Source organism: Mytilus galloprovincialis, chromosome 9, assembly GCF_965363235.1.
Source record: "Mytilus galloprovincialis chromosome 9, xbMytGall1.hap1.1, whole genome shotgun sequence".
NCBI lineage: Eukaryota > Metazoa > Mollusca > Bivalvia > Mytilida > Mytilidae > Mytilus > Mytilus galloprovincialis.
The window spans coordinates 52,214,197-52,781,121 of record NC_134846.1 but is presented as its reverse complement, the minus strand read 5'-3'; the positions used below and the strand labels follow the sequence as shown (position 1 = coordinate 52,781,121).

At 32.4% G+C, this 566,925-nt stretch overlaps 11 protein-coding genes, 3 long non-coding RNA genes and 1 pseudogene across 21 annotated transcripts in view; 8 read left to right on the top strand and 7 right to left on the bottom strand.

The window, feature by feature from the left end:
* Positions 1 to 18,923: 18,923 nt before the first annotated feature.
* On the top strand, positions 18,924 to 34,344 carry LOC143045267 (chitinase-3-like protein 1). The gene is made up of 12 exons (XM_076217646.1): positions 18,924 to 19,009; positions 22,925 to 22,979; positions 24,000 to 24,183; positions 24,820 to 25,072; positions 25,512 to 25,636; positions 26,049 to 26,172; positions 27,444 to 27,629; positions 28,682 to 28,801; positions 30,670 to 30,821; positions 31,019 to 31,236; positions 31,640 to 32,017; positions 34,055 to 34,344. Exons 2-12 carry the CDS (start codon positions 22,925 to 22,927, stop codon positions 34,249 to 34,251), a joined length of 1,992 nt encoding a protein of 663 aa, XP_076073761.1. The 5' UTR covers positions 18,924 to 19,009; the 3' UTR covers positions 34,252 to 34,344.
* Positions 34,345 to 58,451: 24,107 nt separating this feature from the next.
* LOC143045266 (chitinase-3-like protein 1) lies at positions 58,452 to 82,240 on the top strand. 2 transcript variants are annotated; one of them, XM_076217644.1, is made up of 12 exons: positions 58,452 to 58,543; positions 69,272 to 69,326; positions 71,332 to 71,515; positions 72,314 to 72,566; positions 73,404 to 73,528; positions 73,946 to 74,069; positions 75,938 to 76,123; positions 77,239 to 77,358; positions 79,994 to 80,145; positions 80,454 to 80,713; positions 81,221 to 81,613; positions 81,958 to 82,240. In XM_076217644.1, the coding sequence occupies exons 2-12, from the start codon at positions 69,272 to 69,274 to the stop codon at positions 82,152 to 82,154; spliced, it is 2,049 nt and encodes a 682-aa protein (XP_076073759.1). In that variant the 5' UTR covers positions 58,452 to 58,543; the 3' UTR covers positions 82,155 to 82,240. The 2 variants fall into 2 exon arrangements, with proteins under 2 accessions (XP_076073759.1, XP_076073760.1); XM_076217645.1 differs by lacking the exon at positions 58,452 to 58,543 and adding an exon at positions 60,070 to 60,112.
* Positions 82,241 to 84,249: 2,009 nt separating this feature from the next.
* Positions 84,250 to 86,676, top strand: LOC143045268 (uncharacterized). Its single transcript, XM_076217647.1, has one exon. The coding sequence runs from the start codon at positions 84,338 to 84,340 to the stop codon at positions 85,808 to 85,810; it is 1,473 nt and encodes a 490-aa protein (XP_076073762.1). The 5' UTR covers positions 84,250 to 84,337; the 3' UTR covers positions 85,811 to 86,676.
* Positions 86,677 to 93,295: 6,619 nt separating this feature from the next.
* On the top strand, positions 93,296 to 114,036 carry LOC143045265 (chitotriosidase-1-like). The gene is made up of 12 exons (XM_076217643.1): positions 93,296 to 93,453; positions 95,355 to 95,403; positions 103,093 to 103,288; positions 104,281 to 104,533; positions 105,219 to 105,343; positions 106,112 to 106,235; positions 107,285 to 107,470; positions 109,092 to 109,211; positions 111,052 to 111,191; positions 111,757 to 111,983; positions 112,635 to 113,117; positions 113,587 to 114,036. Exons 2-12 carry the CDS (start codon positions 95,355 to 95,357, stop codon positions 113,781 to 113,783), a joined length of 2,100 nt encoding a protein of 699 aa, XP_076073758.1. The 5' UTR covers positions 93,296 to 93,453; the 3' UTR covers positions 113,784 to 114,036.
* Positions 114,037 to 124,386: 10,350 nt separating this feature from the next.
* On the top strand, positions 124,387 to 129,244 carry LOC143045263 (uncharacterized). Of its 2 annotated transcripts, XM_076217641.1 has the most exons (6): positions 124,387 to 124,548; positions 124,658 to 124,701; positions 124,827 to 124,892; positions 125,195 to 125,249; positions 125,638 to 125,667; positions 128,151 to 129,244. In XM_076217641.1, exons 1-6 carry the CDS (start codon positions 124,480 to 124,482, stop codon positions 129,111 to 129,113), a joined length of 1,227 nt encoding a protein of 408 aa, XP_076073756.1. In that variant the 5' UTR covers positions 124,387 to 124,479; the 3' UTR covers positions 129,114 to 129,244. The 2 variants fall into 2 exon arrangements, with proteins under 2 accessions (XP_076073756.1, XP_076073757.1); XM_076217642.1 differs by lacking the exon at positions 125,638 to 125,667.
* Positions 129,245 to 131,477: 2,233 nt separating this feature from the next.
* On the bottom strand, positions 131,478 to 133,260 carry LOC143046970 (QRFP-like peptide receptor). The gene has a single exon (XM_076220000.1). It carries the CDS (start codon positions 132,898 to 132,900, stop codon positions 131,569 to 131,571), a length of 1,332 nt encoding a protein of 443 aa, XP_076076115.1. The 5' UTR covers positions 132,901 to 133,260; the 3' UTR covers positions 131,478 to 131,568.
* A 10,522-nt stretch (positions 133,261 to 143,782) lies between these two features.
* On the bottom strand, positions 143,783 to 234,150 carry LOC143045262 (tyrosine-protein phosphatase non-receptor type 13-like). 6 transcript variants are annotated; one of them, XM_076217635.1, is made up of 44 exons: positions 234,026 to 234,137; positions 232,269 to 232,488; positions 230,056 to 230,189; positions 229,002 to 229,135; positions 219,549 to 219,614; positions 213,733 to 213,825; positions 212,466 to 212,561; positions 211,183 to 211,396; positions 208,516 to 208,926; positions 204,476 to 204,496; positions 193,927 to 194,056; positions 192,573 to 192,684; positions 191,273 to 191,347; positions 186,993 to 187,161; positions 186,318 to 186,468; positions 185,773 to 186,064; positions 185,296 to 185,346; positions 182,967 to 183,187; positions 179,865 to 179,950; positions 178,977 to 179,047; positions 178,316 to 178,374; positions 176,625 to 176,770; positions 175,194 to 175,250; positions 173,630 to 174,310; positions 171,348 to 171,459; positions 170,824 to 170,902; positions 165,955 to 166,048; positions 164,911 to 165,246; positions 164,260 to 164,474; positions 162,617 to 162,709; positions 162,256 to 162,318; positions 159,908 to 160,645; positions 159,298 to 159,450; positions 158,732 to 158,890; positions 157,393 to 157,749; positions 156,683 to 156,850; positions 155,550 to 155,641; positions 150,311 to 150,869; positions 149,706 to 149,796; positions 149,093 to 149,354; positions 148,600 to 148,765; positions 148,053 to 148,181; positions 147,443 to 147,505; positions 143,783 to 147,022 (listed from the first exon to the last, which is right to left on the bottom strand). In XM_076217635.1, the coding sequence occupies exons 3-44, from the start codon at positions 230,177 to 230,179 to the stop codon at positions 146,963 to 146,965; spliced, it is 7,449 nt and encodes a 2,482-aa protein (XP_076073750.1). In that variant the 5' UTR covers positions 230,180 to 230,189; positions 232,269 to 232,488; positions 234,026 to 234,137; the 3' UTR covers positions 143,783 to 146,962. The 6 variants fall into 6 exon arrangements, with proteins under 6 accessions (XP_076073750.1, XP_076073749.1, XP_076073752.1 ...); XM_076217634.1 differs by lacking the exon at positions 232,269 to 232,488 and having other exon boundaries at positions 234,026 to 234,150; XM_076217637.1 differs by lacking the exons at positions 162,256 to 162,318; positions 232,269 to 232,488 and having other exon boundaries at positions 234,026 to 234,150.
* Positions 234,151 to 241,480: 7,330 nt separating this feature from the next.
* On the bottom strand, positions 241,481 to 242,956 carry LOC143045261 (uncharacterized; annotated as a pseudogene).
* A 16,805-nt stretch (positions 242,957 to 259,761) lies between these two features.
* LOC143045260 (uncharacterized) lies at positions 259,762 to 265,145 on the bottom strand. The gene is made up of 3 exons (XR_012968917.1): positions 265,000 to 265,145; positions 261,366 to 261,453; positions 259,762 to 260,480 (listed from the first exon to the last, which is right to left on the bottom strand). It is a non-coding gene; the product is annotated as an uncharacterized LOC143045260 (long non-coding RNA).
* Positions 265,146 to 271,085: 5,940 nt separating this feature from the next.
* LOC143045259 (uncharacterized) lies at positions 271,086 to 276,626 on the top strand. Its single transcript, XR_012968916.1, has 3 exons — positions 271,086 to 271,212; positions 274,663 to 274,862; positions 276,237 to 276,626. It is a non-coding gene; the product is annotated as an uncharacterized LOC143045259 (long non-coding RNA).
* Positions 276,627 to 281,912: 5,286 nt separating this feature from the next.
* LOC143045258 (uncharacterized) lies at positions 281,913 to 364,121 on the top strand. The gene is made up of 25 exons (XM_076217632.1): positions 281,913 to 282,182; positions 310,942 to 312,485; positions 316,213 to 316,910; positions 320,591 to 320,778; positions 328,153 to 328,323; positions 328,569 to 328,736; positions 332,516 to 332,637; positions 333,707 to 333,871; positions 335,107 to 335,262; positions 336,030 to 336,164; positions 336,840 to 336,960; positions 338,316 to 338,563; positions 339,765 to 339,998; positions 340,870 to 341,320; positions 342,973 to 343,136; positions 344,008 to 344,241; positions 344,604 to 344,774; positions 351,322 to 351,482; positions 352,387 to 353,125; positions 354,010 to 354,130; positions 355,724 to 355,962; positions 357,642 to 357,816; positions 358,165 to 359,391; positions 359,753 to 359,897; positions 360,626 to 364,121. Exons 1-25 carry the CDS (start codon positions 282,158 to 282,160, stop codon positions 360,627 to 360,629), a joined length of 7,806 nt encoding a protein of 2,601 aa, XP_076073747.1. The 5' UTR covers positions 281,913 to 282,157; the 3' UTR covers positions 360,630 to 364,121.
* A 17,255-nt stretch (positions 364,122 to 381,376) lies between these two features.
* LOC143046574 (polycystin-2-like) lies at positions 381,377 to 385,714 on the bottom strand. The gene is made up of 3 exons (XM_076219733.1): positions 385,466 to 385,714; positions 382,825 to 382,999; positions 381,377 to 382,626 (listed from the first exon to the last, which is right to left on the bottom strand). The coding sequence occupies exons 1-3, from the start codon at positions 385,712 to 385,714 to the stop codon at positions 381,377 to 381,379; spliced, it is 1,674 nt and encodes a 557-aa protein (XP_076075848.1).
* Positions 385,715 to 388,577: 2,863 nt separating this feature from the next.
* On the bottom strand, positions 388,578 to 400,935 carry LOC143046573 (polycystin-1-like protein 2). Its single transcript, XM_076219732.1, has 7 exons — positions 400,493 to 400,935; positions 396,480 to 396,646; positions 393,723 to 393,956; positions 392,771 to 392,941; positions 391,102 to 391,262; positions 389,392 to 390,127; positions 388,578 to 388,706 (listed from the first exon to the last, which is right to left on the bottom strand). The coding sequence occupies exons 1-7, from the start codon at positions 400,566 to 400,568 to the stop codon at positions 388,578 to 388,580; spliced, it is 1,674 nt and encodes a 557-aa protein (XP_076075847.1). The 5' UTR covers positions 400,569 to 400,935.
* A 9,156-nt stretch (positions 400,936 to 410,091) lies between these two features.
* Positions 410,092 to 417,109, bottom strand: LOC143045257 (uncharacterized). Its single transcript, XR_012968915.1, has 4 exons — positions 416,931 to 417,109; positions 416,563 to 416,727; positions 411,125 to 411,280; positions 410,092 to 410,220 (listed from the first exon to the last, which is right to left on the bottom strand). It is a non-coding gene; the product is annotated as an uncharacterized LOC143045257 (long non-coding RNA).
* Positions 417,110 to 562,924: 145,815 nt separating this feature from the next.
* Positions 562,925 to 566,925, top strand: part of LOC143046572 (uncharacterized) — a 10,944-nt gene continuing 6,943 nt past the window's right edge. The window contains exons 1-2 of the mRNA XM_076219731.1: positions 562,925 to 563,085; positions 564,376 to 564,711. Of these exons, the coding sequence (XP_076075846.1) occupies positions 563,061 to 563,085; positions 564,376 to 564,711 (361 nt within the window). The 5' untranslated portion in view covers positions 562,925 to 563,060. The remainder of the gene's footprint in view (positions 563,086 to 564,375; positions 564,712 to 566,925) is intronic.

Genomic DNA, 566,925 nt, shown 5'->3' with positions numbered 1-566,925 from the left:
AATCATTAAATATTTGCTTATCTTTAGTAATCAAATAATCATAAACTAAAAATACAGTCCTAGGTAATCAAATAATCATGAAATATTTGGCTTAATAATCAAATAATCATTAAAAAAACGGCCAAGTAATCACATAATCAAAAACCCCATGAGGGCCCTCACTTTAGGAGGGCTCACCAGAGTCTATGTTTTAAATTAAATGGGAATAGAAAATGACAAATAAATAAATGAATTTATTTATTTATCATGTATTAGATATTTTTTCATACAAGAATATTTTCAAAGAAAATATATACTTGGGCTACGGTACAGATTTTATGTATAGGAAATATAGTCAAAACAAAATGTATATCACTTAATTATATATATCAGTATATATATATTTCAATTATTCTTTGCATCCATTTTATAACACCTCAGGAATATTGGATTTTATGCAACTACATGTATATCGAATATTTGTATGTAAATGTTTGTTAAATATTTCTACACGACAGTTGATTATTTAGTCAATCAAAAGAAAAAAAGATTGACAGTGGTAACCCCAAACTCCGAAACAGTGGTGACATCTGGCTACGCTTCTTTGTAGAGAAAGGGAAGTATGACCCGAACGATAACGCTGTATGGAGTTTGTGGTAACCCAAGGAATTTTATAGCTAGATCTAACTATACAAATCCTTGGGTTAACCAATAACATGAGAGAAATGTAAAACAATTTTACTTGATGTTTAGGCTAAAATTGATAATTTTTTCATAACAGATTTTCCAATTAGTTTATCAATGAGGAAAATCAGTTTATATTACTGCAAATTATTTTTTATGGCTCATTTTCCCAGATCATGTGTCCAAGCCTAAGATCTAGTTTATATGACAATCACATGACATAGAGATATGAGGGTTTAGATGGGGTTAAATGATTAAAGAATAATGCCCTTAAAAAATGAAGATTAGAGAAAAAAATTTGAAGATTTTTGAAAATTAAATGTTTACAGAATAACAGACACCCCATCCAGACCCTCAGATATATTTTGGCTATATTGAATATATTAAACATCAAAGCAGAACACAGATACTATCTCCTTGAAATCTAAAAATTGTCACTCAATACTTATAAAGAAAATAAAGGCAAAGAAAAATTGGTTATCTGATCTGCATTTCACAAAAAGTCTAACAGCTATAATTAATCATAAGTATATGTTTGTGAATTAGGATCAATTTTAGTAGTAATTTTTTTTTTAATTGAGGGTTAGATTTTGATGTAGTCACCTCATTAAAAGATTCAATAAATACTTTTTGAAATTTATCTTGTTCAAAAATGTAACCAACCATTTCAAAATTATATTGAAGTGATATATAGTTTTTCAATTGTACCTTTTATGTTTATTAAGTTGGTACCTTACACTACAGGGAGATAAAAACTCTGTAAATTCAACTAAACGTTTTAATTCGTTGTGTTGTAGAGGAGACATTAAGCTTCCCAATGATCACAATTGGTGTTTGTCAAACTGCTATATAACCAGTGTAATTTATCTGTCAAAACAGTTGATTCAAAATTTTTGAAATTTTTATTTTTTTGTTAAAGGGTCAAAGTAAATACTTAGTCAAAATTTTATGAAAATTAAACGAGCCAAATTAATTTTAGTGAGAGTGTTGGGTACCACCTTAAATTATTGATTACTTGCACTGTAAAGTTATTTGTTAGCAGCTGTTTTATTTGTCTAGTCCTGTTTGTTTATTATGTAGGTCATTGGTACTAGTCTTGCAGTTACTAGTTCATTTTACCTTAGATGTTATTTTTATGGACAGCAGAGAAGTTTTTATTTATTTTTGATGTATTTATTTATATTTGTATCTGAAAAAAAAACTTTGAATAACTTAAAAGCCCCAGAAAATGGGCAGCTAGTGACTGAAAGACATTACAATTTATAGTGTTACAAGTGTGCAGCATTTATTGAATTGTAAAGTCATTATTTTATACTATGAGAATTTCAATACCACAATCGTATGTAATTAATCTGTTGATATTTATAATTATATATACATGTATAATATTGGAAAATGAAATAAAAAAAATAATATATAGTTAGTGCAACAAACATTAACTTTAGATTATTTTTAGCTTGTACCTTGCCATTTGTAAATGTTCTTTGGGTGTAACTTCATGGTTGTCTCAAAGTACTCACCGTTGCTGTGTTTCTTGGCTATCTGCCTCATCAATGTTTAACAATTGTCTTTAAGATTCCTGCCACAACACTTCTTTTCTAATAATAAGATCATTTGATGGATTAAAGGTCTGAATCTTTCATTTAAATATTTGACCATATTTGATTTTTTTGCCATTTTTAGTGTGATAATAATAAGTTTTTAAAGATGTATCTTTGGGTCAATAAACTGGCTCATTAAAAGTTCATTGAAAGTTTTTGTCTCATTTTTACATTTGTTTATTACTTAAAATACTTGAAGAGTGTAAAAGTCTCTGATGAAATGGATTCTAAAGGCAGCATTTTATATTTTAATATAAACATAGCTTGATTTCATTTGTTTATGACGAGTGTAAAAAACTGACTGAGTCCTGTGATTTTTATACGACCGCAAATTTTGAAAAAATTTTCGTCGTATATAGCTATCACGTTGGCGTCGTCGTCTGCGTCGTCGTCATCGTCGTTGTCGTCGTCGTTGTTGTCGTCGTCGTCCGAATACTTTTAGTTTTCGTACTCTAACTTGAGTAAAAGTGAATATAAATCTATAAAATTTTATCACAAGGTTTATGACCACAAAAGGAAGGTTGGTATTGATTTTGGGAGTTTTGGTCCCAACATTTTAGGAATTAGGGGCCAAAAAGGGCCCAAATAAGCATTTTCTTGGTTTTCGCACTATAACTTTAGTTTAAGTTAATAGAAATCTATGAAATTTTGACACAAGGTTTATGACCACAAAAGAAAGGTTGGGATTGATTTTGGGAGTTTTGGTTTCAATAGTGTAGGAATAAGGGGCCCAAAAAGGGCCCAAATAAGCATTATTCTTGGTTTTCGCACAATAACTTTAGTTTAAGTAAATAGAAAATAATGAAATTTAAACGCAATGTTTATGACCACAAAAGGAAGGTTGGTATTGATTTTGGGAGTTTAGGTCCCAACAGTTTAGGAATTAGGGGCCAAAAAGGGACCCAAATAAGCATTTTTCTTGGTTTTCGCACCATAACTTTAGTATAAGTAAATAGAAATCTATGAAATTTAAACACAAGGTTTATAACCATAAAAGGAAGGTTGGTAATGATTTTGGGAGTTTTGGTCCCAACAGTTTAGGAATAAGGGGCCCAAAGGGTCCAAAATTAAACTTTGTTTGATTTCATCAAAATTGAATAATTGGGGTTCTTTGATATGCCGAATCTAACTGTGTATGTAGATTTTTAACTTTTGGTCCCGTTTTCAAATTGGTCTACTACATTAAGGTCCAAAGGGTCCAAAATTAAACTTCGTTTGATTTTGACAAAAAATTAATCGGTTTGGTTCTTTGATATGCTGAATCTAAAAATGTACTTAGATTCTTGATTATCGGCCCAGTTTTCAAGTTGGTCCAAATCGGGGTCCAAAATTAAACTTTGTTTGATTTCATCAAAAATTGAATAAATGGGGTTCTTTGATATGCCAAATCTAACTGTGTATGTAGATTCCTCATTTTTGGTCCTGTTTTCAAATTGGTCTACATTAAAGTCCAAAGGGTCCAAAATTAAACTTAGTTTGATTTTAACAAAAATTGAAATCTTGGGGTTCTTTGATATGCTGAATCCAAACATGTACTTAGATTTTTGATTCTGGGCCCAGTTTTCAAGTTGGTCCAAATCAGGATCTAAAATTATTATATTAAGTTTTGTGCAATAGCAAGTCTTTTCAATTGCACAGTATTGCGCAATGGCAAGAAATATCTTATTGCAAAATATTGTGAAATAGCAATTTTGTTTTTAATTAGAGTTATCTTTCTTTGTCCAGAATAGTAAGCAAGAAATATCTAATTGTAAGATTTTTTTTAATTGGAGTTATCTTTCTTTGTTCAGAATCAACCTTAATCTTTGTTATATATATACAATATACAATGTATATTCACTTTTTACTACCAACTGATAAATTAAAATAATCTTTACCATTCAGTGATAACAAGCAATTTTTTTACATCTTAATATTTTATGATGTATTTAAATGAGTAGTAATTGTTGCAAACTCCATTAGAAATTTTAATTGAGATAAGTTTTGGAATAAGGGAAAGGGGGATGTGATTAAAAAAATTGGGTTCAATTTTCTCATTTGAAATTTCATAAATAAAAAGAAAATTTCTTCAAACATTTTTTTGAGAGGAATAATATTCAACAGCATAGTGAATTGCTCTAAGAGAAAACAAAAATTTAAATTTCATAAGAACACATTCATTCTGTGTCAGAAACCTATGCTGTGTCAACTATTTAATCACAATCCAAATTTAGAGCTAAATCCAGCTTGAATGTTGTGTCCATACTTGCCCCAACCGTTCAGGGTTCAACCTCTGCGGTCGTATAAAGCTACGCCCTGCGGAGCATCTGGTTTTAATTTAATAGAAATATAACTAGAAATTATTTCAATATAACTAGAAATTAACCATTACTCAAGAAAAGTCACATAACACTTTATATTGAAGAAAAGAGATGTGGTTTAGCAGCAACCCAATGACAAAAAAACCAAATACATCATGAAGACAAGAAAGGGTCTTCAACAATAAACAGGCTTCTATAAAATGTCAAGCTCTAACACCACTGGATGTTAAATACTGTGGATTCATTTATTTTCGTGGGTACCAATTTTCGTGGTTTGAAAAAAACTTGCATATTCGTCGATATTTAATTCGTGGTTTTGGCAAAGTCTACATACATTTCTTTAGAAAATTTGTAATTCGTTGAACATTTAAATTCGTGGTTCTCTGGTATCCACGAAAATTGTTATTCAACGAATATTAATTAATCCACAGTAATCAACAAACAATCAAGGTCTAAATCGTTCAAAGGTTGAAAAAGTGGTGAATAAATTTTACAGAGTTTATCAAAAGATATTCATCAACACTCCAAATTCTTCAAGTGACAAAAAAGATCAAGAAACTGTGTATTTACTATTATTATTCCTTTATTTTGAGTGTTTCAAGGTTTTTGTTTAACCACAATTTCAAATGTTTGGCAAAGTTTTAATTTCCACAGGTTTGGGAAGAAAATTTTCTATAACCATAAAATCAATTATCAATTATAACATTTTTCCTTAATCCATTAAAGTTGTTACCCAAAAAAATATATAAATTCCACAGTGTGCCAAACACTGACCAGGATCCTGACTTTGTACAGACATTTTTTTACATATTTCTTAAACCTCATAACTGTTGTTTTAGTTAGATACATGCATATTACAGATTGTTTGGTGTGTTTTAATTTGTGTTGGTTAATTGTTTAAGATATAATTATTTATTTTTCTTATATATTTTTTTTTTTATGTATTATATATATACATTTATTTTTTGGGGACCATTTTATTTTATGTTTTGCCTATTACAGCCTATAGTAGTTTTAAAAATAAATATGTAGTGGCTAAACATATTCTGTATTGCATGCTTAATTTTTCTTTAACTGCATTTGAGTTTGTTGAATGATAAAGTCAGCATCATAATCCCTTTTTTAACAGGATACTGCCAAAAAACAAGAAAACGTTTCTCATTACTATGCATCAGTCTTACAATAGAAAATCATGTGTTTTATTTTAGATTAGTTTATATGAGAATCTCAAATTGTTGATTCAAGGAGAATGTTCAATCTGTTTGTATTTCCTACTTCCACATTGTATCTTCATGAATAACATTTCAGATAAACTGTCAGGGTGACAAAAGTAACTATGCAGTTTTCTGTATTATAGTTAAAAAAGCATTTGTTTTTAACTGCATTGGTTTCAAATAAAATAATCATCTGTGTTTATACTTACTTTTATAACTTATGTATGACCTATTAAAAGATATTACCCAGTAACCCTTTATAATCATCACCTTTCATCCTGCAACTTACTATTTTACTAAGCAATCACTAGTGCTCATATATAAACATAAGAAGATATGATATGATTTCCAATTAGACAACTCTCCACATGAGACCAAAAATTCACAAAAATTAACAACTGTAGGTGACCCCTCCTTTCACAATGAGCAAAACCCATTTTAACAAAGTCAGTTATAAAAGGCCTCATAAATGACAGTTCATTTTGGTGACCCTTTTTTGGCAATCTGTGTCAAATTAATGTTGGTTGAATGATTAGGAAAGGAAAAAAACAGAAGATTAAGTTTCGATGTCAAAATGCAGGATAAAACAATACACATACATTCTCAAATTTCTACTTGATCTCACTCCCAACATTTTGATAGTTATCCAACATAATTTATACAATGATTATCAACATCAACAATCTTCTAAAATACTATATAGTCACTAACATCTGGATAATTGTTCAAATTAGTTATCCAACATTTGGACAATTATTCAATGCTAGCTTTCCAACATCTGGATAATTGTTCAAATTAGTTATCCAACATTTGGACAATTATTCAATGCTAGCTTTCCAAACATCTGGATAATTATTCAATGCTAGCTTTCCAACATCTGGATAATTATTTAATACTAGCTTTCCAACATCTGGATAATTATTAAATACTAGCTTTCCAACATCTGAATAATTATTAAATACTAGCTTTCCAACATCTGGATAATTATTTAGTACTAGCTTTCCAACATCTGGATAATTATTTAATACTAGCTTTCCAACATCTGGATAATTATTTAATACTAGCTTTCCAACATCTGGATAATTATTTAATACTAGCTTTCCAACATCTGGATAATTATTAAATACTAGCTTTCCAACATCTGAATAATTATTAAATACTAGCTTTCCAACATCTGGAATAATACTAGCTTTCCAAAATCTGAATAATTATTAAATACTAGCTTTCCAACATCTGGATAATTATTTAGTACTAGCTTTCCAACATCTGAATAATTATTTAATACTAGCTTTCCAACATCTGGATAATTATTAAATACTAGCTTTCCAACATCTGAATAATTATTAAATACTAGCTTTCCAACATCTGGATAATTATTTAGTACTAGCTTTCCAACATCTGGATAATTATTAAATACTAGCTTTCCAACATCTGAATAATTATTAAATACTAGCTTTCCAACATCTGGATAATTATTTAGTACTAGCTTTCCAACATCTGGATAATTATTAAATACTAGCTTTCCAACATCTGAATAATTATTAAATACTAGCTTTCCAACATCTGGATAATTATTTAGTACTAGCTTTCCAACATCTGGATAGTTATTTAATACTAGCTTTCCAACATCTGGATAATTATTTAATACTAGCTTTCCAACATCTGGATAATTATTTAATACTAGCTTTCCAACATCTGGATAATTATTAAATACTAGCTTTCCAACATCTGAATAATTATTAAATACTAGCTTTCCAACATCTGGATAATTATTTAGTACTAGCTTTCCAACATCTGGATAATTATTTAATACTAGCTTTCCAACATCTGGATAATTATTTAGTACTAGCTTTCCAACATCTGGATAATTATTTAGTACTAGCTTTCCAACATCTGGATAGTTATTTAGTACTAGCTTTGTTATTTGATTTTGCCATGTGATTTTGGACTTTCCGAATTGATTTTCCTCTAAATTCAGTATTTTTGTGATTTAACTTTTTTTCGAATATCTGGATAATTATTCAATGCTAGCTATCCAACATCTCAATGATTATTCAGTATAACTTATTCAACATCTAAATGATTATTCAATGATAGTTATCAAACATCTGATTGATTATTCAAAACAAGCTATCCATCAACTGGATAATTATTTAATACGAGCTATCAAACATCTCAATGATTATTCAGTATAAGTTATTCAACATCTGAATGAATATTCAAAACTAGCTATCCAACATTTGGACATTTATTCAATGCTAGCTATCAAACATCTGGATGATTATTCATTATAAGTTATTCAACCTCTGAATGATAATTCAATGCTAATTATCCAACAATTGGATGATTATTCTGACAATACTATCTATCAAACATCTGGATGAATATTCAATGCTAGTTTTTTAAGAACATGGATGATTATTAAATACTAGTTATCCTACATCTGGGTGATTCTTCAAAACAAGCTATCACATGCAATGCTATTCATTCAACATATGAATAATATTCAATGCTAATTATCTGACTTCTGGATGATTATTCAAAGCAAGCTATTCAAAATCTGGATGATTATTCAAAGCAAGCTATTCAAAAGCTGGATGATTATTCAATGCTAGCTATTCAATATATGGATGATTATTCAATGCTAGTTAACAAACATCTGGACGATTTTTCAATGCTATTCATCCAACAACTGGATGAATATTCACATTTAGTTATCCAACAATTTGATAATTATTAATTATTCAATACTAGCTATTCCACATCTGGATAGTTCTTCAATACTATTTTCCAATATCTGGATGATTATTCAATTCTAGTTATCAAACATCTGAATGAATATTCAGTGCTAATTATCACCCATGTTGATGAATATTCAATGCTACTGCTAGCTTTTGAACACATTGATGATTATTCAAAACAAGCTATCCAACATTTGGATAAATATTCAAATTTTGGATGATTATTCTATACTCCTTATCCGACATCTGGATGATTATTCAAACAAGCTATCCAAAATCTGGGGAATTACTTAATGCTAGCTATTCAATATCCGGATGATTATTCAATGGCGCTTATCCAACATCTGGACAATTATCCAGTATTAACTATCCGACATCTGAATAATTGTTCATTCTAGCTATTCAACATATGAATGATTATTCAATGCTAGCTATCCAACATGTTGATGGTTATTCAATACTAGTTATCCAACATCCAGATAATATTTAATGCTAGATTGCCAGGAGAGAACAATAAATCAAAAAATTAATAACAGAACATATAAATGATAAAGTTGTGAGCAATACGCAATATTTACATATAAATGAAACTGAACATAAACAGTTCAAGAGCAAAAAAGTTTATATCGCGTGCTGTCGATATTACATGTGCTAGCATCATACTATATTGTTCAATTGACGATTGTATTCGGATGCAGATTTTTTTTACATGGATGTAGCAAAGTTGCTTGAATGACTCTAAGTCGGAATCACTGAGCATGGTTGAAGGTTTTTTTCCTAGACAGATCGTATATTAAGATTCATCATCACATTCACTTAGTTCAACACAGAGGTCGAGACAAAAGTTTTCTGTTATTAAGTCCATCCAAGTGCTGTGCATATTTGATGAACACGTACAGCCAAAACGCATACATGTACGAACACGTCAGTGAACTGACGGTCGCAAATTTCACAAAATTTGAAAACATGGTTTGGAGCGGTAGATATAAGTTTTCCGATAAAGAATGCAGGGCGAATTTCAGAGCTGTTCGAGGGGAATTTCCAAACATGGGCTGCAGATACTGATTTATGGATATATCTGAGTCTTTTGTGGGCGAGGTGCGCGTTTGGCGTATATACTAAATTTAGTTCTGGTATCTATGATGAGTTTATTTATTCTGAACCTCTTAAAGTCATTGTCTGAATTAATGCGAATCATCCAGTCATTATTATGTTTTGATTCAACTGCATTTACAATAATACGTTTCCATTGCAGATTATCAGGAAAGTTGCCATCACTAATATAGGTTATAAGAAATTCATACAGATTGTATTTACATAGAATGATTAATATGTCCGGAATAAATCCAATATGGTTTCTTCCATCTAACAGGCACGAAAAAAGTCTTTGTAGAAAGATTTGTTTTGTAAGACAAGCGTGTTTTTTTTTACAAAGTTTTCCAAAGAAATATAGTTTACATTTTTCAATGTCACAGTTTATATTACGTAGTCCAACCATGATTTCACACATATCTGATCTTGTTGACGTCTTAAACTTTTGTCGGTTCCTTTCGTTTTTGTTGCAACATAGCCGTTTCTATGAATGTTGTCTCAAGACAAACACTACGTTATGATGATAAAAATATCTTTAATATACATACAAAAACATATTTAGTTTTGGACAACTAGAATGCAAATTGGTGTAGATAACTAAAGTTCTATATTTTTTTTTGTACTTGAGTGTGTATATATGTTGAATACCATTGATTCTAGTGCATTACATTTAGTTTCTTGATTTTAGATTCGCACTAGCATATTGTGTTAAGATTTCAACAGCTGACTATCTTTTACTAAGTGCTTTTGTTTCTTGCTCTAGATCTACTTTTATGACTTTCATATTCATTGAGTTCACGACACCAATGTACCAATTTGATCAAGTTTATTTAACCTTGTTTCGATATGACTTATATTTGTGAAAAGTTCATCCACCGGCCACACTGGTCTCTGTGACAACATGGAGGAAGAATAATTTGGTGGCGGATGTACAATGTTTGAAGTAGATCAAAATGAGGTCACCATTTGTTGATGTAGTGTTTGTTGGAACGACTGAAACGATTGCGACTGTTGTGCTTATTGTAGCTAGTGACGGTTTCATAATTGATAAATAAATAATTGACCATGCCTGTGGTTTCAATGACCAGATGGGTTGTTATATATGCTGTTGCTTACCTTTCTACTAATATTTGACTAGTCGTAGAGACTAATTTTTTAATTAAAAAAAAAACATGACACAACGAGCAACTCTCGATTCTTTGTTATTTCCAGTACTAATCTTCATGATGTATATTCTTCTTATGTTAATTAACACGGTATAAGGTGGTTTTACATCTAGTTTAGATTGCCCGGCGGATAACAACTTTCATTTCAGCTTTTTGTGTCGACTTCAGAGGTACTGTGCTGTATATTGTAAAGCAGTACATTTCCAATTGTGGATATACGTTTTCGGAGAAATCAATAAATAACAAATGGCAAAGTATTTTCGCATGCATATCCTTGATCAAAAGTCTTAGATTTGTGACAATTAGAGCTAATTAAATATTTATAATAAATTTAAAATCTGTAAATTTGACTACGTAGAACTGATATAATTACAGTTGATTTGGTAGATATCTAATATTGAACTGAAATTGTTCTAGTATGTTATTCCTTACACTAAAAAACAACATTAAAAGGCTTCCGTATTATACATTCGGTGGAAGATCGTTCGCGACAATCTGGGATTATATAACACATTATGCGTTACTTAGTTACTAGTACTTAGAGTTGATTTCTCGTAGTTCCTTCTCACCGACTCATAATTCAAATTGATTTCTATACTATTTTATCCATGATTTCCCACTATTTCTGCTCGTTGTCATTGTAATAGAACTCTTCAGCAGACCGATATTTGTCTAGTCGATATTTTAAAGCATTTATGAATGCAATGGGGTTTTGACACCATTTGCGAGTATGGTCTTAAGGAAACAATGATAGTCCGTCGGAAGGGGACGATAAATGGCTGACCCGTGTTAAGAGAGAGACATATCTCTTGCACGTTAAAGACACCCTTGTAGATTTCGAAAAAGAGTAGGCTAATGCCGCTACAACGCAGCACTCGCACCCGCAAAGTGGAAAGGGATTAATATAAATTGCAAAAATTGTTTCCCAATCCACTCTAAATAAATATGTTTAAACTAATGGGGTTTTGAATATCTAATCTGGCAGTTTGTTTCCTATTTTAGCCTTTCTAACAGAGAATGAGTGTTTTCGGATATTAAATTAAAAATCTTTGATGGACTACTTTGTTACTATTTGTCTTGCTACTGGTTCTTTGTTACATGTAATTCAATTATCAAAAAGGTAGTTAACGTCTTTTCATACTGTAAATGCACCAAGAATTCGAGAAATCAGTATACACGCCAAAGTCACGTTCATAAAGGTTACAACTTTACTATGAGAAACTTGGCCAAGGACAATATTGTTATCGGTTAATTTTCAAAGGTATATGAGTACATTATAGAGTATACATCTAGGTACTGAAGATTCGTAGGTTTTAATTTTTCATAAATACATCAGCTACGATCCTCCACAGTGGCTCGTTATAAGTACTTTTGTAAATGAAAGATCATGAAAGGAGATGTTGGATAAAAGTTAATGAAAATGAAACCCAACAGCACAACTTTGAAAAAATTAGCAATCTGGAGGTCTGCTTCATTTCAAGATCCCCAAAAGTAAAAGTGTGGCAATTTAGCAAATATTGTCAACTTTTCGTGTAATCCCCCTCTAAGTTTAACAGTACATACTTCTTCCGTGTACCAAGTAACTATGCAGATGGAATACTGTGTTCCAAATCAAAGAAAATGTATGTACTAGTAATTAATTTTCAGAATAATTTCTATATAACTAACTTATTAACTTATTTTATTTAGTATATAACCCAGTACAAAAGGATCATCACTGAAACACATAAACACATAAACACATATAAAAAAAAAACAAAAAAAAAAAAAAACATAACAGCCAACAATTTTGACACTTATAACAAGCAAGAGACAAAACATATCCTGCTATAAAAATCCTTGTTCCGAAATGAAACATTTTTTTTTAAAAGACAAGTTACTATCATCTAAATAAAGATTGAACACATATGGTTCTGAATACCTTGATCTGAGTAAATTGAAATCGTAATATTGTTACGGGTCATCCAACATAAATGCAGTTATTTTGTACACAAAAAAGTATGTCCTATGAAACCTTGTGAAAGGAAATTCAGTGGCAAAATCAGTAGTTTTCTGTGTAATATTGGCTGTTGTTCGGACATCTTATGCGTTCAGGTATTTCACATTCAATCGTTATGGTAATATTCTTTATATTTTATTGCACAAAAATGTTGGCATTGATCTCAAAAGCAAGCCAAACATTTTAACAGACTTATTTAAAAGGGATTTTGTTACGATGCCGTTGTCAGGTCATTATAAATGGCATATCTCGATATTTATATTGATTCACTCATCCGGTCTTTGCATCGGAAATAAACACATTTATTTTAAAACTAGTTGGCATGATACGGTAAATGTTCTTCTCATATACATGTATGTACGATGATGATATGATACTAAATCCCTAACTGGAGGGGTGGTGCTTGAATTTCATTTGATGAAGGCATAATCTTTCAATCAATTTGATTGAGGTCTTCATGATAGAGAAGGCACGTTAGAAACTGTTAGTAGTCCTTTGTTGATATATGTATCTTCGTCATTATGTTTAGTTTCTTTTGTTACCTTTTCTGACATCGGACTCGGACTTCGCCTCGGTCACACCTTACCGGATAGCTCCAACGGACGCCTAACGGATAACTTTTTTTCAATCCGTTGATGTCCGTTAGACGTCCGTTCTTATCCGTTAAGCGTCCGTCCATATCCGTTGCGTGTCTGTTAAGCGTCCGTTTTATCCGTTGACGTCCGTTCTGTCCGTGGAAAATTTTGAGCATGTTCAAAACTTTGAACGGACGTCCAACGGATAAAATGTCCGTTGAACGTCCGTTAGGCGTCCGTTAGGCGTCTGTTAGGCGTCCGTTTTGTACGGTACTCGTCCGTTTTGTATCCGTTATGCATCCGTTGGAGAACCGGTAGACCAATTCACCAACGAACGTCTACCGGACGCCTAACGGACGCCGAACGGATAAAACGGATGTGAAACAGACATTAACGGAAGGATAACGGTTAAAACGGATGCCTACTGATAGTTTATTCTCTTAAAACCATGCAAGTACAAAGGTTACTGAGAAGTTGAAAAATAATATACATAAAAAACAAAATATGCATTAGAAATGCATAAAATTCAAAAATACTAGATGTAAAACGGACAAATGTCAATTGAAATTTCGCGTCAGAAATGCCAATGTATGGTATGTTAGATTTTCTTGAGTGTCATGATTATTTATTATTCGTGATGGATCTTGGAGTAAGAGCACGTCTTCGCTACCAAGCAGCTCTTATTCAGGCCAGACTCAACTTAAATGTAGCAAATATAAACCTTATAGCTGTCGAAAGGAGAAGAAGGAGAAGACAAAGGAGATGGTGGACACGACCATGGCTCAGTCCTGAAAGACGACGCAGCTCATGACCGAACTTAGGCGGGAGGATCGGCATTCCTTTGTACACTTCCTTGAAATGCCCACAGAGATGTTCGACGAGATGGTGCAGCGGGTTAGGCCTCGCAAAGCCAAGCAGAATACCTTTTACAGAAATCCGCTGGAACCAGGACTCAAGTAAGCAATTACACTTAGACACCTTGCTTCTGGAGCAAAATATCGTACCATGCAGTACGGATGGAGAGTTCCGCATAACACCACATCCGTTTTCATACCAGAGGTACATAATATAAACAAATTCAGAAAATCAACTTAAACTCTATAAGACTGAAATACCACACTACTTCTACCTTGATTTTTTTTAATCAGAGGAGCTTTATATTTGCACACATATCATGCTAAACAAGACGTAATACAAAATAAAATCAACTAAACCAGTTAACTCAAAAAGTGACCCTCGTGTGAAGAAACGTAAAACAAAATCGGATAAATTGTTCAATTTGTTTGGTACGTGTGACCTTGATAACTGTCCTACTGACCAGATTTTTCCAGAAGCAAATATTATAACATATATACTAGATACCATGTCCATCTGACGCGCCTTAAATTTTCAGATGGTTTATTTCTTTTAATTTTCAGATGGTTTATTGCCTTTAATTTTTAGATGATTTATTGCCTTTAATTTTCAGATTATTTTGTTCATCCGTTTTATCCGTTACGCTTCCGTTAGGTGTCCGTTGTATCCGGTACTCGTCCGTTGGATGTACGTTCGACGTCCGTTCTGTCCGGTATGTATCCGTTTCACGTACGTTCAATGTCCGTTGTGTGTCCGTTAGGCATTCGTTACATGTCCGTTAGTACACCAACGGACTCCCAACGGATAACTTTTTTTTTATCCGTTAGTCGTCCGTTCGAGCTATCCGGTAAGGTGTGACCGAGGCTTTAAACTGAGTTATCATGTCTGTAAATGCTGTGTGTGTTTTTGCTAGATGTATTGGGGGAAAGTTGAGATCTCACAAAACATGTTTAGGCAGCAACCATTTGATTTTCTAGGGAGGGGGGAGCTATGGATTTTTTTTGGAAAAAAAAGTTTGTTTCCAGTTTTTGGAGAAAAAAAAAATTGTTTTTGACCCTGCGAAAATAAACTGTTTGTTTTACCCTCAGCTGCCCCCCAGGAAATCAAATGGTTGCTGCCTTAACCCCGGCGTATTTTTGCACCCGTCTCAAGTCTCTGACCTTTCTTAGTTTGATTTTTACTTTTAGTTCATTTATATATTTAGGAGTTTATTTAGTATGATGTCCGTTATCACTGAAGTAGTGCCATATTTGTTTTTGGGTCAAGTTCACCGAGTGGTCAAGACCTAGACTTTTATTATCATTTTCAATGTCTAAACTGCCTCCATTTCATTGCCATATATATTGTTTACTCTTTGTCCTCTTTCCAGACTTATATATATATCAAATATCAACATTAAAGCACAACAAGCATTGCTGACGTTTTATAAAAAAAAACATCTCTACTATTATTTTTAACTTTTACTTTGCAGGATCTAAAGGCTCATCGAAATTCCTTGATGTAGATGATTTTTACATTGGCAGTTGATAACAACACATAAAGTTCCACTAAGTTGATAGATTGAAGTTTAAGATGGGCTGCAAAGTGAAGCCTACATTGTATGTGATGACACCAGTGTCAAGGAAGTAACTGTCGTACAGAAACTGTTGTTAAAAAACTACTACTTAATAAGACCGTTAGTTTGCTCGTTTGAATTGTTTTATATTGTCATATAGGGGCCTTTATAGCTGACTGTGCGATATGGACTTTGCTCATTGTTAAAGGTCGTACGGTGACCTGTAGTTGTTAATTGCTGCGTCTTTTAGGGTCTCTTGTGGAGAGTTGTCTCATTGGCAATCATACCACATCTTTCTTTTTTATATTAATATAGACAAACAATTAAATTAATATCATCTTTTATTAACCAATAATTTGAATTAAGGAAAAAATGTCCTGACAAATGAGTAATATGAACAATCTGAAGCTATAACATCCAATGTATTTATGTCAGTAGCCTATTCTACATGATCCCATGTATATAAATATATATAAACTGCACATTTAATTGTTCGAAATGTGCATATAAATATTCTATATATAGTATTATTTAATTACTGCATAATTTCTAATTGTATGGACCGTTGCCAATTACTGTAATTGAGTTTGTGCCAATAAAATGATTGCATTTGTATTTGTCATTTTCGTTTTTTTTTACAACTTTTGTTGTGACAAATAAACTGTCTACTTATCATATTGTCATATATTTTAGGGGTTATTCTATATAGTATACAGAGGATGTAGTAACTATCTAGTCATGTAGAAAAAAATCATTATTCGTGATATATTTAAGTCAGTTTTTAAATAAAAAATATGTATGTTATTTCACTGATGTATATACTGTAAACTTACTTGTGATTTCACATCGTGTCGGATGTATTTTCTATTCATATATGTTCATTTGATTACCTAAAGAATTACTTATTCATAGAGGTATTCATTGTTATTTTGCCTGAAATGAATATAGATTTTGTTTGAACAGTTTGAGTTGAAACAGAATACTTATAGAAAATTATGTACGCTTGAAACAGAACATGTTCCTCTTTTTAACACCATCCGTTTGAACACTTCAACTGTTCTGGATCTGAACATCTTGTGTTTATATAAATCTTTATACTTTTTATTTTAATCACGTTCTATATGTTCAAAATGTGCATGTTACAGAGCTGTTGAACGCGTCGACGCGTTAAAATTTTGAACATTCGGACACGTTTAATCGTAAAACGCTTGAGTGTTAAAAGAACTCCAACATCAAAAATGAAACCAAATGGCTTAAAAACTAAACATCACACATTTGATTGATGAGCACTAGTGTAAACATTTGGAAAACCATAACACGTTCAAAAAGTGTTATAATTAAAAAGCGTTCAATTTGTGTTTTTTTTTTTTTTTTATTAAACACTTATATTTACAGTAAGTTTATTGACAAAACTTTGCATGAAAGTTTGTCCTTTTCTTTACATTAGTAAAAATAAAATCATGAAACAAAGTCATAAAATATTGTTTCTTCGGGAAACAATATTTCATAGAACACTATTTTGCTTTGTCTTTTTTCTTATACACTCGTGGCTTTCAAATATTTGGGTTTGAGCGTTCCTGATGAAGGCAAATTTAAAAGGACGTTTTTAAAAGAATAAAATGTTGTTTCCATTTTGTTCGAAGTCTGCAATGGAAAAACTTTTTACCCGTTTAAATGGAAATTGTCTATAATTGCCTTCTATTGAAAGATTCTAAAGTTTGATCTTTGCCAAACGAGCATCGTATTTCTGTCTTAGATATATGCCCTATGCTGTCTTATTTAAATCCAAACTGCAAAACTCCTCAGTAAAAAATATGTCACTTTTAAAGAAATGATAATATTATAAAACAGATGATGTTGTATTATTGTCAATGAGACAACTATCCACAAAAGACCAAAATGACACAAACATTAACAACTATAGGTCACCGTACGGCCTTCAACAATGAGCAAAGCCCATACCGAATAGTCAGCTATAAAAGGCCCCGATAGGACAATGTAAAACAATTCAAACGAGAAAACTAACGGCCTTATTTATGTAGAAAAATGAACGAAAAACAAATATGTAACACATCAGTAAACAAACGGCAACCACTGAATTACAGGCCCCTGACTTGGGACAGGCAGTTTAAAGAGGGAAAAGACAAGATGGTATGGATAGACCGGAAGAAATACAAGGTACATGGTGGAATTAAACAAACTGTTTTAGAAAGAAAAAAAACATATCCAATAAAATCAAAAGACAGATGGGAACAACAAATTTACATGTAGCTAATTTTAACAATTTCAAACCAGCTCTACAAGTGAAACGTGCATTTTCTTCGAAAAGAATCTCAAAGTCCCCTTTTCCATTAGATATAGTAGTAATCACTTGTTTAAAACTGTAATACCACAAAGAAAAACGAAACATGCTTTTAACTAAATATTAAAATGTAAAGATCCGTTGAATGAATGTAAATTATATATTTGGAAAACAACCACATATATATATTTAAAGAAAATTTCTCCGAATGTTCATGTATTTGCAAGACAAAGCAACAATCCTATATTCACTGATTGCCTGAGATGATGTTTAACCATTAGTTAGAGATTTTAGGAAATGAGTTTAATGCCTAACAGTTTCGGGCAATAACGTAATGCCTAGGCATTATTTCACTTGTTGCCGCTAATATATATTTCCTTCGATCACGATGTGCCAGAATAACCTTTTTAGTGTGAAACATCATAAATGCACTCACATATTTTTTCACTCTTGCCCTTCCATGAATAAACATGCCGATATTATTCAGAAACGAACTTAATAATTAGTTCCAAACTTCAGCTATTGATAATAATGTATCTTGATCTTTATAAAAAAAATATTTAACATAAAAAGTAAACGTGCATCAAGCTATCACAAGAGTACCTATCACCTCTCGTACTCAGGATTGGACGAAAATTTTAATGGAAACATCTAGATCCCATATTTCGAGTGAATGTCCACCTCAGCAATAAATTTGAACTAAAATTCCACAACTATAATAGCGTTATTATAGTTATTGGTAATTTAAAACAAATATCCACAACATACAAATCCCGGCTCTAATATTATAAATGACAACAAAAGAATTGAGAAATATCGAGACAAAAATGGAATAATCCCTGCTGAAGAGATAAGGCAGCCAATAAATAGATAGATAAACATTGAGATCACTATTACATCTTCATTCCCAAACCGACTTGTAAGGTCAACGCATGGGATAGCAAAGGTACTATACACTAATTTTAGATTTTCTTCATAAGAGGTAATATAATAATAATGTAACTTTTATAACAAGTCATAATTATTTCTTCTGCAGAATGCTAATGGATGTAGAGCAAAACAACCAAAGTTTTCCTTAAACAATGTTAAAGCACTAAAACAATTATTTATTAAATCCAATTTACCATATGCAGCTGATAAGACATGAAATAAAGATATTACTGACGAGATTCCTAATTTTTTGTTTAAATTTCCACCCTTTTTTAGTTGCGATCAGTGGCCAGTGGATATGCACACCTCATAACGTTCAATAAAAATCAGTACAGGAAAAGCTTCTACTTTATTGTTATAGCACAATTTCAACGCATTAAAACCCGATATTACAGCTTAAATGATGCATATCCCCCAAAAAATTAATCGTAACAGTACAATATAACAATTTTTAAAAAGTCTTAAGAGCAAAACATTATTTTATAGGACAGATCCTATCCTTGTTAGCTTTATGAATTACATTACCGATACGAATCGTAATTGCCACATAAATGTCGATATTTGTGATAAGCTGAAGTAAAGTATTAATAAATTGATGATATCTATATTCTTGTTGTAAAAACTGTTTCAGCTTAGAAATATGACGTTCATTGAAATTCAACTTGACGTCACATTAACTCAAAATTTAAAGTTGTACACACAGTATATCAAACTGAGCTTAGAAACATAAAGTGGAAGGATTAATCCCTGGTTTATTCTGGATTTATTTACGAGGTGCGGCCTTTTACAAGCCAGATACCGCATTCTTTGTAGAATATTTTTGAGGAATTATTAAAAATAGATAAAAAAATAAATATATATATATAATCTTGGGGAATCAGATCTGGAGTAAGCGAAGTTTGTAATTAGTATGTCAAATCTATTAATATGTCCATTGCTGTAAGAAAGTTTTAATGTCATCGGAGAAAACCAAAGAACAAATTAATGTGTATCAACTAAAAATTTTGAAAGTACTTAGGAATTTTTTAAGAATTTAAAAAAAAAGAAGATGTGGTATGATTTCCAATGAGACAACTGTCCACTCGAGACCAAAATGACACAGACATTAACAACTATAGATCACCGTTCGGCCTTCAACAATAAGCAAAGCCCATACCGCATGGTCAGCTACAAAAGGCCCTCAATAAGACAATGTAAAACAATTCAAGCGAGAAAACTAACGGCCTTATTTATATAAAAAAAAAAAATGAACGAAAAACAAATATGTAACACATAAACATACGACAACCACTGAATTACAGGCTCCTGACTTGGAACAGACACAACCTTAAATAATATGGCGGGGTTAAATTTGGCTATATCAGTAGACACCTAAAGAAGGGTATTGGTCAAGGAAAACTCTTATTTCTAAAAAACAAAACCATTTCTATATAGACAATAGCTGTTTACCTATGTGTTGCAACAGGTCTTTTAGTGCAATATTTCAGTTTAGGAAACCTGGTTTAATTATTAGTTGAAATTTGACTTTGTACTAGTCTGAATCGGTTCTTTGTGTCTTTTATCTTTTTGTTAGTAGTGTTTGGGCATTATGTCAATTATTATTTTATATCAATCTTATTTTTCTCTAAAGTATTGATGAAACTGAGGTTGACTTGACTTGGATATTGTCAACAATATAAAGGTAAAATATGTGGTATGATTGCCAAATACCCAAAGTTCAAATGTTGTGGATTTAAGCATTGGCAATTGTACAGTCTTCAACAATAACATAAACCAATACTGGATAATTGGCTAATAGGACCCAATATGAATAATATTAATCAATTCAATCGAGAAAACTAAAGACAGAATTTGAAGTAAAACAATTCACAAAAATAAAATATGACATACATGTACAAACGACAACACCTACACTTCTAGCTCCAGCCTTGGGAAGGCAACACACAACATTTTTATTTATCTAATAACAGATGTGGAGTAATAATATGAGATAGTACAATGCCATAGATACAACACAAAATAAAACATGTTTTCATAGAAACCACATATTAGCTTGGCATGGTAATTTTGAGGGTGGACTCATGTAACACATTTAAAGTGACAAAGAAAATAATAAGTCATTTTTTTTTTAAACATATGTACCCAAATGTTCTATATTTTCGGAACCTGTTGAGATATCATCATAAAATTTTGTATTCATGGTTAGCACATTAGTAGCATTGAAAAATTGCAAAAAAAAACTGAAAATAGAATGAAATTCAAAACAGTGTGGCTGTGGCTATTGAGTGACAGATTAAATTCATCCATTGACTGGGACAATTTAGGTGAACGTTTGTCTGTAACGACTACTGTTCACGACGTACCTACGATAGACATTTAAACTGTGGGGTCACCAAAGGTTTCTAAACGCCTTTGATTAAAAAATATAATTCGAAAAAATAATCAGGAATAATCTTTATGTTTTGATTTATATAATTGATATAAATCAAAACATCGTGTTATTTCTGATTAATTTTTCGAATTACTTTATTTAGGTTTTGAGAACCTTTGTGATCCCATAGTTTAAGAGTCTTTTAAAAGTGCATAGTGAGCAGTGGTCGTTACATACAAACGTTCACCTAAATTGTCCTTTTCAATGGATGAATTTAATGTGTCAATCAATGGCCACAGCCACACTGAATTTCATTCTATGTATATATCTCATCTGGACCCATTTTCTCAGTCACGGTCACATATCAGCATCGGGACCTTTACTACTTACCCTACGTTTGAAGCCTAATATGATAGTCCCTAGTGTTGACAGTGGGTTACTTGCCATTAATTTTTATACCCCTTTCAAATTTATTTCTCCATGTTTAATGCCTCGAATTGCGAGTAGGGGGATGAAATTACACTGTAAAAAAATTTGGGTCCAGAATTTTAAAGGAAAGTAGTGATTTGGTCCAGCTGAAAAAGGTTTAAAATTAGCACTCTGGAAGCTGTCAAAAGATTTCAAGACGCCCTAAACATAAAATTGTTCATATTTTGTGTTAGAGGCGATGAAGTTTTCTATGATTTTGATATAATTTGTCCCAAAAGTAGTACAATTCACTGTAAAAGTTTCTTTGAGAAAGCGCAGATGGGATTTTTTTTATTTTCATTTATGTTCTAAACTGAGAAATGCACTACGAAATAATTGTGGTCTCGGACCATGTGTTTTAATTTTTGTTTATCTGATGAGATAAAATAAATAATGTGATTGGTCTGAGTTTTTTTAGTAAAAATTAATATAAAATTGTGGACCGATTTCTGAAAACAAATGGGAAAAATGTTTGGGAGAAATGTAAGTTTATATGTTTCCATTACCTGTTCTTTTGCTCTTGAATACAAACCTTTTTATTGCAAAAGGTACAAAGATTTCAGATATATATATATAAATGACCGACTTGTTAATTTTTTTTTTTACCGTTATGGTTACAAGCTTTATACAAGATTTAATAATAGCGCAACATATCAATCTAGTAAAAGCAAATACAAAACAAACGATTTACGGGAATTGAAAATCGGTAAACTACGGTTGCCTTACATTAACAAAGAGTGCTGAGCAGACGATAGCGAACAAGTTTTCTTGTGTTCTATTTATGTGTCTTGTATTTATCATTTTTGATGTTTTGATGTTTTGATGTTTTGATGTTATTGCATCTTAAAAATTACGTACTTCACTGGCCTACAGAAGGGGTCACAAACCTTAAGACTATCTAACCGATATCATAGTCTATGCATAATCGTAATTAAAGATAGTATCGCTTTAATCACATAACCTCCGAACTATCTTTTTTCCTTTACTTCTATAAATGCCACCAACTTTGCATTTGTTATCATAAAATTTTATGCATATATAGCTTAGTTAAATGTGAACAATTGAACGAATAGAACGATTTATAAATTTCAGATGAATTTCCTTCGAGTAACTCTGGTGGTTATTGCAGCTGTTAGCGTAGCTTCGGGTAAGTTACAATGGTTATATTTATTTTAGCGGGAAAATAAATAGATAGTAAAGAGATAATGGAGTACCTTCCCCAAATTAGTAATATAATATACACCCACTCCTTCAAATTTTGCTGAATTGTAACTCTGCTGAAGCCTCACTATAGAATATTGTGTGTGTTTTATATAGTTTTGTAGTTTTGTTGGTGTTGTTTTCTTTTTACTATTTTTGTGGGGGCGGGGAGGGTGGTAGTGAATACGTTGTATTTACTCTTGTTATGGATATAAGAAAGCATTTGACCAAAAAAATGAGCATGACCCGGGGGGCCTGTATTTTGTTTTTGTTTCGTCTGTAAAGCCGCGGAAAGCTACATATATATAGGGATTGCTTTCCCGGCGACCGCATTTTCTGATAAGTTAGTTTGATAGGAACGATTAGGGATAGAACATTGATATTTGATAAAAAGTTGCAGTACTATCAGTACATATAAGACTGACGACTATTTCGATAGGAGCTACTTGTGATATATATATATATATATATATATATATATATATATATATATATATATATATATATATTAATGATATTTTGTATAAAGTCGCAAATACTAACAGTGGATATCGCATTTAGAATCTTCAATACAAAATAGCGTAAAAGCTCTGAGATCAAGGACCACTACAGTTACGTAGAAGTTATACCATAGAAAGAAATGTTAAATGAAATGATTTATGTCTCAGTTTATTTATTTTTTTAATTTCAAAATGGATATTTGTAACAATTGCAATCTCATGATAAATTTTGAATAATTTGGCGTGCCACATTTCTGCATATAACCATCAAAACAGAAACCTCTTTTTCAATATTAACTAAAAAAATGTTTCAATCATGTGGAATTATTTAGACATATTCGAAAAAATTGTAATTTGGTGGAACATTTTTCATATACGCCGAATATACAGAACATAGAACTGAATAATATGTATCTCACAATAATATCCAATAACATTCATTCATATGACACTTTTGAACTTTATAGCGTACCGAAGAGTGTGCTACTACACTAATTGGGCACAATACAGAAACGGAGCAGGAAAGTTTTTTCCTGAGAATGTAGACCCTACACTTTGCACACATATCATCTACTCATTCGCCAAAATGGTTGGAAATAAATTAACCGCTTATGAATGGAATGACGAAAGTACTCCTTGGAAGAAGGGGATGTAAGTTACTTTAACATGTTCAACTCCTAGAATTACAAAATATATCTATATTCTAGAATGGAATCTGTCCAAAAATTGAGTTTGTCCACTAACTCGACTTAATATATTCTATTGTAGGGATTATTTTTACATTTAGAATCACGGGTCTAACCCCTCTGTTTCAAAATATATGAATCCGCCCCAAAATATAAAACAGTAGCAGGTATATCTCAAAATACTTTACAATTCATTTGAATATTGATTAACACATTATTTGTCTATATAAATTGAGGACGATACCGTCGAATTTTCTTTTTAGTCTCATATGTATATACTTACTTGACCATGTTGACGTATATATGCAGAATTAGTAGATTTTTTAAAATTATAGTCACAAAGGATGAACAGGGCCTATATATATTCACCTGAACTTCTCTTTTCCGTCAACTACACACATGTCCGCTTGGCTATGCTGGGTATATAAATATTCAGCCGCGGTACATGTGTTCAGAATGATGCACTTTTTTAATAAGCCAATAGATGGCTTATTGTCAGGCAATCATGTTTTTCCCTATCCATAATATCCTGTCATCTAGTGTTTAGCCCTAACTACCCGAATTTATGAATGACCGTCTACATAATTATACTATTTGAAAGGTATGAGAGATTTACTGACTTAAAGAAAACTAACCCAGCCTTGAAACTATCACTTGCAGTTGGTGGATGGAACATGGGAACTGCACCCTTCACAAAAATGGTTGCCACTGCTGCAAGTCGTCAAGAATTTGCCACATCCACTGTGAAATTCTTAAGGGATCACGGATTTGATGGCCTCGATCTCGATTGGGAGTACCCAGGAAGCCGAGGAAGTCCTGCAGGAGATAAGCAAAAATTCGTCGAATTGTTAAAGGTGAGTCATACCCATTTTCACTCTTACAGTTAACTCGAGTGTGGCTAATGAGGTTAAATGTGTGTATATCTAAAGAGATTTTTTATGACACAGGAAGAATGACTTTGAAAATTTGAAATTCGCCCCTTCTGATACCTTTATTTGAAAATTTGTTAATATTTACATTTATATTAAATTTAATTATTTATCTCTGTGAGCAGGATCTGCGTACTCTGCCAAAGCACCTAAGATCAACCGAAGTCATGTTTTGTGTGTTGTCTTTTTTTGTCTTTACCTTTTTAGCCATGGCATTTATTTTCGATCTATGAATTTGACTGTACCGTTGGAATCTTTAGCCCCTCCTTTATTGTCCATGTCATGAATATTTAATATCATCTTCCATTAAGAGTAGGTTTATTGTAACACAGTATTTGAGATAAACTCTCATCTACCTTTTCAGACTTTAAGAAGCGTGTTTGACGCTGAAGCCCAAACCAGTGGCAAACCAGCACTTCTAATATCAGCTGCTACATCTGCAGGCAAGAAAAACATTGATCCCGGATACAACTTTCCAGAGATGGTCAAGTATGTCATATCTAAAAAAAAAATCTATGTCATTTATATGTTTACTCATTTTAAAAAACAAAATTTCAAACTATGTAATTTTCATAATGAATTACAGATAATAGCATGCATATCTTATAAACCAAAAGACCACCATATATATTTGTATTTGTAATAAAATCAAAACTCATCAATCTAACTGCAATTTCTCTGCATTTGTAATTCTATTCCTTACAAATGGTTATATTCATATTATATGCCTGTCCTCTGTCTTAATATCTTCATTAACACGTCATCTACATTCTTTGCATTTAACTACCTTACAATGCAACTCCTACAGATATATCTTTTTTCATCAGAATTTTAAAAATAGATTTTGCATTTATACAATTTTCCACTATCATATAACTGAAATACTTTCATTGTTTTACAGGTACTTGGATATGATTAATTTAATGACATATGACATGCACGGAAGCTGGGAAGCTAAAACTGGACACAACGCTCCACTTTACAGTCACCCATCTGAAACAGGAGATGATGCAACCCTTAATATTGTAAGTCCATAGTACCTTTTTATAGTTAGTATATAGTGCCTTAATATTGTAAGTACATTTAGTATCTTAATTATAAGTCAGTACATTTTTACCTTAATATATTCAGTACATTAAGAACCTTAAAAAGTTTATGGCACCTTGAAAAGTTAGAATATACTACCATGATATAGTTAATTCTCTAGTGCTAATTTTAATAAAGTGTGTGGATAGTACCTTAATATATTCAGTACAAAGTACCTTTATATAGTCAGTTACAGTACCTTAATGAAGTAGGTACTTATACACTGCATAAGTATAGTTAAGAAATCGTACTTTTATATACTGAGTACATAGTTCAATAATAGTTTGCATATAGTACATTTATATAGTTAGTAAATGTTGTAAAATAATATTATATAGTTAGTGCGAAGTACATTAATAAAGTTAGTACATTGCTTTAAAGCACTACAAGGCAAAACCTTTTTAATAACACAGCAAGTATTTTGTTTACAAGGTCGAGATTTTTTATTTTACTATTTCGAACAAACATAACAGATAACAAGCTTCGACATCTTGATCTGTTTCTTATGCATTAAAACCTCCTTAATCAAAACGGTTTATGTTTTGATATAAGAAGGTCATGCTGCATGGTATTATAATGTTCGTCATACAAGTGTGGACACAGATCAGTGTGGATAGTATGTTTGGATATTTGACAGTGTTTTCTGATAAAAGGAGTTCTTCGTTTTGCCAATAGGGTTCTATAGTATACTGTGTTGCATAATGACTAGTAATGACCTCAAACTAACCATTAGGAGTATTATCTATTCAATATTTAGTTTATTTTCAAGACTGTCATGGAGGAGACATTAATAGCATTTATTACATTATGAATAATTATGTTCCATATCTTTGATTTTGAATAGTTAGGGGAGGAAGACATAACGTTCATTTCTGCATGATATGATTTTAATATAGGAGATGGTATCTGTAAACATACATGCTTGTGCTATGTGTATAGTTTTACGTATTTCGTCATATAATCTTACCGGTTTGAGAAAAAAAAACACCAGTGTTTGCCTTTATTGAAAATTATCGGTGACTGGATTCAATAAATTAAAAACGAAAAAGAAAAGTTGAAGATCAATTAAGTTTACTTCTAGAACACACATTAGTTTATTCAATTAGTATTAGTTAAGTTTGATTCGTCATATTCGTAAAAAAATTTAGAAGAGTCTTGTTTTCTTTTCCAATTGATGATTTTTACGTTAATTTCAAGTATGGCTTTGTAGGACTGGGTCACTAAGTATTATGTAAGTAAAGGAGTACCTCCTTCAATGATGAATGTCGGACTAGGACTGTATGGTAGAAGTTTTACACTGGCAAATCCTAGCAATTCAGGTCTTGGTGCCCCTGCAAGAGGAGCTGGACCTGCTGGTTCCTTCACTGCGGAGAAAGGATTCAAAGCTTATTATGAGGTATATAGACCGTTTAAATCGATCTTCTAGTATTGTGTATACACATATTGATCGAAAATGTTCAAACTAATTCTTCATATTCATTTATGACATCACTGTGCTTATTTAAATTAACTTTATTCAACACAAATGTCATGTTACACATTTATTTTTTTAAATTAAAATTTAAAAAATTTAAAAACAAATCACATGTTTTAGACAGTCCCAAGTTAGGAACCTTCGTTCGTCTTGTACATTTCTTTAATTTTAGTTCAATTATGATTTTCGGAGTTTATTGTGATGTCCATTTTCACTGAACTTGTACACATATGTGTTAAGGGGGAAGCTGAAGCACGCCTCCAAGTGCCGGAGTTTCTCTCGATGTTGACGACGGGTTTGAGGACTTGAGATGTTTTCTGCTCTTGTGTCGGGTTGTTGTTAACTTTATTTGACATATTCCTTATTTCCATTCTCAATTTTCCAAAAAAAATGTTTTTCTTGCATTAATTTCATTTTATGAAACATTTTTGGCGATATATTTTTTTACTTAAAACATATTTTACTCAAAATAACATCATTATAGAAGACCTCGAATTGCATTTTATTTTCATATGTAAGCTATCAAATTTAAAACACTTATTAATCATTGAAATCACGTCACTTTGAAAAAAAAACACAATTGAAATAAAGTGTTTTTCTTATACTGATTGAATGTTATTCTAAAAAAAATTGAAAATCTATATGATAGAAAACGAAATAAGAAGACTATTATCCTGTACATTTGTTTTATTTTCTAAAAAGGTAAAATATTTGATGTAAATTGTAGAATGGTATCAAAACAAAAAAGGCACTGAATTTACTATAAATATCATGCACAAATCTAAATGAATAAACAACTTTTTTCTAACTTATGTATTATGCAGCTTGGTTACCTTACAGGCGTTATTAAATCATTTCAACCAACTAAATTTTGTTCTTTTATCTTGCGTTGTTTAGTGTTTGCATTTTATTTGTTAGTTACAGATAGCTGCATTTGAAAATATTTCTAATGCTGTTTTCGTCCTCTTTTTTAGATTTGTCAAATGTTAAAATCTGGTGGCGTGAAGCATTACATTCCTGAACAAAAAAGTCCGTACGCAGTAAAAGGAACAGAATGGATTGGATACGACGATCGTGATAGCTTAAAAGAAAAAGTAAGCATTGTTTTATAGGAAAAGAATCATGAAATACTTACGAAAGAGACACCACAGTTTAAGGTACTATCTACGAAATCACGAATTTAAATCTGTTATCACGAATTATATAAATCGTGTTGACGATTTGAATTCGTGAATTCGAATTCGAATTATATATTTGAGTGGTCCTAGATGGGCTATCTATTCCGTAGATATCTCAAATTGAAATGCGTTTATAAACTAAAATAAGACTTACCCTTACTACTGAATCGTTTATTCCCTCTACTATGCGTGAATGGAATAAACTTGATCCAAACATTCGCAGTGTCTACTCTATTTCTAAATTTAAGAAAGAATTAAAAAACGATAGTCTAGTATGTAAAATTGAAACGTTTTATTTGTACGGCCCAAGGAAATTAAATATTATCTTAACGCAATTGCGATGTTCCGCTTCATCCTTAAACAATGACCTATTTTTACATTATAAATGATCCTTCTTGTCATTGTGGGTCCGATATTGAGGATGTCTACCATTACTTCTTCGTTTGCCTAAAATACACATTATGTAGGAAAAACTTACTCCATTACCTTAACTAGCTTTCTGAAAACTTTGTTTTAGATACAAAACTATTAATTTGCGGACACTTGGAACTTTCGAACGAACAAAATATTCAAATTTTCAAACATGTTCAAAATTACATAAAAAGGTCAAACAGATTTCATATGCCTTGATAGAGCGTTGTTATTGCTGACACAGGACGTCATCGTTGTCATCAATCCACAAGGCATCGTCACGGAAGTATACAATTTTCCAAACTTTCTTTTTCCTTTTTTACTTTGTCTCCTCTTTGTTCACCTATGAAAGCTAGTATTATATTGTATAAACTGTTTGTTTTATATGCATGTCCATTATATTATACTATTATTGTAACTTTATATTGTATTATGGAGAAGACTTTATAAGTATGATTTACTTGTGTCTAATCCATTTTGCTTTAATTCAGCAAATAAAATATGTTTAAACTATAAACTTTTTAAATTACTGGTTATATGGCGTCATATGATATTTGAGAAAATACAAATTTAAATATTCTTCAACATTATTTTGTTCCAAAATTATATTTATACATGTGTGGTTTTATAGACAAAATAAACGTACGAAGTGGTAATTCCTACACTAATAAAATTACTGTTTATTATTATTCGTTGAATACCATTTTTTGTTAATTTCGTGGGTATAGGTGAACCACGAAATTAAATGTTCAACAAATGACAAATTTCATATAAGTTTGAATACCAACTTCGGCTAAACCACGAAATTAAATATCAATGAACTTGTTAGTTTTCCTTAATTTAAAAAAAAAAAATGATACCCACGGAAATAAGTGAACCCACAGTAACGGGTATAAGGTAGTGAGAACCATTAAGATCTAAAATGTAAAACACGACAAAAACTATACCAAAAAAAATACGATGAATAAAGAGTAGAAATTGTGACATATATTTACTTTTTAGTTTAAACAAATTTGTTCATATTAATACTAGTGGATTGGGAAACAAGTTTTGCAAATTATATCAATTTCTTTCCACTTTGCGGGTGCGAGTGCTGCCTTGTAGCGGCATCAGCCTACTCTTTTTCGAAATCTACAAGGGTGTATTAAACGTGCAAGAGATATGGCTCTCTCTTAACACGGGTCAGCCATTTATCGTCTTCTTCTGACGGACTATCATCGTTTCCTTAATACCATACTCCCCAATGGTGTCAAGGGAGAGCCGAAAATTGAGTTCCTGAAATTTTCATCCCTAACGGGAATCGAACCAAAACCTTTGTGTTAGTAGTCTGATGCACTTACCACTACTGCACGGCTCTCTTGTTTACTTTTTAGGTGAAGTACATCAAGGATCATCATTTTGGTGGTACTATGGTATGGGCATTAGATCTTGACGATTTCAGTGGTTCATGTGGAGAGGGGAAGTATCCGTTACTTCATGCCATCAATGAAGAATTGGCTGCAGGTGGGGGTGGAAATGTACCACAGTAAGTGATAGTGAGAAATATATACAAAATTTAAAAAATAAAAAAAAATACTGACATTTTATAACATTTCTTTCGTTTAATTTAATTTTATTATTCTAACCTCTATCAAAGGAAAATAAGTGATAAAACTAAAAATAAAATTTGTCGCGTACACTATAATACGACAAAGGTCGCTAATTCCGTTCGTCCGGTTTCAGGGTTACCAATGCTCCCGGCCAACTAACAACTCAGAATCAACAACCTACTGGGAACCCACCTCAACAAACAACACAACCACCACCACCAACACAACCACCACAGCCAACATGGAAAACATGGTGGACACCAGGACCAACATGGACACCAGGACCAACATGGACACCACAGCCAACATGGAAACCACAACCAACACAAGCCCAACAAGTTACCACAAAAGGTATTCTAATTTGCATATGTATTATTTGTGAAATTTTGTAAATATGAAACAAACAATATAAGAATGAATTGAACGTTGCCAAACAATGTATTTTTCTAAAGTTGTCCGTCTATTAATTTTGAAATTATAAAGAAACTAAGGATTCAACTCCCTCAGGCAAAGTTGACCGTAGATGAATTTGTCTATTTGTTTCGGTACTTATACATCCTTCGGATTTCAAATTTTTGGCTTTGAGCGTTCCTGATGGAGATAAAATCAAGAAAAGCAAATCGGAAGCATCAAATTAAACGTTTTGTTTTCATTTTTTGCAAACAAACACACAAATCTTTGATCTACAAGTGCGTAATTGTTTTTGTATTCAGAACATGATGCAAAAGTAAAAATAAACTTTCATAATTTTCAGCTCCACGTCCAACACACCAGTCACACCACATTGGCCTTACAACCAACTTTAACTGTAATGGCAGACCTAGTGGATTTTATGCAAGCCCTTCCTCTTGTGACGGTTATTATATTTGTGCTGCCACACTAGCTTTTGAAGTTAAATGTGCCAGCGGATTACTATTCAATTCTGCAACTGCGTTCTGTGATTGGCCATATAATGTAAAATGTTCGACCAACCAAAACCAACAAGGCCCTGTCGTGACAACAAGTAAACCTATGGCTACTCAAGCACCTGTAACACAAGCCCCTGTTACTCAGGCTCCAGTAACTCAAGTTCCTGTTGTGGTAACTCAGGCACCAGTAACACAAGCACCTGTTACTCAGGCTCCTTCCAATGGTAAGTTTAAAATAATTCCATGCAGTTTCGAGGTAATAAGCACGATAAATGGTACACACAACATAGAAAACTAAAGACAAAGCAACACGAACTACCCCGAAAACTAGGGGTGATCTCAGGTGCTCATGAAGGGTTTGATAACCAAATAAAAACAAAAAGCAAACTAAAAGAATGTCTTGTATTCAATAAATTTCTTTAAAAGTTATATTTACAGAAAAAAATTCAAAGAGTAAAAATTCTAAGGCCCAAAGGGCCAAGTGAGCTTTACTCATCACTTGTTGTCCATCATCGTTAACTTTTACAAAAATCTTCACCTCTGAAACTACTGGGCCAAATTTAACCAAACTTGGCCACAATCATCATTGGAGTATTTAGTTTAAAAGTTGTGTCCGGTGATCGGTTCTAAAATAGAACATAGGGGTAAAATGTTTATTTTGGCTTATAACTATGAAACCAAAGCATTTAGAGCAAATCTGACAGGAGTTAAATTTTTTATCAAGTTTATTGTTTATCAAGTCAAAATCTATATACCCTGAAATTTCAAGATTAATCGGACAACGGATTGTTGGGTTGCTGCCCCTGAAATGGTAATTCTAATGCAATTTGGATGTAACAATTTTTTTCATTGGCTAAAAGTTGCCGTCAAATCCACAGTTGACCAGGCGTAACTAAGGAGAGACCCGCCATTTTGAATTGATGAATCAACAAATGTTCGATTACTTCTATATAATCGAAAATAAAACAACACCTACCTCGAATTTGCCGTTTTAATGTAATTTTATCCGAATTTGAAGCGTACAGGTAACGTAATAACCTCCAGTTTGTAAGTTTTCATTTGTATGACGTCACGTTTAGCCATGACGTCGTTGTGCCAAAATCATTCATGAAGTTTCGCGGATTTTTTTTTATTTGACAAATTTAGACATTTTTTCAAGTTTTATCGTATTTTTTCTTTTTGTAATGCATTAGAATCGGAATAACAGTACTGTAGTTGAAGAGTTGCCACCGTCAATTTTGATTTGACGGTCGCAAATCTCCGTTTTACTGTCTCCGCTACGCGTCGCCAGTAAAACTGCATTTGCGACCGTCAAATCAACAATTGACGGTGGCAACTCTTCAACTACAGTACTGTTATTCCTTAATGGTAATTTTAAGGAAATTGTGTCCGTTTTTGATACTATTTTGAAAATTATTATAGATGGAAATAAACTGTAAACAGCAATAATGTTCAGCAAAGGAAGATCTACAAATAAGTCATATGATCAAAATGGTCAGTTGACCCCTTGAGCAGCTATTGACCTTAATAGTCATTTTTGATCAATTTTTCGTAAATTTTTGTAATCTTTTACAAAAATCTTCTCTTCTGAAACTACTGGACTAAATTAAATCAAACTTAACCACAATCATTATTAGGTTATTTAATTTTTAAAAATGTGTGCGGTGACCCGGCCAAAATGGCCGTCATAGCTAAAAATAGAACATAGGGGTAAAATGTAGATTTTGGCCTAAAACTCTGAAACCAAAGCATTTAAAGCAAATCCTACAGGAGTTAACTTCTTTATCTATTAAATATCTATCTGCCCTTAAATTTTCAGATGAATTAGACAACTGGTTGTTGGGTTGCTGCCCCCAAAAAATTAGCCGTTTTTGATTATTATCTATTATAGATAGAGATAAACTGTAAACAGAAATAATGTTCAGCAAATTAATATCTACCAATAAGTCAACATGGACAATTTATTAATTTGGTAAACTTTGGTAAGTTTTTACAAAATATTTTCCTCTGTAACAAAAGAGCTTAGTTCATTACAGATAGAGAAAGTTGTAAATAGCAAGGACGATCAGTAAAGTATGGTCTACCAACGCATCACCATCACCGAAACACAATTTTGTCATGAATCCATCTGCTTCCTTTGTTTAATATGCACATAGATCAAGGTGAGCGACACAGGCTCTTAAGAGCTTCTTGTTTGATTCTTTTGTGATTAAAATATGTGTCAATTTTGTAAATACTGATATGCATATACTTTTATTCAGGAAATAATAAACAAGAATTCTGTAAAAACAAGTCTGATGGTCACCACAGAGACCCAACTGACTGTGGACATTTCTACCAATGTTCTTTTGGTCTCACTTTCCATGAGGTCTGTGGTCCAGGAACTGCATTTAATGAACAAACAGTAGGCTGTGATTATCCAAAAAATGTTCCAGGTTGTGAAAACTACGGTGGATGAAGAAAACGGAAAAACTGAGACAGAACAGTATATTTTGTGTTTTAATTAAATGTTATTTTATAAATAAAATTAATTTCACAATCGAATTTGAAATATTTAACTAATAGCCGCCCTATCTTACATGTATTGGTTATACATTTTGCTGTGTTTGTATCAATAGCATTATTAAAAAAAATCATATTCTGATTTTACCATAGATGAAAAAGAGGGAAGAAAGATACGAGAGGAACAGTTAAAGTCATAAATCGAAAATAAACTGAAACCGCCAGGGTTAAAACTGAAAAAGACAAACAAACAAATAATAGTACACAAGAAACAACATATAAAACTAAAGACTCTGAGCAAGACTAACCCCTCCAAAAACGGGAGGTGATTGCAGGTGCTCCGGAAGGGTAAGCATATCCTGCTCTACATGTGAAAAGTTACACCAATTGGCATGTCAAACATATTGATTGTCTGAAATAGCTTACGTTGATTTAGTGATTTGAAAAAAAATTGGAAATCATATGAATGGTTATTTGAAGGTTTGAAAGCTGGAGAAAAAAAAAACCGATACCATGGGACGTTGATTTAGTAATATGAAAAAAAGGAAAACATTGAACGGTTATTCGAATGTCCAAAAGCTGAATAAAAAATACGATACCATGGTCAAAAGATAAACGTTGATTTTGTTATATGAAAAAAGGAAAACATTGAATGGTTATTCGAAAGTCCAAAAGCTGAACAAAATACGATACCATGGTCAAAAGACAAACGTTGATTTAGTAATATGAAAATAGAAAACATTAAATGGTTATTCAAAAGTTCAAAATCTGAATAAAAATACGATACCATGTACGAAAGACTAACGTTGATTTAGTAATATGAAAACAGGAAAACATTGAAAGGTTATTACAAAGTTCAACAGCTGATTAAAACATACGATATCATGGTCAAAAGACAAACGTAAATCGAATTGAGCTACAAAGTCCCAGTGGAAAATTCGAAAACGTGGCACACCAGTATCGTCCGATATTCCGTATATAATACACCAGCTGTGACTGATATCCGTGACAATTAAAACGATGGTTATTCGAAAGTCCAAAAGCTGAACAAAATACGATACCATGGTCAAAAGACAAACGTTGATTTAGTAATATGAAAATAGAAAACATTAAATGGTTATTCAAAAGTTCAAAATCTGAATAAAAATACGATACCATGTACGAAAGACTAACGTTGATTTAGTAATATGAAAACAGGAAAACATTGAAAGGTTATTACAAAGTTCAACAGCTGATTAAAACATACGATATCATGGTCAAAAGACAAACGTAAATCGAATTGAGCTACAAAGTCCCAGTGGAAAATTCGAAAACGTGGCACACCAGTATCGTCCGATATTCCGTATATATTAATACACCAGCTGTGACTGATATCCGTGACAATTAAAACGAGGGATAGAAAAGCAAACGTAAAGTTTGATATGAATTTTCATTTCATAGAAAGAGTTGAATGCCTCTTTTCATAATTTCATAGGGTTATTAAAGCCGTTGCTCGTTGGCACATTTATGTTCATGGCATGAGGCGTACGCGAAATTGTCTTTGTATTATGCCTTTACACCGCAATATAATTGTATAGAGTAGTCTTATAATTGTGCTTGATACTCGATTCAGAAGAACGAATTTTTAAATATCCGTCTACATTCCAGAACAATTAGATTATCTTCTTTCCGTTTCTCTTGATATGGTACTTTATATCGACGTAACATACAGCTTGTACCATTGAAATGTCGAAGATCGGTTGAAAATTACATCCACCAATCTTACTAGAAAAAATTAAGCATCTTGATGGTGTCACTATCTCTTTTTGGAATTTTAGATCCTCAATACTCTTCAACTTTGTACTTTTTGGGCATTATAATATTTTGATATGAGCTTCACTGATGAGTCTTTTGTAGACGAAACGCGCGTCTGGCGTTTTCCAACCACTCTCTCAACATTTAAATGGAAGTGACGACGCCCCTAAACGCACAAACGACGTTCACTAAAACCAGACTTTTTGACGGAAATGCATCGAACTCAAAAGTTGTCTATTGGTATGACAATTCAATTACGAAATTAGAGAGCGTCAACAACCAAAAATGTTTGAATGTTATGTCAAAACGGCATTATATTTATTTATTTTAATGGCATAATTATATATATGTCTGGGGTTAAAACCTTTTTTGTTTATCTCATTTCAACACAAAAAGAGCCGACTACTAGGCTGATGTATTATCCAAGAAGCAGAACAATACTTAAGGAAAAATGCTTATGATTTGGACCGCTAGACGTGCGTTCTTCAACATAAATTAAGTTGACAGTAGTTTATGGTTTAGAGCCAAAGTAAGGAAAAACATACGCTTATATCTTTTAGACGACCCACATACGACAAAAAGACTAATAAAAAAAAATAATGCACAGCAAAGGAAAGAATGAGCAATATAACTCACCAAAAAACTTTGTGATACACTTATAATGATGTCATCACGCCTTTGGATGTCTTAATTAGAATAAATACTGCTTTCACACTGTTTACTTTCATCTCAATTTGCATATAATTTGTATATACTATGCATATCTAAATACAACTCTACAAAATACTACGTAAACATTGATCATTTGGGTAACATATTAAAACTGATCAGAAAAAAATACGGACAAAGATAAAACGAAAATATCATTGTAGAAATATCATGATGTGTAATGTACTTGACGAGGAAAATTCGTTAAGTCTTCATGGAAACAAGCGATATTTTAAATTCGTTAAGTCTTCATGGAAACAAGCAATATTTTAAATTCGTTAAGTCTTCATGGAAACAAGCGATATTTTATAATATTAAATTGGTAACAATGAGTTTTTCTTTTTATGATTTAAGATAAATCTAAATTGTATATATTAATAATACTATTTTGGCGTTAATATTAATTCACTTATAGGGTCTTTGCATCGGAAGTAAACACATTTATTAAAAAAACAGTTGTTGGCATGACACGGGTTATGTTCTTATCATATATGTTATGATGGTATGATACTAAACCCCTAACGGGAAGGATTGTGTCTGATGTTCATTATAGTAATTAAAGTCTGGAGCTGGCATGTCCGTTAACAGCTAGTAGTCTGTTGTTATTTATGTATTATAGTCATTTTGTTCATTTTTCTTTGTGTTGACATCTTCTGACATCAGACTCATACTTATCTTGAACAGAATTTTATTGTGCGTATTGTTATGCGTTCACTTTTCTACATTGGCTAGAGGTATAGGGGAGGGTTGAGATCTCACAAACATGTTTAACCCCGCCGCATTTTTGCGCCTGTCCCAAGTCAGGAGCCTCTGGCCTTTGTTAGTCTTGTATTATTTGAATTTTAGTTTCCTGTGTACAATTTGGATATATGTATGGCGTTCATTATCACTGAACTAGTATATCTTCGTTTAGGGGCCAGCTGAAGGACGCTTCCTGGTGCAGGAATTTCTCGCTACATTGAAGACCTGTTGGTGACCTTCTGCCGTTGTCTTTTGCTATAGTCTGGTTGTTGTCTCTTTGACACATTCCCCATTTCCACTCTCAATGTTTTCAATTCAATTCTTTTATTACTTTAAGCACATTATGCTTATCAGTGCAATAAATACAAATACATTTCTATAACACAACATAACATAATACATCAGAGAAGCAAATATTAAAATATCAAGTATTGACCAATAACAGTTTGGTCCTATGATTATGTGCATTAAAAAAGAATTTACACAAATTACGCAAATCTTTTACATTTTCAGTGCTGAGAAGTTGCACTAATTTGAACGACGATGGACGTCTATAATAATAAGGCTTAATAAACTGTCTCCTTAAGTCTCTATAGCTTTCACATTGTAAAACAAAATGGATTTCATCTTCAGTGATATTCAAATTACAAAGAGTACACTTTCTATCTAACCTATTTACTCCATGATAACGGCCTACTTCAACAAACAAATTATGAGATGACAATCTAAGGCGAGTTAAATACACTCTAAAATTCATATGTTTAGTCAGATAATTCTGTAAACATACATTATTGACAATATATTTATATAAATAACACTTAGATGAAACGTTCAGTTGATCATTCAAAGTCTGTTTTGCTTGATCATATATCCTTGTTTTTACAAATAATAATAAGTTTGTATCAATAATCAAATTGTCTTGGTTATACCAGATCTCATTTAAACCCAAGTTAAATAATAATTGTTGTAGTTGATAAATCCAACTGCTTCTAATATTACAGAAATTATACAGTTGTTCCCTGTAGCAGTTTTTAAGAATACAATTGCTTGTGGATAATAATTTGAACCAGTACTTCACTATGTTGTACATTCTAAAATATATCAAAGGATATCTACCCAATTCAAAATAAACCATAACATTTGTTGTACATTGTTTGACACCTAATATGTTTTTGCAAAAATCAAGTTGTATTTTTTCAATATTTGGAGCTTTATGGAAGCCCCATATTTCACAACCATAACATAAAATACTGCTAATGTAAGTATCAAATAAATTCAAATATGTAAAAACATTCAAATACAATGACGAAACCTTCAACTTTAAACCAAAAACAGCTTTTCTACTTTGCTCAGCTAAATGTTTTTGAGCTTTAACAAATTTACCGTTAAAATTTAACAGTACACCAAGGTAACAAAATTCATCCACTATGTCAATAGCATTGCCATCATAATACCAAATTTCTTCGTCTTTTACAAAACCTCCGTTTCTAAATACCATAATTTTTGTTTTGGCAATGTTTACAGTCAAACCCCATTTACAAGTATATAATAATAATGTGTCTAACATATCTTGCAAGCCAATAACTGAATCAGAAAATAAAATCATATCATCAGCATACATAAGTAAAAATAATGACAAGTCTTGCACTTCATATGGTATATTACTATTACGTAGAAATTCCATTTCAAAGTCATTTACATATAACGAAAAAAGTATAGGAGAAAGAACTTCCCCTTGCATAAGACCAACTGAACTTGTAAACTGCTCAGAATAAAAACCATCAACTTTCACACATACTTTTACTGTAGAATACATTGATTTTAAAACAGAAAGTAATTTGCCTGTTATACCAACTCTTGATAGTTTCAACCATAAGTTAAGTCTGGTTACGGAGTCAAATGCCTGTTTGTAGTCAACGAAACAGCAATATAAACGTTTTTTCTTGAAAAGTGCTTTCTGAACGAGTGTCAACAAAGAATAAATTGCATCAACAGTGCTGCTACCCGGGCGAAATCCAAATTGCGCATCTGTAATAATATCATTATTCTCAGACCATTTAATTAGTCTTGAATTTATAATAGATGTAAATAGTTTTGCTAAATTACTGACTAAACTGATTACACGATAGTTCGATGGATCGGACGAGTCGCCTTTTTTAAAAACAGGAATTAACACTGCAAGTGCCCAAGATTTCGGAAAGTGTCCTGATGCTAATATCTTGTTGAATATTTCCTCTAGGAACGGTAGCAGAATATCCTTAAATTCAATGAATAACTCGTTAAATGTACCATCAATACCATGACTTTTGCCACGTTTTAGGTTAGAAATACACTTCAAAATTTCATCTTGTGTAATAATTTGGTCAAGTTCATCATATGTTGTGTCGGAAACGGTCTCTGGAGTATCGACTGTCACATTAATACCATCATTTGTGACCAAATTTCTAAAATGTTCGAAGAATTCAGAAAGTGACACATCAGAATTTTTGGCTCTCTTCTTTTGAAAAAGTTTATAATATTTCTTTGGGTCGCTTTTACGCAATGTTGCTATCATATCACCCTCTTGACGCTTATATTTTCGTTTTAGTTTATTTTCTAAACGCTTGTAGTGTCTTTTAGACATAATTAATATTTGATGATTTTCAACATTTTTGTCTCTATTAAATGTATACAAAGAACTAGTATAGATAGATCGAAGTCTTTTGCACTCGTAGTTAAACCATGGTTTGTCATCTTTATATCGGGTCGTCCTACTACGGGTACGGTCACAAATATTATTTGAACTATGTGAATTACAAAAGAATGGTGAAATAATGTCCATCAAATTGGAAGTAAACGATTCAACATAATTGTCAATACCATCTTGGGATTTTTCAATATCAGAAAATACTATCTGGCTAAGTGAACCACTGTTTAAAGTTAAAGACTCATAACACTGATCTTTTAGCTCTTCCTTCCATCGGTAACTATCATATGAGTTGTTTGATGTACCACTGTTACGCTTAGGCTCTTGTGAATCGTGCAATATGCACCGCAAGCGAACATGTAAAGGCGCATGGTCACTAAAAGAAGTGAAGTTACAAACAATAAACTGGTCTATAATGTGTAAAAAGTCATATGGAGCCAATAAGTAGTCTACAACACTCATTCCCCGGGAACCACAAAATGTATAGTCATTAACTAAGCCATCATTTTGCCGACCGTTCAAAATACGTAGACCAGTGCTTCTACACAGATTTAACAATTTTAACCCAAACTCATTAGTACTTTGATCTGGATTTCTTCTTACTGGTATATTTGTGTCACTTAAATACCCCAAAATATGGTTGAAACTATCAAAAACTGGGCCACATACATTGTCATTTATTATAAAATCATTAACTATAGCAGTTCTTGCATTCATATCACCTAGTAAAAATACTCTGGACGTTTCTGATGAATATTTTTCAACAGAATTTAACAAATCATAGAATAAATCATAATTATACATTTTATAATAATTTGAATAGGCAGGAGGCAAATACACACATCCAATAAAATAATCAAACCCACAAGTTGATATTTCCTTTGAAAGCTTGAGCCATATAATTGTATCGTTCTGAATATCAACTACTTCAACATACTTTGCAAAACATGTTTTTATTAACAAATATAGTCCACCACCTTGTTTATATTTACTTTTTAGTAATGGGACTCGTTTACAAATATAACCATCTACAATATCATCAAATGACTTATCAATCCAACACTCAGACAAAATAACAATATCATATGTTTTAATGTAAGATAAAAAAAATTGGCTCATTAAGTTTATCATGTAAACCACCATTAATGTTCCAATACACAAAGTTAATAAAGGAGATGCTTCTCGATGTGTCCTAGTCTGTACCTGTGTGCATATCTGCTAACACTTCAAAGCGGGATCCACTAGACGAGCCATCACTCACTGAAGATTTACTAGGTTTTATACTTGAAACGCTCGGTGTTTTTTCGGCCACTGAAAACCCTGGACCCGACGCTGTATCCGACATTCTATCACCTGACTGATCACGACGTGTAATTTTGGCTAGCTTGTTTGATTTAACAACAGTCTGCTCACCATCAATAAAAAGCTTATCTTTATTAAACGAAACTCGTTTACCTGCCTCCTTTGCTTTTTGATACACAGGAAATAATGGTTTGCGTTTTTCATGTATAGCTTTCGGAAATTGTTCAGAAATTGAAATGGTTGACTCTTTCAATTTGCGCGAGATTTGAAGTACAGTGTCCCTTTGTTGACGTTTTATAAATTTGACAATTATGGGGCGCGGCTTACGCACATTCCGAGTCGACTTGCTCACGAATTTATTTCCCATCCTAAAGGCAGATGCTATTTCGATTGGTTCTCGAATTTCCAGAGATAAAGCACATATGTTTCTAATGCTATCAATACAGTCTTCGCCCTCCTCCTCCTCGATACCAAAAAACATCAAATTGTTCCTCAAGTTTTCACATTGTAGTTGTTCAAGCTGATCAACCATACTCCTGTTAACAACACGCAATGAAGTTATATCATCGGCAATGACAGCCATGTCAGATTTATTTTGTTCGAACCCTGATGTTATGTATTGATATATCATCTTATAGGGGAGATTTTTTCGTTCATTTATGATCATTGTGGAAGAATATGCTTCGCATTATATCTCTTTATTACCATTGTCCAAAATTATATGAAAACTTAAATGAAATAAAACAAAATAAAGCAGTAACAGAGAATGTTTGACCTTTTGTCCTTGTTTCCGTAACTGTTTGCTTTTTTGCGATACGAGATAGTTGGTCTTGTGCTCAACCCCCAACCTGGAGGACCAGGAGATTTTCTTTCAAGGTTCTCTTCCTTTAGATCAGTTGTCGTCCCCGACTATGAGTCATGATCTACCCATGTTTCAATTCAGAGTTGTCTCTCCTAGATAGATAGTCATCCCTGACTACGACCTCTATCTGACCGTTTATTTTCCCATAACTGGGGCAAGGTTGATGAATGCTAGAGCGTATCCACACACCAATGGGCCTACACACTGCATCTCTAGAGTCCTTGCTACTCCGAGATCTCCAACAGATTAGCCTGACTAACTAAGTAATCAGTATCCATGTGCTACCGCGAGGAGGATTCTGCTGGAGTCTTGATAATACAGGGGCTATGTACTGGCAGGAAAGGCTTACACACTCGGCTATCTTTTCACAATGAATTGCTAGCCAGCGGCATAAGATTTCGTTTGTAGTATGGTAACAATAGTAGCATAGTTATTTATTTATCCGTGAATTCATTTAAGACATTATAGGTTACCACAATAATATAAAAATAAGATGATGTACGATTGCCAATGAAAGAACTCTCCACAAGAGACCAAATGAAATATAAATTAAAAACTATAGCATCCTGTACGGCATTCAACAATGAGCAAATCCCATACCGCATAGTCAGCTATACAAGACCTCGAACAGATGAATGTAAAACAATTCAAACGAGAAAACTGACAGCCTTATCTATGTACAAAAAATGAACGAAAAACAAATATGTAACACCTCAACTAAAATTACAACCACAAAATTAAAGGCTTTTGAAGGCAATACATACGTAATGCGGCGGTCTTAAACATGTTAGCGGGATCCCAACCCTCACCTAAACTGGGACAGTGGTGTAACAGTACAACATAAGACTGTTCAGACTAAACAACCCCAGATATTGTTAAGTATGAACAAGAATTATATAACCTGCCAGTTTAGCAATCTAGATGGACGCATTTAAAAGTAAAATCACAAAAATACTGAAGAAAATTTCAAAATGGAAAGTCCCTAATTAAATGGCAAAATCAATAGCTCAAACACATCAAACGAATGGTAAACAACTGCCATATTCCTGACTTGGTACAGGCATTTTCTTATGCAGAAAAAGGTGAATTGAACCTGGTTTTATAGCTAGCTAAACCTCTCACGGATATGACAATCCCATCAAATTCCATTACTATGACAACGTTGCGCCAAAAAGACAAACAACCATAATAGGTGAAAAATGTCAAAAATAGGAGTACAGCAGTCAACATTTTGTTACAATCTTAATCATTATAGAACAAACAAATATGCAACAAGGAAGCACAAAAAGGCATAAATCAAATTTAAACTCAATCATTGAATTTTATTAATTGATTTTAAGTACTGCGACCGAATACTTACCCTGACAGGAACATTGTTATGTTAACATTCACTTTCCCGTTTTACGTACATCAGTTGTACAGCATTTTTTACGTCACACAAGTAGATATAAGACAATTTTGTAGTTCAAAGTATGAACAGCATATAGTCTTAACATCTTTTAAGCATATCCTCTAAATTAAAAGTGACCCTTGTCCTTTTTGTCGCTTGTCGAAATGCTTATTGTGAATTTCGTCTAAAAAGAATCAAAGAAACATTAAATGGTCATATTAGTCTCTAATGCACGATATTTTTTTTTTTTACCATTTATTGTTTTTGGCTTTTAACTAGCTGTCAGTATCTGCGAGTACTCTCAAATCGTATTTTCTTGTTAATTCGACCTGTTGATACTGTTCATAATGTGTTTTTTTATATTTTAATATGGATCTTGTCTATATATCAGCTTTGATAATTTAGAATATCTTCGAATTTTTCACTTCGTCTTACTACATTTGAATATACTTCAAGATTTACCTGTATTAGTAAAACAGTTTTTTTCCTAAAGTGAATATTTTCGAAGTGTTAAATATTTTGCAGTGGTGTCTTGCCATGGCTTTGTTTGGATTTGTTTGTTTGCTTTTTGGCCTTGAATGTTTGTCCCTAATAAATTATTAACTGTGCATTTGCATTTAGATATCGCAGATCAAATTTATTCGTACCAATGGATATTTTATCGTGTAGTTTTCTTTAAGTCAGTAAATCTCTCATAGCTTTCAAATAGTATAATTGTGCAGACGGTCATTTATAAATTCGGGAAGTTAAGGCTAAATACTAGATGACAGGATATTATGGATAGGGAAAACATGATTGCCTGACAATAAGCCATCTATTGTCTCCTTAAAAAAGTGCATCATTCTGAACACATGTACCGCGGCTTCATAATTATATACCTACCATAGTCAAGCGGACATGTGTGTAGTTGACGGAAAAGAGAAGTTCAGGTGAATATATATAGACCTTGTTCATCCTTTGTGAATATGATTTTTAAAAATCTATTATTTCTGTAATAGTATATATACGTTAAGTAAGGTAAGTACATACACATATATATATATGAGACTAAACAGAAAATTCGACGGTGTCGTCCTCAATTATAGACAAATAATGTGTTTTTCAATGTAATAACTAAATTGTCAAATCAATGAAAGTATTTACCTGATATACCTGCTTCTGCTTTATTTTTTTGGGGCGGATTCAGATATTTTGAAAAAGAGGGGCGGGGCCCGTGATTCTAAATGTAAAAATAATACCTACAATAGAATATATTAAGCCGAGCAAATAGTTCAAAGGTACCAGGATTATAATTTGTACGCCAGACGCGCGCTTCGTCTAAATAAGACTCATCAGTGACGCTCATATCAAAATATTTATAAAGCCAAACAAGTAAAAAATTGAAGAGCATTGAGGATCCAAAATTCCAAAAAATTGTGCCAAATACGGCTAAGGTAATCTATGCCTGGAAAATGTGGAATAAGAAAATCCTTAATTTGTCGAAAAATTTAAAGTTTAGTAAACAGGAAATTTATAAAAATGACCACATTATCAGTGAGACAAACTCAATGTTTGGACAGATTCTATTCTAGAAAATATATATACTTTCTAATTCTAAGGGATACACGCGGCCTCTACGTCCCCTGAATCTTCCATTAAACAATTTTACATGTTAAAATAACTTACAACCCCTTCATCCAAGGAGTACTTTCGTCATTCCAGTTATAAGCGTGTAATTTATTTCCAACCATTTTGGCGAATGAGTAGATGATATTTGTGCAAAGTCTAGGGTCTACATTCTCAGGAAAAAACTTTCCTGCAGCGTTTCTGTATTGTGCCTAGTTAGTGTAGTAGCACCCTCTTCGGTAAGCTATAAAGTTTAAAAGGAGGCTGTCATATGAATGAATATCATTGAATATTATTACGAAATAAATATTATTCAGTTCTATGTTCTGTATATTCAGTGTATATGCAAATTGTGCCACCAAATTACATTTTTTTTTCGAATATGTCTAAATAATTCTACATGAAAAAGAGGTTTCTGTTTGATGGTTATATGCAGAAATGTGGCACGCCAAATTTAACATTTCTTTCTATTGTTTAACTTCTACGTAACTGTAGTTGCCCTTGATCTCAGAGCTTTTACGCTTTTTGTATTGAAGATTTTAATTATGATATATACTGATAGTACGTGCTACTTCATATATATATCACAAGTAGCTCCTATCGAAATAGTCATCAGTCTTATATGTACTGATAGTAATGCAATTTTTTTTATCAAATATCAATGTTCTACCCCTAATCCTATCAAACTAACTTATCAGAAAATGCGGTCGCCGGAGAAACAATCCCTATATATATGTCGCTTTCGGCGGCTTTACAGACGAAACAAAAACAAAAAAACAGGGTAATGCTCATTTGTTTTGTCAAATGCTTTCTAATACCCATAATAAGAGTAAATACAATGTATATGCTACCACCCACCCCGCCCCAAAAAAAAATAGTAAAAAGAAAACAATACCAACAAAACTACAAAACTATATAAAACATACAAAATATCCTATAGTGAGGCTTTTGCAGAGTTATAACTCGGCAGAATTTGAAGGAGTGGGTATATATTATATTACTAATTTGGGAAAGGTGTGCCATTATCTCTTTTACTATATATTTTTTTTCCCGCCAAAATAAATATAACCATTGTAACTTACCCGAAGCTACGCTAACTGCTGCAATAACCACCAGAATTACTGGAAGGAAGTTCATCTGAAATCTATGAATCGTTCTATTCGTTCAATTGTTCATATTTAACTAAGCTTTACAAACCTGTTCATGGCAATTTCTTTGTTATTCAAAGAAGAATTATATGTTAAGATACCTGGACGATCCTATTTATCAAAGGATGACTATTGTTTACGTATTGTCCTTTTAACTTAACGACTCGGTACAGGTCTTTAAGTTGGGGTTGAATTATAAAAACTCACTCATGTTCTCACTAATGAGACACGCCCAATAAATGACCAATTGGGGTCACGAAAGGAGAGAAAAATCCACCAGCCAACTTTGAATTCTTCATAGGAAATTGCTTTACATCGAAACTCTTTAGATTTTACAATATGATACACTACAAGAAGTACAATAGACCTACAAACACTGTCCAATTCATGAACTTTAACATTTAACGTTCATTATTTTATTTTTGAAATAGCGTTATTTAACATGAAATATTTAAAGTTTTATATTGAATGTGAAACTAAGTGTTGTTGGCTCAGCGACGGATTGTCTTCGGACAGCCTCTATGTTAACAACTTGGTGTGATGTGTCATGACTAGTGTTTTCCTCTGGCGATTGTAGTTTCGTCTCTGTGCACGTGGTAGTTTTCTGCTTTTTGCCATACAAGATCTCTGATGACTCATTTTGTTGGAAGTTTGCTGTCCTTTTGTAACTACGAACAGCACTACTACGATGACCTAGAAAAAAATGTGTTATTTTTTAGTTAGAACTTGATATGAAAAAAAAGTGTTCACTATATAAATGTAACGATTGCATATTTAGAAAAAAAGTAAAAAGAGCCTTTATCTAATCGATTATTTTTGAATTCTACAGAATGTTTTTGTTAATGTCTTCCACGCGAAAATTAACCTATTGACTCCTTTCAAAAAGTCTGTTTGGTTATCCTCATCAGTTCGGAATTTGATTTAATGTCTGACAGTTGAATAGTTTTAATAGTTTTGTATGATGTTCGAATTGTAAGTATACATTATAATTAATAGTTGCAGGACAATTTCAAGGACCACAATTTCGTAAGAAAAACCTTATCTAGTTTATGAGGTAAAATGGTTCGACCGTCCAGGCTATTTTTTCGTTTTCAAAGCAGCATCTAGTTATTCCGGGAGGAATTGTTATTTTTCACAGGCGGAATGGTTATTAACAACTTTTGCTAGTACGACCTATTTTTTTCGCCTTTTACCTTTATTACTGCTTTCGTTGTTCGGTTAAACTGTGGCCAAAACATTCATTTCAACCCCACCCCTGTTAATCTTAGCAATATGTTGAGCGGTTCTTCTCTTTTTTTGAATCGATAATATCGAGCTGTTTCTCTTTTGATGTATGAATATGTCAGTTCCGTAAAAGTATGTATCTAAGTACGTACCAGTTGTCTCACAAATACGTTGTTCCTCAACTCCTGCCTGGTATAGTCGTGTTGCTGCCGAAGCCCTTAAGCTGTGGTTTGTTCGCTTGCCTTCCAGTCCAACTGCTGTACACAGTCTTTTCACAGTTTTTTGCAAGGTATTATGACCTACTGGGACTTTACAAAACCACTGGTCTGTTGTAAAGTTGACAAGCGGTTTAAAATAGAATGCATCGACTTCATCTTTAGGACTGTAAATTAAAAAAAAACATAATACTATAGTAAAGAGGGACAGATCAATGAGTAATTAAATAAATAAAGGATTCTTTTTGTAAAAGTATTTCATATATTAATTGACTAGTCTTACTGTAATAAAGAGGGAGGGCCAATTTGCCGGAGATATGTTTCGTTCGTTACAAACCTGTTCATGGCAATTACTTTGTTTCTTTTTTTTAGAGATAAAGTAAAATTTGCCTTACACATGTTACATAGTTTATACGTTATCAGTTGAAAATTTGAAGAAAAAAAATCAAAACAATTAACATACATCTTTAAAGTGGAACTTTTCGGAAACTATAAGAGATAACTTGAATGTAACAAAGGAAACTATTCGCATAGAGATATTTCTGGTCTTACATTTGAATAATCAGAAATGACACCCTTTTCATACACTGGAAATCCGCTAACATTTGTGTAACATGACAAATCGTAAACCTAAAAGACGGTAAGCGCCTCGAAAGCTGACGTCAAAAACAGGATTTTTTCATTCGATGCAATAATAGATAATTGAAAAGATTAAGACATTGAAATATTTAAATGACACCCTCTTCATTCTGTACTTATTTTCCCTAAAAAACATAGATTGTCTGTTGCTTCGTGTCCAGTGGCAAATATTTCATGCATTTTAAGGACAACTTTAACACAGATTTGTTGACTCAGATAAAGTAAAGTGTTGATTCTTGTTTTGATATACAAAAAAACTAATTGTGCTATTGTATTATATGTAACATACCATAAGCGTTTGTACTTTTCAAAAAGACTAACAATACATCGGTCTGGGTATTCTATATTTTCATACGCCTTGACAGTCTTTGGTATATACTTTTTGTCTTTCATGCCTCCAGAATTTGTTTTGGATATGTCTTCTTTGTATAGAATATATCTTTTGTTAAAATCTGAATCAATGAATGGCCCAGTTATCTGTGGATTTTTGTTCAACCTCAAATTACGATGTTCTTTGCCGCCACGTAATGCAAAATGTATACCATTTAAATAAACCATGGTGTCCAACAGCTTTGGAGGATTATCCGACCCTATGACTGCTCTCTCCCACAAAATGTTTTCCTCAAGACTTGAAATGGGTTCTGCCCTTCTTCGACTGGCGGCACCTTACCCCTCTGCGGATCTTTTTTTCATCATAGAGTCCAGTACTTTGCGGCACTTGACATAAGTAGGTTGTGTTAGCAGATTTACGGCCGGATCATTCAATCTGATTTGTCCTTGTATAGCCACAAACAACTGGTACAAGGACGCTGATGGGTAGTCATTTCCATCAGTCTTCTTAGCTTCAGCTAGGAAATACTGCAATGCTGTGTCCCTCATGCATGGTTCCATTTCTGTGATACTCTGTGTAAGTGCTTCGACTGGGATTGGTAAATTGTCGCTAACTGGGCGAGCTCTCCTCTCCTTTTGCCAATTACTGAAAACGTTATATCCCCATTTATAATGACATCGCGTCGATTGAGGAATTGCTGACTCTATTAAATTCGAAATTTCTTCAGGGGTCACGGGTAGTTTATGTCTATACCCTGCACCATTTGCATCACTACGATTTGAGGTTGAATCAGTTTCTAAAATAAAAACAAAATTACAATTTTATAGGTTCGTAAAAAAATGTTGTATATCATATGTCATGAAAAAATCGCATTTTAACTAGTTTTTAGTTCAAAGTTCATTGTAACAGTTGAATTAGGTTTACAGAGAACCATCTAATATTAATTTTGAAATTTATTTTATTCTTGAAATACCGAATCTAACCGTGTTTTAAGATTTTTAATTTCGGGGTCTTCAAATTGGTCAACATTAAGATTACAAGTGTCTAAAGTTTGACTAATTCGAAAAAAATGAATCTAAGGAGTGTTCTTTAATGGCTGAATGCAACCGTATATTAAGGTGTTATTTTACTTTAGGACTGTTTTTTACGTTAACGTCCAAAGGGTCCAAATCTAAACTTCATGGGGTTCATTGGTATGGCAAATCCAGCGATGTATTTAGAGTTTTGTTTTTGGGTCAAGCTCTCAAGTTCGTTCAAATTTGGGTCTAAAATAAAGCTTTGTTTAATTTCAGCACACCTTGTTATCAAATTGGACCACATAGAGGTACAAAGGATCCAAGATTGAATATATTCGTTATTGTTAAAATTTTATAAAAATATCTATCGTTTTCTCCCTATCCAGGCCAGTAAACCCCTATTACTTTTCATAATGAGGACCAGTCATTATTATTGAATCTTACGCAGCTTGATTTATTATAAGTTAACCTTTAAACTGTTTATTATTTTTTCATGCATTTGTATTGATTAAAAAAATCAAAGTACTGAAGTACTGAACATCGGATGGCCGCAAGATCTTGTGGATGGTCAAAAGCACTTGTCATAGAAAAAAAATCAAATCTCTATACCTGAAACTGAGGTTAATTAACAAAATTTTTTTTTTCTGGGACAAGTTCGTGTGTGGATGATGAATAAATGATAGGCTGGTTTGTTTTATAGTAATATACCAGTTATATGTACATTGTATATATAATTTTCATCCATTTGTATATATCATTCTCTTCCACTATTGTGATAAAATTGCAGTGCAAGTGCATGGTGGACATTCTTCTGTAAAAAAATATTTTCTTAAAAGATTGGCTATGAGTAGGCGTCCTATTTTCCCGCAAAAACAATTACAGAGTTACCGGTCCTTGCCGGGATTGTCGCAAAACGTTCTTGAGATATTCTTCTGCATGCATTAACACATTTTTTCGGTACGTGTGCATAGATATTATCAATGATTTTTTGAATTATGTTATAGGGTTATTGCATGAATATTGGGGATCACTGTCCCGAGTAGAACTTTATATTGCACGAACTTGCGAGTGCAATATATGTTCTACGAGGGACAATATTCCCCAATATTCATGCAATAACCCTTTTATTGTATAGCAATATAATATTTGAAAGTAAAACTCCGTTTAAACTAAGATTTTGTCGTTGATGACGTCATGAATTTTGAAGATTTATTGCACTAGTGCAATTATATTAGAATTTATTGCACGCTAACTTTTGGTTACTTTCTGTGGGGAATATGATATTGCTATACAATAAATGTATATCTCGAACGACAAAACATTTTCAAATTATCAATTTATGTTCTAAACCAAAATATTTTTATCAGTATTCATTGAAAATATGTATTTATAACAAACGATACGAATTGTTAGTTTGAACAAATTACTATTAGCGTATTTATCATATTTATAGATAGGTTACAATCCTAAACCAAAGTTACAGGCGCGGATCCAGAGAGGGGTTCCGGGAGTTGGAACCCCTCCTTTTTTTCGACGATCAATGCATTTCAATTGGGACATATAGTTGACCCCCCTTTTTCCTGGGTTAGAAACCCCCCTTTTTAAAATGTCTAGATCCGCCCCTGAGTTACGTGAGCAAATTTATGCGATACATGTAGTAAACAAAAATACATTGGAATGACCTTAAGGTCATTTCAATGTAAAAATGCATGCATGTGTACAGTTTCTTTAATACCATTGAAACTGGCCACTGGACTAGTCCGTGTCACTTTTTTTTATCAATTAAACTAAAGGTATGAAATTGTTATAAACTTCCTCTTAATTTATTGTCACAAAATGCTCCACGTGTAGAGTAGATAAAAAATATATATTGCCTATTCCGGAGAACAAATAGAAAGTTTACAAAGAGGGGCATGACGTTTTACCTTCCGTCCGTCCGTATAAATATGCTATGAAATTTATACAAAATTCTTATTACCACGAAGCAATGATCAATTTGCATTTTGGTTGCTTCACTTATACACTGGTTCCGAGTTTTGTCCCTTTACGAAAGGACAGTAAGCAAATTGACTGGGTTTCTATATCTATTCTGTTATATATATATTAATACTAAAATGCAAGACTTCAGATTCAAATAAATGTACCTGTTATTGATGAATTGTTGGAAGCATCTGTATCTGTCTTTTCTACAGTAGTCTCCTCCTCAGACAAATTAAGAAAGTCAAGACCTTCATGGTGCGAAAAAAATCCATAATCAACCAATTCCTCGTTTTCAAAGGCCTGAGAAAATTTATTTTGTGTAAGAAAAACATCCTCATCGCCGAGATCCATAATTACAAATGCCAAAAATGCATTTTCTATCACGGTATAAATTCACACGCTAAATCACGTGAATTTTCAAAGACTTAGTATGGATTGAGGTCTGATATAGGTTTTTATATTAGGTGCAAATAAAAAAAAGTACCTTCAATAGTATATTCACATCTTAAGGACGTGGATCTTAACACCCCTTTTTGTTCGTAGGTCTTTTAATTTCAATATTAACTTATAATTGAACTTTTACTATTACATATATGCGTATGACATAAAACTTTATGATAACAAATGCAAAGTTGGTGACATTTATAGAAGTAAAGGTGATAAGATAGTTCGGAGGTTATGTGATTAAAGCGATACTATCTTTAATTTCCTAATGCATAGTGAGACTATCGCTTTGAACAGTCTTAAGGTTTGTGACCCCTTCTGCTGGCCAATGAATTACACAATTTTTAAGGTGCAATAACATCAAAACATCAAAAACGATAAATACAAGAGACGTAAATAGAACACAAAAAACTTGTTCGATATCGTCTGCTCAGCACTCTTTGTATATGTAAGGCATCCCTAGTTTACCGATTTTCAAATCTCGTAAATCGTTTATTTTGTATTTGTTTTTGGTAGATTGACATTTTGCGCTATTATTAAATCTTGTATAAATCTTTTAGTATTAGTAAGTTTACCAAAACGGTAAAAAAAATGAACAAGTCGGTCATTTATATATATATATCTGAATTCTTTGTACCTTTGCAGTAAAAGTCTTGTATTTAAGAGCAAAAGAACAGGTAATGGAAACATATAAATTTACATTACATTTGAACCAAACATTTTTCCCATTTGTTTTTAGAAATCGGTCCGCAATTTAATATTAATTTTTACTGAAAAAAAACCCAGACCAATTACATTTTTTTGTTTATCTCATCAGATAAACAAAAATTAAAACACATCAACTTTTTGAGCATGCTATTGAAACCCTATAAGCATAGGGTAAGAAGAAAAGGTCCCGATGATAACATGTGACCGTGACTGAGAAAATGGGTCCAGATGAGATTTATACATATATATATATAATAAATTTAAAATTTGACTACGTAGAACTGATATAATTACAATTGATGTGGTAGAATCTGTAGATATCTTATATTGCACTGAAATTGTTCTAGTATGTTATTCCTTACACTAAAGGTAGCAATACACAGTTAGGAAAAAAACTTAAAATTGATGCTCATAATTTTTAAACACCCTCTTCCCCCTCCTGTCTAACAAAGAAGGCTTTATATGTGTGTTATGCATGTATATACTTTTAGAAAGAGAATCTTCCATAGATTTGATTTCTAATGGTCATAAGGGTGAAATATAATCCCTTTTGGGTGTAACCATGGCAACAATCTGCATTTCTTAGATACAAAATATAGCAAAAAAGGGGGTGAACATGTCACAAAAGTCTCTAAAATTTGGTCTAAAGGAAAATTTCAATCAGTTACAGTGGTACCTTTCCTGAATCCATAGGTTTATATCTATCAAGTGGTTCAAAAAAATCATATGCCTTCCTGCTCGTTGTTCCATAAAATTTAATTGAAAAGATCGAGCGCAAAATCTTTGTTGATAAACACTACCATAATTTATGGACCTATGGACGGTACGGATAGGAAAATACGGACTGTCAATCATATAAATGGCCTACAAAACATGTTAAAAACAATCTAAATATTCATATAAACACACTAAGAAGGCTATATTATTCTTCAATTATCTAAACATCAATTTTATTGTACAAAAACTTTCATATTTAAAAAATTCACAGGGGCCATAATGCGAAACTAAACTTCTAACTGTGTATTGCTACCAAAAAACGACCTTAAAAGACTTCCGTAGTATTATACATTCGGTGGAAGATCAATCGCGACAATCTGAGATTATTTTAACACATTATGCGTTACTGACTAATACGAAGTGTTGATTTCTCGAAGTTCCTTCTCATCGACTCACAATTCGAATTGATTTCTATACTATTTTATCCGTGATTTCCCTCTATTTCTGCTCATTGTCATTGAAATAGAACACTTCAGCCGAGACCAATATTTGTCTAGTCGATATTTTAAAAGATTTATGAATGCACGGCAACCGAGAGATTAGTCGGTTAACCTTATATTGAGTATGCGGCTATATCGGCGATTGGTCTGTTATTCGGGTTGGTTATACGTCTTTTAAGGGCAAAACGCACAATAATTTAATGTTAAACTCTGTTAAATATACAGATTTGTGGCATATTATAAGAACCAATTCAAAAAAAGAAAAATGTCTGACAAAATGATATCTTTCATAGAACATTTTCCACCTGTAAAAACATTTCATATTCTTTGAAGTTTTTAGTAAAACTAAAAGGCGTCGCGCAAGTATGTAGTATTTATGCTTATACACATATCATTTATTTTAATGAAAGGCGAATCAAACAATTTTATATATCATTTGAAGGACACAAAATAGTACTTAGGTTCTAAAAGATAAATTGACATTAGTAAATATTTCATAATTGCAATATAACGTGAATACTACCACGTTTTAGTGGAAATTATGGAAATAAAGTATATTTATAATGGGTTGGAAATTGAAATGAGTCAGTTAAGAGTTATTTAGCCACGACAATAGTTTTGCTACCTAAATATATTTTCCCATCGAAAAAGTTAAGAATTAGATGTTCTTAGGTGAAAAAAAATGTAAATACGGTGCAACATTATTCTAGTAAGAGCATTTTCATTTTCATTTATTGAAAATTGTGTCAATTCAATATAGCGTGATAAGGATTGACCGGTGGAATATGCATGAATGTAATATTAACGTTTGCAATCAGCCTTCATTTATGTGTCTGTTCAAAATAGCGCGTTCTAAAATCCGACTTAAAGTGTCTTTCTTATACAACACAGGGTACTTATAACGTGTTGTCGTTCTCATAAGCACATGATATTTGTCACTGGACATTAAACCATAATTTGTCAGCATAATCCATTTTTTTTTCTTCTATTACTTAACCGTATGTTGTTTACAAATCATTCAAAAGAAGTAAATGGAATAGAGCGAATGCAGCTACATTTTGTAATCTAAAGTTTTAATTCATTTTATTCCGTTTGGATCCTTTCTACATAAGTTCAGAGGATAACTGCAGCTATCCGCATGTAAACTTCTAACATTTGTCACCAATTTGAGTACATCGCAATCCGTTACTGTTTCAACACCCGGGATGTTTCATGTCTGTATTCTTAAACAATTATTATTTTATCTCTCTTTTTTAGCAATGAATCGCTCCCTACTGTCCCGTTATCTATTATTATTTATCATGCGTCTCCATCCAGATACTCGTGTATACCATGAGGGAGCAGATTGGGGGTAATGTTTATTTCGGCATTCTTTAAATTGTAATGTTATTAAATTTTCTCAACATTTTGTTTATCTTACTCATTATTCTTTCTCTATTCTTTATATTTTAGCATCAACATATATATTATACTTTATTATATTACTGATGTTTAGTTACATTACGATGTTTATCTCTGATTTATATACTTGTTATTAATGTAAATGACAAATTGGCGTCATTCAGGACAATTAAACATAATCCAAATGATATATGCGACCATTCTTGGATGACATTAATATTACTTTAATATCACACTTTTTATCAATTTCAATTTCCGTTGTCTAAATTGTTCATTGTTCATGTGTCGTTTCCGTATATTTCATGTTTCATTGATAATGTGTTGTTTCCATATAGCAATAAAATTATACTGTTATTGCAATTCATAACTCTTAACAGACCAATTAACAGACCGGCTTTTATACATCCGACTCATTAACAGACCGGCTTTTATACATCCGACCCATTAACAGACCAGGTTTTAGATAAAAATTGATACATAAATGTCACCAAAATACAAATTTTCGTGTAGATTTTTTAAACAATAGTATTAATATGGATAAGAAACATTTTCGATGTTCAAAATATTGCATGCAAGTGAATTCATCCGACGTGTCCTTTTGTGTACATTTTGTGTGTGTAAAATGTGTATAAATTTATTGATGAGTAAACCGCATTTTCGTTTTAAAGATCGTTTATCGAAGCTAGAAAAATAAATAGTAACACCACTCGATTCAGTGCATTGAACTGTGTTGTCAGACATGATTATTTTTTATGATAAAAATTAATTTAAAAAGTTATTCAATGATACATATTAATACTGACCTTGCATGGATTTTCTCGATAACACTTGGTTAACAGACTTTAGCCAACCTGATTAACAGACCAATCGCCGATATAGCCGCATACTCAATATAGATTAACCGACCAATTTCCCGGTTAGCCGAGTGTCGGCCGTGGAATGGGGTTTTGAATATCTAATCTGGCAATTTGTTTCCTATTTTAGCCGTTCTAACAGAGAATAAGTGTTTTCGGATATCGAATTGAAATCTGTAATGGACTACTGTGTTACTATTTTTCTTGCTACTGGTTCTTTGTTACATGTAATCGCTGCCTCAAAAAGGGAATTTGCGTCTTTTCATACTGTAAATGCACCAAGAATTTGAGAAATCAGTATACATGCCAAAGTCATGTTCATAAAGGTTACAACTTTACTATAAGAAACTTGGCCAAGGCCAATATTGATATCGGTTAATTTTCAAAGGTATATGAGTACATTTAGAGTATACATCTAGGTACTGAAGATTCATAGGTTTTATTTTTTTTATAAATACATTAGCTACGATCCTACACAGTGGCTCTTTATAAGTACTTTTGTAAATGAAAGATCATGAAAGGAGATGTTGGATAAAAGTTAATGAAAATGAAACCCAACAGCACAAGTTTGAAAAAAATAGAAATCTGGAGGTCAGCTTCATTACAAGAACCCCGAAAGTAAAAGGAGCACACACCGTGTGACAATTTTTTTAGCAAATATTGTCAACTTCTCGTGCAATCCCCCTCTAGGCATATATTACTTTAGCCGTATTTGGCACAACTATTTGGAATTTTGAATCCTCAATGCTCTCCAACTTTTTACTTGTTTGGCTTGATAAATATATTGATATGAGCGTGACTGATGAGTCTTATGTAGACGAAACGCGCGTCTGGCGTACTAAATTATAATCCTGGTACCTTTGATAACTTTTACATTACATACTATTCCCATGTACCAAGTAACTATGCAAACGGAATACTGTGTTCTAAATCAAAGAAATTTTATGTACTAGTAATTAGTTTTCAGAATAATTTCTATATATCCTGCTATAAAAATCCTTGGTTCCGAAATGAAACATTTGAAAGACAAGTAACTATCATTTAAATAAAGATTGAAAACATATGGTTCTGAATACCTTGATCTGAGAAAATTGAAATTGTAATATTGTTACGGGTCATCCAACACAAATATTGTGTACACACAAAAAGTATGTCCTATGAAACCTTGGGAAAGGAAATTCAGTGGCAAAATCAATGTTCATCTGTTTGCAAGCAGTAACAATCCAATGGTCACTTATTGCTTACGGTGTTGTTTAATAATTGGTTAGAAGATTTTCGGAAATGAGATTAATGCCTAAAAGTTTCGGGCAATATCGAAAAGCCTAGGAGTTAACGTCTTGCCTACGATTTAAGCTTGATGCATTATTTCACTTATTGCCGCTATGAACATATATATCCTTCGAGCCATTTTATGCCAAAATAAAATTATTTTCATTGTAAAGAGCATAAATGCACTCTTATAGTTTTTTTTCCCTCTTGTCATTCCTCGAATAAAAATGTCGATATGATTCAGAAACGAACTTTATATAATTAGTCCTAAACTGCAGCTATTGATAATTCAACTTGATCTTTGATAAAAAAAATATTTGACATATATAGTACACGTGCATCAAGCTATCACAAGAGTATACCTATCATCTCTCGTACTCCAGATTGGAAGAACAATTTTAATGGAAATATCTTGGTTCCATATTTCGAGTGGATGCTCACATCAGCAATAAGATTTAACTGAAATTCCACAACTAGAATAGTGTTATTATAGATATTGGTAATTCAAATCAAATATCCGTTACATACAAATCCCGGCTCTTATATTATCACTGACAACAAAAGAATTGAGAATTATCGAGACAAAAATGGATTAATCCCTGACTTAACTAAAAAGAGATAAGACAGCGAATAAATAGATAGATAAACATTGAGGTCACTATCAGATTTCCATTCCCAAACCGACTAGTAAAGTCAACGCATGGGATAGCAAAGGTACTATACAACCATTTTAAATTTTCTTCATAAGAGGTATATGTGCATAATATAGCTTTTATAAAATGGCATATTTATTTCTTCTACAAAATGCTTTTATCTTAGAAAGCATGCCTTTTGTTTCGTACTGCGCTTTTTTATCACTTTAACAGAGACAACCAAAATGTTTTATGTATCTTATTTATATGATACAATGAGATGTGAAGTATATGTCATTGAGACAGCAACCAACCACATACATGTATGTAACTTCATGTTATCTAAAAGTTAGAAAGATAAGAGCAACAAAAGACAGGTTTGATTCTATGAACTATGCCAATTTCTAAGTCGCTCGGAGTCTAAAAAGATGTTGTTAATGAATAACTCCGAGAAACTTTAGAATGCCACCAGCATCAAATTTTCCAAAATTCTATAAGTTTCCAAAAACTAGATTAACCCAATATAATTAACATTAGATCTCCGATTTCGTTATCCTCTCGCGAGTTAATATTGCCTTTATTAGGTCTGAATGTTTTTCAGATTTCAATAAACCAGGATCGTGGTACCTTCTGTTATATTATTACTATTAATTTACAAAACTGCTAAATTTGTATATTTGTAAATCTCAACGGATTTATATAAAAGATGAAAATGAAGGACATCACAAAGCTAGCCCCACTTTTATCGATGGAAAGCAAATTGGTAAAATATCTCGTTTTCCTGAGCCGTTGGTCATCCCACTGCTCAGATCTTTATTTGCTGACTTGTTCCGGTTCCGGTTCACGTGTCAGCTTTTGCTCTATGGTTATATTTCATCTCAGTGTTTATCCAAAATTTGTCCACTCGGCTCTCGAAAGTTTAGTAAGCACATGCCCCTCATATAGCAAATTTTAAGACACACATTCACAATTTGAAATTTTCTATCAAAATAGTCTTCACAAAATGGATAAGCCTGAAACACATTAAAATGTTATGCTTAAAATTTGTTTATACAGTCGAACCTGTTTAAAAAGACAACTAAAGGGAGAGCAAAAAGGTGGTCTCCTAAGACAGGTGGTATTTTAATACAGGTTCAATTATATGAAATGTACTACAGAGGGATCTTAAATTTGTGGTGTTTTGACACAGGTTTTTGCTTAATACGTGTGGTCTCTCAAAAGCAGGTTTGACTGTAGGTTAAAGTATCCCGACACCATTAGACTATTAGAAATGGAGATATATTTTCGTACTTGATTGACATGTAACATGCAGTATGCTTTATCGCCCAGACTGCGGTCTATAGTTTTCCTTTTTGAATGTTAGTTCATTTGGGGAACATTTTGTATATAACTACGTGTGCATCGCTAATTGTTGTTGAACGTCGCTCCCAAAAAATGTTAAATTATATAAGCTTGCGTGTATATTAATATTCTAATGTGTATAAGATGCACATGTATCCGTACTTAAAATTTAATGGGATTTTTTTTAACATACAATTTCAAACTCATAAATACTTCCTTATAACCTCGTTGTTTTAAAAGTAGTACTTGTTGTGCATAACGCACAGTATGACACACAGTACGGAGACTATAGGGAGCATTCACAAAATAAGCAAGTATACTTTTTGTGTGTTAAAGAACCGTATTTGTTTCGCTAATGTCAATCATTAATGACTCAGACATATGTAATAGGTTATTCATTTTAAGAAAGTTTTCCTTGTCTTTTTTCTTGCACGGAGACGTGCCCTTTCTTGTACTTAAGGTCAAATGATATGCCATATATATACCTTGACATACATACTGGCATGAACGTTTAGGCCTTTGAATGACTTTCCTTATCTCAAGTATGTACAAGTTCTCACCTGTTCTACTGTCATTCAAATTTTAAGTATTGGAAATTAAGTTATGCTGATTTGAGGATGACATTAGTTGTTCGTTTTAACAAATGTAAATCAAGTAATTATGGAATGTTAAAACAATTGGGTTATTGTTCGTTGCCCTATCGAATATTTATTTTTGGATTGTTTATTCTTTCAAAATATTGACAAAATATCTGCGCAAAAAATACGATAACAACTCCTACTTCAAGTTGTTGATATACTGTGTAGATTTTTAGTTGGCTATCTATGACCTCCTGGATAGTTTATTTATTCATTTAAAGTATGTGATGGTGCTGACGTACTATGTTCGTTGGCAACACAGCAATACTAATTTCAGTAATTAGCATTTGTCATTTAGGGGACTTTTATAGCTGTCTGTGCAGTATTGGCTTTGCTCATTGCTGAAGGCCATACGAGGTGCACTACAGTTGTTAATTTCTGTGTCATTTAGTCTTTTGTGGAGAGTTTTCTCATTTGCAATCATAACACATCTCCTTTTTTTATATGGTTATTAATTTAAAAGATCTTAATACGCATATCTACTTAGATTTCATCAATTTTTATAATTTGTTTAAATAAAGAGTTCGATTGGTCCATCTAAGATTGCACATTTCGAGAAGTTTTATTTTTTCGGTGCAAATGATATATCAAATCCATGTCATGTATTTTCCATACAGCTAGGCCAGGTACTGTACATTTCGAAAATATCGCATGCGAATTATTACTTGGCATACTAGTATATGACAAATGCATACATATCCTACCAACATATAGATGTCGTCATTGTGTCAATACAATATGTTACGTTTTAAAACGTCGCGACTCTCAAAGTCATATGAAACGAGTGACTGGTGAAAAATAATGTTTATCTTATTCTTGAAGCAATGCATGTATATATCATAAACTTAGTCGTCTGTACACGATTTTGTCTACTTTTACGGATCCATTTCGTCCAACAAAAGATCTCTCTGTCTATTATGATGTAAAAATATGGCAGCTAATTAATTGTCGTGTTCTGAAGCCGTAGTTCACCGATTGTCACCTTTATAGTAAACAAACAACAGAGAAGCATGGATATTGAACACGTGTATAAAATGTACAATAAGATAATCTGCTCTATGGTCGGGTTGTTGTCGCTTTGACACATTCCCCATTTCCTTTCTCAATTTTAAAATAGTTTATTTCAATAGATTCATGCGTATTGCGATCACCGGAATTTTACGAGAAAGGTCGCGCTGAATTCACTGCATACGGAAAACATATCGGTGAATTGTTTACTGAAAGCAAGTATATTTCTTCTTAATTTGGACAAATATAGAATTTTCTTGAGGAAAAAAGTATATATACAATAGTTTAATAACAAAAACTAGCCATTTAGATATAAAAAAAAAAAAACATATGCATCATGTTTTTTTAATTTGAAGTTTCATATGACTTTAGATATTGAAATTTATTTTTAAAAAAGTATCAAATATAGGTGTTATCAATACCAAATACTAAAAGAAAAATTAAAAATTTCGAGCTTATTTCCAAATTAATGTAGAGCAAGACAACCAAAGTTTTACTCTTAAAGCATTTAAAAACCCAGAATGTGTCCATAGTACACGGATGCCCCATCCGCATTATCATTTTCTATGTTCAGTGAACTGTGAAAATGGGGGAAAATCTCTAATTTAGCATTAAAATTAGAAGGATCATATCATAGGGAACATGTGATTGGACTTCAACTTCATCAAAAACTACCTCGACCAAAAGCTTTACCTGAAGCGGGACGAACGGACGCACAGTACAGAAAACATAATGGCCATAAATGGGGCATAATTATTTCAAAAATCCAATTTATCATATGCAACTCATTAGGTAATTAGCTCTAAGACATGAACTACAGACGAGACTCCTGACTTTTTAAACATTTCAATCCTTCTTCTTTTAGTTGAGATCAGTGGACAGGGGATCAGCGCACCTCGTATATAACGTTCAATAAAATCAGTACAGGAAAAGCTTCTACTTCATTGTTATAACACAATTTCAACGCATTAACACCCGGAATTAAAACTTAGTGATGTATATCCAAAAAATATCAGACGTAACAGTACAATATAACTTTTTTCAATAAGTCTTAATAGCCAAAAATATTTTTAAAGGACTATTCCTAACCTTGTTAGCTTTATGAATTACATTGCCGATACGCATTATAATTATTGCATAAATGTCTATATTTGTGATAAGCTGAAGTAAAGTATTAATAAATCTATGATATCTATATTCTTGTTGTAAAAACTATTTCAGCTTAGAAATATGACGTACATTGAAATTCAACTTGACGTCACTTTAACTCAAAATTTAAAATTGAACACAGTATATTAAACTGAGTTGCGACACACAAAGTGGACAGATTAAAATGTCCGATCTTTTAGACATGGCGTGAAAATATTAAATAAACAAACAGAATCTCAGGGCAATTGTATATTTCATATTTGAAGAAAGATTATAAAGTGTCAACAAGAGGAAATAGATGCTCGAAAAATATAATCCCTGGTTTATTCTGGATTTATTTAAGAGTTGTGTTCTTTTACAAGCTAGAGACCACATACTTCGTAGAATATTTTTGAGGAATAATATTAATAAAAGATAAAAACAAATAAATAACAAGAAGTAATTGTAACAGGATGCTGTTACGAAGTCTCCCAAACAAAGCTCCCATAATTCGCCATTCCCATGGACACCTCTATTTCATTTGATTTGTTTTGTTGTCCCATTCAAGAATATATATGGTTTAGGGGTGGGGATTTTTATCGTTTACATTTTATCAAACATGAGGGGATGGGGATGACCCCAGGGAATTCCCTTTTATTTCATTTGATTTGTTTTATTGTCCCATACAAGAACATATATGGTTTAGGGGTGGGGATCTCAACCATTTAAGTTTTTCAAACACAAAGGGGTGGGGGTGACCCCAATGGACTCTCTCTATATTTCATTTGATGTGTTTTATTGTTCCATACAAGAATATGTATGGTTTAGGGGTGGGGATCTAGACCGTTTACAAGTTTTTTAACAAGAGGGGGTGGGGTGAGCCCAGGGCTTCCCTTTTATTTCATTTGATTTATTTTATTGTCACATACAATAATATATATGGTTTAGGGGTGGGGATCTCGACCGTTTACAAGATAATAGCACATTCTCAAATTGAACGGGGTGGGGTGACCCCCAGGGACTTCCCTCTTATTTCATTTAATTTGTTTTATTGTCCCATACAAGAATATATCTGATTTAGGGATGGGGATCTCGACCGTTTACAAGATAATAGTATATTCTCAAATTGAAGGGGGTGGGGTGACCCCCCCAGGGACTCACCAGGGACTCACCATATATTTCATATGATTTGTTTTATTGTCATGTGATCAATAATGAAGACTGGGTGTGTCTATCACTTACAGTTTTCAAGTTAAAGTCATTTGAAAATTAAAAAAAATAAAATCCTATAAGGTTCTATAGTAAACCCCTCCCTTCTTTATGCCTCTCAAAATAACCCATAATAGACCCCAATGCACAAACGAAAGACTGATGTCTCCCCTAGACATATTAGTCTAATATTTTATGAAATCCTAAATAAATCTGACAAGCGGTTTTGGAGAATCGCTGCGGACAAGTTCATCTTGAAAGTGGCGGAAGAAAAAGAAGAAAAAGAAGAAGAAGAAGAATAAAAACAATAAGAACAAGAAGTAATTGTAACAGGATGCTGTTACGAATTCTCCCAAACAAAGCTCCCATAACTCGCCATTCATATGGTCCCATGTTCATTTGATTTGATTTTTTGTCCCATACAAGAATATATATGGCTTACGGGTGGAGATCTCCACCATTTACAAGTATTCAAACAGGAGAGGGTGGTGGTGACCCCCAGGGACTTTACCTACATTTCATTTGATTTGTTTTATTGTCCCATACAAGAATATATATGGTTTAGGGGTGGGGATGTTGACCGTTTTTAAGTTTTCAAACAAGAGGGGGTGGGGTGACCCCCTCAGGACTTCCCTTTTATTTCATTTCATTTGTTTTATTGTCCCCTACAAGAATATATATGGTTTAGGGGTGGGGATCTGGACCATTTACAAGATAATAGCACATTCACAAATTGAACGGGATGGGGGCAACCCCCAGGAACTTCCCTTTAATTTCATTTGATTAGCTTTATTGTCCCATACAAGAATATATATGGTTTAGGGGTGGGGATGTTGGCCGTTTACAAGTTTTCAAACAAGAGGAGGTGGGGTGACCTCCTAGGAACTTTCCTTTTATTTCATTTCATTTGTTTTATTGTCCCATACAAGAACATATATGGTTTAGGGGTGGGGATGTTGACCGTTTACAAGTTTTCAAACAAGAGGGGGTGGGATGAGCCCCTAGGGACTTCCCTTTTATTTCATTCCATTTGTTTTATTGTCCCCTACAAGAATATATATGGTTTAGGGTGGGGATCTGGACCGTATACAAGATTACAGCACATTCTCAAATTGAACAGGGTGGGGATGACCCCCGGGGACTTCCCTTTAATTTCTTTTGATTTGTTTTATTGTACCATTCAAGAATATATATGGTTTAGGGGTGGGGATCTGGACCGCTTACAAGATAAAAGCATATTCTCAAATTGAACGGGGTGGGGATGACCCCCAGGGACTCCCCTATATTTCATGTGATTTGTTTTATTGTCCTGTAATCATTTCTGAAGACTGCATGTATCTATCACTTACAGTTTTCAAATTATATTCATTTGAAAAGTTTGGAAAATAAAATCCCGTAGGGTTCTATAGTAAACCCTTCCCTCCTTTCTACCCCCCAAAATACCCCTTAATAGACCCCAATGAACAAACGAAAGATTGATGGCTCACCTAGACATACTAGTCTACCATTTTATGAAATCCTAAGTCAATCTGACAAGCGGTTTGGGAGAAACGCTGCGGACAAGTTCATTTTATAAAGTGGCGGAAGAGGAAGAAGACGAAGAAGAAGAAGAAGAATAATAAAAATTAAAGTTCAATTCTTCTTGAATAATTGATAGGTCTTTCCTTCCATTTTCTTTTAATTATACTGTCATAAATAAATATATCATATATATATTGATTGATAAATTTATTGATTAGTTGGTTGGTTGGTTGGTTGGTTTATTAGTTAAACACTTGATACAGGGTCTCTTGCAACAAGCGAAAAAAAGAGACCTTGGATTCCGTATTAAACACATGAAACGGAAACATGTATTGAATGATTGATTGATTGATTGGTTGGTTGGTTAAACACGTCGGTTAAATATGCTGGTTAAACACGTTGGTTGGTTAAACACGTTTAATAGGCTCAATTAAAACAAGCAAAAAAAAACCCCACCTTGGATCCCTTATGAAACACATTAAACGGAAACATTGATTGATTGATTGATTGATTGATTGATTGATTGATTAATTGATTAAATGATTGATTGGTTGGTTGGTTGGTTGGTTTGGATTCGAACACACATAAAACTGTTTAAATAGTGCCAAAAACCACATAATTTGATGACCTTGACCTTTGACCTTGTGACCTTCGTCAAGGTCATTGCTCCACAAGGTCATTGCAAAAGACCCTATGGGTCAAGGACCTTTTGTTTAAGAGTTTTGCCTAAAAATGGCTTTTTAAAAACCATTAGTGGGAGTTATGTCCCTTACATGATGGTAAAATCAATATAGTCATAATGTAAAAAAGTTGCCCCTTAAAGTACCAATCATTTTTCACTGCTTAAATTTTCTGTATCTATAACCGTTCAATAGTTATAGGGAAATGAAAAACTTTTGAAAATCTAAAATATGACCTTGACCTTTGACCTTGACCTATATTTTTAAGTTTTGGTCCAATGAACTCAAATCTGAAGACCCGCAGTCTTTACGACTTACGGTTCATGAGATTTATATGCATATCGAAAATTAAAATATTCAAGGGGAAATAACTCCTATAATAAGTCACTGGATCGCTTCGGTTAAAATTATTTGAACTTGTATCATTTGGCAAGGAACATTTTAAAAAAAACCATTTGCCGCTAAGTCTTATAGTTCATGAGTTATAGCGATAACAGTGTTTTTTGTAATTGGGGAGATAACTCCTATAACGTAAATAGTACACTTCGGTGCCCTTAATACAAGATAGCTTTTATTGACCCGATACTTGGTACTAAAGATTATTTTGATATCTTGCGTACTTTTCTTGGGGATTGACTTTGAAAACGGCGGAAGAAAAAGAATAATAATTAAAAACCAATTGTTCAGAGAACAATTGAAGGTCTTTCCACCAGTAAATATCTATTTTGATATTAAAATATTAAAAATCAGTCTAAAATTTCAGTTCCTATGGCTTTCTGATGTTCAGATATGAATTTTAAGCAAAGGTCATAATCTAGAACGTCAAATTAACCTATGACCTTGACCTCAATTTCAAGGTCACTAACTGATCATCTCAAATCAAAAGACCCTAGGTCTCTAATATGTATGGTTAATAAGTTATATCACTTTACGCATAATTTTAGATATGATAGGGGCTAAAACTCCCATTTATTGTCTACGCACCCTTTCAACCAAAATTATTAAGTTACGACATATCGCAACTAACAATTTAGTAAAAATAATTTGTCGATATCTTATAAGGTTAATGAAAATGAGTGAAAATAAGACAAATTCAAAAATTAGAATATGACCTTGACCTTTGACCTTGACCTAATTTTCATTTTTTTGGACCAAGGACCTCAAATCAAAAGATCCTTTGTCTCTATCACTTATGGTGTTCCAGTTTAAAATACATTTCAAAATTTCAAATACAAAAAGGGAAATAACTCTCATATGGAGCGGTCATATCGCTTCGGTCAAAATAGGACAAATCATGCGAAGGATATAACGAGCAATTTTGTAAAATAAATTTGTCATAATCTTTTACGGTTGCGAAGGAGATGCGCTAACAAGGAAAACAGTGTTTGGGGAGATAACTCCTACAAAGAAAAGTATTCGTTTACGCAGGGTAAATTTCAGAAGTGCATAAACTGTTCGATATCATATACCAAATATCTAAGCGACATATTGCGAAACAAATGTTTATCGCAAGAACAAAATTTGGCGGAAGAAAAAAAAAAAATAATCAGAAGAAAAACAATAGGTCTTTCCACAGAAAAGTGGAAAGACCTAATAATAATAAACAAACGAAATACAGTAAGGTCTTTCCATTTAAGAAAGGAAAGACCTTAATAATAAGAACTGAGCAAAAACAATAAGTCTCCAAACTTTGTTTGGGAGACTTAATGAGCAAAAACGATAAGTCTCCAAACTTTGTTTGGGAGACTTAATAATGTAATCTTGGGGAATCAGATCTTGTATAGGCGAAGTTTGTTTCTAGTAGGTCAAATATATTAGTATGTCCATTGGTGTAAGAAAGTTTTAAGGTCACCGGAGAAAACCAATGAACAAATGTGTATCAACTGGTAATTTTGAAAGTACTCAGGGAATTTTTGATAATTTGACTATATCAGTAGACAGCTAAAGAAGAATTTGTTTTGGAAACTCTTACCCCTTAAGCTTCGGTCACACATTACCGGATAGCACGAACGGACGCCTAAAATAAAAGTTGTCCGTTAACAAAATTGTTATCCGTTGGGAGTCCGTTGATGTACTGACCGAATAAAACGGACATGTAACGAATGCATAACGGACACACCCCGGATATGTAACGTACGAGAAACGGAAACGTACCGGACAGAACGGATGTCGAACGTACATCCAACGGACGAGTACCGCATAAAACGGACACCTAACGGAAGCGTACCGGATAAAACGGACGAACAAGATATACGGAAAAATTAAAGGCGACAATAATAATACATGTAAATTGCATAAATATTCAAAATTTTCCACCGGGGAGAACGGACGTCGACGGTTAAACTGTACGCTAAACGGACATGCAACGGATATGGACGGACGTCTAACGGATAAGAACGGACGTCTAACGGACATGAACGGATTGAAAAAAAGTTATCCGTTAGGCGTCCGTTCGAGCTATCCGGTAAGGTGTTACCGAGGCTTTAGACATTCGTTCGAGCTATCCGTTAAGGTGTGACCGAGGCTTTAGAAACTGAATAAAAACACAAACTATTTTCAAACAATTTCTATGTAGACGATAGCTGTTTGCTTATGTCTTTCAACAGGTCTTTTAAGTGTAATTCTTCTAGGAACATGGTTTAATTATTAGTTGAAATTCGAACTTGAACTAGTCGAAATAGGGTCTTTCTGTTAGTTGCGTTTGTGAATTATGTCGATTTAATAAGACGAACCTTGTCCAACTACTTTTTACATTGAAGCTTAAATATTGCGCTGTCTCACCACTCACAGTTAGGGGAGGCCGGGTTGAGCGCTCACAAAGCTGTTATATTCTTTAAAGCATTACCGATTCCATCGGTTTGTTTGTAACAATTGATTTACCTCAGCTTAAACGATTAAAGGGATTTGAAAGTCGGTAAACTACAGTTGCCTTATTTACAGAGTGCTGAGCAGACGACAAGAAACGTTTTTTTTTGTGTTCTATTTAGATCTCTTGTATTTATCATTTTTGATGTTTTGATGTTATTGCACCTTAAAAATTGCGTAATACGCAGGCCTACAGAAGGGGTCACACACCTTAAGACTATTCAAATCGATAGTCTCACTATGCAAAAGGATTTTAAAGATAGTATCGACTATAATCATATAACCTCCGAACTATCTTATCACCTTTACTTCTATAAATTCCACCAACTTTGCGTTTGTTATCATACAATTTTATGTCATACGTATATTACTTTGTTAAATGTGAACAATTGAACGAATTGAGCGATTTATAAATTTCAGATGAATTTCCTCCGAGTAACTCTGGTGATTCTTGCAGCAGTTAGCGTAGCTTCGGGTAAGTTACAATGTTTATGTTTATTTTGGCGGGAAAGAAAAATAGATAGTAAAAGAGATAATTGCATACCTTCCCCAAATCAGTAATATAACATACATCCACTCCTTCAAATTTTGCTGAGTAGTAACTCTGCAAAAGTTTCACTATAGGATATTGTGCGTGTTTTGTATCATTGACTAGTAGTTTTGTAGTTTTGTTGGTGTTGTTTTCTTATTACTATTTTTTTTTGTGGGGACGGGGAGGGTGGTAGTGAATACATTTTATTTGTTCCTTTTATGGGTATAAGAAAGCATTTCACAAAAAAATAAGCAGGGTCCTGTAGTTTGTTTTTGTTTCGTCTGTGACGAAAGCCGCGGAAAGCGAGACATATATATGTAGGACTCTAAAGTGCGATGGTACTCTAAAGTGCGATGGTCACGCTAAAGTACGATGGTCTACGCTAAAGTGCGTTGGTGTCGGACGCTAAAGTGCGATGGTGTCGGACGCTAAAGTGCGATGGTTGTTTGTTTTTAAAGTGCGATTAGAAATCACGCTAAAGTGCGATGGTTTGACACGCTAAAGTCCGATGGTGTAACGGGAATGTGGTTCAGGCAATGGTTTTCGTTTGTTGCTGAGTTCCTATCACATTTTCGTTTAAATTGTTTTGATTATGTGTCAAGCCGTAGTCTTTATCTTTTGAATTGTTTTACACTGGTCATTGTATAACCCTATATAGCTTGTAGTGGCATGGACCAATGCTTTACTTTGACGGCCGTATGATTATTAGCCGCATACATGAACGGCATTTGGGATTGAATGGATAGTTTACTCTACATCTTCTTATGTTTATTTAAAGTACGATAGTTGTTTAAAATGTGTAATGGTTACACAGAAGTATTGTTTGTACATCTGGAATGTAGTGGAAGTCGTTTTTTTAATAAAAATATTATGTTATAAGACAATGCCCAGTGTTAAAGATCATACTTAAAGTTTCATATTTTAATGACATTAGGTCGAAGATAGATAGTTGTCGTATATTGGCAATCATATAGTATGATGATACTATAAATCTGTTTGTTAGGTTGCTGTCTAATTGACATATGCTAGTATTTATTATTTAACAGAAATAACAAACCGTATAGTATTTTTTTTTTGTATTGAATAATTCAATTAGAAAGTAAATGTTTTGATTAAAGTTATTTCTACAATTTCATAAATTAAGTTAAACTATTCCAGGAACGACCAAAAATTCCAGATTGTGATCATTTATTTTTTTTCTTCTCTTGTTTTTTTTTTTTCTCGTGTAATAAAAATCCTTAATCTGGACAAACATTCTCGTCATAATGCTTTCAAACGTTTATAACGTCGATGTATTTGCAGAAAAACGCACATTAGTGTATCAAACCATCGTACTTTAGCGTAGGCCATCGCACTTTAGCGTTACCATCGCATTTTAGCGTCCCCATCGCACTTTAGAGTCCTACATATATATATATATATATATATAGGAACGATTAGGGATAGAACATTGATATTTGATAAAAAGTTGTATTACTATCAGCACATATAAGATTGACGATTATTTCGATAGGAGCTACTTGTGATATATTTATCATATTTTGTATGAAGTCGCAAATAATATCTATACATATCATATTAAGAATACCAAATAGTGTAAAAGCTCTGAGAATAAGGGCAACTACAGTTACGTAGGAATTATACATTAGAAAGAAATGTTAAATCAAATGATTTATGTCTCAGTTTAATTAAATGTTTTTCATTTCGGTATTTGCAACACATTTCTGCATATAACCATCAACACAAAGGCCTCTCAGTTTTCAATCGTAACAACAACAAAAAAGTTTCAACCATGCGGAATTATTTAGACATATTCGGAAAATTTGTATTGTGGTGGAACATTTTGCATATACGCCAAATATACAGAACATAGAACTGAATAATTTTTATCTCGCAATAATATCCAATAACATTCATTCATATAACAGCCTCCTTTTGAACTTTATAGCTTACCGAAGAGTGTGCTACTACACGAACTGGGCACAATATAGAAACGCTGCAGGAAAGTTTTTTCCTGAGAATGTAGACCCTACACTTTGTACAAATATCATCTACTCATTCGCCAAAATGGTGGGAAATAAATTACACGCATATGAATGGAATGACGAAAGTACTCCTTGGATGAAGGGGATGTAAGTTTTGTTTAAAAATCACTTTGGAAGATTCAGGGGACGTAGAGGGCGTTTACCCCCTAGAGTTAGAAAATATATCCATTTTCTATAATGGAATCGTCAAAAATTGTGTTTGTCTCACTCTGCTCGGCTGAATATATTCCATTGTAGGGATTATTTTTACTTTTAGGATTACGGGCCCCGCCCCTCCTTTCAATATATCTGAATCCGCCCCAAAAAATAAAGCAGATGCAGTATATCCCAAAATACTACAATTGATTTGACAATTTTTTAAATTAATATATTGATCATAAACATATAATTTGTCTATAATTAAGGACGGAATTTTCTTTTTGGTCTCATATATATATAGAATTAGTAGATTTTTTTTTCAAATTATAGTCACAAAGGATGAACATGGCCTATATATAATATATATATATATATATATATATATATATATATATATATATATATATATATATATTTACCTGAACCTCTCTCGTCCGTCAACAACACACATGTCCGTTTGGCTGTGCTGGGTGTATAAATATGCAGCCATGGTACATGTGTTCAGAATGATGCACATTTTTAAGGAACCAATAGATGGCTTGTTGTCGAGCCATGTTTTTCCCTATTCAGAATATCCTCTTTTTCCAATGACACTCTGAACTTCATCCAATTTGTCCTTATTTTTCAGACATTCTGATTTATTGTTCTTTTTTTTAAATTTGAATGCAGGAATGCTTGTCACCGAGTATTTATCCCTAACTACCCGAATTTATGAATGACCGTATGAATAATTATACAATTTATAAGGTATGAGAGATTTACTGACTTAAAGAAAACTAACCCAGCCTTGAAACTATCACTTGCTGTTGGTGGTTGGAACATGGGATCCGCTCCTTTCACCAAAATGGTTGCCACTGCTGCAAGTCGTCAAGAATTTGCCACATCCACTGTGAAATTCTTAAGGGATCACGGATTTGATGGTCTTGATCTTGATTGGGAGTACCCAGGAAACCGAGGAAGTCCTGCAGGAGATAAGCAAAAATTCGTCGAATTGTTAAAGGTTAGTCATAACCATTTTCACTTTTACAGTTAAATCAATGTGGCGAATGAGGTAAAATGTGTGTATATCTATAGAGAATTTTTTTATGACACAGGAAAAATGTTTTTGAAAATTTCAAAATTCGTCCCTTATGGTCCCATTTCTTTGAAAACTTATTAAAATGTACATACTATTTTGAATACTAGTATTCAAACAGTGTCATAATTTATGATGTGCCAATGTATACTTTGTCTTGCGTGCAGAAAATTTGTACCACCATCATAACTTAGTGGCATTCTTTAAAAAATGGACACTATGTACAAACATTTGTACTGTTTTTAAAGCATTCTACGAAAAGGGATTCTATAATGATGTTTAGGTTTCTAAAACAGTCGAAATCTTGGAAAAAATAAGGATATAAAATTCACATTTCAGACTTTTTTTAGAATCATACAACTGGGTACCTATTTTCCTGTGTTCTTGTAAGGTGAACACAATGAATGAGAGAACCATTGTCAAATTCGATACTTCTTCTTCTTAGTATGAGTCTCCTTTAATAAAGAGCACCTCCAAATATATATAGAGTTTTTCCTTAACTTTAAAATTTTAGAGAATAAAACCATAAATGTTTTTTCCAATACATACATGCTGCAAAATTGTTCTTTTGTTTACCATTGTGGTAAATTAACAAAAAATGGTTAAGAGTGACAAATACATAATATTGTATAATTTATGAAAATTAATTATTTATCTCTGTGAATATTATTGTCCATGTCATGGATATTTAATATCATCTTCCATTAATAGTAGGTTAATTGTAACAAAGTCTTTTTGATAACCTCTCATCTACCTTTTCAGACTTTAAGAAGGGAATTTGACGCCGAAGCCCAAACCAGTGGCAAACCAGCACTTCTTTTATCAGCTGCTACACCTGCAGGCAAGGAAAACATAGATGCCGGATATAACTTTCCAGAAATAGTCAAGTATGTCAGATTTAAAAAAATAATCTATGTCATTTATATGTTAACTCATTATGCAAAACAATATTTCAAACTATGCCATTTGCATAATGAGTTACAGATAATAGCATGATTATCTTATAAACCAAAAGACCACCATATATATTCGTATTTGTAGTAAAATTAAAACTCACCAATCTAACTGCAATTTCTCTGTATTTGTACCTCTATTTCTTTGCATATGTACAAAAGTTTATATTATATGTATGTCCTCTGTCTTATCTTCATTATTACGACATCTACTAGTTTTTCTTATGACTATAGATACCTTACAATGCACCTCCTAGAAATATATATTTTTTTCTACAGAATTTCAAATCTAGATTTCGCGTTAAAACAAATTTCCACTTTCATATTACTGAAATATTTATTTTTTTACAGGTACTTGGACATGATTAATTTGATGACATATGACCTGCACGGAAGCTGGGAAGATAAAACTGGACATAACTCCCCACTTTACAGTCACCCATCTGAAACAGGAAATAAAACATACCTTAATATTGTAAGTACATAGTACCGTAATATAATTAGTATATAGTACCTTAATATTGTAAGTACATGGTACATTTTAATTATATAGTTAGCATAGTACATTAATATAATAAGTACTTACACTGTGTAAGAGCTTAATTTATAAAGGTACTGTCACTGCCTAAGTGTAGTTAGTGCATCGTACTCTGATATAGTTAGTGCATAGTACAATAATATAGTTAGTTAGTGCATAGTACATTAATATAGTTAGTAAATTGCTTTACAGCACTACAAGGCAAAACCTTTAATAGCACAGCAAGTGTTTTGTTTACAAGGTCGAGTTATTTTATTTTACCATTTCGAACAAACATAATAGATAACAAACTTTGACACCCTGACCTGTTTCTTATGCATCAAACCTATATCAATACAGTTTATTTTTGCGTATAAGTATGTTACTCAGCATGTCGTATTATTTTGTTCGTCATACAAGTGTGGACACAGATCAGTGTGGATAGTATGTTTAGATGTTTGACAATGTTTTCTGACCAAAGGAGTGCTCTGTTTTTTCCCAAATGGTTCTATATTAAACTGTGTTGCATTATGACAAGCAACTGACCCAAACACTGACCATTAGTAGTATTGTGTTTTTAATAGTTAGTTTATTTTCAAGACTGTCATGGAGGAGATTAATATCATTTATTTGATAACCTAAAGGTTATGATAAATTATGTTCCTAATCTTTGATTTTGAATAGCTAGGGGGGGGGGGGATATAAGATTCATTTCTGCATTATGTGATTTTGATATTGGAGATGGTATCTGAGAACATGCATGCATGTACTATTTGTATAGTTCTATTTATTTCGTCATATAATCTTACCGGTATGTTTAAGAAGCTGTATGAGAATAACAGTCCAATGTTTGCCTATATTTAAAAACATCACTTTACACACACACACACACACTGTCTGTTTGTAATATAAAACAAGAATACGAAGGCACGCATATATTTGATCATTGTTATTTCTAAATATGATATTATGATAATATTGAAAATTTGACGAATCATTTCTTTTCCAAATCTAAAATCAAAATTATTAATGGGATTTCATAATTTAAAAAAAAAACTTATTATAGATATCCTTTAAAGAAGTAGGTCCTGTAAGACCCCTTTTTGTCCCCAAAATAAAGCAGTTTTACAAAATTGTTAAAATTTAAACCTTTAGTTATTTATTGGAAAGTAGAATGCTTCTGCTACATAAATATACGCTGTTTTTGACAATACAATGCACATATATCGGACACTAGCATCATTAAGTCATGATGAATTACTGAAATCTTCACAATTTTAGCATTTTAGGTAAATTTTAGACGGTTTCCGTCTTAAATGAAAGTGGCCGCATTTGTGTTCATTTTTAATATTGAAATGTAAGTTGTATTTGATGATAATACATTACATATACAAATGTATAAAGGTTGAGAATGAACACGGTCATTTTTGACAAAAACCATCTGAAAAGTGATATTTTTTGGCATATTTGATAGATTTAATGAGTAACTCAGTTAAAATCTTTCACAGAAGCTAATTGAATCAAATGAAATAGGCACTTAAGTGTTTAAAAAGTGTCCAAATGAACCTGAAATTTAAGGCCAAAATCAGCCCTTACCGGACCTACTCCTTTGTTTACGTCTTACGTCTACAAAAGACTCATCAGTGACTAGAATCAATAAATTAAAAACAAAAAATCAAAAGTTGAAGAGCAATTTAATTGACTTTAAACAGTTAATTCAATTTGTATATTTTAAGTTTGATTCGTCATATTTGTAAAAAAAAAAAGAAGAGTGCTGTTTTTTCAATTGATGATTTCAACCGTTAATGTCAAGTATTTCTTTGTAGGACTGGGTCACTAAGTATTATTTAAGTAAAGGAGTACCTCCTTCAATGATAAATGTCGGACTTGGATTGTATGGTAGAAGTTTTACACTGGCAAATCCTAGCAATTCAGGTCTTGGTGCCCCTGCTAGAGGAGCCGGACCCGCTGGTCTGTTAACTAGGGAGAAAGGATTCAAATCTTATTATGAGGTACATATAAACCGTTTAGCTTGATATATTGTATAAAGACACATATTTACCAAAAATGTTCAAACTTATTTTGTGTATACACTTATGACATCTCTTTGATGGCATACGCTTATTTAAATTAACTCGACTCAACAAAAACTTGCCATACTACTCAATTTTTTTTTATAAAATTAAAATTAAAAAAGAAATCACATTTCTGCGACAGTCCCAAGTCAGGAGCCACTAGCTTTTGTTCGTCTTGTATGATTTCTCTAATTTTAGTTCAATTATATTTTTCGGAGTTTAGTGTGATGTCCATTTTCACAGAACTAGTACACCTTTGTGTTTAGGGGCCAGCTGAAGCGCGCCTCTAGGTTCGGGAATGTTTAGTTGTGTTGAAGACGGGTTGGTGGACTTAAACTGTGTGTTGCTCTTTAGTCGGGGTGTTGTCTATTTGACACATTCCTCATTTCAATTCTCAATTTTCCCAAAAATGTTTTTTACTTGCATCAATTTCATTTTATGAAACATATTTAGCTATAAATTAAGTTTGACTTAAAACATTTTACCCAACCACAACATCATTATAGAAGACGTCTTATTGCATTTGTTTTTATGTTATTCAGTAAGCTATATGCAAATATATTTACAAAACGTCAAAACGGATCTATTTTGGTAGTTTTTTTGCATGTGTTTCCTTAAATGCAAGAGGTTTGAGGAACCAAAAAATGTCGGCTTTATTGGGACAAACTATTTTTTTGTGAAGTTAAAGCTATCAAATTTAAAACACTTATTGATCATTGAATTCACGTTACTTTGACCAAACAACAATGGAAATATTATAGTGTTTTTTCTTATACTGATTGAAAGGCTTATGTAATGGTAATAAAAACAGAAAAGTCGTTGAATTATTAAAATATCATGCACAAATCTAGATGAACAACAAACCTTTTTCTAATATATATATTTTGCAGCTTGGTCCCCTTACAGGCGTTATTAAATCATTTCGACCAACTGAATTTTGTTCTATTGTCATAATATAAATAGCATGAATTGTTAAGTGTTTGCATTTTATTTGTCAGTTGGGATAGCTGCATTTTCAAATATGTCTAATGCTGTTTTCATCTCTTTGTTAGATTTGTTCAATGTTAAAATCCGGTGGAGTTAAGCATTACATTCCTGAGCAGAAAAGTCCATACGCAGTAAAAGGAACAGAATGGGTTGGATACGACGATCGTGATAGCTTAAAAGAAAAAGTAAGCATTGTTTTATAGAAAAAGATTTTTGAAATACTTACGACAGAGACATCACAGTAATAGGTGATGTCTACAAAATCACGATTTTAAATCTGTTATTACGAATTATATAAATCGTGATGACGATTTAAATTCGTGATTTCGAATTCAAATTATATTTTGGGTGGTCCTAAATGGGCTTCCGTATTCCGTAGATATCGGATTGAAAGGTATATATGTCATGTACATTTTTTTATTTTGTACAGGTTATTACTTGTACAAACATTTTATACAAGTAATTACTTGTATGAAGCCACCATACAGGTTATTACTTGTACAAATATAATTGTACAGGTAATTAATTACCTGTACAATTTTTGTGGAGAAAAAGATAATAACTTGTACAACTCACTAACTTTAAGTTATATTGGTTTCTTCTCATTTAAAAAAACTCTTATCTTTGAGTTTGTCAGTCTGGAATTTCTTTTCAATTGTTTAGTAGTATTGATTTTGAAATGTTAAAAGTTGGCAGACGAACGACGGACGCAGAGAAATAACATAAACTAACATGACACCTTTGGCAAATTTAGCTAAACAGCTTGTTGTCACTTAATTAAAATACAGACTTTATGGGAAAGTGACAACGCCGTTAAAAGCAAAAATAAATTGTAACCCTTTTACTATTTATTTTCAAACATAAATCATTACAAAAAGTTGCATACATAATATCCTATATTGGAAACAAAAGTCAAACCTAATAGATTAAATATCTTATTTGTTTGCACACGACAAGGAAGCATGACATCTGGAATTACACAACAATTTCAATCTTTTGTCTTTACATTTGCATGTCTTACAGCCACCCGAAAGCTGCAGTGAACATGGCCTTGGCCACCACTTAAAGAAAGCAATTGTACATCTTTCCTGACGTTAACCTCAGCATTTGCTCTTTCGATGGACCCCTGACTTTGAGGGTAAAGTTGTCTACCATGCACCAATTTCAGCTCTGGTCAAAGAAGTTTAATTTCTGTAATTACATTAGACGTACATTGACTTTAATTATCACTTTGCAAGATATGTGGAGCTCCCAAAGGTAAAAAAAAAATGTCAGTGAGTTGGTAAGCCACTCCAGCTGCTCTTTTTGTCTTTAACGTGTGCAGTACACTGGATTTGGTGATCCTGGTGGTGCATGATCCACTTGGTTTCAGAGCGACTTTTTTTAAACTTTTTATATATTTTTTGGATGCCTCGCTCCATGGTCAACTCCAGAATATGCAGGTCTAATCAAAGAGTAAAGTTCATCTACTGTACAATAATAAATTATTTCGTGTCCTTTATCTTTTTCATTTTTAGCCATGGCGTTGTCAGTTTGTTTTAGATTTATGAGTTTGACTGTCCCTTTGGTATCTTTCGTCCCTCTTTTACCAATAACTTTTTCAAGTCCTGCTGTACTTAAAACATCATACTGCCTTAAGAAATATATTTGAAGTGCAGTCTTTTTGGAACTTAAATTTGCTTCAATTACATTACTAACCTTAGTTTTTCAAAAATTTCAAAGTTTTGTAAGTCTCTCTTTTACGTTTAAATATTGAATTATTATAAGATTTATTATCATCAAACAATTTAGTTATTTCATCATGAAATTTCTTTTCTATACTGTTTTCCATCTTTACACTTTAGTTTTGACTACTAAACTGTCCAGTTTTGCTCATATATTTGTTATATAAAATGTACTCACACATTGAAAGTTTGTTCCTTTTGGCCAAGTAATGAATTATGTGTTAAAAGAGAAACGATTTGTTGTGAACTTCAAATAGACAAAGGTAAAATAATGATTTGTACAAGTTATTATCTTTTTCTCAGTAAAAATTGTACTAGTAATTACTTGTACAAATGTATTTGTACAAGTAATAACCTGTATGATGGCTTCATGCAAGTAATTATTTGTATAAAATGTTTGTACAGGTAATAACCTGTACAAAATAATAACATGTACACGACATATATAAAGTTTTAAAATCACTGGTTGTATGGCGTCATAAGATATTTGAGAAAATCCAAATTTAAACATTCTTCAACACTATTTTGTTTCAAATCTATATTTAGACATGTGTGATTTGATAGACAAAATAAATGTTACAAAGTGATAACACCTAAAATAATCAAAGTACTGTTGATTCATTATTATTCGTTGAATACCAAATTTTGTGGATTTCGTGGGTATAGGCGAACCACGAAATTAAATGTTTAACGAATGACAAAGTTCATATAAGTTTGCATGCCAACTTTGGCTAAACGATTAAATTAAATATCCACGAACTTGTAAGTTTTCCTTGATACCCATTAAAATAAATGAACCCACAGTAACGGGTCTAAGGTAGTGAGAACCAAAAAAATCTAAAAAGTCAAAAACGACAAAAACTACACAAAACAAAAAACGATGAAAAAAGAGGCAGAAAATGTGGGGGATTTTTTTTTTTCATAAAGTCTTATCAAGTTGTTGATTTTCTTCTGTTATCACACTTCATCAAACTGACACCCATTTTTTCACAATTCACGACATTCAATTGTAGTGTTTAATAATTGTGGATAAATATCATTACAATATATATTTAAAATCAACCTGTAGAAATTGTGACATATGTATATATTTTAGGTGAAGTACATCAAGGCTCATCATTTTGGTGGTACTATGGTATGGGCATTAGATCTTGACGATTTCAGTGGTTCATGTGGAGAGGGGAAGTATCCTTTACTTCATGCCATCAATGAAGAATTGGCTGCAGGTGGAAGTGGAAATGTACAACCGTAAGTGATAGTTAGAAATTGTAATATATAAACATTTAAAAAAATATAAAAGTAATTACATTTTATAACATTTCATTCGTTTTATTTTATTTTTCTAACGTCTATCAAAAGAAATTACGTGATAAAAATAAAAATCAAATTTGTCGAGTACACTATAATACGACATAGGTCGCTTATTCCGTTCGTCCGGTTAGTCCATACATCCAACGTTATATGAAACAAATGGCTGGATTTATCAGACAACCGAAATTTATTTGAGGATCCAGTTAGTAAAAATGTCAACTAGCTATGTTGTTCCTTCATTTCAGGGTTACAAATGCTCCCGGCCAACCAACAACTCAAAATCCACAACCTACTGGGAACCCACCTCAACCAACAACACAACCACCACCCACACAACCACCACAGCCGACATGGAAAACATGGTGGACCCCAGGACCAACATGGACACCAGGACCCACATGGCCAAAATGGACACCAGGACCAACATGGACACCAGCACCAACATGGACACCACAGCCAACATGGACACCACAGCCAACACAAGCCCAACAAGTGACTACAAAAGGTATTCTATTTTGCATATCTATTAATTGTGAAATTTTGTACCGAATCTACTTTAGATATAGTCCTACATAAAAAAAAAATATCAAGAGGACTTTAAACAAAGAAAATATGAAACAAACAACACAGCAACGAATTGAACGTTGCCAAACAATGTATTTTTCTAAAGTTGTCCGTTTATGAATTTTGAAATTATAAAGAAACTAAGGATTCAACTCCCACAGGCAAAGTTGACCTTAGATGAATTTGGCTTTTTGTTTAAGTCATTTTGTTCATATGGCTCTTCAACTGTTTCGGTACTTGCACATCCTTCGGATTTCAGTTTTTTTTTGGCTTTGAGCGTTCCTGATTAAGATAAATCAAGAAAAGCTCTTCGGACGCATGAAATTATTAAACGTTTTGTTTTCATTTTTTGCAAACAAACACACAAATCTTTGATCTACAAGTGCGGTATTGTTCTTGTATTTAGAACATGATGTAAAAGTAAACAATTTACTTTCATAATTTTCAGCTCCACGTCCAACACACCAGTCACACCACATTGGCCTTACTACCAACTTTAACTGTAATGGCAGACCTAGTGGATTTTATCCAAGCCCTTCCTCTTGTGACGGTTATTATATTTGTGCTGCCACGCTAGCTTTCGAAGTTAAATGTGCCAGCGGATTACTATTCAATTCTGCAACTGCGTACTGTGATTGGCCATACAATGTAAAATGTTCAACCAATCAAAACCAACAAGGCCCTGTCGTGACAACGAGGAAACCTATGGGTACTCAAGCACCTGTTACACAAGCCCCTGTTACTCAAGCCCCTGTTACTCAGGCTCCAGTAACTCAAGCTCCTGTTGTGATTACTCAGGCGCCAGTAACACAAGCACCTGTCACTCAGGCTCCTTCCAATGGTAAGTTTAAAATATTCCATGCAGTTTCGTGGTAACAAGCACGAAAAAATGATAACCAAATAAAGATAAAAAGCAAACTAAAAGTCAGGAATATCACAGTTGTTGTCCATTCGTTTGATGTGTTTTATTATTTGATTTTGCCATTTGATTAGGGTCTTTCTGTTTTGAATTTTCCTCGGAGTTCAGTATTTTTGTGATTTTACTTTGAATTCAATAATTTTTTTTAAAAGTTATATTGACAGAAAACAAATTCAAAGAGGAAAAATTCCAACGCCTATTTTAATTCGTTTGTGAATAAAATATATCAATTTCCTAATTACTGACATGCACATATTTTTATTCAGGAAATAATAAACAGGAATTCTGTAAAAACAAGTCTGATGGTCACTACAGAGACCCAACTGACTGTGGAAATTTCTACCAATGTTCTTTTGGTCTCACTTTCCATGAATTCTGTGCTCCAGGAACCGTATTTAATGAACAAACGGTAGGCTGTGATTATCCAATACATGTTCCAGGCTGTACAAACTACGGCGGATAAAGAGAATGGAGAAACTAAGACAGAACAGTATATTTAGTGTTTTAATTAAATGTTATTTTATAAATAAAATTAATTTCACAATCGAAGCCGCCATATCTTACACGTATTGGTTATAAATTTTGCTGGTTTTATATCAATAGCATTATTAAAAAAAATCATACCCTGATTTTACCATAGTTTAAAAAAAGAGAGGCGAAAGATACCAGAGGAACAGTCAAACTCATAAATCGAAAATAAAATAACAACGCCATGGCTAAAAATGAAAAAGACAAACAGACAAATAAGAGTACACTAGAAACAACATAGAAAACTAAAGACTGAACAAGACGAACCCCACTAAAAACTAAGGATTATCTCAGGTGCTCCGAAAGGGTAAGCAGATCCTGGCCCACATGTGAAATGTTACACCTATTGATATATCAAACATATTGATTGTCTGAAATAACGTACGTTGATTTAGTAATATGAAAAAATTGGAAAACATATGAATGGTTATTCGAAAGTTCAAAAGCTGAAGAAAACATACGATACTATGGTTAAAAGACAAACGTTGATTTAGTAATATGAAAATAGGAAAATTGAACGGTTGTTCGAAAGTTCAATTAAGAAACTAAGGTTTCAACTCCCTCAGGCAAAGTTGTCTTTTAATTAGATGAATTTGGCTATTTATTTTAGGTATTTTTGACATATAGGCTAGCTCTTCAACGGTTTCGGTACTTATACATCTTCGGATTTAAAATGTTTGGCTTTGAGCGTTCCTGATGAAGGTAAATCCAGAAAAGCGCTTCGACGAAAGAAATTATTAAACGTGTTGTTTTCAATTTTTTACAAAAGCTGAATAAAATATACGATACTATGGTCAAAAGACAAATGTAAATCGAATTGAGCTACAGAGTCCCAGTTGAAAATTCGGAAACGAGGCACATCAGTATCGTATGATATTCCGTATAAAATACACCAGCTGTGACTGTTATCCGTGACAATTAAAACAAGGCATAGAAAGGCAAACGAAAAGTTTGATATAACTTTTCATTTCATAGAAAGAGTTGAATGCCTCTTTTCATAATTTCATAGGGTTAATAAAGCCTTTGATCGTTGACACATTTATATTCGTGGCATGTGGCGTACGCAAAATGTTCTTAAGATAGCGGCTTTACACCACAATATAATTGTAAAGAGTAGTCTTATAATTGTGACTGATGCTTGATTCAGAAGAACGTATGTTTAAATATCCGTCTACATTCCAAAACAATTAAATTAGCTTCTTCCGTACCTCTTTATATGCTACGTTATACAAAATTGCCTAACTCCTGTAAAGGAACATATCGACGTAATATACAGCTTGTACCATTGAAATGTCGAAGATCTGTTGAAAATAAAATCCACCAAGAACACTATTGTGTTGTGAAAAATTAAGCATCTTGATGGTGTCACTGTCATAAACCTTTGTTAGAATCGAACTGTTTTAACATTATGTAGTAATGCTGCTAACAGATGGGAAACAGTAACTAAGAATTACGATACTGTTGAAATTTGAACAGAGAACATAAACTCTTTACTTGGAGGAATTATATATATAAAGAAAACGAGACAAATACAGAAATTCAAATCCCAAAGGGACCAACTTCGAGTAGAACGAAGAAAAACAAAATGCTTGTAATCCTTAAATGAAAGAAATATAATAATAGGTCTATTTCCAATGCTTCAATTTTCACAAAACATATCAAAGTTCACGTCCTTGTCGCAAGTATACATCGATATTATCATGAATTATATCACTAAGATTGGCAAAAAATCTGTTTCCGTTTAAAGTATAAAAAATCCAATATCTACAATAAAAGAAAGTGAACTATGCAAAGACGAAATCAAAAGAAACGTGTTCTCGGTTGATCGTAAACACATAGTAGTCCATCATGCATTGTTACTCATTTAGTGGATTGGTCAAAAACATAGGTAAAATAAATTGACGTAAATAAACAATTATATTCGCGAGGCATGTTGATTTATGCACAACCATATAAGGTAGTGTTGAAGTGTATTTTGCATATATACTTTGATTTATGAACAATTGTTACAATCTCTACGTTATCGAAGTTCAAGTACAACGCTTATATTCACTTCCTTTCTCACACAAAAAAAGCTCGAGAAATATTTATATAATAATTGAACTCATCACTGCAAAAATGGAGAGAGTAATGGAAGCATATGACTATGATATTTATGGAGTCGTTTTCGGAGTTGTTATTGCATCATGCTCAAGTTGTGTTATGTTTGTAACATCGTCAGATTTAAAAGAAAAATCGGACTATGCTATATCAGGATTTTACTTATTGATAACTTTATGCATTTTATCGATTGTATCATGTGTTTCAGTCATTGGTATAACTTTGAACGGACGTCATGTTGTTGCAAACGAACATACAGATAACACTATTGGGTTGAAGTTGAAATTTCTGTACTTTTTTGGATTTGGAAGTGCGCTTAATCAAATATGTGAATGTCTTTACGATCATGTCTGTAGGGATTTGACGGAAACACATACAAGTACTGTTTTTGTAACAAGAATAATTCTTGTATTGTTCTTCCTAACTCAAACATGTTTCATGAAATTGACATTGCGGCAACAATTTACTCAATTCGTGTGGATTTATATTGCGTTAGGCATTTTGTCTATTACAAATATATCAATATGGACCCATTTTACTGTTAATGTAAGTCACCATAACAATTGGTTGTTCAATTCTTCAACCAATAGAACATGTTCTAAGAATAGTACGTCAAATATTTTGTATAAAAGCTCTCGACCAATTATGGAACCTATGACCATTGAATACGTTTTGCTTTGTTGTATTTTTATATTTGAACTCTGGCCGAAAATTCAGAATAGAGGCGTTTGTGACTTACTTAAACCTAATACATCTTCTGATTCGGCACCGTCATTACTTCAAAATGGAGATAACATAAACAGAAGGAGATTAAACATTAGATTGTTATCGGCTACAATTGGCTTTCTAATTATATTGCCAATTGTATCATTTAAACTACTTGACGTTTTTACCGATTACCAATATGCCGTAGAGACTCTTGTGTGTTATTGTTTTTCAAACACACTACTTATCTGCTTATTGATACTATGCTTTTATTTGATACCCTTTGAAAGTCATCGACTCAACAAAACAAGATCATTTTTATTTGTGCATTATATTTTACTATTTGGAGCAAGTGGGTTCATGTTTTTCATTACTCTATCACTGTTCAATAACATCTACAGAACGGACAACGTTGATCCTCTTATTCGAATATTAGCTATTTATATGGAAATTGCCTTTATCATTTTATGTTTTTTACAAACTACTTTCATTCTGCACATTAACAATTACCAACGGAATATAAGTGAGCAAGCAGAGTATTTGTCGATAGGAAACATTAGTCTAACTATTGGAGTGATTCAATTAGGATATTGGAGTATTAGTTCCTTTCTGTCTGCGTCGTACGGTATGTCCGCAAGTCACGAGCGTGAATTTTATGGGAAAAAAATGTATAGAATTTTATTTTATATATTCTTTCCGTTTGGAGTGTTTTATCATTTTAAAAGTTTTATTTTCTTCTACGATATTCACCAGAGATTTAAGATAAGAAACCATACACTGTTGTGAGAATCAGCGAGTGTTGCCTAGAAATCAGTCATGGTTAATATCTGAGATGCTCAGAGGTTATTGTGTACTTGTGTACCAGACACCATATTTGGTAAGATTCGAGTGTCAAATAAGGACAACAAATTTTAAGGTCAGAATATAAGAAGCAAAACATATGACATATACCCATGTGAATAAAGACTCTAGTTTTCACTTAAAGATTACACTCTGTTAGTTATGTGCAAAGAACTCGTCAAGTCAAAGATATATAATTTTGGTAAATAAAGGCAACAGTAGTATACCGCTGTTGGAAATTCACAAATCGATTAAGAAAAAACTAAATCCTGGTTACAAACTAAAACTGAGGGAAACACATAAAATATAAGAGAACTACGACACAACAGAAAAAACAACACCAAAATGTAACACACACAGAAACGAACTATAATATAGCAATGGCCATTTTCGTAACTTGGTACAGAAAATTTAAAGAAAAAAATGGTGGGTTGAACCTGGTTTTGTTGTAAGCCAAACATCCCGCTTTTATGAAAATGTTAAATATAACATTAAAATGACAATATTACATGACAGGACTACAATAAAAATAAATGGGAGAACATATAGGACAGAGAAACACACAAACAAAATAGCTCTCAAAAGGTACCAGGTTTATAATTTAATACGCCAGACGCGCGTTTCATCCACAGGACTAACCAGTGACGCTCAGATAAAAAACAAGTACAAAGTTGAAGGGCATTGAGGACCAAAAGTTCCAAAAAGTTGTGGCTTATACGGCTAAGGTTTTCTGTCTAAGGTTTTCTGTCTGGTACGCCAGACAGATGTATATCTTATATAAGACTCATAAGTGGTGATCGCATCAAAATAATTGGTATTCAAGTCAATTACGAAATTAAAGTGCATCAACAACCGAAAACTTATAAATGTTAAGTCAAAAACAGCATAGGCAGTAAATGTTTGTTGTCAAACCCCTTATTTTTTCCAATAATTTAATAATTAAAATTGTTATGATCAGTAATCAACTGAGAGATGTATTTCATTTCAACACCAAAAATGCTGACTACTAGGCTGGTAATCCTGATGTATTGACCAAGTAGCAGAAAAACTCAAAAGAAAACATGTTTATAATTTGGAACGCCAGACACGCGTTTGTCAACATATGTTAAGGTGCCAATAGTTTACGGATGTTCAAATCTTGTAAATGAAGAAGGAAGAGAGAAAATAGGTAAAACACAGAAGCTGAGATGTGCGAGACCGCGTGTGTCGATAGAAGCTTAACTGATTAAACTAAACTTTGATCACATCTTTCATTTTTTTGGTAATGTACAGTCCATGATCATCGCATTCAAACTAATCTTTAAAACCCACGACAAACGACAAACAGACTAATTAAACAAAATATTACACTGAAAAGTAAAAATTGAGCAATAAAACTCACAAAACAACCTTGAGATTCACTTATAATGATGTTATCATGCCTTTGGTTGTCTTTATTTTGTATAAATGCCGCTTTCACACTTGTGTCTGTTTACTTTCAATCGCAATTTGCATATACTATGCATATTAAAATATAACTCTACTGATAATTTAATCTTGTTACTTGTTCAAATACAAAAAATGTACATGTAAATACTACGTAAACATTGATCATTTGATTAATGAAATTCATCAGAAACAAAAAATATAGACAAAGATGAAACGAATAATAATTTTTTTTAAAATATCATGATGTATAATGGACTTGACCGGTGAAATTCGTTCAGTTAAGTCGTCATGGAAACAAGCGATATTTTATAATTTTAAATTGCAAATAAATTTTTTCTTTTTATGATTTAAGATAAATTTATATTACATGTATTTATATTACTGTATCGATATATCGTCTTTAAAAGGATTTTTTTTTCCGTTCATTTATGATCTTTCTGAAAGAATATGCTTAGCAGAATATATCTTTCTTACCCAAATGATTATATGAAATGCTTTAGCACCTGGCCCTGATTAGATTAAATCAAATTTTACTCCATGAATAATAACCAATAAATACAAGTCATTTATACAATTTATTAAGTTAAATTACATTCATTATAGTTAAATGCTGAACCAAAGGAAGAAAGCTACTGTTACAACATGTTTTAAAGAACGATTCACCGTATGTAAACAACTCACTTATACGATTTATCATTTGAGTTAAAAACTCACCAAAACGATTCATCATGGGAGGTAAAATCTCATCGAACGATTTACCATTAAAGATACCATGCTAGTTATTTAGGTAGCCGAATGTCACGGTTTAATTTAAAAGTAAATTTAAATTTAACGATTTAAAAATACGAAATATGCACTAATTGAGCAATACAGAACTGTTTTCGTTTGTAGTATTTTAACAATAGTAGCATATTTATTTATTTCTCCGTGGAATCATTCTAAACATTATAGGCTACACAAATAATATAAAACAATGAGATGTGGTATGATTGTCAATGAAAGAACTCTCCATAAGAGACCAACTGACATATAAATTAAAAACTATAGCTCCCTGTACGGCATTCAACAATGAGCAAAGCTCATACCGCATAGTCAGCTATAAAAGTCATCGAACTGATGAATGTAACACAATTCAAACGAGGAAACTGACGGCCTTATATATGTGACTTGAGACAGGCCCATACCATACATACAGAATGTGGCAGGGTAAAACATGTTAGAGAGATCCCAACCCTCCCCTAAACTGGGACAGTGGTGTAACAGTACAACATAAGACTGTTCAGACTAAATAAATCCAAATATTGTTTAGTATGACCATAAAGTTATATAACCTGCCAGGTAATAACACATTTAAGCAATCAAGATGAACGCATTTAAAAGAAAAAAGTAAAATCACAAAAATTCTGAACTCCGAGGAAAATTCTAAATGGAAGTCCCTAATTAAATGGCAAAATCAAAAGCTCAAACACATCAAACGAATGGATAACAACTGCCATATTCCTAACTTGGTACAGTCATTTTCTTATGTAGAAAATGGTGGATTGAAACTGGTTTTATAGCTAGCTAAACCTCTCACTTGTATGACAGTCGCATCAAATTCCATTATTATTACTACGATGCGTTAACAAAACAAACAGACATAATAGGTGAAAATAGTCAAAATTGGAGTACAGCTGTCAACATTTTGTTATAATCGTAATCACTATAAAAACAAACAAATATGCAACAAGGAAGCACAAAAAGGCATAAATCAAATTTAACGACCTCAATCATTGTCTTTTTTATAATGCGATTTTAAGTACTGCGACCGAATCCTTACCCTTACAGGAACATGGTTATGTTAAAATTAACTGTGACGTAGAATCGCGCGTTTGACGTACATCAGTTGTTCAGCATGTAAACGTCACACAGGTATATATAAAATAATTTTGTCGTCCAAAGTATGAACAGAATATAGTCTAACGTTCTTTAACGCATATCCTCTGACGAATCTTAATTAAAAGTTTCTCTTGTCCTTCTAATCGCTTTTCTATGTGCTTATTGTGAATTTCTTCTACAAAATGAGCATAGAAACACCAAATGGGCATATAGACAAAGCACACTATTCAATGAATAAAAAAAATGAACCAAAACGTCAATAATTATTAAAATGAAACAATAAACTTCATTCTGTTAATATATATCTATTTGTAAATAACTATGGGATTGCATGGTGATGTCATCTATCTTGAATCAATTTATTAATATTGATTGCACATTGTTTCAGTTTTTGCAGATAAAAGTCTTTAACAATTTTTCGTCTAATTTGGTATAATATAATCCTGTTTCCCCCTAGATTATCATCTATTTCCATAGCTAGACTCGTATCTTTGATGGGTTCTCTCTGGCTTAAATATTTTAGTGGCATTCAAACCCTTTTCAAACTAAACATGTATTCTGGATGTGACCTAAATTAAGCACTCTGAACGCCGAAATAAATAATTCGATATGTTTAGTTGAACTTTGATATCTATAAGATCCTACATTATAAACATGTTTTTTCTTATTCACTTAGTCTTAGTAAACGCGATCTTAACTATACATAGAATGCAAAGTTTAATTTTTTTTCGTTGATGAACGCATCGACTTACAACTGTTGCCATTATTATTATTATTATTATTATTATTATTATTATTATTATTATTATTATTAATGGTTTATGGTGGTATAATTTAGAGCATTTATGATCAATTCTATACAATGTCAAAAGATAACTTGAAATTCAGTCATGTTTATCTGAGGTCAACTTTGCCTTCTGTATTGACTTGCTGATAAATATAATTTAAAACGTCAAATGTGAAATGTGTTGCCTTAGGCATATGTGTAAGACGAGAAATCCAAACATTTCATTGACCATTACGTATACAGTTTCAAATTAATTTTAAGGTGATGGAAATGAAATATAAACTCTAATCAAATTAATAGAAACTCTAATTCAGCATTCAGAAATTTTAATTTAGTGTTAGAAAACTCACAACTAGTATTTGCGTAATTACCGGATAACACAATACTAGTATTCAGAATCTTACATGAATGTAGTATTCCAATACCCTTGTTTCAAGAAGTGGCTGACTAAATACCATTTTTATACACATATGTACATTCACCTATAATCTGGCGATACTGATATTTTTTAAAAACACATTGAACCTTTTGATTGCCTGAGATAATTTCCGTAAATACATCAAATCGTTTTTAATAATTTCCGTAAATCACGAGTTTATAAGAACAACTCATCATTGTTTCACTGTTATGAAATTTGACCTTTGTACAATATATAAGGAAAACAAACACTTCTACTTTGTTTCCTACAAGCAACCTTTGTTATAATGCACTTTAAAAGACATTTCATTACAAGAAATCTTACAAAAATAACTTTAATGTACATTGAATCAGCAAATCATAGGATAAAAAAAACATTTGATCAACAAAAGAACTCATTCTTGAAAACCGTATCGTAGATAAAGATGTTCGTATTTAATTGTAAACAAATGTCTGCCGTGATATGTTTTCGATTTCGATTTGAGTGAGTTTCAAGTATTTAATTTGTTGAAAACTGCTAAACAAAATTTGCTAAGCCAATCAGCTGATAAATGTCAGAAAAACAAAGTAATACTATTGATAAATTTATAAAAAAAAAAATGTTTACTTCTTATCTTATCTAAGATTAAATATAATAACGACAGTGATTAGCCGACCAATTAACATAGCAAAAAAGGGACAGTCTAATCATTTTGCTTGGAATAAAATTGATAATAAATAGAAGCATGTGTGTCCTTGAACTTCATTATCACTGAGTAACATAATGAATGTTCCTAAATCGAATTCGCATAGATTTGAAACAGGCACAGGAATCATTTTCTGACAGCTGTTGAACTGAATATAATTATCCAAAATAACATTGTCTTAAAAATAGAATAGTAACGATGTCAATTGTACCTTTCCTGTCAGTCGGAAATATATATATATATATATATATATATATATATATATATATATATATATATATATATATATATATATATATATATTATTTATATATATGATGGCGTACGTGCAATCATCAGGACACACATTTAACTCAAATTCTCAGGAATATTTCATATAAATCATTTTTACAAATGGTAATGAATCACAACTGTCTGAACGCGGAACAAATCAGATATAACTAACGTGTCAGCCAATTTGATTAGCATCCCACGATAATACTACGCATTTGGGTCAGTTTTGTGAACTATGTGATTTTTTTCATTTTTATTTTTTTAATTAAATATGTCCATGGACATAAACTTTACTATCAGTCATATTAAGCACCCACCGTACCTATGCTTTTTCACGTAATATCCATTGTATGTCTAAAGTTGTTTTTTCTGTGCGCATTCTAAATATCGTTGTCCTCGTATTAAGTTGTATCAGAATTCTATTTTCTTTATACACTCATCATGGATACCAGGCTTTAAACTTTGCACGTCAAACACGCGCTACGGCTAAAAAAGACTCGTCAGTGACGCTTAAATAAAGCTAAAATGGGCAAATAAAAATTGGAGATCAGAGCATTTAGGAACCAGAAAAATAATCTGTTTGTTTCTGAGGAAGAAAACCCTGAGTACTTCTATAAATTCAAATTTTTGTTCACAGTTAATTTATATTCATGACCATATGCATAATAATGATAGATTATGTCAAAAAGAAGTGTCGACTACTAGGCTGGTGAAACTATCGGCGAAAACAACTACAGCAGCAGCGGCATCCACCAAGTGGTTGTTCATAACCTCATGATAGATACTAGGCTAAAATTTTGATCTCGAAGTCTACAAATACTCACCAGTGCCGATGAAAAGAAGAAATAAGGAAAAAGGTCAATTTAAGTACGAAGTAAGAGCAACAAGGATAACAAATTCCGTTAGGTTTTAAAAAATACAGACGAGGTAATTTATTTCTGGGTTAGAAAAATCTTAGTCTTTCTATAAATTCAAATTTATTTCGATAATTAATAGACCAGCAGCGGCTTCAATCCAGTGGTTATAAGTTAACTCAAGATAGATACAAGGCTAAAATTGTGAACGACAGACATTCGTCTCATCTATAAAAACTGCATATAAAAGTAAAAAAGTAAAAAAAAAGTACGAAGTTGAGGAGTACATAAGAACCCATTACTCATAACGGTTTGCCAAATATAGTTAGAGAAGTCTCCTCCTGGGTTTAAAATTTTTAAACAGTTGATATATATTCATATGACCATATCAAAGATAATTCATATCAACATCGATGTGTTTATTTACTCGTTGGCTGAAAGCCACCACCAACATTGGCCTCGATCCAGTGTTTGTAAATAAGCAGGCTAAAAATTTGGTGCGCTAGACTCGTTTTGTCGACAAAGACCAATCAGTAACACTCGAATAAAAATAAAATATCAAAAGCAGCTATTAATAAAGGTGTTCTAAAAAAACAAACAAAGAGCATTATCCTTTTGTCCTTAATTTTTCATTTTTAATTGTATTCTACGGTTTCATAAATGATCATGATTCAATGCAAAAACACCCCAACTAGATAGTGAAAATGAATTAAAAAAGACTTAATAACATCACATGCACAGTAAAAATGCCATTGGCTCCGTACATGCGATTTTCTAAAAAAAATAAAATTGAAATACAAAGAGCATTTTCCGCAGGTCCTTAATTTTTCACAAACAGATGTATAAAGAACAATTCATTAATTTCATTCTGACCTTAGTCATGCATTGTCTTTTTATTAAAGTAAAATGTCGAATGAACTATGTGCATGTATAGTTTCAAACGATTGAACCAAATATTATTTATTTTAACTGACATTATCTCTCTTACGTCAGTATCCGATACAATTAATTGTCACAGAGACAATTGTACAAAATTACAAGAAACAAATGAGTGATGATTTGCAAACCACGTGGTTATAAATTGACAAAGGCATGACAGCTAAATAATGTGACTTGTTTGTTGATGTCTATCGCATTATGGAGGACACGAAAACATATCCCTAATGTAATTCATAGGAATGACTTTAATTTAACTTGGATTTATACATATCATTCGGATTATAAAAAATAATTAGATTATAATTGGAATCATTTTATATCTTCAATGTAAGTATTAATTTTAAAAGAGATTGTGTATGTTATTATATAATGTAAGAAATGAAATAATGAAATCTGATTTATAATGCTATGAAAACGTAAGAGACATGAGTTGTTATAATGATCATCCTTTGTTCTAAAACATATTCATTAACTGTAATATAATTTCATGTGCTAGCCATAAACAATGTATTTAAGTATTAACATGACAATTTAAATCACATGTGTTTCCTTCTATGGGCATTTACGTTATAAACTATTGTTGTCGGACATTTACATTAAAATGTCAGATAAGTAGGACAACCCTGTCGTACACATTTGTATTGTTTAAAATCTTATAATAAAAATCCTCAATTTTATTATTTTTACTCATATTTTACATTATGGCGCATATAATGTTACAAAATAGTTTTGTTTCATATAGAAATATATAATATTAACAAGATGGTAGGTATATCATGATTTAGTATGGCTACATATTATGAATATTATTAATTTGAAAGTGACAAAAGAGAACGTTTGACATGTACAAATTTGTCACATTAACATGTAACACAATAAAGTAATTAGTTTTTATAGCTATATATAATGTATGTATTTTTCTACCGATTACTATTGGCAAATAATATCATGTAAGCGTGATTTACCTACAATAGTTCGAAGTGTATCACGATACCCTGAAGACTGTATTATTTATTTATCAACTTGACTTAGGAAGTAATTATATATACTTTTGTCATAACAATTAATTGTAGGGTTTTCCTTATAACATCTTGTTTTACCATCAAAGTTCAAAGAAGTCTTTAAATCGTCGTTCTTGCTGACTATACCATTGCGGTCAATAATCCATCATCTACATTACATTAAATGATTCAGTTGAACAATTATCAAATGAACAGAAAAACGAACTTACAATTGAACAATACATGTAACAGTCAGCTGTCAAACAAACGATTACTATATAGACATAAAAAGTTCTTTGTGGTTTAACTGTTTCATATATAAAGTGAATCTTTTGTTGATATGGAGTTATATCTGTGTTGTCTTTACCTTTTGGTAGCTAATTTCTGATATTCATTCGATCAATAAGTACATTTTATTTATGTAAAACAAAAACTAAAAACAATTTGAAGAAAAAATAAAGCATATCAATAAGGTATAAAGTATATTCCCTGTTTTATCATTCCTTTTTATGGTTATTAGTGTGCTTGGACTTAATCAAATATCTATTTATACATGCATATAGTGTTTTGTCAGGTATTATGTATGCTGTCCGTATGTTCCTACTGGATTAAAATACGTCATTCTTGTCAAACATGCAAACATGCCAACATCTAACCTCTTGATCTTCTATGTCTCTGTGTACTGTAACAATACACGAAGATGAAAATTTATGTTGACAATGTTTTTGTACATTTACCTGCTGTTGATCACATTTGAACTACAAGATTTCTTAACATGCCCCACTAGCAAAACATAATGTATGTCAAATAAGTACACCAATTGAATCTTGACACCATTACACTGACTTATTCAAAGAAATAATGAAATATGTCACATACTTAATGATTTGATATACATGATAAACAAGGATTAATTTATGTGATTGTCCAAAGTGAAAGTAAGGAGTCTGTTATTCATTGGCTGTCATTGTTTGCTGTCTATTCCCTCTTTTTTTGGTTTGCTGATTTTAGCATATATCAGTACAGTATCTTATAAAGATAGATGTTTACACTTAGATCGTCCTGACAATCCCTCCTCATGTTCTTATACTTTAATATATTTGAAAATAAAGCAAAAATGGCTCGACATATAAAACCGGATGTATTTTTCTTGCCATTTTCCCATTTTTTGTGCATTTACGTAATCTTAAAAATTAATTTATATGTTTTTGTTTATCTAAATTTCAGATGAATCTTAGAGGGATACACGTTATAATTTTCCTTGCAGTCGTCCACAGTAAGTAATATATTCTTTGTTACATTGTTTTTTAGTGGTTAAGATTATAACACAATGTTGACTAATGTATCCTTATTATTGATTTTTTTTACATATTATGTCTGTTTGTTTTGTTCACATATAGGTGTCAATATAATGGAATTTGATGCGACTGTCATACAAGTGAGAGGTTTAGCTAGCTATAAAACCAGGTTTAATCATTCATTTTCTACATAAGAAAATGCCTGTACCAAGCCAGGAAAATGATAGTTGTTATCCATTCGTTTGATGTGTTTTATCTTTTAATTTTGCCATTTGATTAGGGACTTTCCTTTTTGAATTTTCCTCGAGTTCAGTATTTTTGTGAGTTACTTTTTTCTTAAGACTGTAGTGTCTATTCAAATTAACTGTGCGATATTAATTACAATGTCATCATTGTAAATGTAACAGTGGCCTATCTTAAGTATGTTGAAACTATTAAATCTTTTGAATATGCACATGTTATAAATAAATCTACCAAATGGAAAATACATCTGTCGCCAACAGTAAGGAAAACTTGAATAATTAAGGAACAAATGAAACTTAATTTAGAAATTATACATGTAATCAAAGAAGCAATTTGCATGTGTCAATGTATTTTGTATATTTGTGTATTTCTTTTCTTATTTACTGCGGATTGTATAATTAACACGTGGCATAGGCAAATATTATGGCTCTTACTGTGCTATAATATAGGTGATGCACAGCTAAGTACGCAGATATATTGCTCAGTTCAAATGTACTCTTGTATTATTATCATGATATGGTTGAAAATTAACAACTCTGTAATAGTGTGAGAAATGGCCGGGAGAAGACTTCGTCCGAAAATTAGATTTTTTTTTGATATTTTCTTCAAATTTTAAATTAGTGTCACCAAGTCAAACTAGATAATCTTGTGATTTCTTGGGGAAAACGCATAAATACAAAATTTTAATATATCAAGTGTATGCATTAATGAGAAAAATAAATAAGATGCAGACAAAAGACTTCCTTTTAATGAGAAATGGCTCTAAAACAATTACTTAAAAAGGATGGAGGTGAGGAGCGTAACAAAAACCCCACGTTTTCCGTTTTACTTAGTGGTGTACCTCTATTCAATTAATCTGTCTCTGGACATCTACACTCGATAACACTTTAATTGCTGTTTTGTCGTGAACACTAAATTATTGATTAATGAGGATGAGGGTGAGGGATTTTAAAAAATGATAAAAATTATCACGTTTTTTCAGGTTTACAGGTACAGTTATTAGTGGTATACCTTTTTTCAATTAATCTTCTTCTGAACATTTTCTCGAAAGAAAAAACCCCACTTAATCTATACTCGAAAACACTTTAAGTTGTGGATTGTAATGAACCTAATTCTAAGCACAACAAAACTAAGACTATATGAATAAAAAGAGATAATGATTATGCGTCAAATAGCCTTACGACAAAAATAACCATAGGACCGACCAATAGAGGGAAGCAATAGATTCTGGTTAAATGCGTTTATAACTAAAAAGTTTATCTTTCTTACAAATTTTAAAAAGAATTAAAGGTGTCATACCACCAATTAAAAGTCCCTATCTGTTCAACCAAATTTTGCAATTTTCACAGCTTTCTAAATATTTTACCTTAAGTTTAACTTCATAGAAACTAGGTATATCCTGAATTGTACAGGTGTCACCTTTCTGCATGCCAATTTTCAACATACATTCAAAATCATATAAGAAAGAAGAGAGCTCCCGAAAGGAGGTACCACTAAAAATAACCCCTGGTTTTCTGGAAATCTAAATTAGTATACCATGGAGCACATTAATCCTCAATTTAAAATGCAAACTCCTAGACAGGTAAAATTTGGCTCAAAGTGGTCTTAATATATTTCTCTTTCAACAAAAGTTTCATTTCTGCAAATTTGTTGGTTAGTTTAGGTGAACAATGACATCAAATGCACTATTTTTTGTCCGAGTAGGCCTACTTTCACATACGTTCTAAATTTGAGGGAGTAATTGGTGGTATGACACCTAACGTAACCGGATGACAACAAGAACTTTTAATTTTTAGTACAGAATAAGAAGGCCCTGAAACACAGTTATCGTCCTTTGATTTTCGAAAATAAATCCATATTTCTTGCAAATTCGTTCATGCATCTTCCTTATTCATTTCATCATGTTGTATGCCTCAAAAGTAAGTATGGTGATGACCTTATACTGTAAAACCATTTTCGTAATGAATTTTAAAGTAAAGTACTGATTTGGTACAGTTGATAAAGTCAACATTAGTGTGTGTGAAGATGTCAAACTGAGTTCAAGAGTGCTTCAATATCAAATTGTTCATATTTTGAGATAAAGCAGGTAAAGTTTAGTTCTACAATTTTGATATCATTTGTCCAATAAGTAGTACACTACACTGTAAAACTATTATTGAAATAGCTTTGGTGCATATTATTTTTTAAATTTAAATTTATTGTATAAGTTTGCACAATAGTATATCCTGTCCCATATCCTTTTCAGAATTTGTCACCACTTTCTAACGCTGCCAAAGAACCTACACACACAGTTTACTAAAGTACTATCATTAAAGTAGTTGTTTCTTTTAATATGTATAGTAATCGTTTACTTTTATATATCTTTATGAACCTAAGGCTTCTAGTGCTTTTATGTCTTTAATCATGCAGTTAAAATAAAAAAAAAATTTAATTTGAAAAATTAATTTTCATCTTTTTCCTCATATGTTTTGTCCCTCATCTTGGGCTCGTGTGCTCAGTAGATACTCTTTTTTTTTGTCCAACCACAGTGTTTAGATAAATTGACTTAAAGAGCAACCTAAATTCTGGAATGTAAATACAACCGTTCCACCGTAATAGACCACTTTCGAGTTCATCCGTCACCGGAAAAAAACTCGTCAATTATACGCGCCTTTGAGACGTCATTTACCAGATAGAGGGGGTCGCCTGTATCCCTGCACTATTTACGTTCATCAAGCGTCTTAGTGATCGTCATTGTGCAGGATAAACTAGAAATAATGGTTGTTCTGTAGGTACTTAATGACAATTCCCTAATGACAGCAATGCTGATTGTCATTTTTTAGAATTCAATTTGCCGAATAATTCGTACAATATAGAAGTTTTTCCAACCACTCGCTCAACATTGGAATGGAAGTGACGACGCCCCTAAACGCACAAATGAAGTTCACTAAAACCAGAGTTTTTGACGGAAATGCATCGTACTCGAAAGTTGTCTATTGAGTTGCGCTACGAAATGACAGTTTTCAGGCAATAAAGAGAGGCGTCATAAAATACTGTTGTTGTAAAATTTTATCACGACCATATATATATATATATATAAATAAACGAAGGTCCATTACCCTAGAACCTGCCATACATTCATTCATTTTTAGAAGCTACCTATGAATGGAGATGATTTAAAACTGGATATTTTGAAATTCTAGGATATTCTTTTTATTTTTTATTTAAAGAAACCAAACGAATGTAACAACCCAAAGCGGTTTTGAGAATTTTGTTTATGATAATTATCGCTTTCAAAATGTCATTTTCATCCTTTGTCGCTCCACTAAAGGTCATATGATTACCATTGTTTTACTCTTATAAATGTCCGTCTTTACCTTGTCTTATCAGACAACAGGTGCCTTCGGTATACTACTTGTACTACATATCTATATATATAGTGAATAATAGATAAATTTAACTTGGCAAAGATACCAAGTAATTGTATATTTGATTATAATTTGGTGAAACCGTCACCAGCTAAGGTTACAAAAAATAATTTAAATAGAAGGAATAAATGAAATAAAATGTAATTGCTATACATATATTTATGAGGACTTATGGACCTACAATCTGTCGATACTTATATTTATCTTTGCATAATATATCATAATTATCTTGGACTGTACTGTTACAATGTATTTACACTAAATTTCTTTGAGGTATACTGGCTCCGGGTGTGGGAATTTCTCGCTGCATTGAAGACCTGTTGGTGACCTTCTGCTGTTGTCTGTTCTATGGTCGGGTTGATGTCTCTTTGATACATTCCCCATTTCCATTCTCAATTTTATGATTGATAATTTAACCATGGTTTGATGGGATTCAATTACCGGTGATTACTCTTCGATCGGTTCTATTGTGTTTGCCTCGTGCAGATCTAATGAGTCATGTCCCCTCCTTATGACATTAACAGTGTGTCCTTATGTTTTGCTGTTCTAAGTTAACGGTGAAGGATTAAGACCTATCAACCGTTTTAACCTGTTTTTCGTCTAATTAACAAAAACGTAGAAAGACTGCAACTCTTATCAGACTCTTTGCATGGCAACATAAAAGTTAAACCATGTTGCGGAGTCAATATAAGCAAACTATTCCCAGCTTTCAGGTCTCGGTTTATTATTCCTGTTTTCATGTTTCAGTTTGTTATTCTCAGCTTTCAGGTTTCAATATACTTTTTCCAGCTTCCCGTTTTCAGTTTGTTATTCCCAGCTTTCAAGTTTCAGTTTGTTATTCCCAGTTTTCAGGTTTCAGTTTGTTATTCACAGATATCAGGCTTCAGTTTATTATTCCCAGCTGTCAGGTTTCATTTTGTTTTTCCAAGCTTTCAGGTTTCAGTTTGTTATACCCAATTTTCAGGTTTGAGTATAATATTCCCAGCTTTCAGGTTTCACTTTGTTATTCCCAGCTTTCAGGTTTCAGTTTGTTAGTCCCAGATTTCAGGTTTCAGTTTGTTATTCCCAGCTATCAGGTTACAGTATACTATTCCCAGCTTTCAGGTTTCAGTTTGTTATTCTCAGCTTTTAAGTTTCAGTTTGTTATTCCCAATTTTCATGTTTCAGTCTGTTATTCCCAGCTGTCAGGTTTCAGTTTATTTTTCCAAGTATTCAGCTTTCAGTTTGGTATTCCAAGCTTTCGCTGTTTGTACATATGTTGAAGGCGTGCATGTGGACAGAGTGTTTTGCTCTTTTGGGAGGTAGTTGAACTTTATCATATTTTGAGTTTATAATTGTTTTTAAAGAGGTGCTTATAGCGTTTCCAAATAACTCCTCCTACAGTTAACCATAGACCTGTCACCTATGGTCTCCCAGGCTCAACTTTGTGTATTTTTAGATAATACTCAACATTTGCGTTGTTTCGCCAAGGCACAATAACATCAAAAAGAAAGTCCTACATTCAATGTGTTACAGTTATTTCAGAGCTAGTGGAGTGCGGAGGCATTACTTCGTCTAGTTTTTGAAAAAAAAGGACAAAGAGTTTAAAATGAAAGTTGACAAGTTTATTGTTATATTGTTAATTCAACAAACTGTCCCATCAAAGGAGTGTACACAAATTGAAGATTGCCCTTAAAATAACGTTAACAACTTAGTATGTATTATCATCAGCAGAACAAATTTATGTAAATGTTAATGTTATATTTATAGCAAGATATTCAAATAAAATGTCAAAAGTTTGTACTCTATTTCCTGTTGTGAAATAGGAACACAAACAAAATATTATTATCTGGTTTTTATTTTTATTATTTCGTGGTTTATGTAAAATTACTGTGACATTTTATATCCTGGGTCAAAACTTGCATATGAATTTGTTGTAATGATTAATAAGATATATATCTATATAAAGTAAAATAACAAAAATACCGAACTCCAATAAAAATGCAAAAAGGAAAATCCCTTATCGAATAGCAAAATCAAAAGCTCTAACACACCAAACGGATTGAAAACAACTGTCATATCTCTTATTGGTACTTGTTAGCATTTTCTTATGTATGAAGGATTATACCTGGTTTGATAGCTAGCAAAACATCTCACTTGTAGCACAGTCGCATAAATTTCTATTATATTGACAACAATGTGTGAGCAAAACGAATAGATATAATAGGTAAAAAAAAGTCAAAAATTGAGGTACATCAGTCAACAAAGTGTAATAATCTAAGTAACTATAAAAACAATAAATATGTCAACAAAAAAGAACAAAATGGCATAAAGACAAAGCACATAAGCAAAAACGAAGACAAGAATATAAAAAATGACCATAGAACAATAACAAAATAGCGGTATGTGTAAGTACCGAGTTGACTATAACACGTAATTAAAACAATAAAAGCTCGCTATCATAACCTTTTTTTTATCAAAAATAAAATTGTACATTTGAAAACGAACTGTATAAACTTCAAAGGGTAAAAATAAGACATTTTCATGTTAATGCTTTTGGTTAAGTTAATTTATTATGAAGATGTGGTCACATCAATTTAAAATAAATGCAAGAGCTCTTAAAATAGCAGGCCAATTTACAATTACGACTATGTTCCACTGTTTACTGAACAAGTTAGATATATGTCGAAATTATTTAAAAACATAAAATATAATTATAGTTATATTTAACTTAGGTTGAAGCAACTTCATGTACAAAAAATATCAAGTTATATTGCGTTATAAGTTTTCATAATCTAGTAAAGAAATGAAGGGTGCAAACAAATAAAAGAAGGATCATCGAGTATTCGAGGTACATCATCTTAGCTAGGGGACTTGATCGTAACCCTTGGCTAGCGAGGATCCGATGGAAGTACATACAAATTAACAAAGTAATTATAATTTTTCGTTTGATCGGAATTCATTTGTCATATAATCGAAGCTTTTGGTAGCTGACTGTGCAGTAATGGTTTTTCTCATTGTTGAAGGTCGTACTGTGACCTAAAGTTGTGTATTTCTGTGTCATTTGGTTTTTGTTGAGAGTGGTCTTAAATTGGCAATCCTATCGCATCTTATTTTTAGAAATATACAAAATTCACAAATTTATAAACATAAAAACACCTCTATTAAATATTCATTATCTTTATCAAAACCTTCATCTTGATACTTAAAACTGAAGTGAAAATAAGGATTTGTGGTATATTTGAATTCATATCCACAAGAGATGAAAATAATAGAAATTTCGCTTTCTAATATTGTGATATTGGCGGCTGTATTTCCGACTCAATTTCATGATCAGTGCAGAAAAGTAAGATCTTGTAATCTGATCAAATTAATTTTCTATAGGAAGAGAGACAACTTTCATTTGCCTTCTCATATAATTATTGATATCGTCACTGATGAGTCTTATTTAGACGAAACGCGCGTCTGGCGTACTAAATTATAATCCTGGTACCTTTGATAACTATCATATAAATTCACTTCCTTACGAATAATGTCGATCGTTATGTCGGCATTGCGTTTTTCTTATAAGTAAATAAGTTTTAGACTCTTACATTAACATATTAGTCCTACTTGAAATTAAAGACAAAAATAGTCGCTGACATTTTTGTTTCCAGTAACCTTTTAGGGAACTACCATTTAACTTCAAAAGAGGGGGTATGTTCTTTTTTTCAAAACAAAATATTCTGGTCCCTAATTTGCTGAAAAGAAATATTCTGTTCAAGCAGATGACAAAAGAAATTATTTTGAATGCAGATTCCCCCATGCATACCTTATAGTGTTAAATTTTGAAAAAAAAATAATTTGAATGATAATGTCGAAAAACTCAAAGAGACAACAACCCGACCATAGAGCAGAAAATTATGCCACCAATGTATCTTCAACAAAGCGAGAACATCCTGCACCCGGAGGTGGGCTTCAGCTGGCCCCTAAATAAAAATGTGTACTAGTTCAGTGAAAATGGACTTCATACTAAACTCCAAATCTGTTTATTTTTAGGTGCATTGTCAAGTTTACGAAGAGTATGTTATTACACAAACTGGGCACAGTACAGACCAGGCACAGGGAAGTATGTCCCCGAGGACATGAATGCGCACTTATGTACACATATCATATATTCATTCGCCAAATTAAATGGCAACCGATTGGCTCCCTTTGAATGGAATGATGATTCCACAGAATGGATGAAAGGAATGTAAGTAAAATAGAAAATGATAATAGAAAAAAAAATTTATATAAGAGGGTCTGGATGGTGTTTACAACATAGTTAATAATAGACAAAACGTGCAGAATAAAGGGTCAAAAATTTCATTAATAGAGTTATGTATAGCCCCCTCCCACTCCCCCCCCCCCCCCAAAAAAAAAGAAAGATATGGGTGCTTATATATAAATAATAGAGAATAATGAGATACCTCCATCCAGATCATCATATAGAAAAAATAGCATGAATATGAATATAGAAAAGCAGTTTTAGTTCTTTAAGTACACCAATAAATAACCCCGAAATATCTCAATGTATTTAGATATATGCATCAGGTTAATTTAAGAACAACCAGACAATTAAGTGTTGCATGATAATATGCTTTTTTTGTTCTAAAAACTAGAATATCTGGAAGTTATTTATGGGACAATCTGTCTACTATTTTAAACAATGTAACACAATTATTATGTTTTAAAATATGTTATGTTGAAATAAAGGAATATATAATAATAATTAACACGCGACCTCGAGGTGCCAAAATTGATGGTACTAGTGATCAGGGTTCTTCTTTATATCACCTTTTTAGTTTCCAATGGGAAGCAACTTTCATTTAGAAAATATGTTCATCTTAGAACCTCATGCTTAATCTTTGACTTATTTGACATAAGTTAATGGACTTTTTAGAGAGAAAAAAAGTTTAAAAAAAAAACAATCTAAGAGACCACAAAACTGAAATAAAATGGTGCACGAAAGATATATTGTTCTTCATCCAAATTCTTTCTAACAGTTCAATGTACGGCCGTTATTTCTACTTAAGCAATGGAAAAAAAATATATGCACACCACAAGCATATAACATTCATCACCATGTTTTACATTGATTTAGATCCATCATAAACATAATAAATTTTCATTGTATGGGAATGTGGTACAAAATTGCTTCAGGCCTCAAGATGTTCAAATATAAAAATCATACTTATTTTGTAGGTATGCAAAATTTAATGCAATAAAATCACAAAATCCAAGAATAAAGTCCCTCCTTGCCATTGGAGGATGGAATATGGGATCAGAACCATTTACACAAATGGTGAAAACATCAAAATCCAGGCAGGAATTTGCCCAAAGTGCTATTGATTTCCTAAGAAAGAGAAACTTTGATGGTCTCGATTTAGATTGGGAATATCCTGCGAATAGAGGAAGTCCTCCTGTCGATAAAAATAGATTTACCTTATTGGTTCAAGTGAGTACATAAAAATTATGTAATTTTTTTTACATAAAATTGAAAAAATGTATCAACTAAAGGAAATTAATGCTTCGGGGTATTTCGGAACAAACTAATTCTGACACAGTTATCGTCCTTTGATTTTCGTTGTCTTCCAAATTGAATCCCTATTGTGGACAGTTTTAAATATTTTTTTCATGCAACCTCCAAATTTTTCTTCATATTTTATGCATAAAATAGTTAGAAGGAGGGTGTAATTACAAGAGAAAAATAGTTTCTTGTTTAGGTAAAGTGGTGATTCGGTATAATTTGAAATGTCAAGAATTTGTATGTCTGAAGCTGTCAAAATGCATTTAATACCCCCTTTGTAGTCTTTTCGATAGTTTTGATGTAATATATCCCAAAAGTAGTACTATACAATTGTAAAAATAGTTTTTGGATAGAGCAGGTGCAAATTTTATTATTTGCGTTTTTTTCTTAAAGAAATGGACTACGTAATATCTGTTTTCTCGGGCTGAAAAAGTAAACTTACATGTATCTTCCGCCTTTCTTTTTTAACCAACAGCTTTGAATATATTAACTTTAATTTTCATATGGAAACTACATGCAGTTTGAATTTTGTAGTAACGTTCACATCATAATGTTTAGGAACACTCATTATGATGATTAAAAAATATATCTCTGAAAAAATATGCATTTTCAGCAACTACGAGATGCATTTGATAGAGATGCACGTACCACTGGACGATCACGTCTTTTGATTACTGCCGCAGTGGCTGCTGGGAAGAAAAATATAGACAGTGGTTATGATGTTGCAGCCATCGGAAGGTAAAATAAAGGAACGACGATATATAGTACATTAAAAACTCTGTTTATTCTGAAATCTGGAAATTAAAGTATAGCAGGAACAACGAAATGTTCTGAATACATATGATTAAGAGTTCATTAGCACGGGTTCTGTATATTAATGATTCCATGTATAAAAAAAAAAAAAAATCCAAGCAGACAGATCATTTATGATTCTTCAATCTTCATTCATAATCATTTAAGTAGATTTATTTAGCATATGCATAAATTGTCCGAGTTTTATCCATTGTAATCCTAGAAAAGAATATGCCCCATTTGCTTTAATTAATATGCACATCGAGTTATAAAACCAACTACAGCTCATTTTATTTTCTCTTAGCCAACAACCAGCATTGATGCACTTTGTAGTTGTCTTTAGGACTCGTATAAATTTTTTCGAAATATATTTATTTAAATGCTAGAATAAAACTGAACTTGTTCTATGTACCCTTTGAAGGAACATAAAGTTACAAAATAATTTACAGCTCAAATTTTGTTTACACCTTAGATTGATTGACTTTATGATTATCAAAATGACTCAAATTATATAAGAATTTACAGCTATATTATGTCACAAAAGTAAATGTTACAAAACAAACTGTTTTATACAGCTTTTTTCTTCTTCTTAGATTATTGGACTTAATTAGTACAATGACTCTAAATATATAAGAATTTACAGCTCTATTTTGTCACAAAAGTAAATGTTACAGTACAAACTGTTGTATACAGCTCATTTCATTTTTATCTTAGATTAATGGACTTTATTAGTATAATGACTTATGATCTTCATGGAAGCTGGGAGACGACAACTGGACACAACAGTCCATTATTTCCTAGGAGTGGAGAAACAGGGGATGAAAGATATCTAAATCTGGTAGTTTTTATAAGCATATGGATAGTTTAAAAAATACAAACAAGACACGACAAAACAAAACACTTTATTCGCCCAATCATTGCACAAGCAATATATATAATTTAAAGTACACCATTGCATTGGTTACAAGGAGAGCATACTAACTACAAAAAAAAAAAAAAAAAAAAAACAGATAGGAAAACAATAACTTATAAAAATGAAATCGTATGTCAAGAAATTCACATTAATGATTTAAATTACTGCAGTGATTTTTTTTATATAGTACATCAATATTTTTATGCAGCGATAGAACATGCCCTCGTATTTACCTTTGCTTCATTTCTGCTGTCATATAAGGGAATGAAATAATTTCTTAGCTCGACTAATTTTTAAATTTTCGTATAAATAGATAGTGAAGCTCATTTTCCACAATGTTATCGCAAAAATGCCACATCATGTTTATTCTCTACAGGAACACCTGACCATCGACCTGTCCAAATTGGAAGCTCAATATTTGAACTTCTGAGCTTCACTATTTTGAAATGATCATTTTTGTTTCAACATTGATAGTAAAAAAAAATCAGATAAAAAACGTTGAATATAAATGATATGAAACTCCGAAGTTATATATTATAGGACTATAACCTACCGTGAGTTATTGCTATCTTGCTGTCTCGATGACATTTTCAAGAAACTAACCTTGTTTCCGAATCCCTTAGTATTAATGTATTTCTGTATTTATATATTTCTCTAATTATATGGAAATTTATCCCTTTCCGAACCAATTGTATCAAAAAATTTAATCAACGTGTGGTTGCCGATGATCTCAAAAGATCATTGGATGAGTTTAAGGGTCATAACCTTTTTAACTAACTGGATGAATCAAAATATGCTAACAGGTGTTAATGAAATTGACAACTTCGTGGAATGTAAAAGGCACGAGAGGATTTTCGTTTAACAAAAAAAGAAAATTCATTTTTTAATCATTAGAGAAACATTCTTACATAGTTACTCGTGGATTATCAGATTTATCCAATCTCGATACTTAAATTATCATTTTTATTTTGTAGGCCTGGGCAGCTAATTATTGGAATAAAATGGGTGTACCAAAGTCCAAGCTTAATATTGGAATGGGATTGTATGGAAGGTCTTTTACATTAAAAGATCGTAATGTACACAATGTTGGAGCGCAAACAAAGGGAAAAGGGCTTGCTGGAAAATATACACGTGAAGCCGGTTTCTTATCATACTATGAGGTTATTTTATAACTATGCTTTTGACAAATGCAAATGAAAAAAAAAAACAAGAAATCGGATGTGATTTAGGAGATCCGTCTGTTACACTCTAATCACAACAGCTTTATGTTATTTCATAAGAACTTTACAAACCATCGAGCAATGTGCTTTGCTCTATACTTCAAAACAACGAAACAAACAAAAACAGTTGAAAAAGGCTCGACTCATTAAATTAACATAACGAACTTAAATTAGTTTACAAAAAGGATAAAATAACTACGTAGTGATCTGAGAGTACTCGGAGTTTCAAAACCAATGACAACTATTATCAAGTAAACCATTTATCATGGTAGACTTAAATATCAACCAGTACACATCCAATAAAAATTTAGGGTAAAGACGTAATAAACAGTCTAAGGAAAAACATGACATTATGCAATGCCAATATATAAGTATAGACAGGATGTAGAACCGATTGAAAATTGTTTTTTTTTTCTTTCTCCATTTTGCAGATAAATTTAACTTAGTAGATATGACATCATTTTAAAGTTACAAAACATACGAGTAAAATCTTGTATATTTCTATCGTGTATTCGTGCAATGAGATATTAATCATATAACTTAAATCAATGATAGGACATTCATATAGGCAATTAATATTCGAATCACATTGTCATTTATAAAAAATAAATGAACAATTAAGATTGAATATAAAGTATCGCTTATGAACATCAGTCAAGATTTACATATACATGTAGATAAAGCAGATGCTGTATATATGTCAACGTGACCTCGATAAAAACAGTTCAAGATCATGCTCTTTTTTTTTTTTTTTATTTTATACAGATTGGCCGTTGGTTTTACTGTTTGAATTGCTGTACATTAGTCATTCCGGGTCCTTTATAGCTTGCTGTTCGGTGTGAACAAATGCTATGTGTTAAAGGCAGACTTTGACCTATAATTGTTTACCGTTTTTACACATTATGACTTGGATGGAGAGTTGTCTCATTGGCACTCATACCATTTATATTTTTTATCAACACACTTCATCATCTCTTTTGTTGTTTTTTTTTCGTATTTTTGTTATTTTTCTGCCTTTTGAGGAGTTCCAGTAGGGTATTCCTTTCGGTCACAATGTTATGTTCATAAACTGTCTCATTTTACTTCGTCACATTTTCAGAAATCTTTACAGTTTAAATTGATCTGAATCTCGGTTTTAAACATTTTCAAAGGTGACAGGTCCATATAAATGAGAGGTCAAATCGCAAGGTCGCCCTCCACCGCCTTCAAAGGTCGGAGGTCGGATTTGACCATGTTGGAGTCACACTTGCAGCTTTCTAAGTACCACTATACCGTAACGATATGGGTTTTAATCATTGTTGAAAACCATATTCTAATCTGTAGTAGATAACAATCTTGGACTTTTGATAGGTATTATATGGAGTATAATCTTTCATTTTTTTTTATAAAGGTTGGTTATATTCGGAATTTTTTTATTGAATTGTCACTGGGCTTGAACTAATGTAGAATATCTAAATGTTACCATTTTTTATAAAGGTTTGTGATATGATGAAACATTGTCATTGAATTATCACTGGGCATTTTGCTAGTGTCGTATAAATCTTTCTTTTTTTTATGAAAGGTTTGTGATATGATGAAAAAAGGAGGCAAGAAGTATTACATCAACGAACAAAAAGTACCATACTTGGTGAAGGATGACCAATGGGTCGGATATGATGACGTTGATAGTCTGTCCATTAAGGTAAAACATATGCGTTATTTAAATCTTAAAAAAGTAAAATCACAAAAAAAAACGAACGCTGAGGAAATTCAAAATCAAAAGCTCTAACACATCAAACGAATGGATAACAACTGTAATATTTCTGACTTGGTACAAGCATTTTCTTAGGAAGAAAATGATGAAGATGGAAATGTTTGACGACCTTGACTTGCTATACAGCCATCACACGGTCGGTATGAAAAAAATGGTTAATTGAACCTGGCTTTTTCGCTAGCTAAACGTCTCACTTGTATGTCAGTAGCATAAAAGTCCCTTACATTGACAACGATGTGTGTACAAAACAAACAGACATAATAGGTAAAAATGTGAAAAATTATGGTATAGCAGTCAAAGTGTGTTATAATCTTAATCGCTATAAAAACAAACAAATATGTAACTAAAAAAATAAACTAAACATAGATGCCAGACTTAAACCTTTGTATTCCAGACGCGATTTTCGTCTACAAAAGACTCATCAGTGACGCACGATTGAAGAAAAGTTTAAAATGTCAGAAAAAATATAAAGCTGAAGGGCTTTGATAAGACAGACTTAGTGTCTTAAGTATTTGAAATTTTCTGTGAATATCAGACCAATTCAAGCTATTTCATTGTGTGGTTTTGTGCTCTTATTAAAGAACATATACTATATAGACCTTTAAATGTAAGCTTTGGTTGCTCTTTTAATAATGACACCATATATCTTAATGCCATTGTATCTTAAAATCATGTCATTAATCTCATTATACCGTTGTATGTGATATTATTTAATAGTATATCAATCAAGCCATGTTATTTAGCATTCTGATGCATAGATCACCTTTAAGTTTCGTGACAATCCGATTTTTTTCTGTCAATTTTGATAATGTTAAAATTTATATAGTTGAAAAACGAATTCGAATAAATGATGATGGATGTTTAATTTCCATCGGCAAGTAAAATGCATATTTAGAACGAGAACATGGTAATGTGATATGTAAATAAACTATAATGCTTTGTACTACACCCACACGCTGAGTCGGATTTTCTAATGTTCTAGTTCACAATAATACAATCTGCAGGGAGAAATGTCACCATACCGTACACAATATACTGACCCCGACCTGATCTCTTACTCCTAAATACAGAGCGCTTAGCGAACAATGCATCCAAATCCATTTTTTTAAATCTTGGTTTGACCCGTCTGTGGTTAGACTCCAAGACCCACACTCGATGCAAACACATTATCACGAGACTGCCTCGGTGATTTGAATAAATGACTGTTTGAGGTGGTTTTTTTTATGAATTATTATGCTATGTCCTCGTCATTTTATATTACTTAAAATGTTTGAATTTTGTTACCATTCTCATAAACATTTCCTGATCACAAAACATTTTAACGACAAATCGGCGAACTAAAAATGCATATCATAAAGTTTAATATTGACATTAAACATGTACTTTTACAGGATACAGGATAATATTTTATAAATTGCATGAATGCATTTTAACTGCATTTAATTGTGTGTTTGTTATAACTATTTCATCAGGAGTTCAATTAAAAAAAAAACATAAACCGATGGGTTGCTGACCATCTGTTGTAGTATTTACGAAATAGCTAGTGACAAGGTTATGTTTTTCTTGTATTGATGGTTTCAATATATCAAACAAAACAATTATGGTATCATGGTTAGGAGTTTAGTCCTAGATTTGTAAATATCAAATCGTTTTTCAAACAAACACCATTAAATCATTGCATATATCATACTAGTAGTAGTGTCAATCTGAGACACAAACCGCAGCTTATGAATAAATGACAAGGTGCTGTTTTTTCTTGTATTTATAGGTTCAGTATGTCAAACAACAAAGATTTGGTGGTATCATGGTATGGGCTTTAGACCTTGACGATTTTAAAGGAACATGCGGCCAAGGCACATATCCTTTACTGAAGAGAATAAATCAAGAGATAGAAGGTTCAAGGTACCAGTAAGTATCTAATGAAAACGTCAATAATCATAACCCATGCTTATTCAAAGATGATCATGAACGTGTCTAGTATCAGATAAAAAAAAACAACGCATTTAACTGAAAATACACTGTAAAACAAATGCCCTTACTACAACGTGTAACGAACTTCTCTTTGTTAAATCAACTGTTGTGACTTGGGGTTATTTAGAGCCAGTCAAATTGCATGGACACATTGCTAGTGTTGAAGACCATATGTTGACCTCAAGATGTCTTTTTGTTTAAAAATGCGTTGTTGGGATGATGGCTTATTGTCGTTACTTTCATTTATGAATTATTCCACTGGCAATAAGTTAGGAAATTTAACATTCAGAATACTAAACGGAACAAAGTCATTACAACTTTTAAAAGCTTATGTATTTGCTCAATATTTTACAGTATAATTGTTTTAAACAATGAAATTAACATAAATATATTTTTAGTAGACCACCGAATAGCAATGAGATTAGAAGTATAAATGACAATATGTTGAGTTGGTTTATTTGTTTTAAGAATGAAACTAAATTTATAAAAAAATATTAAACAGGCCTGAACAACCAATGCTGGATATACCCAACGTTCCAGAAATATACAATCCCATTCCACCCAGGCAGACACCTAAAGTGGATATACCTAATTTACCAGAACTATACATTCCACCAAGACATACACCTAAACGGAGAAGGAAACAAGAGACAATACCAACAAAGGTCGCCGTCAGGAAGGTTGTAAATCCTAGACCTCCAAGACAACAACAACACATTGAAAGCGTCGGTAAGTTATAAGTAAAGGCAACAATAGTATACCGATTTCCGACCGACCGTGTGAGGGATGTATAGCCAGTCAAGGTAGTTAAAAACTCCCATCAACATTACCGCTGTTCAATAGTCATAAGTCGATTGAGCGAAAGGAAATCCAGGTAACAAACTAAAACCGAAGGAAAGACATCAAATACAAGTGAACAACAGAAACACTGAACTGCAACAAAAACAAATGCCAACATACACAGAAACAGATTATTTGATAGGAAAAAAGGCAGAGTTGAACATGGTTTTATGGATAACTTAACCTTCCGCTTATATGGCAATGTTAAAAATGGCACTAAAAAGGCAACATTATGTGACAGAAAGACACTTAAAAAACATAAAGAAGCAGGAAAGAAAAACGATAATTATCTTACTTCAAAAGAATATGGTCTGATGACAATTGCATGTTTAAGAAAAGTAAATTCAATAATGTAAATATATTTGAAAAATGTGGTTTGCTTGGCTAGAAATAAAATCTCAGTGACCAAACAACACAAAACAACCAACATTGAATCAATCAATACTCTAAGTACATTCTTCAACTTGAAACTAAGATCAATACAACCTCTTTTTATGATATAATATTTGATATATATTTTAAATAACATGTATTTCACAGATCAGCTACGATCAAACAGTAAAGATTTTTCTTGCACAAAGGGTAACGATGGATATTTTGCTAGTCCAACATCATGTTCAGAGTATTATATGTGTACAGATGGAACTGCCTTTAAGTTCAATTGTGCTTCAGGTCTTAAATTTAATGCAGAACATAACTTTTGTGACTGGCCAAAGAAGGTAAAATGTACCGATAAAAAAGTTAAATCTTCCAAAAAAGCTGAAAGACCAGGGCAGAAATCTTCGAAAAAACATAGAATAAATGAACCAGGTCCACCACCACGACCCCGTGTGCATAGACCAGAACCTCCAACATGGCACCCACCACCACCAAAGCAGTCAACTTCAACTAGAGGTTGGAATTTCGATGCTCCTGCACAAGGACCACCACCACCGGCTCCAACCACCCCAAGAACAACTCAGCATCGTAGTGCTTGGGATTGGGTATCTATGATTGATAACGAAATGCCGTTCTTCATGAGTCGTAAGTAATTTATTGATCAGAACTTCGGTATTTTTCAATCAAATTAAAACGAAAATAATTATTCTTTTGTGATTGAATTTAACCTGTAGAATTAAAACGAAAATAATTATTCTTTTGTGATTGAATTTAACCTGTAGAATTAAAATATGTATTTCAGATTATAATACCGAATTGTAGATTTATCAAAAATCTAATCATGAACGAGGTAATGTTCTACAAATAAAGCCTGAAAATAAGTAATACCTTTTTTTCTTTTAAGTAAAGAATTTCAGTGACGTCAAAGATTGTAAACGAAAACATTACTTATGCAACGTATCGCATGTTTAGTCCGTAGCAAACAGCGATCCTTCCACCAATCGATTAAATGGACGTTGCAAACTGCGATTTTCCAACCAATTGATCAAATATGCTTAAATTATCTATGACATTTAATGTTTTAACACTGACTTTTATATTATTTTCATTTCAGTGTTTGGAAACAATGATATGTTTGCAGATTTCTGTGCAAGTCGTACAAATGGAATATATCCAGAAAGCGCGAATTGTAGAGGATTTATAGAATGTTCTGATGGTGTGTCTTACAAAGGAGCATGTGGTCCTGGTCTAGCCTTTAATCCACGTCAAAAAACATGTGACTACACATATAATGTACCCGGATGTTCATAAAACAACTCAATCATGATCCGGGTTATTTATTATCTTTGTGCATATAGCGCTTACTTTGTAGAGTACGTGTTACCTATCGTACGTTGTCCTTACAAATAATCCAGCAAGGTAATTTGCAAGTCTATGTGCTATGGGAATCATAGTGTGTTATGTATAGTGATGCGGATGATTAGGAAGTGCTTCAGCTTAATTATTTTGATTGTTCCTGTTGAATTGTTAATCAAATTATTATATAAAAAATAGTCATATCAGATTATATTGTATTCTATTTCTGAAGTTCACAAAAATGGTTACTAATGCCAGTACTGTGTATAAGAATACACTACCCACCTTATTGTTTGACAATGGTGTACAATTAGAAAGATGTTCAGTTCGAGAACAGGGAATATTTTGACAAAATGTGTCTTTGAATAAACGTTCATAGCTTTCTTTCAACCATCCTATATGGCAAAATTGCGATTTTCAACTCATCACATTAATGCCGAATTGTTTTATATCTCAATATACATTAAAAACAACTCTTTGTTATTGAAACAAATTTTTCAAAGTACATGCTGTTCTTAGTAATTGTTAATATATCGAATCACAAACTGATGAAATTTACGAAATCTTACTTCCAAAAGCGACGAAATACACATTCTTTTAAGTAGAATTCACCAATAAGGTACTATCATTAGCAATATTTTCTACAGAAAACAATACTGTTTACTTAAAAATTTCACATTAAAAAAAACACTCGACATTTCTTGTATACCTACGCAAAATGCATTCCATTCAAGATCTTAATCACAAACGAGTATCAGAGACCTTTAATCGTCTGAATTTAAAATACAATCATCTGAATTCATTTCTTTTTTTCATCCCTGTTGATGCAGTTTTTCTCGCTCTTTTTTAAGTTCATGTGATTCCCTTAGGTTTTTGAAATGGATCTTTATAATCTTAATAGGTTTTCTATATTTAAACCTGGCAACCTCTGTTGTCTCTAATACTAGAAAAAACGGAAATTCATGTTACTAATGGTTACTCAGTGAACGAAGATTTAGGATTCTACCAAAAGTAGAAAGTCTTCTTCATATCTTGTACGTTTCCTCCAAATTAACTCAGATAAGATGAACTGGAATCTATGCAAAGAGGAATATTTCAACGTACAATTTGTAACCATTCAATTCCGCGACAGCAGCATAACTTTTGGTTCATCTTATGATGATCACATGTCATTGTAAATGCGTTTCGCTCATGTATATTCCCACATACGGAGTTCATTGACAGGGTACCTGTTTGTGTCAATAAAAACCTGTTCCAAAGAGTTATGATAAAGAACAACCTAAATCGACATTTCATACGTGTTACGATTACCATCACGAATTTGATGATTAATGCGATGTGCGGGTGTCAATAGCGATATGTTTCTGCCACCTAAGGTCTTAGATACAAGTATAGTTGTCTGAGTTCGATTTTATCTATGTGTTCTGTTTCCAATCGTGACATTTTTACTAGGTATGGATTCGCATAGTTGTTGTTGCATGTAAAGCAACATACATTTACTATGTCGACACACGTGTTCTTGTTATCTTTATATAGAGTTCATGTTTATGTTGGTTACTGTTACCTAAATTTATCTCGATTGTCGATTTATAAATTTTGAAAATCGGTAGAATTCTGTCGCCTTATTTCTTATTTTATACACATACATCATGCACGATAATTTTATGAATCCGTCCTTCTCTGTTTTTGGTGCAAGCATAAAAAAGACGATAAACTCTCACTTGTTTATATAAAATGCCAAAAACTCTAAACTAAAATTATTGCTTCCATTATGTGACTATATAAAATATAACCTTAAAATGATGTGCTGAGTTATACCAGCTAGTGAAGTCAGTAGATTTGTTTTTATCAAAAGAACTACTGAAAAAAAAAAAAAAACAACACTAAGTCTTTATAAATTTTATGACGTTGTGTTCGAAATTTTTTCTATGTTTTACCTTTAACATAAATGCGCAAACCCGATTACTGGTATAAGAAAGCCAGTAAAAATTGTGACCAAAATCTTATATGAAAAAAGATGACAATTTTGCAATAGTAAATCATTTAAATACTCTACATCACCATTCATCATGTACAACTGAAAGATCGACAACATCTCATTATCCAACAGTGGTTTACTACTTAAAATGGAGCTGAAAATAAAAACATTCTGATTTAGGTCATGGAATTTTTATCATTGTGAAAAACTTTCTGGATTTCACACCGAACGTGATATTATCGAAATGTCTTTCAACTTTTTTGTCAAATTTGTGAATTTTATAATTCACATTTTTATCGGTCTGGTCGTGTTTCTCAATCTTTAGTTTTCTATATTTTTTGTTTTGTGTACTATTTAATGGTTGTCTTTTTTGTCATTTGTTTTGTCATGACGTTGTCAGTTTAGGTTATTTACAACTTATGAGTTTGAATGTCTCTTGTGTATCTTTTGCCTCTCTTCTATAGCAATGTTACAACGACTGTATATGAGGATAAGACGAATTGTGAAGAGACGATGTGGTATACTTTAAACAAAAAATTGATGTAAAAACACAAGTGCTTGCACATTACTGTATGCCATATAAAGATCGTGAGACATAGTTATCGCTGTCATTGTAAAGACAGCTTGCATATTCGGAAGAAGTAAAATCACAAAAATACCAAACTCCGAGAAAAACTAAAAACGAAAAGTTCCTTATAACTATATGGGATATACATTTCCCAACTTATTCGATATTCAAGAGCTTGCAGTTCCTACTCAGACATAGTAAAACGTCACCAGTGTCTGAGCAGAAAGTTGATAAACCAGAAATATGTCAGAGAATGTCTTGTCTTTTTTCTTAAAAAAAAGTTCATCGGAAGGTACCAAGACCTTGTTGATAAATATTCCGTATTAACTTCACAAATAATATATGATGGTCTTGCTGTATTAATTCCGCATACTAACGTTGTTTATCATCTTAAGGTAGATCATTAGTAGATGTTTTTTGAGAAAGAATTTTCTTATAATTTGCCAAAATGAAGATTTAAATATGCTTTTTTGAAAAATATAATAAAAACTATGGATCACCGTGCTATTTTTCAAGCTATGAGTCGTTGAAAATTGCCTAAATTTGGTTGGTTTGTTCATGAAAAAAACACATAAGAGTGCATACAAAAAAATCTATGAGATAGAATTTTGAAATAAATTGTGAAAAGATAGGTTTTATAATATGTTTTAAGAAAATAAAAAGGAAACATGGTATCACCGAACTTGTTTTCTTGCCACAAGTAAAAATGAAAAATTTCCCTATTAGCCCAGTATAAATTTTGTACTAAAAGAGTTATCTCCCCTTAAGATATGTTCCTTACGTCGTAACTACAATCCCCTTCCCTTTCATGAATGTGACCTACCGAATTAGACTATTTACCGGATTTGTCATCACCTAAGCAACACGACGGGTGTCACATGTGGAGCAGGATCTGCTTACCCTTCCGGAGCACCTGAGATCACCCCTAGTTTTTTGGTGGGGTTCGTGTTGTTTATTCTTTAGTTTTCTATGTTGTGTCGTGTGTGCTGTTGTTTGTTTGTCCTTTTCATTTTTAGCCATGGCGTTGTCAGTTTGTTTTAGAATTATGAGTTTGACTGTCCCTTTGGTATCTTTCGTCCCTCTTTTAAAAATGGCTCATTTGAAAAAAAAAATGATTTTAAAAACCAAAAAGGTTGATATTTGTTAGAATATTTTGAATAATACAATAAATTAACAAGTTTTCTTTATATAAATAAACTGTCTAACCATTAAATTGCAAATCTGTTTCCAAATTTGCTGATTTGGGCAAATAACTAGACCGATTTTGTACTGTGATTGTACAATCCAAGATGGCGGTATACCATGATTCTACGTTAATAACGTGTTATATTTGTTCCTTTATATGTCTTTGTTCTATTATTAATATTACTTTTACTGTTTGGTCTGTTTTCGGTGATATCCATTTGACGTGGCTCGGTACTTATACATCCTGTCAATGTGTTGTTTGTATTATCTTTCATTTTTTCTGGTGTGTTTTGTACGTGTGACTTTTTCTGTTTCTTTAGAAATATAACGTCGCTATGTAGTTTTAAACAAATCGCCATTAAGTCACATGTCATTGTTCTATCATAATGCCTTTATGGTATTGTTCTATTAGAATTTTGAAAATACTTTGAACGACAAAATTATTTCATATATCTTCCTGTGTAAATGTTTACATTCTAGCGCCAAACAAGCGACTCTACACCAGAGTTGATGTGAACCTTGCCATTCAGTCACAGGACTTCAAATATGTCAATCCTTTATGCGTTGATTTAAAATACATAAATAAAAAAGCAATAGATGTGGTTGTTAAATTTGGTGGATGCTTTTTTCGTTCTTCTTTGTTAAATATTTGTTTGTTTTTGTTCTAATTGAGATGGTGAAACGTTGGTGACTGCTGTGCCCCTTATATGACACGTCTATCTATTATCTATCATGTCTGTTTTGTTCAAGCATCGTTGTAAATATAATGCAATTTGATGCGGCTGTCATATAAGTGAGAGGTTATATATATATATATATATATATATATATATATATATATATATATATATATATATATATATATATATATATATATGTTCATTGTGTTTATTGTGTTAATATATGTTGGTCACAAACTGTAAAGTTTATATGCCAATAAAATATTTGATTTAATTTGATTTTATAGCGATATAAAACCAGGTTTAATCCACCATTTTCTACATTTGAAAATGCCTGTACTAAGTCAGGAATATGACAGATGTTGTCCATTCGTTTGATGCGTTTTATCCTTTGATTTTCCATTTAAATAGGGACTTTCCGTTTTGAATTTTCCTCGGAGTTCAATCCTTTTGTGATTTCACTTTTTTGTATTCTGTGTAAATATTATGTTTAAACATTTGATATAGGAAAAGGGAAAAGACGAATAATATGAATGTATAACACTGTACTTTTATTGATATCTTCATAAAATGAAAAAGAAATTTGATATGCAACAGGGACTTCTACAAGAACCTTAAGTGAAATAAGTAACATTATTGTGATCTGATATCTGTTCGTTAACGCTTATATGTTTGTTTAATTTCTGAAAGATCACAATGCTATTCTCATTTGCTCATTGTTGAAGGCCGCATGATGACCTATAGTTGTTAATTTCTGTGTCATTTGATCTCTTGTGAAGAGTTGTTTCATTGACAATAATATCTTCTTTATATATATATATATATATATATATATATATATATATCATTTGAATATTCTGAGTCTCTCGTCTGAGTAGTTGCTTCAACGGGGAGACCGCCAATTTCTAAGTGAAGACATGTATCAATCCCGCTTTCTATTTCATCTTTTGGGTTGTTACCTACTTTTCCCACCATTTTATCTGTAAGGGAGTCTGTACATCAAGAGAAAGCTCATCCATCATGCAATGTTTTGGATCCATGCGTACTGGTTCAGTCTCCTATATATTTTGAACTACTTGTGGATTTGTTCCATTTTTTTTTTTCGAATTTCATCCTGTATGTTCGGTTATGGTCTGTATTTACTTAAATGCAGATCGTATACTAAGCACTCTTTTGTCGCTAATGTTTGCAGCTTTTGAAATTTAACTACAGAATTCAGCGCTCAAGGCAAAATGTGATGGCCACTTGCTTTCCTTTTGTATAAATAATAATAAAAATAAAGAATAACAGCATTCAATTTTTTTATTTACAGTTTTTGTAAATGGTTAAACATATTTTAAAAATTGAACGCGTCTTTTTGTAAATTCATTAGTTTGAATAAGCGTTGACCGAATTTTTTGTATGACACGCGGAAACGCTTCATTGTGCGCTCGGTCAACTTTTTTTTTTAATGTTATTTTGAAATGAACTTTTCAAGGTTAAATTCAGAATGACGCGAGATTGCTGTTAGCCAATCAAAATAACGTATTATAATGAAACATGCATGTAGTGTAATTATATAGACATATGATTAAGATGTGGTATGAGTGCCTATGAGACAACGATTTATGGTATTAATACTCAAGTTGAATTTGAGAGTAAAACTTTGAAAACAAAACCTCGAAAGAAATTGTCTATTGAGATGAAAGAAGTCATTGCATGTGAAATGGATTATGAAGATGTTCATTTCATAGCTATTCAATGAAATGTATAATCGTGAATTCATGTTTATCAATTATCCATATTTACAAGATATGTTATCAACTATTTTGTTTTTAAATTAATGTATACAAATGTGATTAAAAAAAAACAGGAAGTAAACGAACATTGCGAAAAAAAATGATGAATTCACATAAAATGCAGTTACATATTTTGTTTATTTTATTTTTTTGTTTCAACGAGATAAAACGTACAATAATTAATATAACTAAAACACACCCGTGATATCGCGGGTCCGTGACTGAATTAAAGTATATAACTAAGCGCAAGCCTTATCTTAGTATTAGTACTGTCATCTGATAAAGTCATGCCGATTATAAGATACACAATTTTCTCTGCTTTCAAATCTTTCTGTTTGAACCCGTTGAACTGGAACTTATGGCAATTATTGGTAATAGTAATTATTTGGAAAACAAAAGGTCCTGGAATGGAGTATTTTTTAATCAACAGCATTGTCCTATATTAGTTATAAATAAAGTTGAATTCTTTGATTCGCTGTTTTACGTCATGCCCGCTAACAAATTGAAAGTTATTTTTAGTCCAGATTTTTAGTATTCGTATTGTTATCTTAGAAAGTCTTACGGATTAAAATACTACAATAGGTAACAATTTGACAATTTAGTAGTGTCAACCCTGTGATTATGACCCGTGTATATAGCATATTAATTTTGAATACACCGTTTAGTGGTGCGCCTGTCAGATGCGGAATTCGAACGTACAGATAAGGTAATAGGTAACAGGTGATTATACTATTGGTATCGGTATCGGACTCGACCCGGAACTTCCTAATTATTGGCAATATTAATTACGTGGAAAACAAAAGGGTCTGGAGTGGTGTACTTTTTAATCCACACCTTTGTACTATATTAGTTGTATATAAAGTTGAATTCCGAAGTTTGATTCGTCGTTTTTACGTGATGACGGCTGACAAATTGGACCTCGTAATTTTAGTATTATAGATATATTTGTTGTTCATAATAATATCAATAATTCTTCTAATTATCTATCTGATTAAAATTTAAATTTTTTGATTAATTTCAATGCATTTTTTATATATTTTTACTTTTTACTTTCCTATTTTCTTTACGCCAATACTTCAGCCAGCATATCTTAAATTGGTTCTATCAGAGACATATAATGTATTATATGTCTCTGGTTCTATCATTATTTTTATTTTTGTCATAAGACCTATATCTTTGGACAATTCGATAAAAGGCACACAATGTCAACTGTAACAAATTAGAAGTAAAGTAGGTGCAAACAGTGTAATCGGTACTTAAAAGAATAATATGTTGATTGACATAAACTGATACGCCCATAAATTTATTTTGGATAAAATAACTGATTCAACGCGTTTACAATAAAGATCTGTGTGTGTATATCAAAAAAATAATTCACATGTCATTCAACATAAAATACATTTTTCTTTTTAATTTTCAAATATATGGCTAATTTTGTTGTTTATATCTCAATAAGTGTACACAATATACTAGTAGTGTAAATAGTTATAAGAATCTTCAGGAATTAAAATGCATTTTTGTATAATCTTACCTAAAACAACACAAAAAAAAAAAACCCGTGTGACAATAATATGAACTTCCAACGTATATGACGGCACGTGACGTATGCACTTTTCAACGGGCCCCTTTTCGATAGGACAATTGCTCTTTTTTTTAAATAGATATTTTCTAATGGACGATTGCGCTTTAAAAAAAAGAAGAGATGTGTGTTTCCTTCACAACTTTTTCTCTTTTTAACATGACATTAGAGTTAGAAAATGCATCATGGTTGACAAAATTTAACTGATGATTTGATAATATCCAAAACACAGCATATTCATACACATATATATATATATATATATATATATACATTCATTTATTCAGTCATTTAATACATTCATATATGAATATATATAGCACAACAATGTTAAATCTGCAAATTTTGTTCTTCCCTCGCTGGGATTCGAACTCATACTATTTGGATATCGAGATAAGATCGCCTGCATTGTGTCCAGCGCCATACTCCAATCGACCACACTTAGACTGCAATATGTGCTTTCAGTCGTGAATCACCTTGTCGTAGAGTTGCCACATTTGCATATATATATATATATATATATATATATATATATATATATACAGCCTAAAGTATGTTTTCTCTGTTTAGTTTTTGTGATACTTTCCACTGACCAATACCCTACATGGTTCTTTTTTTTGGGCAAAACATGACCATGAGTATTCTGAGAATTAAAATTCAAAAATTTTCAGTGAGTTAAAATATTTGAAAAAATCAAGTAACCGACTAAACGATTATTTTGTGGAATAAAAATAATCTACATAAAATCATCTACCTTAAAAAAATTATATCACTACTTCCCCCCAAAAAGGGATTAATTTTGAATATTCACAAAGATATATGATTGCTTCTTGTTATTTTTTTTTTTTTTTTTTAAATTGTTGAGACATTTCACATCCGACACCTATAAATTCCGAATTACTAAAAATACCCTACCCTATAAAAATCATGAATCTTTCTTCAAAGTCAACATATACAGGTGGTAAAAAAATAATAATTTCAGTTTCTATGGTGAGTTTACAGCATTAGAAACATAACATGCACTTGGAAATATGATTACACCAACGGACATATAGGTACTTACCGAAAACAAGTTTCAACAAAATGTTATAAAAAAAAAAGAAAGTAATTCGGACTTAACTACACATGATCAGTCACAATAGCTATTTGATATTTATTGGAGGCAATTACATGGTTTTAACAAAATAATTCTTAAAGATACACAAGTCAACGTGACTTTTGTACAAGTTGCAAATCTCTGAAGCGATTGGGAGATTGTCTCCTGAATGATTTCGCTGTCATGGTCGTTTTCAAAATTTCTTTTATCTTGGGCTTTATGAAATGCCAGAGGTTCCTTCATACATGCATACTTTGAGGCTCCTGAAAATTAAAGGAAACTTAATTTTTCATTGGAAACCTAGCTTTTTGTAAGCCTTTTTTCGTGCATGCAGTTTATCTATTTCCATTTGATTTGTTAATCCAAACCAAAAAAAGGTTTATGTGTAGTTTTTGTTTTATTGTTATTTTTTTTTCCGTTAAAATTTTACGAAAATGTAAGTAAAAAGTCATTTAAAAAAAGGATTAATATATTGCGCCGTTTTATTTTCCGTCGCCAATTTGGGGCGACAAAACAAGTACCCGTTAGCCGATTTAGAATATCTTAGAGTGCGTGTACGTCCTTGTCGTCTGAATATTGTTATTTGAAAATTCAACCGATTTCAATATGTACTGAAATGTTATATCTATCTTTATCTTAAGTTACACATGTACCAGTGCGTTATGTATTGTAACATACCATTCTTAGACATAAAGTATGGCCAGACATCCGTTCCAACGAACGAATTCTGGATTTTTTTCAAAATGTTATCTTTCAATCGACTCCATGGTGGGATTGAGATACGAATTAGTTAAAGTTCCTTAATTTAAATGATGGATGTAAATTAGTTATTGCAAATGTCTTTTAAACTATCATAAATTTTAAAGAACATCTCGACATTATTATTATATTATATTTATATCCAATTTTCGTTTGTCCCATGTTCGAATGTTTTCTTTTTAATAGGAATGCAATATTTTCAAGAAGACAAAAGATGCATTGTCACAATAATTTACGTTATAAAATACCCGTCAGAATAATAATATTTTTTAGGGAATATATTTATCAAAATATATATATATATATACTAGTGAAAATTACTACAATTAAATAATCTCGATGACATATTTGCATAGTGCTTAATTCTTTAGGTACTCATTTTTTTCATATAAAAAATGCTTTGACATGTTTTCAAATTATTAATGTTTAAACAAATCTTGTTACCAAATCCTGCATTACCAATTCAGGCCATGATAAAATTAATATGACAATGGCTAACTTGCCTTCGATCTATTTAAAAAATAAAAAATACAGAAATATTCATTCCGTTCAAGGTTCTTGACATAAATGCCGTAATGAAATAAATTTACACGAGTATTCCAAACTATTTGTCAACTTAAGGTAAATAGTGAAGATCTGCATTTTCATAATGTTTCCTTTATTCATTCTTGCACTAAAATTAAATACACGAATATTAATCCCTATTTACGAAATTAGTGTTTAATTTACAGACTTTATGTTTACAAAAGCAAAATGCTTCATTTTTTTTATCACAACAATTAATACCAATAACCATTTCAAATTGTATTTATTACGTATATTAAATTTTCAAAACGATTGGTTTAATATGTTTATTTAAATTCAAAATTGTTCACTTGTATTATTTTTCTTTTTCCGATAATTTATTTTTAACCCCAGACTGAACAAGCCTGTGACGTCAGTCGAAATGCATTATGGGATGTAAACAACATTAAATTGGCAAAGATGTCATAAATAAAATGTGAATTTATTGATATTTTAAGCATAGTATGGATATAAACGAAATGGGGGAACGAGTATTTGCTGCCGAACGTATTCTAAAGAAGAGGATCAGAAAGGTATGTTGAATCCTTTGTTCCCTTTGTGTATCTTGGCGCGAGACATCCACAAGCTCAGTCATCCCTCGCCCTACATAACGATTCATATTTTGTTTTATTTGTCTTGCAGGCTAAAGTTGAATATTTTGTAAAGTGGAAAGGATGGTCTCCAAAGTAAGTAAACATTATTTATCTTGTTAATTAAAATAATCAATTAGATAATACTTAATTTGAAATTGTACATGTTTACTCATGACAGATTAAATTAATATCTTATTTATATGTTTTAATTTTATCAGATACAACACGTGGGAACCAGAAGAAAACATCTTGGATTCTAGATTAATTGTTGCTTTTAATTCAAGGTAAGTAATACACTAAAGAAAGTAAGCAAGTGTGTATTGGAGTTAACTTTGTGATTTATTTTATTTTATATAACAATGTTCGTTTTTTAAACACATGTTTGACATTGTAATAATATTATATCATATAAAAAAATAAAACTTGATCTGGTGTACTGTCACATTTGTATTGATTTATTACTGCGAATTAAGTTCATTTCTCTCTCTGATAAATTTAATCGTGATCGCGTGAAGTTTACACAACGACTTAACATGCACATTAAAAAGGAAAAGAAAGATTAAACGCTTGATAAATTTAATTTCAGCGATGAGGCACAACCGAAGAAAAGAGGACCGAAGCCGAAGAAACAAAAGTTACAGGTAAATTATACTTAAATGCACTTAAGTAAATGTGCTAACATATTTTAGATAAAGCAGACAATTATGTTTATTGATTTCTTGTATGTTTTATTGGTATGTTTTTCAATACAGAATGGAATTGACTGATATTTTACTTGTTATTTCTTGCCTTAGAAAATAAATGCTTGTGAATATATATATATATTTTTAAGTAAAAGTATTAGCTAGGATATTAAGTATTTTTGTGCTTTTATCAATGTCCATTCTTGTTAATTTTATGCACTGACAGAGATGTATGATAATTATATGTCTTTGGTTTTAAGAAAAATATTTTAAAATGAAAAACAAAATTAAATTTGTATTTTAATTTGAATTAAATATTTCTTACATATATTATATTTAAATATAGCCAACATGTATCATTATGCCTATGATTGTGGTAATATATAAACCTTTATATTTTTTCTATATTAACACTGTGCATGCAGGATTCTAAAAAAATGTTCTTGGGAAATTTTGATTTGCTTTCTACATTTTATTGTACTGTACATCACCCTTGGTAAAATGATCATGAGGTGGTATTAAATTAACAAGAATTTCCGAATGATAGATAAAAACCAGTTAAAAACAATATTGTTAATTTTGTTGGTACGTTAATGCTCGTTAATATTCGCAGACAAATTATGCACGGATGTATAGAAGAACTTGGTTATATGAAATAGTTGACATACATAGACATTGTGTGCAACTATATCAAGGCAATTTGAATAGAATAATAAAAAAAAATGAGACATATTTGTTTTTCAAACGTACATTGTGGAATTTATGAAGTTAAAAATAGACCTTCGAGAGAAACACGTTTTAGCTTTTAACAAGATTGATTAGAGAAATTATACTGGGTACGGAGATCGCGAAGTTTAGAATGTACTTTAATCAATGGCCTCAAACTATGAACAACATGTAAACACGAGTTTGAAAAAATATAGAATTCGTCATGATGTTAAATAGGCAAGGTTTTAACAAAATAGATATACTAATAGATACATTTTCCACTAAATTATTTCATCGACACACTGTCATTTTCAACAGGCCTTTTAATCTTGATTAATTTTAATGTCGCATCTGCGTGCATGTGTTTTGATACCAAACATGTGCCATATGATGCATTCCGTGGATTGCATTAATTATAAATAAACTAAATTTCAGGTGACTTGTTTGTAATCGGAGAATTATTCTACAAAAATCGGATCATATTTTGCATGCCAACTGCCCTATTCTTCTTCTCTATATAAATAAAGCAGCTATAGGCTTTCGTATACTAAATGGGTATTTGCTTCTGAAAGAAATTCGTTGACTTTTAAATCATACCTTTGGCTTTGTAGTTATTTTATGTCACACAAAAATTTGTTTAATAAAAAATACATTATTTGATATAAAACGAAAAACATGTTCTTTATAGGTCCGTGTATATTTGCGTCCATTCGTTTTTCGTTTTGAGAAATCAAAAACCAAAAACGAAAGTGCATATTTTCGTTATAATTCTTTATCGGTGAACGATAAATACACATAAATGTTCGCGACAGCTGGTAACTTACTCCGGAAAATATTTTCATTTGCAACATGGCCTCTACTTCTAAATATTTTTTAAATGTTGCAGGGACATTGCCGGTGGAATTTTCGGTATACGGATTTATTTTTATGGGGTTTCATGTGCATGCATCTCTTTCGTATTTTTTCTGTATGAATAAAGATTGGCTTTATAAGAACAGGCGGTCGCGATGGATTATATTTTTTATATATTCTTTTAATTAATTGAAGTTGTAGATAAATATTATGAACTGTAAAATTATTTTCATAAGATGTATATTTTTTTTAATTTTGAATTTTAAATTGAAAAGAATAATAAACATGATTATTCCAAATACCCGTGAAAATTACCAGGAAAGACAACACTGCAATGGACTAAATACGCGTGCATCATCAAGTATATTAAGTTGCACGTCTGTCCAACTGAAAAAAAAGTGTTTAACCTTATTGTATCATGCATTTGTACAAAGCTATACACGTAAAAATTGATCTCATCGACCCTCAGACGTAAATTAATAGCTTCCGTATGTGATATCTCAGTGTTGGCAAAATAAATATATATATGCGTAGTTTATCAGTTTCCGTGAAATATGAAACGAAAAGAACACTAGATTGTTAGAGTTTGTATAAAATTACGGTCGTTGATGTTGCTACATGTGAGCAAATTCCTGACATTCAAAATATTATACATGTAAAATTACATTTCAAATCGGAGAAGGATATGCAGAAAAATTTAACTCGCAACAAATACATAATTTCTTCAAATAAATTGGATTTTTTTTTTCATTCTAAATATGCATGAAATATTTGCAACTGGGCGTTTGAAAACAACACTCAAACGTAGAAAAAAATAGTGATTAAGCTTTTACGGAAACTATCAAAAATCTGCAATCAACATGCAACAAATTCATTAATTAAAATAAGATACCCAGTATACACTGAAGCTAGATACAACCACTAGTGTGTGTCCTGCGTATTAAAGTTATGTGACGGATAAAAGCTAGTGTTTTTCATATGCCATTCCTTCATCTGTTACTCTTAAGTCATTATCACTGAATTAATCTAAAGATAGATCTACACAAAAGAACGTACAGTTAAAAATCAATTTAGAAAAAGCACTTCAGGCATCTCACAAGTACATGCAAAACATAGATGAAAATATCGTACCAAAAATTGCTCGTAGTATATGAAAGCAAGCTCATTGATAAAGTGCTTCACCTGCTAATAAATACGAAACAGCGGGTTCACGCTTGTTTAACCACATCAATTCTGTACAGTTGAGGTGTGAATATATATACATATTTATTTTTGATGTTACCACTGATTAATTTACAGGAAAACGAGGCTGCAGAAAAGGACAACACTTCAGATAGTGACTCTGACACAGATGATGATAAAAATGACGACGAAGACAAAGACTCGAGTGACGAATCTGCCAATTCGTCAACGGACGATTCGTTCATTAAGACGGAATTTGAAAATAATAAACATGACAAATCTGACATAAACGATGAAAAGTCTACAAAGAATGAAGATAGTGAAAAGGAAAGACGTGAAAATAAACACGATAGAAAATATTCAATTTCAGATGGAAATATGACCGACGAAAATGATTTTCCTCTACCACCAACCCTATCTCCAATAAACATTCGAAGACCGCGTGGTAGAAGTGGTCGTCCGCGAGGAAGACCACGTGGTAGACCACCTTTGGTACGCAGAGACATTGGACCACCGCCTTTACAGGTTGTGCTACGAGGTAGGGGAAGAGGACGGGGACGAGGAAGGATGAGAGGTATAAGAGGAATAAGAAGAGGCAGAGGTCGCGGTCCTGGTCGACCTTTCGGGAGCCGTGGTACGGGTCGTGTGGGGAGACCACCCTTAAATTTAAGAGCTGCAATTACACGTGGTAATATTCATTCCATTCGAAGAGGAAGTTTAAATATAATCAGTAGTATGGAACGTAGAAAACTGATGAAAGAAAAGGCACAACGAATAAAAAACATATTGAATAGAAATGGAGGTACCTCGAACAAACAATCAAACCATGACGACGAGGGTAGTACAAGTCCAGATGAAATTCGAAGAAATCCGTTCATGGAAAGGACACAAAAATCTATGGAAATAAAAAACTACTGGACTCCTCCAACTAGTATCAAAAGTGTTTTGGACCAAGTGAAAATAACTGACGTTACTTCCGCTGATGCGACAATAACTATCCGAGAGGCTACGAGTGAAGACGGATTTTTCAAAAACCGAGATGAGAGCATAGGATCTCCTTCATCAAAGGACAGTGAATGATCGTATGTTGCTTTGTTTTGCTTGTACTAAATGGTGCTATATGTTTAAGGTGCATGATTGGATGGTGGAATGATTGAGCAAATGAAACTGTTGACCATGTTTGCAATAAATTAAAATTGTTGTCTTTAAAACATATTTGTTTAACTTGTTTCACATGCTTGTATTGAAACCATTGCTGTTGAACTGGTAGTTCGTATATCTATCTCGTCCTCCATAATCAGTCCTTATTATACCCGTTGTATATATCTGATGTTTCGAAATACCTGTTATTTTTTTACATTAGGAATAGTTTGACTGTCCCTCAGGCTCTGGTATCTTTCGTCTTTCTTTTACCTCACCTGTTTTTAGCTAAACCTTTTGGAATTTTGGGTCTTCAATGTTTTTAACTTCGTACGTTCTACCTCTTCTTTAGGTTATCAGTAGTCCGTCATTTATCTAAATATTATCTACTGGTTTGCACAACGTGGCCACAGGCCATCGTCTCAAAAAAAATTCCTATATATCTGAATGATTTTTTTCTGAGACGAAAGCCTGTGAGCGTGGCCTATATAATTAGTTACATGATGTGTTAGTAACCTAATACGATATATATGTCTCTTCATTGATGTTGGGAATGTGAAACGGTGGTTGGAATGCCATATAATTTACCTAAATTTAGGATAGACTCTTTAATTACGGAGAGTCGAAATAGGATGAACGGATTATATAAACCCGAAGGTAAATGATAATTCAAGCCCCAAACAAACAAAAAAAAGAAAACAAGTCTAAATTGAAAACAACGTTCAAACCTATGAATACGTTGGAAAACCCGAAACTTTTATACATGTGCATTCGAAACAAATTTCTTGATAAAGGGGTCTTAATACAGCAAAAAAGATAGTTTAAAAAAAAAAACACAAAATAGTTAAAAAAAAGTATATTTGATCGTTGGAATGTCCATTATTTACTCTGCCTTAAAACAATGCTTTAATCGTAGAAAGCTCTTGGATTAGAATAAATTAATAAAATCTGATAATACATTAAAACAAGTTAACATTTAAAAATATTTAATATCTGGTTTATTCATTAATTGGGTGAAGATAGTATCTAGAAAGAGTATTTCCGTCATAACTATATAATATAAAATAAAATGTAATTCACCAAATTAGAATAATTGATTATCTATAACATTATAATGTATTGTATATTTTAGTAACAAATATATGAATTTTGAAATTATAATTATCATTATTGGTGATATTATTTGTCTATTAAGTATATCTTCTTGTTGAGGGTACGAATACCATTCATTTAAAACGCATTATAATACTATCGTCGCTACAAATAATATGATTTTATGTCAATTTCTAATTTAAATAATTATTCTTTGTGTTCGTCTTGCAACAATTTTCATGTTTAAACATTTTAACAAATTACAAAAAACAAGAGTTAGTTCTTATCTGATAGGTAATGTTGCCTCTTGTATTAGTGATTTTTTTTTGTCGGGGAAAGCGTTTCAGCTACAAACTCGTCAACGATATCTACACAATTGTTTACCTCATAAATAGTATCAAATGCTTTCTTATTTTTTTTTTTTAAATACACGAGGCATAATTTTGGTAGAAGTCAAACTCATTCAAGGTGAAATTCCGACTGAAGAATTTGTCATACTAGTTTAAGCGCAATTACAGAATTGATCAAATTTTTTTTTATACCAAACTATCATGTCATAATCGATAATAATTTTGTTATAGGAATGACTGAACATTCAACAACAGCAGCAGTAATCCACGCAGCAATGCAAATATAAAACTTTTGAAACCAATCTAATAAACACGTCGCGTATTTTGAAGGCAGACCTAGACCTAAAGTATTTAAGTTAATGAATAAAAACAAAATTAAATTAATAATAAATTGATCAACGAGGAAATTCCGAATCTTCAGTGTAAGCAGTGCTTTCTGTATAAACCTTCAAAATAATTATATGAAAAATAGAACTTTGAGGCTTTCGTTTTTTTCATACTTTTGTCTTTATTTAAGTTTATAGTTAAGGTTTTAAAAGTTTCACGTGATAGTATTTACATTAGAAAGTTTTTAGCATTTTTTAGAAGATTAATCAAAATTTAAGATATGAAAAATAAACGCTTTGAAATTTAGCCGGTGACTTTACATCTGAACATTTTCGCAAAGTTTTTTTTAAGATTTTTTCATGAAAACGCAAGTTGGTTTTCAAGTACTTGGATACTTATCGCTAATTGAAAGTATCTCAATTAATATAAAAAAGACATTTCCTCCTATGTAAAATTGAAGTCCAGTCCGTGAATATTGCGAAAAATTAAACAAATGCAAAAATAATAAAATTAATGGAATATGCGATATTTTAAATTGTGGAACTATTTTTATTTATTAATTATAAATCAATATCAACCATATCAAAAGTCATGCATTCACTGTATTGGTCTACACAATTACCAAGTTACATTCTTGTTTCTGCTGTACCACTGATCCTTTTCCCATCCGTTTCACTTTTCAGTTGTGTCACCTTCCTTGAAATGTTTTGATCTTTACGTTCGTCCACAGGATAGACACGAGGTCTTCTCTTCTTACATAACAAAAACAAGGCAAAGCTTTTCCTGAACTTCTCGTTCATGAATGCGTAGACGATCGGATTGTAACAACTACTACTCATGGCCAGACACTGAAGAAAGACACGAATCGTGTTGACCGTGACAGAAATTTTTGTATTGCTCTTCTCTGTGATAATATTAAAAAGCTGCAGTGGTAGCCAGCAGACAACGAATAAGGAAATTACTGTGACCAACATTTTAATTGCCCGCCTCTTTTGGCGAAGACGCGACCCGTCTGTGCGGTTAACAGTTGAGGTTGTACTGAAATTAAATTTCCCCCATAGTTTATGTATGATTATTCCATATAAATTCGCCATCACCATCAAGGGAAACATAAAAAGAATACCAAAGCTCAACCAGAGTCGTAAGAATTGTTGCTGTGGTGTTTCGTATTTTGGAAATAAACATTCAGTTATTTTTTCTCCACACCCTGAAGTAAATTCAACCAGTTCATAACTTTTTGCTTGTGGAATTCCAGATAAAGCAGACACAATCCAAACTGTCGAAAGAATAGACGCCATTTTAAATTTTGTTTGAAAAAAATGAAGTTTGAAAGGAAAAACTATGGCATAGAATCTATCTAGGGCAATGCAACACAATGTCAAAGAACTGCATCCAACTGAAAAGGTAGTCATAAAAGGTACCAGTTTACATGCAAATCTGCCCAATGTCCAATGATGCGAAATTACAAATCCAATATTAAATGGCACAGTACTTACAATCAAAAGCAAATCACTTCCTGCCAAGGAAACGATAAAAATATTTGTTGTAGAACGCATATGCTTGTTGAATATGAAAGTCAGAAGCACTAATGAATTTCCAACAATGGAGACGGCAATTATTAGCACATATAAAGTTACAAGGACGGATTGCAACTGTTTACCTATTTCATAATTGTCTGGTAGGGATAAGTACGGAAACGAGCGCAAGAAAATTTGACAAGGACTAGAACTGTGTCCTGCTTTTCCGCAACACATTGTTTTATATAATAAACCGAACAAATTTGGACTAAATACTCCATTTTTGCTAACTGCACTACTGTTGCCGTATGCTGAATTTGTAAAGTTTGTTTGTTCTATCGTACTATAGTAAACATTCATATCACTAGTATTTGAATATGATGGTGTTGTCATATCTATCAATTCAGTCGTGCCACGATTTAATACTGGCGAGGTCACCATTCTGAGCGCGGTATGATAAAGACCAAATCAACTATTCACCATGAATTAGAATGAATATCACAGAAATTTCTTTTACGGCAAAAGTTACGCTTGACTCTGAGCAAACAAGTTTCTTACAAAAATGATGTTTAAAAACAAATCTATATGTGAAAACATCAGATAACCAATCAAATGATCTTTTATCTCATAAAGTGAGGATTATAAAGAAATCATCATTTTGTTTTATTTCTCCACGTCAGATATAAACATGTCGCAATATGTCATTAGGCTATACCGTTTACATGTACACTTGTACTTTTGCGAAGTACTTTCTGCTACTTATTCAGTATTTTATCGTACGCACCTTATTATCTCGATATGATGCTATGGATTCAATGTCGTCATTTCCGGTTTGTTCGCACATTAGATTGCAGAGTAAACAACGTACAAAGAACCCATATGGCCCGAATAAGATAAGTCAAATGATCATTACAGACTGTTTAAATCCAGCAATTTCCTGTTACATATAATAATCCGAATAATATTGTTGGAGCAGTTCTACTACATTTGTAGTTATCAGAATGAAATGTATCAAAGTTGTTGATTCCCCGAGTTGCTGTTAATGCATGTTTACCTGCTACTTTATAAGATCCAACTTTTATTTGTACAAGTAGGAACGTTGAATATAGAAAATCCGAGTCAAATAAGTTTACTAATCTCACATAAAACATCGAAAAACATTATGGATATTCATAACCTTCAGATCGCAAACATATTACTAGAGACATCCAATGGAATATCGACGCAACTAGTCAGAATATAGTAAACGTATATAATAAATCATAATTCAAACTTTTATGTAGGTCTCACCATATGTAGTGTTGTGTATAATGTTGTTTGTGTTTTGGACGTTTTTGGTATTTTGCAATGTCGTTGTTAGCCCGTCACCGACTAATGATAGATATAAGAAGATTAATATCTTCTGCTTTGCTCTCATGTGCAGACAAATATATAATATAATCATATAATATAAAAAAGAAGATGTGGTATGATTGCCAATTAGACAACTGTCCACACGAGACCAAAATGACACAGACATTAACAACTATAGGTCACCATACGGCCTTCAACAATGAGCAAAGCCCATACCGTATAGTCAACTATAAAAGGCCCCGATAAGACAATGTAAAACAATTCAAACGAGAAAACTAACGGCCTTATTTATATATAAAAAAAAAAATGAAAAAGACATTTGTTTTTATACCTGAGCCTATCTATACATTTTTAGAGAGCCGATATCAAGTTAAACAACATTACATTTATATTTAAACACGAATGCAAAGAAATGTACAACATTATTTTTATATTATTTCATAACGTTGAAAACATTAATGATCTGACATCAAAATACCTAGCTTTTGTAATTCTTCTGGTTTGTAGTTGAACGTTTTTCTCCCTAAAACATTGAATGCGTTCTTTCGAGATAACTTACCTTTTATTTAACATGTAGGAAAACAAGAACCTCTTGAAGCCAATTATTATCAGTGCTTAAAAAGACAGTTTTTGTGTGCTGTCCTAGGTTGTTTTACGTGTTTGTTTTAATTCTGTGGTTGATTAGCACTTCGGTGTTGACATGAATATCAATTATGTGGTAATTTTTATGGCCCCGCAACGAAGTTGTCGGTGCCATATAGTTTTACCCTTGTCCGAAATTCCGATATTCCGTAATTCCTTAATTCCTTAATTCCGTCATTTCGTCATTCCACAACAAACCATTATACGGAGTTTTTTTCTAAACGCCTTTAGATATTGGGCTGATTTTTGGTATGCGAGTTAACCATGATGAGTTACAGGTCAAGTTAAAGTTTAGCTCTGCTCCGCTATTTTTTTCTGAAATTACGGGCTTTGGACTTTGATAAATTATTGAAAATCACAGTTATACAGATTTTTTTCTATACGCCTCCAGATTTTGAGCTGATGTTTGATATGTGAGACTACCATCATGTTTGTGTCCACATGTGTTTATGTTGAAATTGCAGATTTTTCAACTTTTTGGGACGGGGCCATTCGTGTCGCTTTGTCACATCTAGTTATATATTTATTGTTTACAAAAGTATGAATTATTCTGAATAATAAGGATTTTCTTATCCCAGGCATAGATAGATAACCATAGCCATATTTGAAACAACTTCTTGGAATTTTGGATCATCAATGCTCTTTAACTTGATTTGAGGTCACTGATGGGTATTAGGTAGACGAAACGTGTGTCTGGTGTATTAAGGTATAAGCCTGGTAACCATTAGCATGACGAAATGTACTATTGTATTGTTTATATGTGTATTTCTCTGTCCTGAATGTTCTTGCATTTATTTGTACTGTAGTCCTGTCATGTAATGTTGTCATTTTAGTATAATATTTAACATTGCCATAAAAGCGTGAGGTTTGACTAGCCACAAAACCAGTTTAACCCACCATTTTGTTCTTAAAATGTTCTGTACCAAGTCAGTAAAATGACAGTTGTTATCTTATTTTTCGTTTCTGTGTGTGTTGCATTGTCGCTTGTTTTTTTGTTGCACTTCAGTGTTTCTGTTGTTTCGTTGTTTTCCTCTTTTGGTTGATGTGCTTCCCACGGTTTTGGTTTGTGGCTCGGATTTGTTTTCTCTCAATCGATTTTTGCCTTCGAACAGCGGTATACACTTTTGCCTGTGTTTTTTGTTCTTCTCATTTTATTGGCTTTTGCCTCCGGAACATATAATTTTTCGACTTGTTACCTATTCTGTGGGTACGACATTTTAGTGCTTAGTTATGTAGGAGCTCATAAAGAAAAGAGTCAACCTTACAATCGGTGCAATTCAGGTAACAAAAATATGTTTGATGGTATCAATAGTTGACACCCAATTGTCGGAAAAAAGTTCACTTTTCTTCAAGTTGCACTGATTGTTAGCATAATTTCGTATCTTTTGGCTGCTCTTAATTGATCGAGTATTAAAATGTCCTACCATAAAGTAGGTATACTGTCGAAAATTTATGTACTCCTGAGTCAAAAGAGAGGCGAAGGATACCAAAGGGACAATCAAATTCATATGTCGAAAATAAACTGACAACCGTTGTCAAAAAACTTCAAAACGCCATCATAGCAAAGAAGTTAAGGCATCGTTACACATACACCAAAATAACTTAAACAAAGTTATTGACGAAAAATATTAACAAGGAAGAGAGCAGGCTATTTTTCAAAATACACAAACAATATATCATGTGCACTGTACGAAAGGAAGAACTAAAATGATCTAATTGGAACGCACTATAGAACAAGCAAACGAATCAACAAAATGAATACAATATTGACAATTTCAAGAAGCCTCAGCTTTACCCTAGAAAGTTATTTTTTATTTATAGTGACGGAGATAAGATTGCTCTAAGCTATGTAAACCGCTGTTCAAAAGTCATAAATCGATTGAGAGAAAATAAATCCGTGTAACAAACTAGAACCGAGGAAACGCATCAACAAGAAGAGGAAAACAACGAAATAACAGAACACTGAAGTGCAACAAAAAACAAACGACAATGCAACATACATAGAAACGAACTTATAGATAACAACTAGCATATTCATGACTTGTAACAGGAAATTTTAAGAAAAAAAAAGATGGATTGAACCTGGTTTTGTGACTAGCCAAACCTCGCTTTATGGCAATGTTAAATATACCGCTTACATGATAACACTGCATGAGAAAAACAAAGCACAAATAAAAACACAAGAACACAAAGACAGAGAAATACACAAATAAATAACATACATGTAGTAGTCTTTTAGAAGTTTCTGAATGAATCCTTCTACATACGAGTACAACAAAAATTCGGCCAGTAGGGATACACAATTAGTACCCATTGGAATACCGACTGTCTGTTGAAACATCAATCCTCTAAACTCAACTAATATATTATCGATCAAAAAGTTGAGCATTTTGATATTATCATCTTCAGTATATTTTCTGGTAGAATCAGTATAGCTCTTCACAAAATACGAATTATTATAACCCAAAACAAGACATTTGTATCTACGATTCCCATTTTGATAGAAACAGCCCCGTTTAATGAGATGGTGAAGTTGATCTTTCAATTGAGCATGGGGAATAGTAGTGTAAAGCGGACAAATCAAAAGTCTTAATGTTTCAGGAAAATAATAGGGATTGTGATTGTGATTAAGCAGTAAATAGTAGCCTTTATGAACTTTTGAGAATCCACATCTGATTAAGACCACTGGTAGACCATCTTTTACTGTAGAAAGAATAGTAGTCAGTTCTTAAGAAAGATGCCACGTGGAACATCATGATTAAAAACTTTTTATTCTGAGCAACCAAAAGGAAAATAACTTCCAGGTTGTTTTACAATGTACTACTAAAGTAGGTTGTATTGAGAATGCTCTAATGTATGCTTTAATTAAAGCTGTTTTAATCACCTGGTTATCGGGACTTTTTATTTTTAATTTCGTGTTTACATATTCTAGTCTTTACTGGGTTATACACATAACTGAATGTTACCTTCCATCTGGTGCAGAAAAATTGGTACCGTTATTGTTATTCCAATATAGTTGTAATATTGAGATTATTCAGGAGTCCATAAATAATTGGAGTTCTGTTTGAGTTATAAGGTAATTTGTGAACCTATAATACTTTCAGCTTGCTCGTGTTCTTAAAAAAATAATTTAAGAAAGACACCCCTGGCAAAATCAAATATTGAACCAAATTTTAGAGGGTTGGCATATTTTTTTCTTTTTGTCAAACAGTAAATACTAGTAACTGTTTCAAAGGAAATAACAATATTTAAAAAAGTACACATATAAATGTATAAATAGATGAAGGGCTAAACGTTATGCTTCAATCAATATTTGTAGAAGAATTCGTTATTCATGTATACGCCAAACAGTTTTTATCATAATTGTCTTCCAATACTGGCTTTATTTAAGTCAATTGTCGGACGCTTGTGACCCTTCTTTTTTAATTTCAACTTGATTCGCAGTTTTTGTAGATACTGATTTAACGGTAAACAAATATCAATGGACACCATCTGATTTGAATGGATGCCACAGTTTATTGTCGCAAATTGAAACAAAATTAAAGTAAGAATATAAATATTAAACACATTTGTCAGAGTGTGTTTACACAAGAGTCAAATAAAAAATAATAAGTATAAATTGTAATAAATCGACTTTGTTATGATTCAAAATACTATATACATATAATAATCAGCCCATAATATATTTTAAAAGCAGTATAAAACATGCGCATAAAAAGATCGAAAGAGCAAAAATGAATAATTTCAAATTAATGTACGTTACCCTATTGAAATAAGGTCCTTTATCTAGCAACCTCAGTTTTTACCACTTAAATGGTACTTTGAACATTTTTTATCATAAGTATCTTCAAAAAACAAAAGGAAGACTGTCATTTAGGTATCGTTTTACTGACTGCACCGATGGAAAAGCATATGAGAAGCTTTCATTTAGTCGAACCTTTTGTTAACAACAAACTCTTGTTGGGAAATATTTGATATTAATACGATATTCCTCAAGATAGGTGCGGGATTTAAGTTCAAATCGATATTTCCGATGCAAACATTGTTATAAAAATTGATACAATGATGGGTATGTGGGTGGGTAAGCACTCACAGTGACAAACGAACGGACATCAGCATTTGAGGAAAATGGAAAGGCATTACACTATAACAGTGTTTGCATTATCGGGAAACAATTGATTTGATAAAGCTGCATGTCTTTATAAATTATGTATAGATCGACATTCATAGTAAATGTTCTTAAAAAAACGATTGATTATTTTGGCTTAATGTGCATTTATAAATACGTAATACATATCCAGGACGAATGATTGCAGTACAGATACAGTAATGAATATAATATCTGAAAACGAGTGTTAGTTTTGGAACCATTTATTTCAAACATTGTGTGATATGCCTTTTCATTACTTATAAGTTTATCCCATGTTATTCCACAAAAGCATATGTAGTAATAGCAATATAGTAACCATATGTTACTACTACCACTATGTCACACAGTGCTGATGGACTATTTGTCCTTATGAGTATCTGTCGTCTAGTTATAAGTTCTTATGTATTGGTGTGATTTAAATACATTTTATTGTTATGTAGACGACATACTCGTCTTTCTAAAAATTTCATAAGCCTGTCAAAGTTGGTTAGTTTTTACTTACGCTGGGTCGATGTTACTGCTGATGGACGTTTTATTGTAGAGGGTATCAAGAGCTCAAAAGTCACCCCTTTGTGTTAGAATGAAATACTCTCGATTTAATCATTTACTGTGAACCTTATGTTTATAATTTTTTTGGCTATAAGAAACACTAAGTTTTTTTTCCATCAGGGATAGATGACCTTAGCCGTATCATTTGAATAGTAGGGACAAGGGAGTAGAGATTTTCTTTTACAATTTTTTGTGTGCCTGCAATGCTCTTCAAATCCGTGTTTGATTTGACCTTCCGCCCTTTTTAAGCGCCACTGACGAGCCTTATGTAGACGAATCGCGTGTCTGGCATTATCAATCATTAGCCTGCTATTTTTAAGTTGTTATTGATTGTCAGTCAAAACTATATTAATAAAAAACAAGCTAAACTTGACACCTCGAAGCAAATTTGACCAAATAAAGGCAGAGTAGAATACCGCTGTTCAAAAGTCATAAATTGATTGTCAGAAAACAAATATGGCTTCCAATCTAAAACCGACGGAAACACATCAACCATGAAAGGAAAACAATGCAACTGTAACAACAGAAACACTGAAGTTTAAAAAAAAACAAAAAAAAAACAAAAAAAAAAAAACGCCAACATAAATAAAATCAAAATATTTAACCAAACACCATGTTGGCTGTTGTGTTGAGGTCCTTCTAATGTTTATGTTATTTGTTTAATGCATTATGCTTTATAAACTTTAGTTGTCTAGCGTTCTTGCTAGTCTCTTTTCTAACACATGCCTTGAAATAAAAAAAAGATACATTCATCATAACCACCGAGGGAAAGAGACGGACGATATCAAAGGAGGAATACGACGAATAGACGAACAACAGTAAATGAAGAGAAGAAAAAGAAAGTATATGGTAAAGGTAAGCGATAAAGAACATGGAATATCCGATCACTCGAAGGAAGACCCAATATGTATTTTGTTTTTTTTTTTCTCTCGGGAAAATCTATTTAATATTAAAAATTTGTCGGATTAACATTAAAATCGAAAGATTGAAACAAAATAAAACAAAACAATTCAAGATCGAAAACTATTTGGTTTTCCATTTTCACAATAAAATATCGTTGACATTAAAACAATTCTTAAATGATATTATTATGTAAATAAACTCATCATAAATACCAAAGCAAAACGCTAAAACATCTGAGGTAAGGGATCTTGAAAAATGGGATTTGATTTTTCTAAAAGGCATTTTGAAGAGATTTTTTTACGGCCAAGGTCTGCAAGATCATCACCATGTTTTACTTCTTCAAAGTATTCCATATATTATTGTTATCTTATTTCCAAAATGAATTCAATAAGAAATACAAGAAAACGTTCATGAAAAGCTTTCCAATTTCTAAATAACAAACACCACAGACGATTTAGGATAAAAATTAGCACAGTATTGGGATTAATTTAGTTCTTAGGGTGGAAAAAGGATCTAAAATTGTCTACTTACATGTCATAAATCAAATCTTCTTTTTCAATATCTATTTAAGTCAATAAACGAGGCAGTCCGAACTGTCAGGAATTCTTTACCTCATGTTCGATGGGATAGACGTGTAAAGAAACGAACACCTGGCGTACAAAATTATAAGCCTTGTATATTTGATGAGTTCTTTCAACATAGTCACCAACTTTTAATAATCTAGTGAGAGGGTATTGATCAACTACACATCGTGTATGCAGTGTGTTGTCTATGAATAAATGAACACGTCAGCAAAAACAGTAGTTTGATTGGTTCCCATTGGAATGCCGATTGTCATACGAAAAAAAAAACGTCATTCAAACGAAACAAATGTGTTGTCAATCAAGACATACTAAATAATCAAAAACAACGTGTTTGTAACAAGATCGTTATGCAAGACAATTAACGGCAACAGTATGAACATTCAAAACAGATTACATACTTGATGGAGAAAGGATAACCTCCGGGGTACAAATATTGGTGTATTGTTACTACCCCGGAAACCTTATATTTCACTGTTTGCCTTTGATGTTCGAAATAGTGTTTTTATTTGTATCAAATTGTTTTGTTATCTAATAATTTGGCCTTTTACTTTTTATTTTTTCTCCCGTAGTCGTTAGGAGTAAATAAACTCATCATAGATACCAGGACTAAATTTAATATATACGCCAGACGCGCGTTTCGTCTACAAAAGACTCATCAGTGACACTTGAATCCAAAAAAGTTAAAAAGGCCAAACAAAGTACGAAGTTGAAGAGCATTGAGGACCAAAATTCCTAAAAGTTTTGCCAAATACAGCTAAGGTAATCTATGCCTGAGGTAGAAAAGCCTTAGTATTTCAAAAAATTCAATATTTTGTAAACAGTAAATTTATAAATATAACCATATCAATGACAATTCATGTCAGCACAAAAAGTGCTGACTACTGGGCTTGTGATACCCTCGGGGAAATAAATCTCCACCAGCAGTGGCATCGACCCATTGGTTGTAAATAAACTCATCATAGATACCTTGGACTAAATTTAATATATACGAGGTTATACACATAATATAATGTTATTATTTATTATAATTATGTCATTGTTAAAGCTTAAAGCTGATCGGAAGTTCATGAACAATAGAGGGATGGTTGAGTAATAAGGTGGTGCGTTAATTTCTTTTGCTCCAGCTTACTAATGAAAAAAAAATACCCTGAATATTATCAAATGTTGAACCAAATCTATAATGATTCAAACCTGAGTTAATTTCTACCAAACAACAAATAAATGTGTCAGAGGGAACACGATAACGTGGAAGTGGAACAAGTACAAATGCAATAATAAAACAGATTGGTGGTTGACCTTTATGCTGCAATTTGTGTAGTAGCTATTCATGTCTGATAGAACAGTTTTGGTAATGGATCTCTTCTTATTATCATTACTTACAGGGACTTCTTAGGAAGAAAGATGGGAAGTTAGCCATATCCTTTAACTTTTAAATTACTTTCCGTTATAAAGATAATGTTCTCTGATTAAATATTTCAAAAGTTGGTGACTATGTTGAACGCATCTATCCCAGCACACTAAAAATTAAGAATACAACAGATACAGTTAAGTGTGCCTCATGTCTTGACTTAAATCTAGAAATTGACAATGAGGGTCGGTTGTAAACAAAACTTTACGACAAGAGATTATTTCAGCTTTTCCATTTCTATGTAGCAAAAGAGGGACGAAAGATACCAAAGGGACAGTCAAAATCATAAATCTAAAACAAACTGATAACACCATGGCTTAAAATGAAAAAGACAAACAAACAACAACACACATGACACAACATAGAAAACTAAAGAATAAACAAGAAGAACCCCACCAAAAAAATTGGGGTGATCTCAGGTGCTCCGGAAGGGTAAGCAGATCCTGCTCCACATGTGGCACCCGTCGTGTTGCTTATGTGATAACAAATCCAGTAAATAGTCTAATTAGGTAGGTCACATTCAGGAAAGGGAAGGGGATTGTAGTTACGACGTAAGGAACATATCCGATATCATTTGTGAAACGGTTATTCCATAATAACAACATGCTAGCAGCGACTTCATACAGAGTATATATCTCCCAATTGATCCGATATTCCTGGGCTTGTTTCTATCATGATTTCTAATAGAGGGTTGCTGCTCACAAGGAAACTGATAAACCAAGAGTGCTGAATGGTGAAGTTGAAATTATTCCTTTGCAAATTTTATGAACGCCATCACGAATTGGTTGACCTTTATACAGATATCAGATATGTTCCTTATGTCGTAACTAAATCCCCTTCTCTTTTCACGAATGTGGAGTACAGAATTAGACTTTTTACCAGGTTTGTAATAACATGAGCAACACGACAGGTGCCACATGTGGAGCAAGATCTGCTTACCCTTCTGGAGCACCTGAGATCATCCCAATTTTTTGGTGGGTTTGTGTTGCTTAGTTATTTTTGTATGTTGTGTCTTCTGAACTATTATTTGTCTGTTTGTCTTTTTCTTTGTTAGCCATGGCAGTGTCAGTTTATTTCCGATCTATGAGTTTGACTGTCCCTCTGGAATCGTTCGCCCCTCTTTTCTAATGAATGATACATAAGTTTTTGTCAGACGATTCTAACCATGTTTAATTTCAACTGGATCCAGTTTTTCAGCCGAATTTTTAACAGGGAAAAACATGACAATGGATAACAGTGGATTAAAATAATTAAACATACCATTCACACAATTAAAATAGAAAATAGGAATATAAACAAAGGTCATCTTCGCAAAAGAAGGACGAATAATACCAGACGGACAGTCAAACTCATAGATCGAAAATAAACTGACAGCGGCATGGCTAAAAATAAAGAGACAAATAGACAATTAATAGAACAGAAGACACAACATAGAAAACTAGAGACTAAGCACCACAAACCCCACCTATAACTGGGGGTGATCTCAGGTGATGATGAAGGGTAAGCAGATCCTGCTCCAAACGTGGCACCTTTCGTGTAAAGATATTAAAATTCGAGGCAGGAATTGTTAACTTATGTTAAAATCATAAAAATCCATCATAAAGAAGATACTTATTGAGGTAAAGCTAAAAATTCTGAGGGAATTCGAAAGGGAGCAACAATGGCTACATTGACAGGGTAATCATCTCCTCCTGCGAAATAACATTAAAAGCAAAGAATCAAAAACAAATCTGCCAAGGTTTTGGTAAGTTTATTGTTACATAAATATATAAGTCTAATAATGACATCATTGCATTACTATAGTAGAATATATGGAATGTACCTTATCTAAATATCTTACCACAATAATTTGTAGTCAGATTTTTAATGATAAAGCTGTTTTTTAATCTTAAATTGTAATTTTTGTTGCAAAAATAATGTAATACTAAAATTACCAATGAAATGAATGGTAATGTCATGAAAATTTTACTTAATGATTTTCAAGTTATAAATATTAGCTTTTCTGCCCTACAAAAAATGTGATGTTCACTTTTAAAATATGCCTGAAACCACAGAATATTTTCTGCATTAAGAATTCCCTTATGAAGGCCCTATGGTTTAAAAACATATTCTAATATGAACCTATCATTTTTTTTATTTAACTTCTTTTAAAATTCTAAACAACAATTTACACTAGACATACATTGACCCTAGACAAATTGACCACAAAATATTTTTTTATAAATAACACATACCATTTTTTCATTCATTTTAGAGGGTGGATCACTGCATACAAACACTAATAAATATAAAAATCACATCATTTTTATAAATTTCTTTTTCTTTTTTATTCTGAATGAAAATGTGTCAATTCTTTTAAGGTCAGTTTCTGTCCAGCATGATAAAACTACAACAACATGTAGCTAAAAAATAGTTTTGTTTGTATTTTGGGGGTATATAATATAATTATGCTTTACCATCTGGACATTTCTTTTGGCTTACGGATAATGCTATGTTTAACCTATAATGATATTCAAAAATTATTAATCAAGTTATTAAAATGAAATGGTGAAAAAAATCTGAACAGATAGGCAGAAGTATAAAAATGAAAAGATCTTACAGCAATATTTGATATATTAGAGAAAATTTTCAAAATATCTGGTGCTGAACCAAGAATGCTAAGGACGAATTCAATTCAAAGTCAATGAAAGGCAATAAAACATTTGATAAAATATAAACTGAATCTGAAAACTCATGAAAGCTTGGTTTCTCATGAATTGTTTCTGTTTTAAATGTAATTAATTTTAAACAATCCTTGTAAGCTAAAGAAAAGCCTTTTTTGTAGCATGGCATTGACATTTTTTATGAGACCATCTGTCTACCATAATTAATATAAAAAAAACTTCACATCAACAAGTTTGACAATTAAATAGCAACAATGAATAACATAACTTACTGGAAAGACTAGCGTTAATGGATAACAAAAACAATCAAATTTCCACAACCATGATTTAAGCCATATCAAATATATTGCAAGGTTCTTATACAAACTTGCCCCTGCATGGTATTATCATATTTTAAAACAAAATGATACAAGTGTTAACCTTATTTCTTGAAAGTTGTCCATTCTATTAAATTCTTTCAGCTAATTTGAAATGTCCTGAGTGTTGAAACCAAATTGTGCAGCTTGAAGACAGGTTATTGGTTCCATACAAATGTTTGGCAAATTAAGATAAAATACTACTGAAATGATAATTCCAAGAAAATTAATTGATATTTGAATGACTTTGAATATAAATCCTGAAGTTTGATGTGTAAATAGAGTTATTCATTTACATACAAAACGTCAATTACTTTTTTTGTCAACTAAATCAAGTTAAAAATACTTCATTTAAAGAGGTGAGACCAATTTCCTGTGTGTTTATTTCTCACAATTAATTAAGTGGGAACAGCCCTGAATTTTCAAGGAAAAAGTTGAATGAGAACCTATGAATACATTTCTATAGCATGAACATACATGTTTTGCAATTACATATGATAAAAATAACAACCAAATCTACACACAACAACCAGGCAGTTTATAGCAGTATGATAAAATAGAAATTCTAACTTTGGTCTGTTGTATGTTGTATTGAAAACATTCCATTTTTCTCTAGTTTAATTTTTTTCAAATTTCAAGCCAAAATTTTAATTTTTGAATAATAAAATAATTTACATAACTGTTTTTTTTTTATTATCGTCTTAATATGTATAAATTGTTTATATCTGAGATGATTATTATAACAAAAGGAAAATCAATCCTATTTACTCACAAAGATGAAACCCGCCTTTTCTGTTTATATTTCAAATATCTACAAATTACAACTTCACTCCTGAAACCTCAAAATATACTTTAATATTTGCTGTACTAAAACATTTATCGAATAAAAACAAAGAATCATGTTGAGACAAACTAAAAGGACGGTTAAAAATGTAAAATAAAAACGAATGAGACTTAGAATTACTTAATATCACAACATAGAAGCACCGTAACAGTTAAAAAATTGCTGGAAGACTGCTTATGGCAAGGGTTATATGTTCCTTTACATACTAACAAGATAAAAAGTCAATTAATAAATATATTGCACATGAGGTTATAACAATAAATGCTGAATGGATACACAAAAACTATTAAAAATTATTTAAAATTAACTCTACTCATATATTAAGTTTAAAAAGAAAAGTACTCTACTGAATAAATAGTAAGTGATATATAAATTTACATGTAACTGTGTTTAGAAAAGTCACTACTGTGTCCCTCAAACACCGGAAAGTTGGTAAAGTTTCTAAATATCAATTGACAAACTTTAAAAAAAAAAAAAAAAGTGTACAACACCTAATTTCTTGTTTAGTCATGGATAATTTGAAAAATCATATCACAAAACTTTCCAACCATTTTCAAAATAAATTTTGAATGAAAGATGTGTTGCCTATACATATAAGACTGAGTTTGGCAAAGAGATATATCATTTAACTATACATGTGCACGTTATTGTTTCAAAATTGAATGCAACATCAATTTGAAGGTACTTATCCAGGTAGGAGGTACACACAGTGAAAAAATTAATATATTCTATTTAACCTTGATAGGTTTCAACTCATCACTTCAAACGTATATGTGCAAAGATAACATAACAGTGCATCAGATCAGGTATATATATGTACAAGGGAAGCACAATAAAATAAAAGGGAGGTAAACAAATAAAATCAACCACTGGGAAATAAAACATAGCTAATAAAACTTAAAATAAAACAAGATTCTGGCACTATTTGTAAACATGAGATTTGCTGACAAGCATATATAATGAGAGACAGAGAAAGAATGGACGGAGAATGAAGACTGATGGCACTGGTCACATGATATGTCACATGACTTCTACATGATGATGTCATTATCTATCCTACAGCACTTAACATGGCTGCTAAACATGCTTCGTAACATAATAAATATTGGTCCTGAAAATATACAAAAAACAATATAGTTAGGTGTGATTTTAAATTTTTTTTAAATCTAAAATAATTGTTTTCAAATCTATAGATGTCATTTTTCTGAAAATTAAAATGATTATTTTATCAGATATATAGGATAGTAACTTTAAAGCAAAGATTTTAATGCAATAAATAAATGTTAAGCTCACATGAAATAAAATGTATGTTTCCATTTAGAATTCCATTCATCTGTTTAATAGGAACAATATAAACATTTAAAAATAACCACATCATTACCCATTTGTGGACTTTGGCTGTTTTTTCACTCTTTGGTCGGGTTGTTGTCTCTTTGACAAATTCCCTTTTTCCATTCTCTTTTTTATTTATATATCAGATGATAGGAGGCACTTAAGGAAATAAGCATTGCGAATCTTTATAAGCACTTACTTTGGTCTGGATCATTCCTTGTCTTTGTCTTCTTAGGTCCTTCACAATCTCAAATATATCACACTGTAAAGTAATATATTTCAAAACTATTTAAATTTCATTTTTGCTGACGACTGGGAAGACGAGATGTATAAGAAAACTGATCAACTTTCTTTGAATAAAGTAATTGTGAAGGAAAGACTTTGTATGGCATACGTATAGATATTTTGTATATTCATGATATTCAACTTTGTTCCTTTCTGAGAATAGTAATGCTCATAACAAGATAAAACATACTGACATGAATTTCGTGTTGATGGCAATCTTTGGAAGAGTGATAAAGTTTAAAAATCTTAACTTCCAAAAATGAAAAGCCTGACATATGGCATTGAAACATGCCTATTGTTGAAATACCTATGTTGATCTTTTGGTTTTATTGTTGTTGTATAATTGATGTTTACCTTTTATTCATAACCTTACATTAACTTTAAATCATTGGCAGGTGTATAACTACTTATACAAATAATATGATGTTATTAAATTTAACAAAAAAATCTGGACAAATTTTTCATATTTTCATGAAATTTCATCAAAATTAAAACCTTCATGATTTTAAGGCCCAAAGTTTTACCTTTCCTTCACTTTCCAGTCTAGCAAGAGCTATGTCTATAGTAATCAGGGCACCAGTTCTTCCTATCCCAGCACTGCAGTGTACAACTAAAGGTCCACTGGTATGGTATACATGACCAAGCTGTAGAAACTAGAAAATAAAGAAGAAACTTGATAACAGATAATTCACAGGAAGCTAGAAAAATATACATAATGAAATAAACTACACAACTGCACAGCTATTAAACTTTTTTAAAACTATAACTCTTGATATCATGGTTAAATGAAAAATAAATACAATACTAGAAAATAAAATCATACAATGAAAAGAGATGAAAGAATATTGGATGGATGTGCACAGTTGATTAAAAATGAAATACTAGAAAAATATCCAATGTGTTATATGTGCTTTTATTTTATCAAAAAGTTGTAGTAAATTTTTGGATATAATATTTGTTTCTACAAAGTTATCCCATTGCACATTAAAATTCATTAAACAAATCACAATTCATTCAATGTACTTTTTTTATGTTCTGTTATCTCCCTATATTCATGAGTATGCATATTACCTGTAGGATTGGGACAGGTGACGATGGTACCCCATGGTCAGGCCAGGTTGTATAGTTTAGATGATAAATTCTTTTTAATTCTCCTGATGTTACTTTTTCTATCTCAATTTCTTTGATGTCAAAGTGTTCTAAACTCTGGCTTTCAGCTAAACTCACTTTCAATTGACTGAAAAGAAAAACAAATATGAATTCAAGCAAGCATATAACAAGAGTATCAAAATAAGGAATTCATTTATCATTCCACTTTTCAAAAATTTTGAAGGTTGCCAAATATTTATTTTTCTTTATTACCTTTCAGGTTTTAGACATAAAAACATTCCTTCACATAACAAAAGTGTTAATAAAATCAAACCAAATCTTCCTGAAATGTTCAGGAAAAACATTGACAACTATGGCCAATTTTACATATAATTCTAATTAAGTTACTAATACTTCATTTATATCCATTACGGTATATATAGACCAATATCATATCTTTTGTCTTATGGCTTACCTATCACACACAAATAATGGTGTTTCTGTACAATCAGGCCAGTATCTGTGACATTTCACCTTCCTAGCCTCAACATCCAAGGTTAACATCATGACAACAGAGACATCATGTTCCCAGACCATCTGCCAGAAATGTTCTGAGGTGACCGGGAGTGGCCCTTGACAGGCGATATAATGGCACTCCTCCTCCCCTACAGGTGCTGTAATGTGACTGGCATTGATATAACTGTGAGGTCCTGTTAAACATACTCTGTTGAAGTCATCTGAAAGCAAGTTTCAAATTTTAAGCAAAGTATATCTCATTGTAATACTTCATATGAATTCTTGTTTTAAACCATTTCATATGTTTTGTTTACCCGTAATCTTCTAAGAATTCTAAGAGTGTGTTAACTTTAAAGAGAGTTTACATTGAATGATATAGACCTGTATAACGCAATAGAAATCCTTTTATATCTTACACGTAGCAGTACGGTAACTTAGGAAACTCAACTATAAGCTGATGTTTTTGTAGCAGATTTTAAGATAATTCAATATTGATTTTTAGAACCAAAAAAGTCTGTTACATGTATGTTCATGTGTTTTTTTTTATTCAATTCTCACAAATCTATACTCACATGGTAGAACATTTCTGAATCTGTTACTCAATTTGTTATCTGGTTGTTTGGCTATGCTGCAGTTATCAGTCATTTTCACTTGTCTCAGTTCCTACAAGTTAATATAGTATTGATTATATTGACACTCCTGAATCTGGGTCAACTGTTAACTATTATTCACATAACTATATATTAAAATAACTTCAATAATTGCTACTATTCGTCATAGGTTTTACCTCCATGAAAAAAGCAGAATTTAACACCTGCATTATCATTGTGAATCCTTAGCCTCTGAGAAAATGTGAAATTTAATTCATATGATTCCAAAAATTTATGAAGGAAAAACACTATTTTGATTTTGCCATTTGAATACAGACTTTCTGTTTTGAATTTTCCTCAGAGAGTGAGAGTTCAGTACTTTGTGATTTTACTTACACTACTCAAATTATGAATGCATATTTTTATCATTGTCAACCTGATACTGTTGATTTTTTCGAATCAATTAAAACACTGAAATAATTTATGAATTCACAGTAATTGACTCAAAATATTTCATGTCTTGAGCATCAATATCACTTTACATTTAACAAGCTCATTCTTATTTTAATTATATTCACATAACAAACCTTGTATTCCTCAGCTGGGTCACCTTGATCTACTTTTTGTTGGAATTTCTTAGCCTCTTCTTCAGCTGTTGACTTCATTTCATTTTTCAAGGTCATAAGGGGCACACATGAACACAGCCATTCAAAGTTAACCTCTTCGGGCACTTTCATGTCTAGTTTTCTTGGTAGAGAAGACATGTTAAAAGTTCTAGTATGAAGTTCTTCATTTTCATTCAATGACGTAAGGGAGGTAAGTGTGCCTTCAAGTGATCCATCATTTAAATCACTTTGAACTTCGTTTCTATGTGGTACAATTTCTTCCGTGTCAAATTCACTCGTATCTGCTAGCAATTTTTCAGCCGCCATTACTAATTCATTCATTTCTTCCTCTTCTGAATCTGTAGTATCCTCTATGACCTTAACATACTTATGATCTTCATTATTTTCTCCATTATCATAAGATTGACCTTCAACTTCATGTTTGACCTTTACATTTGTTTCTGTAGGATGCTCATTGTCATAGTAATCTTCATCCATTATAACTGGAGGTGTCATAAAATCTAACTGCCTAGCTGATAATCTAAAATGTATAAATCGTCATTTTTCATTAATTCTCTGCATCCTTTGATATTTACATAATATGCAATCACTGGAATAACCACTATCTAACATGTGATCCATTAATATACTATGGATGGTCCTCTGTTCATCTGTTCATTTGTTCATATGCTTGTTCTTCAAGTTAACTCTCTTTCACCATAATTAGTGTGGTTATGTTACTTTTATTTCAAAGGAATTTTCTTTACTAATACATGTAAATTTTCGAATGCGTAGATATATTTTACTTTCTTTATATCACTGAAAAGAATTACAATTATCCCAGGCTTAGTATATTTCTAGGATTTTGATTGGTAAACACACGTCGTTACAAAACCCATATCCCCTGAGTGTTGCTAGCCCATATCCCGGACGTTGCTACCCATTACATCGGGGAAATTCATGCGCGTTTTCCTTAGTTCCATGGTTGTTCCTTAGGGGTCATCCATAATTGTCAACCATTTTCCAAAGTGTACAAAACGTACACTTTTTCAGAACCCCCACCCTCCCTCAAAAAGTGTACATCAACCATTTTCAGATTTCAAGAGAAGAATCAGTCATTCTTAATAAAAAGAAGATCCTGTCTATTATATTTTAGTTTAATATAGAACTTTGCATTGAAAAAAAAAACCTAAAACATATCTGACTGTTTTATTTGATGACATCTATCTGTGATGCTTGTGTTTTGTCAGAATAAAGAGTACAAAGATTAGTGTTTCCCCTATCACACAGTGGAAATGGTAACTCCAATAAACAAGAGGCTCTCAAGAGCCTGAATCGCTCACCTGGTAAACAATGCCTTCGGCCATGTTTTTTGACGAAATAGAAAATAAAACACAAACTTTATTTTATACACCCTACTGATCATTCAAATGAAGTTTGGTTGAATTTGGTTGAGTAGTTTTAGAGGAGAAGATTTTTTAAAGTTAGCAAATATGATGAACAAATTGTGAAAAAATTGTCATTAAAGGACAATAACCCCTTAAGGGGTCAATTGACAATTTTGGTCATATTTAACTTATTTGTAGATCTTACTTTGCTGATCATTTTTGCTGTTTACAGTTTATCTTTATCTATAATGATATTCAAGATAATGACCAAAAACTGCAAAATTTCCTTAAAATTACTAATTAAGTGGCAGCAACCCAACAATGGTTTGTTTGATTCGTCTGAAAATTTCAGGGCTGATAGATCTTGACCTAATGAACATTTTTACCCCCATGTCAGATTTTCTCTAAATGCTTTCGTTTTTGAGATATAAGCCAAAAACTGCATTTGACCCCTATGTTCTATTTAAAGTAAGGGCGGCCATGTTTTTTGACGGATCAAAAATCGAAGCACACACTTTGTGCAGGATAATCTAAGGAACTATCATGCTAAGTTTCATCCAAATCCATTCAGTAGTTTCAGAGGAGAAGATTTTTTAAAGTTAGCAAATATGATGAACAAATTGTGAAAAATTGTCATTAAAGGACATTTACCCCTTAAGGGGTCAATTGACAATTTTGGTCATATTAACCTATTTGTAGATCTTACTTTGCTGATCATTTTTGCTGTTTACAGTTTATCTTTATCTATAATGATATTCAAGATAATGACCAAAAACTGCAAAATTTCCTTAAAATTACCAATTAAGTGGCAGCAACCCAACAATGGTTTGTTTGATTCGTCTGAAAATTTCAGGGCTGATAGATCTTGACCTAATGAACATTTTTACCCCATGTCAGATTTTCTCTAAATGCTTTCGTTTTTGAGATATAAGCCAAAAACTGCATTTGACCCCTATGTTCTATTTAAAGTAAGGGCGGCCATGTTTTTTGACGGATCAAAAATCGAAGCACACACTTTGTGCAGGATAATCTAAGGAACTATCATGCTAAGTTTCATCCAAATCCATTCAGTAGTTTCAGAGGAGAAGATTTTTTAAAGTTAGCAAATATGATGAACAAATTGTGAAAAATTGTCATTAAAGGACATTTACCCCTTAAGGGGTCAATTGACAATTTTGGTCATATTAACCTATTTGTAGATCTTACTTTGCTGATCATTTTTGCTGTTTACAGTTTATCTTCATCTATAATGATATTCAAGATAATGACCAAAAACTGCAAAATTTCCTTAAAATTACCAATTAAGTGGCAGCAACCCAACAATGGTTTGTTTGATTCATCTGAAAATTTCTGAGCTGATAGATCTTGACCTAATGAACATTTTTACCCCATGTCAGATTTGCTCTAAATGCTTCCGTTTTTGAGATATAAGCCAAAAACTGCATTTGACCCCTATGTTCTATTTTAAGTAACGGCGGCCATGTTTTTTGACGGATCAAAAATCGAAGCACACACTTTGTGCAGGATAATCTAAGGAACAATCATTTTAAGTTTCATTCAAATCCATTCAGTAGTTTCAGAGGAGAAGATGTTTGAAAAATTGTTAACGACGACGGACGCCAAGTGATGAGAAAAGTTCACATGGCCTTTTAGGCCAGGTGAGCTAAAAAGGGCACCTAGAGCATGCAAAAGATTAACAAAAGGGCACATAAATTATGCTAAGAATCAAAGAAAGGGAAATGCATGGTTTTATTGCATTGGTAAAGTATCATGAGTATGGACTGACAGTTGTTGATGGAATCAGAGCTCAAGACAGCAATCAATAAAAGTGTAATGTTTTAAAACATTTTGGGTTTTTAAATTTCCCGCCTGTATTTCTATTTAAATGGTCCCTGTAAATATGCCATTCATGGCACTATTATCGTTTATGTATATATACTGTAACGTGTAACTTTATTGGATATTTTCCAAGTTAAGGTTAAACTTCATATGGAGGTGCTCCTAATTGAGGGAGGCTTTTACTAAGAAAAATGAGTTTACTTCCGGTTTACTGGTTTTTACTATTTTGGAATGCATTACAAGGAAATTAATCGAAGGACCAGTTTAAAATCTTTTCACAAAATGGCGTCTTGTCAAAATCAAAACATTCAACGAATTTAGTGTTTCGATCAATTTTGTTTATTAAACAGAGTAAAACGATATCGATCAATAATAAAGCAGGTGAAATTGAAAATCGGGGTACTGAGAAATGCTTGCAAACTTTTTGTTTAAATAATTTTACTAGTTCACATTTTTGAAAGATTTAGTTTTCATATGATTTGATCTTTTAATCGTTCAATCCCGATTGAGTAGAATTATGATATCGAAATCAATATCATCAAGTGAAAATAATAAAGAAGAAATAAGAAGAGAAACACACCCAAGCCAATTCTCGATTTTATAAATCGACTTTCCCTACGGAAACGATATAAATTCCAGAAATAAAAAAAAAAGCGTACGGTAAAAATGTTGATTTTTTAACCCCCTCCCCCCAAGTTTACGTTTTGTACACTTTGGAAAATGGTTGACAATTATGGATGACCCTTATGAAATATCAAATTCTGTAGATTATTCATGATGTCTGTATAATAATTTACTCAATCCACTAACCATTTTATCTTATAATGTCGATTATTTGCATTCATTTTAGTAAATGCATCACTATTCTGCCACATTGTCAATGATCGTTCCCTAATTGTGATTGGGACTACTGACCTAGCTATGCAAATGACCCACGATGACGTCACACCGTCTATGATGTAACTCTCACAACTTTCAGCGCCAAATTTCGATCCATTTCACTTTCTCTGTCTTTAGATTAAAAACGTCTTATATTTGTCTACCTGTAGGGTTCTACCTTTGGTAGTACCCTACACCCCGTTAAAAATATGTCAAAATCCCAAATTTCAATAAAAGATATTTAAAAAATGAAAAAAACGTTACTTTCACGTTAAACTTTGTGGTCGAATTTCTCTAAAATAAATCGCCAGATTTAGACTAAGACCATAGATGCCAACCCCCTTTTGACACAATCAGTAACAAACTATCAAATTTTCCGTATTTTTGAAAAGTTTTCAGTAATCATTCATAAACGTGCATTTACCAATAAAAATTACTGACGAGTGGTTGCAAAGTGATGTACACTAAAATTTGTCATTTAACATGTTGTCTGTAGTATGTATTCCATTCATTGATTGTTCAGATGTTCTCGACTCAAACATTTTTGTTTTGTCAAGGAGAAGTAGAGAAAGGGGGAAAGCTACTTAATAAAATGCAAGTTTGCCTCTTCGGAAGTCAGTTAGTTACCCAACAATAGGTTGATAAATCCAGAGAAACCGGAAGCATTACATTGGCGTTTCCTAAATACTGGACCAGGACGGAAAAGTAATGATAAAAATCTGCGTTTTACAAAATTGAACGTCGATGATTGGGAATCCGTAACTATTCGACTTTGACCGTAATAGCGTAGTTTTTATCGCAAAATCGGAAAAACTACGGAAAAATCGTAATGGTTGGCATCTATGTAAGACCGGGGATAAATATGTTATCTACGTTCATATCCGTAGATATGAATATTTTAACACCCTTCAGTACCCTGTACACCCTTCAGCTGCAGATGCGCTTCAGGGTGTACTTGGATACTTCAGGGTGTTAAAATATCCATATCTACGGATATCAATGTAGATAACTTATAATATCAATATATTTTATATTGAAATCGCAAATAACCTTTTGGAAAATAACCAACTAGAATATATTTGTTAGGAATATCATCTTCTTTCATGTAAAGTTACCTTGATATAGTTAGTATAACTTGTCCTTTGATGTTATGTAGCATAGTTACTGCCTTCTTGTGAGTTAAACCAACCAAGGACTCTCCATTTATCTGAAATTAGAATACAATTGACTATGGTTAGATCAATATCAGTTCAGACAACATTCAATATTCTAAGAACAGCAATAACTAAAAGTATGAAGTCAACAATGCAAGATAAGTAAGATGATATTCTCAGTCTGTTTTCTGACAGTTACACCATCTTTAAGAGTAAATCTGACAAAGACACCTGTCTTTAAACTGTTTGAGCAACTGATCTGTAAACATTTGTACGTTACTTGAGTCTTATATTTGTTAACCACACCATCTTTTGTGATGGACCTGACAAGGACTCCCATCTGTGACCTATTTTACACCTGGACTGACCTGTACAATTCTGTCCATGACCTGTAACCTTCCATCTCTATCAGCCACACCATCTTCTGTGATGGACCTGACAAAGACTCCTGTCTGTTACCTAATTAACACCTATGACTTACCTGTACAATTCTGTCCATGACCTGTAACCTTCCATCTCTATCAGCCACACCATCTTCTGTGATGGACTTGACGAAGACCTCTGTCTGTTACCTAATAAACACCTGTGACCAGGGGTCGAAATTGGCGCTGGTCCGGTGGTCCGAGACTAGTAGAATTTGTGTCGGACCAGTAGAATTTTGTAAGCTGGTGGTCCGGCGGACCAGTAGAAATTTTTCGTTAAAATCAATGATTGCATCTATTCTCGATGTGTTTACAAAAAAATAAACCTGAGAAATTATTTTTAGGGTATTGGGGGTGCTATTTTTGGAATAAAGAAGAGGCCTTGAAAGCAGCTGAGGAAAATAAAACTAAACATCTGTCATATCTTTTAGTGGTTATCAAATGAATGTCAGTTTTGTAGGACCAGTAAATTTGGAGCCGGACCAGTAGATCTAAAGTCCACTGGTCCGGCTGGCCAGTACACTAAAAAGCTTAAATTCGACCCCTGCCTGTGACTTACCTGTACAATTCTGTCCATGACCTGTAACCTTCCATCTCTATCAGCCACGCCATCTTCTGTGATGGACCTGACAAAGACTCCTGTCTGTTACCTAATAAACACCTGTGACTTACCTGTACAATTCTGTCCATGACTTGTAACCTTCCATCTCTATCAGCCACACCATCTTCTGTGATGGACCTGACAAAGACACCTGTCTGTTGGTCCTTCTCTGCTGTGACCAAACCAAAGCCAAGTTCTCCAGTTGGGGGCTTTTCCAACTCAATCTTTAATAAGCCAGTCTGTAAGTATCAAAACACTAAATTTAAAAATATTTGATATCATTTATAGATTGATAGGTATTAAACACAAGTTTAAGCACTATTGGCTCTTTCTTGGGGGTCAGTTTTTATTCCTGAGGGAGACAAGAGTACATGGAGAAAACAATCAATTATTGGAAGGAAAACTGACAAATCTAGTAAAATAAGATTTGAGATTGAACTCACAACCTCAGTGTTAACAAGCTACTGATACAGTAGTTGGACTACTAAAGCCCAAACAGCCATTGAAGCCACCACTTAATAAGATCATAACAATATCACACTGAATAGCAGTATTTTAATTCATCTTCTCTGATACCTTTATTGAAGCTTTCTAGGAGTTCAAAGTCTTCATAAATGTGTTTTTTTTTCCATTACCTAGGAAAACTACTTTCTAGGACAGGTGAGTATATGAATTTATTGTGTATAATATATGGAACATTAGATGAAATGATTCAATTATTTAAAAGTTGGATAGACCATAAAACAAAAATTCTAAATGAATAAATCTAATTTATACCTACCTCAGATAAATCCATTCCAAATGAATCTAGTTCTTCACTCTCCTGAGACTTGAGGCCAGGCTTACTTCCAGGAGGGGATATCACAACCTTATTATCACTATCACTATCACATTCATATATGTCCTTACCACTATTGTCAAAGTCATAATTAGTCTTTAGTTCATTTATATAGGAGTCTATTTTCTCCGAGTTCACAGTATCTGATGCCACTGAACTTGAGTGGCTCAATTGATCAGTGGTCAAAAGACTTTGGTCAGTTGAGATTAAACTGTCTTCCTCAAACTGACCAGTACTGGCCTCTACACTCTCTGTCACTGGGTCACTCTCCTCGTCACTTAGGACTTGCTCCTCTTCTCCCTACAAAACAGATGGGACAATATGTTTTGATTTCTAAAATTTTGTTTATTTTTATATTTCTGCTCAACAAGGTACAGCAAATTGATTACTACTTATAGAAGTCTTCTCCATTCTCTTGTCTAAATACTTGGTGAATTATTGTGTATTAAGATGTAAAAATCATAATGTTATCATCAGAAATGTTTATAGCAACAACTGCGGATTTATTTATTTTAGTGCGTACCTATTTTCGGGGATTGAGGAAAACTTACATGTTTATGGATATTTAATTTCGTAGTTTTGCCGAAGCCTGCATGCAAGCCTATAGAAATTTTTTTCGTTGAACATTTAATTTCATGGTTCACCTCCACGAAAATCCACAAAAATTGGTATCCTAAGAGTAATACTGAATCCACAGTAACCTATGGCAAGTTTTTAGTGCATGCATTCTAACTAGTTTACAATGTCTTTCGATGCAAAGTTTTAAATATAGTCTTGAATATCTAGTCATTTGTTCACTGGTGGATAGTTTTCTCATTGGCAACCATATTGTATCTCCTTATTCTATATGGAACCTATGGAAAATATTTGTTCTATAAATAAAAATTTTGAATAAATATAAAACGAGAATATAGGGTTATTGCATAAATATTGTCCCGAGTAGAATTTTATATTGCACTAGCTTGCGAGTGCAATATATGTTCTATGAGGGACAATATTCCCCAATATTCATGCAATAACCCTTTTATTGTATAGTAATATAATATTTGAAAGTAAAAAGTGGTTTAAACTAAGATTTTGTCGTTGATGACGTCATGAATTTTGAAGATTTATTGCACTAGTGCAATATCAGAATTTATTGCACGCTAACTTTTGGTTACTTTATGTGGGAAGTATTATATTGCTATGTTTAATAAGTTCTATGTAGACAATTATTTCAGTTTATCAGTACAAAACAATAAACAATCACAAAAACACTAAGATGTCCCAAGATGGTGTTTACCTGGGTTTTGTTCTGTATTAATGTTACACCCTCTGTGCATTTCTCACTCTTCTGTGTATCTGGATCTCTAAAGACCCTTATAGTTACAATAGACGGAGCATTACGGAGATATGTTACGGCCTCGAAATGATTTAACATTGTCATATCAACACCATTCACCTGAAACAAAAAAAATAATCACATGTTAATTCAATTTTCTTCAGATGATTAGTCTAGTGCAATAGAATGGTCAACACATTTTACAAGAATAAATTGTTCTCCTTAAAATTCATAATTATTCATAAGAACAGTACCAGGGCTTGCTTGGCTAAGCAGTAATTTGTTGACATCTACCAATACATCCTACTTCAGCTTAACAGTTCTAAACAGTTAGCTTACCTGTTTGAATTGTTTTACACTAGTCATTTTGGGGCTCTTTATAGCTTGCAGTTTTGTGTGAGTCAAGGCTCCATGTTGAAGGCCATACTTTGACCTATCATTGTTTTCTTTTATATAAAATAAGATTCAGAAAAGATGAAAATTGCGTATTTTTTACATACAATCATTTACAATGAATAAATACTTGCCTTGATGAGTTTATCACCAGGTTGTAGCCGCCCATCAGAAAGTGCAGGGCCTGGAATGATTTTCTTGATATAGCAGCCCCCTCTGCTAGCCCCTCCAGTTAATGTGAAACCGAGGCCTTCATCATCCTGCCTTTGCAGGGTCACATCTATTTCCTACAGATAAAAAATAAAAGTGGTGTAAAGGTCAATGTGACAGCAGCCTACCACACAAAAACAGAAAAAAAATCTACAGAATAACATAGTCTTCCAAAATAAAGAAATATAAAAGGTTTTCAAAAATGAAGAAATGGAAAATAGATAATTTTTACTACAGATAATAGTTAATACATCAAATCGAATTAGAGAAATTTAATCGAATTCATTTAATGATCCCCCCCCCCCACACACACACATAATAACAATACATCACAAACATTCACATAAAACTTGGAAGGTTGCAATTTGAAAGAGAAAAGTCTGATGCCTAAAATCAAAATATGTTTTTTTGGGAAAAGATATTTTGTGAAACTGATCACTGATCTAATTGTCTCATTGGCAATAATACTATATCTTCTAATCTGCATATAAGCAGTTTTCATCAACAAATAAATGTTTCCCTACAACAACTTACACCAATTCTAGGTGACAATGATTCTTCTGGATCTGCATTGTTAGATATATCACCATCTTCACCATCACTCTGATTTATACTCTGACTTCGCGTCAAGTCTTTCCTCGGTGAAGCAATCACAGAATCAGTCGATGAACAACTTCTATAAGAATTACTACTGCCTGGTCTTTCATCAACAACATCATCTGTTTTTCTATCACCACATTTTTCAACTGTATTATTTTCGCCATACTTTTCCCTAAAGTCTTGTTTATCATATTGCTCACGAGGAGTACTTTCCGTTACAATATTTCTAAATGGAGTTTCTATCTCTTCAATTTCACTATATTCTGACTGACTCTCAATGTCGACATTACTACTGTATGATTGACTGCTCCCCATTCTGAAAGGGGAAACAACTAAATTCTGGTACGTTGAATACTTATTCATCTGATATTTATCCACTTCTGGGTATACACTGGACAAGGTAGAATTCAGATCTTCATCCTCGGACTCAAACTGTCCCGATCTTAACAGCATAGGGATAGGACTTGTTGGAAGTCGTGGTTGACTAGTCTGCTGAGAATGTACTGGTATGTCCTCTCTGAAGCTGGTATCAGAATTAAATCCTGATGGAGGTGTATACACTGAATCACGATACAGGACTGGTTCATCTTCTGATTCTGTTTCATATTGAGAGGTAGATGTGCTCTTTAATATACTGTTGGGAGCAGAGATGGACTTCAGCTCTCCACTATCCTGTCAATATAAAAATACTTCTGCAGACCAGGTTTTCATATTATTTTACAGATGTTTTGGGGATTTTTTTTTTTAGAAAAAAAACACAGACCTTACCATCAAAAACTTTGAAACTCAATCCATTTTGTTTACATACTTACACAGTGTGCATGGTCCTTGATACCATACAACCCTTATCTTTCTTTAATAATACAATGTATTAATTAACAATATTGATGTACCTTTGTCAAAAAAGTCAAAAGGCATGTTCTTATTGAAAATTGGTAGATTTGAGTATTCTTTATTACATCTCCATTCCTTAAACTCAGTTGAGATAAATAAGTGCAGTTGAATAAATTAAAGATGACAACAAAACTTCACTACAAACTCACTCTGAATTTCAAATAAAAAAGTCAAAAGAGAATGAAAATAAAATAAATATGAAGTTTCATCTTAATAAGTCTATTTTATCAGAAAAATGAGATAATGCAAAAAAAAAATAGAAAAAATAATAAAAGAAATTTATCTTAGATATTGATGTGACTTAAACCTTAATTCTGAATTTAAGGATGTCTGCTGCTCTAATTTAAAATAACAAGGATTTCATGTGATTGCTTAAAATGAAAACAACTTTGATATTTAAAAAAAATGAAGTAATAAAATCGATAGTCTCGTGTGTAGTTTTCAAAATACGAGACATTTAGAAAATGGCGGGAAAAGGGTTTTCTTCAGATTTTACTATTTGTTAACATTGGAATTGTTTTTTACCCTTTAAACCAAGAAAAAATAACAAGGATTTCATGACAAAAATTCAAATGGTCATCAATGATCTATTGAACAGATTTATGAAGACAAAAGTGGGGTCTCGTGTAAAAAATATTTTAATACATTTGTATGGATAAAACCTGAGAAAATCGAAAATATGACAAGAATTCAAAAACATGACCAGCAGACATCCTTAAGCGATAGACCATGAATGCAGTTGAGATTCCTGTGCATTTGTATGTTCACTGTGTGATGTAAAAGGTGAAAGAATATCATGCAAAATAAGAACTACTGGTGTGTTCAATACACAGCAAAAAAATCCATTGTGTGAACAAGATAATAATCAATGTAAAAACACACTACAAAAAATGCAATGGGAACTCAATAGTTTTCAAAGAGTTCAAATAATGAATTGTTAGGCAACAGATCATGGCTTTGATGATTGAGTGAAATACAGGCAAAACAAACATGTTGTTACATCGAGACCAATTGTGAAACTGGTGACATTGAAAATATGAACTGAAACTATAACTAATTCACAACACATGTATTGGTATGGAATAAAATCAGGATTGGTATGGCATTAAACGGCAATTATTAAGCAAATTGGGTTATTCTGCAGACACAGTAATAATACAACAATTTTATTGAAATGAAAAGCTTTTAAAAACTACGGGAGAAACATATGCACATTATCTATTTTGTATTTAATTAAGTAATTAAAATTAAATCAAACATAAATCTATTCTATCCTCTAGCTGTAAAGGAAAATGATTGAGCATTCATCTAAAAATTGTGATAAAAAAATTGTCCAAAAATAATCACTGCCCGCTACCGTGTTACTACAAACTAAGGAGATACTATACTTGCAGCATGCCTCTATATTTGTCATATAGCAGACCAAAACTTGTCAAGTCGCACTTCTCTATCTAGGGTTAGAACATGCATATAATAAGGGTTAATTCTTATTTCCATATAAATATATTTTATACTCTCTACATTAATTAATATATCACTCTTCAAAATTAATTCTCACTATTTTTTTTTAACAAATTCTTAAGTAGGTTATAATTATATTTAAATTTTACAACTTAACGAGATCAAAAAGGTCAAACAAAAAATAATTCATTTAAAAATTTTGTGTTTTTTTGCAAACTAAGTGTAAATATTAAAAGATTTTGAAGCACTACAAGTGAAGGCACGGCACACTCTACAAACTGTACTTACAAATCGATTAAGGGGAGCTAACTGCTCAGAGGTAGGTCTACATATCAATAATTTTACATTAGACGCAGCTGTGCGTAATGTGGCCATTGTTCCCTGAAAATTAATCATGTATGAAATATTTCTGTTTATTTTCTTCTCATGAAAATACATTGATGTCAACAGACAGTTTCAAAAAGAAACTTAATCCATAAAATGCAAAATTCTTCTGAAAATTAGTATGTGCATTTAAAATTTCAACATTAGTATCTTAAACAGTAGTATTATCAGTCCAATTGTATTTTCTCTACAACTATTCCAATTCTATTTCCTACAAACCATGCTATACCAATGATACCAAAATAAAAATTTCAGACACTTACATGCAAACAGGTAAAACTGAACAATAACATAATGGGTAAAAAATAAACAGAGCAGAATTCTACTTATACAGAATTATTACAGAGGAGTTGGTTGGTTACACATTTATATGTAAAGTTCATGCTTTTTTCAGCTTTGAAATACTATTCATGTGATAATTGTTTTGTGAAACTTTAAATAACATTATTTTATTTATGAATACACTCAAATCATCAGTGTTCAATGATTTATATTTTTCTCATTATACTAACCATGGATATCAAACTTTTTAATTTAGTAACCTGAATATGAAACAAAACAAAAACTGATGGTGTATTTATTTGTAAAATATACAAAATATACAAAAATTTCTAAATATTTCTTACCTGAACAATTTTTCTAAGGCCATTGATCAGTTAAACAAAAGTAATTTTCAAGTTAACCAAGCCCAATGAACTTAAGGAGGCTCGCGGGTATAAGATTTTTAGAAAAAAATTAAACTTTTATTTTTCATTACAAATTTTATTAAATACCTTAAGTAGTTGTTACTTTATCATATGGTACAAAAATCATTAAAAAAATCAATTTGTGTTGATCCCAGGTTACTTTTAAAATGTCGATATCATTGAAAAAGCTCTAAATTATCTCCCTTTGGTGCAAAAATGCAATTTTTTGGCATTAAAATTGAAATATCTTTTTTAACTCATCGGTGACCTATATTTTTTAGTTGTTTTCTAATAAGCTGTACATAAACTAAATAATTGTAAAATTTAAACGATTTCTGTAATTTAGTTATTTTTTTTATTTCTATATTACCGCTATTTCTCCTATTAGTTCAACAGAAAAAAAAGGACATTAACGAAAGGTATGGTTCTTTCGAATACAGAATGTGAGCGTAAATAAACGGTGACCCCATTTTTTTATTTCATTTTTCTATTAAGGATAAGGTAAAGTTTATTTGTAGAAAAATATAGCGAAATCCTATATTAAATAAAAAGTTTCATTTAGACCCGCGAGCCACCTTAAATTATCAAATTTATTTTTTTCTCTTATGGTTTGCTTCCCTTTTTTTCTTTACCAGAACATTCATATTTTAAAACATTTTTTTCTCTACTTGAGTAAAAAAATCTTCATACTATTTCAGTATTTCAATTAAATTTCAACACAACTTAGGAATTCAAATAACTTTAAAAATATGATTTTTAAAGGTAGCATATATGCAAATGCAGCTTAAGACTATCATAAAAAAAAATATGCAGATTTAAATTTTCGTATATATAAATATAGGACAATTTGTTCTTACTTACTGCATGAGATAAATCTTTAACAGACTGACCATTCACTTCTAATATCACATCTCCTACTTCTAACTTCCCAGAGTCCATTGCTGCTCCTAGTGGGAATATCTTCTTTATTCTGGGTAGTCCATGTGATGGGTCACCAACGGGTACATCCTGTACACCTAGCACACTAAACCCCAAACCACTATTTCCTTTCACTAGATCAACTTCTAAGGTGTTCTCTGAAGATAAGTATTTTATAACTATACAAATTAACTTAAAAAAGACAACATCTTTTTTTTTTGTCTCAATCACCACAGACACATACTTTGACAAAATACAACAAATTAACATTTAACATTAGGATATTCATTTCTTTACTGCACGATTGGATTCTGCAGATATATTTCTTGTTTGCCAGATTCAGATGGCATTAGTATGAAACAACAAAAAAAAAGCTTGTAATGGGGACAAGAAAATTTATTTATATCAAATGTTTTCATTGGCAAGGAAAAAGTTTTAACTCCATTTACGCTTTGTTTGCTTCTCACAGAACTTTCAAGCCAAACGTATATCATGTTTAAGTTCTAAGCTGGCTTTGTAAAGGGGATAGAATAAGGGATGTGGTTCTCACTTTCTGGTCTACCATCAATGATCAAGAAGAAATTAATGCCTTACCCTTGTCCACAAATGGATATGGTTTGCTTTTAGATTCAGTCTCAGATGCATTACTCCCAGTGCCACTACCATCCTCAGTGTCAGCATTGGAATTAGTTCTAAACACCTGATCTGCCACTGGAGGGGACACGTTCACATCAGTCATATCTTTAGTACCAGGCTGGCCAGTAGACCCTGCAGAAGATCTAGATGACTTCACAGAACTTCTTGAGGATAGAGAATGTCCTCGCTCCATCACTAACAAGCAGCTCTCAGTAGCATCCCTGATAATCTCAACAGCCTGTTTATGGGTCACACCAACCAGACTTTTACCATTGATTTCCAGTATTCTGTCACCTAGGTAAAAATAAATATCTTGTATATGTTTTGGAGTTAGGTATGATGTCCATTTTCACTGAACTAATATTATGGATTCATTATTATTCGTGGGATACCAATTTTCGTTGATTTCGTGGTTATAGGTAAACCACGAATTCAAATGTTCATCAAGTACAAATTTCCTACAGGCTTATATGCAGGTCTTAGTAAAACTACGAAATCAAATGTCCACAAAAATACAAAGTTTCCTCAATCTAAGAAAATTGGTACCCACGAAAATTAATGAATCCACAGTATACATTTTTATTTAGGGGCCAGCTGAGGGCAGGTTTTTTCTTGTTGCTTTGCAGACCCATTGGTGGCCTTCATCTGTTATCTGCTGTTTGGTCTCTCTTTGGCATATTCCCCATTCCTATTCTCAATATTATCATCTTGAGAAATAGACAAGAGAAATACAGTATAAACCAAAGGTTTCTGGAGTAGACTGAATCTTTCTGCAGGTTGTGGTCTCTAGGCTCATAAAATAAAACATTACAGAAAATATCTAAGGAAGTATAAAATTAAATATTTTCATTGATACATTTTGTAATTTCCCAATGTTTAACAAGACTGTCATTTTTTTTTATCCAATTCATAATACTTTTTAAATTCAGTCAGCTAACAAAAGGTTGGCAAATTAATGTTCTTCAATGTGACAAAAGAGAAGAGCCTTATCACTGGACTTACCTTTGTGTATTGTTCCATCATTATCAGCAGCACCATCAGGTATAAAGGACTTCACATAAATTCCACCATGTCTAACTGTTGTATTTATACCACCCTGTAACACAAAATAGAGAAAATTTAACTATAAATATAAACTGTAATGCAGTTACAACTCCTGAAATTTATGTTATATTGTTTTCTAGTTCGGCGAAATACTGTAAACCAACTTATTTTCGCAGATACTTTTTTCACATTTTACCCTTTCTAGACCACTTAGCAGCTTTTAATTTCGCAATTTGTAATTTATTTGTAGTTTAGTAAGGAAACATCCAAATTTTACATATTCTCTATTATTTATATTGGTGTTATTTTTTTACTTGCAATGTCGCAAAAATAAATCACTTGCGAAAATAAGTTGGTTTACAGTATCCTCAAAAGTTGAGTATAATCCCTATTTATGTATAATATCAACACTTTTTGTCCATAAGAGTTATTTATTTAAGGTGGTACCCAACACTTTCACTAAAATTAATTTGGCTCATTTAATTTTCATAAAATTTTGTCAACGTATTTACTTTGACACTTTAACAAAAATTTAAAAATTTTAAAAAATTTGAACCAACCGTTTTGTCAGAAAAATTACACTGGTTATATAGCAGTTTGACAAACACAAATTTTGATCATTGAGAAGCTTAATATTGCCTTTACAATGCAACGTAATTAAAACGTTTAGCTGATATTACAGAGTTATCTCCCTGTAGTGTTAGGTACCACCTTAAATATGAGAACTAGAGGCTCTAAAGAGCCTGTGTCGCTCACCTTGGTCTATGTGCATATTAAACAAAGGACACAAATGGATTCATGACAAAATTGTATTTTGGTGATGGTGATGTGTTTGAAGTTCTTACTTTACTGAACGATTTTGCTTCTTACAATTATATTTATAATGAACTTTGCCCATTAGTAACAGAGAACTATATTTGGTAAAAATTTACATATATTTACCAAATTAATGAAAATTGTTAAAAATTGACTATAAAGGGCAATAACTCCTTAAGGGGTCAATTGACCATTTAGGTCATGTTGACTTATTTGTAGATCTTACTTTGCTGAACATTATTGCTGTTTACAGTTTATCGCTATCTATAATAGTATTCAAGATAACCAAAAACGGCAAAATTTCTTTAAAAATTACCAATTGGAGGGCAGCAACCCAACAACCAGTTGTCCAATTCATCTGAAAAATTCAGGGCAGATAGATATTGACTTGATTAACAATTTAACTTCTTGTCAGATTTGCTCTAGATGCTTTGAATTCATAGTTATAAGCCAAAAACTGCATTTTACCCCTATGTTCTATTTTTAGCCGTGGCGGCCATCTTGGTTGAATGGCCAGGTCATCGGACACATTTTTCAAACTAGATACCCCAAAGATGATTGTGGCCTAGTAGTTTCAGTGGAGATTTTGTAAAAGATTACTTAGATTTATGAAAAATGGTTAAAGATTGACTATAAAGGGCAATAACTCCTAAAGGGGTCAACTGACCATTTTGGTCATGTTGACTTATTTGTAGATCTTACTTTGCTGAACATTATTGCTGTTTACAATTTATCTCTATCTATAATAATATTCAAGATAATAACCAAAAACAGCAAAATTTCCTCAAAATTACCAATTCAGGGGCAGCAACCCAACAACCGATTGACCGATTCATCTGAAAATTTCAGGGCAGATAGATCTTGACCTGATTAACATTTTTATCCCATGTCAGATTTCCTCAAAATGCTTTGGTTTTTGAGTTATAAGCCAAAAACTGCATTTTACCCCTATGTTCTATTTTTAGCGGTGGCGGCCATCTTGGTTGGTTGACCAGGTCACGCCACACATTTTTTTAAACTAGATACCCCAAAGATGATTGTGGCCAAGTTTGGATTAATTTGGCCCAGTAGTTTCAGAGGAGAAGATTTTTGTAAAAGATTAATTTAATTTATGAACTAGAGGCTCTAAAGAGCCTGTGTCGCTCACCTTGGTCTATGTGAATATTAAAGGAAGCAGATGGATTCATGACAAAATTGTGTTTTGGTGATGGTGATGTGTTTGTACATCTTACTTTACTGAACATTCTTGCTGCTTAAATTTATCTCTATCTATAATGAACTTGGCCCATTAGTTTCAGTGGAAAATGTTAGTAAAAATTTACAAATTTTATGAAAATTGTTAAAAATTGACTATAAAGAACAATAACTCCTAAGGGGGTCAATTGACCATTTCGGTCATGTTGACTTATTTGTAAATCTTACTTTGCTGAACATTATTGTTGTTTACAGTTTATCTCTATCAATAATAATATTCAAGATAATGACCAAAAACAGCACAATTTCCTTAAAACTAACAATTCAGGGTCAGCAACCCAACAACGGGTTGTCCGATTCATCTAAAACTTTCAGAGCAGATAAATGTTGACCTGATAAACAATTTTACTCCATGTCAGATTTGCTCTAAATGCTTTGGGTTTTGAGTTATAAGCCAAAAACTGCATTTTACCCCATGTTCTATTTTTAGCCATGGCGGCCATCTTGGTTGGATGGCCGGGTCACCGGACACATTTTTCAAACTACTAACCCAAAAGATGATTGTGGCCAAGTTTGGATTAATTTGGCCCAGTAGTTTCAGAGGAGAAGATTTTGTAAAAGATTACTAAGATTTACGAAAAATGGTTAAAAATTGACTATAAAGGGCAATAACTCCTAAAGGGGTCAACTGACCATTTCAGTCATGTTGACTTATTTGTAAATCTTACTTTGGTGAACATTATTGCTGTTTATAGTTTATCTCTATCTATAATAATATTCAAGATAATAACCAAAAAGAGCAAAATTTCCTTAAAATTACTAATTCAGGGCCAGCAACCCAACAACGGGTTGTCCGATTCATCTGAAAATTTAAGGGCAGATAGATCTTGAACTGATAAACAATTTTACCCCCGTGTCAGATTTGCTCTAAATGCTTTGGGTTTTGAGTTATAAGCCAAAAACTGCATTTTACCCCATGTTCTATTTTTAGCCATTGCAGCCATCTTGGTTTGATGGCCGGGTCACCGGACACATTTTTCAAACTACTAACCCAAAAGATGATTGTGGCCAAGTTTGGATTAATTTGGCCCAGTAGTTTCAGAGGAGAAGATTTTTGTAAAATATTACTAAGATTTACGAAAAATGGTTAAAAATTGACTATAAAGGGCAATAACTCCTAAAGGGGTCAACTGACCATTTCAGTCATGTTGACTTATTTGTAAATCTTACTTTGCTGAACATTATTGCTGTTTACTGTTTATCTCTATCTATAATAATATTCAAGATAATAACCAAAAACAGCAAAATTTCCTTAAAATTACTAATTCAGGGGCAGCAACTCAACAACGGGTTATCCGATTCATCTGAAAATTTCAGGGCAGATAGATCTTCATCTGTTTAACAATTCTACCCCATGTCAGATTTGCTCTAAATGCTTTGGTTTTTGAGTTATAAGCCAAAAACTGCATTTTACCCCTATGTTCTATTTTTAGCCATGGCGGCCATCTTGGATGGTTGGCCGGGTCACCGGACACATTTTTTAAACTAGATACCCCAATGATGATTGTGGCCAAGTTTGGTTTAATTTGGCCCAGTAGTTTCAGAGGAGAAGATTTTTGTAAAAGTTAACGACGACGACGGACGACGGACAACGACGGACGCCAAGTGATGAGAAAAGCTCACTTGGCCTTTTAGGCCAGGTGAGCTAAAAATGGTTAAAATTAACTATAAAGGGCAATAACTCCTAAACGGGTCAACTGACCATTTTGGTCATGTTGACTTATTTGTAGATCTTACTTTGCTGAACATTATTGCTGTTTACAGTTTATCTCTATCTATAATAATATTCAAGATAATAACCAAAAACAGCAAAATTTCCTCAAAATTACCAATTCAGGGGCAGCAACCCAACAACCGATTGACTGATTCATCTGAAAATTTCAGGGCAGATAGATCTTGACCTGATAAACATTTTTATCCCGTCAGATTTCCTCAAAATGCTTTGGTTTTTGAGTTATAAGCCAAAAACTGCATTTTACCCCTTTGTTCTATTTTTAGCCGTGGCGGCCATCTTGGTTGGTTGACCAGGTCACGCCACACATTTTTTAAACTAGATACCCCAAAGATGATTGTGGCCAAGTTTGGATTAATTTGGCCCAGTAGTTTCAGAGGAGAAGATTTTTGTAAAAGATTACTTTAATTAACGAAAAATGGTTAAAAATTGACTATAAAGGGCAATAACTCCTAAACGGGTCAACTGACCATTTTGGTCATGTTGACTTATTTGTAGATCTTACTTTGCTGAACATTATTGCTGTTTACAGTTTATCTCTATCTATAATAATATTCAAGATAATAACCAAAAACAGCAAAATTTCCTCAAAATTACCAATTCAGGGGCAGCAACCCAACAACCGATTGACCGATTCATCTGAAAATTTCAGGGCAGATAGATCTTGACCTGATAAACATTTTTATCCCATGTCAGATTTGCTCTAAATGCTTTGGTTTTTGAGTTATAAGCCAAAAACTGCATTTTACCCCTATGTTCTATTTTTAGCCGTGGCGGCCATCTTGGTTGGTTGACCGGGTCACGCCACACATTTTTTAAACTAGATACCCCAATGATGATTGTGGCCAAGTTTGGTTTGATTTGGCCCAGTAGTTTCAGAGGAGAAGATTTTTGTAAAAGTTAACGACGACGGACGACGACGACGACGGACGACGACGGACGACGGACGCCAAGTGATGAGAAAAGCTCACTTGGCCCTTCGGGCCAGGTGAGCTAATAAAATGTGATAAATAGTTATCACTTACTGTGACATTCAATCCAAAGCTGCCATCTTTTTTAGTCAAATATACTTCATAACTTTCTATAGACTCCTCTTTTCTTTCTCTGTAATAAAATTAAAGCAGAGGATAGCTTTATATAATACTTGAAAGACTAACTTTACCAAAAAAGTATTTTTATGTGTTTGAAAATGTCTGACTAACTTTAAATGTAAATGTTAATCCAATAGATGATTTTAAGGTATAATAGTTCATAATTCAAAAATGTTTATAAAACTGAAAACATAATTACCAAACTTCTGTACTGAACAGATGAAACAATGATTATAAACCACTGGATGTTTGCATCATTTCATCATAGCAATTATTCAATCAATAAAATTGCATTCTTTTAGTTGGCAATTATTGTTTTTCTCATATAAATAACTGGAAAAACTATCTATATAAATTTTCAATACACATCTACACAAATCAGAAATGACAACCGAAAGACTCCAATACGCAGGAATGATGTACATGTAATGGAAGAATAGAAGTCTCTAAATCCTTACTTGAGTACTGGTTCAGCTATCACTTCCTCTTGTGGGACTTCTTTTAATGGCTTTTCCTCTTGTACACATTCTATAGCTTGGTCAAAGTCTGAATCTGTATCAGATTCAATCACTATAAAACAGATATACAAAAATCACACCGTTTTTAATACATTCTGTGGATATTTTTTTTTTATTAGAACTTGTAATGTAAATGCTATCCATTATTTCAATCATTTCACAAACATGTATAACATATAAAACACCAAAAAAATGAACAATCTTTAATTATTTAAATATATGTCTTGCAGTATTCCTCTAATCTTACAATTATAATGATTTGAATGGAGACCAAAGGAATAAAAGATGAAATACTCCAAAAAAAGGTAAAAGGATGATTCTTTGAATAAGAACCAGATGCTCCGCAGGGCACAGCTTTATACGACCACAGAGTTGGGGCAAGTATGGACACAACATTCAAGCTGGATTCAGCTCTAAATTCGGATTGTGATTAAATAGTTGACACAGCATTGGTTTCTGACACAGAATGAATGTGGTCTAATGAACTTAAAAAAAATTTTTTTTGCCTATAAGCAATTCACTATGCTGTTGAATATTAATCCTCTCAAAAAAATGTTTGAAGAAATTTTCTTTTTATTTATTAAATCTGAAATGAGAAAAATTGAACCCCCCCCCTTTTTTTCACATCCCCCTTTCCCTTATTCCAAAACTGATCTCAATTCAAATTTCTAATGGAGTTTGCAACAATAACTACTCATTTAAATACATCATAAAATATTAAAATGTAAAAAAAAGTGCTTGTTATCACTGAATGGTAAAGATTGTTTTAATTTATCAGTTGGTAGTAAAAGTAAATATATACATTGTATATTGTGTAAAACAATGATTTAAGTTGATTAAACTACTATTCTGGACAAAGAAAGATAACTCCAATTTTTGAAAATTTCTTGCTATTGCACAATATTGTGCAATTAGATATTTCATGCTATTGCGCAATACTGTGCAATTGAAAATACTTGCTATTGCACAATACTGTGCAATTGAAGATTTCTTGCTATTGCGCAATACTGTGCAATTGAAAATTTCTTGCTTTTGCACAATACTGTGCAATTGAAGATTTCTTGCTATTGCTGAATACTGTGCAATTGAAAATTTCTTGCTATTGCAATACTTAATATAATAATTTTGGATCCTGATTTGGACCAACTTGAAAACTGGAACCATAATCAAAAATCTAAGTACATGTTTAGATTCAGCGAATCAAAGAAGCCCAAGAATTCAATTTTTGTTAAAATCAAACTCAGTTTAATTTTGGACCCTTTGGACTTTAATGTAGACCAATTTGAAAACGGGACCAAAAATTAAGAATCTACATACACAGTTAGATTTGGCATATCAAAGAACCCCAATTATTCAATTTTTGATGAAATCAAACAAAGTTTAATTTTAGACCCTTTGGGTCCGTTATTCCTAAACTGTTAGGACCAAAACTCCCAAAATCAATCCCAATCTTCCTTTTATGGTCATAAACCTTGTGTTTAAATTTCATAAATTTCTATTTACTTATACTAAAGTTATGGTGCGAAAAACAAAAAAAAAATGCTTATTTGGGCCCCTTTTTGGCCCCTAATTCCTAAACTGTTGGGATCTCAACTCCCAAAATCAATCCCAACCTTCTTTTTGTGGTCATAAACCTTGTGTTTAAATTTCAATGATTTCTATTTACTTATACTAAAGTTATTGTGCGAAAACCAAGAATAATGCTTATTTGGGTCCTTTTTTGGCCCCTAATTCCTAAACAGTTAACGTTGGAACCAAAACACCCAAAATCAATCCCAAACTTCCTTTTGTGGTCATAAACTTTGTGTCAAAATATCACTGATTTCTATTAACTTAAACTAAAGTTATAGTGCGAAAACCTAGAAAATGCTTATTTGGGCCCTTTTTGGCCCCTAATTCCTAAACTGTTGGGACCAAAACTTCCAAAATCAATCCCAACCTTCCTTTTATGGTCATAAACCTTGTGTTTAAATTTCATACATTTCTGTTTACTTAAACTAAAGTTATAGTGCGAAAACCAAAAGTATTCGTACGACAACGACGACGACGAGGACGACGCTGATGCCAACGTGATACCAATATACGACCAAAAATTTTTCTATTTTTGCGGTCGTATAAAAACAACAACAGGAATTTATAACTTGTGACAGAATATATTTTCCAAGCTTGCAAATAAAGTGTATTAATCCCACTTTTTTTTCTCTTATTTAGTCCGTACTTACCAGTATTACATGGGGCATACTGTTGTGGGATTTCCACGATTTCACTTTTTATAGATTCTATCTGTGACATAGTAGATACATCAGCTGTATGTACATCAGTGTGTACATCAGTATATACATCAGTGTGCACATCATTCTGTACATCAGCCTGTACATCAGTATGTACATCTGTATAAACATTAGTATGAGGTGAATTATATACATCATCATCATCATCATCAAAGCTATCATCGGAATTGTCATGCAATGGGTTTATATTTTCATGATAAATGAGAAGGTCTGATGGGTCAGCCATAGATTGTTTTAACTTGGTCGAGATGACATCATCACATATTTTCCTGCGTACAGACTTGGGAGGTTTTATCTGACACACGTATAATTTCACAAAGTTTTGAGCCTCGCGGATCAGCTGAACGGCTTGCTGCATTCCTTCTATAGTTTGGTCGTTGATTGCAAGCAAGCGGTCCCCTGGATGAATTCGTCCATCTTTGTCAGCTGGCCCGCCAGGTGTCACTGTCTTCACAAATATTCCCAGGTCTGTTTTGTTGGGGTTTTCACCTCCTACAATGGTGATGCCGATCCCATACTGAGGTTCTTTTTCCAGAACAACTTCAAATATTCTGCCGTTATTTTGTTTTTCTGGAGAAAGGAGCTCATTGTCAAATCTATGCTGAAGTGTTGCTAAATTAGAAAAAAAGAAATTCAAAATTACATAAAACAACATTAGTTCCTTTTGTATTTCTTATAAATGATAAATGTCTGCAAAACTATGCTGTCAGCTCTTTGTTTTAGTTTTTCAAGGATTTATGTTGTGTTCTTGATTTAAAATATTCAGTTGCGACCCCTTACAATTGGCCGTTTCAGTTTCTAAAGAACCATGGGTAATTTCATTGTTTTGTACCACAAAGTGATAATACATCATGACATTAGTTGAATTTCCATTGTTTACAATAATTTTAACCAATCACAATGTTTTGGTGTAGACTTTGAAAATATTACCCAGCATGCATTAGATTCTGAAAAGGCAAATTCCATAACAAACTTATATCTAGTTCAATTAACAAATTCAAAATTATTAGTGTAGGCAAAATATGTACAAGTCTTTGCCTAAAAACTAAAAAAAAAAAATTGAGGAGTATTGTGCATTTTCAACAGCAATGTCTTTTGTTTAACTATGTGTTAAATGTTCAGTAACATTAAAATGATCAAACATTTAATCACTCTGATTATGACGAAAAACAATGACCTTTGTTTAGAGAGTAAGAACGGTTATAAAACAATGACCTTTGTTTAGAGAGTAAGAACGGTTATAAAATCAACACAAAATAATCTTTAACACCCTTTTTTTTTAAATTGACAATAAGCAGCAGGATTTGAATGAGATAAGACACTTAACTTAATAATCTGCACATTTATTGCCTACAAAATTTTTACTATCTAAAATATATTTGAGTAAAATATATTTGAATAATCTAGTTTTCTTAACAAAATGATTTCATCCATGTCAAATTTGAGCAGTGTTGTATTTTACTGCAATAAACTTATCAACAATCCTGACACTTACAATTAATGGTTTCATTAACAGGTGATGCTACCATATCCAGGGACTGGCTGCTCGGCTCTGAAAAACATTACATCATCCTCTAAGTTTATGAAAGTTTATACTTTTTATATTGCTTGTCATACAATTCATATAATATTTTTTTCTCAATTATTTATCTGTTGAAATGAGATAAAAGTTTCTTGCAATTATTTAAAAGGAATTTAAAGGTGGTATCTAACATAAGACAACTGTCAGCTGCCTGATATCAAATGATGTGGATGTGTTTTTTCAACAATGAGCAATAGATTTCCTGTTTTTTATACTTTTAAAAATACATAGTAAGCAATATTTTGGAGAAATGTTGTTTTCAACTATTTGTCTTATTAATAAATGAGAATTCAACCAGATGCTCTGCAGGGCGCAGCTTTATACGACCGCAGAGGTCAAACCCTGAACAGTTGGAGCAAGGATAGACACAACATTCAAGCTTGATACAGCTCTGAATTTGGATCGTCATTAAATAATTGCCACAGCATAGGTTTCTGACACAGATTGAATATGGTTTAATGAACATAAAAATTTTCTTTGGATTTTTAGCGTTGTTATTAATCCCCTCAAAAAATTCTGAAATGAGAAAAATTGTACACTCCTCCCCCTTTCCCTTATTCCAACAATAATATCAATTCAAATTTCTAATGGAGTTTGCAACAATTACTACTCATTTAAATACATCATTAAATATTAAAATATTAAATGACATACAGTCATGGTTAAAACTAATATAAATCAATACATGTAGTAACTTTTAAAAATAATTTTACAGCTAATCATTTCAAGACAATCATCATATAATTTTCAAGCAGTGTAAGGGGGTAATAAAACATATTCAATTTATTTAATTATCAGCATTCTCTAAATGGAATAGAGTTACCTCCCTTACACTGCTTTTAAATTGTCAAAATTGTCCTTTAACCAGAAAAAAAACCTTGTTTTCCCCCCTTTTATGCTCCTAATTGCTAAAAGATTTGAGTCATAACGCCCAAATAACCATCTCTTTGTAGTATGGAAACTTGTGGTATAATTTCAGAGAGATTTATACACTTAAACACCAGTTATTGACTGAAAACTACAAAAATGCTTATTTGGACCCTTTTTGGCCCTTAATTCCTAAACCATTGGGACCATAACCCACAAAATTTATCCCAACCTTCATTTTGTGGTTATAAACATTATATTAAAATTTTATAGATTTCTTTTAACTTATACTAAAGTTATTATCTGAAAACCATGCTTCTTCGGACAATGACGCAGACAACGAAAAACTTGCAGTCGTATAAAAACAGTTAATCTGTACTTCACAATTATCAGTATTGATAATTAAGCATATGTATGCAATACACATATTGTTAATTATATGGTGAAGAATCTATAATCTTATCAATCCAGTCATACCTATAACATAAGCCTCAATTTCTCCATCCCTTTGTAATGCAGAATGTATGTCACTCATAGATGCAGCATGCAATCGTTCACCTGTATCACGGGGTGGTCGTAAATCCATCATACTTATACTGGTATCTGTTTTATATGGCGGAGGCCTGATCAAACATGCAAAGAACAGTAACTCATGCAATCAAAATGCTCCAAGTTTTAATATTAAACAGTTAACAAGAGAAAATTCGACTTCAACCATACAAAATGCATGTATATACAGACACCATAAATTAGCTGTTAAAATATTTCATTAACAGCTGATTTTTCTTGATTGATTTCAACTCAGAATTAAGTTTTAAATATTTGGTAGTTTATCAAATTAAAAATGTGCCAACAGGAAATTGTGTCCTGTGACTCCAGTCAACAATGAAAATGAAATTAATCAAGAATGAAGCTTCACTTTTACATATTTTTCAAAGTGTGTTTAATGATAAACATTTTAGGTAGTTTTATTATTTTTATAACAACATGACAAACAAATCTTGAGGTAATGCAAGCAAAGGAGTAGGTTCAGTAAGACACCTTTTTGGCCCCAAAATATAGCAGTTTTACAAAATTGTTATAATGTATACCAAGTCTTTTAGTTATTTATTGGACAGTAGAATACGTCTGCTAAATACATATGGGCTGTGTTAGACAATACAATGCACATATATCGGGTACTAGCATCATTAAGTCAGGCTAAATTACTGAAATCTTCACTATTTTAGCATTTTAGTTATTGCTTCCGTCTTAAATTGAAGTGGCCGCATTCGTGTTCATTCTTAATATTGAAATGTAAGTTGTATTTGATGATAATACATAACATATGTAAAGGTTGAGGATTAACACAGATGGGGCCACTTTCATTTTTGACAAAAACCTTCTGAAAAGTGACAATTTTTGGCATATTTGATAGATTTTTCATATTTAAGCTAGAATCGGGACGTTTTTAATGAGTAAATCTGTTAATATCTTTTAGATACACTTATTGAATCAACTAAAATAGACACTTAAGTGTTTAAAAAGTGTCTAAAATCTTTCGTCAGAAGAACTTGAAATTTGAGGCCAAAATCGGCCCTTACCAGACCTACTCCTTTCATAAGAATGATATCCCTGCTCTAAACAGAAATCAATGACTCAGTTTTTGATTTGATTATGGAAACCTCAAAAATAATTTCAATGAAAAAATAAGATACAAAGTGAACAATGACATTTTATTAGAAAGTTTCTGAGAAAGTTTCAATAAATTCTAGTCAAGCATTTGTGGACGGTTGCAGATACATATTTGGTAACCCCCAAGAGTAAGTTTTTATAAATTCTATTGATAAAAACCTCTAAATCTAGTATTTAAGATTAAGTCATAAAACATGCTACAAAGTAAAAAAAATATTTAGATGCATACTAATATTAGAACATATCTTATTACAAGATTAAAACCTATACAGATTTTTAACAACAATACATAAACATAACCAGTTATGACATGCAGAATAACATCTATATTTTAGTTTCAAAAGCTTAAACAACATGTAAATAACATAAATAATTTTGCAAAGAAATTAAAGGGAACAAAATCATACTGACAAGGCAAATTATTCTGAACTAATAACTATTCAAAATAACCAAGAAAAAAAAATGGCACATTGATATTTTCATATAATACTTACAATCTATAGGGTAAAGGATCAGATTTGTGTTGTATTTCATCATCACTATTAAAACTTTCCTGCAATCAAGAAAAACAGAAAATGTTTTATGGTTCTAAACTTTGACCATCAAAGATGAATTTCACCGTAATTATCAAATATTTTTTAAAAATACTTTTGCAAAATCTATTTCACTACTAATCTTTATTAAAATTTACATTTCATGAAATTTTTTAACTAGACATTTTTTTGTCAAAAGTACACAAGAAAGGAAGACAGAAAATTGTCTTTTTGTTATAAGATGGTGATAAAAACTACTTTCTTCTCACCAGTATTGTCTTTTGACACAGACATAACAGGTATTTTATCTAAACAACTAACTCATGAATTGTGCAATTTCCAAAAGTCCTGAAGCCGTGCCAACTCCAATGACATTTATGCTAATATAAGGGCTATGATGATGACATTTTTTAACAACCTTGACTGGCTATACATTATAGGGCTATAACCTTTAATGCAACACCACAGTTGGTAAAGTTAATAATTAAGTAAACCCAGTATGGTTTAATTAAAATACTATTGTACTTTTTTTGAATTATCTAATCAGTTGATTAACCACAATATCATATGATGTAATTATTGACCTGAAAAACTTTGACAGACACAAATGAGATTGATTTACCTGTAAGAACTCAGGTGTAAATGTAACATCTTCACCATTGTCTTGTTTCATATCTGTTGTATCTAACACGTCTGAAAATAAATAACAAATATAGAGTTATGGTTCCTGTTTAATGGTTAAGTCCTTGAACAAGATATGTTTAATGATTTAAAAGTCCTTGAAAGAGATGTGTTGATAAAAATAACATAGGAACATAAAAATAACTTTATCTGCATGACATCAGAAAGCAACAATTAATCTATCAGTAATCTTCAGGTAAATAACTTATTTTGCAGGGTCGCAATAATTGTGACAGTACATGCTTGCCCTTGAGGACTAAAGGTCATGGAATCTATTTTCAATCAGAATGGCAAGAAAACTGTAGAAATCTGTAAATATCCAATAATTTGAGATTTCACAAAATTGTTTTTAATTCAACTTTTGTTTTGGTTACTGTAAATTCAGAAATTATTGTTTATTATGAATTGAACAGGATATTTCTTAATTAATTAAAATCACATTTTAGTCTAATGTGACAAAAATTGCAATAATACATGCATGCAATAATTTCTGAATTTACAGTACCTAAAAATACTGAATAGCGCTGAGTAATTACATCATCCACTAATGACAGCTTGAACTGAAGCTGTGTAGACACAGTTGTTAACCTTGACCTGATATCTTTTAAGTCTATGAAGTTTACCTATACTTTTATTATAATTGCTGTCATTTTAGTTTCCACATAAGACTGAAGTTTCAGTTAAAACATACCAATAAAATGGAAAATAGAACTGGAGAATGTGTCAAAGAGACAACAACCCAACCAAAGAGCAGAAAACAGCCTAAGGCCACCAACAGATCTTCCCACAGTGCATTAAACTTTTATGTATCTATTTATAAGCCTCATACCGTGTTGATCAGGATTAGTTTCTCTTGCCCTCATCTTTAACTGGAATCTATGTTGTGCCGTTGAGAACTGTAGCAAGTATCTTCCTCTGTAATATAAATTGATTCAGGTAAAGGCAAATGCTATTTCACATTTCAGTAAAATTGTCATGATTTTTCCTTTTTTGCCTTTTTCTAATAATCGGTATTTTGCAAAATGTAATTTATCTATTTTTTGAAGCTGTGAATTTTCGCATTTTAGGAAAGAAATTAATTATTTTTTTACCTTTATGGTATAGTTTAAAGAGGGTGGTAAAGAGGGGTGCTTGCACAAAAAAAACATGAAATAAGACATAATTTCACGTTGAACGTGAAATAATTTCTGTAATGAACGTTGCACGAAAAATAAATACTTTAATTTGAACCTTTTGTGACTGAGTCACTGCCTTCTTGTATATATTAACTCTTTGTTTTACTTGATACTCCTGATTAAATATACACATTTATGATATAATTGGTTTACGGCTTTTAAAAAAGTATTTCTTGACGATCCCTGCCTAGTGTTTGAATTTTATTTGAAAAATACCGAGCATGCAAAATAAGACTTTGAAAATCACGATGCACGTAAAATTAAATAAGCTTAACACGTTGAACGAGGCACCCGTCTTGCACGACTGAACGTGAAATAAAAAAGTAAAAACATGTTGAACGTGAAATAAAAAACAGCAATCATGTTGCACGAAAATAACCCTTTACCACCCTCTTTAAAACCCATCTAGGTTATTTTATGTGTAATATAATCAATGGCACTCTGTCTGTATCTGCCACCAGTGATTATAAAGATATCAATACACCTTATCGCTATTTGTCTACCATTTCTGGACATCATCATTCCCGTAAAATTTTGATGTCATAATACAAAATATCTGACACTATAGGATTAAACACATTTTTTCTAGACGTTATTGATGTGTAAACCGGGGCGATTAACTCACAAACTGAATAAAAGTCCGAAGGACTTTTATGTTGAGTTTGTGAGTAAGAGCCCCGGTTTACACATCAATAACCTCTAGAAAAAATGTGTTTAATCCTTATAATTCTTCAGCCAATCATTTGTGATATTTAATAAACATTTGTTTTGTTGATGACGACTATATATATTTACCATCAAAAGCACAATGGCAAGTCGTGACTAAGGAGTACGCCGCCATCTTGACTTTCTAAAATCCATAAATGTCCGATAAATACAACGGAATCTTAAATGAAATACTAGCACCTACCTCAAAAACTTCATTTTAATTAAATGTTAACCGAATTTGAAGCGTACACGTAACGAAATAATCTTTCCTTTGAAAATTTCCATTGGTATGACGTCGTGTTTTGCCATGACGTAAATTCGCCAAATCCTTCATGAAATTTCGCGGAATTTTATTAAATTGTATTTCTATACATTTTCGAAGCTTTAGTGCTTTAAATTTCTTTCTTTTTTTGTGTGTTAAATATGCACTAGTATATTCACAACTGTTATGCAATTGTTTTTAAATCTCAATTTGCTGAAAATCCCGGAATCACTGCAAGCTTGTGTATCGCGCATGAATAGATTACAAAAGTAGTTTCGGAAACATGGTTTATCGAAGTGTAAACTTAGAAAAAAATTCTAATTGACCAATCCAATTCAAGTATTTATAGATATGCAAATCATATAAGAATTAAAAACCAATTGTTCAGAGAACAATTGTAGGTCTTTCCACTAGTAAAGATCTATTTTGATATTGAAATATGAAAAATCAGTTTAAAATGTTAGTTCCTATGGCTTTATGATGTATTTATATGAATTTAAAGCAAAGGTCAAAATCTAGAACGTCATATCAACCTATGACCTTGACCTCAATTTTAAGTTCACAAACCAAGGACCTTAAATCAAAAGACCCTAGGTCTTTAATATGTTTGGTTTATTAGTAATATCACTTTACGCGTAATTCTAAATGTAAGATTGGCAAAAACTCCCATTTATTGTCTGCACACCCTTTCAACCAAAATATACAAGTAAGGACATGTCGCAACTAACAATTTATGAAAAATTATTTGTCGATATGTCATAAGGTATTTGAAAATAAATGAAAATTAGCCAAAATCTAAATTTAGAATATGACCTTGACCTTTGACCTTGACCTCATTTTTATTATTTTGGACCAAGGACCTCAAATCTAAAGACCCTATGTCTTTATCACTTATGGTTTACCATTTAGAAATGCATATCACTTAATTAAATGGAAAAGGGGGAATAACTCTCATATGGAGTCTCCATAAAGCTTCGGTCCAAATGAATATCCTAATCCTGAAGATGTAACTAGCAATTTGGTAAAATAAATTTGTCGTATTTTTGACGGTTGCGAAGGAGTAGTGGCCACAAGAAAAACAGTGTTTGGGGAGATAACTCTTATAACGTAAAGTATTTTATTACGCAGTTGTAAATTTTTAAAGCGTATAAACTATACGATACCATATTCCAAATATCTAAGCGACATCTTTTGAAACATCAATAATACGCAAGTAAAAAAATTAGGCGGAAGAAAAAAAAAAAAAAAATAATAATAATAATAATCAGAACAAATTCAATAGGTCTTTCCACGGAAAGGTGGAAAGACCTAATTATCACAATGTATTAAAAGTGATTGTTGTCAATAGTTCAAGAAACAGATTCCTGAGTCAACTGGCACTGATTTCCAAATAGTGATGAGGTGTATAACAGTTGATAAGGATTTTTCAAACCCCCTAATCTGAATTTCCAAATAAGATTTCAGTTTAACACATAATATCTACCCACAACCAATATAATATCCTCAGCATGGCCTTAGGTTTATATTGGAGTCTCTGGTTGATACAGGTATGATATAAAAAAGCCATATAATATTCTCTATTTCTAAAATAACAACTTTATCAATCAGCATTGCATTCAAATCAGGCCTTTTAAAAATATCCATGTTTAAATAAATGAAATTTAATCTTGTGACCAAAATAATAATCTTGTTACAAAAATAGCATCTTGTTACAAAAATAGCATCTTGTTATAAAAATAGCATCTTGTTATAAAAATATCATGTTGCTATTGTAGCAGACACTTACTTTCTGAAGCTATTAGTGAAGTAATTGATCTTTGGTGGTTTAATCTGTCCTACGTCAGGTTTAGGCTGAACACTAAATCTACGTTTATTGAATGAGATTTTCATGATGGTATGCCAACCAAGCTGTTGTGTGATGTTTCTCTGTATCCCATGATTTTCTGCTAACACTAAACATTTCACTGTAATACCGACCCATGTCAAACTGCTAGAGTCATTCTTATTCTGAAATTATTTACAGTAAAATCTGTAGAAATATGTACACGTTACAGTAATACCAACCCATGTCAAACTGTTAGGTCATTCTTATTCTGAAATTACTTACAGTAAAATCTGTAGAAATATGTACACTTTACTGTAATACCAACACATGTCAAACTGTTAGAGTCATTCTTATTCTGAAATTATTTACAGTAAAATCTGTAGAAATATGTACACTTTACTGTAATACCAACCCATGTCAAACTGTTAGAGTCAGTCTTATTCTGAAATTATTTATAGTAAAATCTGTAGAAATATGTACACTTTACAGTAATACCAACCCATGTCAAACTGTTACAGTCATTCTTATTCTGAAATTATTTACAGTAAAATCTGTAGAAATATGTACACTTTACTGAAGGACCAACCCATGTCAAACTGTTACAGTCATTCTTATTCTGAAATAATTTATAGTAAAATCTGTAGAAATATGTACACTTTACAGTAATACCAACCCATGTCAAACTGTTACAGTCATTCTTATTTTGAAATAATTTATAGTAAAATCTGTAAAAATATGTACACTTTACTGAAATACCAACCCATGTCAAACTGTTACAGTCATTCTTATTCTGGTTTTATTTACAGTAAAATTTGTAGAAATGTGTACACTTTACAGTAATACCAACCCATGTCAAACTGTTACAGTCATTCTTATTCTGAAATTATTTACAGTAAAATTTGTAGAAATATGTACACTTTACAGCAATACCTGAACCCATGTCAAACTGTTACAGTCATTCTTATTCTAAAAATTTTTACAGTGTAATTTGTAGAAATGTGTACACTTTACAGTAATACCAACCCATGTCAAACTGTTAGAGTCATTCTTATTCTGAAATTATTTACAGTAAAATTTGTAGAAATGTGTACACTTTACAGTAATACCAACCCATGTCAAACTGTTACAGTCATTCTTATTCTGAAATTTTTTACAGTAAAATCTGTAGAAATATGTACTTTACAGTAATACCAACCCATGTAAAACTGTTAGAGTCATTCTTATTCTGAAATTATTCATTGTAAAATCTGTAGAAATGTGTACACTTTACAGTAATACCTACCCATGTCAAACTGTTAGAGCCATTCTTATTCTGAAATTTTTTACAGTGAAATTTGTAGAAATGTGTACACTTTACAGCAATACCGACCCAGGTCAAACTGTTAGAGTCATTCTTATTCTGAAATTATTTACAGTAAAATTTGTAGAAATGTGTACACTTTACAGTAATACCAACCCATGTCAAACTGTTAGAGCCATTCTTATTCTGAAATTTTTTACAGTGAAATTTGTAGAAATGTGTACACTACAGTAATACCAACCCATGTCAAACTGTTACAGTCATTCTTATTCTGAAATTATTTACAGTAAAATTTGTAGAAATGTGTACACTTCACAGTAATACCAACCCATGTCAAACTGTTACAGTCATTCTTATTCTGAAATTATTTACAGTAAAATTTGTAGAAATGTGTACACTTTACAGTAATACCAACCCATGTCAAACTGTTAGTCATTCTTATTCTGAAATTTTTTACAGTAAAATCTGTAGAAATGTTTACCTGGATGAACATAACAATACAATGTATATTTGTACACAAGTGGTTGTTAGCTTTTCCTTCACATCAGCAATTTATCTATAAAATTATGCTAAACTTTCACTTACTTATTAACATTTTTAAGATACCAAAGTAGTTGACAGTTTAAAATAAATTCACCTACTGAGATCCATTGAAAATTTCAAACGTACAAAGTGAGAGATCAATTGGACATGAAAGGATGCTTGTTCCAGTGCAAGGATGTCATTTGATCTTTCAGTCGTAAACTTTTTGTTTAATTTAACTGTAAATATGTAGACATATTTTACAGCGGTTTTCAACAAGTTAAGTTTCTGAATTTCAGGTCACATTCATCAATACCAGGTGAATTTTCATTGGGCTTTTGTATATAGTATGTACCAATAAAAATAAAGCTTCACATCAATAACTGTCCAGAACATAAATATACCAAGTTTCAGTGTGTCTATATTCTTACTATAACCAATATTGTTTGTAGAATACATAGGTCATACCTTTAACAATTTATGAAAATGGACACCAAATTCTGGTAGTTGCTGGCTCATCTGTAAAGAGAATGATGAATTTGTAGAAGTATAATTTTAATAAATAAACAATGAAAATCTTCAATATAATTTTTTTTTAATGATATCCTTGAAGGTTTTATAACACAAGCAGGTATTTATACAGGCAACTTAGAAATGTATTCTATTGTTGTATGCTCTTTGGTTGGGTTGTTGTTTCTTTGACATATTCCCCATTTCAATTCTCAATTTTATATTATATTTTCTTTATCAGACAAGTAATAATTATAATTAATTGATAAATGGTGTTTAATGCCACTTTCATCACTATTAGGTATATCATGACGACCAGTTTTATTGGTGCACAGATAAAACCACTACATGACTGGAATCAAACACACCTGTCATGTGCAGTGTTATATTTATGTAAAGAATGGCAAGTATAAATGAATGAGAAAATCAACAAACCTTTATGAATTCCACCTCAGCCTGCGTCTGTGATAGTCCTGTATATTTACAATGGGAATCAGCTGTATTATCTCTGATGTAGCCGACACCCACTCGTTTGATGACACGCCCACTATAATAATGCTCTGGTATGAAGTAGTTCTTGCCCATAGTCTCTTGGTCATAATCACCATACTCAGCCTGTATTGCTAATCCAGAGAGGGCCAGGGTTTTCTCATCGTTACAGAGTAATCTTTCTTCCAACAAATCATGTCTTAACTGAAGGTATAGCTGATGTCTTGATACACTATGTCTACAGCAGAAAATGTTTTATGTTTAGAATTTATGTTTTCTAAGGCACTGACTATATATACACATTATCAAAATACTGTGGATTTATTTATTTTTGTGGGTCCAAATTTCATGAATTGAGGAAAAGTTCCTGGTTTTGCTAATGTCTGCCATCAGCAAACATAACGTCGTTGAACAATTGGTTCTGTGGTGTAATTACTGCACTGTAATATGGGAAAATGCATGATTTCTAAAGTTATCTATACTTGTAGTACCTCAACATTCCCAGATGTTCTGGATAAAACTTCATTCTAAGGTACACAGTGAATGTAAGTGGTGGCATGTTTCCTTTCCATCCATCCTTCCATCCCTCAGGGGCTACTTTATGCAACTTTGTGTCCCCATCAATGAAGAAATGCTCTCCATCTAAATATCAATTAGTTTCTTTCATCAACGAAATTCAGGTTCAAGTAAGTTTAATAAATTAAAAATTTCAACAATGGAAATAATGTTGAAGGTAAATTAAATTTTGCAAATGAAAAATATAAATGTTAATACTAGTTAATATTTGATATGACTAGGTCTATCAAACGACCATTTTGTCATTTTCTACCCATAGTCTATGAAAGTGTATATTTTTAACATCCATTTCAATAAAAATTATTCAATTGTAGAAAATTAGATTCATTTCTGTCATTATGCACTGGTGATTTACAATACTGACTCGAAACTCCTAATTAATTTTAACATAAGTACTCTATTTAAAGTCATTTGTAAAATTAAACCATGTCATAAAACAAATTCATTGCAATAATGAAAATTTCTTTACATCCATTTTTTCACATATTACATTAGTTAACAGAACCCATAACTAGAATGTGCCTACAAGTTCTCAAATTCCATGAATTAAAGTTTTTGTTCATCAATATTTTTACTGTAAAAAGACATACCATTAATGTATGATAATCCAAAGAAGAAAAATTCTGGCAGTTCTGCATGAGTAATGACAGCTTCAAACAATTGTTGACCTGTTGTACTGGGGTCACACATTGCTTCCAGTTTCTGTCCTGTTAACAACACAATCACAACTCGTCTAACATGAGTTGGGTTCTTTAAACTCTGAAATTAAAATAAAATAATTTGTATGTGTTGTTGAAAATGTTTTGTTATTTTAAAAACCAAATCTGTCAATTTGTGATATATTCAAACACATACTTTGTGTCCAACATACCAAGAGAGTTTTTCTCATATTTTTTTTATAATAGGATTTAACACATTTTTTCTAGAGGTTATTGATGTGTAAACCGGGGCAATTAACTCACAAACTGAATAAAAGTCTGAAGGACTTTTATGTTAAGTTTGTGAGTAAGAGACCCGGTTTACACATCAATAACCTCTAGAAAAAATGTGTTTAATCCTTATAATTCTTCAGCCAAACATACACCATTATCAATTTACATTATTTGTTTGATGGCTACTATATTTACCATCAAAACCACAATGGTATGTCGTAACCAAGGAGTACGCCGCCATCTTGACTTTCTAAAAACCATAAATGTCCGATAAATGCAACAGAATCTAAAATGAAATAGCACCTACCTCAAAAACTTCATTTTAATTAGATATGATCCGAATTTGAAGCGTACATGTAACGAAAAAATCTTTCCCTTGAAAATTTTCATTCGTGTGACGTCGTGTTTTGCCATGAAGTAAATTCGCCAAATCCTTCATGAAATTTCGCAGAATTTTATTAAAAAAAAATGTATACATTTTTGAAGCTTTAGGGCATTTATTTTATTTCTTTTTTTTTTTATATATGCAATAGAATAGAAACAACTGTTATGCAATTGTTTTATAATCTCAATTTGCTGAAAATCCCAGTATCCTTGCAATAATGTGTATCGCGCATGAATAGATTACGAAAGTAGTTTCGGAAACATGGTTTATCGAAGTGTAAACCAAGAGAACCAGGTGCTCCGCAGGGTGCAGCTTTATACGACCGCAGAGGTCGAACCCTGAACAGTTGGGGCAAGTATGGACAAAACATTCAAGCGTGATACAGCTCTGAATTTGGATTGTGATCAAATTTTTGACATTACATGGGTTTTTTTACACAAAACAAATGTCAAGATTTTACAAATCAATTAAAGATTTCTTCTTCAAACTTATTTAAATCTAAAATTAAATAGTTGACACAGCATAGGTTTCTGACACAGAATGAATGTGGTCTAATGAACTTAAAAGTGTTTTTTTGCCTTTGAGCAATTCACTATGCTGTTGAATATTAATCCTCTCAAAAAAATGTTTGAAGAAATTTTCTTTTTATTTATGAAATCTGAAATGAGAAAAATTTACCCCCCCCTTTTTTTCACATCCCCGTTTCCCTTTTTCCAAAACTGATATCAATTCAAATTTCTAATGGAGTTTGCAACAATAACTACTCTTTTAAATACATCATAAAATATTAAAATGTAAAATAAAGTGCTTGTTATCACTGAATGGTAAAGATTGGTTGGTAGTAAAAGTGAATATACATTGTTTATTGTATAAAACAATAAAAAAAACTTCATCAGCAACATTTTATATTGGCAAATTTCCAATGAAGTTATTTACATAAAGTTATTGGCAAATAAAAATAGAAAATGACATCATAGTCATGTCTGGCAAATTTCCAACATACATTATCTAAAAACATTTTAGATAAGATAAGGAAAAAAAGCTTCATCAGCAACATTTTATATTGGCAAATTTCCAATGAAGTTATTTACATAAAGTTATTGGCAAATAAAAATAAAAAATGACATCATAGTCATGTCTGGCAAATTTCCAACATATATTATCAACTACTATTCTATACAAAGAAAGATAACTCCAATTGAAAATTAATTGCTATTGCACAATATTGTGCAATTAGATATTTCTTGCTATTGTGCAATACTGTGCAATTGAAAATTTCTTGCTATTGTACAATACTTGATATGGAATCCTGATTTGGACCAACTTGAAAACTGGGCCCATAATCAAAAATCAAAGTACATATTTAGATAAAGCATATCAAATAAGCCCAATAATTTAATTTTTGTTAAAATCAAACTTAGTTTAATTTTGGACCCTTTGGACCTTAATGTAGACCAATTTGAAAACTAGACCAAAAATTAAGAATCTACATACACAGTTAGATTTGGCATATCAAAGAACCCATTTATTCAATTTTTGATGAAATCAAACAAAGTTTAATTTTGGACCCCCATTTGGACCAACTTGAAAACTAAGCCAATAATTAAAAATCTAAGTACATTTTTAAATTCAGCATATCAAAGAACCCCAAGGATTCAATTTTTGTTAAAATCAAACTAAGTTTAATTTTGGACCCTTTGGACCTTAATGTAGACCAATTTGAAAACGGGACCAAAAATTAAGAATCTACCTACATAGTTAGATTCGGCATATCAAAGAACCCCAATTATTCAATTTTTGATGAAATCACACAAAGATCAATTTTGGACCCTTTGGGCCCCTTATTCCTAAACTGTTAGGACCAAAACTCCCAAAATCAAACCCAACCTTCCTTTTATGGTCATAAACCTTGTGTTTAAATTTCATAGATTTCTATTTACTTATACTAAAGTTATGGTGCAAAAACCAAAAATAATGCTTATTTGGGCCCCTTTTTGGCCCCTAATTCATAAACTGTTGTGACCTCAACTCCAAAAATCAATCCCAACCTTCCTTTTGTGGTCATAAACCTTGTGCTAAAATTTCATTGATTTCTATTTACTTATACTAAAGTTATTGTGCGAAAACCAAGAATAATGCTTATTTGGGCCCTTTTTTGGCCCTTAATTCCTAAACTGTTGGAACCAAAACCCCCAAAATCAATCCCAACCTTCCTTTCGTGGTCATAAACCTTGTGTCAAAATTTCATAGATTTCTATTCACTTAAACTAAAGTTATAGTGCGAAAACCAAGAAAATGCTTATTTGGGCCCTTTTTGGCCCCCAATTCCTAAAATGTTGGGACCAAAACTCCCAAAATCAATCCCAACCTTCCTTTTGTGGTCATAAACCTTGTGTTAAAATTTCATTGATTTCTATTCACTTTTACTAAAGTTAGAGTGCGAAAACTAAAAGTATTCGGACGACGACGACAACGCAGAGGACGACGACGACGCCAACGTGATAGCAATATACGACCAAAAAATTAAAATTTTTGCAGTCGTATAAAAATTCTAATTGACCAATCAAATTCAAGTATTTATAGATATGCAAATGATATAAGAATTATACAGTTTTAATCAGGAATAATAACATTACAAATATGTTTCATAAGAATTCATAATTTTAAAATTTTGAAAAGATGGTAATTTTAGTGTTGTCTGACCTCATTGTTCGACCTAAATTCATTTTGATTCCATAAAAACAACAAACTAGTCATTTCAAAAAATTAAACAAGAATGTGTCCATAGTACAAAAATGCCATACTCACAGATCATTTTCTATGTTCAGTGGACCATAAAATTGGGATCAATACTCTAATTTGGCATTAAAATTAGAAAGATCATATCATGGGGAACATGTGTACTAAGTTTCAAGCTGATTGGCTTTCAACTTCATCTAAAACTACCTTGACCAAAAACTTTAACCTAAAGCAGGACAGACAGACAGATGAACAAATGGAAGGATGCTCAGACTGAAAAACGTAATGGCCCTGGGTGGGGCAGAAAAATAACCACAATGCACAGAGATTTTTGTGCTATCAAAGGGGATAAATATTTATGACTTGACAAAAACTAAGTAGAACTCTATGCTCTCCTAATTTTTAGATCTCAAATGGTAACAACTATTTCATATTTTGCGCAAATTTTTTTTTCAAAGGTGCATATTCATAATTCTAATGAAAAGTGGTTCAAATGAAATGTGCCTGGGGCTACATTAAATCATATCCTTTTTTGCAAAATTATATCATATTTCAACTTCAAGTTTGAGACTATAAACAAGTTAAACTGTGAGCAGATGATACCCCGCCCCAATATTTCAGTAAACAGATAGTTGTTGAGTTATGAATCTGAAAACTTATCATGTATAGCTGACTTATATAAACCCTTCTGAGGTAGGTGTGACAAAAAATGTTCATGGGATGGACAGATAGAGGTAAAACAGTATACCCCCACTTTTTTAAAGCAGAGTTATACTAATCAGTTTCATTATGTAATAACACATCACAAACATACCTCTCCCTGCAATGGTATAGGGATCCTGATGATAGGGTTAGAAGACCTGTGTACAAATTCTGGTCCGTAGTAATCCTGATAAATACAATTGAATATATCATAAAATTTACTTAGGCCAAATAAAAATATATGTGTGGTTCCAGTTACATATTTTTAAAAAATAGGGTCGGTAGGTCCGCATTTTTTTTTTTAAATCCGGAAAAAATCGTGTTCACCGAAATTGTTTCCGGTATTATACACGCCCCAACAGGAAGTCCGCCATTTTTACATGTGTTTGGTTGTAAAATAAACAGTCATGATACGTTTTTAGTGAATTTTGTTGCATTCTGTTATGAATTCTTGCATTTTATCCATAACAGATACTTGTGATGGAAATTCAGATGACAGAAATCTATGAATTTAATTATTTTAATTCACAATCCTCAAAATTTGATCGTTTGAAAATTTATTTTTCAGAAATGAAAAAAAAAGTTCTAGGGTCGGGGGGTTTTCACTAGGGTCGGTCAGGTTAGTGGAGCCATACATATATTTTTATTTGGCCTAAATTTCATATTGTTCATTAAATATTGGGAATAACTCTTCAAAAACATTTTATTACAATTAGAAAGATTGCAAATCAAATGCCATACTTCTTACAAATAAATTTAATAACAATTTGGTGTTTAGTAAGTACTGAACTTATGAGTTAAGCGCTTTTACAGTTTGTACTTATGTTGTATTGTTACACCACTAGCCAAGGTTAGGGGAGGGTTTGGATGTTAATAATCATGTTTAACACTGCCAAATGTTGTGCATGTCTGTCCCAAGCCATGGTTCTTTTTTTGTTTATGAAGGCTATATAGAGACCTGCAGTTGGCTACATGCATTTATATGTATATCCTTGCAGTTTGAAGGATAATTGTCTCATTGCCAATTTTATTAAATCACTTTTGTTTTGTTCACAGTGCTCTTAAATGACACTATTCTAACAAGACCAATTCACCATATGACACAAAAGAAATTCGAAACATATATAACCGGACCTTATATATAAGTTATTGTTGTTGCCTTTTTCCAGAAAAAGTTCAGATTTATCCTTTGTGCAGATTTTTTTACATTGTGTGGACTAATTTTTTGCTGATTGAGGAAAAAAAGTATTTCTCAGATATATGATTCAATTGATTTTATGCAAAACTGCAAACAAAATGAAAGGAATTTAGTACTTATTCATGGTTTACCTTGACCTTCAAATTCATGAAAAATAGTACCCAAGAACAATAAAGAGCCCACAGTCATATAGAAAGACATTTGAGTAACTTACTCTGGTTCTTTTGGGCATTGCTCCATTAGATACATGAGGTCTGGGTGGAGGTTGACGTGAGGGCGGAGGTGGTAGGAGGAATTTTTCATGATGAGAATGATGTTCCATGGATCTGTAAAGATAACAGAAAAGTCATTTAAATATATTCATAAGCTCATGCATTACCATAATAAACATCTCATAAATCATGGTTTATGCTCAACTTAACATATAAATAATACATTCAGGTTAATCATGTTTCACTCATCCCTGGAATTTTTTTTGTGATTTTGAAATCTAGTTGAATGATATATATTCCAAAAAGAGTCTTTACTGCTTGATCCAAATTTGCAGTAGAACTCTTCTCATACTAAAAAAAGAAGCATAAAAATCTGATTTTGATAACAGTATGTTCAACTGAGGACAGAGGTACAATTTTTTTTTATGATCTGTTTTTCTTTTCTTTTTACAAGTAAAGATTTTTAAAATGCAAACACTTTCTGCAGAAAAAGAAGACAATATAAAAAAAAACTCTATTGTTTAAATGTACTCAGAAGATATCAAGTTATTTAAGAAAAATAAAAAAGAAACACCTTTCTGCCTTGACCAGTAAGTTGGGTTCAAATTTAATCTGATTTGATATAAAATTAGTAAAAAGACATTATCACTTTCTTTATGTTTTATTCATACGTCCTGTAGCCCTGTAGTCGTATTAGATATCTCATCTATATGCAAACATTGATGTTTCCAAGTCTTTCAACAAGGTATTAAAAGCTTACTTGATTTCTTTAGGTAAAATATCTCAATTACCATAATGCAATTCAATCTCCGTCATTTCAAAACATTTCTGAAGTTTCAAATTGAAGCGGTGTCAATAAGGCTTATAAGTATCTTAAGGTTAAAATCCTCTATACCTATACATAATATATCACTGATTAATCAATTGTTGATTTTCTCAATTTTCTCTACAACAAATCTGACTTACGCTAACACATTTGAACTCCATTTTTTTCTATACAGTAACTAGAGGTTTACATAGGTCAAATACCTTGAAGTTCTAAATTACAGTACACTAATGTCCTCAAGACTGAAAGGAGATATAAAGGATATGCCAACGATACAGCCCCCCTCCTTCCCCCTCCTTTAGACTTTGTCGGTAGCTAAGGGACTAATAAAGCTCTTTTGTCTAGTCCATGTATAACTTCATTGTAGGGGACTTGAGTAAAACTCTTTTGTTTAGTCCATGTATAATACCACTTACATCTTACTACTCATACTTCAATGCCTGTAACTTACTCCTTACTCCTTTGCGCCTTCAATTAACCTATCCCAAACATATTGACATATATGGACAGTATAATATTGATTATCTTACCTCATTGCGTTCTGGTCGTTAAATGCAGAAACTTCGCTACTGATGATGCTTTCTCTGTCTGATTCTGCTCGCCCCATACGTAATGCAACTTCTGAACCATACTGCATGTGAATAGCTGGTGAATAAGCGCCTATCATAAATAAAAATAATTACATTAGATGTATGTTTCATTATAATACGTGATTCTGATTGGCTACTCTGTAATCTCGCGTTATTCCTTAAGCAACTTCATTACACAATAAAATTTATCATTCATGATGACACAAGGTTCCACAATAAAGTGCACAGGTAAATTAAATAAAAACTTGATACAAATCGTGTCTTCATGATCCTAGCTAAAAAATGTAATTATAAGTATTGAATGCTTCTTTTTGTAACTTCATAGGGTTGTAAAAGCGTTAACAATGCACACATTTTTAGACCCAATGAAGTTATAAAAAGAAGCATTCAATTCTTAATTACAGTTTATAAAATAACTTTTCAAAGCCTCATTAGAATGTCTGGCTGTAATGTAAACTTCTGGTGATATTTGTAGACTGATAACATTTTTACTGTAAACACAGAAACAACTAAGTACAACATTTGTCAGATAACAGCTAACATTAGAAACTGAAGCTTATGTGTGTAGGCCTTTATCTAAGGATATTGTCACTTGGAACTAATCATTTTAAACCTTATATTTTGTTCAGCCTACTTGTGTTATTGATAGTTTATTTTTATACAAAACTTGCCAATTCTCTATTGATCACCAACAGATCCATAGAGAGTTGATAAAATCCATAGTAGATATGGCCTTCCTCCCCCTCCCCACTTATGCCCTGGGGATTCAACTAACCTTCTAAGGATCAGTAGGGGTTAGAAGCAAATCATATAATTTATAGTAACAGGCTATTTATTTTCATAGCATTTTTTGTACTCATCTCAAAAGCTAACCAATGTTTTACCATTGTGAATAACACTTGCAACGTTTTCATCATCTTTCATAGAAAGATTTTAAAACAGCCAACAGTAAAGAATCAGTTCCAACAGTTTATCCCTTTTATTCTCGTATTTCTTTGAAATGTAAAACAATGGTTGTTTACCAAATGTATGAAAAGAATTCATTTCTATCATAAAAATCCTTATCTCACTGGATCTTCGTAGGTGTAAATATATTTCTATTAAAGACATATAAAATATGATAAAAATATTTTGTATGATAACTTTATCTGCATCTTTTATGACAAAACTTCATGTATTATGCATGTGAAATTATCAGTCAAACACGGAACACTAGGTTTATTGTTCGATTTCTGAGTAATGGGTTCTATTATGACAAGAGGGAGTCTGACTTTGTGAATACATGGGAACACATATGACAGCATGTATATTTAATTTGCCATTTATTTTACCCAACATCAATGTAATATTAATAAGCTTCTCATTATTCTTTAAAACCAAAGTCCTACTATAAAGAGATTAAATGACATGGAAAATGGTGAAAATATACTTTCAAAAGAAACACATTCCCATCTAAATCTAATAATAGAAGAAATAAAAATAAAAATAATAAAAGGTCAAATTCACATTAAAATGGTATAATCTCTATTCATTCAATTTTGATTTACACAAAATTACACAAAACAAATGTCAAGATTTTACAAATCAATTAAAGATTTCTTCTTCAAACTTTTTAAATCTAAAATTAAATAGTTGACACAGCATAGGTTTCTGACACAGAATGAATGTGGTCTAATGAACTTAAAAGTTTTTTTTGCCTTTGAGCAATTCACTATGCTGTTGAATATTAATCCTCTCAAAAAAATGTTTGAAGAAATTTTCTTTTTATTTATGAAATCTGAAATGAGAAAAATTTAAACCCCCCCCCCCTTTTTTCACATCCCCGTTTCCCTTTTTCCAAAACTGATATCAATTCAAATTTCTAATGGAGTTTGCAACAATAACTACTCTTTTAAATACATCATAAAATATTAAAATGTAAAATAAAGTGCTTGTTATCACTGAATGGTATAGATTGGTTGGTAGTAAAAGTGAATATACATTGTTTATTGTATAAAACAATAAAAAAACTTCATCAGCAACATTTTATATTGGCAAATTTCCAATGAAGTTATTTACATAAAGTTATTGGCAAATAAAAATAGAAAATGACATCATAGTCATGTCTGGCAAATGTCCAACATACATTATCTAAAAACATTTTAGATAAGATAAGGAAAAAAAGGTTCATCAGCAACATTTTATATTGGCAAATTTCCAATGAAGTTATTTACATAAAGTTATTGGCCAATAAAAATAGAAAATGACATCATAGTCATGTCTGGCAAATTTCCAACATATATTATCAACTACTATTCTATACAAAGAAAGATAACTCCAATTGAAAATTAATTGCTATTGCACAATATTGTGCAATTAGATATTTCTTGCTATTGTGCAATACTGTGCAACTGAAAATTTCTTGCTATTGCACAAGACTTGATATGGAATCCAGATTTAAACCAACTTGAAAACTGGGCCCATAATCAAAAATCAAAGTACATATTTAGATAAAGCATATCAAATAAGCCCAAGAATTTAATTTTTGTTAAAATCAAACTTAGTTTAATTTTGGACCCTTTGGACCTTAATGTAGACCAATTTGAAAACTGGACCAAAAATTAAGAATCTACATACACAGTTAGATTTGGCATATCAAAGAACCCATTCATTCAATTTTTGATGAAATCAAACAAAGTTTAATTTTGGACCCCCATTTGGACCAACTTGAAAACTAGGCCCATAATCAAAAATCTAAGTACATTTTTAAATTCAGCATATCAAAGAACCCCAATTATTCAATTTTTGATGAAATCACACAAAGTTCAATTTTGGACCCTTTGGGCCCCTTATTCCTAAACTGTTACGACCAAAACTCCCAAAATCAAACCCAACCTTCCTTTTATGGTCATAAACCTTGCGTTTAAATTTCATAGATTTCTATTTACTTATACTAAAGTTATGGTGCAAAAACCAAAAATAATGCTTATTTGGGTCCCTTTTTGGCCCCTAATTCATAAACTGTTGTGACCTCAACTCCAAAAATCAATCCGAACCTTCCTTTTGTGGTCATAAACCTTGTGTTAAAATTTCATTGATTTCTATTTACTTATACTAAAGTTATTGTGCGAAAACCAAGAATAATGCTTATTTGGGCCCTTTTTTGGCCCCTAATTCCTAAACTGTTGGAACCAAAACTCCCAAAATCAATCCCAACCTTCCTTTTGTGGTCATAAACCTTGTGTCAAAATTTCATAGATTTCTATTCACTTAAACTAAAGTTATAGTGCAAAAACCAAGAAAATGCTTATTTGGGCCCTTTTTGGCCCCTAATTTCTAAAATGTTGGGACCAAAACTCCCAAAATCAATCCCAACCTTCCTTTTGTGGTCGTCAACCTTGTGTTAAAATTTCATTGATTTCTATTCACTTTTACTAAAGTTAGAGTGTGAAAACTAAAAGTATTCGGACGACGACGATGACGACGACGACGACGACGCAGACGACGACGCCAACGTGATGGCAATATACGACCAAAAAATTAAAATTTTTGCGGTCGTATAAAAATGTAGTGCACACTGTCAAATAACCCGCTATGCGCATTATTCAGTGTGCACCAATTTTTTTATGTTATTTCTTCATAGACAGAAAAAATATTACAGTCATTCCTTAATTAATTTTGTCATAAAACAAAAGATTAAGAAATATGAGGAAATGGCAATACCCTTTCTCTTCTAATTCTATAAATCTATGTTAATAAATTACAGATTGATCCTTTTGGGATCTAGGAATTCCTTTTTTCGAATTTCGAGATGTTTGGCATTAAATTTCTTTGCATTCAGGACCTTGGGATTTCATGTTTTTAAGCCCAGGATTTTCGGGATCAGGACCCCTCCCACCCTCTCTCTGTGAATTTGAATTGCAATTTAAAATTTGACACATAATCAGTTTCTGACACAGAATAACTGTAGTCGAAGAACTTAGAATTGATTATATGATTTGAATTTATACTCAATTCTTTGCTTTTGTGATATAATATAAACAATATAATATATTAAAAATACGAATAAATTTTCTTTTTATTTTTGTAATCTGAAATGAGAAAAAATTGCCTAAGTCTCTGCATTGCATACAACTTATTTATATAGATTTATCTCCCTTAGACCAGGAATGTTATTCAATTGGTGGGATAACAAAACCTGATAGTTTATGTATAGACTTACAATACTTCTCCAGAACAAAGATCAAAAGAGAACTATAATCAGGACAACTATTGAATTTAATAATTTATACCTCTCTTTTTGCACCTAAGAGTTTTAAAAAAATCAAATAACATTAGACTAAGCCACCTTCTGTTATCATCGTAAATAAAATAATAGAATAATATTACTTTTTTGTAATACCTTAGCTAGGATCTTGTTAAAATGATGTTCAATCAATATTTTCCTTCAATTCCATTAAAAAGCAAACAAAAAAAGTGCTAGATTTGAATATATTTAACAGTTTCAGTTAGAATAATCAATATGAGGTTGGATAACCAAGCTAATTAAAGTAGTTGAATATTTCATAATCAATATCAAATTAAACAATGTAAGGTGTTACAGTATGGAAAATGATATAGACTTGATCATTCCAGCGATAAGAGAAGCTAGCGACATCAAAATGGCATTTATTTTTATCATTTTCATTTTAATTAAATTTTTCAATGGGTGAAATTACACCTATATGTAAGTGTCTTATCATATATTCCCTAAGTGACAGGTTGAAATTTTTTCTATTACATCTTTAAATTTTTAATTTTAATGAAAGGCGATCTGGGACAAACGTCAAGGAGACAATGTAAAAAAAGGATGCCACTCTTCATGTCTGAATAAATAATAACCAAAAATCTACATCCTCATTCCATTGAAGACTGCATATAAATAATTTATCACATATTATTAAGCCTGATTTTTCCCAATTTCAAGTAAGTGACTATAAATGTCAACAATTTTCCAAAGTGTGCAAAACTCTACGACATAAGGGAAAGTGGCTGAAAACAAATCAACAATTTTTGGGCACAACCATTATGCTTTTAAAAATCTTATTATAGTTTATTTTCTTTACATTTCCAGAGTGTTTAGATTTTTATTTAATTTTGTAAAAAAGTGCAGAATTGATGGTAAACAACATGATATCATAAAACAATCTTATTTAATGGAAATGTGGGTTTTTGGGGATATCTAACTCAAATTTCACTCACTGTCTATCACAAAATAACCCTATCTAAATAGCAGCATCACAAAGAATCAATTAGAACTTAATATTGCTCAACAGGTTGTCATGCAAATATCATTTCTGCTTTAGTTTAAATTTCTGAAAAAGGTTGATTTGAACTTTTTTTTAAGGGGTGGGGGTCTGAAAAGGTGTACTTTTTGCAGAGTTTGGAAGATGGTTAACAGTTAGGGATGTCCCCATGGGGGTCATTCATTTGATCATTTTTTTAGTATTTGCTTTTGGTACATGTATCACTTAAAATAATTTTTAAAAAAGCATTTAGTTGCATTTTGTTTTCTCTCCAGTCAAAATATTTTTCTAAATTACAGAAAAACAATGTATATCATTTTAATAGGCACTTGATAAGCAAAGTTTATGGATTTAATGCAGAATAAATTTATCATCGTCTCAACTGAATATTACAGCTATCCAGAAATATTTTGTACTTTTATAGATCCAGTTTCAGTAGTGTTTGTGTCCTTCAGAACAGTAGTTAGCATTTTAAAAATACATACAAGTTATATATACCAGGGTAATGATCTTTGTTCAATGTTTTCTAGTTCAATTTTCTTAATTAGAAAACCAATCACCTTGATCAGATATGAACATTCAAAGTGTAACCAAAATCGTATTAAAAATGATAGAAAAACACTTGATCATATATCCCATAGGGACTAATGAACACATACATTAATCGTCAACGCATTATTCTATTTGTACAGTTACTTTAGTTTTAATCCAAAATGACTCCTGCTATAAAAATATAACACTGTTTTGTTTGGTTTATTTGACTTGTAATGCTAACATGAAACTATGTTAAGTTCTGCATATGCTGCACAGTTGGGCTGAAAATGAATGCCCAAAATGGATACTCATTGAATTTCCTTTAATCCTTTAAAAAGAACAAACTTCTTTAGGACTAAAATTGAGAATGGAAATTGGGATGTGTCAAAGAGACAACAACCTGACCATAAGCAGACAACAGCCGAAAAAAATAAAATAAAAAAAATTAATAAAATAGTTTTAATTATAGACTATTTCATCCAAATTCTAACCGTAATATGGTATACCATTTATAGACTTTCCCCATGCATCAAATGGTGGTAATATAACTATACTCTGCAACAATGACAATAATGACAACGTTTAACTCTACAAGCATGAAAAGCCAAGCACCTTATAATTTGTTTTCAAACTAATCACAAATTAATTATCAATACAAATATATATAATAAAAGACTGAATTATCAATATGAAAAAGATTGAACCAGCTCCTCTTTGTTGTTGTATTTGTAGAGTCCCTTAAGTGAATACTAATAATATGCAAAGTTGTTGAATTAAAAAAAAAATAATTAAAATGTCTGTAAGTCGAAATAAACACTTCATTGAACTTGGTTGTGGTTTACATATGTGATGTTGTCTACTAGGCAACAGTTAAAATAAAATAAGTAGTACAAAACACAATCATTATTGACTACAGTATATTTAGTACACAAAGTTTAGTGATGTGCTTCATCATAGTTTGTTGAAAATATTATGCTTAACTTTAGAGTATGTTTCCCCCCTCATTGTTGAAGACTGTGAGTAAGGTTATCTATAATTGCTTACATCCACTTCATTTGAAGTTTGTAGGATAGATGTCTCATTGGCAATCATATCATATCTCCTTATTTACATATATACATGTATATGATATTCAGGATCTTTACAAGCGATATGGACTCTTTATTTCCTGTCAGTGTTCTATATCTCCTGCGTTGTCAGGTGGAGGGCATAAAGGGCACTAACAAGGAATATGAGCCCATATCTCCTCGGAAGTGTGAATAACAATTATATTTTACTGGATTTTAATATCGTTTACCATTTTTATCTTCATTTTTGTTCACAGGGTATATGTGCTTTTATTCTCTATCAAGGTGATAAGTGTTTATATTCCCTATCAAGGCGACCAATCAAATTGCAGGATTAACTGAGATAAATTTTCACTCCAGTATAGTATATACATATCTCATGTAATTACAAAATATGTATTTGGAAAAAACCTAACATTTTGAGGCATCCCTAACTTAACAACCTACTATGTATCATCCTTTGTCAGTCATGTATGACCATGTATCTAAAAAGTTTATTCAAATATCAAAGTATGTGTTAAATTAATAGCAGTATGAGTGTACACAATCATACAATACCAATTCATATAAGATTTGGATTGTGAATACTTTCATAGGCAGATCCAGGGTGCCTGGGCCCCTTTTGTAGAAAAATTTGATTGATTATACATGGAATCACTGAAACAGGACTGTAGAAAGGCCCCTCTTATGGCAGTCAGTGACCCCCCATATATAAATAAGGAGATGTAGTATGATTGCCAATGACACAACTATCCACCAGAATTCAAATGACAAAGATAAAAGCTATAAATGGCCAGACATGAAAAATATATAACAATTCAAACAAGAAAACTATTAAAAAGTGTAATGGCATAGATTATAAAATACAATTGTCTTTGTTTCTTTATATAGTGTTGCCATCAGTAACAATCTGATGAGTTTAGACCAATAAGGATTATTTTTAAGTACTGCTTTGGTTTCTGAAGAAAAAAAACAACTGTCCTAGTGAAAGAATGAGTGCATATGGGAAAAGCACAAACAAGCATCATTAATCTCCCACATGTGGTAACATGACATATACTGTAAATTCAGAAATTATTGTGTGCATTTATTATTATTGCCATTTTGTCATTTAACACTGAAATGCATTTTATTTTTTGTGATGTATTGAGAAGAATCCTGTTCATTTCATATAAAAATTTCAAAATGAGAGTTTAAATTAAAGCGATTATAACCCTGTCGCCTTTTTAGCAACAATAAAAATATTGCAATAATTTTTGAATTTGCAGTAAACAGGTTATCATTTCAACTTGGAATTATTTTTAATTATGGAATTTTTATATTTTCTTGCCCTGGAAATTTTCAATAATTTCCATGTTTATTCTGTATAATAATGTTTTGAGCCAATGCAAAACACTTTCCATACAATTTATTTTGTATAGATAGTGTTGTGCACAGCACAGTGCATTTTATTGAAAATGTGCTATCTTCTGTGTAATAGAAAGTGCGCCGCATAGAACATTAAAATACATAAAATACATCAAATTTAGCACAATACAAAGATTTTTCAGCCCCAACCAGACATCTTTAAACTGATGTAATTCCACTCATCTTTCTTTAAATTTTATAAATGAGGTACCAAAAGAAAGAAGAAGGATTAATCTTTCAAATTGTGATAATTTCATTATGACATAATTATTACATAATTAATTGTTATGTAATTAGTTGCCATATTGTGATGTCCATACTTGAATGAATTTAGCTTCTTTCTTATTCATAGCATCCCAAAATATTTTATAGAATCTTGCACAACACAGTTTGACCTCCCAAACTGTGTCTCAGATTTTTCCTATTGTATTTCATTCTCTCATAAATCTACAATGAAATTTGCAACAATAATTCATAAGAGAGCACTAAATTTAATTGGGTATAAAATTTGTTCGATTGATGTTTTTGGAAATCTGAGACACAGTTTTGGAGGTCAAGCTGTGTTGTACAAGAATCTATTAAATATTTTGGGATGCTATGAAGAACAAAGACGCTAAATTCATTTTGTGTGGACATCACAATATAGCAACTTATTACATAATAATTAATTATGTAATATTTATGTCATAATGAAATTATCACAATTTGAAAGATGAATCTTTCTTCTTTCTTTTGGTACCTCATTTATAATATATAAAAAAGAATTAAATGAATTACATCAGTTTAAGGTTGTCTGATTGGGAGTGAACAGATCTTTGTATTGTGCTACCTTAAAACCAAAGAAAATTATGCAAATTCCATAATTCAAAAAAAATTAACAAAAATTCCAAGTTGAAATAAAAGCCTGTTAAAAGTTTTGCATGTTGAAAACCAGGAGCATTATAATAGCAAAGTTCTTTATCTTCTATTATGGATATATTTTAATTAACTTATATTTATTTTTTTTATTTCTCCCACACATACCCTGTTTAATTTATAACATATATACATGGTTTTACAAGAAGCCTTCAAATTCTTATAGCTTATAACAATTAGATCCTTGCTCTCAGTTGAAGATCATATATAGACTACGATGATCCTTGCTCTCAGTTGAAGGTCATATATAGACTGCGATGTTAATCTTTTTATTTCATTCTAGATATATTATATAATTAAGAAACACACAGTGAGTAGACAATTGTACTAATACCTTTTCATGAAGATCATTTGCAGAACAATAAACTTGATTAGTGCCACAACAACCCAAACAGCCTATTAAAACTGACTTGCTTGTACTAATTTACTTTTTTAAACATTTTCTATGCAAGAATAATGAGGCAATTCTATATACATATGCAATAAAATTGTGCAGCATGACATATACAAAATTTTTTACTATTATTTCATTTTAAAATATTTATATATTTTGAATTATATATTCTCCAAAAATTAATTTTGTGATTCACTACATGAATTTGAAAATTACAGGATTAAAAAAAAAATGCTGACAGAGTAGTCTCCCATGTGACTGAAAACTTCATTAGCAACAATAAAAACCCATGACATCTGAAATTACTGTGGATTCATTTATTAAGTGGGTATCTATTTCATGTATTGCTGAAACTTACATTTGCGTGGATACTTGATTTTGTGGTTTTTCCAATCTGTATACAAAGCCTATCTAAAATATGTTATTTTCGTTGAACATTTAAATTCATGGTTCACCTGTACCCACGAAACCCACGAAAACAGATATCCAACAAAAATTGATGAATCCACAGTACTTTAACCCTTTCCTCCATGAATTTTTTTTTTTACATACTAGATTCACATAGGATTTTTTCAATAAAAAAAAATTATCAGGTTTAGAGTATTGATGCATTGTGAAAACATATATTTCATCAATGGAATTCAATTCAGATATTCTCATGGATATCCTTTTCATATTGGATCCAATTTTTTCTAAGTCTGATCCAGACATTTGGTAGTCAGAGCATTTCAACTGAGGTACTACACAGGCGTCAAAAGGCGTCATTATGGAGTAAAGGGTGTGGCGTCAAAAGGCGTCATTACGGAGGAAAGGGTTAAAACAAAAAAATAGTGTATATTTGAATTTACTACATAATTATATATGTAACCATATAAAGTGTGTACATTCCCATTTGTGTACTTATTTACCTGTACTTTTGAAGTATTGACCTGTAGATATTTGTTCAAAATTAAGTTGTAAATATTTTATACTAAAAAGCATTTAATATAAAATGCAATTAATTTTTTTGATTGATCAATACTCTATATACATCTAGAAAGACATATATTTTTATATTTGAAAATTAAAGCAATTAAATCATTACTGAAAAGTTCTTTTGAGGCTATGCAAAGACCTACCCAAATCAACAAATTATTCATTTTATTATCATTAATATGCATTATCACATATTATCTACATGTTCAGTAAAAGCATATATCCAATTTTCCATTCAGAACAAATTATTTTGAATTGATGGCATATTATGATTTCACATAAGGCTGAACATAAACAAACAGTTATATTTAGATAGGCATCTTTATTGTAACATTCATTAGCTTTATAGGTGAAAACATGTATTTTGGGATTTTAAATTTGCAACATAATGCTAGCAGGGTTTTACACGAGTACATGTTAGTATTTAGAACTTTTCACACAGCAAAACTAATGATAAAGGACAAAAACTTAATTTTTCAGGATAGTAATCATAGAACTGGGTTTTAAGAAAATTAGTTTATAACACTTCAATTGATAAATAATTTTTAAGTATTTTTTTTTAAAAGTTGAAAATATTATAATTCAAATGAAAGTTTAGGACCTTCAATTGACAATTTAGGTAGAATCATTCAAATTGGAAGTTTATTAAAATCCACTGCTATGATTTCATACCAGGCCATGCATTGTAAAGCTTTTCCTAGCAAAAATCATTGGTTTTCTCTGGGCACTCCGGCTTCCTCCACCAAAAAAACTGGCCACCACGAGATAGCCCAAAAGTGGCACTTATAAGTGGCATTAAAACACCAATAATCAAAAATTGTAAAGAAGACAGACATCAATATCTTCACAGGCAAAAGTAAAATGCTTTTGTAATAGGAAAAATTTGATTAATAAATTTACAATTGAATTCATTACATTATTACAAAATACCCGAAATTCAGCGTTAAATTAGTCATTTATACTATAACTTTTATTTTTGTAAATGAGAACAATGAAACAGTTATAGATCACAATTTTATCTTTTTAAAAATTTGTTTTAGGCATTTTGATATAAAGCCATAAAATCTATCAGGAAAGGCAGTGTAATGTTTCTTTCGTCAATCCCTATTTGATAAAAACAAAACTCTTGTTAAATTCTTAACTTCCTATGGCATTATATATCTGTCACATTTAGATATCAGACAAACAAACAGATTTTCTTCCGATACATTGTAATTGAAATGTACAAAAGGTGCTTAACACAATTTAGTGCATGTCTGACAAATGAAATCAATTTTCTCAATTTCAACAATTCCTGTTTGCGATCTTATTTCCATTACCAACAGAATCATCTGCAAAGTCACTTCCATAAAAGATATTATCTTCGGAGATTATTCAAATTTCACTTTGAACACGTTAAACAATTGTCTTTGTTTACTTCGTGTAATCTGTCATTTGACAATGTTACTGAGAAATCTGATATGCTAATTATTCTTAGAAAATAGAAAACAGATTAGCATTCACAAAAGGATGTCCTGTTGGCGGGGAAGCTTAGGTGTGGAAGTCAATGCTTTGGGAAAAAATCCAATTCCTTTAATTTGAGTTTAAGTGGGCATATCTAGATAATTCATCAAATTCCATGCATGGGGTTTCATATAAAATTGTAAAAGTTATTTTAACATGCTTACATTTCATGCATACAAAATAAACGATATTTCATCATGTTATTCAATCTAAGGATGTTCTGTTTTCTTTATCAAGACAGATTTTTTTTCATCATATAAATTATATATGTATAATGTGAGCTATAGTTAGAGGAGGGGGTAAGGTGTTTGCACAATACTAGGCGGTGTTGTCGTAGAAGTGACAAGTGAAATCAATAATATATAGAACCCCATTACAGGAGGAAGTAAAGAATCAAATTAACTTTAATATTGTTAGGTTGATTTTCTTCGAACTTTATATGAAATAAATGTATACAGAATTGAAACTGGAAATGGGAAATGTATATGTATAAAGATATAAGCAAAGACTAAATGTATCTTTTAGCATAAATTTGTGTTAATTGTCAACAAAATTTTTATTAAAAGGTTTCTTATTTTCCATTCAAGTGGGTTACACATTTTTGGTGGAAAAAATTCTGACAAAAAAAGTAAAGAGATATTTCTCTAAAGTAAACTTAATATGTATATTTTTATCATCAGACAAAATTTTCCAAACATCCCTATTAGCTGTCATATTTTTATCATATGCAAGCTGCATTGATCTTTAAAATAACAAAAACTATAAATGTTTCATTCATTTTTAGATGCATCATAAGTTTCATACATACATGTGTTTGTATGTTAACAATAAGATTCTGATGAATTTGTATAGAAAATTTTAAAGTTTAAAGATTTTTTTATAGATGAAAGACTGCAGAATTTGGCCTGCATTTTAAGATAAAAAGAACTGCTTGCAATTGAACTAATTACGTATATTAATGATAATATGATGATAGAGGATGAAATACGGGCTTGGTTTGACAAACAATATGTTGCATGTAACGTTTATAATTGGAAAAGTATGCTTGTTATAACAAAAGACCGTCTTCACCACGATATTCTTTTTTTTATTTTAAAAGCGAAGAAATATACAAACAAATATTGACTTTACAATTACTAGGAAAAAATCTATACTGGTTAAGTAAATGATTTTTGGATTTTCAACTGATCAAGTAGGTTAAGTTTCTTGTTTGTAGTTTTTTTATTTGTTTTGAGCAGGGTTTTTGTTAACGATTTTTTAACAGGAGTCCAGGAACTCACCATTTTTTGTCATGATAAGAAGATATGCAACTACAATATAGTTAATTAGTCTCTATGACCTAATAGAACAATGAAATGACATTAAGTTTAGATTACTTTTAAACGTTTGCTATAAAATATGCATACATGTGTTCAGTTTATACAAAATATTTTTAAAACAATGTTGATGCATCTCTCACCAGTTTTGAAAATGAAAACAGATTGTCATGAGTCCAGGACTCATACATTCACCTAAGTGAGAACCCTGTTATGAGATACTTGTTTCTAATAATTATTACATTTCCCGTTTTGATTTCACAAGTTAAACATGCAACAATGTAAAATTCTTATCCATTACAACAGGTACAATATAAGATTAATTCATTGTTGGTTGCTTAACATCCAGTGGCAAATATTTCATACGTGTTTAGAACAACAAAATACTTGCAACACATTATCTTTCTGTTGGTAAATAAACTTAGATGTTTTAGATGAGATACAATGACAATTTTTGGATGTTAGAAAGATGCATTGGTGTGAGCCAAGACTACGTGTTGAAGATCGTATCTGGACCTTTAATGGTTTACTTTTATAAATTGTGACTTGGATGGAGAGTTGTCTCATTGGCACTCATACAACACCTTTCTTTGTCTATTGTAAGACAGAGTCATATCTTGACACATGACAGAAAAACCTCATATAGCCACACATTTATTGGAATTATTCAAAAAATCATGCAATTTGCTATAAACATACAGCAATACTGATACAAACCCTACTTATTTTAATAATAAATCAAACTAATTTAACACCCAATCAACATATCTATTGTTTATATAACGTGCACAGTTATTCAGTCATGTAGATTGTTTTATGCCTGACTGTACTAAAGCCAAGAGTAGGTTGGGCTTAGATATCAGGTTAAGATGTTGTTGAAAAAAAATATAGTATTACCCAATTATTTCTCTTCAACACCACCAGCACTTTTAAACAGATATAGCACTGTAGACAAAAATATAATCTTTTCCTAAATAAGTGATGAACCAATTTACAAAAAAAAACCAATAAAATGCCTTTGTGGTCCTATGGAATACAGAAAAAAGTTGAACTTTAAAAACTAAAACCAAGATCATTCCTGGTATAGGTCTTTAAAAATAGAATTAAGGAGAATGAAGATTTCTGATCTGAAAACAGATATGACATAAATATACCTTGCTGATATGATGTTGTTGAAATAAGTGATCTTGTATCTGCTGTCATGTGATCATATCGATCAGCCATTCTGATTGGCTGCTCATCATCACTGTCTTCACCAATCAGCCCACGTCTCAACACTTTCAACTTCTTCTGTCTTTCTTTAATTCTAAGGTATTTCTCATACGCTGACTGACCCATGTGTTCACCTGTTGCAAATGATTTGGACTTAGGTTTGATTTGTTTCTTTGTTTCACTTTGCTTAGCTTTCTGATTGCCATTTTGATGTGAAGAAAAAGTGATGTCAGAGAGATGATATGACCGACCAGTGGTTGGTGAAACTTCTGTCTGCATAGATGATGGGTGGTACACACTCTGTCCATCAAAGTATGTGTCTGATGAGGATTTGTGGTTTCTATGCCGTTTCTCTGAAATAATTCAAATTAAGAAAAAAATCAATAACTTCCTACGACTGATTTTATATTATCTTATATAAAAAGAACTTAATATACAAAAAAGTCTGATGAAATCAGGAAGGTATTGTTCTGCAATAGAGTGCATAAGGCTAGCTAATTACAGATCATAGTGCTGAAGCCCTCAGAAGGCAGTTTCTATCCTAAAAATGCAATCAATGAAATTATGTCATGCAGTTTTCAACTTTACAGCATTGTCTTAATTGCTGATTTTGATCCCAGGATTTCATAACACTTTTTTCATGTGTAATATGCAAGTTTTTCTAACTTATTTCTATACTGTTAAGCTGCAGCAATGAGTCTGGACTGAAACTATATTTTAGAAAGTGACAAATTAATGACTAAAACATTCTGTAGGAATAATCTCACTTGGTTTGAGTAATTTTGTACAACATGTTACATTTTAATGTTCATATTCCTGTAAGGTCAAGTGAGCAGAAGAAAAACAGTAATAATTATCAATCTTTTTTAGTGTACATTCTTTGTCAAAGTTAATTGCAAGGAGTACAAAACACAATTGACTTTTGCCTTCTAGAGCAGAGATTTCATATAAATTATTAAAAAATTCATTAAAATTATGCCACAGACATAAAAACTTTATCTTAGAAGAAGGAAGTATTATAAACAAAAAAAATCACAAAAAAAATTGACTTTTTATATGCTATCGCATATGTACCATGTGAGCTATTTAAAAAAAAATGTTCTAAAAAATATTCCATTTCTTGATCCTTTTGTTTATTGACAGGCTTTGAAACTGCAGACACAAAAGCAGAAAAAAGCCTTTTCACTTTCAGCCATGGCGACTAATACAAATCTGTCATGTCTGTTGTTTCATTAATCTATCAAATAGATTAAACCCACCTTTTAAATCAAGACCAAAAAAGAATCTAACTTTGTTGAAAAAGGATTCACAAGATTATCAATTTCTACAAAGATATTAATAATGGAAAAGTAGAATAAAGGTTACGAAAAATATACGTCTGAAAAGAAAAATCTGAAGATCTGATGCCAATCAATGCTACTTATAGAAAAGAGTCATAAATATTTTACACTTTCTGATCAATAATCCATTACCAAGTAAAACTTTAAGTAATACATATAATTAATATTGTTAGAATTTGTAACAGTGTCAATATTTGAGGCACTAAAATGTTCTATAACAACAATAACATTCTGCCTTGCAATTAGTGTAGTATTATTAAGCCTACTTAGTACGGCAATTTTTTTAGGGACATAAAACTCTTTTTATCTTTATTTTATTTTTTTTTTTTTTTTTAAATCAATACAAACATTTAAAAGGATTTCATCTAAATGTCATATGCACTCAATCTTCCTATCGCTTCTTCAGCCTAGAAAAAATACCAAACAAAAGCAGGAAAATTTACAATAGTTTTTTTAAATCACGATTTATTTATTGTGCCATTTATGACTGGTTCTTCCCAGTATTTTCAAAATACACATCAGAATTTGGAATAGAAATGTTTCCTTATAACCATAGCACCATTTTTATAACATTCTATCATAAATTGTATTCAGAAACCCACATGGTTCCATAAGACCCATCAAAGTACATTGAATAATATATTAAAAACAAGAATGTGTCCCCAGTACACGGATGCCCCATCCGCACTATCATTTTCTATGTTAAGTGGACCGTGAAAATGGGGGGAAATCTCTAATTTGGCATTAAAATTAGAAAGATCATATTATAGGGAACATGTGTACTTAGTTTGAAGTTGATTGGACTTCAACTTCATCAAAAACTACATCGACTAAAAACCTGAAACCTGAAGCGGGACAGACGGATGAACGGATGGATGGAAGCACAGACCAGAAAACATAATGCACATAAATGGGACATAAAACGTATTTTGAGACATTCAGTGAAAATTTGATAAACAATCTATTCTGAATAGGATACTAACAGAGGATTTAAATGGCATCAAATTCTAAATTTAAACCATTAAATAATATAGATAATTTGTCTGTACAAGGAAAATAAACTAACTAAAAAATTATAATCTTTTCTTAAATGGTTTATATCTATGTAAAAATGCTTTTATTCTTAATGAATGTTTGAATTGTATATTTCTACTATCGCTTTGATATTATGCATCTTACTACGTTCAAATTTTTCATTTCATGAATTATCCCATTTCATTTTTTAACTGTTTGCCTTATTTTCCTCCTTTATTTCAGATTGTAACTCACCTTCACCATAACTTCTTGTTGGTGACCTTGACCTTGATCGTGATCTAGATTGTGACCCTGAGAATGACCTTGGTCTTCTGTTGTCCCGATGATGTGTATACTTGTACTTTCCCCTTGACCTTGCAGGTCTGTTTTCTTTAGACAGGGAGTTGTAATTGTTGCTGTAATGGCGGCTATATTCTTCAACGGCAGCAGCGTCTGGGGACAGTTCACCCTGAAGTTAAAGAAAACCAACATTTAATAAAATAAGTTGAACTGAAAAAAAAGTGTATGGTAATATCATAAATGTTATTAAGATGAATACAAACAAAGCAGATAAAAAAAGATATATATTCAAAGACTAGGGCGCTAGTCTCAAATGTTCACTTCAGAAAGAAGGAATAACTTGGTTTAAAGACTAGTCAACATTTGTCATCAAGCCAGTGCTAATGTAACCCTTTATAGCCTTTTTTCTGGTGTTTCAGGTGTTTATATCATAGAGCAATACATGCAGATTATAATTGTATCAGATATCTGTCAAAAATCCAGCTATCTTGATATCCAAACTGATCCTAAAAGTGAGCCTGTCTGATGAATTGTGACTAAAAAAGGTACAGCAAAACATATTAAATTAAAAGAGTGGTGTTTAATAATGTGTGTATTGTTATGCATTTACTTTTCTGCATTGGGTAGAGGTATAGGGGGAGGGTTGAGATCTCACAAACATGTTTAACCCGGCCACATTTTTGCGCCTGTCCCAAGTCAGGAGCCTCTGGCCTTTGTTAGTCTTGTATTATTTAAATTTTTAGTTTCTTGAGCACAATTTGGAGTTTAGTATGGCGTTCATTATCACTGAACTAGTATATATTTGTTTAGGGGCCAGCTTAAGGACGCCTCTGGGTGCGGGAATTTCTCATTGCATTGAAGACCTGTTGGTGACCTTCTGCTGTTGTCTGCTCTATGGTCGGGTTGTTGTCTCTTTGGCACATTCCCAATTTCCATTCTCAATTTTATTTAAACACATAAAGTGAGATAAAATTCATTACATTGTTTAACTTTTTTCAGATGTTTTATAGGTAGAAATCAGTATGAAGATTCGTGAAATTAATTCAAACAAATACTTTTAAAAGTTTCAGATAAACAAGAGAACATTAAAAGCATTTGTTCGAAATTAATTTTACAAATGTTGACATTTACAAAACATTCATATTAATGTTCTTTAGGTCATCAACTTTTATTCAGTGTCATAACCTCATCAGCATGACCAAGCCATTAACATTATCTAAATGCTTTAAAATACTTGCCTCACTTCCACTGCCAAGGATAGCATTATACAAGTCTCTTGTATACTGGGAAAAGGAGTTAAATCCAAAGTTTTCCTCTTGAAAACCTGCACAAGCCTAACAATGTAGAGAAATGCAGTGATTTATACTAAACATCACAAACCTGCACAAGCCTAACAATGTAGAGAAATGCAGTGATTTATACTAAACATTACCAAATTGTCTTGTGTTCTTTATTGTTTAATACTAAAACACAGTATTCATCAATGCACTTGAATTATTCATACATACATGTAACAAGATCCTTGATCATACGTCTCTTTCATAACTTAAAATGCATACACCTTCAATTTACCCATATCAAGTTTTTCCAAAGGCATCTGTTCAAATTTAGCAAATATTTACAGACTTCCGCATGCTATGAGGTTTTTTTTAAATCTTTTTACTAGCTATATAACTATTGTGCATACTAAATAACAGTCTGGATATCTGCTACCATTAAGATAAATCTCACTGAGAAAGGTTCATTATAGATCTGTGTGCTTATATTGTAGCTTTAAGCAATTCTCATATCAGAAACTTGACCTCTCTTTGGGAGAACACAAAAATTATTCTTATTATTGTCTTTGAATTTTGTGTACCTATATAACATGTTCCAGTGGTATTGACAACCATGGAATCAAAATACTATACTATACAGAAATATTTTGACTAGGTGACTATATTGTAATAATAAGAACATTCTGATATTTAAATGCATATCAGTGTGCAGAATTTCCTGTTATGTGAGTTGGGTACTTGTGTTATATTAAGGTGTTTATGTTAATTATTTCAAATTCAGGGGAAAAAGTGCCTGTGCTGGGCATGATCAAATTTAATTCTTTGAACAAAGAGTTGTTCATAAATATACAACAAAATGTTGAGTTTTGAGGAATTAAATATTGGCACAGCAGTTTCTGAGAAAACTATTTCAAAAGTGAGAATCCTAGTTTTTATAAATGACATTTGTATTTGGTTGCATATAGATGTTGAAATTTAAACAGAACTTCAGGACTTTAATAGATATAGGAAGATGTGGTATGAGTGCTAATGAGACAACTCTACATCCAAGTCACAATTTATAAAAGTAATCCATTATAGGTCAAGGTACGGTCTTCAACACAAAGCTTAGCTATATAAAGGCTCATTAAATTGCAACAATATGTTAAATAATGCATTATCAATTGACATTTAGCAACCTGTTATATCAAGTTTTAATAATGTAATAAATTATTATTATGAGTATTACCTCCATCAATTGGGACACCTCTGGTATCTGTTCTCCATTCTTATCACACATGGCATACAATACATACTCTAAATCATTACTTATGTTTACTGGCTAAAATACACAGAATACATATGTTAGTTTATAAATGCAGGATAAAAATATAACTCTATATTCTTTTCCAGTAAAAATGAAACAGTAAGTTAATTACACATTTTAAAGAGAACATTCCTTATGTGCCTGTTCCAAGTTAGTAGCATGCAGTCCAGTGATTGCCATTTGTTTCTGTCTGCCATAATTGTTTTTTTGTTTCATTTAATGAGCTTAAAGCAGGTCATTGGTTTCCTCTTTTGAATTTATCTCATTTGTCATCTGGGAGCATTACAAAGCTTATACATGTATCTAGTATGGGTTTTGCTCATTGTTTAAGGCCTCATAGGGAGCTGTTGCTGATTACATTTTGTACATTCTTGTCCTTTGGTCCTCAGTGTGTAGCTGTCTCAGTTGAAATCATACCATAACTCTATATTTTTCTTTTAAACACTTAAAATTCAACCAAAAAGCAGATATAAAATAAAACCAGATGCTCCGCAGGGCACAGCTTTATACGACCACAGAGGTTGAACCCTGAACCGTTGGGGCAAGTATGGACAGTCACACAGCATTCAAGCTGGATTCAGCTCTAAATTTGGATTGTGATTAAACAGTTGACACAGCATATGTTTCTGACACAGAATGAATGTGGTCTAATGAACTTGAAATTTTTTTTTTGCCTTGAATATTAATCCTCTCAAAAAAATGGTTGAAGAAATTTTCTTTTTATTTATGAAATCTGAAATGAGAAAAATTGAACCCCCCCTACCCCCATTTTTTTTCACATGTCCCTTTCCCTTATTCCAAAACTGATCTCAATTCAAATTTCTAATGGAGTTTGCAACAATAACTACTCATTTAAATACATCATAAAATATTAAAATGTAAAAAAAGTGCTTGTTATCACTGAATGGTAAAGATTGTTTTAATTTATCAGTTGGTAGTAACAATAAAACATTGTATATTGTATAAAACAATGATTTAAGTTGATTCAACTACTATTCTGGACAAAGAAAGATAACACCAATTGAAAATTTCTTGCTATTGCACAATATTGTGCAATTAGATATTTCTTGCTATTGCACAATACTGTACAATTGAAAATACTTGCTATTGTACAATACTGTGCAATTGAAGATTTCTTGCTATTGCACAATACTGTGCAATTGGAAATTTCTTGCTGTTGCACAATACTGTGCAATTGAAGATTTCTTGCTATTGCTGAATACTGTGCAACTGAAAATTTCTTGCTATTGCACAATACTAAATATAATAATTTTGGATCCTGATTTGGAATTTCTTGCTATTGCACAATACTTAATATAATAATTTTGGATCCTGATTTAGACCAACTTGAAAACTGGGCCCATAATCAAAAATCTAAGTACATGTTTAGATTCAGCATATCAAAGAAGCCCAAGAATTCAATTTTTGTTTAAATCAAACTTAGTTTAATTTTGGACCCTTTGGTTCTTAATGTAGATCAATTTGAAAACAGGACCAAAAATTAAGAAATTTAACATACACAGTTAGATTTGGCATATCAAAGAACCCCAATTATTCAATTTTTAATGAAATCAAACAAAGTTTAATTTTGGACCCCGATATGGACCAACTTGAAAACTTGGCCAACAATCAAAAATCAAGAACACTTTTAGATTCAGCATATCAAAGAACCCCAAGGATTCAATTTTTGTTAAAATCAAACTAAGTTTAATTTGGGCCCTTTGGACCTTAATGTAGATCGATTTAAAAACAGGACCAAAAATTAAGAATCTACATACACAGTTAGATTCAGCATATCAAAGAACCCCAATTATTCAATTTTTGATGAAATCAAACAAAGTTTATTTTTAGACCCTTTGAGACCCAAACTCCCAAAATCAATCCCAACCTTCCTTTTGTGTTGATAAACCTTGTGTTTAAATTTCCATGATTTCTATTTACTTATACTAAAGTTATTGTTCAAATACCAAGAATAATGCTTATTTGGGCCCTTTTTGGCCCCTAATTCCTAAACTGTTGGGACCAAAATTTCCAAAATCAATCCCAACCTTCCATTTGTGGTCATAAACCTTGTGTTTAAATTTCATATTTCTATTTACTTAAACTAAAGTTATGGTGCGAAAACCAAAAGTATTTGGACGATGACGACAACGACGCCGCGGCCAATGTGATACCAATTTACGACCAAGATATTTTCAATTTTTGCAGTCGTATAAAAATTCATGAAGAATATCCTTTTACCAGTATATGTAAATAAGAACTTTTTCAGTCTGCTTTAAAAACAATTTGTTTTTTATTGAGAGTTAAAGGACAGTGTTGAGACAATATAATAGTAATAAAATTTATATTTCATAAATAAGGGACACTGTTTTCAACTTCTCAAACTGAGATTATTTGAATTATTGAGAATCATGGATTAGTTAAATTTATTTTCGGATGATCAAATATTTAATTTCATTAATTACCACATATTGTACATATTTAGCTTACACATGCATTGTATATGTATTTGCTTAAAACAGGGAAAATATTTTTAACAAATGGTTTTCCAAATACTTCCAGTAAAAAGATATAGGCCATAAATAATATATATTTGAATATTTGATGAAACTTTAGTAGCATGGATAGCTTTAAAAAAAAATTCAGAGACAATAAATTATAAATTTGGTCAGATCAATATACATTTAGTTCAAGAATGTATTCTAGTGCTCTGATGCATAAATATTTCTTGAAGACAATTTTCCTGATTTTTTCCCATTGTTTACATTGGCTAGAGGTAAAGGGGGTGGGTTGAAATCTCAAAAAACATGCTTAACCCTGCAGCATTTTTGCGCCTGTCCCAAGTCAGAAGCCTCTGGCCTTTGTTAGTCTTGTACACGTATGATTTTTAATTTTAGTTTCTTGTGACTAATTTGAAGTTTAGTATGATGTTCATTATCATTGAACTAGTACAATGTATATGTATTTGTTTAGGGCCAGCTGAAAGACGTCTTTGGGTGCGGTAGTTTCTCGCTGCATTGAAGGCCTATTGGTGACTTTCTGCTGTTGTCTGTTCTATGGTGGGATTGTTGTCTCTTTGACACATTCCCCATTCCCATTCTCAATTTTTATTGATAAAACATCAAGAATTTGTTATAAGAACATTATCTATTCATCCACTCTATGATGAACTTTTTGAAAATGATTGATTGTTGGTTGCTTTACGCCACATGAGCACAAAAAGGCTATATCGCAGCGACTTTTTGAAAATGAGTTCAAGTGATCTATTCCTGTGTTTTTAAGCCTAAAAATAGAAAGCTTAGATAATAATAAACAAAATCAAAAGAAAAGAAAATGATTTACGCAACATTACATTTTGATTTTCCTTCATTATAAATATAGTTCTTTTTACATCATATTATCAATGATCATTCTAATCTTCTTAGAGCTCTCAGTCAAAGTTGTTTATAATAGGATCATTTTCAATCTTAAACTTATTAATTTTTTATTACTTATCACTATCTAACACTCATATTTGCTTTTACATATTTATTCTGATATATGTAAACAAAGGAAAATTTTCCTTTGATTGTAAAAGCATAAATCGGTAAATCGGCTCACAATGAGATCTGAAGACAAATTATAATTAATTCTTCTTTTAGTTTCCCAGACATACTTTAAACCAAATCCACCTTTATTCTGTGTTTTATTGATAGGGGAATAAGGCAATATTGCACTAAAGGGATAGTTCTTTTAAGTCAACTGTGCAGATATTTTGTGTGGAAAACAATAGCTTAATTTCTATAAAATTTTAAACTCAGTATAAATTGTTTTTATGCATTTCTCAAAACAAGAATGTGTCCACAGTACACGGATGCCCCACTCACACTATCATTTTCTATGTTTAAAGGACTGTGAAATTGGAATAAATTCTCTAATTTGGCATTAAAATTAGAATGATCTTATCAAAGGGAACATGTATACTAAGTTTCAAGTTGATTGGACTTCTACTTTATCAAAAACTACCTTGACCAAAAACTTTAACCTGAAATTTGCACTATCATTTTCTATGTTCAGTGAACCGTAAAATTGGGGTCAAAACTCTAATTTGGCATTTAAATTAGAAAGATCATATCATAGGGCACATGTATACTAAGTTTCAAGTTGATTGGACTTCAACTTCATCAAAAACTACCTTGACCAAAAACTTTAACCTGAAGCCAAAAACTTTAACCTGAAATTTGCACTATCATTTTCTATGTTCAGTGAACCGTAAAATTGGGGTCAAAACTCTAATTTGGCATTTAAATTAGAAAGATCATATCATAGGGCACATGTATACTAAGTTTCAAGTTGATTGGACTTCAACTTCATCAAAAACTACCTTGACCAAAAACTTTAACCTGAAGCCAAAAACTTTAACCTGAAATTTGCACTATCATTTTCTATGTTCAGTGAACCGTAAAATTGGGGTCAAAACTCTAATTTGGCATTTAAATTAGAAAGATCATATCATAGGGCACATGTATACTAAGTTTCAAGTTGATTGGACTTCAACTTCATCAAAATCTACCTTGACCAAAAACTTTAACCTGAAGCCAAAAACTTTAACCTGAAATTTGCACTATCATTTTCTATGTTCAGTGAACCGTAAAATTGGGGTCAAAACTCTAATTTGGCATTTAAATTAGAAGGATCATATCATAGGGCACATGTATACTAAGTTTCATGTTGATTGGACTTCAACTTCATCAAAAACTACCTTGACCAAAAACTTTAACCTGACATGGGACAGACGGACTAACGGACGAACGAACAGACGAACGAACAGACGGACGAACGGACGCACAGACCAGAAAACATAATGCCCCTACTACTATCGTAGACGGGGCATAAAAAAGTCAGTAAGAAAAGTTCATGTTAATTTTTTTTTTAAAAGCTGTTGGTTAACTTTTGTGCTGCAGAAACAATAAAACAATCTTTAGAATCACAGGAAACAGAGAAATTTTGTTTAAACATATTTATCTATAGTGGATTGGGAAACAAGTTTTGCAACTTATATTTTAATCCCTTTCCACTTTGCGGGTGCGAGTGCTGCCTTGTAGCGGCATTAGCCTGCTCTTTTTCGAAATCTACAAGGGTGTCTTTAACGTGCAAGAGATATGGCTCTCTCTTAACACGGGTCAGCCATTTATCGTCGAAATCCAACGACTATCATCATTTCCTCAAGACCATACTCGCTAATGGTGTCAAGAGAGAGCCGAAAATTAAGTCCCTGAAATTTTCATCCCAGACGGGAATCAAACCAGGAACCTTTGCGTTAGTAGTCCGATGCACTAACCACTACACCAGAGAAATGTTTGCATTAATAGAGCAATATTCATTGGAATGGCTGAGAATCTATTCATGGACACTAAACACACTTTTAAATGTTTTAATACTAAATTTAAAAAAATTATTGAATTGTTTTTTTTTCTACTAATCATATTTTATACACAAGAGGTACCTTAAATTTTACTCTTGATAGTGAATTGTGACAGAATTTCAGGTCTCAAAATATTCAATGAAAAATGCTTATAAAAATATGAAACATTTCTTGTATCACTAATTTATGTACCTTATTTTTCTTTAGAAAGGACCCTAAACAGACATGTTTTGTTTCACAGTTTGGCCTAATCTGTACACATAACCTGAGTCTCAGACATAACCAATGTACTACATTTTGTACCTGTAAATATGATAGAAATTATTTGACTTACCATTCCTTTAGGAAGTCCATATTCAGCTGCTTCAATCAGGGATGATCCCAGGGAGAATAAGGTCAACTGAAATAATTATTTGTAAGTCAATTCTAAAGTAACACTGGAATAATATGGCTATGATAGACATAGCTGTACGGTGACCTATAGTTGTTAATTACTGTGTCATTTGGTCTCTTGTGGAGAGTTGTCTCATTAGTAATCATACCACATCTTCTTTTTTATATATAGCACATACTTAAAATAAATAACAAGAATGTGTCCATAGTACACGAATGCCCCACTCGCACTATCATTTTCTATGTTCAGTGGACCGTGAAATTGGGGTCAAAACTTTAATTTGGAATTAAAATTAGAAAGATCATATCATGGGGAACAAGTGTACTAAGTTTCAAGTTGATTGGACTTCAACTTCTTCAAAAACTACCTTGACCAAAAACTTTAACCTGAAGCGGACAGACGAACGGAGGCACAGACGGACGTATGGACGGATGGATGAACGGAGGCACAGACCAGAAAACATAATGCGCCTCTACTATCGTAGGTGGGGCATAAAAATCAAGAATAAATACCCCTAGGACACAAAGCCCCCTAAAACTATCACATTGTCATGTTCAGTACACTGTGAAATCTTGGTAAAATGCTAATTTTGCACATACATTTAAAATTTAAAATTAACATGCATACTAAGTTTCATTAGTTGCTGTGACCACAAATCATCCAAACCAAAACTTTAACTTAATACAGGACAGACTAGAAAATGACCCTCTTCCAGGGGTCAACATTAACTTTTATACCAACTTGTCCAGTTGGGCAAGTGTCCTATTACTTTTACTTGTCCGAAAGTGAAATCTATACATGCCCAAACTTTTACATGCTAGATTTGTGGTTGTATTATATGTAGTACATGCACATAAAATGTCTAAAAATGATTGGGAATATATGAGCCGAGGAGGGAGGAAAAAGATAGATGAATATACTGGAATTGGATTATTTACATAAAGATGCTTATTTCATAATTAATTATCTAAGAAATTCCATTTCAAACCAGGTGCTCCGCAGGGCGCAGCTTTATACGACCGCAGAGGTCGAACCCTGAACAGTTGGGGCAAGTATGGACAAAACATTCAAGCATGATACAGCTCTGAATTTGGATTGTGATCAAATTTTTGACATTACATGGTTTTTTTTACACAAAACAAATGCCAAGATTTTACAAATCAATTAAAGATTTCTTCTTCAAACTTTTTAAATCTAAAATTAAATAGTTGACACAGCATAGGTTTCTGACACAGAATGAATGTGGTCTAATGAACTTAAAAGGTTTTTTTTGCCTTTGAGCAAATCACTATGCTGTTGAATATTAATCCTCTCAAAAAAATGTTTGAAGAAATTTTCTTTTTATTTATGAAATCTGAAATGAGAAAAATTTAACCCCCCCCCCCCTTTTTTTTCACATCCCCGTTTCCCTTTTTCAAAACTGATATCAATTCAAATTTCTAATGGAGTTTGCAACAATAACTACTCATTTAAATACATCATAAAATATTAAGATGTAAAAAAACTGCTTGTTATCACTGAATGGTAAAGATTATTTAAATTTATCAGTTGGTAGTAAAAAGTGTATATACATTGTATATTGTATATAACAAAGATTTAAGTTGATTCTGGACAAAGAAAGATAACTCCAATTAAAAAACTAATTAAAAAAAAATTTGCTATTTCACAATATTGTGCAATTAGATATTTCTTGCCATTGCACAATACTGTGCAATTGAAAAGACTTGCTATTGCACAATACTTAATATAATAATTTTAGATCCTGATTTGGACCAACTTGAAAACTGGGCCCATAATCAAAAATCTAAGTACATGTTTAGATTCAGCATATCAAAGAGGCCCAAGAATTCAATTTTTGTTAAAATCAAACTTAGTTTAATTTTGGACCCTTTGGACTTTAATGTAGAATTTGAAATTTGAAAACTGGACCAAAAATGAAGAATCTACATACACAGTTAGATTTGGCATATCAAAGAACCCCAAGGATTCAATTTTTGATGAAATCAAACAAAGTTTAATTTTGGACCCTTTGGACCTTAATGTAGACCAATTTGAAAACTGGACCAAAAAAACTTCAATAATCAAGAATCTAAGTACATTTTTAGATTCAACATATCAAAGAACCCAACCGATTCATTTTTTGTCAAAATCAAACTAAGTTTAATTTTGGACCCTTTGGACCTTAATGTAGACCAATTTGAAAACGGGACCAAAAGTTGAGAATCTACATATACAGTTAGATTCGGCATATCAAAGAACCCCAATTATTCAATTTTGATGAAATCAAACAAAGTTTAATTTTGGACCCTTTGGGCCCCTTTTTCCTAAACTGTTGGGACCAAAACTCCCAAAATCAATACCAACCTTCCTTTTATGGTCATAAGCCTTGTGTTTAAATTTCATAGATTTGTATTTACTTATACTAACATTATAGTGCGAAAACCAAGAAAAATGCTTATTTGGGTCCCTTTTTGGCCCCTAATTCCTAATCTGTTGGGTCCTAAACTCCCAAAATAAATACCAACCTTCCTTTTGTGGTCATAAACATTGTGTTTAAATTTCATAGATTTCCATTTACTTAACCTAAGGTTATTGTGCAAAAACCAAGAAAAATGCTTATTTGGGCCCTTTATTGGCCCCTTATTCCTAAACTATTGAAACCAAAACTCCCAAAATCAATCCCAATCTTTCTTTTGTGGTCATAAACCTTTTGTCAAAATTTCATAGATTTCTATTAACTTAAACTAAAGTTATGGTGCGAAAACCAAGAAAATGCTTATTTGGGCCCTTTTTGGCCCCTTATTCCTAAAATGTTGGGACCAAAACTCCCAAAATCAATACCAACCTTCCTTTTATGGTCATAAACCTTGTGTTAAAATTTCATAGATTTCTATTCACTTTTACTAAAGTTAGAGTGCGAAAACTAAAAGTATTCGGACGCCGGACGACGACGACGACGACGCAGACGCCAACGTGATAGCAATATACGACGAAAATTTTTTCAAAATTTGCGGTCGTATAAAAACCCTTCTTGATAAACTGACAACAACTGAAAAATTTGTTTAATTTCATTTTCTCAGCTTTTACGTTTTTCCATCTTAGGGAAATATGACACATCCGATGTCAAATTTTAAGTTTAGAACAACAAAAAGAGACCTATTCCTAAAAGGAATAACATGTGTGTAGGAAAAGCCTGAGTGGTATCCTGATTGATAACGATAATCACAAAGCAAGATTGGCCAATATTTTTAACTGGATGTATTTTTGGTAAAATGGGGAATTCAGTGTGAAAAAATGACAAAATATACGCATTAATGATTGAAAAGAGTTATAAGACCACTTTACTCGACTGTGCGTTGATATCACTGAGCAATATATGGACAAAACAGCAAAGACTACATGTATTGATTTTGTGAAATTTTAATCATATAGCACGTTTTTTTCTTTCACTTGCCTGACCAGACAACCAAGATGCTATTTTTTTCCACATAATTGCAGTCAAACAGAAAATATGCTTGGGATTTTTGAGATTAGATTTCTTAATAACCTTTTTGCCCTTATATTGTTTTGAAAAGCTTTTCCTGAAGTAAAACTGCCACTCAAGCATAGTATAATCTTAAGAGTCCTCCTAATTATACAATTAATGGTTCCTGGAGATATGGGCTAATGATTGCTAATCACTTTTTACTTTTATTCTCCACACCTGAATTATAATGAGATTCTATTCCATGAAAAATGACTTCCTTATTCAATAACTTAACAGCCAACACAATTTTTCAGGGTGTCAAATATGTGTTTTATTTACTATGAAATATGTATGAATACACTAGATTAGACACTTATTGTTAAATACAAAATAATGTCATGCCATATCAAAGGAGTGAAACTATTATCAGTTATTTTCAAACCCTTATAGGTTCAAATATTAAAAAAAGATTGATTTCCTGCAATTTTTTAAATTGTTTGAAAAAATCTGGATTCTTGAATTGGTAGTCACCAATAAAATATGCCAGTTTGGAAGCTACTGGTCCTTAGAAGAATTTTTCAGAATTTCTTTTAGAATTTCTTGTCCAAATGTTTATATTACGTTCATCCGAAAACACAATTTTTTGATATGTGTGCATAGATAATAATGATTTTCTTATTTATATAATTTTATATACATATATTACTCACGGCAAAATATTTTAATATCATTTATGTACAAAACAAGAGTGCACACACTGAAATGTCTCGCTTTCTTTACTAATCATTGATATTATGTTGATAGTCCTAAATATAAAGCTTTACTTCAACTATCATTTAAACTTATAATAAAATGATCCAAGAAAATGAGGTCAAGGTGATATGAACCAAACAAGAAATACATGTACACCTTACAATCATTCAATACAGTAAATATAATTGACCTATTGCTTATGGTTTCTAAGAAACAGACTTAACCAAGAAAACTAAACATTGACCAATGAACCATGAAAATGAGGTCAAGTTCAGATGAACCATGCCAGACAGACATGTACAGCTTACAATTCTTCAATACTACCAATATAGTTGACCCTATTCCTTAAAGTTGAAGAAAAACAGACCATAACACAAAAACACTGAGCAATGAACCGTGAAAATGAGGTCAAGGTCAAATAAAACCTGTAAACTGACATGCACATCATTAAGAGTGCATTTGTTTCTAACCCGAAATTTTGTCATCGATGACTATCGTTTAGTAAACGTTAAGCTGCTAGAAACAAATACATCGTTTAATAAACTTTATCGACCCCACGTTGTCAGACAAAAATAGATTACACTCACTTACTGTAAACAAACAGGTAAAAGTGCGGGAAATAAATAACCAGGACTTTGCGAAAACAACACGTGCTCGTAATTATTTAAACGACAGATGCAGAAACAAATTTATCGTTTACACGTCTCAACGATAAACGATCAACGACTACGCGACTATTTTGCGCGTACATGGTTTATGTGAACGATGTCAACTTTGACCAAAAAAATGTAAGAAACATATGGATTAAACGACTACACGCGTAGTCGGTTACATCGTTTAGGTTAGAAACAAATGCGCTCTAAATGTTTCTATACACCAAATATAGTTGACCTATTGCATATAGTGTTAGAAAAAAAGAACAAATCTCAAAAACTTAACTTTGACCACTGAATCACGAAAATGACATCAAGATCAGATGACACCTGCCAGCTAGACATGTACACCTTACAATCATTCCATACACTAAACATAGTAACCTATTGCATACTGTATAAGAAAAACAGACCAAAAAACAAAAACTTAACTATAACCACTGAACCATGAAAATGAGTTCAAGGTCAGATGACACCTGTCAGTTGGACATGTACACCTTACAATCATTCCATACAACCAATATACTAGACCTATTGCTTATAGTATCTGAGATATGGACTTGACCACCAAAACTTATTCTTGTTCATTGATCTCATGAAATGAGGTCAAGGTCAAGTGAAAACCATCTGACAGGTATGCAGACCTTGCAAGCTACGCACATACATGTACCAAATATTCTAATCCTATTACTCAAAACAAGAGAGAAATTAACATTACAAAAAATTACAACTTTTTTTCAAGTAGTCACTGAACCATGAAAATGAGGTCAAGAACACTGGACATATGACCTACAGAAACTTCATAACAAGAGGCATCTTTATACAAAGTATGAAGCATCCAAGTCTTCCACCTTCTAAAATATTAAGCTTTTAAGAAGTTAGCTAACACCGACGCCTTAGCTGCTGCCACCAGATCACTATCCCTATGTGGAGCTTTCTGCAACAATAGTCACAGGCTCAACAAAAATGTCTGTTCTTCAAAAATATTTTCAAGAGTATTCATTGAAGAAATATATTTATAACAAGCTTGGCGATAAGGACTGTTATTTTGCACTTGATAATATCCACATATTCATATGAAATACTTTCAGTTATCAGTCAAAAGGGCAAGGGATGTGTGCAGAATTTTCAGCAGCAAAACACCTGTATGACCTCTCAAAGTCAATGTAAAAATCCTAAAAATAATCGAGCATAAAAATAATACTATTTAAATCAATTTGTTTGTTTTACAGTCAGAATGTCATGCTTATATATAATAACTATTTGCAATTAAATTTGCTGATTAATCAAGTGGGAAATTGTGGGGCATCCTTTACCTTACAGTAATAACATTTATAATTATCAAACCAATGTTTAGAACATCCATCAAAGATGAAACAATTATTGAAATTATTGAAATCAAGATAGATTAATAAAACTTATTTGAAAGATTGAGACTGGACTTCAACTGTTAGCAACTACATTAGTATATCTCAATAGACCTATTTTATTTCAAATGTACTTTTGTAAGTTATATTGCCTTAGGTTTGTAAGCATTAAATTTGCAATATTTTCTAGATAATGCTTTTATTAATCATGTTGAATAAATATGTTTACAATTATCATATGCTCATGGATCAGAGTATGAAACAATATTTTTAATAATAAACAAATCTGGCTGTTTATCATGCATGTCTAAGGATGATAAAAATAAGGTAAATATTTTTGTCAGCTCTCTTAAAATTCTACTAGTCATGCACAAACACTTATCTCTAAATTAAAATTTGAATATCAAGGTATATATTGGAGGGAACAAAAAAAAGACAAGTGCCGTTTTAGTCATTGTTTAAATTGTTTCAGAGCAGGACTTTTTTTTAGTGAAATCAACAAAATAAAAATGTACCTCTCCAATCATATCTATAGAATTTGAAAATTACCCCCCCCCCCCAAATGTAGGCAATAAAAAAATAGACCCCCAACCCCATTTATCAAAATTAATCTAATGATCACCTCCTGACAGTTTGTCAATTTGGGTTTTCAATGTATCACTTTTTGTTTTTTATAATAAATTTTTTTAAATTTTTCTATAATAAATGTTTAAACTAAAATCAAACTTGGAGTTTTGTGCTTCATACAGGTATTCATTTATTTTTTGTTGATCTTCAAAAATTGTAGAGCATGTTCATGATGTTTGAGGAGAAATCCAAATATTGTATATTTTCACTATATTTTGTTTGAAGTTTTCTTTTTAAAGAAACAAGATAACAATTATTATCGCTATTTTGTGCATTTTTCCTTTGATTTTTTTGGTGATAATTTTCATATCATGCTACTCGCTTGAGATGGAAAAATTATCGCTAGAAACTAAGCAGGCACCTGGTATTACTAACGAAATTGACATGAAATTGACAACGTCGTCATAGGTAAAATAGCGATAAACAGATTATCATTGGTCATCTCAACTCGATTGCCTTTCTCGCTTTTGCTCAAGCAAGAAAATCAATCTTGTTGAGATGATCAACAATAATCTATAAATATACAAAGGAATTCCAGTGTCAGTATAGGAGAACATAACATTTTGTTGTTTGAAAACTTTTACCCCCCCCCCCCCCCCCCGCAATATGATCATCAAAAATATTTTCACCTCCTAAAAAAATTACTGTTCCCTAAGTATTGGCTACTGGGCTGGTCATGCCACCAGGGAATAACATTAACAGTCCACCAGCAAATGATAGTACATTTTTGTAATTACACAAACTGTAACAATTTTACTGCACCAGATAAACATACACTTAATCATGTTAATCAATAACCATAGATACAGAAATGATAGGACAATTTAAACATTTCTGACTAATAATGTGAGGTAGAAAATTACCTCTAATCAGCTACAACTTACAATACAAATAAATGATGACTCATCAGTAAACACACAAACATGTTTTAGGATAGTTCTGATACTTAGCCAATTCTCATGATCAGCATGTAACACAGAATTTCAATTTATCTCTGAATCAAAGAAATTGCACCTACATATACTTCAATATAAATTGATGATGCTGTGATGCATGTACATTGCAGTTACAATGTTTATCTTTATTTCAATTCTATCAATAATATACTTTGATACAAGGTAAACATGCTACCAAGACAAGTAAAACCTATTTTTAACAATACTCATTGTCTTTTTTCAGACTATACAATATGATGTCAACTCCATGGATCAATGCAATCTGTTAGGTGCACATGTTCCATAGGCGGATCCAGGGGGGCCTGGGGGCCCAGTCCCCCCTTTTGTGGAAAAAATTTGGTTGATTATATAGGGAATCATTGAAGCATGACTGGAGCGGGGCCCCCCTTTAGGTAAGTCAGCGGGCCCCCCTTAGGAAGAGTTCTGGATCCGCCACTGTGTTCATGTACAAAAATGTGATTAATTTACAAGCAGAATATACATTCTTATATCTGACCTACACACTTACAGCAACCAAGAAATGTATATGAACACTGAAAATGGTGCACATGTTCTTGTTCATTGTTAGCAAAAATGCATGTCTTTCAGTAGTCTACAGTATCTAACATTCATGTATGCCATATTCACTGGACCCCAATTTCACACTCGTGACTAGTTTGAATTATTAGGATGGGGTCAGCTCTCAGTAGATGCATTGTATACATGGTACATTGTTGCTTAGAATGATTTTGTACATGTATGTAGATTAAATGTAGCTGAGAAAAGAGTGTAACAGTAAAATAGATCAACAAAATAAACATCTAATTTAATACATTTACAAGCAGAATATACATTCTTAATTTCTTATATCTGACCTACACACTTACAGCAACTATGAAATTTAGACACAACAACTAGGAGTGGACCAACAATTTAAACATATTAAATTATACGTAGATCTTGATTTTATTTTGTTGATCTATTTTACTGTTACACTCTTTCTTCTATAGTTTCTCGGGCCCTTGCATTGGTGGCCAGTAGTCTTAGTAGTTAAACTACATACATGTATCACATGTATCACTAGCCTGTCAACACAGAGGTTGTGAGTTTGAAACCAGCACATGGTACATTGTACATGTAGACGTAGGTGTATTAGACTCCAATCTTAATTGACTAAGATTGTTTTTATCGGGCACTCTACTGTGACTCCAGCTTCCTCTACAAATCAAAACTGACAGCCACAGTACATCCAAAAGTGATGAAAGTGGTGTTAAATTACGAACAATCAACCAATCAAAAGTTTCCACCAAGATTGCTTAAATTTGATACAGATGATCATTAAGGGCTAAATATTCTATAATAAGACAACTGATAATTTTGACCAAGTTACTTTATTCTGTTAATATTATACATTTTTTAAGTATGAAGCATTTGCAGACCATGACTATTACCAAGTAAAGGTGTAAGTAAAAGTAGGAGACATCATTAAAAGATAATGTCCAAAAACCAAAATGCTCTTCAGATTCAAAGGAGTAGCAGCTCCTGGCCTCCTGTTTGTGATAATAATATTTAGTAATTAAACTTGTTCTTACCTTATCCTGTACAGCTGAGTCATACTGGTTCCCTTTACTGGTTCTATCTGTTGACAATATCACATTACCTGCAGAGGTAAAGGCTATGGAACGTGGTGTAATAACGAAATGCAGTACACCTGTATTTCCTTCACCTGTTGAAACAAGTTTTGTATTGTTAGAATTGTCTCAAATAATGAATTTTCTAATCTCAGAAAGTACAGTTTCTCAAATTTTTACAGTAAATACTTACCGGTACATTAAGAGGGAAGTCACTGCTGTTTGAGAAAATTGAGAGAAGATGCCATCATGGGGTACATTGAAGATATAAAAATGTGGTCAAATGTTTTTCTTCTCTTTCTATTGTTTCCTTCATAAGTATAACTTGAGTTAACCCCTCTTAGGTCAGTCAGAGGGTCCCCCCTTAAAGAAAGCCCTGGATATGCCACTGATATGTATCTACTCACCTAAAAGGTAGAATTGCAGTATAAAACATTATTTTTGCTCAAACATTGTTTTCCTGATAGCCATTTTTTTTTCGTCCCTACCTTAAGTCTTACCTACAACCCTACAAGGTATGGGTTGGCAAAAACTAACAAAGAATTTATTAAGGGTGGACCTAGTAACATTTATCTTACTTTCAAAGTCAGTTATTCATTGTTTCAAGCTATTCCCATGAACATACATGTACACAGTAATTAACTCACATGTTACATTTTGTTACTTGTTTAACTTGAGACCTAAATTAATATACATGTATTGTTTGTTTCTTCAATCCAGACCCTGTCAAGCCAGGTGTGGTTAAGAAATGTACGTGTAGGTAGGGAAATAAATTTTTTTTTTAAAAAGCTGGAACAATATCCGTCCATTTGGCTAGCCTGAAATCAGATGATTAAAATAATATTTGACTTAGTTTTGACAATAAAATTTAATGAGTCGGACTGTTTTTGCAGGTTCAGTTGGTATTTGGGAAAGAAACAATATTTTATTTTAGGCCTGACTTAACATGATCATAAATGAATAATTAAACCTACACTGTAGTGCATGTACATTTGTACATTACAATTGTACTTACCTAACCTTGCTTGTAGGTATACCATTGACTGGTGTAGTACACTCCATATTTCTGTTTCCAGGAGTGGACTACCACGATACTCTAGTACTTCACGTAGTGTTACTGTAATTTCAGCTGTAGGCATTTTGCCTTATCTAAAATTGGTTGAAAAAGAAATATACAACATAATTTACGGGACTTTTCTAAAAAAAAATACTAACATGACTAAAAATACTCTTTTAGGCCAAACAAAAAAGTATGTGTGTTTACTGTCATATGGTGGTAGAAGTCATGAAGGTAGGGATCTTTTAAAATTTTTAATCATTTGTTTTACATGTACATTGTACATTGAGTCTATGGGAGTAACATTGTGACTTTGACAGTGCTAAATCAAAAATGGTCAAAAAAACTTAGGGTAGGGGATGAAAATCAGGGAAGGTACAACAAGAGCCTGAATCGCTCACCTTGAAGATGATAACCAAACACTGCAAAATTTCCTAAAAATTACCAATTAAGTGGCAGTAACCCAACAATGGGTTGTTAGATTCATCTGAATATTTCAGGGCTGATAAAACTTGACCATTGAACACTTTAATCCCATGTCAGATTTGCTCTAAATGCTTTGGTTTTTGAGATATACATGTAAGACAAGAACTGCATTTTACCCCCCATTGTTCTTTTTTTAGCCATGGCGGCCATGTTTTTTGACGAAACAGAAAATTAAACACAAACTTTATTGTAGATACCCTAAGGATCATTCAGCTTAAATTTGGTTGGAATTAGTTCAGTAGTTTAGGAGAAGAAGATTTTTTAAAGTTAGAAAACATGATAAACAAATTGTGTAAAATTGTCATTAAAGGGCAACAACTCTTTAAGGGGTCAAATGACAATTTTAGTCATATAAAAATTATTTGTAGATCTTACTTTGCTGAACATATTTGCTGTTTACAGTTTATATTTATCATTGATACTATTGAAGATAACCAAAAACTGCAAAATTTCCTTAAAATTACCAATTTAGTGGCAACAACCCAACAATGGGTTATTAGATTAGTTTGAAAATTTCAGGGCTTATAGAACGTTACCTTAAGGATCATTCAGGGTATCATTCATTCATTAAGTTTGGCTGGAATTCGTTCAGTAGTTTCAGAGGAGAAGATGTTTGAAATAGTATACACCAGACGGACGAAGACAGACGCCAAGTGATGGCTAGAGCTCACAGCTCCTTTGGAACAGTGAGCTAAAAATGTAGGGTACAGTAATCACACATATCTTTTTTTTTTGCCTTATGATTGCACGCTAAGATTCAAAAGCAAAATTTAATAATTGAAGTAAAAGAAGTAAAAACAAACCAATACATGTACATGATATATACATTGTACTATACCAGCTGTACTATACATGTATGCATTTATTCCAATTTAATGTCCTAAAGGGGCAGTGACAAAGACATAATCATAATTAAACATAAACAAACAATACAGATACAACACATACAATTGTAATACTGTTTTAATAATACATGTACCAATGGGACCATTTTAGGTATTTTAGGTTCTCTGCAGTTGTGTTGCAGAGGGACAAAAGAGCATACCACAATCCTTATTGCATTAAATAGAAATGATGAAAAAGACGATGATTTAGGGAAAAGACTTTAAGAGTCTATTTTTTTCTCATCTCTTGTCACTATTTTTGTCTCCTTGTCACTATCAAGAGATTAATTTTGTGAGACTGTTATAAAGTTATCAACCAGTGAAATATGAAGAAGGTTCTACCTGTAAAGAGGATGAAGTCTGTATTTACATGTACAAATGTATGATGCCTTTTAGGTTGCACTTTGTAAATACAGTTTTTTCACAAGCCACTCCTCTTTTGGGGAGATATATAACAGTCAGAACTCAGACATAAATAAGTCTGAATCTGCTTTTGACTCATAGAGGTCTAAATTTGTAAGTTTTAGGATTTGTCTCTCTACAATGCAAGACAAAATATGACTTTAATAAGTCAAATATTGTTAAGCAAGAAATAATTGACCAGAATCAAAAAGTTGCAAAAATTGACTCCTACAAGTCGATAAGTTATCAAAATTGGTTAACTTCAAGACCCATGCATATTTATCAAAAAGGTCATGCATCTAAATCAAATAATGACAACATTGAAAGACAATGCTTTGTCTTCTATAGTAAAATATGAATGAGAGTCTAAAAAATTGTGATAATGTTAATTAACCTTACAATGCAACCACCTGGAACCACACTTAATGAGGTAAAACATCAGTGTCTAGTAAGAATGTTCAATTAGATAATTAAATATAGATAGCTAAAGTCTTTGTGAACTCTCAGACAGGTTTTTGTTGTCATAGGTGGTGTACTGTACTTTGGCCACCAAGTAAAGTTAAGTTTCTTCATCATAAATAGACCTAAACAAGTCTGTCATTTTCTGACTTAGATAAGTCTAAAATTGAAAACACATTTTTATAATACATACATGTTTTGATTTCTTTAAGTCAAAAACAAAAATCGACTTATTTATGTCTGATTTTTTTTTTCATAGGACTGTATAACAATCATAGATAAATGTATTTTAATTTGTTAAAATATTTAAGGTCATCATTTACATTTTTACTAATGACAGTGATAAACCAAGTTGAACAACACCATTCTTACCATGGGTTAAGTAACGACACGTTCAAGTATTTAACATGTTTAACAACACCTGAAATTCAATGCTAAGTTAACCTTAAGTTAAAGACAAGTTGAACAACTGGACCCTGGTTGGTAGTATACAAGTTTTGTACATGTATTAGTATAAACTCTTAGAAATTCAGGGCATATAAATCATGTAAATGTTGAAAATATGTGGCACAGCCCTATATTTTGAACTTTGAATAAGGTAGTGTTAGAATATCAACCTCCCGTTCTGGGATATAATTTCTCACAAAACTTTATATTAAAAGTAACACAGTTTTAGCTGCAAAAGAGAAATTGCAGTCTATATACAATACAGAATTGCAACATTAAGGCAAAATTATTCTGAATTTGCAGATTATTGTATGCTTTACCAACATGACAGCCTTCATCACCAAGAAATACACAAATGCAAAGGTTGTATAAAATTAATGATGTTGGATATAACATTAAATTATTCTTCAACTGATTTTTTTTTTTTTTTTTAGTTATTGATTTTCTTATTTCAATATTTGTTCACTGAATTGGTTGAATTGTTTTCATAGGATCAACAATTTCTAGTGACAATCTGATCCATAAACACCGATTGATGGGTAGTTGATAAAAAAAAAACTAAGATAAAACGCAATAATATAAATGAAAATGACTAAGTAAGTAAGTTGCTAAAAATTATATGTATGTATGTACTGGTAAATGCCTCCGATATCCGAAGAACCCCTCGAAAACTGCGAGGGTACAGTGGCATCCATGTACACTCCCTAACGGGATTAATGGAGATGTGTCACTAACGTATGTTTATACGACAATTATTTTTACAAGGACAATCAATCCCCACCCAACACAAAGGGAGTGCTAGGACACCGGGCAGTCTGTTATTATGGTGGAGGAAACCGAAGTACTCGTAGAGAACCACCGGGCCACTCGGTGGAAACAGACAAACCAGAGAGATATCAGAAGATTGATCTCCAGGTCAAAGTAAGGGACAACTTTGACCAACCGAGGCCCCCAAAGTACCCATTCTAGTTTAAACTCCGGTCTGGGTACCAGAGATGTGTGTGAGAGGGTGAAAATTACCCTTCTGATGTGCTGATATTTTTAGCACCCCGAGTGAGAATCGAACTCGGGACCTTCAGCACTGTAGCCATCGGTCTTAACCAGTAGACCACGAACTCACATAAAATATATAATTATAATGAGTTCGTCGACTTTCAAACTTGATCCTCTTTATGAAATCGATAGGCGTCATGTCCGAGTTGTATATATTGTCTTCATGCTTTATAAAGTGTGTCAGATCATCATCTTACCAAAATCTTCAAAAGAAGATACTATTCAACTGTGTAAATTGTCATCGAAAAGTTTTTAAGCACAGAAGAGTGTAACTTTTAGCCGCCATTGCCTGTCAATCCTAATTTGTTGATGTTTGTTTCTGCGATTTTGATTGGCTAAAAGTTTTGGAAGATCACTGTCAAGAAAAGTTAACTCTTTTCCTTATTGAAGTAAAGGTGTCTTCAGAGACGTCCGCGTTATTTACGATGCAACAATAATACAAAAATATTTATGGTTAAAAAATAATGTACATTTTATAAACTTGTTTATTAAAAGAACTATCAGCGGGTTTAACCAAAAAAGTTTGACTTATGGATTCTTTGGAGAAACTGTTGCATTTAAACATCAAAATTGATAACAATTTTAATTGTTATTAAAATTGAAAGTCCTCAGTGACAGCACTACTTTCAAATCTATTGAAAGCCGTTGTAGAATATATTCCATATTTCAAGGATTTGTATGGTATATATTTCACTATACAAATCCTTGCCTATTTATAAATATAAAAAAAAACATATAATAAAATTATTTTTTGATATTAATCATTTTAAATATTAGTAAATCGTATTTTTAATACCAATCCTATTCTAATATTAATGATTTTAATATTAAATTTTAATATTGAAAGTTCTCTTAATTTGTTAATTTTAATAAATGAATTTTCAATATGGATAAATAAAATTTAAGTATATACCCATACATCATGCTTATGCTGGGGCAACGTTGGATAAAGCAGAGACATATAATACAATTGTATTATATGTCTCTGGTATGACCAATGTTGCAAAAGAAATGCACTGTTGCACCTATTCGAAAATATGATGCCATTGTTGGCCGAACGTACAGTCAATGTTAATTTGCCAACCGGCATACATTTAACCAAGAGTACGACCTCTACCTGGAATTAACGCTGGCCCATGTGAGAATGTCAAAGCCTTTCTACAACCTTTATCCAACGTTGGCCCAACATAAGCATGATGTATGGGCATATACTTAAATTTTATTTAGCCATATTGAAAATTCATTTATTAAAATTAACAAATTAAGAGAATTTTCAATATTAAAATTTAATATCAAAATCATTAATATTAAAATGAAAAATGATTATTATGATTGTATTATATGTCTCTGGACAAGCTTTGGCACGGTAATGTCGAGTGTTAACACATTATATTGCATGCTAGTTTTATATTGGCTGACTGTTAGTTGTTTTTTGTTTTTTTTTGTTTTTTTTTTTGTTTATCGTTGGATCTATAAATAACGTTGGCAGTACGTTGTTTCATCCTAACAACGTAGTTTTTTTATATATAATTGTTGGATCCTGAATTGGTTATTAAATCATGGAATGAATCCTTTTTTTTTAGATAATCAAGAGTGCCTGGATGCGAATGTTTTAGCACCTTATTATGATATCCCTTTTCTTTATTGTTTTGCATATTTTTATTTGTTTTGCCCATTATTCTTTTTTTTTCATTTTTCATTTTACTTTAGCGAATTTGTATACCCTTTAAATCCTGCCAAGGCCCTCCTACAATACAAATATATATACGATGACGACAGAAAAGCATATTTATCAAAGGCAACATTAAGAATAGTACATAGTGTGGACAACAGAAAGGAGTAATGCTAAATATCGAGAGAAAAAAAAAACATGAATTCGACCTATAAATATTACTTTATAACAATATTTTTGTCCATCACATGAGTTAGGCCTTTTTTCAATTGATTTTTATAGTTCGTTCTTATGTTGTACTGTTACACCACTGTCCCAGGTTAGGGGGAGGGTTGGAATCCCGCTAACATGTTTAACCCCGCCACATTATTTATGTATGCGCCTGTCCCAAGTCAGGAGCCTGTAATTCAGTGGTTGTCGTTTGTTTATGTGTTACATATTTGTTTTTCGTTCATTTTTTTTTACATAAATAAGGCCGTTAGTTTTCTCGTTTGAATTGTTTTACATTGTCTTATCGGGGCCTTTTATAGCTGACTATGCGGTATGGACTTTGCTCATTGTTGAAGGCCGTACGGTGATCTATAGTTGTTAATGTCTATGTCATTTTGGTCTTTTATGGATAGTTGTCTCATTGGCAATCATACCACATCTTCTTTTTTATAGTAACTGCTTAAATTGACCATCATTTATCTAATTTGCAGTAAGTTATAGAAATAGCACTCAAAAGGTTTGAATTATATAATATTTTTGGGAGGCGGAAAACAAAATCCATTACATCGATTAAAAGAAGTATTTTTGGAATATTTTTTTTACATGACTGAGTTTGCGCATTAGGAGTAAAAGTTTTGAATTTATTTGTCGTTGTGTATCTGTGCAAAAATCTGTTTCTGGTGATCTATACTATATAAATTAATACATTTATAGCAAAAAAGTAAAGATTACTCATGATTCTGTTACTTAACTCGATAAAGGAAAAAAGTTGCATGCGAAAAAAAAATCCTGTCAAATTAAAAAAATATATATAACTGCAAATTTTTATATATTTGTATTTATTTTTAATGTAAAAAAATGTAATCAAATGTATAGAAAACCATGTAAGTATCATATATTGTTGTAGTTCCTGTCAATATGATATTTCCATGATGAAACAGAAACCATTAAATAATGAACCTCGACAGCTGTCTTATTTGACATAGTAAATTAAAACAACAAAAAGCAAAATATTTAGATGGTCAATTGTTTAATTTGCTGTTAAAGTTTTTAATAAAACACAAATTAAGATAATAGAAAGTTTACACATGTCATTATACCAAGTTTATTTCCAATTATCTGATAAGTTAATAGTAGTTTAGTCCAACGTTATTATATCACAAAGATGCAGCATCTAATACATGTTGCTGGTTGGATTACGCTCGTTACTGGTATGTACAATGACTTGAATAATTCCTTTGCTATAAGACTATCTTATAAGTATTGGTCTTTATATAATTAAGAAGTCCAACTCGATTCTCTGATCCGCGGTCATGTTTGAATTGAAAGGGGCGAAAATATGACTACTAAATTTATCAATACTAATAATTGAAACTTGTCGGCTATTTTTCAACACTATTTTGAATTTTTCTTACTGTACGATCTATTTATCCGTTATTTTATAACGAGCTTGTTAACTTTATTGCTTATGACTTGGGGTCTGTTGTCATATATCATTTATAAATTTTTGGATTGTATAAGTTTGGTGCCTTCTAAGTTTGGTCTGGTTCCTTTATACGGTTTTAGAAGTTACATATCTTGAAGATGGCCCATCTCTTGTATCATCCTATATAGTTTTAAAGTGTCTAGATATGGTGTCTTTTGTAAGGATTAAGAAGATCCATGTCTTGTAGATGGTCTATGTCTTTTATCATCTTATATATTTTTAGATGGTCTAGGTCTGGTGTCTTTAAGATTTTATAAGGTATATTTCTGGTAGATGGTCTATGTACTGCATCATCCTATATAATTTTTTTATTGTACAAGTCTGGTGTCTTTGTTAGGTTAATTTAAACATATTTATTTATAGTGGCTTTTGAAACAACATTTGCAAATTATATTAATCCCTTTCCACTTTACGGGTGCGAGTGCTGCCTTGTAGCGCCATTAGTCTGCTCTTTTTCGAAATCTACAACGTCAAGGGTATCGTTTGCAAGAGATATGGCTCTCTCTTAACACGGGTTAGCCATTTATCGTTCCCTTCCGACGGACTATCATCGTTTTCTCAAAACTTTGTTAGGTTTAAGATCGTAAAGGTCTGGTATCATTCTATATATATATGGATTGTTTCGGTCTTAAGTCTTCCTATCGTGATGGGATGACTTTCGTCAGGTATCATTCTATAAGTTTGTATTGCCTCGATGTGATGTCTTCCTGTTAATTGCATTGTTCTTCCCCTCATTGTATCGTGTTATGAATAGACAAGTCGAATGTGATTAAATAGAAATCGTAGTAGTCACGATGATCGGTAATCCACATTTTCATCTTTTCTTTACATTTTCAACCTTTGCTTACCCCATGGAATGAGTCTTTTACCCATTAACCGTATATATATATATATCTTTTCTTTTTTTCTACCATATAAAACTAGAGGCTCTTAAGAGCCTGTGTCGCTCACCTTGGTCTATATGCATATTAAACAAATTACACCGATGGATTCATGACAAAATTGTGTTTTGGTGATGGTGATGTGTTTGTAGATTTTACATTACTAAACATTCTTGGTACTTACAATTTGCTTTATCTATAATAAACTTTGCCCTTTCGTTACAGAGGAAAATGTTTTGTAAAAATTGACAAAAATTTACCAAATTAATGAAAATTGTTAAAAATTGACTATAAAGGTCAATAACTCCTTATGGGGCCAACTGTATTGTCTTATTCGTAGATCTTACTTTGCTAAACATTATTGCTGTTTACAGTTTATCTCTATCTATAAGGGTATTAAAGATAATAATGGCAAATTTTCTTTAAAAATTACCAATTGAGGGCAGCAACCCAACAGCCAGTTGTTCAATTCATCGGAAAATTTTAGGGCAGATAGACATTGACTTGATAAACAATTTTACCTCGTGTCAGATTTGCTCTAAATGCTTTAGTTTCAGAGTCATAAGACAAAATCTACATGTTACCACTATGTTCTATTTTTAGCCATGCGGCCATCTTGGTTTGTTGGTCAGGTCACTGGACACATTTTCAAAACTAGATACCCTAATAAAGATTGTGGCTAAGTTTGATTAAATTTGACTCAGTAGTTTCAGGAGAGAAGACTTTTGTAGAAGATTACAAAAAAATACGAAAAATTGGTAAAAAATGACTATAAAGGGCAATACCTCCTTATGGGGTCAACTGACCATTTTGGTCATGTTGACTTATTTGTAGATCTTACTTTGCTGAACATTATTGCTGATTACAGTTTATCTCTACCTATAATAATTAAGATAATATACAAAAACGGCAAAATTTCCTTAAAATTACCAATTCAGGGGCAGTAACCCAACAACCCGTGGTCTGCTTCATCTGAAAATTTCAGGGCAGATAGATCTTGACTTAATAAACAATTTTACACCATGTCAGATTTGCTCTAAATGCTTTGGTTTTAGAGTTGTAAGCCAAAATCTACAATTTACCCCTATGTTCTATTTTTAGCCATGGCGGCCGTCTTGGTTGGCCGAGTCATCGGACACATTTTTTAAACTAGATACCCAAATGATGATTGTGGCCCTTATTTGGCCCAAAAATTACTGCAAATTTAAAAGTTATCATACATATTTTTAAATTACTGAAAAGTATCTCAGGTAGAAGGTATTCAGAAAAACAAAATAATTTTGGACATTGAACAAGTTGCCATGGCAACAAATCATGCCTTAATTTGCATATTTTGTAAAATTTTGTGATTTTCCTTGTTTTTCATCAAATTTTTAAGTCTATTTTTGATTGGAAAAGTATGTGCGCACCCAAGAAACAACTTTATATTTGGTGAGATTTTGTCAATAGTAATAATAAAGCTTCAGTTAAATTATTTTGTTGTTTTTTGGCTGCGCACGATGTTTCCACAACAGAACTTAAGATAGAAAACTGCATAAATTCTGAATTTCATCGGTTTTGTGAAAACAGTACATATTATGACGTAATTGTGACGTCAACACATAAGAATCTTAATGTTTTTTCATTTATATTTCTTGACCCTATGTAGTGACTCTGCAGCTTTCACCATTTTAACAGAAGAGAATTTTTTGTGTACCCTAATTTGAAGCATACTTAATACCTATTGGAAAAAAGACAACATTTCTGGTCATTGGCATGGGGTATTTTTTTTTAGGACATTGTCTCCCCTTTTGGCGCGTTTTCTAGCCTGGAGGAATAGGCTTATTTTGATCTCATGGCACTAGACTATATAATTGTCATATTGCACTATTGAAATACCTTAGTAATTTATTATAAACATAATGAATCCTTATCATACAATTGTTATATGTGTTAATGTAGTGAAGAGAGGACAGAGAAGGTCAGAGGCAGTACCAAAATATCTCATTTCAGCAAAAATTGAGGTTCAGAAAATAACGTTATTTCATACCATAAAAATTTCTAAAAATTGCATATTATGTTTAATGTCATGAATCATTAAAAGAATACTATTGATTAAAAAAAAAATGCAAGAAATAAAATATAAGTGTTATATAGTTACCATGCAAACTTATCACAGAGGGAAGTCCATATGGAGTGGCCACAAAAGACATAACCAGACAGAAAAAGAAGATATCAAAAAAAAAAAAAAAAAAAAAGCAGTTGTCTCATTGGCAATCATACCAAATCACCATATTTTAATACACATACACTATGCTAAATATGGAATACATTCGTTGACAAGTTCTTATTAAAACAAGAAATCTAAATAAATTTTGGAAATTGTATTAATGCCTAAAAGAATACGTAACTTTCAACCTTACATTAAAATTTTACATACTAGTATATAATATAGTTTGGTTGAAAGTTACCTATTCTTTTAGGCATTAATACAATTTCCAAATTTTTTTTTAGATTAAACTATATTATATACTAGTATGTAAAATTTTAATGTAAACCACAATAAATCTTCATTTTTGCATACAGTTTGATGTGGTCTCCAGATAGATATTGTGATTGAGGTGTTGGGTTGCTGTCTAATTTAAGTTTACATAACATCTCCAATTGTTTATATTTAAAATACATAAAAAAAGATGTGTTTTATTTCCATTTTAAGTAAAAGTTATTCTGCCATTCATTCTTCTGTCAATGTTTCTTCTACCTCTTCTTCAACTTCTGAAATAAAAGTTAATGTATGTTATGTTGATGTATATTTACATTTATATAGCATATTCGTAATTTGAAATATATACAACAAAAATCAAATTAATTAAAGGAAGTTTGTTATAAGTACTCAGTCAGCTGTTTTCATCAATTTTATTTCTTTTTTTATTAAAAAAAAAAATGTGTTTGTAAATAATTTTTCTTTAATTGCTATTTAGTTCTTCTTAGTTGATCACCACATATATGCTGGTCTGATGGAACTCAACTTTTAATTTATAGAAGCCTGCACATTTTTTTCTCAATAAAAGAGTATGTCTACTAAAAGATTGTTTGCACGAGGAGCTGTTTGTATCTTTAATGAGTTTTTTTTTCTTCATGCACTTAAGCATGCTGTAATATTGCACTATTAATTAGATTAACTAGATCTGCATAACTCAACACAATTAAATCAGTGAATGTTCAGGTCAATCTGAAGATATATATTTCTTATTTTGATTAGACTTGTTTGTTTGCTGTCTCAACAAGACAACATATACCAAAATTCAATGTATTTGTTTTATGAGTTGTATAAATATTTATTTCCTATTTTGATTAGACAGTGTTGTTTGTTTACTGTTTCACTAAGGCAACATGTACCAAAATTCAATGTATATGTTTATGAGTTGTATAAATATCAACTTACCAGGTAAATTTTCCAATCTTATTAAGATCTCAAAGTTTGACATCAGCATATCTACAGTTACTGGCTTGCCTTCAAATCTGCTTATTTGGAAAGTTTTTTTGTCAGCCGATTGTTCTAGGACTAACTGTCTAAATTTTATTTGACTAGTCAGCATCTTTCTTTTCTGTGTTTTTGACTTCTGTTGAAGTTTCATTTCTATTTCTTGCCTTGATTTCCAGAGCCCCTGTACAAAAATGGCATCCAGTAATTCTCTTTTCTCTTCCTGTTGTTTGGCTTTTTTTGTCTTGCATTTTTCTTCCTTTGATTTGCTTAAATCCTCCATTTGCTTTTTTATTTCTTTGATTCTTTCTTTCTCCTGAAACTTGATAATGGGTAACATTCTCTTTGACCATTAAACTAGCTTTTCAATCTCTAGTTCACTTTTTGTGGAGCCACTCTGATGTTTTGTTCAATTTGTAAACAATGTGTGCCTCGTTGGCTAGTCTAGTCGAATTTGGTCTGTGTTTTAGGAGCCAATCCAGGTATCCAAATACCCACTCAGGTAATTTGTTGTGCGGAATGACTGATTTCATTTGAATTTGGACCTCTGCTGTAACATTTTCAAATTTTCCACCACGGGTAAATGATCTTTTACTTGTTCTTTTAATGATTTGCATGTGGCGGCAGCCATCTGCATTAACAGACTCACAGTTTCTGCATCATTGGTCTGCTGTTTCACAAAAACTTCCCAAACTTCATCTTTCTTTATCTTTATATTGGGGAATGGTCGCCTTTCGCCAGTTAGGAGTTCGTTTGCTGATTCTACATTAGTTGCAACATCTTTTAAAAATTGGATGAGATTATGATAGTGTGCATTCATGTCTAGAATATGAGTATTGTCAGCTTTAATAATTTTCCAAAGAGGTGTTGTTATAAATTTATTGAAAACTCCTAATGCCCTTAGTCCTACAATATTGTGACTTCATTTCAAATTTTTCAATACGCCTTTCATCGGCATATTCAATGTATTGGTATTGCCTTCGGATTTTATATTTTCAAGGAAGTAAATGAAATGTTCATGAAGGTAATATATTACTCCTCCATTATGGAAGACAATATTGAATCTGTTACCCTGGAATGCCTTCAATTGAAATTTCACGTTAGTTCTGGATAGGTATGTTTTAAGCTCTAGTGATGCTCCATTTCTATTGTCAACGCCAGGAACAAATGCCTTGCAAACCTCTCTTACTGTTTTTATAATTGTTGACTCCCCACCTACTTGTTTGTTCATCACAGTCTGCTCCCATTCTTTGAAGATACTGCACATTAAATCTGCAATATTGACTAAAAGATGAAGACCACAAAAGAAATTATTCATTTTAGTAATCAATAATTGGTCTGGTTCTGATAGTTCATTAAAGTTATCAATGTTTTCTTTTAGGAGAGTTGTTCTGTAGTCTTGCAGAAGTTGCTGGAATGATTAACCACGACGGACGACGACGACGACGGACGACAGACGACGGACTACGGACGACAGACATCAGACGACGGACGACAGACGACGGACGACGGACGCCAAGCTAAAAATAAAAAGACAAACAGACAAATAATAGTACAGGAGACACAACGTAGAAAACTAAAGACTAAGCTAAATGTATGGTTATTCTTCAAAATCTCTTCAATCTTCGTTAACACCAGACTGAGCATAAAACAATCGTAAATGATAAGACTGTACCGATACAAAAGAGTGGTTTCTAAGGAGAAAATTGAAAAAAATGTCGACTTTTTACGTCAAAACAAATTTGGATATGTGAGCTTCTTTGCTACTATGCCCTACCAACCTTTACTTGTGTTTTCTGCTAATTTTAAAATAGCTTACTAAATTTAAACTGTACTTAATTTGTGTAGTGGAACTTTAGAATTATATAAATGAAATGTGTGTAAAATTAAATTTGTTTTGTTATTCATTTGTTCGAGATTAAAAGAATGTGCTCAAGGCAACTGATTCAGTCCCACGTAAGTAACTTCGTCAGTGGTTTCCCCTGTCATTTATCTGTTAGCTATGACGCGGATACTTGTATGTTGCAATTGCTAGAACCAGTATATGGTTTTCTTTTGTTGAATCTTAGCGTTAAGGTTACCCTTTATAAAATATGGTAAATCCAAGTGGTATATTCTTTGACCGCGTAATTTTAATTTATTCACAACTTTACTAATAGATACGGTAAACATTTCGTACTTGGAAAGTAATATGTTGACATATAGTTATGTTTTTGAGATCTTTATCATGATATTGGAATGCCTTCCTTTTCACGTACACCCAACATCTCCTCATCATTGAGACAAAAAGCAGTGGTTTTGAATAGTAAAATATAACAATATTAATTTACATAAAACATGAAATTATGTTTAAGAAATGACTGCTTCTTGTTGTCACTTTATTGGGTGGTAATTTCACAGCACACTTTAAGATAAACACAACTTTCTTGCTTTATATAGAAATTGTTTGTTATACAAATAATAATCGAGGGAAAAACAGCAAACGTTTATCAGACGATGTAATGGTATACGGAGGCAGTTTACTGTTTGTGCTTTATAAACTGAATAATGAGAGTTGCATAGTAATTCCCATTTTATTGTAAATTGTTGCAAATGTCAGCATCATTTTGCAACCTAATATACTGACTTTGAAGAAATATTTTTGATGTTTCTTAAAAACTGATATATTCTCTTATTTGTGTTTGTAATTTACAGGATATTTAGAAGTAAGAACGTTCAGTGGGTCGCAAATACCCAAATTGAAGAAGCTAGACGAATATTACGTCAGTTTAAGCAATCACAGCTTCTATCCTCCCCAAACTAAGTCGTTCACGTTTAGTTTGAAAGCAAGTCCGTCTGCCTCAATAGTGTTATCGTCAGCTGTGAACCTACGTTCTAAGGAGTATTATGCCATAGGAATAGGAGTACGCAATAACTTGAAATTTATTCTGAGAAAGCATGTAAATTCAACCTGGAGAAATTCACATTTTTCTAAAGAGGCAAACAATACCATATTAGATGGTTTATCATTTAGAAATTTTACGATCAAATGGTCAAATGGAATAATTCATCTTGTACAAGACTGTAACCTTAATTTTGAATGGACTGATAATAACCCGATACAGATTAAAGGAATAGGTATAAGGACAAACAGTCATGGCATATGGAGATTTTACTCACCAGGTAATTGGTCGTTTGAGAATCTAAAGAATTATGGGTAATTTCATTGTTCGTACCCCAAAATGAAAATAACATCACGTCATTGGTTAAACTTTCATTGCTTGTTACATTTTTAACCAATCAGGACGTTATGGTGTACAATTTTGAAAATATAACCCATGATGCATTAGATTTTACTCGCCAGGCAGTGGCCGATCCAGAGGTGAGGGTGGGGGGAGGGGTCAGGGGGTTGGAACCCCCCTTTTTTGGCAGCTCAATGTATTTTAATTGGAACATATAGTTGGAATCCCCCTTTGGCCTAGGTTGGGACCCCCTGTTTAAAATGGTTGGATCCGCCCCTGCCAGGTAAGTACTATTTTCACTAAACATACAGAAATATATGTAGGACTCAAATCTATGGTGGGTTCCAAATCTATGGCAGATTTCTAATATATGCAAATGTGACGTCATGCCATCCCAAATCTATGGCAGGTTTTTACAATCCTAATCTATGGTAAATTTTGTAATTTCCTAATCTATGGCGGATTTATGTTCACGGTTTCCAAATCTATTGCAAATGTTGTGCAATTGGAAAATAATGCAGTACATATACGACCAATGATTTGTCTTAAACAAGTGGACATGTACGACAACAGGAGCATGTCTATAAACATTTGTGAAATAAACCTTCCATAATGGTCAACCAAATCGTGATGGTAAAAATAAAACTTCAAGATTGAAATGATGTGCCCCGTAAAAATAAACATTTTATAATCTTTGCATGGTACCTGTTTAACCCATTTATTAAACCAACTAGTCTAGTTAGTCCCTTATCAAATAAGAATGTATTTTTTTTTTATAAAACAGAAATGATAAATAAAAATTAACAGTTTAAATTTTCAAGTTATATTTATTTCTTCGTTAATGCATCTTTTTTATTTAATGACGATTTAAATCAAATTGATATCCGTTTTTTTTATCAACTTTGCCAGTCGTAGACAGTAAAATGTCTTCTGTAACTCCTTTCTCCAAACAATCGATGAAAAAAAGCGGTGCCGTTCTTCATCGTGGGCTTTGGCCGATACAGCACATTTCGTCCGCCTTCCGGGTACTAGTAATAGGTCACATCTTCCTTGAGACTATCCGCAAATTGTTGTCGAGGGAAATGCCTATATCTGGAATGGTGTTCAAATCTATGGGTTCCGCCAACGTTTGCTGGGGCGACGATGTAATATGGCGTTATTCAATTGTGACACAATTCAAAGATCTGCCATAGATTTTGGGGAAACAAAAATCTACCATAGATTTGAGTTGTTTGGCGTTTGTAACGTCACATTTGCCATAGATTAGAAATTTTACCATAGATTTGGAACCCGCCATAGATTTGAGTCCTACATATATATTTAAATATAAAATATAAAAAAAAACTCATTATAGATACCAGGATTAAATTTTGTATTTACGCCACACGCGCGTTTTGTCTACAAAAGACTCATCAGTGACGCTCCAAAAACGTTAAAAAGGCCAAAATAAAGTACGAAAAAAGACACCAATTCTATACTGTTTTAAGTATATATGGTATCAAACACTGACGACATACATTTTCAAGGCATCATAATCGTCAAAAGAAAGAAAAAGAAAATTGGACAAACATTTTAACCATACACTACAAAGAAAACTAAAGGTACAAACATAAACAAAACAAAGACAGGGATGACCATTTATTAGGTCAGTAATAATACCAATAGATTAAGAATAAATGTATCATGGCAAATTTTCAAGATGTCTAAATACCAGTAGTGGAATATTGAAAAAAGAAACACTTTAGTTCGAAATATTTGCATTTAGTAATTCGGATAGAAAATAAAACGTGAACGAAAACAGTATTACATTAAGACAGAAGTTATTCGGGAAAAGTTATATTTAGAACTAGTTTTGATATGAATCTACAGGTGAAACTACACGGCATAATAAGACTTCGTGTGATAAGGCGTGTGGTCACTGCCGTGGCAATGACGTATGTGGTATACTATCTGATTCATGCGGGCCAAGAGGATGTAAACGTGGTTGGACCGGGAAAAAGTGTGATACAGGCATGTTTTGATAATACTCTAAATATAGAAGTTATGAAAGGTATAACGATATGTTTTCGAATATTATAGAAAAAAAAGAACAAAATTTTTGTTAGGGTGTACATCTCGACAATCACGAAACGAAACAATTAAAGAATATAGCACGAGGATGAACTTTTTATCTGTTTTTAAATGAATTCTTAACATTTTATAAGATTTCCTTTCATTTCACTAGAATTCAATGCTAAACCTTGTCGAACGCTTTTGAAAACGGTCACAAAAAACAACAACAGCAAACACAATGTAGTTGGTGGACAGTTAAGTGTATCAGCTGAAAACCTAGACTATAATTCATCTCTTCTTTCTAACTTGTTTCTCATTAAATAATTTTATTTTTTGAGTTTTAAACCGGTTCATATACAACACATCAGTTCCACAATTCTACTGATTATCAGTGATATAGGCTGATGATTTATTGGAAGAGATCCGTTTCTTTCCTACGTAGTCGATCATATATTTTAAACCATATGACCTTTATAACGAAGATTTCTTATGACCTAGATACAGAAATTCGTACCCAATATATCTACAATAAGCTATGTATAATGAGTAAGTAAGGATAAGTGAAACCAACAAGTTTATCTAAGCAACGCCAATCGGAATAGGCCAAATTGGAATGTCTATAGAAGTCCACGGAAGCTTAAATCTTTTTTGAACATGATCAACTAACTATCAGTTTTAAGAACGGGAATGTCAATACCGAAACACTGCATGCTGTGTAAGCGGTACCATGGAATAATAGTGGTATTTTATTACGAATTGAAACAGTTTTACGGTACATTAATACTGTAAAGCTAATCCGTAAATAACTCAACCACGTTCAGGCTCAGATATAACTAAAGTCATGACCTATTTACAATGTCTACCTTCTCTTTATTTTAGCATTGTTTTCAAGAAACATCATTGCAAAAACATCGTCAGGTAGCCGAGTTGCAGCAATCTCGCCAGGTAACCATGCTACAACCGAATCGTCAAGTAGCCATGCTGCAACAATCTCGACAGAAATCCATGCTACAACTGAATTGTCTGATAGTGGTGATCTATCGACATTGTCAGGTAAGTTAATTACTAACAGTATATTAAGTATGCCAATCCGACATTTAAAATGTGTTGGTTTGTTAAAGTGTTGGTTATGTATCATTACCGAAGAGTTACAGAAAATGTTTTAGAAGGCATTTTTGTTCAAAAGAATTATGCTTATTTTCACTTTACAGATTATATTGACAACACGCTATTGTCTTAACTTACAAAAGATATGCCTACTCTGTCAAATATCGCACATAGCCACATTGCCCATCTTATGTTGTCTGTTTAGTAATATTCCTGACTGTTCTATTGTTTGAGGGGTAATATATGCTTCGTGCAAATTCGTAAAATTTTGAACCATCGTTATGTAATGTTAAAAGCCATATGCAGCAATAAATCTCATAACGTAATATCAAAACCATGTTATGTAAGGTCAAAATATCATCAAGTAATAATTAAACAACATAACGTAATATCAGAGTATCCACATAAGACAGCTGTGTCGTTCCTTCGGATAGTATCATATTATTTGTCCATGGCAAATAGTACAATTGATACCAATTATATGCCATACTAATATTTTCATTAAAATAATCGTTATTGTAAATTATGAACCGGACTGGTTTTTGATATTATATACAGTAATACCAAAAAATATTCAAAAGTCAATGAAATATAATATATATTCAAATAAAAGTACATACCAGAGAAAAACATACTAATTATTTATATGACGGAAATCCCTTTTTCACAAAGAAGTTATTGTAACTATTTATTCTGTATCAATAATTCATTACCGTTTGCCTTCGAAATTCATTTCTAATTGTTAATTAAAATACAAATTACATGTGTACTCATACATGTACGTCATTAAATCCTTATTCGATATGCGTTATAAAAATAGAAAGTATGGTTATACTATCAATGAATGAATGAATGAATGAACTTTATTCTCACAAAACTCCATAGTTGTACATATTTTTCCTTTCAGTCGGTCAAAAAATATAAAATATATTGTTCAATAACAATAACGGTACCATTTCTTCTGCACCAGATGCGCATTTCGACAATACATGTCTCTTCAGTGATGCTCGTGGCCAAAATAAGTGAAATCCAAAGCTTATATAAAAGATGAAGAGCTATAATCCAAAAGTTCCAAAAAGTGTAGCCAAATCCGTGAAAGGAATCAGAGCTTTGCATGAGGGAGATACATTCCTTACTTTATAATAAATTTTTACATTTTGTAACAGCAAATTTTAATGAAACAAAAAAATCCGTATTTTCATGCCAGTACCGGAGGACTGGCTACTGGGCTGGTGATACCCTCGAGGACTAACAGTCCACCAGCAGAGGCATCGACCCAGTGGTAGTAATAACAATAACGGTACCATTTCTTCTGCACCAGATGCGCATTTCAATGTCATTAAATAAGTTGATCAATAATTATTATTCGAATTTCAATTTGATTTTTCCCCTGAATGTATTTCACCACTGGACTAGTTATATAGAAGTATCTTAATATAAAATTTGATAAAATTCGTAGTTTTACTACTACAATGCCTATCGTTTCGAGTTTGAAAAAACATTATATTACAAAAATGAAAATGTACCTACACAAAAAATGACTGAAATTCATAAGGTTTTTGTAAGGATTTGTATAGTGACATCTCACTATACAAATCCTTGGTTTTTGCAAGATTTAAGAATTTTCAAACTAAGGACAGAAAAGTACTACCCCACAGTTCAATTGACAGATAAGCCATATATTGTAAAATACACAATCCTACGAAAAGATGTAAAGATTTACAAACTTTATCAAATGTCTGTTCAGTTAGACAGTAAGCTAGATACCATAAACATAATGATGTAAACATAGGCCAGAGTTCTGAGCTTGTTATGCTATATTGTATAAAAATCAAATTGACGAAAAAGGTCATTTTTTTTCAAAATCATAAAATGCAAAAAAAAAAGAACATTTGACATAACAGTTCATAATTAATAAGAAATTATAATAAATGCACGTATAAACATATTATTTATGATTTCAACAATGTATCGTTTAATTAAAAGTATTTCAATTCTGGCCAGTTGACCAGACCAGAGACATCATAAATATTATAAATAGCAATACAAAATTAATGCAGAATTATCTTCTCTGCTGTCTTAAATGAATTTATTCAGAAAAATTTTCAATTAGCAAATAAGATTGGTTTTAAACAACGCCCGACCATTTTGAATTATTGAAATAATCATTTGCCATTATCGATGATCACTTTACGCACTGTGATGATACATGTCTCACAATGCATCAGTTAATCAATCGTTAGACCATATAATTGTAGACGGTATATTGAGGTATGGACAATAAAAGTTTAAATTTATCTTTATTGGTCCTTTTTATTGGAACTGCAATCGAATTTGGCCAGTAGATATTTAACACTTTGATATTTAATTCCTGAAATTAAACTGCTTTTCAGATTATTTTATTGATCTAGTGCTAGCAAATACCATATACGGTGACAGTACAGTATTCAAAAGAACTTGAATCAAAAGTTTTTACATAAAATTTCATACAAATAATTTCCTCTTTAACATTAAATTTATGAAGAAAAGCACAATTTAGAAAATATTCTTATTGGAAATCGAAGTAACTAGAAAGAAAATGATTGATTTGATAAGATAAATACAAAACTATATTAAAACATATTTTAAACAAATTCATTAAATACCGCAATTCTCAGTTAAATTCTAACTGTTGTTATTAGAATACGTAATAACAAAAAAGATTTGCTTTGCAATTTAACGTTTCATAGTTGATTAATATAATAGGCAATGTTAGCATATAGGGTTAAAAATACGCATCAAATATAAGAGGAGAACAACGACACAACAGAAACACAACATTAAAATATAACACACACAGAAACAAACTATAATATAACAATGGCCATTTTCCTGACTTGGTACAGGACATTTTAAGAGAAAAAATGGTGGGTTGAACCTGGTTTTGTGGCATACTATGAATGTTTATATAGCATCGACTGCTACAACAAAGTGTTATTGAGTATACTATAGTCTCACATCGAAGTTTTGTAAACTATTTTTATGCAATATATACTATGAATGTACAAAAAGTAAAATTACAAAAATACCGAACTCCGAGGAAAATTCAAAACGGAAACTCCGTAATCAAAGTCAAAATCAAGAGCTGAAACCCATCTAACGAATGAATAACAACTGTCATATTCCTGACTAAATGAGGCTTTGAACACCAACCATCATTTAATCATTCAATTAATCTGAAAGTAACGTCGTGATTATGGTTATCACAATTTAGAACACTACTGGTTACAAGGAGTGTTGAATGTGTTATCATGCAACATAAAATTTATGAATCATTTATAAATAATGATGCCCCTTTCATTCAGAAAGACCCAATTCACCAAAAAAAATGTACAGATATTTTCCATTTCCAGCCTTTCCAGCTTGGCTTTGCTCATTGTTGAAGGCCTTAAGGTGACCTATAGTTGTTAAATTATTTAGCCGTTTAGTCTCTTGTGAAGAGTTGTCTTATTGGCACTAAATATCCACCGTGGGCTGTGTAGCCAGTCAAAGTCGTTAAAACACTTCCATCATCATTGGCAATCATACCACATCTTCTTTTTTTTTTATATTTACAGCCTCAGTAAGGTTAAATGAGCGTCCATTATATAGAATAATTATAAGAAGATGTGGTATGAGTGCTGATGAAACAAATCGCCATCCAAATCAAAATGTGTAAAAGTAAATCATAAGAACCCTGTATTTTATATACAAAATAAATTTCAATATTTCGAAGGAGGTCTTAAACAGCAGCAATACCTATCATTTACATTTTTTTCCTGGTCCAAGTATCCTCATTAGGTCCAAAGTACAAGTATTACTTACTCACATCACCTTTAAATCAAAAATATCATCTCATTAATCATCAAATCTACACCATAAAAAGTACTTTAATTTTATAGTTTATATCACAAGTAGGTAAGCCAGAAGGAATAATCTATATTTATTGACATTTAGAATGATATTAAATTCTGTAATGAGTATAAATACACATTTCAAAGAAGTTTTTAAATATTTGATCAAGTTCTATATGTTTCAGTTTAACTGATTTAATTTCAACTTAGCTACAAGAAAATTTGACCTTTTTTTCTGAAGATGATGTATTGATTTTGTTGCTTTAAAAAAAGGATTAACAAAAATACCGAACTTAATGGAAAATAAAACTAGAGGCTCACAAGAACATGTCTCGCTCACATGTATTGACTGTTGTTTTGGAAACCATGTACAATAAGGTTAAAATCATAAGTAATAGTATAAGATATTAGAGATTATTAGTAACTATAATAATATTTATGAAAATAACCCAAAACGGCAAAATTCCCTTAAAATTACCAATTCAGGGACTGCTACCCAACAACAGGTTGTCTGAAAATTTTAGGGGAGATAAAATCTAAACCTTATCAGCATTTTTGTAAGAAGTTAAATTTGCTCTAAATGTCAGAGGTATAAACCAAAAACTACATTTTACCCCTCTGTTATATTTTTAGCCAGGTCGGCCATCTTGGTTTGCGGGCGGAATCAGCGGACACATTTACAAACCACAAACCTTAATGCTGATTGTGGCCAAATTCAACCAATCTCAAAGTAGCTTCAGAGAAAAAGATTTTTGTAAAAGATTACAAAAAAAAAAAATAAATAAAAAAATGTTAAAAATTTACTCCAAAGGACATGTTGGCCATTTTGGTTTAAAGTATCTGATACTATTAATTACGAGTTTAACCATATTTTACATGATTTCCAAAACAACAGTAAATAAAGGTGAGCGACACTGGCTCTTGAGAACCTCTAGTTTTTTTTTTATATATGTATCTCATCGCTAAATAAAATATATCAAAGGAGATTATTTTTGTGTTTCACTTCCAACTAGCGAGTGACAAGTTTTGATTGCAATTGTATTCACATGCATACATATAATGTAATTTTCATGGTTGAATATAAAACCATTTTATAATTCACGTACCTAATTACATCGTGTTTGTTTGCTAGAGCAATTTGACGTTGCTACATAAATAAAAATGTTAAAAGACTGTTCATCTATTTTCTGTTGACATTTTTTGATTTGAATTCTATGAACATTTCTTATTTTTACCCTAATCAATTACATCTAATGCATAAACCACTAAGTCGGAATATTGCATTGAATTGACTGCATTAAACAGCCTATGGAAACAAGAGAAATCAATTAAGATTAAGGTTTTAAATTGCTTTCCATGAAAGAAGCTCTATGTTAGCAGGATGTTTGAAAGGTTACTGGTATGTTTATTATTCTTTTAAAAAGAAAGGTTCTTAATGAAAACAAACCAAAAAAAAAAAAAAACAAAACAGCAAAGTTTAGAATAATATAGTCCAGATTTGATCATATGTACATAGTTTATAAATCACTTTTATATCTTTTAATGTGCATTATTCAACACATTGGATTTATATGAAAACAAGAACGTGTCCTTAGAACACGGATGCACCACTCGCACCATCATTTTCTATTTTCAGTGGACAGTGAAATTTGGTCAAAACACAGGCTAATTTGGCATTAAAATTAGACAGTTCATATCATAGGGAACATGTGTACTAAGTTTCAAGTTGATTGAACTTCAAATTCATCAAAAACTACCTTGACCAATAACTTTAACCTGAAAGACCAAAAACTTGGACTTGAAGCGTGACAGACAGACAGACGGACGGACGAACGGACGCTCAGACCGAAAAAACACAATGCCCATAAATGGGGCATACAAATGTTGCATTTTAGACAAAGTTTATATACTAAGCTGTCAGCAATTATACCATCCACTTCTGTGGTATAGTTTGAAGATAAATAAATGGAGAATAGTTCCACGTTATGACGAGGAGGCCCCGCTTGTAAATATATATAACGCTATAAAGGGAAGTATCCCAATAACTGTAAAAGTGGCGCCACCTACATTCGAACTTGATCTGTGTCTTAATAAGCATTGTGTATAAGTTTCATATGACTTGGTTGAGGCATACTTTAGTTAGAGAATTCAGCATTTTTTTCATTTGTAAAGGGACATTATTCTAAAACGGTAAAAGTGACGCCATCCAAATTCACACTTGATATTTCATAACATTTGATTGAAGCAAACTGTAGAGAAGTTGTGTCTAGTTTTTTAATATACGTACAAAGCGCGATCATTTTTTTTTATTGTTTCGACGCTATTAATCAAATTATGTTTTTCTCTCAAAATTTAGCACTATAAAGTATGGGTTCAATCTGGATTCAGAATATTCTTTTTGTCATCTGCATGACCACAATATTTTTGATATCGAATTGAGTTCAGATTATTTCTTTTATGAAATAGCCATAATCTTCCCCCTAATTTGAAGTTAATGGTCGTTTCCTAATTGGAGCCACAATGCAATGATGAAATCCACAAACCTTTGCAAGGAATAAAAATTCTACTTGACTGTATTTGTTTAATTGAAAATTAATTGCCAAATTATAAGTAGTCAACTATCTCAGGTTTAGCACATCCATGAAAATCATTGCATGGTTACACTTACGAAACAAATTACAACTTGAAAGATACATTTTCAAATACTTGTGAACTATTGCGGAAATAAATCAAAACTTGCTGGATACATTTTCAATTACTTGTGACCTTTCCGGATGCTTTATTATAATGTCAAATTGTTTGGTTCGATATGCACATGTCTACAAAAGCAGTTTGCATTAATTGAAATAATACTAAAAGTAAAAATATTCCATTGTTGTGAATTTCTGAAAAGCCTTTTACAAAATTATGATATTAAATGTGCATGATAAATGCAATGAAAAATGATTTATCGATTGACAGCTGTTTTATTTTAATTTTTAGTGTCCTTTTTATCTTTACGTTCTGCCGAATAACAATGGTTATAGCTATAATTGTGCTGTAAAAACTTTGCGTTCAGGCCTGGTTTGTCACTGAGTCGGGCGTGTCTATTTTCTGTGTTGGTCTTCAATGTATTATGTATTCGGGTTTTGTTTTCTGTAATTAGTTAAGACGTCAGTTTTATGATGTAAATCTTTTACATGTATATTCATTTGATTTAATTTACTGTTTGCAATAGCATAAATTGTTCTATATAATAAGGATGTTCTTATCACAAGCAAAAAACCCTAGCCGTATTTGGCACAACCTTTTTCAACTTTTGATCCTCAGAACTGTACAACTTTGTACCCCACCCCTTTTTTTGACTTTCGAACTTTTATATCTGGGCGTCACTGGTAATTCTTGTTTGGACGAGGCGCGTTTTTGACGTAATGAATTTTAAACCTGATGCCTTTTGTTATCTGTTGTTCGTGTGTTTCTAATACGTTCTCCTATTTGTTTGTATTGTGGTCCTGTATTATTATGTTGTCATTTTGATGTTATATTTAACAATGCCATCAAAGTGCGAGGTTTGGCATGCCACAAAACCAGGTTCAATTCACCATTTTTTTCTTTAAAAATGTCCTGTACCAAGTCAGGAAAATGGCCATTGTTATATCATAGTTCGTTTCTGTGTGTGTAACATTTTTTTGTTGTGTTTGCGTTGTGTCGTTTGTTTTCTCCTATATTTGAGTGTACTATAAGACGTGTCACGGTACTTTTCTATCCCAAATTCATGTATTTGGTTTTGATGTTATATTGGTTATTCTCATCGGATTTTGTCTAATGCTTAGTCCGTTGCTGTGTGTGTTACATTTTAATGTTGTGTCGTTGTTCCCCTCTAATATTTAATGCGTTTCCCTCAGTTTTAGTTTGTTACCCCGATTTTGTTTTTTTGTCTATAGATTTATGAGTTTTGAACAGCGGTATACTACTGTTGCCTTTATTTGATTCTCTTAAAGTTTTCCAAAAAAATATATTGGTTGATAAAATAAATCCTGGAACAATGTAGAGTTATGCTTTTTCTTTCCTTTCTTTTGTTCAAATTTTGGGCAATGAACTAGATTAAACAATTTATTAAAAAGCTATAATGCAGTAGCAAGGTATATAATTACATTGGACAAATATAGATTGTTAGACAGCATCATTCGATTATCAGTAGAAAAGAACTTTTAGGGTCTCTGTTTTCACACGGCAATGAACAATTCAGAGATCTTTGAACATCAGTAGGCGATAGTTAAAACTTTTCATCCTTTGGGGATATAGTTTTGTTATCAACTTTTCGTTTATATTATATAAAGAATAATACATGACAAAATCCATATCTAATGCTGTATCACCACGAGGAACCAATGCCAGTCCCGAATTCACAACCGTCTATTATAGGCGCATTCAAAGTTATTGTGAAACAGCCTATTCTAGAGGGGCGTGAATCAGATGTGGATACTTAGAAATTCCAAAGATCTTTTAGAGTACATACAATATAACTCTCTTTCATCTTGTGACAGTATTAAAACATTTGACTTTTCTACTCTTTACACTAGTATTCCACATTCCAAACAAAGAGACAAATTGAAAGAGTTGGTATTGCTTTGCTTCATAAAAAAGAATGGCCAACGTAGATACAAGTATCTTGTCTTAGGGAGGGATAAATCCTACTTTGTAAAGGATCACTCTGATTCAAACAAAAAATTCTCTGAAACTGATATTATCAAGATGCTTGATTTCTTGATTGACAACATATTTGTTACGTTCGGAGGACGTGTTTTTCAACAGACTTTCGGCATTCCAATGGGAACAAACTGTGCCCCTCTACTTGCCGACTTGTTTCTTTATCATTATGAGGCTGACTTCATGCAAGAACTTCTTAGGAAGAAAGATAAGAAGTTAGCAATATCCTTTAACTCTACTTTCCGCTATAATAGATGAAGTTCTTTCACTAAATAATTCAAAATTTGGTGACTATGTGGAACGCATCTATCCCATCGAGCTAGAGATAAAGGATACTACAGATACAGTTAAGTCGGCCTCATATCTTGACTTACATCTAGAAATTGACAATGAGGGTCGGTTGAAAACAAAACTTTAAGACAAAAGGGATGATATCAGCTTTCCAATTGTGAACTTTCCATTTCTAAGTAGCAACATTCTAGCAGCACCTGCATACGGGGTATATATCTCCCAATTGATACGATATTCCCGTGCTTGCATTTCCTATCATGATTTTCTTGATAGAGGGTTGCTGCTCTCAAGGAAACTATTAAACCAAGAGTTCAAAATGGTGAAGTTGAAATCATCCCTTCGTAAATTTTACGGACGCCATCACGAGTTGGTTGACCGTTATGGAATAACCGTTTCACAAATGATATCGGATATGTTCCTTTCGTCGTAACTACAAGCCCCTTCCCTTTCATGAATGTGACCTACCGAATTAGACTATTTACCGGATTTGTTATCACATAAGCAACACGACGGGTGCCACATGTGGAGCAGGATCTGCTTACCCTTCCGGAGCACCTGAGATCACCCCTAGTTTTTTGGTGGGGATCGTGTTGTTTATTTTTTAGTTTTCTATGTTGTGTCATGTGTGCTGTTGTTTGTTTGCCTTTTTCATCTTTAGCCATGGCGTTGTCAGTTTGTGAGATATATGAGTTTGACTGACCCTTTGGTATCTTTCGTCCCTCTTTTAGAGCTTGGTAGATTATAAAGACATTTGTCTATAAACGAAGATCGAATCTTGACCTTTGAATATGTTATTGCTGTCTCAATGACATACATCAAACATCTAATTCATTACACTAGACGTGTATGTTAAGAATTGTTCCGCAAAAAAGAGTATATATTGCATCATCGGTCGTATTATAACCACATATTGTAAAGGCTGATGATCGGTTTTAACTGCCTATTAGCAACTCGCTAAGAGTTACAGCACCTTGCCACGAGTGTTCAGCAACAATAAAAATGTATCGACAATCTGACAATTTGTCTACGTTCATTTGTGATATTCGCATTTGACAACATTCAACCAACTCATAAGGAAGCTAGTGATTGTCAACACTCCATTGTTTGAATAAGATTTTAAATTATTTTGCAGAACCCGAGAGTAATACTGACAAGATCTTTTAAAACTGATATCGTATTTTAGTTCGATGATAATCTTCCATAACGAGAAAAACTTTCGCATTTATAATTCATTAGTGTAGTTGAAATAGAGGCAGACTTGATAGTTTGCTTAGCATTATGCAATAGTGCAAAAATGTAAATAAAAAATCATGCAGACAGTCAAGTAAGGCGTATGAATTATGAAGTTGACAAGTTCTATAAGTAGAAAGACACGTATTTAAATCAAACAATCAGATATATATCACGATTTATAGTCCATAGCAGTAAATAAAATATTTCATTTCCGTGCAAGATAAATTCTAATAGGAGGCACTTAATTCTTTTCAATATTTTAAATTACAATCATACCACGGTTGCATTGTTAACTTATCGAAGAGTTGCCAAACAAGGTTCGTGTGAATACCTTGCATTACTCGTCAAAATGCTATATCTGGCTAGATAGGCTGCTACTTATTGCTCTCAGAATGATGCTTATAACTAATGAAAAAAATCACCAATTTCCAATTACAGGACGATTTTTTATCATGTTTGATCTTTTGGAAAACAAATTTAATTAAACTATGGATCTAATGAATAAATGTTGTTACCGTAATGTTTCTAGGAAACGCTTGAATGTGTTTCAATGAAATTTAGCGAATGTGTTAGCATAGATTTAAAAATTAGAATAATACTTATAGGGTGTTGTTCTATTGAGTGCATTAATAGTCGGTTCATCATCGGTTGTAATCAGAGATTGCTCTCGGTTTTATCTTGTAAACTAAGAAACATCATTTAATAGCATCATTTGGTAATTAAACAGGGGGAAAAGAACAGATACAATTCATAAAGCTTTGAGCATAGGTCTCTTAAACTTTACACTGGTTAGTTTGTTTTTTCTTTGAAAAAAAAAAAATAAAAAGCATTAAAACTCGCTTGCTGTAAGGTTATGGTATTGTTTGTGTTTATGGTTAAAGGTCGTACAATGAACCCTATTTTGATAACTTCTACGTCATTTCGTCACTGTTGGAGAGTCGTCTCATTTGCATATATACCGCGAAAACCAATTAACAACCCTGATTCAAAGTAAATCAATAAATGAAGACATAAATATGACAGACAGCAACCAACGATAACCACTGAACTACAATGCTCCTTCCTGGCCTATTAACACTGGACACTTTTAATTTGCAAAACACTCATTTGCAAATCCGCCGCCGCCTCAAACAAGAGCTACAATATCATGTATATAACCAAAATGTGCGGAATTACATGGGATTCAATAATTTCATTGGTTTTATACTGTTACTTTCATATTTATTTTGCAATTTGAATTATAAAAACATGGGATTTTCAATATCCCATGGGACAGGGCAAAATCCCATGGGATTTACCATTATCCCATGGGATTTTGGTTAAATCCCATGGGATTTTTTTTGGTCCCATGGGATTATTGTAGTCCCATGGGATATTTGTTGTCCCATGGGACAAAAAAAATCCCATGGGACTATAATTATCCCATGGGATTTTTAATATCCCATGGGACAAAATAAAATCCTATGGGATTAAAATTATAAATACATATATATATAAATATAAAGTTATGTGTATGTTACAATGAATGCTGTTTGGTAGTAAAATGTTTTAAATGTATACGAGTTTTTTTTATATTTTTTATATATACATATATATAATTTTTTTTTAATTTTGTCACAAACATGTTTTTTATTTGTTTATATGACAATAAAGATTATTCTTATTTTGGAATGTATAATAATAATATTTTACAGTCAAAGAATAAAGTCCTTTCACTGAAACAAAATGATGAAATTTCTAAATAAATGAAAAAATATTGTTTTGAAATCTTTGTCTTGTTTATTCTATTATGAAAAATAGAACTGAAAAAATATTTCATATTCTGACTGAATAGTTCACTCTTTTCATGAGGTAAGATTTTCTTTGTTATAGGTTCATTGCAATACTTGTATAGGCAAACGATTTGAATTATAATATATAACTTTGTGGTGTACATAATAGTATGCTTATATTTGCAAATTTATAATATAAACACTTTTTGTTAAAGTTTTTGCTTTCTTTATTCACAACTTGCTATGTACAATTATTCAGTCCACTTTATAAGAGTGAAGTCAATAAATAATTTCATTCACTAGAATATTCCTGCAATTCTTAGACAAAACATTTTTTCAATCTGTTCTTCAAAGATCTTCCTCTGTACATCTTTATTGAATCGAGAGATTCAAATGAGAAGACAAAGCAAGTTTATTTGGACAACAACATTCTAATATCTTGTTCATTCGTTCCATCTTTCAATTGATAATTACATTGTTGTATTTATATGATCAAGTTCTTGTGCATCAATGATCGTGATGATATGACTCCTTTTTGTTTATAGTCATCATGTTGAAATTTCCTCTTTCAAATAAATGTAGGAAAAAACATGTTCCATTTCAAATTAATAAAAAAGTCGCACTATGGAGAAAAATATCAGCTTTAAGTTTTCCGTTCAGTATTGATCTGTGAATGATGACCATGAAAATCCAGATTTCTGACCTACAAATACACAAACTCAAAAATTATCAGTGAAGAGATCAATAAAATGGCTATTTTATCATGTTTATGATTAATATGATAAACTTTCATTTAAATATTCAAGTACTAAATTACAGAAATCGCTTAAATTTTATAATAGTTTAGTTAGAGTACAGCTTATTTAAAATTATAATAAAAAATATAGGCCACCGTTGAGTTAAATAAGATATTACATTTTTAATGCCAAAAAATGGCATTTTTGCACCAAAGGGAGATAATTTGGAGCTTTTTCAATGATATATGCATTTTAAAAGTCATCTGGGGCCAAACCGAATTGATTGTTTTGAATGATTTGGTGTACCATATGATAAAGATATATAAATAAATTGAGTTATGAAAAAAAAATATTAAAACATTTTTCTGAAATTGTTATACCCTAGAGCCTCCTTAAATGTCATTTGATCTCTATTGGAGAAATGTCTTATTGGAAATCAGACTGCTAAGTGTTTCTTATTTTTATATCAACCCAGCCATATTATACCTGTCTAATATCAGGAGCTTGTACATAGTTCAGTGGTTGATGTTGGTTCATACCCGTCATTTTTATTTTTCATAATTTTTTGTTTTTATAAATTAGTCTGGTATATTTGACGTTTGAATTGATGCTCTGTTTCAAATTTGGTTAGTGTTGACTTTTATAGATTACTATAACATGTATAGGGTATGGGTTTTCTCATTACTTACAGGTCATCAATGGCCTCTAATAAGTAATTACAATGCTTACATCCACTAAATTGAACTCTGATGGATAGTTTTCTCTTTAATCATACCACATCTTATTTTAATAAATATTTAATTATTATTCAAGGACAAAATTTTTTATAAAAAATATAACAGTGGACTTACCATTTAGGCTTTGTTGACCTCTGTAAATCTTATTTTGTTGATAATTTCTTCTGTTTATAGTTTCCCCTTTATCTTTCATGTTCTTGCCCTACACATAAAAGGGTAAACATCATTTAATGACAAAAATAACTACTACATGTATTACATAATTAGTAGGCAACTGAAAATTTTGTCTTATTTGTATATAACATCAACTTACTCATCATTCTTGCTGTTCAATATCATGAATATTATCATTATTCTATGAATATGAGGTCACAGTAAAATTAACCTTGGCAGGCAGACATCTTTTTTTATTTGATACCTTGTAGTCATTCCATACAACAAGTAGACCTATGCTTAAAAAATTTAAGGCCAAACTTAAAAATATGTTTGTTTCCCCTCCCCCCACACGGGTCAAAAATAAGCGCCCGGGTCAAAAAATTATTTTCCACAAAAAAATCGAAATTATTTTTTTCCTGAAAATAATTTGTTTCCATTTTTGGAAAGTGCTTGAAAGCAGAAGGATTGATAATCTAAATAAATACACTCAAATTGAGCACAAACAACTGATAAGTGGCCTGGACTGGACAAGTCAAACCATTCATGTGACCATGCTATGACAATCACATCCAGTTAAAAAAAACTAGAGGCTCTCAAGAGCCTGTGTCGCTCACCTGTTAATGTGTTTACTGATGTCGGCCATCTTTGTTGGTAGGCGGGGTCATTAGACACTTTTTTTTTAAATAGATACCCTAGTATTATGATTGTAGCCAAGTTTGGTTAAATTTGGCCAAGTAGTTTTAGAAATGATTTTTATATATACAAGTTACAAAAATGACGAAAAGTTGTTCAATATTGACTATAAAGGGCAATAACTCCTTAAGGGGTCCTCTAACAATTTTGATCATGCTGACTTATTTGTAGATCTTACTTTGCTGAACATTATTGCTGTCTACAGTTTATCTCTATCTATAATAGTATTCAAGATAATAACCAAAAACTGCAAAATTACCTTAAAATCACCAATTTTAGGGCAGCAACCCAACAACAGGTTGTCCAATTCAACTGAAAATTTGTGAGGGGATATATCTTATTCTGATGGACATTTAAATCTTGAAAGATTTGCCCTAAATGTCTTAGTTTCAAAGATATAAAGCAAAACCTGCATTTTACCACTATGTTCTAATTTTAGCCATGTCGGCCATTTTGTTTGGTAGGCTGGGTCAGCAGACACATTTTTTAAACTACAAACCACAATGATAATTGTGGCCAAGTTTGGTTAAATTTGGCAAAGTAGTTTCAGAGAAGAAGATTTTTAAAAAAGTTACAAAAAATGATGAAAAGTTGTTAAAAATTGACTATAAAGGGCAATAACTCCTTAAGGGGTCGACTGACAATTTTGGTCATGTTGACTTATTTGTAGGTCTTACTTTGCTGAACATTATTGCTTTTACAGTTTATCTCTATCTATAATAGTATTCAAGATAATAACCAAAAACTGCAAAATTTCCTTAAAATAACCATTTCACAGGCAGCAACCCATCAACAGGTTGTCCGATTCGTCTGAAAATTTCAGGGCAGATAGATCTTGACCTGATCAACAATTTTACCCCCCATGTCAGATTTGCTCTAAATGCTTTGGTTTTTGAGTTAAGCCAAAAACTGCATTTTACCCCTATGTTCTATTTTTAGCCATGGCGGCCATCTTGGTTGGTTTGACAGGTCACGCCACACATTTTTTAAACTAGATACCCCAAGGATGATTGTGGCCAAGTTTGGTAGAATTTGGCCAAGTAGTTTCAGAGGAGAAGATTTTTGTAAAAGTTTACGGACGACGGACGCAGGACGACAGACGACGAACGCTAAGTGATGAGAAAAGCTCACTTGACCTTTCAGGTCAGGTGAGCTAAAAAAAACCTGCCTTCCTGGTCTGTTTACAAAGGGTAGACCCGGGGGAGGGGAAACAGACATTCTTTTAAATGTGGCCTGATAAAATGACAAAACCAAGAAAACTTATCATTGACCAAAGAACAATAAAATGCGGTCATGGTTTATATATGAATCTGCCATTCAGACATGCACACCTTACAATTGTTTCATATCTACCAAATATAATCTACCTGTAACTTTAAACATATGATAAACTGACAAAACAATGCAGTGTTTCATTGACCAATGAACCATGCATGAAAATGAGGTCAAGTTCATATAAAATATGACAGACAGCTAAGTGCATCTTACAATTATTTCATTCACTAAATAAAGGGGCCTTATTGCTTACAGTATCCGGAAAATAGACCAAACCACAAAAACTAAATATTTTCAAAGTTCCTTATACCCTGCCAATTTGTTATGGTTGTGCCTGTTCCAAGTCAGGATCCGATAATTCAGTGATTGTCGTTTGTTTATGTGTAACATATCTGTTTTTCAATTTTTTTGTACATAAATTAAAGCACAATACATTTGTACATGAAACACAAAGCTCATCACTGAGATAGTAGTCTCAGATAGAGGGAGGCGGGGTCAACCAAACTCCCCTATTCAATCTGAATGCAGGACAGAAAGTCACAGTCAAAAAGTCACACACTGTCACAGGACAAAAAGTCACAATTTAGTTTTGAGATTATTTTTCTTTGAACAAGAAAACACTCTTTTTGTATTTTTCTTGAAGTTTTATACATGAACATGATGTAGCAACTTTTAAATTAAAATTTATTAAAAACAAATAAATCAGTGCATTAGGTTTGCGCACATCACGGGGGGGTAACTTCCTATTATTGGGTATACAGGGATGTGCCAAAAATATGGGTCATAATTTTGCGAGATTTTATATAAAAATGACCCTCCTTTTTAATGACATCCTATATTAAAATGCATTTACGTTTGATAACTGTATATTGATTTGGGGTATGATCTACATATCATATATAAATATGCTATAAAAACTTACGGGTAGCTGGTATATTTATGAATTATGAGTGATGATGAGTTCACTTACAAGCATGGGTCATATTTTAAATATTGTATATAAGTATAGGTCATTCTTTCTTAAATATTTATATAACTATAGGTACTGAATTTCAGTGAATGTTATATTAAAATGGGTACGTTTTTTGAGGCAAAAATGGCACACCCCTACCAAAAAAATATCGAAGTTACCCCCCCGTGGCGCACATTACCATTACATTTGCACACAAAAATCATTACGTTTGTGTGCAGCTTTTGATTACATTTGCACGCATTTTTTAACATGTAAATATAAAAAAAAAGATATAGTATGATTGCCTTTTACAGCTGACTATGCGGTATGGGCTTTACCTCGGGCTTTGCTCATTGTTGAAGGCTGTTTGGTGACCTATGGTTGTTAATGTCTGTGTCATTTTGGTCTCTTGTGGACAGTTGTCTTATTGGCAATCATACCACATCTTCTTTTTTATATTATGAACAATTTCCTAAAATTTAAAATGAATATATGTAATAAAAAGAAGATATTTCAAAATCTTTTTTCATTTATATTCAATCAATTGTCAACAAATTGTTTGTGACTTTTTGTCTTATCAACTTTGTTACTTTATGCCTGAGTTTGACATGTGTTTGACTTTTTGTCCTGTGACTTTTTGTCGGAATGTCCTGTGACTTTCTGTTCGTTTACCTTCCATCTAAATCAGTGAACTGAATAATTGTTTTTTGCAGAAGTCCGGGGAGTGTTAAAAAATCACATGTGCAAGTTGAGAGTCAACACTTACACAGGGACTACACAATACTTTTTTCAGAATGTCAGCAAAAAAGAATCACTGGTGACAGGGGAGTGTAACCGATGAATTGATCCTGAATCAGATAAGATTTTCACGGTACGTCTAAACACCGCTCAGGAGGACCTCCTGGGTGCACACATGCAGGACATACAAAGTGCACTCATGGCAGACCCTATATAGTCGCCGTCGTATCTGCACACATGATGGATGTATATATTCGTTATAGATCGTCATACACTTCTCATTTTAGAGTTAAATTTGCAAGCAACCTCCTAAGATTTTAAAATAATAATGCTACTAAAAATATATTATTTCCCCCAATTTTTGCAATTTTTTCGCCATATAAATTATTTAGGCGACTGTGCTTTTAGTGAATATAAACGATTACGAGGCCTCACGAATAAATATAAATATGAAATATACTGGAACATCGATTAGCATAGATCGAGCAGCAGAGTAAACTTCCACATAAATCTCGAAGTTATTTACGCCGGATAATATAGACTGTGCTCCTGAATAAAGTTGTCAAATACATTAATTTGTGTTTTTTACTTCTACAAGAAATTTGATTCAAATGCTAATTACGCACCATTTGCTGAGCAGAGAATCATTCTAAGCCAGGAACCGTCTATACTAACTGATAACAGTAAGAATAGAACTTGAAGTCTCTGTAAAAAGGCAGTCAATCCTAACAGAACTGTATTAACTTAATGATACATGTACATCAAGTTCCAGCACCTCACCAAGCACCCTTGCCTTGCATACTGAGATGGCAAACTGGTGTGTGTCAGTATTTTAATATAAAACTGCGTAGGTTCATATCGTTTGATTCAACGTTTGTTTGGTTATTTTTTAAGGATCGTTGTAAAATTATATCTAAATCTTTGTTAAAATACGATTTTAAATTGTTCAATTCTTTCTATTTCATAATTTTGTCAAAGTCTACTTTTTAAAGTTTTAAATTTTACAGAAAAAATGAATATTCCATTTTGATTTGAAGAAAATCTTTTTGAACTGTCATGACATGGTGTTGCAAAGCTGATTACAGGTAACTATAACATACAGTAATTTTCCATTTCGACAGTGCGTGTATTCTCGGGTGTGTATAACGTATAGTTTTCTAGAGAACATCCTGTCTACGTGTAATACAGATTGATGACATTATACAACATTTCTTTGGTTAAATGTGATAAGGTATCTGTGTCCATTCCCTATTTCAACACCACTATTTTTTCGAAGAAAAAAAATCAAAAAAAAAATTATATGAAATTAAGAAGAAAAGTAGCAAATATAAACTTCAGTAATTGCGCATTGAGTAAACATAATTCCAATATTGCATGAACAAATCCGTGAGAAAACGTATATATACATGTATGAATAAAGATGAGTTTTAAAAGACCTATTGGCATTAATTCACACTAGGACCTAAGATAACTAGAACTAAGCAATGGTTGATCCAGAAATTTTCATAAGTGGGGACTCATTGACTGCCTTAGAGTGTTCACGTCCAGTCATGCTTCCGTGATTCCCTATATAATCTACCATTTGTTTCCAAAGATTTAGGAGGGGGCTGGTACACACATATATATATAAATATACCTCTGCGGCGGAGCCAGCCATTTGAAAAGGAGGGGGGTCTCAACCCAGGACAAAAGGGGGAGGGGGTGGTTCCAACCATATGTCCCCATTCAAATGCATTGATCGTTCAAAAAAGGGGGAGGTTCCAACCCCCGAAACCCTCCCCCTGGATCCGCCACTGATACCTAGTATGCATATAATTAAGAACAGCTTTAAATATATGCATATAAAATAATGGTACGTTTAAAAACCGTTCAGGATCTCCTGGTTGCACACAGGACATTAAGTAACTTAGGACATATATATAATAGTAAGAGTTCAGGGTATACATTCGATAACTAACATATTTTATAATTTTGTTATTTTTGTTTTGATAAAATCAGAGACATATAATACATGTATTGAGACATATATATATATGTGTGTCTCTGAAAAAATCAAACCATCTTTAAAGAAGTTATTTCAGTTTGAATCGACTGTCTTTTGCATTAGAATTCCAAAACGTTAATGTTATTTACAAATGCCAAAACCTGCAAGAAAGAAACATTTATATTCGGTGATTTTTACACTAAACGTTTTCGTAATTTGTTTTAAAAAATATTAAAAAGTACATGTACATCGTTTTTTCAAGATTTGTATAGTAACTGGTTTAATTAAGTCCCCTTGATGAAATTTAAATTGCGAGACGCTAATTAATAAACTATGATCTATCTATCGGCATGCGTCGTTATTTGGGATACGTCACGGATGACCGATGATCATATTCAATACGATATACCAATCATCATTTGAATTTGGTCAATTGATCTTTAATAATTAGGACTAATTGGTGATGGCAGAGAATAAGTCGCTGGTGATGGTTAAAAACACATAGAAGTAAACTTTGCAAAAAAAAAAGGTTTCCTCGGAAAAAATTATGAAAATATATGAATATGCTAAATATTTTTTTTTTCCGAAATAATAATTAAAGACGTTTAGAAATAACAAATTTTCACAGTTGGGAAATTTTCAATTCAAGTTATTTCATTTTGAAAACGTTGAGAAATATAGATCTTATTATATGTTAAATGTTTGGAGATCAACTTGTGAAACCCTGCATAATTAGGGTTTGTCTACTTTCGTCTTTTTCAATTGCCAAACATTCTATAATCAAGGATTTGTACAAGGCCTTGTTATAATGAATATTAAATGAAGAACAGATACAATATTCGCCTAAAGAGTTTGCCATCTAACAATTCAAAATGAAATGTTGAGTCGAAACTGAGGTACCAAATCTATAAAAAGAATCAATATTTTAGTCGAAATTAAACTGTATATATTCTTTTTTTCAAAACTCCTGAAATAATTTAACATTATCTATAGAGAGCTTACATATGCAAATCTGTTTAGAAGTATGTGAGCGTAAATAAAATTTGTTTATTACCCCCCCCCCCCTTTTTCCTTCTATAAAATTTAATTGTAAACGATTTTCGTTCTTAATTTGTGTTTGCTCTTTAACTGGGGTTCATGCTGTCAAAAAACAAAAATGTGTCCTTGTGTAATTATGTTGTGTTGTTAGTATTGATAAAAAAAAAATTGAAGCTTCCAGAAGAACAGTACGTCTAAACACCGCTTGAAGGACCTCCTGATTGCACTCATGACATACGAAGTGCACTCAGGACCCTTTATAGTCATCGCACACAGGATGGATGCATATATTCTTTATACGCTTCTTATTTTAGAGTTAAATTTGGTAGAATTTGAAATCGAACTTAGATAGATATGTTACATTTGTAATTCTTAGAAAATAATAAGGGCACGTGTCACTGATTACACAACTACTGAGCCATGAATTATCCAATCAACAAAATTAATTGGATTATCTTTATTGTTGTTTTATACATTGTGTTGTTAGTACAGTGTGACCATGCGGGAAGTAATATTGTGACGTCTAGAATGAATATCACGATGTTTTAAGATTTTCGTCTTTTATTAAGATTTCGTTCCATAAATTTTTAAGTTTTATTCTTAATTTTATTATCATGTCCTGGACCAGTAATTAATTCTTTGCACGAGTTTGAAAAGGGAAATAAATGTTCATACTTTAAAAGAATTTATATTAATTAAAGTTTTGTATATGGAATCCGTTCTAAACGGTAAAAGCCGTACTTTTCAAACAATCAAACTCATATACATGTAGTTAGATGTTATTTCTCATTTTTATCGAACTTGTCCAGGAATTTTATTTTTGAGTTATACGAATATTTTAAGAAATCCGTTTTTATTAAGTTTTTTTTCTCTAATTAAAGTCGTTTTGTCCAGTTTCACAAGCCTGAAACGAATTTCAATGCGAAAATAAATTCTGAAAATGAACTTGTCTCCGTTTTCGTCTCCGTTTTTTTAAAAATTATGATATTTTGGGTATAATTATTTCTAAAAAAATATGTAAGTTAGATTGTAGTAGCGAGAAATTATAAAAAAGAAGATGTGGTATGATTGCTAATGAGACAACTATCCACAAAAGACCAAAATGACACAAACATTAACAAAGAAAGACTATTTCGAAGACAGTTTATTGACACGAAATCCGTTCAAACCACGACTAAGTCTTCGTGCACAGATTTCCGTTAAGGTTAAACTGAATATTGTACATAATTGTCTTCTCTTGTATAATGGTTTGTTGAGAATAAAGATATACAAATGTAATAAAATTTGATATTCATTCAACATTGTGTTTGTTTAAAAACTTGATTTAGATAGAGAGAGAGAAAAGAATCACACTGAAAAACAAAAATCGAACTTGTTACAGAAAAAAAAACTATAAAATAATTTTCTTTATTCGTGAACTGCAAAACACAACAAATTAATTTACCCGTCATCATGAAAAATAAACTGAAAAAGCACATCGAATGAGATATATATTTTATTTTTTCTATATGCAAATTCATGTTAAAGGTAAAACTGAACTAAACAATACAATTCCTAAAAAACAATAAAGATAATCCAATCAATTTTGTTGATTGGATAATTCATGGCTCAGTAATCAGTGACACGTGCCCTCATTATTTTATAAGAATTAACATATCTATCTAAGTTCGATTCAGGCGCGGATCCAGAGGGGGGAGGGGGTTCCGGGGGGGGGGGGGGTTTGGAACCCCCCCTTTTATTGGCCGATCAATGCATTTGAATGGGGACATGTAGTTGAACCCCCCCTTTTTTTTGCCCTGGGTAAGGACCCCCCCCTTTTTAAAATGGCTGGATCCGCCCCTGCGATTTCAACTTCTACCAAAATTTAACTCTAAAATAAGAAGCGTATAACGAATATAAACATCCATCATGTGTGCAGATATGATTACGGTAATGGGTCCTGAGTGCACTTTGTATGTCCTGAGTGCACTCAGGAGGTCCTGAGCGGTTGTTTAGACGTACCCGAAGAATAAATCATTTCCTGAACCTAAAATACATTTATCTGTAATTAAAGAAAATTCGCCTAAAACATTCTCTCATATAAAAATTCGCCTAAAACATTCTCTCATATATTTAAACAATTAATTGTAAAATAATTAATTCAACGTCGGACTTTCTGTCTGTTTACTAATACTTTTCTTGTTCAGTTTAGTTTATACCCATAATAGATGAACGGAAATAAGTACTTTTTTTAGGAAAATTTACAACTAGATGAACGGAATTAAGTACTTTTTAGGAAAATTTACAACTCAAATTTTCAAAAACAAAATTCTACACTTTTTACCTGGATGTTTTTCTCTGTCTCGAAGCCGCAACCTTTGACCCCGTATCAAAACGTAGCGACCAACACCTCACATGACGTATTCTCGATGTTGAGGTATTGACAATATACAATCACATTTATCAATATACAGCAAGTAAGTAATTTGGTGTTGAATGCCAGTAGATCAGAATTTGTTAATTGAACTTTACCTGTTTAAGGGGCACTAGCTGCCAAATTCATGTTCTTTATCGATTTTAATAAAATTCACATTAAACGTGTATATAGTGTTGAATTGTTTATTAAAATGTTGCGCACAATCTTGGCTGATATGCATAAAACCATTATATTTCATGACACTGCATGAAAAAGAAATTGACTTATCGTATAATACCAGAACCAGAGACATATATATTGTATCTAATATCTCTGCCAGAACTAAAAAATAAACTACAGTAAGTCCACATAAGAGGGTATGGATGTTAATTAACAGAATAGAGAACAAAGGACAAAGAAAAAAAAGGAATAAAGAATAGTGAAAGAAAGAGAATAATGGAAAAAAGTGTAAGTTATTAAAAATATAACTAAAAAAAGAAGACAGAAAAAAAAGACACCCCTCCGAGACGAGCCTTACATGCACTGTTATTACCCAAGGTTAATTTTACGGCGGCTCATTTTATTTTGGCTTAAATAAACATAATTGACAAGTTTCCTTCCCCTGCATTCTCGATCCCACATGTAAATAGCACGGTGATTTTCAAAAAGACATTGATACATCATTACAACACACACTTGCCGTCAGTATTTGAATATATTGATTAAGAAGGTATAGAAGATTAATGCACGCACACTATTATCCACCACTGGCCTAAATAGTAGTTAGTCCGCAAACAACGAGGGTAATAAAAACCCAGCACTTTGAACACAGCCACCGGCATGGTGTGAATCTGAAAGCTTCCCACTATCCATTTCTACCCATAGAAAACTTTTGCCTTTCATTTATCAAAAATGAAATATGTTGATATTAATGGTATATAAGAATTATTGGGGAATTCAAACCATTCCTATGGTAAGTGATAAAACTAAATTTATATCAGGGTGATTGAAATGAGGGAAAAAAAGGGGGGATCAGGAGTTCAGGGCCCCCTGTTTGGGAAAAGAATTGGTTGATTATATATGGAATCACTGAGTCATGGCAGGAGCAGGCCCCTCTTAGGCAGTCGGTGGGCCCCACTTATGAAAAATTCTGGATCCACCACTGTGGTCAGGGTGGTCTTCAGTTGTATTATCTTTAAAAAAAAAAAAATACACCTGTATAGTGTATATTCTTTAGTGTAAATCAAGGGAAAATACTGTGAACTATCTGTGCATTGGGGCTTATTAAAAGGTATTTCGGGGGGGGGGGGGGAAGAAAGAAGGGAGGGTGAGTCCATGGGAGGTAATCCCCACCCCTTTCAATTTGAGAATATGCTATTATCTTGTAAACGGTCCAAATCCCCATCCCTAAACCATATATATTCTTGAATGGGACGATAAAACAAATCAAATGAAATTAAAAGGAGGTCTTTGGGGGTTTCACCACTCTGTTCAATTTGAGAATGTGCTATTATCTTGTGAACGATCCAGATCCCCACCCCTAAACCATATATATTCTTGTCGGGGACAATAAAATTAATAATGAAATAAAATAAAAGTGAAGTCCCACCCCCTCTAGTTTGAAAACTTGTAAACGGTCAAGATCCCCACCCCTAAACCATATTTATATATTCTTGTATAGAACAATAAAACAAATAAAAGGAAATATAGGGAGAGTCCATGGGGTTCACCACCACCCACACATGTTTGAGAAACTTTTAAAGGGTTGAGATCCCCTGTCATCCAGTGGTTAGGTGAAAAAATTTCAGGATCCCTGATCCCCACCGTCAAACCATATATATTCTTGTATGAGACAATAAAACAAATCAAATGAATATAGGATCATCCCCTTTGTCGGGTTGGGAACCCCCCTTTTTAAAATGGCTGGATCCGCCCCGGCATACCATCTAGCTACAGGGGCGTAGCTAGGTATTAATTCAACTGTAGGCACAAATCGGCGGGGGGTTTGGGGGCCGCTCAAGGCCCCCAGCAGCTCTGCCCTGGTAGGGGGTTCAAGGGGGCGAAACCCCCGACGGAAAACGGATTTCAACGTTTTGGCTGCAAAATTTTATGCACAAAAATATTAAATTTTCTGGTTATTTAATCATGATAATTATAATGAAAAGTTCGAAGAATTATGAATGATTAACCATAACATCTGAATGGTGAATTAAATAACGCAGTACAATTGGAAAATCAAATATAAAAAAAATATTTACAATATGTACTGCCCAGCATAGATCCGCATATCCCTTTAATTAAGCAGTACACCCTGTTTGGTATTTTCAAATCTGTTCCGTTATGATCGATATATACGTTTAACTTAATTGATAGTACATATTGACGATCCTTCATTAAAAAAAATAGGCACGTGCACGTAAACACTGATATATATAATAACACTATCCTTTTGGCTAGAAAGACATCAACCATCAATCTTTTGATTCTTAAACCTTCACCCTAGCCACACAAACACATACACACATAGTCGATGCCTAATGCATAAGTCTGTTCTGTTCATACTAACATAACAAAATTCATGAAATTCGTATTTCTTTATATCCCGCTCTACTGTAAAATCCCTACCTGCTTAGGAATTTGAATAATTGTGGTCATTACACGTAGATCTGAGAGTACTCAAAACTACTGGATGCCAGTTAATAGATTGAATTATAAACATCCAGTGTAAAATATTTATGCAAGTTTAAAACAAAAAAAAACATTGATTATTTACAATAAACACAACAGAGAGCTTAGTCCTGTAATAAGTGTTGTACAGGACGAAGGTCTGGAAATTTGAAAATGCCATGCATTGGAAAATTGCGGATAGGTGCAGACACTTTGCCTTTCAGTAGACCAACTACGATCTCCTCAAAGAGTGGTATTCTCTCTACAACTAGACATAAGATTAAATGTCCCCATTCTGACCAGACGTGACTACGTATTTATACATCCTTCACAGCCAAACGGACGACCAACATTGGCAAGTCGGGTGAAGACAAAGTGGAAAGCAAGCTAGTTGAAAACTAACAACTAATTAAATATTCATGTGTCTAAGTTGAGGTTCATTCAAGTTTTTGTTGATAGAATTGAAATGATCTGAACCAAAGTTCTAGTTTATAGTTTCTATATAAGGTACACACATAAAAACATTCAATTCTATCCTAATTTCCATTCACTAAGGACGAGAAACTAGTGTACACCTGACTTTCAATAATTAGAGTTATAACAACTTCACTGGAGTTCATCTACATATAACGTTGTTTATTATTCTTTTTAACAAAAAAAAAATATTTGTGAAAAAATTATGTGTAGGCACGTGCCTAAAGTGCCTAACGGCAGCTACGCCCCTGAGCTAGCTATAAAGGCTTTAAAAATATGAAATCAAACAAGGAAATTAACAGTGTAGGCAACTGTTTTGAATTTAAAAAAAAGTCTTTTACATATATATAACAATGTTAAATTTTTTGTGCATTTATTTTTGCTTATCGTATTTTCAATAATGGACAAAATTGCATGATTGAATATTGTAATTTAAGAAAAATCAGCATACATGATATAAAATGGGAAGTGGAAACTGGGAATTTGACAAAGAGACAACAACCCAATCAAAGAGCAGACAACGGCCGAAGGTCACCTATGGGTCTTCAATGCAGTGAGAAAAATTCGGCACTGGTCTTCAGCTCATAAATATGTATCAGAAATGAAAACGAGATACAGCTTTCAGTTGTATTAATAAAAACCTCACAATAAGTTCTGAATACCAGAATATACAGTATTGCAAGATTCTCTCAAAATGTACACATAGAGCTGAAAAACTGTCAGTGACTGTAAAATTAATCATGCTAACATTAAAGTCCATGGAGTCCATCTTAATATGCATACTCTCGTACAAAGGAATATAAGTATGCAATAGACATCAAGTTTTCAAAAATAAGAGTATCTATGCCATTAATTTACGACAAGATCTTAATCAAGTAATAATTTCGGTTTGTTTAAATATTTCGGAGGTTAGTATGACCTCCTCATTGGTGATGATGTTTTCGTTTTAAAGTTGGGAAAATTGTTTGTACATGTACCAACAAAAATAAAAACACAAAGTCAATCTAGAATTATGTTTTTATCATTTTTTTATGTTTAGGTTGTCAGCAAGATGAAAAGGACAAGTATGCAGTTCAAAATTCAAAATGTGGATAAGTTGAGGTTCTAGGTCTTACCTTTGCAGATTTTCATATTTTGCATGAATGAAATCAAAGGTTATATGATGGACAGCAGAGAAAGAAAAAAAACAACTTTTCAATTATCCTGCTCCTGGATAAATGTAAAACATCTTGTTTTTCGGTAAGTTTTATGCTCTGTTTTGATAGTGTTAGTGCATTCATCTTTCCAGTCTTTCCTCTAAATTGTAAGTTTTTGGTGAGTGTTCACCATGAATTTCAGTAAGTAACTTGTGGATTTACATGTATATACTCAAAATTTAGTACTAATATTAATGGGATTTTAGCATGACATCCTGCCAAATGCTTGTTAATCATGTTTATGTTCCAGAACAAACAAGTATTTGGACTGTACGCTTGCCCAATTTTAAGAAGTTGGTCAAGTTTATTACAAACAAATGTACAGTACAGATCAACATAACTGAAATCTTTAATAGATTAATACAAAAAGTTTAATTGCAGTTAAAATAAAAACACAGGTTTGGTCGAGCTGGTACCAGACAGTACAAATATACTTAAATGGTCTGACTGTACACATATGGTGGGACTGTAAGTTCTGGACCGTAAAAGTAACATCCGAATACTGATATGGTCAGGAACATTTATACATGTCTTAAAATTAATATCAAACACATTGGTGTTTGATAGAACTATAATGTTTTGGGATATCAAAATCAAAAATATCCCATTTTTACTTTTAATAAAGAAGAAGATTATTGATGTATGTTTAAATGTATATTAAAATGAGACAGCAAGCCAACAACACAAAAAATAAGGATAAAACATACATATTTTTTTTGTATCAATGTTATAATTTCTAATATGTTCAAGGTATTTTTTCATTGAAATAAAACACAAATTGAAATCTGTCTGAACTTCAAAAGCTTAAAGAAATATTGTTTCTGTTGTCTGCATTTTGTATAATATATTGCAAATTCTTGTGAATAATGGAATGTTATTATAGTTGTCTAAAGTTTTAACATTGATCTTTATACTGTAAATTCATAAATTATTGCGTGCATTTATTATTGCGATTCTGTCATTTTAGACTTAAATGCGATTTTAAATTTTACGATTTTGAGGAAAATCCTGTTTAATCCATATAAAATATTTCATAATGCGAGTTTAAATTATTGCGTTTACAACTCCGTTGCATTTTTCGCAATAAAAAAAAAAACTCGCATTAATTCCGAATTTACAGTATATATATATATTATGTATATAACTTGGGAAAATACCCAAATGTTATAAAGAAGAATAAATTAATTGATTGTTATATGGTATTAGAATAGGAAGATGTGGTATATTGCTAATTTGACAACCCTCCATCAGAGACCGAAGGATGTAGGCCGTTAGCAACTGATGACACTGGACAACCTTTAACAATCAGTAAAATCCATATCGCATAGCTATTTTTATTGAAAATCATATTATTGCTACATGTATGAAAACAATTTTGTATAATCCATTACTTTAGATTTTATTGGTTCTTTTTCAGAAGGATTGAAATTCACCACCTAGAATAAATGGAGAAAACATAGAAACAAGACCAGAATAAATTCAAAGACAAAAGTTGGATCAGTTATTATTTTCATCACTCAGTCAATGATTTGAAGTTCTTTTAAATTCAAAAAAATATTGAAACCACAATAATGTCAAAGTTCTGTGCTGAATGTCCAAAAAGTGGACTATACCATCAAACAATGCTGGATGATAAGAAACTATTAATGTTTTGTGTTGAGGGATATTGTGAAAAAAATAGATTTACTTAAATAGCTACTAGTATGTTAAGCCTAACAATAGAGTTTTTATTGATTTCAAATGGCAAATAATTGTGTTTCAAGAAAGTATTCTATAATTCATGAATAAACATATATTGATACTTACATTATCTGCTTTGTTGTTTAAAAGTTTAGTTTTGAACAGTTAAAGAACAATATGCTAAATTAACATTTCCCAAGAAAAAAAGATATTCAATTAAAAAGATTCATCTTATAATAATTTACTACCAAATAGAAAACATTGAAACATACACATTACTGTTTATTTATATCTATATATTTACAATTAGAATCCCATAGGATTTTAATTTGTCCCATGGGATATTAAAAATCCCATGGGATAATAAAAATCCCATGGGATTTTTTTTGTCCCATGGGACAACAAATATCCCATGGGACTACAATAATCCCATGGGACAAAAAAAAATCCCATGGGATTTAACCAAAATCCCATGGGATAATGGTAAATCCCATGGGATTTTGCCCTGTCCCATGGGATATTGAAAATCCCATGTTTTTATAATTCAAATTGCAAAATAAATATGAAAGTAACTGTAGAAAACCAATGAAATTATTGAATCCCATGTAATTCTGCACATTTTGGTTATATACATGATATTGTAGCTCTTGTTTGAGGCGGCGGCGGATTTGCAAATGAGTGTTTTGCAAATTAAAAGTGTCCAGTGTTTATTATATACATGTTAAGGCACAGGTTCGAGTTGGTGAATGACCACCCTCCAACCTGGGACAGTGGTGTAACAATCATTGCTAACCTTCATAAAATGAAACGATAGACCACACCAAGCAAAACAATAATATCCTATACATTTAAAAGAATGTTCACATGTATTAGATACAATACAAAGGTAACAAAGAAACAAAGAAACTACAAGTGCAGAAAAACTATACGGCAGGTTGTTTCCGGCCTGTTTTTTTTTGTTACTTTTGTTTTGTATCTGACTTGTACGACGTTTCAAGGAAGAAGTATTACATTTTGAAGCTGAATATTTGAGAAACTTCAAGGGCCTCGAATCAGTAAATGTAAGTTATAGAATAAACACATTTTTTTCATTTTCCTTCAACGGAGTTTTTTTTCCAGAAAAAAAATCAACATTCTAATAATTTGATAAAAACAAAAGAACCATTTCAAGTATAAGATTTATGTTATCAAGTTTGAGACTTTTTTAAAATGCAACTTCGTTGAAATATTTTAGTGGTAAGAAAGCTAACGTTTAATTTTATGGGTGAAACGGAAAGCGGGAGGGGGCCTTAATTGATTTGAAATAAACAGGCTGTGATCTTTACTTTGATGAAAAAATGCAGGATGTGCCATTTCATTTCCCCATTCCCCCTTTAAACATTTCGTGAAAATCGCACGTTTGTTGTCAAATGCATGAATTTAATATTCAGTGGGGGGAGGGGTGCCGGGGGTTGGAATCCCTTTTTTTTGGACCATCAATGCGTTTGAATGTGGACAAATAGTGGAAACCCACTTTTTTCCTGGGTTGGGAACCCCTTTCTTAAAATGACTGGATCCGCCCCTGATAGATTTGAATTCAACTTATAATTAAATTCAATAACAATATAAATGTATCAAAAGAATGAATTTTCTACTTTATTATTGAGTGAAATGTTATAAAAAAAAGGATTTTGTTCTGTTATTGTATATATTAAGACAAATACTTAAAAAAAATAAAATCATGCTCGGTCTCTGCAAGTGTTGATCGCGATTAATTAAACACGTGTTACTATATGACCAATCGCACCCAACCGTCCAAAATTGAGGCCTGACATAAGTTGAATGATTTTCTTCAAGAGTTGCTGCTTATTTGGACATGTATTACACGAACACTTCTTTATTTATAGGATCAATCGTGCATTGGTGAGTTGATAGGGATTTTATCTTTTGATGAGATTTGATTCTTATTTACATATTTTCTGTCTTTTTTAATTGAAATATAAGCGTCGGTATCATCATTTCTTCACTTTCAGCATTATCTAAAACTACTATTCATATCCATGCTCCATAAAAAGGGGGAGGGGTATGTACTTTTCTAAATATATCAACTATTTACCTTTACAACACCATCACCCAATATATTATATATATTACTATGGTCAAGCAGATAACAAATTAATGATCTGCAAATTAATGATCTGATGATACCGACGCTTATATATATATATATATATACGAAAAATCAGGAATCATGCAGATCATTAATTTGTTATCTGCTTGACCATAGTAATTTTTTTCTCATAAAATTTGGGATCAAAATATCTTTTTTATTAGGAGAAAAACATACCCCCCTCCCTTTTTAGAAGTTAAATGTACGAATCTATTAGTATACTGATATTAATAGTACTTTATTGGAAATGTTTAAAAAAAAAAATATTGATGATAACGAAAATATTTTATTAAAAAATGGACAGGAAATATGTCGGTGAACCAAAAGGTGGTTCAAATCTAATTGAAAGTTAAAGTGCCCATGAACTCATTGTTCATGCACGAGTGATTCTATTCATAAAAAGTGTCCGTGTAACAACTGAAAAGAGTCCGTGTATCATCTAAAAAGAGTCCGTGTAACACCCGTTTATGTACTGTTTTTCTATAGCTCTGCGGGGGGCAAAGTCGTACAATTATAGAAAGAGCACTAAACCTACTTATACAAAACTATGCTGGTATACATCAATTGTTTATATATTTTGATATTGTACTTAAATTAGAATTTTAACCGCTGTCATATATGGGTTTATACAAAATGTCGATATATAACACCTTAAAAATTGATTTGTAATACTTTGTGCCTTCAGTCATTGACTGTTTTCTTTACAAATGTATGTCATTCAGTTGTCTTTAGTAAGTTAGATCGTATTTAGTCTCGGATCCGTAATTGTTGTTTAACAATATTATCATTTTTGGATCAGACAGCATGCCAGGTGTGTTCGAGTATCTCTAACATCATTCTGATATCGTTTTGTATACAGGTAAATGAACTCTTATTTGAGCAACGTGTTTTATTTACAATGAGCATTTCCCGATATTACTTAATGTTTTTGTTTCGCCATTAGATTATTGAGACTTATAGAATTGCTACAATGCAAATTTTATTTGATTGTTTTTGACAATTTAAAGAGCTCGTTATTTCAATATATTTACTTAATATCGGGCACACTTTTAAAACATTTACCTAGTCTTTCGAAAATTGTTATAATAGATCTTCGAAGATTTTTTTTTGAAACAGAATCGAAAAACATTCTTTCGATGTGACATTTATTTTGATAAATCCCTAAGTTTTGTATCATTGTTCTTATATAGAAACTTGTTAATTTCTGTGTCATTTTGGTCTCTTGTTGAGAGTTGTCTAATTGGCCATCATACCAACATATTCTTTTTTTTATAATTTGAATATAGATAGAGTGTTAAACGAATTACTTGTATTATAACAACTATCTGACACAATTCAAAGTAAACAAATTTATTCAAAGTCCTTCGGGAGCAAGAATATGTAAAAGCCTTGATATGCATGTACTCAACAAATCCTCGTCTTATAATGACACATTTCAACTCGAGAACAAAATATGAAAGTTTAATCAATTAGGAATACGATGCTTTACTTTAATTAACAAGTGGGAGGTTTGTCTAATTATAAAACCAGGTTTAACCCACCTTTTCTTTGCCTTGTACGGGGATTTCGATCCCGGATCCCGCTTACTGTTTTGTCAGATTCCCGTATCCCGCTTACACTATGTATGTAATAAATTCTCATTTTTTTTGTAATTTCTCATGTCCCGCTAAAATTCATTTCCCGTTTTCACGGCACAATAATTTGACTTTTACGTGTCACGCATACAAAAAATCGGCAATCCTGCGTCACGCTTAGACCCCAACGAGACCCACTTGTGCTAAGCCAGGCATATGATAGCTGTTATCGACTCGTTCCGTTGTTTGATAACGTTTGATTGTATCAGGATTTTTAGACCTCCCCCTTTTTGAATTACCTTTGGAGTACGATATTTTTACTATATACTTTTTTCACGACAGGCGACAAATTAAAAGACATAACCTATAGGTTTGCCTCACAAATATCCCAGTTGTAGATGTACATGATTTTTAAAGATGCCATTCGTGGCTTTCTTTAGTTGTAACACATTATCCAATGCTTTTTGTAGCGTTACAACATTAAAGAAAATAAATCAAAACGATTCGATACATAACCGCATACTATTTCTTTTCTTTCTTTCTCTTCTATTCATCTGTTAAATTGTTATTGATTTCTTTCTTTCTCGTTCATTTCTTTGATATTTCTTTCTTCAAGCATATCTTCCGTAAATATCATCTCATTCTTTTATAGATTAAAATTATTTGATTTAACACAGTCCTGTGACCGAAAGAAATAACTTAGATGTTTTAACGAAACAAGCTATTCAAGGATAGCAACCACAATAATGCAATCTTAATTTGACGCTACTACTACGTGTACCATCGAATAAAATTCCTAATCTATCATATGCAGATTTGTAAACAGAATAGTTTACTAAAATAAAACGATAGAGCATTGCCTTATTCCTAACAATCTGTCAAATAATCAACCTTATAGTATTTGAATACAATTTAACAACAGTGTGAATGAAATCAATATACTGGACATTCATCTCAGATAATTGTATGTAAACTATTTTTTCTTCATGCAAACATAGGTTTTATTTTCAAAAGTCCAATGCCAATTAAAAGCGATGCCCGCATGCACAACCCAATTTTCGAGTGCTTAGAATATCTGATCTGATTGTGTGTAACGTGATTAAGAAGCTCTCATTATTGTTGTTTCCCTGCATAAGTTAATAATCAGTAACTAAAAAAAATGTTTTGGAAATGTTATTTTGGAAGACGTTCAAAATGGTCAATGGCTATTTTTTTCTCTCAATAGAAAATCATTTGAATATAGTCTATTGTTATAGGCTAGCATTGTTGGATATACACCTAAAAAGGAAAAATGAATTTTGTATTTGCTGATCCTTATTATATCTTTGTACTTTCTCTCTCGCTTGGAAAACGAAAAACATTTACTTTGATTGTCCAAGCAAAATGGATAATAAAGCATACAATAATCTTACCAAACAATCATAATGGAATTGATATTACGATTTATAAGAATACATTTCATGAATAATTAAATACGTTGTTTAATGGTTGACATATACATTCTTCCAATAATTTTATTTTGGATTGGAAAGGAAATTGTAAAAAAAGTATTTTAATTTCAATGAATTGTCAAGACAATTCCATTTTCATGGCTAGGGAATTCATATAGCTTCCGATTCCATTACTGTCATAATGCTATGAAATACAAGCTGTCGATCAAAGAAGCTTTATATACATTACCTATTCCAAACGCAATATAATTTTATAGATTTTTGAAACTGGAAAAATCAATTCATAATTTTAGCTAGGAGGTTAACAATTTAAAATATTCATGCAAATCCATTAAATTAGAAAGTATAAGGTTGTCAATACTGGTTTAATTTACGTACAAAGTGTTGCCATGGGATGTTAAAGAAGATGTGTGACGGAATTATTTAATTTTCATATTCATTCTATGATGGATTATTTTTTACTTTTGAACAGAAAATAAGCAAAATGATAGCTCATTTTTGGATATTAGGTAAGTCTAAATGTTATAATCATATAATAGGGAGACCCGGTAAACATTTAATTTTGAACAACAGTTACATTTTTTTTTTTCGTATTCTGAAAAGTTTCGGTGATTTTTAGATCTTAAAGGATTGCTGGTTTGAAAAAAATATTTTTAAGCTGTTATTTGTGAAGATATAATTGAAACAAGCGAATAAATGTTTGTTAAATACATGTTCATCATTAAGCTCTTTTCATAACAGCAGAAATTTCGGAAAATGTAATTGGCGGCGATGTTGAAAATGATGGTGCATTACGTTTGCGCGCATTACCATTACATTTGCGCGCAAAAATTATTACGTTTGCGCGCAGCTTTTGATTACATTTGCGCGCATTTTTTAGACTGGTAAACTCAGGTAAAATACAGGTAATAATACTTATTCATTTATTAATTTGTTCAATTATTTACAAGTATCAGTACCCCTTCCGTAAGTCTAAGTCTCTTAAGGCACCTATTTAGTAAGAATTCAATCAGTATTTTTTTTAGGGAAAATACAGGTAATAATGCTTATCTAATTATTAATTTGTTGAATTATTTACAAGTATCAGTACCCATTCCGTTAGTATAAGTCTCCTAAGACTAAAGAGACAAAGCCGCATATTTTTTTTCGATTTCAGGTATATATTCCAACAAGTAAAATGTGTATGCAAAATTTCAAGAAAACCTGTGACATAGTCAATTTATTGTAACTTGACCTTAAATTATAACGGAGTTTATACTTGATTTTAGAATTCAATATGAACAATACATAACTTGAATTAACAAACTATTTTCAAAATTAATAATTAATAAGTGATAGTCATATCCGTTATGAAAATCCCCCCAAAAATATAGCCATTTATAATTCAAAATAATTTTTATTTATATTTTTACCTGAGATTACCTGTAAAATGAATGCGCGCAAATGTAATAATAAAAAAAAAAATCCCCAAATGCGCGCAAACGTAGTGCGCCCGAAAATGACAACTACGTCTTATTAAGTGCAAAAAAAAAAAGAAATAAAAGAAATCCGACAAAACATGTATAATATCCGCCATAAACAAAGTTTTACTAAATGATATCCATGATATTACATTAAACACTAATTTATTGAAACAGCAGGATATTATACAGGATTAACACATTTTGTACATCAACTTATTAAGTTGGTATTAAATAATAAACTGGTTGTTAATATCATTTGACTTTGGTGACATAGGTTTTACGTTTAATTGGATTTTCCAGAACACTTGTGTTAAGACACATATCGGAATCCATTTTAAGCTATTCTTGTAGTCTTTCAAAAGGAAAGAAGAAACGAGAGAAATAAAAAAAAACCGTAGTAAATTCTAGTCTAAGGCATTTCTAAATCTGAAAAACGATGTAATTTTTTTTCATTTTTTTTTTTCTTCAAAATTTGATTTCGGCGCTTGAAAAACTGTTCATGCTATCAGTATCAGTATGGTACTGACTCTCGAAGCAAATAGTTGGCAAAAGTACATAATTTGAAGAAACCGGTACAATAGACTTGTAAGCGGACCAAGCATAGGGGGTTAATATTGCAATAAAAAGGGAAGAATTAAATGTTGAAACTGATACTTATTGCTTAAATACTTTCTCGTTAACAGTTATGCTTGATAATTACAATGTTTTTTTTTTTTTTTTTTTTTTTTTTTTTATGAAAGTTATAAAATTGAAATAGAAGGGAAATATACGAAATATACTTTTGTTAATAAATAAATTGATCATAAAACATGATGTGAGATACCTAGAATATTTCGGATTTCGGAAATAAAAATACCATGGGGTCAATAGAAATCACAATTATTTTTAACAATACAGCGCATTTTATTCATAAGATCATTTGATGTATATTACGATATAATGTTAATTTTACCAATTGACCCCGACAGATGATTGGATAAAAAGCATTTTTTTGTTCCCTTAATCGCCCCATCAAAATATCTTTCGCCAAAAGAAGACATATTATAACATTGATCTGTTTATTCCCTCGGAATAATGCTGTTAATTTTCCGTTGCTGGCAAAAAACGTGTATTTAACTGATTTGCGAAATTAAACTTTTTGCATTTGCTCGACAATAAAATCATACAATCTCTGGAAAAGGCGATTGCAAGGTTTCCAATGGATTATCTAAACCCCGATCCGAACCAATAATTAAGCCACATTTTGAATATAGTAGTCTTTATTAGAGCGCGTATATCTTTCTATATTCTACTGTTATTTGGTCGACATGCAGCCGAGCAACATCGATTTTCGCGTTAGGTTTCGAATAGAGAAAAGTCCCGTGACAGGGATTACTAGCATATGGTTCGTTGCTTGCAAGACAGCTGTTTTGCGTATAGAACTCAAAAGGCAAACATTTTCTTCACAAAGATCCAATACTTGAATCACTTGTATGGTGCAAAGATATTTGAAATGTTGGGTTTTATGTATTAACACAGGTAAGGTGGGATCAGATTGAGCGTTAGGAAAGTTGCAATCTTCACCCTCTTGAGGACGCTATATATTTTCTCTAACTTTATGTATTATGTAAAAAATGTTAAAAGGAACGTGCAAATTTTTTGTTGGGGACAAACTAAAATATGTCTGTCGGACAAAATTGTAATTGATCAGAAACAAAATCATTCTTTCATGGACACGAAATCCAAAGTCAATGACATTAATGACATCATATACAGTCAGGATTCTACTTCGTCAAAATTATCTCCCCGTTACGCCATTTCATTTTCACAATCGTAGAAATGGAAGCCATTGTAGGGATGACGCGCTGCCAATTTTGCTCTCGGAAATCGATAAATTTATCCACATTGCACCATTACGATCCTTATATGTCAGTTTTATTTTAAAAGACAAATGTATCAACTAGCTAATGAGCATCAGTTAATGATCTTGTCTGCATTGATTCAACTTAAAACTTTTGTCTGATCGGTTGTCAGGTGGAATTTTCGAAAATTCATAAACATTTAAAAAAAATCTAATTAAATATTTCGTGGAAGGGCAGACTAGATTTTTTTAGTGGTTGAAGACTATAAACCCTAGTTTTCACACACAAAAAAATTATAATTTTTCGAAGACATGCATTTTCATCATCCAACTTGAAAGACTGTCGTCAATTTTTATGTTATAAAGTCAACCTGTAGCTTTGATATATAAAAATGATAGAATCTGAAGCGAGATGATGTATGAAATATTCTTGCTTTGTACGATATCAAGACAAAATATTCAATTCAAACACGCCCTAAAATAAAAAGGTGCACTCGATTTTCTCTTTTCGATACAATTGTTACCATTTTTGGGGAATTTTCCCTTGATTTACATAATATGGGGACGAAGTCCCCAATAACAGTAGAAAATTCAATAAAAAAAATAATTCGGGAAAATTTCCCGAATTTTTCATTGTACTAATGAACTCAAAATCGTTCAATTTTTTTTATGTCATGTTTTGAAATCCCGGACCTGCGCAGAAATGTACAATGTACTTCCTTTTTCCGGTCTCGTTTGTATGAAACTTTGAGTAAAATATATATTTATCAGTCTAGTATAAAATAGGAAGGAACGCGCAATACCAATTTCATTTTTAATAATTACTTCATATGAAAAAACGTTACTTGATGATAGCGTTTCTTTGTTTACATTGCATATGACGTCATAATTTAAATAACGTCACAACTAAATCCCTAACAACAGAACCAAAATCGGAAACGTTACGGTATTTCCGTTTCTTTTTTTTTAAACAAATATTTAAGTTACAAAAAAAATAATTCATACAGACTTCGTCCCCATTTACAGGTAATGCCTGCCTCATATTAGAAGGGCAGACACGAAAATTACTGAACTAATCGATAGATTGATATGTTTTCCGTCCGTGGTAAATTTAAAAAAAAATCGGAGGTTATGCATTTTCTACATCCAACTTGAAAGATACCATGTCGTCGACTTGATATCTAATTGTTCTGCTTAACTATATACTAAATAAATTGAAAACTTATGCAAATGGTGTTTTAAAAAAAAACACTTCGTAATTGAGAAGAAAATTGTAATTTTGCTTGTTTCTATTAACTTTTAAAATTTTTGTCACTATAGTAAACATTACAGTAAGCATTTATCGCCTTCTCTAACAAAGAGCTTCGATTCTTTTGTTCTATTTCAACCGGGTTTCCGACTGTATAGAATTAGATTTTTAAGCAAGATAAAGATATTCACGCAAATAACTAATTATGTGTAGAAGGTGCAACCGTTACATTAAGATATATCACACAGCACAATTAAAAAATTCAAAACACATACAAAAAATGCAAAGTACAAACGCATTAAGAAAATAAACATAGTCCGTAAAGTAATTCAACTACAGTTAGGTTACTTAGAAACATCCGTAGGCAAACTTCTCACTAGGGACTATTTACACACGCCTACTAAAACAGACACCACGTAGATATATACTATTATGCGTTGTGCTGATAATGTGGTTCAGGCATAAATGTGTTTCGTGCGAACGAAATAATGTTATTTGTAATATACAATGTAGAGATATATTCGAAAAATAGTTATATTGATTGATTCATTATTAGTTGCTAAACATCCAATTTCAATTTTGCATGCTTGTGCAGAACATCAGTATTTTATTATCAGATTAAAAGAATATTAATGAATTTTATTTTAATAGAACCGAGTACGTTGGTTTCTGTCTGTCTTATTTGATTTCATTTATCTTTTTGAAAAATGCAGCTGTTGTCTTCTCGTTTGGATTGAACCAAAAATTTGTAATATCGAGCCTTTTATAGCTGATTATATGGCACGGGTTTTACATATTGTTACTTAAACCCACGTCAATTGGACTCGTGAAGATAGTTCTTTTGTCGGAAATTATACCACATACCCTTGTTATCTTAAATGCATACATGTCTACTAGACTAACGTTTGCAGTCGATTTGCAAACTTTTCCTTCTGTATCATTAATTGTAGTTTCAAAAAAAGAAATAATTAGACGTTGTATTGTCACCTATTAGACTTTTATCCAGGAAAGATCAGTAGACAAAAATGTTAAGACCTACAGCTTAACACACGACCTTGAGTAATGATCTATACCTACAGTATGCTCTGTGATAGTAAAACGGGATACAATTCAAAAGATAAAACATAAGCCTAATCTAAGATAACAAAATTTAAAGAAAAACAATATTATTATAAACAGGAACCAACGGCAAATTGACTTAGGTTCCTTACTTTGGGAATTCCCAGTCATTCTTACACCGGATGTAACAATACAACAAAACAACAATTTATAAAATAATTTGAAAAGGATGCATTCATAAGATAAGATACTAAATACTAAAATTAAGGGTATTCACAGTTACTACAAGTTAATGAAAATCAAAATTCCTACAAATAGAAACAATCGACATGTTTTTTGAAAATTCATGCAGTACACCTCAAATGATTTAGTGTAAAGAGATCATAAGTAGTCTGGGAAAAGCAAAACCGTGTCAACCCTCTCTCCTTTGTAGACGGTAACAGTATCGTACAACATTAAAAAAAATATATGTGAAAGTTAAATGAAAAACATAGTAGATGGAGAAATATTTTGCAATTAAAAAAAAATTAGATGGAAAAGTAATTAAAAAACCATATTCACGATAATTTAGCGAATGTATCATGAAATTGTAAATGAAATGTTAGTGATATAAAAAGTTACAGTACTGAAAACAAAAAGTCAAGAGCCTGTAACTCAGCGGTTGTCGTTTGTTGCTGTATATACTTTTACCAACTTCACCTGCATATGGAATATACATTTCCCCAACTTATTCGGTATTCAAGAGCTTGCAGCTCCTACTCAGACTGTAAAACGTCACCAGTGTCTGAGCAGAAAGTTGATGAACCAGGGGTATGTCAAAGAACGTCTCGTCCTTTTTCTAAAAAAGTTCATCGGAAGGTACCAAGAACTTGTTGATAAAAATTCCGTATCAACTTCACAAATAATACACGATGGTCTTAAAGTATAGATTTTGCGTACTGACGTTGTTTATCATCTTAATAACGTGTTATATTATTCTTTTATTTGTCTTTATTAATATTACTTTTACTGTTAAGTCTGTTTTTTGAGATATCCTTTTGACGTAACTCTGTGCTTATGTATCCCATCATAATTTGAACGACAAAATCATTTTATGATGTGACTCTGTACCTCTGTATCCCGTCATACTTTAAACCACACTTTTATTTTATGATGTGACTCTGTACCTATGTATCTTGTCATACTTTGAATGACAAAATTATTTTATTTATTAATAAAACTTTTACTGTTAACCCTTTTTTTTGTGATATACATTTGACGTGACTATGTACTTATGTATCCCGCCATACTTTGAACCACACTATTATTTTATTTATTATTATAACTTTAACTGTTAAGTCAGTTTTTGTTATATTATCTATTTTTCGTGACTGTATCTATATTATCCCGTCATACTTTGAACGACAAAATTATTTCATGTCTACCTGTGCTAATTTCAAACGCGCAACTTTACACCAGTACTCAAAACCCTCCATCCTTGATGGGTGCATTTACATAGACAAGTAAAATCGTATAATATAAGCAAATTGAGGATGTTAATTTGATGTATGCCTTTTTGCGCTTCATTGTTACATTTGTTGTTTTTATAGTGATTAAGATGATAAAACAATATTGACTCCTATACCCCTATTTTTGACATTTTTACCTATTGTGTCTTTTTGTTTTGTTCACGCATCGGTGACAATATAATGGAATTTGATGCGACTGTCATACAAGTGAGAGGTTTAGCTAGCCATAAAACCAGGTTCAATCCACCATTTTCTACATTTGAAAATGCCTGTACCAAGACAGGAATATGACAGTTCATGTCCATTCGTTTTTGACGCGGTTTGTTATTTGATTTTTCCATGTGATGATGGACTTTCCGAATTGATTTTCCTCTGTGTTCAGTATTTTTGTGATTTTACTTTTTAATGTTCGTTTTTGTTTGATTTTTTTTACCTAATCAAGCCGTTAGTTTTGGCATGCCGAGACCTTTTAAAGCCTATTATACATAGCTACTGCTCATCGCTGAAGGCCTTACTTACAACTTATACCTTTTAATCTTCATCTGGTGGATAGTTGATATTAGATATATGAATACATCTCATTTATGTATTGAATTGAAATCTTTATTTATTATGATTACTAGAAATTAATATTCAGCTTGTCAATCAAATCAAGATGGAGATACATATATACAATTTCATTTTCAATCACAAACTCTCAAATGATATATTAAAACTGGTCTTGTCTTGACAATTTAACCGCTAGCAGTAGTCTTGATGTAAGAATATAATTCTACAGAATATACATTTTAATGCATTTAATTCAACAGCAAATAACCGCCATTTGAAAATTACGAATTTAACCGATGTTTTCCTTAATGGTCTGGAAAGTAGGGTTACCGAAGCCGCCCAAGATGCAAGTTGTTGGTAATTGATTGATAAATACATTGCTACTATAATTTGTTACACAGATATTTCTTCAAGTTTTGCAATATTCTTGAATTTTACCCGCAGTCGTTTCGTATTTATATTGTTTTCATTTTCCTATACTACAAAAAAGAGAGAGTATAACTTTACGCTTTACTCGATTGGTTTAAACGAAGGTGTAAACGTCACCATGTAAAACTATCAAGAATTCAATATTTGATATACAGGAAAATATATGATACTTAAAATTGCTATAAATTTCTTTCAAAATGTCAATATTTTTTTAGATTTGTATAAACAATGTTTGCAATAACTTAGAAACTAAGTTTAAACAATAAGATAAACAAAGAAAGAAAACAAACTAAACTGGGCAATATATACTTTTACATTATAACGGACTGTTGTCGTGTTTAAACAAACTAAGTCTGATTATATGAATATAATAAAGGTTGACCCCAACCCGCCGTTCATTTAGGTAAGTTATCTGTAGAAAGGAGGAGGTTCAGTAAGCCCCATTTTTGGCCCCAAAACATAGCAGTTTTACAAAATTGTTTAAATGCAAACTTTTAGTTATTCATTGGAAAGTAAAATGCTTCTGCTACATAAATATGGGCTGTTTTTGACAATACAATGCACATATATCGGGAACTACAATGTAGCATCATTAAGTCATGCTGAATTACTGAAATCTTCACAATTTTAGCATTTTAGTTAAATATTAGACGGTTTCCGTCTGAAATGAAAATGGACGCATTCGTGTTCATTCTCGATATTGAACTTAAGTTGTATTTTATGATAATTCATAACATATATAAAGGTTGTGGATGAACACTTTCATTTTTGACAAAAACCATCTGAAAAGTGACACTTTTGGGCATATTTGATAGTTTTTCATATTTAAGCTAGAATCGGAGCGTTTTTAATGAGTAAATTAGTTAAAATCTTTCACATAAACTTATTGAATCAACTGAAATAGACACTTAAAAGTGTAAAAAGCGTCTAAAATCTTTCGTCAGATGAACTTAAAATTTGAGGCCGACATCGCGGCCCTTAACAGATCTACTCTTTTACATAATATGTACTTTTATTATACAAAAGAACAGTAGAAAATTACAAGAACAAACCATACTTGAATAAGACGCTTCATACAAAATGTACTTCAATCAACACTTTTACACCCCAATGAAGTTACAAAAAGAAGCATTCAATTCTTAAATATACATACAATGCTTTTATTGATACAATAGAACACACACAGACCGCACTTATCTTGAGGACAGATATTTGACCATTTTTGTTTATGTTATCGACTTTTTACACCGGATTATATATTTTTGCGGCAAGTAACCGTGTCTATCTATGGTTAGGACATACTTGTACTCAATCAAGTTAGAGCGACCAAAAGAAGTAAAATTAAACATAAAAGCAGTGCAATTCCGAGGGAAAGATAACTGTTTCTCGATGATTGTGTCGTGTTTAAAAATCTTTAACGGAATAATTTCCACTTTACTACTTGAAACCCTTGGTTTAATGATCTTTAATAGCTTTCTTGTAAGCAGTAACCATATATCAAGGAAACCATGATAGGAAATGCAAAACTATAGCTTTTTTTTTTAACCTTGGTGTCTTCTTACGTTTTTGTACTGTCTGCTAGAGATTAGCCTCACGAAGACCGTCATTTTCACACTATCTTATTGAATTGCATGAAGTGTATATAATGTACCTATTAATAATAATTATAATCAATAATATGTAATATTCATGGCATTTTTTTTTTTTTTTTTTTTTTTTTTTTTTTTTTTTTTTTAAGTAGTTCATTACAACCAAAAATATTCTTAGAATTACAATACAAAAAAGGAAAAAAATATATCCCACTTCATCATTTGTCAGGTTGCGGACAGTCAACCAAATATTGAATAGCAGCTCACCAAAATGAGGGAGTAACTATCACTTAAAAAAGGGACACTTTTCATGAGTTAAAACTTGTTTTTAATACACACAGTATAATTAAAATGCCACAAGAATACTAACTTTTTAAAATCCCAAATAAGAGAAGAAACACCATTTTCTATTAATAAGTGCCATTTTAAGTAAAAGTAAGTTTTTCAGCACTATCCCATGATTATTCATTTGAGTGATTGTTACTCATTTTGGTAAAAGTTCTCTTATTGGCGGGTTGTCCCTAACCTGTTTGTCACCACAAATATTTTTTTGAGTGATCGATTAATGTTTCTTTGGTCTACCAAACTTAATCATAATCGAGATGAGCGCTATTGACGAATGTTTGAGTAAAAGAGGGACGAAAGATACCAGAGGGACATTCAAGCGAAGTAACTCAAATTAAGTAACAATTTTCACACTACTATTCAAGTAAAATTTAATGTAAAGCATATTTGTTTGTCATGTTTGCTTCTATTTTACTAATTTGAAGTTTATCAATCTGACAGTGTCTTCGAAGAATACACGAAGAACTTTATTTTCAAAAGATATTTAGAAAAAAAAACGTCCAGACCTTTCACGGGTCAATTTGGGAGAAAAAAAAATTATACAATAAAGTACCTTTCCTAGATAACTTGTTTCATTACGACTTCTAAGTTCTTTTGAAAGAACCTACACATTTATTGTATCATCGTTCTAATTATTTAGGCATTCTATCAAAAAGATATGTTGTGTGTAAAATGCAATGAAGAAAACATAACGGAGTAACGAAAAATACTGAAATTTTCTGATATGAAACAAAATATATTAGTTTTGTTCATGCGAAAATATCAGCAATATCATCTAACAGTTGGGAAATTTATTGTTTCCCTGAGCGGAAAAAGACAAACCGGATTAGGTGCTGAAATATTTTACCAGACTCACAAAAATGGAAACGCTGTAAATAAAAAATGTCTTAATTACCTTATTATTAACTTCTGATAAATACTAATGTTTCTCCAACGAAGCATTTATTATTTATCGAGATAAAATCAACATTGGAGTCAATATTAATGTTCATTTTCATTCGCTTCATGAGTAAAAATACACAATGACGCAGCTTATTTTAATGTTTTACATAAAATAAAATGTGTCATTAGCAAGAACTTGCCAACCTGACAGTGTCATCGATTTGGCTTTGCTGTTTTTGTTTTTGCTTTTGTTTGTTGTTATGTCTTTTTTTGTTGTTGCTCTTGTATCTACCTTAAACAGTCCTCTTTCTATTTATAATAAAATTCAAAGAGTTCTGAACCCATTTAAGGGCAAGTAACAGTAAATAGGACATGCCACAGGTTTGTTTAAGACTTTGGTATGAAACCGCACTATGATTAACTTTTAATTCTCCAAATGGAAACTTGCTGTACTTATCTCATTTATTTCCTAAAATATTAATATATACTTCCTTGTAATAGATGTCAATTATATACAGATATGAAAATATCGACGAAAAACGTTTTTTTTATGAAATATCTAAAAACACGTATTTAGACAGAGACATATATACACATATATATAAATGTCTCTGATTTAGATAAGTATTTCACAAAATATTTCACAGTACCACAGAACATAGAAACATTACTACATAAATCATAAAACAATGTATATGTATATGTAGATATAATAGAAAGAAAAAATATACCGATAAAAATGAAGAGAGCTCAGAGGGTTTAATAGTAAGGGTTTAACTTTCTAGAGTTTCACATGGAAATAGCGACTTTAAAAACATATATATCCGACAACGGTAAAATCAGTGAATAATTCAAAACGTACAATAACACGTTAAAATGCATCGTTCTTCGGATATAGGCACGCAATTATTGAAGCTTTTTTATAAGGTGTCTGCAATTGCATTGGCTAGAGAGCGCTAGTTGGGTTATATGCATGCAGTGTTGTCGTGAATGCTTTAGCTGCATTAGACCGTGTTCTAAAACCTGTAGAGGCTATAACTGAAATGTCCAAGATACTCAAATAGACACCTTGTACTGTTTGCTATAAAAACGGAATATAATGCGCCGTTTCAGGATCTAAAAAATAGCAGATTATTTCATTCTTCGTACACCAAAATAAAGATAACGTTATGTTATAGAATTATTATTTGTTTTGAACGTCGTAATTCAATCAAAAAGGTTTGGTGCACGATTTTGAAAATGATACACAGAATGTATTAGATTCTTCAACGGCCAACTAATAAGATATTAATACAAAATTGATGATATCTAGCGGGGACAGTATAATGTTAGGTTTCTTTGTCTCATTGATGATATCTAGCGGGGACAATATAGTGTTAGGTTTCTTTGTCTCTTATTAAAACGTTTATTTAGAGAATTTCAGAGAGTTACTTGCGAGCAATAGACAAAATAAATTTAGAGTGATATTAAAAATGAGTTTTTTTTTATTATTGAAATCACCTGCGATTATTGAGTTCAGTTGAAGTATAACATGCATTTACTTATTGGACACTTGTCGCAGTAAATACTACCACCAGACATATAACGTTCTTTATTCTGAACCAATTAGAACCAAACTGAATGCCTTTGTAGTTTGTTAAATGTGTTGGTTTATCTCCACAATCCCTACAATTCTGAGAACACGCATGCATCCATGTGATTAATTTGGCAGTCTGCCATACAACATTGATACATTTGTGAAGACACAGAATTCCACCAAATATTACTGTTGTGAGAATTTCGCTTTCAAAGGTAAATGCGAAATGCATAAGCGAATAATTGCGAATAAAATTATTAAGAGTGCATTTTCAGTTCATACTGCCTATACAATTTGCTGTTAAGAACAGATATGTGTGAAAAGACGGGTCTTATACATTAAATAATGATATCTTATGGATAGAAGTAGAAACATTTCTAGTTATAAACAAGTGAGGCTTAGATAATTATATCATACAATCTAAAAGCTAATTTTTCTAGCATATTTACCTGACGATATCAGGTTATTGGTATTTAGTGAAATCTTACTCTAAAAGATGTCCTATACCATTTTCAAAGCTCTAACCCAATTTCTTTCATCTGCTTTATTAGTTTCTATTTGAAAATAAACGTGGACAACTTTGTGAAGTTTATTTGATAGAAACTTTGTAAAATTATCAAATTTTAACATTAAATGGTTGAAATAAGCATTTCAAAGCCATTTCCATCTTTATGTCTGAGAATCTAGCTGACTTTCTATCTGACAAGTTTTCATGTTTTGATATTTGAAAAGAAATTATGTATCAGACAAGTGATAGACAACATCAGTATATTTTGATTGATACACATAGTCTGGATGTCATGTTAATTTTAGTATTATTAGGTTTTTGTTCGCTTTGTTGTTTACCCTAAATTTCATTTTATGCAAATTGTACTACAACAAAAGATAATATCCCCACATCACCATAGTAAATAACGATGTACTACTGTTGCCTTTATTTATACCTTATCCAAAGCTCTAAGCCGAACAGAAATCTTATACCATAAAAATGTCCCCGAAACTTTTGTTTTTATTCGTCTATTTGTCCGACTGTCAACAGCGTTTACGCTCCTTCAATTCTGGTCTACATGTGTAACCAATAAAAAGCAAGCTAAACAAATAAATAAAGATATAACATATTTCTCCATGATTTCGGATTTTAATAAGAAGATATATTTGTATCTGAAAAAGGTTAGTTTTGAAAAATTAGAAAAAAATCCTGACATATATTTTCGTTCATAAAGGAGTATTGGGTATTTGAGCTTTAACTATTGTTGAAGTAAATACATTAAAAATAGAGTCTCAAAATAGACAATCATAATTCCTTTGGATTTACTGTATACTTTTTTTCTGCAAATATACTTAACAATAGAATAAACAGAGAACACAACGTCAACTGAGACTAATTGATACTAAATGTATTCTATAGTTTTTGTTTGTAAAGTAATATCTAGGAAGTGCATCATCACCCGTCACATTGAAATAGAGAGTTTCGATTCCCAAACACAATTGGTTACAATTGCTCCTATTATTTTGAAGGAGTTTACAATTGTTCAATAAATAAACTGGCTTTGTTTGCTTACTAAAAAAAGGCAATTAAACACAAAATTTTTCATTTGAATAAGGTAAAATTTCTTTGCAATAATCAACCCATTTTTCAATTTTAAAAGCAAACTTATTGAACGGTATTAAAATATAGAATACCTATGACTTTACTTTTAAAGCTTATATGTTTCTGTTTACGCAGACAAAACAAACATCACCATGTGCCCTTTCTCGCACTTTAGATATCTAGCCTTTCGGTCAGGTCTATTGAGTGTAAAAACTAGAGCTTCACGGAGCTTTCATCGTTAACAATGTTGAAGAGTTGAAATTCGGGTTAGTGCTCTACTGACACATTATACGCTCAGAATTCATCATCCACCAAATCATATATGGAATACTTTAAATGAAAAATCTCTATCGTAACTATGTTTTTTTTAGTGTATTCAAATTCGACCACTGCGCTACTTACACCATATTCTGTTATAAATTCATTTCCACTGAGTCATAATTTGAAAAATGACAGCCCATTAACATGATATTAAAAAAACTAATATGATTTCTAACTTAAAGCCTTGGTGTTTTGAAATAAGTAAAATGACAAAAATACCGAACTCCAAGGAAAATTAAAATCGGAAATTCACTGAGCCAATGGTAAAATTAAAAAGTCGAACACAATAAACGAATGGATAACAGCTCTCATATTCCTATCATAGTACAGGCATTTTCTGATGTAGAAAATGGGGGATTAAACATGATTTTATGGCTAGCTAAACCTCTCACTTGTATGACGACCGAATTTGAATAATGGTTACTTAATTTGAACAGCAATATCAGCTTTTGAGTTTAAAGTCACTTTGTTTATCGTTTCTGGACAACTTTCAAGTACTTGAAGTATCTATTTTTGTAGACCGTCTGAAATAGGATGTAAATATCTATGTATAAGTGATTAACAGTAAAAATAATATAAGAAGATTTGGTACATGTCTGTGACAATGAGACAACTCTCGACCAGAGACTAATGTTAACAAATATAGTTCATCGTGCTACTTTCAAAAATGAGCACAACCCATACCACATAGATAGATAAAAAAGCACCAACATGACAACAGTTATAAACAATTTAAACGAGAAAACTCTCGGCCTGATTTGTTTACAAAAGAATAAACGAAAAGCAAATATAAAAAGAAAACCGCTGAATTACAGGTTCCTCGCTTAGAACTGGCATATGCAGAATGTGACAGGTTTGTTCTAGTTTGGTGGCACCAAACCCCCACCCTAACCTGGGACAGTTATGTAACAGTACAACATAAGAACAAACTATAAAAATCAGTTCAAAGGGGCTTAACTCCATCAGATCAATATCAACCTGGAAAACAAAAACACAGAACATTTTGCCACCAAGGCAACCTCAATGAACAGTAAAGCTTATTACTTTTTGTTTTGTTTTAAAAGCCAAAAGACCATAAGTGAAATTGATACAAATGAAATGACACGTTGCATGACAATACGTTAGCTGTTTATCGATGACTCCTGGTATTGTCAATTTCTACTCCTTCAATAATGTCAAATAGCTACTGGTAACCTCTCTGGGACACCATATCTTTATTGTTTATCCATATTGATTTACAATTTCATTCTTTATTACATTCTAGAATTTTCATTAAAGTTTTCAATTAAATGTTGCATATTCGAATCATTTAAATGTATTTTTGTTTGGATAAACTTGAGGCTTTAAGGAGTCTTTATCGCTCAGCTGCTTTGACTCTGACTCAACATGAACTTTTATCATGTTTTAACATGTTTCGATTGTTATTTGGTTGTATAAGAGGCAAAAAGTGCATGCCAAAATGTAAAGAATCAAAGTGGAGAAAAAATGGAAAAAAAGTGAAAAAGAATAGAGAGTAATGAAGTGCTGAAAAATGAGAATAGGGAATAATGAAAAAAATAAAATGAAAGAATAAAGAAAAATGGCATAAGAATATATGATATAGAAATGGAGGGTCCCAATTCATATCCTCATGTACGTCTTCTCATGTCTATGAACGCATCTATCCCATTGAACGAGAGATAAAGGATACAACAGATACAGTTAAGTCGGTCTCATATCTTGACTTACATCTAGAAATTGACAATGAGGGTCGATTGAAAACAAAACTTTGCGATAAAAGAGATGATTTCAGCTTTCCAATTGAGAACTTTTTATTTCTAAGTATCAACATTCCAGCAGCACCTGCATACGGTGTATATATCTCCAAATTGATACGATATTCCCGTGCTTGCATTTCCTATCATGATTTTCTTGATAGAGGGTTGTTGCTCACAAGGAAGCTATTAAATCAAGAGTTCCAAATGGTGAAGTTCAAATCATCTCTTCGTAAATTTTACGGACGCCATCACGAGTTGGTTGATCGTTATGAAATAACCGTTTCACAAATGATATCGGATATGTTCCTTACGTCGTAACTACAATCCCTTCCCTTTCATGGATGTGACTACCGAATTAGACTATTTACCGGATTTGTTATCTCATAAGCAACACGACGGGTGCCACATGTGGAGCAGGATCTGCTTAACCTTCCGGAGCACCTGAGATCACCCCTAGTTTTTGGTGGGGTACGTGTTGTTTATTCTTTAGTTTTCTATGTTGTGTCATGTGAACTATTGTTTGTCTGTTTGTCCTTACATTTTTAGCCATGGCGTTGTCAGTTTATTTTCGATTTATTTATTTATTTGGGACTGAACTTTTATAAAGTAAGCGTTTCAAGTAATGCACTCAATTCGTGAATGAGTTTTCATTGTTATCATTGTAAATATCAAATCTTTATCACCGTCATCATTAGCCACATGGGCATAAAGTTAAATAATGTTAATCACAAATAATAATTTGATGACATTTACATCATTGTTTTAATCAGATTGTATGTTTCACGTCAGTCAATAAATGAATATCCATATTCAGTTGGACAAATACAATTTGTTCCGCTGCCTAGACTGACAAGTGACAACCGTCATGCACGAATGCAAAATTGAGATATTAGCGTCTGACGGATTTGAACTTTACTGCAGAGTTGTTATTCTTACTGATACCTTGTTTGCAATAAGAATTATTATTGTAACAACGTTATAAGTTCGTTTGTATGACGGATTAATCTAAATAAGTGTCGGATCTGAAAAAAAATTGCAATCAAGTAGACCATAATATCTTTAACGGCCATACAATGTTGGCATCCAACAGTTCTTGGAGTAAAAACAGTTTAATAGATAGACCAATCAGCACTGTGATATGTGTTGTTATTGTTACAAAATATTTCTGTTAAAAGGGTGAGGGAAAGTCAAAGAATCCGTATTTTATGACATCTTGACATTAAAACATAAAAACATTATTATCTGTTTGTTAACTTCTCTTAAAACGAATAGAACTAATAATTTTACATTCATCTACAGAATATTATACTTTGTTTAGGAATCTAATCGAAGGTGATATTTAATGAAGAAGCACAACAATTAAGAACTTTCTACCTGGAACAGTTTACCACATCTTCTTATCTTTATTTTCGAAACTCAAACCCCAAGCGGAGTTTCGTGAAAATATGTTTTTCATTGTCAGTAATTATCAATTTAATATGGACTTTTGACGGGGTTAAAACGTTATATATGGACCTGTTTATAATATATTGAACGTAGACGAAGTTCGGGGTTCAATCTAATCCTACAGGTCCATGTATAACGTATTCATAGAGTGTACGTTCTAATTTATATATTACATAGGTAAAACGTGCCAGTATGACAAATAATGAAAAATATATATCGTTAACACGTAACCAAATAAAACAATAAAAAACATGAAAAATCAAACCATATGTACTATTTATCAATTATGGACTTTTGATGAGGACAATACGATATATATGGACCTGTTCAGATTACATTGACAGAGGACGTAGTATGTAAATTATGTGTAAGGAAAATGACGTTCAATGTTCTTTTTGTGTATTTTCAAATTGTATTTTGCAAGACTTTTAACATGTTAATTATTGAAAATATCAATATCTTGCATGCTTAGCGTCTGCATTTAACATAAAATTCTTGAAATATCCTGATAAACTTGCAAATTTTCTTTTTGTCTGCTGCGGCGCTTCCTCTATGGTTGTTATGTGTGACGTCATGACATCATAACTCTAAATTTAGCAAGATTCTTTTATATTGACCAACATATAAATAGAAACATATCGTCAATATACATAAAAAGAAAAAAAAAAGGCTACGGATATGTAAAATTACCTTTGAAACGCTTGACCGCAATATCCAATGAAAATAATAAAATGCTACATGATATGTAGTATAACGTTAATATGAGGCAGGCATTACCTGTAAATGGGACGAAGTCTGTATGAATTATTTTTTTGTAACTTAAATATTTGTTAAAAAAAAGAAACGGAAATACTTTTATGTTTCCGATTTTGGTTCTGTTGCTAGGGATTTTAGTTGTGACGTTATTTAAGTTATGACGTCATATGCAATGTAAACAAAGAAATACTATCATCAGGTAACGTTTTTTCATATCAAGGAATTATTAAAATTGAAATTGGTATTGCGTTCCTTCCTATTTTATACTAGACTGATAAATATATATTTTACTCAAAGTTTCATACAAACGAGACTGGAAAAAAGGAAGTACATTGTAGATTTCTGCGCAGATGCTGGAATTCAAATCATGACATCCAAAAAATTGAACGATTTTGAGGTCATTAGTACAATAAAAATTTCGGGAAAATTTTCCCGGATTTTTTTTTTTTTTATTGGTTTTTCTATTGTTATTTGGGACTTCGTCTGAAACAGACATGCTTTACTCTTCGGTAGTGTCTAAATTCACAATCGGATGTAGTGGCGTCCGTGTTGCTGAAACCTTAGTTCTATTCTGAGTAGTGCATTATGATTGGATGTTTGGCTGGTCGATTTCTTTCTTTCTTCTTTGTTATAGTGTTTTTTTTTCCTATTTTTCTTCACCTTATATTTTTTGATGGTCCCCTTGTTATCTACATTCATTTTCTTTCCCACTCCAGTTTTGACATCAACTAATTTTATAATATTAAGATACTGAGTGACTGACTTCTTCTGTCTCTATAATTGCTGTACATATAGTTTACATAAAAGACCACAAGGTAAGAGATTTGAAATAAATGTACTGAGAAAAGATGAATTCACGTTTTGATTTTTTTTAATAAAATTTTGTGCCTCCCAAGTCTTCAACCGTAAACAGATATGTATAAGTCTCTGTATAAAGTAGACCCTTTTGTGTTGTTTTATTTGTGAAATAGATTTATAAGGGCTAATAATGGAAACAAGATAGACGAGACAATTAAGGATAGTGGGTATTAACGTTTGATAAAAGGATTCGAAAATCCATTTGTCAACCTTAAATTAACAAAACTAATATCAAAATGATTTTAGATGGAGATTTTTTTCTTCAGATGCAGAATTGCGCTTTCAAAGCAATGCAATTAAGTTATTTTTGAAGTTTTCGTCTAAGTGTTTAATTCAAAACTATATTGATTATAATGCACTTATCTAATGATATGATATGGAATGACATAGTTCGTGAGAATCATCACAATAAAAACTGAGGAAAAAAAACCGTATTATTGGTATACCATTCGTACTGTTCTGGAATAATTATGATCAGAACGCTTGGAACAAAAAAGAGTCAGCTCTGCGGTCGCGTGGTACCTCGATCCCTGGCTGGATCAAACCTCGATTTGGAAATTAGAATTTGCTGCCTCTTTGCCATGCATGCGGATTTAAAGAGTAAGAGTAAAGACTGGTTGGCTGGAAGTAAAAAAAAATAAATGTGTCCAAATATGATGACTTTTCTGAATACAGGTTTGCCATGTGAACCCAAACATTTGAATCCAGCTCAATGTGTCGGTATAGTACAAAGCAGGATTTATATTCTTACAACTTTAATAATGTTTTCTTTGAGAAGCTTGTAATATTATAACTAGACGTTAAGAATCCATTCTACCCTGTACCTGAATATATGCACAATGAAAGGAATGAAAATTAAAAGGGATAAAAAAAAAACCTCACCAAAAAACAAAACCCCGTCTACACCTGATCTTAAAAGTAAATAAAACGAAGGCGTCGTGCGATTTACTATCATCACCCTTTACCATTCCTTAACCCTTAAACTGTGACTACCAACGTTGAGAGACATCTGTGAATTTAACACATCGATTGATTCACTTCGTTTGGGGAATTCATGCATTTCAAAAAGTTTTCACGTTTATCTTTAAATAATAATGACATATGACATGTTTGCCAATGAGCAAAATATAGACCAAAATGACGTAGATTGTTGTCTGCATATAACTGTCTATTTTCATATTTGCATTAAACTAAAACAATGTATTTGGTTGTGTTTTTTGGTCATGAATGTTGTCTCATTGTTTGATAAACCAGAAGCTTGTTTTTGTTTTGTTTGGTCGATGTTGATGAAATAAGTTCAGAAATACAAGGTTTTTCAACTACGTCTTTATATTATATTGTTAACGATTCGATATGTATTGGCACATTTGATAAGATCTTGATGTTGACATTTCCTGACAGTTCGTTTAAAACGTATTAATTGAAACATACATCCGAATGTGCCTATTCAGTCAATATGCATTTTACTTAATGACATATGCTCTTTAACTCCCACAGGTTAAATGCAAATGTATGGAATTGTCATTTTGATATGTTTTACGGATGAACTGCATCTCACATTCTCGAGAAAAGGATAACAATCCGTTTTATTTGACTTGTTGGCTGAAATTCTACATGCAATTGTATATTTCGTCAACATTTTAAAAAGATGAATCGGTAGAGAGTATTTCAGGTTATATATACTTTTTAAATTGAGTTTAATGACCCAACGGAAATGTATCATTGTAAGAAAGGACATCTGAACACATATTTTCAGATAAACTATCATACAAGTAATTATTTTATGACATACAAGCTGACAATTTGACAAAATAAATATGTTTTACAACAAGTCATTGTTCGAGGGTAATTGTAACAATCAATGCCAATTTATGATTTGGTTCTTTCAAATGAGTATATTTGGGTTCACGTCGGAGGAAACATAATCATAAAAGTTAGTGACGAATTTAATATGTTTAAAAAGATAAGAATGAGATACAGATGAACCTTCCAAAAATAAAATACAATAACACATTTTGTGAGAAGAAAAGGATCCCCTTTCCCTCTCTGTCAACAACCTTAAAAAAGTCGTCTGTCCACACCAGACACTACACAGCTAAAACATTCATTGGAATAGCTTCCATAAGAATATTTATTTTATGCTCAGTTTTGATCTTTGATGAGCTCCGTTTTCAATGTAAATCGTTATATGACAATCTATTACCAGATCTAAACTTAATTTACCGTACCAGTACACAATTCTGTAATTATCTCGACTATATCGTAATCCTTGAATTATATTTAAATAAATTTGACGTTAGTACTCAGGTTGATTGTAAGAATAGAATAGAATTCGTTACGCGTCGCAGTTGAAGGAAAAATAGTTCATATTCCTGTTAAACTGAGTGCCAGAAAATGGAAAGTCTTCCAGGTAAACAAACTGCTCAAAAGACACAAGCGAACATTTCCCCAAACTCGTATACAATCATATTTCAATAATTGTTAACGTGAAAAGGAAAATCATAAGAGAAACAAATTCCAACACTAAAACTGTATTTCGGTATTTCTCCACTCTAACAGTTTAAAAGTATTCTAAAAGCTCGGCTAGCCTCGCGCTTTAAATATTGAAATTTAACTGTCTCGAGTAGAGAATATCGTAACAAACTTGTTGCAGTGGTGTAATCTATATTTCTACTACCGTTTTACTCTTACAATTGGCTCTGCGTCTAACAATTGGACTCGGTTAATACTGGTATCTATGACAAGTTTATTGACAATGATTTCTCTGTGTTACCATCTGCTCTTTCACTTTCTCATATATGTGTTAGTCTATATAAATATTTAGCTACAGAATTGATACCCCTACCTTGACATGTTTTAATTAGAGAAAGTTATTATACAAATAATAAAATGACAAAACCAATTTACGTATCATATATGTCCAATAAGTGGGTTCAAATATAAAAATAATAAGATGTGGTATGATTGCCAATGAGACAACTCTCCACAAGAGACCAAAATGACAGGAATTAACAACTATAGGTCACCATACGGCCTTCAACAATGAGCAAAGCCCATACCACATATTCAGCTATAAAAGGCCCTGAAACGACAATGTAAAACCATTCAAACGAGAATACTAACGGCCTTACTTTTATCAAAGTCAATTTGTCTTATTTAATACACGAATTAGAAAACATTGAAGAAGGAACGCAGCCAGATATGATATGCACTATGATAAATATTGATGTAAATTCGTTTGTTTGGTGGGTTTTTAAAACATTTAAAACTTTTAAGAGTAATCCGTCGATTCCTTTTAATTTATTTTTCAACTCTTTCTGTTCTTACACACTCTTGACATTCAAATATTCGGCTTTGGACATTCCTAATGTATGTAAGTAAATCGAGTAAAGCACTTCGAACTCATTGAATTCATTAAGTGTTGGTTTTCATTTTTTACATTAGTGTGTCTTTTCACTGTTGATGGACTAGCATTCCCCGAGGGCACCCTCAAATCAATAGCCAGAACTTCGGTACTGACATGATTTGTAGCAAATCTTTTTAAAATTGTTCTTTTATAAATTTAGAAATTATACAAAAAACTAAGGTTTGAATGCCCTTAGGAAAAGTCAAACTCCAATGAATTTAGCTATCTTGTGTAGGTCTTGTTTTTGTCATATAGCTCTTTACTTGCTTTTGTTTCGTATACATCAATTGCTTTCAAATAAACGGCATTAAGCGATTCTGATGATGGTAAATCCAGAAGAGCGATTCGGACGCATGAAATGTACACTGTTGTTTTGAAGTAATTGATATATATCCCCGTTGATCAGTACTTGCTGATATTGTAATACCATGATTTACAGTACATTGCAAGTCTATTTTAGATCTATGCGTTTGAGTGTTCCTCTAGTATATTTTGCCCCTCCTTTACACAGGAATTATATTACAAATGCAAAACAAACAGTTATAATGAACTTTAGTTTTTTGAGTGTAATCTTGAGTTTTCATAAATGGAGGATTCGATATATTTTAGCCAAACAAGTCGATACGAATTCCATTACTAATTGATTCAATATTAATGCTTTTAATTTTAAAAATCCTACATCTGTTCTGTTGTACTTCCTAAATTATTTTTAAAATAATGGTATACAATCTATATATAACTTTATATAAATAAAAAATGTTTTGTCTAACTTTGAACACATATTATGATGTTCGATATTCATCAATTATTTATGCTTAATAGAAAATATAAAAAAAGGGTTTCTGCATGGTGGATGGTTGTTTCATTGGCAACCATACCGATTGCAAATTAAACATCAATCCACCGGAGACCAAATGACATGGATGCAATTAATTGTACATCCAGTACGGCCTACAAAATGAACAAGACCCATATCGCATAGCAAGATATAAAAGGTCACAACATGAAACAATGTGTAGCAATTCCATCAAGAAAACCAACGGCCTGGTTTGTATTCAAGAAACGTTTTGTTCACTCATACGGTTTTAAAAAAAGTGGCTATATGCATATTGGAACTTACATGATTTCAATGACACAGATAGACAATGATTTGTTAGTTTTATTACAACTTATGACTGAAAACAACACACACTATTTGTTGATGATATAATAAATGTTTTCTTTAAGGTACCCCTGAAGAAAGTCGATGGTCATATGGCCTGATTTTGACATACACATAACTATAAATACACGTGCAATCGTATAATGATGATATTTCTCTAGGTCTATAATATATTTAAAGTATGTAAATTATCTTTTTTGGATGTATAAAATGATACTTTTGCGACTGTCAGTGAGAGGTTTAGCTAGCAATTAAAGTAGCCATAATCCACCATTTTCTACAAAAGGAATTGCATGTATCAGGAATATGACAGTTGTTTGATGTATTTGAGCTTTTGCTATTGCCAATTGATAAAGGACTTTCCGCTTTTCATTTTCCTTGGAGTTCAGTTATTTTCTATTTTTCTTTTTATTTACAGAATCAGTCAACGCAATTGGTCTTGTCGTTGTTTCCTTTGTTTCGCTTTTCAATATTGACATTCTATTCTTTTGAACAACTGAACATGCCTAGCACATGCATAGCCCATCTTCAGCTTATTATAAAAGGAATTGTCGCATGAATATGGATTGTAATGAAGTTTAATTATTCACTTAAAAATTAATACTACACAAGCCATGTTTTTGAGCATATTTTGACAAACTTGACTTCATAAAGCGAAATATTATTTTACAATCCTGCTCATAAATTGTTTAAACACAAACAAATATCTTATGTGTCTAAATCGTATCTTATACCTATTTAAGCAGATAATACCGATACATTACAATATATCGGTATTTAAAGAAACAACGCGGACATCTACACGGGTTTTTATTTTAGAAATTTTGTGTTAGTTGAAACGCATCTAAGTCATGTAACTACTTAGACAATTATAGTATCTATTGAACCATAAACAAATATCATCAACAAAGATGTTGGGATGCTTGTTTTGTTGAATACACTGAGCGTATTGCATTTTGTACGTTTTTTATCATTAAATTATAGTTTCTCTGCATTTGCTGTGATGCATTGTTATTCAGATATTGAATTGACCATTTAGATATGTTGTATTATGATGGATAGCAAGTATTCAATTGGGTTTCTTCAATTCATTCAAGCATTGTGTTGACCCTTTAGAACTATGAAACTGCTATATGCTTTTATCACTTCTCTTCTCTGTGATTGAAAACCATCAATAAGTTAACCCTTTGAAGATTTCAAGCCTCTGTCCTTTTTCCCCGTCTCGTCTCAGTTAAGGCGTGACAATGTAATATCTCAAATTGTTTGTAAGATACTGAAACATTTCATGACTATATAAAATAGAAAAAAGAAAAAGCTTTTTTTTTGTAGCTGAAACGCCGTTTGTAATTTCTTAATAACACGTTGTTTTAATTATGACATCAATTAAATGTAATACATGTTACAATAATATTATTCAGTAGTTTGGAAATAATCTCATTGCTTCATTTCATATTTCCTTTCCTTAGGGATTTGTCATAGACCTGACTTCATACGTTACCGGTTGTTGACTAGATAATTATTCTAATATGTTCAAACATTGCAACGTATCAATACTAGAATTTACCTTGTGTTAATTTCACCGTGAATATATTTAACTTGTAATTAAAAAAATTTGATAAAACGATGAGGTCAGTGTTTTTTTCTATTCCCTTTCTTCCTATTGCTATTTTTTTTTGTAAGTACACACATTTTTTTCTTCATTTGAGAACATTTTTTTTTTACAAATATAATTTACAATAAAAAGTGAATAGGATACAGCCATATTCACTTAACATGAGAAACATTGTTCATTGCCGAATAAAGATGGTAAAATAGTTTCAGAAATTTATGTCGTGATTAGTTCAAATAAAACAGTTTGTACACATATCGAATAATAATCTAAAACTGATTAGAAAATACATTTTCATAATTTATTACAAAAACTGTACTGTTACGCTAAGATTGGTTCAAAAGTGATTTTTTTTTAGCGCTTATTTGGTTCAAAATTTAATTTATTTTGCTTTTATTTAAATTCTAGTTACGTCTATTTTACGTTACAATTATTGCAATTGACTTTGATCAATGTTATACGTCCACAAAAGGTATAACATTTAAATATACCACAGACACCCATTGAGGGAAGTGATCAGGTTTGATCTTTTATTGGCTGATCAGTTATTGTGCAAAATTTTTATTGATATTTAATGCTCTAGTTTCCAATTATATTGATATATTTGCAATGTTTCACTCGAAACTTTCAACGTTTGATAGTTTCAAATATCTTTGCTTTTGATAATCAGTGTGTAGCAATAATGCATTGTTAATTGGTTCTTCTGTCTATAAACATTCAAGTACAAGTGAGAGGTTTAGCGCTATAAAACCAGTTTCAATCCACCATTTTCTACATTTGAAAATGCCTGTACCAATTTAGGAATATGACAGTTGTTGTTCATTCGTTTGATGTGTTTTATCATTTCATTTTGCCATTAGATTAGGGACGTTACGTTTTGAATTTTCCTCGGAGTTCAGTATTTTTGTGATTTTTACTTTCTTTCTTCTAGTAAGCAAGATTATATAGATGATAAAAGAGTCGACCAGGCAAGAACACTTGTTTATCACTTATCAGTTTTGAATATATTTAGGCAGTTGATGAACAAAAACTGGAGATTGCTTTGTCTTAGATAGTTCTTACAACAAAAAAGATAAAGTAACTTTTTCTTTACTAATTTAGAACTTAAAGAATCTTCTAAAATTTTGGTAAATAACCTTTCATGAGCTATTTAGTCTTATAGGAAAAAATAAATGGGTGTTATGGGGCAAAATATTTTACATTGTATTGTATGGAAAAACACCAAGGAGTCCAAACATTTGACACAAATTTCAAAACCTCACCTAAGTACATCCTTAATACAGTTAGCCATTTAGTGGGGAATACCTCAGCTATGATGGTTTTCAAAAAAGAAATGAAATGCTTTTAGTTTTTGACATTTGACCTCGGAGTTTTTCTTCAAGCTTCAGTTTGTACAAAGAAAAGCAAAACATAAATGCACTGAACTTTTTTTCTTGATAGAAATCAAAAAAGGTAAATTTTCTACACATTCCTCTGGTAAGGTTGTATGAGTTATCCCCCATTCCATGATAAAGTGGTAAATAGTTAGATCATACAAACATGTTCTGTATTTGTTGAAACAGTCACAAATTCTAATTCAGCTCAACACTTTTAAAATTTATTCTGATAAAAAGTTTTACAGAAGAATTACATTCCTTTCCAAAATTTGTGTTCTGTACTTTTTAAATAAAATTTTGTGTAAGACACCCAATGTAATTAAAGAATTGTTTCCCCAGAAAAAAAATGAGTTGTATAATTATTTTATACTTTTTCTGTATTGTGCACTGGTAATTTGATTTCTGAATAGACATATTTATGAAAATGAGTGTAATAGATCCTACAACTTCGTTTCGTTTAAACAAAATACCGGTAGGGATATTCTTGGTTAAGATTTCTCATTTTAAACTGGAATTTTGTCCTTCCAAGTTTACATTTCTTAGTTTCAACTAGATCCGACACACGTAAAATACTGTTTGACCAAAAAGGAACTTAACAATAATAACCAAATCCACCTAAGATCATTTTTGTCTGAATAGTTGGCATTTAAGTGTTACGTTTAATTTTATGAAAATATTTGTTTTCTCTTTAGAACCTGTTATATTTAGCTTCAGATTTTTACAAACGTTTATATGAGTTAAGAACAAGCTAAATAGGTATGTTGGTTATCACTGTAAATCCGTTTTCAATTGAATACCAAAATGTATTATCATCCACCTTTGTCATGTTTGTTAGGATAAACATGTTGCAAGTAGCATCTTTTAGGCCTAACATGTTTAACCTCGCCACATTATGTATGAATGTATGTGCCTGAATCAAGTCAGGAGCCTTTAATTAAGTGGTTGTCGTTTGTTTATGTGTTACATATTTGTTTTTCGTTCTTTTTTTGCACATAAATAAGGCAGTTAGTTTTCTCGTTTGAATTGTTTTTCTGGGTCTTTTATAGCGGATTATTCGGTATGGGCTTTGCTCATTGTTGAATGCCGTACGATGACCTATAGTTGTTAGTTTCTGTGTCATTTTGGTCCCTTGTGGTTAGTTGTTTCATTGGCAATCATACCACATCTTCTTTTTTTATCAGTAGTTATTAAGCAATATTTTAAAAAGAGTATACGTACTCTTTTTAAAATATTACTTAATAACTACTAATAAAAAAGAAGATGTGGATCCTTTGCATGTTGAGAATGAGACCCCTTTGTCGTTTCTGCTTGTGTTTCCAAACTTATTTTTGCAATCATTAAACGGTAAAATTTGAAAAAAGTTTATCATGCAAATAAGGATTTTTTCAACAGTTATACCATATAAATCAAGTTATAATTGAAAAAGAATTACTCCCATAGAAACTCTTTCTGAAAGCAGTTTTAACATATTTTAGGCCCCCAAAACTATGATAGTAGAGGGCATTGCGTTTCAGGTTTGAACGTATATTTGTCAGTCTCGTTCCAGTTGACAGTTTTTGGTGTAGGTAGTTAAAAATGTAGTTACATTGAATTTAAACTAATTACCCATGTTCATAATGGTGTGAACTTTTGAAATTATATACACAATTACGTTTTTAATCCCAATTTCATGTTTTCATGTTGTATGCAAGTTAGGTGTTCTATGGACACATATTCTGTTTGAAAAGGATACAAAGACCCTTCTGGCTACAAACGTAACAACAAAAGTAGTTAATAGATAGCAAGCAATAACAATACATAATAGATTACAAAATTTTTTTTCGATACCATCATTTGTTTCATTTAGATGTTCTTAATTTTAAGGACAGAGAGACTAAACAGCGAACAAAGATCAACTAATACATTTTCCAACTTATTGTTTGAGGTAGAAAGTCTCGTTCCCCCTTTTTCGTGCCTCTCCGCTTTTTTCCCGTTTTAATCCATATCCATTTCAATTTTCATGGTTCATTTCCTTATGCATAATCAATAAACGTATCAATTTACTGTATATTACCTACGAAAAAATTAGTACTGTACAAATATATCACACATTAATACATGTCTTCAAATATTGGAATTTAAGATAAGTATGACGTGTATTATATAATAACACTAAATTAAATTAGAGGGACACAATATGCCAAATACATGTATATCACAGGCTGTTATTTAAGGCAACAGTAGGTTATCAATGTTCAAATCTAATCAATCGTTTAGCTTAAACAGGGTTACATTTCCTTCTATATAGGATAAATAGATGTTTAAAAAATACAAGTGAGACAACACTCTACAAGTGGCCAAAATAAAACAGAAATTAATAACTAAGGGTCACCGTACGGCTGTCAACAATGAACACAGATCAACCCGCATAGTCGAATATAAAAGACCAAAACACGACAAATGCATCAGCTGATATTTTGAAAAGAGATATCTAATTTTGTTTTAATTGTCTTTTTAGGTTTTTTGAGTTCTTTCTCAGTCATACCAACTTCATTAGCTGTAACACAATTCAATTCGTTTGAACTAAACGTAACTAATACAGGAACAAACTTTGGAGCAACATTCTGTCCGATATTTGACACGGGAATAAACGTTACATGCTCCGTATTACATGGTGATGATACAGGGTCAATATGGCTAGAACCTATTTTTTCACCTACGGAGTGTTCAACGTACAATTTTACATCCGCAGGATATAAAAACGTTTCTGCATACTGTGTCGTTGGGTCTATTGTTGGATATGACAACCAATTGGTTTACATTGGAACGGAAATAAAACATCTAGTTGTAGAAGACACCAATGCAAATATATTCGTACCCATGGTAAGGTCTGATACTAAAACCATAAAAGTTTCATACGATGAAGGCACTGATGTTTGGATAAACGCTTCGCTAATTGAAACTGGGGCAAATCTTTACCTTTCACCGAATGGTTCCTCGTCACTACTTCAAACTTTTGATGTTTTTGGCAGTGATTTACCTGGTTTAGGACAACATGCAGCAGAAGTTGTAGTATGGAATGAATTAACTACCTTGAAGCGTTATATAGTATTTGCTGTTGCGGATGCGATTGATGGATTTAATTCTGCAATGAACATTTCCTCACCGTTTATGATCCATGTTGATGACACTGTTACGTTTGAAATAACCACGACGAACGGATCCGATATAATTTATTCTACTGAAATAGATCAGGTTGCATATATTGAAACAACGACAGGATTTGTTTCATCATATGCGTATACGCATTCATTTAATGAGACTGGCACGTATACAGTCATAATGGGAGCATCCAACTATGTTAGCATGTTTGACAATACATATACCATTATTGTACAGAACCGAATAAATAATGTTAATGTTAGTGCTCCTGAATACAAAGAATTTCCAGCTTTTAATTTCGATTTCATGATGGATGTTGATGCTACAGTTCCAATGGGAACACTCAAAGCAGATATTTACGACGGCGGAACGTTCATTCGAACCGTCGATTTATCTCCATTAACACCAGGCAATACCTTAATTAATCCAGAATCTAATCTTTCTATAGGCGCGCATGGTCTATTTATTTCTATCTATTCAGAAACATCATCCTTGAATTTTACACTAACAGTTACCCTTGAAAAAACGGTACAAGGTAATCTTGAATTTCTTCATCCTGCAGAGGCAAAACTATCTGATGCTCAAAGTATAGGAGTAAGACTTACAAACACTGCTAATGGGCCATTATACAATGTCACATGTTCTTTTAACGTTAGTGGGTTGGTATTAACAGAAATCTTTGATCTTATTTCTGATACTGCTAACCATACAGTTGCTATCACATATCCCGACACGGGAAACATTCCAGTATCAGTAAATTGTTCCAACCAAATCAGCTCTCAGCCATTATCTGGAAACGTCAACGTTACATCAGACTGCTTTGAAATTGGAACACTATTTAGTAACAGTTACAAGGATGAAAATAACCCATTAGCCATATTGATTACAAATGACAACACGGTATGTATATTTTACTTCTCTATATAGTTATAAAGGACAAGCTACAGTTTGTGGTCAATGTATTTTTCTTCTGATAAAAAAAAATAAACTAAACATTAGTCAGAATCTCTTGAAAGGTGTTCTCGGATTTAAATTGGTTCCTCGCAGATTAAAAATACACTCAAGATAATGAAATATTTGAATTTTATGGAATTAGCTGTTTTTAGGTGTGTAAATACATTACGTTCTTTTAGTGGTATTTTCGATTCGGTTGATAGTTTTTCGTCTACAACTCTACACTATACATCCAATTTTGGTGCACATTTATTCGATACATCTCATAAAAAGCCTTCTTTAGCAATACAAAGATAATAATGCTCGATATACTTCCTGAACTTGTGCTGAGATAATTAGAGCTGTAAACTTTCTATGTTACAACAATGTTCATACCATTTTTAATAGAAGACTTGTTTCTGTATTGTTATGAATCACAGTTTATGACTAAAATCAATAAAACCCCGTAGATTCTGTTATTTCAGTGTTGCACGGAAATATATAATAAAAAATTCTTCGACAAAGGGACTATTACTCATTCCCAATAATGTATTTTTATTTCTTTGGTGGTGATTTTCAAGTTGCACCATCTTACGGTGTTTATATACTAGTATCGTAACACGTTTTTTTTTTGCCGATGTCTGTAGCCACGTTCGCTATGCTAATGTCTGTAGTGACGTCATAAAAATCAATGGTCATGATCTACGTATCATGTATAAAAACCCTTATAAAAGAGGAAGCGTTAACAAAAGTAGACTTCAAGTGAAAGCTCGCTTACATGTCTTAATACTGCAATCACGTAAAAGTGTACCTTAAGTTTAGGAAAAGAACGTATTGTGGCTCACAGTTATCAAATGTACCAGACTTATAATTTTATCCACCAGACGCGCGTTAAATCTATATAAGACTCATCAGTGACGCTCAGATCAAAATAGTTTTAGAGCCAAACAAGTACAAAGTTGAAGAGTATTGAGGACCCAAAATTCCTAAATAACTGTGCCAAATACTGCTAAGGTAATCTATGCTGGCGATAAGAAAATCCTTAGCATTTCGAAAAAAATCATACTTTTGTAAACAGGAACTTTATAAAAATGACCATATAATTGATATTCAATGTTAACCGTGCAGAATAATTGCTCATCTAAGATGTCAGGCTTATAATTGTGAGCGCTTGACACGCATAACGTCTGCAAAAATCTCATTGGTGAGGTAAAACCTTGTAGTCAGAAGTGTGAATCGTAGTTTTCCCATAATTGCATAATTCACATAAAGAAAATTTACACATAAAATTTATCATTTCAATTCAAGATGAAAAGCTATTGAAACGATTGAACCTACGTGACTGATTGATAATCAACACGATACATATTTTAGAAAACATAAATATGGATGGTTTTCGAAAACTGGGTACAATTTTTTTTGTTTACATTTGATAAATATTTGTCCTAGCGAGTGAAGCCAACGAATACTCGATAATATTTCGATGGTATTTCAAGTTAGATAACGACAACAGTAGTATACCGCTGTTCAAAATTCATAAATTGATACAGAAAAACAAATCCGGGTTACAAACTAAAACGTATCAAATATAAGAGAACTACGACACAACAAAGACACAACACCGAAATGTAACACACACAGAAATGAACCATAATGTAACAATGGCAATTTTCCTGACTTGGTACAGGGCATTTTATGATGACTATAAAATGTTAAGACAGCAATGCTGACTTATAAGCATAAAATCCCAAATTTTTGGATAATTTGAAATTAAAACTAAAATTATATTTGAACCAAAATATATATCTAAAATGCAAAAAATAATTGAAGCCGAGCAACAATAATTGTATAATGAAATTATTCTAATATATTGGCCTCAATCATCACTAAAGAGACATTGATTGTCGAAATGCGACGTAAGTGCAGAACAATTGGCACCGTTTCCGTTCTTAAATTATTTTTTGAAATATTTAAAAATGAAGAAACTAAAGTTCAATCATGGATTTATCTATGATATATATCTATTTTACTTTTACATGAAGTTAAACCCAGAAAATCTCTTCACTCGCACACCATATTCTGTGTTATTTCAATTTTTAGGCTATATGTGTCGGACTTTATTTCTTTTTTCTAGCATTTTCGAAATAATTGCGTTTGATTCAGATATAAAAAATATTTATTGATAATCAGATTTATCGATTAAGTAAAAAAAAAACAACCAACAAGCCTTTAGGAAACTATTCATTACTATTTTAAATTAAGATAAGCCAACGGAATTTATACGTATCATTTTATTGTAAGAAGAAAGATAACTCTTATTAAAACGTTTATTAATTAATTATAAGTTTAACAATCTTGTAAAGCTGATGAACTGGGTATCAATCTGTACTGATGCAGTGAGTTAGAAATTCGTCTTTATATTATATATCATGGTGGAAGTACTTAATATAAGAAATTCACGAAACATACAAACAGTTATTGTCTAAATGCAACTCTGGTTCTCAGGTGCAAACTATAGTCATCAAAATGTTTTAACAGGAAATATGACTGAAAGATTGCATTACAACTGATAAACCTTATTTTATATGTTTAAACCGAGATAGGGCTAATTTGCATTGTTTTATTTCACTCTAAATGTCGAATTTTCTTTTTTACTATTTCCATAGTTTTTAAAAGTGTTAATCAGCGCCTCCTTTTAAGGCAGTTTAATAAAATACTCGAACACTTATCTAAATAACCTACCAGACGGTTATATTATTAAATAGTTACTTTTGATTTCGGTTAATACTATCTGGCTTAAATATTGATTTTATCTTATAGGGAAAACGGTACTATTTATTCTGCCATAGGCGACAATACTAACATTTTCTAATTTTACCACTTTTTATAATAAAAACCTGGATAAAACAGTTATGTGTGGTGTTAGTACTATATTACTCTATTTTAAAAATTGAGGCTATATAGTATCATGACCAATTTCCAACGGAGCTTGTTTATATTATCCATGACCACCGTCATTTTGCAGCAAATTTATAAAATTTTGAAAGCCTTTTCGAATAATTCTCTAGAAAATATTTCAATAGGATTTAAAATTTATATTGTAAATATAAACACTGCAGTTATTCATAGATAAATAGAAAAAAATATATTGTACTCGTACATCCAATCACGGCGCTCCTAAGTTGACTTCCTTCACCTGTCTTGGATACACAAAAGGCCAACCTAATGCTGGGAAAATGTAATAGTACCGTTTTCCCTTTAAAATACTCCTATTTGGTTAGATTTGTCAACTTGTGTACTTAGAATTTGAGTTGTAATACATTGTACTATGAATTTCTCTAAATATTGAAAGACATTTTGAAAATGTGAAATGAATTACTTATGGTAATTGGATTAATTTTTTACCTGATAAAGCGTGATATTATCAAATATAATGACGATAAATATACCAAAAAACGACGAAAATGTAATGCTCAATTAAAGCAGCACTTGTTTATTTATCATTCAACGATAACAATATTTCTTTATGCGCGATATAAGAATAAATAAAAAAAAAAAGAAATTTTAAGGAAAATAATGTAATATTTTAGTAAGTATGGTTTAAAAAAGTGAATAGTCAATTATTTTCTTAGAACTGATAGTATTAAAAATATGTTTAATAAGTTGAAGTCGGTAGTGATATTTATTCTTTCAGATAACAAGCAAAGGTGTTGTAACTCTTAGCTGTCGAAACAGTTCAAGAGACTACTATTGGGAGTTATGGCCACAACTCCAAAATGGCACCTATATTAAAGACCTATATTATTCTAATCCTGCAAATCAACCAAAATCTGCAACAATTTTCTTCGGAAAAGAAACAATTGCAGAAGGGAAATATATGCTCCGAATGGTTGTTAACTTGACAGATATTGGCCAAGCTTTAGAGGACGATATGTACGTTGATTTTAGATTACCATCTATTGTAACGGGAATTCAGGGAGGCACAAGTAGATATGTAAACAAAAATGACGAATTGGTTATAGATGCTGGACCGGCAACAGATGATAAAGTGTTAAAATATAAAAATGTCCCTTTTAATTATGCGTGGACTTGTCGCCAAGCGGTCGCACAGTCAGACGTGGACGAAGTTCTTGGAAAATTTGGCTCACCCGGAGCTCCGGATGTCAAAACCCTTGGATCTAGCTGCCCTTTTGTTGTACCTTTATCAGGAGCAAGGTGGACAATACAGCCTGCAGACCTTATTGTGGACACATGGTATTTGTTTCAGGTGGATACAAACAAAACAACAACTACGACCGTTGCACAAATAGAAAGTATTAACACTACAAGATCAGCTACTGCTATACAAGCTGTAAGGGTTCGAGCTGGGGACGCCCCTTCAAGTGAAATATTGTAAGTATTAACGTGAAATTAGATCAAGTGAAGTATGAAACTAATTAATCCGCCCCTTCCAGTGAAATATTGTAAATATTAACGTGAAAATAGATCAAGTGAAGTATGAAACTAATTAATCCGCCCTTCAAGTGAAATATTGTAAGTATTAACGTGAAATTAGATCAAGTGAAGTATGAAACTAATTAATCCGCCCCTTCCAGTGAAATATTGTAAATATTAACGTGAAATTAGATCAAGTGAAGTATGAAACTAATTAATCCGCCCCTTCCAGTGAAATATTGTAAATATTAACGTGAAAATAGATCAAGTGAAATATGCAACTAATTAATCTGCCCCTTCTAGTGAAATATTGTAAGTATTAACGTGAAATTAGATCAAGTGAAGTATGCAACTAATTGATACGCCCTTCAAGTGAAATATTGTAAGTATTAACGTGAAATTAGATCAAGTGAAGTATGAACTTAATAACTTTCATTTACATTTCATTATGTTCCCTAGGTGCACATGTTTAAATAGGAAGATGTTTGTGTTATGTAGTATCAGTCATATTGTGTCCTTTCCCTCTATTATAATTTCGCAATTACATACTTTTGCCTTGGCATGTCGTTTGAGGCCTAGATATATTTCTCTTTTGATGTGTCTATCTTAATTGTTATAGGTTCTTTCAACTTTTGTTTTCATTTTCTCAAATTGAGTCACCTGTGAAGGTGTGTTTCAAAACATCTAGTAAGTGTAATTTGTAACTGTTATGATACATGTCACAAATATTTAAATAAGACGGTAATGCTTTTTGAAAGTATCAGTAATATAGAATATAGAAAAATGAATGAACAAGTGTCTAACTTTTGTTCACAGTAATCCGTTTTCGGAGTAACTTGCATGGTTGTCTATACAATCCTGTTACCAGACACAACAAACAATAAGATAAATAAAGATTTCTGAGGTACATGTTACATGTTTTGAAGGCTAACGCGTATCGTGAACGAATAATATTTTGAAACTTAAAAAGGTCAGTACATATGCCCACTTCCCTTACCGACCGTGCAGGGGCTGTATAGCCAGTTGAGGTCTTTAAACACTTCCATCATCATTACTTAAAATGGGGAATGTGTCAAAGTCAACCCGACAAACGAGCAGATAACAGCCGAAGGTCAATTAGGGGTCTTCAATGCCGCGAAAAATTCTTGCACCTGGAGGTGTGCTTAAGCTGACCCACAAACAATAATGTATACTAGTTCAGTGATAATGGACGTCATACTAAACTCCGAAATATATTTAGAATTTCCTTTTCTGCAACAATTCATGGATGGTATCTTTTTTTCGGGTTGTCACCAATGCACTCGGCAATGTCTTAAATTAGTTCTCTTGTCCTTTAGTGTATTTGAATTTCAAAGATTGATTGATTTTGTGTTTATTTTCCAACTAAGTCCACATATTTGTTATATGTTGGTTTATGACATATTTTGTCCGTTGCTGTGTGTGTTACATTTTAATGTTGTGTCGTTGTTCTCCTCTAATATTTAATGCGTTTCCTCAGTTTTAGTTTGTTACCCCGATTTTGTTTTTTGTCCATAGATTTATGAGTTTTGAACAGCGGTATACTGCTGTTGCCTTTATTTGTGTTAGTTTGAATATTTTTTCTCAAAGTTGATTCTAGGTTAATTCTTGGCCCCTTTTTTAGTCGTTTTCTTTTCTTTTCATTGAATATTTTTGAACATGTGGTTTAGGGTTTTTTACACGGTGCAATAAGTATGAGTATTTTCAGTTATGATCCAGCTAATGGAATGGGGAACAAGATAAGTAAACATGTTAAGACATGGTACCAATTAAAACGTTTAAACCCGATGCATTTGTTTGTACCTATCCTTTAATCTATAAGTCAGGAACCTAATGTTCAGTAACTGTCGTTTGTTGATGGTGTTCATAAGTGTTTCTCGTTTCTCGTATTTTATACAAATTAGACTGTTGGTTTTCCCGTATGAATGATTTTACACTAATAATTCTTTGGACCCTTTATAGCTTGCTGTTCGGTGTGAGCCAAGGCAGCGTGTTGACCTATAATGGTTTTTCATTTTACATTTTGTGTCTTGGATGGAGCTGTCTTATTCGCTCTCATAACACATCATATGTGACATGTGTCATATTTGTCATGTCAGGTATTTTTAATCATAGCACACCCCTACCTTATCCAGAAATTATATGTTTTATTACATGTATTATGCCTATTCCTTGTAGGATATTTATGAAAAAGTTAAAAAAAAAAAAAAAAAAAAAAAAAAGAAAAAAGAAAGTGTCCCGCAGTTCGTTTCCATATGAACGTCTTTTGAAAATCTCGATAGGGTTATTATCCTTTTCAAATAGTATTTTCGAGAAATAATATTGTAAATATCACCATAAAAAACTGTTATGATATGATATGGTTGTAAACCGTTTACCGCCATATAGTATAGGTAATAATAGTTTTTGCTCCACACTGACACTAGACATGAAGGGGAAGATATTATCATTATTTTTGTTAAAACATCAGAACTGTTTCGCAATATTCAGATGATTCTTTTCATCCAATGAAACAAAACACAAATAATGAAAATAGATATGCGTTCATGCTTATGATCAAAGTCTAGAATAACTAACCTATACATCTTAATTTCGATTCTTATTCAGCTTTGATCAAACTACTCAAACAACTCAATTATTCCTGAATTGACGTTGCGTATCACTACTATACGGCCAAGAGTTGCATTTAACAAAAATATTTTTCGTATTCAATTATTATCATCGTTATATTACATCGATGTTTTTACGTATACCAAGAATAAAATGAAAGGAACTATATCTTTTTTTAATTTTGATTTTACTTCGTCTTTATTAAACGTCGATAGCAATGTCTTGATATTTTACTTATCATAAACACCAAGATTGAAAATTTGTGCACCAGACGCGCGTTTGGTCGTCTTCAAAAGACTAATCAGTGACGCTCGATTTGTTATATATCATATTTAATTCATATGTGAATCTTTCCATTTTTATTAAAATGGTAACTCCTGGAATTGCATTGCAACCAATATTATAAATTGATATATGCTATCATATATTGATTGAAGAGTAAGCTATACTATAGAACGATATATATTATTTTATTCTTGTAGTAATATAAAACAGTCGAAAAAAAAAAAAAACACGGACAAAACAGAAAAATGAATTACCAAAGAAAAACGATGAAAAATAAAACCTAACAACAATCAATAGCACACTGCACAGAAAATTACAGATAAAAAAAAAATCAAACAAATAATGAAATCCGAGGAAAATTCAAAACGGAGGTCCATAATCAAATGGCAAAATAAAGAGCTCAAACAAATCAAACAAATGTATAACAAATGTCATATTCCTGATTTGGGACAGACATTTTCTTATGTAGAAAATCGTTGATTGAACCTGGTTTTATAGCTAGTTAAACCTCTCAATCAACACGAACCCCATCAAAAACATGGGAAAAGGGTTCCTACAACACGAATTAAACATTTTGGGTTATTCCTGTTAACATAGGAACACGAACTATATCTAGTAAGTAGACGTCATTCAATTGCAGCATTGGTAGGTTTCTAGACAAGTTGGTTTATTGTCTTGTTAAACCACACATCTGCGGAAAGTGTATAGTGCATATTTTATTTCAGGTGCAAAAGAAATTGCCTGCCGAAATTGTCACTCAACTCCTTACTCATACTGAATGCAGATTGTCCAACATGTAGCTTAGCAGACACCAACTATGAGTGGTCAATATTCGTGTACAATACCGGAACAGGATTATTTGAAACTTTAGATGCCGTAACACGAATCAACCAGTCACACCTTATAGAAACAAGTAAGTGATCTACTTTGTTTTGTTTGTAAATATTAAAAGCCTTTCAGAATTGCAAAGTCTTTTCTTTATGCTTTTGTAAAGTAATCAACTAAAAAAGTATGTGCTTATACAAAACAAATATTGTATTGTATTTTCCTTAAAATTCCTAATGTTTTGTTCCAATGTTGCATATATTATTGACGTTTTCATGCTGTCGTACAAATTGGTTGTATAAACTGTTGTTAAATCGTTTTAGTACCTTTAAATAAACGTGTAATGTTGATGAAATTTCATCTGAACTCAAAACTATTGTTTATTGTTGTCATATATATTGTAAACATTATGTATCCTATAATCCAATCATGAAGAAACTGTATTTTATTGATTTTAATATCAATTTAGCGTCTAATTATGTTACCCCTTTTATTTTCATTAGAACTAGCAGGAGGTAAGGTATACAATTTTCATGAGCACCTCAGTAAGGTTTAAAAGAGCACCTCAGTATTTGATTTGTACACTTAGTACTTCTTGTAGTTATATAGAATCATGTAAGCTCATGGTTTGAAGCACCAGAGGTCAAGGATTTTAGTGAAATGCTTGACGTTATAAAATGATGTTTATTGTAGCTTGTTTTAGATATAAGCTGGAAAAATGATACAACCACACGATCAAAATGAAGTAACAAAATACAGCAGAAATTCCGTAGTCTGGTTGAAAATTTGTTGAATATATGTCAGTAGATCTGAATAATTTGGAGTAAAAAGATAAATTAGTTAAATGTGAACTTAAAATTGTATATGAGCTATACCTATATGTAATACGAAGAATGTTCCTTGATTAGTTCAAACTCATTAATTGGGAATAGTTGCGCTAGGATTGATATTTGGAACTTTGCTTTATGGGATTACTACTAAAGGAAAGAACAATACAAATAAACATATATTTCATGCTTTTATTTTATTTCCATCAGGAATATGTAATATTTATGGCATATACATTTTTATTCCTGATATAATTATTCTTCACCGTTTGAAAAAAGGATTTTGATTTTCAAACATTTTTGCCTCGAGCATCACTGTAGGGGAAATAATTGCCTAGTTGCGGATTTAAATCAAGAAGACTTTGCAATGTTAATACATTTTTAAAATACTTTTCGGTTAAAAATGTCAAACCAGATTGTACTAAAAAAGACCTTAGTGAAATTTCAGGGACGAAATGATCAAAATGTAACAAATTATAAGCAGTGTCAGCGCGTTGTCTATGTTTTAATATTTCAATTACTCGATGTCGATAAAAATACATTAAAATAGTTTTTTTCTTGCAATGATAAATGAAACACAAATTTGGTGCAGACTCAAAAACTTTGGTAGTTTTAGAAATTGCACTATATACACATGATTAATGTAACTGAATATATTTGAAGTAATATTATTTTAAATCGAATAATGATAAGTCCATGCAAGTGTCGATAGTTGATCATGACTTAAAGCAATTGTCTAAAATGCTTCATTTTGTGGTGTATGCAAACATAAATTTTTACTCCTCTGCGCGATATATTTTTGGGAAGATAGATATACTAGTAGTCTATCCGTCCATTCGGCCTTGTGAACGCTCTAGCGTGACCAACTCCTTCCGAAAAAAGTATGAAATTGATAGGCTTACATAAAAATGATAAACAATGTCTGACAAGTTCGAAAAAAAGTGTCGATCGACTACTTTCAAAAGAGTTAAGCCATTTGGAAATATTAATTATATAGAAAATTGTATTAAAGAACCCTCACACTTGCATTTAATGTAGGATTGTTATGAAATTGGAATTATATCTAAGGTTTGTATCATCGATGTCTTGGGTGAAGTCGAAAGCAGCGCTTGTCTGTTACTTAAGTTTCGTATTTTAGAAATGCAATCTATATTGAATATTGCATCGTAAGCACTCTTACCATCTCGCACCTTTTCAAATTTTCAGGTAATTCATTACGACAGGTAATCAGCTAGCTCTTAGAAGAACGCTCACGGACTGTTTTACAGGAGTTATTCTCCTATATATAGCCTTCATTTCTTATAAGATATTAACAATAAAAAAAAAACATAAAATTTGTTTTGTTAGTTATTGTCCTTGACAGATACAATATTTATAATGTGCAACTCGGGCATATTTAAAGGCTGTTCATTTCTAAATATGGCGCAATTGACTCCCAAAGGAACAGTCTTTAACGAAAACTAGAAAATTCATCCTACGTTTATTTTATTTATAAATACTAGTATCCGTCAACTCATCTTGAATTCAGTAATAATTGCTTTATCTTTTTGTTTATATAATTTACTAGGAGTGGTTTATGAATAATGTTTTTTTAATAACGTACTGTATATCAATCGTATCAATCGCTAAGTTTTCAGTTCAAAGATAACAGGAATTGACGTCATGCGTGTATACAAATATAAGCACAACAAAACAAAAAAACCAACAAAATTTCGATTCAATATTGCCATATAGCGTTGTCAATTTAATTTTGACATATAATTTTGAATGATCCTTTGGTACTTTTCGGCTCTCTTTTCAAAATTAAATCAAATTAGGCCTAAATTAAAATATTGTTTGTTTGCCCTTTTCCGACCCTATGTTTTGAAACAGGGTAGGTAGGTAGGTAAAATATTTTATTTTATAGATACAAAATCTGCATAATGTCATTTTTTTGTCCGTTTTGTTTTTGCAAATAAGTTTTCCGCTGGGACTATTAGTTTTGAAAAAAAATAAATATATAAGAGATAACTTTGTACTGGTAAGATAATGTCCGGGCAGACATACATTACTAGTAAAAAAAGTCCCTAGAGTGTTACAAATTTCGTGTGTGCCTTTTTTTCCAATAAAAATGCTATAAGACTTAAAACTCAATTGTCACGTATTTTGCATCACATTTATAAATGATCTGTATGGAAAACTTGGCGATTTTACTGCCAGATATTCTCCACTTTACAGGGTTTTGTCACTTTTGGTTCATGTCAGATATAAATAATTTAGCGGCATCGTTAACATAATCCTTCTGATATGCGGATCACAAAAGGCCATCCCTACATAGAATACAACGTCCGTTTACAAATTAGTTTGTACACACGTTAATACTTTTGTATCAAACGAACTTTTTTGTAAATGAACCCAGCTCTTTATGTTTAAAGGTACAGAGTAACGTACTTCATATCATGATTTCAGAAAGCGTTCAACATCGATTTCAAACAAATGCTTTGAAACTTCAAATGCAAGTGTTCATGTCAAACGCTCAGGTGATACCAAACGGACTGGACGTTATACGTAAAGATAAAACCCGAGGATTCCGGTAAAAAAGTTTTGAGCGGGAAATACAAATATAAGATTTTTGGTAGGAACGAAAAAATAAAATAAAATAAAATCTTGCTGGTAAATACAAATAAAAGATTTTTAGGCGGAACGAATTGATAGGGTCGGTCGGTAAAGGGCAAACAAACAATATTTTAATTTAAGCCTTATTAATTATTCATAAGTACTTAAATGCACTTTAAAGATCTAGATCAAACCTATTTAACACAATACATCAAGCGTTTAATGTGGTTACTTAATAGGCAATAAGTGTTTAACTTCTGTAAACACCAGCCATATTTAAGTTGATGCGAGTTTGTGTGCATTACACTATGAAGCAGGTAAAATGTGTTCTTCAGCGAGCTGCTTTCTGTGTCGAAATGAGATCAAATACAACTGATATATAAAGACACTAAGTGTTATTTTTTTATCATGCAATTAATTTTGTGCAATGGTGTTGCGTAAGCACATAGGTTAACTCATTTTTATTGCAGATGTTTTCGTTTTATTTTCCTTGTGTTGCCTGTGGTAGTAAACGCTGTAGTTAACAAATAAGGCATATCAATAGGGTTGTAAATGCATGTAAAGATGTTCAATTGCATGATAAGACAAAGTTAGAAGTTATACTCAAATAAATGCACATGTATCATATGTTGAGAATAAAATATTCCAATAATTAAATGAATGAATAATTTTGGTTTTAGGTGTAGTAGCAGTAGGTAAGACGGGGATTAAATAACATACATGTACATTTATCAACACAATTATCACGAAAATCACAAATATCTATGTATATATAACACAACACATACACTTGCAATCTTTTGTGTATTCTTGGAATGCCTAAAAATGTATGATTTTCTCAAAGTATTGAAGACCCACTCTTTGACACATTCCCCATTTCCATTCTCAATATTAAGACATCTGAAAAAAGTAAATAACTTTGATTTTTATCTGCCAAACAGCGAGTCTAAAAATGCATGTATTTCCACTTATTAATTTCCTTCCAATTATGCAGGAGATAAACCAATGATATTATCAAATCAAATATCAAATACTTTGCCATTTTGGGTAAAAGTTGGTGCATGATTTTGTTAGTATTTCAAAACAGTAACCATAAATTTAAGGGTAAAGTTTAAAAAAAACACAGTTTTGCTATCTTTTGTTTGAAGCGTGTTTATATGCAAAAATCGTTTGAATGCAGTTTTTTCATGTCGATGTTCAAGTTCAATTTTTTGAACGTATTGATTGCAATTGGTCGTCTTATATTGTCGATAAGAAACAAATTAAGAAAGGGGTGTTTAAATGAAGGGATTGCATAGGTTGAGACTCAAATTTATAAGTTCTGTAAACATATGCAAACAACCTTATTATTTTGATACATGCCAAAATGTATTTATGAAACCTATTTAATTAATCAAGCCTCGGTCACACCTTGCCGGAAAGCACGAATGGACGTCTAATGGACGAAGGATGAAAATAAAGTTGTCCGTTGACAAAATTGCTATTTGTTGGGAGTCTATTGATGTGCTGACCGAATAAAACGGCCGCGTAACGAATGCATAACGGACACACACCTGATATGCAACATACCAGAAACGGAAACGTACCGGACAGAACGGATGTTGAACGTACATCAACAGACGAGTACCGCATAAAACAGACATTGAACGGAAGCGTACCGGATAAAACGGATGAACAGGATATACAGAAAATTTAAAGGTGACAATGATAATACATGTAAATCGCATAAATATTCAAAAAGTTTATGTGTAATTGGTTTTGGTTTGTTCTTCAAAATGCCACCAAAAGGGTAGTGTCTGGCCTGAATAAGAGCTGCTTGATAGTGAAGACTTGCACTTAATTTAAGATCAATTATGAAAAACAAAAATTCATGACACTCAAGAAATCTGACATAACAGTAATTGTTATTTCTGACGCGAAATTTTCAATAGGCATATATCCGTTTTAGATCCGTTCCACATCCGTTTTATCCGTTATACGTCCGGTTGAAGTCCGTTTCACATTCGTTCGACATCCGTTTTATCGGTGAATTTGTCTACCAAACCTCCAACTGATGTATAACGGCCAAGTAACGGATTCTAAAAGGAAACGAAACGGACGAGTACCGTACAAAACGGACGCCTAACGGACGTTCAACTGACATTTTATCCGTTGGACGTCCGTTCAAAGTTTTGAACATGCTAAAAATTTTCAAACGGACAGAACGGACGTCGACGGATAAAACGTACGCTAAACGGACATGAAAAGGATATGGACGGACGTCTAACGGATAAGAACGGACGTCTAACAGACATGAACAGATTGAAAAAAGTTATTTGTTAGGCATCCGTTCGAGCTATCCGGTAAAGTGTGACCGAGGCTTTAGGAATTATATCGATTTGTACTTATACTTTTTAGTTTTTCTTCTTTAAAATGTTAAAATAACGACTACTTATTCATAAATGTGTTTAAATGGTCTTCCTGTTAATGAAAGTTCTTTTAATTGACATACAATTACAATTTACATTTACATTTCCAATACAATTACTTTTACATTTCCCCAAATTTCTGTTTTGTTTAAACACCAGAATTCTCAAGGAAAAATGTTCCGGTTATGTATATGGAAGTTGCTAGGTCAAGCATGTTGCTAATCTTACGTTATGACAAATATATGCATATGTGTTCATATTTATTGCACTGCATTATATACGAAATATTTTAAAGCATTGTTTTTCTTTACAAGATCTATAGCTGTTTTGCGTATATGGTACAGATCTTCCCAATAACAAAATACGAAAGAAAAAATATATATAAATACTCTTATAAAAACCTAATATAGGAAAATATCACCAATAATGTTTTGTTTTATACTAATTGATATAATGTTATAAACTTGCTAGAGAAAATAAATTCCTTTGATTAATATTTTCAAAAATCTTTTAAAGAAAAAGACCCATTGTTTTGAATGAAGTGCGTTTTGCATTTTTGGTTTATTTGTCATAGAATAAGAAAAGTATAGTATCATGCTGAACTGTACCTAAAACACTTTACAATATGTGCATGCATCACATTTCATAAAACTTGCACTTTTCCTTAATGTATTACTTTCGTGTCTGTTTGACCTTTTGTTCTAGGGGTTTCAGAATTGCTAAAATTATTTTCATCAACACCTTATGAGTTCAAGTTTTGCTCAGTATTATTGGATGCTTTTTTTTAAATCAATCAAAAGTTATTTTTCATTATCGAATGTTTTATATAAAAAGTAAAAACTCTTTTGATTTATGAAGAATATATCTACCAGATTAATCACATATTTTATGTCTGTTATTCTTATACAAATATGGCCGAAATTAAGGATATACCTGGCATAGCTAGAATAAGTTTTTAACTGTACAAGAGATGGTGCTAATCATTTCATAGAAATTTCAAAATGTTAAAGGCTATTTCGAAAACAAAGACCTTATAAAATTCAAATTTTGTGCCGACATATTTTTTTATCTACACGAATTAGTATTCATCTATTTATCTTTTTAAAAGCCTGGTACCTTTGATTACTATTATTTTTTACTTAATATTTTTTCTTTCAAATAAATTAGGCATAACAGTTTTTTCTCTTTGATTTGGTTTCCATATTTATAGGAACTGGTCAGAGAAAAGGTTGGTCTCTTATTAATTGAAGACCAAAACGTTATTTAAAAATCTTTCCTTAATATAATAAGGAAAGGTAAACTATTGTTTATCAAACAATAAATTAATTTCACAAAAACTTATAAATGATATGCTTCCCTTGAGGACGCAACATTTTTCTAACATCGTTTTAAGTATCGCGCGTAAGTGTTCGAGCTTATTTCAATATCATTCTATTTGAAAACTTTAAATATCATAATTGCTATTATCGCTCTTGAAAACCCGATTATGAAATAAAAAAACGAATATCTATTGTTAATTAAGAAATATAGCAACGTATGGGTACACTTTGTCATTGCTTGATGTTCATTATCTGAACCATCAACCTTATTTATGCTAGAATACTAAAACAGGTTCTATTCCCAACTTTATAGCTCTTACTGCTGAGGAGATAGGTATCAACCCCGACGCCCTTGAACAAATGGATAGAGTAAAATTTCACCTTTTGCTGAGAACTCCAGGTAGAACACCTTCAGAGGCAGAGTATATTGTGTCTGTGAATGCTCCACCATACGCCGGTACCTGCTCAATAAGCCCAGATACAGGTAAGCCGGTACTTTGACCTAGAATGGTTTACTTTTACAAATTATGACTTGGATGGAGAGATGTCTCATTGGCACTCATACCACATCTTATTATACAATGAATCTGTATAGGTTAATTATTATTTAATGTAAACGATTCATTTGTAAAAATAAATGACTAAGATTTTTTATCATTTGGAGAGAGGATATGATAATGTTACACGCTAACCATTTAAGATGTTTGACAAATTATTCTTTGTTTTTAGGTATTTCAGTAACGACGTGGTTTACGGTGACATGCAAGGACTGGCTTGACGAAGGAGAACGATATGTTCGAAATATTGCAGATGATGGAAATGAATTGTTATCATATTCTGTTTATCACGTGAGAAATACCACTAATGGTATAGTTCAATCGTTATTGTCAGAGACAGGTTGGTCAAGACATTTACATATTTAGTTAAAAGTTAGTTAGAGGTTTGAAATTAATAAATTGTAAACGATACCACGAAGTATGATTAAACACCATTAGTGAGGGAGTGGATGGGAATTAAACACCTTTAGTGAGGGAGTGGATGGGAGTTTACAGAAAAGAGAATAATAGGCAAACAATATATAAAGTAAAGAAAAATAAAACAAAAAAATATATAAAAATAGAGAATAATGAAGTTGTTCAAATATAAAGAAAAGATAATAATGGGTAAAAAATAAAGAATACAGAAATAAAGAACCCCATCCTGACCACCAAAAGTCGATGAAAATAAAGTCAATACCATGGCCAAAAGTGAAAAAAAAGCGAAAAAGACAGACAATAGTCATGACACTACTACACAGTAAATCAAAACTTTGAAGCACGAACCAAACCGAAAATCAGCAGTAATACTTTACAGTTTTATCTGATTAATTGCAATACTCATATAAGAAGACCCTATATCAATACTGAACGAATAACAATGAGACGAAGAACAACGATCAAGAGTTGTTGACGTATTTTCTAAAATATGTTAAAAATTAAACTAGAGTTGTCTCTCTTTGTGTGTTGTTAATTGTAATTCACAAATACCAAAATTCAAATACTGTAAGACTTTCTGTATATTTTACTCATTTGTGTAGAGGTTCCATCCTCTGTATTTCATTTACAACTTATACAAAAACAATCCTTTGAATTAAAAATACATTTTATTACACCAACTTGTATTTACATTTTCATGACTAGAATATACATTTTTACTTTGTGGCATTACTTTGGCTACAGAGTATTCTATAATATTTTGTTGAGGCGCCAGGGTGACTACCGATTACCTATACACAATGGCTATCAGCTGACCTATGTTGACATAGTGTCATAAAACCCCTGGTAGTTAAACACGGTTACACCACCACCTACCATGGGGAGTGACCGGGGAAAACACTCGTATTACCAATGCTCCAGTTATTAGTGCCCCACCTGTTGGCAGGTGTAGGCCTCCCCTCTATAAGATGAGGTGGAGGAGGTCCCAGAGTCACCCATCTGTAGACCCCACCGTTACCACTAACCACATTTTCCAAACCTGCAAGTTTTAGAACGTGTCAGGCCCAGAGCAAGGGCCGAGTGAAATAATCCCCCAATCACTACCAGTCTCCCTGGACCTCCCCCCATTCAAAATTGACTCTGCGCCTAAGGATAGTAGAAGATGAATAATTTCTAAAAAGTGTCTTGTTTTCTTTCCAATTATTAAAATTGTTAATTACTAAAAACTAAAATTAATTCTGGATGCTTAAATCACAATAGTCCATAATATGTTAAAAAGTGCTGAATAACTGAAATGTCCAATTCATAGAAACGCAAGTTTATTCGAAATTATCCTGTATTAGTCCAATACTATGAAGGTCAGCCTGGATACTGGTAACCATAATATTCCAATCAAATACAGGAAACAAGTGCCTGAAAATATAAAACAAAAACAGCAGCAACTATTCTCATAGGGAGGGTGGGCGGGTTTTAAATAGTTTAACTTATTTGTGAAACACCTGCTTTCAAGTCGACAGCAAATTAACAAGTGCCCGATACGGGAATTTCAAAATTCTAATTCAAGCTGATACGGAAATTCCAAAAATCTGATTCAAGCTGCGAGCGCCATCTATGGCCATGCCGAATATGGCAATGAGCTACAGACTGCAACACCCACGCACCCACACAAATATTCGATTGAATTAAACCAGATTATTGAAAATATAAAATTTTAATAATCTCTATTAATTGCAATACTCATATAAGAAGACCCTATATCAATACTGAACGAATAACAATGAGACGAAGAACAACGATCAAGAGTTGTTGACGTATTTTCTAAAATATGTTAAAAATTAAACTAGAGTTGTCTCTCTTTGTGTGTTGTTAATTGTAATTCACAAATACCAAAATTCAAATACTGTACAGACTTTCTGTATATTTTACTCATTTGTGTAGAGGTTCCATCCTCTGTATTTCATTTACAACTTATACAAAAACAATCCTTTGAATTAAAAATACATTTTATTACACCAACTTGTATTTACATTTTCATGACTAGAATATACATTTTTACTTTGTGGCATTACTTTGGCTACAGAGTATTCTATAATATTTTGTTGAGGCGCCAGGGTGACTACCGATTACCTATACACAATGGCTATCAGCTGACCTATGTTGACATAGTGTCATAAAACCCCTGGTAGTTAAACACGGTTACACCACCACCTACCATGGGGAGTGACCGGGGAAAACACTCGTATTACCAATGCTCCAGTTATTAGTGCCCCACCTGTTGGCAGGTGTAGGCCTCCCCTCTATAAGATGAGGTGGAGGAGGTCCCAGAGTCACCCATCTGTAGACCCCACCGTTACCACTAACCACATTTTCCAAACCTGCAAGTTTTAGAACTTGTCAGGCCCAGAGCAAGGGCCGAGTGAAATAATCCCCCAATCACTACCAGTCTCCCTGGACCGCCACATGAGAGCCCAAGTCAGCTACCAAATCTGACATGGGTTCTCACCTCCACAAAATTTTCATTATTGAATCTTAGGAAAAGTTGATTATGGTGTGCGTAGGAAAGACTCAACCCCCACACCCTTGTATATTATTCAAGAAAACCTGATTTCCAGTTTGTGACAAATTAGTTCCATTTGTTCTGTATAAAGACACTTCACGCCTTAATGTTCTCATGTAATATAGCTTTACCCCAATTTTCTGTAACAAAGTTTTTGGCCACTAAATTTCTCTTTTTCTGTTCTGTTCTATTATTGCACCCGCATCCAAGGGTGCAACATGCCAGTATCGCACTGTAGCATTGAAGACCATATTATACTAACCTTTTTAAATAAAGCCTGGTAACGTAGGGTAGACCATTTTTACATTTTCAATTAAACCATTCCCTGTCAATTCTAAATCTGTCAAATCATTAGCTCCACAGAGAATAATAATAAAATGAGGAGATGGTAAAAAACAAATATTCTTTTTGCATCCATTAGGGAGTCCAAATCTTAAAGAGACTATAGAGACAATAACAAGTGGAAACAAGGAACTATCGTTCATAAACTCGGAACAGTAACTTATCAAGTCCAATTTGGAGATTTAGTATGGAAGAGACATATTGATCAGATTCGTGAATTCGTACCGCAGGAAAATAAAAACATACCAAACATATTTAAAATTACCATATCTGATATTGACACTGAATTCATAACAATACCAACATGTAATTCAATTGCGATACCGAAAACTCTGAAAATAACAATGAATCCGAACAAACTAAAATAACCAAAAATAAAACAGTTGAAAATGCTAATGATACTATCGTTATGCACCGCACAGAAATAGTAAGAAAGGCACCAGAGAGACTTATTAGAAACATATGACTGTAAATATTTGTGGTTAAGTTAGTGTAGTGATATCACTGTAGGTTTAGGATTTCATAATTGAACATTAAAAATATAGACAGTAAAACTTGTAGCTATTTAGTTCAATTGAGTGCAAATTGAATTTATTACTTTCATTCACTAGAGATTAATCTTGTTTATCTTGATCTTCTAAATTAAAAGAGGGAGGATTGTTAAATTATGTTAACATTATACGTTATCACTTTTATAGTTGACTTTTATTGAAATGCTTTGTGGAATTTGAGTAAACAATAAATGTATCTTTCTTGAATAATTCAACAAATAACATGAATAACAATTTTTATTTAACTTTTAGGGGACAGCAGCATTGTGTCAACCTTAGCTGTAGGAGACCCTGGAAACAATTTTCACAGTATGATAAGGGTCCATATTAGAGATTTCTACAACGGATATGCTCAAGTGGAATTTCCAGTAACGGTAAAGTTAACCTTTTTAATACGTACTTACCAAAATAAACAATCAAGATAAATAACAGACAGTAATTGAAAAATCGAGAATGTGTGAAATTTTGAATTGCCCTCTTCAATGTTTAATTTGAAAATAAAAAAGGTCATACAAATTTACCGAATAACATACTTCAGATCTTAAAAAGAAATTAGTTTGTCTGACATTTTCTTTTATGTTTTTATGTTTTTAAAAACACATTGTCTTGAACATTCTTACATTTGATTCAAACCATAGTAACATCATTTTAAGGTAAGTTTCTTGTCGTTGATATTAAGATTTGAGCAACAGTTTTAGACACAACAAAAGATGTTGACACAGAAAGGTTTTTGCAAAAACATTTTATATGTGTATAATATCTTTTTGAGTACAGCTGTTGCTCACATATATTGACACAAAACTATGCGTGAAACCACCTTTTGGTCAAATAAGGATATTTCAACATGTTTATGACATCTAAAGTGCCAATGTCATAGAAGTCTGTTCATTTATCAATGCTTTATTTTATTGTACTGTAATACCACTGTCCCAAGTTAGAGTTGGGATCCCGCTATTATGTTTAACCCCGTCACATTATGTATGTATGTACCTGTCCTAATTTAGGAACCCGTAATTCAGTGGTTGTCGTTAGTTTATGTGTAACATATTTGTTTTTACTTAATTTTTTAATATAAATAAGGCCGTTAGTTTTCTCGTTTGAATTGTTTAACATTGTCATTTCGGGACCTTTTATAGCTGACTATGCGGTATGGGCCTTGCTCATTGTTGAAGGCCGTACGGTGACCTATGGTTGTTAATGTATGTGTCATGTTGGTCTTTTGTGGAGAGTTGTTTCATTGACAATCATACCACATCTCCTTTTTTATATTTAACATGCTTTCAATAAAGTGACTTAATTTACTTTTTTTTAAATTGCGGTGACCAAAGCAGAAGTTTTTTTTATACCTCTTCCCTTGTTTTAATTTATAACTCTTATCGTTAAGAACAAAAGTATACAGGATTGCATTATGTGATTTTTTTTTTATGTAATATCATTTTTCAGGTAACTAATGTCATCGACATCGACAGAATTACACAATCACAAGACGACATCATTGGTAATATAACAGCATTGGTGACTAACGGAATGGAAGAACCACAAAGTAGCAATGATCCTAAACAGGTTCTTCATCAGGCATCAACTATCATTGCTTCTATTGCATTAATTGTAAGTAAGGAGAACCATTCAACATGATGGAAGGTGTCCTCCTACTGTCATTGATTATGTAAGCGATACAATAGTCCTGGTAGAAATGGAAAACACACATTTTAACTTGTTGCGTGCGTGCGTGTTTTTCTGGATTTACCTGCATCAATAACACTCAAAGCCGAATATTTGAAAGCAAATGATGTATAAAACAGAAGCAATTGAAGAGCTATATAATAAAAAATTACCCAAAATAATAGCCAAATCCTTCTTCGGCCAACTTTGCCTGATGGAGTTAAAACCTCAGTTTCTTTGTAATTTCAAAAGTTATAAACGGGTAAAAAGTGTTAAGGTGTATACGGACTGTTGATATCCTTGCTAATAAGTGCATAGTTTCATGATTTTCTAGTAATGTGTCTGCTTACTCATTTTTCTAAGTGAAAACGGCCATGTTAACAATTTTACTAGGAAATGTTTTGTTCGAACAACAAATCATTTAGAAATAAAGTATAGGACGTTTCAGTATTGTATTGTTTAATTTGAATAGATGAATATTATTCTTTTATTATTTCACCAAAACACGTTTTTTTATAATTACACCAGATTTATTTTACCAACAACATTCACTTTTATTATGTTTCAACTCAGAAACTTGATTTTCATTATTTAACTGTTCAAATATTCATTATATTAATGTGTATTACTACATGTTTAGTAAATAATAACCAATTTTACAAATTTAAAATATTTGGTTTATGGAAAAAAGTTGGAAGGGTATATAATTTTCAGGTATAATTGATAGAGTGAATTTTTATTCATACGAACACAATTTCTTTTTAACAAGCAGTAATCAATATGTTAGACACTGCCTCCGGTAGGTTAATAGGTCCCCGAACTTTGTTTCCTGTAGTCCATGTTTTGCAAGAACAAGTATCCGAAACAATTTTCCTAGGAAACATTATTATCCTGCTTATGTTTCCAGTAAACCTGTTGTTTATCGTTTGGTGATTTTTTTGGACGGGGAGATCGTCTTTAGTAATGTCCAATATTTTTTGAAATGTGTTATCTCTGTTTTGTAGTCATATATGATAATAATTAATAAAATTAAGGAATACATATATAAATCTGTAAACCATGATGTACAGACCTTGAAACATTGCAGGATTATGAAAATGTCACATCATAAAAAATATGATAACCAATATTTAATATTTATCGCGTTGTAACTTATTATGGAGTTATTCATATTTTAATAGCCAATATATCAAGAAGGGTTTAATACCACGGACAAACCGCTAGATTGGTTGACTGGACTATTAGATGCCGAAAAGAACGGGACAAAGCCATATGACGAAATATTGACCGATCTTCTAAAAAATGATAAAGATCAGGTCATGCTTGTAATTGTAGAGGTAGGTATTCTAGATCTGTTAGATGTTTTAATTTAATATTCAATCAGTGTTGTCAAATTGAACAGTTTAGCCTAACCGGTTACTCAGACACTTGCTCTACAGATCAACAGGTTAACTGGTACTTAAGTTGATGTTTAAAGTCATTATGTTCAATACTCTACAAAAGCACGGATTTTATATACGATGAATTTAAGACTATCCTCTAACCTCGGAAAATATTTGTCTAATAAATTTCTATATAGCTTGTGTCAGAATCTTTCAAAGCTTAAAGATTGTACAACAAAATTCGAGAAAAAAAACGGTCATTTAAAACGATTTGTAAAAATTGTCAAAGGCTAAGTTTGTATGAATATATAATTTTCCACTATTTTAAACAAATAAGTCAGTTTTTTTCTTAACGGATGCTTATGACCGTCCTTATAACCTTAATAAGGAATATAACAAAGGGACATAAAAAAACGATTAGTAAGTTATACGTCATGACAACACCACGCAAAACCTATGCAAAAGCAGAAAAAAAACATACACTAAACGGAAAGAATAATGTTTCGGCAACACAATTTCCAACACACTATTTTGAGTTAAAGTTCTCTAGTACGGTAAGCAGTTCGGACTCAACAAAACTCAACATTGGCATTGTTGCTGACAAGTACAAGTTCTGTGATTGATTGTATTTGGTGCTGTTATAATTGTGGAAATGAAAAAAAAGATATTCAAATTTTCTGATTAATATTTTCATTTATCGAAATATTGTTGTTTTTCCATAGGCTGTTGACAATTTGACGAAACAAATGGAAGACCAGTTGGAGTCTAATGCGACCACATTTTTTATGATAGAAATGGCAAGCAGTGCATTCGCAACTGCTCTTGGTAGCAATCAAATAATTAGTACCGATGCTGGGGTAAGTCTTTTCAATTTTGTAAATTGAAACATTTAGTTTGAATTGAAGATAATATAATAGAGATTGATTGTTGGTGTTTAACGCCTTATTTAGCTATACTTGGCAGGCAGGTTTTTTTTCTGGTGGAGGAAGTCGGAGTGCCAAGAGGAAAAAATAATATCACAAGAATACTGAACTTAGAGGAAAATCAATTCGGAAAGTCCATAATCACATGGCAAAATCAAATTACAAAACACATAAAAAAACGAATGGACAAGAATTGTCATATTCCTGGCTAGGTACAGGCATTTTAAAATGTAGTAAACCACTGACCTTCGATAGGGAAACTGACAATCCTAGTCAATTAAGATTGGTGTCGTGTGCACCAGCACGATTGGGGTTCGAGCTTACAACCTCAGTGTTGAATGGCTAGTGACTACCATAGTAAAACTACATAGACCACTTGGCCACCGAGCTCGAGGCCTCTAATATAAATATAATAGAGGTCCGCCTAGATATTTATATTTTCAGCAGTAATTGCATTCTGCACATATTATTCAAAAGAAGAAACATGAAAAGGAAAGTATAACAAATATGTGATTTATTTGTATTTAAGTTATGAGCAGAAACTAATTAAAACCAATGTTTTGCATTTAACTACATTATTAAGTTTCATCCATTGCATCAACTTTACAGACATCAGCGTCAAATGCACTTACGATTCTAGTTGCGAATTTCAAAAACGCAAGTGAGACTGCCCTTACATCTGATGCCTTGTTCGACAGTTCTGATCCACGCTTAGAATCAGCATCAACTGGTAAGAGCAATATTTAATAACAAGATTCATAGTTTCTTAATGAGATAAGTTTATACTGTCATATGTGCAAGTGTTATACAATTATATTTAAATACCTAGCCATTTTTGTCAACGTTGTTTATGTTTCTGTATTGTGAAGTAAAAAATATACTTTCATCTCGTATTCACCTGCATATTTATATCGCATATTGGTTATATTGTACGTAGTGTGGCGTAATGGTTTCACAAATAATATCAGATATGTTCCTTACGTCGTAACTACAATCCCCTTCCCTTTCATGAATGTGACCTACCGAATTAGACTATTTACCGGATTTGTTATCACATAAGCAACACGACGGGTGCCACATGTGGAGCAGGATCTGCTTACCCTTCCGGAGCACCTGAGATCACCCCTAGTTTTTTGATGGGGTTCGTGTTGTTTATTCTTTAGTTTTCTTTGTTGTGTCGTGTGTGCTGTTGTTTGTTCGTCTTTTTCATTTTTAGCCACGGTGTTGTCAGTTTGTTTGACTGTCCCTTTGGTATCTTTCGTCCCTCTTTTTTAAATACTATTTGGTGTTGCAACTAAAAATCAGAATATAGATGAATTGAAACGGGATAGGGCTACATACAAGTCCTGTCATTGTTTCATTTTTTGTTTGGGGTGGGGGACATTTAAACATTGCTTGGGACATCAATTAAATGTGCGAAGCTTCCCTTCAAAGTCCGATCGTTTTTAAAGATAGCTAGCTGTTTTAGTAAGGCTGATAATAGTAGTAATGGTAATGGGAAAAATTATTAATATTGTCAAATAAATATCCAGAAGATTAACATATTCATGATTTCGTTTTTTAGAACTCGCAGTATTATAATCTAAAAAAGTACATATATATAAAACAGATAATTGCAATTTCTAACTGTCATGCCATAATCTGTCTTACAAAATTAAAACAAAACAAATATTTTGCAAGGGAATACATCTATGGATAACAGGCAGCAAAAGAAAACTCATGCTTAAAACTGGTAAATCATATAGACACTTAAAAAGATAGAGATAGCCTGAGTAACAGGCGTTTCATAGGTTACAAGCGTCATTCAACACCACGCTCAGTCTATACGACCCAATACGAAATGGAATTTATAGATTAGACAACAATTCTAGGATAGAAAGATCCAAACCCGCGAAAACATGCCTCTTTTAAGTTGAAAACAGAATCATCGTATTTTCAATACTGGCCACCTTTAAGTGGGAAATAATATATTATGACCTCATCAAATTTGATAGGCCCACATCAAAGTGGAAAGATTGTCCCCTTATGTAATGTTTGTGTACGTAAGTGATTAATATGAAATAAATATATTTCGATTATATTCAGCCATCATGGCATTGGTGTCTGCTGTTGTTGGAGCTACACTGACAGCAAATTTCCCCGACAATGGCTTAGCATTAATATCAGGAACAACTGCAGACGCACGTAAACAAGTAGACTTTTTAATAAAAATGAACAGGGATGAAGCTTATAACATAATGGAAGGTGGTGAATTAACTCCAGAGGAGCGCAATGGACTTTACTTAATGAGGGCAAGGATCTCACAGGCCGAGTTTGAAGAACGGCAAGACTTGGTAATATTTTTTATTCACATCTAACATAAGTCATGATTGTTTTGAACAAGATTAGATGTCATAATTTCAAATTTTTCTTCATATTTGATATGAGAAGCCATGTGTGTATTGAACAAGAGTAGGGTTTTTGATCAACGATGTAATTTTGCTGCTAACAATTTCAAAATTCCCAATACAAAATTTACTTTAAAATACTAATTCGGATGAAATATTATACACTACATACATGCATGCAACGGAATGTTAAAATTAACTGGGAAATATTAATCTGATTGTAAAGTAGAGAATTTTTATAAAGCTCAAAAGTCGAGAGAAATTAATAACACCATAATAAAAAAGACAAACCAAATTTACAAAAAAACTAGACTAATCAACACAAATCCCTCTTTTTATTGAGATAATATTATGTGCTCATAAGGGATGATCATGTTGTATCCCTATTGTCACATTTGGGAAAAGAGGACATATTTGTCGTAACAGCAAGTGGAATAATCCCTGTCTCATCTGTGACACACATTAATTTTAACGGTCAATCAAGCACGCATTTATTTCAACGGTCAATCAAACACGCATATATTTCAACGGTCAATCAAAAAGTGTAGAAGCGTCTGTTAAACTTAAAGTATTAACTCCAACACTACCATTTGGAATTATTTGTACATGAACCTTCTTGCAAATAGAAACCGTCTATTATAAATAAATTACTATAGGAAACGCAAGCTTTGGAATATTGTATCAACTAGGAGATATAAATTCTATATATAGGAGCTGCTGGTATGTAGCTGAGTAAAAATGGCCTGTTCACAAGTAAGAAAGTGAAGTGGTCACCATTGTCAACTACTAGATATATGTGAAGATATAAGGCGGACTAAACTGTCTCCGATGTAACCTTCAATTCAAGTTCAATGGGATATAGACAATTTCAAAATAGTCTTTAAATTGTAAACTATTTTAGGAAAAGAAATCATCTAAACCGCGGAACATGAAGTTGAAGGATAAGTCTTGCTGCTTTTCGTTCGCCCTAAGAATCTTCTGTATGCAGTTTGGCTCAAATGAATACAGAAACAATTTACAAGGTTTTGATCAGCGTCATTGATGAGTCTTATGTAGACGAAACTCGCGTCTGGCGTATAAAATTATAATCCTTGTACCTTTGATAACTATTTGATGTAATAATAATTATTCTGATCAATATTTTCAGGCCTCATTAACAGATACATCAATAGACACAGCATTGCAAGTTATTATTGACCAGGGATTGAATATGACATGTAAAGGATGTGAAACGACTTTCGACACAAACAATGTTAATCTGTACATATCTAAAACAACGCTCCAAGCTTTAAATGACGTAGCCAATGGGTTACTCCAGAATTCGACAATTCTCATGAGTTTTGGTTTTAGTACAGATTCAAATGACACAACTTTATTTGGGGTACGATTTGTTTATATTTGAAAATTATAATTTAAGGACGTTTCATAACCTTTGTTTTCGAATTAATGCTAGCTATTTGAAACTCTCGATTTAACATTCATTATATTATTCAATATAGTTTGAAAAGACATGTTTGAAAATATTCTAAAAACATTGTTTTTTTTCTAAGTATTGAAAGAAAACAATTTCAATGAATGAAAGATTTTAAGATAATAATCTACCTCCAAATCATCGATGGCTAATATCTCGAAAATAAGCACACGGATCCTTCATTTATTTCGTTTTTGTTTTAATTTCTTTCTTTTTTTTTTAAATATATACAATCAATATAACAGGTTTTTTCAAAAGCATGTTAATTTGGAAAGAGTAGCGAATGTCCTTCAAATGTTGTACGACAACATCACTCTTTTGAATTGTTATTCAACAAAAAAAGCCTCGAACCCATGAGTCAAAATATCAAAATGTCGAAGATACATGAATACTTGAATACTTGAGTAGATATATGATTAAAAAACGATACAAAATGAATATACATATTAATATGGCCAACATTGTCTGATCATGTTGCAACTTGGGTATCTTACTAAAACTAAGATATATCAAGGAAGAATTTAAAGGCATGATATAAATTATTGCGTGAAGATGCACTCAGTTGTTAAAGATTCCCTTAGTGATTTCAGGTCTAATGTTCCTACAATGTTTTCTATTAAATGACGATGATAAGTTTTGTTTACTATTTTCGTTGATCAGTTGTATATTTTCAAATAATTTTTAATATTTCAAAACAATTTTGTTTTCTAAAACGATTTATGGGTTTTGAACAGAACTAATCTTTATACACTTTTCCTACATGTATAAGTTTTTATTTCAGATTGCAGTTTTCCCACAAAATGTGTATATAGCTGGTTCTTCTGACACTGCCTTGGTTACGTCGGAAGTTCATAAATTATCCTTAAAAGATGAAAACGAAGACAATTTGAGTCAAACAGAAGTAGCCATTAACCAAACAGCCAGAACGTTGCAATCAACACAGAACTTACCTGTTTACACGGAAGGTGATGCTTCGAATCTTTTCTATCACTCTTTTTTCTACCGTGACGAAGGAGACTACGTGTGTGTATCCGTTGATCCAGCAGAGGGCGTTCCGAATTATGTGACGTCATACGATGTCTATGTGAAAGGCGAATCTCAACCAACTCATTTGAATTACGAAGCCAAAGGAGAAATTTCACCTTACAATGACTGGATGGTGTGCTTCCCTCCTCAATTGTTTTCAAAAACTGGTGAAATGCATGTTGCTCTACATCCAAACAGTAAAGTTGGTAAGAAATCATAAAGACCTTTTTATTTTGTTCTCTATACAGATTTATCTAATATTCAAACAAACCAGTACAACATGTAACATATGGGAGATATGTTTTGTAAACCCTCACACATACAATTTGATGATGTGTAAGCTGTCAGAATATAAGTTCAAATAAGTATTATGTCTGCTTAGCCTGTTTTTAATTTCAAAGACAGGCGTCACAGCAAACAAAAGATAGTCTTTCAAGACGCCAAAGCGTTTTGGACCATTAGAAGATAGCAAACCAACTTTTGAAGAAAAGAGGGAAACAAAAATCAAATACCGGACATACTTAACCCTTACTTATGCATAAGAAAAATTAAAACTCTGGCACATGCTTGTTTTCCAATGCTTATCGCCTTTTTATTGATTTGGCTTATGCTTGTTTTATTTGAGATGAGTGTAGACAAAAAAGCATGTTATATCTATAGATATTAAGAAAATACAACGATCTCCCGATATCCAGATTTCGCAAATACAGGTACGAAATAGAACAAAAAATTCCTTTTGATCATCATTAACCCAAAATAAACCTACCCTATGTGCATCGATTGGGTATCAAAACAGTGTACTACTACTGTAGATAGAAGTGGGACATTTAACGACGTATCGTATATGTATCTTATACGTTGAAGTATCTAAACGTATCAATTGGTTATTGTTTAAATACATGAAGCAATCGAGAATAGGCATTACAGTTTTTACATTTTTAATACCTGAATTGTTTTTTGATAATCGTTTATAAATAAATGTATTACATGTGTTTACATACTTGCTTCTTGTATGTCAAATCCTAACTTATTATATCAGTCATCTCATTTATTGCCCTAAAAGTGATGTTTCTACGATATATTTTTACAGTATCTATTAAAATACAGACGACAACATTTACACACATTTAACAATCACGTATTTTTCGAAAAGATCTATATACTTGTATATGTATTAACACTCGATATTCAAATAATTAGAACTACTGAGGCGTGAAGTTGAATTATAAAACAAACAAAGTTATTATAACGTTAACAATATGTACACGCGTACTTCGAATTTGCTAATAAATGGTGACTGAATCATTCAACATCAGCAGAGTCAGATTTATGAGCTGATACCAACAATAATACAGTTATAAATGAGCAGGCAATACTTTTTGTTCAAATATAAAAAAATATAAGAGAACAAAATCAATTTCATCAACATGTCTCTATTTGTTCCCGGTTCTCTTTTTCCTGTTCTCGGAATCTTTATCACAGTTTTTGATTCAATCATTAACTATATCTGCATTATTATCTAAATTCATGCCTTGAAAGGGATGATCGATGGTTTAAATATCGACTGTTTTGATATAAACGAGTACACATGAATTGAAAACTATCGTCTAATAAAAAGAGTGTATTAATGACCGAGAGAATCTAACCTAAAAAAACAAAAAAAAAAAACCAGACATACACGAATTATTTAAACACGTAAATAATCAATTTTAAGCAATAACTCATAGATACATTCAGATAAGTCAACGTATCAGAAACGGATACGATGCGTCTTTAAATGTCCCACTTCTGATAAAATAACTAGTGAATTATAAAGTGTAAGTAGTTTGCCTCTATATAACAAGTCTTCATTATTCAGCTGGTTTCAATGGCTACGTATGGGAACCTACGACTGGTAAATTTGCTAATGGATCATACAACATATCAGAACCAGAGTTGATGCCATATAATTTGCACATAGTAACGTCAAATTGTAAAGAGTGGGATCCACAAAAACAGTCGTGGGAATCAGGCAATTGTAAGGTAATCATTTAATACTGCTAATTCACAAACATTTATATTTCATTTACTGAAGCGCCTATAGGTTAACATTCATACATAGTGAGGACACTAGAACATTAATTATATCTTGATGAATATATGTTGTTTTTCAGAAACTCCGTTTGAAAAAACTTTATAAAATGGCTACTAAAAGTTAGATTAAGCATCATTGACTCTGGCCTCTTATGTGGGTTGCTGGTGAATGGCCATATTAGCGAAACCATGCGACTCACTTCATAATGTTCAAGATGTTTGATTTTTTGCATTTACACTACTTATCTAATTTATAATCAAATGGAAAATATTAATTATCACATGAAAAAACACTAATTTTCAAATGGTCATCCGGTGCAATAAAATTGGTACAGTAAATTTCATTAAATAAGCAAAAAAAAAAAAAAAAAAAACACCAAAAACTAAACAATTTAGGTAAAAAATGAATCAATTGATAGTCAAATGGTAAAAAATCGAAATAAAGGTTAACACAGGGCAAAACTCCTACTTGTATGACAGGTACTTTACATGCCAATTAATAATGTGTCTTCGAAAACATCGTTCACATTTTGAAATAACAAGAATAATAAAAATTAACATTTTATAGTTTATCTTACGCAAAGACTTGAGTTCAGTAACAAATAAAAAAAAAGAGGCAAACGATACCAAGGAATATTCAAAAGCTAAGCCGGAAACAAACTTATAACGCAATGGAAGAAAAGAGAAACAACAGTACCAAGAATATTTATAGTATTACACATATGAAATAATATTAAAAACATATACAGTTTCGCTTATAGTAATATATTATTTATAATTGGTTTAGAAAAAAACAACCGTTTTTTTTTTCATTTTTTAGATGGATTGGTTTCCAAGTCAAGATACTATAGAATGTACATGTCGTCCAGCTTTCGGTTTAACATTTGGTAACACGTTTTATGTGGCGCCAAATACAATCGACTTCTCTACAGTTTTCTTACGTTTTGATTTAGCCAATCAAGCAGCTGTTCTCGGAACTCTTATTGGTGTAATAGCAATATATTTGTTACTACTGATTTGGGCAAGACATCAAGACAAGAGAGATATTGTTAGGGTAAAATCCATTTTGATATTTATAGGAATAAATACAATTTTGTCTTAAAGTTAATGGAAAGGCATTATTTATATTTAGATTATCAATATTAGGTGCATTTAAAATTTTCTAGTTTTTTCGATGGTTTCCATTTAATTGTGTACAGAATTGTTACAAAGCGATTTTGTTTGATTTGTTTAGATGAATATTGTAAAACCCTGATCTTCGTTCAGTAATATATTTCGTCAACTTTGTAGACTTAAACATTTTTAATGTATCACAGTTGACTTTAATACTTTTAACATATTTGAAAGTAAAGTTTATTATATAAAATGTATATAAAAACAATAAATTCAGACGGAATTGCTTATTATCTTTTGAAGTGGGGAGTTACACCTTTAATTGACAACTTCGTGGACGACACATATTATTACCTTGTAACAGTCTATACAGGAATGAGACGAGGGGCAGGTACCAAGTCCAGGATAGGTTTCATAGTTTGTGGAGAAGATGGAGATACAGGGATAAGAGAATTATCTGATGGAGTTAGATCGGTAAGCTCCAACTCTTTGATATCTGATAAAAACAGAAACATAATTACATTTGTATGTTTAATCTAAACCGTGTAGACTTATTGATTTACTTTCAAAAATTGAAAACAACACGTTATATAAATTTCATGAGTACTTTACATATGGCATTCGGGTCTTTTAATTTCATATTCGATATGACCCGATTGTGAATGTTTCTGATAGACGATTTATCTCCATCATGAACCTTTAACCCTAAACTTTTGCAAGCCAATAATGTATGAGACCAAACCACGTAATGAGCTATATAAGCAAAAGGTATGTAAACAAATAGCCACATTCATATACGGAGAATTGTCGCAAGGTTTATTTATTTCTTTAGTGAGTACTGCAAGAGCATTTCATAGGCGGGAATACGGGTGGGGTATATAAGTCCGATACTTGGATAATTTGTATCGAGGTTCTCACAGTAACTTCAAAGTAACAACACGTTCTGCATAGTATGTCCGACACGGGTGAACAAGACCATAACGCTACTGGTGAAGATCATCATGATACAGAGTTGACTACCGATGGGGCCATTTCGCTTTTCACTTCAGCTTTAAACAACGCATTAGAGAAACAGAAAGAGTCGATGATTAACCATTTTGAAGCTCGGTTTGGCAAAAGTACAAAGGCAACCGGTATCGAACAAACAGAATTCACATTTAAGAGCGAAGGAATAAAGATTCAACATTCGTTTAATTCCGAACGCTTGGATAAACTTTCCGACATTGAAAGCTGTATAAAGTTGGGCAACGTTACAGAAGTTAGTAGTATCATTTCCGAGGAGAAAGAAGTACTTCGAAAGCGGAATAAGATCCTTAAGATAGCGGATAAACACGGTTGGGACACAGTAAAGGAATATTTGGATAGTCCGTTGGCAGAAAATAAAGAAGATGCTAGTGATTTACGCGCTGCTATTTATAGGGCTGCTAGAAAAAGAAACTATAAGCCGTACAATAAACCCGATGCTGCAAACAGTGGTTCCAGTCGAGGAAAATTTAATTCCAGAAGCTTTTTTCGTGGCCTTAGCCAAGTCGGTGGTACAGACGGAGTCAAAGAAACATATAAGTGCTTCTACTGCAATCAACCCGGGCATTTCGCACGGAACTGTCCCCAAAGAAGTACCCCTACAGCCACTTTTATTGCACCAAAGTTCCAGCAGGATCAACACATAGGAAAGACACAGTAACAGCACAGAAACTGACGAAGTTGAGTATTTATTTGAATTTGGTAACAATTATGAGAAAAAATCTGGCAAAAATCTTGTAAATGTTAAAGGCAATTTGAAAAAAACATTCATCATATTGGAAAAATGTACTTCATGCTAATGATTTTATTATGAACGTTATTGATTTTGGTTATAGAATTCCATTTTTTAGTGATCCACCTTCTGTTTTTCTCAAAAATAATAGATCAGCCTTACAGCATTCAGAGTTTGTTGAAAATTCTATTCAGGAACTTTTATCAAAAAATTGTATAACAGAAGTTAAATGCACATTTGTGGTTAATCCACTTACTGTTTCGGTTAATAGTTCAGGAAAAGAAAGGCTAGTTTTAGATTTAAGACATATTAATAAATTTGTTGAAAAACAGAAAGTAAAATTCGAAGGAGTAAAAGAAGCTTTAACTTTTGTCAATTCTAACAGTTTCGGGTTTAAATTTGATATGAAGTCGGGTTACCATCATTTGGACATTCACCCCGATCATCAAAAATATTTGGGATTCTCTTGGAAATATGGCGATACGGCTAGATATTTTAATTTTACAGTTTTACCTTTTGGACTTTCATCGGCTGGTCATGTATTTACAAAGACCGTACGTGTTTTAGTTAAATATTGGAGATCATTAGGATTCCCTATGGTAGTTTATTTAGACGACGGTATGGGAATTGCAGAAAATTTTGAAACTTGTTCAAAAATATCAAAAATAGTCGAAAAAGATTTACTGCTTTCCGGTTTTATTGCTAATACAGAAAAGAGTGTATGGGAACCAGTCCAAGTGATTGAATGGTTGGGTTTTGTTTGGAATTTTAAAGATTGTACTTTAGAAATATCGACAAAAAAATTAAGAACCTTAAAAGAGGCTATTTCTAATTTAGTTGAAGGTAATACGCATTTTACTTGTCGAAACATAGCAAAAATATGCGGAAAAATTATATCCATGATTCCCGCACTTGCAAATGTTTGCCAGATAATGACAAAGCACATGCATATGTTAGTATGTTGTAGAAATTCATGGGATGAGAAAATTCTAGTAAATGATTATATTTAAGAAGAGTTAAAGTTTTGGTATTTTGAGTGCGAGTCATTGTCTTTCAAACGAATTGTACCTATGAATAGAATGCCTCAGCGTGTAATATTTACTGATGCTAGTCAGTACGCTGGTGCAGGGTTTATTTCAAATGATAACAAAATTGTACATTTTATGTTTGATGGTCTTGATCGAGACAAAAGTTCTACATGGAGAGAGCTAAAAACTGTAGAAAACAATATTTCATGTTTTAAGTCTGAATTAGCAGGAAAATTTGTCAAGTTGTATACTGATAACCAAAACGTTGTACATATTGTTAAAAAGAGTAGCATGAAAATGAAGTTGCAGGAAATCGCTTTAAGTATATTCCACATTTGTTTATCTTGTGATATTTTCTTAGAACTTGAATGGATTCCCAGAGATGAGAATTATTACGCAGACTATCTAAGTAAAATCTTTGATTATGATGATTGGGGCGTTTCAGCGCATATTTTTACGTATTTTAGTTCATTGTGGGGGCCATTCACATGTGATCGTTTTGCGGATTCTAAAAATAGTAAAGTAGAATTTTTTAATTCTAAATACTTTACACCGGATACCTCGGGGATGGATGCTTTCGCATATGATTGGTCTGGCCATAATAACTGGTTAGTTCCTCCAGTCCATTTAGTTAGTAAGTGTTTAAATCATATGTGGTTATGTGGAGCTAGAGGTACATTGGTTGTACCAAAATGGAAATCAGCATTGTTTTGGCCTATTTTAGTCAATAGATTTACAGACAAATTTAAAGATTTTGTTATAGATTTTAGAGAGTATGTAAAACCTATGAACTTTTTCACAAAAGGTTCGCAAGAAAATAGTATATTCGCACAGAAACCTTTTAACAGCAATGTATATGTATTGCTACTAGATTTCTCTCGATATTAACATTGTGATGTATATTGGACAGTTTTAGCTGTAGAAAACGTTTCAATTTATAGTATAGTTCTTTCTGCGAAGAGTGAATGCCGCAGTTAAGATATAATATGTGTGTATAACTTTTGAATGAAATTGATTTTGAGATACTGCGATGGTTGAATGCCGCAGTTATGATGTTTAACATCTGTATGAACTTTTATACTGTGAGGGTTGAATGCCACAGTTTATAAATATGAATTGCGAGGTAAAATGCCGCAATGTTTGTTTTGTTACATGTATATATATACGTAAATTCATATTAAACAATTTTTGCTTAGTATTCATTATACTATTTATTTTCCAGATCAATGGAAACAATTTGAGACCTATACTAATGATTCGAGATTCGCCAGTGTCATTCGAGATTTGCCGTCTTTCGTTGAATCAGCGAGATCCAGTGCTACCATTAAAAAATACAAGTGCTTTTTTAAGAAGTTTGAAAAGTGGTGTAATACATGTTCGCTTGAGTGTTTACCTGCGACGATCACAACAGTTTCGCTGTATTTAGGTGGACTTATTCAACAGGGATCCAGTGTCGCAATTTTAGATTCTAGTTTTTATGCAATTAAATGGTTCCATGATTTTCATTTCAAACATAATCCTTGTTCAGATAAATTTCTAGGTCTTATTTACGAAGGTGGTAGGAGACTGTTAAGCAAACCTATAATTAAAAAAGAGCCAATTACGCCTGATATATTAAATAGAATTGTTTTGAAATTTGGAGATTCTTCTGATCTTAAGAAACTGAGAGTGGTAGTTTTATTTCTATTAGGTTTTTCTGGGTTTTTGAGGTATAGCGAATTGGCCAATATCAAGATGAGCAATATTGAATTCTATGACAGTTATATAAAAATTTGTATTGAGAAAAGTAAAACTGATTTATATAGAAGGGGCAATTCTGTTATTATAGCTGCTACAGGTACAGATTAATGTCCAGTTCTTTGGTTGAAAAGGTACATCGATTTAGCCCAGTTGAATTTGCATTCAGATAATTATATATATTTTTAGGGCGCTTTCTTACTTAAAATCAAAAGCTGTTTATAAATTATGCAGTATAAATAATCCATTATCATATACTAGAGCTAGGGAGATTTTGTTAGAGAGTTTGACAGACATTGGTATAGATAAGTCCAAGTTTGGGCTACATAGTTTAAGAAGCGGTGGTGCTTCCACTGGCGCAAATCGAGGCGTATCTGATAGTTTACTTAAAGCTCATGGTAGATGGGCTTGTGATAAAGCTAAAGATGGGTATATAAAAGACACTTTAAAATCTCAGATGGCTGTCTCTCTGAATCTTGGTATATAATCCTCATACAACATTTTTGTTTTTATTTTTTCCTTTGTTACATCGAAGTTACTGCGAGCAAACCAAACCTACATTTTGACTTGCCTCTTATTTCGCCATGTAGATAGATTAGAAATGTTTTAAATTCGGACGAATTTATGAGGGAGAATTTAAATTTATTTCTATTCCGTTATATTTGGGGTTTTCCCTTATCTATTTCTATCTTTAGTAACTGTGGTTTGTAGAACAAGTTGTAAAACAAGTTTGAAGAACTGGTTGGATAGTATCTATATATAAGTCTTTAGTGAGTACTGCACGAGCATTTCATAGGCGGGAATACGGGTGGGGTATATAAGTCCGATACTTGGATAATTTGTATCGAGGTTCTCACAGTAACTTCAAAGTAACAACACGTTCTGCATAGTATATTATTTTTATTTATTTATAATGATTTAGTTTGGAATAGCTAGATGTGTATTTGCTGGGATATATTTGTAATGTCTTATTATCATAATTAAATGTTGTATCGCACAGAAAATAAGAAGTTACTGCGAGCAAACCAAACCTACATTTTGACTTGCCTCTTATTTCGCCATGTAGATAGATTAGAAATGTTTTAAATTTTTGAAATTTATGAGGGAGAATTTAAGTAAAAATTCATGCTAGTACAAAACACTGCTTACTGAGTTGATGACCAACACACTCATGTCAGGCGATTGTTTAATTCTCTGAAACGAACAAGCAAAAAGTAATATCTATGGATAATTACTCAGTCTGGACCACGTTATCAAAGCTTTCGAATTATTGCCCCTTTTTAAATTTGCATTCAGCTTAAAGATACTATAATGAATGATAAAAAAACCTATGACATACTGTATCTACTGATTTGTGATTTGATTGATGGTAATGTGACAGTCCTGTCTTTCATAAAATTAGTTGTAATTAATACAATTTTCATATTGCATTTAATCTAAAACAAAATAGACAACCTTTTAAAATATCATCCAATTTTGAACAAAACAGCAACAAGTTTTGTATGCTTGTTTTTCACGAAATTATTATGAATCTATGGGAGTTATTCATGTTTCCAGATATGTATTGTTTAAATGAAATAGTATTATATGAATAAAAGAAGATGAAATGAATAAGCGACACGCAACGAACTGAGATGTCGACCTACAGTTTTCAACAATAGGGGGGTGTATATACAATACGCCTCAGACTAAATCTCCCAGAGAAAAATAAGTTGTGGGTAAATTAATGCGTCTGCAGTTTTTTTATGTTAAGATTAACTTACTTTAAATTTACTATTGCAATCGAATTCTGAAGAACTTTAAGAGAAAGTCAACACATTGACACATTGCACGACAAAAATAGAACCATTCATAAGGGTTCCACGAAACCGTGTGTCTTGCATGCGATAGATGCTGTTAGAGTAATGTGAAATGTTAATAGAAAAAAAAGAAAAACCAGGTATCAGTAAACTACATACAAAAAATGTTCATTTTCTTCAGAGGCTATTTCATAACATTTCAAAGTTTCCCAACATTCAATTAAGAATGGATAATGTTAGTGCTGTCTCAAAAAATTCCAGACTGAATGGACTTATCAACTACAAAACAGTCAACAAACAGTAGAATACGGAAACAAATATAAAAAAAATTAGAATGAGACATTATCATTTAATCATAAAAATATATGAGAGTTGTTCTCCATTGGTTTGATGTGTTTAAGATTTTGATTTTGCCATTTGCTTAGGGACTTTTAGTTTAGAATTTTCCTCGGAGTTCGGCATTTTTGTTATTTTACTTTTTATCACTTCTTTTCCCCAATGCACCGAAATATAAAATTCTATATCACATTCAAAAAGATTTGAACGAGAGGCGAAGAATACCAAAAGATTCAAGAGACCTTGCAATTTTAATTCATTTATTTTGAATAAAACATTGTTATGATTAAAATTTGAAGAAAAATAATGTTCTTTTATATTTACATAACTGTATCTTATATTTAGACATTTGATTTACGTTTCAGGAAATACCAACTGCAAGCGTTGTACATTTTCTGATGTCAACTCCATATCCTCTAGGAGACTTAAGCTATGTCTACATATGGCATGACAACTCCGGTGAAGGCGAGTCTTCATCTTGGTATTTAACTCGTGTTGACGTCGAAGACATACAGAAGAGGGAAAGGTATTATTGTTGTCTATAACGAAATTTATTTTCATCAACTTTCTTCCTAATTGAAACAATTATTTTGAATTTTTTAAACCAATTCCAATGTTTTGGTGTACACTATTGAAAATATCACCCAGAATGCATTAGATTTTGAAACGCGAATTCACATCTCGTGCAACAGTTATAGTGGTTTTTGAATTTTATTAATTTTCGTAAAAATCGCATTCAAGCATTTATAGAAGTAAAGAGACAAAATAGTTTGAACTATGATGATCTAAATATGCAGATTTGATACGAATACTTTTAGTTATATGCAAGTGATTTTTCAACTGTTGCTTGTCTCTCATCTATTATCTTTTTGGTTATGTTATTTTCTGTTTTTCATTAGCCTTTGGCCTATTACTGTCCACTTGGTATTATCTCCATCTTTTAAACTTACATTTGATAGGAACGACTGTCTCAGAATGTCCTAGATATACATGTACATATGTTCATTATTTGACATTTGGTGAAATATATATTCAACAGATTATTTTTTTTAATAAAACGTTGAACTTTGAATTGACTATGCAAACAAGTATCAATGGTTGATTACATACTGCAGGACCTTTATGAGTGATTTACGGACTTAACTTTTTGTATAAAAACACAATTTAAAAAAATCTAAAAAAAAGTTACAAATATTTTTCTCGAATATGGTAAAATAAAGAATCTACAAACTCACACAAAGAATGAGGAAATGCGTTATTGTTATTGTTTTTGTTTTTTATTGTATGATAAATTCTGATATTCCTTGAATAGTTGTAGGGGATATTTTCAGTCTTAATAATGTAGCTTATTGTAATATTTAAACGGGTTAATAAATATGTAGAATGCACGAGGTAGTTAAATTCATCAATATTTGATATTCATATTGCAGGTTTGTTTTCATGTGTGGTAAATGGCTATGCCTAGATACGGTTGAAAGCAGTGTAGATGCCGTCCTACCAGTTTGTGGAAAAGAAAACGTTACAACGTTCTCAAATATGTTTTACCTTAACACGAAAGAAAACCTTGCTGATAACCATATGTGGATTGCCATATTCTTCCGCCCAACCAGCAGCCATTATACACGATGTCAGAGACTAACCTGTTTTCTTGTATTTATATTTTTAACAATGATAGGAAATGCAATTTATTTCCGCGAAGAGGACGAGTTTACCAACGCAGGATCGGATATTCGAGTTGGACCATTTTCATTCTCATTAAGAGCAATTTACATTGCTTTTATGTGTGCATGTATTTCAACACCTACCACTATATTAGTAATTTTGTTATTCAAAAAAAGTAAACCACGGAAAAATGTAAGCTACAATATCAAAGACTCATCACGAAAGTATAGAGTACCAGTATTGGATTCATGGATGGATAGAATGATGGCAGAAAGTCGTGAATTAGAGAAAGCTCTTGTGGCAAAGGGACTTTTCAACACGGACGGTACCATATTTCCATATTGGTTTCAGTACATAGCTTGGTTTTTAGCACTGTCAGGAATAGCCGCATGTTCTTTCTTCCTGGTTCTATATAGCGTCGAATGGGGAAAGAAAAAATCTGAGGTCTGGCTAGGACAATTTTTTCTGTCATTCTTCACCTCAACTTGTCTCCTTGATCCAATGAAGGTAAGTAAGATATCATCCTGTAACTTTTAATTCATTTCATCCATAACAGCAATTTCTATAATTTTCTTTCCAAATCATCATGCAAACGTGATATAAAATGATTTGTACCGTTCAGTTCATTCCCTGGTGCTATTTTGCTCTAAAACGTTCTCAGTCGAGTTGGTAGTATTTTTTTCAAAGTGTGGTTTTAACATAATTGGTGCTTGCGATGCGTTCATTTTTCTAAATATTCTAAACCGTAAATAAATTAGTTCATCAACTATATCTTTCAGTCACAAATATTAATCAATCGTCTCATTTGGCAAACTGAATTTCATAGGCTAATCTTATCATTATAGATACTTGGTAAACGAAAATAGTGGGCTAATCATTAATATAATGTCAACTATATTAGTTTTTACTCTGTTGTGTTAACTAACACTAGGAACAGTCAGAGTCAATAATTGTGAAGGTAAAGACATATGAAAAAAACGATGACGTCAGTTAATCAAAATATTCCCAAAAAGACAAGACAATCCAGTTTGAATATAAAAAAGAAGCTGTGGCATGATTGCCAAAGAGACAACTCTCCACAAGAGACCAAAATGCAAAGACATTAACATCTATAGGTCACCGTACGGCCTTCAACAATGAGCAAAACCCATACCGCATAGTCAGCTATAAAAGGCCCCGAAATGACAATGTAAAACAATTCAAACGAAAAACTAATGGACTTATTTATATAAAAAATGAAGTCCATTTTGTCAGAGGCAGTTTAAACCTCCATAAAATTACCAAACAATCAGCCATAGATAAAATGCATCATTACACTAGTATTTAATCAAATATACTGTCTTTATTGAGAAAAACAAGTAAAAAAAATATCACTTTTTTTTATCAAATAGGTCCTATGTATGTCTGCAGTATTTGCAATGTTAATAAAACAAACCAACAAATTCAAACCTACAGGACTTGAAAGGTCATACATTCTGAAGAACTACAAGCAAAAATTTGGATACGAAACAGGTAAGTAAAAATATGTTTATAGCCTTTTTTGAAAATTTATAAACCTTTATAATTGCAAAAACTATTATAATGATAATAACACATATATAGTACTAAATTTGCGTTATGTTTTAACAAGGCAATTTGAAGATTTGATGTGGTTTTGACGTGGTTTTGAGTTAGTAAAATATATAATATTACGGCCAGAAATTACCTTTAAATTGTAGCCAACAAAAGACACAAATCAATAATAAAATTTAACAATATTTATTATACAAAAGTTTACAAGAAGTATTACACAAATATTACTGTCAACTTAACCGTCAAAATATGAGTCCAATCTTTTATCTGTATCTGTATCCGGTAATCTTTCGGAATCCAATCTGAATATTACGTTCACTACTGAGGTCACAATCCAGTATGATGTTGTTTGTAGAATAAAAGTGTCAATCCAAATGCTATGAATACTAATGTCTATCGATGTCTAAGTCTAAGTGTGTGTTTGACTTTAGTGTCTGTATATATATAGTTGTCATGGAAAATTCTAGAACATTCTATAATGGAACATCCTAGAAAGTTACAACGGAAGTTTATAGTAAAATGTAGAAGTTCATATAGCGCATCTTTTATTAGGATCATTCTGGAATCATTATGTAAGTCAAATGGAAGGTTCCAATCATTCTGTGATTGTCCCAGTGATTTCTAAATTGCACAGTTCTAAGATTATTCTGTAAACAACTATCAGGCCACACAACACAAATCAGGCCAACATAAATAAATACAATAATTATAATATCATAACAATAACTTTTAGCTTTAGTTGGAGTGGTAACACAGTGAACGTAAATTTGTCAATTTGAAACACTCCCTGATAACAAGTCAGAACCAATACCGTTTTACCACTTATGTCCGTATTGCACTTGACGTGGTATATATTATAGAATGGTAAAATAAAGTAAACATTTTGAAATGGACACTGTCAAATATCAAACTGTTTGAGGTTTTATCCCTTTTCTAATAATAAGGTACTAGGTAAATGTTTCTGAAATGTTCTTTTTAAATTGATAAGTGTAATCATCTCCTACAGTTTTCATCTTTGTATCGTTTGAAAATTCAAAGAAAGATTGATTATATAAGAAGGGCGACAAATACCAAATCGACATTCACAATTCGAAATAAGCTGTTGACATCATGGCTAAAAACAATAAACAGACAAAAAGACAAACAACTCTACACAAAACACAACATAGAAAACAAAAGACTTAACAACACGAACAACATACAAAATTCAGGGTTTAATCTCAATTAGCAAGGGTAAGCAGATCATACTCTACGTGTGGCATCCGTTGTATATACCATAAGGTACAACATACAGGAATGACAGAAAAATCATTACAAAATTAATATAAAATCATTAACAATAAGATTTCTAAATTTGTTTTCAATATGTAATTCTTAAAGTCAAGATGACTGACTATTCCTAATATTTGAAGGGTGTTAATCCTTCTATATTTGATTATCAAGCAGTAATCAAGACTCTCTTTAAAACATGGTAACTCTTGAAAATTGACCCTTGTTATACCTGTGATATAATTCAATTTCTACTTTCTGTAGGCATACGACTTCCGGCACCGCCACTTGATCATTCATCCTTGAAAAAAGCGCGACAAGAGAGACAAAAAGAATTGAAAATGATGGAGAGTATCAAACAAGTCCTCATTACCTGTTTCTGTTTATGGATTATATATAGTATAAGTTACAGCAACAGAGATAATAGATCGTATAACTTTCATCAAAACATAGCTACAAAGCTACTGACGCCGCAGAATAAAACATTAGTAAAATTTGACCAGGTAAGGTTTATTATGTTAACTATGTATGAAAGTCTCATTTCGGAACAATCGCGAAACACTATAAGAGCAAGATTAATTATCATTCTAGTGGGAGGTGTTATCAGCTATAAAACAAGGTTCGGTTTATAACACCATATAATTTCGGAAATTCCCGTATCAAGTGAGGAATATTACATTTCATTTTCAATTTGTTCCAATGATTGATGCAGCCTAGCGTCTGGATTCAGTCAGGTTTTTATGGATTTCCTTGTTTTCGAATATGCCTTATATTATAAATCGGTAGTTTTATTATAACCTTTTGCTCAAAACATCGGTTGTTCTGATTTAATTCTTCAATTATAAGATAAAGATTATACCGAAACTAGAAGGTCTCCTCTGAATATCTTGATATTTTCCACGATATTGATACAAATGGAAGACTTCAAACTAGAATATATGAAAAGACAGTTGTTTCAACTTTTTGATACCCAACTTCCCGTTTCTAAGCAGTAAAAAAACAAACTCTACCCCATTGTATCGTGTTTATAGATCTCATTTAAAGCATAACGCACACACTATACGGACTCTATTCATATGATTTTATGTACTCCTTATACAAAAGCTATTCCAATAGAATTATTTGGACGAATGACTGAAATCCACATCAAATGTTTTGAGGTCACTATCACGATTGGTTAATCGTTACGGTGAGGCTTTCTAGCAATATGTTTTTGTGATCGCACAATTTTTGAATCTAGAAGTTGTTTATACTGTACCTTCGCCTATCGCCCGCTTTTGTGACATCTTTACTGACACTAATTAGGCTATGCATGCAAAGCAGAAGACTCTTACTCTACCGAAGCTCCCCAAAACGCTGCATCTGGAGTTCAATCTTTTTGTACAATGCTACCTTAATTTGTCTTATCTACATTTAAAGCGATGTATGTGGGATTTGAACATACATAAACTATAGTAGCGTAAATTTACAATCAAAAGTTTACATGAAGTAAATTAAAAGCTTGAAGTTTAAAAAAACATTTGTTTTTAAATGGTAAATGAAATGAACATGAAACTTACTTTAACAACTCCCCTAGAACTGTTAAGTATTTTGGAACATGACTTATCTATTAGTTGTTATTTGATTTGAACTAACTTTTGCCAACTACGAGTACACTTGGTACTCTCAGCCGTTGTGTCTTATGTGTTTGTGTTTCTTTTGTGCCAATAGGTCAAGCTTTTTATTTTAACAACTGATTTTCACAGCTTATTCGTTTGTTTAGCTGTAACATCACTGACCTAGTTTTGGGGAGGGTTGAGCGCTATAAAACATGTTTAACCGCGATACATATTCTATTAGTGCATATACTTAACCTTGCTATTTAGTTGTTATCGTTAGTTGCTTTCTGTTTGACAGACTCTGTTATAGCTGTTTTTTGTTATTTTTGTCATAAAACAGGCCTTTTGTTTTCCTTTGAAATTGTTTCTAATCTAATGATGAAGACTTGTAAAGGTGATTTTACGTTTTGTGTTTGCCTATTGTTGTAGGCCTTGCGCAAACATTCACCATTGTATTTTAAACTCTTGGACAGTGATATTGGCAATCACACCACATCTCCATATCTTATTTCTAATAAATAAATACGTAGTCAAAGAGTAAATAAATAAATAAATGAATTAATATACAATAATTTATATTTTAGATAACGCGCGTCATTGATTATGTAAGGTGGCTACGAGATACAGCATTTCCGGAGTTATACCCTGAAACTGATTATACAGGAGAACGATTACATTGGAGACTCAGACAATATTTCCACGACTTGACAAGTTTTAGAGTGGGACCACCACGACTGAGACAACTACGAATCAAGGAATGTAAGCGCAATCATTTTTATTTTATTTTATGCTTTCCTCCTTCGAAACAAACAAATCAACAGAGATTTAATATTCACTGGAATGGCTAAAGGCAGCAGTAGTATTCTGCTGTTTAAATGAATCATCGATAAGCTCATGTACATGTAATTTACATTTCATCGGGCAACATTTTTTTTATGTTCAGATGAAATTCATACAATTATATGACGTACATTTGTTTTTACGTAAACATAAATTCCGTTAATTTATTAACAAATACTAAAGTAACTAAATCAAAAAAATAATACCGAAATTGTAAAATGTCTGCCTGAAGCAAACCCTATTTCTTATTTTTATTTTATTTTGCAGCATCCGAAGATCTCCCATTTTTTGGTGAAACTCGCACTGGACCGAAATACTCCATACCTACTGAAGAAGACAAAGATTTCTGTTTTAGGTGGAAAAGTGGTAAATGTGATAAAGAAGAAGAGGCACGTTCATTTTCGTACGCTGGATGGAAATTCACGAGTGCACTTGATATTTGGGGTATTCCTATACCTGGACGTTATAGGACATATGGAGGAGGCGGATATATTACGGAACTGGATGTAAACTATGATTTTTCAAACAGAACATTAAACGAATTAACGGACTATTTATGGATTGACAGAAATACACGAGCTGTTTTCCTAGAATGTAACTTATACACACCAGATCTCAACCTATTTGCATACAGTATGTTTTTGGCGGAATTTCCCGAAACAGGTGGAATAGTTACCTCGTATTCTATTTATCCATTCCGAATTTATTTTCATTTGGGTACGAATGGTATCTACACACTTATATGCGAGGTTATTTTCCTAATATTTCTGGTCGCTTTGATAATAAAGGTCGTATATGGTCTTGTTAAGCAGAAGAAACTGTTTTTCAAAAGTGTCTGGAACGTGCTTGACTGTTGTTGCATATCTCTAAGCTTTGTTTGCATTGCAATGTATGCTGGACGCCATCTTCTTGCATCAAAAACCATGGACAGATTCAAAGAAGATCCAAAACAATTTATAAATTTCCAGCATATTGCAATATGGGATTTGCTTTTTAATTTGTTACTTGCTTCTTTGGTGTTCTTGGCAACATTGAGGTTAGTCGGTATTCTTGGGTATGATAAACGAGTTGGTCAAGTTTTCAGAGTTTTCGATAATTGTGCAAAGGATTTATTCTGGTTTGGTATTTTCTTTCTATATGTTTTCCTCTGTTATGCCGCACTAGGATATTTACTGTTTGGAAAAGACATTGAATCCTATAGTGATATATTTGAATCTATTGGAACATTATTCATCAGCATGATAGGAAAGAGTAAATTTACAGAAATAAATGAGAAGGATCCAATTATGGCACAATTTTATTTCTTTACGTTCATTCTGTTGTTAGTATACACGCTCCTGACAATGTTTCTGGCCATCCTTGGTGAAAGTATCAATGCAGTGCATGCCATGACTAAGAGAAGTAGAGAGGAAGAATTGGTTGAATACTTGATGAATAAATTTAAGAATCTGTTCGTTCGGAAGTCAGAAAATTCGAAAAAATCCAAGCAGCAACGTAAGTTCATTTTCCAACATTTATTCACGTCTTTGTTATAAATTATAAAATAATTACACAGATAGTATACAGTATCAACAGTAAGCGCACGCGCACCTTGTTCTCTTATATTTTCCAAGAAGGTAAGCTCAAAATTAAACCAAATGATCATAATCATCTTGATAAGCGGCCTGGTTTTATTATAGGTAGCCGAAGTGCCCTTAGAAAACCACTAGCCTTCGACAGGAAAACTGGCATTCCTAGTGAATTAAGATTGGAATTAAACACACCAACCTCGTACAGGGTTTGAACTCAAGCAACTAGGAATACAGTTGATGCATTACTTTGTTCAATTGTTTAAATGTTTTCATTTTTTTTACAGCTTTACAGAACAAACCTATAGGTTTCCTGTACGACCTTCGAAAAGGCATAAATGATGCTTTTGATCAATATTCAGATGATGGTAAACCCTTACCACCTGCTATTATTGACTTTGAAAAAAGAGCAAAACTGGTTGCAGACAAAAAGTATGTTTAATAAGAAAAAGTAAGATATGTTTTTGTAATCTGAACATGCTTTTGAGTGAATCAGTGTATTAAACGTTTTTGAATAGAGAATCATTTGGTTTCAAAAAGGTATGGCCTCCAGTATTGTGTAAATATTATCCACAATCGTTGAAAGGATATGGGATTTTATTTACGATGGGGACACCAAAGGTAAACCATAGTACGAGTAATACAGCCTTTGATGCGGTATTATATTTATATCGTTGAAGATCTCCCTCGTTTAGTATTGTTAGTTGTGCAGAGTTGTTAAATAAAACATTGTTAAATTAAAATTTCCAATAAATCTACCTAACAGACTGTCAGTAGTCAATTGCAATATAAACAATAAAAAATCCAAAAAAAAACCCCAACGTATTGATCATTTTGTACGACCAGTTCACTAAAAATAGGGAAGGGCGAGGGTGTTATGTTTTTATACTGAAGAAATATTCTCGTCACCAATTTTATGAAATAAAAAATAGTGTGGCCAAGCAGACCTCTAAAAACTAAAAAAATATTTTGAATCCCGATTTTCTTCATACCTTATAGTGTTAAATTTTGGAGAAAAAAAAATGATTGATAGCGTCGAAACTAAACAAAACAATTTCTGACTCCGACAAAAATACATACCCCTCCCCCTTTGAAGTTAAATGGTTTGCCCCCTAAGTTAAATAATGATGATGTTTTAAATTATACTGTTTTTTTTGCAGGTAAATTAAATATCAGATGCTCTGTCGTGGTTGCAATGTGCAGGTTGAACTTAACAACAGGAAGTTACATGTATCAACCATATACAATATGTTTTAAATGACAGCCTTGAATGTACTTTTACAACGATCTTTCTTAGTTTGCTTAACACAATTTAGGACTTGCGGTTTTATACTATAATTAAATCGTGTGAAAGATAATGCTTCTAAAGAAAGATTCCTTGGATGTTTGCTTTATGGATATGTTATTTTTTCTCTCGTAGCTATTAAAACGTTCTCTTATTTATATTAATAATTTGTTTAGTTTAAATATTGAAAATTCTTTTTTTTTAAATTGAGTCTAGGGTTACAATCTATATATGTATATAAGAATCTGCAATTCGACTTGCATAAGCTGTAATGATACTAATCAAGGACAAACATTTGGAATACAATTCTATGAACATTCGTCAACAAAGTGTTAACACACAAAATAATTAAAGACTTAACTAAACTTAAATATTATGATTAAATATAAAAATGAAAATTATTCAATTCCGATTAATTTTGTTATTAATAAAGTGTATTAATGAGATCTCAATTGTAAAGACTGTATGTAGATCTCAATTTTTTTTTATTGTCATTGGGTCACAGTTTTGTTAGAGTACACGCCACGTCGCCATTTGTTCTTCGTTTATACTGACGACAACACAAATAGAATTTGTGTGAGACATTTTGTTTTAATCGTTATATTCTATTGACTTTTTTCGTGTTGATAAAAAATAAATGTAGGAATTGGATACAAAAAAGCCTACATTTGGTCTCTTGTGGAGAGTTGTTTCGTTGGCAATCATACAACATCTTTTTAATATAGTCTTTGAAAATCTTCTTGTTTATTGACTTTGTAATAACTAGTACTTTAGGCCATCTTGTGTTTCTATAGATATTGTTTTAGTCAATTTATTCATGTTTAAGTACATTGCATATCTAATATGTTTTCAGTTTAGGTGTAATACCACCAAATTATGGTACGTCACAAACAGTTTCATACGGAAATATGTCGAAAAAAGATATTCCCTTGAATTTAACAGTTGTGGGTAATTAATCCCACATTTCATTGCTGTACATTTCTGGGTCATAAACATACATCTTGGGTATTTCACAGCACCATTTTTTGTTTTATCTGAGGTTTCTATAGAATATTTTGGAAGTTACATGGTTACTGAAGCTTATACACAGGTTAGATAAGGGGAAAATTTTGATTGGTTAACTTCCAGTGATGGTTATTTTATTATATGCAATGAAATGTTATATGATTTTTCTTCTATAGTCTTGGACAGGATAAAACTTCACTCATGGCAAGTATTTCTTTATTTAAAACCAAGATGAATTCTGCCCAATTTTTTGAAAAGTGCAAACTTAACAAACATTAAAATGGGAAAATCAATGGTGGTCTTACACTTTAATGGTTGTTTTGTTTCTAGTTGTACTGCTTTCAAACGATACCAAAACGGTTCATAACAAGCAATGTATTTTTAAACACTGGTGCATGTAGATTTTTATATGATTCTGTAAATAATAATATAAATTTGATATTTTTTACAATCAATAATGCAAATTTTGTTACCAATTCTTCTGTGTCCCTGTAAACATATTCCTAATAGTAATCTTTGCAGTAATGATAATCCATTTTTTCAAGATATATTCCAAAATCTAAGTTAACAAAAAATACGGGAATAGATTCATTGTAGATGTTTCATACATTTAACATTGGCACCTTTTTCCTTTCATAAAACATGTTACAATTACAAGGATTTTCTAAGATTTTCAAATATGGCTTTCAAAAGTACATAAATAACAGGGATTTCATAACATTTTCAAATATGGCTTTTAAAACTATATAACTAAAAAGGATTTTATAAGATTTTCAAATATGGCTTTTAAATCTAATTAAATAACAAGGATTTTATAAGATTTTCAAATATGGCTTTTTGAAAACTATCAAAAAAATCATCAAATGAAAAGTAATGGTTAGCGGGTAAAAATTAAAATGACAATTAATGGCTAAAACCAGAGGATTCCGATTATCTGACAAAAACCCAAAAACAATAGTAGCGATCTTCTTAAGGAAGGTAGTGAAAAGAAAAAATAGAACCGAGCTTTTCACCTAGCCTTATTGAAACATCACATGCTTTAATTATATGAACTATGAACGGGCGGAAAGGGGGTGTAGGAGGGGTCCATATCCAGAAATCGCGGGCTAAAAAAAAACATGAAATCCAGAAGTCCCGAATTAAAAGAAATTTAAATCACAATATCGAAAACCCGAGCTTAAAAACACCAGATCCCGACGTCCCAAAAAGGTCATGCCACCCCATGAACGAACTTATTCGCAGATTTCAATGAGAGAAGTCGTATAGCAGGAACATTGATTCTATTAAAGCGATAAATTCAAGTCTTTAATACATTTTTCGCGTAGATACTGATGAAGCAGAAACTGTGATATCATGGTAGAGAAAATGCTTACTGGTGTATATAAGCTTTATTTGAAATCGTCCGTATTGTCTTGTACCATTTAACTAGTGTTGATCGTTAAGTAATGTTAAGTTTTTTAAAAGATGTTATAATCGTTATTTTTGCTGACTCTTGTTATATAACCTAGGAAACATATTTATTTCCTAACTTGTTACTGCTGTTCTGCTGATTATCGATCTACAGTATATTAATAAATTATCTAGTCATTTCAGTTTTATCTGTTGTGATTTTCTTTTATGTAAGTGTTTTTGAAATTCAGCACTTAAAACAATATTTGTTCATTAATGTTAATTTTATTTGGTGTAATGTTTTTTTCTTAAAAAAAGACACAAACACATAGGAATTCAGAATATTGTAGATAATCATATTTAATTCTTATTTAAGGAAACAAATTTTACCATCTTATTATATATGATGTCACTTCTGGCATTATATTTTTTTTTATCATTCTATATCGTAAAGTGGTCTTATATGCTATTTTAGAATCGTTCTTTTATTATTGAAGGTGTTGATATCATCTTAGATTATACTGTTGTCCGTCCTAGATGATCTCCTTGTAGATTATTTATATTCGTTGCATACTAGAATATATTTTTCTATCAAATTCATTCTTTTATAGAGTCTTTCAAAATAAAGTATGTTGTTACCTTTGTCTTTTTCTATATCATATAGCAACTTTTAACATGAATGATATATTTTTTATCTTTGAGTAGGTCATGTTCTGTCATATATGGAATTGTGCATAGCATGACACTTTTTGTTTTTGCACTATGCATTCCAGCAAACGACCGATTCTCATTTGAAAACCGAAAAATGAATGTGCTGCGTAGACCAGCATCTTAAATTCGATCTTAGGAGGAGGGTGCTTTAACATGACGTGCTTTTAGCAATTGCACTATCCATTTACTCCTTTAATCGCTTGTCAAAAGAAAAATAATGATGTCGTTTAGACTAGTGCATTACATTAATTTTTTGAAGAACCTTGTTTTAGTTTTTGCACTATCCTTTTCCGCCATTGACAGCTTGTCATAAAAACAAAATACAAATAGATATAACTTAGACCAGCGCATTGGATACGATTTTAAAAGAGGGTGTATTTAAAGGGCCTTTTTCAGATAATGCACTATTCTATCCAGCCATTGACCACTTGTCATACGAAAACTAAGAAAATGAATTTAGTTTAGACCAGCACATTTAATTTGATTTAAGAAGAGGAGTTTATTGTCACCTGGCGTTCTTATAGTTATTGCAATATATCCATTCCCGCCATAGACGGCGTGACATAAGCAACCCCAAAATTGGAATTTGGTAAGAAGAAGTTAGAAGAGGGTGTATTAACAAGACAAATCTATTTTCTTCATTGACCGCTTGTTGTATGGTACCCGGATCTTAGACACACGCATAAATGTGATCTAAGAAGTTGGTATCGTACTGATACCTGCTTTAATCGTGTTAGAAAAATATTCCTGGCATATATGTTACTGGATACATATTTATTTCATCGACTTTACGCAAGGATTTTACCGTCAGTTGGTAAGAGATGTGGTATGAATGCCAATAAGTCAACTATAATGAGTCTGCAGTGGGATATGTATACTAGGCGGGGTGACATGTATAGATTGACGTATGGATTATGATCTTTATGTTAAGGTAGGCTCTCCATGAAAAAAACATTAATCAGTCTCTTGTAATTAATGCTTTTGTTTTACCTTGTCCCTTTAGAGTCACAACGAAGAGTTGTGAGTCCTTTAGTTGTGTCCTTAGTTTTCAGTCTCTATCCTAATTCTATCCTATTTTGGGGAAATTGTTTAGAAATTCAACAACAATAAACAAAAAACAAGTAAAAATTGAGAAAAAAACCAGTTTGAAACGGCAGAAATCATCAGATCAACAAAATGCACAGAAATAAAACAATTACTAGAAACAAAGATATTGATTGTGTTTTTCTAGAGCAAGCGTAAAGTTATATGAATACCAGATATATGAGGGTACCAGTTATATACAAATGAGTCATCAAACACCATAGGATACATATATATTCGTTGTGAATATAAAGGCAGGGTATTAAATCATCAATAACTACCAAGGGATGTGGGTGATATTTAAATACGAGGGCAATGAATCAAAGAGGAGAAAACTAACGACACAACTAACCAAAAGCCACATAACTGTTTGTGGTGACTTTTATTGCAAGGCAATAAATTCCTGAATAAAAAAGATGTGGGTAATATATCAGTAAGACATAAACAACCAAAATACCCATAAAAATTCGAGATGACTCTTACGACAAGAATAATAAACACAAGAAAAACAAAAGATGTGAGTAATATATCATTGAGACAGCCAAGCATCGGAACAACAAAAAAAATGACACATCACATCTATATATAGATACTCATGGTGACTATAAAGGTACCTGTAATTAACATGAGAAAACTGTAAAATTCAAGAAATTTGCGCATATATATATATATATATATATATATATATATATATAGTTTTATTATTACAAATACTGCGACTAAGTGAGTATCGAAATAATAAGAACATTATAATTGATACCTGCTACATATGTTTCAAGATCAAGATTTCATTACTTTCTTGGACGTGACATGATTTGCCTGAATCCTACGTTTTTAGAGTCTGCGCTATTGCATGTAGTTCATACCTATTGCATTGCCTTGTTAGTAGATGTGCACTCTAATTTCTGTACTTTTGACTGCACAAAACTTTTCATGACGAAACCTACATACACATGTTTATCCCAATGCATACGCCAATCTACAGTAGCAGCTGCAAGCTCTTGAATATCGAATGAGTTGGGAAATATATATCCCACACGCAGGTGAAGTTGGTATATTGCTGCTAAGGTGGGGAAAATTTATTAGTGCAAAATGAAAATCGTCTCACAAATAGATTATGGTATTGAGATGACCGCTATTGTAAATTTCGAGGTACAAGTCCAAAATGAGGCGGTTGAAGCCGCGTCAGTTGTTTTTCCCAATTTCTAGTTCTGCAGGATATACCTATAGAACCCAATCAGAAAAGTTTGAACTGTTAACGGAAAGAACATCCTCAATATATCAGAATGTGACATTAAATGATCAGAATTCTTAAATTTTTGGTTTTTGACAATTGTGTGAAGAAACTCTGACTTATATGAAAAATTGAAGATATCGACAAGGAGAGGCGTACAGTTCGTTCCCATATATAGGAATGCCGACAACTTGCTGAAAAAGTTTGTTTCCAAATTCAACAAATATGTTGTCAATGACAAACTCATTCATACTTTTACCTTCTTGTTTACTATCAACAACATGCCGTATGATATCCCACGGCGATAAATTTTATAGCGTATGTTATTATTTATATTTAAGATAATAAAGGCATCAGACTGTTTAGAATCTAAAGTTCACATTATATTTCTCAAATATAAAAATGATAACTATCTATAACATTTTAATGTTTTATTAAGTAAAAAAAATAGCAAATACTAGTAACGTTAATATCAACGAAGGAACAATTGTACCATTTAAAAGAAACAACACTAAAGATAATCACAACAGAGAAAAATATAATTTTTTGTCTGTGGTATTAATATTAATGCAAATTGCTAAGCAGTAACACATATGGGAATATCTCTGATGTCTAACGTAGCAAACTAAGCTGCATAAATGTTTCAATATATGTAATAGACATAATAACGAAGACAAATAGCTTAACAATAAAACACAAAAGATTAATAAACGATCAATACTATATATATATGAGAAAAAAATAAGGCTGAAAATGCACCAAACAGTTATATTAAATATGAATATTTACATGTTGTCTATTACACTATCAAAATAGTATCCTCCATAGTATCCTGCCGATTTCACTGTTTAATTTATATATTAAAAACCAACAACATTAAGGACTATAGTAGACAAGTAACAATGTGGAACATTAAACTCATGAACCTCTTGTGTGATTTAAAAATAACCCCAATAAATGAATTTAACCCTGTCGATCCATATATAATCGACTTTATTTCCTTTCGAGTCTTAAAGATACAACCGTTTCCCTTCTGGAACCCATTTAAAATTGTTTTAAATGCTGTATATACTGACGCGTGGAAATTTAGCCTTATTTTTTCAAAATATTGTTGTCAGTAGTTATCAAAGGTACCAGGATTATAATCATTTAGATGATTATCAAACAAAAACTTCACGTAGGATTTTAAAATTAGACCCACCTTTATTTTCGGCCGTTCAAAGTCTGAACAAACCCGAATGTAAAGCAACATAGTGTATTCCCTATACTGCAAAATATTCGAAACAAACTGTCATGGGAATTTATGGTGATAGAAAAGAGAACAAGAAGTCGCACGTTAATAATGATATAGGGAAAAAACAAAGAACTGATATGTAATAAGGATCTACAATGTCTACAATGGGAAAGTTAGTAGTGTGTATATGTGTTCTGTTAAAGCTGTAGTAACTGCTTTGGTGAAATCTTCCGATGAGATAACAAACCATCTTGTCTGTTAGAAGATCCTTGTACATTACACACGACTGTCATGTTAGCACGCAAAGTTGTTAATGTGTGTATCATTCTTCTGTTAATTTTAACATGCACACACATTGAAATGACGGCGAAGCATCTGATATTTTGTTTATCTGCAATAAAGTGATAAAAAAGTCTAAATATTTATCTTTATTTCTATTTTAAATTTGAATCTCAAATTGACATTGGCACTAGGTTTTACATTTACAAATAACTGTATTATAGTCTATAATTCTAGATATTTCACGCAATGCTATCTCGTCATTTGTAATTGACCCATTTTTTTGATATCTTGATATCAGACATACGTTATGTTATACGCTATCTTTACATTGATTTGATAGTTTAATATATTTTCGTTAGATATTAACTACTTTCGAATGATACACTAAAGTGTACGCTACTCTAAAAATAATATTTAACATTATGACTGAGTCAATCGATCCTTCGTAGGTAGAAAAGCCTATTTCCACATCAATTTTGATCATATCCTAAATGAATCAACTTTTCTTTCAATGAGTGTCATCAATTGTAACACAACGTATCGATAAATAATTGTAAGCTAACATTCTATTTTTGTGGCTCCAAAGAAAGGATTTTCAATATAACCAAAAAATAAACATCTGTTTAGAAAGACTATTACCTGTTAACAGACACCGGTACATCTTCTGTACACTCGAAATCAAATTTGTTTAATTCTAACTAACCGGAATCATGTGCACTGCGTTTAGTGTTTAGTGTATACGTTTCAGGTTTAATCCACCATTTTCTACATTTGAAAATGCCTGTACCAAGTCAGGAATATGACAGTTCTTGTCCATTCGTTTTTGATGCGTTTTGTTATTTGATTTTGCCATGTGATTATGGACTTTCCCAATTGATCTTCCTCTAAGTTCAGTATTTTTGTGATTTTACTTTTTTCACGGTTGTTAAAGTTATCTCTGGTACAGATACGACACCTTGAATCGTCGTGGTTTTAATTTTTTTTCATGTTAAATTTTGCTTGGGTTTTATAAGCTTTATATAATTTGATTTCGATAAAGTTGAACATTTTCCTTTGCATCATTTAAAATATTTATAATTCCGAGGTAATTTATAGTAAGACATGTATTTGTTTGGAGTTTCACAGCGATTTTGCAAATTTTTCGGTTTTGAATGCCACCCTCAAGGGACTTTCCTTTTTGAATTTTCCTCGGAGTTTCAGTATTTTTTGTGATTTTACTTTTCCTCAACTTATTTTTGGAAATGTTCAAAACATCTTTTATTTCAAAAGTCGCCTTGTTCTTTGTTAGTCTGAAACACGACAAAAGTAATAATTCTTTCTTTTATGAAATGTCATAGATGGAAGTTCTGATTAAGTGATATTACATCGAATGTTGTCCAATCTCATGAACTTTGCAGTTATACACTCACATCGAATACACATATTCACATTGTAGTATAATAAAGAATTTCTCGCTTTATTTATGACAAAATAAAAAAGAAATATTGGCGTGCGTCTGTTTACATATGGTATATATCGATAGGAATTTAATCTTTTGATTATTTTATCAATGAATCTTTCAACTAATTGTTTTTAAATTAGTGAATATTTTCCCTCTAAACACCCTCTGACCGAACGGTTACACATTACATTGTATAAAAAGATATTTGCTTTTTCAGAACAAATAAGGAATTTGATCGTTTAAATATGGTGATGAGACAGTATACTTGATATTATAAAATTACTATACGATAGATCTATGCTGTGTCAAAATTTACATTACTTCGGTTTTGTCAATTTCAAGACATATATATTTTTAACTTAAAATATTCCCTTCCTTTAAAAGATAAGCATCCATTGTGGACACGAAAAAAAATCATGCTTACTTATTGGTATCAAAAATACGTTTTGCTCTCTTTTTGAAGTCTGTAGTAACTCTTTGAAACTTTTTATCATCATCAGAATCATTAAAGGCTTTTCTTATGTCGTACAGGATACCAATACATGTATTCTGAAAAGCTACAAAGAATTAAAAAAAAAATAAAACATTATATTACTTCGTATTCGTGAAATACTCGTTTATAAGTTTTCCAGGTTACGCGAAACAAAATCTTTCTATCTAAAGTACAATACTAAGGTTTTTTTGCTCGATGTGTCGTTTATATGTTTTATTTTGTTGTTTTATTCGGCGTTTTTCTTACGGTTATTGTGCTCCTTTTTATACGGCGTATGGTTTATGATTGACGCCTTGGTATTTCCTCTCACGTTTCATGAGTTATTTGAATGAAACATTAAAAGCTAATCGATTATCACAAGAAGTTCATATCAGTAATACAAACCGTTGGGTTTTATAGATTCTGCGAAGCATCTTATCTAGTGGATGTATGAATCAGATGTGAGTACTAAAATATGTCAGATATCTGTTAGATACAAACAATCTTGACTTATCTACCCTTTACACTAGTATCCTCATTGTAAACTTAGATTGAAAGAAAAAGTCTAACTATATTCAACAACAAAATATGGCTAATGCAGATACACATATCGTGTTTGGGCGGGAGCAATATACACATTGTAACAAAAAATGAAATGAAATATTAACTAAAACTGATTTGATCCGTATACTTCATGGTTTAAAATAACATCGTACTCATTGTTTCGTTTCAAGGAAGTGTTTTTAAAGAAACACTCGGCAATCCTATTGGAATCATTCCTGCTCTTTTTGTCGAAATATTTTTCTTTTTATTAGTATTAGAAACTCTTCATATAGGATCTTCTAACGAAAAACTAAAAGAACCTTGAATCATCCTTTAATTTAACGATCCGATTTATAAATTATTTCCTCTCTCTGAAAAAACTTATGGTGACTACTGGTATGTTAATTTATCTAATGGAACTTGATAGAAGTTAACTACACATAACACTAATTCACCTTCAAATTTAGGCTCGAATCTAGAAATTGACAATGAGGAGATGTTGTGAACTAAGCTCTCCGACAAAAGAGACAAATTCATTTTTCAAACATGAACTTTTAATTTTTTCTGAAGCAACCTTCCAACATTGCTGGTATATGGAATACATATCTCTTATAATTGAACTTATACAAATACAATACAAAATATATCCCCTCAGTTGGTATAAATAAAATCATCATATAAATGATATATTCCTTTTATTTTTTAGAATCGCATCACAATTTACTTATTACCACGAGATTGGCTCTCTTTAATAGAAGAGGGACGAAAGATACCAAAGGGACAGCCACACTCATAGATTGAAAATAAACTGACAACGCCATGGCTAAAAATAACTAGAGGCTCTAAAGAGTCTGTGTCGCTCACCTTGGTATATATGTGAGTATTAAACAAAAGAAACAGATGGATTCATGACAAATTGTGTTTTGGTGATGGTGATGTGTTTGTACATCTTACTTTACTGAACATCTTTGCTGCTTAGAATTATCTCTATCTATAATGAACTTGGCCCAATGAAAATTGTTAAAAATTGACTATAAAGGACATTAACTCCTTAGGGGGTCAATTGACCATTTCAGTCATGTTGACTTATTTGTAAATCTTACTTTGCTGAACATTATTGCTTTTTACAGGTTATCTCTATCTATAATAGTATTCAAGATAATAACCAAAAACAGCAAAATTTCCTTAAAATTAGCAATTAAGGGGCAGCAACCCAACAACGGGTTGTCCGATTCATCTGAAAATTTCAGGGCAGATAGCTCTTGACCAGATAAACAATTCTACTCCATGTCAGATTTGCTCTTAATGCTTTGGTTTTTGAGTTATAAGCCAAAGACTGTATTTTACCCCTATGTTCTATTTTTAGCTGTGGCGGCCATCTTGGTTAAATTGCCGGGTCATCGGACACATTTTTCAAACTAGATACCCCAATAATGATTGTGGACAAGTTTTAATTAATTTGGCCCAGTAGTTTCAGAGGTGAAGATTTTTGTAAAAGATTACTAAGATTTAAGAAAAATAATTAAAATTGACTATAAAGGGCAATAACTCCTAAAGGGGTCAACTGACCATTTCGGTCATGTTAACTTATTTGTAAATCTTACTTAGCTGAACATTATTGCTGTTTACAGTTTATCTCTATCTATAATAATATTCAAGATAATAACCAAAAACAGTAACATTTCCATAAAATTACCAATTCAGGGGCAGCAACCCAACAACGGGTTGTCCGATTCATTTCAAAATTTCAGGGCAGATAGATCTTGACCTGATGAACGATTTAACCACTGATAGATTTGCTCTAAATGCTTTGGTTTTTGAGTTATAAGCCAAAAACTGCATTTTACCCCTATGTTCTATTTTTAGCCATGGAGGCCATCTTGGTTGGTTGGCCACGTCATCGGACACATTTTTCAAACTAGATACCCCAATAATGATTGTGGACAAGTTTTAATTAATTTGGCCCAGTAGTTTCAGAGGTGAAGATTTTTGTAAAAGATTACTAAGATTTAAGAAAAATAATTAAAATTGACTATAAAGGGCAATAACTCCTAAAGGGGTCAACTGACCATTTCGGTCATGTTAACTTATTTGTAAATCTTACTTAGCTGAACATTATTGCTGTTTACAGTTTATCTCTATCTATAATAATATTCAAGATAATAACCAAAAACAGTAACATTTCCATAAAATTACCAATTCAGGGGCAGCAACCCAACAACGGGTTGTCCGATTCATTTCAAAATTTCAGGGCAGATAGATCTTGACCTGATGAACGATTTAACCACTGATAGATTTGCTCTAAATGCTTTGGTTTTTGAGTTATAAGCCAAAAACTGCATTTTACCCCTATGTTCTATTTTTAGCCATGGCGGCCATCTTGGTTGGTTGGCCACGTCATCGGACACATTTTTTTAAAGTACATACCCCAATGATGATTGCGGACAAGTTTGGATTTATTTGGCCCAGTAGTTTCAGAGGAGAAGATCTTTGTAAAAGATTACTAAGATTTACGAAAAATGGTTCAAAATTAACTATAAAGGGCAATAACTCTTAAAGGGGTCAACTGACCATTTCGGTCATGTTGACTTATTTGGAAATCTTACTTAGCTGAACATTATTGCTGTTTACAGTTTATCTCTATCTATAATAATATTCAAGATAATAACCAAAAACAGTAACATTTCCATAAAATTACCAATTCAGGGGCAGCAACCCAACAACGGGTTGTCCGATTCATTTCAAAATTTCAGGGCAGATAGATCTTGACCTGATGAACGATTTAACCACTGATAGATTTGCTCTAAATGCTTTGGTTTTTGAGTTATAAGCCAAAAACTGCATTTTACCCCTATGTTCTATTTTTAGCCATGGCGGCCATCTTGGTTGGTTGGCCACGTCATCGGACACATTTTTTTAAAGTACATACCCCAATGATGATTGCGGACAAGTTTGGATTAATTTGGCCCAGTAGTTTCAGAGGAGAAGATCTTTGTAAAAGATTACTAAGATTTACGAAAAATGGTTCAAAATTAACTATAAAGGGCAATAACTCTTAAAGGGATCAACTGACCATTTCGGTCATGTTGACTTATTTGGAAATCTTACTTAGCTGAACATTATTGCTGTTTACAGTTCATCTCTATCTATAATAATATTCAAGATAATAACCAAAAACAGTAACATTTCCATAAAATTACCAATTCAGGGGCAGCAACCCAACAACGGGTTGTCCGATTCATTTCAAAATTTCAGGGCAGATAGATCTTGACCTGATGAACGATTTAACCACTGATAGATTTGCTCTAAATGCTTTGGTTTTTGAGTTATAAGCCAAAAACTGCATTTTACCCCCTATGTTCTATTTTTAGCCATGGCGGCCATCTTGGTTGGTTGGCCACGTCATCGGACACATTTTTTTAAAGTACATACCCCAATGATGATTGCGGACAAGTTTGGATTAATTTGGCCCAGTAGTTTCAGAGGAGAAGATCTTTGTAAAAGATTACTAAGATTTACGAAAAATGGTTCAAAATTAACTATAAAGGGCAATAACTCTTAAAGGGGTCAACTGACCATTTCGGTCATGTTGACTTATTTGGAAATCTTACTTAGCTGAACATTATTGCTGTTTACAGTTCATCTCTATCTATAATAATATTCAAGATAATAACCAAAAACAGTAAAATTTCCATAAAATTACCAATTCAGGGGCAGCAACCCAACAACGGGTTGTCTGATTTATCTGAAAATTTCAGGGTAGGTAGATCTTGACCTAATGAACGATTTAACCCATGTCAGATTTGCTCTAAATGCTTTGGTTTTTGAGTTAAAAGCCAAAAACCGCATTTTACCCCTATGTTCTATTTTTGGTGGCCATCTTGGTTGGTTGACCGGGTCACCGGACACATTTTTTAAACTAGATACCCCAATGATAATTGTGGCCAAGTTTGGTAAAATTTGGCCCAGTAGTTTCAGAGGAGAAGATTTTTGTAAAAGCTAACGACGGACGACGACGACGACGACGGACGACGGACGCCAAGTGATGAAAAAAGCTCACTTGGCCCTTTGGGCCAGGTGAGCGAAAAAACCACACAGACAAATAATATTACAGAAGACACAACATAGAAAACTAAAACACGAACCCCACCAAAAAATGGGGATGATCTCAGGTGCTCTGGAAGAGTAAGCAGATCCTGTTCCGCCTGTGGTACCCGTTGTGTTCCTTGTGTTCTAACAAATGCGGTAAATAGTATAATTCGGTAGGTCATATTCGTGAAAAGAGAAGGGTAACTGTAAAACTTAATATTTTATATAAAACCAAATGTAGCTATACATGTATAATAATGTTTTAAAATGACAGTGCTTCGTAAGCCTATAAGGCTGGCTGAAAATAACAATGATGTTCATAACATATGTATTATATTATGGCAATTCAGGTTGCACTTTAATAAATCATTCATGAATTCATTCATATATGTATTTACGACGTAAGGGACATACAAATGTATCCGATATCATCTGTGAAACGTATTTTCCATAACGGTCAACCAACTGGGGATGGCGTCCGTAAAATTTACGAAGGGATGATATCTACTTCACCGGTTTGAACTCTTGGTTTAATAAATTTCTTGTGAGCAGCAACCCTCTATCAAAGAAAACATGATAGGAAATACAAGCCCAGGAATATCGTTTCAATTGGGAGATATATATTCCGTATGCAGGCGCTGCTGGAATGTTGCTACATAGAAATTGAAAGTTTACAATTGGGAAGCTAGAATCATCTCTTTTGTTGTAAAGTTTTGTTTTCAACCGACACTCATTGTCATTTTTTAGATGTAAGTCAAGGTATGAGGCTGATTCAACTGTATCTGTAGTATCCTTTATCTCTAGTGCGATGGGATAGATTCGTTCAACATATTCACCAAATTTTGTATTATTTAGTGAGAGAACATCATCTATATAGCGGAAAGTAAAGTAAAGGGATATTGCTAACTTCTTATTTTCTTCATAAAAAATTCCTGTATGAATAGCATTTATCAATATACTATACTTTTAAAATTCTTAATTTGTCCTTAAGAGACAAGAAATATTTTTTGTGTATTAGAAAAAAAACCACTTACTATCGTGAATATAGGCCAAGAACTTTAGAACGTTATGTTATGTAATTGTTTCCCGTACACTCGCGCACACTAATTGTAATATAATATTTATGTAACGTACATTATTGTTACGTATCTCTTAATCTTACTATCATAAAACATCTCAACTAGTAAGATGTTATTTTCTTCAACAAGTATTACGAAGTTGATAACCCTCAAAACATTGGTGCCGTGACGAAAAAACACTACTAGATATGAGTTCGAAATTCAAAACAGTACGAACAGCACATCGACGAGCAGTAATAAAGCTACTGAAAAAAGAAGACCCGTCAACCTAAATTCCATGATGGAGCTCATCAAAACCAAGCACAAGACATTGTCCAACCTTAATGAGAAGATTTTGGAAATTATTGAAGAAGAAGACCTCGACGAAGAAATTGAAGAAGAAGAAGAAGAAGACCTCGACAAAGAAATTGAAGAAGTTGACATATACGAGTAAGAGATTCAAATTGGAAAAGCGGAAATTTAGAAGTTTATCAAAGAAGTAAGTCAGTCTAAAAATCAATTAGCACTTAACCCAACTGCATCAGATTTTATATATAATAACTCCAGCGTGCAAGAACATTCTAACCAGATATTTTTTTTTTAACTCAGAGCAAACAAGCTTAAGCCAATCAAGCATGCCCACCTCTACACTGTCAATTCATTATAACAAATTGCATAAACTCAACCTGCCAACTTTCGGTCGAAATCTACGAGAATGGTCAGCCCTTTGGGATTCCTATAATAATTTCTTACATGAAAATCCTTCATTGAGTGACGTGCAACGATTTAACTATCTTAAATCACAATTTTAGGCAGAAGCTAGCCAGTGTATATTGGGGTTGCAATTGACTAATACAAATTTTTGCCAATAACACAAAATAGTAAACGCATACATGCAAAACGTGCTAGATTTGCCTGCATAATATAAAGTAATATACGTGAACTAGATTGAATGGGTCGATATCAGGAATCGCACGGAAGCCTATTATTACCACTTATACTCAACAGTCTTCCATGTTTTGTCAGACAAAACATTTCTCGAAACCACGGTAATGATAATTTGGATACTTCAAGTTTACGCAAAGCAATGGAGAATTGTATCCAAGAGACCGCTGACGCCAATCCTATTGAAAACAATATTATTATCCCCACCGCATCGTTCGTGACGGAAACTACAAATAAAAGATAGAGGTTAACAGGGTCTATAGATAGAAACGACAATGGTAAATTTAAGAATAAAAGACCGTTTTTTTTGTTTTGGTCAAAACTCGCATCACCCAAATGAATCTAAAAGATCATCGATATAAACGCACGCACAAAAATTGTAAAGGAAAACGAGTTTGCTTTAACTGTTTCGGTAATCACATGGTTTCGGAATGTAAGTCACAATATAGTTGCCGAAATTGCAGTTAGAAACATCACAGTAGCATCTGCCATAATAATTTAAAAGATGGAAATTCCACTTATTGTAAAACAAAATAAGTCGTAACAAAACCTTGCAATGAAGATGAACTAAGTACCACAGAAACAAAGAGCGCCGCTATGCATTCTGCCGTTACAGCACATACCTAAATTTTATTAAAGACTGCCGTAACGCCCCTATGGTACCATGATGAAAGTGTTATGATTAACATTCTACTTGATGAAGGCGCTCAAAACTCGTTATTATCTCAAGAACTAGTAGAAAACTCCATATCAAACCAACTGGTATAGTAAGCATGCAAATTTCAGCATTTGGCGGGAAAGAAGGTGAGGTACGCAACCTGGAGAGAGCAACATTATCGGTTGAGACCGAAAGAAACGAAAGAATTCCAAATTGAAGTAATTAATGTTCCAAAAATTGCCGCACCGATACATATGAAGAAACGGGTAAACATCAACAGCTTGTCCTATTTACGAGGATTATACAACTTGCCCAACAGTTACTTGCTTCTCGTTGGAGCAGAGTACTACTGGTCTTTAGTACAAGATGAAGTTATTCGAGGTGACGGACCAACAGCTGTTAAATCCAAAATAGGCTATTTGCTATTAGGACCACTGAACACAGGTACTAACACTGCACAATGGAACTCTACGATGATGAATGTTGAAGTGGTGCACAAACCTGAGGAGTGCGATTTACAGAAATTTTGGAAAATTGAGTCGAGCAGATAAGAGACGGATTCTGATGAAAATACTAAAAATGTACAAAACCTAATGTTTGAGTACCAAAACGAAAATAAAGATGTTGCAAAACTACTATAGAAACCAGATCACCAGAGTTACCCACAAATGCATATGTAGCAAAAAGAAGAACCCAGAATGTAATAGCTAGGTTAGCTAAAGATCCAGGTGTGTTAAATCTATACTATAAGATAATCAAAGAACAGGAGATGAAACTTCATAGAAAAAAGGTACCCTCCATAGAAACAGATCGCAAACATGGACGAATCCACTACATACTGAACCATCCCGTTAAAAGATAGATTCAAACACGACCCCTATAAGCACTCAGCTATCTAATATCACTGGACCAAAGGCACACATAATTGACAATAAAATAACAAGTGATCCGCAGTGAATATCACAGATCATAAACATGTACAGGTATTCTGATCTAAATAAACTTTTAACTGTAACTGGATGTGTCCTGAAATTAGTTAAGAACTGTCAGAAAAAAAACCCGTCCATATCGACAAAGGAGTTCACAAGTTGACAGGAAGCTCAAGACAATTCTAACAAAAGAGGAAATTTCATTAGCTATGGATTTATGGATCAAAGATACACAACAAGACAGGTACGTGAAAGAGCTAGAACATATTTCGTGAAGTCCAAAAGTTAAATGACTACTGCTAGTACAACAGTTAAGTTTATATCTGGATGAAAAGGAAATCATACGATGAAAAGGCAGGATACAAAATTCATCTCTAGAAGAAAAACGCGAAGTTTCCTATTTTATTACCAAAGAAACACAAACTTACAGGTTTTGTTATTATGGACGCACATCTAGGAAATCTACATATAGTCAGCCAGACAATAACACATATAAGGCAATCATACTGGATACCAGAAATTTGAAAATATGTGACCAGCTTCTAATACCGCAGTCCCACTAGGCCACGATCGCACTACGATCTGTGTAACAAATGCAAATTTTGGTGATCGTAGTACGATCGTGTAGATTGAAGTAAGGTCGTATCACGGTCGTGGTGATGTCTTCAAGATCGTGAAGAGCGTGGCCAACTTTGAACATGTTCAAAACAATCGTGGTGCGGTCGTGGCGAAATCAGGTCGTAGTAGAAGCGTCGTGAGAGCACACTTACATCGTAGTAAGATTGCAAATGTCGCTGTACAATCATAGCAAGAGCGTAGCGAAATCGTGATTTTATTCGGAGAGACTGCGCTACGATCTAACAGCGACGTTATCACGACCTCGCTACGACCATCACGTTCTCACCGCGACCCAACTACGCTTCCACTACGACTATACCACGCTGTTCAAGACCATAGTACGATTCTAGCACGCTCTTGCCGTCCTCATCACGCTCTTCTTACGACCTGACTACGTTCACACTACGACCACCATTCTCATTGTAATTTTCGCATAAAATATATAAAAAAGCTCCCTAGATTTTGTTTGTCTGAATGTAATTAGTCATTTGCTCTAACGGCTCAACCATGCTTCTAGTTTTTATATAGATTAGACCGTTAGTTTTCCCATTTAAATGTTTTTCCACTAGTAATATTTTGGGCCCTTTATAGCGTTCTGTTCGGTGTGAGCTAAGGCTCCGTGTTGAAGGCCGTACCTTGGCCTATACTGGTTTACTTTTATAAATTATTACTTGGATGTAGAGTTGTCTCATTGGCACTCATACCACATCGTCCTATATCTATTTACACATCTGTGTCATCTCTGCTATCGTTCACTAAAATATCGTCATTTAAACTTTATAGACCACCAATAGGTTGGATTGGTCGGTCCGACCTCTCCGCTTGATCAGGATTCGTTACTTTGCTCCCTCTGCCTCTACATCAACCCCTACCACCACGCCCACATGTTCTGGTAGATTTTGGTGACATAATAAAGGCAACAGTAGTATACCGCTGTTCAAAACTCATAAATCCATGGACAAAAAACAAAATCGGGATAACAAACTAAAACCGAGGGAAACGCATTAAATATAAGAGGAGAACAACGACATAACACTAAAATGTAACACACATAGACAAAATCCCACGAGAATAACAAATATAACATATATATATATATAACATCAAAACCAAATACATGAATTTGGGATAGACAAGTACCGTGACACGTCTTATCGCAATGTGAATTTACACTCAAAAATAAGAGAAAACAAACGACACAACGTTATAATGTAATACACACAGAAACGAACTATAATATAACAATGACCATATTCCTGACTTGGTACAGGGCATTTTTAAAGGAAAAAATGGTGGGTTGAACCTGGTTTTGTGGCATGCCAAACCTCGCACTTTTATGGCATGACTGTATTGTTTCCGAGAAATCTACGTATTAATCAGAAATAGAAGAAATGGAACTGTATTGATATGGAACACGATGTTGACGTTATTGCTGAGAACGTAGTAAGATCGCAGTACTGACGTAGTATACTCGTGGTTAGAACGTGCTATAATCGCAGTAAGATTTTGTTACAATCGGATAACTCGTGGTATGGTCGTAGCGAGAACATGAAGAGCGTAGAAAAATCTTGATAAGCGTAGTGAGGTCGCAGAATAAGCGCGGTGAGAACGTAGTCTAATCGTGGCGGGATCGTTAAAGAAGCGTAATGAGGACGTAGCAGCATCGCGAAAGCAACGAAAATTTACATTTTCACGCCGTTCGTACCGCGACCTCACCACGATCTAAACTTAATTTAGATCGCGGTGAGCGTGGTGCGATCGTGGTCTAGTGGGATTGGGGCTTAACGCAAATGCGAAAGGTATATATATATATATATATGTTTATTCACATGTGCATGTATACGAGCTATACATTTGGAAGTTTTACCTGATTTGTCATTGAACACTTTTATTTTAGCATTTAGACGTTTTATCAGTCGAAAAGGAACACCACTAACTATTTATTCCGATAACGCACCTACATTTGTAGCCGCGTCAAATGCCCTTCAAAGTCAGCTGAATATGCATATCAACTGGGAATTCGTTCCAAAAGAAGCGCCGTGGTATGGCGGATGGTGAACACGTCTAATTGGCTTAACGAAAATGACATTAAAGAAAGTTTTTTGTAAGGCACTCGTCAGCGAACAATATTCGACAACAATCCTCACTGAAATTGAAACTATAATAAACTTTCATATATGTTTTCAGACATAAGAGATCCCGAACTTTTGACGCCATCTCATCTTTTACACGGAAGGATTATTACGACGACAGAGATACACAACAACAAACACAACGCGAATATTCAAGAACTTGATACGATAACAGCAAACAAACTATTTGAGATAAAGGGATTTTTATTGGACTATTTCGCAAAACATTGATCTAATGAATATCTTACCGGATAACGTGAATATCATCGAGCCTCCGGAAAACATACGTGGCAAGTTAACATCGGTGATGTAGTTCAACTAGAAAGTGAATAACCACGACCTTTATGGAGATTAGGAACAACAGAAGACGTCACCAAAGGAGGAAAAGCCTCATTCGAGCATCAAAAGAACGGACTTTTAGAGGACTAGTTATCACACGACCAATTGTGAAGTTATATCCGTTAGAACTATTGTAACTGTTAAAGGATTTTGTGATGGACAGTTAACGTAAAGTGAAATTGTACCAACAAAAAACTGTCAATATGATCTATTTACAGAACTTTAATAGTTTTGCTTATTTATCATTTTAATTTTGTTTCATTTCTTATGCATTTTGAGGCCCCTAGAATGTCGTGAATATAGACCAAAAGACTTTAGAACGTTATGTTATGTAATTGTTTTCCGTACTTTCGCGCACACTAATTGTAATGAAACGTAACATTATTGTTACGTATCTCTTCATCTTACAATCATAAAGTATCTCAACTAGCAAGATGTTATTTTCTTCCACAATTATTACAAAGTTAATAACCCTCAAGATACTTACGTTGCTTTTTGGAATTTTTCGTAGGTTCTGACTTTCTTACGAACATATTCTTAATTTTATCCCACAAGCAATCAATCAATTCTTCCGCCTTTATTCGTTTGTTCATGGTATGTACTGCACTGATACTCTCACCAAGAATGGCCATAAACATCGTCAGTAATGTAAATACTATCACCAGGATGAAAGTAAAGAAATAAAATTGTGCTATAATTGGATCCTTCTCATTTATTTCTGTGAATTTGCTTTTTCCCATCATGCTAATGAATAATGTTCCCATAGATTCAAATATATCACGATATGATTCAATATATTTTCCGAACAGCAAATATCCTAGAGCGGCATAACACAGAAATACGTATAGAATACAAATACCAAACCAGAATAAATCCTTTGCACAATTATTAAAAACTAAGAAAATATTACCAACTCGTTTGTCATAACCTAGAATACCGACCAATCTTAATGTTGAAAATGATAACAAAGTAGCATGCAGCAAATTAAACAACAGGTCCCATATTGCAATATGCTGAAAATTTATAAATTGTTTCGGATCTTCCTTGAATTTTTCCATGGTTTGTGATGCAAGAATATGACGCCCAGCATACATTGAAACGCACACAAAACTCAGGGATATGCAAGAACAGTCAAGAATGTTCCAGACACTTTTAAAAAATGTTTTTCTCTTCTTCATAATACCTGACACGACCTTTCCTATTAAAGCGACTAAAAATAATAAAAATAATATTTCGCAAATTAATGTGTAGATACCATTCGTACCATGATGAAAATAAATTCGAAATGGATAAATAGAATACGAGGTAACTATACCTCCTGTCTCAGGAAATTCTGCTAAAAACATGCTGTACGCGAATAGGTTGAGATCCGGTGCATATAAGTTGAACTCTAAATAAATAGCGCGTGTATTTCTATCAATCCATAAATAGTCTGTTAATTCGTTTAAGGTTCTGTTTGAAAAATCAAAGTTTACAGCTAGTTCGGTAATATATCCGCCACCTCCGTATGTGCTATAGCGTCCAGGTATGGGAATACCCCATATATCAACGGCACTCGTGAATTTCCACCCAGCATACGAAAATGAACGTGCCTCTCTTTCTTTGTCACATATACCACTAACCCAACCAAAACAAAAATCTCTGTTTTCTTCCATCGGTAAGTAGTATTTCGGTCTTGTTCGAATTTTACCAAAAAATGGAAGCACTTCAGAAGCTGCAAATAAAAAAATATAGCAATTTGTAAAAAAATGTTTGGAAAAAGTATTTGTTTCAAGCAAAAATGTTTAAATACTCTGTTTTTTTGAATTTTTATTTTGTTACTATGATTGATGAATATAACCCAATCTCAAGTCCTAATGTAATTTTAATTTCACATGAACGTAACGAGATAAGATAAAAGGATTGTCCTTACAATCTGTGACCCGAAGTTGTCTCAGTCGAGGTGGTCCAACTCTAAAACTTGTCAAATCATGGAAATTTTGTCTTAGTCTCCAATGCAAACGTTCTCCTGTATAATCAGTTTCAGGATACAACTCTGGAAACGCTGTATATCGCAGCCATTTCATATAATCCTTGACGTGTGTTATCTAAAAAAAAATTTTAGTTTATGTGTTTCTTTATTAATGCACTTTTCAAAGGATCTCCGTAATTACAATTTTAATCACACAAAATAGCAGAATCATATTTGCATCGTGGCTACCACAATTAAAATGTAACTTTTTATACTAACATTCACCAATAATAATTACAAACGTTGTATAGAAACTATACATTGAAGCAGGACATAATTATAGAAAAGAACAACCCGTATTGTTTGCTCACACTTCAGTCAATATCGTCCCCCCTTAAATATGTCTCAAACTTCTTATTAAAGAGGGACGAAAGATACCAAAGGGACAATAAAACTCATAAATCGAAAATAAACTGACAACGCCATGGCTAAAATGAAAACGACAAACAGACAAACAATAGTACACATGACTCAACATAGAAAACTAAAGAACACGAACCCCACCAAAAACTAGGGGTTATCTCAAATCCTGTAAATAGTCTAATTCGGTAGGTCACATTCATGAAAGGGAAGGGGATTGTAGTTACGACGTAAGGAACATATCCGATATCATTTGTGAAACGGTTTTTCCATAACGGTCAACCAACTCGTGATGGCGTCCGTAAAATTTACGAAAGGATGATTTCAACTTCACCATTTGGAACTCTTGGTTTAATAGCTTCCTTGTGAGCAACATCCCTCTATCAAGAAAATCATGATAGGAAATGCAAGCACGGGAATATCGTATCAATTGGGAGATATATACCCCGTATACAGGTGCTGCTGGAATGTTGCTACTTAGAAATGGAAAGTTCACAATTGGAAAACTGAAATAATCTCTTTTGTCGTAAAGTTTTGTATGTCTTATAAACTGTCTTATAAACTGAATAATAATATTAAAGGTTGATATCATTATTCTCAATATAACTATATTTATTAAGAAATTACATCAGTGGTAACTTGGAGGCAATATTAGTCTATCAATGTTCAAATCTCGCAAATTCATCTGGAATAAACAAATCTAGATAAAAACAATCAGAACCTGAGGGAATCGAAAAAAACTACAAATCTAGAGAAACCGAATGAGTCCATACATATCCGCCATGCAAATCAACATTCAGTTTGATTCTCATCAAAAGAAGTAGGCCGAATTAGACTTTTTACCTTTATTTGTAACATTTTTACCGATTGTGTGTGTTTGTTTTGTTCACGCATCATTATCATTATTATTAAATTTGACGCGACTGTCGTACAAGTGAGAAGTTTAGCGCTGTAAAACCAAAACCAGGTGCAATCTACTATTTTCTACATTTGAAAATGTCCGTACCAAGTCAGGAATATGACAGTTGTTGTCCATTCGTTTGATGTGTTTTATCCTTTGATTTTGTCATTTGATTAGGGACTTTCCGTTTTGAATTTCCTCGGAATCCAGTATTTTTGTGAATTTATTTTTTGGTAAATTGACAGATCAGACAAAATTCTTGATTATAAAGATCTCAGACCGCAATAACAGGGCTCATTTGAGTTGAAACACAGACACCACAGTTCATGATGGTGACCGTAAAACAAAATTCCAGTCTTTTTTTCTCCTGGAGTTGTTTCCGTCAGGATCAAAACATTGTTAAAAAAAGGCAGTATAATGTAAACACACATGCGCGTTACGTGTCAATCGAGATATGTAAACGTCAAACGATAGGAAAGAGGGTAAGTCCCTTTAGAGAATGGGAAGTGAACGGGAAATGGCCACGTATGTCATAGATCCTTGTAATATGATGTTAAAGAACTTTAAGCATTTATGCTTGTTTTTTTTTTTATTGAAAGAATATGTTTTCTTCCAGAGCATGCCAAATGTTTTTTTGCCTATTTTAGTTTCCTTAGAAAAATGTATGCTCTGGATCCGGTTTTTAATCAGAAATAATAGCGTAATGGCATTTATATTTAATAGAGATATCACATAACTTATTTCTGTTAATTACTCTAAAAAAGATAGAAACAAAGACCCTAAGTCTAGTTTTCTTACAACACTACACAGTAAATCAAATAAATTAAGAAATATCGGATTTAGTTGTTAGATATAACACGTAACGAGACACATTCATTCTTTGATTTTGAAAATGTCTAATTTGGAGTTTTTTTAAAAATTTATTAATATTTAATTCAATTAATATTAATGATTTTATCAGATATATATGGGATGAAATATAAAATGAGATCTTTATTCTATATAACTATACACGGACTATAATATTTCAAGAGTTCTGCCCTAGGAGGTTCAAAATATATTTGCGGACGATAACTTTAGCAAGGGTGCATCAAATCACTTGAAACTTGGAAATATATCAAAGATACCCAATACACGTATATTTGATTTGAATGTGCCATATTTCATATTTATCCTACTAGGGTTATTGTACAAGGTATTGGGCTTTGTTTTAATATTTTACCTTGCTCAATAAACGTTCTATGAGTTTTCTTGTGATTTGACTGTGAAGCATTAACTTACCTTGTCAAACTGTCGCAGTGTTTTATTTTGAGGATTCAGAAGCTTGGTGGCAATGTTTTGATGAAAATTATAAGATCTGTCATCTTTATAACTGTAGCTTATGCTAAATATAATCCATAAAAAGAAACACGTAATGAGGACTTGTTGGATACTTTCCATCATTTGAATGCCTTTCTGCCTTTCGTTTCGAGCTTTTTCGATTGACGAATGGTTAAGTGGTAACACAGGCAGTCGTTTATCTGCAAACATTGTAAACATTTAGATAAACCTGTTTTTTTCCCTTTCACTAGTAAACAGGTTTTAAGTATAAATAGTCATTTTAATATTTAAAAAGTCTGAAACTAAAAAAGAGTTTAAGAATTTGTTTTTTAGATATTTTGTCGTTTGAAATTCATTACCATTCAGACGTGCAGTTAATACTGTACTGTTCATTAGCTGTTTAGACAATTTCAGAATGTTGTTATTTTGTACCTGTAATTAACAACTACTGAATGTTCTGAACATAGACTGTTTATATCATAATTGACTACAAATTTCTGAACAGTACTGCATTTACTGAAGAGAATAAGTTTGAAAGTTGACTGAAACACTGAACTTGAATTAATAATCCATTGTTCAGTTTTTTAAAGGATGTTCAGACCAAAATGGTCGTTTCAATTCAAAACTGGTTTATTAGTGTTTGTTATATTTTATATCTTTGAATATGGATACAAACATGTGTGTATAGTTATCAAGAAATACATTTTGTGAAATATGATAAGTACCAAATAGCTGAGACAACGTTACATTATTTAATTCAAATTTCTAAGAAATATGATGTATTTACCGAGGCTTTAAATAGAGAAAGTTGGCATTTGTTAAGATTATTAGATCATCATGCATATCCTTAAAAACCTACCCAATAGAAGACGTAATTATAGGTTTCATAACGAGTGAGAATTGAATATCGCTTGATATCAACTCGAGTTATTTAATTCCAATATAATAAATAAACGAGCCTTCGGCCAGTTTATTATTACTATTTAAATTAAATAACGAGAGTTGATATCAAGCGATGTTCAATTCTCACAAGTTGTTTAACCTATTTCTCTTATTGTCAACACTTTTGCAGCTTAGCCGCATTTGGCACAACTTTTTGGAATTTTTGGTCCTCAATGCTCTTCGATATTGTTCTTGTTTGGCTTTATAACGTTTTTGATCTTAGCGTCACTGATGAGTCTTATGTAGACGAAACGCGCGTCTGGCGTATTAAATTATAATCCTGGTACCTTTGATAACTGTTTACACCACTGGGTCGATGCCACTGCTGGTGGACGTTTCGTATCACCAGTCCAGTAGTCAGCACTTCGGTGTTGACATGAATATCAATTATATGGGCATTTTGTTACAAAACTTTGAATTTTTCGAAAAACTAAGGATTTTTTTATCCCAGGAATAGATTACCTTAGCTGTATTTGGCACAACGTTTTGGAATTTTAGGTCCTCAATGGTCTTCAATATTGTACTTGTTTGGCTTTATATTTTTTTTTATCTGAGGGTCACTGATGAGTCTTATGTAGGCGAAACGCGCCTCTGGCGTATTAAATCATAATCCTGCTACCTTTGATAACTGGTTTTATTGTTTTGAACCGCGAATCATTTGATCTAGTCTTTTGAACATACCAGTATGGCGTCAAATGCCCTGAACTTGAACATCAAACATTTAAAAAAAAATTTAGCCTCAGAATGTAATATAATTTGAAAAAAATATAATTTTCAGGTGAAAAGTGTGAGTGTTTTGTGTTTTTAAGAGACTAGATCAACGATCCGCTGAATTTTTAGCTTACATGATGGAAGTGTTGACCATAAGAGAAAAGGGTTTAACAACTTAGATATTATTAGTGTACATAGTGTAATAGTGATCTAAACGATATATATCGGGTCAGTAAATTCCATATGGAGTTATAGCGTAGCTCGAATCCCCATATGGAATTAACTGACCCCATATATATCGTATTAATTCAGAAGCACACTGTGTAACGAATTTATCTTACCGACTATCTTACCATGCGGTATATAGACTAGCGGACTATCAAAGCGGTCAAGTCTGCAATATTAAGAACCTACTGATAAATGCCAACAATAACAATTTGTAAGCTTTTAATGTGTTTTGTGGATTTATTTCAATCGTTCATCATCAATTTCTACGATTATCGAAGCCTTTCAGATTTTTTTCTCAATAAAAGGACGTAACATCAGTACTTTCCGTGTATCGAAATAAACCACGCCTACTAACCCAAAATAAAATATACACGGTCTCCATGGATTGCAAAACTTGATATCAACTCTCGCTATTTCATTTAATTAGTAATAATTAACTCGCTGAAGTCTCAATAATTACTTCATTGAAATTAAATGACTCGAGTTTATATCAACCAATATCAAATTCTCATTCGTTATGAAACCTATCAGTATCGTAGCCATACATGCATCATAAAGTGAACTATGCAAAGCCGGAACATGCATCATTCAGTTGTCTTTCAATTGCGATCCATGGTCAATATCGAGAATGACTATTTAAGCCAAACAGACCGGCTGCATCTGCAGATGTCTTAAAATTTTAAGTTAATTTAGGGCTACCGTTTCCTATCACAAATGTATCTTTTATTTGTCTGATTATCTACTGGTAAAAGTGATGTTTATGTTTTCACGAGAAACCTTGGTTTATTTTTGACATTCGGCAAACACCTGGGGTTAAGTATTTAATATAAACCGAAAGTTTTTGAATTAAGTGATGTCATAATGTTACATATAATACACTTATCAATCCGTTATTGTTCCTAATAACTGGATAAGACTCATCAATATTTAAACAAGTAAAGTTTATGTCAGCGAGTCATTTTAGAGAAAACAAAAGGAACATTTCGAGACATTATGCCTACTTCTAAATCGACCCAAATCTAAAACGTTTTGAATAGTTGTTAGCAGAGACTATTTAACGAGCTTCATTCAAAATCCACAGTTTTAGAATCCTATTAACAAATCAATCTCAGGCAGTGGTAATGACAGACAAGTTTGCGTTTTAACTATTTATATGACGAGCAAATACATAAATATATCTCACATGCACCAATCACTTACTTTTTTGGTATCCAAAAGTGTGCCTGTAGTTCTTGAGAATGAATGACCTTGCCAGTCCTGTAGGTCTGAACTTGTTGGTTTGCTTTATTAACATTGCAAATACTGCAGACATAACTATGATCTATTTAATAAAACACAAATTATCAACTATTATCCGTAATTCTCAATAAGGTGCATTCAGACAGTAATGAATACGGGTCATAAAAACACAAACGAGACAAATTTTCTGCATCAGAAGCAAATTTCGACATTTTATGTCTCGTCTAAGATGATTAGAAGATTTAAATACTTAAACAAAAGTTAAAGAGATGATCAAACGAAAATATAGTCAAATCCGGACAAAGAATCAGGTTGACATGAGGGAGATTTATTCTTTAAGTTAAAATGCCTTTTAAAACAGCAAATTTAAAACAAACAATATACGTACTTTAAATTCAGTACAATCGTACAATTGCTACTAGGCTTCTGGTACTCTTGGGGACTAGGAGTGTACCATTAGATATATTGACACATTGTGTGTAACAAACATGGTAAAATCAACGTTACCAATTTTAACGAACGCATGGGCATGTTTTCTAAATGATCCCGATATATTTGACAATATTCGAAAAATATTTGAAAAAACAATTTCCACTTTCATTGGCCACTAATGTGGTAATTTAAAATATACAAAATGTTGAAGAGAACAAAACACAAATTGGACTGAACTGGATTAGAAAATCCGTCTACTTTTAACTGATGATCAGTAAATTAGTTACAACAATGAAAATATATATCTTGAATTTGTTAAACTATATGTTACTTACCTTCAATGGATCCAGTAGAAAGATCGAGCTAAAGAAAGACAGGAAAAACTGTCCCAGCCATTTCTCAGACTTGTTTTGCCCCCATTCGACGCTATAAAGAGACAAGAAGACGGAACATGCTCCTATTCCTGATAGTGCCAAAATCCATGCTATATATTGAAACCAATATGGAAAAATAGTACTTTCAATGTTAAAAAGTCCCTTTGAAACGAGAGCTTTCTCTAAATTACGACTATCTGCCATTAATCTATCCAACCAAAAATCCAATACCGGTATTCTATATTTTCGTGAAGTATCTTTAGTATCAGTGTTGTTTTTCCTGTGTTTACTTTTACTGAACATCAAAATTACTAATACGGTGGTAGGTGTTGAAATCAGAGCAGATATTAATGCAATGTAAATTGCTGTCAATGAGAATGAAAAGGGACCAACACGAATATTTGATCCAGCATTTGAATATTCGTCTTCGTCACGAAAATATATTGCATTTCCTATCATTGTTAAAAAAACAAACAACAGGAAGCATGTAAGTCTCTGACACCTTGTATAATGGCTGCTTGTTGGCCGGAAGAATATTGAAATCCACATATGGTTATCAGCTAAGTTTTCTTTTATATTAAGGTAAAACATATTTAAGAAAGTGGTGACATTTTCTTTTCCACAAACTGGAAGGACAGCATCTACACTGCTATCAACTGTATCTAAGCATAGCCATTTACCACATAGGAAAATAAACCTGAAATGTACATATCAAAGTTCAATTGAATTCATACAATTTATTTACTATATTGGAATAAACAAAAATGTGTCCATAGTACACGAATGCCCCACTCAAACGTTCATTTTCTATGTTCAGTGGACCGTGAAATTTTGCATTAAAATTAGGCAGATCATATCACAGGGAACATGGGACATAAGTTTGAAGTTGATTGGACTTCAACTTCATCAAAAACTTTCTCGACCAAAATCTTTAACCTGAAGGCCTCAGAAACAATTATTCTTCCCCTTGGCTACAATGCATTTTTAGTTAAAGTCAAATTGAATTAAAAAATTTGCACCGCTACAAACATGAAATTAATTTAACTGCTTATAGACCATTATTATTCTAATAATTCCCAGGACAATCCATCACTGCTTTTTCTTTTGAGGGCCATATTAGCATGCCAATGGTAGGATTTGAATCTTGAATAAATTACGAAGGCTGATTTCTACCCTGCTTTCATTTTGGCCAAATCACTACTTTCACTTTCAACAATAATTTTTTTCCACATGTTTTACTTATTTCAATATATATGCAACTGATAGGACAACTTAAATAGTAAACATTTTAAAGAAAACAGTAGACAGATTACTTGGGAAGAAATACCCCATATAATAATTGGGAACTATATTCCACGAACAAAGGGAATTAATTGTGATCTGAGGCCTGAAGAGGGACGGTTAGACGAACGGACGAACGAACGAACGGACGCACAGACCAGTAAACATTATCGTATTCAAAAGGTTAAAATACATTCTAAACTATCTGATGCATATTGTATTATTCATACTTGTTGAATCAGTAGGATTTGAAATAGATTCCTGCGGGTTTGTTAGACGACAAGCATTAATAGTAATTTAAGAAAATGTCATGTAGAAAAAACTAATCTGTCCAATGTTTTCCTTGATTTGCCCTTAATATAATATTATATACCTTGATTTAAATATTACCTTTCCCTCTTTTGTATGTCTTCGACATCAACGCGGTTTAAATACCATGACGAAGACTCGCCTTCACCAGAATTGTCATGCCATATGTACACATAGCTCAAGTCTCCTAACGGATATGGTGTTGACATTAGAAAATGTACAACACTTGCAGTTGGTATTTCCTGAAACAAAAATTAAATATTTGAATATAACGACATATTTGTCTTTCTTTAAATTGCCAATGAAAAACCGTAAAACCATTTCAAAATGCTTATTGAGTCCATACAGGGATAACTTATTCTGTTTTATTGTATTTTAAAATTTCATATAACTATGACATCGAAAAACAGAAAGTGATTCTTCAATTGTTAAACAGTTTGATTTCAATTTCAATTTATACATAATTCATGCCCTTCACCAGGCAACAATTTTTTCTAAGAACTTGGAAAGCTGATAAACGTTAATTATGTTTCTGTAAATTTTAATGTTGGCGTCCTCGTTGAAAGCATCTACCCCATCGAACTTGAAATAAATAATACAACAGATACAGTTAAGTTTCTTCATATCGAGCTTAAGAATAAAACGTTATGACAAAAGAAATGAATCTAGGAGTTTTCCACTTCCATGTAGCAATATTCCAGCAGCGATATGGAAAATGTTTGGCACAGAGGTCTCTGCTTACAAGTAATCTAAACCAAACAATTGCAAGAGTTTCAAGTGGTGATTTTTTCTATTTCTTCAAAAAATGTACAGAAGCCATCACGAGTTGGTTGACATCTGTTAAGCTGTATATAAACTGTACATCTGTAAAGTTAAAATTGAGAAAGGAAATGGGGAATGTGTCAAAGCGACAACAACCCGACCATAGAGCAGAAAACAGCCGAAGGCCCCCAATCGGGTCTTCAATGTAGCGAGAAACTCCCGCACCCGTAGGCGTCCTTCAGCTGGAAAGTTGCATTTAAACGGTTTATATACAGCTTTACAGCTGAACAGTTTGTGTACAGCTTTACAAATGTACATTTGATACACAGCTTTGCAGATGTACAGTTTATATATTTGATATGCATTTTTAGAACTGTACATCAATATTACATGGACTCAAGTAGCTGTGTATCTTTGTAAACTTTAAATATCTGGCAAAATAAGATACGACAAACTGTGAAATTGAATTATAAAGCACAATTTAAAGTTTTCTTTTAAATGATGACGGTTTGTACTTGTTTGGCTTTATAAATCTTTTCATAACAGCATCACTGGTGAGTCTAATGTAGACCAAACGCGCGTCTGGCGTACTTAATTATAATCCTGGTACCTTTAATAACTAATTAAGTAAAGGAATAGAAGTTCCCCTATGTTCAGATCTCACAAATAGGTTACGAATTTATATAACAATGAAAGAAGTCAGCTGAAGCCCGCCTCAAGGTGCTGGATTTTCTCGCTTTGTTGAGGACCCATTGCTGGCCTTAGGATGTTTTAGCTCTTTAGTCGTATTATTGTCTCATCGACACATTCCGTTTTCATTCTCAATTTTAAAATATGTGTGATTCGCATCAAATCCTGACAGAGCGAGATAAGGTGCGTAAACAGGGTAATGAGATTGGATCATAATCGAATCAAAACCATGAATCATATATGAAAACAATGTGAAGTGTGAAAATTTCACTGTTTTGAACAAAGAAAACAGGCTTACCGATCTTAAACCATCGGATAATTCCCGTATCCCTGTATCTTCATCTTTTCCATGCACTATAAAGCCTATCCTGGACTTGGTACCTGCCCCTCTTTTCATTCCTGTATAAACAGTTACAAGGTAATAATATGTGTCGTCCACGAAGTTGTCAACTAAAGGTGTAACTCCGAGCTGAAAAATCAAAAAAAATCTGGCTGAATTTATTGTTTATACATTTAAGTAATATTGTAAGTTTTATTAGTATTAATTGGATTGCACCACTGATTACTAAAGACTTCAAATTAATATTAAGTTCATACTAGATAAACGACGTAATCAAAATATTTCTAAAATACGTCATGCACAATGATTCTTCATTGTGTTTTCACACAATTATTTTTTGTAAAAACTGCAGAAACAGAAAAAAAGAAATAGTGTTCTTGTTCTTTAATGCATTTGGTTTTGACTCTTTTAGGTTGCACTTTGTAAATACAGCTGTTTCTCAAACCACGCCTCTTATTCGGCGATCTTGAATATTCATAAAAATTTAATTTTGTTTAAATACTGGCTCCCTGTTATGCTCTCTGTGTTCCATCTCACAGAGACATCACTTGGGAATGTTACCAGTAAATATACATGTGCGTATTGTTTACATTGAAATCTGGGGCAACCGTTCATTCTAGTTAGGGGTAGTTAAGAAAATTAGTGTAAATTTAAACTCTGAAAAGTTCAAGGCATATAAACGTTAAAAAAATGCCACACAGACCTATATTTTGACCTTTGAAAAAAGTTGTAGTGCATATGAACTTTCAATTCTAGGATAAGACTTTTTTCAAAACTTCATAGTTAAAGTGGTACAGTTTTAGCCGTAAAAGGAGTTCCTATTGGAAATTGCATTGTCAATATTCCCAGAAATGCAACATTTAATATAACTACTGTTTTACAAAATATAAATCAGTGAAAAGAACTTTACCCTAGAAATATCTCTCTTATCTTGATGTCTCGCCCAAATTAGTAACAGTACGTAAATCACTAATATCGTTATAAGAGTCCCGATCACAGGACCTTGATTTGTTATATCAAAACGTAAGAAAACTGTGGAGAAGTCGATTGTATTTGGCGCCACATAAAACGTGTTACCAAATGTTAAACCAAAAGCTGGACGACAGGTACATTCTATGATATCTTGCCTTGGAAACCAATCCATCTGAAAATAACCAACACAAAATTTATATCAATATCATATATTCAAATTGCATTTTTCTAATTGATCCGTTACAATCTTAAGGAAGTTACTTGCATTATAAAGATTACACATACCTTTACAGTGAAAGCTTAATACGTAAATGATTTAAATAAAATTATTTTTCATAGATTTTTTATCTTGTAAGTTTTTCTGAGATTTTTTTTTAGAATGCCAATTTAGAACGCAACTGAAAATAAAAGTTATGAACTGTCGCCTGCGTAGCTTTTCATGTTATTTGCCTGTTTCAGGACAAAAATTTAAAAACGATTAGTACAACCAAATGCATACAACAGCAAACAAACTCGCAGTAACTTATCTTAGTCCGTGTTATACCTCAGATGGGGCTCAGTCTTTGTCATATCTTGACCCACATCTAGCCTTTATTCATAATTGCCAGTTGAGTATTTTACTTAACGAGAATTATATGATCTCAGCTTTCCATTTGTGAACTTTCCATTGCTATATAGCATAATTCAGCACCTGGATATGGAGTATATATCTCCCAGGTATTTCAAAGACGCTGTTCCATATAATGATGTACGAACGCCAGCATGTTCCAATTATGGTAACCACAATCGCGTCCTCTGTTTATATTTTTTTTTTCGATTATGACACTCTCGGATGCGACTTAACTTTGCACTTGTTTGACTTTATAATTTTTTCTGGATTTTCTTATCTTATCTAGACGAAACGCGTGTCTGGCGTAATAAATTATAATCCTGGTACCTTTGATAACTTTTAACATCACTGGGTCGATGCCAGTGCTGGTGGACGTTTCGTCCCCGATGGTATCACCAGCCCGGTAGTCAGCACTTCGGTATTGACATGAATATCAATTATATGGTCATTTTTATAAATTTCCTGTTTACAAAACTTTAAAAATTTCGAACAAGTAAGGATTTTTCTTATCCCAGGAATAAATTACTGGAATTTTTGGTCCTCAATGCTCTTCGACTTTGTACTTGTTTGGCTTTAAAACGTTTTTGATCTGAGCGTCACTGACAAGTCTTATGCAGACTTAACGCGCGTCTTGCGTATTAAATTATAATCCTGGTACCTTCGATAACTTTTTATCATCGACTTTTTGTTTGTTATGGTTATACGACGGATGTGTTAGTTTATCAGTTTTATTTAACCTTTCGGAGCACGTACGATCACCCTGGTTTTTCGTAGGGTTTGTCTTATTCTTGGGTTTCTCGTGTAGTGTTTTGTACACTGTTTGTATTTTCGTCGTTTTTTGTGGACCATTGGGTTTTCTGTTTTACTTTAACGTATGGTGCTCGATTGTTCACTTTGCATCTTCTACTTCTTTTTTCCATTAATAGAGGTGCTTACATCGAAGTTATTGAACAAAAGGTTACTAATCGGCAAGTTAAAGTCATCCCTTTACAAATATTGCAATGGTTTTCACCATAATGTCGTTTTCTTTTCCTTGACATCACTAAATGTGTCTTATTATCAAATGTGAACTGTTTTGAGCAGCACGACTGGTTCTCACCTTAATATAAGTTTGTGGCGTGGTGTATTCTTTTTGTTTGTCTGCTCGTTGTTTTCATTTTAGTCATGATATTGTCAACCTAAGGACCTAATTGTTCCCAAGTATATTGTGTCTATTATTGTATTCCATTGATATTCAGTCATATCTTTAATGCGTATAAGTTAGGTAAAAAAACACACAAAAATCAAAACGCATCCATATGTGTTAAATACAGTTTTGCGTCGTATTGTTACATTAAACTGATTTGTTTTAATTATTTCATTAAATAGACACCACTTTAGTATAGAATTTTGTAAAAAAAACTACACCACAAATATCCTACAAGGGAAGGAAACAAGGAAAAAAAAACTTAAGTCTAATATTTAACTGGAAAATATTAAATTAATAAGTACACATTCATTTGTAAACTTAGACATTGTAAACAGACTAATTATTATGATGTACCAACATAGAACAAACCTGAGATGGACCTTAGAAGTTATATACAGTAGATGCATAATGATGCTTGCTAATACTACATGTACAACAACATTCATGAATTTGTAAAATTTCAATAAATGTGCACACACTTACTTCATTAGTATTACATGTTTTGTGTATATTTGCTTTTTGTATTCTCAAATTTTTAAGGTTTGTTTATTCAAAATTCAAATCTGGACTATTCTTATTCGTTTATATTAATACATTTAATACTGTTTTTAAATATTTAAAATTAGTCTTTTTTTATTACATTTGTTTTACAGTCGAAACTGACTTATGAATATAAACTTTTTATTGGAAAGCCCTGAGCAGCATTGCAAATCCTTACAATGTGTCTTTCCCTTTCTTGTCGCGAGTATATGTTAATTTCATAAATATCAGTCACAAAATCTGCCTTTTTTTCTGGAAAAAAAAGACAAAAACTCAAATTTTAGTCATTTCAGTATATTTCTACATTCAAATCCTGTGGCAACAGTAAAAACATTTGAAGATATAAGATTGATTACCTCACAGTTGATTGAATCCCACGATTGTCTTTTTGGATCCCACTCTTTACAATTTGATGTCACTATGCGCAAATTATACGGCATCAATGCTGGTGCTGATATGTTGTATGACCCATTAGCATATCTTCCGGTGATTGGTTCCCATACATAACCAAGGGATCCAAAAACTGTCAACCGAAGAAAAAAAATCTCACTTCTCTTTTTTATTTATCAAATCGACGTTATTACATATCACGTCATGTACTTTTACTTTCAATGTAAGATTAAGTAGACAATGATAACAGAACATTTAGTTAAGTAAATTAAATTACACATATCTTAGACGGTGATAGAGTAGATTGTTAACCATTAAAAAAAAACCACTATGTTCTCGGGCAGCAGTTTGCTGTATAAACCTTTAAGCTATATGTGTTAGTTTTTTAATATCATTTAAAGTCAACTTAATGAGGTCGAGAACTCTAGATTTCTTTACGTCAGAATATATTTGCATAGTAATTTCCTAAACACAAGGCCAATACGGCCTTGAAAAACTGACCAATCGACTCAATGAGCTACAATGCATTGTGGACTACTACGAGTTTACTACAACCGGAAAACACGTGGAATTAGTGGAAGAACTGTCAACTAATATAGTGTCTGGGATTCTCAAAATATATGTTTTTGTTCTGCGAATGTGATTATTGTTAAATATATAACATAATCTTCAATTTGCATGCTCAGATCAAAAAAGTATTGTTTACGGGCTTCACTATTCGACTTTCTTTTTCGCCTTGTTAAAGTTGTTTAACAGGTTTTTTCCCATTGTTATGCATTGTACCTGTGCAATAATTTTATGAAATTTTTTGAGCTCTTTTAAACCTGTATAATGTCTTTCCAAACTCATTTCTGCCTAGAAAAACACGAAAAATTTTATTGAAACACTTCTTTCTGTACTGGATGTGTAAAATGTTTTATCAGGACCTGAACTGAAAGTAAGAACATCATAATATTCAGAATGCTAAAAATAAGTGTTATGAATGCGCAGGGCGGATCCAGACATTTTAAAGGGGGGGGGGGGTCCTAACCCAGGACAAAAAAGGGGGTGGAGTTCCAACTACATGTCCCCATTCAAATGCATTGATCGTTCAAAAAAAGGGGGTCCAACCCCCGGAACACCCCCTTGGATCCACCACTGAGCGGGTACGGTATATAGCTTAATAAATTTTGTATAGCTTCATCCATCGATAAAGTCCGTTTGTTGTTAATTTTATCATAAAATATACCTCAGAGGTTTTTTATCGTTCGGCTACTGTCATGTTGACGTATGTGAAATATCTCAAATATTTATAGCCTCTGGATCACAGTAGGTGCCATACTACCTATTATTTTTATTCTAAAACGTGCTTTGTATGTAGAAATAAGAAGATATGAGGTATGAGTGCCCAATGAAACATTTCAAAAAAAGACATAATCTAGTAAAGTAAGCAGTCATAGATTCAATGCCGAAAAGTACGCTTAAAATGACCCAAAAATTACTTGTGTAAAACAATCCAAAAAAAAAAAAAAAAAAAGAAAAAAAAAAAAAAGAAAAAAAAAACAACGGCCCAAAAAGGAGAAGAAATCTGTCTAAAAAATAAAAACTAAAAACGTATATAGGTTTGTATATATAGGAGCCTGTATTTCAGTGGTTGTCGTTTGTTTTTGTGTTACATATTCGTTTTTCGTTTATTTTTTCATATAATTTAGGCCGTTAGTTTTCTCGTTATTATTATTTTACATTGTCATATCGGGGTCTTTTATAGCTGACTATGCGGTATGGGCTTTGCTCATTGTTGAAGGCCGTACGGTGACATATAAATGTTAATTTCTGTGTCATTTTGGTCTCTTGTGGATAGTTGTCCTATTGGCAATCATACCACATCTTCTTTTTTATATTAGATCCAAAGATGCAATTTTCACAAAACATCAAATTTTCCACCTCGTCGCACATACATATGGATAACATCATTACAGCTTATTTCCTAATGCGTGTAGAGCAAAACTTTGGTTAGCTAGCTTGCTTTGTTTGTATATTGTACAATCATATTAGAATAACAACCAATTAAATTCAAATATAAAATATACAAGTTAAACTATGCCTATATATATTGTTTAAAGATGTCAATCTTATTTTCAAAGCTTGAATAAACAACTATACACACAAAGTAAGCAAGCCAACCAAAATTTTACTTTGCAAGCAGTAGGAAATCAGCTGTAATGATTTTATTCAGTTTGGCGAATGTCCTAGCCAGTTAAAAAACGAAAACAAAATGAAACTGCAGTTGCTGACTTCACTACCTTCAAAACAAAGGGAACAGTTTGGAAGTCTCATATACTGAAATGTAGAAATGTGACAAAAATAAATACATTAGTACTTATAGATTTTGTTAACACTGCCATGTATGTAAATATTTCTTCGCCTTTTTTACGAACACAAAATTTAAGGATAACACATTTGCCTTTAATTATCAATACGGAAATTGCTGTACTCGTGAGTATCAGCACCGGCTGTTATCGACGGCTTACTTTACACAAGGTAATTGTAATTGTGTTTTTCGCTGTTGTTTCGTTGTTGTCTGGTGGACGAATACATGAATTCTCCGTGCCATCATCAAACATATTAACGACTATATATCCGGTAATTCAAACCCTTTTGTCTTCGGATAGAAACAACTCTTCGTTAATCTGAGCATGGAAGGAATATTTTGTATCACTAACTATAAATGAGGATACACAAAATGAAAAACTAAGCGAAATTGTGAATCCCGCATTGCACGAAAAAATGTGTTGTATTTCAGTAAATAACACGTGTTCTCGGTTGATTGTAAACACGTAGTAGTCCATCATGCATTGTTTCTCATTGAGTGGATTGGTCAAAAACCAAGGTAAAAATAAATTGCGTCACATGTAAATAAACAATAACATGTGCGAGAACATAAGTATGCTAATTTATGCATTTCCATATAAGGTAGTGGTCCCGACCTGTTAATACATGTGTAGCATCACGATTAAATTTTTTCACTTATTTTAGTCTTTTACCGTTAGAGCATCTAACACAATTTCTATAGGAAATACGATTTGTGTTTGTTCTAGTCCGAGATTACTCTTACGTCCAACGGCTGTTTTGCCAGGCGAGCTGGGGCCGTGGGACGTCAGAGCTCGTCCCATATCAAAAAGTGGATAATTGCCCGTCCAAAATAGATGCGCTGCTTCGTCGCTTCTGGTCCCAACTAACGGCCTTGGAATTATATAAATCGGGTATCAATTTGTTCAGTTTTCATTTATCTCTTCATCTATGTAAGCTTCACCTACCTACAACCCTTTATTTTCTCATATTTAAACAGTTTTCACAGTGACCCATCGATTTCTGCAGTTTGACTTTCATTTTCAAAGATTATCACGTGACCAAGAGAAAATAGTGATGATCTATGCAAATGACCATAATTTAACACCTCGTTCATTTACGATGCAAGTAATCTCAATGTCCGAGAGCTTCCGACTGTTATCGTGGTTGGCACTAAATGCTTAATACCGATCTCCTGTAAAGAAGGTGAAAAATCGAGGTTGGCCACTAAATGTTAAACATCGATCTCTAATAAAGGAGGTAAAAAAGTATAAATATTTGCATATTTGAGTCTCGAGGTCGCAAAATCTTTCGTAACTTGACGTCCTTCTGAAAATAAAGTTTAAAATGTCTGAATCGATGGGTCACTGTGAAAACTGTCTAATTATGAGAAAATAAAGGGTGGCAGGCAGGTGAAGCTTACATAGATAAAGAAATAAATGAAAAATTACCAAATTGATACCCGATTTTTATAATTCCAAGGCCGTTAGTTGGCACCAGAAGCGACGAAGAAGCGCATCTATTTTGGACGGGCATATATCCACTTTTTGATATAGGACGAGCTCTGATGTCCCACGGCCCCAGCTTGTCTGGCAAAACAGCCTTTGGACGTCAGAGTAATCTCGGACTATGTTTGTTCCTAATGTCTTACCCACTTTACTGTTTGCATGCAGGCCAACATGCATCTCTCCCGTTGAAGAAATCAATTGAGGAGGGAGGCATATCATTCTGTCATTGTCAGGTGATGTTCTTCCTTTGGCGTCATAATTTAAGTGAGTTGGCTGGGAATCGAATTTGACATAGACGTCATATGACGTAACATAATCTGGAACGCCCTGCACTGGAAGAACTGACACACACACGTAGTCTCCATTGTCACGATAGAAAAATGAGTGGTAAAAGAAATTAGAAGCATCCCCTTCCGTGAACACAGGTAAGTTCTGAGGAAATTGCAAAGCTCGAGTTGTTTGGTTTTTTATAACTTTGCAATTGGTGGGAATGAAATTTTTATTATTTCTATTTTTTAAAAACAATTTATGGACGTCTGACGTTATTAATGCTGTGTCTGTACTACCGGCTATATACACATTTTGTGGGAATTCTGCAATCTACAATACAAAATAAAATACATTAAAATTTGATACGTTAAATGCAAACAAGTGAAACTGTGAGCTACTGCTCACTGATGATACCCCCGCCGCAAGAAGATAATCTTACAAGTGTAAAAACATGTAAGTGTTCGTAAACAGGAAGTTGTTGATTGATGAATCTGAAAACGCATCACACGGTATAACTGACTTATATAAACCCTGAAACCAAATTTCAGAAATCCTTGTATTGTAGTTTCTGAAAAAATGTGACGAAAATTTTCAACTAAATGATTATGTGTAAAATAATAGAAGTGTTCAGTAAACAGGAAGTTGTTGATTGATGAATCTACAAACGCATCACACGATATAGCTGACGTATATAAACCCTGAAACTAAATTTCAGAAATCCTTGTATTGTAGTTCCTGAGAAAAATGTGACGAAAATTTTCAACTTGGCCATTATGTGTAAAATTATACAAGTGTTTAGTTAACAGGAACTTGTTGAGTGATGAATCTGAAAACGCATCACACGGTATAACTGACTTATATAAACCCTGAAACCAAATTTCAGAAATCCTTGTCAAGTAGTTCCTGAGAAAAATGTGACGAAAATATTCATTGGATGGACGGACGGACTGACGGTTGAATGGATGGATGGACAGACAGAAGTAAAATAGTATAACCCCCTTTTTTAAAAAAGCGGGGGTATAATTAATAAAATGCATAATTGTTTAATAGTACTAAAGCGCTGTAGTCACATGGTTGGCATTTTACAAATAAATCAAAGCGTGTGCAATAAATATGATGAAAACAAATCGTATTTTTTTAAGATTACGCATTCTTACTCCAAGTGAATTTATTTCTGTCCAATCGCATAGTTTCATAAGAACTGCTTGCAGTATAGCATTGGGTACGTCATTTAAGGCTGGAATATCCCTTTTATATCTTTTGCCTCTCTCATGAAGAAATGCTTTGAATATGTAAAGATTAACATGTTTCGTTTTAAAGGTTTTCTTACAACCTTTACATGTCATATTCAGTCCTTGGTCATTAATCACTTGCAACGCTGTGTCTATTGATGTATCTGTTAATGATGCCTAAAAATATTGAATAAATTATAATGATTTCATCAGACCTATAATTGTGTTTACAATTTGAGGCAAGAATAGTCGTGTCGTCATTCTCCTCTTATATTTAATGCGTTTCCCTCGGTTTTGGTTAGTGACCCGGATTTGTTTTTTCTATCGATTTATGAGTTTTGAACATCGGTATACTACTGTGCCTTTATTTTCCACTGTTCAATCTCATAAATCCACAGCAGATATAATCATGGAAAACGATACTGAGGCAATCGCAACAATTTTGGAAGCCTCTCCTGCTATGCATGCAATCCTACACATGAGAATCCATAGTTAGTCAAAATGTTGTATACCTGAATACAACACAATCAGTAAATTAACGTTTTTGGTCCTGCTACTATTTTAATTCGAGCGGAATATTATGTACACTATGTATTACCAGGTTCAACCCACAATTTTTTCTTCTTAAAATGCCCTGTACCAAGTCAGGAAAATGACCACTGTTATATTATAGTTCGTTTCTGCGTGTGTTACATTTTAATGTTGTGTTTCTGTTGTGTCGTAGTTCTCTTATATTTGATACGTTTCCCTCAGTTTTAGTTGGTAACCCGGATTTGTTTTTTTTTCTCTATCGATTAATGAATTTCGAACAGCGGTATACTACTGTTGCCTTTATTTACAAGTGGTAAGTAAACATGAAAGGGTTAACAATTTGATAATTTAAAGTTTAGCATTTTTCAGTCTCATAGGAATTGTAGTTAGAATTAACCCCAAACTAAAGAAGCCTGTTAACAAAGTCAAAATATGTCTGATTTGCCTATTCTTGGACATCAAAATTAAATACGATCGTTTTAAAGTCTCTATCTCACAAAATCTTGTTAGTCACTACCACGTTTGTCGGGAAAACCGTATAAACACTTAAAATTATTTAAATTTTTTTTCAAGATTTTAAAATCATTCTGCATCATAACTTTTTTATATAATAGTAGAGGGTCAATAGATTAAGATTTTATACCAGTTTAATGCATGTACAGTAGAAGACGCTTACTCTGTGAAGGCACCCGTGGTTGCTCATTTTCGAGTTTATGTAATTCCCTCAGTTTTTGTTTTTTAGCGTGATTTGAATCTTCTTAATCGAATTACAAGATTTGAATATTTGTATACTGCTGTCGCCTTATTTTGAACTTCAGAATTCGATAAAGAATTCCTCATTTTGCCACCTTCGTGACAATACCACAAGTTTGAAGACTAAGATTTTAGTGCAAGGTTAAATAAAACAACTTCCGAACTCGGAGGAAAATTCTAAACGGGAAGAACCTAAGCAAAAGGCAAAATTAAAATTATGATCAAAGCTGAAACACATCAAACGGTATTCTCGTACTTGTATTACAGTCGCAAAAAAGAATGTGTCCCAAGTACACAAATGCCCCACTATCATTCACTATCATTTTCTATGTTCAGTGGACTGTGAAAATGGGGTAAAATTTGTCATTAAAATTAGAAAGATCATATCATAGGGAACATGTGTACTTAGTTTCAAGTTGATTAAACTTCAACATCATAAAAAACTACCTCGACCAAAAACTTGAACCTGAAGGGGGACAGACGGACGAACAAACAGACGGACGAACGGACGATAAACGGACGCACAGACCAGAAAACATAATGCCCATAAATGGGGCATACAAATCCCTTATATAGACAACGATGTGTTAACGATTTTCATTAAGGTTGGCCAATTCTTCTCAGTTGAAAAGTTGATGTCGAATCAACGGGGCCTCATAATTATTAACTTATGAATTATAAATGTTCTCAGATAACCAGTTCCATCTAAAGTTGTATCAGTAATTTCATCCCCTTTTTTCTTGACTGTGAAGTCATTGACAGCGACGTATTGACGGCTGATGTTTGAATGTCATTTCGATTTTTCTCTACTTTTAATTTGTTACTAGGAATTTTCTCTTAAAAATGGAAATCTGAAAATGTTAAATGCTCCTGTTCAAATTCAATGTTTGTGTGTGATATAGACTTTAAAGTTATATGACTCTACAAATTTACCAAAATAAACATAATGTGTCTTACAAACATGTACTAGAATGGCTAAGTTTAACTATAAAAATACGTGTACGTAATTTGTCTGTCAACATTGTATTTTTTTATCCAAATCTGTAGAAATAAACTGCTAATGAATTAAAGTCTTTCAGTTTTCTATTCTGCCGACAACTCCTTTTCAGTAAACAGTTACAATTACTACGACACTTTTAGTTGCACATTCGACAACTACACAGCGTACTTTCAATGAAACAACAACCCATTGACAAAGGAAATAAAATAATAAACGTAAAAAGAAGATTTTGACGTACAAATATTAATACACTTTATCATCTAATAAATGGAATTTTTATATTTAATTAGCAAATACGCGTGACATATTGAAAAAAAATACATCGCTCTATCATCTCACATAATTTTTTTTAACTTCCATAATTATGTGTTGAATGCTTATATATTTTTTTAGATAAAGATCGATTACATCGGCATAAAGACCCGAAAGTGAATTAGCACCCAAAGTTTATGATTAGCAATTACTAGAGTGAATTATTTAAATAACGGTTATACATTTGTAATGGTTCATAATAAATGTAAAACAAAACTGCACAGAGGATTAAAATTAATATATATGTTTTTATTAGCTAATCATAGCTTTAAAATCATAATAAGGTGAAACTAGATTCTTATGACATTAAATAAATGTCAATGTACATTTTAGAGAGCACGATATTAAACTTTGACAGTTGCGAACGTTAACCTTAATTTGAAAATTCTGAAACTGTAATTATCTATGTTCAGGACATCAACTATTCATAAAAGCGATACTAGCTGTGATTAAAAAAAGTATTGTGTTTTTTGTGTAAATGTATTTGTATTTTTTCCCTTGAAAACGAAAAAGTATATGGCTTCTCAAGCAGTATATTAAAAAAAAATGAATACCAATATTTGTTTTTCCTCAAACTCGGCCTGTGATATTCTCGCCCTCAATAAGTATAGTCCAGTTCGCTCCTCGGGAGTTAATTCACCATCTTCCATTGTACTGTAAGCATCATCTTTGTACATCTTTGCAAAAAAGTCTACTTGTTTTCTTGCGTCAGCAGTTGTTGTAGATATCAATGGCAAACTATTTTCCGGAAAATTTGATGTCAGTGTTGATCCAACAACAGCAGACACCAATGTCATAATAGCTGAAAATATAATTGATTCCAATTCACTTTACTACAACAAATTTGTTTTTGAAACATTCCGAAATTTACCGTATGATACGACATACATCAACCTCAACATAGACAAGACAGCAACCGAACGTCAAAAATAAAGGAAAACATGGAAACAGCGATAACCACTGACACAATGCCTAATAAGGGACGATAGCATGAACCTTCTTATGATTTAAATAGCTGTTTTTATGAGCTTTTTCTCCTTTTTATATTTATCCATGGAAGTACGTTGTCAAGTCTTTCCTTTTCTCATAATATATTGCAAGATGGAAAATACCATTTAATTAGAACTAATATAAAAGCATCAAATCTAACACAAGTAACCAGCTCCAAATATAAATTGGTTTTTTTTTTAATATTCATTGCATATTGTTATAATAGCTAAATATGTTATGTAAGAACAAAAAAGGTTTTGATTAGCGATCAATTGAGATCATAGGAGAAGTTTTCAAATAAAAGTTATTGGGCGAATAAGGTTGTATTACACGCAACATCCCTTTCCACAACAAAGACACACATTTATATGCTAGTCCCTGTTCAATTTATCTAAGTTGTTACTCTAAGGCACAACTTTGAAAAACCATAAGCTACAAGACTTACAAAATAAGTCTTATTACATAAAATATTAGCAATTTTACACTGTAATATGATTGATAAGATCGTTTTTTCGTTACTAACATTGATTTAGTTATTGTATTTTTTTTTAATATAACTGAAAATATATTCTTATAGAGTTATGAACGATACCGGTTCTTTATCTGGTCGATAACAATATTCTGGCATTGCACAAGTTCATTTCGCAAACTGTTACGTCTTCTCACTAAATTCATTCGATGTGCAATGATTTATTTTTATCAGTTGTTATTGGTTTCGAACCAGTTTTCATCTCTTAGATATTTACTTTGTGTCCTAACGTTTTTGATATTGTATTTATTTGTCAATCGGAAGAGTTATGTTTTTTCAACAGATATTAATAATTTGTTTTATATTGAAATGCTACACTACAGTGCTAGGTTAGGGGATTGAACTCAAGCTAAAAGTGTAAAAATAAAAAAAAAATAAAAAACACGTGGTATGATTGCCAATGAGACAGCTGTCAACAAGAGACTACAATGACAAAAAATTAACAACTATAGGTCACCGTACGGCCTTCAACAATGAGCAAAGCCCATACCACATAGTCAGCTATAAAAGGCCCCGAAATGACAATGTAAAACAATGTAACACTGTCAGATTTTGTATGTGCCGGTCCAAGGTCAGGAACCGGTAATTCAGTTATTGTCGTTGGTCATTTATTGTTTTTTTTTAAATTAACCAGGCCGTTGGTTTTCTCGTTTGAATTGTGTTATATTTTATAATTTCAGGACTTTTTATATAACTTATTAAACTGTATAGGATTTGTAAATTGTTGACGGCAATACAGTGAGTTATAGTTGCGTACATCTAAGTCCGTTGGTCTCTGTTGAATATTTGTCGAGTTCAGATCACTGGAAACAATTTAGAGAAATTCGTAATGAAATTATCAGTTTAGTTAGAAAGGCAAAAGAAGATTATAAGTGCAAACTGACACCTCAACTTATTGACAAAAATATTCATCCTGGTAAATGGTGGCGCATTGCAAAGTCTGTATCAAATTTTACTCAAAATAGAGATTCCCCTGCTTTTTTTGGAACATGATGGCCAAATTTTTATTCATCCATTCAGAGATCCTGAACAATTATTTTGCTAATATAGCTAATATTGATACAGAACCAGAAATTCCTGATAATAATGAGCCTCCTCCATGTCATTTAAATAAATTTGTCATCACTGAGAAAGACATTTTAGATCAGTTAAAAATATTGAATGTTAACAAACCAGCTGGACCTGACGGTATCAGTCCTAGAATTTTAAAAGAGGTTGCTAGCTTTATTTCTAAACCATTAACTAAGTTGTTTAATATCTCTCTATCAGTTAAACAGGTTCCACTGTTATGGAAAATTCCACATGTTAATCCAATTTTTAAGGGGAAAAGTAGTCCATATTCAGCTCTAAACTATCGTCCAATATCTGTTACTAGTATTGTTTGTAAGATTATGGAAAAAGTTCTATTTAAACATTTGTACAATTATATAAGGAGTAATAACCTTTTGTCAAAGTTTCAATCTGGAATCCAGCCAGGTGACTCTACTGTTAATCAGTTAATTGAAATATATCATAAAATTATTAGTAATACGGATAGTGGGAGGGATTTGTATTTTGTGAAGTATCTAGAGCTTTTGAAAAAGTTTGGCATAAATAGTTATCAAAAGCACCAGGATTATAATTTTATACGCCAGACGCATAAAGGACTTTTATTTAAACTTAAACAATCTGGCATAAATTATCAGCTCTTATCTTGGATAGAAAGTTATCTTTCAGATCGTCAACAAAAGGTCGTTTCAGAAGGCTTTTCGTCAATTCTAAGAAGTATACATGCAGGTGTCCCCCCAGGGATCAGTTTTAGTACCCTTTCTGTGTCTTATTTATATAAATGATATAGTACATGACATTGCTAATGATATTATACTTTTTGCCTATGACACCTCTTTCTTTGTTGTAGTAGATGATGATCCTGCTGTAGCAGCTGCTTCTTTGACTGATGACTTGGATGTTATCTCAAATTGGGCAAAATCATGGGCTGTTCAATTTAACTCTAAGAAAGCTAAAAATATTGCATTTACTAGAAGGGAAAGGGAGCACCCACCTGTATTTTTTTTGGATAAATGGGGAAGAGGTTGAGAAAATTAATATTCACTGTCATCTTGGGATAACATTTCAGTCATCAGCTTTACGGAACTCACATATTGATATTATTTATAAAAAAAGCATGCTCTCGTCTATCTGTGCTTCGTCAAGTTAAACATTTATTAGATAGGAGTTCACTTATACGTATTTATTATGCTTTTATAAGACCTATATTAGAGTATGGTGATGTTGTATGGGGCAATTGCTCCCAGAGTGTGAGCTTCTTGAAAATATTCAGATAGAATCCGCTAGAATTATTACAGGTTTACGACGTAATTCCTCTAGACAAAAACTTTATATTGAATTAGGTTTAGAAACTCTGGAGAATAGACGTAATAAACATAAGCTTATACTATTCTAAAAAATATTAAATGTGATGACACCTCCATACTTATATGAGTTAGTTCAGCCATATCTTCCCAGCCAAACCCCTTATACTTTGAGGAATGAAAATTACACTTTTCATCCGCCTCTTGCTAGAACTAGCTCTTATTTTAATAGGTTCATTCCTTCCACTATAAGAATTTGGAATAGTTTTCCTTTGAGTTTACAAAAATCTCCAAGTTTGGGTTTATTTAGAAGTGGACTGGAAAAGTTTTATAGGACTGATGATATATTTAAACCTTTCAACTATGGGATAAGAAAACTTAATATAAGTCATTGTCAACTCAGAAATAATGCTAGGAACCTAAAATCTCATTTGTTTAATCAGTTCTTATCCGAGAACACTTTTTGTGCAAACTGTAATAACCGTATTGAGGTTAACAAACATTTCTTTTTTATTTGCCCTAAGTACAATGATGTAAGACAGATCCTTCTTGATTCCATTAACTCCATTGCTTATAATGTTGATATAAATATTGAACTATTACTTTTTGGAAACAGATTATTTTCATATGATATGAATATTGCTATTTTTAAATCTGTTCAGAAATATATCAGTGACACTCAGCGTTTTGTTTGAAACTTACTTATTTTTTTTCCATTTAATTTTCTTTTTTCTTTTTTTTCTCCTCCACTTAAACATTAATTCATTTTATCCACTAAGCAAGCTTAGTGTCTCTTTCAAGCCATATATATATATTTCTAATGACTTATAAAGGATATTTGCATGTTTCAAGGTTCTCGAATAAATGATGAGTAATTGCCTATATACTTAAATATACTTTGCATTAAGTAAGTAGCACTGTAAACATATATTTGCCGATATGTGCATGTTCCACTATATTGCATTATTTTAAATACAGTTGTTACAATTGAATTATACCTTGTACATGTAATATGGAGAGAGCTTTTATAGGCTGTGCCTGTTGATCAATCTTTTTCATATCTTAATGAATAAAATATGTTTAAAATCATAAACAAATGTGTCGAGTTAGCAATATTATCCCATCTTCTCATTTTATAGTGAACACTATTGAGCTTTTTTGATAAATACATCTTTAAACAAGTTTCTCAATCTTACTTAATAAAGCTGAAGAGTGAATTCCGTCTCACATTTCAATAAATAAAATATCAATATATATTACATAACCTTTCATATAACGGTCTATTAGACAAAAGTTATCAAATAATAGAATAATACTTGTTGCTCATAATTCAGTATCATCACTTTTGATTCTTTCATAACAAAATTTTCTAGCATTTTAAAAATAGTTCTCACCAGTTGATGTTGAGTCTAAATGAGGGTCTGAGCTATCGAACAAACCATCAGTTAATAATGCAGTTTCACTTGCGTTTTTGAAATTTGTAGCAAGAATTGTTAGTGCATTAGATCCTGAAGTCTGTAAAAACAAATGCAACGAATTAATTTAAATTAAGCTGTTTATGCAAATATTTTTAAAAATAATTTCGGCGAACTTTTTTGAATATGAATATTCACACTTTCATTTGGAATGAACTAATTTCTTTTCATATTTTTTTTCTTCCTTTAATTTTGGAGAATGCGATATCTGCTTACTTATATATAAATCTTCATGTATCTCTTGATTTTAACTCATAATGTTTTGGCAGTTAAATTCATTTTATAAGACTTACCCCGGCAAAGTTATTAACTAATTTATTATCACTGAGTGCAGTGGCGAATGCACTGGCTGCCATTTCTGTCATGTAAAAAGTTGTGTCATCCGACATTAACTTAATTTCCATTTCTTTTGTCAAATTCTCAACAGCCTTGAAAAAAATGATTAAGTTTAAAATACCTAGTAATTCTTATTTGCATATGGACGACCTTGATTTGGATAACTGCCAGGTATTGAAAATGCAGTTTGCCTTACAAAAATTTGACTCTGAGCTTCTCTTATCAAAGGGAAATGGAGCTCTTTAAAGGGGCACTAGCTGTCAAATTCATGTTCACCGATTTTAATCAAATTCTCATATTTGATTTATAACAAAGTTAGACATTTATCCAACCTATCAATAGTCTGAAATAAACAATTAACAGGACACGGGCATGAAACAAGTAGCTTCGTTTCGTGTGTATTTTAATCTATACGCCGTCTAATTAAATATCGAATTGACCTCTAAAGTCATCCGATGACCATCTAATCGATGTAAACATCAATATAGATATATATAGATTAAGCAAACTCGTGCTGTTGGAATTTTTCTAGGTATATTTAAATTCATATTATAGATGAAAAATAAATGATTTTCGTTTTTACCTATATAAGAATGTTTTTTTTGTTGATCGAATCAGTCAATCAAAAGATTTACCTTTGTTTCACTTTCTTTCAATGTTGACATTCCTTTCCTTTAAATAATTTTACACATACAATTCACGTGTTATCCATCTCAAGCTAAGGGGTTAAATTAAAGTTCACATGGATACGAATTAAATGAGATCAATTTACTCACTTGCAAGTGAATAATTAAAAATAAATCTTTTTGTAGCTTATTTTGACAAAATTCAACCAAAAAATAATGTATTAGATTTTTCCAATATCTCGTAGCTAGTGCCCCTTTAAACGTTTACGTAGAATACTTATAGTGATTTTTTTAAATTGTATAAATTAAACAATTATTGAATCAGTATTTAACATAAACAAACTTACTCGCTCAAATCAAGTATACCTACCTGTACAATAACCACCATAACAGGATCTCGATAATATTTTAGCAGATCATTCAGTATGTCGTCATATGGTTTCGTTCCATTCTTTGTGGCTTCCAATAATCCAGAAACCCATTCTAACGGGTTGTCCGTGGTATTAAACGTCTCTGGTTGTATTGGCTAAAAAAATATCTTTTTTTTAAATGTAAGGCATTATTTCATTGTATTGTTATCATTATTATTTCTACTGATGTTGTTGTTTTTGTTTCTGTTGTCGGATTTTTGAGGTTTTCTATTTCTGCAATTGCACCAAGATAAACATAAGAAAATGGGGTTTGATTGCCAATGAGACAACTATCCTCCAAAGTTCAAAAGAAGTGGACAAACTATTAAAATCAGTTGAAAAAGACTTAACTCATCAGATCGACACAAAGAAAAACATCAAGCAAAATCACAGACAGGACGTGGCCAGGTATATGTCCATCCCTCATCGCTAACAACAAAAAAGTACAGATCCGAGAGGACTCGCAGCTTCTGACAGCTAATTCAAATTCAATTACAACTAATAAAAACTAAAAAAATCATGTATCTTAGACTAAAATAGCAATCAGTACGCATCCAACATCCAATAGATTTAGGAAAGAGACATCATTAACAGTCAGAGAAAAACATGACCTTGTGCAATGCCAATATATAGGTATCGATAGATTGTAGTATCGTGAAAGTACATAAAAGAGGGACGAAAGATACCAAAGGGACAGTCAAACTAATAAATCGAAAATAAACTGACAACGCCATGGCTAAAAATGAAAAAGACAAATAGACAAACAATAGTACACATGACACAAAATAGAAAACTAAAGAATAAACACCACGAACCCCACCAAAAACTAGGGGTGATCTCAGGTGCTCCGGAAGGGTAAGCAGATCCTGCTCCACATGTGGTACCCGTCGTGTTGCTTATGTGATAACATAAGTGTGTCAATAATATTTAGTATCGTTTTAATTTTTATTAAACTAAATCAATATTTATACCAATAACAACAATATTCAAAGATTTCATTACAGTATTGAATAATTAACCTTTATTAATACATTTATTTAAAGGATTGATAAGTTTACCTGTATCGTATCTAAATTTCCGTGCTTGGCTAACAACATCACCGTAAAATTAAGATATGATATTCCGCTTAAAAAAAATTTCTTCTGGTACAGTCAAACTTGCAAATCAATTTTTTGTATCCATTGAAGAAGTTAATAAAGGATTTAAGACATTTGTGGTAACTAAATCCCTGAATTTAGTTGGGATAAATAAACATCGTAAGACGGTTTGGGATATTGCAGACTTCGAATTAGCGTTTCAATATTTTCAAATAAATTTCTACTTATCAAAGAGGGACGAAAGATATCAAAGGGACAGTCAAACTCATAAATCTAAAACAAACTGACAACGCCATGGTTAAAAATGAAAAAGACAAACAAACAACATCACACACGACACAACATAGAAAACTAAAGAATAAACAACACGAACCCCACCAAAAAACTAGGGTGATCTCAGGTGCTCCGGAAGGGTAAGCAGATCCTGCTCCACATGTGGCACCCGTCGTGTTGCTTATGTGATAACAAATCCGGTAAATAGTCTAATTCGGTAGGTCACATTCATGAAAGGGAAGGGGATTGTAGTTACGACGTAAGGAGCATATCCGATATCATTTGTGAAACGGTTATTCCATAACGGTCAACCAACTCGTGATGGCGTCTGTAAAATTTACGAAGGGATGATTTCAACTTCACCATATGGAACTCTTGGTTTAGTAGCTTCCTTGTGAGCAGCAACCCTCTATCAAGAAAATCATGATAGAAAATGCAAGCACGGGAATATCGCATCAATTGGTAGATATATACCCCGTATGCAGGTGCTGCTGGAATATTGCTTCACAATTGGAAAGCTGAAATCATCTCTTTTGTCGTAAAGTTTTGTTTTCAACCGTAGTAACCTTTATCTCTAGCTCGATGGGATAGATGCGTTCCACATAGTCACCAAATTTTGAATTATTTAGTGAAAGAACATCATCTATATAGCGGAAAGTAGAGTTAAAGGATATTGCTAACTTCTTATCTTTCTTCCTAAGAAGTTCCTGCATGAAGTCAGCCTAAATGTCACCCTATTTAGAAAGCAATATTTTTTTCAAAAACATGCGTATGTGTGTTACTGATAACACATGTTATGACCTCATGATTTTGATATCTTTTTTATTGCAATAATGAAAAGTATTAATACCCTATGGCATTTGTATAATCTGCTATTGTGTGATGCTCGAATCACGTGATATCTTTCTGATTCAATGTTACTTCTATATAAATGTGTGCGTATGGAAGCACCAATGTACCTAGTTTAAAAGTTTAATCTGAAATTAGATAATAACATGAGGAATGTTTACTCCTTGAGAGGTGTTACTCCAGGTAATCTGATAGTTCCTAAGCCAAACGCTGATAGTTTAAGAAATCTTTTTTTTTTATTTTGTATCAGTGTTATGGAATTGACAACCAAAAAAATACTTAAATTCTAAAACATTTTTATTAGATTTTTAAATTTATTCTACTACATGTACCTTAAGCCCTTGAACAGTTTAATGGATATTCAATATCTTTAGTTTTTCTATAACCTTATAACTTATCATGGTACTTTCTTATAAATGCAGTTACATCAGACTACTTTAATTTTTATTTGCTGCGAAAAACAAAGTCTTTGTATTATATCGTAGCATAACGAAAAACTTGATTAAGACAAATTCTTATGCTTCCATTTCGCACAGTTTATAGTCAAATTTAGTGTTAAAGATTTATGGGTAAATTTAAAAATATGATTCCCCATAAAGTTCCAACAGGAACTAAAATGCCACAATGCCTTACATAATCTGATGAACGTTTTTGTGGTCTGCCAATCATGAATAATGTAAAACGTCAAAACTATACGGCTTTCAGGTTCAATTAGGTACATTTCTAAATAATAATAAATCCGATTCAAAGTTTCCAATAAATATTAATATCTTGGTAATATCTCATATCGGAAAAAATATTGATCTTTTTTAATCTACAATGCAGCCTTCAATGAAAATTGAAATGCAATTTGCGTAGTGGTTTAAAATGAAAACCACAGAAGGATTACATTATGTCTTTCTCTGTTGAATATTAAATATTAGATATATAACCGAAAATGATTTTATTGATATAAGTTATCAAAGGTACCAGGATTATAATTTACTCCGCCAGACACGCGTTTCGTCTACATAAGACCCATCAGTGACGCTCATATCAAAATATTTATAAAGCAAAACAAGTACAAAGTGAAAAAGCATTGGGGATCCAAAATTCCAAAAAGTTGCGCCAAATACGACTAAGGTAATATATGCCTAGAATAAGAAAATCCTTAGTTTTTCTAAAAAATCAAAGTTTTGTAAACAGGAAATTTATAAAAATGACCACATTATTGATATTCATGTCAACACAGAAGAGTTGACTACTTTACTGCTGGTACCCTCGGGGACAAAACGTCCACCAGCAGTGGCATCGACCCAGTGGTGTAAATAGTTATCAAAGGTACAATGATTATAATTTACTACGCCAGACGCGCGTTTCGTCTACAAAAGACTCACCAGTGACGCTCATATCAAAATATTTATAAAGCCAAACAAGTACAAAGTTAAAGTTATTAATCTGATCAAAAGTTTGAATTCTAAAAAGTAAAATGTCTGCCTAATAAGATTTTGTGGTTAGTTAGTAAATCGAGTAGAGAAATCATATTTTGTGTTTAGTTAGTATATGGAGTAGAGAAATCATATTTTGTGTTTAGTTAGTATATCGAGTAGAGAAATCATATTTTGTGTTTAGTTAGTAACTGGAGTAGAGAAATCATATTTTGTGTTTAGTTAGTAACTGGAGTAGAGAAATCATATTTTGTGTTTAGTTAGTAACTGGAGTAGAGAAATCATATTTTGTGTTTAGTTAGTAACTGGAGTAGAGAAATCATATTTTGTGTTTAGTTAGTAACTGGAGTAGAGAAATCATATTTTCAATGAAGACAAACAAACCTTTGACGGAAACTAGTTGATCAAAAACGTTCAAATATTTTTTAACAAGATTCTAGAAATAGATATTTGACATGTTTGAGGCAATATTAGTTTACATTTGTTCAAATCTATACCTATACTGCATAACAAGCCATAAATGCGACGACATGCAAAAGTGTAAAACAATTTAAACTGATTTATGTACATATAAATACATAAAAAACAAATTTGATACATGTTATACAGCAATAAACTAAATGAACTGTATACTGGGCTCCTGACTCAGGACACGCACGTATAGAATGTGTCATGCTTAAAACATGTGTCGTTACCTCACATGAGACAGGAATGTCAGAACACAGCATCATAACGATTATAAGGATCAATTGAAAGAGATTTGACTCAACAGATCGATACAAATAAAGGCAGCAGTAGTATAACCGCTGTTCGAAAGTCATAAATCGATTGAGAGAAAACCAATCCGGGTTACAAACTAAAATTGAGGTAAACACATCAACTATAAGAGTTAAAAAACGAAACAAGAGAAACGCTGACGTGCAACAAAAAACCAAAACGATAATGCAACATACACAGAAATGAACTATAAGATAACAACTGCCATTTTCCTGACTTGATACAGGACATTTTAAGAACAAGCTGGTGGGTTGAACTTGGTTTTGCGGCTAGCCACACAAAAAAATCGAACAAAAAAGTTTTACTTACACATTTTCTATCTGAGTGCACTCGTGGTTATTTAAAGCTAAAGCAAAGTCAATAACAAATAACCATATCATGTGTTCAAGTACGCATCCAACGGGATAAGTTTATAGACATCATAAACAGTCAAAGAAAACTTAAATGATCTTTTGCAATGCCAAAATATAAGAATCGACGAAATGCAGGATCGCGATAGCTTAACATCAACATGAGCAATAATATTTAGTTATTTTTGTAATTATTTGAAAAATAAAATAAAAAAATAGCAGTGTTAAATTAATAAAGGAGATAGTTAGATATCGACAGGATAAGTAAAAGAAAACAACCAATAATATTTAGATTGTGACTTGTATAATTATTCAATTTAAAAAAAAAATACAGAATTTGAATTGATTCGGTACAATTTTGTTATTAAGATAAAAAATGAAATGTCTTATCGACGAAAACTATAATGTGTTTAAACTCGTATCTTTAGATACCAGAAAAACAAATCCTTACCACGATCTGCAATTTTCTCTTTCGATTACAATTAAGTTATTTGGTACTATTTGCCTATGTCATAAATACATAAAATCATTATTTAAACGGATTTACGAAATATGAATTTTGGTAATCACAGTAAGTTTTTATATATTTAGGGGTATGGTGACTGTGTGTGTGTCTTCTACTTACTATTAATGCAATAGAAGCCGCGATAATTGAAGCCTGGTAAATGACCTGCTTAGGATCATTTCTGATTCGTGCTTCAACCATGCCGTCATGTACTAGTTCGGTAATAATGTTAACCAGCTCTGTATCTGATTGTGTAGATCTATCAGTATTAATGACATTATTAACCTGAAAATGATAAGATACAGAATATTTTCATTTTTTTCTCCACAAATAGAAAACAAAAATAGAACTGTAGATTAGTGAACAACTTTTTCCGATTTAAGCCATTGTTTCACAGCAAATTTTCAAATACTATTTAGATTATATGGTTAGTCTTAAACAGGTTGCTTATGTATTGGGCAATAAAGTTTTCGAAAGGTGAGAATTACCGTTACTTGTAAATCCACTGTTGTGTATCCGTTGTAGAAATCTATGATATTAACCCTTATGATGCTATGAAAATTATTTTCTGGATCTCCTACTGCTAACGTTGTAACAATACTGCTTTCTTCTAAAATGAAAAATATGTTATTACTAAAAACAGTTTGACCAAGATATTTTTTTTGTGTCTAGTTATTTCCGGATCCAGCAAAATTACAAGAATAATATGGAAAAATACAAAATGTTTTACTTAACTGCAAGGGATTTACAAGTTAAACTGTTATTTTCGATTTTGATAAAGTTCATCTAGACACGGGTTTAGTATTTAAGTGTATTTTTTTTCTTTTTTTGTTTGATTTTTGTTTGTTTGTTATTTGTTTTCTCCTTTTTTAGTTATGTAGTAACTCATTTATTCCTGTTCCATATTATTGTAACATTGCAGGCTATATTTATGAAATCATTAATATGAGTTGGTATTTAAAGGAAACAGATCTAATAAATAAAAGCTTTGGACAGCTTGTTTCCGAATCCTATTACTATTGTGTATTTTTGTATGATGATTTGTTTGTAAATTAATAACGCATAAATATGTTTAAACTAAACAAATGGTTGATCAGAGATTCCTGAATTGATAAATTCTTTTTTTTAATGATTCAAGGAATATATATTCTTAGTACGTGTAAACTTGTACAAACCTGTCTTTGACAACAAAGATTCAAGTATACCAGTAGTGGTTTTTTTCACATGATAGACAGAATATGTTAATAATTCAGTTTCATCATCTGCTCTTTTTTGTATAGATCTGTCTCCTTCATCAAACCAGTTTTTACAAGCTATAGTAAACTTAGTCTTAACTGCTATACCTAAAAAAGAAACATTTGATATATATTATCAAGAGAGCAGTATTATCTTTTATTTTACCATGCGTGATCGATGGTTCGACTTCGGTGAGTACCAAATTTCAATTTCTCATGTAGAACTATCATATTCTTTTATCTGAATTTTTTTTAATCTCAATTCAAACAAACTTTAAATTATACAAATATATTAAATGAGGATGTTAATTTGATGTATGCCTTTTTGTGCTTCGTTACATTTGTTGTTTTTATAGTGATTAAGATGATAACACAATGTTGACTGCTGTACCCCTATTTTTGACATTTTTACCTATTGTGTCTGTTTGTTTTGTTCACGCATCGGTTACAATATAATGGAATTTGATGCGACTGTCATACAAGTGAGAGGTTTAGCTAGCTATAAAACCAGGTTCAATCCACCATTTTCTACATTTGAAAATGCCTGTACCAAGTCAGGAATATGACAGTTCTTGTCCATTCATTTTTGATGCGTTTTGTTATTTGATTTTGCCATGTGATTATGGACTTTCCGAATTGATTTTCCTCTGAGTTCAGTATTTTTGTGATTTTACTTTTTTCATACCTGTATTAGGAGTTATAGAACATGTACCACCAGATGGTGGAGCATTCACAGACACGATATAATCAGCCTCCGAATAATATCTCCCGGGTGTTCTGATCAATAGATGAAATCTTATTCTATCTATTTCTCGAAAGGCGTCGGGTCTGATACCTATCTCATCAGCAGTTAGACCTAAAAGGTGAAAAACTACAAGTATGAGATCTTGACCATAGTTAAATGCGCTGATTTAGATACTGGAGTAGGGGACGAGCGATTGCAAATTGTGTCCTATCTCATTTCTTTTATGCACACTTCAACAATAAATCATTAACTAACATTCAAAACAAAATTACTATTATACAACAAGCAATCATTACTATAGTATGTGAATGGGTTTCTAAAAGAATTCGATTTTTGCTGTACCATGGTTCACTTTTTACGATTTTATGACAATATCAATGAACCAACTACAAGGAGATTTGTTTACAGGTTTTTTTTTATATACCTAGTACTTCGCATATTTGATGTTTAAAATCAATTCAATCTGTGGACTTTTAAAATCCACACTTTCTTTTTCTTAAAATTATCCTATGAGAGACAAAATATAACCATTGTAGACATGTATTTAGCCTGCTAAACGGTATGGATTCTGCTCATTGTTTAAGGGGGTACCCAACACTTTGACTAAAATAGATTTGGCTCGTTTAATTCTCATAAAGTTTTGACAAAAGATTTACTTTGACCTGTCTACAAAAATATGAAAATATCTAGAAATTTAAACCGCTCAATTTACAGGGAAAAGTTGGTTGGCTATAAAGCAGTTTGACAAACACTAGTTTTGATTGTTAAAAAGCTTGATTTCTCCGAACTTACAGTATGTTATTAAAACACTCAGCTGATTTTTAAGAGTGAATTCTCTTAGGTATTATGTACCCCATTATCCATAGCTTCCTCGTCATTAGGTTTCTGTTGATGCGTGGTAAATAAGTACAGTGTTATCTTTAAATTTCATTTCAATTTGTACTATGAATTAGCACAAAGAACATATTTTGCAGGTCTGTAATGCAATTAGTTTTTATCAATGAAAAAAGGACACTTACTGGTTACTACAAGTCGAGACTGGTTGATACTTGGTACAGAATTCAAACTGTCGAATACTTCTGTTGTGTGATTGAAAACGAGTATTGACCACTCGTAAATGGTGTCTGATAAGCTACATTCTGGACAATCTGCATTGAGGATTAGTAAAGAATTGAGGGACAACTTTGGTAGACAGTTCTTTCTGCACCTTAAAAAAAAATTCAGAATTTACTCAATTTTATAGAAATTCCGAATTTCCCTAATTCTCCGTTTTCTTAGGGTCCGGTCGTTTGCTGCCCAGGATGTATCAAATCATAGCTATGTCCGCTTGGAATTTGGTTGAATATGTCGTGTAGGAAAAGTGTTACGCTTTCATTACATTGTTCCTTTTAACTCGCTCGTTTTGCCTTTTACTAAAAGAGGGACAAAAGACACCAAAGGGACAGTCAAACTCATAAATCTAAAACAATCTGACAACGCCATGGCTAAAAATGAAAAAGACAAACAGACAAACAATAGTACACATGACACAACATAGAAAACTAAAGAATAAACAACACGAACCCTACCAACGACTAGGGGTGATCTCAGGTACTAAAGTGACATATATGACTTCAATGAAACTAATGTAGGTATAACTGACAATATAATTATGTCATGGGTTTCATTGCAATACAATATTTAAAATCTTCTAAAAAAAAATCCTTTAAAAGTACAAAGATTTGATTTGATTTGATTTTTAATTAGAAGTTTGGTTATACTTTCAAAACAACGGGATAACAATTTCTGTTTTATACAAGGATTTTGTTTATAGAGCCCGTAAATCTAGATTCTCTCCATACTAACTTGTGGATCCTATTGAATAAAAGTAAAATCACAAAAATGCTGAAACGGAAAGTCCCTAATCAAATGGCAAAAATCAAAGGATAAAACACATCAAGCGAATGGACAACAACTGTCATATTCCTGGCTTGGTGCATGCATTTTCGAATGTAGAACCTGGTTTTTAAGTGCAAAACCTCTCACTTGTACGACAGTCGCAGCAATTTCTATTAAACTGACAATGATGCGTGAAACAATGTCACGAATAGGGGTACAAAACAGAACGGATCCCTACCAAAGGGGTTATTTCAGGTACTTCGAATTCGGAAGGGGAAGCCGATCCTGCTCCACATGTGGCACCCGTCGTATTGCTCATGTTAATACAAAACCGGAAAATAGTCTAATTCGGTAGTTACTTTCGTTAAAAGGGAAGTGGTATTGTAGCTACAACATAAGAAACGTATCCGATATCATCTGTATAACGAATAGTCCAGAAAGGTCAACCAACTCGTGATGCCGTCCGTAATATTTACGAAATGATGATTACATCTTCAGTATTTGGATCTCTAGGTTTAGAATTGAACATGTCTTAATTGGGAAATTGAAATCGTCTCTTATGTCATAAATTTTTGTTTTCAACCGACCCTCATAGTCAATTTCTAGATATAAGTCCTTTTAAAATGTCAAAATCAAAAGTTCAAACACCTCAAACGAATGGATAACAACTGTCATATTCCTGACTGATACAGGCATTTTCTTACATAGAAACTGGTAGATTGAACCTGGTGTTTAAGCCCTTAACCTCTCACTTACATGACAGTCGTATCAAATTCCACTACATTTACAACGATGTGGGAACAAAACAGACATGCATATGATAGCTAAAACAGCCAAATATAGGTCAGCAGTCATCACTGTGTCACAATCTCAAAACAAACACATATTTAACAAAAATGCACAAAAAGCATCTATCAAATTTAAAAACCACATTTATTGCTTCGCGTGTGACAGAAATTGTAAACGTCACATAGGAAGAAATATAAAATAATTAAGTCATTCAAAGTATTTTAAAAACATTATAATTTTACATGGGGAATGGTGATATACAGGGTAAAAAAACGACAGTTATGTTAGAACAAATGTGAAGTTGATACGGAATATTTATCAACAAGGTCTTGGTACCTTCCGATGAAGGACGAAACGTTCTTTGACATACCCTTGTTCATCAACTTTCTGCTCAGACACTGGTGACGTTTTACAAAGTCTGAGTAGGAGCTGCCAACCCCTTGAATATCGAACAAGTTGGGAAATGTATATCCCATATGCAGTTGAAGTTGGTATATTGCTACTAATGTGGGGAAATAGATAATTTCAAAATTAGAATCCTCTCGTTTGTCATAGATTCTGGTACTTGGATGACTGTGTATGTCAAATTCGGGGTATAAGTCTAAAATGAAGCGGAGGAAGCCTTGTCTGTTGTTTCTTTAATTTCTAGTTCTGGAGAATGTATTGATGGAACCCAATCAGAAAAGTTTGGATTGTTAATGGAAAAAACATCATCAATATATCTGAAAGTGAAATTAAATAATCTGGGTTCTTTGATCTTCTTGTTTTTGATAAGTGTCCGAAGGAAATCCGATTCATATGAAAATAAGAAAAGGTCGGCACGTAGACGCGCACAGTTCGTTCCCATAGGAATAAGTTATCATTTACAGTTAACAATTTAACACTGAAGTAAAATATTTTAATATATTCTTTATTGGTACCAAATAAAGGCAACAGTAGTATACCACTGTTCAAACTCATAAATCCATGGACAAAAAACAAAATCGGGGTAACAAACTAAAACTGAGGGAAACGTATTAAATATAAGAGGAGAACAACGACACAACACTACAATGTAACACACACAGAAACGGACCAAGCATCAGACAAAATCCCACGAGAATAACAAATAAAACATCAAAACCAAATACATGAATTTGGGATAGACAAGTACCGAGACACGTCTTATCGCAATGTGAATATACACTCAAAAATAAGAGAAAACAAACGACGCAACGTTAAGATGTAACACACACAGAAACGAACTATAATATAACAATGGCCATATTCCTGACTTGGTACAGGACATTTTTAAAAGGAAAAAATGGTGGGTTGAACCTGGTTTTGTGGCATGCCGAACCTCCCTCTTTTATAGCCATGTGAAATATAACATTAAAATGACAACTCAACACCACAGGACTACAATATAAATAAATTAGGGAACACATTTAAACAAAAAATTCTCTGAAACCGATATTATCAAGATGCTTGATTTCTTGATTGACAACATATTTGTAACGTTCGGAGGACGTGTTTTTCAACAGACTGTCGGCATCCCAATGGGAACAAACTGTGCCCCTCTACTTGCCGACTTGTTTCTTTATTTTTATGAGGCTGACTTCATGCAGGAACTTCTTAGGAAGAAAGATAAGAAGTTAGCAATATCCTTTAACTCTACTTTCCGCTATATAGATAACGTTCTTTCACTAAACAATTCAAAATTTGGTGACTATGTGGAACGCATCTATCCCATCGAATTGGAGATAAAGGATACTACAGATACAGTTAAGTCGGCCTCATATCTTGACTTACATCTAGAAATTGACAATGAGGGTCGGTTGAAAACAAAACTTTACGACAAAAGAGATGATTTCAGCTTTCCAATTGTGAACCTTCCATTTCTAAGTAGCAACATTCCAGCAGCACCTGCATACGGGGTATATATCTCCCAATTGATACGATATTCCCGTGCTTGCATTTCCTATCATTATTTCTTGAAAGAGGGTTACTGCTCACAAGGAAGCTATTAAACCAAGAGTTCCAAATGGTGAAGTTGAAATCATCCCTTCGTAAATTTTACGGACGCCATCACGAGTTGGTTGACCGTTATGGAATAACCGTTTCACAAATGATATCGGATATGTTCATTACGTCGTAACTACAATCCCCTTCCCTTTCATGAATGTGACCTACCGAATTAGACTATTTACCGGATTTGTAATCACATAAGCAACACGACGGGTGCCACATGTGGAGCAGGATCTGCTTACCCTTCCGGAGCACCTGAGATCCCCCCTAGTTTTTGGTGGGGTTCGTGTTGTTTATTCTTTAGTTTTCTATGTTGTGTCATGTGTACTATTGTTTTTCTGTTTGTCTTTTTCATTTTTAACCATGGCGTTGTCAGTTTGTTTTAGATTTATGAGTTTGACTGTCCCTTTGGTATCTTTCGTCCCTCTTTTATGTTGTCTTTGATAAATAAAATAATAACTATGCATCTATACTATTAAACGAGAAGACCTCATTTTGTGTGTCGCTTCTCTTCCTTCCTCGATTAATTAATCACCATGCCTCTGTGTTCTATAGGTAACATGCATAGTCGCATTTGTCATCCATTCTTATGATTATTAAGATTCAGTTATTTTTGGAGAAAAACAACAAAAAAGGAGTCTGGATATTGATTCCGTCATCAGACTGACTTTTAGTCATAGATAAGACTTCCGGTTAAAAACAACCAATCGTAAATCGTATGATAGATAACAAAAATAGAAAAATAAATAAGCCAATCAGAGCGTTCTCCATATCATGGTGTTTAGATCGCAAGAAACACAACTATTATACCTCCTTAGAGAGGACAATTACTTTACGCGTTTTATCTACATGTAAACTACCATTTTTCTACTTTAAGATATAGATCCTCTCTGTATTCTGTCTATTGTTTTCTTTGAATGTTTAACATGTTTAAGGGGTCACACCAGTTGCATATATATAAAAATAAATAAAATATGTGGAAACAAGAATGTGTCCATAGTACACAGATGCCACCTCGGCACTATATTTACTAAGTTTCGAGTTGATTGGACTTCAAATTCATCAAAAACTATCTCGACCAAAAACTTTAACCTGAAGCGGGACAGACGGACGGACGTCACGAACGAACGAACGAACGAACTCACGGATATACAGACTAGAAAACATAATGCACATAAATGGGGCATAAAAATTTATTGTTGAAAGTGAAAGTAGTGATTTGGCAAAAACGAAAGTAGGGTAGAGACTAGAAGGGGGCAGGACCTTTTTCGGGACTTCGGGATCGGGTGTTTTAAAGCTCGGAATCCGGGTATATATTTCTTGATTTCGGTATTTCGGGATATGAATTTCTTTAAATTCTGCATCTCGGGATTTCATGTTTTTAAGACCGGGATTTCAGGATCAGGACCCCTCCGACCCCCCTCGAATCAGCCTTAGTCGGTCTTAGTCATTTATACAAGGTTCATATCCTACCATTAGCATGTTAATAAGGCTCTAAAAAGAAAAAGCACTGATGGATCCTATTGTCCTAGAAGCATATTTTATTAGACTAATAATGGTCTATAAATAAGTAGTTACATTTATTTCATGTTTGAAGCGGTGCAAATTCAATTTGACTTTTACGAAAAGATGCATTGTAGCAAAGGAGAAGAATAATTGTGGTCTGAGGCCAGAAATACGAAAATAGTTGAATTTAACAAAAAGAGAATATATTTCGAACTTTGGAAAAAGGGAGAGGGCTTTTGATACCTTTTATGAAATTCTCCATACATAATTATCTTATACAAACATCATCCTACAACAGTTCACAAGCTGTATATGCCCGCGATTTCGCGGGTGTGTTCTAGTTAATAAATAATTATGTGAACGTATGGTCGGTCCCATATTCTTTTAAAATATTGGACTTAAACGTGTATATGGAATTGTACAATATTCTGATTTTCTCAGACTGTTTATGACGTCTGTACATTAAATCTGTGGGTTGTGTACAGTAACTGATTGATATATAATTCTGGGTAAACATGATTTTTGTTATTGTAATTGGCTTTAACAAAGATCCAGTAACTGCAAATATTATAATATTGGTACTGTGTGTCTTTTTTGTGTTGTCTTGTTGTTGATTGTTATTTTTTTTTATTGTACTTCGTACCAATCTGATGAGGCAAGCCCGCATAACAGTTTGGTCTTATGTTGCGCTGTTACACTATTGTCCAAATTAAAGGTTGAGCGCTGAGACACATATTGAAATCTGCCACATTCTTTATGTGTCTATTTAGTATCAATTAAGATCATGTAATTCAGTGTTGTTAGTTGTTGTCTGTCGTATTTGTTTTAGTTTTTTTTCAACGTAAATGAGGTTGTTGGTTAATTAATTTGATTTGTATATGCTATGAGTTTTGCTCATTGTCGAAGAGCAAACGGTGACAAACAATTGCTAAAATACACGTTCTTTGGTCTCTGTTCGATGATTGTCGAATTAGTAATCATACCTCATCTTTTTCTTTTTTTATGTATAAAATTATTTCTCATAACAATCCATTACAAATTACGAAGACATGTGTACCTGAAGAAAACATAACAACTGAAAGCGAAATTGAATAGTCAATTGGCCGTTTCAGAATCTAAAGCATCATGGGTAATTTCATTGTTCGTACCCCAAAGTGAAAATAACGTTACGTCATTGGTTGAATTTCCATTGTTTATAACGTTTTAAACCAATCAAAACGCTTTGGTGTACGCTTTTGAAAATATAACCCAGGATGCATTAGATTCTGAAACGGCCAATTGCAAAGTTCATATGTATCAAACAGTAAAATAACAAAAAAATACCAAACTCCAAAGGAAAATTCGATATGGAAATTGACTAAGTCCCTTATAACATGTCAAAAGCTCAAGCATATCAAACGAACGGTAAGACGGCGTGCACAAGTTGACGGTAAATGTTAACGCGCTTGTAAAAGTAGCTGCATACAATCGTGTTCAACACATGAATTTTAAATGGGCAGTTTTTTTAATGAGAAAATGATTAGTTTTAGCCATTAAAATCCACTTAATTAAGAAGGTTATCAAAATTAAATCTATAAAGTATGAAACGAACATGGAGAAAACGGCAAACATATGTGAAACTAGTAACAATAAATTAACATAAATCGGGTTATGACGTCATACGAACTTAAAAAAAAAAAAAACAAACCCAAAACGGGCCTTGGTTGACGCGTTTGGAATGTAGTTCGTTATGTGTAAGAAGTACTAATTTGGAAGAATTAATATTAGAAAATGGAAGAATCGATAAAAAAATTATGTGTACTTGCTATTTTCATATTTTGAAATCTGCAAATTATGAATTATTCGATAATCTAGACTGAACACCTGTTTTTTTTAAATGTCCAGCTATTATGTTACAATCAAAAGAAATGGCGTTTTAACGCTATTTTTTTAGTAGGGTCCACGGCATAGTCGCTAATTATTTCCGTTACACTGCTCTAAGTATATTTTTTTTAGATTTCCAGAATGTGCATTTGCTGTGCTTTGTTGTTGGAAAGAAAAGAAACATGTTGAACGTTTATGTTTGAAATTATGATATAAACTAAGTGTCCAGTGTTTTTGTCACGCTTACGTTTTCTGGGGGTAATGCGGACGTCGTAAATGATTTTTAGTACTTTTAACACGTTACATTTGTGGACTCAGCTTTATACACGCCGTCAAAACAACTGTCATATTCGAATTCGTGACTTTGTACAGATATTTCCTTATAAAGACAACGATGGCTTAAACCAGGTTTTATGGCAAGCTAAACCTCTCACTTGTATGACATTTGCATAGAATTCCATTATTTGACAAAAATGTGTAAGCAAAACAAACAGATATAATAGGTAAAAATATCACATATTAGAGTAAGCAGTCAACCCTGTGTTATAATCTTAATCACTATTGAAAGAAAAATGGCACATAGACCTTCTTATATAACCTTTTACGTTTATACTTACAGTATGTTAATCATCGGGGCGTCCCCAGTTCTCACTTTTAAAGCTTGAAGAGCAGTTGCTGATCTAATAGTGTCTGCACTTCCTAATAATTCTTCATCCATTATGTTTGTTACTTTTTTGGTTTTTACATGTAATAAATACCACGTATCTATACTAAGGTTTTCAGATGGGATTGTCCACTTTGCATCCCATGAAGATTCATTGCAACTTGTTCCCAGGGTTATGATGTCTGGAGCTCCCGGTAACCCAAATTTCCCAAGAACTGCGTCCACTTGTGACTGGTTAAGACCTTTGCGACACAACCATTCATAGTTAAAAGGTACACTTTTGTATTTTTGTACTTTATCATATGTTACAGTAGCAGCATCTATAACCAAATCGTTATATTTGCTAATGTATCTAACTGAGCCTCCTTGAATACTTGTAATTATCGGCGGTAATTTAAATTCAATGTAAATTTCGTCCTCCAAACATTGGCCAGAATCTGTCAGATTAACAACCATTCGAAGCAAATAGTTTCCCTCTGGTATTGACTCTTTTGCAAAGATGATTGCCGCAGATTTTGGTTGATTTGCTGGATTAACAAGATATTTGGCTTTAACATATGTACCATTTTGGAGTTTTCGCCATAAATGCCAGTTGTAGTCTCTATGCCTGTTTCGACATATCAGTGCTACAACAACTTTACTTTTTATCTAAAAGCACAAAAAGTCCAACTTCAAACTATTTAAAATATTCAATACGGTATGTCATATAATAATAATATGCTCCAAATTTATAAAAAACAGCGATTTTTTTTCGAAAATTACCATCTTGTGTTTCTTCGAAAATGCGATAGTTGGAGGGCTATTTGTTGATTTGTTATTTAATCATCCACCCATTCATCCAGATGAGTGAGTTAACAACTTTATTTGAAGCCATACTCTAACAGGGAAATCTTCAAATCAAACACACTCTCCGTGATACCTGCATCGTGTGAATAAGATACCAGAGATGATATAATTCACAATGATTTGAGTTCTTTAAGGCACGTGCATTGTATGAAGTCGATTTCAACAAATTGAGCCCAAGAGCTATATGATTTTTTTTTTATTATATTGCCTTATGTAAGATAACATACAATACTTTAAAACAAGCATATTTAAAGGATTCTAATCGGGGTTATACGTAATTGCTATGTTATTTCATTATAATAACATTATATGTATGTTTCAGAAGAATCCGTTATTTTGATTGGGCACAGGTTATTTAAAGAAATAAATGATTAAAATCGATTTTTCATGATCATAGCGAAAAACTGTAATTATAAGTATTGAATGCTTCTTTTAGTAATTTCATAGCGTTGTAAAAGCACTGAACGAGCGAACATTTTTAAAATGAAGTGTTTTCGCGCTTCATACAAATGTACTTCGGTCAACGCTATTACATCCCAAAAAATACAAAAAGAGGCATTCAATTCTTAAATAATGAAGATATATTATATTATTAAAAACGATGTCAGTTTATCATATGATTGCCAGATTGCAACTCTATATTTGTATAGCTTTCCTGACATGTCGTTTCAATAATATTTACAAAAAAAATTATGTGTCCATAGGAAACCAATGTCATGTTCTGCTCGCACAACATTTGTATCACATTTCTATATTCGATGAACCATGAAATTTGGGTCGAAACCCTATTTTCGCATATATATTAAACAGTTCAAGTCATAAGTGAACATGAATTTCGGTATCAAGTTGATGTGACCACAAGCTATCCTCAACAAAAACTGTAACCTACCTTAATCCAAAGATTTAACCTAATACGGGACGATAGCGTTAAAGGGCTACAAACAGACGGACGGGTGTACAGACCGGAAAATATAAGGCCCCTTCAGTATCAAAAGCGGACAATATTATAGTGTCACATGCAATCAATGACATTTCTAATGTAATGCATAAACGTACATATTGGGAAATTACTTCGTAATTCTGTTAGCAAAATTCAATAAGGTTTATAAAACTTTCGGAATTTAAGCCCTTGACTGCGTGAAATGATTCATGAGTGAACAGTCACACCATTTTTTAATAATAGTCAAAAACTATAATGCGTTCATTACTTCTAGTTTGTACGGTAGGCAGGTGAGTGGGTGGATGGTGAATCGGTTGATACCAGCTGTTTTAATAACTTAATATGGGACACAATGGATTATCGAGGTCAAGTATGATTTTCATAATTTGATAACAATTGAGAGAGGACTAATGATCATTGATTATTTAAACATTAGAGAAAAGGTTTTCAATGATAGATTATGTTTTATATATGAATGACATATCTAAATTTGAAAATTTATATTATTTTCAGGTTATTACTTTTTGAGACAGATATTACATTCAAAGAATTTATACATGTGGCATGTCTTTTTTTCAATTGGACTCCCTTTTTTGGTGGTGGTTGTGGAGGACTAATATTTTTTCTCTTCCAACAATCAAAAGACAAATTAAAATTCAAACAGGTAGTACCTTTCTGCAGACCCGGACTTTATTTGGTTGGTATTTCATAGCGTATAGTTTAGACGAAAAATATATCAACCTTAATCTGATCTTTACTAAATGCGAATGAAGGTAAATTATACATACCGTATTATCATTAGTTATTAACATGCGTAATGGATTGTTTTCATCTTTATAACTAGTACTGAATAATGTTTTGATTTCAAAACAGTCAGGTTCCATATAAACGTCCGTTGTAGTATATCCAAAATCGGTACCTACAACATAGTTTAATGCAACACAGTTAATTAAAAGAAGAATATGCCATAATCATATTGTTTCAAGGAAGAAAATATTTTTAAAATAAATTAAAAACCAATTGTTCAGGAAACAATTGAAGGTCATTTCATTTCAATTTTCTAAATAATTGGCAAGAAGCAACTTCTGGTTTACTTAAAGTTACTGTTGGCGTCAAATAATAGGTTTTTTCATAATGATTCAATGAATATATGGTTTCAAATACTTTTGTCTAAAATAAGGGAGATCATTGCCAACATCTGGTTAAGAAAATGTCACTTCTGGTCTCAAATGATAGTTGTTTTTACAATGATTCCACACATATATAGTTTGTATATACTTATGCCTGTAATAAGGAAATAATGTGTTACTTCCGGTTTGAAGAATGTCACTTCCAGTCTCAAATGATTATAAATGCCCATTTTAAGATATACGGTTTCTAGGTACTTTTACATAAAATGATAAAATAAGTGCAAACATGACTACTTCCGGTTCACTAATAGTGACTCCAGTTTATGTTTCAAGGTCAAATGTCACTTAACATTTTGTAAATGTCTTATGGCTTTATCATGTACCAATCTGAAGTAATAATCAATTACCTTAAAATAAATATTTCAGGGGCAATAACTCCTATAAAATGTCATTGGTTTGTTTCAGACCAAATGGATCATCAAGAAGTCAAAAATTTGGCACTGGTTATTTAATATATAACCTTTAACAATATCAGAGAAAATGCCAAACAAACAAGTGACAAAATTGAGGACATGATCTTGATCTTTGACCTTGACCTCATTTTCTAAGTTAGGACCCGAGGACCTCAAATAAAAAGACTCTAGGTTATACGGCTTACGGTTTATAAGTTATATATGGTAAAGGTAGATAACTCCTATAAAATTTCAGCGTATCGTTTCGATCAAAATCAGCCAAAAATTTCTTTGGATGTATAATATGAAGAAGAATTTTGTTGTTATCTTTTTTGTTTACGGAAGAGATACAATAACACGTAAAAAAAGTCTTCGGCTTAACAAGATAAGTTTTAAAAACACAATAACTGTTCAATATAATATCCAAATTATCTAAGCGACATCTTGAGACACATTCTTATAAAGAAAAGGGTTATGCGGATGAAGAAAGAAAAATAAGTAATAATCAGAACACAACCAATAGGTCTTACCACAGAAAAGTGGAAAGACCTAAAAAGTTAATGAAATAATAACTCTGGTTGACATGAACACTTATTTCGATCGTTGAGAATCTTAATATTGTCTTAACAATAGAGCGTGATTAAGATTGTCAGCTGATTTTTACAGAGATATCTCCCTGTAGTGTCATGTACCACCTGAACTTGAAAAATCTCTTACATTTATGCGAAATCTTATTTAAACGTAATTTTATTCAAGATCCAAAATGATTTAACCTACCAAATTCAGTTGTTTTATGCCAATTAATCTTTAATTGAGACAATTAATTTTTTTCTGAATTCCGTCAAAGTACAGTACCTATTTGGGGATAGGTACATACTCACACATTGTTAAACGAACATAACAGTGTACTGTATTGCAATGCACGATATTAAATGATCCAAACTTGCATGTCTGCATGAATTATAAATAGCAAAATAAGATAACATAACTTTTCGCCGATATTTTTCTTGTGAAAATGCCTACCCTAAAAAAAATAACTGCATTTTTCTTAAAACAAGTATTGTTTCACCCAAATCAAGTAAAAATGTTTGTCAAAAAATGAGTAATAACTAGTAATTCCAAGTAATTGTAAGTAATTATCTAGAAATTAAAAGAAAGTATTTTTTTAATGTATCTCAGGGAATTCTTTGAATAAATACTAAGTTAATGTTTTCATATATAATAAGTAATTCTTTAAATACACATTAAGTATTTCTTTTTATTATAGTAAGTAATTCTTAAAGTACACATTAAGTATTTCTTTTATTGTAGTAAGTAATTATTTTAGTTAACATTAAGTATTTTTATTAATTAAAGTCAGTAGTTCTTTTAATATTTATGAAGTATTTCTTTTAATATACATTGAGTATGTCTTTTGGTGTTCGTAGTAAATCCTTGAAGCCATTCTTTTACGGCAAGTAATTTCTGGAAAAACTATTACTTTAATCAGTAAATTTATTTGTAGATTTTGAGTAATTATTTTACATATACATTGTATACATTTATACATTTATTCTAATATGTATAGACATATAAATTATATATGCATATACTGATAAGAATAAAAATACTACATTGTTTTATTATAAATTCATATAATTTTTAAAAGTAACACACTCTTTCAAAAAATGATCATATACTTTATCCTTTGTTTTAATCCATTTCTATTTTTGTTTGTTGTAAGTTAATATGGGCTACCTCCCCGACAACTCTTTTTGATACATTTTTATTTAATTGAAATAGTACACAAAGAGTAACAAGAAACATGAATTCACACAAAGTGTCCTTTTTGAAATTTCTCCTTTTTTCATGCTTGTCAATTGTGAAAATATTTCAACAAACTCAGTAGACTTTTTGTTCAATTCAAATTTGAATGAGTTCCAGCCATTGTTCAAAGATAGCTTCACAAAGTAAAATGAAAGCTTAATTCTGATCGGTTGAATATTTTTGAGGTCTTAAATCAAAAACTACTGAAAATATGATACAATTTTGTACATTTATAATAACCAATTTTAGTAAGAACTAGGTAATTTATTTACTCAAGTGAGTAAAATTATTAAAGGAATATTTTTTTAATTTAAGTATTTTTTTTTGGTTACACGCACAATTTCAGTCAAACAATTGCGTGTTCATATCTAGTAAGATATAAGTAATTGCTAGTAATTGTGAGTAATTGGTATGTTATTCCTAGTTACAACATGATAAGTAATAAAAAAGAATACTTAATTCAAGTAAAATATAAGTAATCAGTAATATTTTTGTGTGTGTGTAAAGGACCTTGTACTCCACAATCTTACTCAATGTATAAATACAGAAAGAAAACTGCAGATATATTTAACTTCACAAGTTAATATTATTCTTTATTAGTTAACGTGCACTCGAAAGTAGTAATATACACTCGAATATCGAAGTCACATTGTGTTCTGATTTATATTTTTATATTCCATGCTTTGGTACTTTGTATATAAACTAAGCATACAATAGAAACATATTACACATAACAAAATACCACTTTGTGATTAAATCAGTACATTAATTGAGTCATTGGGTCAGACAAAGGATACCGGGTACTTATTTCAACTTTAAAAACATGTAAGAGACCAACTATCGTAAAATTAATTTTACACCTAAGATTTTTTGTGAAAAGTGCTACTGGAGTTTGATGATAAGTAAATAAATATGATGGAATAAATTATTTATGTTCTGACAACATTATAGAAATAGGTATTACGAGTTTCACTTTTTTTTTATATTGATCTACCATAATAAAATGGAGTCATTTAAGACCGACAACTTTGACGCATTCAGGTACAAAGAATTGTATAAAATTTCAAGCAGGGTGTGCCAGGACAATGAAAGATATCGGAAAGGAAATATTTTATCTGGATGATAAGTAAAAGGCCTTTAACGCATGAAGAGTGTGGATAAGGCTTACATAGTCTTTCATATCCGATGAAGTACTCAATGCTTGAGTAATGTTGTAATCAAAAACATAGGATAAGTGCTTTATAGAAAAGAATCTCCTGATACATGAATTTTCGAGTAAATTCTTGCTATATTAAAGATAAGGCCGGTGTGCATATTGAGTCTTGTGTGACTACAAAACCTTTATGAAATCAAACATCCCGTCACATTGTAATGAAGTTTATGTCGACAACCTTTCCACTGTTAAATCGGAGTTACAGGAAGTTTGCACATTTTTTAAGAAAAGTTGAAAATAAGTAGTATTAATTTGGTTTATATACCTAAATGATATGGTGTTATTTGCTGTCAGAACGATAGGTCTTTTGTTTAAAAAAAAAAATAACCCGGACGATACGAATTTTCAATGAAAACTGCTCCAATGCATAAAATAATGACCTGTCTCAGATCAACATTTTTCCAATTAAAATTCAAACTACGGGTTTTTTAAAACATCATTTGATAGTAGTCGTGTGTTGTTGTCAATCGGGAGTTTTCTATACAAATCATGTATCTTAAATATTCCTTTAAGATTTTATATTGAAACTATCCTTTACTCCATTTATTGGATTGAAATACTAAAACAATAACACGGATTGTACACACAAATGTGCGAGAAAAAAATATATACAATTCTATCCTGATTCTCAAGTTTTTTACTTAGTAAATTACTTAAAAAGTGCATGACTAGTATTTGTACAATTTATTTAATTTCTTGCTTCGTAAAATTATAGTACAAATGTGATTAACTGGAAAGTGATAACTAAAGCAAATGTCGGTTATTCAGTTTTATTTTGCCTTATCATTGAGCCGCGAGGCTTTGTCATACCTAAACGCATGTCAAAGAATGTCACACTTCACCGTTGATAACTTTTAACACCACTGGGTCGATGCCACTGCTGGTGGAAGTTTCGTCCCCATGGGTATCACCAGCCTAGTAGTCAGCACTTCGGTGTTGACATAAATATCAATTATGTGGTCATTTTTATAAATTTCCTGTTAACAAAACTTAATTTTTAAAAAACACTAGGATTTTCTAATCCCATGCATAGATTACCTTAGCCATATTTGACACAATTATTTTGAAATTTTAGATCCCAAATGCTCTTCAACTTTGTACTTGTTTGGCTTTTATAACTATTTTGATATGAGCATCACTGATGAGTCTTAAGTAGACGAAAGGCGCGTCTGGCGTACTAAATTATAATCCTGGTATCTTTGATAACTATACTCAATCATCCGTAAAGTTTGATACAATTTCCAGAAAATCTTTCCAGAAAATAATGCTTTTTGACAGTATATAAGTCAGATAATGCACATTTTCAGGTTTGTCTTGTCGTGAAACACACCTTACGGTCGGTTTTTCGTTTGAACAAAACAGACACCCCTCGGTATACTATACGACTAGAAAGACCTTAAAATATGCATTATCTATAACATTAAATGATAAATCCCATAAACACAAAAACCTCAGGCCTTTCGTCTCTGTAAATTTTATAAAAGTATCAAAAATGTTTAAATGCAATTTGCCCATCAATGCGAAAACAGTGTCATCCGATATACATTTGTATACCACAGCTGACCTCTCTGATCAGATGGTATAGCCTTTATTAACATGAACAGGACTAGTATAACTAAATGAATTTATGTCATTTACACATATTGAATTTGATAAGTATGACAGAACGGCCAATGGTCATTCCCCTTGATGGTCTCATTTATAAACTGCCACAAAACAAGGTTCACCCCACGATTTTTTCCTTTAAAAATGTCCTGTACCAAGTCAGGAATATGGCCGTTGGTATATTATAGTTCGTTTCTGTGTGTGTTACATTTTAACGTTGTGTTTCCGTTGTGTCGTTTGTTTTCTCTTATTTTTGAGTGTGAATTCACATTACTATAAGACGTGTCACGGTACTTATCTATCCCAAATTCATGTATTTGGTTTTGATGTTATATTTGTTATTCTCAAAGGATTTTGTCTAATGCTTAGTCTGTTTCTGTGTGTGTGCGTTACATTTTAATATTATGTCGTTGTTCTCTTATATTTAATACGTTTCCCTCAGTTTTAGTTTGTTACCCCTATTTTGTTATTTGTCCATGGATTTATGAGTTTTGAACGGCGGTATACTACTGTTGCCTTTATTTATAGTGTCACAATCATATTCAAAATACATGTATCACATGCATATCTACAAAATTGTCGCATACACGCATCTTTTTCAGTTTTGCCCCAAAACACTATTTTGGTACAAACATATATCGATTGTTCTATTGCTCCTTTCTAGTGTCACCAAGTACCGAATTGAGTGATAAAAGGCGGTATCTGTTCTGATAGCTTACACAATTTCGATTCTTATTATATTAAAGATAAAAGAGGGACGGAAGATACCAAAGGGACAGTCAAACTCATAAATCTAAAACACACTGACAACGCCATGGCTAAAAATGAAAAAAGACAAACAAACGACAGCACACACGACACAACATAGAAAACTAAAGAATAAACAACACGAACCCCACCAAATCGATAAGGTATGTGTTCATATCGAGTCGTGTTCATGTTGTTTGACTACCAAACAGTATTTAAAAATTTCAAATAAGCATTTATGAAATTAGACATACCGTCACTTTGTGATGATGTTGATGTCGACAATGTTTTCACTGTTGTAAAATTTGTTGTTTCTAAAATTTGGGAAAAACAAGTGATTATTTTTTAATTGTCACACACGTTTTTAAAGTGTCCCAAAAGAATCGACATCAGGTCATCCTAGCATTTAAGTTATTAAGAAAAAATTAAAACAATTAGTCAAAATTGTTATAGCATAATAAATCCCTTAAACACAAAAAAGCATCAGGCCTATCCACTCTGTTAATTTTAAAATAGAGTCCAACATGCTTAATATCCCTGTGCCCAATAATGTCAAAATATTGTCCTCCGAAATACCTTTGTATACCAATGCAGACTTCACTGACCAGAGGTTATCTCCTTTTCTTAACATGAACAGGACTAGTATAACAAAATGACTATAGGTCATTTCCGTTTGTTATTATTACTTTGATTATTATAACACAATTGCCTGTGGGTATCCCTCCTTGTATATCATTGTAGAAGAATATGGTTCTATGTTGAGTACCTCCTGATGCTTTTCATCAGTCATCAAAAATTTATAAAAAATATTAAGTGTGTCACATTCATATCTATAAAATGTTTGCATGTACGCTGCTTCTCAGTTTCGCCGCATAACACTATTTCGATAGATGCATATTATAATGATTTTTTTATTGCTCATTCCCATTGTCACAAACTACCAAAATGAGATTGAGCCCCGAAGGGAAGAATGTATACCGCAGTGATGAAAATGGGAATCTGTTCTGGTAACTAAAAAAATTTCAAAAAATAAATTTTCTATACTAAAGATAAGGCGTATCTGCATATTTAGTCTTGTGCAACTACAAAACAGTATCTAAATTAAAGCAGGATATTTGAAATAGAACCTACCGTTTCTTTGTGATGAAGGTGATGTTGACAATCTTTCCACTGTTGAAAAGTTTTTTGTATCTAAAATATTGGGATAACAAGTTTTTAATTGTTTTGCACGTTCTCAATATCTCTCAAAAGTATTGACCTCAGGTCATCCTAGTATTGACAAATTCTACATTTCAGATATAGTTATGTTTTTCTGACGTCACGTGCATGACAAACATACTTTTGTTTTTTTTGTCGCCAAATATTGATATAAGCCTTTATTTTTTAATCCGAGTAAAGGATGTTGAAAAAAGTCCTTTTCAGAAACTTTGAAAATAAGTAGTCTATATTTGGTATAAAATAATATTTCCTTAAAACACAAAAACATTCGGCCTGTCTTCTGTGTGCTTTTTGAAATATTGTCAAACTTGTTTGAATACCCTTTGTTTACCAATGCAGAGACAGTGCCCTCTTGTATACCTTTGTAATACAACACAGACCTAACTGACCACATGGAATTTTATTTTTTTAAATTTAAAAATATAACAGAATGGCCTGTGAGCATCCTCCTTTGTATATCATTGTAGGTGAAATACCACCAATTCATAGTACGTCACATCCGGTTGCGTATAAAACAGTGTCGAACACAAATATTCCCTTCAATTTACAGTTGTCGGAAATGAATTAGGAAAATATAATTGACTGATAATGCTGTGTTAGATGTAATGTTCATGAAGCTGCTGTCATCTGAACCCCAACTCTGGGTGAGATCAAGTTACTGACATTACACTTACCTGGCATATATTTGACTGACAATGCTGTTCCAGATATAATGTTTATGAAGCTTCTGTCATATGAGCCCACACTGGCGTAGATCAAGTTACTGACATCCCACTTACCTAGCATAGATTTGACTGACAATGCTGTGCCAGATGCAATGTTCATGAAGCTGCTGTCATCTGACCACACACTCTGGCTTAGTTCAAGTTATTGACATGATACTTACCCTGCATACATTTTACTGACAATGCTGTGTCAGATGTAATGCATGTCCATGAAGCTGCTGTCATCTGAACCCCAACTCTTGCTTAGATCAAGTTACTGACATGACACTTTCTCAGCAATGATTTGACTGACAATACTGTGCCAGATGTAATATTCTTCAAGCTGCTGTCCTCTGACCTAATATTCTGATTAAAATTAAGTTACTGACATGACACTTACCCTGTATAGATTTGACTGACAATGCTGTGCCAGATGTAATGTTCATGACACTGCGCACTGTCATCTGACCCCACACTCTGGCTAAGATCCAGTTACTGACATTACACTTACCTGGGATTTATTTGACTGACAATGCTGTTCCAGATATAATGTTTATGAAGCTTCTGTCATATGAGCCGACTCTGGTGTAGATCAAGTTACTGACATCCCACTTACCTAGCATAGATTTGATTGACAATGCTATGCCAGATGTAATATTCATGAAGCTGCTGTCATCTGACCACACACTCTGGCTTAGTTCAAGTTACTGACATGACACTTACCCTGCATAGATTTGACTGACAATGCTGTGCCAGATGTAATGTTCATGAAGCTGCTGTCACCTTACCACACACTCTGGCTTAGTTCAAGTTACTGACATGACACTTACCCATCATAGATTTGACGACAATGCTGTGCCAGATGTAATATTCTTCAAACTGCTGTCATCTGACCCTATATTCAGATTAAGATTAAGTTACTGACATGACACTAACCCTGCATATATTTGACTGACAATGCTGTGCCAGATGTAATATTCATGAAGCTGAGCACTGTCATCTGACCCCACACTCTGGCTGAGATCAAGTTACTGACATTACATTTACCCACCATATATTTGACTGAAAATGCTATTCCAGATGTAATGTTTATGAAGCTTCTGTCATATGAGCCCACGCTGCCTTAGATCAAGTTACTGACGTCCTACTTACCTAGCATATATTTGACTGACAATGCTGTGTCAGATGTTATGTTCATGAAGCTGTCATCTGACCCCATCCTCCGAGTCAGATCAAGTTACTGACATGATACTTACCCTGCATACATTTTACTGACAATGCTGTGTCAGATGTAATGTTCATAAAGCTGCTGTCATCTGAACCCTAACTCTTGCTTAGATCAAGTTACTGACATGACACCTTCTCAGCAATGATTTAACTGATAATGTTGTGTCAGATGTAATATTCTTCAAGCTGCTGTCCTCTGATCTAATATTCTGATTAAAATTAAGTTACTGACATGACACTTACCCTGCATAAATTTGACTGACAATGCTGTGCCGGATGTAATGTTCATGAAGCTGACATTTACTTTAGGTATACTTAAATGTACAATAATAGCCTCCTGTATCCTGTTCACTACGGTTTCTTGTATGCTGTTCACTACGGTGTCTTGTATACTGTTCACTACGGTGTCTTGTATGCTGTTCACTACGGTTTCTTGTATGCTGTTCACTACGGTGTCTTGTATGCTGTTCACTACGGTGTCTTGTATGCTGTTCACTACGGTGTCTTGTATGCTGTTCACTACGGTGTCTTCGATTATTCTTATTTCTGCTGTAAAATAAAGTTAAAGTTAATCACGAATTTCATGAATTTAAAACCGAAATGTTGACCAATAGTTGTTTATTAGGATACCAAAGTGAAGCTTAATGTTCATCAAAAGGAATTGAAAAAATATGGCCGTTTTTGCACCGCAAAATCTACTAGAAGTACAGACAAACTGATGCATCTAGGAAAGTTTGAAAGCACGACAGGACTTAGATATATAAAAGTTATATGTCATGTATGTAGTCTATGTTTTAGAAAATTAAAAACTTACCGAGTATTTGATGTGCATTTTTTTCAGTCTGCAGATGATAGCAAAATAAACAAACACATGAGTTTCATTTATAACGATCCACTCAGTTACACAGTTTAAATCACCTATTGTTTGCAGATGTCCAAAGTCCATTGTCCACCAATTGTCCATTTAAATCAATTACTCAAAACATTCATTATATGAGGGGAGCTTCTCAAACTCTTTCCCAACTTAGTTTATTTTGGCACCTTCTGCAGGAACGAAAAAAATTAATAGCAAAATTCAGAAAAGTGAATAGTTTTCTGAAACACAAAATTTAATTATCTAGTTCCTGTCATTCCTTTAAACTTTTCCAGGTGCACAGGTTTGTCTTTACTCAGAGTAAAATTTGTGGTGTAAATACGGCCATATTAGCCAAAAGGTTATGATGAACCTTAAAGTCTTAGTTGCACAGATACAACAGTCAACAGACTGCTCCACAATTAACTTGCATCTTTTGGGGTTTTTGTTTATAATGTCATAATTTGTTATTTTGTTTTTTAGTGTATTTCATAGATGATCATTTAGTCTAGATTTTATTTTAAACATTGTATACTTTTAGTTTACATTTACATCGTTTGGATAAAGATAAGTTTATTATAAACAATCACTTTGTGTATCATTCTGTAAACTGTCTTGGTTTACAGTTATTAACTGAAATGTCCCATTTGCTTACCCTGTTGTGGTGCTTTTCTCTTATCTCTTGTGTGTTATACAAAACCTGACACTGTCAAAATTGTCCCTAGGGAACATTTATAATTTTTTGTTAAAACAAATGCGCCTAACATTAGGGAGATAACTGCATTATTTTCTTCTAATATTCGAATCGTAAGTGTACTACTATCGAAAAAAAAATGTTAAAATAATCCGGTACAAATCGATAATCAAATATTTAGACATGGTGGTATTGCCAATGAACACGCAATCCGCAAGACGGAGAAAGAAGAAATATAGGGCACTGTATCTAGCAGTATCATCAATTATAATATTCTTTTTCTTCTATAGTTATATAAAAAAATAAAAATGTTTGAACAGAGTAATGCCCAAAAAATAGCCATCTGCAAGTATCTTTTTTTTAAATACAATATTGAGAAATGAATAAGTATTCAAAGCATCGATCCATATTTGTATCTATTTGTCATAATGCCGATTAAAAAATGTCACTGGTTTGTTTCAGATCAAATGGATCATCAAGAAGTCAAAAATTTTGCACTAGTTATTTAATATATAGCCTTTAATAATATCAGAGAAAATGCCAACAAACAAGAGACAAAATTCAGGACATGACCTTGATCTTTGACCTTGACCTCATTTTCTAAGTTAGGACCCAAGGACCTCAAATAAAAAGACTCTAGGTTATACGGCTTACGGTTTATAAGTTATATTTGGTAAAGGAGGATAACTCCTATAAAATGTCAGCGTATCGTTTCGATCCAAATCAGTCAACAATTTCTGTGGATGTAACAAACTAATATGAAGAAGAATTTTGGTGTTATCTTTTTTGGTTACGGAGGAGATACAATAACAAGTAAAAAAAGTCTTCGGCTTAACAAGATAAGTTTTAAAAACACAATAACTGTTCAATATAATATCCAAAATATCTAAGCGACATCTTGAGACACATTCTTATACCGCAAGAAAAGGATTATGCGAAAGACGAAAGAAATAAAAGTAATATTCAGAACACAACCAATAGGTCTTTCCAAAGAAAAGTGGAAAGACCTAAACAGTTAATGAAATAATAACTCTGATTGACATGAACACTTATTCGATCGTTGAGAATCTTAATATTGTCTTAACAATAGAGCGTGATTAAGATTGTCAGCTGATTTTTACAGAGATATCTCCTTGTAGTGTCATGTACCACATGAACTTGAAAAATCTCTTACATTTATGCGTAATCTTATTTAAACGTAATTTTATTCAAGATCCAAAATGATTTAATCTACCAAATTCAGTTGTTTTATGCCAATTAATCTTTAATTGAGGCAATTAATTTTTTTTTTGAATTCCATCAAAGTACAGTACCTATTTGGGGATAGGTACATACTCACACATTGTTAAACGAGCATAACAGTGTACTGTATCGCAATGCACGATATTAAATGATCCAAGCTTGCATGTCTGCATGAATTATAAATAGCAAAATAGGATAATATAACTATCCGCCGATATTTTTCATGTGAAAATGCCTACCCTAAAAAAAATAACTGCATTTTTCTTAAAACAAGTATTGTTTCACCCAAATCAAGTAAAAAAAGAAGTAAAATTATTTCTCCAAAAATGAGTAATAACTAGTAATTCCAAGTAATTGTAAGTAATTAGCTAGTAATTAAAAGAAAGTATTTTTTCAATGTATGTTAAGGAATTTTTTGAATAAATACTAAGTAAATGTTTTCATATATAATAAGTAATTCTTTAAATATACATTAAGTATTTCTTTTTATTATAGTAAGTAATTTTTAAAGTACACATTAAGTATTTCTTTTATTGTAGTAAGTAATTATTTTAGTTAACATAAAGTATTTCTTAAATTAAAGTCAGTAGTTCTTTTAATATTTATGAAGTATTTCTTTTAATAATAGTAAGTATTTCTTTAAATATACATTGAGTATTTCTTTTGATGTTCTTAGTAAATCCTTGAAGCCATTCTTTTACGGCAAGTAATTTCTGGAAAAACTATTACTTGAATCAGTAAATTTATTTGTAGATTTTGAGTAATTATTTATGTATATACTGATTAAAATAAAATTCTACATTGTTTTATTATAAATTCATATAAAAAATGTGAAAAGGACCTTGTTCTCCACAATCTTACTCAATGTATAAATACAGAAAGAAAATTGCAGATATGTTTAATTTCACAAGTTAAGGATTATTCTTTATCAGTTAACGTGCACTCGAAAGTATTAATATACACTCGAATAGAGAAGTCACATTGTGTTCTGATTTGTATGTCTATATACCATGCTCTGGTTCTTTGTATATAAATTAAGCATACAATAGAAACCTATTACACATAACAAAATACTACTTTTTGATTTAATCAATACATTAATTGAGTCATTGGGTCAGACAAAAGATACCGGGTAGTTATTTCAACTTTGAGAACATATAGGAGAACAACTACAGGGGAAGTGATACAGTATGGGGAGGTACCTGTTATGTAAGCAGACTATGAAGCTGAACAATGTAATTTGTGCATTTTGGCTGGCCGTGTTATGGAACCAGGAGTTTGATGATTGGGACAAATTATTTTTTTCTGCCAGTACAATAGAAATAGTTTCTACGAATTTCAAAAAATGTTTTTATTGATCTACAAAAATAAAATGGAGTCATATTAGACCTAAAACTTTGACGCATTTGTGTACTTAGAATTGTACAAGGACAATGATCGATATCGGAAAGATAATATTCAATCTGGAAGATAAAAATAAAAGACCTTATTGAATTTTAAGCGCATGAAGAGTGCGCATAAGGCTTACATATTCTTTCATATCCAATGAAAGTACTCATGGTTTGAGTAATGTCGTAACTGAAAACATAAGATAAGTGCTTTATAGAAGATACATGCATATTCAAGTAAATTCTTCTTATATTAAAGATAAGGCCGGTGTGCATATTGAGTCTTGTGTGACTACAAAACAAAAATGAAATAAAAAATCCCGTCACATTGTGATGAAGTTTATGTCGACAATCTTTTCATTGTTATATCGGAGTTAAAGTGAGTTCGAACATTTTTTAAGAAAAGTTGAAAATAAGTCGTCTTAATTTGGTTTATATATAGGTCATTCTTTTTATGAATTAACCCGGACGATACGAATTTTCAATGAAAAGTGCACCAATGCAAAAAAGAATGACCTGTCTCAGATCAGCAATTACTCCAATTACAATTCAACTACAGCTTTTTAAACAATCGTTTGATAGAAGTCATGTGTCGTTGTCAATTGGAAGTTTTCTATACCATTTGTGTATTCATTTAAGATTTAATACAGAAACAATCCTTTACTGCATTTATTGGATTGCAATACTAAAACAATAACACGAATTGTAAACAAAAAAGTGCGAGAAAAAATGTATAAAATTCTATTCTGATTCTCAAGTTGTTAAGAAGTTTGTTAAAAGTGTCACAAAACCAAAGAGAAAACATATAATAAAGCCAATATGAAAAAATTACTTACAGCAGAGTGCTCTCGACCAATAAAATTGTAGGATTTTATGTCTCTTAATTGTGAACAATGAAGGTAAATCATGTTCTTAGTAAAGGATTGTCCTATTATTTGAGTCTATTTACAGTTCAAAACGACGAGTTTCTATAAATGAATTACAACTGCCCCTCACAGAAAAATCTCAAATATAGCTAACTAGTGCAGTAATATTTTAACCTTAATTTTATAATGAAAACAATAAAAACTTCGAATTGCTTAAAAGATAAACAATATCTTTTTTTTTTTTTTTTAAATTTATCATATTTTAATGAAATCTGTACATTTGTTAGTTTAAAACATCAAGTACCGGTACCTTATCCCGGCCTCGCTAACATTAGTAAATATCACATTTATACAGTTGTTAGTATTTGTTAGTATTATACATTCATTTTTCAATATTTGGAAAAAAATAAAAAAATATACCATGTCAGTAATTTCAAAAAGAAAGAAGTTTACTATTAAGATTTTCAAACATAATTATCTGTATAACAAATGCACAGGTTTAGAAAATATATATATATATATATATTGTTTTTTGTATTAAATTTCTTTTTTTCTTGTTTGCACATAAACATAATACGTTACACACTTTCGTACGCATAATAGTTATATACACTAAAAGAAGATATATAATATATTATTTAATAGACACAGCAGTTTTAGTTTGATACATTGCAGATAATGATTTTAAGACAGAGGCTGTTTGGATATGAAATATATACATTATATGTGGAGTCTATTTGGTTTTTGTTTTTTGTTTTTATGATAATAAAGGAGTCCAGGGGTTCCAGCAGTTTTCTGCCCTACTGAGTGAATTATTTTTATAGAATATATTTTTTTCTATTACTAAGTTTTTCTTTAAATAATTTTTAAGTGCTATTATATTGGTTTGTTCCATAGCTAATTTGCTTCAGAAGTATTATGTTTCTTATATCATTTTTATCGGTTTTTGTTAAAATACCAAATAAAACCAAATCAATATTTAAAGTTAGTTCTATTTCTGTCTTCTCAAATATCCAGGAGTCAAGGTCTTCCCATAATTTTGATATATATGGACACGTCCAGAATATATGTTCTATTGTTTCGACCCCTCCGCACCCAAAACTACAAATATTTATATCTTTAATTTTTATTTTAAGGAGAAGTTCATTGGTGCCTAAAATTCGATGTATTATTCTGTATTGAAACCACTGCAATTTTGAATTTTTTGTAATATAAAAGGGCAATACATGGATATTTTTCCAATTGAAGTTCGCATTGAGAATTAATGACCATTTTTGTTCATATTTTTGTTTAGGATTTGACTTTTTACCATTCAAAATATTATACATATCTTTGAACCTTTCTGAGATTTAAAAAACTACTTTAATACTGAGGGCAAAACTGGACCGTTTTCTCTCTTTAAGTCATTTGGACATAATTGATATTCTTTTAAATACTTTTTTATTGACAAAATTAGGCCTTGATATGTGAGAAAATCAGTTTTAATATTGTATACATTATTAAAGTGATCAAAAGTCATAAAGTTTCCATCTTCCTGTAACAAGTCATTGATCAGCCAAACCCCTTTTTTTGTCCAATCTTTATATAATACTGAATGGTTACCAATCTTTATTCCATCATTCTTCCATAAAGGGCATGTTTTAATTTGAGAGTTATTTTGTACATTTTGAAGATCTTGCCAAGCATCAAATACTTCTTTCCAAAATGGATTATTCAACTTTTTATAAGGACCAAGAAATTGCATTTCCAAAAAATTCAGATTTTTTGAAAAGAGGAATAGTTTTACTAGTTTTGAATTATTTCTATTTATTCTTCTTATCCAGGTTAGTTTAAGACCTTTTATGTAGTTTTCAATATTAATCATTTTTAGTCCTCCTAAACAGTGCGGTTTGGATAAGGTGTCTCTATTGACTTTATCTGGTTTGTTATCCCAAATAAAGGAAAATATTTTTTCAGTAAAATGTTTAAGCTTTGTGCTATTTGGACTAGGTATGGACAGGAATAGATGTTTTAATTTTGATATTATAAGTGTTTTTATCACTGTTATTTTTCCAATTGGTGAGAGTATTTGATTAGTCCACGTTTTTATAATGTTTTCAATTTCTTTCAACCTGGGGTTATAGTTTAAATTTTCAATTTCACTAATATCCACTGAGAAATTTATCCCAAGAAGTGTAAATCTGCTGGAACCCCATTCCAATCCCCACTTAACACACATAGTTTCTTGGCTAAACTTTTTCTTCCCAATCCAAACAACCTTGGTCTTGTCTAAGTTTATATTAAGACCTGATAAATCTGCATATTTATCTAGAGTACGGAGAGATGCATCCAAAGATTCAGGTGATCCATCAAGTATAAGAGAGGTATCATCTGCATATTGTGAGATGAGATACTCTGAGTCATCTATAGTGATTCCTTTAACTTTGTCATTATTTCGTATAAGTATACCAAGTATTTCTGCGCATAGTACAAATATATAAGGTGATAGGGGATCCCCTTGTCGGCAGCCCCTCTAAATCTCAAAAAAATCTGAGAGATGGCAATTTTGAGTTACTGCAGATTGAGTTTTGGTATAAAAAGTAGTGATCCAATGTTTAATAGAAGGTCCAAAATTAAAAAAGTCTAAAACACTTTCAATAAAACTCCAAGAAATTGAATCAAATGCCTTTTCAAAATCAATAAGGAGGAGAATACCAGGTATATCATGTTCTTCTGTATACAATAAAATATCATAAATTAGTCCAGTATTTTCACCAATGTATCTTCCAGGAATGAACCCTGTTTGATCATTTTTTATTAGAAGTGATAAAATAGACTTCAAACGCTCTGCTATACAGCTAGACCCGAGTTTATATATTGTGTTTAAAAGACTTATTGGTCGCCAGTTTTTCATATATTGTCTTGGTTTATCTCCCTTTGGTATACAAGTAGTTATCCCTCTTTTTTGGGATACTGACATTTCACCCATATTATACCCATAGTTGATTGATCTAAGAACAAATTTACCTAAATCTATCCAAAAGAATTTAAAAAACTCACTGGTGTATCCATCAGATCCTGGATCTTAAATAGGGGATTTTTCCCTCAAGGGTATCCCTTATTTCATTTGTTAACTTGGGAACGTCTAAAAATGGAATTTCCTTATTGAGATCAACACTATTTATTGTATCTTTCTTTGAATATAAATTTTTATAAAAGTTTTTAGCTTCCAATAAAATTTGTTCTTGTTTGTTTATTAAACAGCCTTCATTATTGACTAGTCTTGGAATTGTTTTATTAACAAAGTTCTTAGTTTCTAAGTTGAGAAAATATTTTGAGGATCTTTCTCCTCCTTCTATCCATTGCATTTTTGAGCAAACATAATGACCACGCATTTTTTCTTGTCTTAAAATTTGTAATTTAGATTTCTTTTGGTTGAGATCTTCAAGAGCTTCTGTGGTTTGTATATTTTCTTCTAATTTTTGAATTTCATTTACTAAAGCATTTTCCAATTTACTTTTTTCTTTCATTTTATATGATGCAAAGGAAATTGTTTTACCCCTAATTTCTGTCATTAATGTTTCTAAGAACAGCTGATCATCTATTGTAAACTGAATATCTAAGCAATCAATCTGGTCTAGTGGGTCTCTATTGTATACTAAAGTTGCATATTGATCTTTTACTTGTTTTATTTTTTCTTTAACAGATTTAACATATTCTATATCATATAATGAACTATTATTAAATTTCCACAAACCCTTCCCAATATTGAAATCACTTATTTTAAAATGTAGAACTATTGGTGAATGGTCAGATCTATAGCGGTTTTGAATTTCTACTTCTTTTACATTTTGATAGAAACTCCGAGATATAAAAAAAATCAAGCCTAGCTTGCTTCAGAGGATTAACTTTTCTCCATGTAAATCGTTTCTTGTCTGGGTAGTATTCTCGAAAGGGATCAATTAGATCATAAGTTTCAATAAGTTCAAAGATTTTTTCTCTTGCTCTTGGATTATTTATATTTAAATAGTTATATGTATCTAATGCCTGATTTTGAACTAAGTTAAAATCTCCTGTCAGAATAACTTGTTGGTAATTAAAGTTTTCTATTATTTCATTAACTTTATTATAAAAAGATTGTGAGTCATTATTTGGTCCATATAAATTAACAAGTGTTATATTTTTACCTTCAATTGTAATATCTACACCAAGAAAATTTCCATTATCATCTTTCTTTATCTTATTTATTTTATATTCAAGATTATTTGCAAATAAAATGGCAACTCCTCTTTGATTTGAAGCAAAAGAATTAAAAATGCATTCTCCTCCCCATTTGTTTCTAATAGATGATTCATCTTTTTCAGTAAAGTGTGTGTCTTGCAGACAGTAAATATGACAGAGCTTTGATTTCAAGTATTCGAACACATCTCTCCGTTTCTCTCTAGAATTTAAACCTTGACAGTTGTATGAGAAAATTTTTAATGAATCCTTAGTCATTTAAATAGCTTAGTTAAAGCATAAACATTCCATTTATGATTTTCATTCCGTTAATTACACTTTCACTCATACAACTGTCAATGATAACACAAAGCTGTAAAAATATATATGAATAAACAAGTTGGTATATAAATCTACCTTCATGCATAAATAAATCTTTATAAAACATTGTGCAAACATCATAAGAATTGAAATAAATAAAAAAAGCAAGAGTAACAACAATCATGATTGTCATATTATGATATGTTTTCTGATTTTTGTTTATAAATAAAAACAAATTTGGGATTACCTGTTTCCAAAGAAAGGGGTTAATGGAGAAAAAAACTAACAAATGTATACCCATTCAAACTAAATTTCAACAATCAAAGAGAGATAATCCAAAATATTATCTCCCCTTAATTGTAAGATTGCAAACATGTATGTTTCAGTCAAGGTTTTAGTCGGTATAGTAATTCTATGGCTATATGCAAATTTCTTATACAAAATGTACTACAACAAAATGTACTACAATAACAAAATAAATAACCAACTGATTGAACAAAGCAGCACAAAAAAAAAAAAACCAATTTAGCATAAAGTAGCATGCACTTTCATATAAATGAACACAAGCAATTGCAAACATGTTTAAACCGTTACAAAAGTTAGCATGTCAAGCCTAAAGCAAATAAAACAAAATGGCTTTAGTTGATAAGTACAACTTGGGTTCAACCCTAAACTATAACTATTCTCTCAGAAATAATTTATCAATTAAGACATTAAACATTTCAGCCCGTGGTTAAATATCCACATGAAAAATAAATATATAAATGCATATTTAGAAAGTTGTCTAAAAAAGAGAACTGATTCCCTTTTCATTTTTTTTTCTTCAAATTTTTTTTTTGTTTCATTGATTCATGAATATTTAATTATTATTTAAAAGTAATTTGAGCGAGATATTCTATATTTTAGATTATTTAAATGAGAGTTACATGTAGGTTTATAGTTTTAGGATTGAATCCATTGCTCATTTGCATGATTTTTAACAAATGCCAGCTCATAAACTAAAAGCACATAGAAGCACATGTAAGAACAATTCAACACACATATACTTACACTCATTGTAGTATTCTAAAATGTATAAAAGAAATAATAAATATATCAGAAATGGTAGATATATGTACAAATATGCAAGCATAGTATATGTATTTTACTGGAGACAAAAAAAATATCTGAAGCAAAGTCAATTAACTTATCAATAGTGATAACAGTATGTGACGGAGTATATAAAAGTTCTATGCAAGTTAGCAACAACGGAATTGCTTGCGAATATGCCACTGGTCTTGAGGTAGTACGTGTTTCAAGGATAACAGTGACTCCTAAGTGACGAATGCGTGTTTTTAGTTTTTCATCTGACCTAATCTTGTATTCAATTTTTGCAAGTTCATTTCGGGCTTCTTTCATGCATGGAGGCAGATCATCTACAATACGGATATTCTTTCCGGCTAAATGTGACCCATGAGATAAAAATAGCTCTTTATCGGCATAATGTATAAATCTAATTATTATCGGATTTGGTCGTTTTTTCTCTCCTGAATTCTGCCTAGATGGTATTCTATGAGCATTTGCAAATGGGAAACTTTCTGCTTTAGGTTTTTCCATTTTCAAATAATTAATCATTAGGTCATCAATAACTTTCCAGATGTTTTCATCACTCTTTTCAGGCATTTCATACACTAAAGCGTTATATTTGCGGTCATGTTTTTCAAGTAGTAACTGCTTCTCTTTTAAATTTTTCATGTCAGTCTCAAAACTCTGCCTCATTGACTCAAACTTCTCTACCTCTAGAGATTGCACAATATAAACAATATCTTATCGATGTCAATATTTTCCCCCTAATTTTAAATCTCTAGCTTTCCATGTACTTTGATAAGTATTTCCAAAACTGTGATTTATACTGAACCAGCAGCTGGGAAAATTTGTTATTTCCAATATTTCGATAAAATACACCAAAAACAAAATAACACAAATACTTTGACTTAAGTTTTGTATATATTTTAACTTTTAAAATCGCATTATTAGAACATAATGGAATAGTAATTAATTTAAAAATCCAGACAAAAGTTTATTTATTTTTTTTAAACTTTATTTTCTTAAATTCCTAAATAAAAATGATATTGGCCGCGAAAAAAAACTTTGTGTATTATTCGACTAGAAAGACCTTGAAATATATGCTACCATCTGGTGAACGGTCGATCTTTAAATAGTGTCTAAAATGTTGAAAATCTTTTTCCCCATTAACATGATTAATGCCAACATAGTGTCATCCGATACACCTTTGTAAACAAATGCAGATTTCACTGACCAGAGGTTATTTCCTTTGATTAACATGAACATGTACATGACTAGTATAATAAAATGACTTCAGATTTTTTCTGTATAACATAATGGCCTGTGGGCATCCCTCTTAGTATATCATTGTAGAAAGATATGGTTTTGTGTATATTACCACCTGATATTTTCATTAGTCGCCAAAAATTTATAAAAAGTATTAAGTATAACACATTCATATCTAGATATTATATCGGTTGTTTTTTTGCTCATTCCCATTGTCACAAAGTACCGAAATAAGATTAAGCCCCGACAGGAAGAACGTATACCGCAGTGATGAAACTGGGATCAATTGTGATAACTAAATCAACTGCGAGGATATTCATTTTATACATAACATAAAGCTTATCTGCATATCTAGTCTTGTGCGACTACAAAAAAGTAATTTAACTAAAAGCAGGATATTTGAAATCGATACCGTGACTTGTGGATAAATGTGATGTTGACAACCTTTCCACTGTTGTAAGATTTGTTGTATCTGAAAAATGGAGAAAAATGTGATTATTTTTACGCATGATATATCCCTGAAACTCAAAAACCCAAGGTCTATCCTATGTGTATATTTTTAAAAAGTGTCAAACATGTTTAAATATCCTTTGGTTATCAGTGCCAAAACAGTGTCAACCGGTATACCTTTGTATACTAATGTAGCTCTCACTGAATAGAGGTCGTCCCCTTTGTTTAACATGAACAGAACTAGTATAACAACAGAGTGCACACTCTGAAATGTCTCGCCTTCTCTATTAACCATTTATTTAATGTTGATAGTCTTAAACATAAAGCTTTACTACAACTATCCCATTTACTTACATGATCTAAGAAAATGAGGTCGAGGTCAGATACGACAAATAAGAAATACATGTACACATTAAAATCATGCCACACACCAAATATAGTTTACCTTTTGCTTATAGTTTCTCCGAAACAGACTTTATCAAGAAAACTAAACCGTCTGGCGTACTAAATTATAGTCCTGGTACCTTTGATGACTTTTTATACCACTGGGTCGATGCCACTGCTGGTGGACGTTTCGTCCCCGAGGGTATCACCAGCCCAGTAGTCAACACTTCGGTGTTGACATGAATATCAATAATGTGGTCATTTTTATAAATTTCCTGTTTACAAAATTTAGAATTTTTCAAAATACTAAGGATTTTCTTATCCCAGGCATAGATTACCTTAGCCGTATTTGGCATAACTTTTTGGAATTTTGGATCCTCAATGCTCTTCAACTTTGTACTTGTTTGGCTTCATAAATATTTTGATATGAGCGTCACTGATGAGTCTTATGTAGACGAAACGCGCGTCTGGCGTACTAAATTATAGTCCTGGTACCTTTGATGACTTTTTATACCACTGGGTCGATGCCACTGCTGGTGGACGTTTCGTCCCCGAGGGTATCACCAGCCCAGTAGTCAACACTTCGGTGTTGACATGAATATCAATAATGTGGTCATTTTTATAAATTTCCTGTTTACAAAATTTAGAATTTTTCAAAATACTAAGGATTTTCTTATCCCAGGCATAGATTACCTTAGCCGTATTTGGCATAACTTTTTGGAATTTTGGATCCTCAATGCTCTTCAACTTTGTACTTGTTTGGCTTCATAAATATTTTGATATGAGCGTCACTGATGAGTCTTATGTAGACGAAACGCGCGTCTGGCGTACTAAATTATAGTCCTGGTACCTTTGATGACTTTTTATACCACTGGGTCGATGCCACTGCTGGTGGACGTTTCGTCCCCGAGGGTATCACCAGCCCAGTAGTCAACACTTCGGTGTTGACATGAATATCAATAATGTGGTCATTTTTATAAATTTCCTGTTTACAAAATTTAGAATTTTTCAAAATACTAAGGATTTTCTTATCCCAGGCATAGATTACCTTAGCCGTATTTGGCATAACTTTTTGGAATTTTGGATCCTCAATGCTCTTCAACTTTGTACTTGTTTGGCTTCATAAATATTTTGATATGAGCGTCACTGATGAGTCTTATGTAGACGAAACGCGCGTCTGGCGTACTAAATTATAGTCCTGGTACCTTTGATGACTTTTTCTTGACCAATAAACCATGCCTTACAATCAATATATGCAATAAAAATATAGTTGACCTATTTATTTTGGTATCCAAGAAACAAACTTAAAAACTAAATATTGACAAATGAACTATACAAATGAAAATGAGGTCAAGGTCAGATGATATATGCCAGCCAGACATATACACCTTACAAACCTGCCATGCAACACATATAATTGACCTTTTCCTTATAGTATAAGAAAAATAAATCAAAACACAAAAACTTAATACTGAGCTTTGAAGCGTGAAAATGAAATCAAGGTCAAATAAAACCTTCGAGACTGACATGTACATCATTAAATGTTTCCATACACCAACTATAGTTGACCTATTGTATAAAGTATTTGACAAAAAAGACCAAAATACAATACATTAACTTTCATCACTGACCCATTAAAAAGGGGTCAAGGTCAGATGGCACCTGCACCTTACACCAAATAAAGAAGACCTATTGCCTATAGTATCTGATATATGGACTTGACCATGAAAACTTAACCTTGTTTACTGATCCATGACATGAGATCGAGGTTAAATGAAAACTGTATGACGGGAATTAGGCCCTTGCAAAGTACGCACATACTATAAATAGTTATCCTATTACTCATATATAATACGAAAGAAATTAACATTACAAGAAGTCTTAACATATTTTTCAAGAAGCCACTGAACCATGAAAATAGGTCAAGGACACTGGACATATAACAGACGGAAACTTCATACAATAAGGCATCTCTATACAAAATATGAAGCCTCCAGGTCTAAAATATAAAGCTTTTAAGACATTAGCTAACGATGCCGCCGCCAGATCACTAACCCTATAAAAGGCTTTCTAAACAGGCTGTAAAATTTTACATAAGTATAATAGAATGGAATGTGGGTATCACTCTTTGCATATCACTGTAAAGGAATATGGTCCTATGCATAGCATCATCTGATTCCATTTATCTGTGCTGTACAGATAAGTAACATGTTATTAGAATAACAATCAGAAATATCTCCCTAATCAGCAGATGAAGTTTATGTCGACAATCTTTCATTGTTATATCGGAGTTAAAGTGAGTTCGAACATTTTTTAAGAAAAGTTGAAAATAAGTGGTCTTAATTTGGTTTATATATAGGTCATTCTTTTTATGAATTAACCCGGACGATACGAATTTTCAATGAAAAGTGCACCAATGCAAAAAAGAATGACCTGTCTCAGATCAGCAATTACTCCAATTACAATTCAACTACAGCTTTTTAAAAAATCGTTTAATAGAAGTCATGTGTCGTTGTCAATTGGAAGTTTTCTATACCATTTGTGTATTCATTTAAGATTTAATACAGAAACAATCCTTTACTGCATTTATTGGATTGCAATACTAAAACAATAACAAGAATTTTCAACAAAAAAGTGCGAGAAAAAATGTATAAAATTCTATTCTGATTCTCAAGTTGTTAAGAAATTTGTTAAAAGTGTCACAAAACCAAAGAGAAAAAATATAATAAAGCCAATATGAAAAAAATACTTACAGCAGAGTGCTCTCGACCAATAAAATTGTAGGATTTTATGTCTCTTAATTGTGAACAATGAAGGTAAATCATGTTCTTAGTAAAGGATTGTCCTATTATTTGAGTCTATTTACAGTTCAAAACGACGAGTTTCTATAAATGAATTACAACTGCCCCTCACAGAAAAATCTCAAATATAGCTAACTAGTGCAGTAATATTTTAACCTTAATTTTATAATGAAAACAATAAAAACTTCGAATTACTTAAAAGATAAACAATATCTTATCAATGTCAATATTTTCTCCCCAATTTTAAATCTCTAGCTTTCCATGCACTTTGATAAGTATTTCCGAAACTATGATTTATACTGAACCAGCAGCTGGGAAAATTTGTTATTTCCAATATTTCGATAAAATACACCAAAAACAAAAGAACACAAATACTTTGACTTAAGTTTTGTATATATTTTAAACTTTTAAAATCATATTATTAGAACATAATGGAATAGTATTTAATTTAAAAATCCAGACAAAAGTTTATTTATTTTTTTTTAAACTTTATTTTCTTAAATTCCTAAATAAAAATGATATTGGCCGCGAAAAAAAACTTTTTGTATTATTCGACTAGAAAGACCTTGAAATATATGCATTATCTATAACATAAAATTTGACAAATCCCTTAAACACAAAAACCTCAGGCATTTGTTGTTTCTAAAATTTTGGAAAAACAAGTGATTAAATGTCAAGCACGTTCTTAAAGTGTCCCAAAAGAATCGACCTGAGGTCATCCTACAATGGAAGTTTTTAAGAATATTGAAAATAAATAGCCAATTGCTTAACATGTACAGCACTAGTATAACAAAATGAGATAGAGCCCTCGAAGGAATTCATTCATTACTAAAGATAAGACCTAGCTGCATATTTAGTCTTGTGAGACTGCAAAACAGTATTTAAATTTTTATTTAAAATCAAACATACCGTGAAATTGTGATGAAGGTGATGTTGTCAATCTTTCCACTGTTTTAACACTTGATGTATCTAAAATATTGAGAACACAAGTGTTTAATTGTTATGCGAGTTCTCAAAATGTCTCAAAAGTATTGACCTCGGATCATTCCAGTATAGAAAAATTCTACATTTCAAATATAATCATGTTAATCAAAGTCGTTTAGACTATTTTTTGATATCCACTGATTTTGAATCATTAGTAAATAAATCTGATATAGATATTAGCTATCGATCTGACCATTCTCCTGTTTCTCTCAGTTTAAAATTTTATAACCAAGAAAGGGGGAGGGGTACTTGGAAATTCAATAATAGCTTACTACATGATACTTATTATGTGGCTGAGATTAAAAAGTGCATATCAGACACTGTTAATCAATATAACCTATCAGATACAAATACTGGGGAAGAAACAGAATTATCTGTAAACCCCCATATATTTTGGGAGTTATTAAAGTGTACAATAAGAGGGAAAACTATCTCTTATACTTCATATCTAAAAAAACAAGTCAAAGGGAAGAATCTGAACTTGAACAACAATTAAACATTTCACAAAATAGATATGCCCTACACCCAGATCAGGAACTAAAAACTGAAATTCAAAACATAGAGGAGAGCCTAAAAACATTAAGAGAAAAAAAATAAATGGAATAATTGCAAGAGCAAAAGCAAAATGGGAAGCAGAAGGGGAAAAATGTACAAACTACTTTTGCAATTTAGAAAAAAGACATTATAATGAAAAAATTATTCCTAAAGTTATCAACGAAAATGGAGAGGAAATCTCTGATCAATTCAAAATATTGGAAGAACAGGGAAAATTTTATCAAAATTTATACTCATCTAAAAATGCATTTTGTAAAACGGAACATGAAAATATGTTTTTCAATAAAAATAACTCTTTTCTCAATTGTTTATCGGAAGAACAAATGTTAGAAGCTGAGGGAAAATTATCAACTCAAGAATGTCTGAATGCCTTAAAAAACATGAAAAATAATAAATCACCAGGGGTAGATGGGTATACAGCATAGTTTTATAAATTTTTCTGGAATGACCTTAAGTTACATTTACTTAATTCCTTTAATTATAGCTTTGAAGAAGGCTCTTTATCAATTTCGCAAAGACAAGGCATTGTTACATGCATCCCAAAAGAAGGGAAATCTAAGTTTTATTTAAAAAACTGGCGACCTATCACCCTTTTAAATGTTGATATGAAAATATGTTCCGCATCCATCGCAAATAGAATTAAACCTTTGCTCAAACATATTATTAGTGAAACACAGTTAGGATTTATTAAAGGTAGATACATCGGGGAATGTACAAGACTTATTTTTGACTTAATAGAAAGAACTGAAGAAGAAAATATACCTGGACTTCTACTTCTTTTAGACTTTGAAAAAGCATTTGATACTCTTGAATGGTCATTCATAAATAAAGCACTTGAATTCTTAGGTTTTGGTCCTGATTTCTGTAATTGGGTAAAATCTTTATATTTTAATATCGAAAGTTGTATAATAATTAATAATGGTCATTGCTCTAGTTTCTTTAATATAGAAAGAGGGGTTCGTCAAGGGGATCCTTTATCCCCTTATCATTTTATACTGGCTTTGGAACTTATGAGTGCAGCAATGAAAAATAACCCAGATATTAATGGTATTAAGATAGATAACTCTGAATATTTGCTTAGTCAGTATGCAGATGACTCAACCTTAACTTTGGATGATGATGAAAAATCGTTAGAACAATCTCTATATATTTCAGAAAAATTCTCTGAGTGTTCTGGTTTACGAGCAAACTTAGAAAAAACTGAAGCCATTTGGATTGGGTCAAAAGCGCATTCAAAAGAAATATTTCACCAAGGAGAAAGATTAAACTGGAATCAGACAGGGAAATTTAAACTCTTAGGTATAAACTATGATCTATTTGCTGTCGACAAGACTGCCTATAATTTCAAAGAGAAAATTGAAAAGATAAACTCATTATTAAATACTTGGATTTACCAAGATCTTACATACCTAGGAAAAATAACAGTCATAAAGTCCTTAGCATTGCCAATTCTCATTCAGTCATTAACAATATTGCCAAATCCCTCTTTTGAAAATTTTAAGAAAATTGAAAATATTTTTTTTAAGTTTCTATGGAATGGCAAACCAGATAAAATCAAAAGAAATGTACTAATTGGATCATATGATACTGGAGGACTAAAGATGCCTCATATTGAATCCTTCTGTTATTCATTAAAACTGACATGGATCTATAAATTATTAGACCCTTTCAATCTTTTCCTTGGAAAATTCTTTTTAATGATAAGTATAGAAAATATGGGGCAGATAAAATATGGATGATGATTAAGGATAGTATTGAACAAATTTCAATATATTTTAATAGATTTTGGAAGGATATCCTTCTAAATTGGGCTAAACTGAGGAATGCTTCCCATGACCATAATGATTTAATGGGCCAACCTATTTGGTTTAATAAACTTTTAAAAATTGATAATAAAACTATTTTTTATGAAAAATGGTGTGAGGCAGGAATATTTTTTGTCAATGATTTACTGAATGAGAACAATGAATTTCTCTCTTTTAATCAATTTAAAGAAACATATGATATCGATACAAATTTTCTTCAATTCTATGGTATATATCATATGATCCCAAGTAGTTGGAAGGACCAGATCAAAAACTGTGAAAAGAAAATCAACATTACTTGCGATAATTTAGACTTTTTGAAAACAAATCAGAAATCATGCCCATATTTTTATAAATTATTTTTGGCTACTTATCATAAAAACCCCACAAAATCACAAAATAAATGGAAAGAAATTTTGCATATGGAAATAGCTCACTGGGATCTTTTCTATATGCATCCTTTCAAGTGTTCTTTGAGTAATAAAATGATCATTTTTCAATACAAAATTCTGCAAAGAACTTTAAGCACAAATAATCTGCTATATAAGTGTAAACTTAAAGAAATACAACTATGCAGTTTTTGCAATGAGACAAAAGAAACAATAGAACATATTTTTTGGGAATGTTACATTGTCAAAAACTTTTGGTTTCAACTAGTTGATACACTACATTCAAATTGCAATTATGAGCTTCTGATATCAAAACAAAACATTCTCTTGGGATCAGATATTATAGATATCTCAGGAAATTTTTTCACTGTTCTCATGAAGTACTATATTTATTCTTGTAGATTGAACTCACTGTTACCTTGTGTTAAGATTGCACTACAGAAATTGAAAAATTATTACATTGTTGAAAAACTATCTTCCACTTTTCACAGTTCTCCTGCAATAGGTGAAAAAATAGAAAAAAAATGGGAACCATTTCAACAACTAATTTTATGATACAAGAAAGATAACTCATACTTAACTGAAAATAAATGTGTAACACAACTTGATGCACATCACAATTGGACAGTGGTTAGTGTGCATCATATAGATATTATATATATGTATGTATGGAATAATTAAATATGTGTTACTATGTTATGATAATAGGAGTTGAAATACTGGTTGGTTTTTGTTTTTTGTTATGTGATTTCCAGATATTGTTAGAGTATGCCACTATATATATTATGATATGAGTACATGTATGAATAGAATAATTAGATTGCATAAATAATAATTATAATCGTTTAATACCAATTTAATCATTTATGAATATAAGTCAATGATTTTTTATATTTATTTTATTTTATTTATTTTTTGTTTGTTTGTTTTTTGTACTTTTTGTTTTTGTATTGTTCTTTTTTTTGTTTGTTTTTAGTTTAGTTTTTTGTTTTTTGTTTTTTTTTTTGTTTTTGTTTTTTTGGGGTTTATTTGGTATAGGGAGGGGGATGTTTATAAGCACTGACACTGACAGGTCAAAATGAATAAACTTGTATTGTATTCTTCTTTATAAAAAAAATGCATATAGATATTGTATGAGATGAAGAAATACCAAATAAAGAATTATAAAAAATATAAAAAAAAAATATAATCATGTTTTTCTGACGTAATGTGCATGACAAACATACTTCGTTTTTTTTCACCAAATATTATTATGAGCTTTCCATTTTAATCGGAGTTAAATGGAAATGGATTTGAAGCGATACACGGGAAGTTACTAAAAAGACAATGTCCTATATTCCGTCACTGAAAGGGTGAGCAAATTTATCGATTACCTATAGTTAAAAGACAAACAAGTGACATTAGAGACAGTTGGAATTTCATAAATGAAACAGAAAATTTAATGCCTGATCGAGATTGCCTTTTAATCAGTTTTGACTGAACCAGCTTGTATACCAACATGGAGTTCAATGGACTCATTCAATCTGTTGGACGGGCTAATAGCAGTGCAGAGAAAGATGATTGTTCGATAAAATGACCACGCTTCAACTTCGTACTTTATTTGGTCTTTTTAACTTTTTTGGATTCGAGCGTCACTAATGAGTCTTTTGTAGACGAAACGCGCGTCTGGCGTATACACAAAATTTAGTCCTGGGTATCTATGATGAGTTTATTTGAAAGAATTTTGAGTCGTTAGTAGCCACAGTGTTGAAAAACAATTATTTTGAATTTAATGACAAATACTTTGTACAGAACATAGGTGCTAGTATGGGAAGTAAATGCAGCCCAGAAGTCTTGTGATTTTAGAGCATCCGAAGTAATCAATTATGTCATTGAAAATAATAAGATTATTATATTAATAATAAGATATTATTTTTCGAAAGGTATCTATATGATGCGATTATAATAGCTCATTTTTCACGAGTAGAAGTTGGGGAGTTCTTTCAAAAGCAAATGATCATCACCTTTATAAAATTTTACTTAACAAAGAAAATGTTTTTCTAGATACAGTCATACATAAAGAGAGTGAGTCAGAAACAACGGTATTCTTCATATAAATATCTACATGTAATACATTTCAATAGTTAGATAGGCCGTCTATGCATAACCCAACAATGTTCTCTGGATTTATAAAAGGGAAATCTATTCGCCACAATCAAAACAACAGTAACAAACAGAATTTAAAAGGTACAATTTGTAAATTCAAAGGTCATCCTAAGCAAAAGGGATATAAAGCATGCAATACATTGTAACTGGTGATTCGACTAACAATATCGAACGATAAGAGTTATTCCGCTTTTAACAAGAATCTGACAAACAGATATCAAAAGCATTTGTAACCAAACATCACTTCTCGTTAAGAAATATAAATAAAAATTGGCGTGAACATTATAAAAAAACTGCTTTGCAATACGAAATATAGGGAGCTATTTCCAAACCATCATTGATTGCGTATAGTAGATATCGGTACTTAAAAAGAAATATCTCGACTCTAACCGTAGAACAACATAAAAAACTGGGTCAGGACCCAGAACAAGTACCCACCCTTTACATAAGCCACGTGGCAGCATAGATGTTGTCCTATTCTTTACTGTAGAAACACGATGTGTTGGGTCCTCGAGAATAGACAAACGTTCCTGTTAGATACTTTCTGACATTCAACAAAAGTCTTATGAAGAAACTTCGAAAACTAGTAGTATAAATTTGTTATGAAATAATAAATCCTTTAAACACAAACACATTAAGCCTATTTTCTGTGTAAATTCTAAAATAGTATCGAAAATGTTTAATTAATAATTACCCTTTGCCTATCAATGCAGGAACAGTACCTGCGGTCTACCACTTTATATATCATTGAAGAGGAATATGGTCTGATGTTTAGTACCACATGGTGCTTTTCATCAGTCTTTAATTTTCGTTTAAGACATTACGTGTATCACATGCTTATCTACCAAATTGTCGCCATCCACGCAGCTTTTCATTTTTGCCACTAAACACTTTTTGATCAATGCATATATCGATTTTTTTATTGCTCTCTCCTATCGGAGCAGGTACCAAAATGAGTTTAAGCGTCGAAGGGGACCACAGAGATATGTTCTGAGAGCTAAACAAACTATGATCAAATTCATTTGATACTAAAGATTAGACCTGTGTGCATACTAGACTTGTGTCTTATAGTGATGAAAATGGTTTCGACAACCTTTCCACTGTTGTAAACTTTGTTGTATCGATCTAAAATATGTGGAAAACAATGGATTAATTGTTATGTATATTCTCAAAAAAATTGTTCGACCTTAGGTCATCCTAGCATCGAAAAAGTCTACGTTTCAGATATATTTATGTTTTTCTGATTTAATGCGAATGCCATATATACTTATATGTTTTTCCGCCAAAATCTGACATGAGTATATCCTTATTTAGTCAGAGTAAAGGGGAGATGAAAAAAAGTTTTACAAAAAGTCTTGAATTGGTATAAATAATAAATTCCTTAAACAAAAAAAACCTCGACCTATCGCCTTTGTTTAATTTCTAAATGATGTCCAACATGTTTTCCAATCCTTTGTCCATCAAAACGAAAACTGTTACCTCCGGTATACCTTTGTATACCAACGCTGAACTCACTAACCAGATGTTATCTCCTTTGGTTAAAGTGTACAGGACTAGTATAATAAAAGTAATAATAGAGGCAAAAGATACCAGAGGGACAGTCAAACTCAAAGTCGAAAATAAACTGGCATCGCCATGGCTAAATAGCTATCAAAGGTGCCAGGATTATAACTTAGTACGCAAGACGCGCGTTTCGTCTACATAAGACTCATCAGTGACGCTCATATCAAAATATTTATAAAGACAAACAAGTACAAAGTTGAAGAGCATTGAGGAACAAAAATTCCAAAAGGCTGTGCCAAATACGAAAAAGAATAAGACAGTCAGACAAACAATAGTACATAAAACACGACATAAAAACTGAAGACTTTTCAATACGAACCACACCGGAACTGGGGGTGATCTCAGATGTTTCAGAATACGATCCTGCTCTATATGTGCTACTTGTCGTGTTGCTCATATTAGTACAAACTCGGTAATAAGTCTAATACGGAAGGTCAAATTCGTAAAAAATGGACGAGATTGTAGTTACGACATTATGTTCGCTATCATCTGGTGAACGGTCGATCTTTAAATAGTGTCTAAAATGTTGAAAATCTTTTTCCCCATTGACATGATTAATGCCAACATAGTGTCATCCGATACACCTTTGTAAACAAATGCAGATTTCACTGACCAGAGGTTATCTCCTTTGATTAACATGAACATGTACATGACTAGTATAATAAAATGACTTCAGATTTTTTCTGTATAACATAATGGCCTGTGGGCATCCCTCTTAGTATATCATTGTAGAAAGATATGGTTTTGTGTATATTACCACCTGATATTTTCATTAGTCGCCAAAAATTTATAAAAAGTATTAAGTATAACACATTCATATCTAGATATTATATCGGTTGTTTTTTGCTCATTCCAATTGTCACAAAGTACCGAAATAAGATTAAGCCCCGAAAGGAAGAATGTATACCGCAGTGATGAAACTGGGATCAATTGTGATAACTAAATCAACTGCGAGGATATTCATTTTATACATAACATAAAGCTTATCTGCATATCTAGTCTTGTGCGACTACAAAAAAGTAATTTAACTAAAAGCAGGATATTTGAAATCGATACCGTGACTTGTGGATAAATGTGATGTTGACAACCTTTCCACTGTTGTAAGATTTGTTGTATCTGAAAAATGGAGAAAAAAGTGATTATTTTTACGCATGATATATCCCTGAAACTCAAAAACCCAAGTTCTATCCTATGTGTAAATTTTAAAAAAGTGTCAAACATGTTTAAATATCCTTTGGTCATCAGTGCCAAAACAGTGTCAACCGGTATACCTTTGTATATTAATGTAGCTCTCACTGAATAGAGGTCGTCCCCTTTGTTTAACATGAACAGAACTAGTATAACAACAGAGTGCACACTCTGAAATGTCTCGCCTTCTCTATTAACCATTTATTTAATGTTGATAGTCTTAAACATAAAGCTTTACTACAACTATCCCATTTACTTACATGATCTAAGAAAATGAGGTCGAGGTCAGATACGACAAAAAGAAATACATGTACACATTAAAATCATTCCATGCACCAAATATAGTTTACCTTTTGCTTATAGTTTCTCCGAAACAGACTTTATCAAGAAAACTAAACCTTGACCAATAAACCATGCCTTACAATCAATATATGCAATAAAAATATAGTTGACCTATTTATTTTGGTATCCAAGAAACAAACTTAAAAACTAAATATTGACAAATGAACTATACAAATGAAAATGAGGTCAAGGTCAGATGATATATGCCAGACAGACATATTCACCTTACAAACCTGCCATGCAACACATATAGTTGACCTTTTCCTTATAGTATAAGAAAAATAAATCAAAACACAAAAACTTAATACTGAGCTTTGAAGCGTGAAAATGAAATCAAGGTCAAATAAAACCTTCGAGACTGACATGTACATCATGTTTCCATACACCAACTATAGCTGACCTATTGTATAAAGTATTTGACAAAAAAGACCAAAATACAATACATTAACTTTCATCACTGACCCATAAAAATGAGGTCAAGGTCAGATGGCACCTGCACCATACACCAAATAAAGAAGACCTATTGCTTATAGTATCTGATATATGGACTTGACCATGAAAACTTAACCTTGTTTACTGATCCATGACATGGGATCGAGGTTAAATGAAAACTGTATGACGGGAATTAGGTCCTTGCAAAGTACGCACATACTTTAAATAGTTATCCTATTACTCATATATAATACGAAAGAAATTAACATTACAAGAAGTCTTAACATATTTTTCAAGAAGCCACTGAACCATGAAAATAGGTCAAGGACACTGGACATATAACAGACGGAAACTTCATACAATAAGGCATCTCTATACAAAATATGAAGCCTCCAGGTCTAAAATATAAAGCTTTTAAGACATTAGCTAACGACGACGCCGCCAGATCACTAACCCTATAAAAGGCTTTCTAAACATGCTAAACAGGCTGTAAAATTTTACATAAGTATAATAGAATGGAATGTGGGTATCACCCTTTGCATATCACTGTAAAGGAATATGGTCCTATGCATAGCATCATCTGATTCAATTTATCTGTGCTGTACAGATAAGTAACATGTTGTTAGAATCACAATCAGAAATATCTCCCTAGTCAGCAGGTTTTCTGGCAGCGTGCGATGTAGATGACAATCCAAAATTGTTAATTAATCAAACAAAAGATTTTTTCTCATATGAAATTTTATATGAAGGATAACAAAATTGAAGGCACAAATCATGATTAAATGATAGTCAGATTGTGGGGCACGCGTGCTTTGTTTGGTTCGCATCAAATGAGGTTCATGTCCTCTTTACGATATTGCCTATTGACAATTTGATTTGTACATAATTTTAACTTTAATTCTCCTCTACATTTCTACATTTCCTCTCAGTAATACATAAGGATACACGTTTCACTTAACAAAACGTGTATGAGTCCGGAAGACAATATTTTATAATTTAGATTCAATTTAGTGGGAATGTTTTTGAAGTAACAACTATATTTTGTATTTCTGTTTTAAGCATTTTTAAACATTAATGTTTAAAATCAGTACAACCAAGTGTCTCCGGGGAAATTTAAATGTTAAAATTTACGTCATTAAATAAAATATTCAAGTGTGTTATCTGTATTTTAATATAAAAGGACTGCACATTGTTTTAAATCATTAAACATGCATAGTTGATAATGGGTTCAAACCAAACAGTTTACGATGTAGATTTTAAACAAAGGAACAGTGTTACTTTAGTAATTTGAAATCGGGTTAAAACTGAGATCAATGACGAAAATCACGTTTTAGGATTTTATGTTTGTTAATTGTCCATTGTATAGATGAAATATACCATCTGTTATTCATGTATCATATGACGTAAAAGTATATCGATAAATAATGCCAGAGATTTTTCTCCTTACTGCATCAATTTCATTGACCGAGAATTGAATACATTTACCTCAAATGCTACTACATTGTCTGCGAGAAATTACTTCACAAGTTTATTGGTAGGCATCATAAGTTTTTTTTTTATCGTTGCAGTGATTCTAAATCATTACGAACGCTTCATCTATGTCATGTGTTTCATAGCTAATGCCAATATGAAACTATAACTAGTTTTATAATGTTAATGACAGGATGGAATAAACTTTTTATATATATTTCGTGTGCCCGAAGCGCTTTTAGATTTAAATTCACAAGAAACACTTGAATCATGTGAAGCCAGTAATGTCTACATACGAAGAAACGTTTAGGGCATTCTAACCATAAGGGACCTTAAAGGAAAGTCAAATTTATCTAAGGTCAATAAATTACTTAGGAATCACATGGACTGAACGAGAAGCTGGATTAATCGACTACACTAATCTCACCCCGATTTGTGTTTATTTAAATCCGGTTTTTTTTATCACGCCCCTTTTTGTTTGATTATTATCTAAAATTGTAAAATATATGTGAAGAAGACACCTTATTTTTCAATCATGGGCCCTAAAGGGAATAAATTTCTTCAAGAAGGAAGATAAGAACCCGACCAGTGCAGACGTGTTTTGTTGAGTTCTTGAGCTCTAGCTAATTAACACATATTATGTATAAGTGTATTCAAACAGGATAGAAGCTATACAATGATTAATTAATTTTATTATTTACAAAATTGGAATTTTAACATAAAAGACAAAATGTCAACATCAAATATTGATAATGGACTAAATGATACCAGTATTTTCTTCTTCGGACTCTGAAGTGTTATCAAATGTGTCAAACCAAATGAAACATTAACGCAAAAGAAATACCGCAAAATGAGGAAGTTACAACAGATTTTCAATTTGACGGTTTTGGTGATGAAGGAAATGCTATCCGTGTACCATGGGATGTCAATTTTGGAACGAGTGTTAGCAAAAGATCCTTGTGGATTGGATCTTTTAAGGAAATCATGTCGGAAAATTGTATAGTGACAGAAAAATTATTCAAAAGTGGCGTTCAACTTCAATGTATATATAAAGGAAATACAGGTACAAAATTTGTAAGTTCTACATTCTATACAAACGGAACTATACTTGTTCAAGGAAAGCACACTTGCACGGAATGGAGAGACACATATTTCTCTAAAATTAAGGACAAAGTGAACTACAAAGAAAATAAGGTAAGCAATACTTTATGTATTAATGATGCCCAAACTCAACTAATAGATATACTTCCGGAAAATGAATACCGCAAAATGAGGAAGTTACAACAGATTTTCAATTTGAAGGTTTTGGTGATGAAGGAAATGCTATCCGTATACCATGGGATGTCAATTTTGGAACGAGTGTAAGCAAAAGATCCTTGTGGATTGGATCTTTTAAGGAAATCATGTCGGAAAATTGTATAGTGACAGAAAAATTATTCAAAAGTGGCGTTCAACTTCAATGTATATATAAAGGAAATACAGGTACAAAATTTGTAAGTTCTACATTCTATACAAACGGAACTATACTTGTTCAAGGAAAGCACACTTGCACGGAATGGAGAGACACATATTTCTCTAAAATTAAGGACAAAGTGAACTACAAAGAAAATAAGGTAAGCAATACTTTATGTAATAATGATGCCCAAACTCAACCAATAGATATACTTCCGGAAAATGATTCTATGATTGATAGTCAAACAGATCTTTCATCAATACAAGATAATACAATCATTCATCAAAACGTAAATACCGCTTCTCATGGTATCTCCGTACTTTCTGATCAGACAAACTATGACAGTTTTCCCGACAATGTTGTGAATTTAGGCCAACTAAAATTAGGGTGGGAGGATTTTATTTTTTAAATTTTATTTCATATGAAACCTTCTTGTCACGTGTTATTCATATATGCAGTATAATAATAAGCTTATATCATGTAAATACATCCATAAAGTATTTTATATAAGACAAAAACAATCAAAACCAAGGAGTAACCAGAGACTCATAAAACCAAAAGACATTTACATCAACAGTTACAAATAATAAGTAGGAAACAACACGAACTCCACTAAATTCCAGGAGTGAAATCAAATGCTCCTGAAGGGTAAGCATTACCTGCACCGTATATGACACCTGTCATGTTATTTCTTCGTTTAGCCCGGTAATGATAGAAGGTTGTTACGACTGAGGAAGAATATCACAGAGATATATATGATTGCTGACACACTTTTGTCATAATGGCCTATCAGCTCATGATGGCGACCATAAAATTGCTTGAGTGATGACCTAAATTTGATTGATTTATAGCCCTGTCTTAGCAACTTTTGAAAAAGCAGTATTCCTCGTTCAACAAAAATCAACGTACTTTGAGCTAGATTTAGAGTCACGTATCAATTGAGACACATATACTCCATATGCTGGTGCCGCTTTTTCAAATTCATAAATATATATGATTTGGCAACCACTGTTCTACATGTAATTGCCGCTTTAGAAATCTATTTTATGGAACACAGCAGAAATGTGGAGAAATGCTCTCTTCAGTTGGACTACCTACATCAAATGTATTTCTTTCTAAGCAATGTTTTGTTGTCCTAATAAAATGAAGCAAATGCATTGGTATGCAATGCTAGTACGATAAGTACAGAATAAAATGAAAACTCAAACGGTGTTGAAATAATAGGCTTGGTCCTTAATATGCAAGATGCATATATAGTTACAATGTAGAACATAAAGTTGTTTAATGACTCTATCATGGGTATTGGGAAAGATAATGTTTGCTGTTTTTTCTACAAAAAACGAAAGACATGGCTAATTCTTAATCCAAGAGCTTGCTAAAATTAATAAATTAAAAATTGCGTATGTTTGTCGATTTTCTGAACTCAATATACGGTCACCAATCTAAAAAGTTTAATGCTCGTGTCAATTTCTTTATTCCAGTCAAATGTGTTCCACGATTCTTACGCTTTTGGGTTTCATTCACAGTCCAAATTTCTTGACACAAAGGCATTGTATAAATAAAATAGATCGAAGGTGTGACTTGCGGTGATTTGCGTTCTTGAACACAGCGTATTACTCGTAACCCGAATATTTCATGCCCTTCTCGTAATCAATCTCTATTCTCGGTAAATGGTGTTGTCATCATAGATCAGCAGAATATATTGACTTAATCATTCAGTAAGAATACTCTAAGAAATACGAAAACCGAAATTTGAAACAGGAAATTTTACATGAAACGAAATTATCGACGGTTACCGGTAACGGAAATGAACAAAATCCGGAAATCATATTTTTTTCAAAAATAAAAAAAAATCGGGGCTGGAAGATTTCAGAGGGGCGGGCGGGGATGAAAATCTATCAATTAATTTTAATTGGCCTTATTACAATCTTTAAATTCAAACATTTCCACTTTGACTTTGACAACGCTGATTCAAATTCTTCGAGACAAAGACATTGAAATCAATAAACTACAACATGAATGTGAAGAATCTAAAGGAAGCGATCAAATACTACAAGTTCAAATTTCAAGACTATCTAGTGAGCTCAAACTTACAAATCAAACAATAAAAGGTCTACACGATGAGATTGAAATTTTGTCTAAAACATCTCTCACTGACATCGTCCATGAAATATCCGTTTCAAGAGTGCAAAATCCAATGCAAAAAGTAAAATCCTCAAACTGCACAAGCTTTAACAGTACAGTTTTGTCATCGTCGACTCCTATTATTGAGCAAAAGTCTATCACAGTTGATAAAGAGCATATAAGCGAGTTCAAGGCATTACTTAGACAAAAACTTAAGCTCAAATTACACAGCAATCGAACAAGCATATCATTTGATAACATATTAATTTTTGGAAGTTCAATAACTAAAGGCATTAAAACAACAAATTTGAAAGAAAATGTACGTGTCAACACAAATCGGGGTGCTACCGTTTATGATTTCGAGAAAAAGATTGCGGATATTGATTTGTCACCTTTTTCAACAATTGTACTACAGTTTGGTAGAAATGATGCAAAATTGAGAGAAGAAGTATTCAAAAGCAAATACAAAAATGTTATTCAAAGTGCGCGAATGAATGTTATCAGTAATATCATTATTGGAGGCTGCTTGCCAAGGTAGAAAACGAATTTGAACCATATTAACAATACATTAATTGAAATAAGTAAAGAGGAAGACTTAAAATTTATCAGCCATATGGATAACTTTGTTTTGAGAATTGGAGAAATTGTACCAGGGTTAGTTAGTACTGATGGTGTTCATCTCACACAGGCTGGGACAGAGAAATTAATTGATAACATCAACAGAGTGATAAAAATTAGGAGCGCTAGAAAAATGACTAGTGTCAGTCTGTCAAGTAGGTCTTATCAAACAAATGATGCAGATGCGTGCACGTGGGAACCCTACTGCTATAATTGTGGTGAAAAAAACACACACTTTCAAACTGCAAATTTGATAAAAGGATCAAATGTTTCTGGTGTAATGGTCTAGAGCATAAATAACATAACTGCTGGAATAAAACTTTTATGTGAAATGGTGGCAAAGAAGATCAAGCCAATAATGTTAATGTACACAATAACTTCGATATACTCTATTCTGTTTTATGTGATTTCTGTCAAAATGATAATTTAGATTGTATTTGTAATTTTAGGCCTTCTACAAATAATAGTAAATCTTGTACAAATGTTAATAAATATCATAGTGAAGTATCCATTATCAAGAATGATCAAAATGATTCAGATCAAGAGAATATACCTGCATGTAATTTTAATGTATATTTCATCAAATCTAATTTTGAAAGTCTTGGAAAACCCCCAAAACCAGATATCATTGGAATGTGTGAAACGTTTTTAAATATTAAAAAATGTAAGCGAGATTAATATGCCAGGGTATAGCAATGAAAGAAAAGATAGAGAAAATAAAAAAGGTGGGGGATTGATAGTTTACTTTGATAATGATATTAAATATGAAAGAAGGATATTATTAGAGCATGAAAACATAGAAACTGTCTGGTTTAAGATTTTTATTATGTTTTGTATACAGACCACCTCATAGCCAAACCTCTTGGTATAATCATTTTGAAAATGAGGTTGTAAAAGGTTATCTATAAATGATAATATATTGCTAATGGGCGACTTTAATATTGATTTTTTGAAGCCTCTTCCTTCTAAATGGTCAACTTTTATTACAACATATGGTCTTCATCAAATGGCGGTTGACCCTACTAGAGTTACTTCTACTAGTGTCACTTTAATTGATCATACATATGTATTTACAGTACAAATCCTACAAGTCTTATCAATGTAATAGTACCATCATACGCCCCAGGTGATCATTATCCTGTTAGCTGTACTGTAAATAAATTTGCAAAGCTTATTAAAAGACAAATCAGATTCACAATTTGAGATCAAATACAGAAACTTCAAAACATTTAATGATGAAATGTTTTTACAAGATTTGTCAAATCAACCATTCAATATAATACAGGAAATCAATAATCCAAACGAAGCAATGGACATGTGGTATTACTTACTTGTCAATGTATTAGATAAACATGCACCTGTTGTTACTAGACGTGTAAAAAATAAATATCAACCTGAATGGTATACTAATGAAATTGGTAAATAAAAATTCCAAAGAGATTATTTTCACAAAAAGAAAGACACTGAAAATTATAAAAAACAAGAAGTAATTGTAACAGGATGTTGTTACGAAGTCTCCCAAACAAAGCTTCCATAACTCGCCTATCATATGGTCCCATATTCATTTGATTTGATTTTGTGTCCCATACAAGAATATATATGGGTCAGCCTAAGGGTGGGATCTCCACCATTTACAAGTATTCAAACAGGAGGGAATGGTGGTGACCCCCAGGGACTTTACCTACATTTCATTTGATTTGTTTTATTGTCCCATACAAGAATACATATGATTTAGGGGTGGGAATCTTGATCGTTAACAAGTTTTCAAACAAAAGGGTGTGGGGGGACCCACAAGAGACTTCCCTTTAATTTCATTTGATTAGTTTTGTTTATCCCATACATGAATACAATGTATATATGGTTTAGGGGTGGGGATGTTGACTGTTTACAAGTTTTCAAACAAGAGGGGTGGGATGACCCCCTCGGGACTTCCCTTTTATTTCATTTCATTTGTTTTATTGTCCCATACATGAATATATATGGTTTAGGGGTGGGGATCTGGACCGTTTACAAGATAATAGCACATTCTCAAATTGAACGAGGTGGGGATGAGCCCTGGGGACTTTCCTAAATTTCATTTGATTTGTTTTATCGTCCCATACAAGAATATATATGGTTTAGGAATGAGGATGTTGACCGTTTACAAGTTATCAAACAAGAGGGGTGGGATGACCCCCTAGGGACTTTCCTTTTGTTTCATTTCATTTGTTTTATTGTCCCCTACAAGAATATATATGGTTTAGGGGTGGGGATATGGACCGTTTACAAGATAATAGCACATTCTCAAATTGAACAGGGTGGGGATGACCCCTGGGGACTTCCCTTTAATTTCATGATTTATTTTATCGTCCCATTCAAGAATATATATGGTTTAGAGGTGGGGATCTGGACCGTTTACAAGATAAAAGCATATTCTCAAATTAAAGGAGGTGGGGATGACCCCCAGGGACTCCCCATATATTTCATGTGATATGTTTTATTGTCCTATAATCATTTCTGAAGACTGCATGTATCTATCGCTTACAGTTTTCAAGTTCTATTCATTTGAAAATTTTAGAAAATAAAATCCCATAGGGTTCTATAGTAAACCACTTCCTCCTTTCTACCCCCCAAAATACCCCTTAATAGACCCCAATACAAAAACGAAAGATTGATGGCTCACCTAGACATATTAGTCTACCATTCTATGAAATTAAACCCTAAGTAAATCTGACAAGTGGTTTTAGAGAAACGCTGCGGACAAGTTCATTTTTAAAGTGGCGGAAGAAGAAGAAGAAGAAGAAGAAGAAGAAGAAGAAGAAGAAGAAGAAGAAGAAGAAGAAGAAGAAGAAGAAGAAGAACTTTGTTTGTAAGAAGAAGAAGAAGAAGAAGAAGAAGAAGAAGAAGAAGAAGAAGAAGAAGAAGAAGAACTTTGTTTGTGAGATTTAAATATAGGAACAAAACTAGTAAATTAATCCGTTCTGCAAAAGCAAAATAGTTTATGGATGCAATAGATAACGATACAACTGTAAAATTATTTGGAGGCATTTGAAGGACATGAATTCAACAACAAAACAGGAAATTGACATTTTTACACACGAAGAAAAAGTACTTATATACAAAATAATATTACTAACTGCTTAAATGATCATTTTAGCACAGTAGGTGAGAAGCTTATAACAAATCCTCACAAAAGTTTTAAATCAGAGAAAATTAATAACTATGTCAATTCAAAAATAATTGATGATACTAAATTCTCATTATATACTGTCACAAATGACGAGGTTCTACAAGGTATAAAAAATCTAGACATAACAAAGTCAACTGGAACTGATGGAATTTTAAAACTATCAAGGTCGATTGTATCAAGCCCCCTTGTTCACATTATAAACCTTAGTTTAGGTACAGGAATATTTCCTAATATATTAAAATCTGCTAAAGTTGCTCCCATATTTAAAGGAGGGGATAAAACAGACCCAAACAATTATATACCCATTTCAATTTTACCAACTGTGTTCAAGTTATTTGAAAAAAACTGTCTTTAAACAACTATATTTATTCTTAACCACACACAAATTATTAATATAACAGCAGTCTTGATTTAGAGAAAAAACGTTCTTGTCATACAGCACTCATTAAAATAATTGATAAATGGTTAGAAGAATTGGACAATGGAAATTTTACAGCTATTCTCTTTTTAGATTTTAAGAAGGCTTTTGATACGGTAAATCACAATATACTTTTATCAAAACTCAAATTATACAAATGCGATGACTACTCTGTAAAATGGTTTTCATCGTACCTTTCTCAGAGAATGCAAAAAGTTAAGTAAGGAACCACTGAATCAGAATATAAAACTGTAATTTTTGGAGTTCCTCAAGGTTCTATACTTTGATCTTTATTGTTCCTTATTTATATAAATGACTTACCATTAACCTTAGAAAATACAGAATCTGATCTATATGCTGATGATACAACTTTACATTTATCATCTAAATCTATTGTAAATTTAAAAATATGTTAGAATAAAGACTTAGACAATGTTATTAAATGGTGTAAAGAAAATGATATGACGATAAATAGCAAATCAAAATGTATGCTTGTTGGATCAGACAGAAAACTGTAATGAATGTTTATGTGTTTTATCACAAGATAATATCGCTTTAGATAATGTTGAAGTTGATAAACTTCTCGGAATTCATATTGATAAAAACCTATCAATTCAAATTGATAAAATATGCGAAACTATTTCAACCAGAATATATTTGTTAAAAAGGTTGAAACGTTATTTACCATTAAAGGGTCTTATTCTTTTTTTACATTAGCCAAGTATTACCCATTTTTGACTACTGTTGTACAGTATGAGGTCTTACCACACACATTAATCTGGAGAGGATACATAAGCTCCAAAAACGTGCTGCAAGATTCCTTTTATCTGTTTCTTTTGATTTTCCATCAACAGTAATGTTTAAACAACTTGCATGGATGACTATATTTACGAGGATACACTATTTTCAAGCTGTGTTAATGTTTAAATGTATGAATGGTCTAGCACCTGATTATCTATCTATTAAATTTACTGCTTGTGCTGATCTTTTTAATTATTGTCTGAGGTCGACAACATCAAGACTTCATGTACCAAGACCTAATTCTGATTTTTTAAAAAGAACATTTAAATATTCTGGTCTTATTATCTGGATTAATTTACCAAATAATATTAAAGAAATAGATAATTTAGATACATTGAATAAAATTGAGAAAGGAAATGGTGAATATGTCAAAGCGACAACCACCCGACCATAGAGCAAACAACAGCCGAAGGCAACCAATGGGTCTTCAATGTAGCGAGAATTCCCGCACCCGTAGGTGTCCTTCAGCCGGCCCCTAAAATATGCATAATAGTACAGTGATAACGGACGTCATACTAAACTCCGAATTATACACAAGAAACTAAAATTTAAAATCATACAAGACTAACAAAGGCCAGAGGCTCCTGACTTGGGACAGGCGCAAAATTGCGGCGGGGTTAAACATGTTTATGAGATCTAAACCCTCCCCCTATACCTCTAGCCAATGTAGAAAAGTAAAAGAATAACAATACGCACATTAAAATTCAGTTCAAGAGAAGTCCGAGTCTGATGTCAAAAGATGTAATAAAAGAAAATAAATAAAATGACAATAATACATAAATAACAACAGACTACTAGCAGTTAACTGACATGCCAGCTCCAGACCTCAATTAAACTGATTGAAAGATTATGTCTTTATCATATGAATATCAGGTACAATCCCTCCCGTTAGGGGTTTAGTATCATACTATCATAAAATATATGAGAAGAACATAACCCGTGTCATGCCAACAACTGTTTTTTTAGAAATAAATGTGTTTAGTTCCGATGCAAAGACCCTATCAGTGAATCAATGTTAAAGCCAAAATATGCAATCTTTAATGACCTGACAACAGTATCGTAACTATATCCCCTTTTAATAAGTCTATTTAAAGGTTTTGTTAGTTTCTGAGGAGAATACTGACATTTTTGTGCTTTATAAAGAATATTTCCATAAAATTTTGGATGTGAAATACCTGAACGTATAAGATGTCTGCATGTTGAGTTATATTTACGAATTATTTCCTTATACCGGTGATAAAATTTAGTAAATGTTTTGACCAGTTTGTGATATCGAAAACCCTGGTGTAATAATTTTTCAGTAATACATAAATTTCTCTCGCTAAAATCTAATACATTGTTACTTACACGAGCGAATCGTACAAGTTGAGATATATAAACACCATAAGATGGTGACAAGGGAACGTCTGATTGAAGACCATCTGCTCAAACTATTTTCTAACTGAACAGAATAAAGATGGACGAAACTAGTGCATTTTTTCTTCTTCTACTGAATGCATATGTACTTATTCAATACTTAAGCTGCTATATTTAACTGTATTATGTATTTTATTTTGTATGTACTTTTTTTTTCTGTTTTCTATTTGTATAATTAGTTTTTGAAGGCCTCATGGAAGTTTAACATGCAATTGTTAAATGTCTTACCTTCGTTAAATAAAGAATTTTATTATTATTATTATTAAACATTACAACAGTAACAAATTTTTATTACAATACAAACAACGAGAAAAAAAAAGATTAATTAGAACTATTTAAGTTCTTAAAGAATATGTAGATAAAGAATCTATAATATTTTTTTTTCTACAAATATTTAAAGGTGTGGTTGATATAGATAACAAACAAACAGCCCCCCTCCCCCCTAAAAAAAAGAAAAAATGAATAGATATCCATACATATATATGTTTATGTAAACAATAAGTTGGATCAAATAAACATATAATAAGTAGCCAAACTGAAAGTAAAAGTTAAGCATGTACTATATGACCGCCGTTGGTGGTAAATACGGAATTGATAGTAAATAGCAAATACAATGTATGTATGTTCATAGTATACATATAAAGCCAAAAAAATAATATGCTCAGTCCCCATTGCATCTATATATGCAGAGACATAAATACACATATGAGTATATATGTCTCTGACCTCTGCAAGAAAACTATTTGTAATTTTAAATTTTAAACTGTCCTTAACGGAAGTCTAGTCTATTACTTAAAAGTCCAGCCGATGACGGAAACAATATCCGGACGTCTTTATTATCGTTTTTCTCACAAAATAACCCAAACGGAATAATCATAAGAGAGAATGACAAATGCGACTATGCATGGTACCTATAGGACACAAAGGCATGATGATTAAATCATTGTTGAAGGAAGAGAAGCGACACACAAAATGAGGTCTTCTCGTTTGATAGTATAGATAAATAGAATATGATTACCGTTATCACAGAACTGTTGTTCCGCTCCACTTCCTGTACAGATGCATTCTGGTCCTCTGTCTGATGCACCTGCACATGGAAACACACCACATGCTGGTTCTACAAAGAAAAGTGAATGCTAATGGCATCATTTACATATTTAACTGTACATATCAATTGTATACAATCTATTACAGGGTATTTAATAAAAGATGCCCTCTAAATTCTTTAACGGTTTTTGATTTAACTGTAAAATTATGGAGATACTGAATCAACCCTCTCCATCTGAAATAATAACCTAGATGATAATTGCAAGATCTTCAAATATTCGTACGTTGCAACTTCAGTCAAATCATTATTATCAAACTTTAAGGTAAAGGACGGACCATATCTTATTTCTAAGGTGACAGCATTTTTGCATTCTTCTGAATGATAAACATAAATCATGAAAAAACAAGAAGAACTTCGGGATGAACAGTCACTTACTAAAAGCACTTTAAAATAATGAGTTATTGACGTTCATTTCTTTTCAAATCTACTTTTTACCGGGAATTATATAGTGAAAATGATAGAAATAGGTAAAAACCAAAATATTTGTATTTGATTCATATGTTAATCACCTAAGACAAATAAAATCCTCTAGTTAGTAATAACAAGGTTTTGACATGATGAATTGACTATATAACGATATGACTAATTAAAAGGTCAATCAGAACAACTTATACAGTTGCCCAAATTCTGCCTTATGCAAAAATACAAAAATAAGCTGTTCTAAAAATTGAATATGGTCAATATTAATATGTTGAAGAACACAGTACTTCAACACATTTAAAAGACGAAAAGAAATCAAAAAATATGTATGCATACTGTAGAGGGGGAAATCACAGTCAGGATTCTACTTCGTCAAAATTATCTCCCCATTACGCCAGTTCATTTTCACAATCGTAAAAATGGAAGCCATTGTAGGGATGACACGCTACCAATTTTTCTCTTGAAAACCGATAAATTTATCCACATTGCCCCATTACAATCCTTATATGTCAGTTGTATTTTAAAAGACAAATGTATCAACTATCTAATGAGCATCAGTTAATGATCTTGTCTGCATTGATTCAACTTAAAACGGTTGTCAGGTGGAATTTTCGAAAATTCATAAACATTTAAAAAAATTCTAATTAAATATCTGGTTGAAGGGCAGACTAGATTTGTTTAGTGGTTGAAGACTTTAAACCCTAGTTATCACACACAAAAAAAATAAAAATTGCGAAGATATGTATTTTTATCATCCAACTTAACAGACTGTCGTCAAGTACTTTCAGTAAAAAAATAGCTATTCGAACCCACCTACTCTGTTTTTGTGATTCATTAGATAGGTATTTCACTTGACCCATATATTGCATCTTTTAGAACTATGATTTTTTTCATGTTATAAAGTCAACCTGTGGCTTTAATAGATAAAAATGATAGAATCTGAAGCGAGACGATGTGTGAAATATTCTTGATTTGTACGATATCAAGACAAAATATTCACTCAAATACGCATTAACATAAAAAGGTGCACTCCATTTTTTCCTTTCGATACTATTGTTACTCATTTTTTGGAATTATTTCTTGAGTCACATAATCATGATAATGGAAGAGCAGACACGAAATTTACTGAACTGACAGATTGATATGTTTTCCGTCCGTGGAATTTTTTTTTTTTAAATTAAAGGTTATGCATTTTTTTTCATCCAGCTTGAAAGATACCCATGTTGTCGACTTGATATCTAATTGTTCTGCTTAACTATGTACTAGATAAATTGAAAACTTATGCAAATGGTGTTTTTAAAAAAAAACCTCTTCGTAATTGAGAAGAAAATTGTAATTTTGTTTGTTTCTATTAACTTTTAAAAATTTTGTCACTATAGTTAACATTACAGTACACATTTATCGCCTTCTCTAACAAAGAGCTTCGATTCTTTTGTTCTATTTCAACCGGGTTTCCGACTGATCAGGAGTGTAAACTTTGATAATTCGGTAGGTATTGAACCGTCTTGATGGTTCATAGGTTGTATGCTCGCCATGAGTGCTGAAGGTAGTTGGGTCGATAATCAACGGGGTTGAACGAAAGCCTTATATTTGGAAATTGCTGCTTTGCCTTAAAGACAGTGGCAATAAGAAGATGGGGCAAATATTGGCTGGCTCGGAGACAGAAAATGTGTAGGATGACGTGTCTCCTTGCTGACTCTTACCTTTTTTACTAGAGCGTTGATAATCTGGATCAGTGTGTCTGTCCAGTAAAAAGGAGGCTTCATATTCATATTGCTTAAAAAGTTTCTAGTTTTAACTATGCATTTTATTTGACGATGGACGCTAAACAGCCACACACCATTATCATTACAAAACATTAAGTTCTTATATTGATAAGTGAGCCAAAAAATTAATGAAAAAATAAGCTTAAAGAAATATCGTCAGTAATACAAATGACAAAACTTGTTGTTTGGTTGCTTCAACTGCATTTTCATTGTTCATTGTATAGAGGAGTAGCATGTAGGTCTGGTAAGGGCTCATTTTGGCCTCAAATTTCAGAAAAAAAATCATCTGAAGAAAGATTTTGTACACTTTTTAAACCATTAAGTGTCTATTTCAGTCGATTCAATTAGTCTGTGTGAAATATTTTAACTTATTTAGTCATTTAATACCGCGGTCCTACTAGACCGCAGTCCTACTAGGCCGCGATCGCGCTACGATCTGTGAAAAAAATGCAAATTTTGATGATCGTAGTACGATCGTATAGATCGCAGTGATGTCGTGTCAAGGTCGTGGTGAGGGCCTCCTGATCGTGATGAGCGTGGCCAAATATGAACATGTTTAAAACAATCGTTGTGCGGTCGTAGCGAAATCAGGTCGTATTAGAAGCGTAGTGAGAGCGCACTAAGATCGTAGTAAGATCGCAAAGGTCGCTGTACTATCGTAGCGAGAGCGTAGCGAAAGCGTGATTCTTTTCGGAGATACTGCGCTACGATCTCAAATCGACGTTATAACGACCTCACAACGACCATCACGTTCTCACCGCGACCCAACTACGGTCCCACTATGACTATACCACGCTGTTCACGACCATAGTACGATTCTAGCACGCCCTTACCGTCCTCATCACGCTCTTCTTACGACCTGATTACGTTCATACTGCGACAATCATTCTTGTCATTGTCACAAAAACATATATTAAATCTCTCTAGGTTTTGTTTGTCTCTATGTAATTAGGACTTCTTGTCCATTTTCTCTAACGGCTCAACTATGCTTCTCGTTTTTATAAAGATAAGACCGTTGGTTTATCTGTTTAAATGGTTATACATTAGTAATTTTTGGGGCCCTTATAGCTTGCTGTTCGGTGTGAGCCAAGGCTCCGTGTTGAAGGCTGTACCTTGGCCTTTAATGGGTTACTTCTATAAATTGTTATTTGGATGGAGAGTTTTCTCATTGGCACTCATATCACATCTTCCTATATCTATTGACACATATGTGTCATATCTGCTATCATTCATTAAAATATCGTCATCTGAGCTTTACGGAGCAGCAATTCGGTTTGATTGGTCGGTCCGACATCTCTGCTTGATCAGGATTCGTTACTACCAGAGCTCCCTCTGCCTCTACATCAATCCCTACCACCACGACCACGTGTTCTAGTAGATTTTGGTGGCATGACTGTATTGTTTCCCTGAAATCTACATATTAATCAGAAATAGAAGCAATGGAACTGTATTGATATGGAACACGATGTTGACGTAATTGCTGAGAACGTAGTAAGATCGCGGTATGAACGTAGTATAAACGTGGTAAGAACGTGCTATAATCGCAGTAAAAGCGTTGTAAGATCGTGTTGCAATCGGATAACTCGTGGTATGGTCGTATGAGAACGTGATGAGCGTAGACAGATTTTGATAAGCGAACTGAGGTCGCAGAATAAGCGCGATGAGAACGTGGTATAATCGTGGCGGGAACATTGTAGAAGCGTAATGAGGACGTAGTAGCATCGTGAAAGCAACGGAAATTTACATTTGCATGCCGCTCATCCCACGACCTCACCACGATCTGAATTTATTTTAGATCGCGGTGAGCGTGGTACTATCCTGGTCTAGTGGGACTGGGGCTTTAGACGCTAATATACAAGCTTAAATATGAAAAATCTATCAATTATGCCGTACTATGTCACTTTTCAGATAGTTTTTGTCATAAATGAAAGTTGCCGCATCCGTGTTCACCCTGAACCTTTATATATGTTATGTATTATCATCAAATACAACTTTCATTTAAATATTAAGAATGAACACGAATTTGTCCACTTCCATTTAAGACGAAAATCGTCTAAAATTTAACATAAATGCTAAAATTGTGAAGATTTCAGTAATTCAGTATGACTTAATGATGCTAGTAACCGATATGTGTGCATGATATTGAAAAAACAGCCAATATTTATGTAGCAGAAGTATTTTACTTTCTAATAAATAGCTAAAAGTTTGCATTATAACATTTTTGTGAAACTGATTTATTTTGGGGCCAAAAAGGGGTCTTACTGAACCTACTCTTTTATCGATGAAGGAAGTGAAAACTTCCCATGAAATAGACACAGTAACGTTGTTTGTGTCTGTTTGAACCTGCGATTACTACATATCACTTTATTACTGCTATACTAATTGTCCAGAAACAAATTACTGACATGTAGTAGATTGACTTTCAGAAAATAATTAAAATTTTTTGAGTGTTACGACGTCAAATATCACATTAACAGTCATTCGTTTCAATCTAAGTTTGGCATCCAATGTGTCGCACATGTGCATCATATTAAAAGCTCCCCAAAAGAACTTGTAATAGGACAAGCAGTTACAGCTATTACTGAAAGAAGACATCTAATCATATATTTATACGGGGTTTACAGAGGTCATTAACCTATACCAGAACTTGCACTACCTTCTCACATTTAATAGATTCTAAAATCAGACTAACCTTTGGAAAAGCCAAAACTTGTATACATATGTTTATCTAATGATTAATGTTTGTCGATTCACTCCTAGTTCATGCATATACAAGATGAGAACTAATAATCAACAACCGAATGGCAGAAGGGTATGTTCAAGACACACATCCGACCGGACTTATTTATGAATTTATCACAATTAACAATTAAAATGTAGAGATTGTGACACAGTGATGACTGCTGTTTCCATATTTTGACTATTTTACCAATTATGACTGTTTTGTTCTAGTTTTGTCTAGTAGTTGTCTTTATTGTTCACACATCGTTGTAAATAAAATGAAATTTGATGCGACTGTCATACAAATGAGAGGTTTAGCGTTATAAAACCTGGTTCGATTCAACATTTTCTACATTTGGAAATGTCTGTATCACGTCAGGAGTATGACAGTTGTTGTCCATTCGTTACATGTGTTTTATCATTTGATGAGGGCTTTCCGTTTTGAATATTCCTCTGACGTCAGTATTTTTGCGATATTACTTATTGGAAGTACAGCGCGAACACAAGATCTGTAATTTGATCAGATCATCAACATAACCGTATTTCTATACCCCTAGGTATATATTATTGCATGTAAATGAAAATATGCATTATTTATACTTTTGGTCTATAAAACTTGTACTACATATTTATTAAGTGAGAACATGAGTAATGATTTTTATATTCTAAAAATGAATATTCATATTAAAAAAAGAAGATATTTGAATTCTAAAACAATCCTAACGATGTAAAAAGTAAAAACACTGAACTCCGAGAAAATTTCAATCGGAAAGTCCCTAATCACATGACAAAATAAAAAGACAAAACAAATAAAAAACGAATGGACAACAACTGTCATATTCCTGACTTGGTACCGGCATTTTCAAATGTAGAAAATGGTGGATTGAACCTGGTTTTACAGCGCTAAACCTCTCACTTGTACGACAGTCGCATCAAATTTAATAATATTGATAATGATGCGTGAACAAAACAAACAGACACAATAGTAAAAATGTCACAAATAAAGGTAAAAAATCTAATTCGGTAGGTCACAATCGTGAAAAGGGACCGGGTTTGTAGTTACGACATAAGGAACATATCCGATATCATTTATATGACAGATATTCCATAACGGTAAAAAAAACTCGTGATAATCGATGCTACTATCTGTAATGATACGATGCAGCTTTAAATCAACCATGACAGACCTATAATACTTCCGTGGATAAACATAGATTGTAATGGCACATGCCAGGACTATATTGGAGGGGAAACAATTTCTTTAAAACATAAATCCAGTATTGGTTTTATATTGCCATAGGCATGTACAATGTATTTATAAATTGATATTTTACTAAATTAGTAATTGTTCTATGATTGAAATTCCTATATAACTGTTAGCGTTGAAGATAATTTTACCTTCGCAATTTTAACATTGGCCTTGATTCATTTTAGTATTTGTCTTTTCGGTAGGTGTTTATCCTATCATGTTTTTCCCCTTTTCAGTCACATTTATTATACATACAACATGTTCTTGGATTAATTTGCACTTCTTATGAGTGCAAATTGAAACCACTCTTTTTTTAACGGTAGAACCATCAAATTTGATAATAATGTACCTCTAGGGAATGGTACAACAATACAATTTTTTTTTGAAAATCATACAGGATTTTAAATCCCGTAAGATATTAATTTTATTGCATAGGAGTAAATTCTCCTAGAGGGTAAAAAAAATACGATAGGATTTAAATATCCTTTAGAATCAATATTTGATGATTCAACCGTTAAAAAAAGTGTGGTTCCAATTTGCACTCATAAGAAATCCATGTATGTCTAAAGTTGGCAAACTGGATTAAAGGCTCCTTTAACAAAAAAATGTCCATATTTTGAGTTAGAACTGGTAGATTTTTCTGTAATTTTGATTTAATTTCTCCCACACGTAGTTCACTACACTGTAAACATTTTAATTGAGATAACGCACCAGCCGAGGGATTTTTGTAATTTGTATCTATGGTTCTGAAGAAAAGCATTACAACATAACTCTGTAATCGGACCTCGATATGGGGTAATATGTAATACAGTCGAGCGGAGGAGATTAATGGAAGTATGTTTGATATAGATATAATCTGATCAGTTAAGCTTTATGTATATTGAATCTACTATTAACCTGTATTATTGGCGCAAACTTAATATCTTATTTTTGCGCAAAGGAAATATGGTTTGTGGCGCAAATAAAATGCAAATTGGCTGAAATGCATAGCATCGAAAGAAAGAAAGAAGAAAGCTTTATCATACCATATATTGTAAGCACATTGACAGTTATCATCAGTGTCACGTTTCTTCTACTCAGACAGTGTTGTTGATTCTGTGAACCCCATAAACCATCCAATAACAGAACACACCCGGATGCGTAACCGACAGGTGTCCAAAAGTAAATTGTGTCATCAGTAAAGCCATAAACAAATGACCCGAACTTTGTATTATTACTGTCTGTCGTCCCGTCTGTCATGGATGAACCTGCTGGATAGAACTGGTAGCCCTGATTATTTCCTCTTTCTGCTTTTACCTGAAACGGATAAGTCAGCCTTTTAATGTCTGCAGTATTATCACTTCTTTCCTCGGAAAATAAATAACTACACTAGTGACATTACTCTGTCTAGCAGGTATCATCGGACTTTGACCTCATTTTCATGGGTCATCGGTCAATTTTAAGTTTTCATGTTTAATATAATTGAGAATGGAAATGGGGAATGTGCCAAAGAGACAACAACCCGACCACAGAGCAGACAACAGCAGAAGGTCACCAACAGGTCTTCAATGCAACGAGAAATTCTCGCACCCGGAGGCGTCCTTCAGCTGGCCCCAAACAAATATATACTGGTTTAGTGATAATGAACACCATTTTGTTTCTTAGATACTGTAAGCAATATGTCAACTTTGTTTAATGCATAGATTAATTGTAAGGTGTACATGTCTGTCTGGTATGGTTCATCTAACCTTGACCTCATTTTCTTTGTTCATTGGTCAATGTTTAGTTCTCTTGGTTAATTCTGCCTTTTAGAAACTATAAGCAATATGTCCACTACATTTGGTGTATTGAATGATTGTAAGGTGTACATGTAATTCTCGTTTGGTGTATCTGAGCTTGACCTCATTTTCTTGGACCATATTATTAATAATTCTAATGCAATTTGTATGTAGGTGTTGTTTTATTTTGGATTATATAGTAGTAATTGAACATTTGTTGATTCAATCATTTCAAAATGGTTGTCCCTCCTTAGTTACGCCTGGTCAACTGTGGATTTGACGGCAACTTGTAGCCAATGAAAAAAATTGTTACATACGAAGTGCATTAGAATCTACAATTGATGGTGGCAACTCTTCAACTACAGTACTGTTATTCCTTAAGTTTATGTGATACTTATAGTAAAGCTTTATATTTAGGCCTATCAACATAAAATCAATGGTTAGTAAAAAAAAAAGGGAGAGACATTTCAGCAAGTGTACTCTTGTTATAGATAGTGACTTGGATGTGGAGTTGACTCATTGGCACTCATACCACATCTTCTAATCGATATTTAACCCTATTTCTAATTTCAGTCATTCCGGTCATGTGGAATGCTCAGCACGGATCGAATTTTAAAATTTTGTCCTAAAGATCATTCATAAACACATTGGTTGAAATTGGTATTGATAATAATTTGAAAGGAGAAGATTTTAAGCAGCACAACGGGAGAAAATTAATAAAAAAATGTCATTTACAGACAATGGTTTCGGTCATATTGGTATTTTTGTAGGTCTTATATTGCTGTTCATTGTTGCCATTCAAAGTTTTAAAAAGATAAAAGACAAAAATTGGCAAAAAAGCGTCAATTTGGGGCAATAAATCCTTGATGTATTCTGATAACTTTTGAGAAAGTAAACAATAACGTCACGGTTTTTTGTTTGTTTGGATTTTTACCCTACTAGTTTTCTCTATTTCTCATGGTGTTGAAGATTAGATAATGAATGCATATTATCTGTATGTTTTATTTTCAGCCATGGCGACAATATTTGTTGAATAACGGAATAAAAATTATAAATTTCATACTAAGAAGATTGAGAAATTGTTTGGAATTGGTTGAGTAGTTTGAGACCAAGTCTTTGGTTTTTTTACGACGGACCACCAGTGTTAGCAAAACTACAAGACCATGAAACAATACAGTGTACCCAATCACTACAATGAAAACTAGAATTCGTTCATACACACCCAATCAAAACCGAAACTGAAGGTATACATAAATAATACAGCATATTTAGTTAATAAAAGAGAGAAGGAAGATACCAAAGAAATTATTCCAAGACAAAGTGGCAAACATAACAAAGAAAACTAAATACTGGAGAACACGAACCTAACCAAAAAATCGAGGTTGATCAGAGTGTCCAGGAAGGGTAAGCAGATCCTGCTACACATATGGCACCCGTAAGTACAAATCATGTATTAAAAAAAATGAATAGGTAAATAAATAGTTTTATTTTCGCTTACCGAAAATAGAAGTAAGATGTCATCATGAAAATGGTACTCAGGTGGATGAGATATAAAGCCTTCTGGTATGTGAGAAGTTTGCTCCAGAACGATTGGATTTTGTTCAAAACTTTTAAAATCCCATGCAAATGCCCTCACTCTAACTGTCTTGCTGTATCCGAAATCACCAGATTCTCCCCAACCATTTATAGCATTAAACGGAACACCTGCATTTATAAAACATGAAGCATACTAAAAATTCTTAACTAACATAAAACAATATTACTGATGAAGTATTAAATACAAATGTATATGAGCTTTTCACTTGTGGTAATGACGTTGACTTATTTTTTGACTTGTAACTCGTTTTGTGGTGATAGCGTTTACCTAACTGTGGCTTTAAGGTAAAGAAAATGAATAAAGCGCTTCGGATTTGTCAAGAACATATAAAAAAAAAGTTGCGATAAAAATTTTTGTATTTTGTCCTACTCTTCACGGTAAAGTATGATACGCTTTCTATCTATCTAAGGATTGATGTTACATACCAAGTAGGAACGTGTGTATGCATTTCAGAACAAAAACAGGTTGATATGATATTAAAATGTATATAAACCTGATGTGTACTCGTCTGAAATTCGTAACCGGACTTCTAATGCAGTACATGTACAGAGACATAAGTATATAGTTGTTTACTATTACTTTATTTTGTCTCTGATGCATAGTTGTCTCACTAACAATCAAGCTACATAATCTTATGTTTATATTCTGTGTGTTAGATTACGAATAAGGAGTCATCAAGAGCATATGGCAAAATCCAGAAACAATATACACACATCGAGCCCACCATTTTTATTTTGTCTTACTCATAAATGCTACATGTATGAGCTAGAGAAGGAGCAAATACTAATTTTGAGGTCTTGTGTTTGATTCGGCATGGAAAGAGTCCATCGATTTTGTTTCCAGCTCAATATATATATATATATATATATATATATTCATTTTGTTTTTACATGTTGAGAGATCAAATATTGTTCACACTCTGAAAAGTGTAGATGTTTAATCGGTACTGTATTGAGTAAGTGAAAATTGTTCCTTACTAAGCAAGCCCTATTGAAATAAACCAATTAAAGTATGAAATAAACTTATTACAGATTTAGACAAGCAAATGCAAAGGAAAAAAGACTTCACGGCTGGTTTTTAGGGTTATCTTACGTCTGCGTGCTTGGGTGTTTCCTGTGCCATTGTTATGACCATATGAACGAATATTTGTCAATGGCTGTTAACTGAATGTTATTGATTAAACTCGTCCAAGAGATAGATATATAGATTCCGCAACTGCAACAAGTGTGTTACGAGATTTCTGTACTTGAGACAGTTAAATTTTTTTATTTAAAGCGCGAGACTTGCCGAGCTTTTAAAATATTTAAATTTAACTGTTGGGGGTAGAGAAATATCGTAATACACTAGTTACAGTGGGGGAATCCGTTTCTCTAATGATTTTTATCCTTCCTTTTCAAAGCTTTGGGGAAAGCTGTGTACTTTTGATGTGACGATATCAAGCATGATCGCCTTTTTTTCATGATGTCACGAAAAGAAAATTCAGAAGAAAACATGAAAATTTAACGTCACAATTAAATTTCAACCAATCATTTGCTGAGAACAGATTTTTCACTAGTGAGGAGAAATATTTTTCTCACACCGGTCCGGAAATGTAAAAATAGCACAAAAATTAGAGAACGTTTATTATTTTACTCAACAATAATTCCTACCATTAGCACTCGACGATCCTGTTCCTCTTTTTGGCACCCATAATCTGATTTGGCTATCACTAAATGCAAAAACGACACCTCCAAACGGAAAACTTGATGTTTCATAAAAGACGCTACCTGTTTTTCAAAAGAAAATTTTACAAAATCTACAAAAATCTTGGTTTTATTTTTTACCAAATTCTCTTTTTTCTGCTAAATGCAATTAACTATAGATAATAGTGCTTAGCACAAAGTTTCCCCTTGATATATGTACAAAATGGTTCTTCTATATTATTCATGATCTTTGCTGTTTTCATACTATTGCAGTTTGAAAAAGTCGTAATTGACAGGCCACAGAAGGGGTCATAATATATATAGTTATCAAAGGTACCAGGATTATGATTTAGTACGCCAGACGTGAGTTTCGTCTACATAAGACTCATCAGTGAAGCTCATATAAAAATATTCATAAAGCCAAACAAGTAAAAAGTTGAAGAGCATTGAGGATCCAAAATTACAAAACGTTGTGCCAAATACGGCTAAGGAACCTTTATAATACAGAGATTTTTGTTATAAAATTTTAAACATGATAGATTACTTACTTGGTTTTTTTATAATCAGCAAGCGTTAATTGTTTACAAAAAATCCTAAGCGACCTTTAAATTTCTAAACACCTTGTGCTGGGTCACTAAAGTAGAGCGCACCCCCAAAGATGTACTTGAATTGGTCCATATTTATATTTGTTTTCACCAAGATCTAAATTTATAAATTTGTTTTTATGATATCTTTGCTAGCACTGCACGCAATAATCCTCTATCTATCAAGCATCGAATTGCAAAATATGAGAGTACAAGGGGAAAAGCTTCTTTTTCTATAAAATTTTCATATATTTAGCATCGCATCACCACAAGGGTACATAATCCTTAACCTGCAAGAATCAATGAGTTCACATCTTGTAGCTCTATGATCCGTATGTTGTTAAAAACATGCTTCCGGTTTCAGTGCGATGACATCTTTTCGACAATAGTATCAAGACTAGACAAGATGGTGAAAACATTTATAATAGATTTACATGCACATGTATCATGTGATAATACGAGTCTTATCAATAACAAACCATTACCTTGTGCCTCAAAAACCCAGCCTTGCTCAATGTGTACTCTTACAATAACCCACGTTGTGTTGTGTCCATTTGTTATAGACTTAGAGTCACCTTATGTAAAATAAGAATATGCATGAATAAAGACTACGATCTTACAGAAAAAAAGATACATGCTTACTATGAAATTAAAAAAAAGAAATGGAACTCTCTATTAGAGAAGGTAAAAAAGGCCAGGTTGGTATATTTGAAATGTTTTGCATCTGTTTCTATTGGCATTATAAAAGTTTAATGTAGGTGCACAATTTAGAATTTTATGCATCTTAAAAACGTGTTGTTACTTAAATTATAGTATTAAGCTTCGACACATTTGTTCACTTTTAAATTAAAGAAAAAATTCCTAAAACAAAAACAGTCGATTGCGGAAGGTGCAAATATATCTGGATCTTTTTCGTGGATAACTTTTATTATGTTCTTCATAAAATAAACAGAAAAATTGGAGCCACCGGACTTTTGATATTGCTATTAAACAAAATATGTATTAAGTAAACTCATCACAGATACCAGCAGTCAGGATTCTACTTCGTCAAAATTACCTTCACATTTCGCCACCTAGATTTTATAATCGTAAAAATGACAGCCATTGTAGTGATAATACGCTGTCAATTTAGTGTTTTTCAACAGACTGTCTGCATTCTAATGGGAACCAATTGTGCCCCTCTTCTTGTCGACTTGTTTCTTTATTATTATATAGACTGACCTCATACATGAACTTGTTAGGAAGAAAGATGAGAAGTTAGCAATATCCTTTAGTTTTACTTTCCACTATATAGATGATGTTCGATCACTAAATAATTCAAAATTTGGTGACTATGCTGAACGCATCTATCCAATCGAACTAGAGATAAAGGATACAACATATACAGTTAAGTCGGCCTTATATCTTGACTTACATCTAGGAATTGACAATGAGGGTCGGTTGAAAACAAAACTTAACGACAAAAGAGATGATTTCTGCTTTTCAATTGTGAACTTTTCATTTCTAAGTAGCAACATTCCAGAAGCACCTGCATGCGGGGTATATATCTCCTAATTGATACGATATTCCTGTATTTTCTATCCTAATTTTCTTGATAGAGGCCAGGGTTGCTGCTCACAAGGAAGCTATTAAACCAAGAGTTCCAAATGGTGAAGTTGAAATCATCTCTTCGTAAATTTTACGGACGCCATCATGAGTTGGTTGACTGTTATGGAATAACCATTTCAAAGATGATATCGGATATGTTCCTTACGTCTTAATTACAATCCTCTTCCCTTTCATGAATGTGACCTACCGAATTAGACTATTTACCGGACTTGTTATACATTTTGTAACATGAGCAACACGATGTATGCCACATGTGGAGCAGAATCTGCTTACCCTTCCGGATCGGAGCACCTGAGATCACCCCTAGTTTTTGGTGGGGTTTTTGTTGCTTATTCTTTAGTTTTCTATGTTGTGCCATGTTTACTATTGTTTGTCTGTTTGTCTTTTTCCTTTTTAGCTATGACATTGTCAGTTTATTTTCGATTTATGAGTTTGACTTTTGGTATCTTTCGTCCCTATTTTTTAGCTCCCTTTTTATCCACATTAGTACATGTATCTTTTATTACTATCCTTATATGCCAGTTGTATTTTAAAAGAAAAATCTAACAACGTGCTATTGAGAATCATTTAATGTACTTTCAGGTATTTGGTCAACTTAAATCTATTGTCCGATCGTTTGTTAGAATCTTCGAAAGTTCAAAAATATTTAAAAAAAAATCAAATTTAATATTTCGTGGAAGGGCTGACTAAAACTTTTCAGAGGTTAACAACTAATTAACTTTGATAACATACACAAAAAATGAATTTTAAGATCCACAAGAAAAGTTTGTCGTCAGGTACGTTTAGTGAGAAATTTATTATTCGAACACGCCTACTTTGTTATAAGGTTTTTCAATTTACCCATATTAGTCTAGTCAAAATAGATGAAAAATGTGGCCAACCTCAAAAAAATTGCAACAGAATTATTTTTGATATTTTTCAATTCTAAAAGGCTTTCTTCGTAACATACTAAAAGTCTACCAAAATATCTGAGTGGGAAAATGGATTTTTTTTGTGAAAAATAGCAAAATTTGACAAAAATAGCGAAAAACTGGGAAAAGCTTGTTAAACATTCATTATTGATGATAATCATTTCAAATAAAAAGTTTTACAACAGGCTATACAGTGTTTATAAAATGAAATTATAAAAAAATAGTTTTTTTTTTTGTATAAGCATGAAATTTTAGGTGAAAACATCCGATTTTTGTTGGAATTTGAGATTTACAAAGCGTGAATTGATTACAAACAGGACAGCAAAAATATAAATATTGGTAAAAGAGGTTCATTTGATAGTTTAAAAAAGACAAAAACCTTTATTCTTACCATTCGAAAACTTTACAGAAATACTTAATTTGGTAATTGGTGATTTTGGGTAAAATCTACCAAAATCATCAAAAAATCGTTAAAAACTTGAAAAACACAAATTTGGAATTTTAACTGTTTTTAAATCACTCTAAAAATAGAAAAATTCAAATCTTCATAGAATAATAATCAGATCAAACAAAATCAACCAAAATTCATAGTTAAACAAATTTGAAAATAGCTGATTTTGGGTGAAAAAGGCTAAATTTGGCCCAAAATTGTCAGAAACTGGAAAAAAACTGATAAAATTCATAGTTTTTCAAAAATCAATTAAGATGTTATTGAAAATTAATTTATATTCTCTATATGAAAAAGTACAATGCTTAAATTCACACTATGTTAACCAGCAAGTGATTTTAAGGATGTTTGCTTGTCATGTTTTGGAATTTTTGTCAGATTTCGAAATACTCTGGTTTCATCCATTTGAATGCCTTAAAATAATTTGCCCATCGACCCCAATTTTTCTTTTTATAAATCATTTACATGCATAATTATAAGCCATTTGTTTAAGTCTTATAAAATCTTGTTTATTTTTTAATAGTTTTTGTGAACTTTAACTGGTCAATGATAAAGCTATGAAAAATCAAGAGAGAACATTTTCCCGCCAAAATTCGAATGGCTTATATCTCAAAAACAACCACATTGACCCCTATTTTAATTTTTGCTATTTTGATTCCTCAATTAATCCCCTATCAATATATACTAGTGTTATTGAAAGCTATTTATTTTGAAACTGAGCAGCGTGTTGACCATGCATAATGAGAGGTAAAAAGTCTCATTGACCAAAACTGATAATGATTTAAAAGTAAATGACAAGATACATGGAAATATTTTTTTTAAAGATTATTCCATAGTTTTCTGTATACAACAAATATCTTTTCATCAGTAAAGTCAGATTCAGCAATGGGAGCAGAATTAGAACGATTCAAACCACAACATTCACCGCATCCTACAGAACACTTCTGAAGACCAATTTGTCTAGACACATCATTTAGTGTTGCAGTTTTGCTTACAGTTGCATCTTATAATGATAAAACTTTTATCAGGTGCAGGAGGAAGTTCCATCAAAATTGGACGAAGTTTTCCACGAGAAATTTCCCAATCATAGTCTGCATGGTCTGTATGATCTATATCAACTTCTTATTACATCCATTTTTGGCACCGATTATACACTCAAACTCAAAGACTATGAAATTGTCCTGAATTGGATGCTTCTTCTCCTGCTTTGATGGTATCTGCTTTAATGAAGCCTTATTCATGAAAACTTGATCTTGTTGGTTAAGTTTTTTTAATGAAAGTCCTTTGCCTATCCCAAAAAGCCTAGATGATGAGTTACAACCTGTTATAGAATGCAAAAAGAGCAACAAATTACAAACATCCTCCCAAAGAAATCCTTCAGACTGTTCTATGTTCCATATTTTCATTTTTTCAGATTTAAAAATAACCTATTTGCACTGTTGATTAACGATGAATAAGTACAGTAACACTAATAGATCTGTATCTTCACCATATACTATGACTAGTAAAGACAAAGCACAATCAAAAGATCTGCATCATGAGTCATATTCTTACATTTAATGTTATTATCCTGTAGCTTGTCACAAAGCACCTTAATAAGATAGATATAAGAAGACGTGGTTTGTTCAAACTGTTTGACATGAACAGCTCTGTTTAAGTTTTGCAAGTCATAGATGAGGTGAAATTGATGTTCTTCAAAATAATGCCTTTTGTTCTACGCAAATGTGTAATATCTTTAATTGAAGGAAGTTCTTGATAACTTTCAAAAACAATTACAGGGTCTTTGTTTGTGTAATGTCTCCAAATGATACAACATGTGTCTAATGAAGTCGTTGCAATATGCATCCACCATCAAGGACATACTGAAGACCCTCACCATCTATTTATATATGTTTTAGAAAGTCTGAATCTGATTTTGACTTAGCTTTAGCTGCCAATGTTGTTGATTGGTTTGACTTCTTGAAGCTTTAGCTCTAATTTTTTTCGCATTTCATCGATTCTAACGTTTTATTTCAAAAACTTACTGGGTTTTTTCAACGTTAATAGCAGGCCTGGAGAAACACCTGTTTCAATATTTCTAAGTGAAACATAATTAGTAAAAATGATTTCTTTCACTAAGGTACTCAAGAATTGCAAGAGTGTCTACCCTGTCTCGTTCTTTCCTTGTACGGTTAGCTTCTTCGTGCTGATCACTAGTCCAGTATGCAACACCAGTGAGATCTTGCATGGCACTGTTTTAGTCTACACAAGCTGGCATCGATAGTATTCATTGTGATCGTTGGGATTCACCCATTCCTCTGCCTCAGGTTAGACCTCCATAAGATTTGACACTTCTTCTACAGATCTGTAGAAAACGGTCTGTACATGTATGTAGTATTGATGAAGAAAATAATCTATTATATAAAGGAACTTTTCATGTCAAACAGTCAAAACAAACAAGTTCTTATTAACGTGCTTTGTGACAAGCTATAGCATATTAACATTAAATGTAAGAATGCAATTGATGATGCAGATCTTCTTATTGTGCAAACAGCATTGCCTTTAGAAGTCATAGTAAATGGTGAAGATAAGGATCTATTAGTGTTACTGTACTTATTCATCATATGGTCCGAGACCACAATTATTTCGTAGTGCATTTCTTTTAGAACATGTGTTGTACTACTTTTGAGACAAATTATATCAAAATTATAGAAAACTTCATCGGCTCTAACTCAAAATATGGACAATTTTATGTTGAGGGAGTCAAGAAATTTTTTGATAGCTTCCGAAGTGCTAAATTTTAACCTTTTTCAGCTAGACCAAATCACTACTTTCCTTGAAAATTCTGGACCCAAATTTTTTTACAGTGACTGTGTAATTTCACCCCTACTTGCAATATGAGGCATTAAACATGGAGAAATAAATTTGGAAGGGGTATAAAAAAATTGGCAAGTACAACGAAAATCAAGGGACGACAATTGTGGTCTTGGACCGTGTTAATCAACAGTGCAAACAGGTTAGGTATTTTTAAATCTGAAAAAATGAAAATATGGAACATAGAACAGTCTAAAGGATTTCTTTGGGAGGATGTTTGTAATTTGTTGCTCTCTTTGCATTCTATAACAGGTTGTTACTCATCATCTAGGCTTTTTGGAATAGGCAAAGGACTTCCATTAAAAAAACTTAATCACAATTATCAAGATCAAGGCTGCATTAAAGCAGATTACATCTAAGCAGGAGAAGAAGCGCTAACATGTTTATATGGAGGAATTGACATTTTTGTCTGGAGAAAATTAAAATCCATAGTAATTACTGGAAACACATTGGTTTAGGTGAAAAGTTTACCACCAACATCAGATAGAGGGCAATTTCATAGTCTTCGAGTGTATTATCAGAAGAAGTTGACATACATCCTACAGATTATGGTTGGGAAATCAAAAATGGAAAACTTTATCCAATTTTGATGGCACTTCCACAGACCTGATAAGCTTCTTAACATTAGTAGATGCAACTATAAACAAAACTATGACAACAAACCATGAGTCTGTCGAAAAAATGGTTACTGAAAAATATGAATAGCAGTTTTTTCCTGTTTTTGACGATTTTTAGACAAATTTAGCTGTTTTCACCCTAAATCAGTTATTTTACTGTACGTTTAACAATGATTTTTTTTTATCTAATTATAATTATATCAAGATTTCGGCTTTTCTATTTTGGAGTGATTCAAAAGCAGTTTAAACTCCAAATTGGTGTATTTCCAGTTTTTAACGATTTTTGATTGATTTTGCTATATTTTACCCAAAATCATCATTTTCACAATAAGGAATTGCTGTAAAGTTTTGGAATGATTAAAATAATGGTGTTTGTCTTTATTGAAAAATCAAATGAACTACTTTTACCATTTTTAATATTTTTCCTGTCTGTTTTGGTAATCAATTCACGCTATGTGAATCTCAAATTCCAACAAAAATTGGATGTTTTCACCTAAAATTCCATGTTTATTGAAAAAACACCTATTTTTTTATTATTTTATTTCATAAACACTGTATAAACTGTTGTAAAACTTTTGATTTGAAATGATTATCATAAAAAATGAATGCTTAACAAGATGTTCCCAGTTTTTCTCTATTTTTGACAAATTTTGCTATTTTTCACCCAAAAAAAAATCCATTTTCCCACTCAGATATCTTGGTAGACTTTTAGTATGTTACAAAGAAAGCCATTTGGAATCGAAAAATAGAAAAACAAATTCTGTTGCAATTTTTTTGAGGTCAAATGCTATTTTGACTAGACTATATATGTCATCTTTTAGAACTGTAAATTGTTAATGTTTTTTTTTTATTAAACTACAGCCTAAATATATAAAAATTAAAGAATCTGAAGCGAGATGATGTATCATTTTTTCCTTTCTACGTTTTCAAGACAGAATAGTAAACTCAAACAAGCCTGAAAAAAAAAAGTGTACTCGACTTTCTCTTTTCGATGACATTATTGACTATTTTGGGGATTTTCACAAGAAACTGTCACCGGGGTCAGAGATGCAAATTGATGCTTTAAGAAGATAAATCTAATATCTTTCTTCTGATTTTTTTAGTCGGAACTTATGCTTATGCACAAAAAAAGATCCACGAGAATTTGCACCTTACACAATCGACTGTTTTGTGAAAAATGTCTATAATTTAAAAGTTTACAAATATCTCAATTCAAATTTACTAACTTCGCTTTTTTAACCTTCTCTAACAAAGAATGGCTTCTAACATTCATATCATTTTGGCTCTGAATGAAAGTCGTCTCATTGGCAATCATACTTTAAAATTTGTATTCTAATATAAGCCATGTATGAGGAAATTACTAACTTTTAAAAAGGAATGTGTAGTAAATTCAATGTATTCGAGCGTCAATGGTGAGTTTTTTGTAGGCAAAACGCGCGTCAAGCGTATAAAATATTAAGCCTGGCAGGCGGAAACCCAGTTGAAATAAACAAAAGAAATAGAACTGTTTGTTAGAGGCCTAAGTTTGAAAGTTGAATCAAACAAAAAATTCTGTATTTTGTAAAATAAGTCAAAATAATAATGTTAAAGACATAAGTTTCGTCTGATCTACCATAAGAAACCCTTTATATACTAATTCCAGTGTAGTGTTTTGTATACTTTGTTTAAGTTTTGGTTATGGTGTTATCCCTTTTTCTTCGACTTGTATATACTCTTACAATAACTCTAGTTGATACATACTGCCCATAGACTCGATCATATGTTATTATCGTGAGATTGTATTGATTGGAGCACGAACACATAAAGAAGCGAAAAAAGTTGAAATAAAAAAGAAAATTCGATTAAAGTTAAACTTAATAGTGGGTTCATGCCCAGGCGTCTTTGGTCCATATTTGAAGAAGACTATGTTAGAATCATGTACTGAATGCTAAAAAAAATCCTTCATATTTTAAAAATGTTCAAAGCGTGGCACTTTATTTGGTTTATGCTATAGTGAGTTTGAAAATGGCAATATATCAGTATCAATATTTTATTTTGAAATAAGAACATGAAGAAGAAATATTGATTTCTGTCACTTGAGATACATGTAGTTTATGTAGTATGTATCACAAAGGGTTAATATTCTGTTAATATTTTTTATACAATTTTGATCAGGGATTATTAAAAAAAAAAAGAAGAAAATTGTTCAATCAAAATTCTAAATAAATGTCTATGCATTTGATAAATTAAATTAAAAAAAAAGCATATCTTATATGTACTAAACCTGAGCTCATTGTAATTTCTTCAGAGATGAACTGCGGTCTTGGAAGTGAGCATGCTCTCCAAACTCTTGCTCTTACATATCCGTCTGCAAACGATCTAGTGCTTGCATAACCACCAAAAAATATTTTCTTCCCTGAAACAAAAATAAAATAACTTCAGACAACAATCAGACAAAGATATTTTGTTTTTATTTTGATTTTGTCATAAAAAAAAACACAAAATTTTATTCTCAATTTTCGGGATCTGGAAAATCCTGTTAATATCAAGCAATGAGCTTTTGTAAAAGAGGGACGAAAGATACCAAAGGGACAGTCAAACTCATAAATCGAAAATGAACTGCCAATGCCATGGCTAAAAATGAAAAAGACAAACAGACAAACAATAGTACACATGACACAACATAGAAAACTAAAGAATAAACAACACGAACCCCACCAAACACTAGGGGTAATCTCAGGTGCTCCAGAAGGGTAAGCAGATCCTGCTCCACATGTGGCACCCGTCGTGTTGCTTATGTGATAACAAATCCGGTAAATAGTCTAATTCGGTAGGTCACATTCATGAAAGGGAAGGGGATTGTAGTTACGACGTAAGGAACATATCCGATATCATTGATGAAACGGTTATTCCATAACGGTCAACCAACTCGTGATGGCGTCCGTAAAATTTACGAAGGGATGATTTCAACTTCACCATTTTGAACTCTTGGTTTAATATCTTCCTTGTGAGCAGCAATCCTCTATCAAGAAAATTATAATAGTAAATGCAGCACGGGAATATAGTATCAATTGGGAGATATATACCCCGTATGCAGGTGCTGCTTGAATGTCGCTACTTAGAAATGGAAAGTTCACAATTGGAAAGCTGAAATCATCTCTTTTGTCGGAAAGCTTTGTTTTCAACCGACCTACATTGTCAATTTCTAGATGTAAGTCAAGATATGAGGCTGACTTAACTATATCTGTAGTATCCTTTTATCTCTAGTTTGATGGGATAGATGCGTTCCACATAGTCCAAACATAAATTGAACAGAGAATGAAGTTTTGAAAGTTTTGTAACATTTCCTTTTTAAGAGATTTAACTGAACAATTGACTAATAGGTTTTTTTGAATTTTTGTTTCTTGTGTATAATTCGGAGTTAAGTATGACGTCCATTATCACTGAAATAGTATACATATTTGTTTATGGACCAGCTGAAGGACACCTCCGGGTGCGGGAGTTTTTTGCTACATTGAAAACCCATTGGTGGCCTTCGGCTGTCGAATGCTCTATGGTAGGAGTGTTGCCTCTTTGACACATTCCCCATTTCAATTCTCAATTTGAAGTTTTTTTTCTTGTACTATTGCTTTGGTTTGAATGTAGAGTATACGTTCATGTAGTAACTGTGAATGTCAGTAATCGATTTTTTCCCTATTTAATCTGTATTTCATTGTCTAACAATTTCAAATAAATTTTTTACACTTCATAGTATTACTTTGCATTTGATAGATACCATAGTGGAACCCTTTACCGTCTTCACGTTCAGGCAATTAAAACCTTCATTTATGGGAAATACACTATAGTTTTAGAAAAATAGACCAAAACACAAAAACTTTGATATAACCACTGAACCATGAAAATGAGGTCAAAGTCAGATGACACCTAGCAGTTGGACATACACACCTTACAACCCTTCCATACAGTAAATATACTAGACCTATTGCTTATATACTAGTCAACAAAAGAAACGATACAAGACTTTTTCAAATTAAAGATAAAGTTTTCCGTTTATAGGACCAATATTGAAGGTAGTAATACTTAATTATTATGGAAATATAAATCCGTTTAAAAATTTTTTTACAACTGTGAGTTACCAAAAAACTGTTTCAATATTTCTACTTGCATGATTTTGATTTTTTCAATATTTTCAAAACTGGACATAACACAACCCGAACACTATTCATACACTCAGTCCGCATGTAGATAAAATCATAAAACCGTTGCCAAAACTATTTGCAAAAGGTGTGATAAACAATTCAATCAAGCAATCATGAGCCTTGACGAGGGTGCTCTGATTAAACTTACCCCGAGGTCACGATCAAAGGTTACAGATATAGAAAGTAACCTAAAGGCAAAGTACTTGGACATCGTAAACGAGTTGTCAATAACAGATTTGAAAGCGTTCAATAAATTTAAATATAGAGACTTAATGATTAAAGAAATGAAAGATCTAACACCAGATACAAGTGATATCATTATTAGAACATCCTGTCACTATATTTCAAATGCTCTGAACAATGAAAGTCAACGTTTAAAATGTGAAAGAAAACGTAACATTAACAAAAAACCTCGTCCGAACACGGAAACGATTCAGTTTGAGCTTTCAGATTCTTTTGACCAGCTTAGCCTGGATCAGCTCAACACACCAAAAAAACGCCCATCTCCGGTCATCAGCAGCCAGAAACATCAACTGACACAAGTATGGAGGAATTACCTGATGATAGTATAACAATGGAGAAACAAGTGATCAATTCAACTAGCGAGCAACAACAGGCTATCAATGATACAGATATCAATGAAACAGAAGTTCTGATTCAAGCAAAAACGATAATAACCAACGATAATTCTAAACCAACTACACATAAACGAAAAACAGCAAAACACAAAAATGAGATCCATGACAACATGTGCATATGCCAACAACCGCCTGTAGGTAATATGATTTAGTGTAATTGGTGTCAAGAATGGTATCACAATAAATGTATGTCGATAAAGAAAGATGATAATGTAGCTTTCTGGATCTGTGTACAATGTGGCACTTTGCCGAAAGTAGTTAAGGATATTCAATCGCATCTGTCATACATTATACAGAACAACACTGATTTAGTTAAGGATATATCTGTCAAGACCGATCAAATTCTATCCTTACAAGCAGAAAATAGTCGACTGCGTAACCTTGTCAATAAAGCATAATCATCATCAACTAGCTCTTACTGTTCGACCTGTAACGGTGATTCCGACAGTGATGACAATGACAGCGTCTGTGACATAAGCAGATGATCGAACAACACTAGATCTAAGCGTGCATCTGTGCAATCTCCCCAAAAACCGAAACCAAGTGGTACCTTGCTTATGGAAAGTTCAATTATTCGCAGCATGAATCAAGATCGTTTTGTCCTTGACATTGAACCAAAATGTGTTAGAGGTGGAAAGGTAAACGATATAACGGACGAGTTGCTGAAATTACCGAAAGACACACTATTAGAAAACGTAATTCTTCTAGTCGGTAGCAATGACTGTCTTGATAAAAATATCAACCCCGATGTGTTTTATGAGGATTACATGACACTAGCATTAAAGTGAAAATCGGTAAGCGAGAATGTAGTGGTATCAGGACTGTGCCCACGGTAAGACGATAAATTCGGAAACACTAGTATAGCAAACAACATCCTACAAAAAATTGCCAATGATGAAACTTTACACTATGTAGACAATGACGACACATTCCGTCTATCGAATGGCTCCATAAATGTTAACATGTATGAACCTGATGGAGTTCACTTGGACATTACAGGCACCTTTAATATAAGTTTGGCCAAAAACCTAAACATAAAATTATTGGAACCAAAGTTTGATCATCGTGCTCTGAAAGAAGTAACAGATGAATTATACTTTCAACGAATGTCTAACAATCGTAAACCCTACAACGGACGACAGGCGGACAGTCATTCCAATCAGAATTCTTATAAGAAGTCGTTCAACGCTAGTAATAGTTATAAAAAGCGTCCAGGCCATAGGAACCCGGGAAGACAAAACAATCGTAACCATATGGACCGAAGGCAAGATAAACAATATCATAGTCTAGACAATAGATCGTTCTCTTTGTATGGTGATTATAATAGGTCTGGTGGTCACTCACAAACAACTTATAACTATAGGAAAACAAAAGACACTCATGATAACATTTTCTGTTGGTATTGTGGCGAATCTAACCATACGACTTATGTCTGTAGGCATGGTACTTATGTTGTTTGTCATAATTGTAATGAACCCGGCCATAAGGCCAAGGTATGTAGATTTTAGGTTACTGGCCAAGAAGAGAGTGCCGAAGAGGTTGGCAACTCTGAAAAGATAGATCCTATAGATAAAAGTAAGAAAATGCATGCAATAAAATCTGGTAAACATAAACGCGGAAAGAAAACTAGTCGTCGCTCGTATGGTAAGACCATTCTTAATATCGACTATCTCAATATTTGTGGTATGACGTAAAAAATACATGAAGTTAATAAACATTTAAAATATAATAATGTTGGTATTTTTGGTTTGGTTGAGACATTTTTGAAAAATAACAGTCGACCACCTAACTTAGATACATCTTATTGTTGGGTCGGAAAAACGCGACAAGGTAGTAAAGAAAAAGGAGGCATAGGTATTTGTCTGAAGTCGCATTTACCATTGCTTGATGAAAATTTGCTTGATAGCAAATCAGATTTATATGAACGGCTTTGGACTTTAACGCGAATAAATAACGTGAAAACGGCAATAGGTGTAGTTTATTTTCCGAACGACGGAACAAATAAATCTCACACTGATGAATTAATGTTCCAATTACTAGACGAAACGTCTCGTTTAAATGCCATGGGATATGAAATACTACTCATGGGCGATTTCAACGGGCGTTGCGTTGGTGTTTGCGAACATACAGGTAAAAATAAACTATGTAGTTTACCGTCATATAACGGATCTCGCTTATTACAGTTCATTGACGCAAGTCAAATGATAGTAGCAAATACAATGAATTGCTGTACGGGTCATTTCACGCGCATTCTTAATAATCAGAGGTCGGCAATAGATTACGTATTTCTGACAAATAGCTTGTCAGAAAATGTCTCTAGTGTTGTAATAGACGATTCAGGCAGGTTCGACTTGCACAGTGACCATGTTTTGATAAGATTAACTCTAATTTGTAAACCTATTGTACAGAAAAAGACACAAAATGAAAAATGCGTTTGGAAAATAACTTAAAAACTTAATGAAAATATGAGCAAATTTACTAAAGAAAGTGACAAAATAAACGATGTAAACCAACTCTGGGATTTATGGAAAAATGTGGTAGAAAAATCTGCAATGTTAGCTATCGGTAAAGCCAAACCCGTAAAAAATTACAAAGACTTTTGGGATAAAGAACTTGATTATCTTTTAAAACAACGCCGCAACGCCAATAGATTAAACCGCACCCATAACAAATATCATGCGCATGATGACGAAATTGGCAAAAGACTTAAAGAAATTTATTTTAATCGGAAATCCCAAGTACAAGAGGCTATCAAACGGAAAGAACGATCAGCCAAAATCCGACAGTTTAATGATAAATGTATAAATGCAAAAAATAAGATGAAAGGTTTTTGGAATTTTCTTAAAATAAAACGAACCGATACAGGTCCTATAGAGCTTAACGATCCACATGATTCGGATAAAATATTAACGGATACGGATGAGATAAATAATGCCCTTTCCAAGCATTTTAGCTCGATAGGTTCCTTTCAAAATGAAAATGATGAACTTGAAAAAGATGTTAAAAACCTTATTACAAATATTGACGAAAATATATTAATATCAGATTCTCCCCTATCGGTTACTTTCGACGAAAATAAAATTTCACAGACTTTGAAAAGTCTCAAACCTGGAAAAGCCTGTGGTACTGATGGCATTCCTAACGAATTCCTTAAATATGTTGGGGACATCCTGTTGAACTCCCTTGTGCATATTTTTACAAAAATTACAGATCTAGAAATAATCCCAGATGAATGGCATAAAGGAATCATTATACCCATACACAAAGGTGGATCTACACACTCTCTGAGTAACTACAGAGGTATAACTCTAACATCAAATGTATATAAGGTATACTATAAGCTAATTGAATGTAATCTTATGGGCTATATTGAAGATAAAGGGATACTTGGGGAAACCCAAGGTGCTTTCCGAAAAGATAGGAGGGTGGAGGATCACATTTTTACACTTAACGGAATTTGTTCGATGAAAAAGTCAAGGAAGGAAAAGACTTTTCTTGCCTTTCTTAATCTTTCATCGGCTTTCGATAAAGTTTGGCGGGATGGACTGTTCTATTTCCTATGGAAAAAGGGTATCCAGGGTAAATGCTGGAAGATCCTCCGGGCATTATATAAGAATGTTAGCAATAAAGTCCTTTTAGGTAATTATGAGTCTGAATGGTTCGATTAAGAATTTGGTCTTAAACAAGGATGCGTTCTATCTCCTACACTTTTTTCCGTCTTAATGACTGACCTGTGCGATATGCTGAAGGGGGCAAATTTAGGTATTAACATCGCTTCTGAATTAATAAACTGCCTTCTTTTCGCTGATGACATTGTCCTACTAGGAAACACTGCAGAAGAGCTACAAATTCTCTTAAACATAGCGCATAAATTTGTCTCAAAGTTTAATTCATCCAAGTCGAAGGTTCTGGTTACAGGTAAAACGAAAGACTCAGATAAAAAATGGTATCTGCGGAACGATCTCATTGAAGAAGTAAATGAATACAAATATTTAGGCGTATATTTTTCAAGATCCCTTAAATCTACATACCATATAGAACAGTACCTGAAAGAAAATTTTCAACGGAAAATAAATCATGCAATTCGTATTTTAGGTGAACATGGGGATTTTAACCGTATAAATTTTGGACATTCTCTGTGGATGTCGGCTATTCGATCATCACTGACGTATGGATGTTCAGTATGGTTCCCGTCATCCCAGAAATGTAAAGAATTACTAGAAAGTTTTCAATATAAAGTGGGGAAAATAATCTTAAACACAAAAATGAATATTCCTAAATGTGCGCTCCTAGCTGAATTTGGGTGGGAGTCAATAAACAGATTTATGGATAGACAAAGAATTGCATACTACGCTAGATTAAAAAATCTGCCCAATAATCGGCTGTCTAAAATTATCCTAGATGAAATTATATCTGTTAAATGTAATGAATGGAAATATATCGAAAATATCGAAACTATTTTACAGACTGCGGGTCTTGACCATTATGCAAATGGAAACATAAACGTTAACACCTTTAATAAATTTTATGGTAACGAAACGACCAATACTCAACTATGTAATATTTTAGGAAAGAGTAGCCTAAACTTGTACCAATCCTTTGTGGTTGTTAGTCGTAAGCAGCCGTATCTGTCAAATGTTGACGACTTCCGCTCAACAAGGCTAAAATTTTTGGCAAGAACGAATTGTCTGCCTAAAAATGCAACGCTTCAACGAATGAATCTGACAACAAAAAATGAGTGTCAGCTATGTTCCTCAAATGCGATTGAGAATATCTTTCACGTAATGTTAGATTGTCCTTTTTTCTCGGCTATCAGAAAAAGAACTAGTACTAACATACAAGCATGTTTCGAGAAATTAAAAATGGATATCTGTTTTTCAGAGTTGCCACCCTTATCACAAATACAGTTCATCATAGGTGATCTGGGCTACTTGTATTCTCCAGACTTAGGTAATAGTTTAGATAAGATCGTTAAAAAATACCTTGTAGACGTAATGAATGAACGTTCTTTTCAAATTGATAAGATTTCCAATGTATATCTTGAACTGTGTGTGAACGTTTTTAGTTTTAAGTTTTGATTTTTTTTTTTTTTTTTTTTTTTTTTTAATCTTTTATGGATGAAAGATTTTAAAGTATTTATGCATATAAAATTGTCACTGTAATGTACTTTTACGAAATAACCAATTTATTATGATATTTTAGCGTAATGTATTTATAAGACTTATGAAGCCTTTTGCAAGTATCTTATATCATTTTTACTACAATCATATAATGTTGTTTGTAAATACTATGATGTGCATGTTTGATGACGCAGGTGTCAGTACCCTGCTGGCGCTTGCCCCCGTTGTAAAGGGGTAGTTTCACAATAATATATATATATATATATATAAAAGTATTTAAGAATAAATATCAGAAATAGACCGAGATTGAAAATAGTCCAAAAGTTATATATAGAATTTATAAGAATCCACAATAGTTAATTCCAATATCAGTCATCATCGTATAACAATTTTAAAAGGAAAACAAAAACATCTATCTACAAACACATTCATTGATTTGAGTGTCTGACGTCAGAAAATTTAATACGTCACATAAATTTGTCGTTCAATGTGCATACAAACAATTTTAAAATTTACATAGGCAATGTTAGCATATGGGGTTAAAAAATCAAAAGTATTTAAGAATAAATTTCAGAAATAGACCGATATTGAAAATAGTCCAAAAGTTATATATAGAATTTATACAAATCCACAAATAGTAAATTCTACTGCGCGATTGAATGATTTTGACGTTTATGTTCAACGTATTTTGTAATTCATAATAGAAATATATCATAATGACATAAACTAGAACAATATTTCAGAAAATATTCATTATATTATAAAAGCAACACATTTTCTCAGTACAAAATTATTGTTAATTGTGATTATTTCTCTTTGGCAAAAATATTTTTGAATATAACAAACTGTAAAGGTATGTATTTCAACATGTTTAACTTGCTTAGTATCGAACTCTTGTATACACGACTTCTCATTTGACGAACATATCTTTAAGATTTGTTTAAGTTTTGCCTTTTCCCTTGGAAAATTGTTCAAGTAAAAATGATTTCTTGACAGTCACATCCGACGTTTTGTTTACATATTTACATCTTTATGAGCACGAAAAAGCACTTTAAAACAACTGCTTTTTTTTCTTTACGTTTGTTTTAGTTATATTTGCTAGAACATTTAAGCGTTATGTGAATATTCAATAAACTATCTTATAATGATACATGTAACATCATGTTAGAGCCAATGAATGTATTAAACAAAACCGACAAAGTCTTTGTCTTATTATAGATTTATCAGGACAACGAATTTTATTTAAAAATATAGGCATATTTAAAATATACCAAATTTAAGAAAAATTTGGATATATTAAGTAACAAAGCAGAACCAATAAAAGCCATCTCGGAAAAGTATTTTAATTTCCTGCTTGTAGGCAGTTAATTAATCCTTTATTGAGTCGTGAAAAATTAGAGAAATTGTATGTTAACTTCTAGATGTCTGTTGTTTCTGTTTGTTGGTAGACTGCTGTCTTTTAATGTATGCTCTACATCTCTTTTATTCACGATGAAAAAAATATTGTGTATGGGTATTTCGCTAGATTTCTTGTAGATTTGTAAATTACAGTTTTGAGAAAGGTGGTTAAATCATAAATCTGGGTTCGTTTCCTTCTGTTTGTAAATTTGCAAATAAATCGCATGAATTGATAGGTTTTTGTTTGTGTTCTCTTAATTAGAAATACTCTGTTCCCGGTCAATTCATATGCATCCTTTTTTTTTAATTTTTATTTTAAGATGTTGAAATTCGTTCTATGTTCAAAAAGTTTGTAATGTTCTTCTAGGATTAAAAACAAATTGTGGACTACTAGCCAATTATCATGCTTTGTACAGATACTAAGATGGGCACGGTGCATCATTTCAGAATCAAATCAAAAGTCATACTTATCTTATTTTATTTACAGTAGAAAGAATATACAAGCTAGCATTGTAATTACAGGAATGCAGGATAAAAACGCATATTATTACGATAAGGCTTGTTTTGGCCCCCTTGTTTTCTCATTTTTCGAATTATGTTTTGGAAATCTACTTATCATGTTAAAACCATCCCTGATGTTTGAAGTTTGTTTGTATGAACATCGAAACCACTAGTTTTCGTTTTTTTTTAGTGCCTGCGCCAACGTGACCCAGAATTTTTTTCATCCCAATGTCATGAGAACTGTTTTTGCTGTCTAAATCGCCATAATTTTTCCGAGTCACGTAGGCGCACGCTATTTGATTGACTAAAATCGTTATTTTTCCTTCTTTTGACGTTTTTGATGCCCTTTTACCCCCTAACCTCCCCCATTTTCTGAAATTAATGGTTTTGAAGTTCATCCAAACAAACTTCAATCCCAAGGGAATATTTTAACGTGATAATTAGCTTTCCAATACAAAATTTAGAAAATAGGAGGGGGTGGGGGAACGGGCCTTATCATACCTTGTCCTTTGGCTTCATGTTTTGTGCTTAGGGGTTCAATGAAAATTACATGGCTACATGGGTTATTCATAACAAATAAAAGATCATTACTATTCTATAATTCTGTATTTTTGTATTTTAATTCTTTCGCTACTTTAGAAACTTGGACAATTCGAAAGGTAGACCTTTTCCTATCAAAATGTCTTACTTCTGTACGTTTTACAATGTTATCAATGACAGCTTTCACAATTACAGATTTTATTTTTTACTTGCTGTTTAAAGATCACACACATTTACGTGACTAGCCACGAGATTTCCAGACTTGTCGAGGTATTTTAGGCTATTGCATATTTGTAAAGTATAAACTGGAAAAAAATACTTTATCACAATATTTTCGTTTTAAAGTGTCTCTTTGTATTTCATCGTGAATGAGATTTTCGAACACATTTATTCATAATTTTTTTATCGAATACATATAAACTTTCAATTTCAGTACTGTACAAATGTAAAATTTTCATCTGTATCAATTTCAGCATTGTACAAATGTAACATTTTCATTTGTATCGATTTCAGCTCAATACAAAATGTAAAATTTGCATGTGTATCAATTTCAGCATTGTACATCAGAATCATCATGTACAATGCTGAAATTGATACACATGCAAATTTTACATTTTGTATTGAGCTGAAATCGATACAAATGAAAATGTTACATTTGTACAATGCTGAAATTGATACAGATGAAAATTTTACATTTGTACAGTACTGAAATTGAAAGTTTATATGTATTCGATAAAAAAATTATGAATAAATGTGTTCGAAAATCTCATTCACGATGAAATACAAAGAGACACTTTAAAACGAAAATATTGTGATAAAGTATTTTTTTCCAGTTTATACTTTACAAATATGCAATAGCCTAAAATACCTCGACAAGTCTGGAAATCTCGTGGCTAGTCACGTAAATGTGTGTGATCTTTAAACAGCAAGTAAAAAATAAAAACTGAGGCGCAAAAATACGCATCAACTGATATGTAAATTGTTTTGAAAGTACGTAAATCCAAGCTGTTAGTTAACATACTTACCCAAATAAACAAGTGAGCCTGTACAATTCGGGTTTGTACAACCTGTTGGTCCTGGTGCCATTATCTTGATTGTTTCATTATTATATACGTATAGAACTCCTCCAAATGGCAAATCATTATCATTTCCTTTCTGTGCAGATCCTGTTGCTAAGAACCACATGTCCTTATTTAAGAACGTATCAAAAACTTTGACCTGTACTTCAACCTTAAGAGGTAGTTCGTTTAAACCATGTGAAATGTCTACTTCTGGAACTTTGTAGGCTGATATTGGCTTCCAGCTACTAATAAAATCTGGAGGTGCTAGTGCGTTGGAATTATCGACTACCAAAGTTGTCACTGCAAAAAAAAGATATCAATGATGGCAGTATTAGCATTAATGTTTCAGAATCATGAACTTAAAAATCATAAAAAAACAGACAGACGCCCTTAAGGGCATACGATACAGTTTTGAACCTGTATTTACAAGTTGCTGAAAATTTGCATATAGGCTATTTTTTACCTGATTAAATCAAATATGTAATACAAAATATACCTGCATGTGCTACTTTTTGAGGAAAATGAGGTCGAAATTTTGTATATTTGCTTAAAATTCAGATTTGTGTCTGTATTTTCTTTTTCGAAAGAAAGACATAACTTTTTTGTTTTAAAAGATAAACACAAATTGTTTTTTGTTAAATAATCGGTAATTTCTGTATTTTATAAGTATCATTAAAAATTATGCAATTTTTATTCAGAAATAACTCATATCTATCAAATGTTCATGAATAGCTGCATGTTTATCAAGATTAAAAAAAATCCACTATTTACAGTTTTATAAAATTTGGGTCACATAATCTCCTTGCAAAATGAAACAAATTGCCGTTTTAAAAAATAGGGGTCCATGCACTCGTTTTCAAATTAAATCAGTTTGGATGATAAAAATCAGTCGAAAAATGCATCTGTTCCCGATATGTCATAGTTTGACCTCGCGAAAATAACATTTTACGTTAACTTAGCAACGTCATTACCTCCCCTGTAACTGTATCGTATGCCCTTAATTAACTTATACTTAACTTATAAACATACGGATTTTTTGTCTTGTTAAAATTTGCTGTTACAAAATGATAGAAATTATTATAAATTAAGGAATGTATCTCCCTCATGCAAAGCTCTGATTCCTTTCACGGATTTGACTATACTTTTTGGACCTTTTGGATTATAGCTCTTCATCTTTTATATAAGCTTTGGATTTCAAATATTTTGGCCACGAGCATCACTGAATTACCCATGTGTCAGACTTTAAAACATTCTAACAATAAATTTGTGAATGACGATGTGATATTTTTATTTAGATATTTCTAGTGAATGGGAGGTAATAAAAACTCTTCAAAGTAAGCAATAATGCATCATGGACCTACACATTAAAACAAATTAAACAATAATGTGTCCCTAGTACACGGATGCCCCATCCGCACTATCATTGCCTATGTTCAATTGGCCGTGAAATTTGGGTAATAACTCTAATATGACATTCAAATTAGAAAGATCATATCATAGGGAACATGTGTACTAAAATTACCTCGACCAAAAACTTTAACCTGAAGCGGGACAGACGGACGGACGAACGGACGCACAGACCAGAAAACATAATGCCCATAAATGTGTCATAAAACAAGTTTTCCCCTAACACTCTTTCATATCTTTTTATTTGAAATGATTGATTGATTGTTACTGTTTAACGCAACTGTCATAACTATAAGCTACATGTACATCATCGTTTTTATTGGTTGATGAAACTGGAGTGCCGGGATTGAATAGAATCAAAGATTCTTGACTCATCCGCATGGTTTGCTTATGTAAAAAGTATTGCAAAGGAAGCACATGCTGATTTTAAGCAAATTGAGGTATGTCAAAATACAAACCAAATACAAATTCTAAAAAATGAAATAAAAGAAAGACTCCTTCATTAATATGTAGATAATAGTATTACAGTAGTAAACTTCTTTTGTATAAAACTTTAACACAAAATGATAAGATAGAACCATATCTTAATGCTAAGTTCACACATAATTCGAATTCGATTCGTATTAACTAATTCGAATTACGTTTTACGTTCTAACGTCAATTCTAATTCGAATTGCAATGCGTGTCAAATTCGCTTCATTGTCCAAATATCGTTATTAATTAATTAACTCTATTGAATGTATTTGAAAAAAAAGACGTGATATCAACAAGTTAAAGTCAAATGATAATAATTTACTGATTCGAAAAGGGTGATGCCTAAAAAAATCACAGAGAAAATCAGTTGTGTTAGACCTGCAATATAAGTGAGGATGAGAAACATTTTTTTTTGTATTGCAAGACAAACTCCACCAGAAAACCATTGTTTATGAAAAAAAACCGATTGAAGCAAAGTCAAAATTTTACACGCAAAGATGAGTATTGAACTTAACTTAATGTCTATAATATACATCCTATTGTCATGAAACTTTGTAAGCAGTGTTATAATTCCTTAAGCTTTGGTCATACCAAGTTTTTTTAAGATTTGTCAACTCTTTCTTCCCTATTAGGTCCGAGACTATCAAATATAGTCCCTAGTGTTGACAGTAGGTTACTTGTCATTAATTTTTATACCCCTTCCAAATTAATTTCTCCATGTTGAATGCCTCAAATTGCAAGTAGGGGGATGAAATTACACTGTTAAAAAATTTGGGTCCAGAGTTAAAGGAAAGTAGTGATTTGGTCCAGCTGAAAACGGTTTAAAATTAGCACTTCGGAAGCTGTCAAAAGATTTCAAGACGCCCTAAACATAAAATTGTCCATATTTTGAGTTAGAGATGATGAAGTTTTCTATAATTTTGATATAATTTGTCCCAAAAGTAGTACAACACACTGTAAAAGTTTCTTTGAGAAAGCGCAGGTGGGATTTTTTTTTTATTTTCATTTATCTTCTAAACGAAATGCACTACGAAATAATTGTGGCCTCGGACCAAATGATGATGCTAAAATGAAATTAACTCTGCCAATCAACACAAAAACAAGTAGAAAGCTTACTATTATAGGTTCCGTTATAAAGCAGTTATAAGTACTATAAGTGTTATATAAGACTGCAATATATGAAATGAAATGTTCCCGATAAAGTGTGTGGCTCAATTTTTAAAAAATATATATTTTTTGTAAAAGGGTCAAAGAAAATATTTTGTAAAATTTTTATGAAAATTAAACTAGTCAAATTAATTTTAGTCAAACTGCTGGTGTTTGGTACCATTTTTATTTTTTTGTTTATTATAATTATACATGCTTTCTTCTTGTCATTTATATCATGATCCTAATTTTTGTTTGTTTTAGTCACAAATCATATAAGCTATCACCCATGCTAAAAAAAGAAAGGCCGTAGGACTTGATGACATTCCTGCGAAGTTTTGAAAAACGAGGTCGCAGTTGAATTGTTATACAAAATCACCAATGGCTATCATGTTCCTAAACAGAGGACAAATGGAATTTTCAACCCTATTCCGAAACCTGGAATGAACGACAAAAATTGTCTTGGAATTACCCTTATATCTGTGCCATGCAAGATATATTGAACCGTTCTAAATAACCGTTTACGAAATTTGCTAGAAGACAATGTATTTCTAAGCGACGAACAAAATGGGTTCCGCCGAGGAAGGTTGATAATTTGTTACTGTTTACTTGTTTTTCGGTCATTATTTTGTACATAAACTAGGCTGTTAGATTTCTCGTTTGAATCGATTTACATTTGTCATTTCGGGGACCTTTTATAGCTGAATAATGCGGTATGGGCTTTACTCTTCGTTGAAAGCCGTACGGTGATTTTTAGGTGTTAATTTCTGTGTTATTTGTTCTTTTGTGGAGAGTTGTCTCATTGGCAGTAATTCCACATCATCTTTTTATATTTTATGTAAATTAACACGGAAGGACAAAACAGAAAAAAAAGTTAAGGTTTATCATAAAGCATCAATACGAAACAAAATGATAAAACTATGAAGTGAATAAAACTGTTACTTTTAATGAATGTTAATGAAGAATTGAGTAAACAGTTAACTAATTGTAATTTTGAATACAAAACACGTTATAAAAAAATGTAACCGAGAAGATGGCTACCGCTTGTCATCAAATTGAAAACCGGAAGTAATGCCAATTCCAGTACATAAAATACTTTGTGTGTTTTATACGAACAATTGTGTTGAAGCTGAAAAACACTTACTTTTAAATTGCTCTCTTTATGATAACTTGAGATGTGTTTTATTTTCTGAATGTTTATATTACATTGAAAATTTTGTTATTGTAGACGAAGATCAGAAATTAGTTGAATTATGCATAGTCATGAAATTTAAACTTTTTAAGCATCAGGGGCCGTGTCAATGAAAGTATCCTAGGATATGTCCTAAGATATGTCTTAGGACATTATTTAGGATGGTCTTAGGACGTGTCTTAGGATGTAAAACAAAGCTGTCTTAGGACTGTCCTAACTACGATAGTCCTAGGACCATCCTAACACATTTATATTATTGAAAAAAAATGTAGAAATTTCTATGACATAGATTTTATTGTATTTTAAAACCTATATGTAAAGAGAGGGAGGATGACTCTTATATAGAAAAAAATTAACTCAAAATAAAAGTTCAAGTTTTTACGGAATACTAATAAATACGTTATTAAATATGATAAAAGATATAAATGAATTCAATACGAAAACAAAAGTGAATAGTCACAAAACTTTGTTATATGCGATATTCGTGCTGCAATTTTAGTACATAAACTAGTTTTGTCCTTAGGTCCACTCGATTTCATTTCATGTATCGCCGAATGAGGATTAATTAAAAAAGAAGTAATTTTTTTTCCATATTTAAATTATTATTGCACCGTTTTGGTTAGTCGCAAAAACGTTGCTTCACTGATCATAGTATTTTTAGGCTTCAAAAAGGGCAGCACGAAATAATTTAATGTTACACAGTAATACAATTGAATATTTAACAAAAAATAATAAAAAAAGCAAATGTTTTATCAATTTAATTCTTATAACAGTATGATAGTTTAATATTGTATTAGTATTTTTAGTATTGAGTTTATGCCATATTTGTTGTTTTTATTACGGTTTAGGACATTGTAACCTTTAGGACTATCCTAAGACACCTTTGTGTATATCCTAACTTTAGGACCAAATTTAGGACATATCTTATTTTAGGAGACTTTCGTTAACCTGACTTAGGACTAAGACGTGTCCTAAGACCATCCTAAGACATGTCCTAGTCCTAGGACAGCTTCGTTGACACGGCCCCAGTATTTTATCTTTTTTTTATGAGACGAAAGTTATTTTTTGTTTGAGATACTAATTTTTATAGTTTTCAGTAACCTGTTATATTTGAATGAAATAAATAAATAAATTATTGTCTTATTTATATATTTTTTATTCAATGATTAATTGAATTTTTATTTAGGTAAAAATTAATGATAAATCTTTTTAAATTATTCAAAAAACAAATTCAAGTTATTAAAAGTTAACGTTATGTACATATATATGCGAATTATTTTGTAAATATATGTCTCATAAGCCAATTCAATGGTTGGGTATTGATTGTTTTAATGTGTGATATTTTTATTATGTTATTGTATAATGTACTATGTACTATGTATTATTTATTATTTATATGACAATAAAATTTGAATTGAATTGAACGATCGCATCCATAAAATTATCAAATACAAAATGAAGATTATTATCTGGTTTGCTGATAAATTGTTAATGTATAAACTAAAATTTATTCAAAATACAATTTCTAGGCATCTATTTGATCTCATTCTAAACGAATAATCTGTCTCTTGTTTGTTTATATATATTTTTCCTTTTATATTTCGTTTTTTATCATTTCTTTTATATTTTTTTGTGTCCACATTAAAAATGGTTTAAAGTTAATAATGATGTTATTTATGTATGTTGGCGTTTGTTTTTGCAGCAGTTGTTCCGTTTTGCCTTTATTCATCAGAATTATTCATTGGTTGGGAAGGTATTTTTTACAAACAGTCCAAAATTGCAAGTGAATGACCATTTACCTGTAAGGAGGGAATATTTCCTTAAAAAAAGTATATTCTGATTCCAAACTTTGAAGAAATGAATATTCTGGTCAGGGAGAAGAATGGTCGTTTCCTAAAGCGGCATTTTGTTCAAATACTTTGAATATAAATATTTCTTTACATTAAGAGCCTTGTTAATAAATATTTGATGGACTCATTAAAACGAAACACATATGTATGACGCGGAATTAGGGTCATAAACATCGAATTTAGCATATATGCTTAAATCATGTTAGCATATGCTATATTACAATTTAGCAAATGCTAAAATGATTTTAGCATATGCTAAAATGATTAGGCATCAGCTAAATTCAGTTTAATTTAAGCTAACTTCATTTTAGTATAAGCTAAATTCATTTTAGCATAAGCTAAAATCAATTTAGCATATGCTGAATTGTTTAGCTTATACATAAATAATTACATTAAATGTATGTTTCACTATAATACGTTATTTTGATTGGCTAACTGTTCATCACGTGTTATTCCTTAAGCAGTTGTATCACACAATAAAACTTTTCATTCATGATGACACGAGGTCCCACAATAAAGTGCACAGGTAAATGAAATAAAAACTTGATAAAAGGCGTGTTTTCATGATCCTATAGGTAAAAATGTAATTATAAGTATTGAATGCTTTTTTTTTTTGTAACTTCATAGGGTTGTAAAAGCGTTGACCGTGCGCACATTTTTAGTATGAAGCGCTTCCGCGCTTCATACAAAATGTACTTCGGTCAACGCTTTTACACCCCATTAAATTTACAAAAAAGAGCATTCAATTCTTAAATGTTGGCGCGGAATCAAGGTCATAAATATTAAAATTAAAGTTTATTTTAGCATATACCTAATGAATTTAGCTTATGATAAAATGAATTTAGCTTATGCTAAAATGGATTAAGCTTATGCTAAAATGGTTTTAAATTATGCTAAAATGATTTTAGCTTATGCTAAAATGAATTCAGCTTATGGTTAATTAATTGTTTTATCCAATCCAAATATCGCTTTCTTAACTACTTTTCTCTGGTATAAATAAATAACCACGTTTCTCAAGTTAATAAATGTTTTTCTTAATCATTAATGTAAATAAATATATAAAAAGGGAGGACTACGGCCCTCTGCCATCCCGCTACTACCAATTAAACCGATTTTGTATAAAAAATTTAGATCTCGCATGTTGGAAAATTTATTTCAAATTATTGACACGTGTTTGTTGTTTAAATTAAATTCTATGTGTAATTGTGTATAACATTGTATTCGATCTTTTAACCCTTAACGGTGTTATAGATATACTACGAAAGCCGTAAGGGGACACACAAAAATTAGAAAATATTTTTTTTATTCGAGATCGATAATGTATATCTGTAATTAGGGGCTGAAGGGTCGCAGCAATCCATTCCATTATTTCAATTATCCATTCCATTATTCAAATTTGGCTATTTTTCTAATTTTCACGCGTATTTTTTGCATTTAGGGCATCCGTTACCCCTCTAATTGTCATTATGGCACAATGGACAAGTTATATCTATAAATATGGGATTAAGAACAAGTATTAGATAAAATACAAAGATAACGTGACTGAAAAAAAAACAACAGATAACGTTGAGTATTTTAATATTTATATATAAATGTTTTGGTATTCAGGTCGTCCATACATTGAACAAAGGAATATTTGTTAAAAATAGTTAGGGAAATCCACTAGTTTATTTTTCGAAACTAAATAAATGAATGAATTAAGTTAAAAATTTTAAAGAGTGCTTTGATTTTTTTTTTCAGATATTAATTTGAATATTTGTTAGAAAACATCAAAATGACGAATTCAGAAATACAGTTTCGTTTTATCGAGATTTCGATATATTTAACCGAGATAACGATTTAATAATCCGAGATCTCGATTTAATAAATCGATAACGATATAATAATCCGAGATCTCGATATAACAGTTTTGTTTTATCGAGATAATGATAATTATATATTTTTATCGAGATTTCGGTAAAACGATAATGTCTTATCGTGATCTCGAATTTAAAACAAAATATTTTCTATTTTTTTTTGTGTCCCCTTACGGCTTCCGTAATATACAATGTGTACATTTGTTGCCGATTGCATAAATAAAAATTGCATTACTGTGTGGGGTAAAAGGTTGAATACAATGTATACATTAAAATAGACAACAAGTTGAGATTGGAACAAAAGATGTTTTTCAATCTTGTTCAAAGATTTAGCACTATTAGAAATTACATTTTTGCATAATTTTTTAAATGTTCTATTTTGGAGATTTTCTTCAGTAACTATGTTTTACATGATTTTGGTACATTGTTACTTTGAAATCTGAAATTAATATACAGATGGTCGAAACCCTGTGGGGTGGGTCAAAGTCCCCGGAGGTGTGGCACTGACCCCTTTTGTCACAGGTATAAAAAAAAAATTGGTAAAAGTTAAGAAGATCAAAACCAGAACTACTCTAAAACTACAAATGGGATTGTGCTGCAAATAAAAATTGACCTGTATTTCTGATAGTGCTAAAATCATCATATGTTCCAATCTCAACTTGTCATTTATACATTGTATTTGACCTTAACCCCACACAGTAGTGAATTTTTCATTTATGCAATCGGCAAAAAATGTACACATTGTATATTTATAGCACCGTTAAGGGTTAAAAAGAATTTGAAATACATTTTCCAATATGCCAGACCTAAATTGTATAGCATAAGCTAAAATCATTTTAGCATAAGCTAAATTCATTAAGTATATCCTAAAATAAACTTTAATTTTAATATTTATAACCTTGATTCCGCGCCAACATTTATGTATAAGCTAAACAATTCAGCATATGCTAAATTGATTTTAGCTTATGCAAAAATGAATTCAGCTTATTCTAAAATAACTTTAACTTAAGCTAAAATGAATTTAGGTTATGCTAAAATCATTTTAATAGCATATGTTAAACTATAATATAGCATATGCTAAAATGATTTAAGCATATGCTAAATTCGATGTTTATGACCTTAATTCCGCGTCATACATATGTATACTTTATGACGGATATCTTCATTGCTACATTTGTCGATATTTCATATTTGTTATGCATGTGTAGGCATATAAGAATAGCTGCTTGGATTTCTACACAGACACTTAAACAAATTTAGCCAAAAGATGAATATATTTTGGTTGTTTAATTTTTAACTTGATTATTGAAACCCAAGACCACTGTTAGCTGCAACATCATTCTACCATTTTTGTTACATTTCAGTTACATGTATCTGTCAGTATATTGTCGACAACGAGTTGGTCGTATTATAATTCCTTTGTGAATTGCATATCTAAAATATGCATGAATTACATTGGTCTGTTAGAAGTTTTTGCTTTGGTTTACATTATAGGATTAAACGTCTTTTTAAATTAACTCACCGAAAGACTTTTTTTGATATGTTTGTGGGTGTTTGGTCCAGTTTATACACCTATAATTTTCTTTAAAAGGGCCAGGAGGATTTTGAAAATAAATAACTCAGCCTTGATAATCACAAAAATAAATGGTTTGTTCTGTGGTAGTTTGAAAATAAATTACCTGATTTGCAATGTTTTAAAAATAAATAACTCAGCAGGTCTAATCGAAAGTATGAGATGTAAATATATATTGTGAACTTTTAAACCGATTTTGAAAAGAAGTGCTACTTTGAAGGAGGGGATTCCTTATACAGATACAGATACAGATACAGATGGCACCATATTCTTCATAAATTCATCTTTTTTCCCCAAAAATATCGGGAAACACTTCCCAATTTTTTTAATAATAAAGGTATAAATATTATTTAAATATACTTGAAATGTCTGAAAATTGGTTTCATTTAACTTTAGGTATATTGTCTCAGGAAACTTTACCTCACTTTTATTTTAACATGCAGGGCCGTATCTACATTAAAGCAAATGTCTCAGGTAGGAAATTTCAAAACTAAACGCTTGTCTCAATATCAAATTACGGTGTTCACGGCGAGTACCTTGCAAGAAGCAAGTTCTGTTTTTCCTCAGACGTAGCCCTGATTTTTCGGGATCAATGTTTCTTATTTATTTGTCTTTTGTTCATTGATTACCCTTCTGTATTCTGTTAGTGTTGCATTCCTTTTGTAATCTAGTAATTTTGTTATTACTTGATCATGAGTTTAAAAAAAAAAAATAAAACAGCAGCCACAAACTTAACTATATATGTGAATTCCATTTTTGCTTTATCATGCACATTGGTCTTTTGATGTAATCCCTAGAAACTTAAGTCTTACACTGAATTTATACATTTTGCTTTGAGACCAAAATATTGTCAATAAATTATTAAAACAAAACTTGCATTTTCAGATTAAGAAAGGGTTTTAGGAACACCCAGAAAGCATGATTTTGCATCATTTGTTCTCTAGCTTCTTGTGGCTTCAAAACCCTTCAAAAAAAAAAAATCGCTCCGCTCGGCAATATTTCTTTGCCAATACTTTTCAAACAGGCTAGTTACAATTAAACTTTAATACTATGTATGTATGCAGTTGGGAATATAAACGATTAATTTCTGCAGAGGATGATGATTAATTCTGAATAAATGGTACATAATGACTTGACTATATATGTATTATTTATAATAAACAAATCATTGATTAATTGTATGTTTTCGAATATCATAAATATAGTTGTGAAAATCAATAATCAGTCCCTTGCTTTAATGAAAATGAGAAATCTTTTTTTCAATAGTACAGTAAATGAATAATCTGTCCTCTTAGTTTACAAAAATAAATAACCGATCAAAAACAAATCCTCTCCACCCGCCCCCCCCCCCCCCCAGAAATGGTCGTCCCCTAACGCAAAATTATATACTCCATGAAATTTGCCATCCGATAAACAATAAACTACAAATAGTTATCAAAGGTACCAGGATAATAATTTAGTACGCCAGGTACGCCAGACGCGCGTTTCGTCTACATAAGTCTCATCAGTGACGCTCATATCAAAATCTTTATAAAGCCAAACAAGTACAAATTTGAAGTGCATTAACAAAAACAAAAACTCTTATTATCATTCAAATGAATGATTTGTGTTTATCATTTAATTTTGCGTTTCACTTGAAGTGAAAATAAATATTTTTAACGTTGAGCTGTTGGTTTTATTATCGCCTCCATCTTGTTTACATTGGTAACAAAAAGAAATTCGGTCAACGTCGTCTATCGAAAAATAAACAACGTCAAGAACAACTACCGGTAGTCATCTCGCCCAAACATATGTTGATATGTCATATAATAATTATTATCGCTCGGGCAAAAATAATATAGGATTAAACGCCTTTTTAATGGAATTTATTGGTGTAAAAACTCGACCAATTCACTCACAAGCAAAAAAAAATCAAAGAATGTTTATGATATGTTTGTGCATGAGCGACTTGGTCGATTTTATAAACCAATATATTCCTTTAAAAAGTCGTTTAATCCTTATAAAATTTCTAAATTGGAGATTTCCCCTCTATCACACGTAAACTGTATATGCTGTATATGAGTGTCATTGAATTGGCCTGACGCATGTATATATTTTTTAGTTAACGCAAAAATATGTACTCCATGACATTTGCTATGATCAGGTAAAAAATAAACTACATAAACTCTTTATCATTCAAATGAAATGTTCTGTGTTCATTATCGTATTTAACGATTAAGTCGGAGTGAAAATATAGTTTGGTCAACGTCGTCTATCCAAAAATAAACAAATGTCAAGAACAACTACCGGAGGTCCTCTCGACCAATCACATTAACGTATTCCTTAATATGCAAATCATATAACAATTACATGATTCACGAATATAATACCTATCCATGTTAAAACTGCAATAAAGTATAGCTTGCATCAATATTTCTCAAATTATTTGTAATCTATATAAATAATCTATTTATAATTCACCAATTTACATATGAAATTCAAATATAAAATGATATAAAATAAAAAAAGAATAAAACTATGACATTTTTTATGTACAACTGTTGAATTACATTTGTCTTTGTATTGGTAGAAAGGTTGAAGAATAAAATTGTGCATTCTTGCTATAAATAGATCGAATGTTCATTGTTGATAATTCATTTTCAAATTGGTAATCCGTCAATCTATTAAGATTGAGTTACGAGCAGCAACATGAGTTCGAATTTCACAGATACAGAGCTTCAAACTCTTTTGGTGCCGTGTCAAAGAACACGTGAGTACTTTTTTAGTAAACCTTTAAATTTGAACACACATAGTGCCTTAGACCATCATAAGACACCTCTCGTGTATTCATTATTCATAAACAACTTTAAGAGATGTTCTAAGTTAGGACCACTTTGCAAAAACCCACTTAGGACTAAAATATTTCGTCAGACAATCCTTGACATGTCATAGTCCTAAGACAGCTTTGTGAAACTGCTCACTAAATCGCAAGTCAAAAAATAGTTTCTACTTAATACAATAATACCATAAAACGTTTCATAAGTTATACGATAAAAAAAAGCTTACTTACTCAGTGCCAAAAAGATAGTCCACATTTTGTTCACCCTAAATCATTGACACAAAATATTAAACATATCTAATTGATCCAGTTGTAAAACATCAACTGAGCAAAAGTATGGGTATTTGATTATCTAACTTGTCATCCAATTAGTATTTCTCTCAGCACAACATATACACTGTAAATGATAACCACTTCCTATAATCATCGAGTAAAATACATTTAAAGAACTTAACATATTTAACCCGCCACAGTATTTATGTATGTGCCTGTTCGAAGTCAGGAGCCTGTAATTCAGTGGTTGTCGTTAGTTTATGTGTTACATATTTGTTTTTCGTTGATATTTTTTTATATATAAATAAGGCCATTAGTTGTCTCGTTTGAATTGTTTACATTGTCATATCCGGGCCTTTTATAGCTGACTATGCGGTATGGGCTTTGATCATTGTTGAAGGCCGTACGGTGACCTATAGTTCTTAAGGTTTGTGTCATTTTTGGTCTCGTGTGGACAGTTGTCTCATTGGCAATCATAGCTCATCTTTTTTACATATTATAATGAAAACAATGTATGTGCCTGTCCCAAGTCAGGAGCCTATAATTTAGTGGTTGTCGTTTGTTTATGTGTTACCTTTTTGTTTTTCGTTCTATTTTGTATATAAATAAGGCCGTTAGTTTTCTCGTTTGTGTTGTTTTACATTGTCATTTCAGGACCGTTTTTAGCTGACTATGCGGTATGGGCTTTTCTCATTGTTGAAGGTCGTACGGTGATCTATAGTTGTTAATATATGTGTCATTTTGGTCTCTTGTGGAGAGTTGTCTCATTTTCCATCATACCACATCTTCTTCTTTTTAAAGTCACACTCTTTAAAAAAATCAGGTACTAATCATCATGGGACCAACTATTGTTTAGAAAATTATTTTAGGACAAAGTAGTTAAATGATCAGATTGTAGCCCTTATATTAACTGGTGTGGATTAAATCCATCTTTTAGTCTACAAAATACCTTCTAATGTGAAAGTTTTTATGATTTTCAAAATTACTGATACATGTATAGTACATGTAGTATCAATTTCAGTATAAAGCCAACTTCAAAATATTTATTATATATTTATCTTCATAATGTTTTTCAATCATATTTAATATCTTTGTTAAGGTTTTTTTTTTCAAGATACGAAGTATTAAGTCTTTCCTATGGAAACAACAGCAAAAACAGTTATCTTTTCGTAACCCAAATTTTCGAATTAAATTGCTACATGTAAGAATGGTAGTAAAAACAGAGAGTACATGTTCTGTTTTTTGTTGTTGTTGTAATGGATGCTTAGTCTTCAATAGCTAAAACTTATGTTTTAATTTCACCATCATTGAGTGCTTCTTGAATCTTTATTTCGTTGGTGGATCTGGGTTTATAGCTATAGTTTCGATTATCAAAGTTTCCTAGTATGACTAGGAATTACATTTTAGTAGACATCAGAGTTTATTGGCACACAAACAGTTCGGAATGCATAGTTTATAGGACTATATTATGACCTTTTTGACAACTTCAGAAAATTCTATATTAATATACGCAAAGACTTTGGGTATGCATTACTACTATGATGAATATTGTAAGACTTTATTGTGAATATCAGAGTTACCCACGACCAAGACGTTAGGGATGCATACATTGTACGACTTTTATAAGACTCTACTGCGAATATCAAAGTTTGAGCACATACAAGGCATTGGGAATCCATACCTTACTTGCCTATTATTTGACTTTTTTGTGTACATCAGGATTAATTCCACACGCACAATACGTTGGGTATTCCTATACTTGTATTACTATCATAAGAAATAACATCAGAGTTTATCCATGATCAGGAAGTTGGAAAATTATCATTGACGACTTTTATCTGAATTTTAGAGGATTTGTTGAGTTAATTTTTCACACACACGCAATACGTTTTGGGATTCATTACTTGTATAGCTATAATAGGACGTTTTAGTGGAAATCATATTTGATACATGCCAACATGGTATAAAAGCCTGTAATAAAAGGCTATCGTTGGATAAATTCATTCTGCAGACGTATTACTCGCATGACCATTGTTGGATAAATTCATTATCATGACGTATTCTAAATTTGTTTTTATCAATACGCTGTCAGTCGTGAGGACTTTTCGCCACATAATATATCCTCGCACAGGACGATTTCAGAAAATTAATACTGTTAAATCGTTTTAATATTTGCCACTGGACGTTTTTCTGATAACCTGTCATTTAGAAATTAATTTTCGTTTTCAAATGATGTCCTCCTGAAGTAAGTTAACAATTGAATAGAAAATGAATTACTGTGTTAACAGAATAAAACATGGTGGACGAATGAATCTAGTTGCCTTGTTATAACAACAAACATTTTAATATAACACGTTTAGGGTATGTATAACATTTGTTTTAAATTGATGGGCCTGCGTGTCATAAAATATATTTATAACTCATTGTTTTTCGCAATTAAAGTTTATAATTATATAGATAAAGGAAGATGTGGTATGAGTGCCAATGAAACAGCTCTCCATCCAAAAAACAATTTATAAAAGTAAACCATTATAGGTCAAGGTACGGCCTTCAACACGGAGCCTTGGATCACATCGAAGAGCACGCTATAAAGGGCCCCAAAGTTAACCCTTCTAAACGGGACAACCAACAGTCTATTTAAATCTATATAAAAACGAGAAACAGGTATGAACTATATAAACAGACGACAATTACTGTACATCAGATTCCTAAATTATTTTCTTTCTTTGTGTAATGTTTCTTGTTAAATTACATTATTTTTCCTTCACTTTTTGGTTTCTGTATAAACGTAGTAAAAATTCAATCAGATGGAATAGTCAACTTAGTTTGGAATCCTGATACAATATGATCAATACCAAAAGGGAATATAATATTTTATCTAAACTAAAGTATATTTTTTAAAATCGAGAATATTTCATCAGGATTCTTTGTTATGGTGGACGTATTTTTCTAATATTTTATCTGAATTATATAATAAATATTCAGAATCACAAATTAATGATCTAGATATAGAAAACATGTAAAATATGGTCTATAACCCCATGAATCGATGTTACTAATTAAAACAATTAATACAGAAAACTATTAATGATGTGAATGAAAAAATACAATTTATTTATTTGAAGCCTTATTCATTAATTTATACATGCCAATTTAACTAGATCACGATATATTATTTTTAGAAATCTAATAACTAAAGTCAGTCAAGTGAGTGAACATGCTCTTTGCATTGAAAAATACATTTATTTATATTTTCGCAGTTTACTGTGACATCCATTTTAAATGAACTAGTAATGCGTTCAGGAGCTAACTGACACCCGCCTCCGGGTGCGGTATTTTATCACTGCTTTGGAGACCAATTGGTGCCTTAGATCGTTTAATGCTCTTTGGTCGAGTTACTGTTTCTTTGACACATTCCCCATTTCCATTTTCAATTTTATCATTTGATTCAACGAAAACCAGAGAAGCCTAATTTTTTAATTGAGAAATAAATTGGAATAACATTGAGAAAGGAAACGAGGAATGTGTCAAAGAGACGATTACCATGTTTTTATATCTAAAATCTGTTCCAGGTTTAGCTTTCTATAAAAGATGCCTAAACCATTTCAGGAGTGAAGTATGACAGTTGTTTTTCATTTGTTTTTTTTCTCATCTAGAGCGTTTGAATTTGTCGGTTTTCATTATTTTCACCTTTTTCTATTTGCTTTATGGTTCAGTATGTTTGTCATACTTTTTTTTCTAAAATATTTCACTAAATCATAATTGAAATTTAACTTTACAAAACTGAAAAAAATAACAGTTTCAATATTTATCTTTCAAGGTCCCAAAAAGTGAGAAAAAAAAATATCTATATCATAAAATGGAATATTTTGAACACCGAATGAAATACAAGGAATGACTCAATACGGAATCAGATTTAGAGAAATAAGTAATTTAAAAGGAATTTTCGGTCATAATGAAATTTTATAAATAGTTAATTATAATCATTGTTCAGTAAACAGTTAAAGTGTTTCCTAACAAAACTATATCGTGACTGTATTTGTATTCGAATAATTTTGTTGTACAGTTATATGTAAATGTTGACAACTGTTGAAGTAAAAGGGAGAAACTGTGTACTTGAATTTAGTTTTTTGCAGAATCTATGACACGTTATTTTGGTGGTACACAGAACTTGATTGTGTCCCTTGATTTCATGTTTTCTTCATTTAAAAAAAAAAAACATCACTCATTTTAAAAATAACTTTATATAATCTATAAAAACACGATAATTGGTAAACAATATTTAGTTATTGATATATCCCAATTTTTGAAACTCTATATATAGATAACATATGTATGTCCGAAAGATAGATCTTTATAATTGCTTAAAGTTAAAAACAAAAATCTCAATTGCATTCCTTTATAATAAAAGAATACCTATAGAGTTATTTATATCTTCCTTTAATTGGCCGAGTTGAGCAAAAATGACTCCACTAAAGTGGGTCTCATTGGGGTCTAAGCGTGACGCGGGATTGCCGATTTTTGATAAGCGTGACACGGGAAAGTCAAATTATTGTGTAGTAAAAAACGGGAAATAAGGTCTAGCGGGACCCGGGAAATGACAAAAAAATGAGAATTGCTTACGTACACAGTGTAAGCGGGATACGGGAATCTGACAAAACAGTAAATGGGATCCGGGATCGGACCCCCCTCCCCCCCCCCCCCAATGAGACCCCCACTACACACAGTCATTTGTTATTTTGGTATTTGCTAAAACAATCTAAAACATGTAATGAATTACTAATTTTCTCTTTTTCAATGAACAGTCTCACATTTTTCCCTATGTGACGTATACATTTTCTGACGTCAGACACGCGAAGCAATGAATGTGTTTTTAATTTGATAGATGATTGTGTGCTTTTTTGTAAAATTATTTGTTTTACCATTGTAACACAGTGATGACTGCTGTACTCCTATTTTGACTATTTTTTTTTTATGAAACTGTTGTAAAAGTGAGAGGTTAAGTGCTATAAAACCAGGTTCAATCCACCATGTTCTACATTTAAAAATGCCTGTACCAAGTCTGAAATATGACAGTTGTTGTCCATTCTTTTGATATGTTTTGTTATTTGATTTTGCCATGTGATTAGGGACTTTCCGATTGAATTTTCCTCAGAGTTCAGTAGTTTTTTTTATTTTACTTTTTACACATCAATTGCCAATATGTCTCAAAATTTGCAGATATAAGCAATGAACTTGGCCGAATGTGTACTGCTATTTTACATTCCGATATGGCGGTATTAATCTACATTTAATGTCATATGACCATAATGTTATGGATTTGAAAGGCGACTGCGATAGTATTCAAACTTGATTACCTCCCGTTCACTAGAAATATCTAAATAAAAATATCACATAGTCATTCACAAATTTATTGTTAGAAAGTTTTAAAGTCTGAAACATGGGTAATTAATAAATAACGTTTGTACATGTAGCAATCATACAAGCAATTTGTAAATTTGTTCTTAATTTTGCTGTCTACAATTTTTTTATCTTTCTATATAATAGTTTTCAATACAAGAGACAAAACATACATTATCATGGGTTGCATATTAGTTATCTAAAAGAAACAATACCACCAGTTGATAAATGGTTCCAGTCATAAAACATAAGAAAAAATTGTTGTAACAAGTCAACTCACGTTAGTAGCAATATACCAACTGCATATAGAATATACATTTCCGAACTGATTCAGTATTCAAGAGATTGCAGCTGCTATTCAGACTTTGTAAAACGTCATTTGTGTCTGAGCAGAAAATTGATGAACCAGGGGTATGACAAATAACTTCTCGTCTATTTTCTAGAAAAGTTCAACGGTACGTACCAAGACTTTGTTGATAAATATCTCGTATCAACTTCACAAATAATACACAATGGTATTGGAGTACAGCCTAGGTACTGACGATGTATATTATATTAATTACGCGTTGTGGTAATTGTAAATTTGACATTTTAAATATTACTTTTACTGTTTTGTCTATTTTGGTGATATCTATTTGACGTGACTCGGTACTTATGCAATGTACATCTTGTTTATATTGTGTTATTTTGCTATGCTAAATTTTATATTTTGTCTTTCATTTTTGTTTTTATGCTTTGGCTATATGCTTTTTTGTGTTTTTTTTTTGTTACAAATACGAAGTTTATTTCAATGTTTTCTACATAAAAATGCCTGTTTCAAGTAAAAAAATATGGCAGTTGTTATCCATCGTTTGTTGTGTTTGAGCTTTTGATTCTGCCATTTGATTAGAGATTTTCCGTTTTGAATTTTCCTTGGAGTATGGTATTTTTGTGATTTTACTTTTTACACGAACGGAACTTAATTTTATCGAACCAGATGCAACGTCTTTTCCGTGATGCTGAGGTGATCAAACCAAACGGGATCAAAAAGAGTCAAATCAAGACGGTTAAGTCTTTAACTGTGTATCAGTGTTTGCTGGTTACAGCATATATCTTTAAAGCTAAGTTCACACTGCCGATCAGATCAACTGAATCAAGCTCGATCAAGACAAATTACGTGATCGGGAGACTGGTCCGACAAGAATGTTCGGGATATTCTACCTTACTCGTCATTGATCTGACTTTCTACCCGAGAGTTTCTGACATGTCAAAAACAATCGAGTAAGGACTGAGAAGCAAGTCACTCGAGAAGAAATCGAGAATTCGTCGAGTAGCAGTCGAATTGATCGGGAAAGGATCGTGTAGATATCGATTTTGGTCGGAATACAAAAATTTACCGATCAGTACTACCAGACTCAAGCTAGCGACCAATTCTAGCGACCAATCAAGCTAGCGACCAATTCTATCGACCACTTAAGTTAACACTGAGCATAAACACATAACAGAACCATTTCGAGATATGTCTGAAAATCACAAAATGACATTATACTACAACGTTCTACTAATATTTAATACATGAGGTATCGCTATTGATAGAAAAAATATATACTAAATATACTTTGAAAAGGAAACATTGCAAAGGAAACACCTATTAATTTTGTTTCAATTTTATTTTGGATTCCAACAAAAAAACATGAGTAGCGTGCTTGCTTGCTGGAGGCTAATATTCTAAATCAGTTATTCAGTTTTTGAAGACTTTATATTACATGGTATTATACATTTATTTCAAATCGAGATTTTTGTTTTAACTAGATATACTGTTTCCAGATTAGATATTTAAAAAGAAAAACCTTTATGGTCCAAATACCTCATATGGTCCAGCCCGTTGATAATAAAACGAATATAATACTAATATGGTCCAATCATACGCGTACGGTCAGACCATATGAGTATACGCATATGGTCATGACCGCACGCATATGGTCCAAATATTGATATGATTCGGAACATATTCGTAAGTATTGTAAAACAGAATAAAAAAAATTAAGTACAGCCGTTCAAATGTCAACTTACGGTGAGATAAATAAAATGTTTAAGTGAACAAGGAACTAGAAAAATATCGAGTATTTCCTGAAAACCATTTAGGTTTGAGGGGAGTGGTTCTCGAAACAGTATAATGGGTATAGTCCAAGGCCACAGTGTAGATACTATTCTGTACGCTTTCCGGAAGTCGCGATTTTCGAAGCGAGAACTTTTTGGATTACATTTTAAATTTGTCGGATATACTATATTAAACGGTAAGATGTTCATCTGTACATTGCTTAATGATTAATTCAGCTGACATCGATACTCACAAATGGTTTATAATTAAATTTAGCACATTCATTATTCGTATCTTTGCCTTAATTAAGAGATTTTCAAGTGCATCACTAAGGAAAATCAGTTGGTGAACCTAAAAACAATCTTTTTGCACTCTTACTGTACAAATTAACGTAAAATCCAGACTTAATTTACTAGATAAAGTGTATTTTAAGTGGTGGTAAAAGTTTCAGCCAGATCTTTGAAGCCAGAAATAAGAAAATTACACTTGTTTGAATTTCTCACTGTACGATCAGTCTCGCTTGTATATTTTGAAACTGTATGATCAGTCGTTATTTCACTGTATTTTAGTAGTGATTTCAAAGTTATTTACGATACATTAGAAGATGGCATTTTTCTAAATAACACAAATATATTTTAATAAATAGGATAGGGTGTACTCGACTTATTACATTAAGTATAAGGATGTTTGAATGTGGCTGAAATAAGAAAAAGGTTTGTTTGTTTATAGAAGTTTCAGAAATGTCCTCCGTTTTACTTAAAATTGTACAAACACACAGATTTAATAGTTACTATATAAAAATGCATGAATTTACAAACATTCGAGGCCGTACTGTAGCCTATAATTGATCACAGTTCCTTCACTTTGTTTTGGATGTAGATCTGTCTCTTTCACACTCAATTGTACACCACTTTGTGAGGCGATGGTTTATAGTGATAATGAAGTCCGTCTTTCCGTTTGTCCGTTGGACCGGTACAACATGTTTCGCCGGTTTTGCAAGCGCATCTCCACATACACCACTTAATATACATTGGTGTTTCCAGACATTTTTAAATGGAGAGGGGGTCCAATCCAGGAGAAAAGAGGATTCCAAATATATGTTCCCATACAAATGCATTGAAAGTTAAAAAAAAGAGTTTCAAACCGCCGGATCCCAATTTTCTTGAATCCGTCACTGGTATAACTATTAATTATTTTTTTCTCGGATTCCGTATCATAAATATAAAAAATATAGAAAAGAAGATGCGGTATGATTGCCAATGAGACAACCGTTCACAAGAGATCAAAATGACACAGATATTAACAAATGTAGGTCACCGTATGGCCTTCAACAATAAGCAAAGCCAATACCACAGAGTCGGCTATAAAAAGCCCCGAAATGACAATGTAAAACAATTCAAACGAGAAAATTAACGGCCTTATTTATATAAAAAAAGGAATGTAGTTCTGATTTTATTAAGAATATTTTATGGGGTCTCTTTATATAAGATACGGACTTGAACATTGCATTATATGGGGGCACCCATCAGATATTTCCAACCGTGACCTCCAAAACCAATTGTTAAACTTTTCTAAAATTGCTCTATTTGTAATCTATTAATGTATGTATGGACCTTCTATTTCGAATATTTTGTAAAAATATTTTTGATGTTTCTCTATCGTAAATACGGACTTTGTCATAACCTTATATTGGGCGTACCTATTTTATATCCACAACTTCCTTCAGACACTTGTCATAACTTAATGAATCTTTTTTTTCTTCAGATTCCTTATCATTTAATTCAATTGCGTACCTCTTATTTTGGTTTTTCGAAAAATCATCAGTTTTTTATTTCCATGATATGGACTTTTCCATTACCTTATTGGGTGGTACCCGCTTACTATACGCAACTTTCAAAAACTTACCATATACTAGTATTAATAAAACTTTCTCATATTCGTTATTAAATGATGCCCCTGTGCACCTATAATTTAGTTTTTCTGGTGGTTTATTTTTTTCCAAAACATGGACTATAGAAGTGGCGGGGTATAATTTCGTTAATTCTTTCCTCAATACCTAAAGTTTTTTAACAAAGCTTTCTCTATCTATTTTTTGTCATTTCAAAAGAGACAGGCTTGATGTATGTAATCACCAATTGATCAACGGTAGACGGTGTAAATAGTCTTTAAAAATGTAATAGTTAAACAGATAACTGCAACGACACACTAATACAGTCCACAAGCGAATCATGTATTGCTTTTTAAAGTTTTTAGGCATTTGATTTTAAGTAAGACTGACGGAACAAAATTTAATTTGCCGTCTACAAAAATCATCAGAAATATATTTGTATTGTCTGATGAAAGAAATTACACGTTATAGTTCCATGGACACAATCATAATACCACATAGACACGTATATACCTTCAAATTGCCGTTGTTTTTCAGTCAAGGTCGTTAAAAACTTCCATTTGTTGTTGTTTTTTTCTTCAAAATCACGACTGGTCATACAGACAAAAAATCTGAAATCGCTACTAGAATACAGTCAGTTTTAGACTGATCGTACAGTAATTTATTTTGGGTTCCTCAAGGAAAGCATATTTTTTTATTTGAAATACGAACATTCTACTTAAATACGGTAGGAATATTGAAACAGTATATATTTTACTGTAAACTGATGCAAATATTCGCAATAAAAGATTATCTGCTTTGTACTACGAGAGCAAAATTGTCAATCGATTTCACTTTTTTCTATGAAGTTGGTGTGATGCACGCGAATATTTTATATTCTACTGCATGTTTTTGTTACAGTTACTCATATTTATGATGTTATACATACATTTAAGATGTGCAAAGCACTTTATAGATATAGGAGTAAACAAATGATGAGAAAAAGCACCAAAACAAAACCGTTCTGTTAGCCAGTTTGAAATCCTCGCTTCGAAAATCGCGACTTCCGGATAGCGTACAGAATAGTATCTACACTGTGAAGGCACTTCAGATAATACTGAAAGCAGTAAAACAAATAAAAATATAATAAGAAAGAAATTTATTCAATGCAACATTCATCATCAAGTCAAAACATTTAAACTACGTTCAGCCAGATGCATTTTTTAAAATCTTTAATATTTATATACAACAGATTTATTACATATTACTCAAAAATATCACAAGAATGTTTTAAGTATAATGACATATATAATCAACACGAAAATTAGAAAATAAATGTTATGAATCCTTCGGTTGTTCTTTAAAAAGTGTTGCTCAAAAATATTTCTCATACATCTTGCATCACACAAGTATTCATACAGAATAGCTATATAATGTTTTATACTGTATAAGGTCAACTTTACTGTTTAACCTCTTAAGTAAATTCCTTCTGTGAAGATACAACTTTTTTTTTTCCAAGTTTCAACCTTTATTCAGACATTATGTAGCATGTTATCAATAAAGTGTCCGATAAAGACAAAAGAGTAATAAGTTGTCTAACAGATAACATTTTATACATTATTCCTTATTCAATACATTCTTTTTAGATAAATTATTCGTATTTTTTTTTATCAATTACACAATGCAATGTCAAGAAAAAATTCTGATTTAATGACAAAAACTAATGTTGTGTGAATATTCTTTCTTATCTTCTCAAATGTAATCAGATTAAGTTTTAAATATAGCTCGTTGAATTTGGGTATCAACTTGTTTTTATTTTACCTTTATTCAATCATTCAACATATATACATTTATAATTCAATTATTATATATTACAACATATGGAAGTTTTTAACGACCTTGACTGGCTATATAGCCCTTGCACGGTCAGTATATATTACACATGAAGATACATTTGTAATATTATTATTTCAAGTATTAAAAAAAATGGTAAGCAAAAGTAAATAACATTACAAAATTATAACAAACGTCAAATAAAAAAGGATCTGGAATGTCAGTCATGTTCAATTATTGAATATCAATTAGAATGAATAAAATGAAAATATAATATGATATAAGCAAATAAAAAACAGTCGAAAATAATTGATAACTGAAAAGGGAAACAATCTAGTCCTATTACATTAATTTTTATAATAAATTACGATATCACCCCGATCAAAGTAGTATATCAAACAAAATAGTTACTATGCATATTTATAAATCTTTGTCAATTAGTATAATATTTACTAGTAGTTCATTTTGGTATCAAATGAAAGCGTATTCACTTAGGATCACTAAAGACCCGTGTTGAATAAAAATCAGAAAAAAATTAATAAAAAACAGGGCATATTCCCCCCGTTGTAGAGTTGGCTTAGTACCTGTTTTTATTCTGGAATTTCTGGGGAACCAGAAGACATCAATACACAGTTAGGAGTTTGGTTTCGCATTTTGGCCCCTGTGGATTTTTTATATATGAAACTTGTTGTGCAATAAAATTCATTTTCAGACAGCTGACTACTAATTTAGCCTTCAAAGATAGTTTATAAAAACATCAATGTTCTTTTTACATGTTTAATAGGCTATTTTCTGTTTGACTTTCCGTATTTTCATAGCTATACCAGCCATAGGTCCAGAAATTAATGTAATATTTCTGGTGCACTTTCCCACCCGGGCATTTTCATGAATAAAAGGGTCTGGGACAAGCTTTCAATCCCACTAGGTGTGGGTAAAAACTTTGCCGTAGGGAACTGTACAGAAAGAGTGAAAACATGAGCCCATACCCATTACTGTATAGGTACCTCAGACTTTGGATGGACAGTGAAGTCTTCAGGTGCACTTTCCCACCCTGGAATTGATACGAGTTGAAGATATGGATAAAATCTATCAATCTAACCACCTGCGGTCAAGAACTTTGCCGTAGGGGGGTGGCAGTAAAGCCACTGCTGCCACCACCCGTAATGGACAAAAATGAGAAATTGGGTATGGGGTTGTCAGCTTCTGGTGCACTTTCCCACCCGGGCATTTTCATGAATAAAAGGGTCTGGGACAAGCTTTCAATCCCACTAGGTGTGGGTAAAAACTTTGCCGTAGGGAACTGTACAGAAAGAGTGAAAACATGAGCCCATACCCATTACTGTATAGGTACCTCAGACTTTGGATGGACAGTGAAGTCTTCAGGTGCACTTTCCCACCCTGGAATTGATACGAGTTGAAGATATGGATAAAATCTATCAATCTAACCACCTGCGGTCAAGAACTTTGCCGTAGGGGGGTGGCAGTAAAGCCACTGCTGCCACCACCCGTAATGGACAAAAATGAGAAATTGGGTATGGGGTTGTCAGCTTCTGGTGCACTTTCCCACCCGGGCATTTTCATGAATAAAAGGGTCTGGGACAAGCTTTCAATCCCACTAGGTGTGGGTAAAAACTTTGCCGTAGGGAACTGTACAGAAAGAGTGAAAACATGAGCCCATACCCATTACTGTATAGGTACCTCAGACTTTGGATGGACAGTGAAGTCTTCAGGTGCACTTTCCCACCCTGGAATTGATACGAGTTGAAGATATGGATAAAATCTATCAATCTAACCACCTGCGGTCAAGAACTTTGCCGTAGGGGGGTGGCAGTAAAGCCACTGCTGCCACCACCCGTAATGGACAAAAATGAGAAATTGGGTATGGGGTTGTCAGCTTCTGGTGCACTTTCCCACCCGGGCATTTTCATGAATAAAAGGGTCTGGGACAAGCTTTCAATCCCACTAGGTGTGGGTAAAAACTTTGCCGTAGGGAACTGTACAGAAAGAGTGAAAACATGAGCCCATACCCATTACTGTATAGGTACCTCAGACTTTGGATGGACAGTGAAGTCTTCAGGTGCACTTTCCCACCCTGGAATTGATACGAGTTGAAGATATGGATAAAATCTATCAATCTAACCACCTGCGGTCAAGAACTTTGCCGTAGGGGGGTGGCAGTAAAGCCACTGCTGCCACCACCCGTAATGGACAAAAATGAGAAATTGGGTATGGGGTTGTCAGCTTCTGGTGCACTTTCCCACCCGGGCATTTTCATGAATAAAAGGGTCTGGGACAAGCTTTCAATCCCACTAGGTGTGGGTAAAAACTTTGCCGTAGGGAACTGTACAGAAAGAGTGAAAACATGAGCCCATACCCATTACTGTATAGGTACCTCAGACTTTGGATGGACAGTGAAGTCTTCAGGTGCACTTTCCCACCCTGGAATTGATACGAGTTGAAGATATGGATAAAATCTATCAATCTAACCACCTGCGGTCAAGAACTTTGCCGTAGGGGGGTGGCAGTAAAGCCACTGCTGCCACCACCCGTAATGGACAAAAATGAGAAATTGGGTATGGGGTTGTCAGCTTCTGGTGCACTTTCCCACCCGGGCATTTTCATGAATAAAAGGGTCTGGGACAAGCTTTCAATCCCACTAGGTGTGGGTAAAAACTTTGCCGTAGGGAACTGTACAGAAAGAGTGAAAACATGAGCCCATACCCATTACTGTATAGGTACCTCAGACTTTGGATGGACAGTGAAGTCTTCAGGTGCACTTTCCCACCCTGGAATTGATACGAGTTGAAGATATGGATAAAATCTATCAATCTAACCACCTGCGGTCAAGAACTTTGCCGTAGGGGGGTGGCAGTAAAGCCACTGCTGCCACCACCCGTAATGGACAAAAATGAGAAATTGGGTATGGGGTTGTCAGCTTCTGGTGCACTTTCCCACCCGGGCATTTTCATGAATAAAAGGGTCTGGGACAAGCTTTCAATCCCACTAGGTGTGGGTAAAAACTTTGCCGTAGGGAACTGTACAGAAAGAGTGAAAACATGAGCCCATACCCATTACTGTATAGGTACCTCAGACTTTGGATGGACAGTGAAGTCTTCAGGTGCACTTTCCCACCCTGGAATTGATACGAGTTGAAGATATGGATAAAATCTATCAATCTAACCACCTGCGGTCAAGAACTTTGCCGTAGGGGGGTGGCAGTAAAGCCACTGCTGCCACCACCCGTAATGGACAAAAATGAGAAATTGGGTATGGGGTTGTCAGCTTCTGGTGCACTTTCCCACCCGGGCATTTTCATGAATAAAAGGGTCTGGGACAAGCTTTCAATCCCACTAGGTGTGGGTAAAAACTTTGCCGTAGGGAACTGTACAGAAAGAGTGAAAACATGAGCCCATACCCATTACTGTATAGGTACCTCAGACTTTGGATGGACAGTGAAGTCTTCAGGTGCACTTTCCCACCCTGGAATTGATACGAGTTGAAGATATGGATAAAATCTATCAATCTAACCACCTGCGGTCAAGAACTTTGCCGTAGGGGGGTGGCAGTAAAGCCACTGCTGCCACCACCCGTAATGGACAAAAATGAGAAATTGGGTATGGGGTTGTCAGCTTCTGGTGCACTTTCCCACCCGGGCATTTTCATGAATAAAAGGGTCTGGGACAAGCTTTCAATCCCACTAGGTGTGGGTAAAAACTTTGCCGTAGGGAACTGTACAGAAAGAGTGAAAACATGAGCCCATACCCATTACTGTATAGGTACCTCAGACTTTGGATGGACAGTGAAGTCTTCAGGTGCACTTTCCCACCCTGGAATTGATACGAGTTGAAGATATGGATAAAATCTATCAATCTAACCACCTGCGGTCAAGAACTTTGCCGTAGGGGGGTGGCAGTAAAGCCACTGCTGCCACCACCCGTAATGGACAAAAATGAGAAATTGGGTATGGGGTTGTCAGCTTCTGGTGCACTTTCCCACCCGGGCATTTTCATGAATAAAAGGGTCTGGGACAAGCTTTCAATCCCACTAGGTGTGGGTAAAAACTTTGCCGTAGGGAACTGTACAGAAAGAGTGAAAACATGAGCCCATACCCATTACTGTATAGGTACCTCAGACTTTGGATGGACAGTGAAGTCTTCAGGTGCACTTTCCCACCCTGGAATTGATACGAGTTGAAGATATGGATAAAATCTATCAATCTAACCACCTGCGGTCAAGAACTTTGCCGTAGGGGGGTGGCAGTAAAGCCACTGCTGCCACCACCCGTAATGGACAAAAATGAGAAATTGGGTATGGGGTTGTCAGCTTCTGGTGCACTTTCCCACCCGGGCATTTTCATGAATAAAAGGGTCTGGGACAAGCTTTCAATCCCACTAGGTGTGGGTAAAAACTTTGCCGTAGGGAACTGTACAGAAAGAGTGAAAACATGAGCCCATACCCATTACTGTATAGGTACCTCAGACTTTGGATGGACAGTGAAGTCTTCAGGTGCACTTTCCCACCCTGGAATTGATACGAGTTGAAGATATGGATAAAATCTATCAATCTAACCACCTGCGGTCAAGAACTTTGCCGTAGGGGGGTGGCAGTAAAGCCACTGCTGCCACCACCCGTAATGGACAAAAATGAGAAATTGGGTATGGGGTTGTCAGCTTCTGGTGCACTTTCCCACCCGGGCATTTTCATGAATAAAAGGGTCTGGGACAAGCTTTCAATCCCACTAGGTGTGGGTAAAAACTTTGCCGTAGGGAACTGTACAGAAAGAGTGAAAACATGAGCCCATACCCATTACTGTATAGGTACCTCAGACTTTGGATGGACAGTGAAGTCTTCAGGTGCACTTTCCCACCCTGGAATTGATACGAGTTGAAGATATGGATAAAATCTATCAATCTAACCACCTGCGGTCAAGAACTTTGCCGTAGGGGGGTGGCAGTAAAGCCACTGCTGCCACCACCCGTAATGGACAAAAATGAGAAATTGGGTATGGGGTTGTCAGCTTCTGGTGCACTTTCCCACCCGGGCATTTTCATGAATAAAAGGGTCTGGGACAAGCTTTCAATCCCACTAGGTGTGGGTAAAAACTTTGCCGTAGGGAACTGTACAGAAAGAGTGAAAACATGAGCCCATACCCATTACTGTATAGGTACCTCAGACTTTGGATGGACAGTGAAGTCTTCAGGTGCACTTTCCCACCCTGGAATTGATACGAGTTGAAGATATGGATAAAATCTATCAATCTAACCACCTGCGGTCAAGAACTTTGCCGTAGGGGGGTGGCAGTAAAGCCACTGCTGCCACCACCCGTAATGGACAAAAATGAGAAATTGGGTATGGGGTTGTCAGCTTCTGGTGCACTTTCCCACCCGGGCATTTTCATGAATAAAAGGGTCTGGGACAAGCTTTCAATCCCACTAGGTGTGGGTAAAAACTTTGCCGTAGGGAACTGTACAGAAAGAGTGAAAACATGAGCCCATACCCATTACTGTATAGGTACCTCAGACTTTGGATGGACAGTGAAGTCTTCAGGTGCACTTTCCCACCCTGGAATTGATACGAGTTGAAGATATGGATAAAATCTATCAATCTAACCACCTGCGGTCAAGAACTTTGCCGTAGGGGGGTGGCAGTAAAGCCACTGCTGCCACCACCCGTAATGGACAAAAATGAGAAATTGGGTATGGGGTTGTCAGCTTCTGGTGCACTTTCCCACCCGGGCATTTTCATGAATAAAAGGGTCTGGGACAAGCTTTCAATCCCACTAGGTGTGGGTAAAAACTTTGCCGTAGGGAACTGTACAGAAAGAGTGAAAACATGAGCCCATACCCATTACTGTATAGGTACCTCAGACTTTGGATGGACAGTGAAGTCTTCAGGTGCACTTTCCCACCCTGGAATTGATACGAGTTGAAGATATGGATAAAATCTATCAATCTAACCACCTGCGGTCAAGAACTTTGCCGTAGGGGGGTGGCAGTAAAGCCACTGCTGCCACCACCCGTAATGGACAAAAATGAGAAATTGGGTATGGGGTTGTCAGCTTCTGGTGCACTTTCCCACCCGGGCATTTTCATGAATAAAAGGGTCTGGGACAAGCTTTCAATCCCACTAGGTGTGGGTAAAAACTTTGCCGTAGGGAACTGTACAGAAAGAGTGAAAACATGAGCCCATACCCATTACTGTATAGGTACCTCAGACTTTGGATGGACAGTGAAGTCTTCAGGTGCACTTTCCCACCCTGGAATTGATACGAGTTGAAGATATGGATAAAATCTATCAATCTAACCACCTGCGGTCAAGAACTTTGCCGTAGGGGGGTGGCAGTAAAGCCACTGCTGCCACCACCCGTAATGGACAAAAATGAGAAATTGGGTATGGGGTTGTCAGCTTCTGGTGCACTTTCCCACCCGGGCATTTTCATGAATAAAAGGGTCTGGGACAAGCTTTCAATCCCACTAGGTGTGGGTAAAAACTTTGCCGTAGGGAACTGTACAGAAAGAGTGAAAACATGAGCCCATACCCATTACTGTATAGGTACCTCAGACTTTGGATGGACAGTGAAGTCTTCAGGTGCACTTTCCCACCCTGGAATTGATACGAGTTGAAGATATGGATAAAATCTATCAATCTAACCACCTGCGGTCAAGAACTTTGCCGTAGGGGGGTGGCAGTAAAGCCACTGCTGCCACCACCCGTAATGGACAAAAATGAGAAATTGGGTATGGGGTTGTCAGCTTCTGGTGCACTTTCCCACCCGGGCATTTTCATGAATAAAAGGGTCTGGGACAAGCTTTCAATCCCACTAGGTGTGGGTAAAAACTTTGCCGTAGGGAACTGTACAGAAAGAGTGAAAACATGAGCCCATACCCATTACTGTATAGGTACCTCAGACTTTGGATGGACAGTGAAGTCTTCAGGTGCACTTTCCCACCCTGGAATTGATACGAGTTGAAGATATGGATAAAATCTATCAATCTAACCACCTGCGGTCAAGAACTTTGCCGTAGGGGGGTGGCAGTAAAGCCACTGCTGCCACCACCCGTAATGGACAAAAATGAGAAATTGGGTATGGGGTTGTCAGCTTCTGGTGCACTTTCCCACCCGGGCATTTTCATGAATAAAAGGGTCTGGGACAAGCTTTCAATCCCACTAGGTGTGGGTAAAAACTTTGCCGTAGGGAACTGTACAGAAAGAGTGAAAACATGAGCCCATACCCATTACTGTATAGGTACCTCAGACTTTGGATGGACAGTGAAGTCTTCAGGTGCACTTTCCCACCCTGGAATTGATACGAGTTGAAGATATGGATAAAATCTATCAATCTAACCACCTGCGGTCAAGAACTTTGCCGTAGGGGGGTGGCAGTAAAGCCACTGCTGCCACCACCCGTAATGGACAAAAATGAGAAATTGGGTATGGGGTTGTCAGCTTCTGGTGCACTTTCCCACCCGGGCATTTTCATGAATAAAAGGGTCTGGGACAAGCTTTCAATCCCACTAGGTGTGGGTAAAAACTTTGCCGTAGGGAACTGTACAGAAAGAGTGAAAACATGAGCCCATACCCATTACTGTATAGGTACCTCAGACTTTGGATGGACAGTGAAGTCTTCAGGTGCACTTTCCCACCCTGGAATTGATACGAGTTGAAGATATGGATAAAATCTATCAATCTAACCACCTGCGGTCAAGAACTTTGCCGTAGGGGGGTGGCAGTAAAGCCACTGCTGCCACCACCCGTAATGGACAAAAATGAGAAATTGGGTATGGGGTTGTCAGCTTCTGGTGCACTTTCCCACCCGGGCATTTTCATGAATAAAAGGGTCTGGGACAAGCTTTCAATCCCACTAGGTGTGGGTAAAAACTTTGCCGTAGGGAACTGTACAGAAAGAGTGAAAACATGAGCCCATACCCATTACTGTATAGGTACCTCAGACTTTGGATGGACAGTGAAGTCTTCAGGTGCACTTTCCCACCCTGGAATTGATACGAGTTGAAGATATGGATAAAATCTATCAATCTAACCACCTGCGGTCAAGAACTTTGCCGTAGGGGGGTGGCAGTAAAGCCACTGCTGCCACCACCCGTAATGGACAAAAATGAGAAATTGGGTATGGGGTTGTCAGCTTCTGGTGCACTTTCCCACCCGGGCATTTTCATGAATAAAAGGGTCTGGGACAAGCTTTCAATCCCACTAGGTGTGGGTAAAAACTTTGCCGTAGGGAACTGTACAGAAAGAGTGAAAACATGAGCCCATACCCATTACTGTATAGGTACCTCAGACTTTGGATGGACAGTGAAGTCTTCAGGTGCACTTTCCCACCCTGGAATTGATACGAGTTGAAGATATGGATAAAATCTATCAATCTAACCACCTGCGGTCAAGAACTTTGCCGTAGGGGGGTGGCAGTAAAGCCACTGCTGCCACCACCCGTAATGGACAAAAATGAGAAATTGGGTATGGGGTTGTCAGCTTCTGGTGCACTTTCCCACCCGGGCATTTTCATGAATAAAAGGGTCTGGGACAAGCTTTCAATCCCACTAGGTGTGGGTAAAAACTTTGCCGTAGGGAACTGTACAGAAAGAGTGAAAACATGAGCCCATACCCATTACTGTATAGGTACCTCAGACTTTGGATGGACAGTGAAGTCTTCAGGTGCACTTTCCCACCCTGGAATTGATACGAGTTGAAGATATGGATAAAATCTATCAATCTAACCACCTGCGGTCAAGAACTTTGCCGTAGGGGGGTGGCAGTAAAGCCACTGCTGCCACCACCCGTAATGGACAAAAATGAGAAATTGGGTATGGGGTTGTCAGCTTCTGGTGCACTTTCCCACCCGGGCATTTTCATGAATAAAAGGGTCTGGGACAAGCTTTCAATCCCACTAGGTGTGGGTAAAAACTTTGCCGTAGGGAACTGTACAGAAAGAGTGAAAACATGAGCCCATACCCATTACTGTATAGGTACCTCAGACTTTGGATGGACAGTGAAGTCTTCAGGTGCACTTTCCCACCCTGGAATTGATACGAGTTGAAGATATGGATAAAATCTATCAATCTAACCACCTGCGGTCAAGAACTTTGCCGTAGGGGGGTGGCAGTAAAGCCACTGCTGCCACCACCCGTAATGGACAAAAATGAGAAATTGGGTATGGGGTTGTCAGCTTCTGGTGCACTTTCCCACCCGGGCATTTTCATGAATAAAAGGGTCTGGGACAAGCTTTCAATCCCACTAGGTGTGGGTAAAAACTTTGCCGTAGGGAACTGTACAGAAAGAGTGAAAACATGAGCCCATACCCATTACTGTATAGGTACCTCAGACTTTGGATGGACAGTGAAGTCTTCAGGTGCACTTTCCCACCCTGGAATTGATACGAGTTGAAGATATGGATAAAATCTATCAATCTAACCACCTGCGGTCAAGAACTTTGCCGTAGGGGGGTGGCAGTAAAGCCACTGCTGCCACCACCCGTAATGGACAAAAATGAGAAATTGGGTATGGGGTTGTCAGCTTCTGGTGCACTTTCCCACCCGGGCATTTTCATGAATAAAAGGGTCTGGGACAAGCTTTCAATCCCACTAGGTGTGGGTAAAAACTTTGCCGTAGGGAACTGTACAGAAAGAGTGAAAACATGAGCCCATACCCATTACTGTATAGGTACCTCAGACTTTGGATGGACAGTGAAGTCTTCAGGTGCACTTTCCCACCCTGGAATTGATACGAGTTGAAGATATGGATAAAATCTATCAATCTAACCACCTGCGGTCAAGAACTTTGCCGTAGGGGGGTGGCAGTAAAGCCACTGCTGCCACCACCCGTAATGGACAAAAATGAGAAATTGGGTATGGGGTTGTCAGCTTCTGGTGCACTTTCCCACCCGGGCATTTTCATGAATAAAAGGGTCTGGGACAAGCTTTCAATCCCACTAGGTGTGGGTAAAAACTTTGCCGTAGGGAACTGTACAGAAAGAGTGAAAACATGAGCCCATACCCATTACTGTATAGGTACCTCAGACTTTGGATGGACAGTGAAGTCTTCAGGTGCACTTTCCCACCCTGGAATTGATACGAGTTGAAGATATGGATAAAATCTATCAATCTAACCACCTGCGGTCAAGAACTTTGCCGTAGGGGGGTGGCAGTAAAGCCACTGCTGCCACCACCCGTAATGGACAAAAATGAGAAATTGGGTATGGGGTTGTCAGCTTCTGGTGCACTTTCCCACCCGCGCATTTTCATGAATAAAAGGGTCTGGGACAAGCTTTCAATCCCACTAGGTGTGGGTAAAAATTCTGCCGTAGGGAACTGTACAGAATGACTGTGGCTTTACTGGCCATCCAAATTCTGAGGTACCTATACAGTTATGGGTATGGGCTCATTTTTCAGTCTTTCTGTACAGTTCCCTACGGCAAAGTTTTTTCCCACACCTAGTGGGATTAAAAGCTTGTCCCAGACCCTTTTATTCATGAAAATCCCCAGGTGGGAAAGTGCACCGGAAGCTGACAACAACATACTCAATTTCTCATTTTGGTCCATTATGGGTGGTGGCAGCAGTCGCTTTACTCCCATCCCCCTACGGCAAAGTTCTTTACCGCAGGTGGTTAGATTGAAAGCTATTATCCATATCTTCAACTCGTATCAATCCCTGGGTGGGAAAGTGCACCTGAAGACTTCACTGGCCATCCAAAGTCTGAGGTACCTATACAGTTATGGGTATGGGCTCATTTTTCAGTCTTTCTGTACAGTTCCCTACGGCAAAGTTTTTTCCCACACCTAGTGGGATTAAAAGCTTGTCCCAGACCCTTTTATTCATGAAAATCCCCAGGTGGGAAAGTGCACCGGAAGCTGACAACAACATACTCAATTTCTCATTTTGGTCCATTATGGGTGGTGGCAGCAGTCGCTTCACCCTCATCCCCCTACGGCAAAGTTCTTTACCGCAGGTGGTTAGATTGAAAGCTATTATCCATATCTTCAACTTGTATCAATCCCTGGGTGGGAAAGTGCACCTGAAGACTTCACTGGCCATCCAAAGTCTGAGGTACCTATACAGTTATGGGTATGGGCTCATTTTTCAGTCTTTCTGTACAGTTCCCTACGGCAAAGTTTTTTCCCACACCTAGTGGGATTAAAAGCTTGTCCCAGACCCTTTTATTCATGAAAATCCCCAGGTGGGAAAGTGCACCGGAAGCTGACAACAACATACTCAATTTCTCATTTTGGTCCATTATGGGTGGTGGCAGCAGTCGCTTTACTCCCATCCCCCTACGGCAAAGTTCTTTACCGCAGGTGGTTAGATTGAAAGCTATTATCCATATCTTCAACTCGTATCAATCCCTGGGTGGGAAAGTGCACCTGAAGACTTCACTGGCCATCCAAAGTCTGAGGTACCTATACAGTTATGGGTATGGGCTCATTTTTCAGTCTTTCTGTACAGTTCCCTACGGCAAAGTTTTTTCCCACACCTAGTGGGATTAAAAGCTTGTCCCAGACCCTTTTATTCATGAAAATCCCCAGGTGGGAAAGTGCACCGGAAGCTGACAACAACATACTCAATTTCTCATTTTGGTCCATTATGGGTGGTGGCAGCAGTCGCTTCACCCTCATCCCCCTACGGCAAAGTTCTTTACCGCAGGTGGTTAGATTGAAAGCTATTATCCATATCTTCAACTTGTATCAATCCCTGGGTGGGAAAGTGCACCTGAAGACTTCACTGGCCATCCAAAGTCTGAGGTACCTATACAGTTATGGGTATGGGCTCATTTTTCAGTCTTTCTGTACAGTTCCCTACGGCAAAGTTTTTTCCCACACCTAGTGGGATTAAAAGCTTGTCCCAGACCCTTTTATTCATGAAAATCCCCAGGTGGGAAAGTGCACCGGAAGCTGACAACAACATACTCAATTTCTCATTTTGGTCCATTATGGGTGGTGGCAGCAGTCGCTTCACCCTCATCCCCCTACGGCAAAGTTCTTTACCGCAGGTGGTTAGATTGAAAGCTATTATCCATATCTTCAACTTGTATCAATCCCTGGGTGGGAAAGTGCACCTGAAGACTTCACTGGCCATCCAAAGTCTGAGGTACCTATACAGTTATGGGTATGGGCTCATTTTTCAGTCTTTCTGTACAGTTCCCTACGGCAAAGTTTTTTCCCACACCTAGTGGGATTAAAAGCTTGTCCCAGACCCTTTTATTCATGAAAATCCCCAGGTGGGAAAGTGCACCGGAAGCTGACAACAACATACTCAATTTCTCATTTTGGTCCATTATGGGTGGTGGCAGCAGTCGCTTTACTCCCATCCCCCTACGGCAAAGTTCTTTACCGCAGGTGGTTAGATTGAAAGCTATTATCCATATCTTCAACTCGTATCAATCCCTGGGTGGGAAAGTGCACCTGAAGACTTCACTGGCCATCCAAAGTCTGAGGTACCTATACAGTTATGGGTATGGGCTCATTTTTCAGTCTTTCTGTACAGTTCCCTACGGCAAAGTTTTTTCCCACACCTAGTGGGATTAAAAGCTTGTCCCAGACCCTTTTATTCATGAAAATCCCCAGGTGGGAAAGTGCACCGGAAGCTGACAACAAGATACTCAATTTCTCATTTTGGTCCATTATGGGTGGTGGCAGCAGTCGCTTCACCCTCATCCCCCTACGGCAAAGTTCTTTACCGCAGGTGGTTAGATTGAAAGCTATTATCCATATCTTCAACTTGTATCAATCCCTGGGTGGGAAAGTGCACCTGAAGACTTCACTGGCCATCCAAAGTCTGAGGTACCTATACAGTTATGGGTATGGGCTCATTTTTCAGTCTTTCTGTACAGTTCCCTACGGCAAAGTTTTTTCCCACACCTAGTGGGATTAAAAGCTTGTCCCAGACCCTTTTATTCATGAAAATCCCCAGGTGGGAAAGTGCACCGGAAGCTGACAACAACATACTCAATTTCTCATTTTGGTCCATTATGGGTGGTGGCAGCAGTCGCTTTACTCCCATCCCCCTACGGCAAAGTTCTTTACCGCAGGTGGTTAGATTGAAAGCTATTATCCATATCTTCAACTCGTATCAATCCCTGGGTGGGAAAGTGCACCTGAAGACTTCACTGGCCATCCAAAGTCTGAGGTACCTATACAGTTATGGGTATGGGCTCATTTTTCAGTCTTTCTGTACAGTTCCCTACGGCAAAGTTTTTTCCCACACCTAGTGGGATTAAAAGCTTGTCCCAGACCCTTTTATTCATGAAAATCCCCAGGTGGGAAAGTGCACCGGAAGCTGACAACAACATACTCAATTTCTCATTTTGGTCCATTATGGGTGGTGGCAGCAGTCGCTTCACCCTCATCCCCCTACGGCAAAGTTCTTTACCGCAGGTGGTTAGATTGAAAGCTATTATCCATATCTTCAACTTGTATCAATCCCTGGGTGGGAAAGTGCACCTGAAGACTTCACTGGCCATCCAAAGTCTGAGGTACCTATACAGTTATGGGTATGGGCTCATTTTTCAGTCTTTCTGTACAGTTCCCTACGGCAAAGTTTTTTCCCACACCTAGTGGGATTAAAAGCTTGTCCCAGACCCTTTTATTCATGAAAATCCCCAGGTGGGAAAGTGCACCGGAAGCTGACAACAACATACTCAATTTCTCATTTTGGTCCATTATGGGTGGTGGCAGCAGTCGCTTCACCCTCATCCCCCTACGGCAAAGTTCTTTACCGCAGGTGGTTAGATTGAAAGCTATTATCCATATCTTCAACTTGTATCAATCCCTGGGTGGGAAAGTGCACCTGAAGACTTCACTGGCCATCCAAAGTCTGAGGTACCTATACAGTTATGGGTATGGGCTCATTTTTCAGTCTTTCTGTACAGTTCCCTACGGCAAAGTTTTTTCCCACACCTAGTGGGATTAAAAGCTTGTCCCAGACCCTTTTATTCATGAAAATCCCCAGGTGGGAAAGTGCACCGGAAGCTGACAACAACATACTCAATTTCTCATTTTGGTCCATTATGGGTGGTGGCAGCAGTCGCTTTACTCCCATCCCCCTACGGCAAAGTTCTTTACCGCAGGTGGTTAGATTGAAAGCTATTATCCATATCTTCAACTCGTATCAATCCCTGGGTGGGAAAGTGCACCTGAAGACTTCACTGGCCATCCAAAGTCTGAGGTACCTATACAGTTATGGGTATGGGCTCATTTTTCAGTCTTTCTGTACAGTTCCCTACGGCAAAGTTTTTTCCCACACCTAGTGGGATTAAAAGCTTGTCCCAGACCCTTTTATTCATGAAAATCCCCAGGTGGGAAAGTGCACCGGAAGCTGACAACAACATACTCAATTTCTCATTTTGGTCCATTATGGGTGGTGGCAGCAGTCGCTTCACCCTCATCCCCCTACGGCAAAGTTCTTTACTGCAGGTGGTTAGATTGAAAGCTATTATCCATATCTTCAACTTGTATCAATCCCTGGGTGGGAAAGTGCACCTGAAGACTTCACTGGCCATCCAAAGTCTGAGGTACCTATACAGTTATGGGTATGGGCTCATTTTTCAGTCTTTCTGTACAGTTCCCTACGGCAAAGTTTTTTCCCACACCTAGTGGGATTAAAAGCTTGTCCCAGACCCTTTTATTCATGAAAATCCCCAGGTGGGAAAGTGCACCGGAAGCTGACAACAACATACTCAATTTCTCATTTTGGTCCATTATGGGTGGTGGCAGCAGTCGCTTCACCCTCATCCCCCTACGGCAAAGTTCTTTACCGCAGGTGGTTAGATTGAAAGCTATTATCCATATCTTCAACTTGTATCAATCCCTGGGTGGGAAAGTGCACCTGAAGACTTCACTGGCCATCCAAAGTCTGAGGTACCTATACAGTTATGGGTATGGGCTCATTTTTCAGTCTTTCTGTACAGTTCCCTACGGCAAAGTTTTTTCCCACACCTAGTGGGATTAAAAGCTTGTCCCAGACCCTTTTATTCATGAAAATCCCCAGGTGGGAAAGTGCACCGGAAGCTGACAACAACATACTCAATTTCTCATTTTGGTCCATTATGGGTGGTGGCAGCAGTCGCTTCACCCTCATCCCCCTACGGCAAAGTTCTTTACCGCAGGTGGTTAGATTGAAAGCTATTATCCATATCTTCAACTTGTATCAATCCCTGGGTGGGAAAGTGCACCTGAAGACTTCACTGGCCATCCAAAGTCTGAGGTACCTATACAGTTATGTGTATGGGCTCATTTTTCAGTCTTTCTGTACAGTTCCCTACGGCAAAGTTTCTTCCCACACGTGGTGATGTTGTTTTTTTTTTCGTGTCCAACGTACATTCTTTCGGAAGGCCTCGCAAGCTTCATACGGTAAAGTTCGCCACCGGACATGGCTCAACTGGAAGGTAATAAATCAGAGCAGGGCCCACTGAAATGATGTTTTGGGGGTTAAAACCTTCTGGGAATTGAATCCCACCTACACTTTCTCAATAGCACCCAAATATTAAAGAAAAATTCCTTGGCTCTAACTCCAAATACGGACAATTTTATGTTAAGGGGGTCCTGAAATCTTTCGAAAGCTTCCGATGTGCTATCTTTTAACCTTTTCTAATTAACCGGACCAAATCACTACTTTACTTTAAAATTCATGACCCAATTGTTTTTTTACAGTGTGCTTTAATCCCCCTTACTTGCTATTTGAGGCATAAAACATGAAGAAATACATTTGGAAGGGGTATAAAAAAATGACAAATAACACACTGTCCACACTAAGGACTATATTCGTGGACAACGAAAAATCAAAGGACGATAACTGTGTACTCGGACCATTTGAGGATGCCGATTGTATAGAAAGCCAGTATATAATAATTCTTTCGAACATAAGATATTTCTTATTTCGTTTATTTGAAAGCTTATACATTTTACACAGGAACGAGTTTAAGTCAACTCACATTAAATAGTTATTCTATGCTACGCATACAACAGTAAAGACCGTAAGGCAGCAACCATTTGATTTTCTGGGGGGGGGGGGATTTTTTTTCTGGACAAAAAACAATCAATTTTTTTTGGCGAGAAGTCGAAAACAATTTTTTTCTTTCAATTTTAGCATTACATATAGTGGCAGCTGAGGGTGAAACAAACATTTTTTTTTTCTCAGGATCAGAAACAAATTATTTTTTTCTCCCAAAACTGGAAACAAACTTTTTTTCTTAAAAAAATCCATAGCCACCCCCCCCCCCCCCCCCCCCCCCCCACAGAAAATCAAATTGTTGCTGCCTAATGTTATCTGATGTGTAGGTTTGTTCGTTCGTTCGTTTTTCCATGTATCCATTGATTTAGATTGAATCTAAGACGACATTGTAGTCAGATCAAGTTGAAACTAGGTACACATGTTTATTAAAATATGTTCTTTTTAAAATTATTTACGGTTCTCTGAACATGGAAAATAATTATGCGAGCAAATCATCGTAGACAAACACTGTTGTTTTTTTCTAATTTAATTCGTTTACTTTTTATTCTCATTTCGTATCCGTAAATTACTCGTATATAACGATTATGTGATTTGGGGATATACGATCCGTTTTTAATAGTTTATTTGCAATCCATGATTTTTGTTTACCATCTCGGTTAAGAGTTTGGAAAACCGAGAAAACGTAAAGAAGACCTCAAAATATAGTATATGTCCTTCTCTATAGAGTAAAATACGTAGAGGAGCGCACTTTCCATTCTATAAATACATATATAATAACATAAAGTATGTGTTTATGTAGGGGAATAAAAATAGTTCGCTAAAAAAGATTGTTCCTTTGCTTTTTGTGTATTTTTCGCTGTGCATTTGCTGATTAAAGATACCCTATCTCCTTTGTTTTTCTATAGAATTACGATATTTTGACTTTTTACGATTTTCTGGGACGTTCTCCCTTTACTGATTTATATTGATGCAGACATTTAGCGAGCAAACTAGTCAGTACATTAGGCTACAGACGACATTGATGTTGTAGTGTCCCTTCTGACTTGATATGATGGATATCTCTAGTTATTTAAAGGTAAAAAACAATATAAACCGTATCGGTAGCCATATTCTATTTTTAACAGAACGTTGTTTCATTATGTCGTTTTGTGGTTTTCTCATATACCACATTATGATTCTTTGACAAGTTGATTCTCATTGTGTTCTTTAGTGGTCGCTAGAATTGGTCGCTAGCTTGATTGGTCGCTAGGATTGGTCGCTAGCTTGAGTCTGGTATCAGTACTCGATCATTTAGACCTTTGCTCGACAAATATCCAATCATTTCAAGATTAACTCGGCCAATGTCCGATCGCTTCCAGATCACTGCGACATCTTTATTTATTTTATCCAAGACCAACTCGAGCAAAACCCGATCCATTCGCGACCATATTCGACCATTCTTCGATCTCTACTCGCCCATACACGAGAACACATGACTGCTACACGATTCGCTAAAAGTGTGTGCAGATCTGATTAAATCTCATAACTCTGCCTCCGCAAAAATATATTGGCAACATCATATTTAACTGTACAAAAATTCCTCTATGTACAGTACGTGTCTTTACTTTTGCAAGGAGAGGTAACATGTTAAAAGAGGCAAAAGACACCAAAGGAACAATCAACTCAAAGGTCGAAAACAAAGCGACACAGCCATAGCAAAAAAAAAAAACGAAAATCGACGAGAAGACAAACAACAGTCCGCATAACATAGAAAACTAAAAACTTAACAACACATAACCCAACAAAAACCTGGGATGAACTCAGGTGTTCCGGAAGGGAAGAATATCCTGCAATTTTGGCACGAGCGGATTTTTCAAATATGAAAGTTATTGTGCAATAACATTCATTATTAGACTGCTGACCACTAAGTTATCTTTCGAAGTTGGTTTATAAAAACATCGATCAAGATTATATTTACCTGTTTTACGGGCTATTGTCTGTTTGTCAAAAAATGTTTGTACTAGTATAAAAAAGAAGATGTAGTACAATATGTCAACGAGACAGCTCTTCACAGAACACCAAATGACAAATGATTAATAACAATTATTATATATATAATAGGTCACATTATTGCCATTTTTTTTCACTCGAACTTTTTACCTAATTTCATACAAAAAGGAGACGAAAGACAAATAATTTTTTTTATTTGGAGCGAATTTCGTTCTTACACTATAGCGATACAAACAGTTCAGCGTGCACACGTTTTGATCATTTGTTTCTAACATACTTTTGCAAAGTTTGCTTAAAGAGAAATTCCGCGATTTTTTACTTATCATCTTAATATGTTCGTCTTAACATAAAAAACACAATCTCAAAGTTTTATATTTATATTCCTTTTAATAACGGAGAAAATCAAGTATTTGTAACTTTTTTAGCCCGATTTGTTGAAGCATGGGAAAAAATAAAATCTGTTAAAGTCTTAATTTCTTCTCACAGTACTACGTAATTAAAAGCGCACAGATGATCGTTGGTCGTACAAAATGTAGTTAATTACCACAATATCAAAATAAACGTGCGTGTACCGTTTTGTATTATTGAATAAAACTTCCTATATAATTATATAAATATAAATATTTTCGAATTAATTTCAAAAATTATTGTTCGGATTTTTTCATAAAATATCTGTTGAACATTTTTACTGATCTTGAACTGAAAATATTTTACCTTTTATTTACCGTTATAACTTTGATAACCATTTCAATGAAAAATATGTGTGGAAAGAGTGTGTATATTATTTTGTAGAGTCATTGTATATTTCTCGATTTGCGTAGAATTGGTTTGAACTTTACCTTGCAGCAATTTAGCCCCAGGTGTACACAGGTGTGAATTCAAGTGTACACAGCTGTGAATGTTGTCATTTCGAATGAATTAACAGAAAGGGTATAGCGAGTTTAATACACCGATGACAATTGAGAAACAATAATTTAATTGTATAAATTTATTAAAAATAAATAAATTTTTAATTTCGGAAGTGTATGCAACATAAAAATGAAACAATTTCCGATAATGTTCTATGAAATTAGCATACAATTAAAATATTAAGTTGAAAGAACCTTAAAAATTAAATGTTGCGTTTCCCAAATAAAAATTATTGCACATTTGATTTACTTTACCGGAATTTTTTAACTTGTGTTTAAATCTGGCGATTTTTAAAGGCTAAGTATCGCAAATCTTTCGCAATTTTAAAGTGATTAATTGAAAAAAAATACAACAGTGCAACTGGCATGATTTTTTTTTCTTTTTAACATTTCGTTCTTACCTATTTAAATTAATCTGACAATCACTAACTAAATTATTTGTGAAAAGAATGCTATTAAATTATCTTTTATTTCATTAATGGATATATATATGTAGGACTCAAATCTATGGCGGGTTTCAAATCTATGGCAGATTTCTAATCTATGGTAAATATGACGTTACAAACGCCAACCAAATCAAATCTATGGCAGATTTTTGTTTTCTCCAAATCTATGACAGAGAATTATTACGTAATTTTCCGGGAAAAAAGTGGAATATAACGTCACAATAATAATTACGCCATATAAGTTGTCGCCGACTACAGCAAAGATGTTGGCTCTCCAAACATTCCTGGAGTCCTGTGTTAAAAATACTCAGGAAAACACTCTCTGTTTTCCCTGTCCGTGTAGAACAATCTGACGATGGTTTAAAGGAAGATGTATCTTTTATCCATAGAAGGGGCAATAATTATGTGATGTACCGTCCGAATCCCGCAATGAAGAAAGAAACAGCTGTTTTAAGTAGTTGATATTTTGGGAATGGAGTTACATTGTATATTAATATTTTAGCATCTACGGCTGCATGCCAAAGTATTTAAAGTTAGAAAATGAAATTACAGGATACCACCTTGCCTAAAATCGTCACCAGTTAAAACAAATTAATTAACGCTAAAATAAATATTATGTGAAAAGTCAAACTGTTTATTTTTTTTTAAATTGCTGTCTTGTTTTTCAATGGACTCCCTTTTTTCTAGTTGTTTTAATAAATTGATTAAACCGGTACCATGCATAGATTAAGAAATGCTTATTTTTCCGGGGAGAATCATATTAATCCTGATTTCTGTATTATGTATATCACTTCTACACTATTTTATGGTTGACAATACGATTTAGTTGACCATTAGGGAATAATTATTTCACAAATGTTTACAGACATGCTCCGGTTGTCGTACATTTGAAGTTATTTAAGACAAGTTAATGATGTACTGCCTTGTTCTACGTTTGTACAAAATCTGCCATAGATTTGGAAACAACAAAAATCCGCCATAGATTAGGAAATTACAAAACTTGCCATAGATTAGGGTTTAAAAAAAACTGCCATAGATTTGGAATGGCAAAACTGCCATAGATTTGGAATGGCAAGACGTCATATTTACCATTATAGATTAGGAATCTGCCATAGATTTGGTGTGTCTATTCTGTGTTGGTCTTTGCATTATGTATTCGTGTTTGTTTTCTGTAATGAGTTAATACTTCAGTTTCATTATGTATATCTGTCATATTCATTTGATAAAATTTACTGTTTGCAATAGCATTAATTGTTCTAAATAATAAGGATGTTCTTATCCCAAGCATAAAAACATAGCCGTATTTGACACAGCCTTTTTCAACTTTTGATCTTCAGTGCTGTACAACTTTGTCCCCCTTTTTTTCGCTTTCAATCTTTTATATCTGGGTGTCACTGGTGAGTCTTGTGTGGACGAGGCGCGTTTTTGACGTATTGAATTTTAAACCTGATGCTTTTTGTTATTCATTAATCATGTGTTTCTTTGTTTAATACGTTCTCCTATTTATTTGTATTGCAGTCCTGTAATATTATGTTGTCATTTCAATGTTATATTTAACATTGCCATTAAAGTGCGAGGTTTGGCATGCCACAAAACCAGGTTCGACCCACCATTTTTTCCTTTAAAAATGTTCTGTACCAAGTCAGGAATATGGCCATTGTTATTGTTCGTTTCTGTGTGTGTTACATTTTAACGTTGCGTCGTTTGTTTTCTCTTATTTTTGAGTGTAATTTCACATTGCGATAAGACGTGTCACGGTACTTGTCTATCCCAAATTCATGTATTTGGTTTTGATGTTATATTTGTTATTCTCGTGGGATTTTGTCTGATGCTTGGTCCGTTGCTGTGTGTGTTACATTTTAGTGTTGTGTCGTTGTTCTCCTCTTATATTTAATGCGTTTCCCTCGGTTTTAGTTTGTTACCCCGATTTTGTTTTTTGTCCATGGATTTATGAGTTTTGAACAGCGGTATACTACTGTTGCCTTTATTTGGAACCCACCATAGATTTGAGTCCTACACATATATTATAAATCTTATCTAATACATTATTTTGTTTGACGATTTTTTTTTACAAGTTTGTTTTATATTCTATGCATGATAATTGCGTGCAATGTTGAACAGGATAGCGGTCAATTATCCAAATTAGTAGTACAGTAGTTGTAATAAAAGGCATATCTTAGTGATGTATAACTGCTATTGACGATTTTATATAGATTAATTCGTCCAAACCTCGTTGTTCTTGAAACAATCTTTACTTGTATACTTGTAAGTTTTCTGACGTATAAGTGCCACTGAGGATGAGTTCCAGAGGTCCTCTCTACCAGAAAAAGCAGACTAGTAGCGTTTCGTTAATATGATTGTTGGGACAGACGAGGTTAACCACTTGTATACAGATAACCAGAATTACCATATAAGCTTATGTTGTCAACACCATCAGAGAAGAGTTCCCATCGTCGAATGAGGTACATGAAGGCTTCCAAGAATGTACAAGTGGCATGTCTGACTCTAAATAGTTTGTAAACGGACTAAACAGTGACCTATAGACATCGACCGCTAATTGTTCTTGATATTTGAAACTGCATGCATATATACGTTTTTTAGAGTGATTATTTATCTTGTGTCTGACGAAAACTAAATGCCTGCATGGTTATATCGTTCGCTTCAAAATTGGTTTGGTGAGTGTTCTCTCAAAAAAAGTATATATTTCACAAATATATATCACGAAGAAGCTCTGAAGGTATATACTACTCCCATTTTGTTTGGGTGTAAAAACATCGATGTTTACAGCAATACTTAATGAATAAAATGATGATGGTAGAAAGAAATATGAGCGTCATGTGGCAAATATTACATGATCTCGGACCATGCCTAGTTGTCAATCTGTATTCCAATACAACCATATTGAGTAGCTAGTATTACAGGGTTCTTATGTCTTTTTACTTTGAGACGTTTGAAAGGTTCTCGCTCTATATATACTAGAACACACCCGCGAAATCGCGGGGAAATAGAGCGTATGTAAACTGTAAAAAAAATATACTGACTGGAGAATTTCAGGAGAGATATCAAAAGTCAAAGGTACTAAGGGACTGGGCACATTTTTTGCCCTCCCCCTATTTTTCAAATACCGATTTTTATATTTGTTGATTATATGGGGAATCACTGAAGCATGAGAGGAACGCCCACCCCGCCCCCCTTTTTAGGTCAGTCAGTGCCCCCTCCCTTATGAAAAGTTCTGGATCCGCCACTGTAAACTTATTGATAGTAAATAGCAAATATTATTCATTTTCGTTTTCCTCCCAAAATAACCCAAACTGAAACATGTTAAGCAAGTATGATACAGGCTAGAACTCAAAATGAAAGCAGAAAGCAAATTTATATACTTTATTCATAGTCTTTGTATGTTCAAGGTACAGAAAGGGAATTTATAGTAAATTATAACAAATACAGTTATTCATAGTAAATGTATGTACAGAAATATATCCGCAGTGACCGCCTTTGATTATAAACCATAGGCGGATCCTATGGGGGGCCTGGAGGCCCTGCCCCCGTTTTCGTTGAAAAAATTTGTTGATTATATGGGGAATCACTGAAGCATGAGAGGAACGCCCCCCCCCTTTTAGGTCAGTCAGTGCCCCCCTCCCTTATGAAAAGTTCTTGATCCGCCACTGTAAACTAATTGATAGTAAATAGCAAATATTATTCATTTTCGTTTTCCTCCCAAAATAACCCAAACTGAAACACGTTAAGCAAGGATGATACATGCTAGAACTCAAAAGGACAGCAGAAAGCAAATTTATATACTTTATTCATAGTCTTTGTATGTTCAAAGTACAGAAAAACACAAACCGGAAGTCTAATCTGACTTAAAGTTTTGTCCAATGACGGGAAAATATCCGGACGCATTCTTTTTCGTTTTTATCCCAAAATAACCCCAACTGAATGATCATAAGAATGGATGACAAATGCGACTATACGTGTTACCTATAGGACACAGAGGCATGATGATTAATTTATTGTGGAAGGAGGAGAAGCGACACCCAAAATGAGGTCTTCTCGTTTAATAGTATAGATATGTGTATCGTATGTAACAATAATCAAACGTCTATAGGCAATAACTAAACGGGTATGAAGATTTTTTATACAGTTTACACAATCATTAATAAAGAAACACAGCAACACTACGATATAACAAATGGAAAACTTAATTATTTTTAAGTAATAACCATGCCGCTATGCAGACATCAAGTAAAGTGCACGTGAATATCAATTAGGAACACGATGTGTGATTTTGTATAACTAAAAATATCAAAGCGAGCAATAACTTTGTCATGCAAACATTTGTTTCCCAATGTGCCTCTCTTTTTATATCCGCTTCTTTGCAATAACTAGTTCCCATTTTCGTCGATCATTCTCTTTATTTTTTCTCTATTAGGTTATATATTGTTTTCAATATGCCACTCTATCTACACTTCTTAATTTTAATACAATGACAACTTCCCGTGTCATCCTAATCCTTATAAAGATATAGGGGACATAAGACCAAAAAAAAACCGGAAAGACATAGAAGGGATTCTCAGCTTATCTTCAAGTGACTATAAGTGTTGCATTACTGTATATCTGCATCTTTGTCAATCGACAAAAGCTTGCATTTGCATGAAGATTTTTTTTTCATAAAAAGGCCCCATAATCATGACAAAACATTAGCTATTTCTCAAAAATTTCAAAGATCATGTTTATGATTTTTTTAAAACTTATTATCGGTCACAAATATGTGGTTCAATAAATGTTACCTGTGCACACCGGGTACATCAATAAAGAGACCATGCATGAACCTGTATTGTTTAATTGTGTCATACGACTAAAGTCGACAGGATGTCACTGGAATACACAGGGACATGTATCGAATATACGTCCTTGGAATACCTAGCTGAATTTGTCACTCTGACGTTACATCTAACAATAATTCTGACATACCTTTTGTCAATTCGGGAGGAAGCCAAAATATATTTAATTAAAAACCAATTCTTCAGAGAACAATTGAAGGTCTTTCCACCTCGATAATAAGAATGAAACGATGTTAGAAAATGTCTCTCCTTGTTGATGTAATTTGGTTCTTCAAATTGATATAAAAGAATAAGGTTAATAGGTATATGCACAAGACTTCATTGTTTTATTATGAACAGAAAATAATTTTTAGCAAAGGTCAAAATCTAGAACATCAAATTGACCTTTGACCTTGACCTCAATTTCAAGGTCATAGGTCAGTGATCTCAAATCAAAAGACCCAAGGTCAATCATTTGTATGGTTGTGGAGAAATACTGATTTCAAATACATAAGGGGAGAAAACTCCTATAAGGGTTAACCAAAACACTTCGACTGAAATAGGTTGAAGTTGCGCCTTTTTGTAAACAGTAATTTGGCAAACAAATCACATCATTAACTGTAACAGTTTCTTTTGAATAACGATAACAAGCAAAATTCAAAATTTATAGCATGACCTTGACTTTTGACCTTGATCTCAATTTCAAGGTCATAGAGGTCAGTGAACTCAAAACAGAAGACCGGAGGTCAATCACTTGTATGGTTGTGGAGAAATGCTGATTTGAAATACATACGGGGAGAAAACTCCTATAAGGGTTAACAAAAACACTTTGACTGAAATAGGTTGAAGTTGCGCCTTATTGTAAACAGTTATTTGGCAAACACATCATATCATTTACTGTCACAGCTTCTGTGGAATAACGATAATAAGCAAAATTCAAAATTTAGAACGTGACCTTGACCTTTGACCTTGACCTCAATTTTCTTCTAATGGACCAAGGACTTCATATCAAAAGACTGTAGACCTCTACGACTTATAACGTAGGAATTTATCCAACAAATTGCCTATCTTAAATTTTCAAAGGGTAATAACTCCTATAAGATGTCTTCCGATCACTCAAGTCAAAATAAACTAAATCATTCTCAAGAGTAGACAAACAATTCGGTGGAAACAGTTCGCTAAAATCTTTTTAAAAATAATCAGAAGAAAAACAAAAGGTCTTTCCACGAAAAGTGGAAAGACCTAATAAGATAACGAAATAAAATTTAAAAAGGAAACCAAACCTATACATTTTTCACCGAATATACCAAATAGGGTCACACATTTTACTGTAAAGTGTCTTTACAAATGACCGTTCTGAATTGATTCCGTATATCACTCAAGGATTAGTTCAAAAAACAACTCTTTTAATAAAAAAAATTGAAATGTCCGATATTTCGATATTTACATTTCTATAACCTGGCATTGGAAATATTATATTACATTTGTATATCAACATATTATGTCCAAGCTAAAGCTCTTCCTAACATCGTTCCTTGTCAATAGCCGTTGAATAACATAATTAAAAAAAATGTTATTTTAATAGTATAACTTTATTAATTTGAAAAATTACCTTGTCTATATACGGAAATATTCTTGATATACATCAATGTACTTTAAATAAAAGAGGCATTCTAATGAATCTTTTGTATATCATTGATTGTTACAAGAACACTGCATTAATTTTGTCTTTCTTATAATTGAACTTTTCTTCCTCATCAAATCTATATATGTGTTTATCAACGAGATCTTATCGTATAAGGATTTGATAACTATAGCTATCAGCACTGCTAGGTTATTTTGTTATTAAAAGAATATAATTACCAATCTCTCTCGAAAGAAGGTTGTTCAAAATGGTCGTCACACACCAACTTAGCTTGCTATAGATGAAACTTTTTGCTATTACTTTAAGGCTGCACAACCATGTAATGCATGTCTTTCTTGTGTTGTGGGATTGGGAAAACTATGTAGACTTTTGTCACAACCTTGTTTGACAGAACAACCCTACACTTAGCAAGACATTTTTAACAATGTATGACGTCTACGGCAATACCCGATTGATTGATGATAACGCACGGTCGGTAATCCCCGAATCTGTTTGTTCTTTTTGGTTTATAGATATCACCAGAAGTCACGTGACATTTTATATCGGACATGCCGACAAGATGGCGATTTCCAAGAACAGATAATTAATTTCAAAAATCGATTTTGATCTCTTTACATACAGAATTAAACTTTTTTATTGATGAACATGTGGTTTATTATGCTTCAAGAACAAAATATCAATTTTTCATTTTTTTGCGGAGTTTCCCTTTAAACTTTGACAAACTATACACTCACTGCTAATGCGTCTACTGTTTGTCGTTTGTCGTTTTGTTAGTTCAAACGATGCATTTCTTTTTAACTTTAACATTAAATCAATTATCTAAACGTGTTCTTGCTTGTCATAACTGAAAACATTGTCTAATTTACTCAAATTTTGGTATTATCCTCCTTTCTGTCATAAAATAACAGCTATGAAAGAAAGGAGGTAATACTTAAATTTGAGTAATTTTAGACAATATATTGAGTTATGGAAAGTAAGAACATAATCTTTTAAAAAAGGCTTTATCATCACTATCTTCATACATTCATCTGATTAAGATGAAAAACTGTCAATAAAATTAGATATTCTTGGAGGAGAGATGTTCTCTGTGTCTATGAGGCTATTTCCCCGCGTAATAAGTTCAAATAACAACAAAATGTGCATACATTTTTGACAGTTCAAACAGGGTCAGCAAACTCTGATTAAACGATGTATTTGTTTCTACAACTGTAACGTTAAACAAACTATAACAAATGGCACACAACGTTTACTTAACTTTGGTTAGAAAGAAATGCACTCTTGATCTCTTGATAGATATATGTAAAGATGTAAACAGTTTCAGAGAAGGTATCACTACAGGGGATTGAAATTCTACTTTAAGTCAAATTTTGGGGAAATATGTGACATCTTTGCCCTCTTTTTGCAATATTTTTAAGCAAATACATAAAGGTTGTTGCCATACAGCAAAAAGAAAATAAGTATCATTAACTATTCAACTACTGGATATCAAATCTATGAAAAATACTGATAATATTCATATGCACATATATTACACAAACAGTATGCTTTATTTGTAAGAAAGCAAGGAAAAGGGGATGGTCAAGTTAATGTATATTGCTATCTCACATAAGTACAATGTATTAATCCAGTGAAAAATCTCATTTTGTGGTATCATTTCCAAAATAAAGCAATAGAACTACCATAACATATCAGTGTCCACTATGAGGAAGTTTTTATAAGCATTGGGTTCCTCTTTGTTAAGTTAGTGCAAGTCTCTCATACTGCCCACATGTGGTCGGCGTGTCAGCAACGGGCCTCACCTAGATTTCTCGGCCCGTTGCTGTCTACACCTTCTTGTTCGTCTTCTTTTCACTCTCCAAGCTCCGTTACAGCTATTAACCTGTCACTCTGAGCTCTTACCACCTTGCCCACAAATCCAACTGCTTTATTTCTATATATATATTTTAAATGTATGATTTTACTCAGGCCTTCTACTGAATATAACCAAATATACGGAAAATGTGTCCATGGGACACTGATAATACCCCTGCTAGCATATATAACATTATAAAGTGTCATTACTCAAGGACGGCCATCCTAATTTCGAATTTGAACTATGTTTTATGGTAATAAGCATTGTGTATACGGCGTTTCATAAAATTTGGATGAGGCAAAATAAAATTGTTGGGACGTACGCACATACTTACAGACGGATAAGGGTAACACGTAATACTCACTCCGAAGCAGCGGCGAATAAAAGTCTGGGACATTTTTATACTAAAATTGTGCATACCCGACCTATTCCCGATTATCCCTTCGACCTATATACGATCAGGTCGATCTGGTCTGGTCGAGATCAGACTGAGATCGTGAAAAAGTTGATTTGTTCTAGCTAGTCGAGTAAAGATCGTGTAAAGATCGTGAATTGATCGGAATTATCGAATAAGTATTCATTTTGTTGTCGGGATGGAGTAGAAGTCGTAAACAAACCCGATCAACAATTTGGTTGAGCTTGGTCGTGAAAATTTGGACAATCGGGTTCATCGAGTTAATATGATCGACAGTGTGAACCTAGCTTAACAGTATTTATCGTATCCGAAAAAAGACCTAAAAATTTGTCAAAATTCATCTCTTACATTTTTGTATCTTTTGTTTATTATATTTCAATGATTACAGTTTTGTTTCTTTCTTAAATTGTTTTAGCTAAATGGTATAAAATCAAAATCTGATAATGAAAAAATATCTTTTTTTATGGTTATTTACGCCTCCTATAAGGGATCTTCTACTTATTTTGGTACACATAGAGAGAAAGGTAAATCTTAATATTTTGAAAATATTTGTAATTTTAGAGTTTGTTTTCTATAATGGTTTTGCAGAAACAAATCAATTGCCTGCACTTTATCTGTGATAGCTAAACTGTCTCAGGTAGCTTAGCTTTGTTTTCTTTACATATGCAAACCATTCTACCAGTGTAACCAGAATGACAGCTTTCATTTTGGTTAAAGCTTAGCTACATTGTACCTGAGACAGAATGTGTCCATTGGATACAGATAATTCCCCAGCTTGCATATAACGTCATATAGAGATCGATGAAAGTGACGCCACCCAAAATTTGCACTTAATCTGTGTTTTCTGGTAATATTAATTGTGTTTACCTTTTATAAAATTTGGTTGAGGCATAATTAAATAAGAAAACGACAACTTATTGTTGGGACGTACATATGCGTACTTACGGACGGACAAGGGTAACACTTAATGCCCCATCCGCTGCATCGGTCATGTACAACACAAATAAGGTTTTTATAATGTACTTGTACATATCCGACCGATGTCTGACTATCCAGATGAAGCATATACGATGAGGTCGATCTGGTCTGACAGAGATCAGGATGAGTTCGAGTTTAGTTGATTTGGACTAGCTAGTCGAGTAAAGATCAGGTAGAGATCGTGAATTGGTCAGAATTATCGAATATGTATTTAATTAGTGGTCGGAGGATTGGAGTTGTGATGGAGACATTAAGGAGTCGTGAATGGTTGAGTTAAGATCGTGTACAGTGAGATAGTCGGGAAGACGTCGTAAACAGGCCCGATCAAGGATTTGGTTATGCGTGGTCGTGGACATTTGGACAATCCGAACCATTGAGTTGATCTGATCGGCAGTGTGAACCTTGCTTTATACGTACCCTAAACTTGTTATCAAAATGGTTGTGGTAATTATAAGGCAACTAAATTCATTAGTTCACCATGGTAATTCATTTTCTATCCAATTGTTTACTTTACAAAAATGTAGGGGGACATCATCTAAAAACGAAAATTAACTTCTAAATGACAGGTTATCAAAAAACGTCCAGTGGCAAATATTATAACGATTTAACAGTATTAGTTTTGAAATCGTCCTGTACGGTGATTCATTATGTGGTGAAAAGTCCTCATATGCTCACGGTCGACAGCGTAATGATTAAGAGCAAAAGTAGAATACATGTACGTCGTGAAAATGAATTTATCCAACAATGGTCATGCGAGTAATACGTCCTGAGAATGGATTTATCCAACGATAACCTTTTATTACAGGCTTTTATAACATTTTGACAAGAATCAAATATGATGTCCACTAAAATGCCTTAGTATATCCTAGTCGTTGATCAACTCTGGTGTTAATTCTGATCATAGTCATACAAGTAATATAGCCAACGGCTTGTGCGTGTGGAATAAACTATGATGTGCTCAAAAAAAGTTAAATAATATCCATGCAAGGTATACATTCCCTATGCCTTGTGTGTGCACATACTTTCATATTCGCAATAAAGTCTTAAAAGGGTTGTCCAATATATACATCCCCAACGTGGTGGTCATGGTTAAACTCTGATATTCACAATAAACTCTTACATAACAGTAATGCATACCCAAAGTCTTTGCGTATAGAATTTTCTGATGTTGTCAAAAAGGTCATAGTATAGTCCTATAAACTATGCATTCCAAACTTTTTGTGTGCCAAAAAACTCTGATGTTTACTTAAAAGTAATTCATAGTCATACTTGGAAACTTTGATAATCGAAACTATGGTTATCATTCCAGATCCACTAACCAAATAACGAAGATTCAAGGAGCTCTCAACGAGGGTGAAATTTAGACATAAGTTTTAGTTAATGAAGACTAAGCATCAATACATTTTTTTGTAACAAAAAAAAAACAAAAAACAACAACAACAACAAAAAACGGAACACGTACTTTATGTTTTTTACTACCATTCTTACATGTAGCAATTTAATGCTGAAATTCGGGTTACGGGTAGATAGTTGTGTTTTGCTGTTGTTTCCATTGAAAAAACTTAATATCTTTTAAAAATAAAAACCTTGAAAAAAGATTATTTTTATAAGATATGAATGAAAAACATAAATGAAGATAAAATATTTACTAAATATTTTTAGGCTGGCTTTATACTGAAAATCGATACTATTATACATGTATTAGTAATTTGGAAAATGTTGAAACTTCCACATTAGATTGCATTTTGTAGACGAAAAGATGGATTTAATCCACACCAGTTAATATAAGGGATACAATCTGATCAATTAACTACTTTTTCCTAAAATAATTTTCTAAACGATAGTTGGTTCCAAGATGATTAGTACCTGATTTGTTTTAAACAGTGTGATGTATGTTTTAATTCATCATCAGTTCTTCAAATGTATTTTACTCGATGATTATTGGATGTGGTTATCATTTACAGTGTATATGTTGTGCTGAGAGTAATACTGATTGGATGACAAGTTAGATAATCAAATATCCATACTTTTGCTCAGTTGATGTTTGCCAACTGGATCAAGTAGACATATTCTTTATTTTGTGTCAATGATTTAGGGTGAGCAAAATGTGGACTATCTTTTTGGCACTGAGTAAGTAAGATATTTTTAACGTATAACTTATGAAATGTGTTAAGGTATTATTGTATCAAGTAGAAATTAAATTTGACTTGCGATTCAGTGGCCAGTTTCACAAAGCTTTCTTAGGACTAAGTCATGTCTTAGGAATGTTTGACGATATATCTTAGTCCTAAGTGGGTTTTACAAAGTGGTACTAAGTTAGGACATCTCTTAAAGTTGTTTATCAAGTAACGACTACACAAGAGGTGTCTTATGATGGTCCTATGCACGATGTGTGATAAAACTTAAAATTTTACTGAAAAATACTCACGTGTTTTTTGACACAAAATACATAGGAGTTTGAAGCTCTCTATCTGTGAAATTTGAACTCCTTTTTTCTGCTCTTAATTTAATCTTTAAAGGTTGACGGCCGATTATCTAAATGAATTATCAACACTGAACATTCAATGCATTTATAGAATGCACGAGTTTTTTCCTTCAACCTTATAAACGATACAGTGACAAATGTAATTCAACTCTGTAATACCAAAAAAAATGTCATAGTTTTTTTTTTAAGAACGTGCTATAATGGCAGTAGGAGCATGGTAAGATCGTGTTACAATCGGATAACTCGTGGTATGGTCGTCATGGTCGTAGTGAGAACGTGATGAGCGTAGTAGTATGATAATCGTAGAAAGAGCGTGGTGAGAACGTGTTTAAATCGTAGCAGGATCGTTGTAGAAGCTTGATGAGGACGTAGTATCATCGCGAAAACAACGAAAGGTAACATTTTCATGCCGCTCATACTGCGACCTCACCACGATCTGAATAAATTTAAGAACGCGGTGAGCGTGGTGCGGTCATTGTCTAGTGGGACTGGGGCTTTAAGAGGCTGATTTCTAGTTAAATTTAGATAAGTATTCAGAGAAAAGAACTTATTATAAGTTAAGGTGGTACCTAACACTACAGGGAGATACATGTAACTCTGTAAAATTAGCAGAATGTTTTAATGACGTTGTATTTTTAAGGGAATATTAAGCTTCTCAATGATCAAAATGAGTGTTTGTCAAACTGCTATATAACCAGTGTAATTTTTCTGATTAAACGGTTGGTTCAATTTTTTTTGATTTTTTTTATATTTTTGTCAAAGGGTCAAAGTGAATACTTTGTCAAAATATTAAGAAAATTAAACGAGCCAAATTAATTTTAGTTCAGGTTTTAGGTACCACCTTAAGGGCGTCTGTCTGTTTTTTATGATTTTTCAGTTCATGATTCTGAAACATTAATGCTGAAACTGCCATCATTGGTATCTTTTTTTTGCAGTGACAACTTTGGTATTCGATAATTCCTACGCATTAGCACCTCCAGATTTTACTAGTAGCTGGAAGGCAATATCAGCCTACATAAATCCAGAAGTAAACATTTCACATGGTTTAAACGAACTACCTCTTAAGGTTGAAGTTCAAGTCAAAGTGTTTGATACGTTCTTAAATAAGGACATGTGGTTCTTAGCAACAGGATCTGCACAGAAAGGAAATGATAATCCTTTGCCATTTGGAGGAGTAATGTACGTATATAATAATGAAACAATCAAGATAATGGCACCAGGACCAACAGGTTGTACAAATCCGTATTGTTCAGGCTCACTAGTGTATTTGGGTAAGTATGTTATTCATTATCACTGAACTAGTATATATTTGTTTAGGGGCCAGCTGAAGGACGCCTCCGGGTGCGGGAATTTCTCGTTGCATTGAAGACCTGTTGGTGACCTTCTGCTGATGTCTGCTCTATGGTCGGGTTGTTGTCTATTTGGCATATTCCCCATTTCCATTCTCAAGTTTAACTAACAGCTTGGATTTACGTACTTTCAAAACAATTAACATATTAGTTGATGCGTATTTTTGCGTCTCAGATTTTAAATTTTACTTGCTGTTTAAAGATCTTACACATTCCAGACTTGTCGTTGTATTTAGGCTATAGACCGAAAGAAAATACCCTGTCAAATTATTTTCGTTTAACTAGTCTCTTTGTATTTCACCGTGAATCGGATTTTCGAACACATTTCTTCATAAAATATTCTATCAAATTCATATAAACTTTCAATTTCAGCACTGTACAAATGTAAAATTTATATGTGTTTCAATTTTAGCATTGTACAAATGTTAGATTTTCATGTGTATCAATTTCTGCGCTGTACAAATGTACAAATGTAAAATTTTCATGTGTATCAATTTCAACACTGTACAAATGTACAAATGTAAAATTTTCATGTGTATCAATTTCAGTACTGTACAAATGTAAAATTTTCATGTGTATCAATTTCAGTACTGTACAAATGTAAAATTTGCATGTGTATCAATATCAGCATTCTACAAATATAAAACATTCTGGAATTGTGAAAGCCCGAAATGATAACACCTTAAAATGAACAGAAGGAAGAAATTCGAATTGAAGTTTCTAAAGTAGCGATAGGGTTAAATTACAAAAATATAAAACAATAAAATAGTACTGATCTTTTATTTTGTTATGAATAACCCATGAAGCCATGTAATTTCTACTTGAACCCATAAGCACATTATCTAACTATTAAAAACACATGTAAACGAATTAAGTAATAATATTTTCTGTATTCCTGTAGTCACAATGGTAGCTTGTATATTCATTCTACTGTTATTAAATAAGATAAGTACGACTTATGAATTACTGCAACAAGCCCATTTTAGTATCTGTACAAAGCATGACAGTTGGCTAGTAGTCCAAAATTTTGTTTTAATCCTGAAAAAACATTACAAACTCTTTGAATTCGAACAGAGAACGAATTTCAACAACTTAAAATAAAAATGACTTATTTGGTGTATATCAATTGAACGGGAAAAGAGTATTTCTAATGAAGAAAACCCAAACAAAAACTTATCAATTCTTGCTGGGTTTTTAAATTTACAAACAAAAGGAAAAGAATCAAGATTTATGATTTAAACATCTTTCCCAAATAAAGGCAACAATAGTATCCAAAACTGTAATACGACTAAAATCAATTACAAGATATACAAATCTACAAGAAATTCAGCCAAATACCCGTACACATTTTTTTCATCGCGAATAAAAGTGATGTAGGGCATACCTTAATAATACAGCTGCAGTCTACCAACAAACAGAATTGAAAGTCATCGAGATTTTGACATACAATTTTCAATTTTTTACAGGACAGCGTTGTCAACAAAGTACCAAGCTCTAAGTTTTCACGAGTCAATAGGAAATATATTTCAAATTTAACTCACTAAAATCAGGAAATCAAAATACATTTCCAAGGTGTCTTTTATTGGTTCTGCTTTGTTACTTAATCTATCCATCTTTTTCGTTAGTTTGGTTTACTTTTAAATGCCTATCTTTTTAAATGAAATTCCTTGTCCTGATCAATCTATAATTAGACAAAGACTTCGTTGTTTTTGTTTATTTAACTCATTGGCTCTAACAGAGACTTACATTTTCACCCAAATGAAATATTTAAAGTTCATTTTTGTATTCCAAAGATGTAATATTTTAAATATGAGAAACGATGTGATAATAAATAAATGTTGAAGCAGTTGTGAATTACTAAATTATTATATACAACTTTATCAAAACCAATCGATGTTTTGCGTAAATGAGAATGAAAAGCTATAATTGAAGAATAAACTTTAAAATGAATTTAAAGTTATTTTATTATAATTCATTATACATTTTGTAACTTGTTCTTTGGCTTTATTCGGTCGGGGTTCGAACTCATGATCTCTGTCACTCGAGACAAACAAACTACGAAACCATCAACTCTAGAAAAACTTTAGAACGAATTCAGCAAATAATTTCAAAATAAGATACAACTACCATTAACAC

Bases quoted from the DNA above. Each gene is read 5' to 3' on its own strand.
- LOC143045263 (XM_076217641.1), top strand. From the start codon at position 124,480: ATGGATATAAACGAAATGGGGGAACGAGTATTTGCTGCCGAACGTATT. The intron at 124,702-124,826 runs GTAAGTAAACAT...TAATTTTATCAG, and splicing joins TGGAAAGGATGGTCTCCAAA to ATACAACACGTGGGAACCAG. The intron at 125,250-125,637 runs GTAAATTATACT...ATTTAAATATAG, and splicing joins CGAAGAAACAAAAGTTACAG to CCAACATGTATCATTATGCC.
- LOC143046970 (XM_076220000.1), bottom strand. From the start codon at position 132,900: ATGGTGACCTCGCCAGTATTAAATCGTGGCACGACTGAATTGATAGAT.
- LOC143045267 (XM_076217646.1), top strand. From the start codon at position 22,925: ATGAATTTCCTTCGAGTAACTCTGGTGGTTATTGCAGCTGTTAGCGTA. The intron at 24,184-24,819 runs GTAAGTTACTTT...ACTATTTGAAAG, and splicing joins ACTCCTTGGAAGAAGGGGAT to GTATGAGAGATTTACTGACT. The intron at 25,637-26,048 runs GTATGTCATATC...ATTGTTTTACAG, and splicing joins AACTTTCCAGAGATGGTCAA to GTACTTGGATATGATTAATT.
- LOC143045265 (XM_076217643.1), top strand. From the start codon at position 95,355: ATGAATCTTAGAGGGATACACGTTATAATTTTCCTTGCAGTCGTCCAC. The intron at 111,984-112,634 runs GTAAGTTATAAG...TGTATTTCACAG, and splicing joins ACAACACATTGAAAGCGTCG to ATCAGCTACGATCAAACAGT. The intron at 113,118-113,586 runs GTAAGTAATTTA...TTTTCATTTCAG, and splicing joins AATGCCGTTCTTCATGAGTC to TGTTTGGAAACAATGATATG.
- LOC143045266 (XM_076217644.1), top strand. From the start codon at position 69,272: ATGAATTTCCTCCGAGTAACTCTGGTGATTCTTGCAGCAGTTAGCGTA. The intron at 73,529-73,945 runs GTATGTCAGATT...ATTTTTTTACAG, and splicing joins AACTTTCCAGAAATAGTCAA to GTACTTGGACATGATTAATT. The intron at 74,070-75,937 runs GTAAGTACATAG...ATTTCTTTGTAG, and splicing joins ATAAAACATACCTTAATATT to GACTGGGTCACTAAGTATTA.
- LOC143046573 (XM_076219732.1), bottom strand. From the start codon at position 400,568: ATGATATGCCTCCCTCCTCAATTGATTTCTTCAACGGGAGAGATGCAT. The intron at 393,957-396,479 runs GTAATCAATCTT...GGTTATTTTCAG, and splicing joins GGGATTCAATCAACTGTGAG to ATGGATTGGTTTCCAAGGCA. The intron at 390,128-391,101 runs GTAATATTTAAA...TGTACATTTCAG, and splicing joins GACATACAAAAGAGGGAAAG to GTTTATTTTCCTATGTGGTA.
- LOC143046574 (XM_076219733.1), bottom strand. From the start codon at position 385,714: ATGTTTGCAGATAAACGACTGCCTGTGTTACCACTTAACCATTCGTCA. The intron at 383,000-385,465 runs GTAAGTTAATGC...ATTTTTTTTTAG, and splicing joins CACTGCGACAGTTTGACAAG to ATAACACACGTCAAGGATTA. The intron at 382,627-382,824 runs GTAAGGACAATC...TTTTATTTGCAG, and splicing joins ACAACTTCGGGTCACAGATT to CTTCTGAAGTGCTTCCATTT.
- LOC143045268 (XM_076217647.1), top strand. From the start codon at position 84,338: ATGGAGAGAGTAATGGAAGCATATGACTATGATATTTATGGAGTCGTT.
- LOC143045262 (XM_076217634.1), bottom strand. From the start codon at position 230,179: ATGCCTACAGCTGAAATTACAGTAACACTACGTGAAGTACTAGAGTAT. The intron at 204,497-208,515 runs GTATATTTATGT...AAATATCTACAG, and splicing joins AACAACATCATATCAGCAAG to GTCAATACTTCAAAAGTACA. The intron at 162,319-162,616 runs GTAAGTACAGTT...TTCTAACCCTAG, and splicing joins TAGCTCCCCTTAATCGATTT to ATAGAGAAGTGCGACTTGAC.
- LOC143045258 (XM_076217632.1), top strand. From the start codon at position 282,158: ATGATAGCTCATTTTTGGATATTAG. The intron at 332,638-333,706 runs GTAAAGTTAACC...ATCATTTTTCAG, and splicing joins AAGTGGAATTTCCAGTAACG to GTAACTAATGTCATCGACAT. The intron at 344,775-351,321 runs GTAAGCTCCAAC...TTTACGTTTCAG, and splicing joins TATCTGATGGAGTTAGATCG to GAAATACCAACTGCAAGCGT.